The sequence below is a fragment of the Caretta caretta genome, chromosome 1 (assembly GCF_965140235.1).
Source record: "Caretta caretta isolate rCarCar2 chromosome 1, rCarCar1.hap1, whole genome shotgun sequence".
NCBI lineage: Eukaryota > Metazoa > Chordata > Testudines > Cheloniidae > Caretta > Caretta caretta.
Genome location: NC_134206.1, coordinates 209,844,313 through 210,392,548, shown reverse-complemented (window position 1 = coordinate 210,392,548; position 548,236 = coordinate 209,844,313). Strand labels below are relative to the sequence as shown.

The window sequence follows — 548,236 nt, the reverse complement described above, 5'->3', positions numbered from 1 at the left end:
CGTCCCCCTCCCTAGGCCCCTGACTGGAGCCAGGTGGCATAACAGCGGAGCCCCTTCCCTTACTCTCCCTCCCCCTTTCGGGCCACATTTGCAGCCCTTCTGGCACTGCTAGGGTTCCCATTCATCACCACAATATCTGAGAATCTCTGGAACAGGGAATTTATCCACAGCAGACTCCTATGTGGTAGAGAAGTGTTATTTTCATTTTACATGAACTGAGGCAGAGTGGAATTGATCCACATCACCTCAATCCTAGTTCAGTGCTGTGAACACAAGACCCTGACTGGGGCTCCTAAACAGAAGTAAATAATAATAATAATGATTACTTATTATTAATTATTAATTATTATTATTATTATTTATTAAATGAAAGTGTTAGAACCATTATACAAGACACTGGTGAGACCTCATCTGTTATACTGTGTGCAGTCCTGGTCTCCCATGTTTAAGAAATATGAATTCAGACTGTAACAGGTGCAAAGAAGGGCTACTAGGATGTTCTGAGGAGAGGAGACTCAAAGAGCTTGGCTAGTTTAGCCTAACCAAAGAAGGCTGAGGGGAGATATGATTGTTCTCTATAAATACATCAGAGGGATAAATACCAGGGAGGGAGAGGAGTTACTTAAGTTAAGTGCCAATGTGGCCACAAGAACAAATGGAAATAAACTGGTCATCACCAAGTTTAGGCTTGAAATTAAACAAAGGTTTCTAATCATTGGAGGAGTGAAGTTCTGGAACAGCGTTCCAAGGGGAGCAGTGGGGGCAAAAAACCTAACTGGCTTCAAGACTGAGCTGATAAATTTATGGAGGAGATGGTATGATTGGACTGCCTATGATGGCATGTGGCCCACCGATGACTGCCACTAGCAAAAATCCCCAATGGCCGGAGACAGGACACTAGATGGGGAGGCTCTGAGTTACTTCAGAGAATTCTTTCCTGGGTGTCTGGTGGCTGGGTCTTGCCCACATGCTCAGGGTCTAACTGATAGCCATATTTGAGATCAGGATGGAATTTCCACCCCCTCCCCCCCCCGGGTCAGATTGGCAGAGATCCTGGGGGTTTTCGTCTTCCTCTGCAGCATGGGACACGGGTCACTTGCAGGTTTAAACTAGTGTAAATGTTGAATTCTGTGTAACATGAAATCTTTAAACCATGATTTGAGGACTTCAGTAACTCAGTCAGAGGTTAGGGGTTTATTACAGGAGTGGGTGGGTGCGGTGGGGCCTGCAATGTGCAACATTGTGTGTCAGACTAGATGATCACGACAGTCCCTTCTGACCTTAAAGTCTATAAGAAAATAATATCTGTTTACCACTCTTGCAGGCCACTATAGTTGAGGCAGTTTACCCTAATACTATGAATAGGTAATGGAGATACTACAAAACTGTGTCTTTGAAGCTGAAGATTCTGGGTTGCAACTGTGCAGTTTAGTTGATGCTTGTGATTGTGTGTGTGTGACTGTAGCCACAGGTTTGCAGTATACACACAGTACTGTAGTACAGTATTCGGATCTCAAGAGGTGTTACACTTAACAGAGTTTGCTCTTTTAATCTTTCTTCAACCACTGCCGCCCCTGATCGTTTTTGTTGTTCTTCTCTAAATTCCCTTTAATTTCTGTTATGAGATGCCTAGAATTAAACATGATGAACTATATTCATTGCTGATGTAACTGCATTGAGGCTGCAGTGAAGGTATACCACAGATTAAATTGGCCCAGTATTCCAGGAATGGTTTCACCTCATGTGGCAATGTAATGAGTGTACTCATTTTGGAATACTCTGAATATTAGTTATTGATTTCCATGATCTACTCATGACCTCATGATATTTTCTCACCTTGTAATATCCCCCTGTTATCACGATAACACATACGGAACATAAGCTGCTTACACCAATAAGCAGGGACACTGGAGAGACAATTAGCCAAGCCTTTAAGATGTAACTGAAAGTGTGATGTTGCACCTATTTAGTTAATATTGCGGTTATTGTATGATTATTATTTAACACCCACCTGTTTCCTGTCATCCATATCATATATTGTCCAATGTCTTGCACTACTAACACAGGAAATGATTTGGGATACAGTGCATATGAATGAAACTATGCAAAATAAACTTATATTGCATTATACAGTAGTTCACTTTCAGTTTAGAAAATGTTTGCAATTTAGGAGAAAAGGTGGAGTGTAAAATAGCAAATAAAGAGAAGACGCTTTTGCTTTGAAGGTCAGGGACAAGTCAAAAATGTTCTTTGAGGACTGCTTGGAATTAGCAACAAGATTTGACCCATACAGAACTGTACATTCAGAGGCAGCGCTAGGCATAAACAGACTAAGCATTTGCTTAGAACCCTGAGTAGCTGAAGGGGGGCTCCTATTCTCTTTTTATTATGTGTTGGGGGGGATATTCTTGCTTAGGGTCCCCAGTGTGCAAGTACCACCTCTGTGTACAAACAAAGAAAAGCCAGGCTATGGCTAATTTGAGAACTGTGCCCAAAGGCAAAGACGAAAAATGTTTTCACTGTACCATGGCTACTGTCTTTCTATACTCTGCATCTCCATTTTACAATATAGCACAGTCACAGCTGCTACTAGGGAGACCAGATAACAGTGTGAAAAATCAAGACACTTTTTTTCAGGGGAGGAGGAAGGGATATAGTTGTATATATAAGACAAAGCCCCTAATATCGGGACGTCTGGTCACCCTAGCTGCTACCCACTGGCCGGGGTACTGGAACATTTTGGTTCATTTTGCTGACAGCCATTGAACCAAACTGTAAACCCTGTATATAATGGAAACCTCTGCAAGCCAGGGGATGCCGCAGCAACCCCAGCACCCCTAGTTCCAGCACCTATGTCCACTAGCATTCATTTTTTGGTCTCACCGCGCCTGAGATGTAGAGAAGAATCCTGTTGATCTAGTCCTTCAAACGCTATAGTTCTCTGTTATTTTTTTCTAATCCACATTCTTATGGTGGCAGACAGCAAAGTGAATATTGTGCCTGCTTTCTCAAATGCTAGACTTCTCTTCATGTATTTTTAATGCTGATAAAAGGGGTTGTATCGACAGCTTTGCAGACTGCAGTCTGCTGTCTGTCGCATAGCTACAGCGCAGGCAGTGATAACCCAATGGCTGGTCCCCAGAAATTATGCAAACTTTTGTTATTGCTGGATTATATGGATTCTCCTTTTGCTCAGCTAGCAGTTACCTATATTTCTGGAGCCAAAGGTTCTTCCCTGCTGATGACCATCATGTCTGCATGTCCGCAACACCCAGATTCATTACAGAGGAAGAGATCTTCAATTATAGGGGAGGCTGAGGTTGTTTCAATGGATGTAGTAAATGGGAGCAATTCATTCACGATGACTAAATGCTTTAAAAGCTAGACTGGCTGTGACCCTGGAACATCTTAGTGACAACTGGCAAGGTGCACAGGGTAGGTGCAGTTGGGTTACAGGAGTCGCTTGAGTCAGGCATGTACATTCTAGTTCACTAAAGAATGTTATGTGAGGTCTCAAATGAAAGCCAGGGTCACACTGGTGGTGAGGAGCCTCATAATCCCAGGTAGCTGTGGGGAATCACACTGGCATTATGCTACACAAACTGGATCTACTGCTACAAGCTAGGATTAAAATATGGCAGGCAAAGTCTGCATTAGGCCTGGTAGAGAGCGAGCCTGAGAGCTCACACCCAATATATATTCGATAACATCAGCAGCTCTGGGGACTGAGGACAATCCAACAACAACTAGGCTGAGCTCCACAAATGTTATTGAACAAGTCTTGTGAAGGCGTGTCCTATGTGAGTTAGCCTTAAACAAAGAGGATTAAAAAGCTCAACCTCATTCCCTCTTCATCCCTGTTGTCTTAGTTTAAAAAGGTGAAAAGTCATGATTGAATTGGCGTAACTTTTTATTTAATATGTTTAGTTCATATCTATGATTTTTTAAATATTTACCATATTGAAAAAGAACTGTAACTGTTGTACTAGGAAATAGAAATGGAAGAGACACAGTAAGGTCACATCCAGTCCATCCCCCCTACTGCCAATGCAGCATTACTCCCTGCTGTACATTTTCCACGACTTCCTCCAAACTAGTTTTGAAATGTTCCACTTTCCTGAGGAGATTATATCCCTACTGAATAGAGCCAACTGCTTGGAAATATTTCCTGATATTCATCATAACTTTCCTTTGCTTAATTTCATCCATGCCTCTTTGTTATGCTCCGCACACCTCTCCGCTGGACCTCCCTCAATGACTCCTCTTCCTCCTTCATGCTTACACTCTTCAACTTTTTGCAGACTTATTCATTAAAGATATGCACAGTTGGGCAGGGTTGGTCTGGAAGATACAAGCAGTCAAGGCAATGTCATTTGAGCAGATATTTGTTGCACATCGGTGGGGTATCCTCCCCTGGGGAATATTTTTTTAAAAATGCAAGCTATTTGCTGAATGAAAGGGGGAAAGCCCACTGTCCATTTATTAATCACAACCAGCTTTCCCAGGCACAATCATCCTATATAGCAATGTCTCCATATATTATAAAATAAAAAGTGTATGTATTTTACCATCACATTTTGACATCAAAATGTCTATACAGAAATTAAAAAATGAAACTTCTATGTCTCCTTTGTTTATTGTTCTTTTCTGTCTTCCTTCACTCCAGGAGCCACAGTGGAAAAGTTTGTGTCAGTTCAGAGAGCTGGGGAATTTCCCGGCTGATGGTTATTTTTGTCCTTCAGAATCTGAGCTTTCATTTAAATAAAAATTAAATCTCTAGTTTTTAGCACTGCAAAAAAACAAACAAACAACCCCTTCGAAATCCAGCTCAGGTGTAACAGATGCAGTGACCTCTGCCTCACCCTGCAGCTTCCCTGAAACAATAGCTCTGAGAGCTGTGAACTGCGCCATTCATATAAACTCTGAAGCCTACTGATGACTAGTTAAATATCAGTAAGAGTAACTATTTCACTGCCTATTAAACAAAAGAAAAGGATAATAGTAGTGTGAAGCTATGCACCCCAATATGTGACATCTCATTTTAGCATCATGAATGAGTGGAGGTTGGATTGTGGGCAGAGTTTAGCAGAGTTCCACTACCTGGTTTTTCCAGTGTGATCCCTTCTTCACTCCCTGATCTCTTTTCCTCAGTCATCTTCACTTTTGCAGCATATTTACTTTAAATCTTATTTTTCCTCACCTTTTTCTTTGATTCTCACGCCATTTTTATTCATCTTCGTATTTATCAACTTTGGTTCAGCTCCATGTGTGACCTCATGCAAATTATTTAATCAGCAAACTTGCATATTTACAAATAATTTGCATGAAACCATACACTTCTGCATACAAAAAATGGTATGGATTTAGTGCTGTTGAAAGGCATTGCCTTGACAGTCCTGGTAAATTAAGTCCTCTGTTTACGTTCAGAGAAGCAGGAGAGAAAGCTTCCTACGCAGGCTGCTGTGCCAGCCTGCCTCAACCCTGAGCTGAGGGCTGTGACTTCCTGTAGGATCAAAAAAGGTAGTTAAGTCTCCCTGACTCATGAAGTTCTTGGCATCTTTGTTGAGTCTGCCAATTACTGCGAGTGTGCTATTTGAACCGAGATTCACCATATTCATCCAAATATGGGCTACTACAAATCTCATCAGTATTGCCAACTCCAGCCATTCTAAAAGCATGGGTGAGACCTCAAAAAATTATGATATTGGATTGAAATGCATGAGGCTTTAAATGAATAATACATTTGGGGAGCTTTTTTAATTTGCCTGCTTCTTTTTGAGCCTTCTTGCGGAAGCTGCCACTCCTACTGTGTGGGTAGGGTTGCCAGGTGTCCGATTTTCGACCAGAACACCTGGCCAAAAAGGGACCCTGGCAGCTCCAGTGAGCAGCCGTTAAGAGTCCAGTTGGCACGGGGATGGTAGGCTCCCTACCCAGCTTCCCGTGGCTCCTGGGAAGTGGCCAGCATGTCCCTCCGGCTCCTAGGCATAGGGGCAATCAGGGGGCTTCATGTGCTGCTCCCACCCTGAGTGCCAGCTCTGCAACTCCCATTGGCTGGGAACCGCAGCCAATCGGAGCTGGGAGGCGGCACCTGCAGATGGGGGCAGCATGCAGAGCCACCTGGCTGCCCGTGAGCTTAGGAGCCAGAGCGACATGCCGCCCGCTTTCCGGGAGCTACCTGAGGTAAGCGCCACCCAGAGCCCACACCCTGACCCCCTCCCACACCCCAAACCCCTGCCCAGCCCCCTCCTGCACTCCGAACCCCTCAGCCCCAGCCTGGAGCCCCCTTCTGCACCCCAAACACCTCATCCCTGGCCCCACCTCAGAGCCTTCACCTCCAGCCAGAGCCCTCCACCTCCCCCCCACACACTCTGAACCCCTCATCCCCAGACTGGAGCCCCCTCCTGCATCCCAAACCCCTCATCCCTGGCCCCACACCAGAGCCCACAGCCCCAGACAGAGCCATCACCCTCTCCTGCACCCCAACCTCTCTGTCTCAGCCCGGAGCCCCCCCCCACACTCTGAACCCCTTGGCCCCACCCCACAGTCTGGAGCCCCCTCCTGCACCCCAAACCCCTCATCCCAGGCCCCACCACAGTGCCCACACCCCCAACCAGAGCCCTCACCCCTTCCTGCATCCCAACCCCCTGCCCCAGCCCAGAGCCCCCTCCTGCACCCTGAACCCCTCATTTCTGGCCCCACCTGGGAGCCAGCACCCCCGGCCAGAGCCTGGTGAAAATGAGTGAGTGAGTGAGAGTGGGGGAGAGCAAGCGACGGAGAGATGGGGGATGGAGTGAGTGGGGGCGGGGCCTTGGAGACAGGATAGGGTAGGGGTGGGGTCTTGGGGAAGGGGTGGGGCAGGGGTGTTTGGTTTTCTGCAATTTCACTGGGTAAAGGAAGTGGGAGCGAGGACTCAGATCCTTTCGCTAGCCCACTTCACCGGGGTAGTGCAGAAGCCAGGAAAGTTCCCCACAATAGCGGGACTATTCCCCCACTTACATTAAGGAATTTAGGCTGTATCTTGATTCAGGCCTAAGTAACTTTGGTTGGCCAAATGTTTAACAAATGGTAGCATTGCTATGAAATGCTTAAAGCAGCTTTCTGAAGGTAGGCAAAAGATTATATACATATCCTAGCTGCTACCCTGATTCTTAGGTATTTTCCCCATATCATAATGAATTTATTGTCATGAGAATGTGTGGAAATGAGTGAATCTTGACTAAGTCATGAATAGGGCCTGACCAAATTCGTGGCCATGAAAAACACGTCATGGACTTTGAAATCTATTCTCCCACCCTTGAAATCTGGTCTTTCGCATGCTTTTACCCTATACTATGTAGTTGAGAGTGTAGGTCAGGTCTGAATGAATGCTTCCCTGACAGCTAGCTGGGAGGGGGAGAGACTTTGGGTGTGTTTATGTAAACACAGTTTGTTCCTCCTCTGCTTAGATATTCAGCACATAGAGCGGTGTCAAAGTAATCAATTTTGGCTGGTGTTGGGTACAAATCACTTTACTACTGAATGTAGGGGTAGTGAAATGCTGTTACCAAAATGTTATAATTACTGTAGAAATACAGGGAAGCAGGACAGTGCTTAACCTGTCCCAAATGAGTGGGGTCGCCTTCAGCTAAAAGGACCTCGTTAAGCCAGGGGCTTGAATGCCACAGTCCTGTGAAAATAAGACGGGTAGGGACAGATGTCCTCACTAGGAGGCTGCACAGCCTCACCAAGGGTCCTCCCTGGACTGGTTTAACTTGTTCCTCTCCACTGCTTAAAGAAAGAGCTAAATGGGCTTCATTATGAGCTTCTTTGTTGTTTTAAAATGCTCAATCAAAGCTAAAAATCACTGATAGGTGAAATCACTTGTGTGGGGCTGTGTTCTGCCCAGAGCTGAAAATCACTAAGAGCTGAAATCACTTGTGGCAGGACCATGTTTCTGCCCAGAGCTAAAAATCACTGAGAGATTGACTAGCAGAGGTCACATTGGAGAGGTAGGTGGGCAGGCGCGGCCAGCAAGAGAGGTGAGCAGGCGGCTGGCCGGAGCCCGGACTGCGGAGAGAGCATGGTGAATCTATGCAGAGAATCCATGCACCTCTGAACTCTGGATCTGCACTGACCAGGGACAACCACTGTGAGTGTGGTGTTAAGGTGGCGAGAAGACATTGTAGGAACTTTGGTGTTGGACTCAAGAACCTGAAGGAAAGGACACTGAAGGGGAAAGGAGTCCAGGAGAGCTGGCTGTATTTCAAGGAATCCCTGTTGAGTTTACAGGGACAAACCATCCCGATGAGTCGAAAGAATAGTAAATATGGCAGGCGACCAGCTTGGCTTAATGGTGAAATCCTAGCGGATCTTAAACATAAAAAAGAAGCTTACAAGAAGTGGAAGGTTGGACATATGACCAGGGAAGAGTATAAAAATATTGCTCGGGCATGTAGGAATGATATCAGGAGGGCCAAATCGCACCTGGAGCTGCAGCTAGCAAGAGATGTCAAGAGTAACAAGAAGGGTTTCTTCAGGTATGTTGGCAACAAGAAGAAAGCCAAGGAAAGTGTGGGCCCCTTACTGAATGAGGGAGGCAACCTAGTGACAGAGGATGTGGAAAAAGCTAATGTACTCAATGCTTTTTTTGCCTCTGTTTTCACTAACAAGGTCAGCTCCCAGACTGCTGCGCTGGGCATCACAAAATGGGGAAGAGATGGCCAGCCCTCTGTGGAGATAGAGGTGGTTAGGGACTATTTAGAAAAGCTGGACGTGCACAAGTCCATGGGGCCAGATGAGTTGCATCCGAGAGTGCTGAAGGAATTGGCGGCTGTGATTGCAGAGCCATTGGACATTATCTTTGAAGACTCGTGGAGAACGGGGGAAGTCCCAGATGACTGGAAAAAGGCTAATGTAGTGCCAATCTTTAAAAAAGGGAAGAAGGAGGATCCAGGGAACTACAGGCCAGTCAGCCTCACCTCAGTCCCTGGAAAAATCATGGAGCAGGTCCTCAAAGAATCAATCCTGAAGCACTTGCATGAGAGGAAAGTGATCAGGAACAGCCAGCATGGATTCACCAAGGGAAGGTCATGCCTGACTAATCTAATTGCCTTTTATGATGAGATTACTGGTTCTGTGGATGAAGGGAAAGCAGTGGATGTATTGTTTCTTGACTTTAGCAAAGCTTTTGACACGGTCTCCCACAGTATTCTTGTCAGCAAGTTAAGGAAGTATTGGCTGGATGAATGCACTATAAGGTGGGTAGAAAGCTGGCTAGAGTGTCGGGCTCAACGGGTAGTGATCAATGGCTCCATGTCTAGTTGGCAGCCGGTATCAAGTGGAGTGCCCCAGGGGTCGGTCCTGGGGCCGGTTTTGTTCAATATCTTCATAAATGATCTGGAGGATGGTGTAGATTGCACTCTCAGCAAATTTGCGGATGATACTAAACTGGGAGGAGTGGTAGATACGCTGGAGGGGAGGGATAGGATACAGAAGGACCTAGACAAATTGGAGGATTGGGCCAAAAGAAATCTGATGAGGTTTAATAAGGATAAGTGCAGGGTCCTGCACTTAGGACGGAAGAATCCAATGCACCGCTACAGACTAGGGGCCGAATGGCTAGGCAGCAGTTCTGCGGAAAAGGACCTAGGGGTGACAGTGGACGAGAAGCTGGATATGAGTCAGCAGTGTGCCCTTGTTGCCAAGAAGGCCAATGGCATTTTGGGATGTATAAGTAGGGGCATATCGAGCAGATCGAGGGACGTGATCATTCCCCTCTATTCGACATTGGTGAGGCCTCATCTGGAGTAGTGTGTCCAGTTTTGGGCCCCACACTACAAGAAGGATGTGGATAAATTGGAGAGAGTCCAGCGAAGGGCAACAAAAATGATTAGGGGTCTAGAACACATGACTTATGAGGAGAGGCTGAGGGATCTGGGATTGTTTAGCCTGCAGAAGAGAAGAATGAGGGGGGATTTGATAGCTGCTTTCAACTACCTGAAAGGGGGTTCCAAAGAGGATGGCTCTAGACTGTTCTCAATGGTAGCAGATGACAGAACGAGGAGTAATGGTCTCAAGTTGCAGTGGGGGAGGTTTAGGTTGGATATTAGGAAAAACTTTTTCACTAAGAGGGTGGTGAAACACTGGAATGCGTTACCTAGGGAGGTGGTAGAATCTCCTTCCTTAGAGGTTTTTAAGGTCAGGCTTGACAAAGCCCTGGCTGGGATGATTTAACTGGGAATTGGTCCTGCTTCGAGCAGGGGGTTGGACTAGATGACCTTCAGGGGTCCCTTCCAACCCTGATATTCTATGATTCTATGACACTGCCTACCATACTCTGGGGAGGGTGTCTTGCTCATGCTTTTATGTTTATGAATACTGCTAGTGCTGTGTTCTCAGATTAATACTAGGTTAGATTAATTAAAAAAACTCTTTCTACCTCAGCCTCTGTGCTTGAGAGAGGGGGAAATTGCCTCTTAGAAGCGCTCATACACATCCAAATGAGTGACAGTCTTAGAATCCAAAAGGTCATAGTAGCTGCTGTATATGCAAGCTCTGTGTCCTTTAGGGCTAATCCAAACTAAGCAGCTTGGGGATGCCTTGCAGATGCATAGGGCAAGTCTACACTACAAAATTAAGTTTAGCTAAGTTACATTGACGTACAGCCACCACAGCAATTAAATCGCTTTTGCACGTCCACACTATGCTCCTTGCGTTGGCAGTGTGCATACTTACTAGCAGGCCTGCATCAATCCAGAGAGCAGTGCACCATGGGTAGCTATGCCATCGTGCAACTCACCACCATCTAGTGCACAATGTCTGGGAAGGGCTTTCGGTGCGCCTCGTGATGGTAAATGAATTGCGCAGGAGTGACATGGTTTGAACATACCTTGATGCATTTTTGTACCTGCCATAATTGTACCTGCATCCCAGAATGTTTTGCACCTCTTTTTGAAAGCTCTACAAACCTGCACATCTGCATCTGTGTGAGAAGCATCCTGCACAGCTCTGCACTGTTGTGAGCACAGGGCACCTGATCCTGTACTATTTGCAGAGCCGCCAGAGGAGAACACGATGATTCCTTGGAAGCTAGCTTGCTGTGGGACATAGACAGAAACAATTCAAGGTTGTTGTTAGCATTCACAGAGCAGCTGCAGATGGTTGTACGCTGGTTCTAGGCCAGAGAAACAAGCATTGACTGGTGGGATTGCATCATTATGCAGGTATGGGATGACGAGCAGTGGCTGCAGAACTTTTGGATGCGCAAGTCCACATTCCCGGACGCATGTGCTGAGCTCACCCCAGCCCTCCAGCGCAGTGACACCAAATGAGAGCTGCACTGCTAGTGGAAAAGCGAGTGGTGACTGCTATGTGGAAGCTTGCAATGCCAACTTGCTATTGATCAGTTGGGAATCAATTTGGAGTGGGAAAATCTATGGTGGGGGTTGCTGTGATGCAAGCGTGCAAGGCCATTAATCATGTCTTGCTACGGAGGACTGTGACTCTGGACAATGTGCCGGATATAGTGCATGGTTTTGCAGCAATGGGGTTCCCAAATTGCAGTGGGGTGATAGATGACATGCATATCCCTATTTTGGCACCAGACCATCTTGCCACAGAGTACATCAACAGAAAGGGCTACTTTTCCATGGTATTGCAAGTGCTGATGGATCACTGGGGATGTTTTACCGATGTGAGATGTTCAGGGAAGGGGCACGACACACACATCTTTAAGAAGAGTGGCCTGTTCAGAAAGCTGCTGTGATTCTCTATGGAATATGAGTGACCATTTATAATATTGATATCAATATTTCAAAATGTCAATGAATCTTACAAGATATGTCATGTGAGGTATCAGTGGAAAAGTTATGATTTGCCAGGTATCATGAATTACAAATATGTGTGATACATCTGTATTTCAAACTTGTGCTGTGTTTCTGGGTGACACACCAAAACAGATTGACATCAGCACTATCCAGCCTGCTTGATGGCCTGTCAAAGGCAATCAGCTATTATAATTAACCCATTGAGAGAAGGCAGGGGCTACATCTTATGAATCAGCAAGACAAGCAGGGGCATGCCTATAGACAGAGAACTCTAAGGCTTTTCTATGCTATGTGCTGTGAAGCTTGCATTTGGGACAAAGGAAGTACAAGCCACATGGCAAGGATTATAAAACGGCAGCTGTATCTTCTCCATTTTGTCGTCAATCCTGCTTCTCACCTCTGGAATAACTTTCTATAAACTGGAGCTCTGAACAGAGGACTGAATGACCCATTTAAGCTGCGGATGTGTTCCAGAGAGACTTTCAAGCCATCAAACTCAACAATACTGCAGAGAATCTGATATATGGACTTTATGTATGTATGTAACTGACTGCTTTGATCATTTAACAACTCTCTTCTTGTTCTTTTCTTTTGTAATAAACTTTTAGTTTTAGATACTAAAGGATTGGTTGGCAGCATGGTATTTTGGGTAAGCTCCAAACTAATATTGATTTGGTAATGTAGGTGGCCCTTCGGGGATCAGAACATTTTTTATAGTGAGCAGAGTTTTAAAGAACTTCTTACTGTATTGGACCTAGGTGCTGACTGGGAGCCAGAGAACTGGAATGCAATAAAGGGGGCTGTGTGATTTCTTTTTTTTTTTTTTTTGCTTCTTGATAACCAGTGAGGGGTATCTGAAGCAGAGTTTGTGACCGGTTGGTTAGTCTAGCTTCAGTGTTAACCACCAGTTTTGGGAGACCATTTCAAGAGTGAGCCACAGTAGTGTGTTATAGTGTGTTCTGCCTAGCATTGGTTTTGTTTGTTTCTTTGTTTCTGCACCCTGGGATGAACCTTGTCATGAGTGCTGTGTATGTAGTGCCCCTATTGCTGTTATCTGTGAACAATGTCACAACATATGCTGGCCGGGGCTAAACTAAATCAAGATGAATTAAGTTCCCACAGACAGACTTTTATTCCAAATAGACATTTATAACTGAATGAAACTTTATAAATACAGGGAAAGAACCTTTGAAGGGGAAAGAACAGTCAATCTCACAAACTCATGCACTAAGTGAATCTCCCACAGGTGAGTGTAGGGGCAGATGTGATTGTCCGTACTCTCCCCTGCGGTGGAGTGGTGGTGCAGTGGCCTGTGATACCATGTGGAATGTGAGTGGGGGGTGCAGGGAGGTCCCAGAATGCAGTTCTCTGTGGGCTGCAGAGGGAGCTGAGTACAGGTCTCTTGAACCTGAAGGTCAACAAAAGTCTCCAGCATGTTTGTTTGCCTCTTGCAAAGCACCAGCATCTCCTGTTGCATGTCCATCCTTTTCTCCTCTCTGCTCTATCCCTGTCCATTCTGTCCCCGAGGGTGATCTTCTGAGCCATGTGCTCAGTATCCAAAGCACCAGAGGCTTATATGATCTCTTGCAACATCATCCCACCTCCTCTTCCTTCTCCTTTTCTGGCTGAGCTGCTCCTCGAATGTGGATGGAGAGACCATCAAGGCCAAATTGCTAGCTGCAAAGGAGGCAATGCACAGAGGTACTATTGAGATGTTTTCACTCCCCTTGATCCACACAAGTTGCAAGCACTGGTCTCACTTCTCTTTGAGATTTATAGAGCATGGTGGCAGTCACAGCCATGGTGAGTGCGGCCTGAGGAGGGAAGGGGCAAGTTGGGACAATAAGCGGGGCGTAGCTCACAGGTATGAGCATATGCAGATGTGGCAATTGAACTGAATACTGGCACCATTTTCCACAGGTGGTGGTGATTTTAGCTAGTCTCCTCCTGAGGGTAACAGGTGAAAGGGAACAGCTCCTGCTTGCGTCTGGCTGCAGATAGAGGCCATATGCTGCTAGCCTGTGTGCTGCAATGGTGCCTGCTGAAGCAATTGCTGAGTAGTGTGGGAAAGTGTCCTGCCACGGCATTAGAAATAAGGCAACCCTTCCCCAGAAACCTTAGACAGAGGACTGCAGACTACCCTCTAGGAAAGTTTCCTAGAGATCTCTGTGGAGAATTCACAGGACATCCTGGTGACATAAACAAACTGTTCTGCAGGGCTCCCTCAGCCTAACAGTACGAGGGAATGAGAGACAGATAGCAACTCTATCTTTATTGGTTATTCGACTCCTCTTCTAGCATGATTAAAAAAAGTGGACTTGAACAGATATGTCCCTGCAATATCAAAGCAAACAGCATACTTCCCAGAGTTTCTTCCCCTGCTGAGCTGTAGGGATTGGTTCAACTGCTCTGAAATCAAAACAAGGACCTGGCTGGCTGTGCCACGAGATTCCCCAGTCACTTGTCCCACATACACCCAGTGATGAGCTGCCAAAATCTTAACAACGGGTTCCCTCCTCACCCCACGAGGGGGTCGTTGCACACCCCCGCTGCCCAGGACTCGTGCCCTGTCCAACCCCCCCGCGTTCCTTGACGCCCCCCCAGCCCCATCCACCCCCCTCCCCTGTCCCCTGATTGCCACCAGAACATGGCAGGAGGGTCTCGTGGGCCACCATAGTGGGTGCCCACCCCACCCCTAAGAGCCAGAGGCACCTGCCAGGGGGTGAGGTGGGTAGGTGCTTACCTGGGGCAGCTCCCAGGAAGCATCCGGCAGGTCCCTCTGGCTCCTAGGGGTGGGGGAGTGTAGCTAGGGGGGGAGCAGGGGGAGCGGCCACTCCCTCACTGATCACATCAAAAGTGGCGCCTTAGGCGCTGACTCCCTGGATGCTCTGGGGCTGGAGCACCCATGGGGAAAATTTGGTGGGTGCAGAGCACCCACTAGCAGCTCCTCGCACTCGGCCCCAGCTCACCTCACCTCCGCTCCTCCTCCTCTCCTGAACACACCGCCCCGCTCTGCTTCTCCGCCCCCCAGCTTCCCATGAATCAGCTGTTCGGCAGGAAGCCGGGGAGGGCTGAGAAGCAGGCGGCAGCTTCCCGCTCAGGCCGAGGGAGTCAGAGGTGAGCTGGGGTGGGAAGCGGTTCCCCCCCCACCCCGGGTTACCTGCTGTGGTGCGGGAGGCCCTCCTTGCACTCCTCCGCCCCAGCTCACCTCCGCCTCCCTGGGCCTGAGCGCGAAGCTGCAGCCTGCTTCTCAGCCTGCCCCAGCTTCCCGCGCGAACAGCTGATTCGCAGGAAGCCTGGGGTGGGGGGTGGAGAAGCAGAGCGGGGCGGCACATTCAGGGGAGGAGGTGGAGCGGAGGTGAGCCGGGGCTGGGGCCAGGGCCGGGCCGGGGGTGGGGCAGGGAGGGGAGGGGAGGGGAGCTGCCGGTGGGTGCTCTGAACCCACCAAATTTTCCCCTTGGGTGCTCCAGGGCCGGCGCACCCGTGGAGTTGGCGCCTAAGGTGCCACTTTTGGTCAGTTAAATTTAGAAGCCCTTTTAGAACGTTGTCCCTCGTGGAACAGCTGGTTCTAAAAGGGCTTCTAAATTTAACAACTGGTTCTAGCCAACCGGTGGGAACTGGCTCCAGCTCACCACTGCATGTACCTCCTCTTTGTCCCACACCTCCTCCTCACTGGGATGGGCAGGTGGGAGCTGGGGAGCTGCCCAGGGGAGTGCCACGGTGATCAAAACACTTGCAGCTGCCTCCACTGACCAGAGCTGCCTCTGGTGCCACGCACACTGGCCCCACATGTCTCTAGAGGTGCTGCCTGGAGCCCCCAAGGAGGCTGCGTGGTGCAAGGCTCCAATCCCTGCTGACAGCACCAGTGCAAACACCAAGGCAGTGCATCTTGCTGCCCTGGGGAACAGCTATTCAGGAGCAATAGCTGGGCATTGCAGGAAGGGGCTACTGCTTTGCCCCCCCACCATCTCTGCCCATGATTTGGAGGCTATCCTGGAGGGGCGGGGAAATCTGCTGGTGGCTGCATGCAGCCACGGTGTCCACATTTCAGAAATACAGGACGTAAGTCAAAGCCTGAGGTGCAATCAAGAGAGAGGTAAAGATCAAAGTCTCACCTCATGTGAAAGCTGCAGTGGTGCCATATCCGCAAAGAAACTGGTCTTAAGCTAATCACGAGTTAAAGACTACAAGAGAAGGTGTGAAGATCCTTCTGTAGAGTATTATGAGGATGCTTGAATTGCTCCTACACCTTGTGAATTACTAACTGTTCCCCAATATAGACACTAAACCCTTAAGTTTGATATTGAAAGGGTAAAGGATTTGGGGTTAAAAGCAGTGTTGTTTTAAAGATTCCATAAGTCAGGAGTTTTATAAATCATTTTGTGTTTGTGACAGACTGTCAGAAAATTACAGGATTGTGCAACATGAGGAAGGAGTTTAATATAGTTACTTTGGTAAGCATGTTCAACTCACTGTAGGACAACTTACGTTTCAAAAGGTAACAGAAGCTTCTCCAATAAGCACTGGGGAGCTTTTGCTTATGCCTAGTAATCCTTGGCGCACAGAGTCCAATCAGCATAAAGAGACAGTTCAGTGCTTGTAAGTTGCTTCATGCCTGAATATCATTTATAACATCTGTGTCATAGAAGATTAGGGTTGGAAGAGACCTCAGGAGGTCATCTAGTCCAATCCCCTGCTCAAGGCAGGACCAACACCAACTAAATCATCCCAGCCAGCGCTTTGTCAAGCCGGGCCTTAAAAATCTCTAAGGATGGAGATTCCACCACCTCCCTAGGTAACCCATTCCAGTGATTCATCACCCTTCTAGTGCAATAGTGTTTCCTAATATCCAACCTAGACCTCCCCCACAGCAACTTGAGACCATTACTCCTTGTTCTGTCATCTGCTACCACTGAGAACAGTCGAGCTCCATCCTCTTTGGAACCCCCCATCAGGTAGTTGAAGGCTACTATCAAATCCCCCCTCATTCTTCTCTTCTGCAGACTAAATAACCCCAGTTCCCTCAGCCTCTCCTCATAAGCCATGCCCCAGCCCCCTGATCATTTTTGTTGCTCTCCGCTGGACTCTCTCCAATTTGTCCATATCCTTTCTGTAGTGGGGGGCCCAAAACTGGACACAGTACTCCAGATGTGGCCTCACCAGTGCCAAATAGAGGGTAATAATCACGTCCATTGATCTGCTGGCAATGCTCCTACTAATGCAGCCCAATATGCCATTGGCCTTTTTGGCAACAAGGGCACACTGCTGACTCATATCCAGCTTCTCATCCACTGTAATCCCCAGGTCCTTTTCTGCAGAACTGCCACTTAGCCAGTCTGTCCCCAGCCTGTAGCGGTGCATGGGATACTTCTGTCCTAAGTGCAGGACTCTGCACTGGTCCTCATTGAACCTCATCAGATTTCTTTTGGCCCAGTCCTCCAATTTCTCTAGTTCACTCTGGACCCTATCCCTACCCTCCATCGTATCTACCTCTCCCCCCAGCTTAGTGTCATCTGCAAACTTGCTGAGAATGCAATCCATCCCATCATCCAGATCACAAAAAAAGATGTTGAACAAAACCAGCCCCAGGACCGACCCCTGGGGTACTCCACTTGATCCTGGCTGCCAACTAGACATCGAGCTGTTGATCACTACCCGCTGAGCCCAACAATCTAGCCAACTTCCTATCCACCTTATAGTCCATTCATCCAATTCATACTTTTTTAACTTTCTGGGAAGAATACTATGGGAGACTGTATCAAAAGCTTTGCTAAAGTCAAGATATATCACAGCCACTGCTTTCCCCATATCCACAGAACCAGTTATCTCATCATAGAAGGCAATCAGGTTGGTCAGGCATGACTTGCCCTTAGTGAATCCATGTTGACTATTCCTGATCACCTTCTTCTCCTCCTCCAAGTGCTTCAAAGTGGTTTCCTTGAGGACCTGCTCCATGACTTTCCAGGGACTGAGGTGAGGCTGACTGGTCTGTAGTTCCCCGGGTTCTCCTTCTTCCCTTTTTTAAAGATTGGCACTATATTTCTCTTTTTCCAATCATCTGGGACCTCCCCCAGTCGCCATGAGTTTTCAAAGATAATGGCAAATTGGTCTGCAATCACAGCAGCCAATTCCCTCGGCACCCTCAGATGCATTAGATCTGGACCCATGGACTTATGCATGTCCAGCTTTTCTAAATACTCTTTAACTTGTTCTTTCACCATTGGGGGCTGCTCACCTCCTCCCCATGCTGTGTTGCCTAGGACAGCAGTGTGGGAGCTGATCTTGGTCTGTGAAGACCGAGGCAAAAAAAGCATTGTGTACTTCAGCTTTTTCCACATCATCTCTCACTAGGTTGCCTCCCCCATTCATTGAGAGTCCCACACTTTCCTTGACCTTTTTCTTGTTGTTAACATACCTTCTTTTTACCCTTCACATCCCTTGCTAGCTGCAATTCCAGTTGTGTTTTGGCCTTCCTGATAATACCCCTGCATGCTCGACCAATATTTTTAGACTCTTCCCTAGTCATCTGTCAAAACTTCCACTTCCTGTAAGCTTCCTTTTTGTGTTTAATCTCACCGAAGATTTCACTGTTAAGCCAAGCTGGTCACCTGCTATATTTCCTATTCTTTCTGCACATTGGGATGTTCCTGCACCCTCAATAAGGCTTCTTTAAAATACAGCCAGCTCTCCTGGACTCCTTTCCCCCTCATATTAGCCTCCCAGGGGATCCTGCCCATCAGTTCCCTAAGGGAGTCAAAGCTTGCTTTTCTGAAGTCCAGGGTCTGTATTTTGCTACTCTTCTTTCTTCCTTTTGTGAGGATTCTGAACTCAACCATCTCATGGTCACTGCTGTCCAGGTTGCCACCCACTTCTACTTCCCCTACTAATTCTTCCCGGTTTGTAAGCAGCAGTTCAAGATGAGAATGGCCCCTGGTTGATTCCTCCAGTAGTTGCACCAGGAAGTTGTCCCCAGCATTCTCCAAAAACTTCCTGGATTGTCTATGTACTGCTGTATTGCTCTCCCAGCAGATGTCAGGGTGATTGAAGTCCCCCATGAGAACCAGGGCCTGTAATCTGAAAAGTTCAGTTAATTGTCCAAAGAAAGCCTCGTCTACCTCATCGCCCACCACGACACCACCCTTGTTGCTCTCACTTTTAAACTTAACCCAGAGACTCTCAACAGGCTTTTCTCCAGTTTCATACTGGAGCTCTGAGCAATCATTCCACTCTCTTACATACAGTGCAACTCCTCAACCTTTCCTCCCCTGTCTGTCCTTTCTGAACAGTTTATACTCATCCATGACAGTGCTCCAGTCATGTGAGCTACCCCACCAAGTCTCTGTTATTCCAATCACGTATAGCTCCTTGATTGTTCCAGGACTTCCAATTCTTCCTGCTTGTTTCCGAAGCTTCTTGCATTCGTGTACATGCACCTAAGATAACTAGCCAATTAACCTGCTTTCTCAGTTTGAATCAGGTAATATTTGTCATATATTATCAGGTAATATTTTGAGTGGTTTGAGTGGTTTGCACTGTAATCCTCTAACTGTGTAAGTAGTCAGACAGGAGAGAGACATTAAAGTGCTCATCTCCAACAGAAGGTGTTGTGCCCGGCCTGACAAGGAAGACTTTGACACCAGACAGACTAGAGTGCAACATTAAAGCAGATAAATATAATTTGTTTACTGTTCAAAGATTATATTAAGCAAGATTAACATCAACTATCCCTCAGTGTGAGGATGATGTCTCCCAAGGGGGTTTATTGGTGGGTTTAAGTGTCTGAGGAGCCCAATTCATGCCCTGCAGATTTTCCCACAGAAGTGACACGTGTAATCTTGGAGGAGACATAGTTGTTGGCTGGACTGTTGTGTCCTTTCTTTCCTCCCTTGTTGCTTCTCTGTCTCATAAGCACGTCTGGTGTCCTCAAGATGAGCTGTGGCTTGCTGTCTGGTGTTGTGCCGCTGTGTTCTGTTCTGCGTGGAGTACTCCCCAATTTGTTGGGTTGATGCCTCCTGTTTTAAGGTGTACTTTTGGTATGTCTTTGAAGTGCTTCCGCTGCCCTCCGCAAGCCCTTCTTCCCTGACTTAACTGAAAGAAGAGGACTTGCTTTAGGAGGTGAGTGTCAGGCACACGTACACAGTGGCCAGCCCAGCGGAGTTGGTGTTTCCTGACCTGCACTTCTATACTGCTGACGCTGGCTGCAGAGAGAACGCGGATGTGAGTGCGTCGGCCTTCCCAGCTGATCCTGAGAGTCCTCCTGAGGCAGCGCTGCTGGAACCGCTCCAGCCGCTTGAGATGTCGTCGGTGGGCAGTGATGAGCGGCCAAAATCTTAACAACCGGTTCCCTCCTCACCCCCACAAGGGGGTCGTGGCCCACCCCGCCCCCCAGGGACTCCTGCCCCATCCAACCCCCCGTGTTCCTTGATGCCCTCCTTCCCGGGACCCCTGCCCCATCCACCCCCCTCCCCTGTCCCCTGACTGCCCCCAGAACTGGGCAGGAAGGTCTCGTGGGCCACCGTAGTGAGTGCCCATCCCGCCCCTAAGAGCCAGAGGGACCTGCTGGGGGGCGAGGTGGGGAGTCCTGGCGGTGCTTACCTGGGGCAGCTCCCAGGAAGCAGGTCCCTCTGGCTCCTAGGGGCAGGGGAGCATAGCTGGGGGGAGCAGGGGGAGCAGCCGCTCCCCGCACTGATTACATCAAAAGTGGCGCCTTAGACGTGGGAAGACAGGGAGGGCTGAGAAGCAAATGGTTGCTTTGCGCTCAGGACCAGGGAGGCAGAGGTGAGCTGGGGTGGGGAGCAGTTCCCCTGCACGCCCCCAACCCTGGGTTATCTGCTGCGGTGCAGGCGGCCCTCCTCACGCCCCATCCCGCCCCGCCCCAGCTCACCTCTGGGGCTGATTCGCAGGAAGCCGGGGGGTGGGGGTAGAGAAGCAGAACAGGGCGGCATGTTCAGGGGAGGAGGCGGAGTGGAGGTGACCTGGGGCCGGGCACGGGGCGGGGAGCTGCCGGTGGGTGCTCTGCACCCATCAAATTTTCCCTGTGGGTACTCCAGCTCCGGAGCACCCACTGAATCAGTGCCTAAGGCGCCACTTCTGGCTGGTTGTTAAATTTAGAAGCCCTTTTAGAACCGGTTGTTTCTCGCGGGACAACTGGTTCTAAAAGGGCTTCTAAATTTAACAACCGGTCCTAGCGAACCGGTGCGAACTGGCTCCAGCTCACCACTGTCTATAGGTTACCCATATCTCACATCCATAGAGAAGGGTGGGGATGACAACTGCCTTGTAAACCAAGATCTTGGTGCCTGTTTGCAGATCCCTATCATTGATGACTTGTTTGAGTAGTCTTCCAAAAGATGTGTTGGCACAGCAGCTCCTGTATTCAATTTCTGTGTCGATGCTGGCTCTTTGGGAGAGGTGGCTGCCAAGCTATAGAAAATGGTCCAAATTTTCCAACAGTTCTCCACTGATGGTGATTTGTGGAGTACGAAGAGCAGTTTGTGCTGGTGAGGGCTGGTAGAGTACCTTGCTTTTCCTGATGCTGAGAGGGAGACCCAGGCTGTGATAGGCATCTGAAAAAAGATTTAGGGTGCTTTGCACGTCAGCCTGTGTGTGTACAAGAATGACGCAGTCATCTGCATACTCAAGGTCAGTGATGGCAATTCTTGTGATCTTAGATTTTGTTACGAGATGTCGGAGATTGAGGAATTATCTGTCCACATGATACTCAATCCCGATTCCATCAGGAAGGTGGTCACGGATGAGAATCAGGATCAAGGCAAGGTAAATGGAGAAGAGTGTTGGAGCAATGACACAGCCCTGCTTGACACCATTGTGAATGATGAATGCTTCGGTCTCTGAGCCGTTGCACAGAATCGTGGCAGGCATCCCATCATGGAGTAGTCTGATGATGGAAATGAATTTCTGTGGACAGCCAAACCTACACAACAACTTCCATAGGTCATCACGATTGATAGAGTCAAAGGCCTTGGTTAGATCGATGAATGCCATGAACAGTTCCTGGTGTTGTTCTCTACACTTTTCTGAATCTGTCGTGCCACGAAGATCATGTTAGTTGTGCCTCAGGATGGCCTGAAGCCACACTGTGATTCAGGGAGGAGTTCCTCGGCAAGGGGGAGAAGGCAGTTTAGTAGGATCCGGGCAAGGATCTTCTCTGCAATGGAGAGGAGGGCAATGCCTCTGTGGTTCCCGCACAAAGATTTGTCCCCTTTCTTTAATATTGTAACAATATTGGCGTTCTTAAAGTCAGGTGGTATTTCTTCGCAGGTCCAGATTTTGTGTCAAGGAGTTGGCAAAGTTTGTGCTGGAGCATTGTTCCACCACTTTTAAAAACCTCAGCTGGGATGCCATTTGGGCCTGGTGCCTTGTGATTTTTTGTCTGGGTGTTGGCATGCCGGACTTCCTCAGAAGATGTGGGATCAGCAAGGTATTACTGAGTGTTGTGGAATAGACTCAATGGTGTCTTCAGAGACCCGTGAATTTGAGGTGTAGTAGGCTCTCAAAGTGCTCCTGCTAGCATGGTTTAATAGCTGCATTGTCCTTGAGGAGGTTGGAGCCAACCCGGGAATATAAGGGAGTTGGGCCTTTGGAGCTTGACCCATATATATCTTTTGTTGCTTGAAAGAAGCTTCTCATGTCATCCTGGTCCAGGGGTGGCCAGCCTGAGCCTGACAAGGAGCCAGAATTTACCAATCTACATTGCCAAAGAGCCACAGTAATACATCAGCAGCCCATCAGGTCCCCCACCCCACGCCCAGCACCTCCCGCCCACCAGCAGCCCTGCCGATTAGCACCTCCCTCCCCACACCTCCCAGTCAGCTGTTTCATGGTGTGCAGGAGGCTCTGGTGGGGAGGGGGAGGAGCAAGGGCATGGCAGGATCAGGGGAGGGGGCAGGAAGGGTTGTTTTTCAAATCAGTCTTGGTGCTGATGAGTGGAATATCCTATAGTTTCAGCACATGCACTGTGAATGCTATTTTTAAGTTGATCCCAGTGCTCTTGAATGTCAAATGATGTTATCAGGCAAGTTAGAGAGTTTCTCAGACAGGTGTTGCTGGAACGCCTCACAGCTGGCTTGGTCCTGAAGTGCTTTGACGTTGTACCACTTTTACTTAGTCTTTGGGTGTTTGTGGTGTGGTAGAGTGAGCTGCAGGTACATGATTGATCTTACTAATCCATGATCTGTCCAACAGTAATCTGTGCCTCTCATAGCTCTTGTTATATGGACATTGGCGTAGTCTCGGGCTCTGACTATAAGATAGTAAAGGAGGTGCCAGTGTTTGGACCAAGGATGTTTCCAGGTGGTCTCAAATTTACTCTTCCCAAGATGGTATTTGTGATGAAGAGGTCATGCTCCACACATTTGCTAAGGAGGAGAATAACATTGGGATTTACATTTCGCACCCCGTCTTTGCCTATTGTGCCGTTCCAGAGCTGGGGAGTCCTGTCCAACTCTGGCATTGAAATCTCCCAGGAGGATGAGTTTGTTTGCCTTAGGTGTGGTTGGTTGTAAGGACAGCATCGAGAGCATTATATAGCTCAGTGGTTTGAGCATTGGCCTGCTAAACCCAGGGTTGTGAGTTCAATCCTTGAGGGGGCCATTTAGGGATATTGGGGATTGGTCCTGCTTTGAGCAGGGGGTTGGACTAGATGACCTCCTGAGGTCCCTTCCAACCCTGATATTCTATGAGTTAAAACACTGTGGAGAAAGTTAAAGCTGCTCCTTGTTGTCTTCCTCATCATCAAGTGTTGGGACGTATGCGCTGGTGACCGTGGCATATTGGTTGTTGCTGAGCTTGAGCTGAAGAGTCATGAGACACTCGTTGATCCCCATGGGAAGCTCCAAGGATCCAAAAGCTGACCGGAGATCTTATATTTGATAGCAAAGCCAATCCCGTGAATGCACCTCTTTGGTGGCTTTCCTGTCCAACAGAAAGTTTCGCCACCTCCATCCTCTTTTAATTGGCCCTCATTAGCCCAGCAGGTCTCACCAAGAGCTGCAGTGTCAATGCTGAGTCTTACCAGTTCTCTAGCAATTATGGCAGTTCTTCTTTCTCGGCATTCACTGTGCTGAGAGTCCATAAGGGTGTGGACATTTCAGGTGGTAAAATTCATTGTCTTATCTCTCTTCTTTCTGCCGTGGAGTTGAGTGATCCCACTGGATACAGCCATCCAGTCGGAAGAGTGTGAGACAGCCTATGTTTGGGGCACCTTTTCTAGCCCCCTCCTTATTTGGGGTGAACAGAAGGATCCTAAAAAGGCCTGCTCAGTCACAGCTGCTGCTGCCGAAATACACTTCTGTCTCATCCAAGCACAAGATGACCGTAACATGGCTGCCACCTGCATGCAGATTTGTGACTAAAGACTCCCATAAATCACTGCTCCTCACTTCACAGCCACACATCCATCGGTGAGGCTCCTGACTAACCATGGTCCAAACTTCACAAGACCCCAACGGTGGATCAGGCACATATAAAGGACCTTTTAGTACTCTGCGGCTATGAAGGTGGATGAGAGCTGCAGCAGGAGGGAGGCTCCAGGTTGTCTTGGATCTCCTTGCCACTGGGTCAGGGTTTTCCTCCTGTCTAGTCCCGTGTGGTCACCGCCTATGCACTGGTTTCCCCACGTTAAAAGAGTTCACGCACAGGCCTCTTCCAAAGGGCTCACATCCACACAAAACGAGAGAGGTAACCAAAAGGAAGCTACCAAATTATTTTAAGAGTCATACTTCCTTAAAATCAAGATGAAGTAATAGCTGCTGCTTTCAGAAGAGTTTGAGTGAAATCAATCAAGTTAGAGGAAAAGGATCCTCCCATTAATCTTTCTTTGTAAAACGATAAAAAGGATTGTTCTCCTTAACTTGTTCAGTATAATTTAATCACTAATTGCAAAGGGTGAGCCAGGTAAATTGAACTATTAACTTATTGGTTGTATTTTAATTGTAGAGTCAGTTTGGCATTGTAATGTACTCTTGTAAATTAAGATAAGAGAACTATAAGTTCACCTAGCTAGGGTCATATTTCACTTAAACTGATGTTTTGTAACTTCCTGCTTTGTCTTTTAATACATTTAAATGAGAAACCAGTTCAGTGTATTTTCCAAAGCTTCAATGCAGACCAAGTAACCTACATAGGAGAAAAAAAGTAAAGTCCTTAAGTAATTTCTGAGCCCATTCTATATTTCAATAAATTTAAAGTATAATTCTATTAGTCCTACAATTTCAATGACTGCTACAGAGATTGCTAGCAACTCCCTCATCAGCCCTGAGAATCAGGGGAAATGCTGAATATGCCTGGAGACGGTTCAAACAATTGAAGCTGAACATTAAAGCGACAGGAGCAAATAAATTACTCTGCTCTCCTCTCAATGACTGGCACAGAAGCCTTAGATGTATACAATGCATTTTATGCAGATGGTGGTGGGGAGAGAGTAAAGCTTTTCAGAAATAATGAAAATGTTTGAGGATCATTGAGTCACGAGAAAAAATGTTACTTTTGAAAGATGTGTGTTCAGGATGAGAATACAGAATGAAGGGAAAACAGAGTAGTTTATCACAGACTTAAAACTAAAAAAGTCAATCCTGTGATTACAGAAATTAAAAGACTCTCATTAAAGACCAGATTGTCCTGGGATGCAACACTACAGTATGTGAATGGGTACTAAGGAAGATGGATCTGATGCTAGGAAGGGAGATATGTATATGCCAAGCAGCAGAACAAACAGATACAAATAAAGCCTAGAGAAAAGTACAGAGCATATGACAGAACCATAGCTAAACCAGCAAGGGAAAAGACATTAGATTGGCCAGGGATAGAAAAATGGAAAGCAGGAAACAATGCCAGCGATGTGACAACCAGCATGAGTATAGGAAATGCCCATCATTCAGCTAAATATGTAGAAACTGTAATAAGCCCAACCATTATGCTAAAAATGTGCAGAGAAAGCATTTAGTGCAATAATTTATTAATCAAATGAAGAGGAAGACCTGTTCTTGGGCACAATAATGGAGGAAGTTAAAGAACTCAAAAGACTGGCTAATTAAAATGTGCACTAATGGCACTTATGTGACATACAAGATAGACACTGGGGCAGAACTAAATGTGATAAACTGAAACAGAAAGATATAAGGAGTCAAAATCATATGTGTGTGTGATACACACACACCTATTGAAGAAAGGGGAAGTTGATAATAATAAATATAAATCAGAACATAGGATTTGTAGAAAATTGATAAGGGAAGCAAAGGGACACAAGGAGAATTCTATACCCAGCAGAGTTAACGACAATAAGGATTTTTTAATGTATAGAATCATAGAATCATAGAATATCAGGGTTGGAAGGGACCTCAGGAGGTCATCTAGTCCAACCCCCTGCTCAAAGCAGGACCAATCCCCAAATAAATCATCCCAGCCAGGCTTTGTCAAGCCTGACCTTAAAAACTTCTAAGGAAGGAGATTCTACCACCTCCCTAGGTAACGCATTCCAGTGTTTCACCACCCTCCTAGTGAAAAAGTTTTTCCTAATATCCAACCTAAACCTCTCCCACTGCAACTTGAGACCATTACTCCTTCTCCTGTCCTCTTCTACCACTGAGAATAGTCTAGAACCATCCTCTTTGGAACCACCTCTCAGGTAGTTGAAAGCAGCTATCAAATCCCCCCTCATTCTTCTCTTCTGCAGACTAAACAATCCCAGTCCCCTCAGCCTCTCCTCATAAGTCATGTGTTCCAGACCCCTAATCATTTTTGTTGCCCTTCACTGGACTCTCTCCAATTTATCCACATCCTTCTTGTAGTGTGGGGCCCAAAACTGGACACAGTACTCCAGATGAGGCCTCACCAATGTCGAATAGAGGGGAACGATCACATCCCTCGATCTGCTGGCTATGCCCCTACTTATACAACCCAAAATGCCATTGGCCTTCTTGGCAACAAGGGCACACTGCTGACTCATATCCAGCTTCTCGTCCACTGTCACCCCAGGTCCTTTTCCACAGAACTGCTGCCTAGCCATTCGGTCCCTAGTCTGTAATGGTGCATTGGGTTCTTCCGTCCTAAGTGCAGGACCCTGCACTTATCCTTGTTGAATCTCATCAGATTTCTTTTGGCCTAATCCTCCAATTTGTCTAGGTCCCTCTGTATCCTATCCCTGCCCTCCAGCGTATCTACCATTCCTCCTAGTTTAGTATCATCCGCAAATTTGCTGAGAGTGCAATCCACACCATCCTCCAGATCATTTATGAAGATATTGAACAAAACCGGCCCCAGGACCGACCCTTGGGGCACTCCACTTGATACCGGCTGCCAACTAGACATGGAGCCATTGATCACTACGCGTTGAGCCCAACAATCTAGCCAACATTCAACCCACCTTATAGTGCATTCATCCAGCCCATACTTCTTTAACTTGCTGACAAGAATACTGTGGGAGACCGTGTCAAAAGCTTTGCTAAAGTCAAGAAATAATACATCCACTGCTTTCCCTTCATCCACAGAACCAGTAATCTCATCATAGAAGGCGATTAGATTAGTCAAGCATGACCTTCCCTTGGTGAATCCATATATTAGCAACCAAAAGAATTCTAACAATGGTATTGGTCCATTGCTAGATGGAATTGATAGAATTACCAATATTAGTAATGTAGGAAAGGCAGAGGTATTGAATAAATATTTTTGTTTTGTATTTGGAAAAAAAAGAAACAGATGTAGTCATATATGATAACACTCTTTCCACTCCACTAGTATCTCAGGATGTTAAATAGCAGCTACTAAAATTACACATTTTTAAAGCAGCAGATCCAGATAACTTGCATCCAAGTGTTTTAAAAGAGCTGACTGAGGAGCTCACTGGACATTAAAGTTGATTTTCAAAAAATCTTGTACCACCAGGGAAGATCCAGAAGACTGAAAGAAATGTCGTGCCAGGTTGTTTTTTTTTTTAGAATGTGCAAATGGATGACCCAGGTAATTATAGCCTTTTCTAACTAACATCAATCCCAGGCAAGATAATGGAGTGGCTGATACAGGACTTGATTAACAAAGTATTAAAGTAGTGTAATGTAATTAATGCAAATCAATTTAGGTTTAGGGAACACAGATCCTGTCAAACTAACTTGATATCTTGTTTATGATATTACAGGTTTGATTGATGAAGGTAATAATATTGACATAATATTAAGACATTTGACTTGGTACCACAACATTTGATTAAAAAACTAGAATATGAAATTAACATGGCACACATTAGATGGATTAAAAATTGACTAACTAAATGGGGAATAGTGATCCAGTGAGTGTGTTTCTAGTAGGGTCCTGCAGGAATAAGTTTTTAGCCCTATGCTACTGAACATTTAATGACCTGGAAGAAAACATAAAATAGCCTGATAAACTGGTGGATCCTAAAGAGTTTTCTGGCAAGGCAGACAAGCTGGTGTGTCAGGGAGTGGTCACATAGCTTAGCAGTAGCAAAACTCACTTGCTGTGGTGACACAAGCCCTTAGGGAATGGTGTGACCAAAAACAAAGAAAAATCACATTTAGATGCAAGGTAAACAAAGACAGCTGGAGAGCAAGTGAGGAAAGATGAATACTTAATTTTGATGGGGGATGGAGACTGCACCCCCTAGAAGTCTTCCTGATTCTGGAAGCAGGGTCAATGAGCTTTGGGAAGTCAGCATGATGTCTGCACCCCAGCAGAAGAGAAAAGTTTTGTCTGGGGTTACTTTCCAAAGGTGACATTTTAAAGGTTCACTGGACTATAAAAAGAAAAGGCGGGGGTTGGGGGGGGGGAAGAGCCCCATAGATATCCATTAATGGGCAGATACAAGAGGCCAGAGCACTTGTACATCTGATAAAAATGTATCCTTCAACCAAAGGGGGTTGAAGACTCGGGGAACTGAATTTAGGTGAGAAACCTGCTTAGGCAAAGATTGTAACTTGCTGAAATTAAAGTTTTAGAAGCTTTTACTATCTTATGCCTAGTACTTGGTGTCACTTAATCTTAATCATTTTGTTAAATAAACAATATGTTTTACTTTTTCTATAAGTCACTTCAGTGCTGTGATTGGAATAAGAGTTTGTCAAACCCCAATTAAATTAATGTAGTGTATTGTCTCTTTAAAAGGAGCAACAAACAACTTCTGTAAGTGTTGCAGGATGGGGCTGGAAACAGCAGGGAGGTTTCTCTAGGGAGCTCAGCCTTTACTGTTCGTTACCTGCAAGGCAATGTTTGGACTGGCAGAGTCCTAAACGCAGACAAGCTGGTGTGTCACTGTGTTCTCCCATAGCTTAGCCACAGCACACGCTCAGCTCAGTAGCACTTGCTGAGGCTGAGTGGGGTAACAGTGACTCAGTTCTGCGACACCCAGCAGATTTCGCATAGGCAAACTGTTTTGGGGAAATGCAAGACTCCAATGCTGTTGGTGTCCCTCTGCATAAAGTAAGTAGGTGGTGGAAGCCAGGGTGTGAGTGGCACGCTTGGAGGCTGGCGGATGGCATCAGGACCATACACTGCAGCGGCACAACATTTAAGGCACCCAGATTTGTAGGGCAGGCGCTTACAACACCTTACTGGCCTGGATTGAACCCCATGGTGTCACACTGGCATAGTCACAACAGGATTTAAGCCCAGCTTGCTACTTTAACGGAGGTTTACATTTTAAGCACTGGTGATGTAGTTTTTAGTGATTCCCAAGTGCAAAGGCAGGGAACAGTCAAAGACAGGTTAGAGTTTTATTACTTTGTTTGCTTATTTCAGGAAGGAAATAGAACAAAGCAAAGTACAGTGTAAAGACAAGTAAGCCACAGGAAAGCCAGGAGGAGCAAAGAAACAGATGCTGAGCTCACCAAGAGGCAGTTAGAAGTGCAGTATGCACAGCAAGGTCTGTCAGCAACTGATAAGAAGAAATCTGAGCTAGTGCCAATGCTGCACTCTCATGCCATGAGACAGAATGGGGCACCTGCTCCAAACTGGGGGCCAGGAGGGTCCCTTTTTCTCCTACAAGGTATGCAGGAGATCCAGCAGACAGTTCCCCAGACAATCCAGCAGAACCAGCAGCAATGGCAAGAGGTCTCAAGCTGCGGAGGCTGGAGTGGAAAAGGTTGTCAACAGAAGAGAGATGAATGAAGCAGGGGGCCACATGTCCGAGTGAGGAATCAGAGCTGGAGCAACAGAAGCTTGCTGAGCAGAACAAATGGAGGCAGCTCAAAGAGAAGAAAAGGGTAAAGTCACACCCATGGGACTGAGGAGGGAGGACATATTTGTGTGCCTGATCAGGGACTAGCAAACAACCAGATGTGGGTATTATGGAACCCATCATTCTGTAGCCTGAGTCATTATGGACACTACAAGCTGCTCTGGGATTGGGATTGTGGGAAATATTTTCTATAAAGATGTGGCAGGGTTGAGCCCTTGGGCTCAGGTACAAGCCTGCCATGGCTAGACTCAATGGCTGTGGAGGTAAATTCTCACCAGGGAAATTGAACTAGTGTTGAATATAGCTGGCATAGTTAAAAAGGTGCTGTGACCCAGGATCGGCTAGGAGTGGTGGGATAACTAGGAAAACTGTGAGCCAGAACTCTACTGGGAGTGGGGCAGACTGAGGGAGGCAAGAGATCTGGTTTCACCCCTTTCAGGGATGATAGAACCTTTACTGGCTTGGTGACCCAGGTGGGTGTGAAACAACTGTAGGGGGTGTAGTAGGGAAAGAGGACCAGGAGCACTGGGCTTGCTACAAGATCTAAGGCCTGAACCAGAGCCTGTGAAACAAAGTTAGGCCAAGTATTAAAGCAAATGCTTAGAAGTTCACTGTCTAGTACGTGAACTTGGCAAAGTTCTTGTTAGTATACTAGGCACTAGATATTTACGTAAATATATTCCAGCTAGTACAGCAGATACTTCTCAATCTAGTACAAGATAAGATGGTTTGCAACTTAATGAATAGGGATGTTTTATCCAGGATATCAGGAACAAGGTGAGGTAGCAAGTGGATGTCATGAAATACATAAAGTGATGTGTAAGTTGTGTAGTCCAGTTATTTTCCTCCACCTATAAATGTCAGGGTACTTGCCTTAATTCATTGTCCAGCCTAGGGGGCAGCAGAAAGTCCCACCAGTGACTGAGCTGAGTCCATTGTAATGGGTGTACATGTGTTCATGTACATGTAACCACAGAGCCAGGGCACTAGGACCATGCTCTGTTGACAATAAACCTGGCTGAGCGCCTTCACCACTGAACCATGCCTGTGGTCTTCCTTTATGAGTAACTTCGAGGTCTGCTGAATTAACATGCTGCACTGTCTACTTATAACATTGGTGTTTGAAGGACAGAAGCACTTAGAAGCCTAAACAGCGTTACTGAGGCAACATTCCAGCCTCCAGCACTTAACCACACTGGGTAGCACTACCAAGGTCTGCTGAAGCAGCTATCTATGCCAAGCTGGACAGCACACTGAAAGAACACACACATGCAAGCCAACTGACAGCAGGGGTAGTGGGGGCATATGGATGTTGGAGGTACCCCTTAGTCCAGTGGTTCCCAAACTTTTCAGAGTCATGCCCCCCCTTACCCTTGTCTGCACCCTCCCCCAGAGCCAGGGCTGGGAGCAGGACTGTGGCTCCTGCGGGGGAGGGGGAAGATGCAGACAGGGGTAAGGGGGCCCCAGCTGGAGCCGCAGCTGGGGGCAGGAGCGGGGCCGGGACCTGAGGCCAGGTGCAGAGCCACAGCCAGGTGGCACTCCCTCCCAGCCCCCCTGAACATTCCTCTGTGCCCTAAGGGGGCACACCCCACAATTTGGGGACCTCTGTCTTAGTCAATGGTTCAGTCTGGGGGTTCAATGCATTTAGTTTGCTGCTCCTTTAAAGGGACAATACACTGCCCCTTATTAATTTAATTGGGATTTAACAAATTCTTATTTCATTCACAGCATGGAACTGGTTTATAGTAAAAGTAAAACAGGTTTATTTAATAAAAAAAACATAGGATTAAGAATAAGCAAACAGAAGTGAAATTATGCTTCTAAGACTAAAACTGAATTCCAGCAAGTTGCAGTCTTTGCCCACAATCTCACCTAAAGTCACTTCCCAGAGCCTTCAACTCTCTTGGTTGAAGAATCCACTCTTCTCAGATGTAGAAGTGTTCTGGTCTCTCATCTGCCCATGAATGGACAACTATGGGTCTTTTTGTAGTCTAGTGAATCTTTGGTGTGCCTTTGAAAAGTAAGCCTAGACAATGCTTCTCACTCTTGCTGGGATGTAGATACCCTGCTGTCTTCCCAAAGTTCATTGACCCTGCTTCAAGAGGCAGGAAGGCTTCATGGGGGTACAGTCTCCAAGCCCTACCAAAATTCAGGAGTATTCATCTTTCCCCACTTGTTCTTCAGATGGCTTTGTTTGCCTTGCACACAAGTGTGCTTGTCTTTGACTTTAGTCACACCTTGCCTAATTCACATCAGACACGCATTCAAGCAGGCAGAGCCATATTCCTTTGTCTGAAACAGGCATGGCTTAGGCACTGCTTGCCAAATATGTTTTAAGAGCACATTTGCAGTACTTATCTCTGAAATGCTTTGTGGTTTACCGTACCTATATCTCACAATCATTGTGATTATAATGATTTTAATAACTTTTAGTGAAATTATTAGTTTTCCAATGCCACCTTTTGAGTATAAGAGTTGCTGACATGGTGGTTCACCGCTCTAATGGGCCTGTGTCACAGGGGACTTCTGGCTCTGCAGCATAGACTGTAGAGTGGATGGAGGTAGTACAAGGCAGGCAAGAGACTTCTGTAGATCTAGCCCCACATCACCAGAATAGTCAGAGGGCTATCTACTTTTGCAGACCCAAAACCAAGAGTTTGGGCTGTTTCTGGCCCTGCCAGCAGCGGATGTCATTGAGGGAGAGGGAGAGGAAAAGTTCTGAGCCTAAGGTTGCATTTTCTGAACACAGAGGGTTGTATGTGTGTTCTGAGCCTGGAGTGTTACGTGGAAGAGGGATCAGAGTTGGGTGGGTGGTTCTGAGCCATGCACAGTTTAACAAGAGATGGCTTCTTAGCCTTAGTCTTACATGTGGTGGGGATGGGGACCGGTGTCTGAGTAGCTGTGGTTGTGTTGGAAAGGTTTGCAGCTGGGATGGGGGTAAGTTGTGTTGGTATGGTTGAATGTGGGGGGAATGGAATCAAGTGCCAAATGAGCCAGTTTGTGGGTGAATTGGAATGTGACTGTTTGGGTGGGATAGCTGGGAAGGGGACAGGTTGGAATAAGAAGGAAACAGTAAATGGGTCTCAGGGGGACTGACACTGTTTCCCCCCCTCCCTGCCTTATACTTTACAGTGTCTTGAGTTTTTTTATTCTGAAAGAGTGAGGCTGCCCTTTTGTCTTCCTCCTTCTTCACCAACCCCACCCCAAATGTTTCCTTGTGATGCTTTTGACCAGTATCTTCATTTTTTACTCTGAAAATATGATCAACCTACTCCGCACCCCGCTTATTTTGGGCACCAGCCACTGTGTGCCAAAGGCACGTGCAACAAGTAACATGGCCATCTAAATTAATGCGAAAAAAACCTTTTACCACACCTCTTATCTAGCCACAAACTACTAGGTGACCTCCTTTGGTCAAACACCTTGTGCAATTTATTTACAGTGCTCTCCCCACCACCCTTACCGACTTGTGCAGTTCTGTATTTACAATAGCATACACTCCTTAGCTCACTCAGTCAAAGGGGCAGGGCGGGGGGTGGGGGGAGAGACAGAAAGTATCTTTCCTCTGGGAGAGTGCTCCTATCTCTGACCCTGAAAAACCTGCTAGTCTCCCCTTGGGCATGTCCTTACTGTGCCTTTTCTGTCTGGGCTAATGGGTTAATTAGCCTTGTAGCTCTCTCCAGACCTTCCTCAATCTATCAGTTAGACACAGCCTCCCCCTGCCCCTTATCAGGTTTACTCCCAGAGAAATTTTCATTGGTTATGCAGTGATCAGAGTGCTGATACAGCTGCTGTTTCCCAGCACTCTGTCACACATCTCCCACCCTTACCCCATGCTCTCCCTCCCTTACTGGAGATGCTTCCTTGTGAAGTTTTCCCTTTGTCTCCAGGGTGATTATTCAGGCCCTCCTTGTAGGTCCACCAGTTCTCCAGCCACATAAATCACATATTTTGGATGGAGGCTGCCCCCACTATTCAGTTTTGGCCCACAGGTCCTCACACCATGGGCACCCTGGAGGTGCTATTTTTCCTATTCTCACCCCTTTGATCTTGTGGTAGGGCTGGTTAACTCCCCCCACACTCCTGGCTCTCCTAACCCTCTGAACTACACCACAGCTTTTTCACCTTGGTGCACTGGTGGGGCATGGGTTCTGAGGGCCACGTAACCCCCATTAATGAGCTTACATTCTCTTTATCCACCAGACCTATGTCCCTATTTTCCTTTTCTTCCCTCTCAGTCCAAGTGTCTTGGGGGTCTCCCTTTACATAGTGGCTTGCACTCTCCTGTCTACTATCTAACCTTCTATCTTGTTTTCATTCCTCTCCCCCTCAGGGAACTTCTCTTCCCTTTCATCCTTTTGTCTAGAAGCATCTACATCTAGTTTGTCATTTTCTTTCTCCTTGGGTATCACTCCCTCCCACTGTAGGGAAAAAACTTTGGTGCTTAATATCATAAGTGCGCCATCTTGAAATGCCCAAACAACAACAGGGAATCCATCTTGGTTGCCCTTCTTCCACCTCCTCAGGTGTAGTTTCCCGCCCTTTCTGCCGAGTAGACGGGGGAGTCACAGGCAGCGATCTGGAAGCTCTTGAAGGAGCTGCGCTCAAGCCAAGGACAGCTGGCTGAGCACAACAGCTGTCTTCAGGAAAGGGACAAGCTCCAGGATAAGCTAAGAAGGACTAGGTGTATGTTGCAAGCTTTGAATAAGACTCTTTATTATTTATTAAAACCTAAGGCCAGTGCGAGTTCTAACAGTAGCCCGATCCTCTCAGAGGAAGAATTCTGATGTGCTTCCTTACGGGATACTAGTGGCTCTTGCGCACCGTCAGCTCCCCCACAAGAGGCCAGCAAGGAGGGGTTGAAATTGCCCATGGCACCAGTCACAACTACTGTAATGAGCTGTGGGTCAGGGTCGGCTAGACCTCCTGAAACTAGGCAGGATCTGAAGGCATATATGCCCAAGCAAGCTCGAGCGATGGGGAAAACTCTGGGACTCCTTATTTGGGACACAGCCCTAGATTGGTTAGCACAGTTGTGCTCACTGCCTGGAGTTTTAAAGGAGGATGCAGCATCCCTAATCAGGGAGTGTATGGCAGGGGATGACTTCAGCGCCCTGCCATGCCAGCTGCAGGTGGGGGATGTTGATTCTTGCCTGCATCTGTACGAGGGCGTGATGAGGTTTTTCTTTCTCCATCACAACCTGATTGGGAGATACTATTCAGAGTGGCAGCATCTGGGGGAACGCCCAGAACACTACTTCAACAGAAAGAAACGTCTGTTTTGGTTGGTGGGGGCACTCTCCTGGGACACACCAGAGTTTGTTGAGGTGGCCTTGCAGGGTTTAAGTCTCACTTTAAGGATTGCCCTGGAAATGGTTGACCCTCAAATCACATCTCTAAAAGACCTAGAGGCCCATGTTTGCATAGCCCATGAGCTGCAACTAGAGGCCTTTCCATCTGCTTCCAAGAAAAGGGTCTCAGTGGTGACTGAGTCCGGCAAGTGGCAAAATACCAGGCAACATCCATCTAGCAACCAGAACAGCCCCCGCAGTAGACCCAAAGGCCCGCTACCTTCCAAAGGCCCACACCCACCAAAAGTCCAGCCCTTCCACACAAGATGTCCAGATTAGTAAGCAGCAACTTGGCTAAGGAGGAGGCCAAGTCTTTTCGCAACCTGATCTGGAAGCAGCCGCGCCAGTTTGAAAAGAAAGACGACATTGACAGGTTATTGACCAAGGAGTTGCTGCAGCGTCTGCCTTGAAAGAAAGAGCAGCCTGCAGCAACATCCACACCGTCGTCACCCGACTTTATGTGACAGGGCCGAGCATCCCCGCAGCCCCAGAGGAAGGTGCCCATCCACCTGGATGCCTGGGGCAGGCCCACAACATTGGTGATTATCAAGGGGAAGTTCAGACAAGTTAGTCAAAGGCTTAATGGACACTAGTGCCTCGATCTCTCTCCTTTGTTCGGAGAGAGACCCCATTGTAAATAGAATCCCCATTCAAGACACTAAGGCAGGGGTGGGCAAACTTTTTGGCCCGAGGGCCACATTTGGGTATGGAAATGGTATGGCAGGCCATGAATCATAGAATCATAGAATCATAGAATATAAGGGTTGGAAGGGACCCCAGAAGGTCATCTAGTCCAACCCCCTGCTCAAAGCAGGACCAATTCCCAGTTAAATCATCCCAGCCAGGGCTTTGTCAAGCCTGACCTTAAAAACCTCTAAGGAAGGAGATTCTACCACCTCCCTAGGTAACGCATTCCAGTGTTTCACCACCCTCATAGTGAAAAAGTTTTTCCTAATATCCAATCTAAACCTCCCCCACTGTAACTTGAGACCATTACTCCTCGTTCTGTCATCTGATACCATTGAGAACAGTCTAGAGCCATCCTCTTTGGAACCCCCTTTCAGGTAGTTGAAAACAGCTATCAAATCCCCCCTCATTCTTCTCTTCTGCAGGCTAAACAATCCCAGCTCCCTCAGCCTCTCCTCATAACTCATATGTTCCAGACCCCTAATCATTTTTGTTGCCCTTCGCTGGACTCTCTCCAATTTATCCACATCCTTCTTGAAGTGTGGGGCCCAAAACTGGACACAGTACTCCAGATGAGGCCTCACCAATGTCGAATAGAGGGGAACGATCACGTCCCTCGATCTGCTCGCTATGCCCCTACTTATACATCCCAAAATGCCATTGGCCTTCTTGGCAACAAGGGCACACTGCTGACTCATATCCAGCTTCTCGTCCACTGTCACCCCTAGGTCCTTTTCCGCAGAACTGCTGCCTAGCCATTCGGTCCCTAGTCTGTAGCTGTGCATTGGGTTCTTCCGTCCTAAGTGCAGGACCCTGCACTTATCCTTATTGAACCTCATCAGATTTCTTTTGGCCCAATCCTCCAATTTGTCTAGGTCCTTCTGTATCCTATCCCTCCCCTCCAGCGTATCTACCACTCCTCCCAGTTTAGTATCATCCGCAAATTTGCTGAGAGTGCAATCTACACCATCCTCCAGATCATTTATGAAGATATTGAACAAAACCGGCCCCAGGACCGACCCCTGGGGCACTCCACTTGACACCGGCTGCCAACTAGACATGGAGCCATTGATCACTACCCGTTGACCCGACAATCTAGCCAGCTTTCTACCCACCTTGTAGTGCATTCATCCAGCCCATACTTCCTTAACTTGCTGACAAGAATACTGTGGGAGACCGTGTCAAAAGCTTTGCTAAAGTCAAGAAACAATACATCCACTGCTTTCCCTTCATCCACAGAACCAGTAATCTCATCATAGAAGGCGATTAGATTAGTCAGGCATGACCTTCCCTTGGTGAATCCATGCTGGCTGTTCCTGATCACTTTCCTCTCATGCAAGTGCTTCAGGATTGATTCTTTGAGGACCTGCTCCATGATTTTTCCAGGGACTGAAGTGAGGCTGACTGGCCTGTAGTTCCCAGGATCCTCCTTCTTCCCTTTTTTAAAGATTGGCACTACATTAGCCTTTTTCCAGTCATCCGGGACTTCCCTGGTTCGCCACGAGTTTTCAAAGATAATGGCCAATGGCTCTGCAATCACAGCCGCCAGTTCCTTCAGCACTCTCGGATGCAACTCGTCCGGCCCCATGGACTTGTGCACGTCCAGCTTTTCTAAAAAGTCCCTAACCACCTCTATCTCCACAGAGGGCTGGCCATCTCTTCCCCATTTTGTGATGCCCAGCGTAGCAGTCTGGGAGCTGACCTTGTTAGTGAAAACAGAGGCAAAAAAAGCATTGAGTACATTAGCTTTTTCCACATCCTCTGTCACTAGTTTGCCTCCCTCATTCAGTAAGGGGCCCACACATTCCTTGGCTTTCTTCTTGTTGCCAACATACCTGAAGAAACCCTTCATGTTACTCTTGACATCTCTGGCTAGCTGCAGCTCCAGGTGCAATTTGGCCCTCCTGATAACATTCCTACATGCCCTAGCAATATTTTTATACTCTTCCCTGGTCATATGTCCAACCTTCCACTTCTTGTAAGCTTCTTTTTTATGTTTAAGATCCGCTAAGATTTCACCATTAAGCCAAGCTGGTCGCCTGCCATATTTACTATTCTTTCGACTCATCGGGATGGTTTGTCCCTGTAACCTCAACAGGGATTCCTTGAAATACAGCCAGCTCTCCTGGACTCCTTTCCCCTTCAAGTTAGTCCCCCAGGGGATCCTGGCCATCCGTTCCCTGAGGGAGTCGAAGTCTGCTTTCCTGAAGTCCAGGGTCCGTATCGTGCTGCTTACCTTTCTTCCCTGTGTCAGGATCCTGAACTCAACCAACTCATGGTCACTGCCCCCCAGATTCCCATCCACTTTTGCTTCCCCCACTAATTCTACCCGGTTTGTGAGCAGCAGGTCAAGAAAAGCGCCCCCCCTAGTTGGCTCCTCGAGCACTTGCGCCAGGAAATTGTCCCCTACGCTTTCCAAAAACTTCCTGGATTGTCTATGCACCGCTGTATTGCTCTCCCAGCAGATATCAGGAAAATTAAAGTCACCCATGAGAATCAGGGCATGCGATCCAGTAGCTTCCGTGAGCTGCCGGAAGAAAGCCTCATCTACCTCATCCCCCTGGTCTGGTGGTCTATAGCAGACTCCCACCACTACATCACTCTTGTTGCACACACTTCTAAACTTAATCCAGAGACACTCAGGTTTTTCTGCAGTTTCGTACCGGAGCTCTGAGCAGTCATACTGCTCCCTTACATACAGTGCTACTCCCCCACCTTTTCTGCCCTGCCTGTCCTTCCTGAACAGTTTATAACCATCCATGACAGTACTCCAGTCATGTGAGTTATCCCACCAAGTCTCTGTTATTCCAATCACGTCATAGTTCCTTGACATCACCAGGACCTCCAGTTCTCCCTGCTTGTTTCCAAGGCTTTGTGCATTTGTATATAAGCACTTGAGATAACCTGTTGATCGCCCCTCATTCACAGTATGAGGCAGGAGCCCTCCCCTCACAGACATTCCTGCCTGTGCTTCCTCCCGGTATCCCGCTTTCCCACTTACCTCAGGGCTTTGGTCTCCTTCCCCCGGTGAACCTAGTTTAAAGCCCTCCTCACTAGGTTAGCCAGCCTGCTCGCGAAGATGCTCTTCCCTTTTTTTTTTTTTATGGTCACAAAATTGGGATTGGGATGCAGGAGGGGGTGAGGGCTCTGGCTGGGGGTGCAGGCTCTGGGGTGGGGCCACAAATGAGGAGTTCAGGGAGTGTGTGGGGGGCTCTGGGCTGGGGCAGGGGGTTGGGGTGCAGCTGGGGGTGAGGGCTCTGGCTGGAGGTGCAGGCTCTGGGATGGGGCTGGGGATGAGAGATTTGGGGTGTAAGAGGGTGCTTCAGGCTGGGACCAAAGGGTTCAGAGGGCGGGATGGGGAATCAGGGAAACAGCGGCACGTGCCCTCTCTGGCTCTTACGCAGAGGTGCGGCCAGGTACATCTGCATGCTGACCCATCCGCAGGCGCTGCCCCTGCAGCTCCCATTGACCACATTTCCTGGCCAGTGGGAGCGGCGCTTGGGATGGGAGCAGCGCACGGAGCCCCCTGGCTGCCCCTAAACATAGGAGCCGGAGGTGGGACATGCTGCTGCTTGCAGCAATTGCGCAGAGTGGCGGCATGCATGCGCCAACTGGCCTCCGACCCCTCTCCCCAGCTGGAGCACAGGAGCAGGGCAAGCCCCAGACTCTGCTCCCCATTGTAAGCTCGAGAACTGGATTAAATTGGCTGGCAGGCCAGATGTGGCCCACAGGCCGTAGCTTGCCCGCTAAGGTATTAGAAGGGTATGCAGGGGGTAACAACACTATCTCCTTTACCATTCCAGCGACCTGCAAGATTAAGGACTTTGTCACTGAGATCACCTTCGGTATCCAATGTTTGGGTGGCCAAGGGATCTTAGGGATTGATCTAATGCACCAATTAAGGGTTATCGTGGATCTTCCCATCCAGTCCTGTCTAAGTTGTGCTGAGAACAATGCAGAAAGCTGTATTGTAAAAGGCCCACTACAGCATCACCTGGCCGAGGGCCCATGGTGCCAGTTGCAGATAGATTTCATTGGACCTCTTCCTCACACCAGTCCTGGAAATCAACTCTCTAGTGGTTATAGACGTCTTTACTAAATGGGTTGAGGCTTATCCTACCCAAAATTGCACTGCTGCCACCACTGCCAAGGTCCTCTTAAGTGAGACCTTCACCCAGTTCAGTGTCCCTGCAGTCATTGACTCAGACCAGGGACTGCAGTTTGAAGGTGAGATGACCAAGGTTCTTTGCCAGGCTCTTGGGATCAGGCAGAGGTTCCACGTACCGGTCAACCTCAGAGCTCGGGGACTGTCAAACACATGAATCGAACACGTAAAGACTGCTCTGAGGAAGATCATTGACCATCAAGGCAAAGATTGGGACATTAAGCTCCCCTTGATACTCATGGCAGTGAGGTCAATGGTAACAAGTCATGGTTTCACACCACATGAAGCCATGACCAACAGAGCAATGAGGATTATTTCACTAGGAGGGTGGTGAAGCACTAGAATGGGTTACTGAGGGAGGTGGTGGAATCTCCATCCTTAGCGATTTTTAAGACCCAGCTTGACAAAGCCCTGGCTGGGATGATGTAGTTGGTGTTGGTCCTGCTTTGAGCAGGGGATTGGACTAGATGACCTCCTGAGGTCTCTTCCAACCCTAATCTTCTATGATTCTGGAACTCTGGGGGATAGGAGGCCAACCCTCAGATGACTACCAACCCAGATTAACTTTAGACAAGTATATGAAAAAGCTAGAGGGATAGCTCAGTGGTTTGAGCATTGGCCTGCCAAACTCAGGGTTGTGAGTTCAATCCTTGAGGGAGCCATTTAGGGATCTGAGACAAAAATTGGGGATTGGTCTTGCTTTGAGCAGGGGACTAGATGACCTCCTGAGGTCCCTTCCAACCCTGATATTCTATGAAAAAGATTTTGGCAGACATAAGCACTATACAACACCAGGTAGCTGTGCAACTAAAATCCAGCGCACGTGGCATGGATAAGCAGCCATTGCATGTAAAGCTAATAGAGTGGGAGGTCAGGACCAAGTTATGTGTAAGTACCACTCAGACCAAGGCCATGCTCTTAGTCCATGGTGGGTGGGCCGGGCCCGGCCCTTATCATCAGTAAGGCTAGTCCTTGTGTGTACCAGCTTGAAATTCCTGGAAAATTAGGAAAGAAAACTAAATGGTTTCATTCTAGCCAGATGAAATCCTGGAAAGGTGCTGCCACGTCAGATGCAACCTGCTAACTCCATCTTTCTCTGTGTTTGTGCCGTGTGAATCACACTATCACCATCTCTTCTATCAGCATTCACTTATACTTATTGTAATCATTGTAAATAATGTACAGGGGGTGTTTTTCATTAAAGTGGGGGAATCACTTTTATTGTGACCAGGGAATTGCATCCTTAACACCTGAATCAGAAAGTCAAAAGTTTATTAGGATTTTTCATGGCCATCATCAGGCTAAGGAGGTGAAGCCACTAACTGTTTTTGGTTATGTGGATGGACCCAAATGCGTTTTGCTGTGGGTCTTGGAAATAGAGGATTTCTATGATTCTATCGTAAGGCAAGCCTCGGGGTCTTATCTCACATCTGTTTGGGCTGCAGGGCCATGGGGACAAGTAAATCAGATCCCAAAGGCATGCATATGGGAGGTTACCAACCCGTTAGTTAGATGCTTTGGCGGGCCTCTTACCACCAGCCCAGAAAAGTGCATCTGTTTTTCTACTAACTTGTCATCAAGCATTCAGGAGGGGCTCCTTACTATTTGTATCTCCTTAAGCACTCAGTTTACACTTCCTAAGTTACAGTTCAGGGTGCACACTCTGCTCCATTCATTTAATAGTATTATGGTTACTTGTAGTGGCAGTTTACTACATTTTTGTAATAACTTAAACAACGTTAATGGGTTCTGTTCTGCACAGACTCAAAACAAATTTGTAAGCAAGTGCAATGAAGACATCTCAGTTACCACCAATTCTAGTGAGTCTGGTACTTGGCATATAGTGGGACCTTATGGGGCTGTTCAGACACTCGAGGTGACTTTCATACCCCACCCACGGGTCAGTCACATCGAACCCATTGTGGTAAATGGGAACTTAAGACATCTCATCATCTCAGACCCTTGGTATTCCGTTAAAAGAGTCAGCGTTAATCTGCAGGTCTTAGTCAGTAGCATAGAACTTACATGCTTGCCTTTTGTGAGATCTGCGACTAGGCTGGGAAACCTGGGTGCAAGGTGTGGAGCCCAGGTACCAGGATCGTGGGAGGCGAGACCTTGCCGCTAAGATCATGGGAGGAGTTGGAGCTGGACTTGGGCTCGTAAACTCCATAGGAACAAGGTCCCTAGCCCTTAGAGTTAGCAATTTAGGTCAGGAAGTGGCAACATTAAACCAGCCACTTTCTGAGGCCCTTAATAAGATTGGTGACCTTGGGTACAACTTGTCCAGTCATCAAGGACTGGTACCGTGCCCCAAAACAGGACTCTGCCAGGATCCTGCAGGGTGTCAAAAGTCTGCAAGGTAACTTCTCTTGGGCCCTTGCTTGTACCCAGGTACAAGGATGGATACAAACCGTGTCCAGCAGTATCCTTAGGGCTGGCTTTCAGGGAACACTACATATATAATTAAGGAAAATCATGCTTAAGGATGTCTCTCCATTCAAGGCTGAACATCATACATAGTGGAAGCTCCTTGACTTTGCGTACAACCCTGTCAAGGTTCCTTTCCCTCTCTGTAGGGTACAGATGTGGGGACCTGCATGACCGGTTTAGGTTACAAACTTCCCCAAGGTACAAACTTTGCCTTGTCCTTGAACCCTATGCTGCCACCACCAAACGTGTTAAACAAAGAACAGGGAAAGAGCCCACCTGGAGACGTCTTACCCCAAAATATCCCCCCAAGCCCTACACCCCCTTTCCTGGGGAAGGCTTGATAAAAATCCTCACCAATTTGTACAGGTGAACACAGACCCAAACCCTTGGATCTTAAGAACAATGAAAAAAATCAATCAGGTTCTTAAAGAAGAATTTTAATTAAAGAAAAGGTAAAAAATCACCTCTGTAAAATTAGGATGGTAAATACCTTACAGAGTAATCAGATTCAAAACATAGAGAATCCCTCTAGGCAAAACCTTAAGTTACAAAAAGACACAAAAACAGGAATACACATTCCATTCAGCACAATTTATTTTATCAGCCATTTAAACAAAAGGAAATCTAAACACATTTCTAGCTAGATTACTTACTAACTTAAGGGGTTATGAAGAGCATTCCTGATGTGTTCCCGGCAGAAGCATCACACAGAGAGACAGACCCTTTGTTCCCCCCACCCCCAGCTTTGAAAGTATCTTGTCTCCTCATTGGTCATTTTGGTCAGGTGCCAGCGAGGTTATCTTAGCTTCTTAACCCTTTACAGGTGAAAGGGTTTTGCCTCTGGCCAGGAGGGATTTTATAGTATTGTATACAGAAAGGTGGTTACCCTTCCCTTTATTTTTATGACAAACCCATACACAAAGGTGCCAACAGCTCGAGTCTTAACATTTATGAATGGCACTGTCCTGTGGGCATATCCGCTGGTCCTTCTTGGTATCATAGCAGATGGCATCATAATGGTGCCTACAGATCTTCCCCACCAGGTAACCCGAGGAGGGACAGACTATCATGCAGTAGATGTCAGCTCTTGCTCATGGGAAGATAATATGGGGTACCTGTGCCTATCAGATGTATTCCTAGGGAACCACATCTGTTTAAGCACTGATGAAGGCAGATGTCATTCCAAGCTGCAGCCCAAGAGGTCAGAACATTCTGAGGTGGTGGTAATCAATGACAACTGCATATGTCTCCACAGTACCTGGTAAACACATTTTATGTCATCAATAATGAGGTGTATCCAAATTTGTACTTATGCTTTGAAAATTGATATCACATCCCTTAATCGTTAACACAATCAGGACTTCATTCTACATGTATGATCATGTCGAACCTGTCAATTTGGACCTTAATACTTCACTCAGCCAACTAATGGAACATCCTGAGCTCATTAGGAATGTGGATGAAATAATGGAACAGGGTAGCTCTACCTTAATCACCATCCACCACTTGTCCAATCAAATTGAGGCGGTCCTAAAAAGGGTTAAAAAGTCTGCTGCAATCAGTGGAGATCTTTGTTCTGCGACCCCACCAAAGTGGTGGATACCTCCATTTGCTTGCACATCCCTTGTCTGTTTTGTTTATGTTGCAATTTATAATGTTTATACTGTATCTAGCACAATGCAGGTGGTTGCAACGTAATTTTGGTAAACTGAGGTACAAGTCTAGATGTGCCAATGTGCCCCCATGTAATCGTGTGCCAGCATGGGAACTCCTGATGTAGGGTTCCTTGCTGGCAAGGAGGGGGAATGTAGGGGAAAATCTTTGATGCTTAACATCACAGGTGCACCATCTTGAAATGCCCAAACAACTGAGAATTCATCTTGGTTGCTCTTCTTTTCCCTCCTCAGGTGTAGTTTCCCATGCTTTCTTCTGAAAGGGTGGGAAACCAAGCAAACCATGTGACCTATGATCTGCCCAGTAACAGCAGGGCATATAAGGGCCTGCACAGCAAAGGGAAGGGGCTGCCCTTCTGAGTGGCAGAGTCTGGAGGTGCTGCTGCTGCAACTGTTGGAAAACACAGAAGACACCTCAGCTCTCTAGATTGCCTCAGAGGAGTACGCTGAGCACTGCGCTTTTTCATCTGGTTGCGGGAGGGTAATTCTCACTTGCATGCAGAGAAGGTCACCAGCTGCCACTCTTTTACTGAGGACAAACATACCCCCATGATATCACAGGGGGAGTACAAGATGACTCATCATTGGGGCAGAGCTGTTATTGCCTGATCCTGAGGTCCCTCCTTACCTGTGGGTTCCACCTACCTGGATGGAGTCCGGAGCTGTCCTGTCATCGTAAGGGTCCTCAGAGCTGCAAGACATGGTAGTAGTCCATTGATCTTCCATTCTCTTACCTGGGTCCCATCCTAGGGGAGGGAACTCACCCTCAGGCACAGTCAGCATACTGCCGGTCCTTTACTTACCTTATTTCACCTGATGTGGGGGTCCGTGCTTTACCTGTGTTCCTATTCATTTGGTTTACCTTGTTTAGAACTGTGGATGGTTTAAGAAATACCTTGGTTGTTTACACCCATATATCCTAGTTGGTTGGTTTTTTTTTTTAAGGGGCTGACAACAAACCCCAATGATAGATGCAGGTATGGGGACATTCCTCTAGATTGGTTTCAACACCACTGGGACTTTATTTTCCCTGCCTGCCTTCCCGCCCCTCCCCCTCCACCCATGCCAGCTTTCTTTTTCCCCTATGGAAGAGGCTCCAGCTGACACCCAACACAATGAGATGGGGTAACCCATCCACTAACCCTACCTTTTTCCACATGAACCTCCCCCTGACCTCTGGGGTAGCTCTGCTGTCAGGCTGTGCTTTTATACCCACAGACATGCTCTAATGTTAAGCTTGCTCCTGGAATCACCCAGCTGGATTTTATCCACTCCTGCAGGACCAGACCGCAAGCTGAGGTCACATCTACTAGGCCCCTTTGATGCTTTTTAGCCACCAGTTGAAGTAGTAGAGTTTCCTTTCTTTCCCCACAAGTCCCAGCCCAACCACACTCCATATATGGGCAATCTTTTTGTGTGTGTGTCCCTGCCACCCACACTAGTAACACTTAAGGGTACAAGTCTCTGTCAGAACTCCTCTGAGCTCCTCCCTCTTCTTCTCTGTGCCCTTCCTGATGGTGGGTTCCCTGGATTTCTTCCCCTGCTTTGATCCCCTAAGTGATTGACCTTCTATCCTGGGAATGTCCACATCTGCAAACTCTGCTATCAGTTTAACTGCTGCATCTAAGGTACCTGGCTGACACTATCTGATCCATACCCTTATGTTCTTAGGGAGGAGCCAGAGGAACTGCTCCCCCCAGAAATAATGAAATAAAATAAAAAAGTGCCTATGATCTCCACCAGAATTTGGGTGTTTGGTCTCAGCCACCACATGGCCCAGTCCATGAGCCTGTGGGCAAATGCCCAGGGTTGCAAAACCTCAGTCCATCTCACAGTTCAGAACTTCTCTCTATGCATTTCAGTGAACAGACCCACCCAATCCAGAATGGCCACCTCAACCACCCCAGTCTCAGGCCTGATCATTTAGAGTGTCATAGGCCACTTAAGCTTCTCCAGTGAAATAGGTGCCAGCCACAGGGCCCAGGTTCCCCATCCCAGCCTGCACCGATGGCCACTCTCACCCAGGAAGGCACCCAGGAACACATCCGAGTCAGCTGCAGGGCCTGTTTAACAGAGGCCCTGGCCCGGATTGCCATTCCCCATCACTGGACTCACCATTCTTTGTAGTATCTGCTGCTGCTGCACATTCGCTTGTGCTCAGATGAGGTCATGCAGGCTCTTTTGCTACTTCACCTGCCAAGCAAGCAACACCTGCCTCTCCAAGTGGTGTGACTCCTGGAAACTGGGCATAGTCATCTACATCTCCTCTTGCTGTTTCACCAGATATAACAGGGTCTCCTCCATTGTGCAGGCCACAAACCCCCACACCAGCTATGATCCTAGACAAGCCCCAACATGTGACAGGTAATTACTTAATTCCTCTTTCTTTCCTAGCCACACATCGCTCAGAGAGCTTCTCACTCTACAGAGAAGGCAAACATCAGGTCTCTTCCCTGAGTATGTCCTTCCTGTGCCTTTTCTACCTTCTGGGCTAATGGGTTAATTAGCCTTGTAGCTCTCTCCAGACCCTTCCTAATCAATCAACTGGGCACAGCTTTGCCCCTCAGGTTTACTCTGGGGCAATTTAATTGGTGATGCAGCTATCAGAATGTTGGTGTAGCTGCTGTTGCCAAGGACTCTGTCACTCACACACCCACACACTTATATTTATATTAACTGAATACCCAATATGCCTATTAAGTAATAATAATACCTAGCTCTTATATCACTTTGCATCAGTAGGTGTCAAAGCGCTTTACAATCTTGAATGTGTTTATTTTCACAACACCCCTGTGAGGTAGGGCAGTGTGATTATCCCCATTCTATGGATGGGGAGCTGCAATACACTTCAACGTTAGCTGGATGCTGTTACAACTTAACGTACCAAATAAGGAAAATCATAAGATGCTGACTCATGTCAGCTCAAAAATAGCTGCTCCAAATAAACTTGCCACATTCCCTGTCACCTTGCCCTGTCAAGAGGTAAAGTACTATCGCAACAGAAGTTTGTCTGTTGGTCTTCAGTTGGTAACATGCCTTGTCTCAGGGCTGCTGCTCCAGTACTGCCAATGTTTTCCTCTCGTTGCGTGTGCCGTGTTTAAATAAATGTCTCTTTGCACAAAGCAAATTCAAAGTATTTATTTTGCTTCTGTTGCTCATATTTGAGCAAGGGACAGACCAAGTTATCTGGATCAGGTTCAGCTGACAGCTTCAGAGTTGTTTTTCCACCCCTATATGGCTCCCAACATGCTGCAAATCCCTTATGGTTGTGGGATTTCTTGTTTATTTGCCTGAGGAGGGTTTTTTTTTCTCCCCCAGCAGTTAATTTCCTCAACAGCAGTGTGGAAAAGTGAGGAATGCAGCAAATCTCCCAGATCCCAGGAAGCAAGGAATGTGGGTTGTTGGCAAAAAAGGCGTCAGCTAAGACACATCCTGGATACCATCAAGTTAAAAACATCAGGGCTGTAGAGTCAATGAGTGCATCCACAGGGGAAAAAAGTCAAGCTGCAGCTATTAGGTCTTGGAGCATATGGTGAGGATGTGAATGAGAGCATCAGGATCAAAGGTTCAAAATTTAACGCAGATAATAGTGATGATAATAATACGTGGCACTACTACACTGCCTTTTATCTGAGGGTATTAAAGTGCTTTTAACGGGCGGAACATTCGATATTGCCTCCTCTTACAAATGGGGAAACCGAAGGGCACAGAGTTACGGGTCTGGCTGTAGTAACGAGGCAAATCAAGCTGGACTGCAACAGCTGAGTGAGCCAGTTTTTTATGCTGCAGCCTGCTATCTTGTTGCCACAGAAACTAAGATTTCATTAAAGAAAAAAAAAAAACCAAACACATTCTCTGCTCGTCATTGACTCTAATGGAGTTATGCCAACAGATTATCCCTAAATTTCTAGCCCTTTTGATGGCAAAGAAACACTTCAAAATATGCAGTTATGCCGAGTGTGTAGTGATCATTTAAATGTCACTGGGTGGTATTTTCAAAAAATGCTTAAATGAGTTAGGAGCACAGCCACTTTTTTGAAAACCCAGCTCAGTATCGCTATTTCATTGCTGAACAACACATGCAATAAAGTAGCATTGTGACCCTATAATGATCAGCACAAGCTCCCGTGAGTGACTTTTCATTTGACATCACCGGTGCTTAGACCTGGGGCTGTGGGTAAAGCCTGAATAAGGACTACCTCTTCCCTCAGCCCCCTCCCAACTAATTCTTTCACCAGGAAGGAGCGGCAGAAAATTATGTGACACCGAGCTTTATGAATGTATCTTTTCTTGCCGTCATGATGGAGCTGTGTTGGTCCCAGGATATGAGACAGATAAGGTGAGTCAGGTAATATCTTGTTGTACTGGACCAACTTCTGTTAGTGAGCGAAACAAGCTTTCAAGCTTATGTAACACGGACAGACCCCGGTAATTGGTGAGTGGGATTGAATCTGGAACTTCTGGAGCTCGGTGCATGAGCCTCTACTGCATGAGGTAAAAGCCCTATCGCTGTTAGCTAAGGCTGAAGAGCAGACTCATTAATCTCTTTCTATGTGATCTCAGTGCCACCAGCTAGGACAGAACACCACCCCCAGGAGGTGTGTGGGTTACACACAGCTCTTCTTCAGGCATGGGAAGGAGGTAGTGAAACAGAAGCTTTTTCTCAGGGACTGGAGCCACCCATGGGACTGGAGGTGCCAACTGTCAGCAGGAGGTGAATATCTAGGGAGACATGTTCTATGCCAGTGGTTTTCAAACTGCAGGTCGCAACCCAGTACTGTGTCGTGGAATGGAAGGCACTGGGTCGTGGCACCTCTGGTCAGCACCGCCAACCGGGCCATTAAAAGTCCCGTCGGGAGTGCTGCCTGGATAAGGCAGGCTAGTCCCTACCTGTTCCAACACCGCGCTGCGCCCCACAAGCGGCCAGCAGCAGGTCCGGCTCCTAGGCAGGGAGGCAACAGGGCTCTGCCTCCTGCCCCCATACTGAGCGCTGGCTCCGCACTCCCATTAGCTGGTTCCTGGCCAGTGGGAGATGGGGGGGGGGGCGGTGCCTGCAGGCAAGAGCTGCGAGGAGCTGCTTACGTGCCTCCGCCTAGGAGCTGGACCTACTGCTGACCACTTTTGGGGTGCAGCACAGTCCGGGTGCCAGGTCAGGTGGGAAACCTGCCTTAGCACCCCTGCTGTGCCGCTGACCGGGAGCCACCCGAGGTAAGTTCGTGCCCCAACCCCAAGCCCCTGCCCCAGCCCTGAGCTACCCACCAAACCCAGAGCCCCCTCGTGCACCATAAACCTCTCATTCCTGGCCCCAGCCCAGAGCCTACACCTTCAGCCCAGAGCCCTGACTCCTTCCCGCACCCTAAACCCCTGCCACAGCCCAGAGCCCCCTCCCACACCCTGAACCCCTCATTCCTGGCCCCACCCTGCAGCCCTCACTCCCACACCCCAATCCTCTGCCCCAGCCCTGAGCCCCTCCCACAGCCGAAACCCCTCATCCCCTGCTCCGTTGGGTCACGGGCATCAACAATTTTCTTCAACTGGGTCACCAGAAAAAAAGTTTGAAAACCACTGTTCTATGCGACTGCGAGTGAGATGGGAAATGGTCTATGAGACAATCTTCTATTGACACATGATGAGATAAAGTTGGAGAATTCCTGATATGACCCAAAACAAGATAGGCATCGTTTCTGCTGCTATTGCTAACCTCTTGTCACCTGTCCAACTGCTCATGCTTGCTCATTGTTGTCCTCTACAGACAAGCAGCTGAAGCCTGAAGCAGTGAATCCCAGTCAGGTGCAGGAAGGCTGGGAATCAAACAACAGAAGTATTACTTACGACAATCTGCTAAACCTCTTTCAGTATTGAATGGAAACTGAGCACACATGTGCAGTGCTTCCGTATACATGAGACAGGGAAATGCTCATGGCCCCTTGAAAGCTGCTATTGTTATTAAGAGGCAAGTACTGAAAGATCAACTGATATCCTCAACCTGGACGGATGAGAATATAATCTCAAGCATTGTCATTTGCTCTGGACAGCAGAAAATAATATCCCTGCCTCAGCACAGGGTACCAAACATGACAAACCTACATCCACCAGACTGCTATTTCCAAACTGCCTGACCCCGCTCACTCCTGAGCAATGCAGGCTTTTATCCCAGCAGCCAAAAATTCCCCAGGTTCAAAGGCTATGTAGGTAGAAAACGTCCACAATCTTTGCCAAACACAGCGCAAAACGTGGATGTTACTGGCCAGAGAGAAATGTGGCAGAGGGATTGTGTGGTGCATTGATTCAGTTCAGTCGCTGAGCAGCCTCCACGCTGGGCTCCTGTGAAAGGATGGATTTGTGGTTAAGGCATTGGGGTGGTATGCATGAAATCTGGGCTTCATTCCTGGCTCTTCCGAAGACTGCCTGTGGGACTTTGGGCAAGTCATTTAATTTCCCTGTGTCAGTTCACAAACTGTAAATGGGCATGATACTTTCCTATCTTGCTTGCAAGATGCTCAGATATTATAGTGATGTAAGCAACTAAATAGATAGCCTCAAACAGAACTTACAGTTAACTTCCCTGGCAGAAACTTCAAGGTCGGGCAGGCAAGGGCATCACCAGCTATCTCCCTTAGGAGTCAGTGGTAGCTGTGTTAGTCTGTATCAGCAAAAAAACCCAAGGAGTCCTTGTCGCACCTTAGAGACTAGCAAATTTATTTGGGCATAATCTTTCATGGGCTAGAACCCACTTCATCTGATGTATGAAGTAAAAGATACAGAAGCAGGTATAAATACATGAAAGGATGGGGGTTTCTTTACCAAGTGTTAGGTCAGTCTAACGGGATAAATCAATTAACAGCAGGATATCCAGGGAGCAGAATAACTTTTGAAGTGGTAAGAGAGTGGCTTACCACTTGCCACTTACCACTGTCTGTAATGGGCCACTCTCTTGTCACTTCAAAAGTTATTTCTCCTCTCCCTGGGTATCCTGCTGTTAATTGATTTATCTCGTTAGACTGACCTAACACTTGGTAAAGCAACCCCCATCCTTTCATGTATTTATACCTGCTCCTGTATCTTTTACTTCATGCATCTGATGAAGTGGGTTCTAGCCCACGAAAGCTTATGCCCAAACAAATTTGTTAGTCTCTAAGGTGCCACAAGGACTCCTCGTTTTTTTTCCCCTTAGGAGTGATGCTCCTCTGGCATGTTGGGCTTGAACTGGAAAAACAAAGCTCATCTCTGATGTCGATGTGTTTATCTAAACCGAGAAGGCAGATTGTTATTAACAGGAACAAGTATGTTTTTTGCCTATGCATTTTCAAACTCAGATATTAATTAAATGTTAGCTCTATGAATTATCCCTGAAGTTTCAATTGGATACACTCTTCTTCATTTTCTTCCTAAACTTTTGTTGCCATGTGTTGTTAAACACCTGCTGTTGTCCACCCCAGAGTTGGCTACATTTCAGTAGAGAGGTTTCAGAGGAACAGCCGTGTTAGTCTGTATTCGCAAAAAGAAAAGGAGTACTTGTGGCACCTTAGAGACTAACCAATTTATTTGAGCATGAGCTTTCGTGAGACACATCTGATGAAGTGAGCTGTGGCTCACGAAAGCTCATGCTCAAATAAATTGGTTAGTCTCTAAGGTGCCACAAGTACTCCTTTTCTTATTTCAGTAGAGAGTGAAGCTATTCCTAAACAGCACACATAGCACATACAGCACGATTATAAAGGACTTGGAATGCTTCTGGATGAAAGGTGCTATAGAAATACAAAGCCATTTTCACTGATACAAATAGAAGATGAAATGGACTTTTACTTAAAGGAGAATGAACGAGCAGGAAAACACAACCTAACTAGGCCATTGTGCTGTTCCCCTCACACAAGGTGGCTTCCTCTCTCAGCAGCATTTCCTTGTGGCTGAGACCCCATTCCAAGGTCATTCACATGCTGTCTTTTCTATAACAAAGTATTCTGGGAAACTGGCTGTGGCTATGCTGTCAGCAGATGGTTCCAAGGCCAGTTTTCAGTTCAAATTCCTATTTATTTATTTTCATGTGCAGGTTTGGCTGCATGAGAACAGGGTTAGGAGAAGGGGTCCTTGGACACCAGTATGCAGAGCTGAATTTTTATCAGAGACACTGCAGATGACCCGGTAACCTTTTCCATGTGACATGAAGGTGACAAATTTCTCCCACTCTGTTTAAATCCAAGAAATTTTATCTGGACTTTCTAAAAGATCCCTGAGTAATTCAAAACAAAATGTACATTAAAACATTTTGCCTAAGAAGACAGAACCAGCTTTTTAAAATAAAATATTGGGCTGGACTTCACAGTGGAGTAGCAACATGACTTTTTAATTAAGAAGTAAATCTTGCTCACCACTTCTATAGGAGCAGAGGGTCCTGAACGCAGCGGAACTGGAAGGCCAATTTCTTCAAACTATCCTGGAGTCACCAGGAGACTTTCAATGCCCTGTAAAGCCAGCTTTATTTAATTACATGAATGACTTCATTTTGTAATGTATAAGTGATTCCTGATTCCCAGCATTCCAATGGGTATTTGCACAATTAATTTATCACATGATTTTCAATGCAAATATCTCAAAAACACACCACTCCCAACCAAAATCCCAGATCCATTCACTTCCCTCTACTGAGTCAGCCCCACCCCTAAGGTTTAAAACAAAGATCTCAATCACTGTAGATGATCTCAACATTCAGGATGTGCGTTAGCCCCCATCAAACATAGAAACATAGAAAAGACCCTGAAAATCAGTATTTGTGCTGCCCTCAGTGGGATGAGTGCTTTGAACTTCTGCTCAGGTGGAAATTGTTCTCAGGTACACCCTGCCTCTGCTTTTACTCTCTCAGCTGTTGCATGAATCACATTCTTGCAGTATCTACAATGACACAAAATCAACTTGGCACACATTAAATGCATTAAAAGCTGGATAACTGACATGTCTCAAAATGTAATTGTAAATGGGAATTCATCATTGAGCAAGTATGTTTCTACTGGGGTTCAACAGGGACTGGTTTTTGGCCCTGTGCTATTTAATATTTTTATGAATGATTACGAAGAAAAGAAAATAATGCAGATGAAACAAAGTTTGCAGATGACACAAAGACTGGGGTAGTGGAAATAATGAAGAGGACTGGTCACTTTTACAGAGCAATCTGGGATCACTTGTTCAACTTCACACAAGCAAACAATATGGGTTTCAGTATGGTCAAATGCAAAGCCTACATTCAGGAACAAAGAATGCAGGCCATATTTACAGGATGGGGGTTGGGGGAGCTCCAGCCTGGGAAGTAGTGACTCTGAGAGAGACTTGGTGGATAATCAACTGAACATGAGCTCCCAAAGTGACATTGGGTACATCTACACTGTGTGGCAGGCCTTGGCTGCCCCAGGTCAGCTGACCTGAGCTCATGAACCTTGGGCTGCAGTGCTATAAAACTGCAGAGCAGACGTTCAGGCTCAGGATCTGAGACCCCATGAGGAAAAAGGGACTCAGAGCCTGGGCTCCAGCCCAAGCCTGAATGTCTATACACTGCAATTTTCAACCCCGAATCCCAAGGCCTACAAGCCTGAATTGTCTGACCTCTGCTCTCAGACTCGGTGTCGCAGATTTTTTTATTGCAGTGTAAACATACCCATTGTGGCCAAAAGGGCTGAGATCCTTAGATTCCTAAACAGAGGAATATTGAACAGGAGTAGGAAGGTAATAGTACCTTTGTATTTGGCACTGATGCAACCAGTACTGGAATACAGTGTCCAGGTCTGGTGTCCTCAATTCAGAAAGGTTGTTGATAAATTGGAGAAGGTTCAGAGAAAAGCACAAGAATGATTAAAGGACTGGAAAACATGCTGTCATAAATATAAAGGGAAGGGTAAACCCCTTTGAAATCCCTCCTGGCCAGGGGAAAGCTCCTCTCACCTGTAAAGGGTTAAGAAGCTAAAGGTAACCTCGCTGGCACCTGACCAAAATGACCAATGAGGAGACAAGATACTTTCAAAAGCTGGGAGGAGGGAGAGAAACAAAGGGTCTGTGTCTGTCTGCAGTCGTCTTGGCCAGGGACAGAACAGGAATGGAGGCTTAGAACTTTTAGTAAGTAATCTAGCTAGGTATGTGTTAGATTATGATTTCTTTAAATGGCTGAGAAAAGAATTGTGCTGAATAGAATAACTATTTCTGTCTGTATATCTTTTTTGTAACTTAAGGTTTTGCCTAGAGGGGTTCTCTATGTTTTGGAATCTAATTACCCTGTAAGATATCTACCATCCTGATTTTACAGGGGGGATTTCTTTATTTCTATTTACTTCTATTTTTTATTAAAAGTCTTCTTGTAAAAAACTGAATGCTTTTTCATTGTTCTCAGATCCAAGGGTTTGGGTCTGTGGTCACCTATGCAAATTGGTGAGGCTTTTTATCCAACATTTCCCAGGAGAGGGGGGGTGCAAGTTGTTAGAGAGCTTATTCCTTCACTCTCCCACTTCCCTGGTTCTTCTCGCATGAACAGAGAGCAACAATACCCGAAGTCCGAAGGTGCAAACAATTCGATGTTTATTGGGGTGAACTTCCAGCAAGCTAAATACAAGTTCCTTTTTCCTTATTTTCGAATCCCAACTTACTTCCTGTTTGCCCCTAATTTATATAGTAATATTCTTAGCTATACATTAACCAATCATTCTACTAAAATTTAACTAACCAATCCTAACATGGATTAGCTAACCAATTATATCCCACCACCTTAATTAGTTTACACCCAGCAAAATTAATTATACAGCAGACAGAAGCAATCACAGAACCAGACAGAGACCATGCCAATAAACAATAGCAAAGTGGGAACTATAATGACAAAACAATACAGAAGTGAGGATTTCACAACTACATCTGTAAAGACATAAGAGTTTCCCAGCTGTGTCTATTGATAAGTGAGTTCTTACCAGACAGAAAACTATCAACCTCAATTTCCTTTTACAGCTTCTAGGCACTTCCCTTTCTCTGGAGGTGATAGGCACTATAAGGACAGGATTAAATTCCTAACAGCCCAATAGCACCTTATTTCAATGTGACTAGTTTGGAATGTGAGGATGTGACCATTCACTTCCCAGTTTATGGCTGCCTCTGTCGCTTAGCCAAAGGCCTTAGCCTAAGAACAGGGCCTCAGACTGTCACAGTAAGAGAAGGCCCTTACACTGGCAGACAGTGATTTTGATTCTTTCTTTTATACCTCTAACTAGCCAAGTGATAGGAATACACCTAAATTCTTAGAGTATAGGCCTTTACAGACAGGCCTGAATATCTATATCCTAACACTCCACCCCTTTTTTTTCTTTTTCTTTTGGGATCCTCCTGCCCAGGTATCCCTGGAAAAGCATAGGACATATGGCGACACATTTCCTGATAGGGCCAGGCATCGAGGTGGAAGGTGTCGATGCTCCATCTGTCCCACTGCCCCTTGTGTAGTATAGTGCCCTGCACCTTCTCTCGTACGGGCATACCACACCTATTCCAATTAGTGTTCCAGACTTCCCAGTGTAGTGGGCCCGAGAAGGTTGGGTCCAGGTTGTCTAGTACACTTGGGGGGGCTTACTACATCCCAAAACCTCTCCCATCTCCTTCTCAATCTCATCCCAGGTGAACCCCTGCACCTGGTATGGGCCCTGATTCTTCCTTATCCATTTGTTCAAAAAATCCGTTACCCCAGCTTGCCAGAACCCGCAACTACCATCACGAGAGTTCGCCATACCCCCTCCAAGCAGCTGCGCGGACTGTTGGGGAGGGGGACTTACAGGCTGCCACTCACCTATCCAATGCGATGTATCCAAGTCCCGGCACCAAGATGTTAGAGAGCTTATTCCTTCACTCTCCCACTTCCCTGGTTCTTCTCGCATGAACAGAGAGCAACAATACCCGAAGTCCGAAGGTGCAAACAATTCGATGTTTATTGGGGTGAACTTCCAGCAAGCTAAATACAAGTTCCTTTTTCCTTATTTTCGAATCCCAACTTACTTCCTGTTTGCCCCTAATTTATATAGTAATATTCTTAGCTATACATTAACCAATCATTCTACTAAAATTTAACTAACCAATCCTAACATGGATTAGCTAACCAATTATATCCCACCACCTTAATTAGTTTACACCCAGCAAAATTAATTATACAGCAGACAGAAGCAATCACAGAACCAGACAGAGACCATGCCAATAAACAATAGCAAAGTGGGAACTATAATGACAAAACAATACAGAAGTGAGGATTTCACAACTACATCTGTAAAGACATAAGAGTTTCCCAGCTGTGTCTATTGATAAGTGAGCTCTTACCAGACAGAAAACTATCAACCTCAATTTCCTTTTACAGCTTCTAGGCACTTCCCTTTCTCTGGAGGTGATAGGCACTATAAGGACAGGATTAAATTCCTAACAGCCCAATAGCACCTTATTTCAATGTGACTAGTTTGGAATGTGAGGATGTGACCATTCACTTCCCAGCTTATGGCTGCCTCTGTCGCTTAGCCAAAGGCCTTAGCCTAAGAACAGGGCCTCAGACTGTCACAGTAAGAGAAGGCCCTTACACTGGCAGACAGTGATTTTGATTCTTTCTTTTATACCTCTAACTAGCCAAGTGATAGGAATACACCTAAATTCTTAGAGTATAGGCCTTTACAGACAGGCCTGAATATCTATATCCTAACACAAGTGTTGGGAGGATTGTTCATTGTTCTTAAGATCCAAGGGTCTGGGTCTGTAGTCCCCTAGACAAATTGGTGAGGCTTTTTACCAAACCTTGTCCAGGAAGTGGGGTGCAAGGTTTTGGGAAGTATTTTGGGGGGAAAGACGCGTCCAAACAGCTCTTCCCCAGTAACCAGTATTAGTTTGGTGGTGGTAGCGGCCATTCCAAGGATAACGGGTGTAGTATTTTGTACCTTGGGGAAGTTTTGACCTAAGCTGGTAAAGATAAGCTTAGGAGGTTTTTCATGCAGGTCCCCACATCTGTACCCTAGAGTTCAGAGTGGGGGAGGAAACTTGACACATGCCTTCTAGTGAGAGACTCCAGGAGCTCACTCTATTTAGCTTAACAATGCGAAAATTAAGGGGTGACTTGCTTACAGTCTATAACTATCTGCATGGCAGGGGCATGCACAAGGGGAGCAAACGTCATGGGCCCCCCAATCAGCAGGGGCACAGAACTCCTCCGGGGCTAGGGCAGGGAGAGCAAACTCCTTCAGGGCCGGGCGGGAGAGACAGCTCCTCCAGCCCTGGTGCCATGTGGGGGAAGAGAGTTAGCTCCTCTGGCTGCTGTAGGAGAGCGAGCTCCTCTGGACCCAGGGCCATGGGGGGAGGGGGAGAGAGCCAGCTCCTTCAGCCACAGGGCACACAGAAAATACCCCTCCAAATTTTTATTTCTTTGCATGTCCCTGCTGCACGAAGAACGGAAATTTGGTAATAGAGGACTCTTCAGTCTAGCAGATGAAGGTATAACAAAACCCATTGGCTGGAAGTTGAAGCTAGACAAATTTAGAATAGAAATAAAGTGCAATTTTTTTAAAAATGAGGTTAAGTAACCACTGGAATAATTTACCAAGGATTATGGTAGATTCTCCAGGACTGGAGATTTTTAAATCAAGATTAGATGTTTATCTGAGAGACATGCACTAGTTTAATTAGGAATTAATTCAGGGAAGTTCTATGGCTTGTGTTATGCAGGAGGTCAGACAAAGATGATCACAATGGTCTCTTCTATGAATCGCTCCTAAAAAATGCCTTCCCTGCTAGCAAGCATGCTATGCTGGGTTCCACATTCACCTGCTTCTTCCTGTCTTCTCTAAAAAAAGGTATTGTACAGCTGCCAATTTACCTAAAATAACCAGGAATAAAGGACCTAATATTCTTAACAGAGCATCCCAGACTCTGTATTTTGTTTAAACTTGATCTGGAAACATTTGTATCACAATACAACTGTATTACTCTACCTATCAAGATAAATTCACTGACTCTGCACCTGTCTCCTCTCTGCAGTGGGGGTTGAGAGGGAAATTAATTAAAATAAAGGATTGTTGGGTTTCCAAAAATATACTAGTGCTGATGAAAGCATGGCTCAGATAGCACTGGCTATAGTCAGGTTTGTGCTGGTTGGTGCTTTGCAGATTAACTCAAACAGCAGTGCCAGCACACATCTACCCTGACCTGCAGCTCCCACTTCTATTCCAGTCCAGATTCCCTCCACAGCTTTGCCTGTCTTCCTGTTTGACTGGGAGAGGTATTCAGAGTTTAACATGCCACTCAGGAGAGATGTTGCGATACTTGTCACGGACACCCTCCTTACATGGAGGGAGTACATAGATATGTGCTAACAGGACAGAGCTAAGGTTGTTTGAAGACATTGGAGCTGCATTTCCAGATTTGCTAGTGTTTGAGTGCTTTTTTAGTGTAACTGTGCATTGCTCAGATTTCACACATTTATTTTTTAAACTACAATATCCTATTATAGTTCCTGTCTCTCTGTAAGTTATTGATCCATTGCTTAAAAGCAGTTAATTTTTTTCTTTGAATTTCCTTTATTCTGTGCCTTTTGTTAATTTTGGGGAAGAATAATAATTCAGTGAAATCGTTATATATATTATTGGGATGGAAGCTCCATCTTTGTCTGTTCAGAGTTTAGAAACTCTGCAATAGCTTGACTTTGGGTTGTCACCACCCAACAAAGCATAAAATAAACCCTGGTCCTCACATCTCCCTGGTCCTTGCCACTAACCCTCAGCTTTCTTCCCAAACCAATTATAAATTATACACTTGTGTGAAGTAAAGTGCAGCAGCTTCTGGGATGGAATGCAGCAACCAACTCAGGACTGTCACAGGGTAGTCTAAAAACAGTCCCTCAGAACTGAGAAGACAAGGGAACTCCAATTCACTATGCTCTTTAGCCTTGAGGTTGCTCACCAAACTCTCCTGCCTTCCCAAGATCACTTCCTCTCCTTGTGGTAAAGCAAAGCTTCTCCTCTCTTCCAGTCCTGTTGTGTCTTTTCTTTTTACACAATATTCAGAACTCAAGGAAACCACATGGATACATCTGTGTTCCAAGTAACCATGTTTGCTAACTATGTACAAACATATGAGGACTAGCTACATATTTACACGGCTGCACTGTTAGATCCTGGTGGCTTCTACAGTTGATGGGGACACCCACTAGAGGGCTCTCCAACTATTTAAAGCAGTGAAACTCAGGGCTTGTCTTCACTATGGAGCTAAATCTTTGCTGCTGCAATCGATGCAGCGGCATCGATTTAGTGGGTCTAGTGGAGACACAGTCAGTCGATGGGAGAGTGCTTTCCCATTGATTTCTGTATTCCATCTCCAAGAGAGGCGAAAGCAATGTTGCACGGAGAGCATCTCCCATCGACATAGCGTAGTGTGGACCACGTGGTAAGAAGATCTAAGCTACATCAACTTGAGTTACGCTACTAACATAACTCAAATTGCGTAGCTTAAATCGACCAGCAGCTGTAGTGAAGACAAGCCCTCAGACTGAGGTTCACAAGCTGCATGTGGCTCTTTAATGTGTCTCCTGCAGCTCTTTGCAGCACATGATAATAAAATACTGTGTGATTTAATTATTAACCAGTCTAAGTTATTAACCAATCAGGGTGCTTTTACTATGTTATTAACCAATTGTAGTTGATAAAATAATAATACTTCATCAGTCATTTTGCTGTGAGAATTTATATAGTAAATGAACCAATGAAGTCACACTACTGTGACTCTTTTGGGTAATATTGATTGCTAATTTGACTCCTGAACCACTGAGGCGTGGGTATCACCAATTTAAAGCAATACTACCCAATTCATATACACAACATACTTTTTCTGCTTTAGTGTAAAAGGCCATGAACAAACTACAAATTTCAAAGTATCAAAACTACTATAATTAAATATACCACACACTACAAATTGAGTCCGAGCGGTGGATTACATCTCTCTGAATAATGTCTCAGTCATCAGAACAGAATCTGCATTTTCTGAGGTAGCTGTATCAACATCTTCCTGCTCTGTAGCATTTAGGTCACTTGTAGGAGAAACAGGGACATACGGTTCACTGGCACGAGCCACTGTTTGTGGCTGTGCTACAAGCTCAGTGTTTTCAGCGGGCATCACGGGTGTAGAGCCTCCTGCAGAATTGTGCTCAAACGCTGGTTGAGGTGTCTTCTCCAGGACACGTTTGGTGTCACTGTCGTCTGATAAAGGCTCGGCCTGGAATCGCTCCAGGTTTCCACAAATTATCTCAGAAGTTTTTTACTACAAATTTTTCTCTTGTGAAAAAAAATAACATTGTTGGGAGTAACTGGTTGGGGCCATTTGAATAAGTGTTTCTTACAAATGTCCCTGTGGAGATCAGGTTTTAACAAGTCCAGGTGAGACCCTAATTACATCCTATAAACAACATTGCTGATGTCTAATTTGTATTAGCATGTTTGAATTCCTGTAGGTTAGTAGAAAATTTTGAGCCCTGTGTTGTAACCTATCTTTATCTGGAGCCACAGCGTTGGCTGAATGTCTGAATAAATGTTTCTACTAATCCATGTGGCAGGATGATACTCAGATGATGTGACATGTTTGATACAATTTCTTTTGACAAAAAAATGAGAACTCTTTGGATGTGAACTGAGTTCTACAGTATTGTCACCTACAATCTGTTCAGGAACTCACATCCATGAAAACAAGTCTTAACACTTCCAACACCCATACTGAATTAGCTGGATTCATATGGAAACCTTCAGGCCATTTAGAATGGGCAGCTGTTGCAACTGAAATCATACGCCCCTGCCAACTGTTCTTGTGGCAGTCTCTCTGGAGGTCCTAGCTTTCTGCTCACTGGGCTCCCTCGATTTATCTCAAATTAGCCCAGATGATCAACTTAACCTAAAATGAGTCAATCAGCCCTGAAACACTAGGGCTTACAGTCTTCCTTTGTTTCCCTGTTAGTTTCAGAGGCTACCCAATGTGGAGCTATTGCCCCTCCTTTACTCCAGGCCTTTCTGCCTCCTGTCTTTCTCTGTTCATCTTTATAGCTGGGTAGGTTTGTTCTCATTGTTGGTCCCAGCTGTGGGTACGTGCCTCCACGACAGGCAGTTCTGCCCACTTGTGCTGGTGTGTGGTCAGTCTGGTTGCCTGTAAGCAGAGAAGACACTCCTTTCCCTTTTGCACATGCGCAGTATGAGGTTTGTAAACACCATTACAGCTTCCTAAATGGTCCAGCGTAGTCTATGTAGATTCACTGCCACAGAGTAGTTGGCCAGTAGAACTGGCAAATAACTGATTTGGGAGCTCGCTGGCTGTTCTGAAAAATTGGAAAAAAAAGTCCCCAAAAAAGTTAGTAAATCAAAAGAGCCTGTTTTGTGTTGGGGGAAAAAAAAGTCATTTGACCTGAAACATTTTGTTTCCAAGCACTTTTAAAGGGCTAGATTCACAAAACAACCAGAGGAGGTGGTGGTGGTGCTCACCTTAAACTTTGAGCCCAGTGATGTGGAAGACGCAGATTTAAATAGCTGTTCTGGTGGTTCCTCAAGGAACAGAAGGGATGGGAGGGGAAGTTGAAATGATGAGCAGAACTAGTGGCTGCATGAGTAAAGACAGATCAAAGTGGATAAATAACTTTCCAATATTACATCTTCAAATAAGCAAGTGTTAGCCACCCCATCAATGGCTAATGGGAGGAAGGTTTCTATGAGACCGTCTCTAATAGTAAGCTGCAGTCCATACTGTGGAAGAGCCTGAGAATTCCTGTTTCACACTAATAAATAAACACCAGCACAGCATTGTGGGGTGACTTCAGGATCAGACAGAAGGAGAAAGTTCTTATTCAGACAAATATCTGCAAGCCAAGAACAGGCCTAGTCAAATCAATTGATTTTATCCAGGTTAGCCAAGTTTTTTTTTATCTTCCTAGGATGGCAGGGAACTTTGAGCCAGCACTGGTCTAAGGGCCACTTATTCTCTGTAATAAACCCTTTGGTTGTGTGATAGAGGAAACAGAAATCTGCTTACCTCAAGCAATATACTGCACAAGTAGCAGTCTTCTGCAAGAGATTTTGAAGAACCACTAGGGGGCAAAAGAAGCACACTTTTAATGAGTGAACTGAAGGATATGCAGTTTACTTACTGAAAGATTTAGGGTTGTGATTTTTATATATAATGCAAAGCAGCTGTATTTAAAGAAGATGACAACGATGCTCTTGAAGCAGACTGAATGGCTTGGGGAATTATTAATGAGCTTCATTATACATAGTTTCCAGGTGGCTAATTCAAATGTGGCATAAGTTACCAGCAATTGAAAGTGCATAAAGGGATAGATTTTTAAGGCCAGAAGGGACTATTATAATCATCTAGTCTGACCGCCTGCATAGCACAGGACAAAGAATCTCACCCTGCCATTTCTGCATCAAGCCCATACCCTTTTTTATAGCATAGCTTACCTTTTAAAAAGATGTCCTTGATATAAATGAGAGTGAAACCACCACATACCCAGATAAATTGCTCCTATGGTTAATTACCCTCACTTAAAAATGTGCACCTTATTTCTAATCTGAATTTTTCTAGCTCTGCCTTCTACCCACTGGATCTTGTTATGACTTTTTCTGCTAGATCAAAGATCTATCTACTATCAGAAATCTCTTCCCTATGTAGGCACTGGTAGACCATGCTCAAGTCACCTCTTAACCTTCTCTTGGATAACATAATAGATTGAGGCTTGGTCGCACAGAAGGAGTTAGGTGCCTAAGCCCCAGTTTTAGGCTCCATTATGATTCACAAACCTGCTGCTGATCCCTGTAGGTACCTAAACTCACTCAGCCCCTAAATGTTTGCAGTAAAAGTTCCCTACACAGCTACATTTCTGCCTCTGAGTATGCATAGTGCTACATCCCGCCTATATCCCTGAGTGATTCACAAACCAAGAAAGACAAGAGTTTGCCTGAGCTGGTAGGTGCCCTCTGAGCATGCCTGCTGGACAGAGTCCCTCAGGCAAGTTCACACAAAATAGCCAGGGGAGAGAATGACACCTCCCTCATAGCCTAGTGATTGGGGTACATACATAGGATGTAGGAGAGCCCCAGTTCAAGCCCCCATCCACTTGAGAGGAAGAAGGGATTGGAACAGAGATCTTCACCTCTCAGTGTGGGACCTGTCACAGAGCTATGGAAGATACAGATATGGGGCCCCCTGAGTCTCTCCTGTTGAAGCTGCCACACTGAATAAATAATTTTAAAAAAAAGTAATTGGAGCAGGGCTATAAAGTCATTCCCATGCTTGTTCCCTCTCTCTCTCCAGCGCATATGACTACTTATTTAGCCACAGTGGAACAGCTTCAACAGGAAAGATTGAGAGAATACCCAGTCACACTGTAAATATCAGGTCACATTAGGTTACTCCCAACCCCAAATGGTCAGTCACTTACCCCAGGTCAATGGATACTCTCAATCTTACACCAGAGACAACACGGGCAGCCAATTTCTCTAGTAAACTAACTAAAGATTTATTAGCTAAGAAACAGAAACAAGAGTTAGACAGATTAAATCAGGCAAAATATATCAACAGGTGAGTCTAAGGTTGTAAGTCCAAAATGATAACAGAGATATAGTAATCTGCCAGTCTCCAAAAGTTTTCAGGGTTCCTCAGGATAATTTGGGGGATCTCTGCCTTCTTGTTTAGTTACTCCATCCTGTTAGAATACAACCCATCCAGAGATGCAGGATCATTCCCTTAAACCAGTATTTATAGATCCTTCTCACAGAAGACAATTTGAACAGTGTCTTCACCCACATGGGTTTTGATGAGTAGCAGTTGCAGACTTAGTGTACCATAAGCTTTCATGAGCTACAGCTCACTTCATCGGATGGATACAGTGGCAAATACAGTGGGGAGATTTTATATACACAGAGAACATGAAACAATGGGTGTTACCATACAGACTATAATGAGAGTGATCAGGAAAGGTGAGCTATTACCAGCAGGAGAGCGGGGGGGTGGAAGAGGGGGGACCCTTTGTAGTGATAATCATGGTGGACCATTTCCAGCAGTTGACAAGAACAATAGGAGGGGAAATAAACAAGGGGAAATAGTTTTACTTTGTGTAATGACACATCCACTCCCCATCTTTATTCAAGCCTAAGTTAATTGTATCCAGTCTGCAAATTAATTCCAATTCAGCAGTCTCTCGTTGGAGTCTGTTTCTGAAGTTTTTTTATTGAAGAATTGCCACTTTTAGGTCTGTAATCGAGTGACCAAAGAGATTGAAGTGTTCTCCGACTGGTTTTTGAATGTTAAGAAACAGATTGACAGAGCCAGAAGAGTACCCAGAAGTTACCTACTACAGGACAGGCCCAACAAAGAAAATAACAGAACGCCACTAGCCATCACCTTCAGCCCCCAACTAAAACCCCTCCAACGCATTATTAAGGATCTACAACCTATCCTAAAGGATGACCCAACACTCTCACAAGTCTTGGGAGACAGGCCAGTCCTTGCCTACAGACAGCCCCGCAACCTGAAGCAAATACTCACCAACAACCACATACCACACAACAGAACCACTAACCCAGGAACTTATCCTTGCAACAAAGCCCGTTGCCAATTGTGCCCACATATCTATTCAGGGGACACCATCACAGGGCCTAATAACATCAGCCACACTATCAGAGGCTCGTTCACCTGCACATCCACCAATGTGATATATGCCATCATGTGCCAGCAATGCCCCTCTGCCATGTACATTGGTCAAACTGGACAGTCTCTACGTAAAAGAATAAATGGACACAAATCAGATGTCAAGAATTATAACATTCATAAACCAGTCGCAGAACACTTCAATCTCTCTGGTCACGCAATCACAGACATGAAGGTCGCTATCTTAAAACAAAAAAACTTCAAATCCAGACTCCAGCGAGAAACTGCTGAATTGGAATTCATTTGCAAATTGGATACTATTAATTTAGGCTTAAATAGAGACTGGGAGTGGCTAAGCCACTAGCCATCACCTTCAGCCCACAACTAACACCTCTCCAACGCATCATCAAGGGTCTACAACCAATCCTGAAGGACGACCCATCACTTTCACAGATCTTGGGAGGCAGGCCAGTCCTTGCTTACAGGTTTCAGAGTAACAGCCACGTTAGCCTGTATTCTCAAAAAGAAAAGGAGTACTTAGAATCATAGAATCATAGAATATCAGGGTTGGAAGGGACCCCAGAAGGTCATCTAGTCCAACCCCCTGCTCGAAGCAGGACCAATTCCCAGTTAAATCATCCCAGCCAGGGCTTTGTCAAGCCTGACCTTAAAAACCTCTAAGGAAGGAGATTCTACCACCTCCCTAGGTAACGCATTCCAGTGTTTCACCACCCTCTTAGTGAAAAAGTTTTTCCTAATATCCAATCTAAACCTCCCCCACTGCAACTTGAGACCATTACTCCTCGTTCTGTCATCTGCGACCATTGAGAACAGTCTAGAGCCATCCTCTTTGGAACCCCCTTTCAGGTAGTTGAAAGCAGCTATCAAATCCCCCCTCATTCTTCTCTTCTGCAGGCTAAACAATCCCAGCTCCCTCAGCCTCTCCTCATAACTCATGTGTTCCAGACCCCTAATCATTTTGGTTGCCCTTCGCTGGACTCTCTCCAATTTATCCACATCCTTCTTGAAGTGTGGGGCCCAAAACTGGACACAGTACTCCAGATGAGGCCTCACCAATGTCGAATAGAGGGGAACGATCACGTCCCTCGATCTGCTCGCTATGCCCCTACTTATACATCCCAAAATGCCATTGGCCTTCTTGGCAACAAGGGCACACTGCTGACTCATATCCAGCTTCTCGTCCACTGTCACCCCTAGGTCCTTTTCTGCAGAACTGCTGCCTAGCCATTCGGTCCCTAGTCTGTAGCTGTGCATTGGGTTCTTGCGTCCTAAGTGCAGGACCCTGCACTTATCCTTATTGAACCTCATCAGATTTCTTTTGGCCCAATACTTGTGGCACCTTAGAGACTAACCAATTTATTTAAGCATAAGCTTTCGTGAGCTACAGCTCACTTCATCGGATGCATACTGTGGAAAGTGTAGAAGATCTTTTTATATACACACAAAGCATGAAAAAATACCTCCTCCCACCCCACTCTCCTGCTGGTAATAGCTTATCTAAAGTGACCACTCTCCTTACAATGTGTATGATAATCAAGGTGGGCCATTTCCAGTACAAATCCAGGGTTTAACACGAACGTTGGGGGGGGGGGTAGGAAAAAACAAGGGGAAAAGGTTACCTTGCATAATGACTTAGCCACTCCCAGTCTCTATTCAAGCCTAAGTTAATTGTATCCAATTTGCAAATGAATTCCAATTAAACAGTTTCTCGCTGGAGTCTGGATTTGAAGTTTTTTTGTTTTAATATTGCGACCTTTAGGTCTGAGATCGAGTGACCAGAGAGATTGAAGTGTTCTCCGACTGGTTTATGAATGTTATAATTCTTGACATCTGATTTGTGTCCATTTATTCTTTTACGTAGAGACTGTCCAGTTTGACCAATGTACGTGGCAGAGGGGCATTGCTGGAGAAACAGATTGATAGAGCCAGAAGAGTTCCCAGAAGTCACCTACTAGAGGACAGGCCTAACAAAGAAAATAACAGAACGCCACTAGCCGTCACCTTCAGCCCCCAACTAAAACCCCTCCAACGCATTATTAGGGATCTACAACCTATCCTGAAGGATGACCCATCACTCTCAAAAATCTTGGGAGACAGGCCAGTCCTTGCCTACAGACAGCCCCCCAACCTGAAGCAAATACTCACCAGCAACCACACACCACACAACAGAACCACTAACCCAGGAACCTATCATTGCAACAAAGCCCGTTGCCAACTGTGTCCGCATATCTATTCAGGGGACACCATCATAGGGCCTAATCACATCAGCCAAACTATCAGAGGCTCGTTCACCTGCACATCTACCAATGTGATATATGCCATCGTGTGCCAGCAATGCCTCTCTGCCATGTACATTGGTCAGACTGGACAGTCTCCACATAAAAGAATAAATGGCCACAAATCAGATGTCAAGAATTATAACATTCAAAAACCAGTCGGAGAACACTTCAGTCTCTCTGGTCACTCGATTACAGACCTAAAAGTGGCAATTCTTCAATAAAAAAACTTCAGAAACAGACTCCAACAAGAGACTGCTGAATTGGAATTAATTTGCAAACTGGATACAATTAACTTAGGCTTGAAGAGAGACTGGGAGTGCATGTGTCATTACACAAAGTAAAACTATTTCCCCTTGTTTATTTCCCCTCCTACTGTTCTTGTCAACTGCTGGAAATGGCCAACTGCTTTCCACAACAGAGTCCTCCATTTTGTAAGGGTGACCTACATTCTTTGTTTCTAGGTATATTACCTTGCATTTAGCTGTTTTAAAAAAATATTGTTCAAATGAGCATTCCAGAGTAGTCTCCACCATTTTTTGTGTAATCTTTAAAGATTACCAATTGTGATTTTCTATTTTCTTCCAGATCATTGATAAAGATATTGAATACCACTGGGGCAAGAACACATCCATGTGGGACCCCACAAGAAACAACCCCATTGGTGACAACTCCCCATTTAAAATTATTTTGCAATCAGTTAACAAGTTTTTAATCCGTTTATTGGGATACATTGATTTTATATAATATTCATTTTTTAATCAGAATGTCACACAGGACTAAGTCAAATGCCATAGGGAAGTCTGATAATATTATGTCACCTTTACCAATCAAACTTGTAATGTCATCAAAAATGACATCAAGTTCATTGACAAGACCGCTATTCTATACAACCATGTGAATGGGCATTAATTATGCTATGATCCTTTCATTCTTTACTGTGTCCCATATCAGCCTTAGCCTGATTTTGCTAAGGTTCAGTGTCAGGCTAGTAGGACTCACAGTTTGCTGGGTCATCTGGTTTACACTTTTTAAATGTGGGCATGTCATCAGCTTTTTAGATTAATTGATACCATCAGATAGTAATTGGTCAGTCATAGTCCAATTCCTCGTGGACAGCTGAGCATACTGTAAAAAAAAAGTGACCTCTGTTGGCAGCTTCCACAGAAGCCAAAGACTGAATTGGACATAGAAGGGAGGGTACTGAACTGCTCTCATCCATAGAGGAGACGAAGAGGTAAGGCACACGGGTTACATGGATTTATGGAAAATAGAGCTTGTCAAACTAATTTGATTTTTTGTAGGGGGGAGAAGATGAAGTTACAAGTTTGGTTGATAAAGGTAATAATAATTGTCACACTGTCTGAAATGGCTCACGACCATGAGCATCTACCTCAGGGCAGCCTGTCAAAAACAGGGCATACACCCCCAAACTGGTTGTGTATTAGATAATTTGTTGCTGGCTTGGTGAAATCTAATGTGAACTCCTGGATCACTATAGCAGTCTCACCATGGACTCATAGACAATCCCCTTAGACTCGCCAGTCTCTCTTGCCACCCAGACAAACTGGACTTAGTAATAAATGGTCACTTATACTTTAAAAAAAAATCACACCATATTCAGGTTGCTTCCAGTCCCAAGAGACCAGTCACTTACCCCAGATCAATTGGTACCTTAGATCTTACACCAAAGACAATGCCAATTCTGTACTAAACTATCTAAAGGTTTATTAAATAAGAAAAAGAAATGAGAGTTATTAAAGGCTAAAGCAAGCAAATATATACACTGTGACGGGGCAAGGCCAGATGGCTATAGAAAAGTAGTGAGAGATAGATATATTAGCTCCAGGCTAAACAAATCCCTGGTACCAGGATAAGTTAAATGGCAGCTGCTCCAGGTCAATTAAGACATCTGGGGCCAATAAAAAACTTTCCAGAAGGCAAGGAGAAGGCTAGGTTGATTGGGACACCTGAAGCCAATCAGGGATTGGCTGAAACCAGTTAAAAGCCTCCCAGTTAGTCAGGTGGGTGGAGAAAGCTGAGGCAGTACTGCACACCTTAAGGCGGCTGGCCTCACTGCTACTCCCGCTAAATGCGCCATAGGGCTAGCAGAGGCTAGGTACCTGGGATATATTGTGGGAAGGGGCATAGTGAAGCCCCAAATGAATAAGCTAGAGGCAATTCAAAACTGGCCTTGGCTGACCTGAAAGAAGCAGGTCCGTGCGTTCCTAGGCGTGGTAGGCTACTACCGACGTTTTATTCCCCACTTCGCCACTAGGGCAAGTCCCCTAAAGGACCTGGTGAAGGCCCGAGGTCCAGACATGGTAAAGTGGACCGACGCAGCAGAGGGGGCATTTACAGACCTTCGGATGGCCCTCTGTAATGACCCCTGACTCATAGCCCCGGACTTTAACAGGGAATTTATTTTACAAACAGATGCTTCTGAGGTGGGGTTGGGGGAAGTTCTGTCACAAATGGTGGGAGAAGAGGAACACCCGATCCTCTACCTAAGCAGAAAGCTTCTCCCAAGAGAACAGAAATACACAGTAGTCGAGAGAGAATGCCTTGCTGTCAAATGGGCTATGGAGACACTGTGTTATTACCTCTTAGGCCGGCGATTTACTCTTGTGCCGGACCATGCACCCCTCCAGTCGATGCAGCGGAAGAAGGAAAAGAAAGCAAGGGTCACCAGGTGGTTCTTATCCCTCCAACCGTTCCAGTTCCGCATACGGCACAGGGCTGGATGCCACCATGGCAACGCTGATGGTCTGTCATGAGCATACTGCCTGGCGTCCCAAGTTGTCTAACTCTATGGTGTTGAGCAGAGGGGGGGATATGTGACGGGGCAAGGCCAGATGGCTATAGAAAAGTAGTGAGAGATAGATATATTAGTTCCAGGCTAAACAAATCCCTGGTACCAGGATAAGTGAAATGGCAGCTGCTCCAGATCAATTAAGACACCTGGGGCCAATTGAGAACTTACCAGAAGGCAGGGAGAAGGCTAGGTTGATTGGGATACCTGAAGCCAATCAGGGCTGGCTGAAACTAGTTGTTGTGCTGTTGGAGAGGCTGACTAGTACACAACATATCAGGCACAAGGAAGGAGGCCCTGAGGTAAGGGTGAAGTGGAGCTTGAGGAAGTGAAGGCTGCTGTGGGGGAAGTAGCCCAGGGAATTGTACATGTTATGTTTCTAAAAGGTCAGCTACCATAGCTCATACTATTAGGGTCCCTGGGCTGGAGCCTGGAGTAGAGGGTGGGCCCGGGCTCCACCCCCCACCTTTGCCCCCTGATTAATCACTGAGACTGGGAGTGCAAGGGAGGATAGCTTCTCCTGTGCAAGGGAGGATAGCTTCTCCTCACCTCCCTCGCTGGCTTATGATGAAAATAGCTCAGTAGACTGTGACCCTTGTCTCTAGAGAGAGAAGGGTTACGTGGAGGGTCACAGCGAGCCTCTGAGACTAGCGAAATCCACCAGGAAACGTGGGACCCACGGAGGCAAGGACAGAGCTTTGTCACAAAATGTTCTCTCAAAACTGGGTAACTGGGCAACAAAATGGCAGATGAAATTCAATGTTGATCAATGCAAAGTAATGCATATTGGAAAACATAATCCCAACTCAACATATAAAATGATGGGTCTAAATTAGCTATTACCACTCAAGAAAGAGATCTTGGAGTCACTGTGGATAGTTCTCTGAAAACATCCGCTCAATGTGCAGCAGCAGTCAAAAAAGCAAACAGAATGTTGGAAATCATTAAGAAAGGGATAGATAAATAAGACAGAAAATATCATATTGCCTCTATAAATCTATGGTATGCCCACATCTTGAATACTGTGTGCAGATGGGTCGTCCTATCTCAAAAAAGATATATTGGAATTGGAAAAGGTTCACAAAAGGGCAACAAAAATGATTAGGGGTATGGAATAGCTTCCATATGAGGAGAGATGAATAAGACTGGGACTTTTCAGCTTGGAAAAGAGGTGACTAAGGGTATGTCTACACTACGAAATTAGGTCAATTTTATAGAAGTAGATTTTTAGAAATCGATTTTGTACAGTCAATTGTGTATGTACCCACTAAGCACATTAAATTGGCGGAATGCGTTTTCACTACCGTGGCTAGCATCGACTCACGGAGCGGTGCACTGTGGGAAGCTATCCCAGAGTTCCCACAGTCTCCGCTGCACATTGGAATTCTGGGTTAAGCTCCCAATGCCTGATGGAGCAAAAACATTGTCACGGGTGGTTTTGGGTACATGTCATCAGTCTCCCCTCCCTCCGTGAAAGCAACTGCAGACAATTATTTTGTGCCTTTTTTCCTGGGTTACCCGTGCAGACACCATAGCGTGACAAGCATGGAGGCCGCTCAGCTCACCACTGCTGTTGCGAGCATTGTAAACACCTCGTGCATTATCCTGGAGTATGTGCAGAACCTGGCTAAGAGACTGCAGCACGAGGACGAGTGTGAGGAGGACATGGACACAGACGTTCATGAAAGCACGGGATATGGCAATTGGACCATCATGGCAGCAGTGGGGCCGGTTGATACAGTGGAATGCCGATTGTGGGCCCAGCAAACAAGCACAGACTGGTGGGACTACATAGTGTTGCAGGTATAGGATGATTCCCAATGGCTGCGAAACTTTCACATAGAATCATAGATCATAGAAAATCAGGGTTGGAAGGGACCTCAGGAGGTCATCTAGTCCAACCCCCATCTCAAAGCAGGATCAAGCCCCAATTTTTGCCCTGGATCCCTAAATGGCTCCCTCAAGGATTGAGCTCACAACCCTGGGTTTAGCAAGCCAATGCTCAAACCACTGAGCTATCCCTCCCACTCTTTCCTGGAACTCTGTGAGTTGTTTTCCCTCGCCCTGAAGTGTAGGAGTACCAAGACCAGAGCTGCCCTGACAGCTGCGAAGCGAATGTTGATAGCCTTGTGGAAGCTTGCAACACCTGACTGCTACCGGTCAGTCAGGAATCAATTTGGAGTGGGCAAAACTACTGTGGGGACTGCTGTGATTCAAGTAGCCAGTGCAATCACTGACGTTCTGCTATCAAGGGTAGTGACTCCGGGAAATGTGCAGGTCATAGTGGATGGCTTTGCTGCAATGGGTTTCCCTAACTGTGGTGGGGTGACAGACGGAACGCATATCCCTATCTTGACACCAGACCACATTGCCAACCAGTACATAAACCAGAAGGGGTACTTCTCAATGGTGCTGCAAGCACTGGTGGATCACAAGGGATGTTTCACCGACATCAATATGGAATGGCTGGGAAAGGTGCATGACGCTCGCATCTTTAGGAACTCCTGGCTGTTTGAGCAGCTGCAAGAAGGGACTTACTTCCCAGACCAGAAAATTACTGTTAGGGAAGTTGAAATGGCAATAGTTATCCTTGGAGACCCAGCCTACGCCCTTGCTCCCATGGCTCATGAAGCCATACACAGGCAGCCTGGACAGTAATAAGGAGCAGTTCAACTATAGGCTGAGCAAGTGCACAATGGTGGTAGAATGTACCTTTGGACATTTAAAAGCTCGATGACGCTGTTTGCTGACTAGGTTAGATCTCAGCGCAAACAATATTCCCATTGTCATTACTGCTTGCTGTGTGCTCCATAATATCTGTGAGAGTAAGGGGGAGACATTTATGGCAGGATGGGCGGTTGAGACAAATCTCTTGGCTGCAGATTTTGAACAGCCAGACACCAGGGCGATTAGAAGAGCACAGGTAGGCACGCTGCGCATCAGAGAGGCTTTGAAAACCAGTTTCATGACTGGCCAGGCTATCGTGTGACAGTTGTGTGTGTTTCTCCTTGCTGCCAACCTGCCTGCTTTGTTGATTTTAATTCTCTGTAAGCCAATCACCCTCCCCGCTTCGATCACAGCTGGCAAAGGAAATAAAGTCACTATTGTTTGAAACCATGCATTCTTTCTTTACTAATTAAAAAAAAATTGAGATAACTGACAAGGTAGCCCGGGTGGGGTGGAGTGCGGGAGGAGGGAAGGACAAGGCCACTTGATTTGTAGTGTGGCTAAAATAAGCAATACGTGTTTGAATGACAGCCTTCTGTTGCTTGGGCCATCCTCTGGAGTGGAGTGGCTGGGTGCCCGGAGCCTCTCCCTGCCACGTTCTTGGGCGTCTGAGTGAGGAGGATATGGAATTTGGGGAGGAGGGCAGGTGGTTGTACAGTGGATGCAGCGGTGATGTGTGCTCTTGTTGGCTTTCCTGCAGCTCCAACAAATGCTTCATCATGTCCGTTTACTCCCCCCTTAGCCTCAGCATTGCATCTTGCCTCTTCTCATCGAACTCACTTAATGCTTTCCTGGCCTCTGCCACTGAATGCCTCCATGCATTCAGCTGTGCCCTATCAGTGCGGGAGGACTGCATGAGCTCGGAAAACATGTCATCATGAGTATGTTTTTTTCACCTTCTAATCTGTGATAACCTCAGGGATGGAGGTGATAGGGGGAGCATAGAAATATTTGCACCTGTAGGGGAATAAAAAGGGAGAGTAAAATTTAAGATGATACATTTCTGAGAACAAAAGGGAGACTCTTTCACAGTGAATCAAGCAATTCACAGCAGACAGCACATGTGCTTTAGGTACAAGGTCGCATTTTGCCTTTTATATTGAGCACCTGCCGGTATGGTGACACATCACACATGGCTGGGCAACAGAATTCAGTTTCCAGGCAGCCATGGTAAGCCAAAGGGTAAGCAGGTTTGGCTTCTAACACCTTCATAACATGTGGGAATGTTTTCAAACTGCAGCATCCTCCTTTCCCATAGCAAACAATGCCGGTTGTGTTTGCCATTTAAAAGGAGGGGCTGCGGTTTTCGGGTGGATGTGCAGCACACACCTCCCCCCACCCCTCCGCGTGGCTATTTGGGATAAGGCCTTCCCTCCTCCCCCTGCCACGTGGCTATGGGATGATCCCTTTTAGCCAAGCGCAAACTGCCCAGCATAAAACCGGTCCTTTTACTATTCCCTTACAAAAATTCCCCTATTTCAACCAGGTGACCATGAATGATATCACTCTCCTGAGGCTAACAAAGAAAGATTAAGACCGAATGTTGCTTGAATGTGACCAAAACCCAGGACCATTTGCTGCCATGCTTTGTGCTGCAATGATTCCAGACTACTTGCTTGGCGTGGTAAAGTGTCCTACCGTGGAGGACGAAATAAGGCAGCCCTCCCCAGAAACCTTCAGCAAAGGCTTTCAGAGTACCTCCAGGAGAGCTTCTCCATCCCCAGACACATTAACAGATTTTTCCTGTAGCTGTACTGGCCGCGAATGCATCCCACGTCTTCAGAGCAAATCAAACACTAAACACTATTGCTTTTAAACCCTGTACTGTAATTACAAATGTGGTGAGTGGTGCCTTCTCCGCCTTCACGGTCAGGGATCCCGCCTTGGAAGGGTATTGGCTCCAGGGTGATGAAAAGGTCTTGGCTGCCAGGGAGAACGGACTCACCGCTTGCCTGCTGCACATTCTCCTCCTCCTCCACAAAATCCATGTTGCTTGAAACTCCCTCCTTGCAGGTGTCCACGGACAGTGGTGGGGTAGTGGTAGGGTCCCCAACTAGAAAGCCATGAAGCTGGTCATAGAAGCGGCATGTATGAGGCTCTGACCCAGAGCGACCATTTGCCTCCTTTGTCTTTTTGGTAGGCTTGCCTGAGCTCCTTGACTTTCCTTTGGCACTGCTCTGTGTCCCTGTTGTAGCCTCTGTCCATCATGCCCTGTGTGATTTTGGCATATATATTAGCATTTCTTCTTTTTGATTGGAGTTCTGCCTGCACAGATTCTTCTCCCCATACAGCAACCAGATCCAGTATCTCCTTTTTGGTCCATGCTGGAGCTCGTTTGCGAATCTGGGGGGACTGCAGGGTGACCTGTGCTGCTGAGCTCGACATGCTGACCAAACAGGAAATGAAATTCAAAAGTTCCCGAGGCTTTTCCTGTGTACTTGGCTAGTGCATCAGAGTTGAAAGTGCTGTCCAGAGCGGTCACATTGGAGCACTCTGGGATAGCTCCTGGAGGCCAATAATGTTGATTTGCGTCTGCACTACCCCAAATTCGACCCAGCAAGGTCAATTTTAGCGCTACTCCCCTCTCTGGGGAAGAGTACAGAAGTCAATTTTAAGAGCCCTTTAGGTTGATGGAAGGGGGTTGTTTGTGTAAACGCATTCATTATAAAATCGACCTAACGCGGCTAAATTTGACCTAACCCTGTAGTGTAGACCAGGGCTAAGAGGGGATATGATAGAAGTCTATAACATCATGACTGGTATGGAGAAAGTAAATAAGGAAGTGTTATTTACTCCTTCTCATAACACAAGAACTAGGGGTCACCAAAAAAAATGAATAGGCAGCAGGTTTAAAGCAAACAAAAGGAAGTATTTTTTCATACAACACACAGTCAACCTCTGGAACTCCTTGCCAGAGGATGTTGTGAATGCCAAGAATATAACATGGCTCAAAAAAGACCTAGATAAGTTCATGGAAGATAGGTCCATCGATGGCTATTAGCCAGGATGGGCAGGGATGGTGTCCCTAGCCTCTGTTTACCAGAAGCTTGGAATGGGCAATGAAATGGATCATTTGATGATTACCTGTTCTGTTCATTCCCTCTGGGGCATCTGGCATTGACTACCATTGGGAGACAGGATACTGGGCTAGATGGACATTTGGTCTGATGCAATATGGCCGTTCTTATGTATCGTTATCCTCATTTTACAGATAAGGAAACTGAGGGACTGAGATTAAATAACTTGCTCAAAGTCATCCAGCAGGCAAGGGGCTAAACCCAGAATAGAACCCAGGTCTCCTGAGTCTCACAACAATGCTCTATCCATTAGGCAACACCCTAATGAGTTGTGCAGTTGAAGCAAACCACAATTACAGTGACTAGACATTGTTTGTCCAAAAGAATATTCTGACTTGTCACTCAGGTCTTTGGATGTCGATATAGCGATGCACCAATTTCCCAAGGTACAAAGTCTGCTCATTATACTACATGGGTAAAATCAAAAGGAAATAAGGAAAAACATTGTACTATCTTTTCCTCCATGTATCTTCCACCCCCATTTAACAGAATAGGTCTGGCAGCAGGAAGGGGAGTTTCCTTTTAAATAAGCTTTGGTGCATAGGCAGCCAATACCTCCAGCAACCTATCGCCCATCTGCCTGCCTTCTCTACCAGTTCCTGACCTCTCCTAAATGAATCCTTAAGAAACTGAATTAAGAGCCTTAAACGAGATCCTAATTAAAGTCTCACTGCAGTAGGAGTGCTAGCAGCAGGACTTCAGAGGCGATTATATCTCTGCACTGTGATTTGCTCTTCTTCTTCAGCTTGGAGCTATTTTTCCTAATGGAAAAATATTAGATACACTTCTTCCCATCCCCCTGACAAAGAAAAGATTTTTCTCAAAACCATTTGAAAATTGAGCCTCCCAGCCTTTTAGGAAAATGAAACAAATTCCACCCTGTAATAGCACATTCTCACCTTGAATGCACTCCTCATCTCTGGTCACATGCATGGGGTTCTTGTCTCTTGCACTCCTACTGAGCTCTCCCTCCACTCTGCAATGCCCTTTCGCAGCCTTTGCCTTCTTCTGACTCCCCCTCTAGGTGTTCTAGTGGCTTAGTCCTCCAGCCAAGACATGTGAAAGTCTAAATCCCTTCCAGGGTAACAAAAAATTCCAAACAGATGTTGAAACAAATCTTCAAACTTCCACCCCTTCCACCCTCCTCAAGCTCCACTGTAGTTCCCTTAGGTATGTCTACACAGCAAGCCTTACTACCTGGGTCAACAGACTTGGGTATGTGGGGCTCAAGCTAGGGCTCTAAAAGTAGCTATGTAGAGAGCATGTTGAAATTGCAGCTCAGGCTCTAAAAATTCAGAGCCCAAGTGTTAGAGGGCTTTCCCTTCACCCTCTCACCTGGTTCTTGTCACATAGACAGAAAGCAGTAGACCAGAAGTCCGAAGTGCAGACAATGCAATGTTTATTGGGGTTACTTTCCAAGCAAGCATATTTGAAAGGCCTTCACATGTCTGATCTCCAAGGCTTGATCTCCAAGACCAATTTATCCATATTCACATGCTCCAATGCTTGTCAGAATTGATAAAGGGGATCCCCAGAAGGAGGAAGGCATGTAAATTAATGCAGTTAGAAGTGAAAAAGGTGGTGGAGAGAATAACTTGGGCCCTCAACCAACTTGTCAAAATTGGTGCCTAGATGACAAGATTTGCAAGGACAAGGCCTGTGTGGTGGTTGTGGTCATTCTCTTTTTCTGGAATCTGTCTTTTTTGTTGGGGTTCAGAGGGTATTTGGAATGAGGTGAATTGAGCAGGAGGGCATCTTTTCACTTTCTGGGATTTACTAAACCTCCTTTTATTTGCAGGAGTGTAAATTCCCAGAGAATGCAGAGTGGCACTAGATACCTTTAATGTATGCAGAGACTCATTGGTATTTTCAGCAAACAACTTTGTGTAATCAAAGGGAAGGTACTCAACCATATTCCATACTGCCCTTGCCAATCCTGAAATCCAAAGACAAGACACCCTGCTCATGAGGACTGCCATAGAAACAGAACTAGTAGCAGTGTCAGCAGCATCTGAAGAGGCTTGCAGAGATGTTCTGATGAGAAGCTGACCTTCTGTATTGATTGCTTGAAACTGATCCCTCTGTTCTGGTGGTATATGCTCAATACAAAAAGTAAACTTGGAGTAGTTGGTATGGTCATACTTCGTCTTCAGCCCCTGATAGTTGGCAATCTAAATTGTAGAGTCACGGATGAGTATGATTTCCAACCAAATAAGTGGAGACACTTTTGTTCTTTGTCATACACTTTTGCTTTAGCATGGTGCTGTCTTCCATTTTCATTTTTACAGCCTTGACAACTAGGGAGTTGGGAGAGAGATGAGAAAACAAAACTCAGTCCTTTGATGAAATATAATATTTTTTTATCAGCCCTCTTACAGGTGGGCGCAATTATCCCTGAAATGTGCCATATTGTCTTTGTAGGATCTAGAAGAGCCTCATTAATTGGTAGAACAATTTGAGCAGATGATATTGTGTGTAAATATCTTACAGTATGCTGTGACTTCTTGACCTCTTCCAATGGTATTTGTAAGGTGCTGGCCATTCTTTTAATATGGTCTTGAAACTGCTTGAAGTTATCAGCTATCAAAGGTGGAGGAGGCATGACTGCTTCATCAGGAGATGAAGATGAGCTGTTAATTTGTGGGATGATCTCCTTACCCCCTCTTGCTGCCTGTTCCTCAAATATGTCCTCCTGTGGTTTCAGCCTTCAAGGGGGAAGAATATGAAGGAGACTGTCTATCTCTATCATGACGACAAGTGAGAATAGATTTCAGAGTAACAGCCGTGTTAGTCTGTATTCGCAAAAAGAAAAGGAGTACTTGTGGCACCTTAGAGACTAACCAATTTATTTGAGCATGAGCTTTCGTGAGCTACAGCTCACTTCATCGGATGAATAGAGAGAATAAGTGAGAATAGAGAGTCTAGAAAATTGCTGATGGTATGCCACCTGGGGATCCCACTATGACAACTGAGGAAGCCAATATGGGATGGGATGAGACATCCAACAGTGTTCGCACCAATATGGAAGATCTCTCTTTCTCTCGTACCTTCCATTTCCGTGAAGATCTCTTGAAAAATATTCTTTTGATAATGAGGAGGGGAACCCTGAATGGATATGTGAGAGATCGATGAAAAGTCTCCATCATTGTCACGATCACTTTCTAACAGGTTGGGGACTGCTAGAGAATGGTGGTGATTCTGTCAGTACAAGGTGAATGTCTGGTGACCAAGTGATCCTCAGTAATGAGAAAGGTTTGGTACCCAGCAAAGGGGAATCTGGCACCTCTGATGCTGTCAAATCTCTGGAGAATCTAAATTCCTCTGGTACTGATATAGCCATCAGTACCAAAGCAGTAGCCTGAGCAGAAGTGATTGTAGCAGAGGGTGTGGATGGTACTGAGGGTCTTATGCACTCCAAACAATGTCTAGAGCTAGGTGTCTGCTTGGTCTTCTGTGGTACCAAGATGTTAAATACCAAGAGTCATGTTGCCTCCACTGGTACCGACTTAGAGGAAATAGTCTTTTCCCCATTGTTGCCGTGTTCTCCCTACAGTACCAATGATCTGCCAGAGTCGAAATGCTTAGTGTCCTTGGGTTTAACAGTACTACCAGTAAGTGAGGAACTTAAATCCTCCTGGGTACTGAGTTGGGAACTGGAGTGCTCCAATGTAACAGTCTTATCTTGAGACCAGTGTCTTTTCGGAGCAGATTCCTTATACGGAGAGCATGAGCTTCTTTTCTTAGGATCTTTCTGAGAAGATTTTGGAGAGTTTAGAAAAGGGGCGTGGCCTCCCTCAGAGACTGACAGTGAGGGAGAGCCAGATGCCCCCTGGTGGGCACAACCCCGAAGGCCTAGGCCGCCAGACCAGAAGAGGAAGGGCGGGACAGGAGCTGGAAGCAAAAGAGGCAGACCCTGCCAAGGGAGGCAGATGCTTCCAGCCCACTGCTGGATCTGAAACCCGCAGAATACTTCTGCTGCCCTGAGGACAGCTCTCAGGGACCAGGATTGCCAGACATGCCCAAAGCTGACGAGGTGCTGGGATTGACACTGGCAGTATACCCCGAGGAGATGGAGGATGACCCCAGGGTTCAGGTACACTCAGAGAGGAGGGGAGGAAGGAGCCCAGGTATAGCCGACTGTAGTCTGGCTGCAGGGGCATCCAAACCATGGTGAGCATGCTGCAGTGGGATTCCCTGCTGATGCAGTGGTAGACCACTCTTCCACTGTTAGGGCCTTGTGCTGGGACGCAGTGGAGTTGGGTGGGCCTGTGTTTCCCTAGCCCTGACACCTCACCCCTGGAGTGGCAGTATTCCTTCTCCTTAGGCCAAGAGGCCTACGTTCATCTGTTGCCCACCAGAGCCAGGATGACAGACTGGCGTGGCATTTGCCCGTTTGAGCCTCCCCAGACTGCCTGCTGGGTTAGGGTTACCATATTTGAACATTGAAAAAAGAGGACATTCCATGAGGGAGAAGGGGGCGGTATTTGCACCAGTATCTACCAACTCGCATTGTATTAATGTGTTATTATACTGTTATATATGCTGTGTGCTACATGTCGTCTATATTGAGTATATATAAGAAAAAGTGATATGGCCTCAAAAGTGAAGTTTAATTATTTAAAGTTTACTGTACTTCTTTATATGTAGTGAGTCCTTTCCTTTCACCAGTTCTTCAGTTTTCTTTCTCCTCATATGCCCACACATACTTCTCTGTAGATCGCATTTTTCTCAGCAGTGGTTGATTGCTCTTTAAGGAGGCATGAAAGTCTTTACAAGAAGTTTGTCTGAAGTTGTACTGCACAAGTAGAATTCCTTTCAGTGACTCAACATTCAAGTTGTTCCTTTCCTTTGTCAACTGGCTTTGCATCAGTGAAAAAAATCGCTTTACATTTGCATTGTGAGAAGGAATAGCAAAGAAGAACTGTGCAATCTTTTAACAGTTCTGAATGACGCAATGTTTTTGGATTTCTCAAAATATGTGGTCCATTTCTGGTGTGCTAGTAAATTACTGAACTTTTCATCACTGTTGCAACTTTCTGTAAACTTCTTCAGGTTGCTGACCTGATCAGAACACTTCATGTCATCAATTTGCACCCCCGTATCGAACAGGTACTTGATACAAGGTTCCACAGTCACTCCAATTCGGTGTCTCACCCAGGGTAATCCACCTGAAACAAGAGAAGTCTTCCAGGGGTCTAAGCCACTTCTCCAAATATTCTAAGCGTCTGCTGTACATATTATCTACTTCAGCACAGAATTTGTCACACTCTTCATCAATTCCTTCCATGCGCTTTTCTGCCAGTAGTCCCTTAACTTTCAGAGACATAAAGTTGTGAGTCTTGCGTTCAAGAAGGATAGTGTGAACCGAGTTCAAACTTTTCAGCACTTCCATGACAGAATTGCTTTCCCTTTCGATTTCTTGGATGTAAGTTTGGAATACACTCATGAATGAATGCACGTGCCAGAGGTAAATCTCACTTAATTCATACTCAAAAAATGTCTTAAGCACTGTGGGTGGTTTGTCCTGTGACAGAAAGAATGACTTCAAAGATTCCAGGCATTACAAGACTGAAATATCTGTATCAGCCTTGTAATGCCTGGAAATAATGACAGCCATCGTGTCTTGCTATGAGAAAGCAGCTTTCTGTATTCAACATCAACAAACTCACAGTACTCCTTCAGCTGCTCAGTTCGGACAGTGTGGGTATGAAAGTACTGGTAAATTTTAAAAATAATGTTCTCAATGTCAACGTTCACTCTTTCTGCTGCATGGTGAACACAGTTGTTCAAAATGTGTGCTGGGCAGCCCACACCAATTAATGTTCTCTTCTGCAACAACTTCTTTAAGTTTGCAAACACATTCTTTCCATCTTCATCAAGCTGGAGTCCTCCAAACATTGTATTGCAGTTGTCACCTGTAAATGCAAGACACTTCTCAAACAAACCGTTTTTTTCAAGCGTTTCTTTTACGTAATGAGCAATTGTGTTGGCAGTCTCATTAGGTGTGTTCTGGACCTCAATCAATTTTGACTGCAAACCGTCATTCTTCCAGTCGAAATACTGAATAATTACTGGAAATATTTTCACTGAACTGTGATTGCTTCCATCTGTAGCAACTCCACAGTAAGCTATGTCATTTTCTTCAAACGTTTTCAGAACAACATCAACAGAATGCAGTGCAAGCACAGAGATAACAATTGCTTCTATCTTGGTTCTAGCACTTGAAAATGTCCATGCTACTTCAGAATCAGGGAATGTCTTCTTCAACAAGACAGATGTGCAATCCATTGACTTAAAGCTATCATTATGCTTAACGGTGTGAAATGCAAAAGCACCCTCTGCTGCAGTAACAGCATCCTCTGATTTTCTTCCTGGTTTTGCAAAATAATCTGTCAATTTTGTTGATAAGCTCTCTCCTCGAACTGCTTTTTTGTGCTTGTCTGAGTCCACATGAGTTTGTAAATCATTAGCGCCTTTATTTTTCACAGAGACGTAAGTACCAGGTCTACATACCAAGCACTCAGCTTCCCACTCTTCTCTACTACTTCGAAAACACGGGAATTTCGTCTTTAGTTCTGCAGTGAATTTACACTTTCGTTTTGGCATTGTGTTTGGGGGTAGTAAAATAAAATATCAAATAAAGAGCTCTTGAGGAAACACTACTGTGCACGGTACAAACTCAGAAAAGACACTGAAATTGTCGATGTTGCACTATCACCACTATGGGGAAAAATGATCATACCTGTCTGGAACCATAGGGCTAGGAGCCAACTTTCCCCAGTGCCGGTGGCTGCTCGCGCCCCACTGGCCCCAGCCCCACCCCAACTCCACCCCTTCCCCGCCCCCATTCCAACCCCTTCCCCAAAGTCCCCGCCCCAACTCCGCCCCCTCCCTGCCCTTTGGACCCCTTCCCCAAATCCCTGCCCCTGCCCTGCCTCCTCCCCTGAGCACACCGCATTCCCCCTCCTCCTCCCTCTCTCCCAGCCACGCGAAACAGCTGTTTCACGCCGCAAGCCTGGGAGCTAGGGGGAAAAGCGGGCACTCTCTCGAGTGATCCACATTCACTCTTTTTCTTGAATGATCAACTCTTCTTTGGGGAAAAATAATAATGGCAAAATCCCGGATGTTTTTTGATATTTAAACATTCCTCCCGGATGGCGATTTAAGAACCAAAAAGCCAGACATGTCTGGGAAAATACGGATATATGGTAACCCTGTGCTGGGTGCTCAACCCCTGCCTGAGCCCTCCCTATACTGTGTGCTGGGTGCTAAGCCCCTGCTGGCACCTTAGACCTTTTGTTCAGTGCCCCGCCCTGGCTGAGAGCCTAGGCCCCCGATTTATTCATGGTGCTACTCAGCCAGAGACTAACTTCTCCCTTTATTTAGACTGTGGTTTCAGGAGCTTTGCTAAAGTCAAGGAATAACACGTCCACTGCTTTTCCCTCATCCACAGAGCCAGTTATCTTGTCATAGAAGGCAATTAGATTAGTCAGGCATGACTTGCCCTTGGTGAATCCATGCTGACTGTTCATAGAATCATAGAATATCAGGGTTGGAAGAGACTTCAGGAGGTCATCTAGTCCAACCCTCTGCTCAAAGCAGGACCAATCCTCGATTTTTGCCCCAGATCCCTAAATGGCCGCCTTAGGGATTAAACTCACAACCCTGGATTTAGCAGGCCAATGCTCAAACCACTGAGCTATCCCTCCCCCCGATCTCTTTCCTCTCCTCTAAGTGCTTCAGAATTGATTACTTGAGGACCTACTCCATGATTTTTCCAGGGACTGAGGTGAAGCTGACTGGCCTGTAGCTCCCCAGATCATCCTCCTTCCCTTTTTTAAAGATAGGCACTACATTAGCCTTTTTCCAGTCGTCCAGGACCTCCCCCGATCGCCATGAGTTTTCAAAGATAATGGTCAATGGCTCTGCAATCACATCCGCCAACTTCTTTAGCACTCTCGGATGCAGCGCATCCGGCCCTATGGAATTGTGCTCGTCCAGCTTTTCTAAATAGTCCTGAACCACTTCTTTCTCCACAGAGGGCTGGTCACCTCCTCCCCATGCTGTGCTGCCCAGTGCAGTAGTCTGGGAGCTGACTTTGTTCGTGAAGACAGAGGCAAAACAAACATTGAGTACTGTGGCAAATTGCCAGCACTACTATGATGGGTCTCGCACTTTTTCTTCTTGGGTGGGGGTTCAGGGCACCGTTTCTTGCTCCTAAACTGGGGTATTAACTGCCCCACTAATGTCCTAGAGGAGGGGAGTGGAGAGGGAGGGACCCGGGCCCGCCCTCTACTCCGGGCCCCAGCCCAGGGGATAGCAGTAAACCACTAAAACTAGTGGTTCCTTCCCTTGGTCTACTTCCCTCTCCTGCCCTTCAGCTTGTGGGGCTTCCTGCCCTCCTTCTGCACAAACCAGGTGTCCCTTTACCTAGGGTCTTGGTCTTCTTAGCCCACCACAGCACTTCTCCAAACTCTCCTCTGTTTCCCTCCAAACTGCTCTCTGCTCCAACACCAATCCATTCTGCTTCAACTCTTTCTCCTCTCTGATTGAAGCAGGGTTTTTTTTATCATGTGACTCGCTTCAGGTGCTTTAATTAATTTATAGCAAACTTTCTTCCCTCTACAGGGAATAAGGCTCCCTTCTAAAACTCTCCTGCTGCCCTCTGGCCATGCTGTATCACAGTACATTAGTTTTTTCCACATCCTCTGGCACTAAGTTGCCTCCCTCATTCAGTAAGGGCCCACACTTTCCTTGACTTTCCTCTTGTTGCTAACATACCTGAAGAAACCCTTCTTGTTACTCTTAACATTCCTTGCTAGCTGCAACTCCAAGTGTGATTTGGCCTTCCTGATTTCACTCCTGCATGCCTGAGCAATATTTTTATACTCCTCCCATGTCATTTGTCCAATCTTCCACTTCTTGTAAGCTTCTTTTTTGTGTTTAAGATCAGCAAGGATTTCACTGTTAAGACAAGCTGGTCGCCTGCCATATTTACTATTCTCTCTACACATCGGGATGGTTTGTTCCTGTAACCTCAATAAGGATTCTTTAAAATACAGCCAGCTCTCCTGGACTCCTTTCCCCTTCATATTATTCTCCCAGGGGATCTTGCCCATCAGTTCCCTGAGGGACTCAAAGTCTGTTTTTCTGAAGTCCAGGGTCTGTATTCTGCTGCTCTCCTTTCTTCCCTGTGTCAGGATCCTGAACTCGACCATCTCATGATCACTGCCTCCCAGGTTCCCATCACTTTTGCTTCCCCTACTAATTCTTCCCAGTTTGTGAGCAGCAGGTCAAGAAGAGCTCTGCCCCTCATTGGTTCCTCCAGCACTTGCACCAGGAAAATGTCCCCTACACTTTCCAAAAACTTCTTGGATTGTCTGTGCACCGCTGTATTGCTCTCCCAGCAGATATCAGGGTGATTGAAGTCTCCCATGAGAACCAGGGCGTGCGATCTAGTAACTTCTGTGAGTTGCCGGAAGAAAGCCTCGTCCACCTCATCCCCCTGGTCTGGTGGTCTATAGCAGACTCCCACCACAACATCACCCTTGTTGCTCACACTTCTAAACTTAATCCAGAGACACTCAGGTTTTTCTGCGGTTTCATACCGGAGCTCTGAGCAGTCATACTGCTCTCTTACATACAATGCAACTCCCCCACCTTTTCTGCCCTGCCTGTCCTTCCTGAACAGTTTATATCCATCCATGACAGTACTTCAGTCATGTGAATTATCCCACCAAGTCTCTGTTATTCCAGTCATATCATCAGAATTCCTTGACTGTGCCAGGACTTCCAGTTCTCCCTGCTTGTTTCCCAGGCTTCTTGCATTTGTGTATAGGCACTTAAGATAACTCGCTGATCACCCCACTTTCTCAGTATGAGGCAGGAGCCCTCCCCTCTTGCGCTCTTCTGCTCGTGCTTCCTCTACAAGGGTCTTTCATAGACTTAAAATTAAAAGGCCAATCTTGTCAATTTTGAATATGTAGAACTTTCATTAAACACCAAGTAGATTTGGGGTTCAACAAATAAATAAGTATATTAAAGACCACTCAGATCCATGGACCTTACATGAAAAAGCACAGAGCATATGATGCTAAAGAGTGTATTTCTAAAATTAAGTTAAAAAGTCTGTACAAAAATGAAAAGGAAAAAAACAGGCCAAACAATGTCAGCAATATGGCAGCTGGTATGAGTATAGAAAATGTTCAGCATTCAAGCAAAAATGCAGCAACTGTAATGAGCTGAACTTATTTTAAAAAATGTGCAGACAAAGCAGGATGATACATGGGTTAAGATAAAATGGAAGCATTTTTCAAATGAGGGGGAAGAACTCTTCCTAAACACAATAAAGAAAGCTGCAGATTCCAAAGACTGGCCAATATAAACAGGCACAGATGGCCTGTATGTGCCATACAAAATAGAGACAAGAACACAGGTGAATGTAATAGCAGAAACTGAAATAGAATCAGGAGTGGCCCTAGACTAGCTGCCAGTAACTGGCGCCCTAGGCGAACCATGCATTCGGCGCCCCCACACACCCAAACCCCAAAGCAGATCTAGGCTGAGATTTTTGGTAAACTGGGAAACATTTTGCCCCTTTTTTCCTTTTAATGTTTTTAAGCGTTTTTGTTTTTTTTTAAAAAGAGGCTTAACTATTTGGTTTGTCCATTTATCCATTTGTCCAACCAATGTTTCTGAGATCAGATAAAATAGAGACATGAAATTTTCAGAATAGATTTGTACACGACAGCTAGATGGTATTTCAGTCTGATTTCAAATAAAAATGCATTAAAAATGTTAATTATAACTTTTATTATTACAAATCCAAAATCATTCATTACACTATCCTGCTTTAACTGCCATTACCACATCCAATATAGAAAGGAATAAGAAAACTCTTCAATGAACTTTACAAAACACTCCAAATAAACATGTTTACACTCTACTCTTAAAACACTCTGCTCTTAAAACATGACTTTTCTTGCTTTAAGTTTTGAAAATTCAGTCACTAGTTCTTTTAGATCCAGTTTTCCATGCTCTGTTGACATTGTGGGAAGTCCAACAAGTCTCTCTTGCAACATTGTTGAACGCAGATTTGTTTTTATCAATTTTAACTTTGAGAAGCTACATTCCCCACTAGCTACGGAAACTGGCAAAGTTAAAAGAATGCGTAGAGCTATAAAAATGTTTGGAAAACTGTGAGTTTATTTTCACAAATAAACTTCAGTATTTCTTCAGGAGTGGAATGTTTCTTAAGTCATCTTGAAAAAGCCTGAAGCTCACTACACAAATATGTAGCATCAATGTCTTTTGAATTTTCATGAGGCAATGCCGACTCCAGTTTTATACAAAATTCTCTTATCTGTTTTGCTGTTTTCTTTTGCAAGCTGTGGAGATCATATAGAAAGCCAAATACTGACTCTAGCTCAGAGGTGGGCAAACTACGGCCCATGGGCCACATCCGGCCCGCGGGCCCGTCCTGCCTGGCCCCTGAGCTCCCAGCCGGGGAGGCTAGCCCCCGGCCCCTCTCCTGCTGTTCCCCCTCCCCCGCTGTTCCCCCTTCCCTGCAGCCTCAGCGCGCAGCACTGCCAGTGCTCTGGCCTGCCACTCCTGTCAGGCAGTGCAGGCAGCATGGCTGGCTCTGGCCGGGCGGCGGGGCTGCGAGCTCCTGCTGCTCTGAGCAGCATGGTAAGGGGGCAGGGAGTGGGGGGGTTGGATAAGAGGCAGGGGATCCCGGGGGCAGCCAGGGGACAGGGAGCAGGGAGTGGTTGGATAGGTGTGGGAGTCTCGGGGGGGCTGTCAGGGGACAGGGAGCGGGGGGGTTGGATGGGGGTGGGGTCCTGGGGGGTGGTTGGGGTGCGGGTCCCAGGATGGGGAGGTCAGGGGACAAGGAGCAGGGGGGTTGGATGGGTCAGATGTTCTGAGGGGGGCGGGAAGTGGGAGGGAGTGGATAGGGGGCAGGGGGCAGGCTGTTTGGGGAGGCACAGCCTTCCCTACCTAGCCCTCCATACAGTTTCACAATGCCGATGTGGCCCTTGGGCCAAAAAGTTTGCCCACCCCAGCTCTAGCTGCTGCATCTGTTGAAATCTTTCGTCAACCGAGTGAATAGCAGCATGAAGGACTGCATAGTAGAAATTCACTTTGAACCTTTGTTTTGGGTTCTGAATGGATGTGTCTCATCCGTCATACGAAAACTGCTGTTTCTTTTGCCAAATGCGAACTGGCTCTGGTTCAAATTCTGTTCGAAAGTCTATTTCTTCAGAAAGCTCGAGAGAATCTACCCGTGTTCTTTCGAACCCTTCATCACTTCTGAATTCCTCCAGAATATTTTTAGTTTGCTGGAGTTTTTGAATAGCAGAATGTATGTTCAAGTTCTTTTCCTGAAGCTGCTTACTAGTGAGGTTAATCTCGAAAAGAATATTATGCCACAAAATGAGTGAAGTCACAAATTTGAACTTGGAAAGGCCATTTGCAAGAGCTTCTGCATCTGAATGTGCCGTATTGCCAGATGATCCAGTAAAGGTAATATCAGAAATTTCAATTAGGGCATTATAAATGTTTCCAAGTTCATAGCGAAGAGATTTCAAAGCATCAATGTGACTCTCCCATCTTGTCTGACTAAGTGATTTCACAGTTAGAGAATTCACATGGCGAGTCAGAATCTCCCAACGGTGTGTTGAGCCTGAGAAAAAACACATAAACACTTGCACCAGGTCAAAGAAACTGCTTGCCTCCAAACAGCATCTAGCAGCATCATTGACAACCAAATTCAGAGAATGCACACTGCAAGGAATGAAAAAGGCCCTAGGATTGATTTCCATCATTCTCCTTTGCACACCACTGTCTTTACCCTTCATATTACTCCCATTATCATAGCCTTGGCCACATAAGTTTTCAACAGATAATGACATTGTTTCAAGCTCATGGAGAATAGTTTCAGTCATAAATGCTCCAGTCATCTCCTTCAGTGGTACAAAACCCCAAAAATGTTCCTTTATGAGCACTTCAATATTATCTTCATCTGCAGATTTTTCCATATCCACAAAACGAGTGATCATCGTCATTTGTTCAACATGACTCACATCTGGTGTACAGTCCAGTATTATTGAAAAGTATTTTGCAGAATAGGCAGCTTCTACAATTTTCTTTTTAATGGCATTTGCTAGGATTTGAATCAGTTCATTCTGCATATTTTTTCCTAAGTAATGAACCTGTGTTTCATGATCAGTTATTTTAAGTAGATGCTCCTTCATCACTGGATCAAACAAAGCTAGGTTTTCAACAAATTTAAAAAAGTTTCCATTACCTGGAGTGTATAATTTTTCATTTCTACTGCAGTTGCAGAATGCTAAATTTTGCACACTGAGAACTCACTAAAGCAATCAGACGCTCTAATATTTGTTGCCAATATTCTTCTTTTTCCTTGATCACACGTAAATTTTCTTCATCAATAGTTTTTCCTTTTTTCAATTGCAATTCAAGTTCTTTCCAATTTTGAAAACATTCCAAATGTTCTGTACTTCTTTCATGTGAAGAGAGAATTTAAGATATGTTTTTCTAGTCCTTTGAACCATTTTCAGTAAGTGATGTACCAATTGCTTGATTTCTAAACAACTTGCAGCAAAAGCAAAACACAGAGTCCTTCGACACTGAATATTGTAACCAGTTTTGATGAATTTCTTGCCCATTAATGAGTTTTCTCTCATAATGCTGAGCAGAGAATTTGCTTTTATTTCCATCCTTAGGGAAGGGAAATTCATGAACTTGTTCGGGTCCATGTTCCACGAGAATTTGCCGCACAATATCATCACATCTGGGCCATGAAGCTGGGTCCCCATACTGTAACTTGTTTGTAACTTCCTCATCCTTTCTTCCTTCTACTTCATTTACTTTGATTTCTGCATGTGTCTCTGAAGGTGAATACATTTTCTCCACTTCCATATCAGTCTGATGCTGTGAGCTGCCTTCCTCTAGAAGTAAGTTTCCATCATCTTGATTTTCCAAACTGCTTTTTTGTGGATGTGAGCTACCCTCATCTCAAAGTAATATACCTTCATCTTGATGTTCCAAACTGCTTCCACGAGGATGTGAACTAACCTCCTCTCCAAGTAAAATTCGTTCATCTGAATGCTGTGAACTGCTTCCATCTTTATTTGGATTAAAGAGAAGATATTTCAGGAAGGATCCCTGCTGTTTTGCTTGGTCCTTTTCCTTCTCAGCCTTTCGTTGATGATACTCAGTTCCTGAAGGTTTCTTTTTCCTCTTTCTGCCATGGGGCATTTCAATATTGTTATGTACTAACTGTGGTCCCAACTGCAAGCATTATAGTTTTAAGGATGGCTGACACACCACATAGTTGGTGATTTAAACGACATTGCAGCCATCCCAATATGTCTTTTCACTGCTTAAAGGTTCAATGATTAGTAACATACACTCACTTACCTATTAAAACAGTTAGTTTCAGCGTTTACACAGAAACAAAATGACCTGTTTCGATGTTATAACCCAACACCGGTTGTTCGGAAAGTAATCTCCTTCCTCACGGTTACCCACTTGGAGTGTGATGTCATCACTTTCGTAGTCTATTAAGCGTTAACGCTGTTACTTTTCTTCTATGGACCTTACTTATTACATGTGAACCAGTTATAACAAAGAAAAGTTCATAATTATACAGCCCGATAATAACGCTAAGGTTTAATAATGCTTAAAGATACTCATATTTTGGATTAATAATGCTGAAAGACGTTATTCTTTATTCTTTGGCATCAAGAAACACAATTTTCCACAGTATTCACACAATTCTTAACCATCTACCTGCAACGTGTGTTAAAATGACCATTTGACATGTAGCAACTCGCGATATCTCCACTGTACATGAATTTCTGGCTATGAGACATTGATGTATATTTGAGTTAGGTGTCACTAGCATTGCAGCTCTTGCTGCTGGCGGATGTGTTCAGCTGTGGCTGAGTTATTGCTTACCAAAATTGTGGAGTAGGTCATCTTGACCCTACGTCGCAAATTGGAACAAAAAATTGCTAAAATATTATTTATTTTTGCAGTAAATAAAAGATTTGACATATTAATAAATTCTCAGAAATGTAGAGAAATGAATTATAATTCATATTCCCTCTGTACGTGCATAGGAATTGAAATAATGACATCTTTGTTATTTTATTTGTATTTTTTTTAATTTTTCATTCTTTTTCATTTTATATTTTTTTAAATTTGATTTTTTTCCTTGAATTTCGTGCCTCATTTAACTTGGCATCCTAGACAACCACCTATTTTGCCTATATGGATGGGCTGCCCCTGAATAGAATGATTCAAAAGAAAGTAAAAAGCTTTTTAAAAAATCAGAGGTGAGATTGAAATCCTACGGTGAAAGATATATTCCAGTCCTGGATGAGAGTGAGGTCAATCTTGTCAATGAGGTAAAAAGCCCAAACAGTAAAACAAGTTTGTGGTTGTATACTAAGGAAATCAACCAGTCATGGTCTTACACACCTGGGCTATATAGAGTCAGACTCTTAAAACAAATTTGAACCAAATATAAACAAGCTAATTGCATTACAAAAAACTAGATTCAAAGGAGAAGGGTATATCCTAGTGATACACAAGATATGATTACGTGAGGTTGTAGAGTACTTTATACATGTTGCCCAAAGTGTTCTATAAGCTTTAAAAAGGGATAGGGGAAGAGCTTCAAAATATGACAACAGATGGCGTCATTCGTAGAACAGAAGTATTGCAATCAGCGATAATGGTTGGAGTAAGAGTCAGGCCTAGTGGTTGGAGCAGGAGGCAGCAAACAGAGTCAAGGGTCAGAGGCAGGGTTGTGAACCAGGAGCTGAGCCAGGGATGAGCGCTGGAGTCAGGAGCAACCAGGGCTGAAGCAGGACAGGAATAAGACTGGTAACAAGGCAGGCACATGAGTGATCACAGCTGCAAGCATAAGCACTGAGCAGCCAGCAACCTGCTGTTGAGCTTCAAAGCAGGCCTGCATGCTCTCTTCAGCCAGTCAGGCAGTTCTACCGCAACCCAGCTAGGGGGAGGGATAGCTCAGTGGTTTGAGCATTGGCCCGCTAAACCTAGGGTTGTGAGTTCAATCCTTGAGGGGGCCATTTAGGGATCTGTGGCAAAAATTGGGGATTGGTCCTGCTTTGAGCAGGGGGTTGGACTACGTGACCTCCTGAGGTCCCTTCCAACCCTGATATTCTATGATTCTAACTCATTCATCAGCCTGGAGGCTAGGCTGGTTAGTCCTCAGGCTCATCTGAAGGAGCTCACTCCTGACAAGAAGCACAGACAGAGTGGGTATAGTCCCTAGTAACTGAAAAGGGAACAGACTCAGACTGTGCACTGACCCCAAGGAAGTAAACAAGAGCATTGCAAGGGACTATTTCCACTTCTTGCCTATCAGAACCAAAATGCTTGAGCTGGCAAGAGCCCAAGGCCTGGTCTACACTAGAAAATTTAATCGGCTTAACCACATCACTCAGGGGTTTGAAAAATCCACATCCAACTGGTGTAACCTAATCCCCAGTGTAGCTGATACCAAAGCCATTTTGTAGTCCTAACCTCCATTTTGTGTCTCTGGCTTCCCTCTTGAATAAGCAGGAGTCATTTCACCAGCTGAAAGCTGCAGGTCATTTGCCATTGGACTATTAAGGTCTCATGACCAGAGCTAACCTATTCTTGGGCTGAGCATGCCAGGAGAATGTAGAGTAAAATGAGGCATGGCCACAAAATAAGCTAGATCTGGAGCATGAGCAATAAGGTCAGATGAGGTAATCATGGGTCTGAGGTAAAACAATGCAAGTGAGCATGTGTAGAATGAGATAATGCTTAGCAGTGAGCATGTGCAGTACAAAAAAGAGAAGGGTAACAAAAAAGTCAAACAGCCTCAGCCTGAACTGGCTTGGGCCAGCTCCGGGCTGCTTTTACTGGTTGCCAAAAATGAGGTAATGTTTGATAGTAAGCATGCTCAGTATGAAAATAGGTGAAAGGTTAGCTCAATAGATCAAGTGAACATGCTCAGTAGATGTCTGATGGCAAATGGAATAGTATATAAGGCAGTGTCTGACAGGCAAAAGTCAGGAGCCAGTGAGAAGAGCTGCTGGAAAGAAGTTAGAAGCTGCTGAGAGACCTAACCACAGACAAAGAAACGGAGCTGACAGACCAGATCTCATGATGATGGCAGCGGCAGCAGCAACAGCAGACAACACAGCGAAAACAACGGATAGTATAAGCTTGCTAAGGTTTTCATTATAGTGTAGCATAAGTATAGTGCAGAATAGTATTAGTACGTGCATGCCTGAGATGTGTGTGTATTATTTTTATTTTACCCATGTAAAATTTAAAGTACAATTTAAGAATTGCTGTCAGCGATCTATTGCATAGTGGCCATTTACAATAGAACACATTGCTTAGAATCATATAAGCGGGTGTTTCTGGGTTTGTGTAGTAAGAAAGCTACGGCAGACAATCGTTTCACACCTTTTTGGCGTGCAGACGCCATACTGCTTTCAGCAGACGGTGCACCGCTGCTCTCCTGCTACTATGAATCCACCTCTCCAACTCAACTGTGATCGGCCATCGTGAACTGAGCAGCACAGCTTCCGCCGCCAACTCTGCTCTCCCACTATTGCCATGCTTCCAAGCTTCTCCATGTTGTCTGTCCTGGGCTCCCACCTCTGTGAAAGCCACAGAAGACAACCATTTTCTGCCATTGTTCGGCTACCGTGAACCAAACAGCACAGCTTCCGCTGCCACTCTGCTCTCCTACATTTCGCACCCTTTTACCAGGATTACCTGTGCAAGCGCCATAGCCATGGAGCCCGATCAGATCTCCGCTGCAGTTTTGACCATTGTAAATACCTCGCGCATTATCCAGCAGTATGTGCAGTACCTGCAAAACCGGGTGAGGAAGCGACGACAGCGCGATTACTATACTGATGAGGACTCGGACACAGACGTTCCTAGAAGCACGGCATGTGGTGATTGGGAGATCATGGTGCTGTTGGGCCAGGTTCATGCTGTGGAACACCAATTCTGGGCCCGGGAAACAAGCACAGACTGGTGGGACTGCACAGTGTGATGATTCCCAGTGGCTGAGAAACTTTGTTTATGCAGTACATAAACTGCAAGGGGTACTTTTCCATAGTGCTGCAAGCACTGGTGGATCACAAGGGATGTTTCACCGACATCAACATGGGATGGCCAGGAAAGGTGCATGACACTCGCATCTTCAGGAACTCTGGTCTGTTTGAACAGCTGCAGGAAGGAACTTACTTCCCGGACCAGAAAATTACTGTTGGGGATGTTGAAATGCCTATAGTTATCCTCAGGGACCCAGCCTACCCCTTAATGCCCTGGCTTATGAAGCCGTACACAGGCGGCCTGGACAGTAGTAAGGAGCAGTTCAACTATAGGCTGAGCAAGTGCAGAATGGTGGTAGAATGTGCGTTTGGACATTTGAAAGCACGCTAGCGCAGTTTACTGACTCTGTTAGATCTCAGCACAACCAATATTCCAATTGTAATTGCTGCTTGTTGTGTGCTCCACAATATCTGTGAGAGTAAGGGGGAGATGTTTATGGCAGGATGGGCGGTTGAGGCAACTCGCCTGGTGGCCAGTTTCACACAGCCAGACAACAGGGCGATTAGAAGAGCGTAGCAGGGCACGCTGCACATCAGAGAAGCTTTGAAAGCCAGTTTCATGACTGGCCAGGGTACGATGTGAGAGTTGTGTTTGTTTCTCTTAAAGTTACCCGCCCCCTATATATATATTAAAGGAAATAAAGTCACAATTGTTTAAAAAATGTTCTTTATTATTTGTTGCACAAAACATTGAGAGAAATCAGCAGCTAGGTGGGGGGGGGTATTGGGTTAGGTGGGTGGAGGAGCAGGGAAGGACAAGTCCAGAATCCAAATAAAAATTTAGGGTATGCCAGCTTTCTGCTGCTTCTGCAATCCTCTGAGGTTGACTGTGTGGGTCCCCATAGCCTCGCCCACCCTGTGTTCTTTGGCATCTGGGTGAGGAGCGTATGGAACTTGGGGAGGAGGGAGGGCAGTTATTCAGGGGCTGCAGCTGCATTCTGTGGTCTTGCTGCCTTTCCTGCATTAGATCCACCATACAGCGGAGCATGTCAGTTTTCTCCCCCATGAGCTTGACCATAGCACCCTGCCTGCTCTCATCGCGTGAGTCCCTCCTCTCTTTGTATTTATGTAACGCTTTATGTGACTCCGCAATTGTTTGCCTCCATGCATTCAACTGGGCTCTATCAGTGCAGGAGGACTACATGAGCTCAGCAAACATGTCATCTCGAGTTCATTTTTTTGGCCTTCTAATCTGGACCAGCCTCTGGGATGGAGTAGATAGGGGCCACATTGAAACATTTGCACCTGCTGCAGGAGGAGAAAAAGGGAGGGTAGTATTTTAAAAGATACATTTTAGAGAACAAAGGGGACACTGTTTCTCAGTGAAACAGGCAATTCATAGTACACAGCACATATTCTTTCTGTACAAGGTCTCATTTTGCCTCCTATACTGAAGTGCCTGCCACTTTGGTGTGAGTAAGCCATCACATGCAGCCAAGCAACAGAATTCAGCTTGCAGGAAGCCTGCAGGCTCTCTGGGATGATCGTTTCACATAACATCCTCCCTCCCCTCTTCCCCCCAACACACCGCGGGGCTCCGATGAGGCTCTGAGCAGGGATGAGCCCTTTAAACTAAACGCGAACAGCCCAGCGTGGCTCCGATGAGGCTCTGAGAAGGGATGAGCCCTTTAAGCTAAACACGAACAGCCCAGCATGGCTCTGATGAGGCTCTGAGAAGGGATGAGCCCTTTAAACTAAACGTAAACAGCCCAGCACAGCTGGGCTTCCCCCCACCCCCAACGTGTGGCTCTGATCAAGCTCTCACTCACCAGAAGTGCCTTCTCCAGGGTTATGGTCCAGGAGCATGCTTTGGGAGTAGGGGGAGGCTAATGGCTCCAGCGTTAAGAATAGTTCCTGGCTGGGGGGAAAACAGATTCCCCACTTGCCACCTGTGCACTGTCCTCCTCCTCCTCTTCATCCTCCAAAAACTCATCCTCCTTGCTCCGTGCTACTCCCCCCTTGCAGGTGTCCACGGACAGTAGTGGGGTAATGGTGTCATCACCCCCCATAATTGCATGCAGCTCACAGTAGAAGCGGCATTTATGGGGCTGTGACCCAAAGTGCCCGTTCAACTCCCTGGCTTTTTGGTACGCTTGCCTGAGCACCTTGATTTTTGTACAACACTGATCTGTGTCCCTGGAGTAACCTCTTTCCGTCATGGCCCTGGAGACTTTAGCATATGTACTTGTGTTCCTTTTTTTGGAACGTAGTTCTGCCATAACAGATTCGTCTCCCCAACATGCAATGAGATCCAGTACCTCCCATTCGGACCATGCTGGAGCTCTGCGAATCTGGGACTGCGTGGTCTCTTGAGATGGTGGACTGTGCATGGTCGTCTGTGATGGTGTACTGTGCTGATGGTCACCTGTGCTGATGATGACCAAACAGGAAATTCAAAAGTTCCCAGGGCTTTTACTGTCTACCTGGCTAGTGCATCAGAGTTCAGAGTGTTGTCCAGAGCCGTCACAAGGGAGCATTCTGGGATAGCTCCCGGAGGCCAATATTGTCAAATTGCGTCCACAGTATCTGTAATCCAGAACTGCAATCTCGATTTTAGTGCTACTCCACTTCCGAGGTGGAGTACAGAAATCGGAGTAAAGAGCCCTTTAAATAGAAAAAACTGGTTGGCCTTGTAGACGGAACCAGTTTTATTTTGAGGTAACTTGGCTAATTCCGAAATAACCATGTACTGTAGACCAGGCCTAAGAACAACTACCTTAACGCAAGAAGCTCAAACTGTAGATATGAGAAATAGGCGAATGCTCCAGAAAGTGAGTTACAAGCGAGGAAAGGGGTGATAGTGCCAGTTAAGGGACCAACAGGGAGAAATTGGGATGGTAATTTCCCTGAATTGTATAATAAAGAGGAAGAGACTGACCCTTGGGGTAAGAATTCCTCTGATTTGTACTATGAGAAGGACAACCCCAAGGAGCTGTCTCAGACACTGTTCTCCCCAGAGCAAATTAGAGCATTGGGCATAGAGCATGGGTCCCCTGAATAAGGGTACATTAGCCAATTGGTAAGATGTCTGATATGCCTAGAATAGCAGGAACAGATATTTCACCCATGGTTAACAGTTTAAAAATACCGGAGTTAGAGAAATCAAAAAGTTCAGAAAATTCCTTATATCAGATTTAGCAGCTCCAGCAACTAGAGTTCAGCTTAAGGCTGAGAACTCCACGTTGCAAGCGGAAGCTTTAAGAGGCGTGCTGCAGTTTAAAGAGCTGCAGCAAATTTGGGATAAGCAAAAAAATGAAATATTAAAGGAGCAAGATTACTGCTTATGGGAAAAGCGTACTGCCACATAGGTAGCAATAGCTGCGGTTCTAAATTCATGGGACCAGCAAATCAGGAATTGATATGCACACTGCCAGCAAGAAATGGTTTGCTTGCAGAAGAAAGTGCTGGCTGTGCAGGTGGTTATTTTTCATTCCCAACTAAAACAGTTATTTTAAAGCTAATGCAGAATCAGTAGTAGTCTTAAGGTTAGTATAGTAAGTAACCTCAAGTATATTCCTTTAAATAAAGTAAAGTAAATTTACCAGAAAAGATAAAAACATCAAGAAAATGAACAGGAACGAGCAGGAGCCTAAAATAATGCAGTCTGTGAATTCTGTTCTTGTAAGAAGGGCCTCCCTCTTTGAAATTAAGTCCAGGAATAGTAGCACAGCTTATACTGGACAAATGGAGAAGGCCAATTACTCATATAGACGTTGAAGAAGAAAGTTTTAGCCAGCTCTGCTACCTGGACTTGGGGGCCGCTTGCTCCCTTCTAATTGTTCCAAGTAGTTACCACCAAATGTACACAAAGAATTCTTCAATATTCTGGAGGGAAATAACTGAGGTTAGCGGTGACAAGGACTTAGTCCCTTTAAGTTCTGTTCTAAAATTTCAGATAGGAATGGAGCAAGGAAATCATTGGGACAATTTGTGTTAAAATATATAGAAAACTATGATATTATAAAAAGAAAAGGAGGACTTGTGGCACCTTAGAGACTAACCAATTTATTTGAGCATAAGCTTTCGTGAGCTATAGCTCACTTCATCGGATGCATTTAGTGGAAAATACAGTGGGGAGATTTATATACACAGAGAACATGAAACAATGGGTGTTACCATACACACTGTAATGAGAGTGATCAGATAAGGTGAGCTATTACCAGCAGGAGGGGGGGGGGGGCGGGGGAAGGGGAAACCTTTTGTAGTGATAATCAAGGTGGGCCATTTCCAGCAGTTGACAAGAACGTCTGAGGAAGGGGGGGGGGAGGGAAAGGGGGGGATTGGAATAAACATGGGGAAATAGTTTTACTTTGTGTAATGACCCATACACTCCCAGTCTTTATTCAAGTCTAAGTTAATTGTATCCAGTTTGAAAATTAATTCCAATTCAGCAGTCTCTTGTTGGAGTCTGTTTTTGAAGTTTTTTTGTTGAAGAATTGCCACTTTTAGGTCTGTAATCGAGTGACCAAAGAGATTGAAGTGTTCTCCGACTGGTTTTTGAATGTTATAATTCTTGACGTCTGATTTGTGTCCATTTATTCTTTTACATAGAGACTGTCCAGTTTGGCCAATCTACATGGCAGAGGGGCATTGCTGGCACATGATGGCATATATCACATTGAAAAAAGAAAAGGAGTACTTGTGGCACCTTAGAGACTAACAAATTTATTTAAGCATAAGCTTTCGTGAGCTACAGCTTATTTCACCGGATGCATTCAGTGGAATGCCACAAATAAATAAATTTGTTAGTCTCTAAGGTGCCACAAGCACTCCTTTTCTTTTTGCGAATACAGACTAACACGGCTGCTACTCTGAAAACTATATATCACATTGGTAGATGTGCAGGTGAACAAGCCTCTGATATTGTGGCTGATGTGATTAGGCCCTATGATGGTGTTTCCTGAATAGATATGTGGACATAGTTGGCAACGGGCTTTGTTGCAAGGATAGGTTCCTGGGTTAGTGGTTCTGTTGTGTGGTGTGTGGTTGCTGGTGAGTATTTGCTTCAGGTTGAGGGGCTGTCTGTAAGCAAGGACTGGCCTGTCTATAGGCATGGATGTTATCCAATACCTCAACATTCAATTGATTTAGTAAGAAAGGTCTTTTGGGAAGTTAATTAAATGTACCAATTAATTACAATGTTCTTTAGACATTTGCTTTAAAAGATTATTTGTTGTTATTAAATAGTTATTTGTTATTAGATAGTAAGTAATTATACTTCTTTAAAATATAAAGAGAATGTCCAAGGCAAGAGAAGAAGTCATGTATTTTTTATCATGTTTAAAATTAGTATCAGAATTAGATATGGATGAATGTGAAAGGCCCTTTACAAACATTATAATCAATCATGGACTATTCCAACAAAAAATGTTGATTGATACTGGGGCCGCCACTTTGTTCTTATGCCTTCCAAAAAACATGTAGCAATTATTCTGGCCTCTAACTGAACTTATGAAAGAACAAGGCTTCAGTGGAGCAGAGGGTATTTTCCCAATTACCTGTAAGGTAGAAATAAAACTGGGAACAATAACCCTGAATGGAAGATTTGGACTAATGGATGAAAAGGAGTATGGTGTAATAGATACAGACATTTTAAAGAAACTGAGAGCCATAACAGACTTAGGAAGTAAAAAACTATGGTCAATAGTGTAGTAGTAAAATGTTTTAATTCTTTGTGTTTAAAAATTATAAACATTTTGGTTTATTGTAAAAAAAAAGGAATTGTTGGTTTCTAAATATAGTAAAAAGAAAGAAAACTTATTTTATTCATTCAGAAAAACAAAAAGAGAAAAAAAAACCTAGGTTGTCAATTGTCATAACCATACAGCTAAGGGTAGCCTAGAATTCCTCCTTACCTGTAAGGGGTTAAGAAGCTCAAATAACCTGGCTGGCACCTGACCAAAAGGACCAATGGGGAAAGAAGATACTTTTAAATCTTGGAGGGGAGGGAGAGGAGGAGGCTTTGTTGGTGTGTTCTCTGGGGAAAGCAGAGAAGCATCAGGTCAAAAACCTCCTTCTCCTATAAACCATCCTGTACAAGTCTCTGATATTACAAAAAGAGTAAGTAAATAAAGCAAGGTGTGTTAGATTACCTTTTTTTTTCAACTTGTGAATTTTCCCTTTGCTAGAGGGAGGTTTATCTTGTTTTTTTGTAACTTTAAAGTTTTGCCTAGAGGGGAATCCTCTGTGTTTTGAATCTGATTACCCTGTAAAGTATTTACCATTATGATTTTACAGAGGTGATTCTTTTACCTTTTCTTTAAATAAAATTCTTCTTTTAAGAGCCTGATTGATTTTTCATTGTCTTAAGATCCAAGGGTTTGGGTCTGTACTCACCTGTACCAATTGGTGAGGATATTATTCTCAAGCCTTCCCCAGGAAAGGGGGCGTAGGGCTTGGGGGAATATTTTGGGGGAATAGGACTCCAAGTGGTCCTTTCCCTGGTTCTTTGTCTAAATCACTTGGCGGTGGCAGCATACTGTTCAAGGACAAGGAGGAATTTGTGCCTTGGGAAAGTTTTTAACCTAAGCTGGTAAAAATAAGCTTGGGGGTCTTTCATGTGAGTCCCCACATCTGTACCCCAGAGTTCAGAGTGGGAAAGGAACCCTGACATCAGTAAAAAGAGCTAAGAAAAAATAAAGGTTGTTGTTTTTAAATGTATTTTGTTAAAATAAAAATTATCCATGTCCTTCAAGTGTTTCCTTAGCCACTCTGGAAACAAGGGTTGCAACCCATCCAGGTTTTACCTGGACAGTACGATTTCTGGCTTCTGTGTCCAGGTGCCATTTAGGGTTGCCAGGTGCCCAGTTTTTGACTGGAAAGTCTGGTCAAAAAGGGGACCTGGCAGTGTCCAGTCAGTACATCTGACACCAAAAGTCTGGTTACCCCGGGGCGGGGTAAGGTGCCAGGTCAATAACCCACTCAGTCGGGGCACCTCCTACCTGCAGGCAGGCTCGTCAAGCAGCAGCTGCTCCCATCCCAGCCCTGGAGCAGAGGGAGCCCAGCGGGGAGGAGGGAGGTAAAGACGACCGAGTGAGCAACGGGGGAGGTGGGGAGAGGAATGAGTGACGGGGGTGGGGCCTTTGGGGAAAGGGTGGGGTGGGGCCTTGAGGGACGAGGTGGAGCTGGGGGTGGGGCCTCAGGGGTCCAGTTACTAGCAGTTAGAAAGGTGGCAACCCTACTGGAGACCCATACCCCAGGAAGAGCAGATGAAGGGGGTGATAAGCGGGTTATTAGAATGGTGCCCCAAAGACTATTTTTCTGGGTAACATAGCACTAGGTCACTAGAAGAATTTTTCTGTTGACCTAGCTACTGCTGCTTTGGGAGGTAGATTACCTATGACAACAGGTTTGGCCTACAGTGAAGCATTACATTGGCACAGCTGTGCCGCTGTAGTGTTTTTAAGCATGGACATTGTGACGTTCCCCTCTGGTGTTATCCAGACCGTTGATCTGCTAGGTCACTCCAATCCTTGACTCTGGGAGCCAGCCTTACCCTGCTGTGCTGTGAGAACCCCCACTCCTGGGCTGTTCATGCACAGCCTCTGGAATGTAAGTTGCTCCTTGGATTGTGCAGCCGAATGACACCAGCCAATATCTCTGGTCCCAGACACAACCCTAGGAACCTCCGTCTTGCAGTGTCTAGTTATGCCCACTGGACGCTGCAAGCTTATATGAGTTCGTCAATTTAACAAAGAAATTGATCTGTACCAGGCTTGTTATCCCAAGGAGAGACTCTGACACACTTCAAACCAAACCACTGCTTCAAGTAGAATAGACAAACACATTTATTAACTATAAAGATAGATTTTAAGTGATTATAAGTCAAAGCATAACAAGTTGGATTTGGTCAAATGAAATAAAAGCAAAACGCATTCTAAGCTGATCTTAACACTTTCAATGCCCTTACAAACTTAGATACTTCTCACCACAGGCTGGCGGGTTGCTCTTCAGCCAGGCTCTCCCCTTTGATCAGTGCTTCAGTCGCTTGGTGTGGTGTCTGTAGATGTAGGTAGAAGAGAGAGAGAGCAAGGCAAATATCTCTCCCTTTTATCATGTCCTTTCTTCCCTCTTGGCTTTACCCATACCCCTTCAGAGTCAGGTGAGCATTACCTCATTGTAGTCCCATACTGACCAAAGGAATGGGGATGAGTCACTGGAGAGACCAACAGACCTTTTTGTTGCTGCCTAGGCCAGCGTCCTTTGTTCCTGTGAGGCTGGGCTGGGTTTGTCCCATACCTGCCCTGATGAGGTGTGAACTGCCCCTCTGCTCTTGGAGAGTTTTTGCCTGGGCTTATTTTAAGCCATGAGGATACATTTTCAGCCTCATAACTACATACATGAAATTATAACCTATATCATTACTGTAACAACAATGCTCAGTGCATCATGAGCCTTTCAAAGACACCTGACATGGCAAACTTTGCATTGGATACCACACAATCATTTTACAGGGATGAACATGGGGATGTTGGGTGTTCCCCCGAGGTACAGAGTGTCACAGACATACCCAAATTGTTCAGCAAATTAGATGATTTGGCAGATATTCTCTGACATCCAAAACTAGCACTTTCAGTATAACATTTGCTATTGCTCTGCTTGAGATTGTTTTTTGGAATATTTTCAGAATCAGTAGTATTTCTATCCTACCAAAGGTACATTCTGTTAACCCCCAGCCTTGGCTTCCATCCCCCACCCCCAAATACCTGTTTCCTCCACTCTTGCTCACATGTTGTGGAGCATCTCTGGCAAAAAAATCTCATGACTAGACTGATTTCCTCCATTATTAATTTGTTTTCTCCTCCATCATTTTGGTCATCTTTCTAGCTAAACAACTCTACTTTTCCAACTTAACCATGTTCTCAATTCCACACCCACCTTTGAGTCACACCTCAAGCCCTCCCCTCCTTCTGTTCCCCCTTTTTCTTTCCTCACAGGATCTTGCTGATTTACTCCAAGAGAAAACTGACAAAATACAATGTGACTTTCCACTCCCCTCTACTTCTCTTCATTCTTCCCCTGCTATTACTCCCTTCTCCTTTCTCACCATCACAGATGCAAAAGTTTTTCATCTGCTCACCTCCTCTGACCTTTCCACTTGCTCCAGTGATCCCATCCTATCTGATCTCCTTTGTACCCACTCTCATCTCTTCCCATACTCTTCTCTTTAACCTCTCACTCTCCCTCAAAATTCAAATATGCTTTAGTGTCTCCCATTTTAAAAAACTTACTCTTGACTCACTTGCCTCTCTAGCATCTACCCCATCTTTAAGCTCATAGAACACATTGTCTACAATCACTGTCTGGAGTCCTTCCCCTCCAATTCCATCCTATACTCCTCCCATCTGGCTACTGCCCCTTGCTCTCCACTGAAGCCAAATTCTCTAATGACCTCTTCCTACACAAAACTAAAACCAGCACTCTGTCCTCATCCTCTTTGACCTGTCAGCTGCCTTCACACTGTCAACCATGCTCTTCTTGAAATCTTTTCTTCCCTTGGTTTACATGGCTCTGTCCTCTTCTGGTTCTTTAGAATATCGTTTAGAGGATCCTCCTCACTCCTCTATCCAACTTTCTTTGGAAGGTTCCACAGAGCTCTGTCCTTAATCCCTTTCTATTCTCCCACTACATCTCATATCTTGGTAATCTCATTCAGAAACATAAATTCAACTACTGTTCAATGACTCACCCATCTTCCTCTCTACTCCACAGTACTGGGTTTACAATAGCACCAGCCAGGCCCATCCTCAGAAGGGGCCGCAGCCTGCTCCGCTTGCACTGCGCCCCGAGACCCTGCCAGCCCACTGGCTCCCCACTCCTCCCCACTTGCTCCTCTCAGTCTGCCCACTGGCCATCCGAGAGCTCCTCTCCACGCCCCGGCCAGACCCCAGTGCACCTCCAGCTCTGGGCAGCCTCTGCTTCCCACCACTTGTGGGGCCCCGTCTGTCTCCCCGGAACTGAGCTGCCTGGGACTGGTGCAGAAGAGCCTGGTCAATCTCAGCCAGTTGTAGGGGGGACAGTGTGGGGGGGCTTGGCTGGGCCCCTCCAAGCAAGTGGGTGCTGAGGGAGCTCAGCCAGGACAGGCCCTGGCCTAGCTGATCACGCCACTCCCGAGAGGCCAGAACAATTCCCCACCTCAGGACCAGCCGTGGTGGTGCTGGCAGCTCAGCCTGGCAGACACAGTCACCTCCCAGCAGGGTGGTGAATCATAGAATCATAGAATATAAGGGGTGGAAGGGACCCCAGAAGGTCATCTAGTCCAACCCCCTGCTCGAAGCAGGACCAATTCCCAGTTAAATCATCCCAGCCAGGGCTTTGTCAAGCCTGACCTTAAAAACCTCTAAGGAAGGAGATTCTACCACCTCCCTAGGTAACGCATTCCAGTGTTTCACCACCCTCTTAGTGAAAAAGTTTTTCCTAATATCCAACCTAAACCTCCCCCACTGCAACTTGAGACCATTACTCCTCGTTCTGTCATCTGCTACCATTGAGAACAGTCTAGAACCATCCTCTTTGGAACCCCCTTTCAGGTAGTTGAAAGCAGCTATCAAATCCCCCCTCATTCTTCTCTTCTGCAGGCTAAACAATCCCAGCTCCCTCAGCCTCTCCTCATAACTCATGTGTTCCAGACCCCTAATCATTTTGGTTGCCCTTCGCTGGACTCTCTCCAATTTATCCACATCCTTCTTGAAGTGTGGGGCCCAAAACTGGACACAGTACTCCAGATGAGGCCTCACCAATGTCGAATAGAGGGGAACGATCACGTCCCTCGATCTGCTCGCTATGCCCCTACTTATACATCCCAAAATGCCATTGGCCTTCTTGGCAACAAGGGCACACTGCTGACTCATATCCAGCTTCTCGTCCACTGTCACCCATAGGTCCTTTTCCGCAGAACTGCTGCCTAGCCATTCGGTCCCTAGTCTGTAGCTGTGCATTGGGTTCTTCCGTCCTAAGTGCAGAACCCCGCACTTATCCTTATTGAACCTCATCAGATTTCTTTTGGCCCAATCCTCCAATTTGTCTAGGTCCTTCTGTATCCTATCCCTCCCCTCCAGCGTATCTACCACTCCTCCCAGTTTAGTATCATCCGCAAATTTGCTGAGAGTGCAATCCACACCATCCTCCAGATCATTTATGAAGATATTGAACAAAACCGGCCCCAGGACCGACCCTTGGGGCACTCCACTTGATACCGGCTGCCAACTAGACATGGAGCCATTGATAACTACCCGTTGAGCCCGACAATCTAGCCAGCTTTCTACCCACCTTGTAGTGCATTCATCCAGCCCATACTTCCTTAACTTGCTGACAAGAATACTGTGGGAGACCGTGTCAAAAGCTTTGCTAAAGTCAAGAAACAATACATCCACTGCTTTCCCTTCATCCACGGCTGGGAGGCAGGGCGTGGGTCTCTGGGGAGCCTGGGGTGTGTGTGTGCTGGACTGTGAGGGGGCGGGGAAAATGTGTGTGTTGAAGCACTTGGGAGTGGGGGTTCTGGGCAGTTGTGGTGGGGCTGTGGGCAGGGGGGTGCTGGGCAGGGGTGGTGTTGTGCAGGGTGCTGGGTAGAGGTGGTGTGCAGGGTGCTGTGTATTTGTGGAGGGGGCCTGGCAGGGGGCGCTGGGCTTACTGGGTCGGGGGGGGGGCTCTGGCCATAGGGAGTTGGGGGGGTATTCATGTTGTGCAGGGGGGCTGTGTGGCATGGCATGGGCTCGCCCGAGGGGAAGGGGCATGCTGGAAGCACAGGGCTGGGCGGGCCACTGTGTGTCTGGCAACTGCTGGTTTGTAAATAGTGCCCTCGCCCTGGTCTGGCTGGAGCAGCGCTGCTCCTGCCATGCCATGCCCTATTGCTCCTGGCTGGCCCCTCGCTCAGGGGACTGACTTCCCCACGCCATGCTCCATTGCCTTCATGGGGGCCCACAAATAAGTTTGGCGTCGGGCCCACAAAAGTTAAGCCGCCCCTGCTACTCCAGACCTGTCTTCTCCTGATCAAACTTAAAATCTCTGCCTGTCTCTCTGACATCTCCTTGTGGATGTCTAGCCACCAGCTCAAGTTAACCATGGCTATACCAGAGCTCTTAATCTCCCCTCCAAGCATTCCCCCCACACCTCCTTTCTTGATCATTGTGGACAATACTGCCATCCTGCCGATCATGCAGGCTTATAACCTCAGCATCATCTTCAACTCAGACCTCTCTCTAGGGCCTCGCATCCAAGCTATGGCTAAATTTTGCTAATTCTTTCTGCATCATATCTCTAAAATACAGCTCTTCTAATCCCTCCCATGGCTAAAACTCTCAACCAAGTTGTAATCCTCTTGCATCTCGATTATTGCAACATCATCTTCTCCAGGCTTGAGAATTGCAAACTTGCCCTGCTCATATCCTTCCTGAATGCTGCTGCAAAGATCACTTTCCTAGCCCATTACTTTGACCCCTCTCTTTACTTTCAAGGCCCTTCCCCAATCCACATATCATGTCTCATTCACTAGCAAGATGTTAACTCTTGCCTCTGATTGGCCCATGAAGTCAGCCTCTATTGCCCACTTGTTAAATTTTCAAACAAGCACATTTGTACTTTCTTCTATGCTGACCCTAAGGCTTGGAAGGAGTTCCCCATAAACATCCATGGAACTGCCTCAATATATTCCTTCGGAACCCTAGTCAAAACTATACTTTTTTTGATACCTACAAAATCTTGACCACTCTTGGAATACTGGTGTGCTAAGACCACTGAGTAACATTGTCTCTTTGTTTCCTTGTACTCCCCATCTGTCTGTATCCACCCGTTGACTCTTGTTTGATGCTGAGGTTGTGAGCATGTTGGTGCAGGAATCTTATTTTTGTTCTGGGTTTGTATAGTACCTAGCACAAGGGGTTCTGGTCCAATATAAACTTCTTATCCCCCTGCAGGTCTAACTGGATTTTGGGCACTTGCATGTACTCCTTTTGAGAACCTGTGACCAGTGAAATTGACCAATAAGCATTTTAATCACACAATGTTTTTGTTTAGCAGGTGGAGAAAGGATTAGAGAAAAGAGAATTTTAGAACAAACAACCTGTGTGCATGTCTGTTACACAAAGTACTACCATCCCATAAAGGTAGCCTAGGCAGGATTAGTTTCTGCAGATAGACTAGCAGGGTATAAGTGTCTGTAAGTCTGGTTCACGCTGACACCCCCCCACATCTGCCCATCCCCCTGCCTAGCAATAAATTCTGCCCGCAGCCCCCATCCTGTGCCCCCAGTCCTCCAACAATCCTGCCTGCTTCAGCCTCCAGTCTGTTCTGTCCCACATCAAATCTTCACCCACATCTGTTCTGCACCTCCACCCAGGCTCACCTCTGCTCCTCCTATAGCTCCTGGATTCTTCATCCCTCTCTCCCTGGACTGGGGGGATGCAGTGGGGGCCCCTCTCCCTGTTCACAGGCTGGGTGATGCAGGGAGAGGGGAGCAGCAGAGGAACTTTCCCTCACTGTTCACAGGAAGAAACAGAACTGCCCTGTGTGATGTAAACCTACAACCAGACCAGGGCTACTCACTCAGCTACAATGACTCACTCCTCCTGCAGTGACTCATACCTCAGGCCTACTGCAGCCATCTGGGCAGAGCCTGGGTCAGATGACCCCCAGGCACAGGTATTTCACTCTCACTGCCAGAGCTACAAGTTAGTCCGTGCAACAGCACCATTCAGCTAGGGATCCCTCTGCTGCCTTACTGTGTTACAGATTTCCAGCCTTCCCTGGACTCTGTTCCTCTCCCTGGTTCCAGCTGCTTCAGCCTTGTCCATCTCTTATTCCAACTTCACACCAGCCCTGTTCCCGACCTGCTCCAGCTCTGCAACCACCTCCTGATACCCAGAACTTTGGACAAACTTCAGTCTGGCTTTGACCTTCAGCCTGCATCTGGACTCCAACGCCAGTCCTGATTTAGCTTGTCTACGGACTCTAACCCCAGTTCTTACCCCGGGCCTGTTCCCAGACTCTGGTTTCAGTGCTGCCCTCAGCCCGGTCCCAACTCTTCGAGCCTTGGTACCTGTTCTTGACCATGGCTCCAAACACCAGGCCTGACTGTCTAGAACCCAGACCCTGACATACTGGGCTCTTTCTGCTCCCTCCTCCCCACCTGTGAGAATGGTGTCAGCCCCTGGAGGAGAAGAGAGAGAGTGCTCTTCCTGTTTTCTATAGCAGCTTCAATTGACTGCTCTTTCCTAGGAGGCGGGACTAGTGGGGAAAGCAGAGAATCACAGGGGAATTTCCTCCAAGTGGTTCTATAAATGTGTGCCCCTGTCATAAATATAAAGGGAAGGGTAACCACCTTTCTGTATACAGTGCTATAAAATCCCTCCTGGCCGGAGACAAAATCCTTTCACCTGTAAAGGGTTAAGAGGCTAAGGTAACCTTGCTGGCACCTGACCCAAAATGACCAATGAGGGGACAAGATACTTTCAAATCTGGAGGGGGAGAAAAAGGCTTTTGTCTGTCTATGTGATACCTTTGCCAGGAACAGATCAAGATGCAAGCCCTCCAACTCCTGTAAAGTTAGTAAGTTATCTAGCTAGAAAATGCGTTAGGTTTTCTTTGTTTTGGCTTGTAAATTCGCTGTGCTGGAGGGAATGTGTATTCCTGCTTTTGTGTCTTTTTGTAACTTATGGTTTTGCCTAGAGGGATTCTCTGTGTTTGAATCTGACTGCCTGTGAGATTATCTTCCATTCTAATCTTACAGAGTGTTTCTTTTCTCTTTGTTTTGTTCTTCTAATAAAGTTCTGTTTTTTTAAGAATCTGATTGGGTTTTTAGGGTCCTAAGAAACCCAAGATGGTCTGTGCTCAACTTGTTTATTCTCAAGCCTCCCCAGGAAAGTGGGTGTAAGGGCTTGGGGGGATAGCTGAGGGAAGAGGAACTCCAAGTGGTTCTTTTCCCTGGTTCTTTGTTAAAGCACTTGGTGGTGGCAGCATACCCTAGTCCAAGGGCAAAGATTTTGTGCCTTGGGGAAGTTTTTAACCTAAGCTGGTAGAAATAAGCTTAGGGGGTCTTTCATGGGGGTCCCCACATCTGTACCCCAGAGTTCAGAGTGGGGAAGGAACCTTGACATGGTGGTAAGCGTGGGATCATTTTGAACCAGAGATCATTTTTAACCAAAAGCACAGACCTGAAGAGATTTTCTTTTTAACTGAAAGCAGTTTTTTCTGTCCCTTTGCCTGGAGGCAGAGATGTTAGTGGTTTTAACAAAAGGATTTTTCTGTAGGCTGGGAACAGCTATCAGAGACAAAGGTATCAGGTTACAGCACAGCAGATTTTACAAGCCAGGTTTTTTTCCTTTCTAACTCTCAGGTATAACTAGGTTAAAAACAGAGAGGCTAGGATGACAGAAGCAATGCCCAACAGAAACTGGAGTTAGCCAGACTGGAAGCAGAAGAGAAAGAAAAGGAACACCAGAGACTGGTCGAATTAAAATGACTCGATAAGGATGCAGAGGAGGCTGCCCACCAGAGAGCTATGGAGGCAAAAGAAAACCTAATGCTTTTTCTAGCTAGATTACTTACTAACTTTACAGGAGTTGGAGGGCTTGCATCCTTGATCTGTTCCCGGCATAGGTATCACACAGATAGACAAAAGCCTTTTCCCCCCCCCTCCAGATTTGAAAGTATCTTGTCCCCTCATTGGTCATTTTGGGTCAGGTGCCAGCAAGGTTACCTTACCCTCTTAACCCTTTACAGGTGAAAGGATTTTGCCTCTGGCCAGGAGGGATTTTATAGCAATGTATACAGAAAGGTGGTTACCCTTCCCTTTACATTTATGACAGCCCCTCTGCCGCTCAGCTGGCTTTTTAGAAATGTTACTAGTAGTTGAAAGCCTGAGCTGTTGCTTGGGTGTAATTTGTAAAATCATGTGTGTGGGGGTGGAGGGAAGCTGAAAATGGGGGCTTGTGTTTCCATGCACTGTGTTGCAATGAGCAATGTGGCTGTTTGTACATGTTCCCCAAAGTCAGTGCACAAAGCTGTCCCCTGGCTGGAGGCACAACCACATAGCTGTTACTCCCACCTTCTCTGATCAACTGGCACATTCCAACCGCCACCAAACCTTGGACTCCAATGTTCCACCTGCTTCTCACAGTGCCTGGTGATGATGAAACCTGGTGACAGTCTGCCCAACAGCTCTCAGCCATGCCTGTCACTGTTTCCATTGCTTCATACTGACTCAACAGACATTCTAGGCTTCACAGACAAAATATTGATATCCTGAAATCTTATCAGAGATCCTAGAAATCTGTTTGTCATGGAAAAACATAGAATTTGCATTTTTACAGAGAATCTTTAGTTTTTAGATTTTGTGAAAAAATAAAAACATATCAACTATTAACTACATTTTACTGAAAGTACGAATGTCACTCATTCCAGTGGTGCCCAATCTTATTATTCAGGAGGGCCACATAGACCTAAGCACAACCTTGTGTGGGCCAAACAGATTCTACATATTTTAATAAGATTTCTGCTGATAGCGGGAGCTCCACCACCCGGGGCTGACAGCCCAAGCCCCGCTGCCCCAAGGCTGACAGCAGAAGCTTTATTTTTTGTGCATTTAAAAAAAAGAACAATTTTCTGAACATTTTCTGAAGTATTTGGTATATGTAAGAAATACAATTTGCAATTCTATAAATTTTAATTTATTATAATGATTGATGACACTGGCAGGCTTCAAACTTGCTTAAAAACTGTAAATATATCAATAAAACATTGTGTTCAACTGATACCTATACATATATATTGTGGCTAGGGAAACTAAAATTCAGCATTTCATTTTAATCACAGAAAATCATGGATTTTTATGGTTTTTATCACAGGATTTTGTTTTTTTATCACAAAAAAACCTAGGATCCCTGCTTATTATATAGATTTCCCAGGTTTGTGACCGGTTGAACTTTAAAGGGTGGGCTGTATGCAAATATTTTCCCCCTCAAGGAATCAAAACACGGTTTAGTGCCTCACAAGAGAAGCAAAGCCCTGTTGCCCACTCTGAAGAGTGTGGTGTCAGTGCAATCGGACCCACTGAGTGAGGATTATAAACATACAAAAGTGTGGAAAGGACATGGGTGACAAAGAAAAATCCAGTGGGTGATTGAACAGCACTTGTATGTGGCTCTGTTAGATCTGTATGCGTGTTAGCCCTGTGTGTATCAGTGGTAGATCTGTGTGTGTACGCGTGTGTGATCTGTGCATGTGTATGTTAGATCTCTGTGTGTATGTGTTAGACCTGTCTGTATGTTAGTGTTAGAGCTGTGTAAAGGGGCACAACCCCAACCCCAAGGCAACTCCGCAACCCCCTTTTCCTTCAACAAGCTCTTATAGTATCTAGAGAGATAACACATAGGTAAGATTGATAACATCATTTTTTTACTTAAACTGTGGAAGTGGGAATTCTGCAGCATCTTCAACTGGATACAGAAACTTTTAACTAGGGCTGTCAAACGATTAAAACATTAATCACCACTAACTGCAGTTTTAATTGCACTGTTAAATAATAATAGAATACCATTTATTTAAATATTTGGATGTTTTCTACATTTTCAAATATATTGATTTCAATTACAGCATGGAAGCATGTCCTCTGGAATGGCAGCCAAAGCATGAAGGGGCATATGAATGTTTAACATATCTGGTACATAAATACCTTGCAACGCTGGCTACAAAAGTGCTATGTGAATGCCTGTTCTCATTTTCAGGTGACATTGTAAATAAGAAGTGGGCAGCATTATCTCCTGTAAATGTAAACAAAGTTGTTTGTCTTAGCACTTGGCTGAATAAGAAGTAGGACTGAGTGGATTTGTAGCCTCTAAAGATTTACACTGTTTTGTTTTTGAGTGCAAGGTATGTAAAAAAATGAACATTTCTAAGTTGCACTTTGACGATAAAGAAATTGGGCTACAGTACTTGTATAAGGGGAATTGAAAAATACTATTTATCTTTTTACAATGCAAATATTTGTAATAAAAATAATAATATAAAGTGAGCACTCTACACTTTGTTTTTTGTTGTTGTAGTTGAAATCAGTATATTTGAAAACGTAGAAAAACATCCAAAATATTTTTCCATTGGTATTCTATTATTCTTTAACAGTGCAATGAAAACTGTGCTTAATCACAATTAATTTTTTTGATTAAGTTAATTTGAGTTAATCACTTGAGTTAACTGGGGTTAATTGACAGCCCTACTTTTAACATTACATTATTGTGATGATAATGCAAATCTTTAGACCCATGTAAAAAAACCCAGGCAGATTAAATTATTTTTCTGGCAACTGGCAAATCCATAAAAAACAACATCCAAGCTGGTCAAATAGGGGGTCAGGTGGTAACCCTAAGGGGGAGCTTGCTTCTGATTATAAACTTGGCAAGGTGGGGGGGGCGGGTTGTGTGAAGGCCAGACGAGGAGGGTTTGGGAAGGATTTTTTTTTTTTTTTTTTGAGGCTGTGGGCCCCAGGGGCTGTGACTGATCACACCTTGACCTAGTTCCAGGGTGGGAGGACAGGCGGCGCGTGCGCATGTTTTACAACAACACTGGAAGATACTGACTTTTGCTGGCTGTAACAGAACCTCCCTCCTCAGGGTGCCCAGCCTGCCACGCTCCGGCCCAGACTCAGGGCAGGACCGACCACACCCTCCCGCCACCGCTCAGCCTGGGGAGGCGGCTCGCTCCCGCGCCTCCCCCAGCGCGCAGGCGCGGAACATGAGGGTCCTCGGAGCGGGGGCTCGTGCAGCGCATGCGTAGTAGCGGGGTCAGGAGGAACGGATTTGGCGTCGTGCGCTGCTGCCGTGCTTGGCTCTGCGCGGGGGCCTGGGCGGGGGGAAGTGGAATGAGCCTTCACCTGGCCCGGCCTCGCGCACGCCGGGGAACCGCCGCCGCCGCCCGCCGGCGACTTTCCTGCCGCTGCGGGGCTCCCGGCGCCCAGTAGTTGCCGCCGCGGAGCGGCCTGAGAGCAGCCCCCGGAATCCGCCTGTCCGGGGCCCCGCGAGCCCGGCATGTGGCCCCGCGGGTGCGGGGGGCGCCGGCGCAGTCCGGCTTCTGGTCGCTGAGCCGATCGCTGCAGGGGCGGGCCGGGCCGGGGTGGCTGCGCGGTGACCGAGCGGCCCGGGGCGAGGAGCAAGGGGACGGCGCTGCTGAGCCGGCTGTGCGGAAGCCAAGGGCGGACGCCCCGGCGGTTGGATCGGCGCACGGCTCGGTGAGGGCTGAAGAGCTCCGGTTTGCTGCTCTCCGGCTGCCCCGGTCCTGGCTGGCGGATATGAGATGATATGAACTCTCCGGTCTGCTGTCAGAGGGACAATGACCACCCCCGCTCTGCTGCCCCTGTCTGGGCGTAGAATCCCCCCCCTGAATCTTGGGGCCTCCTCCTTCCCGCACCACAGGGCTACCTTGAGACTGTCCGAAAAATTTATCCTCCTCCTCATTCTTAGTGCCTTCATCACCCTCTGTTTTGGGGCATTTTTCTTCCTCCCGGATTCTTCCAAACACAAACGCTTTGATCTGGGTTTAGAGGATGTGTTAATTCCTCACGTGGATACCAGCAAGGGGGGCAAAAACCTTGGAGGCTACTTGATCCATGGGCAAGGACACGATGAGCACAGGCACAGGTATAATGTATACACATGGTTTTGTTTTTCACATAAGAAAACAATGCCTGATCTTGCTGCCATTTGAGTGACTGTAAGTTGGAATAGGATTGGGTCCAAAGGAAATCTAGTAAAGGAGACTGCAGGCCTACTGGGTAATGTGGTTTTCCATTTGCCGTTTCCAGGAAAATGTGGCTTTACCTAGATGGCATAATTTTTTTCTGACAAATGTAAAAGTCACGATTGCTTAATCGTGGCTGAAAGGGATGCTGTCATGAAAGGGGCATAGTGACTTTTGGACAGGCCCACAAGTGGAGAGTCACCTCAGATATCCTTGCTCTCATGAACAGGAAATAGCCACAGTATTTATTCTCTGTATATTTCCCAGATGTCTTTCTGCTTCTGAGTTCTCTGTGCCTTTCCCCTTACCCTTCTTCCCCAAGCTGCTATGTGTGATGCTGTCTGGGGTCCCTTAGCTCCTGGGCCCTTGTCCAGCATGATTCTGTCTCCTTCAGGCTCTCAACTCTTGGCCCTAATTTGTGTTGCTGTTTTGGACAGGTGACAGTAAGCCAGGTAGTTGCCTTTTCTCCCTGTTTTAGCTTCCTAACTATCTCAGCAGAGCAAGAGGCATAGCATGAGAGAGAACCTGCACCTATGAGAACAAACTGAAGTGGCAGTGATTGGGGTTTTTCTATTAATGGTCACTAGTGGAGAGATACCATAGTTAAGTACTAGAACTGAACTATTAGCCCTGACTGGTCTAGGTGGACTTGGGCTCTCTGCAGTATCAGGTCTCTTTATGTGATATAGAGTTGGGTTAGCTCAAGCTAGGTCTCAGACTTGAATTTTGTAGAAAAATTTGGATTCTGTAGCTTTACAAATCATCAAACTTTTTTCTTTTGAAAATTTTAGATGAGTTTTTGAGTACACTTATAAAATAATTCGAATACTATTTTAGGATTATTATTATTAACAGTAACAGAATTAAAAAAAATATTCATAAGCTGAGTGTTTCTTCGGGAGCGGTGTGAAATAGGTTCCCCCTTCTGCCTACAGTAAGAGTTCTTTAAAGGTGATTTGAGCTAACTTTTAAAAAACGGGATTGACCTTTTTAGTTACTGTATGGTATATAAAGGCAACCTGAATATTGGGGTATTTCCCACCCTGGTTTGTGCCTTATATTAAAAATATCAACATGTTAAGCGTGATTATTCTCTGCTAGTCATGGAGGACCTGTTAGACATCCTGCAGTTCATTTATTATGAGCTCTGATGCCTTAATTTAAAGGGCACAGGTGCTGAATATTTAACAAAGAATTAATTTCTCGAAAATGTTAATTAGCCACTACATTTAAATACTACGCAAAACAGTTCTAGGCATTGACTAATAAACCCTCATAATTACATATGTAAGGAGGTTTTACAGGTTGCTGAACCCCTTATGGCAACTAATCATGAACAAAAGCCTGTGTTCCTCTGCTTTGGCTACAGTAGGTTTCAATGGTCTGGGTTATTAGCTGCTTACTGGTGGTGCCTCCAGGGAGTTGGGAACCCTACCATACCTGTCTTTGTGGTTTCAACTGTTCCTGTCTCCTTACTTACCCATATGACTTGCCTGATACCTTGTAGTATACTCTTCTAACATGTCTGTAATGGCTGAATCAGTGTACATTTTATTTATAAGTGAAGTACAAAGGAAGCATGCAAAGGGAAGGAGAAGCTCGATTTGGAGTGGGTATATCAGTAATATCATACAATACACAAGTAACACAGCCTGAGGGTGGATTTCCCTGGATTCACGAGTCCCATTTATCCCACGCTAATGGGCTTTGTAACGTGGAGGTACCCAAACACCTTGAGTCGTTGCAGGTCTGATGCTGTTTGAGTGTGATGAGGTGCTGAGGGTGCTCATTCGCTTGGGGGACTAACCTCTGCATCAGCAAAAGGTGGTGTTTTCAGTGGAAAAAGTTCCAACAGGGTAGGCGGCCTTCTCGGTGTTTCCAAGACCAGTTGCTCTCTCCCAGAGTAGTTCAGCTAACCCCTTTCTGGGCAAAATAGGCAAACCCCAGGCAGGGAGAAAACTGCCAGGAAATCACCTGAACTCCCCTCAGGCAGGGCTGTCCTTCTCTCATCCCCCATCCAGTTGGCTGCCATCCCACAAAGTTCACCTTATCACAGTGCTCAACACTCTTGTCAAGGTGAGCACACTCCATCTCATCGCATCCCCATCTCTCAACTACCTGGCAACAAGCTTGCGTCTCTTTTTTGTCAGACCCATTTACCCAAGTTACACTTACCTTGTGCTGTTTTGCGTCTCGTGATTCTGTTGTTTCCCAGTCACAATGATCTTCTAGGACAAACATGACTTGCATTTCTAAAGTAGACAAGCCAAATGAAAAGCTGTGTCACATATTTTTGAATTGCATGATGCCTTCTAGTGGCTGGCCTATAGAAAGAAAAAGAAACTTGCTAGTGCTAAAAACTAGTAGATTTTTGGCATAGCTCTTGGAGCTAGCTGACCAGGTTATAGTTCCAGTTCCGTTTCCATGTAATCTCCCCTCCCCTCCAACATAGAAGATATCTATCTGAAGACATGCAATCAGTTCAGTAGTGATATCACAAAGGAAACTATTATGGTTGTGCCAACTTTGGCATTATTTGTGGGGTACCTGTAGATAGACGTAACTTTTCTATTATGTTCAAAGTAGACTTCAGTCAGTCTACACAGGCACTGTCTACACTAGGGAAACTTGGCATGCTAACCTTTGTGTGTGTCTAAACTTTTGCTCTACTCACACAAATGCTTCTGGTGATGCACATGCTTTACAACCTCTTTTTGGATTACATTTGATGTGACATACCAGCATGGATAGGGATCACAAAACTCTTGTCATAAGTGATACTTACGTATGACTGGGTTGCTGAAGGGCCAGAATGTCCTGCATCAGCTGTTATTGCCTCAGTGTGTGTTAGAAACTTGCCCCATCCATGGTGAGTTGGAGAGAATCCTCGGGTATAACCTGTACCCTGCTGGAGGTGCTTTCAGTTAGCACCGAAGTGCCATGTAGAAAAGGAGAGGATGGGCTCTGTTAACGGGCAGAGAAACAGATCGAATAGCTGGGCTCTGAGACACCGGGTACAATGACTATTTTCGGGATCTGCTTTCAAGAACCCTAGATCTTCAGTCGGTGGCCAAGCTGATTTGGCTGAAGGAGGAAAAAGGATGAAAGGTCCTCTATGTCTGGTATGTAGCTTATAAAATGTAATGACAGATTGATTTTGGAGGCTTGGTGGCTGAGGGAAGAATATTTTGTAAGAGCGCTGGTGTGCATTCATAAAAGGTGGAAGCTACTCATCTTGGATATGTAATGCTGTTCTCTATCTATGTAATGGAGTTAATCTTTTTCCTCCAGTATCTGAATAACTCACTCAGTAAGTCCTCCAATCAAATTTTGGGACAGTGCAGATTTCTTTCCACCCAGATGGAAACTTGCACAGCCTTTCCATTCAGAGGCAGTCCTTCAATATCAGAGGTGCAAATGATCCTCATTGGTCTTCATGTTTTCTGAGATTGCTTTTCTTTTCCTGGATGTGCCCATAAACAAAGATGTTCTTGAAGGTTGTTTGTTAGTTTAGTTAGAGCTGCAATCTTTATTTCATTAATCAGTTAAAATAGCATCCCCTGCTCACCTGTAATTTTATCAGTGTTTTTGTGAATTATTTCTCTCTGGTCCAGGAAAAGTGTCTTACAAGAATGCATTTAGAATCTGAAACAGATCTGTGATTGTACTTTTAGTTTCATTCTTTGGTATTTCAGGAAATGGATGGGCTGTTGCTATGGTTATTAACACTTTTTAATCTCTTGTTCTTCATTTCAGTGCTACTCAGACAGGATGGGTGTCCCAGAGTAGTCACTGGGGCAAGTGAACTGGATTCACAATTTTGGAAAAGTGCATAAATCTCTAGTCTAGGAAAAGGAGAAGCAGAAAAGACTGTTACTGGACCTGTACAGAGACATGAGTAGAGACCCTGAACACATATACAGTTTGAAAAATGTGCGTGTGTGGGGGCAAGCTTGCTTTTTAAGAGACAGGACAGGTTCAAAAATCACCCGGGACTTCTGGAATGAGAGACATGCACATGAATGGCAGATAGACCTATTCCAAATGGAAATCTTTAATGCATACCTGAGGACTCGGGGAAGAGCAACAGCTGTGTAAACTCAGCAACAAGCTGATTCTCCCCCCCCCACCGCCCGCCCCAATACCACAGTTTACAAGTACCGTACATACTCGTTCATAAGCTGAATTTTTTTTTTGGAAAAAAGGGCAGCATCAGAGAAGGGAGTTGGCTTATGAACAGGTATAGAGAGGGAGAGGTGGGACACAGCCCCTCCCCCCCAAGAGAGGGAGAAAGGAGAGGCAGCACAGCCAGCAGAGCCAGAGGGGAAGAGGCAGGGCCAGAGTCTCTCCGCTTCTGGCCACGCTGCTCTCCCCCCAACCTCCGAAGCAGCTGCAGCTCTGGGGATGGCAGGCTGCGGCCGCGCTGCCCGGTCTGGCCCCGCCCACCAGAGCAGGCTGCGGCCGCGCTGCCCGGTCTGGCCCCGCCCACCAGAGCAGGCTGCGGCCGCGCTGCCCGGTCTGGCCCCGCCCACCAGAGCAGGCTGCGGCCGCGCTGCCCGGTCTGGCCCCGCCCACCAGAGCAGGCTGCGGCCGCGCTGCCCGGTCTGGCCCCGCCCACCAGAGCAGGCTGCGGCCGCGCTGCCCGGTCTGGCCCCGCCCACCAGAGCAGGCTGCGGCCGCGCTGCCCGGTCTGGCCCCGCCCACCAGAGCAGGCTGCGGCCGCGCTGCCCGGTCTGGCCCCGCCCACCAGAGCAGGCTGCGGCCGCGCTGCCCGGTCTGGCCCCGCCCACCAGAGCAGGCTGCGGCCGCGCTGCCCGGTCTGGCCCCGCCCACCAGAGCAGGCTGCGGCCGCGCTGCCCGGTCTGGCCCCGCCCACCAGAGCAGGCTGCGGCCGCGCTGCCCGGTCTGGCCCCGCCCACCAGAGCAGGCTGCGGCCGCGCTGCCCGGTCTGGCCCCGCCCACCAGAGCAGGCTGCGGCCAGGCCAGAGACATCCTCCCTTGGACTTCCCCAGATAAGGTGGGAAGGGATGGGGAGAGTGTGGGGGTCCCGGGATAGGGGTGGGGTCATGTGGGGGGTGGTCACAGGGGTTACTCCTCACCAGTAGCTGTCATGGCCTGTCACGGTAAGCAACTGGCGCGCCAGGACACTTTGTTTACTTAGGTTTACCTCTGTGCCTGCGGACGCTCGAGGTATACAAACCATCTCGGCTCTCCAACGGCTTATCCTGATGGCCCAGGAGCCAATGTTTGCTCACCCCTGAATTATAGGGTTGGCTTATGAATGGGTCATAAAAATTTTCCATTTTTACTTACCCATCTTGGGGGGGGGATTGGCATATAAACGAACCAGCTTATGATCGAGTATATATGGTAGCTATTTATTGGGCTGCTCCTTACCAAGTCCTTCAGAGCCATTACAAAGTCACTTCACTCCTTTACAAGACTGATATCAATTTTCCTTTCCACAAAATGAGGCATTTTACTAACTCTTTCATTAATATGTCTATTGCCACCTAATATAAATGAGTTAACTTGTTTTGATATTGTAGTTGTCCTGTGACCTCTTGTGTTAATTAAATGTCTTGAAGGCCTCTCTAATTTGAACATCAATCATATTCTTATTAAATACATCAAATGATTTCTCTAAATGCTCCCTCACCAAACTCTTTGCAGTTCGAAAACTTGTCTCTTTCACCAGCAGAGGTTGGTCCAGTAAAAGATATGTTTACCCACCTTGTCTTTCAAAATGACCAAGTCATTACTACAGCAGGAAATTTATAAATGTATGCAGATAAGAGTAAAATCCCAGCAGCTCAACATCTCAAAGCCATTTAAGAGCAGCAGCTGGCCTATCACTATGTCAACAGTGCAGTCTTTCAGAAACACATTCATATGACAGATTGAGAGTGGGATAATTATTAAAAACAAATGTATTACCAAAGGACAAACCCAGCACCAGCACGGCTTTAAAATTGCAAGTATTGTAATGGCTCGTCTGCATAGTGCAGCAATGTGTACTACAGGGACGTGATTTTTAAAGCTCACTAATGTGTGATAGTGTTAGTGCCTGGGAGGTTGGGGAGTGGGGTGGGATGAGAATGTGCTACACAACTCTCCTCTGGGCCTGATCCCCAAAAGATGTGAGTCTGTTACAGCCCTTAGCAGCACAGCCTGGCTCTCTAGCTGAATCTGTAGAGCCATGCTTTTAGCTCTGTAGTCCCTAGTTCACTTCCTGTTCACAGAAGTCAGCGTCCTTGTCATGTGTCATGCAAAATGTGTCAGGCTAATACTATAAATGCTTCATTAGTCACTGAACAGTTATGGGTTAACGGCCATCTTCATCTTTTATTATCCTGAAAAGACACTTCTCCATCTTCTTGCTCACTGTATAGCTATTTGTATTACATTAGCACCTAGAGGCTTCATTGTGCTAGGCACTGCATAAACAAAGTAAAAATGTTTTTGGTTATTAAAAACTTCCAATCTTTGTTTTTAGTTGGTCTAGTAAAAGATAATAGCTTATCCATCTTGTGTTTCTAATCTTTGTTTTGTCCTTCTATCTCTTGTCTAAAACTAAGAAATGGGTAGGGTGATACAATCTGTTCATTACAGTGTCTCAGAATCTGCCTCTCCATGTTTGTATAGTCAGAAAATGATTTAATTAGCCATGATAAAATTGGGAAGGCAGGATCACCTGGGAACACAATGGTCTTTCTGGTGTTCAGCTTTTAAAATTTGACTAATTTTTCTACTTAAATCAATAGATGGATTGTTTGTACTGAGTTGTTACTTTAATCTATCAGAGTTGGTATAACTGTGAATTGAGCTAATTAAGTTAACTAAATACACCCAAACGACTAAAGGTAATGACACCTAGAAAGACAAAGGGAAATCAGAATAAAATAGACACATGATTAGAAATGTCCTTTATGTTTACAGTTCTATTCACATTCCTAAATTTGAAATGTAATTGCTTATGTTCAGAAATTGGTCAGAATGGCCTTCACCTTGCTTGCTTGCATGCATGATTTTATAAAAGATATATTGCATATATCTGAGAAACAGGAACCCATAGTTCATTTTTGATTTCCTAGGCTGATATTGTTTGTGTGAATGTGAAAATGCGTTGCCAAGGTTTATGATTTCACTGTCAAGAGATTGAGTATGCCTTTAAAAAAAAAAAAAAGGTGGGGGGGTAAAAACTCTTTGGAATTTTTGAGAAGGCAATTAGGTTCCTATATTTACTGTAATTTTTCTGTTAATTCATAGTGTTTGTTTTTCTTTTTAAGGCTAGAAGGGATCATTAGATCAGTGCTTCTCAAACTATCTAATGTGGCAGACCGGCAGTTTTTCCCCCCCGATGTGCCAGGGACCGGTACCATACTATTATCGTTTTTGCATAGGCACGTAGCACATCAGATCAGAAAAACTAACATTCTTCACTGTATTAATTGGAATGGGAGTGTGGCGAACATGCGGAGATGTTCCCATTTATATACATTGAAGACTGACTGAAAGGCTGTGCGGATAGTATAAAATGACTATTATTCGTTTATGATCCAAGAAAATATTATTTGAACATTCGTAGTAATTTGTATCAGAAACAATATAATGAATAAAATAAAAGTTGGCTGACATTTTTTATTTTGTTTATTTTGTAAACAAATACAAATAAAAATATTAAAAAAATCAAACCAGCAAAGTCTCCTAACAAAGATGATATAAACAAATTTATGACCACAATAATAGGCATGTTAAAACCTTAACCTTTACTAATGTGAAGTGAGCCTGCTTCTTCTTTGTCAGTTTATCCAGTTGTGGTTCAATTGAAGACAGTGTTACACGCAATGGAGAATTACTATCCATACTATTCCTGTACTTTGTCTTAATGACACTCATAGTTGAGAAGCCAGTCTCGCAGAGGTATGTTGAAGGAAATGGGAGAAGAGTTTTTAGAGCAATTTCAGTAAGCTCAGGATATTCTGCTTTCACTTTTATCCAAAAGGAAGCAAGTGATGTAGTTTCAAAACTCATCTTCAATCTTTCGTCAGCAGCCAACTCCAACAATTTATCCTCCATAGTGACAGTTAAGTCATCTTTCAATGGAATAAACGGATTTCGGATCCATCCAGTCCTTTTCTGTGGATCATCTTCTGCTGGAAAGTAAAACTCAAAACGTTCTGCCAAATTCGTCAAGTGTTCACTGATGACATTTTGTAGAGATGTAACATCAAGGTCTTCACCTGCATTGGCGATGATTGTTGCTAAGTTGGGAAACATATCATAACAATCTCTTGACACTCGACTCTTCCATGCTTTTAGCTTTTTTTTCTGTCCGTCGATCTTGTCTGCCATTGTAAGACACAAAGCCATCCTTCCCTGCATGGAGGTGTTGAGATCATTAAAGATGGAAAAGATATCAGCCAAATAAGCCAGCGTGGCTATCCAATCCACATCTTGGAACAATTGTGACCAATTTGGTTTTTTGTCCTGAAGAAACTCGGCAAGCTCGTTTCAGAGCCCAAAATACTCTTGACAGGACTTTTCCCCTCCATAACCAACGTACATTGGCATGCAATAGGAGCTGTTTATGATCAGCTCCCATATCCTCACATAATGCAGCGAATAGTCTCAAATTTAAAGCATTCGCCTTTATGTGGTTCACAATTTTTACTACCTCGCTGAGCACACTGTTTAGTTGTGTTGACATTTTTTTTTTGTTGCAAGACTTGCTTGGTGAAGGAAGCAGTGTGTCAACTTGCATTCGGGTGCAAGTGCCTTACTCTGGGTAACCACTCCAGAATGCCATCCTGTCATTGCAGCAGCGCCGTCAGAACATACGCCTACACAAAACTTGAAATCCAACCCACATTTGTTAACGATGTAGTCGCTCACAGTCTTGAACACTTCAGAACTAGTTGTTTTTGTTGGTAGTGAAGCAGAAAACAAAAACGCTCCCTTCAAATCACCCTCCTGTTCAAAGCGCACATACACCATCAGAATTGCCGTATTGGCAATGTCTGTACAATCATCAAACTGCAAAGAAAAGTACTTTGCTAATTTGTCCTATGAGCCAGATCGTGAATTTGTCAAGCTGTAGTGTCATTTGAAAGTGGCACCTGAGCCACTTTCTTTGCTGCCAGCTCGCCCAGCATTTCCATGCAGACATCTTTAATACAGCCTATCACTAGTGTCTGACCAATTGTGGATGGCTTTTTAGCCTTAGCAACGCGAAGCGCTACTTTATAAGAAGCTCGCAAAGCACAAGTATTTATGTGTGACACTTCAAAGATCTGTTTCTGACGGCCTTTTAAATTAGCATGCTTTCTTTTGAAGAACTCTTTTGGCTTTGAAGTAATTTCATTATGTGCTGTATTTAAATGCCTCTTGAGCTTTGACAGCTTCATTGCGTCTTTAGCCAACACATTGCCACAAATAGCGCACTGCGGTTTTGGCACTCCATGATCATTCGTGGCTACAAAGCCAAACTGAATGTATTAGGAGTCATATTTCCAAGTAAAGCTCGTACAAATTCTTTTTGTTGACCGTACTTCGGTTTCATTTACATTGCCGTCATCTGATTCAGAATTACTCACGTGTTCAACAGCCCGTTGTCTCTGCTTGATAAATATGTTCATTGGGCCTCGCTTCGCCATCTGTAAATTAGGCATAAAAATAATTAATATAAATTCCATTACCCCGGGTATATACTTAATTTATGATATTAGGATGAAAGCCGAATAAATGCAGTGGGAAAAGATAAGGTATGAAAGCCATCACAAATGTCCAAATGGTCAAGAAAAAGTGAAAAAAGAAAAGGAGTACTTGTGGCACCTTAGAGACTAACAAATTTATTTGAGCATAAGCTTTCGTGAGCTACAGCTCTCTTCATTGGATGCATGCAGTGGAAAATAAAGTAGGGGGATTTTATATACACAGAGAACACAAAACAGTGGGTGTTACCATACCCACCCACACACACTGTAATGAGAGCGATCAGGTAAGGTGAGCTATTACCAGCAGGAGAGGGGGGGGGAAAGGAACCTTTTGTAGTGATAATCAAAGTGGGCCATTTCCAGCAGTTGACAAGAACGTGTGAGGAACAGTAGGGGGGAAAAATAAATATGGGGGAATAGTTTTACTTTGTGTAATGACACATCCACTCCCAGTCTTTATTCAAGCCTAATTTAATGGTGTCCAGTCCACAGACCAGAGCCCACGAACTCAAAGCGGCACCAGATCGTGCCAGAACAGATGAAAAACCTGCAGATATATCTCCACCGCCACAACGATCAATAACCCCACAACTCACCTTTCAAGTTCCACCATTCTTACACATGCCTATCGCTACACGTGCTGTACTTCATCCAATGCATCGTAAGCCCCAACAACTATGTGGGTGAAATCCGACAGTTGCTATGCTCTCGAATGAACTCTCACAGAGAAATGATAATGACAAAAAACACTGTCACCCATGGGTGACCACTCTTTACAAAGCAATCATTCTCTCTGACCCCTTCAGTCTTTGTCCTCAAAGGAAACCTGCACAACACTAAACTGGGAGGAGTGGTAGATACGCTGGAGGGTAGAGATAGGATGCAGAGAAACCTAGACAAATTAGAGGATTGGGCCAAAAGAAATCTGACGAGGTTCAACAAGGACAAGTGCAGAATCCTGCACTTAGGACGGAAGAATCCCATGCATGGCTGTAGACTAGGGACCGAATGGCTAGACAGCAGTTCTGCAGAAAAGGACCTAGGGGTTACAGCGGATGAGAAGCTGGATATGAGTCAACAGTGTGCCTTGTTGCCAAGAAGGCTAACGGCATTTGGGCTGTATAAATAGGGGCATTGCCAGCAGATCGAGGGACGTGATCGTTCCCCTCTATTCAACATTGGTGAAGCCTCATCTGGAGTACTGTGTCCAGTTTTGGGCCCCACAGTACAAGAAGGATGTGGAAAAATTGGAAAGCACCCAGCGGAAGACAACAAAAATGATTAGAGGACTGGAGCACATGCCTTATGAGGAGAGGCTGAGGGAACTGGGATTGTTTAGTCTGTAGAAGAGAAGAATGGGATACGTCTGTGGGTTTTTCATCTGTTCTGGCATGATCTGGTGCTGCTTTGAGTTCACGGGCTCTGGTCTGTGGGGAGCTTGCTTCTGATAAGCTTGGTGATGTCGGGGGGCTTGTTTGAAGGTCAGAAGCAAGGGTTCAGGAAGGATTTTTTTCAGGATGTGCTCCTTGTCAAGTATGTGTTGTAACTGTTTGGTATGTCATATAGGTTCTAGTGTGGCGTGAGAGGTGACAGCTAGGGGTATGCGGTCAGTGGGTTTTTTCTGTATTGACACAGTTTTTCCTAGGGTATTTGTATTCCCATATGTGATCTACTTCTCTGGTGTAGTCCTTGTATTGTGAAGGCATTTTAAGTGTGTTTAGGTATCCCAGACTCTCTCTTTGGAGGAGAGTGGATAAATAAAAAATCAATTTTTTTTTCAAAAAAATTTAAATTATGTGATAACTTTTAAAAAAGTAATCCTATTTAAAATGAAATCTGAGTTTAATACAAATTATATTTAGGTTTAAACTACTCATAATGTGTTAACGCATTTAAATAAAAAATAAATTTGCTGAAACCATGAGCCTCTATCAAAAACTGAGTTATATGCTGCTTTTCTGCCTAACCCCCCCCCCCCCCCCCCCGAATTCTAGCTTTTGAGGTCAAGCTTTATAAATGTGGCTCAACAGATTGTGTACTGTATTAAGGGCTTGATCCTGTGGGGAACCCGGCAGCTGTGCTATTGGATGCAAGAGCTTTGCAAAGTCGTCACAGGCGTTGGGACCCGGCATCTGACTTCAGGAGACACCATCATGTATCTTATCAAGGCCATCTACTGAGCCCACTGAGTGGTCTTATTCCTATTTTATAATTACTCCCTATCTAATCTCTGATTGGCTCATTTCTCAAATTATGGCTATTTATGACTTCACCCACCATAGAAATATACTCTCCAGCTCATGGAAAAACACTGACCTGCCCAGCAGTGTTCCCTCTAATGTTTTATGTCCATGTGCGGAATGAGTTTTGTTATGTGCATCAATATGGATTTGGGGTGTGTGTGTGTGTGTGTGGGATCGGGGTGTGGGCTCTGGGGTAGGGCTGGGGATGAGGGGTTTGGAGGGCAGGAGGGTGCTCAGGGCTGGGGCAGAGTGGGGGTACAGGCTCTGAGGTAGGGCCGGGGATGAGGGGTTTGGAGTGCAGGCTGCCCCGGGGCTGCGATGGGGAGAGAGGACTCTCCCCAACCCCCTCTCGCCGCAGCAGCTTGGGGACAGGTGAGAGGTGCCTCTCCCCAGCTGTGGCAGCTCCGGTGTGCCTGGGCCAGGTTGGGCTGGGGGAGGGGCTCCTCTTCCCGGCTGCCTGTGTGGCCTTTGAGAGCGTTCTGTGCAGCCGCAAAGCTTACAGGGAACGTAGCTGCCCAGTGACTACCAGCCCTTGCTTCTGGATGGTTCTGGAGACTTTAAGTCAGTGATTCCCAAACTTTTTCCGCCACGTGTGCAGGGAAAGCCCCTGGCAGGCCGGGCTGGTTTGTTTACCTGCCGCGTCCCCAGGTTCGGCCGATTGCAGCTCCCAGTGGCTGCGGTTCGCTGCTCCAGGCCAGTGGGAGCTGCTGGAAGTGGCGTGGGCCGAGGGACGTACTGGCCGCCGCTTCCAGCAGCTCCCATTAGCCTGGAGCAGCGAACCACAGCCACTGGGAGCTGCAATCGGCCGAACCTGGGGACGCGGCAGGTAAACAAACCAGCCCGGCCCGCCAGGGGCTTTCGCCGCACAAGCGGCGGAACAAATTTGGGAACCACTGCTTTAGGTAAATGACTTTTCTCTGTCGTCTTGTGTGTGTCCACAGACAGAGATACAAACACACAGAAATCCATTAATTTCCCAACTGCCTCCCTCTGTGTCTCTAAACAAATAAGATACTGCAGTGCAAAAAGCATGTGGGTTACAGGAGTAGAAGTCTTGGATTATAGTTAGTTGTTTTGTTTTTCTGGGAGTGGAGAGAGGGGTGGGGATGGGGTGGGACTGGGGGAGTTATATAACAAGGGAGAAGGAGCAGAGCATGCAACCAGAAAGGAACAACACTGCTGTCAAAGAAGCATACTGTGGGAAAAAGGGACAACAATCTTCAAAGTGCAGCTGTTGATTTCAACATATGGGAACTGGAGGAAAAAAAACCTGCCATGGCTGCAGGTTGTAAAAAAAGACCCTATCTGGGAATATTTTCAGGAAGTTCCTGTACCTCTGGGTAAAAAAGAAATATGTGTCAAATGAAAACAGTGGAACAGAGAGATGCAAGGCCGAGTTATCAGAGTGAAACAATCTGAAAAATGCTCTTCAGAATGCAATGACTGTAACGATGATGATGTGGACATGTCTGAACAATCTGGATCAAGAGGTTGGTAAACTTATTTTTGCACCATTCTTATGGACTGCCTGCCTTGTTTTATTATGCTAGTAAATGATAACTTAGATTATTCGCCTAAATTTGTATTTTGGGTGGATTAATTACTTATGAATTTCAAAATGTTTATGTTCAAAAAGTGTTAATTAAATTTTTACTCTTATTGCTGGATTTTGAGATTTTTTTAATTGTTCAATATAATTAAACATCCTAGGTGAATTTCCTATATAAAAGTAAAGTTTTATTAGGCTTTTATGAATTTTACAATTAAAATTTTTTTTGCCCAAGCTATTTGGTATGTTGCTAGAGATAAGCATTTAAATAGATAGAGATGATCCTTATGACTTATTAATTTCCCCTATAAAGCTGTGTTTAGAATAAATTATATAGTTTAAACAGTGGTACAAACAGCTGCATTAGGAGGAATCTTTACAATCTAATTTTTAAAGCAGTGCACTGAGTAATACTCAGTGAGAGTGACTTTCTTTCACCTTTTTTTTTTTTTTCAGGGTCACCTTGATTTCATGGTGCGTTTTTCTAGATATTCTTCCTCCTCCAGATGCCCATGAAAAGGGTGGCATATTGGGAGCCATCCTTGTACTCATGGCTGTTCCCATGTTTTGGACAATGTTTTTGTTAAATGTGAAATTGTTGTGGGTGAGGATTACCTGGATGAGTTGAGCGATATCATTTTTCAATAGCTTTTTTTCTTGGTTTCTTTTCCCTTTAGACAAATGCATGACCCAACAAGTTGTAAACATTTTCCTCATAGTGTGTTCTATGTACAAGTGCCGCAATATTTTGGCGCACTAGGAGTAGTTGGATGTGATTCTCTTTGTAATGCACACAAAATTCCAGATCCTATCATGCCTGCACCACAAAAATCCTGCTAACGTTTTTGTATCCAAGTTCCCAAAATCCAGTGCCTAAATACAGAGTATGTTCAACTGCTCTGACTACACCAACAAATTGTTGACAGTGCTGCAGATAGTTGGAGTGGTGGGACATGTTGTGTGTAGACTTGGAAGAATTAGATTTTTATTGTTATGAGTCAATTTCACCGTACACAAACACAGACAAATATTTAAATCCATAATTGAAATGCAAAGTAAGATTTGATATAAGGCTATTTACTTCGAATATTTTAACACATGATGCTGACAGTTTTTATTTTATCGGTTGTAAAGCTTTACATTTTTCACAGTAGAGGTTGCAATTCATTCAATAGTTATCTGCTGTCCCTTATGGTTTGCCCCCCCCCCCCCCCGCCCCATAATTTCCTGGAACTGTGAAATTTTAAACTGATTAAAAATCAGAAAAAAAATGCTTAAAAATAACGTTGCCATTATCCATCAAAATAATAAAATAATTGAATTCTGCCAAGCCCATCTATGTGTAAGTGGTGAAATTGTGGGGCTTGTGTGTAGAAAATTGGCATAAACCTGCAGTATCCGTGTTCTGCTGTCCTGCTTTTGAAGTAGTGCAATATCAGGATATACCAGAGTCTTTGGAATGTTTGTTATAAGATTGGCAGTATATGTTCTGTATTAGGTGGTGAAATTAAGGGGGTTTGGATGCAAAAATTGGCAGGGTCAAGCTTTTACCTTTCCTTTAAACAGGTAAATTTATCCAGCAGTGTTGGAAACTTAGTTATATCAGCACCAAGAACCTGAAAATGAAAGTGATTTATAAACAAAAGTGAAGCAGATTTCAAAATTCCTTCCTTTTTAAAATAACTTGGAGTGTTAATAGTATTTTAGATAGCAAAATCCCAACACGTTTGGTGATCTGTCAAATGTATTCAGTCTTACTGAAAATTTGTAAAGTAAAATAGCTAGCTAGACTGAGATCTCTCATTTCAAGTTTCCGATGAGGTTTTAAATCTCTCATTAAGCAGGTTTATCATGGAAATCCTAGTAGCCTTAACTATTGCAGTGTAAATTTTCTAATCATGATTGATGTGGGTACATCATTTCCTTTTACTCTGTGATTGTAATTGCAAGGTCTTATTTTCATAAAGGCATCTGTTCTGCTGTTGTCCATTTCTGTTTAAATGGAAAGTGTCCAAATTATTGATTATTTTCATCATATTATAGTGGTTATTGTATTTTGAACTAACATTTGGAGGGGATTAACACAGTACTTTTGACTTTTGGCAGTTTTTGAGGAGACATTATATGTAAAGAGTTGTTATGTTCAATAGACAATGCTGGTATAATCAGGAACTGTAGTGGTATTCTTCTGCGTGATAGCTGGTCAGGATGGGGAATGAAAGTGGAGGGAGAGTGTTTCTTTAGTAAAAAATTAAACATTCAAGTGAATTCTAATCATGCCTATCAAAGACATCTGATAAGTCCATAGTAGTTTATTCCTCTGCCCCCAGGATTCTAATAGTATCTGATTAGACTTTCTAATTAATTTGATAGACTGACTGTTTTAAATAAGCACATAGGCACAGGTCTCAGATTCAAATTGGTGTCCAGGGTGCATATGTTTGAAAAAATTAAATTTCTTTTAATTCAATAGACCAAAATAGGCCCTAAAAAGTAAATTTTTAAAATAGTCATTGACACAAATCAGTCTAAATTATTGTTACCGAAGCTGATGGATTCGGGTGTTTTTAAAATGGGTGATTTGTCAAAAATATATAGTGTTTGAGTTTTATATAGTGCTGGGCTTATTTTATCAGAATTGGAAGTTAAGAGCAATAGAGCAGGGGTCGGCAACCTTTCAGAAGTGTTGTGCCGAGTCTTCATTTATTCACTCTAATTTAAGGTTTTACGTGCCAGTAATACATTTTAACATTTTTTAGAAGGTCTCTCTCTCTATAAGTGTATATAATATAACCAAACTATTATTATATGTAAAGTAAACAAGGTTTTCAAAATGTTTAAGAAGCTTCATTTAAAATTAAAATAAAATGCAGGTCTTATCAGTTTAGAGTGATCCTTGCCCTTGCTTTTCCTTGCTGAGTTTTCCAATGTCTGGCATGTATTTTGATACTTTAAGCTGCACACAGGCTTCTGAGTGATCAGTTGTTAACCAGCTCTGAGAGGGACAGAGGACAGATTTCATGTGTGAAAATACCTGTTCACACAGGTATGTGGATCCAAATGCTGAAAGCATTGCAAACAAAATTTTCTTCAAACAGTTAAATTTCACTGGCAGGGACGTCCAGCAGGTCAGAATAGAGGCCCCATGATCTCTCTCAGTAGCTTCAAGTGCGCTTTGCAGATCCACAAACTTTGATGTCTACAATTCTGAGCTTTTTAACTGAATGAGCTGCATTTCGAAATCTTCAACACCCATCCACTGAAATACAGACAAATCCAAGTCTCTCTTGCTGAACTTTTCAGGTTTAATTAGAAAAGAAAGCATTGGGCCAAATCGCTGGAAATCTTGAAATCTGTCGGAAAATTCTGATTCTAGTTCTTGCATATATCTTTCAATCTCATCGACACTGACAGTGCAATTTGTCGATAGCTCTTTCATGTGTTGGAAGTAGCGGAAAGTAGAAGTTTGAATATCCCTAGAAAAAACTGCTAGTTTCACAACAAATGCTTTCCAGGCTTCATAAAGATCCAGAACCGTTTGCCCTATACCCTGGAGACAGAGGTTGAGTTTGTTTAGGTGAGCGGTGATGTCAGTTAGAAACATGAGCTTACACAGACATTTTTCATCATCCAGTTTGGGGTAGTTTTGTTCTTATTCCAACAAAAAGGCCTTGATAGCATCAAAACAGTTTACAAAGCGCACCAAAACTTTGCCACGACTTAGCCACCGAATGTTGCTGTGAAGTGGAATGTCATTATAAGCACTGTCCATCTCTTCTAGCAGTGCTTGAAGTTGTCGGTGAGTCAAAGCAGATCAAACAACAAGGAAATTCACTATTTGCATCACTGTATTCATCACATTATTATGCTCTGAATTAGAAATTTTAGCACACAGGTTTTCTTGATGGATGATACAGTGAAATTTGACTGTCGGACGGCCAATTTGATCTTCAAGTTACTTTACAAATCCCTTCTGTTTTCTGACCGTGGCAGGAGCACCATCTGTTGTCACACACAATATTTTTCTGATATCAGCTCCTTGTTCTTCAAAATCATTTACAAAACTTTCCAGCATATCTTCCCCCTTTGTTCTGCCATGAAGGGGTTTTAGGCAACAAAGTTCCTCTTGGATTGCATCGGAAGCACAATATCTTGCACAATTGCCAAACATGGGCCGTCGTTTATATCACCGCTCTCATCAACTGCAACACTAAACACTGCTATGTCTTTTAATGCAGGCGTCTGCTTTTCCTTAATGTTTTCTGCCATTTCTCTTGTGTCTCTCAACTGTTCTGGCAGAGACGGGCAGTTCTTTTATTCTAGATATGATCATATCTTTATTTGGCAAATCATTGAACAAAATCTCTGAACTGCTGAGAAAAACTTTTTATATATTCCCCATCTATAAACGGCTTTCCGGTTTTTGTAATGCATTGTGAAATCTTGTAACTTCCTTCCTTCTGCAGCTTGATTTTTACTTATACTTAAGCTTTTAAAAACACTGCTTTGCTTCTCATAGGCTGCTACTGTCTTTTTGATCGAATCAGTCTTGTCTGCTTTGTCAAGAAAGGTTTTCTCGTGCTTCGTTTCAAAATGTCGTCGAACACTTGATGTGCGACAACACTTTCAAAACAGAAAGCACAAATAGCACTGTCCTTCTTCTGAATACATCCAAATGCATCTGTCCAAGAAGGCTGAAATGAATGGACATCTAGCTTTGCTTTCTTAGGAGCTGCCATTTTGTCAAATGTTCCCTTCAACTCTGTGAGGGGGGAAAAAATGGTGACAGAAGGCACGCACAAGGTCAAACGTAGACATGGTCTGATATAAGCAATTTTAAGATGGGGTGCTGAGCTGCATCCCCTCTTGCCCCCTCTGCACCCCTCACTGCCCCAGGCTGGGGCCAGTGGGCCACAGCTGGGGGCGGCTGCAGAGCACTGGGCCCAGGCCAGGAGCAGAGCCCCAGGCTGGCCTGCTGGTATTCCAGGCTGGAAGCAGGCTGAGCAGGGCTGGAGGTCCAGACCCCAGCTCGCAGGGGGCCAGCAGCTTGAACCCCAGACAGGCAGCGAGGTGAGTGGAACTGGCGGCTGGTACCCCAGGCCAGCAACAGGCTGAGCAGGGCTGGAGGTCTGGACTCTGGTTGGCAGGGGGCCTGCACTGGAACTCCAGACTGGAAGCAAGGTGAGCGGGGCCAGCGGCCAGAACCCCAGACCGGCAGCAGACTGAGCAGTTCAGCCTGCTGCTGGTCTGGGGTTCCGTTCACCCAGTGGGCTGAGTGGGGCTGGCCAGCGGCCGGGACCCTGGCTGGTGTGGGGCCGGCTGGCGGGCTGAGTGGCTCAGCCTGCTGCCAATCTGGGGTTCCGGCTTCCGGCTCCTGCCAGCCGGGGTCTCAGGTGCCTGTCCCGCTCAGCCTGCTACGGGCCTGGGATTCCCTTCACCCAGGCCAGCAGCGGGCTGAGTGGGACCGGCGGCCGGGACCCCAGCTGCCGGAACCCCAGAGCTGTGGCGGGCTGAGCCGGGCCAACGGCTGGGACTCCAGAGTGGCATCGGGTTGAGCAGCTCAGCCCGGTGCCGGTCTGGGGTTCTGGCCGCTGGCTCCTGCCCGCTGGCTCCTGCCCGCTGGGGTCTCAGCCACCAGCCCCGGTCAGCCCACTACCGGCCTGGGGTTCCCTTCACCCAGGCCGGCAGTGGGCTGAGTGGGGCCGGCGGCTGGGACCCTGGCTGCCGGAACCCCAGGGCTGTGGCGGGCTGAGCGGGGCTGGCGGCCGGAACCTCGGCATGCCATTAAAAATCGGTTTGTGTGCCACCTTTGGCACGCGTGCCGTAGGTTGCCAACCCCTGGAATAGAGGATCACAAACCATTTCTTTCTCACCCTTTAAAATACAACTAATATCTTCCGCCTAACATGCATTTTACATTAGACATTCAGATTATATACCTTTCTTCCTACTTCTGATCTGCTGTAAATAATCCTCCTTGTTTTCTTGGCTTCAGGGTCAGCTTTCCAAATTTTGAAGGATTTCTGTTTTGGCTTGATTAACCTCTTGAATCTTGCCATTCAGCTATTTTGGTTTGCTCCTTGTCTTTTTAGTCAGTACTACTCCTGTCTTCTGAGACTATTGTTAATAGCATCCATGCCACTTTTTCTTTTAATGTTAGGGCCTTTTTGACTAGCAACCTCATTTTATTGAAATCTCCCTTACTGAAGTTTAGTGTCATTGTGTCCCTTTTTGGTATACCTATCAGCCTCTTGGATGTTCCCTTACTTGCCTTCATGGAGTGCAATGGCAGATTAATTTAGAAAACATTAAGCCAAAAATCTGCTGATTCTCTCACAACAGGCCAAAAAGGGGAATTCTTCTTCTTTGTCTCTGTTCCCATCCTGGCTGTCAATTTCTTCTCTCTCCTTTTCCTGTCCACTCTCTGTCACCATTGGCACCATGTCCCACTCATGTACTTCCTCCTCCCCCATCTCCGTGTCATTTCACCTCATGCACCTCTGACTCCTTGTCTCAGTCTTTGCCCAGCCTGTTCTAGTTCTCTCCTTCACCTCAGCTCCTCAGCAGATCTGTGTTCACTCCCCTCTCACCACCTTTCACCTGCTCTGCTGGTTGCCAGTTTGAGTTTCTCTCTCCCGTTTGCCAGCCTCCACTTCCAATTTTATTCTTCCACTTTTAGGTATATTGTCCCAATCTATTCCACCCTCCAGTCCACGTCGTCTTCCCTCTGCATTCAAATTGGTTAGCTTCCTCCTCCCACGCTGTTTAGGCCCAATGGGGAGAACCTTTGAGAGCACAGAAGAGACAGGTTCTCTGCTCTGTAGCCCAGAGCTGCAATTGCATGGACAGTCCTGCTCAGCGAGGATGAAATTGTTGGGGAATTTAGCTGCCGAAATCTAGGAAGTCTCTACTGAACATGTACAAATTGTGATTTTGTTTTTTCAAAAGCTAATAACTTGGTGAAATTTGGGCAAACTTTCCTGGGTATGGCAAAAGCATATCTCTGATATAAAGGCCACTGTACTGCTGAACTTTAAGTCTCTGCTCTGAACTCCAGCCCCCTGCAGAGAATTTGGAGAAAACAGTTTTTTGTAGCTTCAGCCAAACCACTGCACTAAGGTGCTCTCATTTGAATGGGGGATGATCAAGGTTTAACTACCCATATCCTTATCTGGGAGATATATGACAGAGCACTGGTACAGATTGCGGATTTCATGTACACTAAGGCATTGAGTGATAGAGCAGTTTAATAAAATCAACCAGAATTAATTGTGCATAGATAGATACTGTCGGAACACATATATGAAGTTCTGGGACTCTTCCAGCATTATGGTAGTATTGATATTTGCCTTAATGAAGAAGGAAAGTCACTCCTGTTTTTTTCCTGGAAAATTTTGCTAATCAGGGTTCTGTACACAGAGACAGCTGAAACAAACATAGTGATATGGATTCTGGAGGATCTTGGATATGGTGTCAGGGAGACATATGGTGTCCGGGAGTCAATCATAGGTATGGGGTGAAAATGAATCCTGTTAGGTACAAAGTCTCATCTCAGAAGGATGTTAACAAAAGATGAACATGGCCAAAAAGGAAAACTGGTGTCAGAGAAAAATGCAGTTCGTATTGAAGCTTTTTTTGTGTCCATGAGATCAGGACTACCATGCTTTAATGAACAAGGGTTCATGTGAGGCTTATCCAACAATTCCTGTTTGCATTTCACCCTCTCACATATGTTGCCAGAAGTCAAGGTACCATTGTCTTTTCTCTAAACCCTCAACTAGTGAGTTGAGAGAATCAGATTCTTTGAAGGGATCCACCCATTATTGAATGAAGCAGAGGGGTCTTTAAGTCAGATATTGGCTGGAGATAACTGAGGGTATGTCTACACTACGGAATAAGGTCGAATTTATAGAAGTCAGTTTTTTAGAAATCGGTTTTATATATTCGAGTGTGTGTGTCCCCACAGAAAATGCTCTAAGTGCATTAAGACAGGTTACAGAGTAACAGCCGTGTTAGTCTGTATTCGCAAAAAGAAAAGGAGTACTTGTGGCACCTTAGAGACTAACCAATTTATTTGAGCATGAGCTTTCGTGAGCATCCGATGAAGTGAGCTGTAGCTCACGAAAGCTCATGCTCAAATAAATTGGTTAGTCTCTAAGGTGCCACAAGTACTCCTTTTCTAAGTGCATTAACTCGGCGGAGTGCTTCCACAGTACCGAGGCTAGAGTCGACTTCCGGAGCGTTGCACTGTGGATAGCTACCCCACAGTTCCCGCAGTCTCCGCTGCCCATTGGAATTCTGGGTTGAGATCCCAATGCCTGATGGGGCTAAAACATTGTCGCGGGTGGTTCTGGGTACATATCGTCAGGCCCCCCTTCCCTCCCTCCCTCCGTGAAAGCAAGGGCAGACAATCGTTTCGCGCCTTTTTTTTTCCTGAGTTACCTGTGCAGACGCCATACCACGGCAAGCATGGAGCCTGCTCAGGTAACCGTCACCGTATGTCTCCTGGGTGCTGGCAGACGCGGTACGGCATTGCTACACAGTAGCAGCAACCCATTGCCTTCTGGCAGCAGACGGTGCAGTACGACTGGTAGCCGTCCTCGTCGTGTCCAAGGTGCTCCTGGCCACGTCGGCTGGGAGCGCCTGGGCAGACATGGGCTCAGGGACTAAATTTGGAGTGACTTGACCAGGTCATTCTCTTTAGTCCTGCAGTCAGTCCTATTGAACCGTCTTATGGTTGTGCAGGCAGGCGATACGGATTGCTAGCAGTCGTACTGTACCATCTTCTGCCAGGCAGGCAAGAGATGAGGATGGCTAGCAGTCGTACTGTACCATCTTCTGCCGAGCAGCCATGAGATGTGGATGGCATGCAGTCCTTCTGCACCGTCTGCTGCCAGCCAAAGATGTAAAAGATAGATGGAGTGGATCAAAACAAGAAATAGACCAGATTTGTTTTGTACTCATTTGCCTCCTCCCCCGTCTAGGGGACTCATTCCTCTAGGTCACACTGCAGTCACTCACAGAGAAGGTGCAGCGAGGTAAATCTAGCCATGTATCAATCAATCAGAGGCCAGACTAACCTCCTTGTTCCAATAAGAACAATAACTTAGGTGCACCATTTCTTATTGGAACCCTCCGTGAAGTCCTGCCTGAAATACTCCTTGATGTAAAGCCAGCCCCTTTGTTGATTTTAGCTCCCTGAAGCCAACCCTGTAAGCCGTGTCGTCAGTCGCCCCTCCCTCCGTCAGAGCAACGGCAGACAATCGTTCCGCGCCTTTTTTCTGTGCGGACGCCATACCAAGGCAAGCATGGAGGCTGCTCAGCTCACTTTGGCAATTAGGAGCACATTAAACACCACACGCATTATCCAGCAGTATATGCAGCACCAGAACCTGGCAAAGCGATACCGGGCGAGGAGGCGACATCAGCGCGGTCACGTGAGTGATCAGGACATGGACACAGATTTCTCTGAAAGAAAAGGTGCTAATGGGGCAGGTTCATGCTGTGGAACGCCGATTCTGGGCTCGGGAAACCAGCACAGACTGGTGGGACCGCATAGTGTTGCAGGTCTGGGACGATTCCCAGTGGCTGCGAAACTTTCGCATGCGTAAGGGCACTTTCACGGAACTTTGTGACTTGCTTTCCCCTGCCCTGAGTCTCATGAATACCAAGATGAGAGCAGCCCTCACAGTTGAGAAGCGAGTGGCGATAGCCCTGTGGAAGCTTGCAACGCCAGACAGCTACCGGTCAGTTGGGAATCAATTTGGAGTGGGCAAATCTACTGTTGGGTCTGCTGTGATGCAAGTAGCCCACGCAATCACAGATCTGCTGATATCAAGGGTAGTGACCCTGGGAAATGTGCAGGTCATAGTGGATGGCTTTGCTGCAATGGGATTCCCTAACTGTGGTGGGGCCATAGACGGAACCCATATCCCTATCTTGGCACCGGAGCACCAAGCCGCTGAGTACATAAACCGCAAGGGGTACTTTTCAATAGTGCTGCAACCTCTGGTGGATCACAAGGGACGTTTCACCAACATCAACGTGGGATGGCCGGGAAAGGTACATGACGCTCGCATCTTCAGGAACTCTGGTCTGTTTCAAAAGCTGCAGGAAGGGACTTTATTCCCAGACCAGAAAATAACTGTTGGGGATGTTGAAATGCCTATATGTATCCTTGGGGACCCAGCCTACCCCTTAATGCCATGGCTCATGAAGCCATACACAGGCAGCCTGGACAGTAGTCAGGAGCTGTTCAACTACAGGCTGAGCAAGTGCAGAATGGTGGTAGAATGTGCATTTGGACGTTTAAAGGCGTGCTGGCGCAGTTTACTGACTCACTTAGACCTCAGCGAAACCAATATTCCCACTGTTATTACTGCTTGCTGTGTGCTCCACAATATCTGTGAGAGTAAGGGGGAGACATTTATGGCGGGGTGGGAGGTTGAGGCAAATCGCCTGGCTGCTGGTTACGCGCAGCCAGACACCAGGGCGGTTAGAAGAGCACAGGAGGGCGCGGTACGCATCAGAGAAGCTTTGAAAACCAGTTTCATGACTGGCCAGGCTATGGTGTGAAAGTTCTGTTTGTTTCTCCTTGATGAACCCCCTGGCCCCTTGGTTCACTCTACTTCCCTGTAAGCTAACCACCCTCCCCTCTTCCCTTCGATCACCACTTGCAGAGGCAATAAAGTCATTGTTGCTTCACATTCATGCATTCTTTATTCATTCCTCACACAAATAGGGGGATGACTACCAAGGTAGCCCAGGAGGGGTGGTGGAGGAGGGAAGGAAAATGCCACACAGCACTTTAAAAGTTTACAACTTCAAAATTTATTGAATGCCAGCCTTCTTTTTTTTGGGCAATCCTCTGTTGGCCGGTGGCCCCCCCACCGCGTTCTTGGGCATCTGGGTGTGGAGGCTATGGAACTTGGGGTGGAGGGTGGTTGGTTACACGGGGCTGTAGTGGCAGTCTGTGCTCCAGCTGCCTTTGCTGCAGCTCAGCCATACACTGGAGCATACTGGTTTGGTCCTCCAGCAGCCTCAGCATTGAATCCTGCCTCCTCTCATCACGCTGCCGCCACATTTGAGCTTCAGCCCTCTCTTCAGCCCGCCACTTACTCTCTTCAGCCCGCCACCTCTCCTCCCGGTCATTTTGTGCTTTCCTGCACTCTGACATTATTTGCCTCCACGCATTCGTCTGTGCTCTGTCAGTGTGGGACGACAGCATGAGCTCGGAGAACATTTCATCTCGCGTGCGTTGTTTTTTCTTTCTAATCTTCACTAGCCTCTGGGAAGGAGAAGATCCTGTGATCATTGAAACACATGCAGCTGGTGGAGGAAAAAAAAAGGGACAGCGGTATTTAAAAAGACACATTTTATAAAACAGTGGCTACACTCTTTCAGGGTAAACCTTGCTGTTAACATTACATACATAGCACATGTGCTTTCGTTACAAGGTCGCATTTTGCCTCCCCCCACTGCATGGCTACCCCCTCAACCCTCCCCCCTCCCTGTGGCTAACAGCGGGGAACATTTCTGTTTAGCCACAGGCAAACAGCCCAGCAGGAATGGGCTCCTCTGAGTGTCCCCTGAAGAAAAGCACTCTATTTCAACCAGGTGACCATGAATTATATCTCACTCTTCTGAGGATAACACAGAGAGATAAAGAATGGATGTTGTTTGAACGCCAGCAAACATACACTGCAATGCTTTGTTGTACAATGATTCCCAAGTACGTGTTACTGGCCTGGAGTGGTAAAGTGTCCTACCATGAAGGACGCAATAAGGTTGCCCTCCCCAGAAACCTTTTGCAAAGGCTTTGGGAGTACATCCAGGAGAGCCGCGAATGCCAGGGCAAAGTAATCCTTTCACATGCTTGCTTTTAAACCATGTATAGTATTTTAAAAGGTACACTCACCGGAGGTCCCTTCTCCGCCTGCTGGGTCCAGGAGGCAGCCTTGGGTGGGTTCGGGGGGTACTGGCTCCAGGTCCAGGATGAGAAACAGTTCCTGGCTGTCGGGAAAACCGGTTTCTCTGCTTGCTTGCTGTGAGCTATCTACAACCTCATCATTATCATCATCTTCTTCGTCCCCAAAACCTGCTTCCATGTTGCCTCCATCTCCATTGAAGGAGTCAAACAACACGGCTGGGGTAGTGGTGGCTGAACCCCCTAAAATGGCATGCAGCTCATCATAGAAGCGGCATGTTTGGGGCTCTGACCCGGAGCGGCCTTTTGCCTCTTTGGTTTTCTGGTAGGCTTGCCTCAGCTCCTTCAGTTTCATGCGGCACTGCTTCGGGTCCCTGTTATGGCCTCTGTCCTTCATGCCCTGGGAGATTTTGACAAAGGTTTTGGCATTTCGAAAACTGGAACGGGATTCTGATAGCACGGATTCCTCTCCCCATACAGCGATCAGATCCCGTACCTCCCGTTTGGTCCATGCTGGAGCTCTTTTGCGATTCTGGGACACCATCATTGTCACCTCTGCTGATGAGCTCTGCATGGTCACCTGGAGATTGCCACGCTGGCCAAACAGGAAATGAGATTCAAAAGTTTGCGGTTCTTTTCCTGTCTACCTGGCCAGTGCATCTGAGTTGAGAGTGCTGTCCAGAGCGGTCACAATGGAGCACTCTGGGGTAGCTCCCGGAGGCCAATACCGTTGAATTGTGTCCACAGTACCCCAAATTCGAGCCGGCAAGGCCGATTTAAGCGCTAATCCACTTGTCAGGGGTGGAGTAAGGAAATCGATTTTAAGAGCCCTTTAAGTCGAAATAAAGGGCTTCATCGTGTGGACGGGTGCAGGTTTACATCGATTTAATGCTGCTAAATTCGACCTAAAGTCCTAGTGTAGACCAGGGCTCAGAAGGCTCATTCAGGTTCCAGTTCAATGCAGGAAATGGATACAAGAAATGGAGAGTATGGCACCCACTGCTTGAAGTGAATCTGGTCCTTTAGCTCAAACATTAAAGGCTGATGCTTTTATATCCTGAAGTCCGAGATTCAATCCCTGTAGATCAGGGGCGGGTAAAATTTTTGGCCTGAGGGCCGCATTGGGTTTTGGAAATTATATGGAGGGCAGGTTAGGGAAGGCTGTGTCTACTCAAACAGCCAGGCATGGCCCGGCCCCTGCCCCCTATCCCTCCCTTGCTTCTCGCCCACTGACAGCCCCCTGCTGCCCCATCCAACCCCTCGTCTCATTCCTGACTGCCCCCCGGGACCTCTGCCCCATCCAGCCCCCCCTTCTCCCTGTCTCCTGACTGCCCCTGGAACCTCTGTCCCTGCCTGCCCCTTGCCGCCCCATCCAACCCCCCCTTCCTGACTGCCCCCCGGGACCCCTGCCCTATCCAACCACCCCGTTCCCCACTCTCTGACCACCCTAACCTCTATCCATATCCACACCCTGTCCCCTGACCAACACCCCCAAACTCCCCTGCCCTCTATCCAATCCCCCCGCTCCCTGCCCCCTTACCACGCTGCCTGGAGCATTGGTGGCTGGCGGCGCTATAGCCGCGCCCCTGGCTGGAGCCAGCCACGCCACCACGCAGCACAGCACAGAGCACCAGGTCAGGCTGGGCTCTGAAGCTGCGCTGCCCCAGGAGCTCACAGCCGCACCGCCCAGAGCATTGTGCTGGCAGTGCAGTGAGCTGAGGCTGTGGGGGAAGGGGAGCAGCGGGGGAGGGGCCGGCATTAGGGCCAGGAGCTCAGGGGACGGGCAGGATGGTCTCGGGGGCCGGATATGGCCCGTGGGCTGTAGTTTGCCCACCTCTGCTGTAGAAGATGTTCCAGTGAAGTAATTGAAAAATGGTGGTCTGTATAGAGACTTGAACTGCTTTGGACCTCTAAAATTTGTGATGAGCTTCTGTGGTGGGGACTTGACCCACCCTAGTCAAGAAGGGGTGAATGAACGCCTCAGCATAATCAGCTCCAGCCTGGTCCATCTGTGAAGACTGCTGCACCTGGAGAAGGTTGACTCCTTAAAGAGGAACCAAGCCAATGAGGAATGATACTCCAAGGGAAGCAGAGCCAGAGCTCCATGAATCCACAGAACAGGGAATGCTGACTAGGAAGGCTGCTGAAGGTCCTTTTCCACCTGGGTCCTGTGGATAATAATAGGAACTTTCTTTAAATTGTTTTCCTTTCTTAGATCCCAGATGCTCAGCCTGGGTTCATCAGCATGACAAGGGGTTAGAGACACCTAGCCTTAAGAGACTAGTGGGCTGTTTGCCTCACAAGGCAAGCAGGGTGCATCTGAACTACTTTGGGGTTGCAGGACAGTTCTATTTTGCCCTTTTTTGTTTGGACTATTGCTGGAGGAGGGCTGAACTACTCCCATGATAGCTGTAGCTGGAAAGTCTCAGCACCTCTTCAGACCAAGCTTCAAGGGCCAGCATGAGTGTGTAACTCACGCTAACAGTGTGTCTTTGTCTCTAGTGCCTAGACCGCATGTCATATGTGCTGTGATCACACAGCAGCCACAAATTGGAATAATTAATTATAGTTTTGTTTCCTTCCAGACTTATGGTTTTGCATAGGGCTGGATTAAGGCATAGACGCTATAGACCCACGCCTAGGGACTCAGTTTCTGGGGCCATGTAGTGAGGGCAGAATCTCAGCTTTCATTTACAAAAAAAATTGTGAAGGAAAGCTTGAAAATGTGATCTGAGCATGACTGATGGAGGGATGAGTTCCTGAGTCTGAAGTCAGCCTGAAACAACAGCTCCAACAGGTATAAATTTTCTCCTGAATCTTAATGGCTGTTAACAGCAAGACACTGCTTTGGAGGGCCCTGCTAACACCCCCACTCACTCCCCCCTTCTGCCACACAGACACCTCTGCTGGAATGAAGAGTGCGGCAATTTCAGCCCACCCATCCAAGTAGACACACTCTGGCTGCTGGGATAGGTAGTGGAGGCACACCTAGCTGCCATTCCTGCTTCACTGAAGGAAATAGAGGGGACAAAAGAGACTTTGCTGTCACCCCTGCCCTTCCTAAAGGGGAAGCGTCCCTGCTGCACTCTTGGCCTGTGTCTACATTACAGAACACTGGCAGCAGCGTGTAGCATACTTATAGATACATGCCACAGCAAAGAGCAGGCTGCATCCACACTGTGATATATAGCTACACATGTCCGTGAAAGGCTCCAGCAACAAGGAGGCAGTGGGACACTATATAGATAGGGAGGCACAGTTTGGGCAAATAGAGCACCATGCAGTGGACATAATTGGGTCTTTACTTGCCAAAGCTGTGTCTCATGGTCTATTCTTCTGTTTATACTTGTACTAGGGAAGCTATGCATGTAAATACCCTACACCCAGGGGTGAAAGTAAGTCTAGGAACTTACCGGTACGGGGCTGGGCTGGGGCCGGCTCTGGCCCCTGGAAGGGGCAGGGCCTCCGGCGGAAGGAGCTGGGCTGCGGGAGGTCAGAGTCAGTCCCGGTCCACCCTATACCGGCAAGTGCCTCCTTCCCCCTTCCTGGGGTAACAGCGGCAGCCGGGGGCTCTGGCAGCGGTTTAAAGGGCCCTGGGCGGTAGCGGCGGCCAGAACCCTGGGCTCTTTAAATTGTCCCCGGAGACCTGTCGCCGCTTCCCCAGGGCTCTGGCATCAGGGCTCTGGGGACGGGGCTCCGGCTGCCACTACCGCCCCGGGCCCTTTAAATTGTCCCCGGAGCCTGCCGGAGCCCTGGGGAAGCGGCGGCGGGGCTCCGGGGACGATTAAAGAGCCCTGGGCCCGGCCTCCTCTACCGTCCCGGGCCCTTTAAATCGCCGTCTCAGCCCCGCCACCACTACCCCAGGGCTCCAGCAGCTGGGTTCTGGAAGCAATTTAAAAGGCTGGGGGCTCCAGCTGCTGCTGGGAGTCGCAGGCCCTTTAAATTGCGCCTGGGGAAGCCGATCCAACCTGGTACAGCACACCGGCTCTTGCTGGTATGCCATACCGGGGTGTACCAGCTTACTTTCACCTCTGCCTACACACAGCCTGCGGAAGTGTGCAGTATAGACATACCTTAGGGCAATAGGCCTCATATCACTGCCCGAGTCTCTTGGGGAGGGGAGGGAGGCTATTGCTACTCCAGATGTGGCTCTGGCACAGGGATGGGGCTTTGGACATGGAATCGTTGGAGACCCTTTGTTGTGAGCCTAGAGAGTCCTAATTGCCTTAGTCTGGACCCTGTTATATAGCATTATATCAGGGGTGGCCAATCTGTGTTCCGGAGCCACATGTGGCTCTTCAGAAGTTAATACGCGGCTCCTTGTATAGGCACAGACGCTGGGGCTGGAGCTACAGGCGCCAACTTTCCAATGTGCCCGGGGGTGCTCACTGCTCAGCCCCTGGCTCTGCCACAGGCCCTGCCCCCACTCCACCCCTTCCTGCCCCCTCCTCTGAGTCTGCCATGCCCATGCTTCTCCCTCTCCCGCCTCCCAGAGCCTTCTGCATGCCAAGAAACAGCTGATCAGGAGGGGGGGAGGCGCTAATTGGTGGGGCTGCCGGTGGGCGGGAGGTGCTGGGAGGGGACCCGATGGGCAGGGGCTGCTGACGTATTACTGTGGCTCTTTGGCAATGTACATTAGTAAATTCTGGCTCCTGAGGCTCAGGTTGGCCACCCCTGCATTATATAGTACCTGCTTTATGCTAGGAGTCTGGTTTCCTGGTGTGAAACACATTGCCATTAGTGGAAGCACTTGGTGACTGTTGGTGGCAAAAGTTTAAATAAGGACAATATCAGAGCTCTTTCCTTGGGAATGCTTATATTGGACTACTACCCTAGTGGGGTACTTACTATTTCACTGTTATGGTGATGCTGTTTTTTCTTTCAGTTGTTTGAAAGATTTATCAAAATTTTGTGAATACAGTATCAATCAGTATGTTAATCTATAGAAAGGGGAAAAAATAAACGAAGGAGTACTTGTGGCACCTTAGAGACTAACAAATTTATTTTAAATTTTAAACTCTAAAGTGCCACAAGTATGCCTCTTTTTTTGCTAATACAGACTAACACAGTTACCAATCTGAAATCTATAGAAAGGAAGGTTCTTTAAACAGTAGTGTAGACTACTGAAGAGTGGATTCTGATTTTTAAGGATTAGATCTTTAACAGATCATGAATGGTCCAAATGAAGTTATGGTCCACATTCTTTTAGTCTGCATCTTTCTTAATGCTATCACGTTTCTCAAATATATTTTTTTCAATTTGACATTTTAAAGAGAAGTGGTAGTTTGCCAGTTATTAATGATTACTGGCAAAGAGAAATCAACAATGATTAGTCTTCATAAACCATTACAGGATCTTTTTTGCAAAATACAGAGCACTGCAATTTTAAACTGATTGTAGACCTATGTAAAGTTGACTGGTGGTGTTTTGTATACCAATTAACTGTCAGTTCAGCTTGTACTAAAGGGTGGTTTTCATTTCAGAGTCTATAGGAGCCATATTAAGATTTCTGCTTAACAATGCAATTATTTTTTTCATGCAGGACTGTAGTCGTATAGCTGGAATTATCACTGGTCTCTTTACAAGATATTAGGAAGAACTATTTTTGTATTTCTGGTTTAAAAAAAAAAAAAAGCTAAGTAGAACAGTCAGCTCTCCATAAATGGCCTTTTGTAAATAGCTGGCTTGTTTTACATTAGTTTTAGAAATTTATTAATTATATGATATTGAAATGTGGTTGGATGTTTTGAAAATCTTCACTTGAAAAAAGTGTTTCTGGATTTCAGGTGTAAATGTTGTGTCCTAGCGTTCAGAAGATTAGATTCCAGGGCTTTGTAATGACTATGAAACTTGTGTGGAGTGACACAATTATTACCACACTCATTTTTAGAAATAAGTGGGTTTTAATGTTTGATTTTTAAAAATGAAACTTCAGGAATAAATAGAGACTTTTGCTTTGTTTACTTAAGGGTCAGAAATGGGTTTTGGATATGTTTAGATGACTGTTGTTTGTTACTAACTTTAAACCAATGTGTACAGATAGCCAGGGATAGGTTTGTAGTTCTACTGGTTGCTGCTACCATGCATAGTGACAGGTTTCAGAGTAACAGCCGTGTTAGTCTGTATTCGCAAAAAGAAAAGGAGTACTTGTGGCACCTTAGAGACTAACCAATTTATTTGAGCATGAGCTTTCGTGAGCTACAGCTCACTTCATCGGATGCATCCAATGAAGTGAGCTGTAGCTCACGAAAGCTTATGCTAAAATAAATTGGTTAGTCTCTAAGGTGCCACAAGTACTCCTTTTCTTTTTACCATGCATAGGTGACCCATGTCTGAAAATTCTGTTCTGTTTGGTACAGTTTTTGATTGTTTAGCACACTGTAGGACACGTGACTAACATCTGCCATGTGTTGCTTGTTCTTTAACTTAACCTCTCTCTAGAGGGAGAATTGTGAGCAGTGGAGGGTTTTGCTTTTTTTGGTTTTTTTTGGTTGTAGTTCTTCGTGTTTCTATTAGATAAGGCATGGTTGAAGTGTGCCTTGAAAATAGAATGCAAGTTAGTGAAGTTTGTAATGGTCCTAAGCTCCTGTGGGAGCTCATTCTACAGTCTGGCACCTGCAGATGAGCTTTACCTTGGTGGTGGAAAATTCATTGTGCCAGAGGAATTGTCAACCAAGGTTTTCATTCTGGAGCTTTAGGAGATCTTGCCTGGGCCCAGGTCACTGAGTGCCTTGAAGATAAGGACTTTGAACTTGATTTCATATTCTTTGGGAAATTTGTGTAAGGCGTGGAGGGAAGTTATTTGATGTGTTAGTGGTAGCCAGTGTTGCTGAGGAAACATGCTGCAGTGCTCTGAACTAGTTGGAGTACCCTAAGTGGCGAAGGCTTCATGTCTAGGTATATTGCATTGCTGTAGTCCAGACCAGAAGTGACAGAGGTGTGTAAACGAGGTCAGGTCATCTTCTGCCAGGATAGGATAGGACACAATCTCTTAACCAACTGGAGATTAGCGTCATCCATGAATAATGTTTTCTGCCATGTGAGAACTTGACATCAGTGAAAAGCAGGAGCGCTCCTAAACAACAGACTGACCATTTGAGGATGTGTACATTCAGCTAAAGGAGCCTGCATTGTGGCTGTAAACTCTTCTAAATGTTTTCTTCTGCGCACTAGCATAATCCCTGTGTGCCTGGGTTCAGCTTCAGACAGCTGTTCATCTTATCTCATCCAAACACTGGACTATGTTGCTGATAGTGGTAGCATGGTATGTAGTGAAGGATAAGTAGGGTTGTATGTCACCTCCTATCCCACAAACAACAATCACTACAGATGCCTCCCTCGCAGGTTGGGGTGCCCACTTGGACTGCCACACAGCCCAGGGCATTTGGACACCACGAGAAGCCAGGGTGCACATCAACATCCTGGAGTTGAGAGCAGTCAGTCTCGTATGCTGGGCATTCCTCCCTCTCATACGGTTCCACCACATTCAACTGCTCTCTGACAACATCACAGTGGTGGGGGTTTTATATCAACAAGCCAGGCGATGACAAGTCTTTCCCTCCCTTTGTGCCAAGTCCATCTATTGAACTGGTGCATGAAATGCTGAAAGTCACTGTATAGGCCACGTACCACCCAGACTCCCAAAAGTACCTTGTGGACATGCTCAGCAGGTCTTTCTACGTGAACCACGAGTGAGAACTGCATGACACCACCTTCCAATACTACTTCCACAAGTGGGGCACCCCCCTCAGGACCTTTTTGTGACTAGCGTGAACCACAGACTGCCCCTTTATTGCTCAAGAGGGGCCATGGGGGAGGACTGACAAGGCAACGCCCTTCTCCCCTGGACAGGTGACCTGTGCTGTGCCTTTCTCCGCCATTCCCCTCCTCCCGCAGGTCCTACGCAAGATCCAATGGGACCAAGCTACAGTGATACTGGTAGCCTCATTCTGGCCCCATCAATATTGGTTCACAGACCTCTGATTCTGTTTGCACATGACTCCACCTTCACACTTGCCTGGATTTCCTCACACAAGATCAGGGCCAGCTCTGATGTCCCAATCTGGGCCCCCTCAATCTCAGCTTGGTTTTTGGATGGGGCTCGAGGATAGACAATGCATGTTCCATCCTGGTCCATCATATCCTTACACAAAGCAAGAGGCTGTCCACCAGGGCCTGTAACCAGGAGAAGTGGAAGCGCTTCACCTAATGGGCACACCACTATCAAAACCTACTGAGGTGATCTCCATCCCCATTGTCCTCTATTACCTCCTCAAACTCAAAACATCAGGCCTCACCTTCAGTTCCATACAGGTCTACTTGGCAGCGTTCAGTGATTTCTCCCCCTCCGGTGGATGGCACTTCTACCCATACTCCACCACGATATGCTTACTCAAAGAACTGTGTAATATGATCCTGTGTTTGACCTTAACCATATTCTTTCCGTCCTCACAAAAACACCCTTTGAACCCCTTGCCCCATGTGTGCGCTCTCTCCCCTCTCCATGAAAATAATTCTCTTGGTAGTCATTACCTTGGCAGAATGGGTCAGCGATCTGACAGTCCTCATGGCTGACCCTCCATACACTGTCTTCCACAAGGAGAAAGTTTCTTTGCGGCTGCTTCCAAAATTTGTACTGAAGGTTTTGGAATTCCACCTAAATCAGTGCAATTCACCTCCTGACCTTCTGTCCCAAACCCCATGCCTCTCACTTGGACAGAACACTGTATTCCCTTGACTTCCAGCGTACACTGGCTTTCTGCCTCCAGTGCACCTTAGCCTTTTGGGTATCACTGAGACTCTATATCGCTGTTGTTGATCGATGCTAGGAAAGGTCTTTTCCCTTGTGAAGAATCTCCAAGTGGGTCTCCGGATGCGTCCATGAATGTTACCAGTGCAATGTACCTCCTGCTGCTGGAGTCATGGTGCGCTCTGTGTGAGTGATCATGGCCACATCGGCCTACCTCATGGCCATACTGTGGCAGGACATCTGTCGCTCAGCAACATGGTGCTCCGTTCACACCTTCATGACTCACTATGCCATCGCCCCAGTGGTGGCTGCATATATGACCGTAGGTTGTGCTATATTACAGACTGCACTTCCTTGCACCCACCTCTACACTGGTCAGTGCTCGCTATATGCCCATGTTTGGAATCCATCTTCTTAGAGACCATCACTTGAAGAAGAGGAGGAGGTTGCTTATCTGTAACTGGAGGTTTTTTGAGATGTGTGGTCCCTAGGGTTGCCAATCCTCCTGGTTTTGCTGGGAGTTTCCTGGAATCGGGCTCTATCTCTTGGAGGCTACTGAAACCAAACTGGGGGATTTTAGGCCTCTAAAAGTCCAGTGGCACAGTGGGGCTAAGGCAGGTTCCCTGGCCCTGCATGCTTTCAGAAGCAGCCGGCACATCCCTGGAACTGCAGCCAATGGGAGCTGCGGGGGAGGGGCCTGCAGACAAACAGTGCACGGAGCCCTGTTGGGGGCCCCCCCCAGGAGCCACAGGGACATGCCGGCTGCTTCTGGGAGCCACGCAGGGCCAGGGAAGGCAGGGAGGTGAACGTCACCCAGCCGGAACCTGAACCCCACACCCCAACCTCCTGCCCCAGCCCTAAGCTCCCTCCAGCACCCAAACTCCCTCCCAGAGCTTGCCCCCTCACCCCCCCCTCACCCCCTGCTGCACCCCAACCTCCTGCCCCAGGCTCAGAGCCCGCACCCCAACCCCCTGCCCCAGCCCGCTGAAAGTGAGTGAGGGTGGGGGAGAGCGAGCAATGCAGGGAGAGAGGATGGAGTGAGTGGGGCAGGGTCTTGGAGAAGGGGCAGGGCAAGGGTGTTTGGGTTTCTGTGATTAGACAGTTAGCAACTCTAGTTGTCCCTATTTGGATTCCAGTATCCGCCCTCCATGCCATCTGCTGCGTACTAGACTGCTTAGCGGTAAGAGGGATACTAGAGCGGTGTTGACCTGCATGGCCTATTATAGCCTCGGCTGTGAACACAACAGAGACGGATGACCTTTCCATAATGTGGCTTATAATATAGGGACTGGTAGCACACCTTTTGTTTAAGGCTTGTTCATATTTGACATTTATTGCAAGTCAACTTGAGTTATTTCATGTTAGTTTCTTGCATCCACAGATTTATTTGTTGTGAATCACCTGGCTTTTTAATGCATGCCATTAAACTCATATTGAAATCAGGCTTTTAAGGATGTGGGATGAGTTTACCTGCAGCAAAGTAGATGTGGCTAGATCCTCATGACAAAACAACTGCTGCACATCTGTCAAGTCCTTCTGCTGGTGTCCCACACTGCTTTACTGGCTATCTGCGCCATCCTGTCTTTTTATGTGTATACCTGCTGCTACTCCAGGGTCATTCTGACCAGAAATGCTGGTACACAGCCAGGTTCCGCTTTTGTGATTCCAGCTGTTAGTTGAGTTCACAAACCTGTGACATAGTCTGATTAGAATCATAGAATATAAGGGTTGGAAGGGACCCCAGAAGGTCATCTAGTCCAACCCCCTGCTCGAAGCAGGACCAATTCCCAGTTAAATCATCCCAGCCAGATTATTTGAGCAGTGATTTCTCGTGCTTCTGTGTGAACTCATACTGGGGTCCTGAACTTCATTACCCTGTGTGGGAGAGGAGCATGCACAGGCCCATCTGAATTCTAGCTAATATAATGCACAAACATACAAGTGGCTTCCTGAACAAATAAAGGGGATACAAGGGGAGCCCAAGCCAGTGAGGGAAAGGAGATCCAGCTGGGTTACAAAAGTGTGAAGGTCAATAGGACTTCTGGGATTGCTCGCAGCTTCAAAATGAGTAGGACTGTGTATTTGCAAGAGATCCCCCTACTTGAACTACTGGCTTTTGTGGACACCACCAGTTACATCCCCACTGATGTTGACCAGACCAAGAGGAGGACAGTGATAAATAAAATCTCTGATCTGATCCACCTGGTGAATTATGATACACAATCTCAGAGACCCAGGAGCTGGCTGACTCACAGCCAGAGGAACCAACTGGATCACAAGCAGAGACTCAAAGTGGGGAGGGGACCACTTCCAGTAAGTATTGCAAGATACATTATAATACAATTGTATGGGGGATTTGAACAGCTTGGTTCTGGGTTCAGGCAGGGCACTGCCGTGTTGATCCACCTTCTTTTCATCTCCTGGATTTAATGTAGGCTGTCTCTGCTTCCTAGGCTTTAACACTGCCCCTCTGCAACGACTGCTCAGAATGGTATTCACACTGGAGAGAGTACAAAGTCTGCAACTTTTTTTTCCCCTAGCTGAGTGCAAACACACAACTACCACTTAAGCTTGCTGTGTTCTGCTCCACATCCTCTCTCCAGTGTGCTATAATAAAATCCATACATACTCTCTCATATGTGGTCCCTGTCATGATGGCACCACCACATAGCTGTAGGATCTGGTCGTTTTAAGTAAAGGCCCTTTTATTGTAAGGGAAGATATAGAAAAGACCGCAAGAAGGATTTATCTGGTTGATGGGTTCAGTAATGCCCTTAGCTAAAAGTCAATGTGAGATGTTATGAGTTACATTAGAAAAGATATTTTCCAAAAGGAAGTTGTCAGGCACTTTAAGAATATCAACCCCCTTTGAGCTACTAAAGAATTATATTAATTTTGCAGTGCACTTATGTAGATTTGCGTATGTTAAAAAAATAACTGAAGTCAAAAGTAGTGGTCTAACTGGGCACAAAGATTACATGGTAAGGCAGCTCTCTGCAAGGCCCATATAGCTTGTTTCCCTTTCACTCCTGCACCAGCTCTGGGGATGCCACCATGACAGAAAGCAGCATGGCATATATTCCCAGTTTGCCTATTGCCTTTTTGAACAGACTCCTTCTCTGCCTTTTGGGGATATGCAACAGGGTAGTGTCCTCCAAAGGACAGCCTGTAGAAGTGCACATTCAGTTACATTGATCTGCTGGTGAAAAGTGCTATGTAAGACCTAGGTATTAATAGCCTGCATCTGCAGGCCATTCCACCCATCAACCCCCATTCCACCTACAGAATTACAATAATATCCTGTCTTCTACAGCCCTGTCTTTAAATAGTCCCTACCCTTGATACTAACAGCCCACCTTGTATTAATTACCCCTTTCTGCCCGTTGGCATAACAACCCTCCGCCCACCTCACTCACAGCACAGGCCCAGAGGTCTAGCTCCAGCAGGAAAGATTGTGAAAATGTCTTATTATTTCCAATCTTACCCAAGACTAGGAAGAAACTGTGGGAATGGAATTCCAAAATTGAGGAAGAAGCATTTTATCACAGTCATGGAGACTTCAATTTTGACAAAAATTAGTCGTCCTTTTTCTTTTTAATTTCTCCATAGCAGCTGAACAAGGACATGGCTGGAACATCAGGTCCATGGCTGTCCAGTCTATATAGGCGGAAGAGGAGGAGCTCAAGGGATGACACATTCAAAGAACTCATGGGCACATTCCAAGATAGGGATAAAAAGATGGAGTAGAGCAAAGGGTTCCTGAAGCATGACAAAGAGGAGAGAGAAAAGGACAGGTCCTCATGAGTACAGCTGCTGGGGCTGATGGAGAGGCAAACAGCCCTCCTGGAAAATATGTTAATTTTATGGTCAAGGATCATGTCACAACTTATACATCCCCCAGTAGCCCTCTACCTCTGAAGTGTCTGCTTTCTGAGGCACACTATTCACTGCTACAACAGTGAAACAGATTCTTTTGTAGGCGTTCTGTGCCACAGCAAAGAAAATAGTGGACAATGGGTGATCCCCTTAACTCCCTGACCCACAAGGGAGATGCTGTTCTACCACCATCCTACATCCCAAGGGGCAGAGAACAGCTTTTGGTAGTCTAGGTACGGTCACTTATGACCGTGGGTCAGAAACTTGATTGCATGCAACCCTTTTAAGGTGGTTGTTCTCTAATTGCACATTTTGTATGGTGAAGGCTATTTTTATTATTCAAATGGTTTATATTTGTGTATTCTTAATAAAAATATATTGTATGTCTTTACAGTCATGACTTTGTCTGGAACAACTCATGAAAATACCCATTTCCACTGCACTTTCACAGGAGCTATACTGAAATCCATACATACATGAATTAAAATAACCACAATGTATACTGGAACCCCCCCCACTGGGCATAAACAAAGTTTTGTTGCACTGCATATATACTAATATGTATACAGTAATCCTGATTTTATGCCTTATTCAAATGCACAGACATTGATCACAGGTGGCCAACTAGTCTCAAAAAAAATGCATGTAATGTGCATCCCTGACTCTGACCTTGTGTAGTTGCAGCATGTGATAGAGGCATCTTCTCTGGCTGTTTAAAATATTAAGCAAATTTCCAAACATCCTTAGCCCACCCATCTGCAAGGCTCTTTACCTTGCTTTCATAACGTTTGTTCAGAACACAGCAAGTAGCTATCATAAGAGGCAGATACCTCTTATCAGCCTCCAGTCTAAAATTAGACTCCTCCATCTACTTTTCAGTTTCCCAAATGAACATTCCATGGTCATTCTACAGCTGCTCAGAGCATAGTTGCCCAATAAACAGGCTTCATAGCAAAGCAGAGGATAAATAGGGTCTTCCAGAATGGCTGGAGGAATGGCAGGGCCATTGATGTCCGTCGACACAAGGGGAGCAAATGTTCCATTTCTCATTTTGGAAACTCTACATTGTTTTCTGTAGATCTTGGCACCAGAGACCTTTACAGACGGCCCTGTTTTAAGATGGGTTAACTGTCCAGGCCTTGCAGCACCATGAATCCTGAGGTGGGGGGTTGGAGGCAGGAGGTGCAAGGAAAAGGCATGTGGGTTCCATTAGTGGCGCCAGTGCAATTTGGGAACCCCATCCATGGAAACCCATTAATAAGTTCCTATACATTGCCCACTGTTAGGACTGAGAAAGGAGGAGAAGCACCTTCCTAATTACAGTGCATAGCTCCATCAGTTGCTTGACAGTTGATCTACTGCCACCAAATTGGTTAGCTACCAACTGGCAGCAGTTGGAGGTGGCAAACTGCAAGATGGTGATGGCCTTGCACTTACTCACACTGAGAGCAGTTCTCATGTCAATGTTTTGCTGCTGCAGCACAAGCTTTTCACATATTTCTAGAAAAGTGGCTTTCAGTATCCTGATGATCTGCCACCACTGCTGGTCATGCCAGCGCTATCCTGTCCCACAAGTCAGTGCTTCTTGACCAGGCTCAAAAGCAGCTCTCAATTGAGAGAAGCTTCCCCAGGAAAAGATCAAAATGTGTCTGCTTTATTTCAACTGCTGCCTCTTCAAGAGCTGTTATCAACCTGGTCCTTAATTAATTTAGATATTCTTTTAGCAACCTGTTTATATTCATCACTGGGAGTACTCACCAGTGCTTCCTCCATGCTGCCTGACAGTGCTTTGAAAATGCTGCTAGATTACTGAATCCAGATGGATGATGGGATGAAAGAAGCAATAATGGGAATTAGTTAATTTGATCCCAAGCCCTAGAATTCTATTGCCTTCGGGTAAGTATCCCTCAATACACAGCACAAAAAATCCCAGAATGCAAATAGCACAGTGGTGGAGCAATACGCTATGAAATGTTTGACCAGAATGTGTGAGTGCTGATTTTAAAACATTTTGCTGTATGGTAGTGTAGTAGCCCTTGCTCCAGAACTAGTACCTGCTGCAGTTTTGAGTTATTCAGGTGCTATTAGGGGGCCTGAAGCTATGATGCAGCAGCACAGAATGCTGGCCTGGGAAGGGAACAGCCAGTGGGAGGGTAGCTGAAGCTGGGGGAGGAGCTCAGATGATGTTGGAAGGAGAGGAAGTTAGTGTATTCTTTATAAAAATATGTTCTGTGTCTCTCTGTAGTCATGACTTTGTGTCTGGAACAACTCATGAAAATATCCATTTCCACTGCATTTCCACAAGTGCTAAAATAAAATCCATACATATATGACTTCAAATCACAACAAAGTATACTGAAACCCCTACATCTGTCATAAACTGACATACACTAATATGTATACAGTAATTCTGATTTAAATTCAAATATACAGGAAATATAATTGGTGAAAAAGGAATTGATCGAAAGTCTGTGTTAGATAAAAATAAATCCTGAAAAAAGTAGATGAACTGAGAGAATAACTGAACGTGTATTGAAGGAATAGTATTCAAAGATGCCTAATGGCCAAGTGAGGACCACTGAAACCCCCCTTATGGATAAACTCTGCGAAGAGGTGCAGCCACAGGCTCACTGAATCTAAGGAGCACTACGAGCTGAAGAGAAGCAAAAGATAGGAGAGCAAGAGTGGAGCCCGTCTTATAGCCAAGTAGAGGAAAAGTTGAGTCTCTGAAGTGACACAATTTACTGTTGAGTAGTTTCTTTGGTTCTTGTTCATAACAATACATCTGGTATTAACTTCACAAAATAAGGAAGAGTGGCATATACAAGCTCACAAAGGTTAATGTATTGGTAATTTAAAGTTTATTATACTTAGTAAGTATTTGGTAATATTCTGTTATGTTTATATCTGGCTATATTTTTTGGGGTATCCCTTATAAGGTTCTAAAAACTTAAAATGAACCTTTTGCCCTTGGTTTGCTGCTGCCTCTCTTCACCCTTAGCATAGCCTAGCCCAGGTCCCTGTAGTAGCAATGATACAAGGCAAAACCACCTTAATCTTGGGATAACAACACATGGGGGTGTGCACTGCTCATTTAATATGGATATACAAAACCTGTAACGAGTTTAAAGTGTAGAAGAGCCATTAATTTGCCTAACACTTTTCAATACAGAAGATTCTTGAGACCTTGCCTCTAAGAAGTAATCACATCTTTCTTGAACAAGGTGTTCAGAAAAATTTTGGCAGCATGCCAGAATAACTACACATGAACATTTTAAGGCCTCCCCTGCTGCCAGCTGATTTACTTAGTCCTCTAGCTCAAGGTAGCAGCAGTTTGTTTTGCAATGCTGAAGATTCAGGGTTCATACTCAGAAGAGGATGCATAATGGAGGGGTTGTTACAGTTGCATATAATAGAATTTGTTTTAACTTGCTTTATAAAAATATAACCCATACTTACTAGGAAAATTATTCTAAAAAATTCCAGTGTTTAAAAGAACATTATTTAGGTTGCAAAATCAAGCACTTGAAAGTTAGAAAATGTAGCTTTCTGGTTGCCTGTGCAACCTTAATTTTACTCTCTTGAGTGTATGCATTATAGCACAATCTTTAATTACATGATCACATACTATTTTTGCCACAGGACCCCTGCTTCATTCAGTGCACAGGATGGATGCCTAAGGGGGAAGAATTAAGGCTGCAAGGGCAACTGTAAATCTGGCATTTTCCACGTTTCAAATATTTGAGCAAATTAAATAATATTTACCTTTTTATGTAATTCTTTTTAGGAAGCCTACTTTGTAGTTATAGAATTCAGAGTAGCAGCTGTGTTAGTCTGTATCTGCAAAAAGAAAAGGAGTACTTGTGGCACCTTAGAGACTAACAAATTTATTTGAGCATAACCTTTCATGAGCTACAGCTAACTTTATTGGATGCATTGTAATTTTTTACAGAAAAGGGTAGCTCTTCAAAGCAGGGTTCTGCTTCATTGTGGAAAATGGATAGCACACATAATATTCATTTTGCACAGATTAAAGCAATATAAATGGCTTTGTACAGCACGACAAAATCTTTAAAGAAAGTTTATATAAGATCAACTTTATGTAGCATCGTGGAAAATGTGGCAGCATTCCAGACTTCACAACAGATTCTTTCTCAAATACGCCACACCCTTATTGCACCAAAGAAATTTTTGTTAGCAAGCATATTCCTTTGAGAGAGAGAGAGACCCTGAAATTCTGGTTCACTGGCCACTTTTTCACTTTTTTCTTCTTGCATGGATTTTGTGTTTTAGCAGTTTTTGAAGAGGAGGAGTAGACTTGAATCCATACTCATCTTTAAAAGCATGATCCTTCATGGTGATGAACACTCTGTCGTCAATCCAGTAAAGAATGTAAGCATGTAATTAAGTACATGAGCAGTCCCATTGACTTCAGTGAGGTTATTTACTTGTAAGCACATGCTGAAGAGCTTTATTGGATCAAGGAAAAAGTTATCAGTATCATGAAGGACTGAGCCCCAACACAACAGTGCTGCTTATGGAGGCTAAAAAACCAGTAGTGTTCCATCTCCAGCAAAATGGAAGGCTTTTTAGATCAGAAGGGAGCATAGCATGCAAGAATGTCTAATAGCTTTGGGCTGCACCTTTTATTAAAGTTGAGGGTGGCCACTGACTGAATTTTGAACATCTTGTCATATGGCAAATGTATGTAGCAATAGAGATTTTTTTCGTTACTTTTGACAAAGCAGTGTTTGTTACTAGAGCATTCAAGAGAGACTCATAGTTTAGTGACTGGAATTGTAATTGGCCTTTGCAATTTTGGAAAGCAAAGTAAAGTTGCCCCTGGAGGCTCCCTGGACTCAGAAAAACAACGAGGAGTTCGGTGACACTTAAAGACTAACAGATTTATTTGGGCATAAGCTTTCATGGGTAAAAAAGCACTTCCTTCGATGAAAAACCACATCTGAAGAAATGGTTTTTTTACCCACGAACGCTTATGCCCAAATAAATCCTCGTTTTTGTGGATACAGACTAACACGGCTACCCCTGTGATACTGGAATCAAAAGAATCTCTCTTCAAAATGGACTAGACTTCCTGTTGATTGGTTGGATGTTTATTAGAACCTTCTTACCAATCTTCAGCCCTTCTTTTCCACCACCTCTGTCATTCTCTTCTTAATCTTCCCCTTTCTCTCCTTTTTATACTCCCCACCTCTATTTCTTATTCCTTCAGCCTATCTCTGTTCTTCTTTCTCCCCACCCTCTTGCCCATGTTTATTCTTTCCCCTACCTGCTACTTTCTGTTCCCTTATTTCTGCCCTATTGTTTTTATTTTAAATACTTCAATCTTAATAATAACTCGGGCCCTGCCAAGTTCACAGTCATGAAAAATGCCTCACGGACCGTGAAATCTGGTCTCCTCCCATGAAATCTGGTCTTTTGTGTGCTTTTGTCCTACACTATACAGATTTCAGGGGGGAGACCAGCGTTTCTCAAATTGAGGGTCCTGAATCAAAAGGGAGTTGCAGGAGGGTCGCAAGGTTATTTTAGGGGGCGTCACAGTACTGTCACCCTTACTTTTTGCACTGCTGCTTTCAGAGCTGGGCTCCCGGCCAGCAGCTGCCTCTCTCCAGCTGCCCAGCTCTGAAGGCAGTGCCGCTGCCTGCAGCAGCGCAGAAGTAAGGATAGCAGTACTGCAACCCCCCTACAATAACTTTGTGACCCCTCCCCACAGCTCCTTTTGGGGTCAGGACTCCTACAATTACAACAGCGTGAGATTTAAATAGCAGAAATAATGAAATTTACAATTTTTAAAATCCTATGACCATGAACTTGACCAAAATGGACCGTGAATTTGGTAGGGCCCTATTAATAACGAATACAATTTTTAAAAATCCACAAAGTACCACCAAGTAAATGTATAATCCTTTCTGGAAGTGCTTTGAGAATTGCGGATAAGTGCTACACATGGAAGAAGCATTAATATTATGCACTGCAAACTATTTGAAGGAAATCAGTCATGGGTAAAATCAATGGTTTTAAAAAAAATCCAATTTTTTGTTTAATTAAATACTTTAAATTTGAAATTGTCAACCTATGTTAAGGCCTAACTTTATTATAATTGTAAAAATAATTAAAGTTAAATGCAAAAATAATACTAAGCAGTACATTTGCCAAGTTTTAGAGAAAGTTTCACCAGTTCAGAATTTGTCATTGGCTAAGCATCTGCAGCCAGCGTTTGTAGAAGTGCTCAACCAGCTTTTGACAGTAATAACTTTTCACAGGGGCAGACAGAATATTTTTTTCATCTCAGTTTGTTCAACTAGTTCAGTTAAATATCTACTTCATTCAAACTTAAGAAACCAACTGGATGTTGAAAAAGCAGAAGGCTTGTTTTCTTTTTCTTCCAGTCTATGAATAGAAACTACGTGTCTGAGTATGAAATTTACTAGTTCTAAAATGTTGAAGGACATGGTGATCAGAAACAGGTCAATTCACAACTACAGATACTACTTTCCTTTTTTAGTTTTAAATGCAAAACATGTTTTGATAAACTTTGTTTCTTATTTTTTCTCCTTCGTGTGATTGCACATCTCCATTCCACTTCGGGTGTGTGTGCACTAGTGCAGTTGTCAGAGATTTTTCCCTCAGCGGTAGCTGTCAGGGTGGTGCATGTGCCCTGTGTTACCTTGCGCTGCTGCCTGATGGTATAAAGGGCAGAGCCACCCCTGACGCCCCTCAGTTCCTTCTAGTCTCCTGTGACAGTTGTTGGAATGTCTTGTCTTGCCTTTGCAAGTTTTCCCAATTTGTCAATTTTGTACCTAGTTAGTACTTGGTTAGCCATAGTTTTAGTGTTAGGTAGTTTTTAGTATTAAGTTTGCTTTGTAGAGTGTTACATACTCTGATTCCCCTTGTTGCATTCTGGTACCAAGGCATACTTTCGTCACCGTGCTTCAAGCCCTGTCATTCCTGCAAAAAGCTAATGCCAGCAAGTGATCTGCACTCAGTTGCCTAAAGTATTTCAGGGAGTCGCACATCCAGGATCAGTGTCTAAATTTTAGAACTTTAAAGCAAGGACCACAAAAGATTAGGGCATCCAGATTTAAATGTTTACTGATGGAGTCCCTCAGAGCCTTCCGGCTCTGAATGGCTGCTGAGAATATCAGCTGCAATCTGGAGCACTACTCCTTTGCTGGCTGAATCCTTGCACCAGTCTCCTTCCTTGGTATCGAGGAAGACACACAGCAAGTTTTTCTTGAAGTACTCAGCATCCAGGAGAGAGATATCCCTGGCACCAAAGTCCAGTAAGCATGTGGACAAAGGAAATAGAGTGTACTTGAAGTTGGGGCACTCTGTGAGACAGTCATCTACTCGGGTGGGACTGTCAACTCTGGTGCCAGCTCAGGTACCATTGAGGCCAGCCCCTGAAGTAGCACCATCAAACACAATAGGGCTGTTTGTGTTGTCCCACTAGCAAGTGGCCATCCCAGGGCTGTGAACTCCAGAAGCTTATGCTGTGGTGAGGGATTTATTGAGCTTTATTAGTACTGGTTTTGTCAGCAGTTCCATCCTCAGCAACTACACCCCTACCCTACTTTCATGCCTCGCCAACAGGACCTACTGAGGAAAAAGAGCAGAGGTTATAGAAGAAGATTACCACCTTATTTTTCTGCAGTAGCTCCTAAGCAAGCTGAGAGTGCAAAGTAAACATTTTTGAGTGTTTGTCGAGGACAGCAAACCAGCTTTCGTAGTGCCAGCTGAAATGTTTCTCTAAATAAGGTAGTTTCCTGGTCTGTGGTGCTGGGCCAGTCCACTGCTCTGGTTCTGTGGCCATCATCAGATCCGATAATGGTGTAGTGGCTGATGTCGAAATTCCTTAACCTGAGGTCCTTGGAACTGACCAACAGAAACTGGGCAATGGGGAAGAGACAGTCTTTGTGATTTATGTAATTGTAACCCAAGAAAAGGAGGAAAGTAGAGAAGATTGTTAGCATGTCTCCAGACATTTCTCTGCGTCCTCGCAAGACTCTTACAGGATGTCTGGACAGATCTTTCTCACCCTGTATTTCTCTCCATCTTCTGACTCTGTTGATATCTGCATTGAGTTCCATACCAGATAAGAGGTCTGGTTTGTTCTTACAAGAGGATAGAGGAAGAATCAGGAGACCTGCTTTGTCCCATTTTATACCATCCTGCCCTTTTGCCCCTCCTCGCATGAGTACATTTCCAATCCCAGCTACTGGAGAGACTGGCAGACATGGTCTTCATGGTCCTATTGGTTTCCACCAGAACAGTTTTTTGATTATCCTCCTCATGGATGGAGAGGTGAAGTTGCATCTAGTAAGGATCCTGTGGCTTATCATTCGTTCCTCCGGATCCGTTAGGGCAGATAGTGGTACCGGACACCACTCTTAGAAAAAATGGAGGAGGAAATGGGTCCTCTTTTTGAACAGGAGACACTAGACACAGTCCTTGGTCTGGACTTGTCACGTGATGACCATATGGGTATGTCTTACACCTCCTCTCCTTGTGAGGATGCTCTGCAGTTCCATGACTTTGTGGCAGGATGGATTGATTTAAATCTCCAAGTGGAAGCCTCAATTTAAATAATTGATTTTAATCAACCTTTCCGTTTGTACGCCAGTTATTTTCTGAAGAAAAGTGCATTCTCATTGGTTGATACAACCATAAAAACATGTTGATTTACAGCTAAGTAGAGCCTTAGCACTAGATTTGGTACATCTTTTTGCTACCTAGGAGGGTACACTATCACTATTGTACATAATTAGTATGTTAGAAAATGGTCAATACTATATTGCTGACTTACTAGTTTTTTTGTGTGTTCTTAATATTAGTGTCAAGCTTCATTAGGATGGTAATTGCAGTTTAATCAAATGCACAAAACAGCATCTACATTTTTTATTAAAACAACCTTAAATGTTTTGGATACATATACTTCTGTTATCAAAACATGTTTCACATTCACAGCTAATTGATTTATTAAATAGGGGGATTAACTGTTGTTAGTGAATTAAACTATTATTTCAGCCTGGGAAAATTTTCAGATATGTCTAAGTGAAAGTGATTGGAACTTAAGTGCCTTCTTGCCTATGTCTCTTCAAAATAAGACAGTCTCCTAAGGGTATGGTTGCACTAGAAACGCTACAGCGACACAGCTGCAGTGGTGCAGCTGTGTTGCTATAGCGCTGTAGCATAGATACTCAGTACAGCGATGGAGGGGGTTCTTCCTTTGCTGTAGTAAATCCACCTCTCTACAATCAGGCTCAGGCCTGCTTAGTTACATTGCCCAGGTTGTAAAATTTTTCACAGCCCTGAGTAGTGTAGTTAAGATGAGCTAACTTTGTAGGGAAAACCAGCCCTAAACTACTTAGGCTGTCCTTCAAACTTTTCGGATTAATAGATCTCATCCCCTCCCTCCTCATTCATAGACTGGAAGAGAAAGACACGTTTTCCTGCTTTTTCAGTTCCTACTCAGTTTCTCAAATTTGAATGAATTAGTCCAAATGAAGAAAGTACTCTCACTGTGCCTGCAGAAGAGGCTACTGCTGTCAAAAACTGATTTAGCACTTCAGCAAGCTCCGGTTTCAGGCGCTTAGCCAGTGACCTCCACTGGTGTGACTTTCTTTAAAACATCAACTAACGTACTTCTTGGATGATTCACCTCTAGCTCTGAAATTTATTATGGTTGGCAAGATTGATGGGTGATTATTAGATTCCTATGTCATAGCAGCATCTTCTTCAGCACTTAGGCATCCATTGTGGTACTTTTATTGAGAATATTGGCAAGAAAATGAGGTGGAGTAAATGCTTAGTTCATCTGCTTCTTAACTTCCTGCAATTTAACTTTGTTGCTGGGTATTTCTTTCTTCAATGTCTTGAAATTCTCCCCAAATTTCATCAGCAATACAGCAGCAATGTTTCTGCTGCTTGTCCAAGGCTGTGGAAATAGGTTTCAGTGTATTCAGCATGTCTCCTACCTTTCTCTTTTGTCCGATGTTAACTACATTGACAGTGATCGTTCCATCTATTTTGTCATGAATTTCTTCACAAATTGTCATCAGAATGGGTCAGTTCTTAATAAATAGCTCAAAACAGTCAACCACTGAATTCCATCGTACATCATGCTGAAGAATTAGTTTGGATCCTGCTGCTCTCTGCAGTGAAACTGAAGCAGTGTGTTTGTTATAGAAGTATCTTGCAAATTCAGCATCATTTTCCTTTATTCCTGGAGTTGTACATAAGTCTTTGGCTAAAAGATGCATCAAATGCGCTCTGCACCCATATGTAGGGTCCTACCAAATTCACGGTCCATTTTGGTCAATTTCACGGTCATAGGATTTTAAAAATCATAAATTTCATGATTTCATCTATTTACATCTGAAATTTCATGCTGTTGTAATTGTAGGAGTCCTGACCCAAAAAGGAGCTGTGGGGAGGGGTCACAAGGTTATTGTAGGGGGGTTGCAGTACTGCTACTCTTACTTCTGCACTGCTGCAGGCGGTGGTGCTGCCTTCAGAGCTGGAGAGTGGTGGCTGCTGGCCGGGATCCTAGCTCTGAAGCAGAGCTGCCGCCAGCAGCAGCGCAGAAGAAAGGATGGCATGGGATGGTATGGGTCCTCAGTCAGCAGCTGCCACTCTCCAGACGCCCAGCTCTAAAGGCAGCAGCGCAGAAGTAAGGGTGGCAGGGTATGGTATTACCACCCTTACTTCTATGCTGCTGCTGGTGGGGCGCTGCCTATGAACATGTTAAAACTTTCCTAGATTCAGAAGCTACACACTATATAGGGTGTTGAGGTCTAAGTGACCTCATGTTTAGACAACGAAAATAGCAATAGCAATAATATAAAATGCACAGACACAGCAAAGTGGCAGTAAATGTCCTATTAATATGAACAAATGGAGATGTGCTATGCCGACAGAGGAGCGCTTCCCCATTGGCATAATTACACTGCCTTCACAAGAGGCGGAAGCTATGTTGGCGGGAGAGCGACTCCTGCTGACACAGCACCGGTGTGGACTGTGTTATGTCGCTCGGGGGGGGTGTCTTTTTCATACCTCTGAGCAGCATAGGTTACATTGACTAAAGTGGTAGGGTAGACCAGTGCTCACTTTCACTCACTATTACTCAGTGCACTGCTTTAAAAATATGAGATTGTGAAGATTGCTCCTACTGCAGCTGTTTGTACCACTGTTTAAATGATATAATTTATTCTAAACCCAGTTTTATATGGAAAATAATTAGTCATAAGGATGGTCTAAATCTGTTTAAACACTTATCTCTAGAAATATACCAGTTTGAGAAAAACATTTATAAATGTTAAAATTCGTAAGTGCCTAATAAATCTTTACTTTTAAACAGGCAGTCTTCACCTAGGATGTTTAATTATATTGAGCAATAAAAAAAATCATTTCAGAAGTCCTGCAATAACAGTAAAAATGTAATTGATAAGTACTCCCACAACAAACCAACATACCAATTATATTTTGAACACAAACATTCTGAATTTCATAAGTAATCAATCCACGCAAAACACAACTTTATGAGAAAAGGAGTACTTGTGGCACCTTAGAGACTAACCAATTTATTTGAGCATAAGCTTTCGTGAGCTACAGCTCACTTCATCGGATGCTTTTCTTTTTGCGAATACAGACTAACACGGCTGTTACTCTGGAACTTTATGAGAATAATCAAAGTTATCATTTCCTAGCATAGTAAAACATGGTAGATAGCCCATAAGAATGATGCGAAAATAACCTGTTGGTCCAGGTAGTTCAGACATGTCCACATCATCTTACACACTCATTGCCTTCTGAAGAGCATTTTTCATAATGTTGTTTCATTCTGATAAAGAAAAAAGATGGGGGTTTTCATCTGATTTTAGATTTAAGAAATGAGAACAGGTACACTTGAAAATTCCTGTTTTGGATGTTAACTTTAGCCTCTAATTTCCTTGCATACAGGAAAGTTCGCCACTCTTGATTTTAAAGAATGTGTATTTTCATATTGCTGTCTAGCACAGTCATAAAATATAACTGCAGTTCATTTTGGTGGGGCACCATTTCCAATACAAAGTGCTCCTGTTTGGATTGTTGTCAATACCAAGATTTTTTTTTTTCTTCAAAGTACCTTTTGGTGGTCGTGGCGCACCTAAGAAAACAGGATATTTTTCTTTACATGCTTTTGGACAATTGGCTGTTGAATGTGGCTGTGTGCGAGTCCTGTTACTTCACTTCAAGGTTACAGTCCCCCTCTTCTCAGATGCGGGTTACTTCTCAATGTCAAGAAGTCAGATCTCCTCCCAAGGAGGTTTATAGGAGGTTTATAGGATCCATACTGACTCAGTAGCTGGGAGAGCTTTCCTTACAGAAATGGGTTTTTAAAAATAGAACAAGTAGGTTCAGATTTGTGAAATCATCAATAATAGCAGGTGGTCCTCTTCCTGGGTCTCATGGGGTTGATGGCAGCTACCATTTGTGTAACACCTTTTGCTCATCTCAAAATGTGGGCAGTGCAGCACACGTTCTTCTGTGTTTTTCACCATGCCGCATGAGCTTCTGGGTTGGGCTGAGGCAGTGGATGAACAGATCAAATGTTTGCCAAGATGTTCTATTCAATCTCCCTTTGCCATCAGTAATGCTAATATCAGATGCATCCAACATTGGATGGTGAGATTGTTTGGCTCAATTTACAATCGGGCCACTGGGGCTTTCCAAATAAAGAACTTGCATATCACTGTATTGACATTAAGAGCCATTCAGATCTCCTTCACCTGTCAGACACATGGTGCCTTCCACTGTCTCTGGATATTTTGTAACTGCAACAAGGCAGAATTCTCCATCCAGATCCACAGTCTCTTCATCTGACCGCGAAGGGCCATTGGACTTTGACTAGTCTTGAGCAGTCATGTTCTTCCTTGGTGTAAAATATACTGCTCAGTTCTAGAAAACTCTACAAGAGAGTGTTATCAGTTAAAATGGAATACATTTGTTGCTTGGGTGAAGGGAAAATCTGACTCTCTGGTGGGAGCTTCCATATCTCTTATTCTTCAGACTTTAAGGACATAACATATTGAAGGGTTGTCTAATTCTTCTTTAAGAGTTCACCTGGCTGCTATTTCAGTTTACCATGTTTTGGTCAATGGTAGATCATTGTTTGTACATGACTCTGTCAAAAGGTTTATGAATGGGTTATCTAACATATATCCTTCTTTTAGGGATCCTGTCCCAATTTGGGATCTTAATTTGGTATGATTTATGAGCATGTGGTCACCCTTTTGACTCCATGATGGAGTGTTATTTCATTTATCTAGTAAACTGGTATACATCACTACAATTATGTCAGTCAGAAGAGTGAGTGAATTGCACACCCTGATGACCCACCACTTACTAATTTTCGGAAAGATAAAGTGGTCCTCAGACCTGATCCCAGGTTTTTACCAAAAATAGTTTGTTTCACATCAGACCATTGATTTACTGGTTTTCTTTCCAAGACCTCATGCTAACAAAGCAGAGTCTGTGTACATACTTTTAGATGGTAGGCTGGCTCTTCCTGACTACTTAAATACACCTACAAGTTTTAGGAAGTCATCTAGACTGTTTCTTATGCTAAAAATCACATAAGCCATACTTTGTCCACTCATACTGGTTTTGGATGGGTTAAACAATGCATTGTGCAATATTATGAGTTAGCTGAAATTCGTGAGCTGCCTATTGAATGGCCTTATTCTTCAAGGGATGGAAGCATCATTAGCTTCAGTTAAAGAGTTTTCTTATTAGGGAAATATGCAAGGCTGCTACTTGGAAGTTGGTGCACACGTTCGCTAAATATTATGTGCTGGATCGTGCTGCTATAGCAGATGCCAAATATGGCAGAGCAGTGTTGCAATCATTATTTAATTAGGACTCTGTTCCCAACTCTGGGATTTTTTAGCACTGCCCTCAGAACATTTGAAGACACTGAGGATATGTCTACAAAATTAAGTCGATTTTATAGAAGTCGATTTTTAGAAATCAGTTTTATACAGTTGGTTGTGTATGTCCCCACTAAGCATGTTAAGTCGGCGGAGTGTGTCCTCAATACCATGGCTAGCATTGACTTATAGAGCGGTGCACTGTGGGAAGCTATCCCACAGTTCACACAGTCTCTGCTGCCCATTGGAATTCTGGGTTAAGCTCCCAATGCCTGATGGGGCAAAAACATTGTTGCGGGTGGTTTTGGGTACATGTTGTCAGTTGCCCCTCCCTCCGTGAAAACAACAGCGGACAATCATTTCGCGCCTTTTTTCCTGGGTTACTCGTGCAGACACCATAGTAGGCAAGCATGGAACCCGCTCAGCTCACTCCTGCTGTTGTGAGCATACTGGATGGCTTTCCTGCAATGGGGTTCCCAAACTGTGGTGGGGCGATAGATGGAATGCATATCCTTATCTTGGCACCAGACCACCTTGCCAACCAGTACGTAAACCACAAGGGGTACTTCTCAATGGTGCTGCAGGCACTGGTGGATCACAAGGGACGTTTCACCAACATCAACGTGGGATTGCCGGGAAAGGTGCATGATGCTCGCATCTTTAGGAACTCTGGGCTGTTCGAGCAGTTGCAAGAAGGGACTTACTTCCAAGACAAGAAAATTACTGTTGGGGATGTTGAAATGGCAATAGTTATCCTTGGAGACCCAGCCTGCCCCTTGCTCCCATGGCTCATGAAGCCATACACAGGCAGCCTGGACAGTAGTAAGGAACAGTTTAACTACAGGCTGAGCAAGTGCAGAATGGTGCTAGAATGTACCTTTGGATGTTTAAAAGCTTGCTGGCACTGTTTGCTCACTAGGTTAGACCTCAGCGCAACCAACATTCCCATTGTTATTGCTGCTTGCTGTGTGCTCCATAATATCTGTGAGAGTAAGGGGGAGGGGTGCGAGGTTGAGGCAAATTGCCTGGCGGACGATTTTAAGCAGCCATACACCAGGGTGATTAGAAGAGCACAGGTAGGCGTGCTGAGCATCAGAGAGGCTTTGAAAACCAGTTTCATGACTGGCCAGGCTATTGTGTGACAGTTGTGTGTGTTTCTCCTTGCTGCAAACCCACCCCCTTTGTTGATTTTAATTCCCTGTAAGCCAAACACCGTCCCTCCTTCGATCACAGCTGGCAAAGGAAATAAAGTAACTATTGTTTTGAAACCATGCATTCTTTCTTTATTAATTAAAAAAAAGTGAGATAACTGACAAGGTAGCCTGGGTGGGGTGGGATGCGGGAGGAGGGAAGGACAAGACTACTTGATTTGTAGTGTGGCTACAATAAGCAATAAGTGTTTGAATGACAGCCTTCTGTTGCTTGGGCCATCCTCTGGAGTGGAGTGGCTGGGTGCCTGGAGCCTCCCCCCCCCGTGTTCTTGGGCGTCTGAGTGAGGAGGATGTGGAACTTGGGGAGGAGGGCAGGCAGTTATACAGTGGATGCAGTGGGGGTCTGTGTTCTTGTTGGCTTTCCTGCAGCTCCAACAAATGCTTCATCATGTCCGTTTGCTCCTCCATTAGCCTCAGCATTGCCTCCTGCCTCTGCTCTTCACGCTCACTTAATGCTTTCCTGGCCTCTGCCACTGAATGCCTCCATGCATTCAGCTGTGCCCTATCAGTGCGGGAGGACTGCATGAGCTTGGAAAACATGTCGTCATAAGTGCGTTTTTTTTCACCTTCTAATCTGCGATAACCTCAGGGACGGAGATGATGGGGGAGCCTAGAAACATTTGCACCTGGGGGGAGATGAAAAGGGAGAGTAAAATTTAAGATGATACATTTCTGAGAACAAAAGGGAGACTCTTTCACAGTGAATCAAGCAATTCACAGCAGACAGCACATGTGCTTTAGGTACAAGGTCACATTTTGCCTTTTATATTGAGCAACTGCTGGTATGGTGACACATCATAAATGGCTGGGCAACAGACTTTGGTCTCCAGGCAGCCATGGTAAGCCTTTTGGTACATGGGGATGGCTTCTTACGCCTTCATAACATGTGAGAATGGTTTCAAACTGCAGCGCCATCCTTTCCTATAGCAAGCAATGCTGGTTGGGCTTCACATTTAAAAGGAGAGGCTGCGGTTTTTGGGTGGATATGCAGCACGCACTGCCCCCCACCCCACCGTGTGGCTATTCTCTGTGATGATCCCTTCACCCCTCCCACTGCTGTGTGGCTATTCTCCAAGATGATCCCTTTTAGCCAAGCGCAGGCAACCCTGTATGAAAGGCGTCATTTTACTGTTCCCTTACAAAAATTCCCCTATTTCAACCAGGTGACCATGAATGATATCACTCTCCTGAGGCTAACACAGAAAGAATGTGACCAAAACCCAGGACCATTCATTGCCATGCTTTGTGCTGCAATGATTCCAGACTACTTGCTACTGGCTTGGCATGGTGAAGGGTCCTACTGTGGAGAACGAAATAAGGCAGCCCTCCCCAGAAACCTTCTGCAAAGGCTTTCAGATTACCTCTGGGAGAGCTTCATGGAGATGTCCCTGGAGGATTCCTGCTCCATCCGCAGACACGTTAACAGACTTTTCCAGTAGCTGTACTGGCCGCGAATACATCCCACGTCTTCAGGGAAAATCAAATATGAAACACTATTGCTTTTAAACCCTGCACTGTAGTTACAAATGTGCACTCATCAGAGCTTCCTTCTCCGTCTTCATGGTTGGGGATCCTGCCTTGGGAGGGTATTGGCTCCAGGATGATGAAAAGGTCCTGACTGCCGGGGAGAATGGATTCACCACTTGCCTGCTGCGCATTCTCCTCCTCCACCTCCTCTTCCTCATCCACAAAATCCTCCTCCATGTTGCATGAGACTCCCTCCTTGCAGGTGTCCACGGACAGTGGTGGGGTAGTGGTAGGGTCCCCCCTTAGAATGCCATGCAGCTGGTCATAAAAGCGGCATTTCTGGGGCTCTGACCCGGAGCGAGCGTTTGCCTCCTTTGTCTTTTGGTAGGCTTGCTTGAACTCATTAACTTTCACATGGCACTGCTGTGTGTCCCTGTTGTAGCGTCTCTCCACCATGCCCTGTGCGATTTTGGCATATATATTTGCATTTCTTCTTTTTGATCGGAGTTCGGCCTGCACAGATTCTTCTCCCCATATAGCGATCAGACCCAGTGTCTCCCTTTTGGTATATGCTGGAGCTTGTCACGCTGACTGTCATAAAAATAAAGGGAAGGGTAAACATCTTTAAATCCCTCCTGGCCAGAGGAAAAACCCTTTCACCTGTAAAGGTTTAAGAAGCTAAGACAACCTTGCTGGCACCTGACCAAAATGACCAATGAGGAGTCAAGATACTTTCAAAGCTGGAGTGGGGGGGGGGGAAACAAAAGGGTCCTCTCTGTCTGTGTGTTGCTTTTGCCAGGACCAGAGCAGGAATGCAGGTCAGAACGCCTGTAAAAAGTCAGTAAGCAATCTAGTTAGATATGAGTTAGATTCTGTTTTGTTTAAATGGCTGATAAAATAAGTTGTGCTGAATGGACTGTATATTCCTGTTTTTGTGTCTTTTTGTAACTTAAGGTTTTGCCTAGAGGGATTCTCTGTGTTTTGAATCTGATTACCCTGAAAGGTATTTACCATCCTGATTTTACAGAGGTGATTCTTTTACTTTTTCTTGAATTAAAATTCTTCTTTTAAGAACCTGATTGCTTTTTCATTGTTCTTAAGATCCAAGGGTTTGGGTCTGTGTTCACCTATTCAAATTGGTGAGGATTTTTATCAAGCCTTCCCCAGGAAAGGGGGTGTAGGGCTTGGGGGGATTTTGGGGGGAAAGACGTTTCGAAGTGGGCTCTTTCCCTGTTATATTTGTTAGACGCTTGGTGGTGGCAGCAATAAAGTCCAGGGACAAAAGATAAAATAGTTTGTACCTTGGGGAAGTTTTAACCTAAGCTGGTAAAAATAAGCTTAGGGGTTTTTCATGCAGGTCCCCACATCTGTACCTTAGAGTTCAGAGTGGGGAAGGAACCTTGACACTGACCAAACAGGAAATGAAATTCAAAATATCCCGGGGCTTTTCCTGTGTACCTGGCTAGTGCATAGGAGTTGAAAGTGCTGTCCAGAGCGGTCAGATTGGAGCACTCTTGTATAGCTCCCAGAGGCCAATACCGTCGAATTGCGTCCACACTACCCCAAATTCCACCCAGCAAGGTCCATTTTAGCGCTACTTCCGTCTCTGGGGAATAGTACAGAAGTCGATTTTAAGAGTCCTTTAGGTCGATGGATCGGGGTTGGTTGTGTAGACACATTCATTTCAAAATTGACCTAACACGGCTAAATTCGGCCTAACCCCATAGTGTAGACCAGGGCTGAGAGGAAGAGTAGGAGGGGACACCTGTACTCCAGCAAGCATAGCTTGCAGAAGGTTCTAACATAAATCACCACTAGGCAGCACAGTATCTGTAAGTGTTAATATTCAGAGTTATCTAAGAGAACTCAAATTACAAGTAAGTAACCTTCATTTATGTCCAGTCTGCACTTTTGTAGCTTCAGATTGTTGATCTCTATCACAAATTTTTTTCTTAGGGAGAGCTGCAAGTTGTCTGTTTCTTCTTTGACAAAACCTTGGGCTTTTCTGGAAAAGTAGATTCTAGTGAAGACCTCTCATCTGAGGCTGATTCATCCCTCCCCCAATTTAGGAAGGGTGGAATGTGTCATGACACAGTGCCTAAGGTAAATGGATTGCATTAGCTATCTTCCCTTTCACCTCTGCGAAAAAGCTCAGATGTGGAAGTCTATCAGGAAGAGACACCTGAAATTTGGGCATTGCAGTGCTGAGCACTGCAACACCTAAGTCCCCTTGTGTCTAGTCAATTTCGCTGTTTCCCCTACCTAGTTAGTTTCCCAGTTGAGTTCCTATGGATGTCATGATAACAGTGCTATCTGTACCTTTGTTCCCTTTGTTTCCCTGAGTGCACCCCCTCAAGTGTTCAGCCTCATGTCTTTAATTGTTCCAGGTTGGATTTTTGCAGTTCTGCCAATCTTAAACACATGTGTTGCAATACCATGTGTATCAACTGTTCTCACCCAGCGAGTCAAACTGAGTTCAGGTACCTATGGTTCTGTGACCAGTAAATACTATTAATTTCAGCAGTTGGAAGAAAGCATAAAAAAAAAAAAAAGGATTTTAAAACAACAAATATGCTGCATGCATGTCTCTCTTACCTAAAGGGTTATCATCCCTGATGGTAACCTAAGCAGACCTGCCCTTCTTCAGACTCCAGCAGGGTGTTTTATGTCTCATTCAGGTTTCTCTGAACAACCACTCACCCTCTCTTGAGGGTCTTCCTTTTTAAATCTGCTACAGTTCTTCTGATTGCCTATGCTTCTTCCTGTCCTATTTGAAACTAGTTTTGCGGATTGACTGGAGAAGAGGCAAATCCTCAGTTAACAGTGCTGTCATTGTCCTTTAATAGCCTTCAAGTGTTTCTAAAGAGTGTGTGTGTGTGTGTCGTATCTTGACGCATTCTTTTTCCTTTCTGTTTGTTTTCCTGATAGCCTACTTTTACTCTAAACCAATATATTCATATAGTAAACATCCCAATGACCACATGAACATGCAGTATTTATAAATTATTACAGAGCAGCTCTAAATCAATCACAATCAATTCACACAACATTGGAGGAAAAACAAAGGAAAATGTGATTGTAAAGCTACAACTATTAGGGGGAACTTAGGGACCTTTATAGCACCTGGAGCTACTTTTCATTCTTTTGGGTTTTGACTATATTTTAAGTAGAGTGCGGTTTCTTTTAAGATGTATGTAAAGAAAACTTTATGCAAGTTGGCTTACATTTTACTTTCATTTTTTGTCCATTTTATAAAATTGTACTTTTTAATGATGGGCATTTTTCTGAGGTGCCCGCTCTCCACATGCTATAAAAACTCCATAGCCCACCTGTGCCAAAATAACAGTTTTTCTGCATATAAAAGCCAGGGTCAGCATTCGGGGATAGCAAGCAGGGCAATTGTCTGGGGTCCCATACCACAGGGGACCTGCGAAGCTCAGTTGTTCAGGCTCTGGGCTTCAGCCCCTGTGGGATGGTGCGGCTCTGGGGCTTCAGGCCTGGGCCCCAGCGATTCTAAGGCCAGCTCTGCTTTGTGGACCCCCAGAAACCTATTCATAGAATCACAGAATATTAGGGTTCGAAGAGACCTCAGGAGGTCATCTTGTGCAATCCCCTGCTCAAAGCAGGACCAACACCAACTAAATCATCCCAGACAAGGCTTTGTCAAGCTCGGCCTGAAAAACCCCTAATCATTTTCATTGCCCTCCGCTGAACTCACTCCAATTTGTCCACATCCCTTCTGCAGTGGGGGGACCAAAACTGGACGCAGTACTCCAGGTGTGGCCTCACCAGTGCTGAAGAAAGGGGAATAATCACTTCTCTCAATCCGCTGGCAATGCTCCTACTAATACAGCCCAATATGCCATTGGCCTTCTTGGCAACAAGGGCACACTGCTTACTCATATCCAGCTTCTCGTCCACTGTTGTTTTTATAGATCTGCCTGCAAAGATATAGATTGCTGTGTATATATTACCTGTCTCCTGCATTTTTTACCACTCTACCAAGTTTTAAGTTATTTGCAAACTTTTGGTAGCAATGATTTTATATTTCCTTCAAGATCAGTGGGCCACATTGAATTAATTAAACAGTTCCCTGCAGGACCTTACTAGAAAAAAATCCATAGGCTGATGATTCCCCCATTTACATTATGTTTTCAGATCTGTCAGTTAGTAGTTTTTAATCCACTAAATATGTGCTCAGTTGGTTTTTGAATAGTGCTAAGTTGTTATCAGAATGTCACATAGGACTATGTCAATGTCTTATAGATGTTGGGGGAAAGTCCACACAATTTTTGCCTTTTATTTATACAATTTCAGACAGATTTATTGTCATGTATAGTGTCTGAACATACATTTCTGCCAAATGACAAACAACAAACAAGATGGAATTGGTAGGGACCCAAGTTACCACTTTCCAGGGCACTAGGAAGTCCTTCTATACTTTATGATGGTCATCGCCTCTTCTGTTCCCTGGGTCTTGTCTTCTAGTCTTGTTCCTTCAGTTTCTGGTCTGGTGTTTCTCCTGTTTTGGCATTATTCACTTGCGTTTTTTATACATTTCCACATTCCAGATTACTTAACCTTTTTGCAATTGGCTTTAGTACATCAGTTCTTAATTTTTTATATAACCATACATTACGCATGAGTAAGAATCAGTTACCTAACTTCTGTATTTTTTACTGATGGTTTTACAGTTTCTATGTCATGTTGTTTTGTCTGCAATGTTGTTGTAGCCATGTTGGTCCCAGGATATGAAAGACCTGAAGAAGAGCTCTGTGTAGCTTAAAAGCTTGTATCTTCCACCGATCGGAGTTGGTCCATAAAAGATATTACCTCCTCTATCTTGTGTCTTTCATGTTGTTTTGTGTCACTCTGGCCTGGGTCATCCCAGAAAAAGTTTTTTTTTAATTATCATTACCTATATGTGTACCTCTTAGTTATGTCTTCCAACATAACACATTACCTGTCTTGCCAGGAATAATATAATTTTAAACAAATCAGCAATTAATGTTGAAGAAGAATAGTCAAAAACATACTAAGTATTATCTCACCTAAACTCATTCACTATCCATAATCAGAAATCATTGAAATATAGTTAAAAAAGTTTATAACCTTAGTATTTAGGAGTCCTTCATTTTTTATACTTCAGTGTTGTATGTTAGTATGTGCTTTCACCTTAATCTGTTGGGGGTGGATGGTTTGGAGAGCATAATGATTAATGTCAGCAATTCTTTTTTCTTTAAACATGAGTTTTTCATTCATTTCATTCAGTTTTGATTGTAAATCATTAGAAAAAAAGTCATTAGAAATTTTCCTGTGTTGCATTTTGAGGGGGTGTGTGTGTCTCGATTTTAGAGGCTTGGTATTTAGTTGTTTTTATGGTACTCCAGGCGTAGTTCCCCCCTTTGACACCTTTGGAAATATAGGATGTTGATTACTTTACATGATGGAGTAAAGAGGTATCCTCCGGTGCCTATTTCTTTTCCTGTTTCTGTTGCCAATCCTTTAACATACACTTTATCTTACAACACATTATAAGCATTACTACAATTATCAATGTTTGTAGCCACAACAATATCTTAAAAATAAATGCCACAGCTGAATGTTTCCTAATTGTATTTATTTGATTTTACTAGCTAGCTGGTTTTAACGTGTTCTATTGGATTATCTACTGTATTGATTTTTTTTTCATGTGGATTAAGTGTTTTGTATTTTGTTTTAACAAAGATTTTAAATGCAGATTTAATTTAGCAACAGATATTGTAAAGTTAGGGAGTAATTACATAGCCTTAGACCAAAGTGTGGGTGACTTATTACCCCGGCTCCACAAATTTGAGTATGGGTATGATTTTGATTAATCTATTTATAGTTTTGAATTTAGGAATAAATCACCAATTGAACTGGTTAATTGGGAATACTTTCCCTCTCTAATTCTGTTGTAACTGTTGTGTAACTACACAGTATTCTCCATTTCCCACATAAGTGGCATGTGTTTGATGTACATTCCAGGTTCTCAGCTGTACTGTGCAGTCAAGATGAGTCCTTTCATTGGATTTTGGCTCGTTACTGTGATTTATACCAGAGCTGGGTTACATGGGCCCTAGGGCGTCACATTGGCAGATCAGTCTGGCTTGCATTTCTGAGCAGCAGGCCAAGAATGGGTGCTTGCCATCACTCATGTGAGTGTTTTACCAGTGTCTGAGGTACCTGGACATGGTACTTGGAAAGAGTCTTTGAGGATCCCTACTGAGTGAGCCTGTACTATTGTTTCATAAATGTGTTTGCTTTTTCAGTTATTGGCAGGAAAAGTGAAAAATATGCTGTATTTGCAAGTCTTCTGTATAGTAACTATAATCAAGAGAAAAGGAGTACTTGTGGCACCTTAGAGACTAACCAATTTATTTGAGCATGAGCTTTCGTGAGCTGTAGCTCATGCTCAAATAAATTGGTTAGTCTCTAAGGTGCCACAAGTACTCCTTTTCTTTTTGCGAATACAGACTAACACGGCTGTTCCTCTGAAACCTATAATCAAGAGGTGACATAGCTACCACAGCTAGATTCCAGAGGATATCAATCTCTGTGACTAGTTGTGTTTCATTCCTAGAATAATAGACTATTCGGGTTAGAAGAGACCTCAGGAGGTCATCTAGTCCAATCCCCTGCTCAAAGCAGGACCGACACCAACTAAATCATCCCAGCCAAGGCTTTGTCTAACTGGGCCTTAAAAACCTCTAAGGATGGAGATTCCACCACCTCCCTAGGTAACCCATTCCAGTGCTTCACCACCCTCCTAGTGAAATGGTGTTTCCTAATATCCAACCTAGACCTCCCCCGCTGCAACTTGAGACCATTGCTACTTGTTCTGTCTTCTGCCACCACTGAGAACAGCCTAGATCCATCCTTTTTGGAACCCCCCATCAGGTAGTTGAAGGCTGCTATCAAATCCCCCCTGACTCCTCTCTTCTGCAAACTAAATAACCCCAGTTCCCTCAGCCTCTCTACGTCAGTCATATGCCGCAATCCCCTATTCATTTTCGTTGCCCTCCGCTGAACTTACTCCAATTTGTCCACATCCCTTCTGTAGAGGGGGGACCAAAACTGGACGCAGTACTCCAGGTGTGGCCTCACCAGTTCCGAATAGAGGGGAATAATCACTTCCCTCGATCTCCTGGCAATGCTCCTACTAATACAGCCCAATATGCTGTTGGCCTTCTTGGCAACAAGGGCACATATCCAGCTTCTCATTCACTGTAATCCCCAGGTCCTTTTCTGCAGAACTGCTGCTTAGCCAGTTGGTCCCCAGCCTGTAGCGGTGCATGAGATTCTTCCTTCCTAAGTGCAGGACTCTGCACTTGTCCTTGTTGAACCTCATCAGATTTCTTTTGGCCCAATTCTCCAATTTCTTTAGGTCACTCTGGACCTATCCCTACCCTCCAGCATATCTACCTCTCCCCCCAGCTTAGTATCATCTGCGAACTTGCTGAGGGTGCAATTAATCCCATCATCCAGATCATTGATAAACATGTTGAACAAAACCGGACCAACCGCTGGGCACTCCACTTGATACCGGCTGCCAACTAGACATCGAGCCGTTGATCACTACACGTTGAGCCCGACAATCTAGCTAGCTTTCTACCCACCTTTTAGTCCATTCATCCAATCCATACTTTTTTAACTTGCTGGGAAGAATATGGTGGGAACCCTTATCAAAAGCTTAGCTAAAGTCCAGATATATCACATCCACTGCTTTCCCCATATCCACAGAGCCAGTTATCTCATCATAGAATTCAATCAGGTTGGTCAGGCATGACTTGCCCTTGGTGAATCCATATTGACTATTCCTGATCAACTTCCTCTCCTGCAAGTGCTTCGAAATGGATTTCTTGAGCACCTGCTCCATGATTTTTCTGGGGACTGAAGTGAGGCTTTAGTTCCCCGGGTTCTCTTTCTTCCCTTTTTTAAAATATGGGCACTATAGTTGCCTGTTCCAATCATCCAGGACCTCTCCCGATCATCACGAATTTTCAAAGATAGTGGCCAAGGCCCTGCAGTCACATCGGCCAACACCCTCAGCACCCTTGGATGCATTAGATCTGGACCCATGGACTTGTGCACATCCAACTTTTCTTAATAGTGCTTAACCTGTTCTTTCATCACTGAGTGCTGCTCTCCTCCTCCCCATACTGTGTTGCCCAGTGCAGCAGTCTGGGAGTTGACTTTGTCTGTGATTTAAGTGGAGATTGGTCCTGCTTTGAGTAGGGGATTGGACTAGATGATCTCCTCAGGTCCCTTCCAACCCTGATATTCTATGATTCTATTATTCTAAGACAAAGGCAAAAAAAGCATTGAGTACTTCAGCTTTTTCGACATCATCTGTCACTATGTTGCGTCCTCCATTCAATAAGGGTCCCACACTTTCCCTGACCACCTTCTTGTTGCTAACATACCTGTAGAAACCTTTCTTGTTACTCTTCACATCCCTTGCTAGCTGCAACTCCAGTTGTGCCTTGGCCTTCCTGATTACACTCCTGCATGCTCTAGCAATATTTTTATACTTCTCCCTAGTCATCTGTCCAAATTTCCAATTCTTGTAAGCTTCCTTTCTGAGTTTAAGCTCACCGAAGATTTCACTGTTAAGCCAATCTGGTCACCTGACATATTTGCTATTCCTTCTGCACTTTGGAATGGTTTGTTCCTGCTCCATTAATAAGGCTTCTTTAAAGTACAGCCAGCTCTCCTGGACTCCTTTCCCCCTCATATTAGCTTCCCAGGGGACTCTGCCCGTCAGTTCCTAATGGAGTCAAAGTCTGCTTTTCTGAAGTCCAGGGTCCATATTTTGCTCCTCTCCTTTCTTTGTTTTTTGAGGATCCTGAACTCAACCATCTCATGGTCACTGCTGCCTAGGTTGCCACCCACTTCTACTTCCCCTAGCAATTCTTCCCTGTTTGTAAGCAGCAGGACAAGAGGAGCATGGCCCCTTGTCGGTTGCTCCAGCACTTGTACCAGGACACACTCCAAAAACTTCCTGGATTGTCTGTGCATTGCTGTATTGCTCTCCCAGCAGATGTCAGGGTGATTTAAGTCCCCCATTAGTACCAGGGCCTGTGATCTGGAAACTTCAATTAGTTGTCCGAAGAAAGCCTCGTCTACCTTATCCTTCTGATCCAGTGGTCTATAGCACATGCCCTGTACCGATCCAGCAAATATTCATTGGCAACGAGGCTAAGCATTTCTCTATTTGAGTATTTTTTAAAGGTTTTGGAATGTTTATGAATATATATGTACCCATTGTGTTTCATATTATCTATAACTGCAGTTAATAACAGTTTAAGTTCATTCAGAATCCTGTTTTTCTTGAATTACTGCAGCAAAACAAAAACTATTAAATAGGTTAAAAAGAAAACATTTTATACCAATACTTGTCTTTATCTAAGGATTTGAAGAATTTTGTTTGCCTTTTTTTCTACTTTTTCTTTTGTGTGTAGCAATATATTGGCTACTTACCACAGGACTTTTACTGTTCCAGGTTTTTAACTTAGGCCTGATCTACACTAGGAATTTATGTTTGTATAGTTATGTCTCTCAGGGATATGAAAAATTCACACACCTGAGAGACACCACTATATCAACCTAACCCCCGGTGCAGTCCAGTGGTAGATCGGCAGGAAAATTCTGTTTCTAGCACAAACAAACTTAACAAACATATTTTCATGGATTTGGGTGGTGAGTGGCATCCAGCGCCATGTTTGTCCTTTCACAACTTAACACTAGCACAAACTTTTAAGAAACAATTTGAGAGGTGTATAATAATTAACATTATCACTGGCCGCATTGTACCAAAACGTTTTACGAGGGAGAGGTGTTTATGGAGGGGTGGGAATACGAATCAGAGTAGCCATTATCCTCTTCCCAATGGTACAGATGAGGCAAGAAAGGCAGCAGTGCCAGTGCCCTTACTTTTCCTTAAATTCTCTATAGTTTGATTTCACACTCTGTCTGGGCATAGGACTATGCATTCTTTCTTCCCATCACTGCGCATTCTGTGTTGCTTTTAGTTTCTCACTGTCACAGCACAATGATTGATTTTTACCAAGAGCAAATACTGTGGCTGTCACTTGGCTGTCAGCTGCATGCAGACTGTTACTTTTAACTGTTCACAGGATTCAGTTACCTTAAACAAACCTGTAATTTCATCAGAAAACTTTGGTAGACAAAACCTATTTTCCATAAAACCATGTCAATGAGGAATAATTATGCTACCGTCTTTTAATGGTTTACTAACTGCCTCTCATATCAACCTTTCCGTGATTTTGCCTGTGACTGATATCAGATTAACTGGTCTGTAGTTTCCCGGGTCGTTCCATTTACTCTTTTAAAATATTGGTACAACATTAGTTTTTTTCCTATGCTCTTTGCCAGTGTTACAACATTTGCTAAAAATCCACATTAATTCTTTTTAATATTGTTGGGTGTAAGGTACTGGGACGGGTTGGACCCTTTGGGAAGCCACCTTATGGTGCTGTGATACAACTGAGTCTGCCTGTTCTGAGTCAGAACCTGTTTAACCTGTCTTGCTGAGCCAGGCTCTTAAATCGTCCTCTAACACACATACAGGCCACACCCAGCTGCAGATCAGCTCTGGGAAGACTCAGTTTAAGGGACTTGCTCCAGCACTCAGATGCCCACCTCCCTTGGAGTACAGACCCAAAGATATATTATGAAATTTTCCCCCTCCCTCAATGTGGAGAGAGGTGTGCACACTTCCTGCCTTCCCCCCCCATTAGAAATTACAGAAACTGGATTTAATAATAAACAAAACAAATGTTATTAACTATAAAAGGCAGATTTTAAGTGGCAAAAGGGGTAACAAACAGAACAAAGCATATTACTAAGCAAATGAAATCAAACACACAAACTAAGCTAGTTTCACTAAAGAAATTGGTTACAAATAGTATTTCTTACCCTAGATATTGTTTCAGGCAGTTTACAATGTTTCTGTGGTTCAGAGTTCCAGTTATATTCCTTTCCAGACTGGACCCCTGTCTCACTCTGGACTCCCCCCCTTGCCTTCCCGTTTGCAGTCTTTCTTCTTGGTCAGACAGGCCATGGAGAGGAAGAGTCTTGTTTGCCTTCCTCCCCACCCTTAAATAAGATTTACATAAGGGTGGGAATCCTTTGTTTCCCAAACTTGACCTCCCTCCCCTTACAGTGGAAAGTTACAAGAAGTCCCAGGTAATGTTTTAGTATCAGGTGACAAGACCACCTGACCCTGTAGTATCACAGGGTCCAGGAGTCAGTGGCAGTATGGAGTGTCCGCAGGAAGACCAAGTTTTTCACAGTCCATTGTCCTCACTGGTGGGCCATCCGCCCTGTCTGGCTTTTCCATTGTTGTACCTGAAGTGTTAGCAGTGGGCATCATCCAAAGTAGCATACTGTAGTTAAAATACAGATACATAGTCAGTATTCCTAACTTCAGATACAGAAATGATACAAGAGTACTTTTGTCATCTTAGAGACTAACAAATTGATTTAGTCTCTAAGGTGCCACAAGTACTCCTGTTCTTTTTGCGGATACAGACTAACACGGCTGCTACTCTGAAACCTGAGAAATGATACAGGCATACAAATTGGATAATCACATTCAGTAAATCATAGCCTTTCCAATGATATCTCACATGAGCCATCTTGCATAAAGTATATCTCAGTTATGTCATATTCTTATCATAAGCGTATTTTCATAAAGAAAGTAGAATGACACATCACAGGTATCTGTTTCTGCTGTTTATAAAAATATTCTACTTTGATTGATACTGAGAAGAAGATAAAGTTGTGATGGAATAAAGCCACTGTGGCTGGTCGATGGGTCAGAACAGCACATCCAACAAGATACCTTGGTGTTAGTGGCAGGAGGGGAGTTGAAAAGAGGGCGGGGAGAACGAAGTAGGGAGGTCCTGTCAGCTCTTGTTGGTTTTCTTTTTGAAAAAGTCAGATTCTGTGTAAGTAAGGATGTGGGGGCTGGCGAATGGAGGGTTTAAGAAGGTATCTAATAGATGACTGAAGTGTGGTGGTTCATCAGGGTGGAGAAGTAAAATTGCTTAGCAATAAAAGTGGTAGAACTGAGCAGGGCTTTGGAGCTGTGCTCCAGCTCCGCTCCAGCTGCAGGCAAAAACCTGCAGCTCCACTGCTCCGGAGCTGCTCCAGCTCCAGGCTCCGCTCCAAAGCCCTGGAATTAAGGGAGGAGAGAAGAAATTTGTAGGTGCAGAAGTCAGCATGGTCCTGCGACTTGCACCAGACCTGTGGGAGAGCGGGAATGAAGACAGTGGATGTTGGCGGTGATCCAGAACTGGGGGTTGGCATGATGACCTTGCAGTGTGTGGACTAATGCACCATGTAGACAAACCCTGTATTCACTCCCCTACCTGGTTCCTCAATACACCAAACAGTAGCATCATGGGGAACTGAGAGGTGATGAGCAGGACTGTGAGAGAGTATTGGGGAAGCAACACTGAGTGGAGGAAGCATGAAGAAAAATGGGGCTTGAACTCGGGGGACTGAAGTGGCAGACATGGCGAGAAGAGGATCTACATGCTGATAATAGTTGCAATGTCCCATTTTGTGTGTGTTTGGAGGATGCGAGTAAGGTAATGGGAAGAAGGTGAAATTAAGATTGTTAGATGGCAAAGGTTGGGTGAAGATTAAGCTAATGATATCCTGGATTTTTATGGTTTTGTTACTAGTGTATGCACTTAAGCAACCTTAACTAGTATATAATTTTGGGGGCGGTGGAGGGGTGGGACTATTCATAAGGCTAAGCAGCTGATTTGTTGGACAGTGGCAGCAGACTTTAATACCAGAGGGCACAGCTTTTTTAAACTTTAAAATTTTAAATCACTTTATAGTTGGATGAAAACTAATCCTGGAAGGCCCAAAATGAGTGGTCCAGATGCAGCTTTGCTGCATCCAGAGACTGCAGTTCTCAGCATGCTATGATCCACCTTGATTTTAGCGACGAGCCATTCAAATCAGGATGGGACTTGCTGTGCTGGGACCTGTAGTTTTTGCAGGCCATGTCTCCTGAATGACTTGGGTTACTGCAGTATGCTATGTTACACATAAAACAGGTTGTTGATGCAACCCTTTATTGAGCAAAAGGTAGGGAAGAGCCCTCTTGGTATTTTTTTAATTAGTCATTGCTAAGCATAATTTTGTGTGTTCTGTATAGGGGGAGAGATGCATTTATGAAACCATGTGTCAGCCCTGTAGATGAAATTCAGAACATGGGGTCTTTTTATTTCTAAACTGTTGAATAAAAGGGCAAGGGAAAATACTGAGACATGATTTACAATAACCAGTCACTGTCTCAGAAAGATGAGCGCTCTCATGGTTTGTGAACAAATAAGGTTCTAAAGCGAAACTGAGTTTTACTGCTGGAGCTGTGGCAAAGTACAGTATGGAATCAGTTTGAGAACTGGGACTAAATTCTAAATTGACATACTTCTGTGAAACTCTAAGTCAAAATTGGCTACAATAAACCAGTGCAGAATATGGCTTCTTCTGCTTAATGGGGGGTTGTCACAATTGTTGTTTCCTTTATGAAGCCAGCCTCTGACGAGCATTTGTTTCTTTAGAGAAGAAGAGGAACGTCTGAGAAATAAGATCCGAGCAGACCATGAAAAAGCTCTAGAGGAGGCAAAAGAGAAGCTGAAGAAATCTCGAGATGAGATTCGAGCAGAGATTCAGACAGAAAAGAACAAAGTAGCCCAAGAGATGAAAAAGAAAGACAGCAAGCCACTGCCACCTGTACCAGTACCAAACCTCATAGGGATAAACAGTGAAGACCCAGCAGATAAGGACATCCTAGAGAAGAGGGACAAAATTAAAGAGGTAACAGGCAGTGTGTGATCATGGTTGTTGCAGGCTGTCATGGGAATTGTTTTATTTAGATTTTCAGCCATTGCTGTTATGAATATTTTATAAAATCACATTTAAAAATTAAGTATGATTATAAATCTTTCCTTTTTAAAAAAGTATTTAAAAAACAAAACATTTTAGTAACAAACACACAAGAGCTATTCATCTGTGTTGAGGAAGAATTGAATTCTGGTTTGCAGTCAGAAATAACACAAGAGTATGGATGTCTTGTGGCACATTTCCAACATTGTGCATTCAGTTGTTTTTCAGTTTTCTGACTCCCTGAAGCAATAGGTTCCTACAACATTTGATACCAAAGAAATAGGCTGGATGCATGTGTGGTTATATATGCTTTCAAATATGGAACATGTGATTCACACTTACTATGTTCCTTATTGGTTCCAGTGGTCCATGTAGTCCAGTGTCCTGACTCTAACAGTAGCCAAAACCAGCTGCTTCAGAGGAAAGTGTAAAAAGCTCCATGGTGGACATTTATGGAATTGATTGTCCATAAGAGAAACTTGTTCCTAGTGGTTCCCAAACTGTGGGTCACGACTCCCAGGGGGATCACAAAAAGGGTGCCACGGGGGGTGGATGGGTTGTGGGTCTCCATCTATGGAGGGGCAGATAGGCCAAACCTGAGTGGCGCTGTGACCATATATGCCAGGTCATAACACCTAGAGTAGGGAGCTGGGTCCAGCATGACAGGGTGCAGGAGCCAACACTTCCTGAGGTGAGTGTGGAGTGGGTTCCCTGTCACTCCCTCCCCCCATCCTGCTGCATGTAGGAGCTGCGGCTGCCTAGAGTGAGTGCAAGGCCTCCTCCCTCGCAGTCTCCCCTGCCTCCCCAGCAGCCTGAGGGTGGCATTAATAGAGGTGAGCCCAAAGGGGTTGTTACCTGGAAGCATTTGGGAACCACTGAAGTAGTGGTTAGTTCCTTCTCTGAAGTACTAAGGTTTAGTCATGTAACTATGAGAATCTCATCTTTCTTTTTTTATAAAAATGTTTGCATCTCTTCTTGGCATAGAGAAAAGCTTAAAAACATGATTTACCAGGAAGCAAATAAAAAGAACTCAAAAGTCTTTATTCTTCATTGAGTGGTTGTGTATCTTGCAGTCATGGTATCGTGCACCCCCTAATACAAGAGGTAGAAACTTTTTTCTTGTTAGCAGTCAAGTTGGTCCACACATGCTCACAGAATGCCCCCTCCCCTGCCTGCCTGAGGGCATAAAGGGCTTTCAGTTCCTTCAGCTGCACCTTAGGCTAGAGATGGAACACTAAAGGTCCCTTATCTTTGTTTTAACATTGGGTTCAATCTGTTGTAAGTAGTGGGTTTTTTTTTTTAGTCAGTTAGCTTTAGATTAGTTCCCTTGTTAGTATTTTAAGATACTTAGATATTTACTTAGATATTGGTGCTGGATAATAGACAGCTATGCCATCTAAATCTCCCAGTTTTAAAATGTGCCCCTTGTTTAACATTGCTATGCTGGCCAGAGACACTCATCAAAAGTGAGGGGGATATTTCTAGTAAATGTGTTATCTGCTGTTCTTTTGCCAATTGGTCTCAGAAGAACATGGAGATTAAATTTAGGGTGTAACTCCTGGACAGATTTATGAGACCTGACTCAGATTCTGGTCAGTCGGATCAGTCTGTCTCCAGTGTTCCCTCTACAAATAGTGCTGCTGGAACAGTTAAAAGATCTTTGGCTGAAAAGGGAAACAAATTTTGTTCTCCTGGCCCTTCAAAGAAAAAGAAGATGAGATCACCTCAAGACATAGAAAAGTGCCCTATGAAGTCCTATAGGATACCAATAAGAGCTTTGTACATTACAGAGAGAGACTTCTGATCATTCTGAGGATTCAGTAAACCTCTGAAGGTTACGGTACTGTCTACTGTACATGCTCTATCAGTATGCAAGGATTCGGTAGCAAGTACACAAGCACTAGAATCATAGAATCATAGAATATCAGGGTTGGAAGGGACCTCAGGAGGTCATCTAGTCCAACCCCCTGCTCAAAGCAGGACCAATCCCCAACTAAATCATCCCAGCCAGGGCTTTCTCAAGCCTGACCTTAAAAACTTCTACGGAAGGAGATTCCACCGCCTCCCTAGGTAACGCATTCCAGTACTTCACCATCCTCCTAGTGAAAAAGTTTTTCCTAATATCCAACCTAAACCTCCCCCACTGCAACTTGAGACCATTACTCCTTGTTCTGTCATCTGCTACCACTGAGAACAGTCTAGAGCCATCTTCTTTGGAACCCCCTTTCAGGTAGTTGAAAGCAACTATTGAATCCCCTCTCATTCTTCTCTTCTGCAGACTAAATAATCCCAGTTCCCTCAGCCTCTCCTCATAAATCATGTGTTCCAGTCCCCTAATCATTTTTGTTGCCCTCCGCTGGATGCTTTCCACTTTTTTCACACCCTTCTTGTAGTGTGGGGCCCAAAACTGGACACAGTACTCCAGATGAGGCCTCACCAATGTCCAATAGAGGGGAACGATCACATCCCTTGATCTGCTGGCAATACCACTACTTATACAGCCCCAAATGCCATTGGCCTTCTTGGCAACAAGGGCACGCTGTTGACTCATATCCAGCTTCTCGTCCACTGTAACCCCTAGGTCCTTTTCTGCAGAACTGCTGCCGAGCCATTCGGTCCCTAGTCTGTAGCGGTGCATGGGATTCTTGCTTCCTAAGTGCAGGACTCTACACTTGTCCTTGTTGAACCTCATCAGATTTCTTTTGGCCCAATCCTCCAATTTGTCTAGGTCCCTCTGTATCCTATCCTTACCCTCCAGCATATCTACCTCTCCTCTCCGTTTAGTGTCATCTGCAAACTTGCTGAGGGTGCAGTCTACGCCATCCTCCAGATCATTAATGAAGATATTGAACAAAACTGGCCCCAGGACCAACCCTTGGGGCACTCCGCTTGATACCAGCTGCCAACTAGACGTGGAGCCATTGATCACTACCCGTTGAGCCCGACGATCTCGCCAGCTTTCTGTCCAGCTTATAGTCCATTCATTCAGCCCATACCTCTTTAACTTGCTAGCAAGAATACTGTGGGCGACCATGTCAAAAGCTTTGCTAAAGTCAAGGAATAACACGTTCACTGCTTCCCCTTCATCCACAGAGCCAGTTATCTCGTTATAGAAAGCAATTAGATTAGTCAGGCATGACTTGCCCTTAGTGAATCCATGCAGACTGTTCCTGATCACTTTCCTCTCCTCTAAGTGCTTCAGAATTGATTCCTTGAGGACCTGCTTCATGATTTTTCCGGGGACTGAGGTGAGACTGACTGGCCTGTAGTTCCCAGGATCCTCCTCCTTCCCTTTTTTAAAGATGGGCATTACATTAGCCTTTTTCCAGTCGTCTGGGACCTCCCCCGATTGCCATGAGTTTTCAAAGATAATGGCCAATGCCTCTGCAATCACATCCGCAACTCCTTTAGCACTCTCAGATGCAGCACATCCGGCCCCATGGATCTGTGCTCGTCCAGCTTTTCTAAATAGTCCCGAAGCACTTCTTTCTCCACAGAGGGCTGGTCACCTCCTCCCCATGCTGTGCTGCCCAGTGCAGCAGTCTCGGAGCTGACCTTCTTTGTGAAGACAGAGACAAAAAAAGTATTGAGTACATTAGCTTTTTCCACATCCTCTGTCACTAGGTTGCCTCCCTCATTCAGTAGGGGGCCCACACTTTCCTTGACTTTCTTCTTGTTGCTAACATACCTGAAGAAACCCTTCTTGTTACTCTTAACATTCCTTGCTAGCTGCAACTGCAAGTGTGATTTGGCCTTCCTGATTTCACTCCTGCATGCCTGAGCAATATTTTTATATTCCTCCCATGTCATTTGTTCAAACTTCCACTTCTTGTAAGCTTCCTTTTTGTGTTTAAGATCAGCAAGGATTTCACTGTTAAGCCAAGCTGGTCGCCTGTCATATTTACTATTCTGTCTACACATCGGGATGGTTTGTTCCTGTAACCTCAATAAGGATGCTTTAAAATACAGCCAGCTCTCCTGGACTCCATTCCCCCTCATGTTATTCTCCCAGGGGATCCTGCCCATCAGTTCCCTGAGGTTGTCAAAGTCTGCTTTTCTGAAGTCCAGGGTCCGTATTCTGCTGCTCTCCTTTCTACCCTGTGTCAGGATCCTGAACTCAACCATCTCATGGTCACTGCCTCCCAGGTTCCCATCCACTTTTGTTTCCCCTACTAATTCTTCCCGGTTTGTGAGCAGCAGGTCAAAAAGAGCTCTGCCCCTAGTTGGTTCCTCCAGCACTTGCACCAGGAAGATGTCCCCTACACTTTCCAAAAACTTCCTGGATTTTCTGTGCACAGCTGTATTGCTCTCCCAGCAGATATCAGGTAATTGAAGTCTCTCATGAGAACCAGGGCGTGCGATCTAGTAACTACTGTGAGTTGCTGGAAGAAAGCCTTGTCCACCTCATCCCCTTGATCCGGTGGTCTATAGCAGACTCCCACCACGACATCACCCTTGTTGCTCACACTTCTAAACTTAATCCAGAGACTCTCAGGTTTTTCTGCAGTTTCATACCGGAGCTCTGAGCAGTCATACTGCTCTTTTACATACAATGCAACTCCCCCACCTTTTCTGCCCTGCCTGTCTTTCCTGAACAGTTTATATCCATCCATGACAGTACTCCAGTCATGTGAATTAGCCCACCAAGTCTCTGTTATTCCAATCACATCATAATTCCTTGACTTTGCCAGGACTTCCAGTTCTCCCTGCTTGTTTCCCAGGCTTCTTGCATTTGTATATAGGCACTTGAGATAACTCGCTGATTGTCTCTCTTTCTCAGTATGAGGCAGGAGCCCTCCCCTCTCACGCTCTCCTGCTCATGCTTCCTCCCGGTATCCCACGTCCTCACTTACCTCAGGGCTTTGGTCTCCTTCCCCTGGTGAACCTAATTTAAAGCCCTCCTCACTAGGTTAGCCAGCCTGCTTGCGAAGATGCTCTTCCTTCTCTTCTTTAGGTAGAGCCCGTCTCTGTCTAGCACTCCTCCTTCTTGGAACACCATCCCATGGTCAAAGAATCCAAAGCCTTCTCTCCGATACCACCTGCGTAGCCATTCGTTGACTTCCACGATTTGATGGTCTCTACCCAGCCCTTTTCCTTCTACAGGGAGGATGGATGAGAACACCACTTGAGCCTCCAACTCCTTTATCCTTCTTCCCAGAGCCACATAGTCTGCAGTGATCCGCTCAAGGTCATTCTTGGCAGTATCATTGGTGCCCACAGGGAGAAGCAGGAAGGGGTAGTGGTCTGAGGGCTTGATGAGTCTCGGCAGTCTCTCCGTCACATCGTGAATCCTAGCTCCTGGCAAGCAGCAGACTTCTCGGTTTTCCCGGTTGGGGCGGCAGATAGATGACTCAGTCCTCCTGAGGAGGGAGTCCCTGACCACCGCCACCCGCCTCCTTCTCTTGGGAGCGGTGGTCGTGGAACCCCCATCCTTAGGACAGTGCATCTCATGCCTTCCAATCGGCGGAGTCTCCTTTTGTTCCCTTCCCTCAGACGTATCATCTAGTCCACTTTCTGCATTAGTACCTGTGGAGAGAACATGAAAACGGTTGGTTACCTGTATCTGCATTGTTGGTACATGGACACTCCCCTTTTTTCTTCTGGAGGTCATGTTATCTAAGGCCAAGGATACAGCCTTCTTGACTTCTTTCTTATTGGTACCACATACACTGGTATCAATAGATTCTACAGCTACAGCATCAGTGCTGATTATTTCAGCTGCCTCATTTATGGTACCATGAGATTTAGTGGTATCTGCTCATTCAGAATCACTTCTTCTGGTTCATGGTGACAATCCATTATCAGTATCTTGTAGGGGTGAATCATCAGTACTGCCTATTAAACTTCTGATCTGGTATTCACTTAATGAAGATTCCTTAAAGAGCTCCTCATCCTTATTTGGAAGAATCCACATTAACTTCATCAGCTACTGAGGCCAGTTTGGAGGGATTTCCTTTATTTCTTACTTGTGTATCTCTCACTGGATGTTTGTCCTAAAACCAGATCTCAGAAGTCTTCTTGTAAAGGATTATGTACCTTCCCATGCTTCTTGGTTTCCTCCTCCTTGGGCTACCATGTGGTTACTCTTGTGGGTAATAGATGTGGCCAAACTGATACCCTTTGGCTCCCCATCAGGGCTATAGAGACCCATCTTCATCTCATTCAAGACAAAGGTAGCCAGCACCTGAGTAATCAGAAATTGGTCATCCTGATGAGAAACCTCATACATCTCCTATCGACATCAGCAGGTTTCCTCTGAGGAAGAATGGTCAGTCAAAGCAGCCTCCTGTAATTTGTCTCCTGCTTATGAAGGGTTAATAGCAACTTCCTTCTCACCAACATATGGTTATAGATCTTTGCAAGATCTTTTAAAAAGGATTGCAGCAGCCCTGGAAATATCAATTGAAATGGTGTGACCCAAGAGCCCCTTAATGCCAACTGGCAAGGGAGTTACAGGAATGGCCTGATTCTGGTATGTCTATTCTGGTTCACCAAAGAATGTTGAATGTTATTTAAGGTCTTAAATGAAAGCTAGGGTCACACTAGTCTTTAATATTGTTGTGATACATTGTGATACAGATACATTGTAAGGAGTTACGTATATATACTGAAAATATGTTCTAAAGTCTGTATCAAGGCAGAATTGACCAAAGCTTTCTGTCTGACAAAAAGATGTGTACCAATCTAGCTGGTTATTGAAATGTAAATTTAAGTATTGTCTCATTCACAATGGGTCTTCCATCACCTATCTAAGCTGAATGCAGATGAAGGATTGTAAAAATGTCAGAAAGTACCTAACAGGTAGCAAACACAATTGGGGAAGAGAACCTTATCTTGAGATACACTTCAAAGGTTTGCTGGAGTCTACTTGGGGAACAAAGATGACAACTTGTTATCCTGCACCTAGGAAGTAAATGGGCAGTGTGTTTACATTCATGAAAACAGGATCACAACCAGCTTTGGGTGAAGAGGCTGCAAAAGACTTTGGATGAGATAAACTTCTTTAGGCAGAACATTAGCTTGTTAAGTTTAGTTTCTAGACACATATTATGATATTGTTTTATATGTAACCTTTTTGTTTCCATTAGCCTTACTCACTATCTCTTGAATCTTTGGTAAAATTTATTGTTGTTTTCACTATAAATATATCTCAGTACTCTAGTATTAAACAAGGTGCTGATCCTGAGTTGAATCATACAAATGGGTGTGTACCCTGCTCCCTTGAGGACAGCAGTCCTGGTATTTCTGTGAGTGATCAGTGTTTGGACACTACATGGGAATGCTTCAAAGAGACTTGGGAACTGGGGTGCACTTATTGTTAATCTACAAAGCAAAATAAGGTCTGGAATAACCCAGAGGGAGTGACTGACAGGCTGGTGGTGTCAGGGAGCAGTTAACCTAGTTAAGTATAAGCAAGTCTCCCTCATGCTGGAGGCAATAGGGTAACAAGGTGAAACACAGCCCTAGGCACTCCGAAAACTGTCACAAATGGTTTCTGATAAATCTCATAAAAGTTTAGATATTCTACATTGTTCTGCTCCTGACAGAATAGCCATGCTCATAAATGATGGCTTATTGGAACCAGCTCAAAGTTTATGGCCTACTCCAGCGATGATTGCAGCTACCTCAAAGAAAGCTGATAGGAAATATCAAGTTCCCACTAAAGACTTTGAGATGTTTTATACCCTTTGTCACCCAATTCTTTGGCGGTCACCACTGCTCAAGAATGCACAATGCAGTGACTTTACAAAATAACTTTCAAGGACAAGAAGCCTAAATGTCTTGATCTTCTGGGTAGAGTTATTCCTCAGCTACACTCTGCAAGAGGATTTTTACCAGTCACGTTCTTCTATCTGAAAAAGAAAGGAGGGCTGGAGGGCTGAGAAGGGGAGCAGAGGGGAAAGCAGGCACACACGCGCATGTGTGTATATATAGTATATATGTAATGGTGGGTCCCAAAAAAAGACAATGCACTTGGTGGATCAACTTAGTAAAAAGTTTGGGAACCACTGATCTATATGGATTCCAAGACCCATCCCCATTATTGAAAGTCCTTGTAAGATTTTGGCGGGTTAAGGAACTGAGAGGCACTTGGTTTGCCTTGCCCCTTTATGCCCTTGAGCGGGGGTTATTCCTTGAACATATAAGGGCCAACTGGGGACTGCTAGCAAGAAAAAAACTTCCAATCTCTGTTGCTAGGGGGTGTACAATACTATGACTAGAATACATATGGACAACAAATCTCAAAGAACATAAGTTACCCCTCTTTTAAAAAAAATCTCTTGATTTTGGGTTGCCTGACCAATTTGTTTTTTATGCTTGAGGTTGGCATCACAAAATTTGTTCAACCAAAGAAAATATATTTACTGTTGTTTCCAAATACTCAGAATTTAGCCTACTATAAGACAGCAGTTTGGGCTCAAAGGAGAATGGATTTACATTATTAATAAATCCATTTTAGCTTGTTGAACTTACATGACTGTTTCTCATTTTAAAAAGCTTCCTACTTTGAACTCTTGTTTGTTCCTGCAGTTCTTCCAGTGTATTGTTGTCTTTATTAAAAAAATACTCACACTTGAGTTCACTCCAGGCATTGGGTAGACTATGGTAATTATTACACAGCCTTCCGTAAGAAGGTGTGCAATAGCAGTTTCTCAACAGAGACTGAGAAACGAGAGTTTGGGGAGAATTATGTAGCTGCCTACACTGCTTTTCACCCTCTGCCTCCCAAGCTTCTGAGCTGAAGAAGTGTTCCATGCCCCTCTGCTGTTGGTGAATCTTTTTAGGGAAAGTGAACAGGAGGGAAAATCCCTGTAAATTTAGGGGAATACTCAACTATAAAGCTACAGACCACCGCAAAGAAGTAATTCAAAGAGTTAATCCCTTTAAACTCTTTAATCTGAAACTAATGTACCACAATCATATGCAGATACAAACACTACCATCTTCCCTCCTCTCCCACATTGACAATTAATTTGAAGTCAGTCTTTGCAAGGGAAGTGTTTAATGTATTAAAACACAAAGTGTAAACTAGGTTTTGCATGCAACAAGTTCTAGACCTCTTTTGGGCATTAAACTAACTTCAGCAAACTTTCCAACACTCCCACATTAAATTTGTTTGTTTAAAAACTGGAATCCAGTATTTGTACTGTACATAATTTTCTGCTGAGACCCAAGTGAGATTACTTTGAGCTTTCTGCACCCTATTGTTTAGACTAGATGAACAAAAGATGATAACAAATTTTGAAGTGTGACAAAGCACTAATTTTTCTAAGTCCTAGAAATCATCAACAAGTATGTTGGATTTATTGATTTTTAAGTTATATTATTTGAATTATGGTAGCACCTAGATGCCAGAGCCCCATTCTGCTAGCCCTGTAAAAATATGTAACAGAGACTGTCCCTGTCCCAAAGAACCTACAACCTAAGTATAAGAATATAGACAACAGTTGGATGCAACCTTAATTCAACCTCCTTGTGCACATGAACTGTTATAAAGCCTTTAATTACATGATCACATAACATTTTTCCCACAGGGTGCCTACCTCCTTCTGTGCAGACTACAGATGGTGCACACTGAATGGGTAGCTATTCAATGTTTCTTTTTTATCCTCATCATTCATTTTATGGCCACATGTCTTATTTACTGCACACTATCCAAAACCTGCACTGAATAGAATCATAGAATATAAGGGTTGGAAGGGACCCCAGAAGGTCATCTAGTCCAACCCCCTGCTCAAAGCAGGACCAATTCCCAGTTAAATCATCCCAGCCAGGGCTTTGTCAAGCCTGACCTTAAAAACCTCTAAGGAAGGAGATTCTACCACCTCCCTAGGTAACGCATTCCAGTGTTTCACCACCCTCATAGTGAAAAAGTTTTTCCTAATATCCAATCTAAACCTCCCCCACTGTAACTTGAGACCATTACTCCTCGTTCTGTCATCTGATACCATTGAGAACAGTCTAGAGCCATCCTCTTTGGAACCCCCTTTCAGGTAGTTGAAAACAGCTATCAAATCCCCCCTCATTCTTCTCTTCTGCAGGCTAAACAATCCCAGCTCCCTCAGCCTCTCCTCATAACTCATATGTTCCAGACCCCTAATCATTTTTGTTGCCCTTCGCTGGACTCTCTCCAATTTATCCACATCCTTCTTGAAGTGTGGGGCCCAAAACTGGACACAGTACTCCAGATGAGGCCTCACCAATGTCGAATAGAGGGGAACGATCACGTCCCTCGATCTGCTCGCTATGCCCCTAATCTGCTCGCTATGCCCCTACAGAATTACCAGTTTATTCTTGGGCTTTTCTGTGACACATCACTGTAGAATCTGAATGTTTTACAAATATTAATGAATTTATCTTTGCAAAACCCCTCTGAGGTCAGATGTGGTATTATCCCTACTTTACAGATGGGGAACTGAGGCACAGATAGGCTGCTTTTTATAGTTTTTACTCTGGACATTCTCTTCCCTCTGCTGATTGGCTGTTTCCTCTCACATTGAACCCCTGCCTCAGTCTTTTTGCATGAGTCTCAGTACCCGTGCCCTCCTCCTCCCCGTCTTCCTCTCCCTTCTCCCTTTTTCTTACCCTCTTCCTTTAATTTCAACCTTTGCTTTGCTTGTCTCTCTTCAGATAACCCCTATCCCAGAAAAATCCTTCAAAAAGAATAAAAACAAACAAAACACACACACACACAAATCATGGCACCAACTTGACATTTGCAAACCACCACTTAGTTCTCTCTGCTTGTATGTTTCCTTTCCCCTTACCCTTTGTATCTCCTCTATTTAGATTGTAAGCTTCTGGCACGGTGACTATCTACTACTCTGTGTTCTTACCGTGGCTATCTCAGTGGGGTCCCAATCTCAGCTGGGTTCCATAAACATGACAATAATAATCTTAATAGAATAAGGTCCATTTTTTAAAATCTTCCCTAATTTTGGGTACCCAACTTGGGACTCCTAGGACTTGATTTTTTTTTTTTAGAGTACTTAGCATTTTATAGCTCTTTATACATTCAAAGCATAGTTCCTATTCACTTCACTTGCAACTCTGAGTGTTCAGCACGTCAGATCCCAGGTGTCTCAAAGTGAGGTCACAGAAAATGAGGAAAACACACCAAACTTTTCCTAAGTCACCACTAATTGTAAGTGACTTGCCCAGCATCATGTAGGAGCCTTGTGACAGAGGCAAGGAAATAATCCAGTTCTCCAGGAAAACTTCAACTCTTTGATCTCATGGTTAAATTTTTCTCTTACTGCAGTCCCCTACCTCATTCACTACACACTCTCTAGCAAATGAGTTCCTGCAGACAAGTCTCCTTCACTACAGAATAGTGATTCCTTGCCTAAGTACCATCTTTCTCTTGTTCCTAATGTATTTATATAACCTCTTCTAATTGCCTTTTATGTACCTTGCTAGGTGTAATTCATTTTGAGCCTTAGCCTTTCTGATTTTGTCCCTACATGCTTGTGCTATTCTTTGGTATTCATCCTTAGCAATTTGTCCGTGCTTCCGCTTTCTGTAGGATTCCTTTTGATTTTCAGTTCATTAAAGAGGTCCTGATGCAGCCACATTGGCCTTTTACTATTCTTTCTGTTTTTCCTTTGCACTGGGATAGCTTGCTGTTATACCTTTAATATTGTCTAATGGCCAACTTTTCTGTACTCCTTTTTGCCTTAGATTTTCTTCCCATGGGACCTCACCTACCAGGTCTCTGGGTTTGTTGTCTGCTTTTTTGAAGTCCATTGTCCTTATTCTGCTGCTCTCACTCCTTCCCTTCCATAGACTCAAGAAGTCTATCATTTCATGATTCACTTTCATCCAAGTTGCCTTCCGCCTTGAGATTCACAAGCAATTCCTCCCTCTTAGTCAGAATCAAGCATAAAATGAACATTCCCCCTAATTATGTCTTTTACCTTCTGAAACAAAAAGTTGTTCCAACAAATTTTAAGAACTTATTGGACATTTTTATGTTTTGCTGTATTATTATTCCAGTAGATGTCTGGATAGTTAGTCCCCCATTACTACCTGGTCTTGTGTTCTGGATATTTCTGTTATTTGTTCTAGAAATGTCTGACCTACCTCCTCCTTATTTGGTGGTCTGTGGTAGACCTCTGAAATGACATTGCCCCTGTTTCCCCCCATCCCTTTTATCTTCACCCAGAGACTTTCTTCCCGAGCAAGGTGTACTTTCTATACCAATAATCCAGTCATGAGATTTATCCCATGATGTTTCTGTGATATCAATTAAGTCATAATTTAGCTTGTGTACTAAGACTTCCAGTACTTCCTGTAAAAGCGGCAAAGAGTCCTGTGGCACCTTATAGACTAACAGACTCTTTGCTGCTTTTACAGATCCAGACTAACACGGCTACCCCTCTGATACAGTACTTCCTGTTTATTCTCCATAGTACCTTGCATTTGTGTATACACATCTAAGAAGTTGAGCACATTCATCCACTGTTTTCCTTGTTGCTTATTTGTATAGTTATCTGTGGGCTTTTGTCATCCACCCACTTTGAAACTAGTTAAAAGTCTGTCTTGCTGTGTTGGTGAGTCGGTATCCCAATGTGCTCTTCCCCTTCTTTAGGTGGACCCCATTTCTGCCCAGGAGTCCTTCATGGAACAGCATCCCATGGTCAAGGAAGCCAAAGCCCTCCTGTCAACTCCATATGTGCAGTCATGTATTCAACTCGAGGATGAGTCTGTCTCTGCTTGGGCCCTTATCCTTTGCCAGCAGGGTGGACAAGAATGTCACCTGCGTCCCCCTGACTTTTTCATCCTTGCTCTCAGCAATGATGAACATCACAGAGGATATTGAAAAATTGGAGATGGTGCAGAGAAGAGGCACAAAAATTAGTTGTGAGCTAGAGAAAAAACCTTGATGCAAGACACTTGCGAAATTAGGCAAAGGTTTCTAACCAGCAGAGGTGTGAAGTTCTGGAACAGCCTTCCAAGGGGAGCAGGTGGGGCAAAAAACCTAACTGGCTTCAAGACTGAGCTTGAGAAGTTTATGGAGGGGATGGTGTGATGAGATTGCCTATAATGGCATGTGGCCCATTGGTGACTGCCAGTAGCAAAAATCCCCAACTGCTGGAGACAGGACACTCGATGGGGAGGGGTCTGAGTTACTACAGAGAATTCTTTCCCAGGTATCTGCCCACATGCTCAGTCTGCTAGACTGAAGTGACCTATATTATCAAAATTGTGTTCCCCATGTAGCACTTCAGTGTTGCTCATCTTTGTTTTAAATTTTAGGACACTGGCTTTTATAAAGAAACAACCCTATATTATTACTAGTGTTTTGCTAGTATTTTATGTTACTCTGTATATATTGTGTAACTTGCTTCTCTGGTCTTTGTCCTCTTTTAAAATGATGTTGAGCTCACAGTGCAGTAATTTTCCTTTTTCTCTGTTTTTAAATGTAAAAAAGAATAAAGCCATATATGTACAGAGACAGCACAGGAGAAGGAATCATTTTAAATTTGCACACTTTCAAAAGATTCTTGATTCTCCAGACACAAGTATGGGATAGCCAACATGCTAAACATGGCCACAAGCTACATGTAGCCTCCTAGAGTTCAGTGAGGCCTGTTTACTGTAGAGATGAAGTCAGCAGAGATTAGGTGTCCAGTATACAAAGCAGATTGTTGTTGTTTTTTTAAATCAAGATACAGCATTGTATGTGATAAACTTTAATTTTTATGGGTATATATAATTTTCAAGTGTGAAAGTTAAAAGTATGATTAGCATCTTGTGGAGTACATGGAAATTAGGGGTGGCTCTGTGCAATATTTGGGTCCCCGCTCTCTGTAGGAATGAGCTCACTAAGGGAGGCTATGTGGGCTAATATACACCTGACAGTTTAAAACGTAACTTTCATAGTAGATAAATTTCCTCACTTAGCAAACAAAATACTAACTTTATATTTGGCAATCTGTCATCCACAACTATGGGAAACTTTTAACCTTGAGTGATCATTTGGATTTCTGTTCGTACAGAAAAAGGAAAAAAAGACTTGTTTTTCCACAGTATGGGAAATAAGTTGCTAGACAGTTTGCTTTGATTGGTAACTGAGAGAACCTGCATCTGAAGAGGATTGTGAGTCTGTCTATCTGAGAGCATTTTTTAAATGAGATGACTTATTCAAGTTGTTAGTAATTGTAATTATAGAAAGCTCAAGCCCTCTTAGGTAGTCTGGAGATTGAGCACTTGCACTTGTAACATATTACTAAACCCATCAATGTCAGTGGCTCAAATTTTAACACACGGAAGGTGATGAAAAGAAATAACTTATTTCTGAACAGTACAACTGAAAGTTAAGGGGAGACTTGATCACAGTTCATAAGTATCTACATGGTGAACAAAATGGGTTCTTCAGTCTAGCAGGGAAAGTTATAAAAAGATCCAGTGGCTGGACGTTGAAGCTAGACAAGTTAATATTGGAAATAAGACACAGATTTTTAACAGTAATTATCCATTAAAACAACTTATTTAATGATATAGTGGATTGTCCATCATGGCACTTTTTCAATCAAGACTGGATATTGTTCTAAAAGGCATGCTCTAGTTCAAACAGGAATTAATTCAGGGAAGTCCTATGACTTTGTGTTATACAGATTAGGTGATCACAAGGATCCCTTCTGATCTGAGGCTCTATTAAGCATTTACAATGTGTAAAACTCACTGCATGTGATTTATACAAAACAAAATGGTTATGTACTTTACACACCATCTTTGGAAGCCAGGTTTTCCTGGGGAAGTCCCCCCCCCCCCCAACCTCCCTGCAAATCAACCTACAAACAAAATAACCCAAAGAAAGTTTTCATCCCCAAAATAGAAGAGAGCCAGAGATTCTACGAAGTCCTCTAGGGACTTTGCTGTTGCTGTATGTTTTATGTGGAGGATACTCAGCTACCAAGGCAAGGGCTGCCAACATAAAACCCTAAAATAGATGGAGATGGATAGATTTTTATAGTTTAATGCAGTTGAGAACTAAGGTACTGTGTAAATTTACCAGTTGAGACCATTATTGGAGAGCAATGGTGTATTTTTTAAGATAGTAGAAATGCCACAAAGTGTCAGGCTTATTTGCATAACTTTTGCTAAACTCTCTTCTGTATCTCCCATAGCAACCCCTTAGAATATATGCATAATGTTCATTAAGCAAATTTTTTATGCCAGAGGGTGTAATAGACTTCATTTCTGATTATATTGCATTTCAAAGTTATTAGTGTAAATGTTAATGATGTTGGGAGGGAGGGATAGCTCAGTGGTTTGAGCATTGGCCTGCTTAAACCCAGGGTTGTGACTTTAATCCTTGAGGGGGCCATTGGGGATTGGTCCTGCTTTGAGCAGGGGGTTGGACTAGAATGACCTCCTGAGGTCCCATCCAACCCTGATATTCTATGATTCTAAGGTGACTTACCTGCAGCAGACTAACAAATTTTAAGGTGTTTCCATTAAGACAAGGGATATCTGCTCTGTTGGTAAATTTGTATCTCAAGCCAGTGGTGCCAGAACAGGGCGCCATGGCCCTCCCACTTTTCACCATGGCGAACTCTGCCATCTTCCCCTCCGTGTCCCCACCCCTGGGCTCCCCACCCAGGGCAGATGGAGGTAGAGGGTCCACGTCAGCTCCCCACAGCTGCCTGTGCAGCTCTTACCTAGACCCAGCTCCGGTTGGGGGGCAGGGCCTTGGAGCTGCAGCCTGGCCACGGTAAGAGTTGCGTGGGTGGCTGTGGGGAGCCGCGGCGGACCCTCCACCCGCCTGCGTTGTGGGGAGCCTGAGCACCCATGACCCTGCCCCCCAGGTCCCCCACCCAGGGTAGGTGGAGGGTACATGCCACAGCTCTCCACAGCTGCCTGTGCGGCTCTTACCATGGCTGGGCTGCAGTTCCGAGGCCCTGCCCCCTGACTGGAGCTGAGTCTAGGTAAGAGCTGCGCAGGCAGCTGTGGGGAGTCTGGGTCCCTCCGCCTGCACTGGGGGAGGGCCCAGAGGGTGGGGACATGGGAAGGGGGCTGCTTTCAGCCCCTCGGCCCCGCTCCCCCTTCCGACTTGGCCTGGGGTGGGGCCTGGGGGGAAGAGGGGGGCCTAGGGGGAAAAGGGCAGGGCAGGGTCTCAGGCGGAGGAGGGGGTAGGGGCAGGGCCTCGGGGGGAAGAGGAGGGGCAGGGGCGAGGCCTGGGGAGGGCTGGGGGCCCCCCTACTTTTTGGAATGCTCTGCTGTCCCTATCTCAAGCTGCAGGAGTTAAGGTGTTTTTAAAACACTTGTTTATTGTTACAACATTACATAAAACCATAAGAACGGCCATACTAGCCAGTATCCTGTCTTCCAATAGTGGCCAATGCCAGGTGCTTCAGAAGGAATAAACAGAACAGATAATCAGCGAGTGATTCACTCCCCATTGCCCATTCTCAGCTTCTGGCAATAGAGCCTAGGGACACTTCAGAGCGTGGTTTTGCATCCCTACCCATCCTGGGTAATAACCATTGATGCACCTATCCTCCATGAACTTATCTAGTTCTTTTTTTAATCCCTTATAGTCCTGACCTTCACAACATCCTCTGACAAAGAGTTCCACAGGTTGACTGTGAATTCATGGGCGCCAGGTTTGCATAATTTTTGGTGGTGCCCAGAATGGGTCCAAGCAGAGCGGTCCCGTCCATAAGACGGCCCGGGGCAACTGCCCTGGTCCCTGTGCTTTGGAGGGCCCCGTGCTTCAGGGGAATGCGGGGTCCAGGGCGGCGTGGGGGACCTGGCACCAGCAGCAGCGAGTGACCTGGCCCCAGCCCAGCCCGCTTATCCCTGCCCCGCTGGTTGCCCTGGTCTGTCCTATGGACGGGACAGCTCTGAAAATATAAGCCCAAAGATTGGTGGAGCCTGGCCCTCATTCCTGAATATTGGTGGAGCACGGGCACCACGGGCCCATATAACTTGCTGCCTATGTGTGCGTTGTGTGAAGAAATCCTTCCTGTTGTTTGTTTTAAATTTGCTGCCTCTTAATTTCATTTGGTGACCCCTAGTTCTTGTGTTTTGAGAAGGAGTAAATCACACGTCCTTATCTACTTTCTCCACACCAGTCATGATAGAGCTCTATCATATCCCCCTGTAGTCATTTCTTTTTTAAGCTGAAAAGTCCTAGTCTTATTAATCTCTCCACATACGGAAGCTGTTCCATACCTGTAATCATTTTTGTTGGCCTTCTCTGTACCTTTTCTATTTCCAATATATCTTTTTTGAGATAGGGCGACCACATCTGCACGCAGTATTCAAGATGTGGGAGTACCATGGATTTATCTAGAGGCAATATGATATTTTCTGTCTTATTATATATCCTTTTTCTAATGATTCCCAACATTCCGTTAGCTTTTTGACTGCCACTGCACATTGAAGTGGATGTTTTCAGAGAACTATCTGTGTTAAGAATGGTCTGGGTTTGCACAGACTTGCAAACAACAGTCAATAGTTAACCTTTTATTAAACATGAATAAAAAATGTTGTATGCACTGTTGTAGCTGTGTTGGTTCCACAATATTAGAGAGACAAGGTGGGTTAGGTACTATATTTTATTGGATCAACTTCTGTTGGTGAGAGAGACAAGCTTTCAAGCTTACACAGGTCTCTTCTTCAAGCTCTGTGTAAGCTTGAAAGCTTGTGTGTCTTCAACAGAAGTTGGTCCAATAAAAGATATTACCTCACCCTTGTCTCATGAAGTTTTTAAAAAAGTTAAAGCATTTGGTGAAACTTGTACTATTTCCCTTATCTCTTTTAGCTGTATAAAGTCTTTAAAAAGAAATTTCCTCACCTCTCCGTATTTTAGGTGGTATTAAAGGTGATTTTAAATGTCCTTGTCAGAGGAAAAAAAGATTAGTTATTGTTTTGGTAGCAGATTTTGAGTGGCAGTGGTTTGTGTCATTTTGTTTCCTTAAAAAAACAACAACAAATGATTGACATACAGGTAGAGAGAAAAGAATAGCAAAGATAAAAAGAGAAAGCTTCTGTCTCTTACTTGCAGCTTGTTTGCTAGGAATATTATATACACAGAGCATGATTTTATTAGCAATCCTGAGGCCTTGCAAAACTTTATCAGAATCAGGCTTGTGATAAAAGTGGGAATTTTTTGTAATATTTTATTAACAGTATGGGTCTCAGCTGACCCATTTGAGTTGGTGTTGTTATCCCCTGGATGCAGAACAATTAAAATGCTTCTCCTGGAACAGAGAGAAGGAGCTGAGGTGTTTGGGTCACAACAGCTGTCTGGTGTGGTATGAATGTGCCATAAGGAGTTGGCTGGAATCAACGGTTAATGGAAGACTATAGAGACAACAGAAATCTCAATGATGGAAGATTAACTTTTAAAGTAAGTTACTTCCACCCACCTCTCTGCCAGAAAGCAGAGCAAAAAAGACTAGCTGAAGAACAATGGATTGAATGTGTCAGGGCACTCAGACACACAGCTGTCATTTGGGACTCAGAGTCAAAGGAACAGAGAGAGTGAGCCAAGATGGATTCTGCTGAAGGAGGGCTTGGTAGAGTCCTGGCTTCTGCCAGTAACAACTCTTTGATAACCTAAGTACTTCCTGATGCTCTATTCCAGTTGACTATTAAAACTGAACCTGGTTTGAAAAGCCTGCCTGATGTTGCTGCAAGTGCTTACTGATATGTATTGGTGTCTGAAGGGTGTAAAAAGTCACAAATCTAGCTCAGGCAGACTTGCCTTTCGGAGCTAATGTTGAGAAACAGGTGGTGCTGGAGCCCAAAGGGCCAGTCTGAGAGGCACTGTGGCTATGTTGGCCTATGCTTGTGGAAAAGTCTGACCCCGTGAGGTTGTGGTATGCTAAAAGGGATACTCCCAGGAGAATGTTTAACGGCTCAGGCATAGCCCAGAGCCTGGTTTATTGGATTAAGATAGAGCATTGTATCCTAAGAGTAGAATTGACATATGCTGTACCTTCATATTAAAGATGTGAGCAGCCATGAGCTGCACTTTGACTGCTGCTGTGTTATAACGTATATATATTTCCTAATTTTTCCCTTGCTGCTCACCCTAGATAAATTCCAGCCCAGAAGTCATAACCATTCTTTTTGTACCACTCTGTTCACTCATTATACTTAAAATGGAGATTGCTGTCTCATCTGATTTTTTAGAAACTGCCTTGATTTTTTGTTCGTCCCTTTCTTGTATCTATCACTAAGACACTTTCACATAGGAAAGTAGGAAAACAATTTCATTTTATTCCTCTTTGTTATGTCTCTTCAGACTCTCTCCTCTTTTAGAAATCTTTCATATCCAGAAATGGAACCACAGCAAGATATTGATTGAACAAAACTTACCTCTTCTGGGAACAGTGTCTCTCTTGCATACTGTGTAAAGGCTTTACTTATTCCCTATTTCATGTTCAGAGGGAGACTTTAAGCTCTTTGGAAAGACGTATCTGTTTTTTAAAACCTTTGCTTGCTTTTGGGGATGAGCAGTAATATACTCTATAAATCCACCTTTGGGAAGAAGTTATGTAATTACTGTATGATAGAAATAGGATGTTAAAGTAGTACAGAACCTTTTGAACAATGGACAGTGAATGGTTCCATACCACTTTAGAGGAGGATGAGTGTTTTGAATTATGGAGACTTTCATTTCACATTAGTGATGTATTCTGTGCAGGTAATTTTAGACTAGCTGCAATACTGGGACTCGATCCAAAAACCACTGAAATAAATTTAGAGACTTGCATTGTCTTCACTGGGCTTTAGATCATGGTCCCATTTAGTGTGAGAAACTTTTCTGATCACTTGTTCATGAGAACTTAAGATTTCAAAATTGTTGGTCTGACCAAAAAAAGGTTGTCCTAGTTCTTGGAGCTATGGTCTCAATCTCTCAAATAAATTAAAATAAAATATTGTTGCTGTTGTGATTGTCTAAAGGCATTTTGTTGTATTCTGTTTGTTCTCCTATGTCCTGTTGTTCCAGTGTTTCTCTTTTTTTAATTTTTTTTATTTTGGCAAATTTTGACTTTCATGTAGTTCTGTTTAGTTGTCCTTGCTTTAATATAAATTGTATCAGGCACAACCTGGAGTTTGCTAATCTGATCTTCGAAAGATTCTCTGTATATTTAAAGGTATAAGTCTATTTTCAAAGATATTTTTAAGATTTGTACTATTTAAATCCCACAGAATAGTAGCAACTTCAAGCTGTTGTTGATGACTTTCAGAAAAATGAGCTATTTCAGAGGGTTCTGCCCTTTACTCTGGGTTGCTGGTCAGATCAAAGTACAGGGCAGATAAAAATCATGTTTTGTTTTGTTTTTTAATGAAGAATCATTTTAAAACATTTAAAACAGTTTTTTATTTACCATGTTTCTAGCTCTTTACTTTCCTCTAATTTTATAGTCTTAAATTGCTAAAGTCCATACTGTGTACTTTTTAAAATTAGTTTTCTAATTGTTAGTCAAATTTCAGTTTTCATATAGACATTTTTTCCACTAATAATTTTCACATTTAAAATGCTCATCCATTCTGAAAAATGCAAGTCCAGGTGTTAATTAGCATCCTTACTGTAAGAATTACACAAACTCAGGAACAAAATTGATAAGCAAATAGTCTATGCTCTCTTTGCAACCAACGTCACCTCCCAATATACTGAATTCCTACTTTAAAAATCCCACTTTCGGTGCGTAAGTATAGGTTTAGGAGCCAAATTTTAGGCCCCTGATTTTAAACATTTGTGCCGGTGTATAAAAAGTTCACAATCGTTTTGTTAATATATAATGAAATAACTTTTCATTGTTAATACTGAAGCAATTTAGTTTTGAAGTCGCAAAGATTTTATGACACTAAGACATGTTTTAAATTAAAAAACAATTTTAGCCCCTGATGCTGCAAACATTTATGCACATGCTTAATTTTAAGAACACTGGTTTCTATGTGAGTGAAGTTATGTACCAGTTTAAGTTTTTGCAGGATCAGGACCTTAATTTTCAACATTGAGTTTTTTGTCTACATCAGCTTTGTAAAATTCAAAGATTATACCCTATTAAAAAAAACCCAGGATGTATAATTTTGCCAAAGTCCCAATCTGAGTTAAATCAGATGAATTATTTAAATCATTCCATTCTTCCAAAACAATGTAGCCAATGCTAAAAAGCTACCATTAGGTTGAATCTATTTGGAATATATTGCAGAAATTGAGTTGGAGCCAATATAGGCAGAGTTAAAGGCATTCTTAAAGAGAAGAAACAGCCAAATGTCTGTTAAATAATTCCTGAGTTACTTAGACACTTCAGAAATTCCCAACCCACGTGAAAACAAAGCTCACTCTTTGTTAAATGGTAGAGCAAGTAATATTTAAAGAAGGAATTACAAACCCACAGAGCGAGGGGGACACAGTAAGAAGGATATGTGTTCCATCTTAAGTAGATAAAACCAATTTTATGCATGAGTGTAAAAAACTGAGTTCATTTGTATGTTGCTTGTTGGTGCTTTTAAAAGGGGGTTGTTAGAGAAATTTACACATTCACTCACTCTTTGTGTTTCCTTATCTTTAAAAAGGGATAGTGTTACTTACCAACTTTACATAAATGTTATGAGCCGTAGCTCACGAAAGCTCATGCTCAAATAAATTGGTTAGTCTCTAAGGTGCCACAAGTACTCCTTTTCTTTTTATAAATGTTATGATTACTAATTGGCTGTTGTGTATTTATGTCAGTTGGAATGTGTAAAGTTCTGTATAAATGCTAAGTATTATTTTTATTATTAGGTCATGAATCTGCTGTTTGTTTTGCACAGTTCACCTACTGTACAGCATTGTGTGTCTATTAATGCTCTACAAATCATTACCAGAATGTCTAACACAAATTGTGAACTGTAATGAAATGGCGGGCCTTCTGGAGCTCTCCTCTCTTCACCTTTGATGTATTATTCATCTGTTTTTTAAATATATGTATCATGGAATCATGGAGCTAAAGATGGATAAATCCAACAGGATTAGATCCTCTAATCCCCTTCCCATGGGTCAATGCAGGGTTGTCCCCTACAGAATATTTTCTAGCATTGTTTCTCAAGTGTTTTCCTACTGGGAAGCCAACTTTAGGAATTTGTGGCAACCTCCCCTCATTTTGCATGGCAAACTGGTGTGCTATAGGCAAGGTATGACCTGCCTTGCCACATAGTAACTTGCTCTGTTGGCAAGCCCTAAATAATTCCTCCTTGCTCTCCTGGAAGTGTACACCCTTCAGATATTTGTAGATTGTTGTCATATTATTGCTTAGGCAAATTAGTCAGATTTAGGCCAAGATTTTTAAAAATGTGCATTGTGCTTAGGCTCCTGAGTCCATATATAGGCACTGAAATCAGCGGCCTGAATTTCAGAAAGTCTGAGCCCCTAATACCTCCACTGAAATTAAATTGACTTAAGTTACTATTTGTGCTCTCAGTTTTTTGTCCTTTGACACTGCTGTAGCATGTACAATGCATCACTCCTCTTTACTGGAGTATTTTAGATACTCTTGAGATTTTTTGGATCAAAGGCTGTTCGTACTATATAGTCTGCCTATCGTTAACTGATAGAAATAGAGTCAGAATAACCATCAATATGCTGTGGTGAGCTTCAGGCACAGAAATGTTCAGATAAGGAACTAGCTTGTAAAACTGCATCATATGAGTAATCCATATTAACTGAATCTAATATTTCCCTTCCTCAGATGATGAAACATGCATGGGAAAATTACAGACAATATGGATGGGGGCATAATGAACTCAAACCCATTGCCAGGAAAGGACATTCCACCAACATATTTGGTAGGTTATACTTTCTGTTACTTTAGTGGTTCTGTCCTCTCCTTCCTTCCCAGAACGCTTTTTTAGAAATTCCTTATGAACTTTCTTAGTATAGTACACTGTACTGTAAATATTGTAAAATACTGTGAATCAGAGAGAGCTATTAATGCATCATTTTAATGACCATTCATATCCATGTAGAAACTGTTTAATGGGATTTTTTTGTGGCAAGTGTTTTTTAAATATATTTTATTACTACAGTTATATTGCTGAGTTGGGCTTATGAACAGTATTATTTTGATGTGCATACCAGTAGTAATAATGTGGTAATGATATTTATGAAGTGTCATATATGTCACTCATTGTGAAATGTATAGAAATACAGCATGCCTTCTCTGCATGCTTCAAGTTAAACTCTCAAAATTTAAATGCAGGACACATAGAAAAACTATTTGTAAGAAGATCAATTTATTCAGTAAGTGGGGCTGAAGGAGGAAAATGCAGGAATTTAGGAGCAACTCTAAACTTAGGCGTTGAATGAAAAAAGTGTAAAGCTCAGGGCACAAGAATAAGGGTTTACGCAGGTATGAAGTTTTTAAAAGGTAAAAGGCTTGAAGGTAAGAATGAGGAGTTTGATTTTGATGCAGAAGAGAGAAAGCAGTGAAGGAATTCAAGGAAAGGAGTGATGTTGTTGGAATAGGAGCATCAAGAGGAAGATGGCTATTAGCAATGACATTTTGGATAGCCTGGCTCAGGGAAGAGGAAGATGTGGGGATGTCAGAGATGAAGAAGTTGCAGAACACAAGGTAAGAGTGGAAAGGGTGGATTTTAGATAACGAGGAAGTAACAAGGTTTACCATGAACCTGGCTGTGGCAAGCATGAGAGCCTGGAATCTAAGATGATGACAAGTGTTACAAGCCTGAGTTATGGAAAGGAAAATGGAGTAATCAGTGATGATAAGGAAGGAAAAAAGAGGAGATGGTTTGGGTGAAAAGATTGGATGATCTGGCAGGATGCTCCTTAAGTGACTGAGATGTGTCCAAGAGGAGATTTTGGAAAGACAAAGATGCAAGAGTGGAGATAAAGTGAAAGATCAGAGATGGAGAAGTAGATTTAGGGAGCCAATGGCTTAGAGTTGGTAGCTGAACCAATGGAATTGAATGAGGTAACCCAAAGAGAAAAGGGTCGGGTTATGGACAAAGCTGAGAATGGATGATTTAACTGGGAATTGGTCCTGCTTTGAGCAGGGGGTTGGACTAGATGACCTTCTGGGGTCCCTTCCAACCCTTATATTCTATGATTCTATGATTCTATGAAGGAAAGCATGGGAAGAATACATAAAAAAGGTAATGCAGGAGTACTGAGTGAGATAAAAGGAGAACTAGGAGAGCTCTGAAAGTTCAGGAGAAAAGTATGAGGAGCATGCCAAGATATGAGTGTCTCTGTCAAAAGCAGAAGATATATTGAGACTGGGGAGTTAGAATTATTTTGGGTAAGTTTTACAGCCTGTGTTATACTGGAAGTCAAACTAACTTATCACAGTTGTCCATTCTGGCTTTGGAATCTGTGAACCCATGAATTTGTGATCATCTAGTCTGACCTTGTATATGCATAGGCTTTAGAATTCCCCCCAAATAGTTCCTAAAATATGTCTTTGAGAAAAACATCCAATCTTCATTTGAAAATGGTCAGTGATGGAGAATCCACCACAAACCTTGGTAAATTGTTTCAATGGTTAGTTACGCTCACTGTTAAAACCGACTCCCTATTTCCAGTCTGAATTTGGAAAAAAGGAGTTTAAGGGGGTACATGATAGTGGTCTTCAAATATATGAAAGGCTGCCGTTAAAAAGATGGAGAAAAATTGTTCTCTTTTGCCACAGAAGTCAGGAGAAGAGGCAATGGGTTCAAACTACAGCAGAGCAGATTTAGATTAAATCTCAGGAAAATCTTCCTAGCTGTAAGAACAGTAGGACAGTGGAACAAACTCCCTAGGGAAGTCATGGAATCTCCTTACTGGAGGTATATAAAAAGAGGCTGGATAACCATCTGTCTTGGGTGGTTTAGGCACAACAAATCCTGTGTCTTGGCTGGGGGTTAGACTAGATGACCCTTGCAGTCCCTTCTATAACTCTTTGGTTCAGTGTTTCTATGAATGTATCTAGCTTCTACTTCCAGCCATTGGATCATGTTATACCTTTCTCTGCTAGATTGAAGAACCCATTATTAAATATTTGGTCCCCATGTAGGTACCCATAGACTATAACCAAGTCACCCCCTTAACCTTCTCTTTGTTAAGCTAAATAAGTTGATCTCCTTGAGTCTATCACTGTAAGGGATGTTTTCTAATCCTTTAATCATTCTCATGGCTCTTCTCTGAACCCTCTCCAATGTATCAACATCCTTCTTGAATTATGGGCACGAGAGCTAGACACAGTATTCCAGCAGTGGTTGCACTGATGCCAAATATAGAGGTAAAATGATCTCGCTGCTCTGCGTTGAGATGCCCCTGTTTATGCACCCAGAGATTGCATTAACCTTTTTGGTCACAGTGTTGCCGTGGGAGCTCATGTTCAGCTGATTATCCAACACAAATCCCAAATCTTTTTCAGAGCCACTGCTTCCCACAATAGAGTCCTCCATCCTGTAAACATGGCCTACATTCTTTGTTCCTAGACGTGTATGTTTACATTTAATCATATTAAAATGCACATTGTTTGTTTAATAAAGATGTTAAATAGTATAGGGCGAAGAACTGATCCCTACAGAACCCCACAAGAAACACACCCGTTCGATGATGATTCCCTGTGTACAATAATTTTTTTAGACCAACATGTTAGCCAGCTTTTAATCCATTTAACATGTGCCATGTTAATTTTATACCATTCTCATTTTTTAATCAAAATGTTGTGCCATATGAAGTCAAATGCCTTATAATGACCCTGTTCTCTTGTAATCTCATCCAGAAAAGATATTATCTTGTTCCTTGACAGTGAGAGACTTGGGTTATGTTTTTACAGCTCGTGGTAGCGAGCCTCCCAGATTGGGTCAATAGACTTGGGCTCATGCTAGCATGCTAAAAATAGCTATGTAGATGTTGTGGCTTGGGCTGGACTTCAGGCTCTGAAGCTTAGGGAGGAGGGTGGGATTCAGAGCACAAGCCACAACTTCCAAATGCTCTCAGAACAGCTCTTTGACCACTAACGTGAGTCCCTGAAACCCAGGTAACCTCTGAAACCCAAGTCTATCAACCTGGGCTGGAAGACTCATTGCCAAGGGCTGCATAGAAATACCCTTGTCACGCTGTCTGGAGTGCCTCGCAGCTCAGAGTGCCAATCTCAGGTCAGATTGTCAAAAAAAAAGGACAGACACTCCAAACTGGTGGTATACTCTATAATTAGATGTCACCACGCCAGTAACAAATTTGCATTCCTGGATCACTGTATTAGGCTATGTCTACACTAATACTTTTGTCAGTAAAACTTTTCATAGAATCATAGACTAACAGAAGATTAGGGTTGGAAGAGACCTCAGGAGGTCATCTAGTCCAACCCCTTGCTCAAAGCAGGACCAACACCAACTAAATCATCCCAGGGCTTTGTCAACCTGGGCCTTAACAACGTCTAAGGATGGAGATTCCACCACCTCCCTAGGTAACCCATTCCAGTGCTTCACCACCCTCCTAGTGAAACAGTGTTTCCTAATAGCCAACCTAGACCTCCCTCCACTGCAACTTGAGGCCATTGCTCCTTGTTCTGTCATCTGCCACCACTGAGAACGGCAGAGCTCCATCCTCTTTGGAACCCCCTTTCAGGTAGTTGAAGGCTGCTGTCAAATCCCCCCTCACTCTTCTCTTCTGCAGACTAAACAAGCCCACTTCCCTCAGCTTCTCCTCATAAGTCATGTGCCCCAGTCCCCTAATAATTTTCGTTGCCCTCTGCTGAACTCTCTCCAATTTGTCTACATCCTTTCTGTAGTGTGGGGCCTGTCACAAATATAAAGGGAAGGGTAAACACCTTTAAATCCCTCCTGACCAGAGGAAAAACCCTTTCACCTGTAAAGGGTTAAGAAGCTAAGATAACCTCTCTGGCACCTGACCCAAAATGACCAATGAGGAGACAAGATACTTTCAAAGCTGGAGAAACAAAGGGTTCTCTCTGTCTGTGTGATGCTTTTGCTGGGACCAGAGCAGGAATGCAGGTCAGATAAGTGTTAGATTCTGTTTTGTTTAAATGGCTGATAAAATAAGTTGTGCTGAATGGAATATATATTCCTGTTTTTGTATGTTTTTGTAACTTAAGGTTTTGCCTAGAGGGATTCTCTATGTTTTAAATCTGATTACCCTGAAAGGTATTTACCATTCTGATTTTACAGAGGTGATTCTTTTACTTTTTCTTAAATTAAAATTCTTCTTTTAAGAACCTGATTGCTTTTCATTGTTCCTAAGATCCAAGGGTTTGGGTCTGTGTTCACCTATGCAAGTTGTTGAGGATTTTTATCAAGCCTTCCCCAGGAAAGGGGGTGTAGAGCTTGGGGGAATATTTTGGTGGGGAGACGTTTCCAAATGGGCACTTCCTCTGTTCTTTGTGTAACACTTTGGTGGTGGCAGCATTTAACCTAAGTTGGTAAGAATATGCTTAGGGGGTCTTTCATGCAGGTCCCCACATCTGTACCCTGGAGTTCAGAGTGGGGAAGGAACCTTGACAGGGCCCAAAACTGGACCCAGTACTCCAGGTATGGTCTCACCAGTACTCGATTTGCTGGCAATGCTCCTACTAAGGCAGCCCAATATGCCGTTAGCCTTCTTGGCAACAAGGGCATACTGCTAACTCATATCCAGCTTCTCATCCACTGTAATCCCCAGGTCCTTTTCTGCAGAACTGCCGCTTAGCTAGTCAGTCCCCAGCCTGTAGCGGTACATGGGATTCTTCCTTCCTAAGTGCAGGACTCTGTACTTGTCCTTGTTGAACCTCAGATTTCTTTTTTTCCAGTCCTCCAATTTCTCTAGGTCACTCTGGACCCTATCCCTACCCTCCAGCTTATCTACCTCTCCCCCCAGCTTAGTTTTCTCTGCGAACTTGCTGAGGGTGCAATTAATCCCATCATCCAGATCATTAATAAAGATGTTGAACAAAACCGGCCCCAGGACCGACCCCTAGGTTATTCTTCTTGATACCGGCTGCCAACTAGACATCGAGCTGTTGATCACTCCCCACTGAGCCCGACAATCTAGACAGCTTTCTATCCACTTTATAGTCCTTTCATCTAATCCATACTTTTTTAACTTTCTGGCAAGAATATTGTGGGAGACGGTATCAAAAGCTTAGCTAAAGTCAAGATATATCACATCCACTGCTTTCCCCATATCCACAGAGCCAGTTATCTCATCATAGAAGTCAATCAGGTTGGTCAGGCATGACTTGCCCTTGGTGAATCCATGTTGACTATTCCTGATCATCTTCCTCTCCTCCAAGTTCTTCAAAATGGATTCCTTGAGGACCTGCTCCATGATTTTTCCAGGGACTGAGGTGAGGCTGACCAGTCTGTAGTTCTCTGGGTTCTCCTTCTTCCGTTTTTTAAAGATGGGCACTATATTTGCCTTTTTTCAATCGTCTGGGACCTCCCCCGATCACCACGAGTTTTCAAAGATAATGGTCAATGGCCCTGCAATCTCATCAGCCAGTTCCCTCAGCACCCTCGGATGCATTGCATCCGGTCCCATGGACTTGTGCATGTCCAGCTTTTCTAAATAGTCCTTAACCTGTTCTTTCACCATTGAGGTATGAAAAAATACACCCCTGACTGACGTAAGTTACACTGACAGAAGTGCCAGTGTGGACTGTGCCACGTTGGTGGGAGATGCCAGTGTAGCTACTGCTGCTCGTTGGGGGTGGTTTATTTATGCTGACGGGAGAGCAACTACGTCGGAGACCTTACAGCGCTGCAGCTGTAAGGTCTGTAGTGTACACATAGCCTTAATCTTACCATGGAGTCACAAAAGGTTCCCTTAGGCTCTCCAGCCTACCTTGCCACCCAGAAAAACTGGACGTTGTGACACTGGTTGCTATACCAAATATAACATCATATTAGGTTACTTCCCACCCCAAAAGGGTCAGGGTTATTGAGAGGTTAAAGCAGATAAAATACATTAACAGGTGAGTCAAAGTTTGCAAGTCCAAAATGATAGCGGAGATGTAGTAGTCTGCTAGTTTTCCACACATTTCTCAGGGTTATCCAAAATAACTTTGGGGATCTCTGACTTGCACCTGGAGTGTTCCCATATGAGTGTCCAAACAGTTCAGAGATGCAGGATCATTCCCTTAAACCACTATTTATAGATCCTGCTCACAGAAGACAATCTAAACAGTGTCCCCACCCATGTGGTTATTGATGAGTAGCAATTGCAGACTGAATCTGTGAATTTCCATTGCTGAAGACAATGACCCTTGCTTTGAAGTTAGCATTCTACTTCCTTTGCATTCACAAGTAATTTAGTTACAGTGATATACATAATGCAATTGCCTGCCATTATATTATAATAGGGATAGATAAGAAAAAACAATACAAGTAACATTTTATTCATTTTCAGGCAGTTTACATATCAAGTAAATTCTCATCTTACTGCTAACACATACTTTTGGTCTAGGGTTAATTAAGTTCAGAGATATACATAATGTAATGCCTATACATAAGTGAAGACAATATAATTTACATTTCCTTTGAGCTAAATTAACATTCGAGTGAATTAGTACACTTAACATTTCTTTGATATTCACACACAAGCGAATTGACCTATTGCTCTGACCTGAGCTGGCCTGTGAGCATCACAACCCTAAAAGAGCTCAGTCTGTTTAGCTTACCAAAAATAAGATGAAGAATTGGTTTGATTACAGTGTATGAGCCTATTCAGGTAGAGAAAATACATAAAAACATAAGAATGGCCATACTGGATCAGACCAATGGTCCATCTAGCCCAGTAGCCTGTCTTCTGACAGTGGCTGGTGCTAGAGGCTTCAGAGGGAATGAACAGAACAGGGCAATTTACTGAGTGACTCATCTGCTGTCATCCAATCCCAGCTTATGGCAGTCAAACGCTTATGTATACCCAGAGCATGGGGTTTAATCCCTGACAATCTTGGCTAATAGCCATTGATGGACCTTGGAGTCATTGATGGACCTTGGGGGTGGGATAGCTCAGTGGTTTGAGCATTGGCCTGCTAAATCCAGGGTTGTGAGTTCAATCCCTGAGGGAGCCATTTAGGGATCTGGGGCAAAAATTGGGGATTGGTCCTGCTTTGAGCAGGGGGTTGGACTAGATGACCTCCTGAGGTCCCTTCCAACCCTGATATTCTATGACCTATCCTCTATGAATTTATCTAATTCTCTCTTTGAACCCAGTTATACTTTTGGCCTTCACAATGTCCCCTGGCAATGAGTTATACAGGTTGACTATGCATTGTGTGAAGAAGTACTTCCTTATGTTTGTTTTAAACGTGCTGTCTGTTAATTTCATTGGGTGACCTCTGGTTCTTGTGTCATGTGAAAGGGTAAATAACACTTCCCTATTCACTTTCTCCACAGCATTCATGATTTTATAGACCTGTTATATCCCCCTTAGTTGTCTCTTTTCCAAGATGAACAATCCCACTCTTTTCAATCTCTCCTCAAATAGAAACTGTTCAATAACCTTTATCGTTTTTGTAGCCCGTCTCTGTACCTTTTCCCAATTTTAATATATCTTTTTTGAGATGGGGTGAGCAGAACAGCACACAGTATTCAAGGTGTGGGCATACCAGGGATTTATATAGTGGGATTATGAAATTTACTGTCTTATTATCTATCCTTTTCCTATTGATTCCTAATATTCTGTTAGCTTTTTTGACTGCTGCTGCACATTGAGTGGATGTTTTCAGAGAACTATCCAGAATGACTCCAAGGTCTCTTTCTTGACTGGTAATTGCTAATTTAGATGCCATATTTTTGTATGTATAGTTGGGATTATGTTTTCCAATGTGCATTACTTTGCGTTTATCAACATTGAACTTCATCTGCCATTTGTTGCCCAGTCATCCAGTTTTGTAAGATCCATTTGTAACTCTTCACAGTCAGTTTGGACTTAACTATCTTGAGTAGTTTTGTATCATCTGCATACTTTGCCACCATCACTGTTTACCCCTTTTTCTAGATCATTTATGAATATGTGGAACAGCACTTGTCCCAGTAAAGATCCTTGGGGGACCCTGCTATTTACCTTTCTCTACTGTGAAAACTTACCATTTTTTCCTACTCTTTGTTTCCTGTCCTTTAACCAGTTACTGATCCATGACAGGACCTTCCTGCTTTTCCCATGGCTGCTTACTTTGCTTAAGAACCTTTGGAATGGGACCTTGTCAAAGGAAAGTCCAAGTACACTGTATCCATTGGATGAGCCTTGCCCACATGTTTGTTGACCCTCTCAAAGAATTCTAATAGATTGGTGAGGCATGCTTTCCCTTTGCAAAAGTTATGTTGACTCTTCCTCAACAAATCATGTTCATCTAAGTATCTAATAATTCTGTTCTTTAATATTGTTTCAACCAATTTATTTGGTACTAAAATTAGGCATACCAATCTGTGGTTGCTCGAATTACCCCGGAGTCTTTTTTAAAAATCAGTGTTACATTTGCTACCTGTCAGTCATCTAGTACAGAGTCTGATTTAAGTGATAGGTTACATACCACAGCTAGTAGTTCGGCAGTTTCACATTTGAGTTCCTTTGGAACTTGGGTGAATACCATCTGGTCCTGGTGACTTATTACTATTTAATTTATCAATTTGTTACAAGTCCACCATTATGGACACCTTAGTCTGGGACAGTCCCTCAGATTTGTCATCTAAAAAGAATGGCACAAGTGTAGGGATCTCCCTCACAGTCTCTGCAGTAAAACTGATACAAACAATTAATTCAGCTTCTCCACAACGCTCCTGTCTTCTGTGAGGGTTCCTTTAGCAACTTGATTGTCTAGTGGTCCCACTGAGCGTTTGGCACGGTCCCTGTTTCTGAGGTACTTAATTTTTTTTATGTTAGTTTTGTGCCAGCAATCTGGTTCCATTTTGGTTTGGGTAGATCCCATCCTTCCTTTATAGGTTCCTCCTTTCCCAAAAGGTTCACCAATTCCTAAGAAACCTAAGTCACTCCTCTCAACACTATCATCTCATCCATGCATTGAAACCCTGCAGTTCTGCCTGTCTGTCTGTTCCTGTGTGTGGAACTGGAAGCATTTCAGAGAATGCTATGGAGGTTCTGGACTTTAATCTCTTTTTTAGCAGCCTAAATGTGACCTCCACGATCTCTCTCTTTTCTTTCCCTTTGGTATCTACTTGTTCAGTGACCACCGGTCCTCCCCAACACTGCTCTTAAGTCTGTCAAGATGTCTCAAGAGGTCCACAACTTTCTTACCCAGTGGGCAGTTCACCATGGAGTTCTCCCAGTCATCACAAACCCAGCTATGTATATTTGTAATAATTGAATCCTCCATTACTATTACCTGTTTCTTCCTAATAACTGGGGTTCTTTCCCCAGGAGGGGTAACCTCAGTGCAAGAGGATCATCAGGAAGGAGAGTCCCAACTTTGGATGGGACAGGAGGGTGGAGTTTTTGGCTCAAGTTTAGCGAATGTTTATTAAGTGTATCTGGCTCTCACACTACCTCTCTAAACTCCCTGGCAAAACTCCTTGGTTTGCTGCTCCTGTTCCCTTGCTCCTCTGGTCACTTAGAAGCTGGCTTTTTAAACCTCTGTTCTCCCTGAATTAGCGCCATGTCAAGGAATCTAATTTAAGATGCTTTTATTAAGTGATCTAATTAATTAAGCAGAACCAGCTGAACAAATTGAAGATTTTCCCATCTCTTTGTGGCTACTGTCTCATGAAAAATTAGGAGGGTAAAAATCTGTGTGTAATTAAAAAACAGATCGTCCCTTTGCATAGCATTGTGCCTCTGTTATGGTTATTGTAACTGTGTTATGGTTCACTTTAAATTCATTGGTGACCTATGGAGTGAGACAAAGAAATGGCATCACTGGTTTGCACGTTAAAGGCAGTTCCTTCCTCTGGATGCCTGAATCTGCCAGAAACAGGGTTACAAATTACACTCAGATGAAGTTGATATGATTAAATCTAGATGGCAAACTAGTTGTTCTTCTAATGTGTGCACTCCCTCTCGCCCCTCCCCCTTTTACTTCCCAAGGCATTGTCTATACATTTTCATTTGAGTAGGGAGAGGCAGTGTGGGCTGCACCAATTTACAGAATGGATTTATAGAAATCCAATCGGGGATACTGTGTCCTCCCTGGCTAATATTTATTTGGAAGAGGTGTATGACTTCCAGTAATTTTAAATCATAAAGCAGAGTCTGCTAAAAGTGTGAGCTAGGTAATCAGTGTTTGACTAAGATCATGTATAGTATCTGTTCTTATTAGTTTAATATCTGAGGGAAAGCAATTGTTCAATAGTGCTTCTATGGATAAAGCTGAGTTTAAAAAAGGAGCAAAGGCTTGGTACTTCTAGGACCTTTTAAGATATATATGCACATAGTATATTATTTAATAAATAAGGGTTTTTTTATGATGTAGGCTTGTGGCTTTTCTTATAGTGGTGACTAAAAAAAAATCCAGTCCAAATTGGCAGAGCTGTGAAGATTCTGACTTGCTGCTATTTCCTGTTTGTTGGTTGATGTAGTGTTGAAAATCTGTGGAAATTCTTTAGCCATAGAATTATTGAGCTTTGTCGGAATATGGTTTGACAGATGTGTTGATAAGAGCATGTCTTGGGCCCAACAAGAGGTTTCTTGTCACCTTATCACTGATCACTTCCATTGTAACAACCACCACTAAAATGTAAAGTATTAAGCTAAGTTTCCATTTTAACAATATCCTTTATTCCTTTTCCTTTTACCTGTCTAGAGGCCTGTATAGGGAGAAACCCTTGTGTGACAGTTTTTAGTTGGTATTTAATAGTAGTATTAATTGTCCTTTTTGGGAGAAAAGAAAAAAAGTTTAATAAGTTCTGTAGCTATTATTATTGCTATTGTTGTTAGAGTTAATTGTTTTTCCTTTAAGACAAAACAAGTCAAACACATATAAAGGGCAGAGAAAGGAATACCAAAGATAGAAAACTCAATTTCTCTGGTTTTGATTTTCACTTGCAGCCTCACTGCTGGAGAAACACTGGTCCAGCACTTGGTCTTATCAGCCACTCTAAGAACTGGCAAGCTTTTATCAGTGTTGGGTAGTTATATGTTCCTTTTAGCTGTCTCTCTGGTCAACAGGGTAACAGCACTGTTGAAAAGATGGAGTACCTTTGGCTGCTAAGTCAGAAAGATGAGAGATTTCTAAGAAAAATAAGGTTGGGAAGGAAAATGACGTATGAGGGAGAAGGTCTCACAACAGGAACCTGAAGACTTGTCTGCACTTAAAGGCAACAGTGGTGCAGCTGTGTCGATGCAACTGCACTGCTTTAGCACTTCAGTGAGGATAAGCCGAAAGGAGGGCTTCTCCAGTCGGCGTAGGTTATCCACCTCCACAAGAGGTGGTAGCTATGTTGATGGGAGAAGCCCTTTTGTCAATATAGTACTGTCTACACTGGGAGTTAGGTTGGTAAACCTGTGTCGCTCAGTGGGGTGGATTTTCCACACCCCTGACTGCCGTAGTTATACTGACATAAGTTGTAGACCAACCCTAAGATTCACATCCCAAGTAGTGTTTAGGATTTAGCCAAAGTCAGGAAAGGTGGTGATGTTATCTGGTTCCCCCTCTCTGGCCTACTCTGCTTCAGGACATGTTTCAGGATCAGAACAATGAAGGCCCAACAGTGTCATGGTGGATTCTGTGGACCCAGGAGACTGAGGGTGGCAGCCATGAATTGCTAAAACTTGCTCCTAACAGTCCACTCATCCTTCTCCTCCCAATTAGTTGACCCCCACATAAACAGTGTCCAAGAAGAGGTGGCAGCCTCACCCCATTAAAATTAACCCATCCAGCCACATTTCAGAGATTTTTACTATAAACACTTCTAGTAACTTTCAGCTCATTGTTATGGTAATACATTACTTTAGCTGGAGCCTTGAAGCCAATTCTTTTAATTTAAATAATCCAGTTTGTACTAGCTTATTTTGTCTCCAGCTTCTGCTTTTATAGTTTATTTTATGTAACAGGCTGTGTTGAGTGTGACTTTGTTACCTTGGCCAGCTTAGACTACAGTCTTCTGGACAACATGAAGCATTGTTAATAAAATAATTGATATGCACACCTATATCGTTTGACATTTCCTGAAATTAAAGAGCCTTGACGATTCTAAAACCTCATCAATTTGTCTTCTGATTTTTCAGTTCTGTACACACCTAAGAATAAAATGAATTGCTAAGAGTAGGTCAGAGAGTGCTGTTAGGTTTGAGTATCATAATGTATCAGTTAAACCGTGTTTTTTAATAAAGGAAAATTAATTTGTTTGCTGAAGTGATGCACTTTAATGATACAGAATGTTATGACATTAAAAACATAACAGTGCATAACCATCTTTCTATGCAGTTCCAGGCTTTGCTTGTGCACAGTATTTGGCAAGGGATATGTTGTGTTAAGAAAATCTGGTCCGATAGATATCCGTTTCTTGTAGATTTAAAAAATGTGATAAAGATCTTTCCTAATGGATGATGCTCTTTTTGCAGCTGTTGCAGATATATTGAACTAACAAGTAAGATATCAAATGGAGGAGGGCAGGTCTCAAATTGGGTTGGCTTGATGAGCCAATACTTTTGGCTTTGGCAAGCCATCGTTTTGTTTTTGTTTCTGGAACTGTCTCACTGCCTCGCTGCTACTCAGCAGCTTGTGTTATCAGCACCACTGGTGAATCAGAGGTGTTAAATATGAAGACAACTATGCTTTTTAAGAGGTGTGTGTGTGGGTGAGAGAGAGAGAGAGAGAGACCAGGCAGCTACATTGAGCCAACTGCTTGCTGCTGCCTTAAAATGTGGGAAGTGGCTCCAGCTGCTTCCACAATTTAGTGTTTGTTGCTAGGCAACACAGAGCTAACATTTCATTCTGTTTACCTGCCTGAGAGCAGTCATAGAGAGCAGGAGCAACAGCAGGCTGGGCGCCACAAAGCAGGGATGGGAGTGGGGAGCAAACACACCTTCAAAGCCCTGTGGGTGTCAGATCACTCTGAGGATAAGCTGAGCCCAGTAGAACGGTCTCTCATTTTTAGGTCTCAGAGAAAAGGAGTACTTGTGGCACCTTAGAGACTAACCAATTTATTTGAGCATGAGCTTTCGTGAGCTACAGCTCAGTTCATCGGATGCATACCGTGAAAACTGCAGCAGACTTTATATACACACAGAGAATATGAAACAATACCTCCTCCCACCCCACTGTCCTGCTGGTAATAGCTTATCTAAAGTGATCATCAGGTTGGGCCATTTCCAGCACAAATCCAGGTTTTCTCACCCTCCACCCCCCCACACAAATTCACTCTCCTGCTGGTGATAGCCCATCCAAAGTGACAACTCTTTACACAATGTGCATGATCATCAAGTTGGGCCATTTCCTGCACAAATCCAGGTTCTCTCACCCCCTCACCCCCCTCCCAAAAACCACACACACAAACTCACTATCCTGCTGGTAATAGCTCATCCAAAGTGACCACTCTCCCTACAATGTGCATGATAATCAAGGTAGGCCATTTCCAGCACAAATCCAGGTTTTCTCACACACCCCCCACCCCCATACACACACAAACTCACTCTCCTGCTGGTAATAGCTCATCCAAACACTAACCAATTTATATAGATTTTTGTTGTGGATGGAGCTTGGATGAGTAATGCTGTTTCTTTTTCCAGTGTGAGCCCTGGAAAGCCAGAATTGGTGCATGTATATAATAAAGGAAATTACATGTATATAATAAAGGAAATTAACTATATGTATAAGTGTAAAATTATTGGAGAAAAATGTACCATAGTCATCTGGATTATTCTATTCACCTATCATTGTGCTGATATTAGAAATAAAACCATTTTAGTTTTCTTAACAGATCAGACAGAACCATGTAAGCTGGTTCTCACTCAGCTGAACAGCTGTGCAATACTTCTTGGTTATATTATTCCTCCATTTCTACTTTCATTGCAAAACTTTTCTCCTCAACTAAACAGCAAAAGCTGATATGTCAAGTTTGAACTATAAAATATGCAGAAAGCACTTTTGAAGAGAGGCCAAACAATAAAAGTAGGTAACTTGGAAGATAGAAGGATCACTTACATACTGTTGAGTGTGGCTTTGTCTTCACTGATTAAAAAAAAAAGGTGTTCTTTTTTACTCAGTAGTAACTAATACAGTTTGTTCCTGCTGTTAAAATAGTGGAGGTGAGGATCTGTAATTTTGCCATGAGATAAACTAGGTGAGGTCAACCATGAATGGGGGTATATTGCTGACCTCACCAGCCTACCTTGTGGTAAAAACTACAGGTGTCTTGTCTTGGATTTTACAGTGAGATAACTGGTGTGTTAGTTACTTTACCACCCCCACCCCCACCGCCCTCCTCCCCCCATACCCTTTTTGTCAATGAAGACACAGTGCATGCATAGGGTAAGTAGGGGAAGGGAAGGAGTGGTTGAGGCAGTCGTTTATGTAAACAATATTTGTCTCTTTCTGTATCCCTTTTGTGAAATGCTGCATATGGTGAGCAGTGGTATTTTAGCTGAGCTATGCATATAAAATCAACCCATCCATCATTAAAGTTTCTTTGTGGCAAATAAAAGAGAGCAATAATTCTATCTATGCCTACTGATAAAGAAAATCACAAAAAAACTCCATGGTGCAAATTACAAACCTGTGTCATATAAGTGAACTTAGAGCTCCTGTATTTCTAAGATTTTTTTCTTCTTAAAGCAATGAGATTTGCCATTAAGCTTTACTGAGCGTAAAAAGTGTAAAATATCTGCATGTGCAACATTTTCCTCTGTGAAATACATAATGGAAGAAGAAAAGGAGTACTTGTGGCACCTTAGAGACTAACCAATTTATTTGAGCATGAGCTTTCGTGAGCCACAGCTCACTTCATCGGTGAAGAAATGCATTGAGAGAGATTTTTGATCACTAGTGATTTCCACATGATTAATATTTTAAATTAACTACATGCTATTTTTCTTCAGTAACACAATTTTTGATGTCCTGATCTGAGTGTTAACACCTGTGGCTGCTGCTACCATACAGGTCAAATAATGTCATGTTTTAGAAATATACAAGAAAACTAGGGTTTGCCTCACAGCAGTAGAGATGCTCTTTGATTAGAGCGTAAATCTATTTTCAGCGACTCCAGCTGAGTGCAGGAGGGCTAGGATATGGGATACAACTTTTTCCTTTTCATTTTAGCGGCTGTAATACCGCTTTCATAAGGGGAAACTACTGTAGTTACAGCTAAAGAATGATTGAAATCTTTGCATTTCCCCAAATTGTAATAAGCATTGCAGCACAGTAAGTAAAGTTCAACATTCATAGTTCCTACTTCATCTGTTCCACTTTATAAGCACTCCATTGTCCCATCTTACATTAATAGATTCATAGAATCATAGAATATAAGGGTTGGAAGGGACCCCAGAAGGTCATCTAGTCCAACCCCCTGCTCAAAGCAGGACCAATTCCCAGTTAAATCATCCCAGCCAGGGCTTTGTCAAGCCTGACCTTAAAAACCTCTAAGGAAGGAGATTCTACCACCTCCCTAGGTAACGCATTCCAGTGTTTCACCACCCTCTTAGTGAAAAAGTTTTTCCTAATATCCAATCTAAACCTCCCCCACTGCAGCTTGAGACCATTACTCCTCGTTCTGTCATCTGCTACCATTGAGAACAGTCTAGAGCCATCCTCTTTGGAACCCCCTTTCAGGTAGTTGAAAGCAGCTATCAAATCCCCCCATATTCTTCTCTTCTGCAGGCTAAACAATCCCAGCTCCCTCAGCCTCTCCTCATAACTCATGTGTTCCAGACCCCTAATCATTTTTGTTGCCCTTCGCTGGACTCTCTCCAATTTATCCACATCCTTCTTGTAGTGTGGGGCCCAAAGTTTTGGGACACAGTACTCCAGATGAGGCCTCACCAATGTCGAATAGAGGAGAACGATCACGTCCCTCGATCTGCTCGCTATGCCCCTACTTATACATCCCAAAATGCCATTGGCCTTCTTGGCAACAATGGCAGACTGCTGACTCATATCCAGCTTCTCGTCCACTGTCACCCCTAGGTCCTTTTCCGCAAAACTGCTGCCTAGCCATTCGGTCCCTAGTCTGTAGCTGTGCATTGGGTTCTTCCGTCCTAAGTGCAGGACCCTGCACTTATCCTTATTGAACCTCATCAGATTTCTTTTGGCCCAGTCCTCCAATTTGTCTAGGTCCTTCTGTATCCTATCCCTCCCCTCCAGCGTATCTACCACTCCTCCCAGTTTAGTATCATCCGCAAATTTGCTGAGAGTGCAATCCACACCATCCTCCAGATCATTTATGAAGATATTGAACAAAACCGACCCTTGGGGCACTCCACTTGATACCGGTTGCCAACTAGACATGGAGCCATTGATCACTACCCGTTGAGCCCGACAATCTAGCCAGCTTTCTACCAACTATCTATCATATTCATAGATTACCTATCTATTCATAGATTCCAAGGCCAGAATGGACTGTTGTGATTATCTAGTCTGAATTCCTCTATGACACAGGCCATAGGAACTTCCCCAGAATAATTACTAGAGCAGATCTTTTAGACAAACATCCAGTCTTGATTTGGAAATGGTTAGTGATGGAGAATCCATCATGATCCTTTTAAATTGTTCCCATGGTTAATTACTCTCATTGTTAAAATTTAAACCTTATTTTCAGCCATTGGATCATGTTAGTAGAAGAGTGACAGATATCACCAATTTGGTCGATCAAATGTATCCTCTCTACACACATGCACATCATACATCATTTGAAAGCTTATTATGTCTACTTCAAGATGAGGTATGATGTGGAGTTGTTAAGTGGTGCCATTCCCATAGAAATGGGAATAAACAAGGACACCATGAACATTACAATCTACATACCACACAGACTATGCTGACAGCTTGTGTCACACGCTCTCAAAGAAACTGCGGAACCACCTGATCAACATCCTCTACAGCAAACGGTGAAAGATTAAGAATGAGCTCTCAAAACTGGATACTCTCATAAAAAACCAACCTTCCACACAAACTTCCTCGTGGCTGGACTTTACTAAAACTAGACAAGCCATTTACAACACACACTTTGCTTCTGTACAAAAGAAAAAGGACACTAAATTATCTAAACTACTACATGCCACAAGGGGCCACAGCAATGATTCCCTCAACCCACCCAGCAATATTGTTAATCTATCCAACTATACTCTTAACCCAGCAGAAGAATCTGTCCTATCTCGGGCCTCTCCTTCTGCCCCTCCACCCCCATGAACATGATACAGTTCTGTGGTGACCTAGAATCCTATTTTCGACGTCTCTGACTCAAGGAATATTTCCAATACACCTCTGAACAACATACTAATCCACAGAGACCTTCCTACCAACACTACAAAAAGAAGGATTCTAGGTGGACTCCTGAAGGTCGAAACAACAGACTGGACTTCTACATAGAGTTCTTCCGCCGACGTGCACGGGCTGAAATTGTGGAAAAGCAGCATCACTTGCCCCACAACCTCAGCTGTGCAGAACACAATGCCTCAGAAGCAACTCTGACATCATAATCAAAAAGGCTGACAAAGGAGGTGCTGTTGTCATCATGAATAGGTCAGAATATGAACAAGAGGCTGCTGGGCAGCTCTCCAACACCACTTTCTACAAGCCATTACCCTCTGATCCCACTGCGGGTTTGTCATAAATATAAAGGGAAGGGTAAACCCCTTTGAAATCCCTCCTGGCCAGGGGAAAGCTCCTCTCACCTGTAAAGGGTTAAGAAGCTAAAGGTAACCTCGCTGGCACCTGACCAAAATGACCAATGAGGAGACAAGATACTTTCAAAAGCTGGGAGGAGGGAGAGAAACAAAGGGTCTGTGTGTCTGTCTATATGCTGGGGTTTCTGCAGGGGATAGACCAGGAATGGAGTCTTAGAACTTTTAGTAAGTAATCTAGCTAGGTATGTGTTAGATTATGATTTCTTTAAATGGCTGAGAAAAGAATTGTGCTGAATAGAATAACTATTTCTGTCTGTGTATCTTTTTTGTAACTTAAGGTTTTGCCTAGAGGGGTTCTCTATGTTTTTGATTCTAGTTACCCTGTAAGATATCTACCATCCTGATTTTACAGGGGGGATTTCTTTATTTCTATTTACTTCTATTTTTATTAAAAGTCTTCTTGTAAGAAAACTGAATGCTTTTTCATTGTTCTCAGATCCAAGGGTTTGGGTCTGTGGTCACCTATGCAAATTGGTGAGGCTTTTTATCCAACATTTCCCAGGAAAGGGGGGGTGCAAGTGTTGGGAGGATTGTTCATTGTTCTTAAGATCCAAGGGTCTGGGTCTGTAGTCACCTAGGCAAATTGGTGAGGCTTTTTACCAAACCTTGTCCAGGAAGTGGGGTGCAAGGTTTTGGGAAGTATTTTGGGGGGAAAGACGCGTCCGAACAGCTCTTCCCCAGTAACCAGTATTAGTTTGGTGGTGGTAGCAGCCAATCCAAGGACAACGGGTGGAATATTTTGTACCTTGGGGAAGTTTTGACCTAAGCTGGTAAAGATAAGCTTAGGAGGTTTTTCATGCAGGTCCCCACATCTGTACCCTAGAGTTCAGAGAGGGGGAGGAACCTTGACAGGGTTACCAAAAGAAACTGCAGCATTTGCTCAAGAAACTCCCTGAAAAAGCACAAGAACAAATCCACACAGACACACCCCTGGAACCCTGAGCTGGGGTATTCTATGTACTACCAAAGATCCATAAACCTGGAAATCCTGAGCGCCCCATCATCTCAGGCATTGACACCCTGACAGCAGGATTGTCTGGCTATGTAGACTCCCTCCTCGGGCCCTACGCTACCAGCACTCCCAGCTATCTTCGAGACACCACTGACTTTCTGAGGAAACTACAATCCATCGGTGATCTTCGTGAAAACACCATCCTAGCCACTATGGATGTAGAAGCCCTCTACTCTAACATTCCACACAAAGATGAACTACAAGCCATCAGGAACACTATCCCCGATAATGTCATGGCAAACCTGGTGGCTGAACTTTGTGACTTTGTCCTCACCCATAACTATTTCACATTTGGGGACAATGTATACCTTCAAATCAGCGGCACTGCTGTGGGTACCCGCATGGCCCCACAGTATGCCAACATTTTTATGGCTGACTTAGAACAACGCTTCCTCAGCTCTCGTCCCCTAACGCCCTTACTCTACTTGCGCTATATTGATGGCATCTTCATCATCTGGACCCATGGAAAAGAAGCCCTTGAGGAATTCCACCATGATTTCAACGATTTCCATCCCACCATCAACCTCAGCCTGGTCCAGTCCACACAAGAGATCCACTTCCTGGACACTACAGTGCTAATAAGCGATGGTCACATAAACACCACCCTATACCGGAAACCTACTGACCGCTATTCCTACCTACATGCCTCCAGCTTTCACCCAGATCACACCACATGATCCATTGTCTACAGCCAAGCTCTACGATACAACCGCATTTGCTCCAACCCCTCAGACAGAGACAAACGCCTACAAGATCTCTATCAAGCATTCTTACAACTACAGTACCCACCTGCTGAAGTGAAGAAACAGATTGACAGAGCCAGAAGAGTACCCAGAAGTCACCTACTACAGGACAGGCCCAACAAAGAAAATAACAGAACGCCACTAGTCATCTCCTTCAGCCCCCAACTAAAACCTCTCCAACGCATTATCAAGGATCTACAACCTATCCTGAAGGGCGACCCATCACTCTCACAAATCTTGGGAGACAGGCCAGTCCTTGCCTACAGACAGCCCCCCAACCTGAAGCAAATACTCACCAACAACCACATACCACACAACAGAACCACTAACCCAGGAACCTATCCTTGCAACAAAGCCCGTTGCCAACTGTGTCCACATATCTATTCAGGGGACACCATCATAGGGCCTAATCACATCGGCCACACTATCAGAGGCTCGTTCACCTGCACATCTACCAATGTGATATATGTCATCATGTGCTGGCGATGCCCCTCTGCCATGTACGTTGGTCAAACTGGACAGTCTCTACGTAAAAGAATAAATGGACACAAATCAGATGTCAAGAATTATAACATTCATAAACCAGTCAGAGAACACTTCAGTCTCTCTGGTCACTCGATTTCTGATCTCAGAGTGAGTATCCTTCAAGAAAAAAACTTCGAAAACAGACTCCAACAAGAGACTGCTGAATTGGAATTAATTTGCAAATTGGATACAATTAACTTAGGCTTGAATAGAGACTGGGAGTGGTTGAGTCATTATACTAAGTGAAACTATTTCCCCTTGTTTATTCCTCCCCCCCCCCCCCCACTGTTCCTCAGACGTTCTTGTTAACTCCTGGAAATGTGCTGGAAATGGCCCACCTTGATTATCACTTCAAAAGGTTTTCTCTCCCCCCATGCCACTCTCCTGCTGGTAATAGCTCATCTTAAGTGATCACTCTCCTTACAATGTATATTTTTTCATGGTCTGTGTGTCTATATAAAATCTGCTCATTTTACTTTCCACTTTATGCATCCGATGAAGTGAGCTGTAGCTCACGAAAGCTTATGCTCAAATAAATTGGTTAGTCTCTAAGGTGCCACAAGTCCTCCTTTTCTTCATGTTAAAATGACTAGTTTGAAATATTTGCATTGGTTTCTGTTTAATGACTCTATATATTATTTCAAGACACAAATTTAGGTTTCTTTGTGACCTGAAAGCATCAAAACAACAATCTAAATAGTAAAACAAAATCTAATAATAAAGTTGTACAGGTATCATTGATGTGTAATAGTACTAGTGATATTTTTTGTCATCAACTTGTTCATCATTTTGATCTCCGTTGAGAATGTGTAGGTTATCATAATCTTCATTTCCTTGTCATGTACACAGTTCTGTGCAAGAAAGAGAGTTCAGACTAGAGACACAGTTGATTGTGCAGCCACCCCTACTGATACAGGCACAAATAAGGTCTTGAGGAAGCTCAGATACTAGCAGGCCCTTGAAGAATACAGGAAATAGTTAATCATCCACATTTCCCCATCTATGTTGTAATGGTGATCCAATGGCTGGTTTACTTATATGCAAAGACACTGAAATCTTTGTTTGCCAAGATGTTCTTTTGACATGCTTTAGAACTATCCTTACATGGTGGGAGTTTGACCAGTGACCTGTCCTTTTCGATGGCTAGATTGAGGTGCAAGGAATTCAGTTGTTTGTAGGTCTCTTTCTTGCTCTGATCATACCGTACTTGTACCATCTTCCTTGCTGCAGAAACTGCAGCTTGTCCATCACTCTTTCTTAATTTGGCAAGACCACTGATGCATAACCTCTGCTGTCATGATGAGGCACTTGTCCTGGTTACACACTTCTGGCCTCCCTCCAGTGGTGCAACAGACAAGCCAGGATTTACCTTTTAAAGGGCAACCACTCTTCTCAGAAAAGATGGATGAGACTCTGCATAGTCTCAAATACTCTAGAGCAGCCCTGAAATCCCTGGGCATTTACATCCCAGCAGGGAAGTGGAAAGCATTCCATCCTCACTAGTCCCAGTGTTTTGAGGGGTTTGCCCCTTGAGCCCAAGATCTGTCAAGGAGCAGGAGGAGAGGTTACAAAAGACACCCACCTCCATCCCCTGCTTGGGCAGTCGCCTGTTCATCAAAGCAGGGTTCATCTTCCAAGAGCTCATTTTGATGAGCAGGTAGAGAGCAGACTACCAGTTCTAAGAGTTCTGTTTGTTTCTTTTCCAATTTTTTTCAGACCACCCTGTCCCCCTTCCATTATGCTTTGGGCCCACATCACAATAGAATGGTGGGTTCTAACCATGGTGGAAGTTGAATATACACTCCAATTTATTTCTACCACCCCCTTGACTCCCCTGCAGTCCTCCTTCCTTGCTTGTCTTTAGGGACCCCTCTCATGAGAAAGTGTTACTGCAAGAAATACAGTCGGTCCTCCTTGTGGGAGCAATACAAGAGATCCATCCTTCATTCAGGGGAAAGGGTTTTGCTCCTGATACTTCCTGATACTGAAAGCAAAACAGGGTCTCAGGCCTATTTTAGATCTAAGACAGTTAAACAAGTTCCTGAAAAAATGGAAATTCCGGATGGTCTCTCTACTTCCATTATTCCTTTCCTGGAATTTGGGGGACTGGCATGCTGCTCTCATTTAAAGTATGGCTGCTTTCATGCGGCAATTCATCACAGCCACAGAGAATTTCAGAGATTCACTGTCAACGGTTGCCATTACCAGTTCACAGTGCTCTGCTTTGGTCTGTCGTCTGCTCCATGTGTTTTTACAAAGTGCATGGCTGTGGTAGTGGCTTTACTCCGGGGGCCAAGGGTCCAGGGATTCCCTTACCTGGATGTCTGGCTGATAAGAGATCGATCCAAGTCACAGGTGGTGTTAAGCATAGGCAAAATCCGATCCAGTTAGAGAATTAGCTTTGTTAGATCTTTTAGGACCTGTCTCAGTTACTCAGCAGCCAATTAACTGAATGTGTGGAATTTGTCTCCAGCCATCATTTTTGTGGCACACATGGCATCTCTGAAGTATGATGGTTTCTTTGTTGCATGCTCTTATCTCACTGATTGTTTCAGCTTGAGCTTCCAGCTGATGTCCTAATTCAGCTTTGTCTGTTCTCATTGTTACATCAGCGTGAAAGAGGGACATAGTCACCCAATAGGATCTGTGCATAAGAACAGTTGTTGTTGTAACATCATCTCTGCATCTTGCTAAGTACAGGGCTCTGCGGAAAACAGTTTTTGGACTGGTAGCTGCTGCGATTGTCCCTCCCTTGCCAGACTTATATTTGGTCTACTTGGCCGTGTCAGCAAATGTTTTGATGCCAGGTACTACATGTCCCATCAGAATCAAATGCACCTCTCATAAATTTCTCCATTTGTTCTTTGCCAACATCTGCTATTTTCAGTAGAGACTCTTGTACATCTGCTTTTACATGCTATGTAGTAGATATGTTGATAGACACCTCTGGATGTGATTCAGAGTCAAATAGGTTTGTCATATTGTTGATGACATGGCTAGTAAGAGCTGTAACATTCCTTTCCAGTGCAAAAGCCAAGGACTTGTTAGTGGACTTTGTCTTCAATACTTGTTAGGCCACTTCTTTCTCTCATAGCTTTTGCATATTCATAATATGAAGCTGTTTATTGTCATCTCTAACACTAAAAACTGACCTGCACATAAGTGTCACTAATTAAACAGTTAATTTATAAATATTTCAAAGGTTAGTACTGCATGCATAGGCAATTACAAATCAAAATCTTCTACCAGGAAGACTAGATGCTTCATTGTTTGTACAAAGGCTTACAAATGGAAAAGCATTATATTAGCAATTTGTATACATTTATATCTACCCACTATGGAGTGCAAACCTTGAGCATGCAATCTGATGCTACTGGTACACAACCTTCAGTGTGAGACTGATCTGGTCAGGAAATTTCAACTGAAAATATAGAAAACTGTTATAATCACTTGTGAAATACCTTGACAATTTAGAATACGTGATGTGAAAAGATTTCATTTTAGTTTACTGCAAAATGTTGATATTCACCATTTTTGTCACATGCTAAAGAGCTTCATCGTTTCTGAAAAAAATATTTGCCCATGCAAAACAAATAAAAATGTTTTAATACATTGTTGTTTGGTAGCTTTGACCAATAAACAACAGATTAAAGTGTTGAAATTAATTTAAGCAATAAAAAATATAGCAAAAAGAAAAGGAGTACTTGTGGCACCTTAGAGACTAACCAATTTATTTGAGCATAAGCTTTCGTGAGCTACAGCTCACTTCATCGGATGCATACTGTGGAAAGTGTAGAAGATCTTTTATACACACAAAGCATGAAAAAATACCTCCCCCCACCCCACTCTCCTGCTGGCAATAGTTATCTAAAGTGATCACTCTCCTTACAATTTGTATGATAATCAAGGTGGGCCATTTCCAGCACAAATCCAGGGTTTTAACAAGAACGTCTGAGGGGAGTAGAGGGGGTTAGGAAAAAACAAGGGGAAATAGGTTACCTTGCATAATGACTTAGCCACTCCCAGTCTCTATTCAAGCCTAAGTTAATTGTATCCAATTTGCAAATGAATTCCAGTTCAACAGTTTCTCGCTGGAGTCTGGATTTGAAGGTTTTTTGTTGAAGAATTGCAACTTTCATGTCTGTAATCGCATGACCAGAGAGATTGAAGTGTTCTCCGACTGGTTTATGAATGTTATAATTCTTGACATCTGATTTGTGTCCATTTATTCTTTTACATAGAGACTGTCCAGTTTGACCAATGTACATGGCAGAGGGGCATTGCTGGCAGATGATGGCATATATCACATTGGTGGATGTGCAGGTGAACAAGCCTCAATATAGCCGTAGTCATGTTATAGTGTTTCAGGAACTGTGCAAAAAATGACACATTCTCATTTTGGGTACCATTCTTTCACCTCACATAAAGCATACAGGCTTAAAGCACCATTTGACAGCTCCACATCATATCTCATCTAATCATACATAAAATAAGCTTTCAAATGATGTGGATGTGTGTAGGATGTGTACATTAAACTCCAACAATACGGCCCTTTTTGCAGAATTGCTGCACACCTATACCTTGTTCTGCTAGATCAAAGAGCTCATTATTAAAGATTTGGTTCCCAGTTCATAGACTGTAATCAAGTCACCTCTTAACCTTCTCTTTGTTAAGCTAAATAGATTGAGCTCCTAGAGTCTATTGCTATAAGGTATGTTTTCTAGTCCTTTAATCATCTCGTTGATCTTTTCTCAACCTTCATCAACGTACTAACATCCTTCTTGAACTGTGGACACTGGCACTGAACATAGTGTTCTAGCAGTACCAAACCCAGAGGTAAAATAACCTCTCTATTCCTTCTTGAGATTTCCAGGTTTTTATTTCCAAGGATTGCATTAGCCCTTTTCGCCACAGTGTTGCACTGGGAGTTTGTGTTCATCTGATTATCCACCACAACCCCCAAATCTTTTTAAGAATCACTGCTTCCCAGGATAAAGTTCCCCACCATGTAAGTATGGCCTAAATTCTTTGTTCCTAGATGTATACGTTTACATTTAGCCATATTAAAATGCATATTGTTTGCTTGTGCCCAGCTTACCAAGCAATCCAGACAGCTCTGTACCAGTGACCTGTCCTCCTCATTATTTACCACTGCCCCAATATTTGTCTTATCTGCAAACTTTATCAGTAATGATTTTATATTTCTACCAAGTCCTTAATAAAAATATTAAATAGCATAGGGCCAAGAATCAGTCCCTGTGAGACCCCACTAGAAACACTCCTATTTGATGATTCCCTGTTTATAATTTCATTTTGACACCAATCAGTTAGCCAGTTTTTAATCTGTTTAGTGTGTGCCATGTTAATTTGATATCTTTCTAGTTTTTAATCCAGTTGTCATGCACCTTATAGAAGTCAAACACCTTATAGAAGTCTATTACTTCATCACTGTTACCTTTATCAATCAATTTTTAATCTCATAAAAAAAAGTCTTTCACCTGCTCTTTATTAATTCATCCACACCCTCTTGAATTACAATCCTGCAGTGGCATATATTTCAAGTCACTGCACTGTATCCATTAAAAATTGACCTTTGGTAGTATTCAGAAGAGAAATTCTGGATTTTTTTAGTTGTTTGTAATGAAAGGCATAAATGCAAAGTGGATTTAGGGAGACAGACATCATTCAGGCAGTCTGCTTTTTAGCCTTTGGGCCATGAGATATGAATTTAGGTCAGGCCACATTTTAATATAGAACTCAGATATGGTCATTAAGATAGGCTTAGTTCTTCCTCCGTGAAATTGCCTCTGCAGCTCTCCACTGTAGGATTTGTGTGCCTTGCTTGTGATGTCAAACCTTGAATAAAAAATAACCATGCTGAGGATGTTCAAGGAGTAACTGCAGATCCAAAGATAAAAGTAGGAAATATTCACCTACACGAAGGGTGGGGAAACTTTTAGGCTCAAGGGCCACATCTGGGTATGGAAATTGTATGGTGGGTCATGAATGCTCACAAAATTGGGGTTGGGGTGCAGGAGGGGGTGAGGGCTCTGTCTCGGGGCATGGGCTCTGGGGTGGGGGTAGAAATGAGGAGTTCAGGGTACGGGAGGGGAGAGCAGAGGGTTGGGGTATGCGGGGGGTGAGGGCTCCAGCTGGAGGTGCAGGCTCTGGGGTGGGATGAGGGGTTGGGGGTACAGGAGGGTGCTCCAGGCTGGGACCAAGGGGTTCGGAGCATGGGAGGGGGATCAGGGCGGGGACAGGGGGTTGGAGCACAGGGTGTGGGGGGTTTGAGGGTTCTGGCTGGGGTTGCGGGCTCTGGGGTGGGTCCAGAAATGAGGAGTTTAGGGTGTGGGAGGGGGCTCCGGGCTGGGGCAGTGGTTTGCGATGGGGGCTCTGTGCTGGGGCAGGGAGTTGGGGTGACAGCTCTGGCTGGGGGTGCAGGCTCTGGGGTGAGGCTGGGGATGAGGGGTTTGGGGTTCAGGAGGATGCTCCAAGCTGGGATTGAGGGATTCTGAGGGCGGGAGGGGGATCAGGACTGGGGCATGGGGTTGGGGCATGGGAGGGCTCAGGGGTGCAAGCTCTGAGCAGCGCTTACCTCAAGCAGCTCCCAGAAAGAGCAGTATGTGCCCTCTCCAGCTCCTATGCAGAGGCGTGGCCAGGTGCTTCTGCGCGCTGCCCTGTCTGCAGGCGCCACCCCTGCAGCTCCCATTGGCTGCAGTTTCCAGCCAGTGGGAGCTGCGGGGGCGGCGCTTGGGGCAGGGGCAGAGCACGGAGCCTCCTGGCTGCCCCTAAACGTAGGAGCCGGAGCAGGGACATGCCGCTGCTTGCGAGAGTTGCGTGGAGTGGCACCATGCATGCGCCAAGTGGTCCCCCACCCCACTCCACAGCAGGAGCAGGGCAAGCCCCAGACTCCGCTCCCCAGCGGGAGCTCGATGGCCCTATTAAATTGCCTGGCGGGCCAGATGTGGCCCATGGGCCGTAATTTGTCCACCCCGACCTACACACTTTTTCTCTCTCTCACACACACATTCTCTCTCTCTCTCTCTCTCTTCTACTTCATGTTCATCAGGCCAGAGGTGCCATTCAGGCTGAAGGAATGTCCCTTCTGAGCTCCTTGCAGCCAGGCTTTCTAGCTATTTCCTGTCTCACCATGAAGAAGCAGCTGGAAAGAAGAAGGGAAGAAGGAGCTTGATTCTCAAGATCTCCTGACACACTTCCCACTTCTTCCTTCCTTCTCACAAAGTCCTAGGAAGATACTGTGGCAACTTGCTGGAGTTCCCAGAACTGTGAGTCACATTGTTACCCCCTTTGCTGCTCCTAAGTTATGTGACAGCTCTCTGACACCCCCGTTTGTCTGCATTGCCAGCAAAGGCTTCAGGGTTCTTCCAGCCCAAACGTTCCAGAGCAGGGAACTTTAGCTCCCAAGTTTCTCAGAGATGCCTATCTTGAATGAAGAGTTCCTATCACTGTACACTTACAAAAGTTATTATGTTCGCAGCTCCTTTAAAGAGACAGTACCCAACAGTTTATTATCTTAAATGGGATTAACAAACACTCTGTTTTAATCAAAATACTGAATCGGTTTATAGTGAAAGTAAAACAGATTTATACAAAAAGGCATAGTTTTAAGTGACACCATCTGTAAGGAATAAAGATAGCAAGGGTACAAGCAAACAAAAGTAAAAATACACTTCTACAACTAAAACCTGGTTTAACAAACTAGCATCTCTTGCTCAAAGAAGAGTTTCTTACTAAGTCTCTCTTCCAGCATGGCTGACCAGACGCTCTGGCCAGGACCGTTCACAGATCTCAAAGTGCTTGGTTCCTTCATCTCCTGAGGTGTAGGATGTTTTTCTTCTCTCTGCTTATATCTTCCCTAAGTTCATTGAGTCTGGTTCCAGGGGCAGGAAGGCTTCCTGGGGGTGAAGTCTCCATCCACCATCGAGACTGTTAAGTGGTCATCTTTCCCCACTTGCTCCCCAGGTGCCCTTTTTTTTCACCTTGCATGTAAATGTGCTTTTCTTTGCCTGATTGCCCACACTGCGGCATAACGTTTTTTCTCTATGACAAATTAATTTTGTTCTGTGAGTATCAGTTTCTTGCTTAACAAAGTGATGAGGTGTTTCTTATTTCTTTCCTCTGACAGCATTAGAACAGCATCTAAGCCAATATCAGATGCATCTGTACAGAATGCGGACCTTTTTGTCAAAATCTGGATTAGCCAGAGCAGGCTTTTCAGACAAGATTTTCAGAACTTTCTTGATATGCCATTAACCATACAACTTTGTTTCGCTTTGTCTTTTTACAGTCTCCAAGACATAATATCAGAGAGTATCCATAATTTCACCTACAGCCTTGTTAGAAACATTTCACACCACTATTAATGACCAGAGTGGTGTTAGATTTCAAATGATATATTACATGTCACTTTTTAAATAAATATCATGACATTAGAGTGTGAGGTGTAATGAGTATGTCAGGCCTGACAAGAGATGCTGATAACGTAGTGAACCATCAGTGAGCCTCTGTGTCATCCCCCTGTGGTTGCTTCACATCCGTCTGGGTCAACCAGGCTAGTAAAAGGTTCTGTCACCCCCAAAGGCATGAAATCAGATCTTTTGCCACCCAGAGTCTGCCCTGCTCCCAGTAGAGTTCTGGCCCACAGATACTCTTAGCTGCGCCAGTGTCTCTCCACAGTCAGCAGTTTTTCCCTGCTCCCAGTGGAGTGTTGGCCCTTAGTTATTTCCTAGCTGTAGCAGAGATTCACCACTCCCAGCAGTTTTTAGGCCTCAGCATCTTCCAGCTGTACCTTGGTTTCCCTGCTCTTAGTGGAGTTCTGGGCCACAGCTTTCCTCAGCAGTCTTTGCTCTCAGTAATGTATTTCCTAGCTGTCAGGGTCCCACCGCTCCTAGCGGATCCTGGGCCACAGCACATTTCTGCTGCACCACAGACACAGTCCACACTGACTCATTTCCCCAGTGAGGGTTTGCCCCTTCGACCGCTGAGTTGAGCCATGGTGGGCTTGTACCTGAGCTCTTGGGCTCAAACCTGTTACATCTTTACAGAGAACAACTCATCAAGAAAAAACACTTCCCACATTTCCATAGTCTGAATTCCAGAATAGCTTGTATGTAGTGTCCATAATGACTCAGGCTACAGGCAGAGTGATGGGGTCCATCATACCTACATCTGCTTGTCTGCTAGCCCCTGATCAGACACACCAGTATGTCCTTCCTACTGGGTCCCCTGGATGTGACCTGACCCTCTTCTTCTGTTCGAGCTGCCTGCATTTGCTCTGCTCACAAGCTTCTATTGCTCCAGCTCTGCTTCCTCACTCTGACATGTGGCCTTCAGTTCCGTTTGTCTCTCTTCCCTCAGTAGCCTCTGCAGAATTGTCTGGGGAACTGACTACTTGGCTTCAGTATACCCTGTAGGAGAAAAGGGGACCTTTCTGGCCCCCAGTTTTGAGTAGGTGCCCTATCCTGTCTCATGACATGAGAGTACAGCAATGACACTAGCTCCAATTTCTTCTGATCAGCTGCCGATAGACCTTGCTGTGCATATTGCTCTTCTAACTTCCTCTTGGTGAGCTCAGCATCTGTTTTTTTGCCCCTCCTGCCTTTTCTGTTGTTTACTTATCTTTACACTGTACTTGCCTTTGTTCTGCTTCCTCCCTGAAATAAACAGAAAATAATAAAACTGTAACCTGTCTTCGACTGTTCCTAGCCTTTTCACTTGGAAATCACTAAAAACTACACCAGTACTTAAAATGTAAACCTCCGTTAAAATAGCAAGCTGTGTAAATCCTGTTATGATTATGCAAATATGACAACCTGCTGGGGTTCCCAGAACTGAGAGTCACCGTGTTACAGATCTCAGCCTCAGTAAGGGAGTGCTTTGGCTGCTGCTGCTGCTAAGCTGTGTGACAACTTCCTGACACAACAGCTCATCTGCCTTGCCAGCAAACTCTTCAGGGCTCTGCCAGCTCAAACCTTGCCAAGCAAGTAACAATCAGTGAACTCCAGCCTCTGAGTTCATTGGATATGTCTGTCTGCAAACATAGCCTGTATCACTGTACATTCTCATAGTTATGTTCCCTGCTCCCTTAAAGAGACAGTACCCAGCAGCTTATTTTGTTAAATTGGGTTAACACACACTCTATTTTAATCAAAACACTGAACTGGTTTATAGTAAAAGTAAAAGAAATTTATTGAACAAAAAGTCATAGTTTTAAGTGATACCAACTCTTCAGAATTAAGATACAAGGCTTACAAGCAAACAAAGGTAAAATGTGCTTCTAAAACCTGGTTTCACAAAGTAGCATCTCGTGTTCAAAGAAGAGTTTCTTACCAAGTCTCTCTTCCAGCATGGCTGACTAGATGCTGCCAGGACCCCTCACAGATCTCAAAGTGGTTCCTTTGTCTCCTGTGGTGTAGGATGCCAAAGTGGCTTTTTTAATCTGTTTATATCGTCCTTAAGTTCATTAACCCTGCTTCCAGGGACAGTTAGGCTTCCTGAGGGTGCAGTCTCCATCCCCCGTTAAGATTAAGTGGTCATCTTTCCCCTCTTGCTCCCCTGATAGCTTTTTTTACGGTGCATGTAAATGTGTTTGTCTTTGGGTTCAACTTGCTTAAGAACATAAGAACGGTCATTCTGGGTCAGATCCAAAGGTCCATCAAGCCCAGTATCCTGTCCTCTGACAGTGGCCAATGGCAGGTGCCTAAAAGGGAATGAACAGACAGGGCATAGTTCACTTGATGGTAACCTGTCACCCAATCCCAGCTTCTGGCAAACAGAGGCTAGGGACACCATTCCTGCCCATCCTGGCTAATAGCCACTGATGGACCTATCTTCCATGAATCTGTCTATCTCCCTTTTGAACCCCGTGACAGTGTTGGCTTTCACAACACCCTCTGGCAAGGAGTTCCAGAGGTTGACAGTGCGTTGCATGAAAAAATACTTTCTTGTGTTTGTTTTAAACCTGCTACTTATTAATTCATTTGGTGGCCCCTTGTTCTTGTATTATGAGAAGGAGTAAATAACACTTCCTTATTTACTTTCTCTATACCACTCATGATTTTATAGACCTCTATCATATCCCCCCTTAGTTGCCTCTTTTCCAAGCTGAAAAGTCCTAGTCTTATTAATCTCTCCTCATACGGAAGCCGTTCTATACCCCTAATCATTTTTGTTGCCCTTTTCTGAACCTTTTCCAATTCCAGTATATCTTTTTTGAGATGGGGTGACCACATCTGCACGCAGTATTCAAGGTGTGGGTGTAAGATAGATTTATATAGAGCCCATATGATATTTTCTGTCTTATTATCTATCCCTTTCTTGATGATTCCCAACATTCTGTTCGTTTTTTTGACTGCCGCTGCACACTGAATGGATGATTTCAGAGAACTATCCACAATGACTCCCAAGATCTCTTCCTTGAGTGGTAACAGCTAATTTAGACCCCATCATTGTATATGTATAGTTAGGATTATGTTTTCCAATGTGCATTACTTTGCATTTATCAACATCAAATTTCATCTGCCATTTTGTTATCCAGTCACCCAGTTTTGTGAGATCCTTTTGTAGCTCTTTGCAGTCTGCCTGGGACTTAACTATCTTGAGTAGTTTACAGTTTAATTTACATCAGAGACACATGCAAGCGGGCAGAACCACATTCCTTTGTCTGGAACAGCCATGATGTAGGCACTGCTTTCCAAATAGATTTGAAGAATATATTTCCAGCACCTATCTATAAAGTCCTTGGTGGGTTTACCATCCATACATCACACAAATATATTACTAATCAGTGAGTTAGTAGTTTTCCAATATAATATTACCTGCCACCTTTTGGGTATATATCATGACAAGTATTCTAACTGGCACTGGAGTAGTCTTAGGGTCACAGATAGCTTCACTTTTCAGAGGGTATTTAGTGTTTCCTATGACTCAGCACCTGAAGGGGAGTTACACTCACTTGAAAGCCCCTGAGTATGAGGCAGGCCTTCCTGTTTTTTGTAAGACAGGCAGTTTGGCCCTCTTCAGCCTTAGTTCTGCAGAAAGTGAAGATGGTCTGTTATAATTGCAATGGGGCAGTTCGTAGAGTCATAGAAGATTAGGGTTGGAAGAGACCTCAGGAGGTCATCTAGTCCAACCCCCTGCTCAAAGCAGGACCAATCCCCAACTAAATCATCCCAGCGAGGGCTTTGTCAAGCCGGGCCTTAAAAATCTCTAAGAATGGAGATTCCACCACCTCCTTAGGTAACCCATTCCAGTGCTTCACCACCCTCCTAGTGAAATAGTGTTTCCTAATATCCAAACCAAACCTCCCCCACTGCAACTTGAGACCATTGCTTCTTGTTCTGTCATCTGCCATCACTGAGAACAGCCGAGCTCCATCCTCTTTGGAACCCCCCTTCAGGTAGTTGAAGGCTGCTATCAAATCCCCCCTCACTCTTCTTTTCTGCAGATTAAATAACCCCAGTTCCCTCAGCCTCTCCTCATACGTCATGTGCCCCAGCCCCCTAATCATTTTCACTGCCCTCTGCTTGACTTTCTCCAATTTGTTCATATCCCTCCTGTAGTGGGGGGGGGGGGCAAAACTGGACACAATACTCCAGATGTGGCCTCACCAGGGTTGAATAGAGGGGAATAATCACTTCTCTCGATCTGCTGGCAATGCTCCTACTAATGCAGCCCAATATGCCATTAGTCTTCTTGGCAACAAGGGCACACAGTTGAGTCATATCCAGCTTCTCATCCACTGTAATTCCCAGGTCCTTTTCTGCAGAACTGCTGCTTAGCCAGTCGGTCCCCAGCCTGTTGCAGTGCATGGGATTCTTCCATCCTTAGAGCAGGACTTTTCACTTGTCCTTGTTCCTCTCCCCAGAAACCTCTGCAAAAACAGTTTAGATTTGGCCTTTAATGACTTTTGACTGAAGCACCCCAAAATGGGTTTTGCAATGGCCTCCCATTTGAGGCCTTATGACCTGTCCTTAGAAGCAAACTACACCTTCTGGGACTGCTTGGACCATACAATTGAAGGATCAGTCAAGAAAACTTTGATCTTGGGGGTACCTGTATATTAACAACAGTTTATGCTCCCTACACTTTTACTAATATATTTCTTTAATTCCATTTTATATAAAATATGGTTTCTCTTGGACATTTGGTAAGAAAGACCATATTACCTAGTGTATCTAATGCAGTAGTTTCACTGTAGGGATATGATGACGATATAAATCATGAGTGCTAAGCTCAAGAACTCATAACTACTCAAGGGAATTAAAGGCTTAATTTATATGCGTTTAGGGTTACACTATTCAATTATTTTAAAAACAACCAACCAAACCATCAACAAAAAACCTTCCCTCCCCTTTTTATTTCTGTATCTCAGTTCCTTCTACTTGTTTCTGGTCACTTTTCCTTCTCCTCTCTTCATCTTAACATTATTTAATATTAAACTATTTACCTTCCAAGAGGCAATGGCAATATTTATTCTGTGCTTTTCTGACACTACTTTATGACCACAAATGTGGAACAATAATGAAGTGTACACTGTGACAACGCTCTGTCTTTGTCTCCGTGGGTCCCGCATTTCCTGGCGGATTTCGCTAGCCTCCGAGGCTCACAGTGACCCTCCACATAGCCCTTCTCTCTCTCTAGAGGCAAGAGTCACAGCTTACTGAGTCATTTTCATCAAAAGCCAGCAAGGGAGGTGAGGAGAAGGAACCCTCCCTCGCACAGTCTCTATTGTCTCCCAGTCTCAGTGATTAATAGGGGAAGGGAGAGGGGAGCCCGGGCTCACCTCTACTCCAGGCTCTAGCCTATGGACCCTAATAGTAGCAGCTGTGGTAGCTGACTTTTTGGAAATAAGACATGTACAATTCCCTGGGCCACTTCCCCACAGCAGCCCCCACTCAATATCTACTTCACCATTACCTCAGGGCCTCCTTCCTTGCATCTGATATGGATTTGTACTACTTAGTTTCTCCAACAGCACAACTTCGTCCTACAGCTCCTGACACACACACCTCACTGACTAACTGGGAAGCTTTTAACTAGTTCCAGCCAGCCCTTGATTGGCTTCAGGTGTCCCAATCAACCTAGCTATCTCCACTGCTTTCTAGAAGTATCTTAATTGGCCCCAGATGTCTTGATTAACCTGGAGCAACTGCCATTTGGTTACCATGGTACCAGGGATTTGTTTAGCCTGGGGCTCATATACCTGTTCCTCACTACTTTACTATAGCCATCTGGCCTTGCGCCGTCACAACACATACTCATTTTTATAAGCAGGTAACAGGTATCTGCATGCTTTGAGTGAAACTATGTATGTGTGTGTGTGTGCACACACCCATATATAATCATAGAATCATAGAATATCAGGGTTGGAAGGGACCTCAGGAGGTCATCTAGTCCAACCCCCTGCTCAAAAGCAGCACCCATCCCCAATTAAATCATCCCAGCCAGGGCTTTGTCAAGCCTGACCTTAAAAACTTCTAAGGAAGGAGATTCCACCACCTCCCTAGGCAACGCATTCCAGTGTTTCACCACCCTCCTAGTGAAAAAGTTTTTCCTAATATCCAACCTAAACCTCCCTCACTGCAACTTGAGACCATTACTCCTTGTCCTGTCCTCTTCCACCACTGAGAATAGTCTAGAACCATCCTCTCTGGAACCACCTCTCAGGTAGTTGAAAGCAGCTATCAAATCCCCCCTCATTCTTCTCTTCCACAGACTAAACAATCCCAGTTCCCTCAGCCTCTCCTCATAAGTCATGTGTTCCAGACCCCAATCATTTTTGTTGCCCTTCGCTGGACTCTTTCCAATTTATCCACATCCTTCTTGTAGTGTGGGGCCCAAAACTGGACACAGTATTCCAGATGAGGCCTCACCAATGTCGAATAGAGGGAGACAATCACTTCCCTTGATCTGCTCGCTATGCCCCTACTTATACATCCCAAAATGCCATTGGCCTTCTTGGCAACAAGGGCACACTGCTGACTCATATCCAGCTTCTCGTCCACTGTCACCCCTAGGTCCTTTTCCGCAGAACTGCTGCCTAGCCATTCGGTCCCTAGTCTGTAGCTGTGCATTGGGTTCTTCCGTCCTAAGTGCAGGACCCTGCACTTATCCTTATTGAACCTTATCAGATTTCTTTTGGCCCAATCCTCCAATTTGTCTAGGTCCCTCTGTATCCTATCCCTCCCCTCCAGCGTATCTACTACTCCTCCCAGTTTAGTATCATCCGTAAATTTGCTGAGAGTGCAATCCACACCATCCTCCAGATCATTTATGAAGATATTGAACAAAACCGGCCCCAGGACCGACCCCTGGGGCACTCCACTTGACACCGGCTGCCAACTAGACATGGAGCCATTGATCACTACCCGTTGAGCCCGACAATCTAGCCAACTTTCTACCCACCTTATAGTGCATTCATCCAGCCCATACTTCCTTAACTTGCTGACAAGAATACTGTGGGAGACAGTGTCAAAAGCTTTGCTAAAGTCAAGATACAATACATCCACTGCTTTCCCTTCATCCACAGAACCAGTAATCTCATCATAGAAGGCGATTAGATTAGTCAGGCATGACCTTCCCTTGGTGAATCCATGCTGACTGTTCCTGATCACTTTCCTCTCATGTAAGTGCTTCAGGATTGATTCTTTGAGGACCTGCTCCATGATTTTTCCGGGGACTGAAGTGAGGCTGACTGGCCTGTAGTTCCCAGGATCCTCCTTCTTCCCTTTTTTAAAGATTGGCACTACATTAGCCCTTTTCCAGTCATCCGGGACTTCCCCGGTTCGCCACGAGTTTTCAAAGATAATGGCCAATGGCTCTGCAATCACAGATGCCAGTTCCTTTAGCACTCTCGGATGCAACTCGTCCGGCCCCATGGACTTGTGCACGTCCAGCTTTTCTAAATAATCCCTAACCACCTCTTTCTCCACAGAGGGCTGGCCATCTATTCCCCATGTTGTGATGCCCAGCGCAGCAGTCTGGGAGCTGACCTTGTTCGTGAAGACAGAGGCAAAAAAAGCATTGAGTACATTAGCTTTTTCCACATCCTCTGTCACTAGGTTGCCTCCCTCATTCATTAAGGGGCCCACACTTTTCTTGGCTTTCTTCTTGTTGCCAACATACCTGAAGAAACCCTTCTTGTTACTCTTAACATCTCTCGCTAGCTGCAGCTCCAGGTGTGATTTGGCCCTCCTAATTTCATTCCTACGTGCCCGAGCAATATTTTTATACTCTTCCCTGGTCATATGTCCAACCTTCCAATTCATGTAAGCTTCTTTTTTATGCTTAAGATCCGCTAGGATTTCACCGTTAAGCCAAGCTGGTCGCCTGCCATATTTACTATTCTTTCGACACATCGGGATGGTTTGTCCCTGTAACCTCAACAGGGATTCCTTGAAATACAGCCAGCTCTCCTGGACTCCTTTCCCCTTCATGTTAGTCCCCCAGGGGATCCTACCCATCCGTTCCCTGAGGGAGTCGAAGTCTGCTTTCCTGAAGTCCAGGGTCCGTATCCTGCTGCTTACCTTTCTTCCCTGTGTCAGGATCCTGAACTCAACCAACTCATGGTCACTGCCTCCCAGATTCCCATCCACTTTTGCTTCCCCCACTAATTCTTCCCGGTTTGTGAGCAGCAGGTCAAGAAAAACTCCCCCCCTAGTTGGCTCCTCTAGCACTTGCACCAGGAAATTGTCCCCTATGCTTTCCAAAAACTTCCTGGATTGTCTGTGCACCACTGTATTGCTCTCCCAGAAGATATCAGGAAAATTAAAGTCACCCATGAGAACCAGGGCATGCGATCTAGTAGCTTCCGCGAGCTGCCGGAAGAAAGCCTCATCCACCTCATCCCCCTGGTCCGGTGGTCTATAGCAGACTCCCACCACTACATCACTCCTGTTGCTCACACTTCTAAACTTAATCCAGAGACATTCAGGTTTTTCTGCAGTTTCGTACCGGAGCTCCGAGCAGTCATACTGTTCCCTTACATACAGTGCTACTCCCCCACCTTTTCTGCCCAGCCTGTCCTTCCTGAACAGTTTATAACCATCCATGACAGTACTCCAGTCATGTGAGTTATCCCACCAAGTCTCTGTTATTCCAATCACGTCATAATTCCTTGACGTCACCAGGACCTCCAGTTCTCCCTGCTTGTTTCCAAGGCTTTGTGCATTCGTATATAAGCACTTGAGATAACCTGCTGATCGCCCCTCATTCTCAGTATGAGGCAGGAGCCCTCCCCTCACAGACATTCCTGCCTGTGCTTCCTCCCGGTATCCCGCTTTCCCACTTACCTCAGGGCTTTGGTCTCCTTCCCCCAGTGAACCTAGTTTAAAGCCCTCCTCACTAGGTTAGCCAGCCTGCTCGCAAAGATGCTCTTCCCTCTCTTCGTGAGGTGGAGCCCGTCTCTGCCCAGCACTCCTCCTTCATGGAACACCATCCCATGGTCAAAGAATCCAAAGCCTTCTCTCCGACACCACCTACGTAGCCATTCGTTGACTTCCACGATTCGACGGTCTCTACCCAGGCCTTTTCCTTCCACGGAGAGGATGGACGAGAACACCACTTGCGCCTCCAACTCCTTTATCCTTCTTCCCAGAGCCACATAGTCCACAGTGATCCGCTCAAGGTCATTCTTGGCAGTATCATTGGTGCCCACGTGGAGAAGCAGGAAGGGGTAGCGATCTGAGGGCTTGATGAGTCTCGGCAGTCTCTCTGTCACTTCGCGAATCTTAGCCACCGGCAAGCAGCAGACTTCTCGGTTTTCCCAGTCAGGGCGGCAGATAGATGACTCAGTCCCCCGGACTGAGTTTCAGTTTAGTTTCAGTTTCAGTTATGTCAAAAAAGTTGGGAAATGCATAGCTAACCAAGTGACCATTGATCTTGAACACTGTGGTGTGCCTTTCATACCTTTACGTGTAGTTCTGAACATGTAGTTCCCTGCCTTTAGTCAGCGTCTTTCCGTCTATACAGTACTGGAATTTGATCATTAAAATTCCTGCATCTTGCAGTGTGATGAACCTCACCAGCTTTACTAACAGTCTGTGTACCTATGTCGTACAGGTGACATATGTCTTTGTGTTAGAGAGAGAGAAAGCATGCTTACAAGTTCCCACAGCAGAATAATAATGTGTGAAAAAGCATGCAGAATGGTAGAATGAGCCGTAAATATTGAAAACAATGTGCTCTGATTTTAATTGTTATGTTTTTTGATAGCCATTTAAGTACTGTGGCTCTGCGTGGTCAGGGTTTGAAGAAGGCACCAGGTGTCCACTTTATTTTTCCTCTGGAAGAATTTTCTCTCTTCCCATTATCCTCTGCCCCTTTTTCATTTGCCCCACAGGGTTTTTTTCTGGATAGAAATATTAGTTCAATCCCTATCTGGAAACTGTGGCACTAAGTTTATTATTTACTTTTCCTGATTTTAAAGCCCTCTCTCTGCTCCTATCCAAACCCCACCCGCAGATCTTGTCGCCCTCTGCTTACGCACCCTTCCTGCTACCTCCCCTTCTGGCTTCCTGTATCCCCCTTTCCCCATGTCTCCCCACTTTCCTCATCCCTGTGAATACTAAGTCAGCCTGCTTCCTCCATCTTCTCACTGTTGCCAGGTGGGGGAGAAATGAGAACAGGTGACACAGTCTCACAGCTCTCAGTTCTGGTGCCTGGTGTCACAGCAACCCCCAGCAGCAATTATAGCAGTGGTTTTCAACCTTTTTTCTTTTGTGGACCCTTAAAACATTTTGAATGGAGGTGTGGACCCCTTTGGAAATCTTAAGAATAGTCTGTGGACCCCTAGGGGTCTGCAGACCACATGTTGAAAACCAACTGTTCTATGGTAATGACAATCTTTTGCAGACTCCTTAGACTTAGTCTGCAGATCCCCAGGCATCCACAAACTACAGGTTGAAAACCACTAAATTACAGGAATGTCCTGCAGCTCTGGGATGGACCATACTTGGTTGCTCTGTGGGATGGCACATGCACAGTTCAGTCGCACTATAAGCTTTGTGGGGCTGGAGCGTGCTCATGCAGATGGAATCGCCAGAATTTAGCAGCCAAGCTTTAACAAGTGTCTACTGAGCATGAGTGAACTAAGATTTGTTCTTCGAGTGTCCACTGCATATTCTCACTCATGAGAGACTCCGACCAGTGCAGAGTGAATGGTAGAACTGTAGATAGCAGTGCCCATTGAAGCACTCACATGTTTCCCTCCCCCCTCCCCGAGTGAACACTGAGAGTATAAAAGGGGCATAGTATTCCACCCACCTCAGTTCTTTCTAACCACCACTAGCTGAATGGATTAGAAACTGCTCTGGGGTTCTCCCTTATCCTTATCTTTCAAAGACCAGTTTGTTTGGGTTGTAAATAGTTAGTTTAGTTGGTTAGGCTTGGTCTACACCGCAGATGACCTATATTGGTATAAATATGTTGCCCGGGATGGATTTTTGATGTAGTTATACCCTCCTAACTCCCTATGTAGACAGTGCTATGTCAACAGGAGGGCTTCTCCCATTAACATAGCTACTGACTCTTGGGGAGGAAGCGTCCCTACACCAATGAGAGAAGCTTTCCCATCAGCATAGTAGGTAGCATCTTCAGTAAGCACTACAGTGACCCAGCTGCATTGCTGCAGCACTATATGTGTAGACAAGCCCCGAGTATTGTTGGTGTTAATTTTTGAAGAATTTAAGTTCTTTGCTGCCAAGATGGCAGAGCCAAAGACCAATAAGCTGGGCTTTAAGAGATGTGTGTCATGCCCATCTGTGTTTTCAGCATCCAATGCACATGCTAGATGCCTGGTATACTTGGGTGAGGGACACTCGCCATTAAAATGCTTGATTTGCTCGGGGTTTATGAAGTGAGAGTAGGAGGAGCAGGAGAGACAGAATAGGCTTCAGGGAACTCTGCTCCAGGAAGCTTTGTCAGTGATCACAGGTCCTAGATAAACCTCAGAGACTGGCATTGGCTCTGGGTGAGTGGAGTGAAAAAGTTAAGTCCCCTTTTTCAGTGCTGAAGACCACGGGATCCGGAAGACAGTGGAAAGATCCAAAGAGCAGGATTATTCAACCTACTGTGGTGTTGGCCTCTGTCTCCAGAGCCAGTCCATGAGATAGGGATGTGATCGTTATGGTGAGCATAAATGCTCAGTCCTCATTGGGATCATCCTTTTCTTCAAGAGACAGTCCATGAGAAAAAGACCCATCTAATCTGGTGGTTTTTAAGGAACCAGGCTTGGGCAAAGACTCTTGTGATAGAACCAGAAAGTGTTCTTCGTATCTGATATTTTTTTGGATCTGGATGAGCTGGAAAGAGTTAAGAACATCTCCTGCAGGTTAAGAAGAAGGATCAGGCTAGCACAAATCCAGAGACTGCAACAGATAGTTGACAAGGCTCAAATTCATCGACTGTCTCTGTCTCCATCACGGTTTGTAATAAATCCTTCTTTGATAGTAGAACAACAATAGGATTTTTTTATTGGCGCCAAGTCTATTAGATAGCCCTTCAGGAAAGAGAAGGGGGGTTGAAGAAATTTGGATTGCTCCAATACCTCTGCCACTTAAGATTCTGCCAAGCGATCTCTAGTAATTCATTCAGGATTTATATACCAAAAAATATTTTCAGCTGGATCCGAGTGTGGAATTCTGGCCGAATAGGCAATCTCTGCCTTAGTTCAGATTGTCTCATTGGCCCTCTCCTGTAGACTTTCAAGAATTTTCTTTGTATGGTAATAGATCTTTACCAATTTGGCACCATGAGGACATTCTTCTTGAGAGAAGAATTAGAATTGAAGATCTTCCCTTTTTATATGTCCTTCCTTTTGATCTATCCGTGACACCGAGAATGTTTACAAATGCCTCTCTGTAGTAGCAGCATATTGAAGGAAATTGGATATTTGTATATGCTTACCTAGATGATTGGTTCATAGAAGCATCATTGAGGGAAAAGACCTTGGTAGATGTAAAATAAATATATTTTTGCCAGTGGGGGGTTATGCATAAATAGGGAAAAATCACTCCTCTAAGTCCAGCACAGAAAATTCCCTTTTATAGGGGTCATATTCGACTTAACTGTAGCCAAGGTCTTTCATCCAGAAAAAAGGTTTATAAAAATAAATTAATCTATACTTCTGTTTCTGTACTCTCCGGAGCAGATGATATTCTTTTTGATCGGTGGTGGGTCTTGTGGCATTAACCATGTCAGTGAACCCCATACACTTATCTTCAGATGAGAGACCTACAACGCTGGTTGTTAAACAATTATAATCCAGGTATAGACGGTGTGCATTGCAAATTAATAATTACACAGCAAGTATTAACAGCACTGATGTGGTGGATGTGGTCTAAATGAGATGAAGAATATTCCATTCAATCCCCTTGTGCTGTCACTCCTTACTTCTGATGCATCTACTCTGGGATGGGAGACCCATTTAGACAACAATTAGGTGATAAGAGGGCAGCGGTGGAAGAGATATTACATCTCAGTGTTAGACCTGAGAGCAATCAAATGGGCTCCAAAATCATTTCTGCCTCAGATCAGACACAGAGTGGTTCAGGTGGTAACAGACAATGACAGTATTGTATTATCTGAACAAACAAGGGACAGCACATTCCCTGCTATTTTGCAGAGGTATGTCCCTGGGAATGGTGTATAAAATATGCTGTTCACCCAATAGTAATTTGAGTATTAGGGGAAACCAAAGTATCCGACAGGTCAACTGATCAAGTCGACCTCTCAGATGCACAAATGGTCTCTGAAGAATGAACTGGTAGCACAGTTTTTCAGTTTGTGGGGAAATTGTGTAATAGATCTTTTTGTAACCAGCAGCAGCAGGAAGTGTCAGATTTTGCTTGAGAACAGGCAGGGACAAGGACTCTGTCAGATGCATTTCTGAGAAATTGAGGTCATGGTCTCATAAATGCATCCCCTTCATTTTCCCTCATTCAGAGAGTGATAAAATAAAACAAGACAAGCCAGAGTGGTTTTGATAGTTCTGGCTTGGTCAGGTAGCAGTAGTAATTGGCTTTAATCCATTTGTCCAAAGGGTTGTATGAACTCCTGCTGTTAATGCTGGACTTGTTATCACAGCAATAAGGGATGGTATATCACCAAGACCTTCAGTCTCTTCACCTCACAGCATAGGAGATAGGACTCTGGGATTGCTAGAGCAGTCTTGTTCTTTAAAGGTGCAAAATGTACTGATAAATTCAAAGAAAGTGTCAACTCAAAAACATTAGTTATAAATGGAAAATATTTTATTGTGTGTTTCTGTGAATGAGATGGCTCGATATTACTTATGCATTAGAGTATTCATTATATCTTAAAAGAGTGGGTCTCTCTTTGTCATCCATAAACGTTCATATTTCTGTGATATTAGAACACCATGTACCTGTGGATAGTAAATTGGTTTTTACTCATAATGTAGTTAAGAGGTTTTTAAAAGGGCTTAATCTATACCCTGCAGTCAGAAATATTTTACAGTCTTGGGATTTGAAGATAGTGCTTGCACAGTTAATGAAACATCCGTTTGAACCTATGGGGAGTTGTATGTTCTGTTTATCCATTAAAAGAACAGGAGTGCTTGTGGCCCCTTAGAGACTAACAAATTTATTAGAGCATAAGCTTTCGTGGGCTACAGCCCACTTCATCGGATGCATAGAATGGAACATATAATAAGAAGATATATATATATATATACACATACAGAGAAGATGGAAGTTGTCATACAAACTGTAAGAGGCTAATTAATTAAGATGAGCTATTATCAGCAGGACAAAAAAATTTTTGTAGTGATAATCAAGATGGCCCGTTTAGACAGTTGACAAGAAGATGTGAGGATACTTAACATAGGGAAATAGATTCAGTATGTGTAATGGGTCATTCTATGCATCCGATGAAGTGGGCTGTAGCCCACAAAAGCTTATACTCTAATAAATTTGTTAGTCTCTAAGGTGCCACAAGTACTTCTGTTCTTTTGCAGATACAGACTAACAGGGCTGCTACTCTGAAACCTGTTTATCCATTAACACACTCTTTTTAATAGCCATCACTTCAGCTAAACCTATAAGTCTGTTATAAGTGTTAATGACTGACCTGCCATTTCCTGTGCTCATAAAGATAAAGTATTACTGTATACACACCCAAGGTTCTTACCTAAAATGGTTTCTCATTTTCACATAAATCAGTCTATAGGTTTACTGCCCCCGCCCCCCCCCCCAAAAAAAACAAAAACAAAAAAACCCCAAACCAACAACAAAAAAACCAAAACTTCATACTCACGTTGATGAGACTAGATTACATACACTGGATTTTAGAATGAGTTAGCCTTTTATTTAGATTGTCTAAAATTCTTGGTCCTGTCTCCCAAGTTGTTTATCTTTTATGAAGACAGGAAAAAGGGTAGAGCTATTAGTCTCACCCATCTGAAAGGTGTTTGTATACTGTGTATTAAAGAGACAAGGTGGGTGAAGTAATAGCTTTTATTGGACCAACTTCTGTTGGTGAGCAAGACAAGCTTATGAGCTTACAGAGCTCAGACCTGAAGAAACGTTCTGTGTAAGCTCAAAAGCTTGTCTCTTTCCCTAACAGAAGCTGGTCCAGTAAAAGCTATTACCTTACCCACCTTGTCTCTTTAATACACAGTATACAAACACCTTTCAGATGGGTGAGACTAATAGCTCTACCCTTTTTCCTGTCTTTGCCTACAGACAGCCCCGTAACCTGAAGCAAATACTCACCAACAACCACATACCACACAACAGAACCACTAACCCAGGAACTTATCCTTGCAACAAAGCCCGTTGCCAATTGTGCCCACATATCTATTCAGGGGACACCATCACAGGGCCTAATAACATCAGCCACACTATCAGAGGCTCGTTCACCTGCACATCCACCAATGTGATATATGCCATCATGTGCCAGCAATGCCCCTCTGCCATGTACATTGGTCAAACTGGACAGTCTCTACGTAAAAGAATAAATGGACACAAATCAGATGTCAAGAATTATAACATTCATAAACCAGTCGGAGAACACTTCAATCTCTCTGGTCACGCAATCACAGACATGAAGGTCGCTATCTTAAAACAAAAAAACTTCAAATCCAGACTCCAGCGAGAAACTGCTGAATTGGAATTCATTTGCAAATTGGATACTATTAATTTAGGCTTAAATAGAGACTGGGAGTGGCTAAGTCATTATGCAAGGTAGCCTGTTTCCTCTTGTTTTTTCCTACCCCCTCCCCCCCCAGATGTTCTGGTTTAACTTGGATTTAAACCTGGAGAGTGGTCAGTTTAGATGAGCTATTACCAGCAGGAGAGTGAGTTTGTGTGTGTATGGGGGTGGGGGGGATGTGAGAAAACCTTGATCTATGCAGGAAATAGCCCGACTTGATTATGTAAAGAGTTGTCACTTTGGATGGGCTAGCACCAGCAGGAGAGTGAATTTGTGTGGGGGGGTGGAGGGTGAGAAAACCTGGATTTGTGCTGGAAATGGCCCACCTGTTGATCACTTTAGATAAGCTATTACCAGCAGGACAGTGGGGTGGGAGGAGGTATTGTTTCATGATTTCTGTGTGTATATAAAGTCTGCTGCAGTTTCCACGGTAAACATCTGATGAAGTGAGCTGTAGCTCACGAAAGCTCATGCTCAAATAAATTGGTTAGTCTCTAAGGTGCCACAAGTACTCCTTTTCTTCTTACCCACCTTGTCTGTCTAATATCCTGGGACCAACACGGCTACAACTACACTGCATACAACACATGTATTAAAGAGGCTTATCTATTGAAAGTTCTCTCTTTTCCTGGGGGAACTACAGCACATTTTCCTGTGTCAAAAGCAGCTTCAGTGGCGTTCTCGAGATGTATTCCTTAAATAGAAATCTGAAGAGCAGCCATGTGGAATACAGTCCATGCTTTTTAGTCTGGGAACATAATGTAGTAAATTTTCATACTGGGGATAAGTTAGTGATAGAAACGTAAGGGGGGTGTTATTTGATTGGTAAAAATCTACAGAATCATAATTTCAAGGGTGTCACCCTCTGCAGTGGGGCAGAGAGGACTCGCTTCCCCACTAACCCCCAGGCTCCCAGCTCCAGGTCCTCTGGTGGAAATTTTGATAGTATAGTGTTGGAAATGGCTTGAGTTGGGTGTATTTGAAAGCCCTTTCTCCCAGAAACACAATACCAAACATGGCAAACCTAGAGCAGTTATGTAGATGGATGCTTGTTTAAACATGAACTTTTAAAAAATTATACTTTAATACATGGGGATGCATTGCTTACCATTTTAAAAAAAGGACACTGAACTTTGGTAATCCTAGGGAAGTTAGACTTGACATGACCAAAAATATTTATTCATCGAAGTCATCATCAGTGTTCTGTCTGTCTAGGGCACAACTGCTAGACATGTTTGTCATGCTGTCTGATATGTGGCTGGCAGCTGAGAGTGCCAAAGTCAGGGCAGACTGGTAGAAAACAGGGCAGTCATCCCAAATTGATGGTGTATTCTGTAATTAGATTTTACCAAACCAATAACAAGCGTGCAGGTCTGGATTACTATATTAGCCTTACCATGGAGCCACAGATGGTCCCTTTATGCTCTCCGGTGCATCTTGCCACTCACACAAACAGGACTTTGTAATAAAAGGTTATTAAAACCAAAAATCACCTCACATTAAGTTCTTCTAACCCCAAAGGATCGGCCACCCTACGTCATTGCATGTTCCAGATCTCACACCAAAAACGACACTGACAGCCAATTTCTTTAGTAAACTAAACTAAAGATTTATTAGCTAAGAAGAAGAAATGAGTTATTGAGAGGTTAAAGCAGGTAAAATACATAACAGGTGAGTTGGAGTTTGTAAGTCTAATTAGTAGCAGAGATGTAAAGTCTGCTAGTTTCTGTAAGTCTCAGAGTTACTCAAAATGAGTTTAGGGACCTCTGTCCATTTGCTCAGTATTCCCCATCAGAATTCATCAGTCCAGAGATGCAGAATCACTCCCAGGCTTCCTTCTTATAATTGAAAACAGTCTATCAAGTGTTTTCAACACAGCATGGACTCTTGCTTTGTTGACTAAAGGCAGACAAAGCTTCTGGATTTTCCATTGTTAAATGCTAAGACCAATGCTTTGAAGTTAACATATTTCTTCATCTGCAGTTCTGAGGCTTCCATCCCATTAATGCATTTAATTTCATCCACCCAAACCATCTTTCATTAGTTTACAGGAATAAAGAGATAGTCCAGAGGTTCTCAAACTGGGAGTTGGGACCCTTCAGGGGGTTGCAAGGTTATTACACGGGTGGTCGAGAGCTGTCAGCCTCCACCCCAAACCCCGCTTTGCCTCCAGCAGTTATAATGGTGTTAAATATTCAGAAAAGTGTTGTTGTTTTTAATGTATGAGGGGGTTCACACTCAGAGAAGCTTGCTATGTGAAAGGGGTCACCAGTACAAAAGTTTGAGAACCACTGAGATAGTCAGAAACATGCCTTTGTTAGTTTTCTAGCAGTTTTACATGTTAAATAAATTTTCATCCTAATGCTAATACATGTTTTGATCTAGGACTAAATAAGTATAATGCAAATCAACAAGTTTCAGATGAGCGAAGACAATAATATGAGCATTTCACTAGTTTTCAAGCATTTAGGGCAAATGTAATTATGAGGCAGACATCATGTACACGTAATGTGATAACATCCCCTTTTCTTCTATTCTAACAAGTGAATTGGTTTGAACACACTGTAACGTTATTGACATAATCTGGGGCTGTATAGATCATCGTTGCAACCAAGATCCTGTAGTGGCACCAAATCTTATATAAAGGGGGTCAAATGAGGTGTCTAAGACAAGGTTATGGTTTGGTGATTATGATTATGCTGTCTATATGTGTGTATCATTTTTGTAGTTGAAGTTATGAATATTGGCTCTATACTGTCTGTATTTCAAACTTATGCTATGCTTCTGGGTGACACCCCAGACAAGTTGGTGTCAGCTCTGCCTAGCCTGCTTGATGGCCCATTAAGGACCATCAGCTATACAATTGACCCATTGAGAGAAGGCAGACATGCGTTGTGACTCAGCAAGGTATGCAGGGACATGCCTATGGACAGAACTCTGAGGTTTTTCCATGCCATGTGATGGACAGCTTGTCCTTGGGACAAAGAAAGAGAAACCACACGGCAAGAGAATATAAAAGGCTGCTGCAGCTCCTCCATCTTGTCTTCAATCCTGCTTCATACCTCTGGAGGAACTTTGCTACACTGAAGCTTTGAACCAAGGACTGAAAGACCCATCCCAGCTGTGGAAGTGCTCCAGAGACTTGATTTGAACCTGCAGTTTATTCTATCACTGCTACAAGCCTGAACCAAGAAGTTTGCCATTACTGTATGTAATTGATTCCATTTAACCAATTCTTGCTCTCATCTATATTTTTTTCTTTTTATGAATAAACCTTTAGATTTTAAATTATAAAGGATTGGCAACAGCATGATTTCTGGGTAAGATCTGGTTTGTATATTGACCTGGGTCTGGGGCTTGGTCCTTTGGGATTGAGAGAACCTTTTTCCTTTTACTGGGGTATTGGTTTTTATAACCATTCATCCCCATAACGAGTGGCACTGGTGGAGATACTGGAGTGTCTAAGGGAATTGCTTGTGTGACTTGTGGTTAGCCAGTGGAGTGAGACCAAAGTCTGCTCTGTTTGGCTGGTTTGGTTTGCCTTAGAGGTGGAAAAACCCTAGCCTTGGGCTGTAACTGCCCTGCTTTAAGCAGTTTGTCCTGAATTGGCACTCTCAGTTGTGTCCCGCCAGAACCAGCATCGTTACACACACTATGACCTTTTAACATTTCTTTGGTTTCTATTAGCATGTGAGTGAATTAGCCTGCTGCCTTGTTTGAGCTGGCAGCCTGTTTGGCAGCATCACAATGTTATTGCACTGTGCCTTGTCTGTGCCACACCCTCACTTCTCACTGCAAGGCAGGCTGTGTAGGGACTGGGGCATGTCTGGTCAGACTTAATGGTTAGTCAGTAGCCTGGAACCACAGCTGGGGTCAGAGTCAGGCGTCAAGCCAGGGGTCAAAGCCTAAGTCAGCGTTGGAGTATGGCATAGGAGCAGGGACCTGGAACAAGGCAGGAAAACTGGAACCTGGAACAGATGGCGGTCTGGGTTAAGGACAGGAACGGGCTGGGAGACAGGGTTTGGGAGTCGGGCAAATAGGCAGTGACCATAGTAGTAGCCAATCAAGGATTCACCTAGTTGCTTAGACAGCTTGCTTTCTCCTTCTGGTTTAAGTTGAGTGTCCCAGCCAATTGTATGGCTGGACGCTCTCCCGATCAGGGCAGGGCCCTTTGTGATCTAGACCTTTTGCTGGTCCCCTTTTCCACTAGTCCAGATGAGCTGCTGGGTGGCAGGCCTGGGTGTGAGGCCTATGGTCTCTCACATTCTGCTGGCCAAATATTTGCAGGGTGGTGAGAATCTGGTCTTAGCACACAAGCATTTGATTAGCTGAAGGATTGATTAGGGAGCAGATGGTATTTCACACATAACTGGTGTGATTAGTCTGTCCTCCAAGACCCATCCATGCCTGATAGGAGAGGCTAGTTTTGGATGTGCTCAATCTTCCAGAGCTATTCCATGGCTTGATAATTTGACTTCTTGATAGCAGGTATAAAAGTGCCAATTTTTCTGAGTGAACTGAGCAGTCAGTGGGGGTAGCAGGTTTGACTGGCAGTATGCATACCTGGGTTATTCGGTCTGGCACCTCATGTAGTGCTGAGTTAAAGGCCCGCTATGGTGGAATGTACCTTTCTTCTGAAATGGTGTAGGTATGGTGTGTCTTGGGTTTCCAGATCATTTTGAGGGTATGTCTTCTATCTCTGTAGCTGAAGCAGTATTCAGTGATTTTTTTTGCCTCTGGAATGCATTCCACTTTTGCACAATAATCAAGTGAGGTCCAGACTAGTGACTATAGAAAGTTCTACTATCCTCAATTTAACTTCTGATTCATAGAAAACTGGACTTCTTGGCTTCAGAATTTTTGTACCTTTGTAGGAAAGTAAGTTGCTCTTCGAGTGCTTGTTCATGTCCATTCCAATCAGGTGTGTGCACGCACATGTGCACGATGGCTGAGAGATTTTTCCCTTAGCAGCATCTGTCGGGCCGGCCTGGGCGCCCCCTGGAGTCAAGCCTTCATGGCATTCAATGAGCCCTGCTGACTCGCTACCCCTTCAGTTCCTTCTCACCGCCAGTGATGGTTGGCTGAAACTTCCCTTAGCCCTTCCTTAGCAAGCACGTTCTGTAGTCATTGTATATAGTTACCTTAGTGTCTTCTTAGTATTAGAGCTCTTAGTAGAGTTATTGGGGGTTCCCCGCCGCATCCCACCTCCCTGGAGCCGTGGTATGCCATGGTCCCCAGGGTTTAAAAACTGTGTGGCCTGCTTGAAGGGCATGCCAAAGAGCGATCCATACTCATCGTGTTTACGGTGCATAGGGGAGAGCCACCAAAAGCATCACTGTAAGATCTGCCGTGAGTTCCGCCCTAGAACTCTTAAAGAAAGGGAACAGTGGCTTAAGGTGATCCTCATGGAAGCAGCCCTACACCCCCACTCTGACCCAGGCTCGGGACCGAGCTCCTAATGCTTCATCCTTGATGAGGAGCCCCCCAACACCATCGTCAAGCTCAATGCCGAGAAAGGAATCGGCCTGAGATGCTTGGCACTGACATGGCACCTCACGAGGCCTGGCTGAAAGCAGGCACCGATCTCACTCGCTGGTGCATCAGAAGAAAAAGAAGCCGGACAGTCGCTCTCCTTCGGCTAAATCCAGAGATGTGGGACCCCAGGTGGGCCACAGCTCCAGATCCCCTGTTGGGGCCGTGTTGACTCCTGCCCAAGTGAGGCAGTTGGTTGCCGGTCCCTGCACAGCAGCTACAGCTCCCTTTGATGCCGGAAGCATACCAAGCCCCTTAGGATCTCCTGCACCTTACAGCACCGTTCTCGCCCCCCAAGAGGGAAGAACCTTCAGTGCTGGCAGACCCGCCCTGCCCCCTGGTGCAGTCAAGGGGAAAGCTGGCTATCATGTTGAGGCACTCCCCCTCTCCATGCCCCTCGGTGCCAGCTCACTCGGACAGAGAACCTACCCTCTCCCCGAGCTCTCGACACTGAAGGCACCGAGGCTTGGCTCCTCCATGGTCTTCTGTCTCTGAGACCTCAGAGTCAGAGTCCAACTTCTATCGCCCCAGGAGAAGCAGGAGCCACAGGTCGAGGTCCTGGGGCCTTTTGTGACAGATTTCTGTTTTCAATCTGCCTGAAGCATCAGTTGATCAGTCTGCGGCCACAGGATCGTTAAGGGAGGAGATGACGTAACACACCAAGTGTCTAAATTTTAAATCTTTATTGATAAAATAATAAAATAACAGCGGAGAGTGATGGGTGCTCCCCATGTCACTCAGAGGAAGGAAGCAAGCTTTAGGGCCTCAAGCCCTAACCCACTTTCATACACACGCTCTACCCAAGGCTGGCCAAACCTGGGTGTAACGTAAGCAGAAGAGGGGGAAGGGTGGATGGGAGTTCTGTCCTGGGCCCAGGTCATCTGAGGATCCACTATCATCTCCAAGTTGCTCCAGCTCTCAGGAGGGTTTTAAGTCCCGGGCTCCTTGGGGGGGGGGGGGTGCTTTGTTCAGGGACCTCTGCTCCTGGTGGCCTCTGTGCCAGTCCAAACCGGCTTTCCATGGTGTCTTCAGCTTTCTCAAAACACCCGGCTTCCAGGGACGCAAGGCTCGGCTCCCCCTCTTGCCGTCTCGCCGGTGTTTTCAATCTCTGCAGTCTTAGAACTTGTTTTCTTCTTTCCTGGCCTCGCTGCCTTGCAGGTCTGTGCAGTTGGGTTTTTCTTTCTCACGGATGCTCGGGCACATTCATGCCCCCGTCTTTCTCAGCTGTCAGCCAAGTCTCAGCTGTGAGCAGCGTCCTTGGCCTGGGGCCAGCGTCTTATCATTGTACTGAGCTTGCTAGCTACAGTGTTGAATTAACCCAGTGTCTGCTCTCTTTCTCCTTCCCCCTTTGGCCTCTTGCAGCATGCAAAAGAATCTTCCAATCCACACTCACTCACACCTTTGACCCTTCCAAAAATATCCTGCAATGCTTGCAACAGCATTAGCAATATACAATGCTGATCTGCCTTCCCCAGGGGACCCCTTGAGGGGGGGAGCCATCAGGGTATGACACTTTCACCAAGGACAGGGAGGAACCCGATGTTGCTGCTCCGCAACATCTTTTGTGGCCTCAGCCACCTTTGTCCCGCCATCGGCTACACATATGACCTCAGCGCCTGCCCACATGCCAATGCCTCTGACAACATCACCATCATCGACTCCAGCACCGTGCTCGGCACTGCCTTCGGCACCGCCCTTGGCAGTGTCCTCGCGCTGGTCTTCCACGCTGGCACTGCTGTCTACATCGACATCGACTTCGTTGGTGCCTGCGAGTGGATCAGCACCGGCTTCTTCGACGGTTCCTTCCATCGTACTGATTGCAGCGCTGATACTTGGTCCGGCATCTGCAGCTCCTCCACCATCTGACGCACTATTAGCAGCAACACTGCCCCGAGAGTTTTGGGACCCCCTGGGCGTGGCTGGCACGGAGCATCCTCTCATAAACGCTTCCTCCTCTTCGTCACCAGATGAAGCATTGGCGGGTATAGCCATAGCCCCGGCACTTGAGGACAACAGGGTGCTTCAGCAGTTGCTGCACAGAGCCGCTCAGGGTCTGGGCATTAGGCTGAGGAGGTAGTCGAGGAGGCTGATCCCATGGTGGACATCCTCGCACCCTCAGGACCTTCCCGTATTGCCCTTCCACTTATTAAAACCATTGGGGGCACCACCAAGACCCCGTGGCAGACCCCAGCTTCCTTGCCACCCACTGCCAAGCAGAATGAGAGGCGTTATTTCATTTATACTCCCACCCACCCCCTGGCTCTCTTGTTGTGGATGCTGCTCACCAGCATGACACAGGGCTTCCAAGGGCCATCCCCAAAAAACAGGGAGGCTAAGCGTCTAAACCTTGTTGGGAGAAAGGTCTATTCTACAGGGGGTCTGCAGCTCCATATCTTGAATCAACAGGCCATTGTCAGCAGGTACTCGTACACACCTGTGCGGCAATGGCCAAATTTACAGTGCTCTTCCCTTTGGACTCCCAACTCCTGGCTCCAACTCTCAGGGCTCCCTTACGAGGTCCAGCAAACTATTCATGCCTGACTAATCTAATCGCCTTTTATGATGAGATTACTGGTTCTGTGGATGAAGGGAAAGCAGTGGATGTATTGTTTCTTGACTTTAGCAAAGCTTTTGACACGGTCTCCCACAGTATTCTTGTCAGCAAGTTAAGGAAGTATGGGCTGGATGAATGCACTATAAGGTGGGTAGAAAGCTGGCTAGATTGTCGGGCTCAACGGGTAGTGATCAATGGCTCCATGTCTAGTTGGCAGCCGGTATCAAGTGGAGTGCCCCAAGGGTCGGTCCTGGGGCCGGTTTTGTTCAATATCTTCATAAATGATCTGGAGGATGGTGTGGATTGCACTCTCAGCAAATTTGCGGATGATACTAAACTGGGAGGAGTGGTAGATACGGTGGAGGGGAGGGATAGGATACAGAAGGACCTAGACAAATTGGAGGATTGGGCCAAAAGAAATCTGATGAGGTTCAATAAGGATAAGTGCAGGGTGCTGCACTTAGGACGGAAGAACCCAATGCACAGCTACAGACTAGGGACCGAATGGCTAGGCAGCAGTTCTGCGGAAAAGGACCTAGGGGTGACAGTGGACGAGAAGCTGGATATGAGTCAGCAGTGTGCCCTTGTTGCCAAGAAGGCCAATGGCATTTTGGGATGTATAAATAGGGGCATAGCGAGCAGATCGAGGGACGTGATCGTTCCCCTCTATTCGACATTGGTGAGGCCTCATCTGGAGTACTGTGTCCAGTTTTGGGCCCCACACTTCAAGAAGGATGTGGATAAATTGGAGAGAGTCCAGCGAAGGGCAACAAAAATGATTAGGGTTCTGGAACACATGAGTTATGAGGAGAGGCTGAGGGAGCTGGGATTGTTTAGCCTGCAGAAGAGAAGAATGAGGGGGGATTTGATAGCTGCTTTCAACTACCTGAAAGGGGGTTCCAAAGAGGATGGCTCTAGACTGTTCTCAATGGTAGTAGATGACAGAACGAGGAGTAATGGTCTCAAGCTGCAGTGGGGGAGGTTTAGATTGGATATTAGGAAAAACTTTTTCACTAAGAGGGTGGTGAAACACTGGAATGCGTTACCTAGGGAGGTGGTAGAATCTCCTTCCTTAGAGGTTTTTAAGGTCAGGCTTGACAAAGCCCTGGCTGGGATGATTTAACTGGGAATTGGTCCTGCTTCGAGCAGGGGGTTGGACTAGATGACCTTCAGGGGTCCCTTCCAACCCTGATATTCTATGATTCTATGATTCCTATTTGAAGGTGAGACTCTTTTTTCTGAAAAGACAGACAAGAGGCTGCATAGCCTGAAAGACTCACGAGTTACCCTCAAGTCATTGGGCCTGCACACTCCCGCCACACAGCAGAGACACTTCCGACCGCAACCTCCTCTGAGATTCCATTTGCAGAACCGACAGGTTGGTTCTCAGAGGAGGAACAGGAGTGGCAGGAGGAGGCAACACCCATCTTCAGGCCAGGGTTCTGGCCCAGCCCAAGCCACCCTCTGGCCCTAAACCGGCCTTTTGAAGGTGCAGTCGAGGACGGCGCGCCAAATCAGAGACTGGATCTACCCTGCCTTACCTTTTCCTCCTGACTATCCCCTTTCTACCGTGCATGGTCCCGTATCACTTCGGATCGCTGGGTGCTCCACATGATAGAGAGGGGATATACTCCATCCAATTCTGTGCCCTCCTGCCCTTCCTCTCCCCTTCCCCGTCCCTCTTCAGGGGACTCTTCTCACGAGCATCCAGGTGGTGCAGTTGCTACTGTCGCTAGGGGCAGTGGAGGAGGTTTCTCTGGAGCACAGGCTTCTATTCCTGGTATTTCCTAATATCGAAAGACAAAGGTGGCCTCAGGCATATCCTGGATCTGCGAGAACTCAACAAGTTCATAAAGAAACTCAAGTTCCACATGGTCTCCTTGGCACTCCCACCCTCAAGCCCTGTGAATGTGTCCCTGGAGCTCGAGGTCCACTGAACGCTCACAGTATTCAGAGATTCGCTGCTTCCAAAAATCCGTTCACCCAACTTACTTGTACCATCTCAGATCACTGCTCCGCTTAACTCAGAGCACTTACGTATGTTTATAGTGAAATCAAACATAAGTTTATTTAACAAAGTACAGAGATTTAAATTATATCAAGTAGGTTTTGGAAACAGTTACATATAAAATAAAATTATAATGCCTTTTGAAGTCTATACTTAATTAACAAGATACTCTCATAGCTGGTATGACAGCATCACTAGGACACCCCAGTATTTCTCTGCCTCGACAACTAGCTGCTCACGTGGATCGTCATATCAGGAGGTACAGTTTGTGGTCCTTTCCCTACTCAGCCTCTTTCAAATGTCTGGCCTACTGCTCTGAAGCAGCTTGAGGACACAATTTCAAATGGGATGCATTCTTAGTATAGTGATCAGAACCACTGATAATACTTTCCCAACCATTCCACCCTTATCTCAAGTCCTGAGGAAAATCAGGCAGTCCAAAGTATCAGTAATGCTAGTAGTGCCCTGGTGGCCAAGGCAGTTTTTGTCTACCAGCATCCTTTAGGTCAGGGGTCTCAAACTCAATTTACCTTAGGGCCAGTGCCAGTCCTTAAATCCTCCCAGCAGGCCAATCATGTCACTAATGCCGCCAAGAACCCACCCCCCAAAAAACTCCACCCCCCACCTGCCTGAGGCTCTGGGAGGGAGTTTGGGTGGGGGAGGAGGTCTGGGGTAGGGGATTGGGGTACAGTCTCTGGGAGGGAGTTTGGATGCAGAAGGGGTGAGAGGTTGGGCTCTGGGAGGGAGTTTGGGTGGGGAAGGGGGTCTGGGGTGCAGGCTCTGGGCTGGAGTTTGGGTGCAGGTTGCAGGCTCTGGGCTGGAGGAGGGGGTGGGATTGCAGCCTCTGGGAGGGAGTTTGGGGCTTGGGGTGTGTGGGGAGGGGTGCAGGCTCTGGGAGGGAGTTTAGGGGCTGCGGGGTGTGGGGAGGGGGTGCAGGCTCTGGGAGGGGGTTGGGGGGTGTGGCACTTACTTGGGGCTTAAAGGCGGGCTGGAGGGCCTCCGCACGCTGCTGCCCCCGGCACCGCCTCTGCAGCTTCCCATTGGTGGCAGAGGTGCTCAGGGTGGGGGCAGCATGTGGAGGCACAGCCCTGCCCAGCCCTGGGGCCGCAGGGAGGGGCTGGCAGACACGTCAAGTGAGCAGGCAGATGCCGCTCAGCTCTGCTGCGCTGCCGGGCCCCGGGCCATCGTAAATCGCTTGGGGGGGAGAGTGCCCAGGGGCGGCAGCTGGGGCCAAGGGAGAGACCCAGTCCCAAAACTGCTGGAGCCCCGCAGGCCACATTGGGGAGGTTCCCGCGGCCTGCAAGTTTGAGACCCCTGCTTTAGGTGGCTTCATGTCTCTGCATATGCATCTAGCCATTTCCAATCCTGCCAACTCAGAACAATGGCAAGACCACCCATTCCAAACCAGCATCCTTCCATTTAACAGCTTGGTATTTGGATGGATGGTGAACCCGAAGAGAGGTCTTGTTCAGAGCCAGTATAATCCATCCTCAATAACAGGAGAAGCGCTGTGAGAAAACGTTATGCTGCAAAATGGAAGAGATTCTTGATCTCGTGCCAACATCGTCAAATACTTCCAGACCATTTGAGACTACCGCCTTTTTCTAAACACATTATGTCTGTCAGCTCACTGCGTGTGCATTTGGCTCTGATTAATGCCTTTCATCTTCCAGTGGAAAACTGTTTGGTCTTTACCCACCGTACAACTGTGATGTTTCTGAAAGACCTTTCCAGAACCTTAACTCCAGGACTAAAAACAATGCCAACTCGGGATCTCCATATAGTATTGTCAGTGCTCATGAATCCTCCATTCAAACTCTTAACCTCCTAGTGTGTTCTTCATCTGTTTTTGAAGGTGTCTGTCCTGACTGCAGTCACCTCCACCAGAAGTATAGGTGAGCGTGGGACCCTTATCACGGACCTTCCCTACACTGCCTTCCATAAGGATAAGATTTCTTTGAGGTTACACCCCAAATTTATTCCAGAGGTTCCCTCTGAACTCCACTTTAATCAGGTCATACACCTACCAGTTTTCTACCCAATACCTCACTACTCCAGAGAAGACAGGGACTCTGTTCTCTGAATCTCTATCAAGCCTTAGTTTTCTAGCTGCAAAGGCCAAAACCCTTCAGGAAATCCCTGGGTTTCTTTGTTTTTGTTGGTGAACTGATGAAAGGAGAAGCAGTCCCCTCATAGAGGCTTTCTAAATGGGTTTCAGATTGCATCCTGCTGTGCTTTGAGCTGAACTAGACACCTCCCTCTCAAGGTGTGAGTGCTCACTTAACCAGAGACCTGGGTAATTCAGTGGCTTCTCTTCAAGGTGTTCCCCTTCTGGAGCTCTGTAGAGCAGCAACATGGGCGTCAGGGCATACCTTTACCAGACATTACATGATGGTACAAGCTTCTTCTGCAGATGTATCCTTTGGCACAGCAGTTCTGCATTGTGTGGTACAGCACAGTTTCTTGCACCCTTCTCCTCACTGGATATTGCTTGTGAGTCACCTTGAGTGGAATATATATTGGGACTGTCACTCAAGAAGAAAGAAAGGTTTATAGTAATGAGTTATTCAAGATGTGTGATTCCTATGTGTATTCTATTACATACCCTCCTTCCCCTCTGATTTGGATCCTTTCCTACGATGATTGGTGGTAGAGAAGGAACTGGAAAGGCAGTCAGTCTGTGACATCCCTTATGCCCTTGGGTTGGAGCATGAGGAGGTGCAGGCACAGACCAACAGACATTGCTAATGAAAAATCTTCTGCGGTCAGGTGACTGAAGCATATGCATACCTTGAGCAGAATACACATAGGGACTACACATCTCAAAGGACTCCAGTTTCTGTAAAGTAAGTAGCCTTTCTTTTTTTTATCTGCTTTTTTAAATTGGTCTAAAATGTTGAAGGCAATTAATTTTCTCATTGTGGTTTAAGCGTTTACTCATTGCATTTTATAGCTCTGCTGAAATCATATGTGGCAGTTTTATATATACTGCCTATTTTCATTGACTTATTTTGAGCCACTTATTTGCAGATTGGAATTAAAATTCATTCTTCAATCCATTTTCTTAAACATTATCTTGTTCATTGTGAACCATTAAGAGATTTTATAAGAAAAGGGTTTTCAATTTTGGCAGCTTTATTGCCAAAGCTTTGTTAGAGATGGAAAAGGAAATTGAGGTGGAGAATTGTTTCAATTTTCATGTTGTGAATTTTTTAATTGGGGCTATAATCCTCTGCCTGTTTCATACTAAGGGTCCTGTTCCTGTAAAGAGAGGAGTTTGAAGTTTATTCTTTCAGAGAGGTCAGAGAGAAACTTTATGCTTGGATCTCTGGGAAAGCCAGACTAGTGAAACCTTTCTCAGTCTATGCAGATTAGGTTTTATTAAATAACCCTGTTGAAATGTTGGTATTTTAAAGACCTAATAATTAGGCCTAATTTTGAAAGAGTCATTAGTGGCTCTACAGTTATAGTGCTGTGTTTTTGAGTTAAAGTATTGTTTCAGTCACTTAGTTTGAATTTCAGAGGAACAGCCGTGTTAGTCTGTATTCGCAAAAAGAAAAGGAGTACTTGTGGCACCTTAGAGACTAACCAATTTATTTGAGCATGAGCTTTCGTGAGCCACAGCTCACTTCATCATGAAGTGAGCTGTGGCTCACGAAAGCTCATGCTCAAATAAATTGGTTAGTCTCTAAGGTGCCACAAGTACTCCTTTTCTTTTTAGTTTGAATTAGCCCTCTTCCTATAGAGAAGGTATAACTGTCTCCCTAGATGTATGCCACTGGTTTCCCTGCAATAGGGTTGCCAGGTGTCCAGTTTTTGATCAGAACACCCTGTAGAAAAGGGACCCTGGTGGCTCCAGTCAGCACTGCTGACTGGGCCGTTAAAAGTCCAGTTGATGGTTCAGCGGGGCTGGCAGACTCCATGCCTGGCTCCACGTGGCTCCTGGGAAGCAGCCGGCATGTTCTGCTCCTCGGTGAAGGGATGGCCATGGGGGCTCCGTGCACTGCCCCTGCCCCAGGTGCCAGCTCCGCAGCTCCCATTGGGTGGGAACCATGGCCAGTGGGAGTTGTGGGGCAGCACCTGCGGGTGTGGGGACAGTGTGCAGAACCCCTGACTGCCCTCCTCTTTCTAGGAGCTAGAGGGACATGTCACCGCTTCCTGAGAGCTGCCTGAGGTCAGCGTCACCCAGAGCCTGCACCCCAGACCCCTTCCTGCACTCCAATCCATTGCCCCGAGCCCCCTCCCACACCCAAACTCCCTCCCGGAGCCCACACCTGATGCCCCAGACCCGAGCCCCTTCCCGCACCCCAACCCCCTTCCCCAGCCTGGAGCCTCCTCCCACACTCCGAATCCCTCAGCCCCAGCCCGGCGCCCCTTCCTGCATCCCAAGCCCTCATCCAGAGCCCGCACCCCAGCTTGAGCCCTCACTGTCTCCTGCACCCCAACTCCCTGCCCCAGCCCAGAGCCTCCTCCTGCACCCTGAACCCCTTATTTCTTGCCCCACCCAGAAGCCTGCAGCCCCAGCCCAGAGCTTGTATCCCTTCCTACACCCCAAACCCCTGCCTCAGCCCAGAGCCCCCTCCTGCACTCCAAACCCCTCATCCACATCACCACCCCAGAGTCCGCACCCCAACCCTCTGCCCCAGCCTGGTGAAAATGAGCGAGTGAGGGAGGGTAAGGGAAATGGAGTGAGCGGGGATGGGGCCTCAGAGAAGGGGCGGGGGTGTGGTGGGGCAGGGGGCAGGGCAAGGTGTTCGGTTTTCTGCAATTAGAAAGTTCACAACTCTACTCTGCAAGCCCCTGAAGCAGTTGCAGTGTGAGCTTGGAAAGCTCTGAGCAGCTGCTGTTCCTTCCCTACTGCAGCTTCCCTGTTGGCCGTGAGGTGAATCATAAGAAATGGAGAAGAGTAATTCTGCTTGCACCATTACCTGTTTCCCTATTAGGCTGTGGGAGACCCAAGGAGAACAGAATAGGTGCTCAACTGAGACTGCCTGAGCCCAGGGGAGCACCTAATAAAGAATGGCTCTGCTCCCCTTTCCCTATAGCCAGGCAGAACAGTCCAGGAGAGAAGAAGAGAAGCTGAGACACCCAGTTACTGCTCCCTGATTCTCTGTCTGAGCCCCTGTGCAGTGTAGAATAATCTGGGGGCCCCTTCATGACCTCCCCCCCCATGACCCTTATATATTTGCCTCCAGCCCCAACATTCCTGTGTGTCAGAGACTACTGAGGGGGAAGTGTAGGAGCTCTACACCTGTTGTGGTCTCCCCTAGTCAAAAGAATCCCCAGCAGTGGACTTGTGTTTTCCACTCACTTTGCTCTCTCTGGAAGCACAACAGAACAGAGATATTGCTCCAAAATATTTATTTTTGTCCTCAACCTTTTAAAAATATTTAACCCACAGTGTTCCTTAAGGAAGAGGTGTTGATTTACAACATGGGATTAGTTTTCAAACATCTAAAATAGGTTTCAGAGTAGCAGCCATGTTAGTTTGTATCCACAAAAAGAAAAGGAGTACTTGTGGCACCTTATAGACTAACACATTTATTTGAGCGTCCGATGAAGTGAGCTGTAGCTCATGAAAGCTTATGCTCAAATAAATTTGTTAGTCTCTAAGGTGCCACAAGTCCTCCTGTTCTTTTTATCTAAAATAGGGAGGAAGTCCCTAGATTGGCGTGAAACAGAAGCTTACTTGTGCGGAAGAATGAGAAAAGATGAATAGATTAATAAAAGTAAACTTAAGGTTTTCAAAGTTACATTGAAAGGAAAACTGCAGTATAGTGCGAAGTACAATATACAAAATCTACTCTGAGACAACGTTATTTAGGTTTCATAGTCAATAACTTATACATTAGGAAATATCAGAGTAAAGGTTGCCTGTATAACCCTGAATTTTGCCCGCCTAGTATATATGTATTGTGCTAGTCATTAATTATTTGGTCAATAACCAAATATGCAATTTATCCCAGGGGTTAGTAGTTCTCTTGAGTCCCAGGGATGACAGTAATTACCCACCACTGTTTTTAAGACCTGGAGGAGCTGCAGTAATGCACCCCATGGAGTAGAACACAATCCTTAGCCTACAATGTGATGTATAGCATTCATAAAGTTAATCCAATCATCCCGAAATATAATGCATGAGGTTGCAATAGCTATCACAGTATTAGTGAGGCATTGGTTGTGACATCATAGTTAAGGCTGAATACTACGCACTTCTGGCAGAGATTCAACCTTTATTTTGTATGAAAAATACAGTACATCCTTTCCGAACTTACGGTACTTATTCTTTGAATACTGAATGAATTTTATGAGAATTACAAGTAAATCCATTAATTAATTTCTGTTTAAATTAATTAAAAACGGGTCCTTTAAAATATTTAGCAACTGTTTCAGCCTTTTTTGTCTTGAATGGTCTTAACAAAGAAATAACAAACATTTCAAACTTTCTACATATAATTAAAATTCATTTAAATTTTGTGCATAAGTTATATTTGAAGAAATTAGTTTACGTAAGACCACAAGCATGGCCATAGTGGATCAGACCAATGGTCCATCTAGCCCAGTATCCTGTGTTCTATCAGTAGCCAGTGCCAGATGCTTCAGAGGCAGTGAACAGAACAGGACAATTTATCAAGTGGTCCATCCCCTGTCATCCAGTCCCAGCTTCTCTCAGTCAGAGGTTTAGGGTTGTAATTAAGTTACTAAAGATTGTTGTATCTAATTTTTATTCCGAGACAAAAAAATTAACATGGAGTTAAGTTTGTAATTATGCATCAGTAATTTAGGGTAGAAAAAAATTACAGGGATATTGTGATTATCCCAAAATCAAGTACTACAAACCCAGGAAATTCAGAGTTATAGCTATGCTTGAAAGAAATCCAGAAATATGAAGTTGAGAAATGCACAATTAAGACATTGTTGGGGAGTCTTTGTCTGAGTCCAGCTGTGTCTCCCCGTGGTGAGGGTATGTGGCTGGTGGTAGGGGAACGTGGGTGTGAAATTCCCCAGAGTACAATGTAGACTGATGGACACCTGTATTTACTCAGTTCACTAACCTGGGCTGCCTCTGTCACTGCTTCGTTGTGAAAGCAACCACTCCTGGTCTGTTCACACATAGCCTCCAGCATGTAAATCACTCCCAGCTACACTGTCTGAGTGCTATAGCCAGCCACTCATGAATTACATTGCATGGCAACACCAGCAAACTCCCAGTCCCAGACTTACCCCCAGAAATGTGCATCTTGTACTGCCCAGCCCTCTCCTGGACAACACAAGCTCATATAAAGTCTGTCATTTTTTAATAGAAAACAATGTGTACAAATCCTGTTATCACAAATGAAGTGTCCCAAACACACTGGTTTAGATAAAACAAGTTTATTAATACAGAAAGATAGATAGATTTTAAGTGATTGCAAGTAATAAGGCATAAAAGTGAGAATTGATTACAAAGCAATAAAAGGCAAAACACAACTAATACCTAACTTAACAAGCTAAGTGAATTCAAAGCAAAAGTTTATCTCACAACATGCTTTAGCAATCTTACTGGCTGCAGTTCTTTCAGCTACGATCTCCCCCACAATTCAGTGGTAATTTTCTTGTCCTTAAGGTGTTGTTGATGTCATGAGTAGAGATGCCATGAGAGATGATTTGGGGCCTCTGTTCTTCATTTTTATCCTTTTTCTCTTCGTTGAAAATCATCTCCAGCTGGGGTTCAGAAGACAAAATCTGGGGAGATGGGAACTTCCAGCTGCTTCTTTGGCAAGATGTAAATTTCTTGCTCACACCCTTTTTCCTGCCAAAGAATGGCTGTTTAACCAGGTGATAGTCTATCTGATTTTGTTGACACCCGTCTGAGGTGTCAGTTTGCCTTTTGTCTTCGAAGAACCAGTTTGTGCCTGCTTTTCTAAACTTGGAATATGTCTCAGTAATGTTATACAGTAAAATCTTATAACTTTACATACAACGTTGCCACACTTATTTTACCAGGACAATAATGACCAGTAAATCACGGGTTTTCAAATGATACTTTACAAGGCATAGTTTGTACAAAGTTTATCTTAGTTTTGAAAAAAGGGTGAGCATAGGTATGCAGACTGTTACACTAGGCCCTCCTTGGTGCAGCAAGTTCCAACCCAGGGCCCTGTGATTGTCAGTCAGATAGGCAGCCTGGGAATGGGCACCACAAAGCCTGCTTCATGGGTTGCTTCCTGCCCTGGCCTCTACCAACTTAAGTCGCAGCAGGGTCTGCTTATAGACTCAAAAAAGGGGGGTTCTCCCTAACTGTGATCTGGAAGCTCTTTTCCATCAGTCGTGGTCCCCTGTTCCCAGTCTCCATTGGGGCCTTCAGTGGCTCAGACATGGGCTCTGGTTCAGGTGCTGTGAAGCTTCTGCAGCCTCTGTACAGAAGCTACTAGTGTAGGACTGCTCCCATGCCCTAGTAGCTGTGACTGAACTGAGCGGCTCCCTTTTGAGCTCTGCTTCCATTGTTAACATGCCCAGCAGGTGCCTTTGGGGCTTAGAATTGCTTGTTAACCCTTGATTCCCCACTGTGGGGCTTATACACACAATCACAGACACCCAAACCTTGTCTCTCCTCTGAAGTGATTCCAGAAAGGAGGGGGTAAAAAAAGATTGAATGTGTCTTTAAAAAATCACCTTAATCTAATTTGGGACAAGAAACACAAAAATGCTTTAATCGTAATTGTATAGTTATTGCATAGAATCACTACAGGGTACTGATACATATCTGGAACCTTTACTGCATCTTAATGTAGTTTTTTTGTCTGGAATATGACACAGTGATGGTAATTGACAGTTACCTTCAATAAGTAAGACATGCAATTAACTAACATCAGTGTTTGCAAAATTCAGTGTAATTCCTCTGCTAAATGTTGGGATGTGCAAAGGATTACTACAGATACTGCTGTAACTTACAAAAGCTTATGCTCAAATAAATTGGTTAGTCTCTAAGGTGCTACAGTACTCCTTTTCTTTTTGCCGATACAGACTAACACAGCTGCTACTCTGAAACCTACAGATACTTGAAATTACAGATGATCTCTTAAGTAAAACTCTTTCCCCAGTCCTGTCCAAGTATTCCCTAAAGGTATTTGAAGTTGAATGTCCTTATAGTCGTTGTAGCTCCCTGAAAATGTGGTTGGTCATCTTCTGGTAAGGAAATCAAGTTTCACTCTCTCTTTCCCCCCAAAACCCAAATGTGTGGCCTTCAGCAATGCACCTAAGCGCCAGGGACTTCATGCTGCTCCTAATTTCTGTCTGACTGTGAGATTTCTTCCTGGTACTATCGCCTTGTCAAGATCTAAGACTACTTCAACTATTTATTTTTGCCTGTGACATTTTTTTCCAGTGAAATAATCGCTTCTAATAGAAATCTTATTTTTTGCTTGTAGGAAATTCGCAAATGGGTGCTACCATAGTAGATGCTTTGGATACTCTCTATATCATGGGACTTCATGATGAATTCAGAGAAGGACAAGACTGGATTGACAAAAACCTTGATTTTAGTGTGGTAAGTAGAACATCTTCTTGCATTTCACTGGTCCTTTTAAAGGTGTTTTGAGAAAACATGCTGTAGTGATCCCAAGCAGGGGAGAAGTTGTTAAGCTGGAACTATGGTTGAGGATACAAAAAACATTTATTAGAAAGACCTGAAATTCAGGTTTATGGCTAAACTTCAAAGGACTTCCTTTTTATTTTTTGTGTTTTGAAAAGTGAAAATCTGTGCCCCCCCAACCAAGGATGTCTTTCGATTTAATGTGTTTAAAAGTTAGCGATTGTCAAAAGATGGATAATACTTAAATGTTCCATGAGAGATATTAGAACCTCTGCAGAAGAAGTACAAAGTTATCCCCAATACAGATCAAATTATAAGCATGTTACAATAGCACCAGAGTATTCAGTTGTGGAAGGAGAAGGGGTTTTACTTTTAAAATTGTGGTGCATGAACTACTTACAATATTTCAGTCCAATTGTTTATTACAAGTTTTAAGGTATATACTCTGATGCACCCCAGAATAACAATCTGAAAACACAAAACAACAGTGACAAAACAATACACAAATGTAATAACCATGAACTGGTTAGGTTTAAACAAAACATAACAGTTCGAACAGCAGATATGTATCAATGGTTCCTGAATAGCAGCACACATCCAACGGTATGTGTGCATGCACACACACACACACACACACACACGCACACACACAATTTCCTTCCCTTCTCCCCAAAAGTTCAGCGATACCTAGTTGGAGGCATCAAGTGACCTTGGGGCTGTAGGCTGTACCTCTGATTCATTTCACTGCGTGGGCACCCTTGCTGTGCTACATCTTCCCCAGCTGGCCACATCTTACACAGAAAGAGCATCCTCTTCCCTGTCTGTTCCTCTTTCAGTAAACAGTATATCTTGCTGGTGAACAGTGCATTCTCCCTGTGGTAAATGTATTTGGCATGCTCCTTAGCCTGTAGCCCGGAAGATCATGCCAGAAGCATTCAAAATGCTTCCAGATCCACAGCTAACATACACTGCCTGTCCAGGATAGAATGCTTCGAGTCTCTTATGGATATGCTTGTTGAAACTCGTGTATTTCCTAATCACATCAGTTGTTTTCAAGGACAGTGAAGGAGTGGGATTATCCTTTTCTGTCATTATAAACAATTTGGTCCTACTAGGTTGGCTGAAGAGCTGATAGGACATGGTTACTCCAGTACTTTTGTGAGGCATACTCTGAATATCATATAAAGTAGGATTTAATGCAAGGGTGTATCTCAGTGTTACTCTAATATGTAAGCTACATGTTACTTCAGAGTCTCATGCAGTCTTTCCACTATCTCATTTCCTTGGCATACACAGCAGATTTATAACAAAATATACCAATTCTCATCAGAAAGCCTTCAAACTCTTTTGGTACGTGTGACTGGGTGTGCCTACCCTACACCAGCATTGAAGGGATTAACTATGCTCTGCAGGCTGAGGAAGCCTGCCCCTCTGACTCTGCTGGGCATGCTCAGCCTGGAAGCAGCGTATAAAAGGTAGCAGCCCAGCTCAGTCTGGGGAGGCTGCTGACAAGGAAGGACGGAGGCTGCGAGCTCCCTGCAGGGAGTTGCTACAAACCCCGACTACGGGACTACGGCTCACAGGGTGTCAGTATATTCTAGTGGTAGTCGATTATGTGACCTGCTACCTGGAGGCCGTCCACTATGGGCCACCACGGCCCCTGTCATAGCCTCAGAGCTTCTGAAAATTTTTGCTAAGGTCAGGATACCTAGATAAATATTGACAGACCAGGGGACGAATGTCTCCTCCAAACTTATGGCCAAGTTATGTTGTCTACTAAACTTCCACACTCTCAAGACTTTCACAGACTGATGGCCTCGTAGAAAGATTTAATGGAACCTAAAAACCATGCTGAGGAAGTTCGTGGACGATGACCCACAACACTGGGACAGGCTGCTCCCCTCACTACTGTTTGCAGTGTGTGAAGTCTCCCAGACCTCGACAGGGTTCTCCCAGTTTGAGCTCCTTTATGGGAAGCAGCCAAGGAGGATCCTAGACCTTCTCCGAGAGACTTAAGAGGAACAAGAGTTGAGGGTCACAGGGTCAGCCCCATACATCTTGCAACTAATTGAGCATCTCCAGCTTGGGGAGTTCTCCTAGAAGAACCTGCTTCAGGCCCAGCAAACCCAGGATCTCCATATATTTGGGGGGCCAAGATGCGGACCTTTGAGGCTGGGGACAGGGTCTTGCTCCTGTTGCCATCATCAGAATCTAAACTACTCACCAAATGGCCGGGGCCATTTGAGATTGTTCAATGGGTATTATGAAGTCAGACTCCCTGGGCGACGAAAAGACCTATGGGTCTACCGTGTGAACGTCCTGAAGGCCTGGAAGGCCTACTGATCACCCCCTACCCCCCAGAACCTGAATTGGGAGCAGTAGCCAGTTGAGCCCCTGGCACAACACCAATCACACTGGGGAAGGACTTGAGCCCAGAGCAACAGCGGCTTGTCCAAGACTTCCCCTCTGTTTTATCTTCTTGACCAGAATGGATGAGTATTACCAGCTACCACATAGATATCATTCCCAGACAAAAGGTCCGCAACCAACATCGCCTACTTCCCTGGAAAATGTGGGAAGTGGTCCAGAAGGAACTTGAGGCAATGCTAGCCACGGGAGTAGTGGAAGAATCCCGGAGTGAATGGAGAAGCCCCATAGTCCTGGTCCCAACGCCTGATGGGACTATGAGGGTCTTTATAGATTTTAGGGGGTGAATGCCATTTCCTGCTTTGACGCCTACCTGATGTCATGGATGAATTGACTGCTGGAACAGCTGGGTAGTGCTAAGTTTCTATCAACATTAGATTTGACCAATGGGTACTGGCAAATACCCCTGGCCCCGACTTCCTGGGAGAAGACAGCTTTCCCTACACCACCCGGTCTATACCATTTCATTACCGTGCCCCTTTGGGTTACATGAGGCTGTGGCTAGGTTCCAGTGATTGATGGACCAACTGTTGCAGCCACACCGGCAGTATGTGGCCGCTTTTATTAATGATACTGTGGTCTATAGCACAAGTAGGGAGGAACACCTACAACATCTCACCACGGTCCTACAGGCCTTGAAGGAAGCAGGTCTCACAGCAAACCCCGCCAAGTGTCACCTTGGGTGGAAAGAAGTGACCTACTTGGGATACACGGTGGGGGCGGGCCAACTCCACCCCCTGGTGGACAAGGTACAGGCCCTGAAGGACTACCCCACCCCTACAACGAGAAGAAAGTTAAGGAAGTTCCTGGGTTTGGCCGGATACTACTGACGGTTCATGCCAGACTTTGCCATGATAGCCGCCCCCCTCTCCTACCTCACAAAGAACTCCCGGCCATGGAATGTCCGGTGGTTGGAGGATTGTGAAAGGACCTTCCAGCTCTTGAAAGAGCAACTCACCCACGCACCCGTCCTGTTCCAACCACGCTTCCTCAAAACCCATTATTTTAGAAACAAATGCCTCAGAAGTGGGGCTAGGGGCCGTTGTTTTTCACACAATGCACAGTCAACCTGTGGAACTCCTTGCCAGAGGATGTTGTGAAGGCCAAGACTATAACAAGGTTCAAAAAAGAACTAGATAAATTAATGGAGGATAGCTCCGCCAATGGCTATTAGCCAGGATGGACAGGGATGGTGTCCCTAGCCTCTGTTTGCCAGAAGCTGGGAATGGGCGACAGGCGATAGATCACTTGATGATTGCCTGTTCGGTTCCTTCCCTCTGAAGAAACTCGCATTGGCCGCTGTCGGAAGAAAGGATACTGGGTTAGATGGACCTTTGGTCCAACCCAGTATGGGTGTTCTTATGTTCTATCTCAGGAATGAGAGGGGGAGGAACACCCCGTGCTATACCTAAGCCGGAAGCTATTTCTCTGAGAAGTCAAGTACTCCACCATTGAAAAGGATGCCCGAGTGGTAAAATGGGCGACAGAGGCTTAACAGTATTACCTACTGGCCATGCACCCCTACAGTGGATCAACACCATGAAGGATTTGAACTCACAGATTATGAGATGTTACCTCGCCCTCCAATCCTACGAGTTCAGCGTGTTACACTGCCCAGGTAGGGCCCATGCTAATGCAGACTTTTTCTTCTGGGCTGGAGTGGGGGACAATGGGGATGGACCCCTGCCAGGTCCAGTCTTCAGAGGCAGGGTGTGTGATGGGGTGTGCCTACCCCACACCAGTCCCTAAAGGGTTAATTATGCTTTGCAGGCTGCGGAAGCACCGCCCCTCCGATCCTGCTGGGCATGCTCAGCTTGGAGGCAGCATGAAAAGGGTAGCAGCCCAGCTCAGTCTGGGGAGGCTGCTGATGGGGAAGGATGCAAGCTGTGAGCTTCCTGCAGGGAGTTGCTACAAACCCCGACTATGGGACTATGGCTCACAGAGTTCCTGACTGGAGACTCCAGGCTGCCCGACAAGCCCAGAGAAAGGACGGCACTGGTGGGAGCCCAGCCATTTGAGGACCCCAGAAACCCAGGGGACCCGGGAAGTTTTGATGAGGGAGAAAGGGTAAGAAGCAGCCCAGGGGACTCGAACTCTTAGCTGGCAAGCAAACCAGGGGACTGGTCAGTGTGTTTTGGGAGGATCCCCACTGACTTGTTTGTGAGCACCCCCACCAACGCTAGGGCCTTGGGCCGGGGCTTGGAGTTGCAGGGAGGTCCCGAGTTCCCTTACCCGGGGTGCCACACCCCCGAATGGCGCCCCTCTTCCCCAATGGGCCAACTGGCCACATAATCTCACAGAGGTGGGCTACTTCACTGACTCTGGCCATTGGGCCACACTGCCCTGATGGAAAGGGCCACTCACTGATTCTGGCCAATGGGCCGTGCTGCCCTGATGGGAAAGGACCACTCACTGAGTCTGGCCATTGGACCACACTACCCTGATAGTAAGGGCTGCTTATTGACTCTAGTTACTAAGTAATACTACCCCATGTTACAGTAAAAGTTATTGGTGTAGGACCTGACCAACTGCAGAATCACCTCCACCCTTCCATCTAACCCTATGTGACCAGACACCCTGTGATGGGGTGTGCCTACCCTGTGACAGTACGTAAGATATCCTGTTATCTGAAACAAGGCTCTCTGGTAAGCCAAACGTATCAAATAAAGTAGATAGGCAAGAAATGAGCTCCTCTGAAGTGCCTTGTGAAATTATGAATGCAAAGGCATAACATGAGTAATAGTCTGAAACAGTCAATGGGATGTAATCATGCAGTGAAATCAGGGGGCCAGTAATATCCACTGCAATTCTCTGCTATGATCTGTCTATGACTACTGGTTTCAAAGGATCCGGAGGAACAGACGTTATATGCACTTTGTGGGCAGAGCATGCCTTCAAACTATGCTCAATGTCTGTGCGTAACCTTGGCCACCAACCATGACTACGCATAATATCCCCAAATTCACATTCCTGGGCTATCCTCCACAGATGACATGCAAACTATGTACATCATACATGCATACATCATGTCCTACATACATCACATACATCATACATCCCATGTATCATCACATGTATGTAGGACAATAATGGAACAACATTTGCAGCTGTACCTTTAACAATATAAAACTTTGCAGTCAACTTTATTATATCTTTGTACAGCACAGAGCATACAGCTTTACCCACTGTCTGCAAGGCATAAACATTCCAAGCTTTTATAACCACTGTCTGTAGTCAGTGTCCAGATTGTGAACTAACCCGGAGGAGAGAACATTAACTTCACACCCATATCAATCATGCGCTTCATTAGTATATGGTTAATTTCTAGCCCAAATTAATGGTGTTAAGTTTGCAAATGAATTGTAGCTCTGCAGTTTCTCTTTGAAGTCTGTTTTTGAAGATTTTTTTGTTGATGGATGGCTACTTTTAAATCTGTTATTGAATGTCCAGGGAGATTGAAGTGTTCTCCTACTGGCTTTTGTATGTTACCATTCCTGTTGTCTGATTTGTGTCCATTTATTCTTTTACGTAGAGACTGTCCAGTTTGGCCACTGTACATGGCAGAGGGGCATTGCTGGCACATGATGGCATATATCACATTAGTAGATGTGAAGGTGAATGACCCCCTGATGATGTGGCTGATGTGGTTGGGTCCTCTGATGGTGTCGCTAGAGTAGATATGGGGACAGGGTTTGTTACAGGGATTGGTTCCTGGGTTAGTGTTTCTGTGGTGTGGTGTGTAATTGCTGGTGAATATTTGCTTCAGGTTGGGGAGCTGTCTGTAAGCAAGGACTGGCCTGCCTCCCAAGGTCTGTGAGAATGAGGGATCATTTTCCAGGATAGGTTGTAGATCGCTGACGATGTGCTGGAGAGGTTTTAGCTGGGAGCTGTACATGATGGCCAGTGGTATTCTGTTGTTTTCCTTGTTAGACCTGTCCTGTAGTAGGTGACTTCTGGATACTTGTCTCGCTCTGTCAATCTGTTTCCTCACTTCCCCAGGTGGGTATTGTAGTTTTAAGAATGCTTTATAAAGATCTTGTAGATGTTTGTCTCTGTCTGAGGGATTGGAGCAAATGCGCTTGTATTTTAGGGCTTAGTTGTAGACAATGGATCGTGTGATTTGTCCTGGATGGAAGCCGAAGGCATGTAGGTAAGTATAGCGGTCGGTAGGTTTCCTGTATAGGGTGATGTTTTTGTGACCATCACTTATTTGCACCATAGTGTTCAGGAAGTGGATCTCTTGTGTGGACTGGTCCAGGCTGAAGTTGATGGTGGGGTGGAAATTGTTGAAATCCAGGTGGAATTCTTCAAAGGCCTCCTTCCCATGGGTCCATATGATGACAATGTCATCAATGTAGTGCAAGTAGAGGAGGGGCGCTAGGGGGCGAGAGCCGAGGAAGCGTTGTTCTAAGTCAGCCATAAAAATGTTGGCATACTGTGGGGCCATGTGGGTACCCATAGCAGTGCCGCTGACTTGAAGGTATAAGTCGTCCCCAAATCTGAAATGGTTGTGGGTGAGGACAAAGTCACAAACCTCAGCCACCAGGTGTGCCATGGCCTCATCAGGGATACTGTTCCTGACGACTTGTAGTCCATCCTCGTGTGGAGTATTCCTGTAAAGAGCTTCTACATCCATGGTGGCTAGCATGGTGTTTTCAGGAAGATCACCAATGCATTGTAGTTTTCTCAGGAAGTCGGTGGTGTCTCGAAGATAGCTAGGAGTACTGGTAGCGTAGGGTCTGAGGAGAGAGTCCAAATAGCCAGATCATGCTGCTGTAAGAATGCCAATGCCTGAGATGATGGGGCGTCCAGGATTCCCAGGTTTATGGATCTTGGGTAGCAGATAGAATACCCCTAGTCGGGGCTCTAGGGATGTGTCTGTGTAGATTTGTTCCCGTGCTATACCAAGGAGTTTCTTGATCAGATGGTGTAGTTTCTTGTGGTACTCCTCAGTGAGATCAAAGGATAGTGGCCTGTAGAATGTGATGTTGGAGAGTTGCCTGGCAGCCTCCTGTTCATAATCCAACCTGTTCATGATGGCTACAGCACCTCCTTTGTCAGCTCCTTTGATTATAATGTCAGAGTTGTTTCTGAGGCTGTGGATGGCGTTGCATTCTGTACGGCTGAGGTTATGGAGCAAGTGATGCTGTTTGTTCACAATTTCAGCCTGTACACGTCTGCAGAAGCACTCTTTGTAGAAGTCCAGTTTGTCATTTCAACCATGAGGAGGAGTCCACGCAGAATTCTTCTTCTTGTAGTGTTGTTGGAGGGTTCCTGTGGGTCAATGCGCTGTTCAGTGGTGTGTTGAAAATATTCCTTGAGTCAGAGATGGGCGAAAGTAGGCTTCCAGATCACTGCAGAACTGTATCATGTGTGTGGAGGTGGTGGGGCAGAAAGAGAGTCCCCGAGATAGGAGAGACTCTTCTGCTGGGCTAATAGGACTGGGAATGGCTAGGCTAGTAGCTAGTGAATAGGGACTGGGAGAGGCTGGCTCACTACAAAAGCAGTTTTCCCTCTCTTGATATGGACACCTCCTCATCAATTATTGGGAGTGGACCACGTCCACCCTGACTGAATTGGCCTTGTCAACACTGGTTCTCCACTTGTAAGGTAACTCTTCTCTTCATGTGCCAGTATATCTATGCCTGTATCTGTAATTTTCACTCCATGCATCTGAAGAAGTGGGTTTTTTACCCACGAAAGCTTATGTCCAAATAAATCTGTTAGTCTTTAAGGTGTCACCGGACTCCTCATTGTTTTTGTGGATACAGACTAACATGGCTACCCCTCTGATATTTGGTAGTATGGTACAGTAGTACATGCAATATATAAAATGCAAACCTGGATGAGGAAATGCGGTAAATATTATGCTGGCCACATACTAAATGCCAGGAGAACTCATATGATGCAAATTCTAGAGGCTTTTTTGGAGAAGAGATGAATGTCAGTTAAAGATTTTGGGACAGGATATAAAGTCCCAAGCTCACCTGGCTAGTGGACTGAAGGATTGAGAAGGAGAAAGTGAGAGATAGGCTTGAACTCGAGCTGCAAATGGAAGTTAAAAGCCGAGTTTGTGTCTTCACTGCTATTTTAATTCAAGTTAGCTCCCCATGTTAGCTAACCCAAATTAAAAACAAAACCTATTTTGCAGTGTAGGCATATCTTTATTCAGTGTTCATTTATTCAATTTTTAATAATTTTAAAAATCTAGGAAATTCTCAGACAGAAACTAAATTAAGAAGGAATTAAGGTTGAGTGTGCATATCAGTAATACAAGGTTAAAAAAATTGCAGGAGGGTGGTAATTATCCCTAAATCGATTATCCCTAAATCAGGAAGTTCAGAAAGTTAAGCTTAAAAGATATCCAAATATGTTAAATTATGGAAATGCACAGTTAGGGCACCCAAACAACCTTAACTCTACTTTGTGACACGACATGGTGTCCATTAAAGTGTCTTTAAAGATCAATTTAATATTGGAATACAAATACTATTATTCACTACAAATAATATTATTCACTAATTATAATTGTATGGTTATTGCATGGATAGAATTGTTTGGGGGATTATTGCAAAATCCTGTAAATTTTTACCTTTACGTTACTGATATGTACTCTCAACCCTTACTCCATTTTAATGTAGCGATTTGGGAGACGAGGGGATCTAAAAAGGGATTTGTGAAGATGTCACAAATGTCTTTTTGTGCTACGTAAATCTACAGATGTGGCCATTTTCCTGCTATCCTCTAATCCTCATTTTATCTGGCTGTCTTTTGACACCTTTTACCATGTCAGGTTTTTTTTTCCTCAGTGTTTTTCTTGCATGGGGGTGTTCAGTGAGGTGTGGGTTCTCCTTTGCCTACTTCTATGCTGGTGCCCATAAAATAACAATAGGAGGCAAGGAAGAATGAGATATTTCATGATTTAGGACAGCAAGCATGAACATGGCCTACCTTCTAGACCTTTGTCTTAATTACCTTAAAAAAAAAATCTTAACTTCTGGGGCAAATATATTTTCATTGTGGATTTTTTTAAACTTAAATGTAATATGCATTAGGTATATATTTTAACATTGCGGTACATTATGAGAATATCATTAATACTGAAGTGATAAGATTTTTGTAACCAGCTAACATTGTCCCAGAATTCCCAAAAAGAAAAGGAGTACTTGTAGCACCTTAGAGACTAACCAATTTATTTGAGCATAAGCTTTCGTGAGCTACAGCTCACTTCATCGGATGCTCATGAAAGCTTATGCTCAAATAAATTGGTTAGTCTCTAAGGTGCCACAAGTACTCCTTTTCTTTTTGCGAATACAGACTAACACGGCTGTTACTCTGAAACCAGAATTCCCAGTTTGCCATATGTTTCTGTGCAGCTCTCTCACAGAAAACAAGGGTGAGTGGGTGAACGGTAAGGATTTTCTCAGATAATTTAGGTCTAAAAATTATACATTGTACTCGGAACTCTGAAGTGAGATGGGACAGTTCCATTTTTAGGGGTTGTCAAGTACCTATATCCTATAGATACTGAAAATGAATTATGGAGGCTCAAGGGAAAAGAGTGGGAGGAGACACATAGAACAGTGTGAGTGGGCTGTAGGTGTGGATGCTGGCACTTCTGAAGGAATGTGGGAGAGGGATTCTGGCCAGGAGGATGGAGCTGCAGACAGGCTGTGGTGGTTGTTGTCATGAAGATTTGCCAGGGGGTTGTCCTTGTGAATCCAAATATTGGCAAACTACAAGTCCTTTTGTACATTTGGATTTGTATCTATGTCTACCCTAATGATAACAGTTTCTTCTGATACCTTGATTGTTGTATAGAGAAGCTTTTTAAACATTTACTTTTTCCTCTCTTCCCAGAATTCAGAGGTGTCTGTTTTTGAGGTCAATATCCGCTTCATTGGTGGTCTTCTAGCAGCATATTACCTTTCAGGACAGGAGGTAAGGAAACCATAAGGAGGTGTGGACATTAGTAGTCCATCAAATGAAAGCTGCACAATTGGAAGGTTTGAAGTTGTTGGCTTCACAGTATTTTTTTTAGCTAATATAATAAGTAGAATGGGCTGTGTTACTCAACTCTACTGGGATCATGGAATCTCCATCTAAAACTGATTACGGGACAGCAGGGATCGGCCACCTTTGGCACGTGGCCTGCGAGGATAAGCCCCCTGGTGGGCCGGGCCAGTTTGTTTACCTGCCGCGTCCGCACTTTCAGCCGATTGCAGCTCCCACTGGCCATGGTTCGCCGTTCCAGGCCAATGGGGGCTGCAAGAAGCGGCGGCCAGCACATCCCTTGGCCTTCGCCGCTTCCCACAGCCCCCGTTGGCCTGGAGCAGCGAACTGCGGCCAGTGGGAGCTGTGATTGGCTGAATCTGTAGACGTGGTAGGTAAACAAACTGGCCCGGCCTGCCGGGGCCTTACCCTGGTGGGCTGCGTGCCAAAGGTTGCCAATCTCTGCTCTACAGTATCTCCAGGCTAGCTGAAGACCCTTTACCAGGACTTTGAAGCAGCCTGTGCCTTCTCCAGTTTGCTCTTTTTACCAAGGCTTTTTCAACTTCATTGTCAACAGAGTTGAAACTTCTTACACAAGTAGTCACCTCAACCCTAGTTATCTAGTCATTAGACTCTAGTGCTTACAAATACCTTGTTCCAAGATGTTCCACCTCTCTCAAAAGAGAATTTTTCTTAGCTGCCACTTGTTCCTCAATGGACACAGGTACCTGAATGCAGAAACCCTTAACAGTTTTCTCAGGTATCTTTTGTGTGGGGAGCCATAACCCTGCTACAACAATAGGCTAAGATTGAGGCACACTGGACCAAATTCATCCCACAAGTACAGTTCCCACTGAAGTCATTGTGAATTATACTTGTTCTATAACAGGGCTCCATTTAGAGTTCTCTCTGTCTCTGTCCCCTCCTGCATGAGGATTGCTGGGGAAAACTTCTACTATATCCAGTTTTGGATTGGAAGGCTATCACCTCTCCTTTATATAGCCTGCATGGTATCTTGAAATATAGGTTGGATACATGGGACAGTATTCTCAGAATTGATTCAGCTTTTTACCTCTAACTCACAGGTATAAAACTTGCCTCTGTTAGCAGTGGCTGAAAATTATTGCTCTCTGCTGACTTTTTGGGGGATTATATGCTGAATCTCATTCTGGTTCTTTGTTTTTAAAACAATAAATTTAGTGCTGGTGAATGATGCTGCACTGACAACTGTGGAGAAAGAAGGTGTTTGTTTACCCATGAAACAAAGTATTGGTGGCAGCAGTTTAACTATCTCTAAGTCCTAGTAGGAAAATGTGCCATGTTAGAAAATGTATTAACTAACATGTTTTCTAATATGCTTTAACTAACAAGATTTTTCTCTTCGTTTGGACAAGGGCAATTGCCGTAATTAAAGAGGTGTTAGCTGGTTGTGTTTAACCCTGTGTAGGGGTCAACCCATATTTTTAAACATAGCTTGTTCCTGTCTACACTGAGTGCTAAGTTGTTTAACACAGTATGTTACTTAAAAGATGTTAGCTAACACGCTTTCATACAAGCTTGGTTTTCTGAGTGTAGACATGGGACGGTAGTCTCCATGGTGTATTTCAGTTTTTAGAGACTATGCTGATAATTGCTCATGGGAGGAAAAATGAGCATCAACTGTGCTTCTTTTTGTGGTGGAGGAACCTGATCATGGAGTACTGTGGAAATTAAAAGAGTTTACACTATGATTATATCTGTTACCATCCCTTCTTCCAATCAGAGTTGTTCTACATTTACTCTTAGGTGTTACCAATACAAATGTTGTACTGTGGGAAAATAAGAAAATAATGCACATGATTTACAGTGTCTTGTTTTGGCAGCTAGTTCCTTGGCTTAAAATTGTGCAGACTTGTACAATCCTTTGTTTATTCACAAAACTTTTATTAAGTACCTGTTTGGTGAACAATGACGTATAATCTTTCGGGTAGCTGTATCTGTCACATCTGGATGCTTCCCAGGCTTTCTCGGGGGAGATACATGCAGAGTTCTGCAGTATGTAGCTTGAGGAGAGAGGGTTTTTTCAGTGCATCAGGCCAAATTCACTTTTCTGCTCTATCCCCTTTGTGCTGGGAGGATGGATGATTTTATGGTTAAGGCACAGAAACTGGGAATATGGACAGCTGGATTCTCTTCCCAGCTATCCAGTAGATTCCCTGTATTATCTTGGGAAAATTATTCAAGACCTCCATTTTCCCCCACCAATAAAATGGAATTAATATGGATTATTCATAGATTTTAGGGCCGTTATGACCGTTTAGTCTGACCTACATAATACAGGATACAGAACTTCATCCATTGATTATTCATGAAGCCCATAACCTCAGGTAGAGCATATTTTCATTAATGTTTGTGAGGCACAGTTACTATGGTGATAGTCATAATTGAAATGCCTAAATATAAATAAAATATTCAGCTGAACCTTCTCTGAAAGTTTGGACTTCAGTTTACTAAAATGGATCTTCAGATATTTTATATTGGGGTAACATTTGGATGGGGAGAGATGAGTCTGGGATCTGAATAGTGAACTCTTACATGGAAAACAAAGGACTGGGTCATTTGTGGCAGTATGAAAACTTCTAGACCTTGAGGAAAATCTTTCACATTGTATCCTAAGCTCTTTTGTATTATCCTGGGTAGCCTAGTTTCCTTTTGTTTTTACTTTATAGTTGTGTTTTTATTATTTCATTAATTGACTCTTGTTTTAATTGTTATACATCAATTATATTGTTGTACGAGTGCTTTATTTCAGTGTGTTCATTTATGTTGACATCATTATTACCTAGAATTAGTTATGTAAAAGTGGTTACTGTTCTTTGAGGTTATCCTTTTCTTTTTAAAATAACATTAATAAAATGACTTGAAAAAAATCTTTGTATCTTTCTAGCATAACAACAACAAAATGGTACAGATGTCTAGTCAAAATTGTCACATGCACATATCAGAACACATTAAAGCACTGCATTTTACAAAGATGATTTACATGTTATAGGTTTATTACTACACTGAGATTGAATGTTCTTGCATTTTTGATCCATTTTCGAGGCAGACTCTTCAGTGATTGCAAAACCAGCATTATTTACATGTCGAGGTTTTCTGGGTATGTTTGTGGAGCTTTTCCCTCTATCATAGAGTCTGACTTATTCTTCTCTGCTCTGAGAATCTCTCCCTGATGTTCACCATCATGTTGATTGATTGGTTCTTCTTTACATAGCATGAAGTCTGAGTTCTGTTCAACGTATATGTTGAGATCAGTCAATTCTTCTGTCACCACAATGGAGTTATCTAGCTGTTCTTCATTGAATGTGAAATTGATCCGTTTTTCTTCCCTTTCTTGTTGACACACTTGTGTATTTGAATCTCTTGGGGTATCTGGATAGCTGATCCCTGAGGAAGGACAAGATAAGTCCTCTGTGAAACCACTGCCTGTCCAAAAAATAGTGAGTTCTTTGCGCAGAAGAGCAACAACCAGGCTAGTGGTAAGCGTAAAGGGCACCAAGTAGAGGAGAGCTGGCTGACCCATTTGCATTAATACTGACGCTACAAAGGTCACCAGGAGGCCATAGCTATAAGCTACGGTAGAAGCTACAAAATAGACTCTGGAGAAGTGCATCTGAACATCAAATCTGTGGCAGTAGGCTATCAGGAAACCGGGAATTACAATGTCACCAAGGCCAAGGATAGTAAAGGGGCTGTCATCAAAGGTTGATGCAGAGGATAATATTGGAACCTTCAACAAAAAAGGGATCTTTTCACGACTGACAGAGTCAGATGGTCCGAGAGCTGCCACTTCCATTATGCTCTCCCCAGACTTGGTTAGAAAAGGAGTGATAAATACGAAAAACACATCATAGATCAAAAGAGCAGCTAGAAACAAACTGCAGTTCTTCAAGGTAGGCATGCGGATTGTTTTTAAAACATAAAGGCAGATAGAGATTCCTAAAAAGTCTTGCAGGACCCAGGCCCACTGATCCTCATTTCTGAAGATCATCCATGTGACAGTGATGGAGACAGAAAATCCTGCCAGGAACAATGTCCTAACTTGTGGACCATTGTGAAAATATGGTAAATGGAGTTTGTATTCTCCAAATGGGAGTTTGTTCACAGAGGGAGACAAACAACTGTAAAGCCCAATGGATGCATATAGGCTGAAAAATCCTATCATTATATTCACTAAGTGATCGTAGAAGCAGTAGAGAGCAAGCAGCATGAAGGAGGACATTACTACACTTGCACAGATAAAGAAGACATCAGGGTCAATTGTTACATCATCAAAATCTTCTTCATTTTTGCATCTGCACTTCATGTATTGCTGCCTTTTCTTCTCTATGTTTCCTGCCCAGTAGCCTCCAGTTGTGACTGTGCCTACGGCAAGGATGAACATGATCCCCGTATTGTATCCCAAGAGCCTGCCTAAATGTTTGAAGAATAAATAGATCATGTCCATGTCATTGAGCAGATTTACAGGAGTAATGCTCTCCTCACAGTGACCCCAGTTGTGGCCCATTCCACTGCCTCCTGTGAGGGATATTGGGGCATCTCCACCAAGGATTAATAGCACTTGTGTTCCATTTATTCTCTGGAGTCTGCCGTTCTCAAAGAAGTTGCAGTTACCCTTCCTCACTGAGGCAATTCTAGTGCTGAGTCCCCCACCATCACAATCCTCCTCGCCAAAGGAGGAAGGAAGACAACACAAGGTTGAGTAAGTTAGGTCCTGATGTGGCTGAAGCCATTTCATTTTGCCACTCTTATCCTGCAGTGATTGCACCCAGTGAGAAGGGAAGAGGAAGCAGTAATCTCCTCCCTTCTCTGGAAGGACTCTGACGACTCCAAGATGCTGAGCAAGCGCACATGGAACAAGAAGCAGGAGGAGGCAGGACAGCAGCGGTGTCATCTTCTTCCCTGGGTTCTGCTGGTTGCAGGTGTCTTCTCTCACCACACTCCCTTTCACCTGGAAAGCTTTCCTCCTTGTGGTGAGACATCCACTCCTCCCCCCCCCCCCCCCATCTGTTACATAATAAACTTTGGCCCCATGGAGATGAGCTCCGCCCTCTGTCTGTTACATAGCAAACTCCTCCTCCTCCTAGTCTGGGAGTCTCCATCCTGTTATATGACAAGCCTGTCCCCTTCCTCATGGATACAAACCCCACCTTGTCTGTTACATTGCAAGCTCTGTACCCTCGCTCTGGAGACAAGTCCTGCTGTGCCTGTTATATTGGAAGTCTTATCGTCTGCCCATGGAGAGAAGTTCTGGCTTTTGCAATCACACAGCAAGCTCCTTTCCCTCCCCAAGCAGCCTAAGGAGCCCAGCCCCCTGCCTTCTTCTCATGTGGTTGTAGAAACAGAGTAGGTAGTTTCTGTGGTTTTATCACCACTCTTGTGATTTTGCTTGAAATACTTCATAATTTCAGGAGCCAACTGCCTTGTAAACATTTAACTTTAGTAAAGATTGCTGCCATCTATCACTGTTTCCAGGATGTTTGCTTCTGGCTCCTCCTGTTTTGCACATGATAGAACCTAAGAGGCAAAGGTATAGAGAGCATGAGGGGGAGGAGACATGATATTGGGAGAAAGAAAGCAGGGCAAGAGAGTATTTCCAGAGACTCGGGCATGGGAAAGTGGGGGACATTTAAAAGTAGGTGGGTGACCAGTAAATTGAAGGAGCAGAAGAGAGGTGGTTAGCAGAGCCTTAAGTTCCAAAAAGTGGTGTTACATGGGTTCCTTTTAATTGTTTCTCTGCAGAACTAGGTCAGACACGCAGATTTGACCCAAATGAGAGCCTGCTCAGGAGCCTCCTGTCTGCACAAGACTGGCATAAACTTGAATAGATTTGTAATAAGAGAACTGTACTATTAATTGTGTATATTGTCTTTTGGGATAGAATCAGTGTTGTGAGTGTTCACAAAATGTGTGGCAGTGAAAACAGCCTTCCTGCGCAGACAGGGTGTGCATGTATTACTCTAGACATAATCCAGAAGTAATAATTTCAGTGAGATCTAGGTGTCTCCCTTCATGAGATGCTAAATTAATTTGGCCTTGCACAAGGACCTCTGCCCCATCAACAGCTTAGCCTTTAAAATTCATATAGACTCACTGATTTGTCTTCGTGATCTCACCCTTTTTGCCAAGTAAAATCAGCAGGTTGTGTATATTCCACTGGGTTAACTGACAGAATGACCAGGGGGCCATCTGTCACAGTTTTGGGGTAATAGCATCTGTAACACACTGCTTCGTGTCCCCCTCCAGGAGTGCCACATCAGGTCTCAGATTGCCAGCTGTCACGTCTCTCTAGGTGGGGACCCATATCCCACTCCCTTACACTGTGTAATATCCTCAGGAAGGCAATTTGTCTAAAGGCCAGCACCTGTCCGCTGCTTTCCCTCTGAGGGCTGTGTACAACCCCTCACCCTCCACAAATGTACCCAAACTGGTAATTGCCGAGTTAAGGTGATACTTCCCCACATCACAGTCACTCATCCCTGCCTCCCATTTGGAAGCCAGCAGCTTGTTGCGTCATTTTTTGGGGAGTGGGGAATATTTTCCTTTGGTCACATGTGAACTGTAGGAAAGTAATTTAAGGATGTGCTGTAATTCATTATTAGACTCTTTAATTGTGATTGTGCAATAGTAAGTAATGAGGTTGAGGCACAGTGTGACCACTGTGATTTCTGTCAATGAGTAGAATTTGCTCATTGTCAGTACTGTTATATGGACCATGTTGCGGATCCTATTGGAATGTATGAACGGGAGTCCTGATTTGGAGTAGCGGTGGGCACAGAGAAAGTGGTAGATTTTTTTCACAGTAGCAGCCGTGTTAGTCTGTATTCGCAAAAAGAAAAGGAATACTTGTGGCACCTAAATTGGTTAGTCTCTAAGGTGCCACTAGTACTAGATTTTTTTTATACACACGTAAGGTGCTGTAATGTTCTTAGTTTTGCTTGGTATCCATAAAAGGACAGAGTTAAAGTTTACCTTAACCCTTTACTCTGTCACCTTAACTCTACATTTCCTGTTGTTCTAGTATTTGTGTGTGTGTGTGTGTGGGTGGGGGCGGAGGTATGGTAACTCTAATTTTCTTTTAAGGATTATGTGGGAGAACCTTAACTCTGCATTTCCTGTTTTTCCAAGATTTGAATTTGGGGAATCACCATTTCATTATATAGTGCATGCAGTGTTAATTCTGTCATTTTCTGCATATACACTATGAGGTAGCCTTTACTTACATGATCACATATTATTAAAACAACGAGGAGTCTGGTGGCACCTTAAAGACTAACAGATTTATTTGGGCATAAGGTTTCGTGGGTAAAAAGCATCTGAAGAAGTGGGTGTTTTACCCACAAAAGCTTATGCCCAAAAAAACTGTTAGTCTTTAAGGTGCCACCGGACTCCTCCTTGTTTTTTTTGGATACAGACTAACACAGCTACCCTTCTGATACTTGACACATAGTATTAATTCCACAAGGACCCCTGTTTCATTCACTGCATAGGGTGGGCAATGCACGGTACCTCAGGTGCCAGTGCTCAAATGCTTACTTGATTTAGTGTTTCTTTTTTATTAATTCAATGTGTGGCTCCATGCCTTATTTACTGCACACAACCCAAACCCTTTATTTTTGGGCTTTTCTGTGGTGATCATTAACATGGTATCTGAGCTCCTTACAAACATTAATGAAATTATCTCCACAACATCCCTGTGAGAGAAGGAGGTATTATCTCCATTTTGCACATGGAGAACTGAGTTATGGACAGGTTTATGTTCAAAATATTCAAAAATGTCCATTAATTAGGGTGCCTCAATAGTTTGAGGCCTAACTTGACATACCTAGAGCCTGATTTTTCAAAGTGTGCAACCATAGCTTGCAGTTGCGGCTGTGAGTGCTTAGCGTTGCTGAAAATCAAACCCTTAGGATATGTCTACACTACCCACCGGATTGGTGGGCAGCGATCGATCCAGCAGGGGTCGATTTATCGTGTCTAGTCTAGATGTGATAGATCGATCCCTGAGCGCTCTCCGGTCAACTCCTATACTCCACTGTCGTGAGAGGCGCAGGAGGAGTCGACAGGGGAGTGGCAGCAGTTGACTCACTGCAGTGAAGACACCACGGTAAGTCGATCTAAATATTCACGTAGCTGAATATTCACAGTGGGAGGGATAGCTCAGTGGTTTGAGCATTGGCCTGCTAAACCCAGGGTTGTGAGTTCAATCCTTGAGGGGGCCATTTGGGATCTGGGGCAAAAATTGGGGATTGGTCCTGCTTTGAGCAGGGGGTTGGACTAGATGACCTCCTGAGGTCCCTTCCAACCCTGATATTCTATGATTCTATGAAGTTGCATAACATAGATCAATACCCCCCAGTGTAGACCAGGGCTGAGTGTATGAAGTTTGGGTACCCAGAAAATCAAAAGCACAGTTAGTGGTAACCTCTGAAAATTCTGTTTTATTTGAATTGCCCAGCATCAAATAGGAAGTCTATAGTATAGCCAAGAATAGAACCCATGTCTCCTGGATTCCAATCAGTGACTTACCTGTAAAACCATTCTTCCTCTTCCTTCAGAGTTCTTCCTGCTGGAGTAGACTGAACTTTAGTTTCAACTATTTGTTAGGCAGCCATACAATGCTGGCTATCAGGATTCTTGGGTTTTACTACTAGTTTTTGGAAGGGAGTAGTAGCTAATGGGCAGAGGAATTAGGACTCCTAGGTGATATTTATTTTTTAATTATACTTTGACTTTACTTATAGGTTTTGGCCTCAAAGTGCTTTGTGAGGGTGGGTTATGCAAGAATAATCATATTTTCAGACAGCATAACAAAGCAAATAGATTTTGTCTGTTATTCTTGAGAGACAATGTGGCTATATGGATGAGATTTTCACCTGCCATGTTAGAGATGTCAGCTCTATTCCAGCTACACACGAGTGACATGGTCCGCCTTCTGTTGTTCATTTGCGAGATGGGAGACTCTTTGCTTCTCCCTAAAGTAGGGGTAAGTCTTCCCCAAGAAGGCAGCTTGTAAATTGCATAGAATTATAAGTAATAGTGGGCTAATGGGGCTAGATCCTCAGCAAGTATAAATCTGTGGAGGCCCATTCATGTCAAATGAATCTGTCCCCGTGGTTTCCTTGCTCTGAGTCTGGTGCTCCTTCATGTAGACCAAGGGATATATTGATATTGAAAGCAACGGTGGTGGTTCCATTTTGCCCGTGTCTACTATGGATGAGGGGCTCTCTCTAAAGCACTCTCAAGGGATGCAGTATCAGCTCTAGTCTTGACTGCAGTTTCTCTGGCTGGTGAACTTTGCGTGGATCATTAGCTGGCAGTGATAACCCTCCTTATATTGCAGCAATCTGAACATGGTTAATTTGAGCTAATGTTCCAGAAAAGAACACCAAATTTCTTATTTTCTGTATTTAGACGCTCCCAAAACCAATGAAGGGCATAATGCTGATCCAGTGGAGTTCACTGATGTGTGTTTGCCTGTACCCCATGTACTTTTTAAGTTAAGAGTAAGCACATAAAGGTATAATGCCAATCAGTTATGGGAGGAGATCCATAGTTCAGGAAGCCCTCATTCAATTTGAATGAAATGTGATAGAAAAATTCTACATTTGCTCCAGGAGCACCTTCCTGATTTTAAACCCCATAAGTCTTTATTTGCAATTTTTAGAGGGGAGTGAAAAATAGAGGGCTTATAATAGGAACTGGGCTAAAGCCTTAACTATGAAGAGTCTACTGGCTGCTCCATAATGTAGGATAAATAATAGAAAGCTGTTGAAATCCATTGTTTCATGGTGTCATCAGCTCTCTCTTGGGAAGCCTGTCTTCCGTGATTTTCATCTCTCAGGCCATGTGGGAATTAATCACTTCCTTTTATCACGACAAGGACTCTTTCTGTCCGACTGAACCTGGATTCTGAGTTTTAACCTCAAAAGCTTTTGGCTAGAAGTTGAATACATTAAACTTTAATCCTCTCCCTCTGCATTTTGACAAACAAATTCCTTCCTTGATTATTTGGCATAGACTGCTCTGAACTGGTAGGAAATTGTTTGCCAGGTATTTCCTTTAGAACTTTGAGAGTTTTGTTGAATACAGTTTTGTAATCCCCTTTGATTTTAACTATGTTTTAAGGATATTGTCCCGTTACAGATAGATATTCTCTCGGAATATACATTTCCAGAGTTACTGGCGACTTAATGAAAAGCTTCATGTGGAATTTCTGAACTCATAAATCAGTTCTAGCTTGTTTGGCACAAAGAATGGATTGTCCGGAGAGATAAAGAACTGCTTAAACTAACCCCCCTCAACCCAGAATTCTTGTTTTTTCTTACAAGGTGGAACTTTGTGGATCATAAAAACTCCAAATTTGATTGATAAGACCAAATAAAGAAACCCCAGCAACAGCAAACAAGTAAAACACTAAAAAAATGCCCTAAATAACAGAACCCTAGTATTGGATAGACGGTCAATCTTTACATATGATACAAGCCTAAAATTGTATGAAATTTACACCACAGCATATTGCTATGTTTAAAAAAATCGTATTATGTAAAAAGAACAAAGCAAACTTTATTCTAGTGGTATTTGCATGAGTGTAGGACGGTGAAGGCTATAGCCATCCTAACAAAGTATTTTCATATATTTTATTTATTAACATCATAAAAGAGATGATTTATCATTTTATTTTCTCTGAACTAGGCTACTTATATTAAATCTACACAGCATCAAAAGTCCGATTATTTATTGTGTTTACGTTTGCTGGCCTCAGATATAAAACAGTTCTTCTATATGATTGTCTTTTCTCATTTTGATAACCATCATCAAAGAGGCATCTCTGTCTGGGTGAGATGATAATAAAATTCAGGTGGATAAATTCACTCTGAAAGCTGTCATTGAAAATAGAGGAATAGGGCTGTGGAATACCTGATAGGCTATTCACAGATAATCAAAACAGTCCTTTTCCAGAAGATGGATATGCAGTGTCTTTTGTTCAGGTTTCTTAAAGAAACTTATGGTGATGCATGCCAGTGAAATGGAATGAACCTTTTTGTTCTACAACTGACTTGACTATGTAAAGTACAGTGGTTCAGTCAGTGAAACAGCATGTGTCATGAACTGTTTACAGACAGCAGGCTTATCTTTCCCTTAGAAGGGGCTTATCTGTACTAACAGTTTACCAAAAAGTTGAAATACAGAGGAGAGAATTACATTGTGGATATCCCATCATATAAAGATTAGATTTCACTGTATTGCCAAGAAATGAGCTCTGTGTTCTTAAGCGGTCATGAGAGCTCTGTTACTCTCTGATGTGACACCTCCCTACTGACAATTTCACATTTTTTTCATGAATGTCAGACCCCAGACACACATGCATACAAAACAGTACAGATTGTAATGCCAATCCTTATCCATTTCATATGTACTGGATTTTTCATAAATGGGAATATCGAATAGGAGTAAAGAAATTATATTACCCTATACTTGATACTGGTACAGCCCCTACAGGAATACTGTGTACAGTTAAAAAAAAAAAGGAGTACTTGTGGCACCTTAGAAACGAACAAATTTATTTGAGCATAAGCTTTCGTGAGCTACAGCTCACTTCGCTGTAGCTCACGAAAGCTTATGCTCAAATAAATTTGTTCGTCTCTAAGGTGCCACAAGTACTCCTGTTCTTTTTGTGGATACAGACTAACACAGCTGCTACTCTGAAATGTGTACAGTTCAGGCATCCACAATTCAAGAAGGATGTTGATAAATTGGAGAGGATTCAGAGCAGAACCTTGAGAATGATTCATATATTCCAGCCTGAGAAGGGACCCCTGAGATCATCTTGTCGGATTAAAGGTTACAAGCAAACAAAAGCATCTGGCGTTAGCACAGAGGAGTCCGCAAGCCAATAAGAAATAAAAGAATTAACCGTAATCGCATCTAGTTAACATTCTGATCTACTTACACATTGGAGTTCAGATAAGTAGTTCTAGGCATGATCTGATGACTTGTAATTATACCTGGCTTAGCTGCTTATAGCATGGCTGCTCTGACTCTTTAGCCCAGAGAAAACAGACAAAGGGAAAGTCTCTTTCCCAATTTTAAAAAGTTCTACCTTCCCACTGGCTATTTTAGTCAGGTGCCCACTTTTTTTCTTTACCTGGGGGACTTTTTAACCCTTTACCAGTAAAGCAAGTAAAGAACAGCTACCAGGAGGGATTTTACAGCTAACTGGCTGGCTGGTGTCAATCAAAGGGAGCGATCCCCTCACTTTATTTATTACAGGCACCCCAAATCAGCAGGCCAGCCTGGTTCAGGTCGGGTCCACACCGGCTGGGATTTTTTTCCTGGTGGCTTAGGAAACACAGTTAATACGATACATGCACCTCTAATTTTACTAATAATTACATGAAGAACTCAACAGTACTTTTTACATTTTAAGGACTACAATGACGTAGAATACGGGGACATTTTTACCTGGCTGATTCTGGGAAACCTTCCCGGGAGAGAGCATCAGCCACTTTGTTAGAAGCTCCTGAAATGTGTTGTATTTTAAAATCAAAGTCTTGGAGTCTCCACCGAAGGAGTTTCAAAGTCTCCACCTAAGAAGTTTTTTCTTAGTCTCTTTGACTGTGTGAAGCCACTTCAGTACAGCATGGTCAGTCTGCAGGTGGAAATGCCATCCCCAAATGTATGGGCGTAGCTTCTCCAGAGCATATACAATGGTGTAAAATTCTTTTTCTGAGACTGACCAGTAGCTTTCCCTCTCAGAAAGTTTTTTGCTGAGAAACACAACAGGATGGAATTGTTGATCTGATCCTTCCTGCATTAAAACTGCTCCCACATCACGCTTGGATGCATCTGTGGTTACGACGAATAGTTGGTTGAAGTCCGGGGCCCTCAGTACAGGGTCAGATGTAAGGGCTGCCTTAAGCTGGTTAAATCTTTTTGACACTTTTCAGTCAACTGAACGGCATTTGGCTGCTTTTTCCAGGTCAGGTCTGTCAGGGGGTGGCAATTTGGCTGTAGTGTGGTACAAATCGTTGGTAATACCCGACCAAGCCCAAGAAGGATTGGACCTGCTTCTTTGACTTACGGACAGGCCAATTTTGGATAGTATTAACTTTAGCCTGTAGGGGGTTGATAGTTCCTTGACCCACATAGTGTCCAAGGTAGATTACCCTGTTTAAGCCTATGTGACATTTTTTGGCCTTAAAAGTTAATCCTGCCTCCCTTTTGCCCTGGAAGACAGCTTGGAGGTGTTCCAGGTGTTCTACCCATGAGTCTGAGAATACAGTCACATTGTCGAGGTAGGCAACTGCAAATTCCCCAAATCCAGCCAGAAGGTTATCTACCAGTTTCTGGAAAGTGGCAGGTACATTTTGCAGTCCGAAAGGGAGCACATTAAATTCATACAGCCCTACATGGGTGATGAAGGCTGACCTTTTCTTGGCGGGTCATCTAGCGGCACTTGCCAGTACCCCTTAGTTAAGTCTAAGATGGAGATGAACTGGGCATGTCCCAGTTTCTCCAATAGCTCATGTGTGCATGGCATTGGATAGTTTTCTGGGTGAGTTACAGCATTCAGTTTACGGTAGTCCACACAAAAGTGGATTTTCCCATCTGGTTTGGGAACCAGAACCACTGGAGAGGCCTATGCACTCTCAGAGGGGTGGATTACACCTATCTGTAACATGTCCTTGATCTCCCTTTCTATTGCGGTTTTGGCTTGAGGAGCCATCCGGTAGGGTTGGACTGTAATTGGGCAAGCATCTCCTGTGTCAATGGAGTGGTATGCCCATTCTGTCCATCCTCCTGGATTTGCTGTCGCTGCTTATGCCCCAAAGGTCATGGAAAGGCTCACCTCTTCTACGCCACCATTGCTTTTTCCTTCATAGTAGACTCCTTCAGGCCTCTCAGCGTTGTCTTTCTCCTGGGCTGTAAACTGGAGAAACTTGATTTCTCAGGAATAAAAGGACTTTAGAGAATTAACATGGAATACTTTAGGTTTTAGGGTAGGGTCTGGGAACACTATGAGGTAATTAACAGCTCCCAGGCGCTCTCAGACCATAAATGGCCCCTCCCATGATGCTTCCATCTTATTGGCTGGAGTGTTTTCAGGACCATGACTTGGTCACCTACTCTGAAGGAATGCTCTCTGGCATGTTCATCATACCAGGCCTTTTGCTCTTGTTGAGCATCCTGTAGGTTTTCTCGAGCAAGGGCTAGAGAGTCTTGGAGGGTGTTTTGCAGGTTGGTTACAAAGTCCAAAATGTTAGTTCCTGGAGAAGATGTAACCCCCTCCCACTGTTGCTGTAATGGTTCCTTAACTTCATGGCCATAAACACGTTGAAAGAGTGAAAACCGCAAACTGGGATGTGTGTACAGCCCTGTATGCAAAGAGCAACCGCTGCAACACTAGGTCCCAATCATTGGAGTGCTCGTTCACAAATTTACATATCATGGCCCCCAAAGTTCCATTAAACTTCTCCACTAGACCATTCGTTTGACGGTGGTAAGGGGTGGCAACCAAGTGGTTTACCCCGTGAGCTTCCCAAAGATGTTTCGTGGTCCCTGCCAGGAAGTTAATTTCCGAATCCGTAAGGATTTCAGAGGGCCAACCTACCCTGGCAAAAATGTCTGTCAATGCCTGGCTCACGCTTTTAGCCCTGGTGTTGCTTCGAGCTACTGCTTCCGGCCATCGGGTGGCAAAATCCATGAAAGTCAGTATGTACAGCTTTCCTCTGGGTGCCTTCTTAGGGAAAGGACCCAGAATACCCACAGCTACATTCTGAAATGGAACCTCAGTGATGGGGACTGGCTGGTGAGGGGCCTTGACCTGGTCCCATATGCTTTATTTACAGGATTGGAAAGCATGCCTTATAGTGATAGAGTCCAGGAACTGAATAATTTAAGTTTAATCAAGAGCAGGTTAAGGGGTGACTTGATCACAGTTCTAAGGGGAACAAATATTTGATAATGGGCTCTTCTGTATAATACACAAAGGTATAACAAGATCCAGTGTCTGGAAATTGAAGCTAGTACAAATTCAAAGTGCTAATAAAGGCAGCGAGGGTAATTAAGCATGGGAGCAACTTACCCAGAGTTATGGTAGATTCTCAATCACTGGCAATTTTAAAATTCAGATTAGATGTTTTCTAAAAGATATGCTCGAGTTCAAACAGGGGTCACTGTGATCATCTCGTCTCACCTCCTGCATGATCACAGTGATCCCTTCTGACCTCATAGATTCTAAGGACAGAGGGGAGCATTGTGATCATCCTATAGAACACAGACCATGGAATTTCCCTGAAATAGTTCCTGTTTGAACTAAAAACATATCTTTTAGAAAAACTGGTGACCAGTTCGCCTGGCATAATTTGGAGCATATTTGCAACTGCTGTAACTTAAACATGGCTGTCCATGGCCCTAAAGGACTATTTTAGCACCTAAAGGTAGCTGGAACACAGTGGCACTTCGGCAATGTCTTCTGTTTCCTTGGCCACACCCCCTACAAGAGCTGCAAGGGTGATGCTGTAGTTCTGTTACAGCTGGTTTGCATCATGGGTATTCCTGAGTGGAGGGGGTAGGACATTGGGAAGTGGGACGTGGGTTTGAGTGGCAGGAGGACTGGGGTAGACTAGGGCAGGGGCACCTGTCAATCCCACATTCTCCCTTCCCATGTCTGTGCCCACATATGGGGGACTCCTGCCCCTCCAAGGGGGATGATTCCCCCCTCATATGAGCTAGGTCCAGGATAAAAGAGGTCTTGCTTCTCTGGGGGTGGCTGAGCCCCTTCACTGCCCCCAGTGTGTGCCAGGTTCTGAGGGGCATGTGTCCAGGTACAAGCATTGGATCCCCTCCCTGTGAGCTGAGTTCTGGGACGAGGCTTGCCCTTTTGGGTGAGGAGCTGAGAACAGGCATACTTTGTGCATACCAGAGGGGGATGGGAACACCCCTCTGAAATTAATTGAGCAGGTCACACATCTCAGAGCTATTTTTGCAGGTAGTAGTCACCTCCATGGGGTGTTCTCATTCAGTTGAGAACATCTCATTGCGATGAATGGGCCATTTCACACCATTCAGGCCCTCCTATGGTGCAAATGGATGTATACAGGAGTCCTTTCCCTCCATTGTGCTTCTGTCCTTCCTATTAAAGAACAATGCTTCGGAATCCTCTAATGTCCACATGCTTGTGTGGATTTTCTTGAAATTTGCTTTGCCTTGTTGGATTGCTATGCCTTGTTGGAGTGGGTCATTTGGGCTGTGGTCCAGTAATAGGCATTTGAAAAAAGATTCTAGTGGAGTCTTTTTGATGCATGACAAAATGTCTCATGCAGTATTGTTGTAGCTGTCTTGGTCCCAGGATATTAGAGAGATAAGATAGGGAAGGTAATTATTGGATCAGCTTTTGAGACAAGCTTTTGAGATTACAGAGAGATCTTCCTCAGGTCTGGAAAATATATATAATATACATTTCACCCACCTTTGGGGACGCAAATTGCATATGACATTTAAGAACATGTTCACTTTTTAGCTTGTATAGATTTGCAAACTGAAAGGATTATAGTGCATATATTCCAATAAAGAAAAAAAAGTGAGATGATTTCTATGCAGCCACTTTGTTCTTGCCTATGTATAGGACCCTACCATATTCACGGTCCATTTAGGTCAATTTCAGGGTCATGGGATTTTAAAAATCATAAATTTAATGATTTCAGCTATTTAAACCTGAAATGTCATGGTGTTGTAATTGTCGGGGTCCTGACCCAAAAAGGAGTTGTGGGGGAGAAGAGGTTGCAGTACTGCTACCCTTACTTCTGTGCTGCTGCTGGTGGCAATGCTGCCTTCAGAGGTGTGCAGCTGGAGAGCGGTGGTCGCTGGCAGAGAGCACAGCGCTGAAGGCAGAGCCACTGCCAGCAGCAGCACAAAAGGAAGGATGGCATGGTATTGCCACTCTTACTTCTAGGCTGCTGTCTGCAGAGCTGGGCCCTCACTCAGCAGCCGCCACTCTCTGGCTGCCCAGCTCTGAAGGCAGCAGCGCAGAAGTAAGGGTGGGATGGTATGGTATTGCCAGCTTTACTTCTGCCCTGCTGCTGGCGGGGTGCTGCCTTCAGAACTGGGTGCCTGGTCAACAGCCACTTCTCTGCGGCCACCCAGCTCTGAAGGCAGCTCAGAAGTAATAATGGCAATACTGCAACCCCCCTAAAATAACCTTGCAACCCCCCTGCAACTCCTTTTTGGGTCATGACCCCCAATTTGAGAAACCCTGGTCTCCCCCATGAAATCTGTATAGTGGAGGGTAAAAGCACACAAAAGACCAGATTTCACGGTCTGTGACGCACGTTTCATGGCCATGAATTTGGTATATGTAGTTCAAGACAGTGTGCTGGCACCCTTGTCCCTGGTGCCTGCCACCGCTGACGTTTCTAGTCCAAATCTTCATACACCTGTGCAGTAATGATGTAATAACTCATGTTGCTTGCTATGAGTTGTGTCTGTTATAGTGTAACGTTTTTGTTTTCTGGGGAGGTTTACTGTGAATACAGCAGAATAATCAATAGCTAGTCTACCTAAATTTTTTGTTTTATTGTGGGGACTGGCAGGAGCTGGAGGCAGAGGACTATATGAGGAGTGGGGCGGCAGGGGGGGCGGGACAGGGAGCTGCAGAGGGGGCAGGAAATGAGGATGTTTGGTAGACAGGCCTTGGATTCATTGTTTGAAAAAATCTGTTTTACTAGCCCCAGGAGGATGAGTCAGTAGAGAGGGAGGAGCAAGTTGCTACTTCCTGATCTCTGTGCAGATTAATGTGGTCGGTTTCCAAAGAGAAAAGGAGGACTTGTGGCACCTTAGAGACTAACCAATTTATTTGAGCATGAGCTTTTGTGAGCTACAGCTCACTTCATCGGATGCATACCGTGGAAACTGCAGCAGACTTTATATACACACAGAGATCATGAAACAATACCTTCTCCCACCCCACTGTCCTGCTGGTAATAGCTTATCTAAAGTGATCATCAAGTTGGGCCATTTCCAGCACAAATCCAGGTTTTCTCACCCTCCACCCCCCCACACACAAACTCACTCTCCCGCTGGCATGCTCAAATAAATTGGTTACCAGCGGGAGAGTGAGTTTGTGTGTAGGGGGGTGGAGGGTGAGAAAACCTGGATTTGTGCTGGAAATGGCCCAACTTGATGATCACTTTAGATAAGCTATTACCAGCAGGACAGTGGGGTGGGAGGAGGTATTGTTTCATGATCTCTGTGTGTATATAATGTCTGCTGCAGTTTCCACGGTATGCATCCGATGAAGTGAGCTGTAGCTCATGAAAGCTCACGCTCAAATAAATTGGTTAGTCTCTAAGATGCCACAAGTACTCCTTTTCTTTTTGCGAATACAGACTAACACGGCTGTTACTCTGAAACCTTTCCAAAGAGAGAGAGTTTGGAATTGACAACACAGATACCTTGACCTCTGTGGGAAAAGAAGTGTGCGTTGTCAACATATGGATTCTGAGCAATTACAGATGTGATGTAGCTGTGAAAAAGGCAATCGCCATCCTAGAACATATTAGGCAAGGCATTTCCTCTAGAGATAGAGAAGCATTAATGCATTGTATAAGTTACTGGTAAGACCATAAGTCTGGTCACCCATGTTCAAGAAAGAGGAAGTCAAACTGGAACAAGTACAGAGAAGATCTACTAGGATGATCAGAGGAATGGACAGCCTATCTTATGTGAGGAGACTGGAAGAGCTTGGCTTGTTCGTTCTAGCAAAAAAAAGGGTTGAGAGGGGATATGTGACACAACCCAAGGGCAGAAGGCAAAGGACACCCGGATATCTAGCAGTGAGTTTTAGCTGACCTGCCCAGCCCAGTGTACCTCAACTCAGTGTTGTCATAATATGTCTCTGAAAGATGTCATATAATATGTAAGTGGGAAGCTCATAACTGACTGATTATTAGTATCATTGTGTAATATAGGTGCAAGCAATTGATGCAAAGTTATGGACATATCCTGAAATTGTAATTCTTAAAATGTTTGCCAGCCAAACAGGAGTTACCCCACCCTAAACAAACGAATGTGGTTTCTCCACCTGCAGTTATTTCCAGTAGTTTGGAAAACAATGAGAATGCATTTACATTAGGGCTGTCAAATGATCAAAAAAATTAATCGTGATTAATCATGAGATTAAAAAAATAGTCACGATTAATTGCTCTTTAATCGCAGCTAATAATGGAATGCCATTTATTTAAATATTTTTGGTTGCTTTCTACATTTTCAAATATGGATTTCAGTTACAACACAGAATATAAAGTGTACAGTGCTCACTTGATTATTGTTTTTGGTTACAAATATTTGCACTGTAAAGATAAACAAAAGAAATAGTATTTTTCACTTCACCTTATACAAGTACTGTTATGCAATCTCTTTTTATTGTGAAAGTGCAACTTACAAATGGAGAAATTTTTTTACATAACTGCATTCAAAAATAAAACAACATAAAACTTTTGAGCCTACAAGTCCACTCAGTCCTACTTCTTGTTCAACCAGTCATGAAGAAAAACAAGTTTGTGTACATTTATGGAGATAATGCTGCCCACTTCTTATTTACAATGTCACCTGAAAGTGAGAACAAGTATTCACATGGCACTGCTGGCGTTGCAAGATATTTACTTGCCAGATATGCTAAACATTCGTATTCCCCTTCATGCTTCGACCACCATTCCAGAGGACATGTTTACATGCTGATGATAGGTTCTGTTCGATAACAATCCAAAGCAGTGCGGACCGAAGCACATTCATTTTCATCATCTGAGTCACATACCACCAACAGAAGATTGATTTTCTTTTTCGGTGGTTCAGGTTTTGTAGTTTCCTCATCAGGGTATATCTCTTTTAAAACTTTCTTGCAGCATGTTCCACACCTTGTCCCTCTAAGATTTTGGAAGGCACTTCAGATTCTTAAACCTTGGGTCGAGTGCTGTAGCTATCTTTAGAAATCTCAAATTGGTACCTTCTTTGTCATTTGTCAAATCTGTAGTGAAAGTGTTCTTAAATTGAACAACATATGCTGTATCATCATCTGAGACTGCCATAACATGAAATATATGGCAGAATGAGAATAAAACCGCAGTGCAGGAGAGATACAATTCTTTCCCAAGGAGAGCAGTCACAAATTTAATTAACATGTAATTTTTTTAATGAGTGTCATCAGCATTAGAGACTTGTATACTCTTCAGGGATTAATGCACCTGACCCAGTATTTGCAGTGACACCCCAAACAGCATGTTCAAAACAGATTGGGATTTATTAGTCAACTGGAACACAGCACTGGAAGTCCTTAGGTTAGCATAGAGAAATGGAGGTTAAAGCATAGTCCATTCTGGTCGAGCCATAATTCATCAGTGAAGTTGTAGTGAACTCCATTTTCAGGCTCTGTGTCTCTCTCTCTGACTTCCTTCCTTAGTTAGTTCCCTAGTGAGAGAGCCCACAGTCTTTTTCCAGAGCCCTCACTTATTCCCCCATCTCACACCTCTCAGCCCTTTTGTTCTTGAGTGGGGGTCTCTGCTCAGCTTCCCTACTGAGAGTATCAATCCCTGTTTCTCAAATTGTTTCTCTTTGACCCCTTGTTGATTTCTGTCAGTTCCTTACTGACTCTATTCATTCTACCCAGGCAGAGAGGTGACACACACACCTATGTTTCTTAGGCCTTGTCTACACTATCAAGTTTTGTCGACAAAAGGGATGTGAACACTCAGAAATGGGCATAATAAAAGTCGGCAGAGCGTGTCCACAGTTGGGGCACTATCATCGACAATGTGTACCACAGTACAGCTTGACACCTTCTGTCGCTAGGTGTTGTTGGAAGATGGAGCGGATCACAGCACATCTTGGGACCTGGCTCAATGTCCCGTGATATGATGCTTTCTGTTCCAGCACTCGATGGGCTTCCGGCTTTCTGTCGTGACATTTTTCAATGGCCCTTCTTTGCTGAGCACACCGGCATCTTTATGAGAAGGGGTGCATCCCGCATTGCTCTCCTATGTTCTGTTAACTGTCATTAAGACATCGCGGATGGCAGTGCAGTTAATTGCGAACTTCCTAATTGAAGACTCCCAGTTGCCTGGCATGCTGCGTGATATGAATAGGAGCAACTTTAGATTGCTTTTGGCATTCACAGAACAGCCTAACATGGTGGAATGTCCTTTTTGGGCTTGGGAAACAAGCACTGAATGGTCGGATCATGTCGTCATGCAGATGTGGGATGCCGAGCAGTGACTACAGAACTTTCAGATGCAGAAAGCCACCTTCCTGGACCTGTGTGTGGAGCTCACCCCAGCACTGTGGCACAAGGACACCAGAATGAGAGCTGCCCTATCGGTAGAGAAGCGTGTGGCAATCGCTGTCTGGAAACTGGCTACTCCAGACTGCTACTGGTCGGTTGCGAGTCAATTTGGAGTTGGGAAGTTGACCATTGGGACTGCATTAATGTAAGTGTGCAGGACAATTAATCACATCCTGCTATAAAGGACCATGACTCTGGGAAATGTGCATGAAATAGTGGATGGCTTTACAGAAATGGGTTTCCCTAACTCTGGAGGGGCGATAGATAGCACACACATTCCAATTTTGGCACCAGACCACCTTGCAATGGAGTATATCGATAGGAAGGGGTACTTCTCCGTGGTGTTGCAGGCGCTTGTGGATCACCGTGGGCATTTCACTGGCATCAGCATGGGGTGATCTGGGAAGGTGCAAAACGCATGCATTTTCAGAACACTGGGATGTATAGAAAGCTACAAGTGGGGACTTTCTTTCCAAACCAGAAGATTACAGAGGGAGATGTTGAAATGCCCATAGTGATCCTGGGAAACCCAGTGTACCCCTTACAGCCCATGGCTCATGAAACCTTACACAGGAAACCTGGACAGCAGTAAGGAGCAGTTCAACAATAGGCTGAGTAGGTGCTGGATGACAGTGGAATGTGCCTTTGGCAGTTAAAGGTGCGCTGGCGATGCCTTTATGGCAGGTTAGACCTTAATGAGGATAATATGCCCATTGTCATGGCCGTGTGTTGTACGTTGCATAATCTTTGTGAAGCTAAGAGTAAAAGGTTTGCTCGGGGTGGAGTGTTGAGGCAGACAGCTTGGCAGCTGATTTTGAGCAGCCAGATACCATGGCTATCAGAGGAGCCCAGAGGGAGCAATTTGAATCAGGGAGGCTTTGAGGCAACACTTTGAAAATGAGAACCAGTAATGTATAGCTCTATGATTGGTGGTACAATGTTACATTACATGTAGTTTTCCTAGGAAGCAATGGTGACATTTGGGGCCTTACATTCCAGCAAGCACATGAATAAACTGCCTGTGTATGTATTGGTAGTGCCTGCTATCCCAATTTATAGAAAACAGATAAAGTTGACAGGTTTCAGAGTAGCAGCCGTGTTAGTCTGTATCCGCAAAAAGAAAAGGAGTACTTGTGGCATCTTAGAGACTAACACATTTATTTGAGCATAAGCTTTTGTGAACTACAGCAGTTTATGGATCCGATGAAGTGAGCTGTAGCTCATGAAAGCTTATGCTCAAATAAATTTGTTAGTCTCTAAGGTGCCACAGGTACTCCTTTTTTTTTTCGCAAATAAAGATGAGTTACCATTAAAAAACTTTGCTTTTATTGCACAAAAAACAACACACACAAACACACAAAGATGCTTGATGGGAAAGCGGGTACCAGGGAAGGGCAGACTTTCAACGCTGTGTGTAGGTTCAGCTATCATTATGAAAGTTGTCTGCGGGGGTGGAGCGAAGGGGAAACTGAGAAGTCCCGGAAAGGACTGTGCGGATGGAGTTGGGGGGGGGGGGGAGGAGCTTTGAAAAGAGTTCTGAATGTGCTGCTGGAGAAGGCTGGCATGGAGCTGCTCAGTCTTCAGCATTATTAAGGACTTCAGCATCTGTGTTTGTGCCTTCATGACTTTAATCATCCGCTCAGTAGCATCCTTAACAAACTCATGATTTTCTTTTCTGTTCTGCCTTTCGGTTTCCCTCCACTCCTTTCGTTCCCTTTTCTCTGCACTGGAAGAGTGCAGTACCTCCCAGAACATGTCTTCTTTGCTCTGTCTTGGGCACTTTCTTATCTGGCAGAGACACTCGGCTAGTGTGTATTGGGTGTTCCTGAAGGTCACATCTGCCAAGCACAAGGAACAATGCACAGAAGCATGATTGTTAAATTCACTCACAGCATTGAAACATTTCAGTAAAATACACCTTTTGTAACATAACAATCACTTTCTCACTGACCCTTGGCAAGCACACATCTCTGCAAACTCCCAAAGCATGGTGAGTACTGAGGGGGAACGCTCCCCATGGGGAAAAGAGCACTCACTCTGCAAGGGTTGTGGTGCAGCCAACTAGGGGGAAAAATCGAAGATTCTTCCACACTTTTCCACAGGCAGAGGTCATTGTAGCAGATGTATCACTGCTAAGGGTAAGCAGGAAAATGAGGGTACATCTACTACGTGCTTATGGCTTCTGCCCTGCTCCCTATGCTGCTTGCCTATGTGCCGCTTTGGTTCCTGCACAAGTGATTGCCGAATGGCGCTGGAAAGTTCCCTACAATGGGGGAAGGAACAGAGCTGCTCTGCCACGGAACCTTCGGCAGAGGATTGCCGAGAATCTCCAGGAAACTTTCCTGGAGATCTCTCTGGAGGATTCCCATGAGATCTCAGCGTGCGTCAACACCCTGTTCCACCATACTGATTAGCTACACAGGGAAATGTCCAGCTCACAGAAGCACAGCCAGCCTTCTACATTTCTATACCCTGCATCCACCTCCACACTACAGAAACCACAGCCACTTACCAGACATCTCCTCTCCTACTTCTTGCTTGTAGGAGAGCAACTAGTGAGACTGGCTAGACACCTCTAGAGTGGTGAACAGTTCCTGGCTGCCTGCTCCACCAGGCGACCCCTCCAGGAGCTCCACATTGTCATCTAACTCCACCTCTTCATCAATGAATTTGTCCTTCAGGTTAGGTCCTCTTTCCACCCCCTCCAGGCCCGCTGAAGTATCCACGGGGCTCTTGGCGGTGGAGATGGGATCGCCACTGAGGATAGTGTCCAGCTCCTTATAGAACCAGCAAGTCTTAGGTGCAGTAATGGAGCAATGGTTTGCCTCCTCGTCTTATGGTACACCTGCCTCAGCTCCTTTATCTTCGCTCTGCACTGCAGCATGTCTCAATCATAGCCCTTTTCACACAAGCCTCAATAAATGTGCCTGTAGGTATCCCAATTCCTATGGCTCAAGCGCAGCTGGGACTGCACAGCCTTCTCTCTCCATATACTGAGCATATCCAGCAGCTCCGCATAGTTCAAGCGGGAGAGCGTTTGCTGTGATAACCAGCCATGGTCACTTGGGAAGATGTGATGAGAGCTCTCCATGCCAAGCAAACTGGAAATGGAATTTCAAAAATTCTAAGGGGGCTTCTAAGTGGGAGGGGCAGATGGTTGTTTACCTGGCTGCAGGGCAGTGGAGTTCAAACTACTGACCAGAGCTGTCACAATGGGCATTGTGGGACACCGGCTGGAGGCCAATTAAAGCGATAAAATCAAGCGTGGTGTCTACACTGGCACTTTGTTGACAAAAATTTAAAGGAAAAAGACATGTCTCTTGTCGGGGTGGGTGTATTTTGTTGCCAAAACAGCACATTTTTACTGCCAAAAGTCACATCACATTCCCACTTCATCACAAGAATGCAAATATGCATTATTTCTATGCAGAACTATGTAGGTTTTGTCAGTATCAGGGCATAAGGCTTTTATTACAAAGGATGTTGTCAGCAGTGAGCGGGAATATGAGAGGATTCTAATGCTTTAATTATGGTTAAGAAAAATGTAGGCTGAGATAATATCTTGTGAATAAGTGTAAGGAAGTTGTAAAAGGCTGTGAAGTGGTTTCTAAATTGTACACGTGATATTTTTTCTGGGGAGTTGGCTAAGTGTGTGAGTTACACTGGAATCTGGAACCTCCTGATTCTTATAATGCCATGGGCCAGGGTGAGTATGTGCATATTGAGGCATTGTTCAAAGAGCGTAGAGAGAAAGTAGCATGAGCAGCCTTCCCCCCGCACCCCCACCCCGCCTTTAATAGTGTTAGATGGAATCTTGTGGGTGAGAGGGAATGGATTGTAAAAAGAGGTGAAGAGCTGGTACACTTCATCAACTGTGGGGCTAGCAGAGTGTGTGTTAATGGGGCATATTGGGACATTTCTGAAAGAGGGCAAAGTTAAGGTTGCCCATGCAATGTTAACTGAGTGTTTCCTGCTTTTCAAAAGTTTGAATTTTGCTCAACTCAGCATTCTGTAAGGGGACAACATGCCACCAAGCAACCTTAACTCTGTGTTAATTTAGCTTTTTGCCATTGAATACACTTAGACTTTTGTGAAGCATTTGACTCAGTGCCAAAAACATTCTGTTTAAAATATTAATAATTAGTACTCTACAGTATCAATAAAGCTCATATTAAATTAATTCAGAACTGGCTGACTTCTCTCAAAAAGTAGTAGTCAATGGGGAATCATCATCAAATGGGGGTGTTTCTAGCAGAGTTTCACAGGGATCAATTTTAGACCTTAACTCTAGGTTAACTAAGTTTTTTTGCCATTTAATAATACAAAATGGAACAAGCATAGATTCTGGTTTCCACAGGTACTGTGACAATGTGACAGGTTCCAGAACCCTGCATAGTGAACCACCATAAATTCAGGTTCTAGAATGCTGCATAAAGATGCAGATTAATTACTGTTGTTAGGTGGGCTTTGTTAGTTCCAGCCGTATAGAAAATGGTTTGGAATCATTCTTATGTGGCAGAGGGACCTAGACTAGAGACTGAGCAGAATTAATCCTTCAGGGAAGTCAGATTTAGGGAGAAATCTTAGGCTGAGGTTTTTTTAAAGATTGTTTTTGAAGGTGTTTTCAAATACCTAATATTAATTGGGAGATAAGGTGGGTGAGGTGATACATTGTATTGGACTAACTTCTGCTGGTAAGAGAGACAAGCTTTTGACCTTACACAGAGCTCTTCTTCAGGTCTGGGAAAGGTACTCAGAGTGTTACAGCCAAATACAAGGTAGAACAGATTGTTAAGCATGAAGAGTTAACAGGTCGCAAGAGACTATTCAAGGTGAAGTGGGGAGTTAATGGTCTCTGTGACACTCTATCTTTCCCAGAACTGAAGGCGAGCTCTGTGTAAGCTTGAAATCCTGTGCCTTTCACCAACAGAAGTTGGTTCAATAAAAGCTATTACCTCACCCACCTTGTGCGTCTAATATCCTGGGACCAACATGGTTACAACAGCACTGCAAATAATAGTAATTGGATTTTTTTCATATTCTTCAGTGTGTATCCAAGGAGCAGCATTGCTGAGCATGAAAGCACAAAATTGAAACTTCATGTTCAAATCTTAGTGAAATGTGGAAAGTGAACAAGTAAAAATTAAATCATAAATGTGAAAAAAGAACAGAAAAAACTTTGGTTTTGATCATCTAAAGTTTTCCTAATGGGATCAGGGGGATATATATGTTTTAAAGTGACAATCTCTCTTTAATTTATAGTAAGCTAAAAAACCCCAGGTTTGTTAGAAATTCATCCTTCTGTCTACTGTCACAGGTGTTCAAGCTCAAAGCAGTGCAGCTGGCAGGAAAGCTTCTTCCAGCATTTAACACACCCACAGGCATTCCCTGGGCAATGGTGAATCTGAAAAGGTAACGGATTTTCTTTTGTCATAGTTTTAAACCAAAAATTGTTATGGCACATCTCTGTCCTTTCTAAGTAGAAGAAGTGTGTAAGATACAGGGCGAAGTGATATTCACTACACTTGAGAGTAAATATACTAGGAGCCTGAGGACTCTGCCTCATGTGCATTAACATTAACTGTAGCAGATTGTGACTGCTCTCATTTTGCATATGAAGATTCAGCCCACTGTAGCTCCATGTCCATTATGTAATGCTATGTATTGGTCCAGAAGCTGTAGTCAAAAGGGGCACATGAACATTATATAATGGGACCTGCAGTATCTGTAGGCCACACCTGGTCCAGGCAACATAGTTAAACTCCATGAGCTTCATGTGTTGTGTGGGCTGTGTGTTGGCCACACCTTTCTCAGCAGAAGTTCAAAATACTTGTAAAGATGAAGGGACTTATTATCCAGTCAATCATATCAGTTTCACACTGATATAAATCTACTGATTTAGTGGAGTTACTCCTGATTTACATTGGTATAACTGGAAGAAGAGTCTTGACTGATGGTTACATATAATGTCCTTCTCTGACTAAGTCATCTCACGTTTATATTTTTAAATTACATTTTCAATTAACATTTGTATGTACTTTATTTATTTCTTGTGTAGCACCCTGGGTTTCACAGTCATTATTCCAGTTTAATGTAGCCTCTAAACATTCTAAATTCTAAGATGACTACATTAAGAGGGAGCTAAGTTTGAGAGTACATAAAAGTAATTTAGGGTAAAGTATATTACAGAGATGTTTGTAATTATCCCAAAACAAAGCACTATAAATCCAGGAAATTCAGATATGTTAAGGTATGGATATCCAAACATGTTAAGGTATGGATATGAACAATTTAGGGCACCCAAATAACCGTAACTCTACCCCATGACACCACACAGTGAGCATATGATTAAGGCATTTTAATATTTCTGATTTCAGATTAAATCAAACTGATTTTTAAAGACACATTAGATTTTGTTCTTTCTCTTTTGTTTTCCTCCTTTATTTCTTCAGGATGAAGTTAAGGTTGTTTGGATGCCCTATAGCAGGGGTTCTCAACCTTTTTCTTTCTGAGGGCTCCTCAACATGCTATAAAAACTCCAGGGCCCAGCGGGGGTGGAAGAGGGAGATTAGGGACTCCGGGCCAGGAGTGGGACCCTTAGACATGCATAAGTGTAGGTTGACTTCTATTTTGGGGTGGCAAGGGCTGGCAGGGCTCAAGCCAGCTCCACACAGCAGGGTCCAGGGAGGAAGCACCACCTCCACTCCCTGACTCAACTCAGCAGGCCACCCACCCTGTCTGGGTTGTGGAGGGATGCAACCAAAACATATAACTCAAAGGGGGGACTCAGCTCAAAAAGTTTGAAAACCGCTTAGGGTGCAGGCAAGGGGTAACTGGGGACTGTGTGCAGTGAGGGGTGTAACGCAGGGTGCAGCCAGGGGGTAGCTAGGGGCTGTTGGTGGGCAGGGGGGTAACTAGGGGCTGTGTGCAGGCAGGGGGGTAGTTCAGGTTGCAGGGAGATGGGTAGCTAGGGAATGGTGTGCTAGGAGGGCTATGCTAGGAGGGCTCCCTCTGTGGTGGCTGCTCCCCAAGGGCTCTGCTGGCCCGAGAGCCAGGTCCCCCGCCCAGGCAGGTCTTACAGGCTGCATGAGCAGTCAAAGGGGGCTGGGAGTTGAGGAGCAGCTGCAACCCTGGCCACCAGCAGCAGACGGGAATGTCATGGCTGCCTGCTCCGTGGCACCACCAGCCAGAGAAGCAACTGCCCCCACAGCCTGGCTTCAGCTTCCCCTTTGTCTACGTCCTGGCTGGAGGGCAGAGCTTGAGGAGGACTGGGGGAAAGGAGAAGGTGAGGGAGTGGAGCTGCCCCTGTGACTGCCCCACTCTGGGTAAGGCAGTGTAGTTTTGGGGGGGCAACACCCTTGTGCCCCCTTAACTCTTCCCATGGGCTCAGGGCCTCTGCCTGAGTCAGGGATTGAGCCCCACCGATTCTGGCTTCAGCCTGAGGTGGAGTGCACTTGGGCTCGGGGCTTCAGCCCTGTGCTGCTTGCGGCTTCAGCCCCGGAGCAGGGGCCCGGCTGCCAGCTTCAGCTCGTGGAGAGGGTGGGGCACTGTGGCTCATGGTTTCGGCCCCACGGCTCCTGGCTTCAGCTCTGCGGGGGAAGGCGCGGAGAATGGGGGTGCGCTGGGACTTGGAGCACCAGGTTTCAGCCACGGACCCCAGTTGAGAACCAATGCCCTATGGTTCATTTTCATACCTTGCAATTTTTTTAGCACTTTGAACTTACTTACTTGAACACAAAGTAGCCAGAGCATACTGGCCAGTTAAACTAGGTTTACAGCTGCTTTGCATTGCAAGAGCAGTGCAAGTCAGCAGGAGATATATCCCATTTTCTTCCTCCCTACTGTTCTCTATACTCCCCTGCACACAAAAGTCCTAGCTTCTGTCCACTGTTCATACACACTGCAAGTTTTCTATTCCCTCTTGTCCTCTCTGTTAAGTAGATCTGGAGCAGTGGGTGACAGTTTTAAAATAAATATTTCAGATTAATAGTTATTTTTGCTGTCATTTTCATAACTGAAAATGTATCTGTCATCAGAGGCTGAAGAATAAAATCTCCCTAACAGAAACATATGACGAGTCACATTTCAAAATGGCCGCCATTTCCCATTGTCTTTAATAGGCCTGAGGCCACAGGCTACCTTTTGTTAAGATGCCTTCTTACAAAACAGGTACTGGCTCCCATTGTTTCCTGTGGAAGTGAAACCAAGGTGTCTTCATAGAAGATGGTGTCTCCCTATGCTATCAGGAAATGGAGGAGAGGATTATGAAAAGTCAGTGAATGGAGAGAGTGGCCATTTTGGCTAAGCACAGCATGTGGCCTCAATCCCATTGAGAACAGTAGGAGATAGCAGCCATTCTGAAAGAGGGCAGTTCACTGTCAAATTTTCTGAAGTAGAACGAGAAACTGTCATTTATGAAAATAATGGCAAAAGTGATCAACCAAAAAAGAAAAACAAAAAACACTGCTTTCAAATACAGCCAACATAAAAATTTCAGTTAGTTTTAACTGTATTTTGGAGTTTGAAGAGTTTGCATTTTTCCATTATTGTTAGCTCAACCAAAAGTAATGGGCTTGATGACATTCTGAGTGACATTCTATCACTGTGCTATGCAGGAGGTCAGAGTAGATGATCAAAATGGTCACTTCTGGCCTTAAAATCTATGAATTATTCTAGATATTAAAAAGAAGTCAGACAACTGATAATAAATTTCTTAAAGAACCCATTTTAATTAATTTCAGTTAATAAACTTATTCATTAACTTATAAATGCTAAGGGCTTGTCTACACAGGAAAGTTTTTTCCATATAGATAAACTTCAGGTTTTCATCATAAACTCCCTTACATTGACACACAAAAGTTCTTTTTTTGATTAGCTGGCATCTTATCCCACTTTAATTGGGAAGCAACCTAACTCTTAGGCCTGGTCTACACGACAAGTTATGTTGATATAAGGAGTCTTGCTTCAACCCAGTTGTGCATGTGTCTACATTTAGATTTGTCTCCGACTGAGTAAGTGGCCTGTTATTCCAACGTGGTGTTGAGCCAAGGTTTATGTACAGAGGTTGGCACGGCACGCATGTAGACACTGCATTACCTTTGTCAACCCTAATGGTCCTCCAGCAGTTGTCCCACACTAACTGCTCTGGTCACCATTGTGAACTCCACTACCCAGGGGTCACGTAGACTGGAAGCCAACCTCACTTATAAAGCCCTGTGGATTTTTGAAATTCTTATTCCTGATTGCCTAGCTTGGAGAGCATACCTAGCAGCTCTCCGCTGTTGTGTGCAACTGCCTAGCTGACCATGCCAGCTACACACTACAGATGTGCTCCAGCCTGGAGGAGACACGATATATTGGAATTCCTGGGCCTGTGGGGAAAAGAGGCTGTGCTCAGGGTATGCAGGAGAAGTGGTATGATGGACCAGCAGCAGTGCTGCGTGAAAGCCAAGGAGCTTGAGCAGGCATACCAGAAGACCAGGGAAGCCAAAAAACAATTAGGTGTCAAGCCACAGACCTGCCATTTTGCAACGACCTGCATGCCATACTCGGTGGAGAGCTTCACCCACCCACCCATCACAACACTGTCAATATCTCCAAGGAGCCCAAGTCACAGGTCTCTGCTGTGAACAGAAAGGAGGATGGGGGTGGACAAGGAAGAGGAGGAGGATGGGGGACAGGCAACTGGATCCAGCTGGACAGCAAGCTAGGACCTGTTTTTTACGCCACTGCAGACCAGCCAGTCCTGCCAATAGAGAGCATGGGCAAGTCCAGTGCAGGGGAAGGAACCTCAGGTAAGCATGTACATAAATTTTCCATTCCAGGGATGGCCCCCTCAAAATAGCAGGACACAGCTTTTGACTTTTCATTAATTTACTCATACTAGAAGAACCAAGAGAAGTAGAGTTGCTATCTGCTTTTCCGTTCCCTCTAGAGTTAGGTGCAGGGAGACAGAGCATGCAGATCAGTTTGTTTATGTACACAGGGGTGTCCCTTGAATCCTTCTGAGCGATCTCTATGAAATTTTCACAGAGATTCTCTGTTATACTTTGCCAAAGGGTTCTAGGGATGGCAGCCTTATTTCTTCCTCTGTGGTAAGATGATTTCCCACAGCACTCAGTGATAACATTGGCAGGCACCATTGCAATACACAACCTAGCAGTATACGGACAGAAGTGGCTTCAGGATGCCAGCAGCAGCTGTGTTCTCTGTGCCTTTGTTACCATCAGGAGTGAGATATCAGCTAAAATCACCACCACCTGTGGGTAAAGGTGCCAGTATTCAGTGCCAATGCCCTGTGTTAGTAGTTTTATGCAACCGAGAAATTCTCTCCTCATTTCCCTAATCTCTAGTGGGCCATACTTACCGTGACTGGTGCTGTGACTGGTGCCATACACAAGCAATCCCAACCAGAAGTGAAAATGAACTTGTAGTTCTTGAAGCTTTAGGGGAGCAAGGGGAGCAAGTTCTGCATCTTAAATTTCAGTTTCCATAGGGACTATACTGACAGCGGTAACTTTATGTGTTTACCTGCAGCTGCTGCAGCCTTGAGGGTCTTCCTCTCCACACCTGCAGAATGCCTGACCCAGATAAGGAGGAGAAAGAAGAAGACTTGGGGTGACATGTTCACTGAGCTTCTTCAAGCCAGTGCTGCACTGGATTTTGAGCACAGGGACTGCAGGATGAACATTGGGGACAGCCTGGAGAAGGAAAGAGTGGAGAGGAGGAAGGTGCAGGAAAAGGAGAGGGAGATGCACCAGGACATAATCAGGCTTCTCAGGCAGCAAACACAGATACTGCAGACTCTGGTGGACTCGCATTTTGAGAATCCCATGCTCGCCTCCCTCTGCAGCCCATTGAGAACTCAATATCGGGACCTTCCTATATCCCCTGTCCCCTTCAACATCCCACATGGCATCCAGGGCTGCCTCACTATCTCTACCACTCCACTCCGCGGGACACTGAAGACAATCACAGCTTCACATACACTTACCTGTGAAAGTGATGGTTGGTGTAGATGTAGCTGAAATAGGCATGAATGTTCTTTCCCCTTCATAAGTTCTGTTCTGTTCATTTAAGTTTCAGTAAGTTTATTTTAAATATATTTATTTTAAAATTTCAGTTTATTTTTTTTCACTGAATTCTTGTACAAAATAAATGTCTGTTATTTAAAACATAACTCTTTTTTATTTGTTTGCAACATCTACTACCAAGTGCTTAACAGGTATGAAAGCAACCAGTTACTTGTTACTGATAATGTGACACAACTCATAGAATAAGCCATAAACAAAATTAATAGATGTATTGACAGTGTTATGTTTCTATATGTACAGTAATTACTGCATGATTCCTATTAGGCCACAAAAGAGCAGGGCCGGATAGAGTACAGTACAACAAAATGCATTACATGGCTTACTGTAAAAATGGCCTTTCAAAACCCGCCCTGAGCTTTGAGCTCTTCTAATAGCTCTTGTGTCTGTCTGTTCAAACTCAGCAGACAGCCATTCCACAGCTACGCTCTACCCAGGCAGAAAGGTTTCCCCCTTTGCTTCACAGATATTATTCAGGACACAGCAGGTAGCTATGATCATCGGGATATTTTTCTCACTGAGGTCCAATCTTGTGAGTAAACAATGCCAGAGTCCCTTCAGTCCACCAAACGCACATTTAACTGTCATTCTGCACCTGCTAAGCCAGAATTTGAATCATTCCTTGGTGTTGTCAGGATGGCTGGTGTGCAGCTTCATAAACTAGGGGAACACTGGGTAGGCTGGGTCGTGGATCATTTTTGGCATTTCATAGAATCATAGAATCATAGAATATCAGGGTTGGAAGGGACCCCAGAAGGTCATCTAGTCCAACCCCCTGCTCGAAGCAGGACCAATTCCCAGTTAAATCATCCCAGCCAGGGCTTTGTCAAGCCTGACCTTAAAAACCTCTAAGGAAGGAGATTCTACCACCTCCCTAGGTAACGCATTCCAGTGTTTCACCACCCTCTTAGTGAAAAAGTTTTTCCTAATATCCAATCTAAACCTCCCCCACTGCAACTTGAGACCATTACTCCTCGTTCTGTCATCTGCTACCATTGAGAACAGTCTAGAGCCATCCTCTTTGGAACCTCCTTTCAGGTAGTTGAAAGCAGCTATCAAATCCCCCCTCATTCTTCTCTTCTGCAGGCTAAACAATCCCAGCTCCCTCAGCCTCTCCTCATAACTCATGTGTTCTAGACCCCTAATCATTTTTGTTGCCCTTCGCTGGACTCTCTCCAATTTATCCACATCCTTCTTGTAGTGTGGGGCCCAAAACTGGACACAGTACTCCAGATGAGGCCTCACCAATGTCGAATAGAGGGGAACGATCACGTCCCTCGATCTGCTCGCTATGCCCCTACTTATACATCCCAAAATGCCATTGGCCTTCTTGGCAACAAGGGCACACTGCTGACTCATTTCAACATTCCCAATAGTAATCCGCCAGTTGGGAAAGAAAGTCCCTCCTTGCAGCTTTCTGAAAAGTCCTGTGTTCCCTTCCATGACCAGTCCACTCTTATGTGGGTGAAGCATCCTCAGTGATCCACCAATGTACTCTGTGGCAAGGCGGTCTAGTGCCTAAATAGGGATATCCATGCTGTCTGTCACTCCGCTACAGTTGAGGAACCCCACTGCTGCAAATCCATCCACTATGTCTTGCAAATTGCTGAGAGTCACAGTCCTATGTAGCAGGAGGTGATTAATGGCTCTGCATATTTGCATGACAATGGCCCCTCAGTGGATTTCCCAACTCCAAATAGATTTCTAACTGACCTGTAGCATTCTGGCATTGCAAATTTCCCCAGTGCGATCGCCACTTGCTTCTCTGCTGTTCATGCTACTCTCATTCTGGTGTCCCTGCACTGGAGGTTGGGGCGAGCTTGGAACACAGATCCAGGAATGTTGCCTTGTGCATCTGAAAGTTCTGCATCCAGTACTCATCATCCTAAGCCATTGTTATAAATGCGATGCCTCTGATCCGTGTTAGTTTCTCAGGCCTAGAAGTGGCTCTCCACCATCTACAGCTGCTCTGTGAACACCAACAACAATTTTGAATTGGTTCTCTCTATGTCCCATAGCAACGTGTCCTCCATGAAATCATCATGTTCCCCACTGATTCGGTTCTTCTGTGGCTCTGCAAATACTGCAGGATTGTGCACCCTGTGTTTGCAATGCTCATGACAATAATGCAGAGCTGGGAAGGCTCCATGCTTCTGTGAGAGATGGCAGATAGTGATGAGGGCTATGCAGGTTTGTGGAATTTTGAAAAAAGGTGTGAAAATTATGGGATACAGATCACATTGTGGGATGGAGACTTTGCATGTTGGGAAGTTGACCCCAGGCTCCCAGTCATCCCGGCACAACTCATTTTGGCACCATCATGAGTTACCAAAACTTCCCAAATGACTGGATTCACAATTTTCAGAGTAACAGCCATGTTAGTCTGTATTCGCAAAAAGAAAAGGAGTACTTGTGGCACCTTAGAGACTAACCAATTTATTTGAGCATAAGCTTTCGTGAGCTACAGCTCACTTCATCGGATGCATACTGTGGAGACTGCAGAAGACATATACACAGAGACCATGAAACAATACCTCCTCCCACCCCACTCTCCTGCTGGTAATAGCTTATCTAAAGTGATCACTCTCCTTACAATGTGTATCATACACATTGTAAGGAGAGTGATCACTTTAGATAAGCTATTACCAGCAGGAGAGTGGGGTGGGAGGAGATATTGTTTCATGGTCTCTGTGTATATAATGTCTTCTGCAGTCTCCACAGTATGCATCCGATGAAGTGAGCTGTAGCTCACGAAAGCTTATGCTCAAATAAATTGGTTAGTCTCTAAGGTGCCACAAGTACTCCTTTTCTTTTTGGATTCACAGTGGGATTCGTGCCCATGGTGCACTGCACTGTGCATTGGTACAAGCACTCCTGGTGAGTACATGCACCACCGACACAAGGAGCCAGGTATGCACACATATAGGCGGTGTACTAACTGCAGAGGTTTTAGGCTGACATAATTTGCTCAAAATAAGTTTGTAGTGTAAATGTGGCCTTATTTCAGAATGTTACAAGGTTTGTGTGGAAGCATCCCTATTTTGGATTAACTCTGCTGTTTCAGGCAGTCCTCCCTCTGCTATCCCACACTGCGTTGCTTCACACCTGCACTAGCCTATCTGTTTACTTGTATGCCCTCTACTACTCCAGGTTCATCTTGGCTGGATTTCACCTCCATGTTTAAATGCTGGCACAAATCTAGGGGTGCCCCTTTGAAATTTCAGCTTGTGAGAAGTTCACACTTTTGGACTCTCATATCCATTATAGCAGCCATGTGCAGTGTCTTCATATGGTTCTGTCTTCATTGGCCACTGGGGAAAAGAGCGTGTTCAGGCCCATATTAACAGCAAATGCAGGAGAAGTCTCAGAGCCATGCCAAAGCAAAGGAACTCCAATAGAATTATAAAAATGCTAGGGACAAAAGTAAGACCTCTGATAATGTTCCCACTACCTGCACCTACTATGAGAAAATGGACTGTATTTTTGCCAAGGATGCCACCACCAAACTCTGACATGGGATTCTGGACAAGTTGACCAGAGTATCAGAAGGTGCCCAAGGCATCATGGAAACCAACCAAGAGGTGATTCCTCCGGACCACCAAGATCACTTCAGCATGCCAGACTCTGAGACTGAAAAATTTCATTGCTATTCAGCCCCTCACTAATAACATCAATCCCTAATATCATAATTGTTACACAAAGCATATCCATTGCATTCCTTTCCTTGGTTACAGTACATTAATTTTCCTGTACTACATGCTGGCCTCAAAGTAGGAGCACAATGCATCATTGAGCCTAGTTGCCTAACTAGTTGGGCCATGTTGCAGAGGCACGCTCTCTTGGCTGTTCACACATTCAGAAAGTCTCTCCACCTTTGCCTCCCAACCCTTGGCGAGACTCTCTCCTTTGCTCTCACTGATGTTGTGCAAAATGCTGCAAGTGTCTATCGCACAAGGCAGATATTGCTCAGAAGCCTCCAGCCTTGACATGAGACACTGCCACTTTTTCTTCAGTCTACCATATGCAGACTTCATATGTCATTCTGCAGCTACTCAGGTTATAGTTAAACAGCTCCTTTCCCCTATTCAAGTATGCAGTAAAGAATTTCATAAACCAGCGTGATGGGGAAAGGCCAGATGGCTATAGAAAATAGTGGGAGATAGATATATTAGCTCCAGACTAAACAAATCCCTGGTACCAGGATAAGTTAAATGGCAGTTGCTCCAAGTCAATTAAGACACCTGGGGCCAATTAAGAACTTACCAGAAGGCAGGGAGAACACTAGGTTGATTGGGACACCTGAAGCCAATCAGGGACTGGCTGAAACTAGTTAAAAGCCTCCTAGTTAGTCAGGTGGGTGCGGATGTCAGGAGGTGTGGGAGGAAGTTGTGCTGTTGGAGAGGCTGAGTAGTACACACCATATCAGGCACCAGGAAGGAGGCCCTGAGGTAAGGGTGAAGTGGAGCCTGAGGAAGTGGGGGCTGCTGTGGCAAAGTAGCCCAGGGAATTGAATGTGTCATGTTTCTAAAAGGTCAGCTACCATAGCTGATACTATTAGGGTCCCTGGGTTGGAGTCTGGAGTAGAGGGTGGGCCCGGGCTCCCCTGTTTCCCCCCTCCTCCTCCCCAATTAATCACTGAGACTGGGAGACAACAGAGAATGTGCAAGGGAGGATAGCTTCTAGCTTCTCCTCACCTCCCTCACTGGCTTATGATGAAAATGGCTCAGTAGACTGTGACCCTTGTCTCTAGAGAGAGAAGAGTTACGTGGAGGGTCACTGTGAGCCTCTGAGGCTAGCGAAATCCTCCAGGAAACGCGGGACCCACGGAGACAAGGACAGAGCTTTGTCACAACTGGTGTGAAAAGTGGGATTTCGTTCACAGCGTGGCGGAAGAAAGAGGTTTAAAAAAAAAGTGCACTGGGGTTTTGGATTTTTTTTTGTTTTGTTTTGTTTGTTTGCTTTGTACCACAATGGAGGAAGTGGTAAGAGCTCTGGTACAAGCCACGGCAGCCCAGCAGGAGGCCACCTGGGTTCAGGCAATGGCGCAACAGGAGTCTATGTAGCTACAGCAGGAAACCAATCAATTATTGATGAGCCAGGCAACCCAAGATCGTGCCCTGTTGAGAGAGGTGGTGGACCAGCTGAAGATCCTCACCACCCAGGCCCAGGGATCCAGTGGGACGCGAACCCTGAGGGCCACTGGTTGTCTTCGAAAGATGACGTCAAGAGATGACATAGAGGCATATCTCCTCTCATTGAAAAGGACTCCTCAGCATGAGGTGCGGCCCCAGGAGCAGTGGGCCAGCATTCTCACCCCTTTTTTATGGGGAGAGGCCCAGAAGGCCTACTTTGACTTGCCTGCCACAGATGCCACTGACTATACCCGTCTGAAGTCACAGATCCTAGCACGATCAGGGGTGACAGCAGCGGTAAGGGCCCAGAGGTTCCATGAGTGGAAATACCAGGAGAACAAACCCCCAAGGTCCCAGCTATTCGACCTCATACATCTCGCACGGAAGTGGTTACAGCCCGAGGTGTGCAGCCCAGAGGAGATTTTGGAGACCCTGGTCATGGACCATTACATGCAGGGACTGCCGCCAGATGTCCACAAATGGGTAGGCCAGAACGATCCGTCCACGTACGACGAGATGATCACGCTGGTAAAAAGATGGATGACAGCCAGAGAACTGACCCGACTACCCAAGGAAAGCAAGCACCCAACCCCAACCCTGGAAGGTTGGGCAGCCAAACCCCAGGGAGTCCTAGGTGGAAGAAGTTGGGGGCTGAAAACCAGCGGGGACACCAGAAGGAAGGCATTGGCCTGAGTGGGGGGAACCCCGGGACTAAACCCCCTAACCCCCAGGATAGGGGAGTGATTAGAAGCAATTATAGATGTTATGCATGTGGGGAGTGGGGACACATAGCAGCACAGTGTCCCAGCACCGAGGAGCCTATGCAATGTAACTGGGGGATTGGGAGGTCCCATGCTCCCTTATCCACCTTGTGGGGGTCTCATTAGCACCGCATAATTACACCAGGCCAGTGAGGATAAATGGAGCAGAGACTACAGCGCTTGTGGACTCTCGGAGTGGTATCACCCTCATGTCAGGTAAGCTGGTAAAAAGTAGTCAGCTGCTACAAGCCAAACGTGTAGCAGTGACGTGCGTACATGGGGCCGTGAGCCATTACCTCACAATCCTGGTGGAGATAGAGGTTCAGGGGAATCCCATTGAGGTGACTGTGGGAGTAGTTCCTAAACTCCCATATCCTGTAGTCATTGGGAGGGACTATCCAGGGTTTGATAATTTGCTCCCCCCGGAGAGGCTGGAGGGAGGTGGGGATACGGAGGACAGCGACTCATCACCGGGGGAATGTCAACCCCTGATGTTGGCTGAGATTTCTCAGGATCTGTTCTCAGCCCCGCAAAAGACCCGGAAGACAAAAAAAGAGAGGAAGGCCGTGAGAGCCTTGGAAACCCGGATCCTGACCCAGGGCCAGAAGACCTCCCAAGTAGGCAGATGGGTGTGAGCAGCCAACAGAGAAACTTCCACCACGGAAGGTGAGCCAGAGGCTGCCCCCATCCATGAGGCAGTGAGCCGTTGGAAGAAGCAGAAGCCAGCCCCTGGGAGCTTGGGCAGATTAGTCCTGGGAGAGAGACTTTTCGGCGGGACCAGGTGGAGGACCTCAGATATGATAACTCCAGGAAAGAGATGGCCGAGATTGATGGGATACCTGTGGATGGGAAGGTCTGGGGTCCTGTACCTTACTTATAGTGAAGAAAGATCTCCTGTACCGCCGTGGTGCAAATGCGGGAGCAAGAGATATAACAACTTCTGGTGCCACGAAAACATCAAAAAGCCATATTGAGTCTTGCCCACAATCATCTGTTTGGAAGACACCTAGGGATAGAGAAAACCCAGGCACGGATCCTGCGGAGGTTCTTCTGCCCAGGAGTACATGAAGATGTCTGATTATACTGCACTGCTTGTCCAGAGTGTCAGTTATATAGCCCTCGCCCGCACTTGCGGGCTCCTTTGATACCTCTTCCAATAATCGAGGTTCCTTTTGAATGGATAGCCATGGATCTGGTAGGGGCCCTAGAGAGGACAGATCGGGGCCACCAACATGTGCTTGTTGTACTGGACTATGCAGCCTGGTACCCGGAAGCTGTTCCCCTCCGCAACACAGTTTCCAAGATAATAGCTAAGGAGCTAGTACAGATATTTGCCCGGGTTGGGCTACCCAAGGAGATATTAACTGATCAAGGGACACCTTTCGTTTCCAAGTTGATGAAAGATCTCTGTTCGTTGCTCCATGTCCAAGCCCTACAGACCTCTGTATACCACTCGCAAACAGATGGCCTTCTGGAAAGGCTCAGTGGGACCCTCAAGACCATGATCAGGAAAGTGGTGAGCCAGGATGGGAAAGATTGGGATACCCTGTTGCCTTACCTCATGTTTGCCATCCGGGAGGTCTGCAAGCCTTCATGGGTTTCTCTCCATTCGAACTACTATACGGGCGCCAGCCCTGGGGCATATTGGATATAGCCAGAGAAGCCTGGGAAGAGGAGCCAAATCCCGGAAGGAACAGAGTCGAGCATGTACTGCAGATGAGAGATCGGATAGCCCGAGTTATGCCCATTGTACGGGAACAGTTGGAGAGAGCACAGGAGACCCAACCAACCCATTATAACTACCAAACGAAGCTTCGACGGTTCCAACCAAGGGATCTGGTGATGGTACTGGTGTCCACAGCAGAAAGTAAACAGTTGGCCCAGTGGCAGGGACCCTACAACGTAATCGAAGCCGTGGGAGAAGTGAACTGTAAGGTGTGGCAGCCAGGCTGCCTTAAATCGGAGCAAATTTACCACATCAATCTTCTAAAACCTTGGCACGATCGAGAGGCATGCTTAGTCACGCAGGAAACCCTCCCCCAGGAGGATAACTTACATGAGCAAGTGAGGATATCAGCTTCTTGCGCCTCTTGCTCCCAGCTCCTCACACGCACACCACAAACTGAAGTGAGCTCCTTTTTTAAAAACCCAGGTGCCCTGATTAGCCTGCCTGTCTTAATTGATTCTGGCAGCTTCTTGATTGGCTGCAGGTGTTCTAATCAGCCTGTCTGCGTTAATTGTTTCCAGAAAGTTCCTGATTGTTCTGGAATCTTCTCTGTTACCTTACCAGGGAAAAGGGACCTACTTAACCTGTGGCTAATATATCTACCTTCTAGCACTCTCTTGTAGCCATCTTGCCTGACCCTGTCACATTAGCTACTAACCGGCAGCAGTCAAGGGTGATAAGTTTCCAGATGGCGATGGCTATATTCTCCAGGCTGAGAGGAGGTTTCAGGCTTGTGTTCTGCTGCTGCAGCAGCTCCAGGTGAGCTCTGCACAGGCCTTTGGGAAAGTCGCCTTCCTCAGCCTGAACATCAGCTGGTGCTGGTCGGCTAAGTGCCATGCTCCACTGAATAAAGCTACTCCAGGAAAACGTCATGCAGAAGTAACTGCTTGATCTCTTCCCAACGGCATCACTGTGGCTATCTTCCAAGTCACTCATAGCCATCCATCTGCATGATACATGTGGAGCAGCCTATTCGTATTAATGACGGTCAGGACTGCGGTGCTCAGCAATCTTCCCTCCCTGGTGCCTGACACGTTTGAAAATGATCCTGCTTTGGTCAAACCAGATGAATTATGGGAGTGTGTTAGTTTGATTCCAGAATTCCAGTGGGCATCCCACAATGTGCCACAAAAAAAAAATCATCCCAGGATGTATTGAGCCTAGTGGCAGAACATTACACCATGCCCCAACCTCTGCCCCAAATGATGTACAGTTTTTTGAAAAAGTGAAGAGCAGTGTGGATGCAATGAATCACAGAAGAGAACTATCTTAAGATGGCATGAACAAAGGGGTGTGGATGCACTTCTTTGGGATAGTTAAACCTGGATAATTATTGTGGAAAAACATATGCTGAAAAAACTTGCCTATGTAGAGAAGCCCTAAATGCTTGAAACAAACCCGTTCAATGATGATTCCCCATGTACAGTTGCATTTTAAGAACTGAAAAAGATCTTGGTGGAGCTCGAAAGCATTTCTCTTTCACCAGCAGAAGTTGATCTAATAAAAGATATTACCTCACCCACTGGGGGGCTCATATCCCGGGGCCATCATGGTTACAAGAACACTGCTAACATTTTGAGACCTATTATTCAGTTTTTAATCAATTTAATGTGTGCCATGTTAATTTTATATTGTTCTCATGTTTTAATCAAAATGTCATGGGGGAACCGAGTCAAACACTTTACAGAAGACTAAGCATATTAAGTCAACAATGATACCTTTATCAATCAAACTTGTAATTTCATCAAAAAAAGATATCAAGTCAGTTTGAAATTATCTATTTTCCATGAACCTGTATTGATTTGCAGTAATGACATTACCCTCCTTTTGTTCTTTATTAATTGATTAATGTATCAGCCACTCCATTATCTTGCTCAGAATTGATATCAGGCTGACAGACCTATAATTACATGGGTCATCCCGTTTACCTGTCTTAAAAATTGGCTCAGCATTAGCTTTCTTCCAGTCTTCTGGAACTTCCCCAGTGCTCCAGGTCTTATTTAAAATCAATGTTAACGGTCACTGCATCCCAGGACAGAGTACCCCATCCTGTAAGTATGGCCTACATTCTTTGTTTCTAGATGTATACATTTACATTTAACTGTATTAAAAAGCATATTGTTTGCTTTGGCCGATTTTACCAGGTGATCCAGAATCAGCAAAGTTTCCACTTAGTTGTTTACCACTCCCCCAATTTTTGGGTCATCTGCAAACTTTATTAGTGATGATTTTATGTTTTCTTCCAGGTCATTGATAAAAATTTTAAATAGTGTAGGGACAAGAACCAATCCCTGTGGGACCCCACTGGATACACACCCACTCAAGGATGATTCCCCGTTTACAATTACATTTTGAGACCTATCAATTAGCCAATTCGTAATCCATTTAATGTGTGCCATGTTAATTTATATTGTTCTAATCAAAATGTCAGGGGTACCAAGTCAAACACCTTATAGAAGTCTAAAAGATCTCCTCATCCAGCTCTTTTAAAACTTTTGGATGCAAATTATTTGGACCCGGTGATTTAAAAATGTCTAACTTTGGTAGCTCCTGTTTAACATTCTCCAGAGATACTACTGGAATGGAATGATGAGAATATATCATCTGTTTTTTCCCCAAATCAGAACAGAAATATTTATTGAACACTTCTGTCTTTTCTGCATTATTATTGATAATGTTACCTTTTCCATCTAGTAATGGACCAATACCATTGTCAGGATTCTTTTTGTTCCTAACATATTTTAAAAATTCCTTGTTAATAGTCCTTAACTCTGCTGGCCATAGATTTCTCCTTGTGTCCCTTTGCTTTCCTAATCAGTCTTTTAGCATTTTTATCTTCTGATTTTTATTCATTACTGTCAACTTCCCATTTCTTCCATTTGTCTTATAACTGTATTTTTTACAGCTGCTTTCACTTCCCCTATAAACCAAGTTGATTTTTTTAACCAGCACAGCCCTCTTTCTCAGTTGTGGGATTATGGCTTTTTGGGCATCTAGTAAGGTGTTCTTAAATGATTCCTAATTATCATTCATATTTTTCTGATTAAATTCTTCCTCCCAGGTGATTATACTCATAATTGTTTTCAGCTTTGTGAAATTGGTCCTATTAAAACACGAAGTATACCAATCTGGATTTTGTTCTGCTAATTACCAATCTACTAATTAAATTATTTGCCCCCATAACTCCGGCTGGGGGGCTGTTCCAGAGTGTCATCTCCCTCGTGGTTAGAAACCTCCTTCTAATTTCCAACCTGAATTTGTTTAGGGCCAGTTCATATCCATTTGTTCTTGTGCCAACATTCTCCTTGAGCTTAAATTGCTCTTCATCTTCCCTAGTATTTATCTCCCTAATGTATTTCTAGAGAACAATCATATCCCCTCTCAGCCTTCTTTTTGCTAGACTAAACAAACCAAGCTCTTCCAGTCTCCTCTCGTAAGATAGGCCCACCATTCCTCTTATCAACCTAATAGCTCTTCTCTGCACCTTTTCCAGTTTAAATGAATCTTTCTTGAACATGAGTGACCAGAATTGTACACAGTATTCCAATTGAGGTCTTACCAATGCCAATAATACATCTACTAAAAATGCCTTGCCTTATACGTCCGAGGATTGCATTTGCTTTTTTCACAGTCATATCATTTTGGTGGATCCTAGTCATCCAGTGATCGACCCACACACCCAGGGTCTCTCTCCATCTCTGTCGCTTCCAACTGATGAGCCCTCAGCTTCTCAAAGAAGTTTTATTCAACTCTCCTCCTCATACTATGATAGTTACATCTGAAGTTTCCAGATGGGTACCATCTCGGCATTTTTTTCATTCAAGGTCTTAGGAATGTCCAAGAATGCCATTTACACATAAATGTGTTAGAACTAGGAGATTCGTCTATAACCCTCATGTTGTTCCTCCCACACGTGCAGAACTCAAGTTGCCAAGGGCAATATGTCAGCAATGTATTAAGTATACAGGAAAGACCTTATTCATCTCAGCTTTGTCATGAGGCAATAAAACTGTGGGACTGGTATATCCTACACAACATGTATCTGATTCCCTTTCATGCAGTGGGAAATCACAACTAGATTGCAGATTGGCTGAGCAGTGATTCCATGGGGCTGTATGAGTGTTCACGAAAGGATTCAATGATTCAGTACATTTTCAGCATTTGGGGGGTCCTGAACATAGATCTTTTTGCCATCAGATTGAATACCAAGCATCCAGTTTTGTTTAAGAGCAGGCTCAGTTAGTCCGTTGGTGAGAGCTGTGTTCCTCTGTGACTGATGAATGGGTGGAATGTATGTGGTTTCCCCCCCCCCCCCATGTTGAAGGATAGTATAGAGACTAAGACAGGACTTGGCCAAGATGATTATAGTTGCTCCAGTGTGGCCAAGACAGAAATGGTACACCAATTTACTTCTCTTCTCCAAAGGGAAATACAAGATGCTACTGGTGACAATGTACTTACTGTCCCAGCAGAGAGTGGGAGTCTTTCATTCAGATCTCCAATCATTGCATCTAACAGCATGGGTGATAGGACTTTTAACAGATTTATAAAAGTCTTGTTCTTTTGAGGTGCAACATCTTTTAATTGACTCTAGGAAACAGTCCACTAGAAAATGCCATGTTTTGAAATGGAAAAGATTTGTTACATGGGTGTCTGATAGGAATTTTGACCCTGTTTTGGTTCCTGTTCAGTGTATTTTACAATATTTGTTTCATTTGAAAACTATGGTTTTGTGTAACTCCTCACTTAAAGTCTATTTAGTAGCAATAGCAGTGTTTCATATACTAATTGATAGTAAATATGTTTTTCACACAACTCAGTTAAAAGGGTTTATTAAACTTGTATCTGCCAACACATAATCCATTTCCTTCATGGGACTTAAACTTAGTACACCTCTACCCTGATATAATGCAGTCTGCAGGAGCCAAAAAATCTTACTGCATTATATGTGAAACCGCGTTATATAGAACTTTCTTTGCCTCCCCCCTGCTCCTTGTCCCTTGACCGCCCGCTCCAGAGACCCCCCATCCCTAATCACCCCCAGGACCCCACTCCCTACCTAGTCCCCCTGCTCCCTGTCCCCTGACTGTCCCGACCCCTATCCACACCCCCGCCCCCTGACAGGCACTCACCGGCAGGGGCGGGAAGCGAAGCAACGTGGCCCCAGCCCGCTCCATTCCACCAGCTCCCAGCCGCGACTCTCCGCTTCCCGCTGCCGTGAGTGCGGGGAGGTTGTGGAAAGGACACCCCCGCACTCAGCTGTAGCAGGAAGCGGAGCAACGCAGCCCCAGCCTGCTCCACTGCACAAGCTCCCAGCTGTGGAGCTCTGCTTCCTGCCGCCGGTGAGTGCGGGGAGGTTGGGGAAAGGATGCCCCCCGCACTCACCGGTGGCGGGAAACGGAGCACTGCGGCTGGGAGCTGGCAGAGTGGAGCAGGCTGGGGCCAGGCTGCTCCACTTCCACCGCTGCCAGTGAGTGTGGGGGGGATCCCTTCCCCCAAGCCTCCTCCTCTGAGTGACATAGCTAGGGCCGGGGCAAGGGAAGCGGAGCAGGCTGCTCCCGACCCCCCACTAATCACCCGGGCCACTCTGGGCCTGCAGGGCCCCCAAAAGTGCCCCCTCATAACTCCTGCCTCCCAGACCCGGGGGGGTGGGGGAGGCCTGCTTTACCGCATTGTACACAAACCCATGTTATATCGGGTTGCGTTATATCGGGGTAGAGGTGTATTAACTTATGTCTCCTCCATTGAACCTCTCAAGGTGTTCTTTATTTCCACTATCCATAAAGATTACTTTTATAAAAGCAATCACAACTGCTAGAAGAGTTAATGAACTACATGCTTTGATCGCTGACCCTCCTTATACCATTTTTCATAAGAACAAGGTGGTTCTTAGACCTTATCCCAGACTTTTTTCCTGAAATAACTTCATATTTTCATATTAATCAATATTAATTTACCAGTATTCTTTTCTTGACCCCATGCATGTAAGGGTGAATCCAAACTGTAATCTTTAAATGTAAAATAATTTTATCGTATTATCTGGACAGGACTGAGGACTTTAGGATCTCTCCCAAATTCTTTATTTCTTTTGCCGGATATAGTAAGAGTCAAGCAATTTCTGCCCAGTCCTTATTTAGGTGGCTAGACAGTGTATAGAGGAGAGTTATAAGATTTCTTCCCTCTCTCCTCCTGCAGGTCTTAGTGCTCACTCTACAAGGGCAGGTGCTGCATCTGTAGCTTGCTCTAGGCATGTTCCTGTTATTGAAATATGTAAAGTTGCCACTTGGGGTTCAGTTCACACTTTCACTAAACACAGTGTTAGGTTTGGCAGCCAGATCTGATGTACAATTTGGCAGAGTGATACTTTATTCCTTGCTTATTTAGGACTCTCTCTCTCCATCCATTCTTGGAATACTGCTTGCCAAACTATACCAAGATTGGAATATGCAGAGGACACGCAAAGTAGAAATTAAGGTTACTTACATGTAACTGGAATTCTTCAAGATGGACTCTGCATATTCAACAAAAAGAACGAGGAGTACTTGTGGCGCCTTAGAGACTAACAAATTTATTTGGGCATAAGCTTTCATGGGCTAAAACCCACTTCATCAGATGCATGGAGTGGAAAATACAGTAGGAAGATAGATAGATAGATAGATAGATAGATAGATATACAGAGAACATGAAAAGATGGGGGTTGCCATACCAACTCTATCGAGACAAATCAATTAAGGTGGGCTATTATCAGCAGGAGAAAAAAAACTTTTGTAGTGATAATCAGGATGGCCCATTTCAAACAGTTGACAAGAAGGTGTGAGTAACAGTAGGGGGAAAAATTATGACACTTTTATTATGGATGCTTCAGGGACAAGTTGGGGTGCCCACCTGAAGCATGTGTAGATACAAGGGACATGTTCTCAGTCAACTTAAAACTACACATGAACGTCCTGGAGCTGAGAGCCATCAGACCAGCCTGCATAATGTTCTTTCTTGTTCTGCAGAATTCCACAATGCAAATCTTAATGGACAACACCTCCACAGTGCACTGTATACACAAATAAGGAGGCAGTAGACCACTGCCTATTGTGCTGACTAATATTTTCTCATTATTTTCTTGTACTCTCCTGTCAGTCTGTATCCATGTGTTGTCTCTTGTTTTATACTGAGATAGCAGGCATTTGCATGGCACTTTTGTAGTCAGCATTGCAAGGTATTTACATGCCAGATATGCTAAACATTTGTATGCCCCTTCATGCTTCAGCCACCATTCCAGAGGACATGCTTCCATGCTGATGATACGCGTTAAAAAAACAATGTGTTAATTAAATTTGTGACTGAACTCCTTGGGGGAGAATTGTATGTCTCCTGTTCTGTTTTACCCTCATTCTGCCCTATATTTTATGTTATAGCAGTCTCGGGTGATGACCCAGCACATGTTGTTCATTTTAAGAACACTTTCACTGCAGATATCACTAAACGCAAAGACGGTACCAATGTGAGATTTCTAAAGATAGCTACAGCACTTGACCGAAGGTTTAAGAATCTTAAGTGCCTTCCAAAATCTGAGAGGGACAAGGTGTAGAGCACGCTTTCAGAGTCTTAAAAGAGCAACACTCCGTTGCGGAAACTATAGAACCTGAACCACCGAAAAGAAAATCAACCTTGTGCTGGGGGCATCTGACTCAGATTATGAAAAAGAACATGCATCGGTCCGCACTGGTTTGGATTGTTATCAAGCAGAACTTGTCATCAGCCTGGACGCATGTCCTCTGGAATAGTGGAAGAAGCATGAAGAGACATATGAATCTTCAGCACATCTGGCACGTAAATATGTTGTGACACCAGCTGCAACAGTGCCATATGAATGCCTGTTCTCACTTTCAGGTGACATTGTGATCAAGAAGCAGGCAGCATTATCTCCTTCAAATGTAAACAAACTTGTTTGTCTGAGCAATTAGTTGAACAAGAAATAGGACTAAGTGGACTTGTAGGCGCTAAAGTTTTACATTGTTTTATTTTTGAATGCAGTTATTTATTGTACATAATTCCACATTTGTAAGTTCAACTTCCATGATAACTACAGTACTTGTATTAGGTGAATTGAAAAATACTATTTCTTTTGTTTTTTACAGTGCAAATATTTGTAATAAAAAATAAATATAAAGTGAGCACTGTACACTCTGTGTTGTAATTTAAATCAATATATTTGAAAATGTAAAAAAATCAACAAATATTTAAATAAATGGTATGCTGTTATTGTTTAACAGTGTGATTAATTGCGATTAATTTTTTTAATTGCTTGACAGTCCTAGTATTTAACTTTCTCAAGATTCACCTCGCAGAGAATTATAGATGATAATTTTCTAACACATAAGGTATTGCACCCGACATGGGGTAACTCTGTTTTGGATCAAAAAGCCCATCGTGGTTCAGGGGTGTAGTGAAGGCAGAAATAAGATATGAAAAAGCAATATATAACAAATGGAAAAAAGGAGATGTGAATAGCTATCAATATAAACTAGAAGTTATGAAGTATAGTAAATTGATAAGGGAAGCAAAAGAGGTCAGCAGAAAATCCATGCCTGGCAAGGCTAAGAGCAATAAGAAGTTTTTAAAGTATTTTAGGAAAGCAAATCCTAGCAATTGTGTAGCCCCATTACTAAATGGAGATGGTAAAATTGTTAATACTGATGTAGAAATGGCAGGAGTGTTCAATAAATATGTCTTTTTTGTATTTGGAAAGAAGCAGGATAATGTGTTTGTATGCCTTGAGGATGATGAAATATTTTCCAGTCCATTAATAATTGGAGAGGATGTTAATCTCTACTAGGGATAAACATTCTTAAATCTGCAGGCCTGGATAACTTGCATCCAAGAGCCCTAAAAAAGCTGACTGAGTAGATCTCTGCTCCATTGATGCTAGTTTTTAATAAATCTTGGAACACCAGGGAAATTGTGGAAGACTGGAGTTGCTAATATTGTGCCAATAATCAAAAAGGGCAAGCTGGATGATCCAGATAACTATAGGACAGTTGGCCTACATCAATCCCAGGGAGAATAATGGAAAAGCTGGTAGGGGTTCAATTAATAAAGAATAAAAGGATAGGAATATAATTATTTCCATAAATGTAATACACTTAGACTTTTGTAACTGTTTGACTTAATATTGCATGACATTATGATTAAAAATTAGCACTATACAGTATCACTAAAGCACTCTCTATTGATTAAGCACTGGCTAACTGACAGATCTTAAAAAGTAGTTCTCAGTGGAGAATCAATAGGGAGCAGTCTCTTTCATTAGTACTCAACCAGCCTACATCCAATACAGCAGGCCTAGGACCAATCCCTGCAGAACCCACTGGTGGCATAGTGCGTTTACTCTTGGGGCATTTTCATTGACAATGAGAGCAGTGCAGTGTGGGTAGCTATCTCACAGTGCAGCTCTCCCCATTCTGCCGCTAGGTCTTGTGGCAAAGCGAAGCGGATTGCAGCACATTATGGGTCTGGACTCAATGCCCTGTGATACACTGCTTTCTGTCCCAGCATTCCATCTTCAGTTTGTGGCATTTTTCAACGTCCGTTGTTTTCTGCTCGCTCCGCCACATCTCTCTGCAGGAATGGATCCCACAGTGATCTCCACTGCTCTGCTAGCTATTACTAGAACATTGCGAATGGCAGTGGAGTTATTCTTGAAGTTACGAAGGCAACGGCAGTCACAGTTGCCTAACGTGGTGTCTGACACAGAAAGCAGTAACATTAGATTGCTTTTGGCATTCACGGAGGAGCTGAACACGGTGGAACGTCGCTTTTGGACTCGGGAAACTAGGACAGAGTGGTGGGATCGCGTCGTTATGCAGGTCTGGGATGATGAGCAATGGCTGCAGAACTTTTGGATGCAGAAAGCCACCTTCCTGGAACTGAATGCTAAGCTCACCCCAGCGCTGCGACGCAAGGACACCCAAATAAGACCTGTCCTCTTGGTGGAGAAGTGCATGGTGATCGCTACCAGTCGGTCGCGAATCAGTTTGGAGTGGGGGCTTTGTTTTTGGGCTTTGTTAACGCAAGTGTGCAAGGTCATTAATCACATCTATGACATTATTGACATGAACTGTGACAATATAGATCATTGTTGCAACCAAGGTCCTACAGTTGCACCAAATCTTGTACAAAGGAGGTCAAGTAAGGTGTCTATGGAAAGGTTGTAATTTGCTGGTTATGATTATGCTGTCTATATGTGTGTATCATTTTTGTATTTGAAGTTATGAATATTGGCTATGTACTTGTATCTCAATGTGTTTGATTCTAAGTAGCACCAGTGAAGCATTTGGTCAGCTTCTTGAGAAAGGACTATTCTGAGTAAGTGCCCAATCAAGAAACACTTAACTGACAATGGACTTTGGGAGATGCCAGTCCGCATCTGGGCTCTCCTGGGAACATTCAAACTAACATATAAACAATGGCATCGGCCTGCAAAAAGCTGAATAATTCATGGACATGTGACTTGCCCAGCTACAAATTCCACCTTGTTGCTGTGGGGTTTCCGCCAACAAGAAAGAGAATATAAAAGGCCCTGGAAGCCTCTCCTTTTTGTTTTCAGCTGGCTCAAGAGATGGCCTCCCCACCCCAAAGAGATGCCTGAAAGAAACTGGAACAAAGGACAGTAACTATGGGGGTGTGAGTGATTGCTGGCCCCAGGCCATAAACTACAATGTTGGTGTGAAAAGGATTGGGCCCAGACTAGGAAGGAGTCCACTTTGTGAAAGAAGCTTATTGGAACATCTCTGAGGGTGAGATTTACCTGTATTCAGTTTCCTACGGTATTAGGCTGAGACTTGCATGTTTTGTTTTATTTTGCTTGGTCACTTACTTTGTTCTCTCTGTTATTAGTTGGAACCACATAAATCCTACTTTTTATACTTAATAAAATCACTTGTGCTTATTAATTAACCCAGAGTAAGTAATTAATACCTGGGGGAGCAAACAGCTGTGCATATCTCTCTATCAGTGTTTTAGAGGGCGGACAATTTATGAGTTTACCCGGTATAAGCTTTATACAGAGTAAAATGGATTTATTTGGGGTTTAGGCTCCCAGAAAGACTGAATACTGGGTGCTGGGAAAGTCCCTGTTAAATGAGAAGCCCCTGGGCTAAGTGAATCTTAGTTTCTGTGCACTGCAGGGGGGCGTGACCCAACCTCTTGGTCTGTGCTGTAGCTGACTGGAGTGTCTAACTCAGCAAGACGGGAGTGGAGGGAAACCTTCTCTGGCAGGGGGTTTGCTCTCAGTGGTGTCCCAGCACATCTAGTGACAGTCTTAAGGGAGTTTCTGTGACCAAACCCGTCACAGCATTCTGCTGTGAAAGACCAGAACTCTTGGCAACGTGCGTGACATTGTGGATGGCTTTGCAGACATGGGTATCCCTAACTGCGGAGGGGCAATAGATGACACACATATTCCAGTTTTAGCACTGGACCACCTTACGACGGAGTACATCAATTGGAAGGGTACTTCTCCATGGTTTTGCAGGCTCTTGTGGATCACCATGGACCTTTCACTGACATAAACATGGGATGGTCTGGAAAAGTGCATGAAACACGTATCTTTAGGAACACTGGCCTGTACAGGAAGCTGCAAGCAGGGACTTTCTTTCAAGACCAGAAGATCACCCTAGGGGATGTTGAAATGCCCATAGTGATCCTGGAAGACCCAGCATACCGCTTAATGCCATGACTGAGTAGGTGCAGGATGACCATGGAATGTGAGTTTGGCCAATTAAAGGCGCACTGGTGATGCCTCTATGGAAGTTTAGACCTTAATGAGGAAAATATTCCCATGGTCATAACTGTGTGTTGCATGCTGCATAATAAGGGAAGGGTGAAAAGTTTACTCAGGGGTGGACTACCGAGGCACAGCTCCTGGCTGCTGATTTTGAACAGCCAGATACCAGGGCTATTTGAGGGGGTGCAATAAGAATCAGGGATGCCTTGAGGCAACATTTTGAAGATGAAAATCAGTAATGTTTGTTGCTATGCTTGGGACTGCAATGGTTAATTACATTTGGTAGGCTCGGAAGCAGTTGTGATTATTAAGGCCTCAGATTCAATGTAAGGAACTGATAAAAGTGCCTGTTGATTTGCAGGTGCCATCGCGAAATTGGAAAGGAATGCGTGGGTGGAGTTTGGGGAGGGCCTGGGAAAGAGCTCTGACTGTGCTGAAGGGGAGGGCGGGCATGCATCTTCTCAGTCTGGAACTTTACGAGGGACTGCAGCATGTCAGTTTGCAGCTGCAAAACTTTTATCAGCCTCTCCGTGGTGTCCCTATTGTATGCATCATTTTCTTTTCTTTCCTGCTTGTCGCTTTCCCTCCACTGCTTGAGTTCAGTCTTTTCTGCCTCTGACTGCTGTAGCACCTCCCAGAACATATCTTCCTTGCTCGTCTCAGACATTTTCTTATCCTGCGCAGATGCTCTGCTGCTTGTGTGAAGAGGGGAGCCTTTCAAGGTCATATCTGGAGAGGCACAAGTAACAATAAACAGTAGCACTATTGTTAACAACATGCAGAGCATTGAAACATTGCATTAAAATACACCACTGGTAACATACCTATCACTTTCTAGGTGACCCTATTCAAGCACACATGCTGGTGAACACCCCAAACATGGTGAGTGCACCTAGGGGCAGGGTCATTGTTCATTGCAGAAATAAAATCTGAAAGGGTCACGAGACACTTATGGGGGGCAACAGTCTAAACTTTCTCACCATTTTCCACAAGCAGGGCTCATTATGGAAGATATCTCACTCCTGAGGGGGAGCAAGGAAGCAAGAGTGCATCTGCTACACGCTTGGGGCTTCCACCCCAGTCCCTATGCTGCTCGCCTGTGTGCAGCTTTGGTCCCTGCCCAAGTAATAGCAGAGTGGCGTGGGAAAGTGTCTCTCAATTTGGGGAAGGAACAAAGCTGCTCTGCCAAAGAACCTCTGGCAGAAGATTGCCGAGAACCTCCAGGAAAATTTCCTAGAAATCTCTCTGGAGGATTCCCGTGAAATCTCGGAGTGCATAAACTCCCTGTTTCACCGTACAGCCTAGCTGCACGGGGAAATGCCCAGCACACAGAAACACAGTCAGCCTTGTACATTTCTCTGCCCTCAACCTGCTTCAGAACTTCACAAAGCAAAACCACTTACCAGGGGTCTCCGCTCTTGCTTCTGGCTCATCAGAGAGCGACTGCCGAGACTGGCTAGGCACATCCAGAGTGGAGAACGGCTCCTGACTGGACGCAACACCGGGCAACCCCGGCATGGGCTCCACATCTTCTTCTGCCTCCACCTCCTCATCCATGACTTCCTCCTCTGGGCTAGGACCACTTTCCACTGGCTCCTGACCTGCCCAAGTATCCATGGGGCTCTTGGTGGTGAAGGTGGGATAGCCGCCGAGGATAGCATCCAACTTCCTATAAAAGCGGCAGGTCTGGGGCGCAGCAAGGGAGCAACGGTTTGCCTCCCTCGCCTTCTGGTACGTGTGCCTCAGCTCCTTCACCTTCGCTCTGCACTGCAGCATGTCCCAGTCATAGCCTTTTTTGCGCAAGCTGGCCCATAGGTGTTGGAATTCCGATGGCTGGAGCTCAGCTGGGACTGGACAGCCTCCTCTCCCCAAACACTCATCAGGTCCAGCAGCTCTGCACTGCTCCAAGCGGGAGATCATTTGCTGCATGGTGTCACCATGGCTGCTGGGGAGGATGAAATGTGAGCTCTGCACACCAAGCAAACAGAAAAGGGAATTTCAAAATTCCTGGGGCTTTAAAGGGGTAGGGGCCCTGGAAGGTTGTTTATCTGGTGTCAGGGCAGCAGAGTTGAAATTGCTGACCCAGAGTGGTCAGGATGGGCATTGTGGGACACCTTCCAGAGGCCAATAACAGCACAAAAATCAAGCACGGTGTCTACACTGGCACTGTGGAGCTAAAACTTTTGCATAAAAAGCCTTATGACTCTTGTCAAGGTGGTTTTATGCACTGCAACTGAGGAGTTTCATCACAAAAAGTGGCTTTGCAGTGTGTACACCTCCGCTGTGTAGACAAGCCCTTATAGTATCTAGAGAGATAACACATATACATAAGATGTTAAGATTGAAAACATTGCCAGTCTCCTCACTCTCATGTGACTCAGACCCTCTCTCACACACATCAGGGTACGCTTGCATGTTGTTGGGCAGACAGCTGCTGTATTTTCAGTAGTTTTGATCTGTTATCACTTAAACTGTGGAATTGGGGGCACTTCAGCGCCTTTAGCTGGACACAGAAGCTTTTAACATTAGATATCCCAGTGTGTTGTGATAATAATACAAATCTTTAGACCCACATAAGAAAAGCCCAGCAGATTACATTATTTTTTGGCAACTGGCAAATTCATAAAAAATCTGGCCAGGCCAGTGAAATACCAGCCACATGATAACCCTAATAGAACAGTATCTTCAGGGTGGCACTGGGCCATGAGGTACATACATGCATGAGAGTGTGCCTGCTATCGCCCTTGGGCCCTTTAAGAATCGGAATTGCCAGGTTTTGTAGTTTCCAGACAGAGCACATGATAGTAAAGGGTCCACTGTTGAACAAAAAACCCTGAAGGAAGTCCCTCTGTAGGGACCAAACAGGAGGCCTAGGGCAGTGGCTCTTAACCTTTCCAGACTACTGTACCCCTTTCAGAAGTCTGATTTGTCTTGCATACCCCCAAGTTTCAACTCACTTAAAAACTGCTTACAAAATCAGACATCAAAATACAAAGTGACACAGCACCCTAGTACTGAAAAATTGCTGACTTTCTCATTTTTACCATAGAATCATAAAATAAATCAATTGGAATATTAATATTGTACTTACATTTCAGTATATAGAACAGTACAAACAAGTCACTATCTGTATAAAGTTTTTGTTTGTACTGACTTCCCTGGTGCTCTTTATGTAGCCTGTTGTGAAACTAGGCAAATATCTAGATGAGTTGATGTACCCCCTGGAAGACCTCAGCGTACCCCCAGGGATACGTGTACCCCTGGTTGAGAACCACTGGTCTAGGGGATAGCCAGGAATAGCTACCTAAAGGGAGGGGCATATCCACTCTTTTCCTAGCTTGTGGAAAGCAGAACAGGGTTCTGGTACTCAATGTTTTGTGTTGTTTTGAGACTTTTGTAGATTCTGTTTATTAATAAAACCAGCCCTGAGAAAAGGAATTTGGAACTAATCTTGAGAGTTTGGGCTTTATTTTGACTACCCTGGCTGGTGAATCTGCTCACTGGCTTAAAAGCCAGTTTTAAATTCCTCAAGATGACTTGTTCTGTTGCCTCATAGTGAGGCCATGACATTATCATTCACTTGCATTTCAAACTCTGGTTCCTCATCCTTTTAACCAGTCTACATGTGCAGAACTAATCTGGAGTTTTTGGAGCTCAGGAAAACTGATATCAGTAATATAGCTGTAATCAAAACAAATAAAAGGATTACTACTTTTGTGTATTGCTTTAAAACCATCTGAGAGAATAGATATAGAAATTATGCATCCAAGTTATATGTGTCTATTTAAACAATATTAAACAGCATCTAGAAATGTTTCTATTTCATTTATGGGGTTAGATAGGTTATTAACTGTAATTTATGGGGTTAGATAGGTTAGTGAAAATTGGCAGCCTTTGTATTGTGTTGAATTTGACTCCAATTTTGTTGATTTGAAAAAAATTAAGAAGCAAATAGGGCATGAAACACTTCATTTTTCCTTATTGTGGTTAGCTGTACCAAAACATTGAGGCACAGGCCATGATGTCTATGTAGACAGTGTTTATTGAGATAAAATAATTGCTTCCTTGTCTGTAGTTATGGGATACAAATCCTGCTCCTTGATTCCTGCTGATTTTTCTCTCATATTTCTTCTACTTTTTGAATATGCTGTTTCTTTTAAAAATTAAATGTGACAACAGCAAATTCCTAATTGGCTTTAGGCTCACTAGTGACATCCAGCTCAAATACAATTTCAATGGTGGTTTTTGAATGAGAAATAATTTGCAGGAAGGATTACTGTTTAACTTTACAGATTAAAAGGCCCAATCCTCCAAAATGCTGAGTGCTCTCAAATTGTATTAAATCAGTGACAGTTGAGGGATCTTACCACTTTATAGGTGAGATCCAAAGAGAGCGAAAACCATATGTGCTTGATTTGATTTTGTGGGAAGCTTTTAAGGTGCACTTTGGTCTTGTCTACACTTGCAACAGCATGTAGGCTACATGTAGCTACATGCTGCAGTGAAAAGCAGGCTGCATACATACTGTGGTGTGTAGCTGCACTCAGCAGTGAAAGTCTCTGGTAGCAGGGAAGCAATAAGGAGTTGCTGACTTTCCCCACTGCCTCCCTACTGCTGGAGCCTTTACCTGCTGCCTTCCCCCTGCCAGAGCCTTATCCACTGCTGGAACCTTTCCCCATCACTACTTCCCTACTTCCAGAGCTTTTTGCCACTACTGGAGCCTTTCACAGCACCCAGGACACTACACTCCTAAAAATAGCAGCATAGACGTGGGAAGGACTGCTTGGGCATATAGAGAGCTGTGTAGAGAATATACCCTAAGGTTATGGCATGGCCTTTTGCTGCTTAACTCTGAAGGTTTTTTGAACTATCAAGTTGTGAAGCCTATTTTTAAAAGAAATCAGTTGTTATCCTAGATATAGGCTAATATCAACTTGTTGTATGTAGCTCTTCTAAGAGGCAATTTAATGTGATGTGATTACTACCCACACTCTCTGAATATTGACGGTATCCTTTCACTGACCAACTGTTTGTTCTTTCCTTCCCCCTCTCATGCTTCACTTTACATTTGTTGCAACTCAGTGGTGTGGGTCGAAACTGGGGCTGGGCTTCTGCAGGCAGCAGCATCCTGGCTGAATTTGGTACTCTGCACATGGAATTTGTCCACCTTAGCTACCTGACTGGGGACCCTGTCTACTACAACAAGGTTAGTTTTGTGCTCAGAGTCTAATGTTATAAGAAGACTCAGAGTTGTGTACTGTGAATCTGATTAGGAATGAGAGGGCCTGATCGATTACAATCATGTTTTTTGGTAACAGACCAATTATTTCATTCTTTGCATTTATATTACCAAAATCCATAGCTCTCCAAAGCAGAAAATTATGAAGACAAGATCTTTTTTTATTTTTTGTACAGATATTTAGAAATGATGCTCATGACATATGTCTACATGAGTAGCCATTAAAAGGAAGTGCCCATCTAGAAAAAGCCCACAAGAAGCCTGTTTAATTAAATTATGAAAAATTGCAGTTGAAAAAAAAAGTCCAAATTTAAACAAATTTTGAAGGTAGATGAAAATTATTTTTGGTGATCCTGACTTTTGCTTTAATTTAGGTCATGCACATTCGGAAGTTACTTCAAAAAATGGAACGTCCTAATGGGCTTTATCCAAATTATTTGAACCCAAGGACTGGGCGCTGGGGTCAGCGTGAGTATTTTTATTAATTTTTTTTAGTAATTAAAATGTATTTTATACACTCAGAATAATGAATAGGAAAAATTACTATGAATGTAAGAGAGAACGACTCTAAAATTGAGGAGGATAGAGAATACACAGCATCATTTGTATTTGGCGTGCAAAAGGGTTTCCAGGACTTGAAGATATTTAATGAAATTATCTTTTATTTATTACCTCTCATAATGATCATTTGGCTGTCTTGATCAAGTCTTACTGTGCTTTTTCCCAAAGGCACTTCCCATATTACTTCGTGTCTCTCCCTCACTTACGTTGATCAGCAAAGTCTTCAATTATAGTTATAAGGTTGGAAATTGTTTCTTCGATTTTCTTTGACCTCCTCAAAAGTGGGAAGAACGGTTTCACATTTCTGTGAGCCACCTGGCAAATAGATGTCACAGTTTGTGGGAGTACTAATTAGAGGTAATTATAACTCAACTGTATGCAGGGCCGTCCCTAGGGGGTGAAGGGCCTGGGGTGGATGTGACGAATCCATCACTTCCAGGACCGACCCATCACTTCCGGGACCAATCACGCCAGCCTGTAGGGCCCCCCAAAGCATGGGGCCAGGAGCGGTTACCCCGATTTGCTGTACCCTTGGGACGGTTCTGACTGTATGGGATTGGTGGTGGACTATAGGACCTTTAACCATTAGCTTGCAGGTTGGTCGTGAGTAAAATTTTTAGCCATCGGGTTTCTGTTCAGTGGCCTACGTGAAGTGAATTGGTATCAGTCTAGTTTGTAATTGACAGAAGTATGCATCATAAAAAACATCCTCACAAAAGACACTAAAATTGGACCCTTTGATGGCAATGCAAGCAGAGAGCGCAAGCATTGACTAAGTTGTAGAGACATACATGATTCCTTGAATTGATTCTTCCAAGACAGAGTTGAAGCCATTGCTATGGTATTGTATTTGTTCTGTGGACAAAGAGAGTTCTTTTGCTCCAAGACTTGTCAATCCAGTATCTTTCATTTAAAAAAAAACAACAAAAAATCTGATGAACATATCTTGTCATTAAAGAATGAATTCTGGTCCCATTTGAAGTCAGTGGCAGATTTCAGTGGGGTCAGAGTTTAGCACTAAATGCCTAGCAGAATTTCCACAGAACTTGTAAATGGGGAATTTGCTTCTATTTTTGTGTCCAACATGAGAAGAACTCAAATGCAGTTGTCACTGAGACGGAATATGAAGGGATTTGTCTGAAGTGATAATTAAGATTGAATTCCACTGTAAATGACTCCAGCACATTTTGGAAGTCAGACTAGATAATCACCCATGGTCCTTTCTGAACCATGGAATCTACAGTATTAATCTAAGACAGTGGTTCCCAAATTTCAACAACCCGCAAACCCCTTTCACTAAAATGTCAAGTCTTGTGAACCCCATCTTAAAAATTAATATTTCCAGAGATTTTCTCCCTTACCTCAGCATAAATTATAAAAGCAGTGATCTTGGAAATATAAAATGTGTTTTTATGACATGCTTATTACACACTATTTATTAATTATTATTTATCATTACAGTATTTTAGTACATTATGAAAACGACAACACTCTTCCAAGATCTCACTTTTGTAGCTTGTATCAGTTTTGATTAAGCCTGTTATACGACAAGGCTCCTATCAGAGGTGCCAGTAGAAAAAAGGGGTGCAGGGGCACCACCAGAAAAGTCGGGGGGTCCACAGGGCCACCAGAAAAAAAGGGGAGGGACCCGCGGAGGGTGGTCGTGCCGATGCAGGGGCAGCGCGTGACCCTCGTCATCCCCCCGTACTGGCACCTCTGGCTCCTATGTTTCATCAAGGAGTATTAGATGTGAAACAGCATGAAGCCAACTCACTGCCATCAAGCTATTATTTAAGCTACTTATGGTTGCTACAGGGCATGCTACTTCTCTTCTCACCCTCTCTGCATGCTCACAAAGAACCAATTTTAAAAGCAAGAAAATGCCACGTTAAGGAGGGTCTTCTTCACACATTCCCACTACATGTCAATTCATTCCACTCTCAGTGAGACACTTCAGCCCATCCTGGAGATGTACTTTCCACTTCCAAGTCACACGCAGTGTACTCCCCACATTCATCTGACTTGCACAGCAATGCAAAACTGTAACTCCAAACCTCAACTACTTTAGAATGGATACATGGAATACCTAGATTTCAGTTTATTGGAGGAGTTATGAAATCTCCTTAGGGGAAATATGAGTTTGAAGCTAAGGTTTTGTATTGCATCTTGAGTCAGATGAACATCCTGTTTCTAGAAGTTAATTTATGATTACAGTCCTGAGATGCTCACCCCATCTCCAGAACCTATCTGACTCACAGTAGCTTTGTCATCCTATAGCTCTTTGGGGAGCATCTGAATATGGCTATCAAGGTGACAGCAGTCCTCAGGAGGAGGGAGAATTAGTAGAAGAACCCTTAGATGTTCCCCTCTCACCCTCTATTCTTTTTCACCAGATGAAGCCATCACTCCAGGGTTGACATCCCCCCACCCCACAGAGGACTTCAGTTTTTCAGGAGGCCACTTCTCGAGGAGTACAAGAGGAGCGTGTGCAACATAACTTGCACACCCTCCTTGATATTTTACAGACTCCTGTCCCAGAAGGAATTGCCCTTTTTATCAGTGAAGCCTTTCTGGAGTCAGCAAAAACCCTCTGGCAGACCCCAGCCTCTATACCTCGTATGGCCAAGCAAATGGACAGTTGATATCAAGTCCCTCAACAAGATTTTGACTATTTCTTTAACCAACCTGTTTCTTATTCGTAGGTGGTTATCATCAGTCCTGTCCTAAAGCCACTCCCAAGGATATGAAATTTAAGAGGCTAGATTTATACAGCCAAAATATTTATTCTACCACCTCTCTTCAAATGAGAGCTGCTAATTATTAGGCTCTCTTGTCAAAATGTAATTTTATTTTTTTTTGCAATTTCTAAATTTGCTGACAAGTTGCTAGAGGAATATGAGAATCAGGTTTTGGCTTTGGTTTCTGAGAGATGCCTTACGGCTCAGATATCCCTTCAAGTAGCAGTACATACTACTGATATGGTCTCAAGTTCTATACGCGTTGCAATTTCTGTGAGGTGTTCTTCCTGGCTGCAGGCTTCTGGCATTCCAAAGGAGCTGCAGAACATAATAGAAGGTTTACCCTATAAGGAGTCTAAACCATTCTCTACTGAAATGGACAATGCTATGCGGACACTGAAGGACCACGTGAGACCACATCTGGAGTATTGCGTCCAGTGTTGGGCTCCCACTAAAGAAAGGATGTGGACAAATTGAAGCGAAGGGCAACGAAAATTATTAGGGGGCTGGGGCACATGGCTTATGAGGAAGGCTGAGGGAACTGGGCTTATTTAATCTGCAGAAGAGACAAGTGAGGGGGGATTTGATAGCAGCCTTCAACTACCTGAAGGGGGTTCCAAAGAGGATGGAGCTCGGCTGTACTCAGTGGTGGCGGATGACAGAACAAGAAATAATGGTCTCAAGTTGCAGTGGGGGAGGTCTAGGTTAGATATTAGGAAAAACTATTTCACTAGGAGGGTGGTGAAGCACTGGAATGGGTTACCAAGGGAGCTGGTGGAAACTCCATCGTTAGAAGTTTTTAAGACCTGGCTTGACAAAGCCCTGGCTAGGATGATTTAGTTGGTGGTGGTTCTGCTTTGAACAGGGGGTTAGAGTAGATGACCTCCTGTGATCTCTTCCAACCCTAATCTTCTATGATTCAACATGCATTGTCCAAATTTCCCAAAATATGAGGCCAAGTTGCACACTGGGATATCCACCCATGGTGCACTGAACTGTGCAACAGTACAAGCACTCCTGGTGAACATATGCCATGCCAGTGCAAGGGTCAAGAGTGCAGGGTTGGAAGAGACCACAGAAGGTCATCTAGTCCAATCCCCTGCTCAAAGCAGGACCAACACCAACTAAATCATCCCAGCCAAGGCTTTGTCAAGCCTGGCCTTAAAACCCTCTAAGGATGGAGATTCCACCACCTCCGGAGGTAACCCATTCCAGTGCTTCGCCACCCTCCTAGTGAAATAGTGTTTCCCAATATCCAACCTAGACCTCCCCCACTGCAACTTGAGACCAATGCTCCTTGTTCTGTCATCTGCCACCCCTGAGAACAGCTGAGCTCCATCCTCTTTGGAACCCCCTTCAGGTAGTTGAAGGCTGCTATCAAATCCCCCCTCACTCTTCTCTTCTGCAGACTACATAATCCCAGTTCCCTCAGCCTCTCCGCATAAATCATGTGCCCCAGCCCCTAATCATTTTCGTTGCCCTCCGCTGGACTCTCTTCAATTTGTCCATATCCCTTATGTAGTGGGGGGACCAACACTGGACGCTATACTCCAGGTGTGGCCTCGCCAGTACCGAACAGAGGGGAATAATCACTTCCCTCGATCTGCTGGCAATGCTCCTACTAATACAGCCCAATATGCCGTTGGCCTTCTTGGCAATGAGGGCACACTGCTGACTCATATCCAGCTTCTCATCCACTGTAATCCCCAGGTCCTTTTCTGCAGAACTGCTGCTCAGCCAGTTGGTCCCCAGCCTGTAGCGGTTCATGGGATTCTTCCTTCCTAAGTACAGGACTCTGAACTTGTCCTTGTTGAACCTCATCAGATTTCTTTTGGCCCAGTCCTCCAATTTGTCTAGGTCACTCTGGACCCTATCCCTATCCTCCAGTGTATCCACCTCTCCCCCCAGTTTAGTGTCATCTTCAAAGTTGCTGAGCGTGCCATTAATTCCATCATCCGGATCATGAATAAAGATGTTGAACAAAATCGGCCCAGGACCAACCCCTGGGACACTCCGCTTGATACCGGCTGCCAACTAGACATCAAAGCCATTGGTCACTACCCGTTCAACCCGACAATCTAGCCAGCTTTCTATCCACCTTATAGTCCATTCACCCAATCCATACTTTTTTAACTTGCTGGCAAGAATACTGTGGGAGACAGTATCAAAAACTTAGCTAAAATCAAGATATATCACATCCACCGCTTTCCCCATATCCACAGAGCCAGTTATCTCATCATAGAAGGCAATCAGGTTGGTCAGGCATGACTTGCCCTTGGTGAATCCATGTTGACTCTTCCTGATCATCTTCCTCTCCAAAATGGTTCAAAATGGCTTCCAAGTGCTTCAAAATGGGTCCTTGAGGACCTGCTCCATGATTTTGCCGGGGACTGAAGTGAGGCTGACTGGTCTGTAGTTCACTGGGTTCTCTTTCTTCCCTTTTTTAAAGATGGGCAATATATTTGCCTTTTTCCAGTCATCCAGGACCTCCCCCGATCGCCGTGAATTTTCAAAGATTATGGCCAATGGCTCTGCAATCACATCAGCCAACTCCTTCAGCACCCTTGGATGCATTAGATCCGGACCCCTGAGAACACCCTCCTTGTGTTTCTTCCAGGTATCCCACTCCCTCACTTACCTCTCAGTTTAGGTCACCATCCCCCGGTGAACCTAGTTTAAAGCCCTCCTCAGTAGGTTAGCAAGCCTGCCTACAAAGATGCTCTTCCCTCTCTTTGTTAGGTGGATCCCATCTCTTCCTAGCAATCCTTCATCCTGGAACAATATACCATGGTCAAAGAATCCAAAGCCCTCTCTCCGACATCACCTGCGTGACCACACATTCACCTCCACAATTCGACAGTCGCTACCTGGGCCTTTTCCTTCAACAGGGAGGATGGACAAAAACACAACTTGCGTCTCAAACTCCTTTATCCTTTTTCCCAGAGCCATGTAGTCTGCAGTGATCCGCTCAAGGTCATTCTTGGCAGTATCATCGGTGCCCACGTGGAGAAGTGGGAAGGGGTAGCGGTCCAAGATCTTGATCAGTCTCGGCAAACACTCCGTCACATCCTGGATTCTAACTCCAGGCAAGCAGGACACACTTCTCGAGTCTCCTAGTCTGGTTGGCAGATGGATGACGCCGTCCTCTTTAGGAGGGAGTCCCCAACCACCCCCCCGCCTCCTCTTAGGAGTGCTGGTCATGGAACCCGCATCCCTAGGATAATGCATCCCATGCCTTTTGGCCGATGGGGTCTCCTTCTGATCCCTTCCCTCAGAGAGCTCTTCCAAATCCTTCTCTGCAGTAGTACCTGTGCAGAGAGCCTGAAAATGGTTTCTTTCCTCTCTCTGCATTGGGGGTACATAGGTTCTCCTCTTTCTTCCTCTGGAGGTCTCGTGTTGCCAGTATTCTTCCCGGCTCTGCTCTGCACTGCCCTCTCTGAATCTTCAGCACGTTTTGCTTCCAGAACCAAACACTGACTTCTATCCAGAAAATCTTCATTTTCTCTGATGCAATGCAGGGTTGATACTTGGTTCTCTCATCCTCTAACCTTCTCTTCTAATATGCAGACCAGCTTGCACTTCATACAGACGAAGTTGCGTCTGTCCTCTGGGAGAAAGACAAACATGGCACATGCAGAGCAGGTCACAACAGCTGATCACTCACTATCCATGTCTTCTTTCCAAGAGGCTCCTCAGGTTTTGTATGTACTGCTCACAGGAGCCTGAAAGGCAAAAACACTCTGTGCAAACTCCCAGGCAAACTCCCTCTGTTTGCCTGGCCTCAGTTCGCAACTGGCTGCCTTTTTAAAAGGCTGCTGGCTCAAAGCAGGTGGCCCGGCACACAGCCTCCCCCCAATCAACCACTCAAGGCCCACCTGGAACAAAGCACTTCCAATTCACACTTTTCAATCAAACACCCACATGGTCAAACGGTCATACTATTCGAACAAACAAGCACACGGTCAAACAAATGGTCACAGCAGACAGACACTCGAATATTCATCCCACCAGCTCACAACACTATACTATACTAACACCTACTATACTATGCAGAGGTCCAAATTTTCAAATAGCTTTATGTCCAGTTTTCAAGGTACCCATCATAGGCACACAAATCCTCACAAGTTTCAGAGTAGCAGCCATGTTAGTCTGTATTCGCAAAAAGAAAGGAGTACTTGTGGCACCTTAGAGACTAACAAATTTATTTGAGCATAAGCTGTTGTGAGCTGCAGCTCACTTCATCAGATGCATTCAGTGGAAAATCACTGAATGCATCCGATGAAGTGAGCTGCAGCTCACGAAAGCTTATGCTCAGATAAATTTTTTAGTCCCTAAGGTGCCACAAGTACTCCTTTCTTTTTGCAAATCCTCACAAGTTTAGGTTAAAACTGCATGAGCATATGTACAGCCCCTTCCTGTCTGTACATGTGGTGCAATTTACAAGTACACAGAAAAGTGCAAGTACATCTGATCATCGATCTTCTCTGAATCACTTTATTGACTTCCAGCTATTCATGCCCTGTATGTATGTAAACTATTCAAGTCTCATCACACAAGACAGAGAACAATGCTGCAGGCAGTATACTGGTGGGAACAATTCTGCACAGGCTGAGGTTGGACTGGGCTTACTTATGAAGTCTTTTTTATCTCTGATTTTTGTCTTTGAAGTGCAAGACAAAAGTCTCAGAGTCTCCAGAAGTTCGAAATCATTGCATGGGTGCTTGTGATCTCAAGAAATGTAAAAGGGTGTAAATGTAAAAGGAGAGACTTTGCTGCAGCGTTGAATTCACTCAATATATGAACAGAAACAAGGAGTTTGTAATAAGATATTAAATAAGTGTGTGGTGAAGCAGAGGAACCACCTATCAGCATGGAAAGTGGTTAAGGAGAGCCTTTGAGCTCACCTAGCCCCACCCTGTTATAACTGCTGCCAATGCCAGGCCTGGAGGGAGGGTAAAAGAAGAGAGAGAGCTCAGTTCATGGCTGACTGGTGATAGGCTTACCACCTGGCCAGTATTTGACCAGCCTGGCCAGTTATTTTTATGGATTTGCCAGTTGCCAGAAAAATAATTAAATTTGGTAGGTTTTTTTATGTGGGTCTAAAGATTTGCATTATTATCACAATACACTGGGATATCTACTGTTAAAAGTTTCTGTGTCCAGCTAACGATGCTGCAATGTTGCCACTTCTGCAGTTTAAGTGATAACAGATCAAACCTGCTGCAAATACAGCAGCTGTCTGCCCACCAACATGCAAGCGCACCTGCGTGTGTGTGTGTGAGAGAGAGTTTGAGTCATGCTAGAGAGAGAGATGTGTGATGTTATCAATCTTATCGATATGAGTTATCTCTATAGATACTATAAGTGGCAGTTGAAGTGAGGGGTTGCAGAGTTGCATTGGGGTTGGAGTTATGGTGGGCTTGCCTTGTGGGGGGGTGTCCCGAATTTTTTGCATTTCGAAGGTTGTAACCCTAACTAACGAAAAAGCAGGAGCTAGCTGCCTGCCTGACTGAAGGGACAGAACAGCAGCCTGCCAGCCAGGACAGCCACTTGGAAGTAAGCACTGGTTTCTGAGCCAAGGGAGACTGCAGAGGAAATCCTAGCACTGGAGGTAACTGAGTGAGTGAATCTCAGAGACATTGTGGGGATCCCCCTCACCAGCTTGCAGCTGCCCCACCCAAAGGAGCCTGGGACCGCAGGAAGGCACTGTCCGGACTCAAGAGGCAGTCCTGTGGGAAGCAAGCCGCCCAGTAGATTGGACTAGAGGGACCACACCCCAAATTAAACAGACTAATGGACTGGTAGGAACTAGCCTAGGGCAGCGGATTCTGACTCTTTGCTGGGAAGGACACCAACCCCGCTGTTCAGGGGTTGACATACACAGGGACATGGGCTGGGACTCAATCGAGAGGGAGAGCCCGGGTCTCCTCCAACCCCCCGGTCAGCCTTAAAGACTGAGGCCACTCAGCCAGCAGGGAGCTTGAGAGCTAGGCGATCTATCTATCTGCCCGGCCACCCAAGCCCTGTCACAAATGGTAACTGCTTCTACCGAGTCATAACTCTCCAGATTAAAAACACACAAAAAATTGATTACATTTTTTAAAAACTGGGCTAGTCTTGCTATTGCTTAAGCTATCCGTCTGTTTCAAGTGTTTTTGTTCAAGGTAATTGGCTGATATGTGTACTGCTTGCAGTGCTAAGGAGTTTTATTTTTCATTAACGATGGGTGCAGGTCACTAGATTTCTAGGAAACTCTTTCCTGAATCTTATTATATATGGAGCTGGTGGCACTGTCTGTAGTTAAGATTGCTTGACACTTCGCATTATAAAGATCCTGTTTTCATTTGCTTATATCTGCCAAACTTTCACTGTTTGAGCTGACATTTTCAAGGTTGTAGGGCCTGAACGGGGATTTTCGCTGTTGCTGTGGGATTGGGCACTGTAACTGAGAGCAGGGAAATTCTCTTGTGCTCTCAGTGCTCCCCCAGCTGGTACCCAGGCACAGTGGGAAAAGGAGCAGCCTGACTTAAGAACATAAGAACAGCCATTCTGGGTGTCATAAATATAAAGGGAAGGGTAAACACCTTTAAAATCCCTCCTGGCCAGAGGAAAAACCCTTTCACCTGTAAAGGGTTAAGAAGCTAGGATAACCTTGCTGGCACCTGACCAAAATGACCAATGAGGAGACAAGATACTTTCAAAAGCTAGGGGGAGCGAAAAACAAAGCCTCTCTCTGTCAGTGTGATGCTTTTGCCAGGGACAGAACAGGAATGGAGTCTTAGAACTTAGTAAGTAATCTAGCTAGATATGCATTAGATTCTGATTTCTTTAACTGGCTGAGAAAATAAGCTGTGCTGAATAGAATGGATATTCCTGTTTTTGTGTCGTTTTGTAACTTAAGGTTTTGCCTAGAGGGATTCTCTATGTTTTGAATCTAATTACCCTGTAAGGTATTTACCATCCTGATTTTACAGAGGTGATTCTTTTTATTTTTTCTTCTATTAAAATTCTTCTTTTAAGAAACTGAATGCTTTTTCATTGTTCTTAAGATCCAAGGGTTTGGGTCTGTGTTCACCTATGCAAATTGGTGAGGATTTTTATCAAACCTTCCCCAGGAAAGGGGGGAACGTTTGGGAGGATTTTGGGGGGAAAGACATTTCCAAATGGACTCTTTCCTAATAATATAATACCGGTTAGACGTTTGGTGGTGGCAGCAAAAGTCCAAGGGCAAAAGGTAAAATAGTTTGTACCTTGGGGAAGTTTTAACCTAAGCTGGTAAAAGTAAGCTTAGGAGGTTTTCATGCAGGTCCCCACATCTGTACCCTAGAGTTCAGAGTGGGGAAGGAACCTTGACATTGGGCCAGACCAATGTCTCTCTAGCCGGTATCCTGTCTTCCAACAGTGGCGAAAGCCAGGTGATTTAGAGGGAATGAACAGAACAGGTAATCATCAAGTGATTCATACCCTGTCTACCATTCTCAGCTTCTGGCAAACAGAGGCTGGAGGCACTTCAGAGCATGGGGTTGCATCCCTGCCCAATCTGGCCAATTGCCATTGATGGATCTATCTTCCATGAACTTTTCTAGTTCTTTTTTGAACCCTGTTATAGTCTTGACCTTCACAACATCCTCTGGCAAAGAGGTCCAGAGACTGACTGTGTGTTGCGTGAAGAAATACTTCCTTTTGTTTGTTTTAAACTGGATGCCTATTAATTCCATTTGGTGGCCCCTAGATCTTCTGTAATGAGGAGTAAATAACACTTCCTTATTTACTTTCTCCACACCAGTCATGATATTATAGACCTCTATCATATCCCTCCTTAGTCATCTCTTTTCCAAGCTGAAAAGTGCCAGTCTTATTAATCTCTCCTCATATGGAAGGGAAACAGGGACTGGTTGGGCAAGGAGACTGGGATAAGGAGCTGGTAGGGGGGAAGTGAGACAGGCCTGGGACAGTGACGGGGCAGAAGTGTCTGACCACTGGAGCATAATCCCCCCCAGAGCCTTGAATGGAACTGAGGATTTCTGAGTCTCACCATTCCTTTGCTGTCAGCAAATAGCTGCAAAACCCAATGGCAGAGTATATCTCATCCCCACCTAGTGGCTGGTACATATAGAGGGTGACAACTTACTGCTGCTATCAGTTATTCTGTTAACTCAAATGGTAGAGGGCTGTTCTGTCAATCTAAAGATTTCAATCCACCTGGTGACCCATATAAGTGTCAACATGATGACACATGATGGAAAATCTGTTTTTTTTTCCAGTTTGCTTTTTCAAAAAGCTAGGAAATTACATTAAAAGAATGTTAAGGTTGCAAAGTCAACTCCTCAAAAGTTAGGAAAAACCAAAATTAAGGCTGCCTCTGCAATCTTAATTTAACCCCTTTCCATGTATACATTATGATATAGTCTTTAATTACATGATCACATGCTATTTTTTCTGCAGGACTCCTGCCTCATTCAGTGCACAAGATGGACAGTGCTCTGGGAATTAATCAGGATTGTGTAGTGAATGAAGCTATGGTCTGCAAAATCCCTGCATTATTTGTTGCAGAGGTTGGAAGGTGTGTAAAGAATGAGACAGGGAACTCTGCAGGAAGAGAAAGGATGGTCCCTGATTAAGGCAGTTAAATGCTTCCCTGAAGAATTGGATTGTATCCCTGCCTCTGCCATAGAGTAACTATGTGATGCTGAACAAGTCACTTAAATCAGACTTTTCACAGTTGGACAGAAATTGTGTTTTCCTCATTTTCTGGGCACCCAAATTGAGACCCTGGGGTCTGATTTTCCACCACTGACCATTTTTAAATCAAGATTGGATGTTCTTCTAAAGATTAAGAATTATTTTGGGAAGTTCTATGGCCTGTGTTATACAGGAGGTCAGACTAGATGATCACAATGGTCTCTTCTGGCCTTTAGAATCTATGATTTGCAGAAGTGCTGAGCACTCACAGCTTCAGCTGAAGTCAATGGGAGCTGTACTTTGAACACAGAACTTACTATATCATGCTGAGTACTCTGAAAAATCAGGCCTTAGACATCTCAAACTGGGCACCTAAAATTAATGGATGCTTTTGACCTTAATCTTTCTCTGCCTCAGTTTCCCATCTGTGAAATGGGGACGCCATCACCCTACCCCACAGAGGTGTTGTGAACATAAATTAATGTTTGTGAAGACTCAAATGATATAGTGAAAAGCATCGTAGAAAAGCCCATCAGGGAGTTAATACCTGTACTCTATTTGGAGCAGGATTTGAGCAGTGTGCAGTAAATAAAGCCAAGAGCTACACCTTGAACAGTGAGAATAAAACAAAATATTGAATAGTTGCTCATTAAGTGAGACTGTCCATCCTATGCACTGATTGAGACAGGGGTCCTCTGGAAAAAAAAAGTGTGTGATCATGTAATTAAAGTCTATCATAATGTATGTGCATAAAAGACTAAATCAAGATTGTACATGTAATTCAGGCATTTTCTAACTTTTGAGTGCTTGACGTTGCAATATTAACTTTGTTAACAGTAGAGGTGTTAAAAAGAGCACTAAGCTAAACGTCTATTGGGCAGTCGTGCTTGCAGTGCTTCTGTGTGGTTAAGAGGTATGGGCAACTTATTGCCCCCACATTAGGAAACTCAGTTAATTCCACATGTGCTGTCCTCAGTCTGTTTACAGTCAAATGGTGGGAAAATATTCCCAATATCAAAAATCCTTAATTGCTGTTGGATGTCAGGCATTCAAAGCATGCTCGTAAAAGCTGAGCTGCATTGATCTGGGCATCTCTTTCATATGGCTGCCCCGAGAATACCCCTGGCCATATTTTATGGTCAGCTAAAGCGAGACACCTGTTCTCATAGTGGCCAGTAAAAAAGATATAAAGACAGAATGAAGTCAAACTTGAAAGCATGTCACATTGACCCCAGCAACTGAGAAGGAAGGAAGAGCCCAGAAATGAGTAAGGTGGCAGCAGATTTGTCATGTCACCGTTAACTGTTTGAAACAAGGCGTATTAACGCCTTATGTGAAAAGACGTGAACCATATAAAAAAAGGATATAACAGCCTGCAATGGTCATGGACAGTCTTGTCTGTCCCACACATGTAACTGTGTTTGCAGTTCTCACATTGATCTGACTTTGCATATACCTGTTCATCTATAGTGTTCGCTGAATCCTTGTAGGTCAACGTAAGCATGAGACTCTATCACTATAGTTAAAATCACTGAAATCTCAAGGATATGTGACATTTGAGTAATATTTTTTAGAATTAATGGTCAATTTTTTTCTCTTACTCTTCACAAATGGAAATTTCTTCTTCGTCAGAGACTGAAATATAAAACAATGTTGTTCAAGGATTTCTTGAAAGAATTGCCCTCTTTTAGAATGTCTGCCATCTCAAATTGTTCTCCATGGAACTGAGGCCACAGTTATGCTAACAGTTAAATCCAAACATGTTAAGGTATGCAAATTCACAGGCACTCAAACCACCTTAAGTCTGCTCCGTAGTGACACCATGAGGGGGAAAGACTTCATGTGTCTTTAAACTCAGTTTAATCTAATCTGGGACCACACAGGCTATTATGCATTAAATATAATTGCATGGTTACATGGAAGAGTTAAGCTTCTTTGGTTGCCCTAACTATACATTTTCACTCTTAATGTATCTTTTGTCTGGGAATGGAATTAGAGACTATCATAATTTATAAGCACAAGGTTCCAAATTAAGGTGGCATGAGCAACTTTAATTCTGGTATTTCCTAACTTTTAACTTCTTGACTTTAATATAAAATTTGTATAGGTAATTTCCTAGCTTTTTCCGAAACCAAACTGAATAATCAGAAGTTCCATCATGTGAAACCAACCACGTTGATTCCCTGCATAGGTCAGTAACTGGGTTGGAATGTTTAGGTTCATAGCATAGTCTTTTACCTCTTGAGCTAAAGTGGTAACTAATAGCCATTATAGGTTGTTATCTTCTATTATTATTTATATTACGATAGTGCCTGGAGGCACCAACCAAGATCAGAACTTTATAATGTCAGCAGGGTACAAATACACAGGAAGAAAAAGTCCCTTCTATGAAGAGTTCACAACCTATTAAGATCAGGCAGACAATGAGTGGCAGTGGGACACAGAGGCACACAGCCAAAGGTCACATAGCAAGTCAATGGTCAAGCTAAGAAAAGAACCGAGGTTTCCCGAGTCCTAGTCCAGTGCCCTGTCCACTAGTCCACATTGTCTCTCTGCAGACTAGCCACTAAAGGGGGTGAGAAAAACACTTTGCCTGTGTTGTCTACAACTGTTTGCTAGATAGCTGTTTGCTAGATAGTACCGTTCTACAAGGCACTGGTGAGACCTCATCTGGAATACTGTGTGCAGTTCTGGTTTCCCATGTTTAAGAAGGATTAATTGAAACTGGCACAGGTACAGAGAATGGCTACTAGGATGATCCGAGGAATGGAAAACCTGTCTTATGAAAAAAGAAAAGGAGTACTTGTGGCACCTTAGAGACTAACCAATTTATTTGAGCATAAGCTTTCGTGAGCTACAGCTCACTTCATCGGATGCATACTGTGGAAAGTGTAGAAGATCTTTTTATACACACAAAGCATGAAAAAATACCTCCCCCCACCCCACTCTCCTGCTGGTAATAGCTTATCTAAAGTGATCACTTTCCTTACAATGTGTATGATAATCAAGTTGGGCCATTTCCAGCACAAATCCAGGTTTTCTCCCACCCCCCCCCCCCCCACACACAAACCCACTCTCCTGCTGGAAGTACATTTATGCAACTTCTCATTACTCTATCTGTAAAATGGGGAGTCAGTGATATTTGCTTTCCTCCTAAGGTAAAGGTATGAGGTCTCATCCAATAATGAGGACTCTGAAGTACACATAATTATTATCCCTTCACCTGAGCCAGTGGAGTGTCTCAAGAAGTGAGCTTTCCTAATCTTATGGAAGTCAAATCAATATTCAGCTCAGGATGGTCCACCTGCACCTTACATTCTGCAAAGTAAAAAACAGACTTTCAGCTCAAACAAAAATATGCAGTCATAGTTAGGTCCGGTCCAGAGCAGACCAGGCTTCTTGAATTAAGAGAGAGGGGAGAAATGATGGGTTCTAAATTATCTTTTTCCATTCAGGAAAGAGATCTTGGAGTCATTGTGGATTGTTCTCTGAAAATATCTGCTCAGTGTGCAGTGGCACTGAAAAAAGCTAACAATGTTAGGAACTGGTAGGAAAGGAATAGATAAAAAGATAGAAAATACCATAATACCTCTAAATAAATCCATGATAAACCCACACTTGGCAGTTCTGGTCACCCTATCTCAAAAATATATATATATTAGAATTGGAAAAGGTATAGAGAAGGGCAACAAAAATGTCTAGGGGTATGGAACAGCTTTCATATGAGGAGATATTAAAAAAGGACCGGGACAGTTCATCTTCGAAAAGAGAAGACTAAGGGGGGCTATGATAGAGGTCTATAAAACCATGGATCATGTGGAGAAAGTGAATAGGGAAATGTTATTTACCCCTTCACACAACACAAGAGCCAGGGGTCACCCAATAAAAGTAATAGTAGCTTTAAAACAAACATAAGGCATTGCTTCTTCACACAATGCACAGTTAACCTGTGGAACTCAATTCCAGGGGATGTTGTGAAAGCCAAAAATATTACGTCGGGTTCACCAGTGTTGTTAGTGCTATGCAGTGTTGCTCATGGTGCAGAGTTGTTAATGCTCCTACTGCTGCTATTCATAGAGCTGCAGTGTAAGTTGCACTAGCAGAGAGTGCAGCGTGGTGATTCATCAGACTTTGATGTCGTTCATAAAGAAAGAATACAGGCTCGGTTTGGTGGTGAAGGCGCTCGGCCAGGGTTATTGACAGGAAAGCGCATTACTAGCACCCTGTCAAACGGGTCACAGGGACACAAACACATTATTGCCTGTGACAAGGTAAACACTCTGTCAAGATAACAGGATGCTGTCCCCTTGGCTGATACAAAGATGCCCTTCCTTTGACTTCTTTTATACATTGATACAAACAAGTTACATATAACACTCCAGATGTTGTTAGTTACCCACCTTATAACTTGTACCTGCTAGTTCAAACAAAACATTCTTATCCATTATCCTGTCATCCCTTCCTTATCTTATGAGGGGTTGGCGTTTTCCTGTACAATCTCTTGGGAATTTGTTGAGGTAGTTACTTGAGAACTCTGGGTGTTCTTGTACCATCCTCTCCGGTCAGGAATGTGCTTACTTGGTTAGCTGACACCTAGTATGGTGGTATTCTGCCAAGGCCTACTCTGGTTCACAGCCTTTGGATCACACAGCTAATTGTGCCTAGGACTCCAGCAAGGCTTACAACTGGATTAAAAAATGAATTAGATAAGTTCACAGAGGTTAGGTTCATGGTGAGGGACGCAACCCCCTGCTACATGTGTCCCTAAACCTCTGACTGCCAGAAGATGGGACTGGACAACAGGGGCTGGATCACTCGATAATTGCCCTGTTCTGTTCATTCCCTCTGAAGCATCTGGCACTGGCCACTGTTGGAAGACAGGATAGTGGGCTAGATGGATGATTTGTATGACCCAGTATAGCCATTCTTGTGTCTAGAGCTTTCCTACCCTGTCCCAGCTTCACCCAGAACTAGCTCTTGAAAAAAGCAGCCACCCTTTTTTAATCTTGCCTGCTGGGCCCTGAGTGGCTTCTGCCTGTTCCTAGCAGTTCTAGCTGCTGGATGATCAGTACTCCATGCACAGCTGATTTGGGATGGCTTTTCTAGGTCACTCCTGGAGGACTAAACCTTTCCTCCTAAAAGACACCTTCTTCCGGTGGGGCGTACCAAGGCAGCGGGGCCTCCAGCAGAGTGTAGCAAACGTCTGGTACATTCCATCCCAAGGACATATCACCTCATCAGGAGGTGTCAAAGACCGCTTGTGATAATGTCCTCAGTCGTCAGATATGGGCACAATTGTCTCTGCAATCAAGCTCATGAGAAAGAGGTTTCTAGCCACTGGTGCCATCTAGGACTCCAGGAACTGTGGGATCCCAGATCGCAAACTTTCTTGTCCTTGGGAAATGATAGTTTTACAGCCTCATTAATGAGGAGGCACCAAACCATCCCTCTGCCCTTTGCAAAGCTTCCCGTCCTAAGAGCATCTCTTCCATCTTGTTCAATTCGGCCTTAAGCTAATCACTCTCATTTAAATTCCTGTTGCCTCCAGGCGCTGGGAAAATAAGACCCTTAAATTTTTTGATTCCACCATATATTTTGTAAGGAATTCTGGAGTTACTTACACTGCACCATCCTTTCAGTCTTATTCCCACCACAGGACTATCTTAACTGAACTAACTAGTGTATTACCATTTTGTTCTGTCTTTGCTCAACTGCCTCATATCTGGAAACTGAACTGTTCGGCTTTTTCTGTAAATGACAACTGACCAGTATTTTCCTTTCATCCATTTCCATTATTAACGTTCTCATCATACTACAGACACAGTGTTTCCACCTGTGTTGTTAGGAGGTGTCAAGAGAACCAGTCTTGACCACACATTCAGAAAGTTGAAGCGGTAATGATTGATTGCAAAGCTGAGTTTCCACTGCAGCTCTTTTTAAAAGGGCAGTCTTTTATGAATCATATGTCATCTTGATTGCATGGAAGCTCTGAGTCTAATATACTTTGACTGGATGCCAGGTCTGAAGTCTTTTCAAAGTACTGTCATTTCTCATTCCTGATTGCAACTCTGGAACCAGAGTCAGTGTCTCATGTAAATGAGAAATCATTGGGATTGTTTACTGACATAGATAATTAGCTTCTGGAGGAGACTAATTAGACCACGCTTGGTGTATTCCTCATTAACTGATTTTAAATGAAAATACCATAAAATAAATACACTAAATTATCTTGTAAAGTTGAATGTACATAGTATACACAATCACTTCTCTTTGGGGTGACTCTTTCACTAATTAACCCATTTGAGTTGACAGAGGGACTTCCAAGAAGAGAGATCACTGTCACATTCCAGGGTGCAATCCAGAACAGTGAGAGGTTATGTCACCACCTGCCCTGCAACCTTTTGCACATTACTATTGTAGCTCTTAAGCTGGGCCACTCACAGACAGCTAGACTGCATGCAGGTCACATTCTGTGTGTCTGTGTATAGCTACAAGCCTGGTCCAGCAACTCTGACCCCAGCAGCCTGTCAACAACACACTGACTTCCAGCAGCCTTTGTTACTACTTGCCAGGTGACCCCGACATGCTCCTCGTCCTGCATTTTTCCCAAAATGTGTATTTTTCACTGTCCAGCTCTCTCCTGGCAGTTCAGATATTAAAGGGTCATTGCCCCTGTAAGGGTCAATATGCAACAGCCTGCTGCTTTAAATTGAGTTACCAAATAGCTCCATTTAAATACAACACTGGATTAGTTTTGATTAAGAAATAAAAAAAAGTTTATTTAACTACAAAGAGAAATTTTAAGTGAGTATAAGTATTAGGCATTAAAGTCGGAATGGTTACAAGAGAAATAAAAATAAAACACTTTCTTGGGCCTAAAACTTAACAAGCTAGATTTGGTTCAAGGTATCAGAGTAACAGCAGTGTTAGTCTGTATTCGCAAAAAGAAAAGGAGTACTTGTGGCACCTTAGAGACTAACCAATTTATTTGAGCATGAGCTTTCATGAGCTACAGCTCACGAAAGCTCATGCTCAAATAAATTGGTTAGTCTCTAAGGTGCCACAAGTACTCCTTTTCTTTTTGGTTCAAGGTAAAATCCTTACCACAAGTTCCCAGCAACATTGCTGTCTGAATTTTCAGGTCAGGATCTCTCACAAAGTCAAAGGACTGATTCTTTTGTTGTCTTAGGTGAAAGAGAGAGAAAGTTAGGGAGAGAAAGAGAGATGGAATACCTTGGGATGGTTTTGCCCCCTCACTTTTATAGTCCAGTCACTCTTTGCTGAGGGTGCAATTAGTCCCATCATCCAGATCATTAATAAAGATGTTGAACAAAACCGTCCCCAGGACCGACCCCTGGGGCACTCCACTTGATACTGGCTGCCAACTAGACATCGAGCCATTGATCACTACCCGTTGAGCCTGACAGTCTAGCCAGCTTTCATCCAATCCATGCTTATTTAACTTGCTGGCAAGAATACTGTGGGAGACTGTATCAAAAGCTTAGCTAAAGTCAAGATATTTCACATTCACTGCTTTCCCTCCGTCTTGTTCCTTGTCTTTGAGAAACAGGTTGTCTGGTACCAGACTTGTCTGGTAAACATGTTTCAGTCATAATTTCAGCTTATGTTCTTAACTTTACATATAATGTTGCTACACACATTTGCCCATAATATTATTGCCTGGAGAGTTATTGGTTTTAAATGGTACCTCACAACGCATATTTGATACAAAGATTATTAAATAGTGTGTAGGGTGTGAATACAGGAGTGCATATTTTCACAATCACCCTTTCATTCTGTCCCTTCCCACTTGCCTTTTGGAGGGAGAAAAGTTAATTTGCAGGTCACTGGCATAGAGATGGTAACTGAAGTTGTGAGATCTTATCGGATCGTCCATCAGTTCCATGGAAGCCAAAAAAATTTCAGTTAGATCCAAAGGTAAGAGTCATAGGAGCTCCCAGAGATAGTATCTCAGTAGGAGATGAGTTCTTTGCCAGCAGTTCTGAAATTAAAAAAGCCACCACCTTTTCTCTGTAGTGGAATGATAAACTGTATTATATTATATTATAAACTGTATCAGCCACTAGCTGGCACTGTGCATAACATGCCTTGCCTGAGAATAGATCCCCAGTATCAGGGGAGTGCATTAAGGGATCTTATTGTAAATACAGTTCTGGCTTCAATTAGTGTACAGCATCAAGATCCATTTTATAAACCATTACAAACCCAAGAAATCAAAATTTTTGAGACTTTCTTTTTGGTTCTATGGAATGATGTACAGGACTATTTCCGGATAAGGGCTGGTCACAAATTTCCTAACAAAATACTTACCTATCAGAAAATCAGTTTTAATCAAAATTGGGAAAAGAGAGATTTTGGCAAGATTTTCTGCCAAGTAAAATATAAACAACATGTTTTGGGTTGGGCTGACAATCTGCATCCATCTGAGTTGTGGCTCAGCCACAGGGAGAGACAGCAGTGCACCATTGAACATGTAGTCTGGCTGGGGAGCGGGACCAATATGAAAGAATGGAGCATGAATGACTCAAAACCACAATTTTCCAGAGGCACCATGGCAGCTATGTTTATATTCAGGAATGCTGAAACTGCTGTGGATCATAAAATGATTATTGGAATCTCCCCTACCATATTTGCCACACTGTCCATTCTCCTCACCCATAAATTCCTCTCCGCACATCCATGAGATATGCCTCCTAATATGTTGCTCCCTCCTTCCTCCAGTAATACTCCTTAGAAGGGCAGCAAGAACAGAGCTGGTAGGTTTGCTGCTCCTGCCATCTTTTTCCTCCTGCTCCAGCTGGGGAGGGTGTAGCAGCGAGAAAGGTAGAAGACCCAGAGCCCTGCAGCTCTCAACTCTTCCCCTTTAAGAGCAGGTGATATGTTGAGTGGAGTAGAATAGCTGAGAACTGCAGGGATCTCAACAGCTCAGCCCCAAGCTTCACTAAGTTTGCTTCTCCTGTAATACATTGTCGGGGACAGCTACAGGTAGAGTAGGGGTCAGAGCTGCCCTCCAGTAAACCCTGCAGATGACTGCTCTGCCCCTCTGAGTGCTCCCCAGATACAGCAGAGAGCAAAGAGCAGAGAGGCACACATGGATCAGAGTTGGCTCATTGTCTGTAGCAGAGCCTGTCACAGAGAGGCTGGGTGCCTGACCCCTGAGAGGGCCAGCCCTCATGACAGTGTGGGACAGCTTTGACAGAGAAGCAGTACCTTTGTCAACAATCCCTCATTTGTCTAAAGGATCGCTGAAGAACTCAATTTTTGAGAAACCAGGTATTTGTCAAAGATCAGAGAGCTGTGTTTTTCAATCCGACGAAGACAAGACCTAAACAGTGCTGCCAACTCATGTAATTTCATCATGAGGTTCATGATATCTGGTATTTTTCTTAGAGCCCCAGCTCCTGGATTCACATGGTTATCTGATTATACATTTTTTAAAAGTAGTTTCTAGCCCTCATGGTTTTGGAGGAAAGCTTGAAAATGTGACCAGAATGTACCCTAAGGGCCCAGAACTAAAAGGCAAATAAAATGAATGAAAAACTTTTTTTTAAAAGAATCTCATATTTTGAGGGCTAACTTATGATTTTTGGATGCTTGGGTTTAGCAATTCAGTAGAACCTCAGTTTTATTAACATTGATCCTATGAGCGATAAGTTATATGAAATGTTTTTCTGCCAGCAAAATTATCTTTCTGCTGCTTAATGTGAGTTAAATCCTTAGCCACTTTCACGAGGCTGTACAGGTTTGAAAAGACTCAGAGATCTGGCAGCAAAGAGTTGCAGTTCTCTCAAACAAAGCAAAATCAGGCTCACTGTATACATTTGTTACCATTCATTATGTATAGCAGTGGTTTTCAAACTTTTTTTCTCGCAACCCAGTTGAAGAAAATTGTTGATGCCCATGATACAATGGAACTGGGGCTGAGGCGTTCGGGTTGTGGGAGGGGCTCAGGACTGGGGCAGAGGGTTGGGATGTGGGGGTGAGGGCTGTGGGGTGGGGCTGGGAATGAGGGGTTCAGGGTGTAGGAGGGGGTTCTGGGCTGGGGCAGGGGGTTGGGATGTGGGAGGGGGTCAGGGCTCTGGGCTGGGGGTGCAGGCTCTGGGCTGGGGATGAGGGGCTTGGGGTGCAGGAAGGGGCTTCGGGTTTGGGGGGGCTCTCAGGGCTGAGGCAGGGGTTTGGGATGTGGAGTTGGGGCACAGGCTTACCTTGGGTGGCTCCCACTCAGCGGTGCAGTGGGCATACTAAGGCAGGCTTCCTGCCTTTCCTGGCACTGCAGACCATGCTGCGCCCTGGAAGCGGCCAGCAGCAGGTCCGGCTCCTAGGTGGAGGTGTGCAAGCATCTCCATGCGGCTCTCACCCGCAGGAACCGGCTAATGGGAATGCAGAGCCGGACCTGCTGCTGGCCACTTCCGGACCTGCTTCCTGGCCGCTTCCTTAGCCTGGCAACACTGCTGGCGAGACTTTTAATGGCCTGGTTGACAGTGCTGACCAGAGCCGCCGCGACCCAGTGCCTTACATTCTGCAACCCAGTACTGGGTCGCGACCCGCAGTTTGAAAACCACTGATGTATAGGGCCCTACCAAATTCATGGCTATGAAAAATTCATCACGGACCATGAAGTCTGGTCTTTTGTGTATGGGGGAGACCAGCGTTTCTCAAACTGGGGGACCTGACCCAAAAAGGAGTTGTGGGGGGGTTGCAAGGTTATTTTAGGGGAGTCACGGTATTACCACCCTTACTTCTGCGCTGCCTTCAGAGCTGGGCGGCCAGACAACGACGGCTCTTGACCAGGTACCCAGCTCTAAAGGCAGTGCCCCACCAGCAGCAGTGCAAAAGTGAGGGTGGCAATACCATACCATGACCATGAAATTGACCAAAATGGACTGTAACTTTGGTAGGGCCCTAATTATGTACACTATCATTGAACAATGAATACATTTATGCACTGTAATTTTGAGATGTTCAATTTTAAGAATTTTTTATTGTATGAACTCCCCAATCCCCCATTAGTCCTTAAAATAAGAGTTCTTCAGTACTGCCTAGAGAATACTGAGGGGGGAGGAAGGAGTGAAGTTATGTGCCCCCCAGTACCCTGGAGAGTCCTTTCGCCTGCCCCCCACCACACACACTTTCAGGGACCCACAAAAAGGGGTCATGGAAGCAGGGAAAGGAGCAGAACTGCTAGGTGCTCTGACCCTAGCTTCTAACTCTAATCTGAAGGGAGCAGGGGTAGAAAATAGTAATGGGAAGCAAGATCAGAACAGGAGAGAGTGCCTCAGACTTTCCTGTCCCTTCCACTCCCCCTCCCAAAGAGTTTCTGGATTCACTGAGCCTGACTGCCTCTGGTTCCCAGTCACCCACTGGTCACAACCACTGAAGAGGCAAGAGCACAGCTTGACTTGTCTCATGAGTGGAAGATCACAGCCAAGCTTGGCTGTAATACACTGTAAGAATATTGGGTGAGCTTTTGCTCTATATGGCATAACAATGCCTTGGTAGTTAAGTTTAGGGTCTAGAAAGTGCGTTATGTTTTTATTTTGTATGTAACCATTTGTTTCCAATACTTTGCTTGCTTGTTCTTGGATATCTGTTCTTCGTTATATAAACTTCTGCTTGTTTTCACTATAAAGAAATCTAAGTGCTATGAGGAGTGGTGATCCCGAGGTGTATTGGTCCTTCGGGAATAGTGGATCTGTACAAAGTGCAAGAGAGATTTCTTACTGATGAGAAATGTCATAGATGCACAAATCTGGTAGATATGCTTTGATTTAGGAGAAGATGTGGTGAGCTGAACGCCATAATTCTATGCATTTCATAGTTATTGTTACTGAGTAGGTATGTTAGGAAGCATTCAGATATCATTCACTCTTATTTTACAGATGGACTAACAAGGTTACTTTTAGTTTCAGAACTTGGGAACAGAACCTGTGTTTCCAGTACAGCAGATTAAGTCTTTCATCCATTCACTCACCCTGCCTTTCATAATGAACATGCCAAATCTATGTGCTAGTGTAACGCCGACAGACCCCAGTCGGCGGCAGGCAGGATTGAACCGGGGAGCTCTGGAGCTTAGTGCATGAGCCTTTACAGCATGAGCTGAAAGCTAATTGGCTGTTAGCTAAGGCTGTAGAGCAGAGTCATTTTATCTCTCTCTTTAAGTGGCCACTAGATGGGACAGAACACCACACCCAAAAGGTGTGTGGGTTACACTGTCTGTAACTTTTAGAACCACACTTATTTCTAGAATCTGACTAGAACCCAGGATTCCTGAGTCCGAGTGTTTCTCTGCTGTCTAGCAAGTAGTTATGAAACACACGGACAAAATGTATATCTTATCCGCCTTCAGTGATTGGTCAATACAGAGGATAGCAACCTGCTAATGCTAACAGTTATTCTGTTAGTTGAAGAGGTAGAGGGCTGTGCTGTGGATCTAATGGTTCCATCTCTGCTAATGATATATCTTGGGTCAAAATGCTTCCACATGATGATGGGGGTTTTTTTTCAGTGTGCTCTTTTTAAAATAAAGTAGGCTCTTACTTATGAAAACAAAGTTAAAAGAACATTAATGTAGCAAGATCAAGCACATAAAAAAGAGAAAAGTCAGCCCCCTTGTGCATATGCATTATGATACAGTCTGTAATTACATGATCAGATAATATTTTTGCGCAGGACCCCTGCCTCATTTTTTCATATTTTTTTATCTTCCTCATTCAGTGTGTGACCCCAGGCCTCATTATTTGTACACACACCATCTATTCATTAATTTTTCAGGGTTGCTATGGATATCATACCCAGGCCAACCCAGAGGGAAAAAAGATTTATGTTCATAGAATCATAGAATATCAGGGTTGGAAGGGACCTCAGGAGGTCATCTAGTCCAACCCCCTGCTCAAAGCAGGACCGATCCCCAATTAAATCATCCTAGCCAGGGCTTTGTCAAGCCTTAAAAACTTCTAAGGAAGGAGATTCCACCACCTCCCTAGGTAACACATTCCAGTGTTTCACCACCCTCCTAGTGAAAACGTTTTTCCTAATATCCAACCTAAACCTCCCCCACTGCAACTTGAGACCATTACTCCTTGTTCTGTCATCTGCTACCACTGAGAACAGTCTAGAGCCATCCTCTTTTGAACCCCCTTTCAGGTAGTTGAAAGCAGCTATCAAATCCCCCCTCATTCTTCTCTTCCGTAGACTAAACATCCCCAGTTCCCTCAGCCTCTCCTCATAACTCATGTGCTCCAGTCCCCTAATCATTTTTGTTGCCCTCCGCTGGACTCTTTCCAATTTTTCCACATCCTTCTTGTAGTGTGGGGCCCAAAACTGGACACAGTACTCCAGATGAGGCCTCACCAGTGTCAAATAGAGGGGAACGATCAACGTCCCTCGATCTGCTGGTAATGCCCCTACGAATACATCACAAAATGCCATTGGCCTTCTTGGCAACAAGGGCACACTGTTGACTCATATCCAGCTTCTCGTCCACTGTAACCCGTAGGTCCTTTTCTGCAGAACTGGTGCCGAGCCATTCGGTCCCTAGTCTGTAGCGGTGCATTGGATTCTTCCATCCTAAGTGCAGGACTCTGCACTTGTCCTTGCTGAACGTCATCAGATTTCTTTTGGCCCAATCCTCCAATTTGTCTAGGTCCCTCTGTATCCTATCCCTACCCTCCAGCGTATCTACCTCTCCTCCCAGTTTAGTGTCATCTGCAAACTTGCTGAGGGTGCAATCCACACCATCCTCCAGATCATTTATGAAGATATTGAACAAAACCAGCCCCAGTACCGACCCTTGGGGCACCCCACTTGATACTGGCTGCCAACTAGACATGGAGCCATTGATCACTACCCTTTGAGCCCGACAATCTGGCCAGCTTTCTATCCACCTTATCGTCCATTCATCCAGCCCATACTTCTTTATCTTGCTGGCAAGAATACTGTGGGAGTCAAAAGCTTTGCTAAAGTCAAGGAACAACACGTCCACTGCTTTCCCTTCATCCACAGAACCAGTTATCTCGTCATAGAAGGCAATTAGATTAGTCAGGCATGACTTGCCCTTGGTGAATCCATGCTGACTGTTCCTGATCACTTTCCTCTCCTCTAAGTGCTTCAGAATTGATTCCTTGAGGACCTGCTCCATGGTTTTTCCAGGGACTGAGGTGAGGCTGACTGGCCTGTAGTGCCCAGGATCCTCCTCCTTCCCTTTTTTAAAGATGGGCACTACATTAGCCTTTTTCCAGTCGTCCGGGACTTCCCCCGATGGCCATGAGTTTTCAAAGATAATGGCCAATGGTTCTGCAATCACATCTGCCAACTCCTTTAGCACTCTCGGATGCAACTCATCCGGCCCCATGGACTTGTGCAGCCCAGCTTTTCTAAATAGTCCCGAACCACTTCTTTCTCCACAGAGGGCTGGTCACCTCCTCCCCATGTTGTGCTGCCCAGTGCAGTAGTCTGGGATTGTGGCCATCCGTAATGTTGGTGGCAGTGGACCATTATTCCTCTTCTGGTCCTGAGAATACAGCAAATATTAGCTGTGCTTTGTTTGATCCTCAGCAACAGTTGAGCTGCTTTTTTTTGCATAGCCCAACTAGCCAATTTTTCTTCAGCTGTTCATAATTCATTTCTCCAGTCTGTCTTTTACTATTTCTTTCCCAAAAAGACCATTGAGACTTTTGTCTGTGCTTTTCCCTTCTTAGGGTACTTGTTTTCGCTACTCTTGGCACTTATGTAATTCACACTGTTACAGATCCATCACACTGCCACCATAATAACCATCTCTTTGTCTGAGAGTTGTCCATTTGAATTAATGACTCTCTATTGTTAGCCCTGGCACAGAGTCTTAGAGTTTTAGACCAAAAGGGATCACTAGGTCATCTAATCTGATCTCCTGTATATCACAGGACACCAACATTACCTGCACATTAAGCCCGACAACGGAAATGAGACAAAAGTAAAGGAGACCCCCAGGAGACTAGACTATTATGTGCCACAGACAGGGAATAGGAAGGACTGAGGTGCACCAGTGCTTGAGACCCCCATAATGGTAGGGTATTAAGTGAGGTATACCCAGATAAATCCTGACAAGTGACTTGCACCCACACACTACAGGGGAGGGTGAAAAGCCCCCAACATTACTACCAATCCGACTTGGGAGGAAATTTCTTCCCAGTCCCACATATGGTGATCAGTTAGATCCTGAGCATGAGACCAAGAACCAGCCAACGAAGCATCTGAGAAAGTGAGTGCTCGGTGCCACCTTAGAGCCTTGGCCAATGCTGCCCATTATTCCATTTACAGTTGTGGCCATCCCTATTGCTTCAAAGGAAGGAGATAAAAAACCTCCCAGAATATGTTGTAGGGAGTGGGAGGGATCCCTTCCAGACCTCTGCAGTGGCCAGCTGAAACCCTAAAGCATGAGCTTTAGTAACATAAGACATAAAGCAGAAGTAAGGCTGTTGAGCCTTCCGCCCACCATCACAAGCAATCACATAATTGCACTCATAAATGTGTCCCCCTCTCTCTTAAAACTAAGTTGTTTGCACCCACAACTCTTATTAGGAGGCTGTTCCAGAGCCTCATCCCTCTAATGGTTAGAAATCTTCTAATTTCCAGACTGAATTTGTTCATGGCCAGTTTATATCCATTTGTTTTTGTTACAACATCATCCTTTAGCGTAGATAGTCCTTCACCCTCCCTGGTATTTACCCCCTAATATGTTTATACAGCACAATCATATCCCCCTCAGCTTTCTTTTTGGTAGACTGAACAAGCCAAGATCTTCCAGTATCCTCTCAAGCCTTCCATTCCCCTGATCATCCTAGTAGCTTTTCTTTGCACATGTTCCAGTTTACTTTTTCTTGAACATGAGCAATCAGAATTGTGCACAGTGTTCCAGATGAGGTCTTACCAATACCTTGTAAATGGCATTAATCCATCTCTACCTCTACTGGAAATGCCTTGCCTATCATTCTAGGATTGCATTTGCCTTTTTCACTGCCACAGGACATTGGTGGCATATAGTCATCCTGTGATTAACCCACACACCCAGGTCTCTCTCCTCCTGTGTCGCTTGCAATTGATGAGTCTCCCAGATTGTAGCAGAAATTCTTATTATTAGATCATAAGTGCATTATCTTGTATTTTTGCTATTGAATTTCATCCTATTTCTGTCACTCCAGTCTTCAAAGTCATCCAGATCTTCCTGTGTAATGTTCCAATCCTCCTCTGTATTTGGCAGTGCCTCCTAACTTGGTATCATCAGCACATTTCATTAGTACACTGCTACTGTTTCTGACCAGGTCATTAATAATACTTTTTTTTTTGTGCCCAGGTCATTAATAATATTTTTTGTGCCAAAGACCCATCCTTGAGGAACTCCACTAGTAACCTCCCTCCAGTCTGATAGTTCATCTTTCAGCACAACCCGTTGCCTTCACCCTTTTAGCCAATTCCTTATCCACCTTACAATGCCTGTACTGATCCACATCTTCTCTAATTTAACTAATAATTTCCTATGTGGTATTGTATCAAACACTTTCATCATCATCATCACTCCCATAACCGCATTGGTTGTTGGGGCACCATCACTGATGAGCAATCAACTAATTGCCTCCACCCCTGACGATTGAGTGTCAGGGCTTGAGTCTTCGCAAAGTCCATTCCTGTCCACTCTTTTATGTTGTCAGTCCATCTCTTCTTCTGTCTACCTCTTCTTCTCTTCTCTTGTTCTGCCCCTTGGATGATGATCTTGAATAGGCCAGATGATCTTGTTACATGACCGTACCACTTCAGCATGTGCTTCTTCACGGTCATCAGGAGGTCTTCATATGACCCAGTGCATTGGGTGATGATGTTGTGGACCTCTTCATTAGTGACGTGGTCGAAGTAGGAGATGCCCAGGATTTTACAGAAGTATCTCATCTCTACTACGTGTATTTTCTGTTCAAGTTCTGTTTTAAGGGTCCATGTCTCGCACGCATACAGAAAAATGGAGATGACCAATGCATGCAGCAGTTTCAGTTTGGATTCCAGGGAGATTTTCTTATCCCTCCAAACTGGCTTTAGCTTTACCACTGCTGCTGTTGTTTGCGCAGTTCTTGCCCAAATTTCTGCTTTAGATCCTTCATCAGTGATGATTGCCCCCAAATACTTGAACTGTTTCACTATCTTCAGCGCTTGTCCACTGACAGTGATATGTGAACTGATCCCATCACGTTTGTTTGTCATCAGCTTCGTTTTCTCTGCACTGATTTCCATTCCATATTTTGCGGAGGTTTCATCCAATCGTTTCAGAGGGTTGACAAGTTCATCTTCACTGCCTGCCAGGCCATCAGTGTAATCAGCGAACTGAAGATTTGAGATTGTTTGCCCCCCTATGCTGACTGTGCATATGTGATCTTCTATGGCATCAGTCATTATGCGCTCCAAGTAGATGTTGAACAGTGTAGGCGAAAGAAGGCAGCCTTGCTGGATTCCAACAGTGGTGTGAAATCACTCTCCTATTGTGCCATTGATGAGAACTGCACTGCTGGCTTTGGCATACAGATGTTTAATTATAAGAATAAACTTATGACCAACATTGTACTTCTTCATGGTTGCCCAGAGAGCTTTGTGCCATACTCTGTCAAACAGCTTCTTGAAGTAAACAAAGACATGGTAGATGTCCTGCTGGTGTTGTAAGTACTGCTTGTGGCATCAATCTGTTCAATATGACTTTCACCATCACTTTTCTGGGATGGCTAATTAAGCTTATAGTCCAGTAATTTTGACACAATTGCAAGTTGCCTTTCTCTGGCAGAGTGATTATTAGTGACTATGTCTATGTGGAGGGCCACTCACCAGTCTGCCAGATCTTGTTGCAGATCTTGGTGAGTGTATCTATTACTATTTCTCCTCCAAATTTCATCAATTTGGCTGGGATGTTGTCAATACCTGTAGCCTTTCCGTTCTTGAGTGATTTCACAGCTGTCTCCACTTCTTCACATAGTATTGGATAGTCATCCTCCTCTGTTGAATCTGGGCTGTCTAAGACATTAGGATCTCCGTCTGTCTGGTGGTTGTATAGATTAGAGCAGTAGTTTGTTCACCTATTGATGATGTCCATTTCTTCGGTAAGACTGTTCCCTTCTTTGTCTTGAATTGCATTAGCTTTGGTCCATCTTTCCTTCGTCAGATCTTTTACAGCCTGGAAGTCTCGTTTGCTATTTTTATTATTGATACACTCTTCAGTTTTAGAGCATTGTTTTTCAATCCATATCTCCTTGGCCACCTTCATTCCTTTCTTGATCTTTCTGCCAATCGCTCTGTATTTATCAGCTCCCTCAGTGCTGTTCTTGTCTCTCTTAAGTTCTCTTCTAATGTCACACATTTGTGGTATTTCATTTGTGACCTATGGTTTTGTCTTCTTACGATGTTTCCCAAGGATGTACCATTGCTGGTCATTGTTTCTATGTCTTCCTCTAGAGCAAGCAGCGGGGCAAATTTTCCACTGATCATTGCTTGGAATGACTCTGCAATGTTTCGGTCTCTGAGTCTTTCTAAGTCAAACTTGGTTTTGGTGAACTTTGGCCTGATGATTTTCCTTAGCTGCAGATAAAAATTTAGTATCATAAGGTCGTGATCACTTCCAATATCAGGACAGGGGAAGCTCCTTGTTTTAGCTCTGTTAATCCCAGAATGAAATTGATTTTGCACCATGATGTAGACCATTAGGTGCATGCCTTGCTGATCATCTGGATGCTTTATGTGCTCCTAATGTGTTTGCAAGAGCCAGATTGTTATAGCTGACAAACTCCAAAAATCTCAATCCTCTCTCATTGGTTACCACATTACAGAAAGGGCTGCAATAATCTTGCCAATCTGCCTGTGCATCAGTATCCAATTTAGCATTCCAATCTCCTTGTACAATCAGGATATCTTTCATGTGTACCTTATCGATGATGTCTTGGAGCTGATTGTAAAAATCTTCAATTTGCTCATTGTGATAGCCTGTTGTAGGGGCATAGACTGGTACCACTGTGATATTAAACGGTACTGCCTTAAAGACGGCTAGAAATAAGCCTGCTGGACATTAGGCAGCATCCTAATACTGAATTCTTGATATCTTTATGCACAAGAAATCCTATGCTGTTGAAATGTTTGTCCTCTCCACTAAAAGAAAAGGAGTACTTGTGGCACCTTAGAGACTAACCAATTTATTTGAGCATAAGCTTTCGTGAGCTACAGCTCACTTCATCAGATGCATACTGTGGAAAGTGTAGAAGATCTTTTTATACACACAAAGCATGAAAAAATACCTCCCCCCACCCCACTCTCCTGCTGGTAATAGCTTTTCTAAAGTGATCACTCTCCTTACAATGTGTATGATAATCAAGTTGGGCCATTTCCAGCACAAATCCAGGTTTTCTCAAACCCCCCCCCCCCACACACACACACACAAACCCACTCTCCTGCTGGTAATAGCTTATCTAAAGTGACCACTCTCCTTACAATGTGCATGATAATCAAGGTGGGCCATTTCCAGCACAAATCCAGGGTTTAACAAGAGTGTCTGAGGGGAGGGGGGGGTAGGAAAAAACAAGGGGAAATAGGTTACCTTGCATAATGACTTAGCCACTCCCAGTCTCTATTCAAGCCTAAGTTAATTCTATCCGATTTGCAAATAAATTCCAATTCAACAGTTTCTCCCTGGAGTCTGGATTTGAAGTTTTTTTGTTGTAATATTGCAACTTTCATGTCTTTAATCATGTGACCAGAGAGATTGAAATGTTCTCCGACTGGTTTATGAATGTTATAATTCTTGATATCTGATTTGTGTCCATTTATTCTTTTACGTAGAGACTGTCCAGTTTGACCAATGTACATGGTAGAGGGGCATTGCTGGCAGATGATGGCATATATCACATTGGTGGATGTGCAGGTGAACGAGCCTCTGATAGTGTGGCTGATGTTATTAGGCCCTGTGATGGTGTCCCCTGAATAGATATGTGGGCACAGTTGGCAACGGGCTTTGTTGCAAGGATAGGTTCCTGGGTTAGTGGTTCTGTTGTGTGGTATGTGGTTGTTGGTGAGTATTTGCTTCAGGTTGGGGAGCTGTCTGTAGGCAAGGACTGGCCTGTCTCCCAAGATTTTTGAGAGTGTTGGGTCATCCTTCAGGATAGGTTGTAGATCCCTAATAATGCGTTGGAGGGGTTTTAGTTGGGGGCTGAAGGTGACGGCTAGTGGCCTTCTGTTATTTTCTTTGTTAGGCCTGTCCTGTAGTAGGTGACTTCTGGGAACTCTTCTGGCTCTATCAATCTGTTTCTTCACTTCCGCAGGTGGGCATTGTAGTTGTAAGAATGCTTGATAGAGATCTTGTAGGTGTTTGTCTCTGTCTGAGGGGTTGGAGCAAATGCCGTTGTATCGCAGAGCTTGGCTGTAGATGACGGATTGTGTGGTGTGGTCAGGGTGAAAGCTGGAGGCATGTAGGTAGGAATAGCGGTCAGTAGGTTTCCGGTATAGGGTGGTGTTTATGTGACCATTGTTTATTAGCACTGTAGTGTCCAGGAAGTGGATCTCTTGTGTGGACTGGACCAGGCTGAGGTTGATGGTGGGATGGAAATTGTTGAAAACATGGTGGAATTCCTCAAGGGCTTCTTTTCCATGGGTCCAGATGATGAAGATGTCATCAATATAGCGCAAGTAGAGTAGAGGCGTTAGGGGACGAGAGCTGAGGAAGCATTGTTCTAAGTCAGCCATAAAAATGTTGGCATACTGTGGGGCCATGTGGGTACCCATAGCAGTGCCGCTGATATGAAGGTATACATTGTCCCCAAATGTAAAATAGTTATGGGTAAGGACAAAGTCACAAAGTTCAGCCACCAGGTTAGCCGTGACATTATCGGGGATAGTGTTCTTGATGGCTTGTAGTCCATCTTTGTGTGGAGTGTTGGTATAGAGGGCTTCTACATCCATAGTGGCCAGGATGGTGTTATCAGGAAGATCACTGATGGATTGTAGTTTCCTCAGGAAGTCAGTGGTGTCTCGAAGGTAGCTGGGAGTGCTGGTAGCGTAGGGCCTGAGGAGGGAGTCTGCATAGCCAGACAATCCTGCTGTCAGGGTGCCAATGCCTGAGATGAGGGGGCGCCCAGGATTTCCAGGTTTATAGATCTTGGGTAGTAGATAGAATATCCCAGATCGGGGTTCCAGGGGTGTGTCTGTGCGGATTTGACCTTGTGCTTTTTCAGGGAGTTTCTTGAGCAAATGCTGTAGTTTCTTTTGGTAACTCTCAGTGGGATCAGAGGGTAATGGTTTGTAGAAAGTGGTGTTGGAGAGCTGCCGAGCGGCCTCTTGTTCATATTCCGACCTATTCATGATGACAACAGCACCTCCTTTGTCAGCCTTTTTGATTATGATGTCAGAGTTGTTTCTGAGGCTGTGGATGGTATTGTGTTCTGCACGGCTGAGGTTGTGGGGCAAGTGATGCTGCTTTTCCACAATTTCAGCCCGTGCACGTCGGCGGAAGCACTCTATGTAGAAGTCCAGTCTGCTGTTTCGACCCTCAGGAGGAGTCCACCTAGAATCCTTCTTTTTGTAGTGTTGGTAGGGAGGTCTCTGTGGATTAGTATGTTGTTCAGAGGTATGTTGGAAATATTTCTTGAGTCGGAGACGTTGAAAATAGGATTCTGGTTCACCACAGAACTGTATCATGTTCGTCGGGGTGAAGGAGCAGAAGGAGAGGCCCCGAGATAGGACAGCTGCTTCTGCTGGGCTGAGAGTATAGTTGGATAGGTTAACAATATTGCTGGGTGGGTTGAGGGAACTATTGCTGTGGCCCCTTGTGGTATGTAGTAGTTTAGAAAGCTTAGTGTCCTAGATATCAAGAATTATAACATTCATAAACCAGTCGGAGAACACTTCAATCTCTCTGGTCACACGATTAAAGACATGAAAGTTGCAATATTACAACAAAAAAACTTCAAATCCAGACTCCAGGGAGAAACTGTTGAATTGGAATTCATTTGAAAATCGGATAGAATTAACTTAGGCTTGAATAGAGACTGGGAGTGGCTAAGTCATTATGCAAGGTAACCTATTTCCCCTTGTTTTTACCTATCCCCCCCCCCCCCCCCGACGCTCTTGTTAAACCCTGGATTTGTGCTGGAAATGGCCCACCTTGATTATCATACACACTGTAAGAAGAGTGGTCACTTTAGATAAGCTATTACCAGCAGGAGAGTGGGTTTGTGGGGGGGGGGGGGCGGGGGGAGGGTGGTGAGAAAACCTGGATTTGTGCTGGAAATGGCCCAACTTGATTATTATACACATTGTAAGGAGAGTGATCACTTTAGATAAGCTATTACCAGCAGGAGAGTGGGATGGGGGGAGGTATTTTTTCATGCTTTGTGTGTATAAAAAGATCTTCTACACTTTCCACAGTATGCATCCGATGAAGTGAGCTGTAGCTCACGAAAGCTTATGCTCAAATAAATTGGTTAGTCTCTAAGGTGCCACAAGTACTCCTTTTCTTTTTGCGAATATAGACTAACACGGCTGTTACTCTGAAACCTGTCCTCTCCACTGTAATAGAGTACATAGCCTTCTACCGTTAGTACCTCTCCAAAGTTCTTCCATCTGACCTCAGAGATTTCTAGGAGGTGCCAGGTGTATTGTTCCATTTTGTACATGAGTTCTTTCAGCCTCCCTATTTGTCTCAATGTACTTACATTCCATGTGGCTATGGTGATGTTATCTCTTCCACGGATCCTCTTTGATGGGGTTACACCAGTAGTATAGTTATCGCGTCTGCCCTGGTGGGAGATGGATGGCGCGGTCATTATTAACCCAGGCTGCGATCAGTCCGGTATGGACATTGTTGACTTGCTCATCGTATGGTGTGTCTTGGGCAAATTTCTAACCTAGTGGAGCCCATCCCTTTCCAGGCAGCCCCTTTTAGTCACCTCTTATGACATGCAGGAGGAGCAGTGGGCCTATTCTGTCCCTGGACCCACAGGGGACATCAAACACTTTACTAAAGTCCAAATATATTAGATCTACTGACTTCCCTTATGTAAAAAATCAGTTATTTTCTCAAAGAAGGAAATCTGGTTAATCTGGCATTGTCTGCCTTTGCTAAACCCATGTTGCGTTCCATCCTCTTTACCACTTACCTCGATGAATTTAATTGTTCTTTTCTTCACAATTTTCTCTAAAACCTTGCATGCTACTGAGAACATAAGAATGGCCTTACTGGGTCAGACCAAAGGTCCATCTATTCAGTATCCTGTCTTCTGATAGTGGCCAGGGCTAGGTGCCCCAGAGGGAATGAACAGAACAGGTAATCATCAAGTGATCCATCCCCTGTTGCTCATTCCCAGCTTCTGGCAAACAGAGGCTAGGGACACCATTCCTGCCCACCCTGGCTAATAGCCATTAATGAACCTATCCTCCATGAATTTATCTAGTTCTTTTTTGAACCCTGTTATGGTCTGACTAACAGGTCTGTAATTGCCTGGATCACTTTTTTCCCCTTTTCTTAAATATAAGTACTATGTTAGCCATTCTCTAGTCATATGGTACTACCCCCAAAATAGATTTATTAAAAATCCTTGCTCCTGGACTAGGAATCTCATATGCCAGTTCTTTCAGTATTCTGGGATGAAAATTACCCAATCTCCACCGTTTGAGCACATTAAGCTCTTAAAGTTTTTCTTCAACCTCGTGTGGTAATTTCCAGTTCTAGACACTCATTTCCATCAGCCATACTGTCTTCATGCACATGCTCTATTTTATCATCCTTACTGAAAACTGAGGCCAAGTATTCATTTGGTTTGGGGGCCATACCTAGATTATCTTTAATCTCCTTCCCATCCACACTGTGTAGCAGCTCAACCTCATCCTTCCTTATTCCCTTTTCATTTATGTAACTAAGGCTATGTCTACACTACAGACCTTACAGCAGCACAGCTGTACTGCTGCAGCTGCACCCCTGTAAGGTCTCCAGTGTAGCTGCTCTATGCCAACATAATTAAACCACCCCCAATGAGTGGCAGTAGCTATGTCGGGCGAGAGCATCTCCCACCAATATAGCGCCATCCACACTGACGCTTCTGTTAGTGTAACTTATGTCAGTCAAGGGTGTGTTTTTTCCACACCCCTGACCAACAAAAGTTTTACCAACAAAAGTGTTAGTGTTGACATGGCCTAAAAAACCCTCTTTTTATTTATTTTAATTTCCTTGGCAAGAGCTTCTGTCACCTCCTGTGGGTTTTAGCTTAATATGAAGGTAAAAAACAGCAGAGAAGGAAAACAAACCCCACACTGAAAGTAAAACTCGTGGTCTAACACAGGTACACATGGAGAGTCCCCAATATCAAACAGCATGCATTATGTACATAGATTCTCCAAATCGTCACAGGTGTTCTCTGATGTCCTTAAAGTGCTGTCTCTGGGTGCATGTGAACATGCATTTGAATGTAATGAATGTGACTTCTGAGGATAAGCAGCCCTTGAAATCATCACAGTAAGGATCACTGTGTATGTACTTAAGGAGACCCAGCATTCATTGGTGTTGGATTCTAATAGATATGCAAGAAAGCACAGCTAACAATGTAGTGAACAGTGCACGCCTTGTTCAGTTACCCAACTCCAGTTGAACTATACCTGGGGTAACAGAACAAGGCTTGCACTGTATTCTGCAAAGGAAAGTAGTCACCAATTTAACTGTGAAAGAATATGAATATGAGTCATAGTATCGTAGAATATCAGGGTTGGAAGGGACCTCAGGAGGTCATCTAGTCCAACCCCCTGCTCACAGCAGGACCAATCCCCAATTTTTGCCCCAGATTCCTAAATGGCCCCCTCAAGGATTGAGCTCACAACCCTGGGTTTAGCAAGCCAATGCTCAAACCACTGAGCTATCCCTCCCCCCAAGGTTCTGTAAGTTACTGTTTCACGATAAATAATAAAAATGTCCTTGAAAGAACAGATTCCTCATGGGTTTGAACAATTTATATAGCTACGAGTTCCAACTATATTGCTGCTACTGAATCTGAGAGTATACATTCTTATTTATTTAAAACGACAACAACAACAACCAATGAAAAGGGTAAGTTCTGTATAATGGAGCCAAAACATTCCTTAAATTAAATCTGTGACGTGGAAGGGTCAGCTTTACTGTGCAGATGACACAGAATGAGAAATACTGAACATGCACGGTAGGAAAACTGATGCCTGCTGTGGGACAGATTCCAAGAAAATGAAATAAAAGGTTTGAGGGGAAATAGCTGCTGAACTGGATTAAAATAATGATGGTTTAAAACCGGTAGGGGCTTAAATAAAATGTAGAATTTTGTCCTGGATAAATCCAAGGTGGCACTGTATTAAAATCCCCTACATTTTATTCTCTTTTTCTCTGTTACAGATCACACATCCGTGGGCGGGCTGGGAGACAGTTTTTATGAATACTTATTGAAAGCCTGGCTGATGTCAGACAAAATGGACACGGAGGCAAGGAAAATGTATGACGATGCTATTGAGGTGATTATAATCCACTGAGTTTTTCTATGGATCGAAATAGTGCCATTGAAAAAACCACTTTGATAACTGGGAAGCTCAGGACTTTACCTGTTTTATTAAGTCTACTTGGAAAGCAATTTGGTTGTTTTTAAGGCTCCAAGAATACCGCAGAAAGCTTTCCTCTTATGTAGTTTAAGAAAAAAAATTTCAGTGGAATCTATTTAGTGCAGATTATCTTACTAAAAGATATCAACTCCTTCAAAATGCTTAGCTACAGAAAATCGAGGTGAAGTTTAATTGGGACTGACCCTAAAACCCTATATGTGCAAAATTCCCCAGGACATCATGGTTAGTCTTCTTGCCAGTTAAGTGTATGTAATGACACTAGGAATTGGGGTCCTGAATTTTTTATTCCTTAAATTGTTTTGGAAAGCATTTAGATGTTATACAAAATATTTACTTTGTAGTTGTGTAGACGGTACAAACCAGTGTCCTCCCACTGTGACTCTCTTTGCAGTGTTTTTCATGCCACCTTGTAATGTGATCTTGTTGGATCTTAATGTTGAGTGGTGTCAGCATAGTACTGAAATTAGGCTTGCTCTCCTTCTCTCTCTCTTCCTGCTTCTGGTAACTATGCGTCATGCATAGTCCACTCCTAGGATGATCTGTGGCTTAATTTTTTCCTTCCAGATCAGACTGGGGGGGAATGGGACTCCTTGTCAAGAGTCAGGAGGCTAATGACAAGGTTTTTTCTTTAAAACATTTTAAATGTTTAAGCCATCCACCTTGATAAGTATGATCACCAATTAAATATAGTACTAGAATATAGATTTTCATACATTGTTGGATAATCTTTGAAACATCTCTGTAGGCAGACACAGTATCGTTCCAGGCATACTACTAATGCAGCAGTTCCCAAGCTTTTTACCTCACGGTCTGGGGCCAGCAGCTGGGGCCCCAGGTGCATAGCTGGCAACCAGGGCCCCGGGTGCAGGGCCAGCAGCTGGAGCCAGGGCCAGCAGCAGAACTGGGTGGCCCGGTGGGAGCTGGCCTGTGGGAGCTGGCCCGGGCCCCAGGTGGCCCCCCCAAACGTTCCTCTATGCCTCCCTAGGGGCGCGCCCCATAGTTTGGGGACCTCTGTACTAATGCTATGATACACTGTTCATGTAATTACACTCTAGTGGTTTCAAACATAATCTTCTTTGTTGAATGTTGACCCTAATTTGGCCCACACAATACAAAGGCAGAGGGATAGTGTACAGTATCTTAGTATCAGTCACCTGATACGCAAATTTTAATACAGTGAGAATTTTCTTGAAGGAAATATTTGATTATTTATTATTAATATTTGTGTTCCGATAGCAACTGTAGGTTCCAGCTGAAATAAGGGCCCCACTATGTTATGTGGTGCATAAACCTTTAAGAAGAGACAGTCCCTGCCCCCAAAGAACTTACAGTCTAAAGAGACAAGACAGACAAAGCATGAGATGGGAAGCAGGGGTGCAGAAAGGTAACTTGCTTATGGTTGCATAGCAGATCAGCAGTAGAGCAAAGAATAGAACGTAGGCAGTGTACTCTGTAAGCTGCTTGGCCACCCAAGAGTCAATCAAGTGCCATGCATTTGATCAGTAGAGCCGCACACATCCAGTGACTTGTGTTCAGGTGCCCCTCCACCAACTGCTCTGCAGCCTTGGAGTCCCTGGCCAGCTGCTCCTGGGACCTTCCTGCTTGCTGTCTCCATCTTTTACACACACACACACACACACACACACACACACACACACACAGTGTCTCTCTCTCTCTCTGTCTCACACACACATTTTGTCTCTGTCTCCCACACACATATACACACACTGTCTCTGTGTATGTGTGTGTGTCTCTCTCACACACACACATGCACAAGCTGGCTCTGTGTCTCTCTCTCACACACACACAGACTCTCACACACACACAAACACACACACTGTCTCACTCTCTCTCTCACACACACACAGTCACACACACACACTCTCTCTCTTTCACACTCACCTCCCAACACATACTTGTGTTATTGTTGTTGTTGTTGTTTTTCTTGCTACTTCCTGCAATGCACATATATTCTCTGTAATTTTATTCTTTCAAAGTGTGTTATTTTAGTTTTTTGACTGGTCTGTGTATTTCATCATTTTATTTCTCTTTTATGCTTAAATGTAATTCTTTGAGTAGCGAATTCTAAAATGCCTAACTTGTCCTGGCTGGAGTAATTATCCATATGGTAACTTTTTAAAAATATATATTATATCTAGGTTTTTCGTTTCTACTGGTGGCACACATGCACATTACCTCCATATTGGTACACATATCAAAATTCATTCCACACATGGATGGAAAAAATTACAGGGAACATTGCTCCTGAGTCCCAGTCCACTGCCCTATCTATTCAGACACTCTTGAGTCTCAAACTTTCTAACTCAATAGCATTCATTTTCCACCTGTAGCCTATGGTTTCTAAACTTTTGTTTTCCTTAATACAAGGTGTTTGTGTGTTAGTTCATTTTCTGTCAGCATTTTAAAACAATGCCTGTTCTTGGGTATTGTAATACTTTACAAATAAAACAGACACCTGTTTTCTAATTTCTGTCTGTCCTATGTTTAAAACACTTTCAGAACCAAAACACACCTTGTCTCCACTTTGAATTCGTTTCGCTTCAGCTTCCAGCTATTGGATCTTGTTATGCGTTGGCTAAATTAAAGAGCCCTCTATTATCAAAAATCTTCTCCCCATGTAAACACTTACAGGCAGTGATCAAGTCATCTCGTAACCTTCTTGTGGATAAACTAAATAGATTGAGCTTCTTTATTCTCTCACAGTGTCACGGAGTCCCTGGGCGATGCTCTGGAACTGCTCCCCATGAAGCCAGTCAGGACTCTGGGGCAGTCGCCTTTCTGTGAGCAGCCTGTCTGCAGGACACAAAGCTCACACAGCTTCCACCTTCCTGGGTCTGACCTCGGAGCATTCAGCATCCTCTGCCCCTCCGTGCACTTCCCCCCAGCGAATCCGCTCAGGCGGGGCTCCTGGGGAAGCCAGAGGGTCCTGCACCCCAACTTCGCAGTCAGACGTGACTCTCAGCCAGCCAGTAAAAAAGAAGGTTTATTAGACGACAGGAACATGGTCTAAAACAGAGCTTGCAGGTGCAGAGAACGGGACCCCTCAGCTGGGTCCATTTTGGGGGGCAGTGAGCCAGACAACCACGTCTGCACTTCACTCCATGTCCCAGCCAGCCCCAAACTGAAAACCCCCTCCAGCCCCTCCTCCTCTGGGCTTTGTTCCTTTCCCGGGCCAGGTGGTCACCTGATTCCTTTGTTCTCCAACCCTTCAGCTCTCACCTTGCAGGGGGGGAAGGGCCCAGGCCATCAGTTGCCAGGAAACAGGGTGTTGGCCATTCTCTGTGTCCAGACTCCTGCACACACATGCCCTCTAGGGCTCTTCAATGATCATACACCCTTACTCCACCCCCTAGATACTTAAGAACTGCCTAGGGGAAACTGAGGCACCCCCACACTATTCAGAGGAAACATTAAGAACAGTCCCACTTCGTCACACACAGTAAGGCAGATTTTCCAGAGCTTGAATTATTCTTTTCTGAACCTTTTCCAATTCGTCAGTGTCCTTTTTAAAGTGTGATCAGTTGGCTATGTCCCAAAACCACAGTCGTTTTCTCAGTCACTGCTTTCCAAAATACAATCCCCCATCCTATAAATGTGACCTATATTCTTGATTCCTAGGTGGTCTGAAGTAAATAGGATGAAATTCAATAAGGAAAAATGCAAAGTACTCCATTTAGGGAGGAACAATCAGATGCACACATACAAAATGGGAAATGACTGTCTAGGAAGGAGTACTGCAGAAAGGGATATGGGGGTCATAATGGACCATAAGCTAAATATGAGTCAACAGTGTAACACTGTTGCAGAAAAAGCAAACATCATTCAGGGATGTATTGGCAGGAGTGTTGTAAGCAAGACACGAGAAGTAATTCCTCTCTGTTCCACACTGATTAGGCCTCAGCTGGAATATTGTGTCCAGTTCTGGGCACCACATTTCAGGAAAGATGTGGACAAATGGGAGAAAGTCCAGAGAAGAGCAACAAAAAAGATTAAAGGTCTAGAAAACATAACCTGTGAGGGAAGATTGAAAAAATTGGCTTTGTTTAGTCAGGAAAAGAGAAGACTGAGCCGGGACATGATAACAGTTTTCAAGTACATAAAAGGTTGTTACAAGGAGGAGGGAGAAAAATTATTCTTCTTAATCTCTGAGGATAGTACTAGAAGCAGTGGGCTTAAATTGCAGCAAGGGAGGTTTAGGTTGGACATTAGGAAAAACGTCCTCTCAGGGTGGTTAAGCACTGGAATAAGTTGCCTAGGGAGGTTGTGGAATCTCCATCACTGGAGATTTTTAAGAGCAGGTTTGACAAACACCTGTCAGGGATGGTCGAGACCAGAGGTTCTCGAACTGTGGTCTGTGGATCACCATTGGTCCGTGAGCTCCATTCAGGTGAGCTCCATTCAGCTCCATCCAACTGCGGATAGTTCCCTCTAAGGTGCGCGTCTGGGTGGCCACACACAAGAGAATGAATGGCCACCCACCTAATTAGTGGAGCAGTGTAGGTGTGGCTTCACTAATTAGCTGCCTGGACCCTGGAGAAGATGCACATGTACGGTGAGGTGGTGGACTTGGGGGAAATAGGGGGTAGGTGGGAGGGGGCAGAAGGGTGAGAAGAGGGGGTGGGGGGAATTTGGGACATGCAGGGCTGCAGCGGCCAGAGAAAGACGCTACTTTCCCCAGCTCCAGGGCTGTGGCTGCTGGGGAGAGACCCCCCTCCTTCCCAGCCCCAGCTCAGGGGCTGCTGCGGTGAGGGGGAGAGGGCACATCCATCACATTAGAAAGGTAAGACTACTGATATGAAAATATGAGTTGTGTGATTTTATTTGTAGAACAAACAAAGTTTATTAAGTTTTTTTTATATAGCGCTTTTATCCAAAGCCCTTTACAATAGTTAGCTAATGGTACAAACAACATTTGGAAAGTTCATTAAGTGGTCTGCTGAGACCCTCAGCAATTTTCAGTTGGTCCACGAAAAAAAAGTTTGAGAACCACTTGTCTAGATAATACTTCGTCCTGTCATGAGTGCAGGGGACTGGACTAGATGATCTCTCGAGGTCCCTTCCAGTCCTATGATTCTATGTATGGCCTTGCATTTAGCTATATTAAAACACATGCTTTTCAAGTATGCCTAGCTTATTATTTGTTTTACACTGCTCTGTAGAACTGACCTGTCTTTATGACTGTTAACAACTCTGCCAATTTTTGTGTTACCTGAAAACTTTCAGCAGTGATTTTATATTTTCTTCCAGATCATTAATACTGAATAGCATTGGACCAAGATCTGATCCCTGTGGGATCTGTTGTGTTAATTTTGATGGAATTAAATAAATTCAGAGAGTCACAGTGGTCTACTTTATCCTTTCACTGTACAGCTCTAAACATTTAAACATGGTTCCAGTTTTTGAGTACAGAGTCCTCAGCTTGCTTACAATGGCAAACACACCTTTAAAAATCTTATTAATCTTTTATTAAAGTTACAAAAAAGAAGGAATAGCATTTAAAGGATTTGAAATGTAAAGTAATAAATAAGGCTTTTATTTTAAGAATGGTCCTTGTTCCCTTTCCCTTTAGATGTAGAGAGATTTTACAAGGAAAAAACCCCCAGTCTGACAGTCTTTTAGAGGATATTAAAGCCAGTAAAGATGTCCTTTTTGGGAAAAACACAACAAGATGAACACACACAAAAGGAGAGAAAAGAACTGCAAAGATATAAAATGCAGCTTCTGTCTCTGGCTCTGACTTTCACACTTGCAACCTTTCAGCTGAAGAAACACAGGCACAGCACACTGTCTTATCAGTCACTCCAAAGCCTAGAAAACTCATATCAGAATCGGTCTGTTTAAGATATTGCTTTCATTGCCTCTCTGATTACTGGCTCACAGCAATGTTGCAAAAGATGCAGTCTTGGCCAACTAAGCCAAGTTCTCATTAAACAGAAAGCAAAAAGAGAGGAAAGAGAAGAAATAAGGTGTGTGAAGGAAAAGGACACATGCGATAGGGATGGCAGCAGGAACCCAAATCTCACGTTTCAGGTGATTTAGCTGGGGCCAGTAAAGAGGGTGATACCATGTGGGTTTCTCTCACTGGCCCGGTGTGGACAGGACATCTCTCAGGATCAGAAGGGTGAAAGTCCAATAGTGTCACAGTGGCTCCTGGAGTTCCAAGTGACAGTGGTGGGAGCCATGATGGTGAAGATTGCTCCTTTCTCAGAGACTTTAAGGTCAGAAGGGACCATTATGATTATCTAGTCTGACCTGCTGCGTGACGCAGGCCACAGAATCTCACCCACCCACTCCTGTAACAAACCCCTAACCTATGTCTGAGCTATTGAAGTCCTTAAATCATGGTTTAAAGACTTCAAGGTGCAGAGAATCCTCCAGCAAGTGACCCATGCCCCACGCTGCAGAGGAAGGCGAAAAACCCCCAGGGCCTCTGCCAATCTGCCCCGGAGGAAAATTCCTTCCTAACCCCATGGCAGTCAGCTAACCCCTGAGCATGTGGGCAAGACTCACCAGCCAGACACCCAGGAAAGAATTCTCTGTAGTAACTCAGCATCTAACATGCCATCACAGGCCATTGGGCATGTCTACCACTAATAGTTGAAGATCAGTTAATTGCCAAAATTAAGCTATCTCATCATATCATACCTTCCAAAAACTTATCAAGCTTAGTCCTGAAGCCAGATATGTCTTTTGCCCCCACTGCTTCCCTTAGAAGGCTGTTCCAGAACTTCACTCCTCTGATGGTTAGAAACCTTCGTCTAATTTCAAGTCTAAACTTCCTGATGGCCAGTTTATATCAAATTGTTCTTGTGTCCACATTGGTACTGAGCTTAAATAATTCTTCTCCCTCCATGCTATTTATCCCACTGATATATTTATAGAGAGCAATCATATCTCCCTTCAGCCTTCTTTTGGTTAGGCTAAACAAGCCAAGCTCTTTGAGTCTCCTTTCATAAGGCATTCCTCGGATCATCCTAGTAGCCCTTCTCTGTACCTGTTTCAGTTTGAATTCATCTTTCTTAAACATGGGAGACCAGAACGCCACACAATATTCCAGATGAGGTCTCACCAGTGGCTTGTATAACGGTATTAACACCTCCTTATCTGTATTGGAAATACCTCGTCTGATGCATCCCAAGACCGCGTTAGCTTTTTTCAGGGCTATATCACATTGGTGGCTCATAGTCATCCTGTGATCATCCTGTGATCCGAGGTCCTTCTCCTCCTCTGTTACTTCCAAGTGATGTGTCCCCAGTTTATAACAAAAATTCTTGTTATTAATCCCTAAATGCATGACCTTGCACTTTTCACTATTAAATTTCATCCTATTACTATTACTCCAGTTTACAAAGTCATCCAGATCCTCCTGTATGATATCCCGGTCCTTCTCTGTATTGGCAATGCCTCCCAGCTTTGTGTCATCCGCAAATTTTATTAGTACATTCCCTCTTTTTGTGCCAAGGTCAGTAATAAAAAGATTAAATAAGATTGGTCCCAAAACAGATTCCTGAGGAACTCCACTAGTAACCTCCCTCCAGCCTGACAGTTCACCTTTGAGTGTGACCCGTTGTAGTCTCCCCTTTAACCAGTTCCTTATCCACTTTTCAATTTACATATTTATCCCCATCTTTTCCAGTTTAGCTAATAATTCCCGATGTGGAACCATATCAAATGCCTTACTGAAATCGAGGTAAATTAGATCCACTGCATTTCCTTTATCTAAAAAATCTGTTACTTTCTCAAAGAAGGAGATCAGGTTGGTTTGACACGATCTACCTTTTGTAAAACCATGTTGTATTTTGTCCCAATTACCATTGACCTCAATGTCCTTAACTACTTTCTCCTTCAAAATTTTTTCCAAGACCTTGCATACTACAGATGTCAAACTAACAGGCCTGTAGTTACCCAGATCACTTTTTTCCCGTTTCTTAAAAATAGGAATTACGTTAGCAATTCTCCAGTCATACAGTTCAACCCCTGAGTTTACAGATTCATTACAAATTTTTGCTAATGGGCTTGCAATTTCATGTGCCAGTTCCTTTAATATTCTTGGATGAAGATAATCTAGGCCCCCCGATTTAATCCCATTAAGCTGTTCAAGTTTGGCTTCTACCTCGGATGTGGTAATATCTACCTCCATTTCCTCATTCCCATTTGTCATCCTACCATTATCCCTAAACCTCTCATTAGCCTCATTAAAGACTGAGGCAAAATATTTGTTTAGATATTGGGCCATGCCTAGATTATCCTTATCCTCCACTCCATCCTCAGTGTTTAGCAGCCCCACTTCTTCTTTCTTTGTTTTCTTCTTATTTATATGGCTATAGAACCTTTTACTGTTGTTTTTAATTCCCTTTGCAAGGTCCAACTCTACATGGCTTTTGACCTTTCTCACTTTATCCCTACATGTTCTGACCTCAATAAGGTAGCTTTCCTTGCTAATCCCTCCCATTTTCCACTCCTTGTAGGCTTTCTGCTTTTTCTTAATCACCTCTCTGACATGCTTGCTCATCCAGCTTGGTCTGCAACTCCTGCCTATGAATTTTTTCTCCTTTCTTGGGATGCCGGCTTCTGATAATTTCTGCAACTTTGACTTGAAGTAATTCCAGGCCTCTTCCGCCTTTAGATCCACAAGTTTTTCAGTCCAATCTGCTTCCCTAACTAATTTCCTTAATTTTTTTTAGTTAGCCTTTTTGAAATCAAAAACCCTAGTCACAGATCTATTTTTGTTTATCCTTCCATTTAGTTTGAACTGAATTAGCTCATGATTGCTCGAACCAAGGTTGCCCCAACAACCATTTCTTCCATGAGGTCCTCACTGCTCACCAAAACCAAATCTAAAATGGCATCCCCTCTTGTCGGTTCAGCAACTACTTGGTGAAGGAATCCATCAGCTATCGCATCCAGGAAAATCTGAGCCCTATTATTATTACTAGCACTTGTCCTCCAGTCTATATCTGGGAAGTTAAAGTCTGCCATGATCACACAATTTCCATTAGTATTTACTTAATTAAAAACATTAAAGAGGTCTCTATCCATATCCAAATTGGATCCCGGCGGTCTATAGCACACCCCAAGCACTATCCCAGGGGAGGCTCTAGTAGCTTTCTTCCCCAGTGTGATTTTTGCCCAGACAGACTCTGTCTTATCCATTCCATCACTTCTTATTTCTTTGCAGTCTACCTCATCACTGATATACAATACTACTCCACCACCTTTGCCTTTATTTCTGTCTTCCCTAAACAGCACATACCCTTCAATACCAGTACTCCAGTCATGACTACTATTCCACCATGTTTCTGTTATCCCTATAATATCTGGTTTCACTTCCTGCACCAGTAGCTCTAGTTCCTCTATTTTGTTACCTATGTTCCTTGCGTTAGTGTACAAACATCTTAATTTTTGCTGTTTGGCCTCTCTCACATTCTTTACACGATTAGGCACAGACATTCTACCGCCAGTATGACCTATTAGACTGGTATGTACACTATCTTTCCTCCTTATGTCCATTCTCCTACCCATGGCTGTATCCTTTCTTACTTTGTTTTCTTCCCTCTCAATGTTAAAATCCAGCATGGAGATTACCTGGACATCTCCCAACCATCTCCCCCAGATTCCTAGTTTAAAGCTCTCTTAACCAGTTGTGCCATCCTCCATCCTAGAAGTCTATTTCCCTCCTTACTCAGGTGAAGTCCATCCCGAGAGAACACTCCTCTGTCCATGAATGCCTTCCAGTGGCCATACATCCAAAGCCCTCCTTGTAGCACCACTGCCTGAGCCATCTGTTGAGCATCATAATTTGTCAGACCTTTGTTGCCCTTCTCTAGGAACAGGCAGAATCCCACTGAAGATCACCTGAGCCTCGATTTCCTTAAGCGTTTTCCCCAGCTTAGCATAGTCACCCTTGATACGTTCCAGCAAGAATCTAGCCATATCATTTGTTCCCACATGAAGGACAATCAGTGGATTCTTTCCCGCTCCCATTAGGATCCTCTTCAGCCTCAGGTCCACATCCTGTATCTTAGCACCTGGCAGACAGCACACCCTTCTGTTCTCTGGATCAGCTCTTGTTACAGGCCTGTCTGTTCTTCTCAGTGAGGAGTCCCCAATCACGTAGACCTGCCTTTTCCTGGTGATGGTACGATTCTCCAGTCTATCCCCTGTTCCCTCTGGCTGCAAGTCCTCTTGATTCCTATTGTCCCTTGCAATCGTCTGCAACCCATCCCGTATCCTCCTGGGGCTCATATTTGCTATTTTTATCTCCACTGACTCTTGCCCTCTTCCTATAGGACTAGCTGCTCTTCTCTTCTTCCTTGCCCTCTCACCTTCAGTGACTACCTGCTGTGACCCTTCTTCATTTTCCAACTCCGCAAACCTGTTCCTGAGCTCTGTTTCTCCTTCACTAGCCCGTCTTTTCCTCTGCCTGGTTTTCTTAGTCACATGCTTCCACTGTCCACTTTCCTCACCCAGTAGTCTCCCCTCAGAGTTCTTTGGTCCTGCTTCCATCTGCAAGTCTGAGTTTTCCCCTTCAGCCTCCTTATGTCTTTGTTCCATCATCCGCTCGAACCCCTTCTAAACTCAACCAGGGTTTCCACCTGTATCTCCAATCCTTGGATCTTTTCTTCATCAGCTCTATCAGGCGGCACTTCATGCAGACAAAACTCTTTTCAGGTACCCCCTCCAGGATCATGTACATGCCACAGCTTCTACATCCAGTCATCTTCATTGTGTCTTCCACTACTTGGGTCAGTACCACTGCTGCCTCTGTATCTGTCATAGCCTTCTCACCTAAGTCCTATTAGTCCGGGAAACACAAACCAGACCAAAACACCACCACCCACAGCAAAACAAACCCCCAACAAGCACCAAAACACTGCTACACCACCACACACTCCCTTCACGAGCCTTTCGGTCCACCCAGCCTCCAAAAATTTTGATCCCTCATGAAGTCTTATTTTTAAGGACTCCAAAAGGAAATGATGGGTGAAATAGTTCATCCCCTCATTATTTGGCCCACCAATGGGACCTAATTTCTGACACTTCAGTTTTGCTTCATTAGCTTCTAATTCCATTCTCCTCTTGTTTACCAGTCCTGCTCTTAACACCTTGGTACCACCTTGATACCACCTTGGGTGGTATCAGTAGACTCTTGTTTTGACTAATTCAGGTTTTCTGTCTCCCTTTTGTACCTTTTTCCATACAGTTTTATATAACACTCTGACTTTTAATTTTGTTGCTTTGGACAACTTAAGAGTACAGGCCTCTGCCTAAGAGGCCCCACTGTAACACCCGCATTGGATAATGATCCTCCATTTGTAATTGTGTTTTGTGATGGGTCAGTTAGCCAGTTTTTAATCCATTTACTATGTGCTACATAGATTTTATATATATTTTTAATCAGAAGATCATACATGTGTAAGTCAAATGCATTACTGAAGTCTATTATGTCAACACAGTTACTTTTGTCAAACTTGTGATTTAATTTTTAAAAGGTTTCAAATTTTTTTGAGAAGACCTATTTTCTATAAAGCTATGTTGATTTGCATTAGTTTGCTGCTGTTTCTAGCTCTTTACTGATTGCATCCTATCTGAGCCTTTCCATGATTTTGCTTGAAACTGATGTCAGATTAATCTGGTCTGTAGTTACCCAGTTCATCCCATTACCCTTTTTAATTTTTGGCACAATGTTAGGTTTTTTCTGGTCCGTTAGAACTTCCCCAGTATTCCAAGATTTATTAAATAGCAACATCTGTAGTTCAGAGAGCATCTCAGCGCCTTAGCCTCTTTTGATATTTTTGGGTGCAAGTTACTGGTCCTGCATGTTTAAAAATGTTTAACAGTTGCTGTTTAGCATCCTCCCAGGTTACTGTTGGAATCAAAAGTATTTCATTATTACTGTGGGCTGTGAATATGTAAACCCCATTTCTTTTTCTTATTCATGGTGGTCAGCCACAAACACTTAAAACTGTATCTGTCATTGTTACTCCCTATGGTCCCAGTCTTGCCAGTGATTCCATATGGGCAGACCCCTGTGCTTGCATGGAGACACAGGGAAGTTAAGGTGGGTCCAAATGTGCATCGGGGTCCACCCATATGGAACAGCTTTCAGGATCAGGGCCTATTTTTGTAGTCAGAAATTCTGCTAGATATAGCAGGAATATGTGTGCAAACAAATGTTCAGTAAGAATAGCTGATTGTTTTCTCTAACTACATTTTGGATGTTTTATTAAATCCATAGAATAGTTAATCAGAGTTGATCTCTAGTGCATGGACGCCAGCATATGTTTGTAAGTGGTCTGTGTCTCTGGGCATATCTACATTGCAATGTAAGCCTGGTCTCAGACTCAGGCTCAAGCCCTAGCCCCCATTCTGTCTACACACAAATCTCTTGGACTCGGGCTCAGACCCAGTGTCCTAGGACCCCATGATGGTAGAGGGTCAAAGCCCAAGTTAAGGTTGGACCCAAGGTTCAAGCCCTATCATTTTACATTGTATGTAGCCTTCCCCCACCCCACAGACTTGGGTCCTTGGAGTCCTCCAACAGTATCCCACAATGCAATGGGATGGCTTCCTTTGTCCTTTCTCTTCCAAAAATCACCAGTTAACTCCAGGGAAATGGAAGCAGCCCCCTTGTTCCAGTACAGCAGCTTAGCGTTTAACCTTTCTATTTATTCTGACCATTGAGTTGCAAACCCACCTTAGGAGAACCTTCAGCATTTGCAATGAATGCCAACTAGAAGAAATCCAGTACACAGTGTTTTGCTTCATGGTCATGGGAGCACAGCCAGATTTTGGTTATACAGTGGATTTTAGTAAGAGTACCAGGTTTGACCATTCATACCAGCAAATAGCAAAATGCCATCAGCACTGGAAATTTAACGGACCATGACTAACGCAGAGAACAGATTCAGTGGCTCAAGACTGAGTACTTGAAAACCAGGGACCACAACTGTATCTCTGGCAACTCACCAACATCGTGCCAGTTTTATGATGAATTTGACTGGGTGCTGGGCACTGCACCAAGCATGGAGCCACCAGCAGTGTACAATGACCTGATCAGCTGGGATGGCGTCCTGCTGGCCTGAGAAGCCAGGATGGGAATCGATGGGTACAAGCAGGCACCAAATGTGGCAAATAAAAAGACTTTGCAAACGAAATGGATCCTAGAGGAGGCTTTGGTGCAGGAGCAGCTGCAGCACATCCCGGGGCTGTGCTCGAAAGAACTTTTTGATGCCCCCACCAAAGGAACAGCCAACTGCAGGACTGGTATCAGAAAATGGAAGAGGGAAAAGCTACCTAGAGGCTGGTAAGTTTCTGGCTCCATTTTTCTGTTTACTAATATAGGAACAGGAGGGGTTTCTGCTCTAAGAACCAGTGCAAAAGATATAAGCCCTGGGTAGCAGCATGTATCTGCTAATGGTGGATTGCATGCCAGCACCTTGGCATCCTCTCACTCTCCACCCACCACGTGGAATTCAAAATGGAGTCTGGGAAACACAAACAGTAAAACGAGCATGTAAAAGAGAATATTTAAGGCATGCAGTTTTGCTAGTACATTCCGGTTTGTTAGAATGAGAATCTTATATTACATTCCCCATATGTACGCTGCTTGATACCAACCCAACAGTGTAACGAGCTGCCTGAAAAGACTGAACTGTACGGGGCAGGAGGGAGGGGGAAAAGGTTCACACGTAGTCCATTTCTGTTAAATGCAGTCCAGGCTTTCTATGGGTGATGAAATCATTAGTCTCAAATATGACTGGGCTTTGAATTCAGTCCAGAAATTTGCTGTGGGGGAGGAAAGAGGGATGACAATGGAGTTCTGTGTGTTTGCATGCAGTCCTGACAGACTGTATCAGAAGCCATGGGGAGGCACTAAGCCATTTGGAAGATAATGCCGTATCCTTTTGATTCCTCAGGAATTCTGACCCAATCCCAGGTGATGATAGCTGCAGACTTTTCCTGTGGTAGGAACTCCAGATAGGTAGTCACATTTTCCAGGGCCACCTCGGTAGCTCACCAGCCCACTCCACTCGTAGATATGCTGTTCAGTTATCATACATTCAGGGATGCTGGAACAATTTTTGAGTGGGGGTGCTGATAATGGAAACCATGTCTATTACTACTTCAAGCCAGAGGGTGCGGCAGCACAGAGTCCCCTTAGTTCCAGCACCACTGCATACATTTGAATATTACAGTGACAACCACACCTGGTTTCCCACCAGCAGCTTGGAATAACACCTCTCTTTGCCAGTTGGGCACCACAAGAACTGTTATGGCCTCCAGAATGTGCAAAGCCTGAAGTGATAGGGAAGGTTTATGTAGCACAGCCACCAACCTCCCCCCAAACTCTATTTCACTGAAACCCTTTAAAAAAAAGTTTTAATTTTTAATATACCATTCTTTCAGCACTTCTTTCACTGGGATTAACCCAGCTATGTCCAGGCAGCCCTCTGCCAATATACTGAAGTTCAGTTTCAAATTTTAACATTTTCTGCCCTGGAAAGTCCAAAACAATTGTTTCTGTGCTCGTGCACTGAGACATTTGAGACAGTGACCCTCGGTGTCTTCTCCTATTGCAGGCCCCTCGACCTCTACAGGCGTCAGAACCTCCACAGCTCGCCCTCACGGCAGAGGGCTCATCGTACCTTCACAGACCATTCCAAGAGGAAGGATTTCTGGGATGAACTTGTGATTGAAGTTCTGGACAGGGCTCAACAACCAAGTCGAGTACCAAAGGCAAAGGGACTGGTGGCAAGAGGAAAGACATGCAGGAGGCAAGTGGAAAAGGCTCAGGCCGTCTTCGCAGCTTGAGGACAGGGTAGCGGCGCAGGAGCAGGCCCTCACTCTGCAGTTCCTGGAATAGGAGGGGTGATTACGGGAGGAACATAGAGCACAACAGAGAGAACTGTCTGAGCAGCTGCTGTCTCTAATGTCTACAAGAGTCCTGGCTCCTTCTGCACCTGCACCATGGCCCAAATCCTCTCTGCAGTACCCTGGCCTGCATTCCAGGAGCAGCTTGGACAACTCCATGGCTGGGTGGCCCATGAAATTGGGCCCTGTTAGCAGCTGGACAGGGCATATGTACCTCATGCTGAACCCCTGCCCATGGACGCCTCTACCTTCTTGCCCTGGCACCAAGCGCATGGCAAATGTGGAAGGAAGGAGAAGGGACAGAGGACACACAATAGTGAGGGGAGCGTGTCTTGTACATAGTTTAACTGTTTGCACTTGTTTATGCACTTTGTTCTTGTTTACTTTTAAAGCTTTTGGTGTTGATAGTGCTAATGGCACTGGAGTGCTAATGGCAGCTGGCCTGCCAGACAATGGTTGAATGTTGTACTTTTCCAATACACGTGTAAAAATAAAGGTTTTTATTTTATAAATAAATTTTATTGCCATCATGCAACACATCATAAAATGTGTATTTCAAATAGTAAAGGTAAACACATGGGCAGGGACCACTGGGAGGTTGTATGCAAAACCCATGTCTCAATACAGCTATAAATGTCAATCCATACATCAGTTATTTACATCAAGACATACCGTTCCCCTCCCCCCATTTCATAAGCAGTCATGTCATTCAAAAGCACAATGCATGGCAATCAACCCCCCTTCTCACACAAGCAATCAGTGCCCTTCCCCACCAAACAAGCACAGTCATAAAGGTACTATTCTCCATGTTCTGTTGGCTCATGCAAGTCCATAATGTGGGAACACAAAGCACTTATGATTTCGGTTGCCTGGGTGTATCCAGCTTCAGTTGTGATAGGTGCACTTTATGACCAATTCAGCAGCCTAAAGCTGTCATAGGGAAATGGCCCACCTCTGGTTTCAAAAAGATTTGTGAAGAGCACAGCAAACCACAGTAACGTGGACAGCATTGATGACACTTGGAATGCAAATAGGTCTGCAGACATCTCCAGCTGGAATTCAATCTGCCAAAAGCACATTCAACCACTCTGCTACACCTGCTCAGAGTGTAATTAAACCTTCTTTTGCCAGGGCCTCTGAGATCAGCGTATGTTTCATAAGAGAAGGCAAAGGCGGTACATGGGGTCCCCCAGAAAAACAGTTGGCCAGTAACTCTGTTTATGACAATGTCATGTGGTGGGAATAGTGTCCCAGGCTCTCTGTGAACATAGACTCCCAATTGGTGAAAACTTGGCATCATGAACTTTTCTAGTGCAGCCAACGCTGACATTCATAAATCTGCCATTGTGGTCCACGGGGGCCTGCATAATGATAGAGTAGTACTCTTTGTGGTTTATGTGCTTGTGCACCTTGAGGAGGGCAAACTGTGGGCACATGAGTCCCACCAGTGGCCCCAGTGCAGTTGGGAAACCCCATTCTCTTGAAGCCAGCAATTTACTTCAGGAATATCTTTTATGCCTGCCTCCTTGGGGTTCCCCACATGCCTGATTGCTTCCGAAACTTCCACAGTCAACTTTCCAACATCAGACCGGTTGGCAATGAACCTGTGACAGCCTGCAGTAGCCAGCTTCCAGGCAGTTATAGCAAGCTGCTTCCGGGCTGGCATGGCTGCCCACATGCGAGCATCTTTACCCTGAAGGGACAAGGCAAGCTGCTCCCAAAGCTCTAGAAATGTAGCTTTCTTCATACAAAAGCTCTGGACCCACTGCTAGTCATCCCAGGTCTACATGATGATGTGATCCCACCAGCCTGTGCTTGTGGCCCTGCTCCAAAGAGCTGGTCTATGTAGGGGGAATCAGCAGCTATACCGAGTGTCAGGAGCAGCATCAGCGTGTGCCATGTCTGTGTCTTCCTCCTCCTCCTCCTGCTCTGTTATTAGCTCTGTCAGGTGCCTTTCATGGGTGAGAAAACACTGCCAAACTGCTCACCAGTGTCTCATGGAAGCTCTGCCTGCATCCTGAAAAAGGAGCAAAAGCCCAAGCAAAAGAAGTTATTGAAATGGTGACTCCTCCATTTTGCTGGTTTCCATTGTTGGAAGCACACAGACCAAAATTGATGACTTAGCCGGATGTTATGGCAGGCCATTCAAACTTCCTATAACGTGTTGTGTGGGAGGTCAAGTTTTCCCACACTGTACCACTAACAAAGCGATATATTTCAGGAGGGCGCTAGGAAGTGTGGAATACAGTTGGTTGAACTCAGGTCTGCATACTATATTGTGGACACCAGAGCCCTGGTTTCAGACCTGGGTTAAAAAATTCTTAACTTAGGGTTGGCAGTTATTGTAGACAAGCCCTAGGTTCTCAAACCCAGGGACCGCTGACCTGGGCTTACACTGCAGTGTAGACATACCCTTTAAGACCAAGTTCCAGCTTCCAATCTACCTACTCTTTTGTAGTTCCTTATAACTTTCTCAACTCTTCCTTTAAGGGTGTTGTTTCTAACTTTGGTTTTGGAAAATTGGAGCAAAATCTCTTCATATCATTTTTGAAGTGGAAGGGGTAGAGTACAAATGCACTTTCTTTCCATAGTCCAGTTATTTTTGTGTGTGTTCACAGAACTTAAAAATGAATGGAGGAAGGAATGTGAAACTTAGTTTGTTTTATAGTTCTCACTGAGAAAGGAAAAACAATCCAACTGATGATGGTCATTTATATTTAGCATTTTTGTAGTACTTTATGTTTTCAAAGCTGTGTACAGACATTAACCAATCCCCACAACACCCCTGTGGCGGAGTGGGTAAAGAAAAATGAGTTTCTGTGTTTTCAAAGTTAGAATGTTGGCTTGTGTGTACTGGAACTCTCCAGCTGAGTTCTCAGAGAAAAGTGAAGCTAAGGGTTATTAGAACTGGCACTGCTCTTATTTGCTGCTTAAGAACTAAAGACAAATAAGCCCTTAAGGCCATATTTAGCACTGAGCTGATTTCAGTGTTAAAGATGGCTCAGAAACTGTGGCTAAGCTAAGAGCTTAGGTGCCTTAATCATTTAGGAGTAAATTGTGGATACTGAAACGCATCCCTGAGGAGGGGGTCTGCCTGTGATGAACAATATCTGTGCATCGGACATGCAAAATCTGCTCCATCATTAAAACAGAGCAGATTGTTGACCTCTTTATTTTGGCCCAGCTCTGAGGGATAGTGTAGACTGGGGAGGACCATGACTCTACTCTCTCTCTACCACTTTCTTGTCATCCTGCTTCCAATCAGGAGAACAGGGGCAAGCAGTCCCTCTACTTCCCAAATCACAGAGGGTTCAGGGACTACTTCCCAAATCAAAGGGCACTTGCAGAGTCACACAGACAGCAGATGAGGCATGACCATAAGGACTTCTGACAATCTGGTCCTTAAACTACTTTAAACTCTTTAAGAGGTTTAGTTTAGGCCTTAACCTTTGAGTAGACTTTAGTCTTTAACTGAGCTTAACTTTGAGTTCACCCATACTTCACTCCCCTAACTGTCACTGGGTGGAGAAGAGAGCACCATTGCCACCTTTACATTTCCACTTGTGTCTGGCTGCGACACCCTTCTCCTTGCAGAGATTATGAAGAAAGAAAAGAGAACAGAATCTATTCTGCAGATGTCAACCCCCAGTATTTAAATACCTTCATCAGCATATCATGTACTTCACAAGAGAATGGGAACAAATTCCATGGCAACTGTTAAGTAAAGCCTCCGCTCAAATGCGATTGTAAGATCTGTAACTTGTATCATTAAGTTCTGCAGCCTTGTTGCAGACTTTGTAACTTCAGTGGCAAAGAGTCCTGTGGCACCTTATAGACTAACAGACGTATTGGAGCATAAGCTTGCGTGGTTGAATATCCACTTCTTCAGATGCATGTAATGGAAATTTCCAGAGGCAGGTATAAATATGCAAGCAAGAATAGGCTAGGGATAATGAGGTTAGTTCGATCAGGGAGGATGAGGCCCTCTTCTAGCAGTTGAGGTGTTAACACCAAGGGAGGAGAAACTGCTTTTGTAGTTGGCCGGGCAGTCACAGTCTTTGTTTAATCCTGAGCTGATGGTGTCAAATTTGCAAATGAATTGAAACTCAGCAGTTTCTCTTTGAAGTCTGGTCCTGAAGTTTTTTTGCTGCAGGCTGGCTACTTTTAAATCTGCTATTGTGTGTCCAGGAAGATTGAAGTGTTCTCCTCCTACAGGTTTTTGTATATTGCCATTTCTAATATCTGATTTGTGTCCATTCATCCTTTTATGTAGGGACTGTCCGATGTACATAGCAGAGGGGCATTGCTGGCACATGATGGCATATATTACATTGGTGGACGTGCAGGTGAATGAACCGGTGATGGTGTGGCTGATCTGGTTAGGTCCTGTGATGGTCGCTGGTGTAGATATGTGGGCAGAGTTGGCATCGAGGTTTGTTGCATGGATTGGTTCCTGAGTCAGAGTTACTATGGTGCGGTGTGTCGTTGCTGGTGAGAAAATGCTTCAGGTTGGCGGGTTGTCTGTGGACGAGGACTGGCCTGCCTCCCAAGGCCTGTGAAAGTGAGGGATCGTTGTCCAGGATGGGTTGTAGATCACTGATGATGCGTTGGAGAGGTTTTAGCTGAGGACTGTATGTGATGGCCAGTGGAGTTCTGTTGGTTTCTTTCTTGGGCTTGTCTCGCAGCACGAGGCTTCTGGGTACACATCTGGCTCTGTTGATCTGTTTCCTTATTTCCTCATGCGGGTATTGTAGTTTTGAGAATGCTTGGCGAAGATCTTGTAGGTGTCGGTCTCTGTCTGAGGGGTTGGAGCAAATGCGGTTGTACCTCAGCACTTGGCTGTACACAGTGGATCATGTGGTGTGTCCGGGATGGAAGCTGGAAGCATGAAGGTAGGCACAGCAGTCGGTGGGTTTTCGGTATAGGGTGGTGTTAATGTGATCGTCACTTACTTGCACTGTGGTGTCTACGAAGTGGACCTCCCGTGCTGAGGTTGATGGTGGGTTTGAAGCTGTTGAAATAGTGGTTGAATTCTTCCAGGGTTTCTTTCCCATGGGTCCAGATGATGAAGATGTCATCAATGTAACGGAGGTAGAGAAGGGGTGTGAGTGGATGAGAGCTGAGGAAGAGTTGTTCCAGGTCAGCCATAAAAATGTTGGCATATTGTGGAGCCATGCAGGTGCCCATAGTGGTGCCACTGGTCTGGAGGTGTATATTGTCACCAAATTTGAAATAATTGTGCATGAGGATAAAGCTACAGAGCTCAGCAACCAGTTGTGCTGGTTGCTTATGCTCCAATACGTCTGCTAGTCTATAAAGTGCCACAGGACTCTTTGCCACTTTTACAGATCCAGACTAACACGGCTAACCCTCTTATACTGGTAACTTCAGTTACTGTTAGCACAGCCTTTTAAGTTTTGTAATCTTTGCAAGCTCTGTAACCTTTTCAAGTTACCACTTGTATGAACTGCCAAGCTTTGTAATATCCCATCACGCAATCAGAGAAGGTGAACAAGGGATTGTGTGTGTGGAAGATAAGAGGGTGTGAACGAGAGAGTGTATGGGGGACTGGGCGGAGAGGAAGTGCAAGGAGAAAAGAGCCCGGAGACAGGAGACAGGTGTGTCTGATATAATCTGCCCTGAGAAGGCAATCACGGAGTGGCTGTAAAGATGCATGAAAGGAACAGGGACTGGGACTGCTTCTCAGTGACTGACACAGAAGAAAAACTCAGTGTACGTGACAGGAGCGCCCAGTTCCAAAATAAAAGGAAGCAGCCATGCACACAAGCTGCTGCTCCTTGACCTACTCATCAGCCCAGATCCGTGACCACAGACGGACACACCAGATCTACCACGCTTCGGCTTCTTGGCTTCCCATGCTGTCTCCAGTAACTCTCCGCCTGTGTAAGTGTGTGGGTACATGGGGGTATGAATGCGGTAAATGTGAATATGAATGCAGTGGATAAATAAGCTCCTTCCCTTTTCTGTCTGACCTAACAGCGGCATTGTAGTAAATCTAATACAAGTGTGACCCTGGGTTGGTTTTTTAGGGGAACAGAGGTAACAGCAAGAAGTGCTAAATTCTACCAAAATGCTGATTTATTCAACTACCATGAAATACCCTTGATTCCCTTCTCCCCACCCCCATACAAACATCAATATGGCTCAAAATTGAAATAGTCACTTGTGTAAAATTTGTTGATATTTTTGACTGTTATTATTGAGGTTGGGTTCTTTTGCTTTGCTCTCCAGGTTGCCAAACTCAGCTCTTGTAATGCTTTCCAGACAGACAGACACATTTTTGTTAGGGAAGGGGAGAGCTTGTAATTGACTTTCTTGGCTCACCTTCTCAGCTCTCGAGGCTGTTGAACTGTTCTCCAGGCAACCTAATCCACCAGCCTACATATCTGGGTTTCTGGTACAAGTTGGACTCCAGCTCTGGTTCCTTGACCTCTGCCGCCTGGCTCCATGGAACAGCATAGGGAATGTGCTTTATAATTGAGTCTACTCCCACTTGTGGCAAAAGTTGGAGAGCAAAAGGCAGCTACAAGTAGATTCTGGCAGAGCAGGAATACAGAAAGCTAAATGTTTGGTGGCAGGTTGCAGCAAAATAGAAAATTCCACTGCCAAAGTGCTGACTTCTGTAGCATCTTGGGAAAAAGACAGATTTTGTGGTTGCAAAATCCTGAAGTATGTGAGGCCCAAGTTGAGACGAATGGGCTGTTCACATCTTTCAGAAGCTATTGTTTCTGCCTGGCTTTGGACTCAGGAAGATACTATTACATCAGTTACACACAGTTTGCCGGTTTGAGGTTTTTCTGCAACCGGAAGGGCTGGAACAATTTTATTTAATTAAAGTAGAGAATTTGGAGAACAATTCAGTGGAAAGGGGGGGATTCTGCAGTCACAAAATTACAGAAAATATGGGGTTCTGGGGTTTAATAATATGGGGTTTATATGGGGTTTAATAAATCAACTATAATAAAAGCTCAAGTATCTTAAATAACCAGGGAAATTAAATACAAACACTAAAAATACCACGTAACCCACATTAACACAGTGTAGGTCTTTGTCCTGCTCTAGTGGCTGGTGCCCATAAAGATGTTTCTGAGGCTGCTACTGCTGCTAGTTAATGGGTCATAAGTCTTTATTTTCAAAAGTAGAGACATATGGTTTTAAATGAAGAGGTCCTGGATTCAATACCTCCAGATGTCTGTTATAAAATGTATCAGATGTAAATTGTACTTCAGATGTGGCTGAGTTAATATTGTTGTTGAAATCTTGATTTTTTGGAATTCCATTACCTTTACATGCTTGATTTCTTAACCATAGAATTATATTATGGTTAATTTTTGTGTTTGCCATGTTGAATGTGTTTTTAGAGTGTTCATAGATAAATGTGGTAAGAAGGGAAAAAAATATTGTTGTTTTGAAAGTGACGTTAATTTCTGTGGTCAGAAATATATAGTGTTTAAAGCAGAGTAAAAATAGATAGAATCTTGACTGTTTCCAATATTTAAAGATTATCCCAATCTCCTTGCAGGCCATAGAAAGACATCTTATCAGAAAGTCTAACGGAGGTCTGACATACATTGGGGAATGGAAGAATGGGCACCTTGAAAGAAAGATGGGCCACCTCACCTGTTTTGCTGGGGGAATGTTTGCACTTGGAGCAGACGGTTCCAGAGATGATAAGGCTGGACATTATTTGCAACTTGGAGCTGAGATTGCACATACATGTCATGAGTCATACGACAGAACAAGTAAGAGATATTATCAATTTAATTATTTTAGTTTAACAGAACCCTGCACAGTAGAAATACACAGGAAAGAGAGGTGGTCAGATTATTCAAGAGATTTGTCTTGAACACATGAACCTGATCTTCCTTTATGGGCTTGGCTACACTTGCGAGTTACAGCGCATTAAAGGAGTTCCAGGAGCCCTAGCTCACTCCCCGTCGTAGAGCTCTCTGACTCCGCAGCTAGAGCACTCCTGGTACTCCACCTCGGCGAGTGGACTAACGTTTTGTCCGCCCCTGGTGGAGCGCCGCGGCGCCAGTGTGAATGCCCTGATCTGTTCGTGCGTGCTGATCAGCCTCCAGAAGTGTCCCACAATGCCTGTTCTAGCCACTCTGGTCATCACTTTGAACTCTACTGCCCTTCCCTCAGGTGACCAACCGTCAGACCCGCCCTTTAAATTCTCTGGAAATTCTGAAAATCCCCTTCCTGTTTGCTCAGCCAGGCGTGGAGTGCTCTCAGCGAATCTTTCCAGGTGACCATGCCTCCACGCGCCAAGCGAGTCCCAGTATGGAGCAATGGCGAGGTGCTGGACCTCATCAGTGTTTGGGGGGAGGAAGCTGTCCAGTCCCAGCTGCGCTCCAGACATAGGAAGTATGATACCTTTGGGCAGATATCAAGGGACATGATGGAAAGGGGCCATGACCAGGATGCACTGCAGTGCAGGGTTAAAGTGAAGGAGCTGTGGAATGCCTACCACAAAGCCCGCGAGGCAAACAGCCACTCCAGTGCTGCCCCTACAACCTTTCGTTTCTACAAAGAGCTGGACGCGATACCTGGGGGCCCCATCTCCATTCCAAGTACCACCATGAACACTTCAGAGCCCAGTTCGACAAGGCAGGAGAAGGAGGAGGAGGAGCAAAGTGGGAGCAAGGGTGCTGAGGTGGAGGAAGACACCCCGGAATCCCTAGATGCATGCAGCCAGGAGCTGTTCTCAAGCCAGGAGGAAGGTAGCCAGTCATGGCGGCCGGTGCTTGGGGAAGGACAAACACCAGAGCTGGTTCCCGGTAAGCGGCTTTTATTTTGGGAAGGAAGTTATTCGGTGCGGGCTCTTGGGGCGAGGAGGGTTAGGACTGCATGCCTGCCTAGATGCGGAATAGGGCGTTGATGTGCTCTGTCACATTGCGGTAATCGGCCTCAGTGATGTCTTCAAAGGTCTCATCCAGAACTTGGTCAATGCGCTTGCGCAGGTTTCTCGGGAGAGCCACTGTCGTCCTTGTCTCAGGCTAATTTGTCTGCGCCACTGTGCCATGAGGGGCGGGGGAACCATTGCTGCACACAGGCAAGCTGCATATGGGCCAGGGCAGAATCCGCATTGCAATAGAAAACCCTCCCTTGCTTCCCAGGTCACCCTCAGCAGCGAGATACCTTCCAGGATGAACTCCTGTGGAAAATGTGGGGACAGTGTTCAGTATAGGGACCCCGTGCCACTGTTGGCTCTCCCCAAGACACAGAAAACCAGAGGACAGTACAGCCATGAAACAATCAGTTACGCTTGACCCTGTGCTTACTCACCATTTGGGGGCTCCCGTGGGTTATGTGTGCTCACTTTGGGATGGGCAAATTATGCTATTGTGTAGACTGTGCTTGCCCTTAAGTATGGGGGAATCATTGCTCTTTCTGGTGTGAACAATGCTGGCTCTGTTAAGTGTTGCATTTTGCCATTACAGATGCAACCTTGAGATCTCAGCCGTCCGTGTTATCACCGGCTGAAAGACTCCAAAGAATCAGAAAGAGGCGACGTAGAAGCAGGGAAGACATGTTGCATGAAGTAATGCAGCATTCAAGTAAGGAAAATCAAAAAGTGCAGGACAGTGAAAGGAGGATCCACCAGCAGAATGAGGACCTCCGGCAGCAAAGCATGGATCGGCTAATAAGCATAATGGAGCGCCAAGCGGACTCTATCCAAGCGATCATAGCCATGCAGGCAGAACACTACCGTGCCTGACCCCCCCCCCCCCCGCAGCCCTTGTCCCCAACCTCTTTCCCTTGTGCCCCCAGGTCACCTCCAACCCACTTTCTCCAACATCCGGGTTCTTATCTCCAACACCTGTAGCTTCAACACCCAGACCTGAAAACGACAACCCTTACCCACTGCACTCAACCCCCATCACCATGCAGTACAGCCATCCTGAAGTGCAGCACTCATTGCACAGCACTCCAGACAGGAATACTGAGTATGAGAACAGGACATACACAAATCTGTGATTGTACCATTCCCCACCCCACCCCCTTGCCCTTTCTGTTTCCCAAGCAGTTGTGTTTCTTTTCAATAAATGGATTTTTGGCTTTGAAAACATTCTTTATTATTGCATAAAGTAAAAGATACCTTAGCCCAAGAAAGAAACAGGCACTGCAAGTCAGCGTAGCAAACACAGATTCCTACTAACATTGGAACCACTGCAGTTCACTCCCGTGCAGGGCACCAGACATTACTGGTGGCTTTCAGCCTCAGATTGCTCCCTCAAGGCATCCCTAATCCTTGCAGCCCCACGCTGGGCCCCTCTAATAGCTGTGCTCTCTGGCTGTTCAAATTCAGCCTACAGGTGTTGAACCTCCAAGTTCCATGTCTGAGTGAATCATTCACCCTTCCCTTCACAAATGTTATGGAGGGTACAGCATGCGGATATAACCGTCGGGATGCTGTCATCGGCCAGGTCCAGCTTCCCATACAGAGAGCGCCAGCAGCCCTTTAAACGGCCAAAAGCACACTCCACAGTCATTCTGCACTGGCTCAGCCTGTTGTTGAACCGCTCCTTGCTGCTGTCAAGGCTCCCTGTGTAGGATTTCATGAGCCACGGCATTAAAAGGTAAGCGGGGTCTCCAAGGATCCCAGTGGGCATTTCATCTTCTCCTACGGTGATCTTCTGGTCTGGTAAAAAAGTCCTGGCTTGCAGCTTCCTGAACAGGCGAGTGTTCTGAAAGATGTGTGCATCATGCACCTTTCCGGGCCAGCCTGCGTTAATGTCAATGGAACGCCCATGGTGATCCACAAGCGCCTGGAGAACCATAGAGAAATACCCCTTCCGATTAACGTACTCGAAGGCTAGGTGGGCTGGTGCCAGAATTGGAATATGCATGCCATCTATCGCCCCCTGCAGTTAGGGAAACCCATTTGTGCAAATCCATCCACAATGTCATGTACGTTACCCAGAGTCACGGTTCTTCAGAGCAGGATGCAATTAATGGCCCTGCACACTTGCATCAACACGATTCCAACGGTCGACTTTCCCACTCCAAACTGGTTAGCGACCGATCTGTAGCTGTCTGGAGTTGCCAGCTTCCAGATTGCAGTAGCCACCCGCTTCTCCACCGTCAGGGCAGCTCTCAATCTCGTGTCCTTGCGCCGCAGGGTGGAGGCAAGCTCCTCACACAGTCCCATGAAAGTGTCTTTTCTCATCCAAAAGTTCTGCAGCCACTGCTCGTCATCCCAGTCTTGCATGACGATGTGATCCCACCACTCAGTGCTTGTTTCCCGAGCCCAAAAGCAGCGTTCCACAGTGGTGGGCATGTCTGTGAATGCCACAAGCAAACTCGTGTCATATGCATTACTCGAGTCAATATCGTCGAGCCCTCACTGTCACTTTGGATCATAAGGAATAAGTCGACTGTCAAACGTGATGTGCTGGTGAGATTCATCAGCATACTCCTCAGCAGTTTGGGCTCCATTCCCGCAGACCAAAAGAGAAGACAGAGCACACAGTACAAAAAACGTTGAAAGATGGCACCAAATGTGGACCGAAGCACAGGGATTGCTGGGATGCGAACCGATGCATCACGGGGCATTGGGACAGGACCCAGAATGCCCCGCACCCCCGCCTCCTTCCCACAAGCCACAGCGCCAGAATGGGAAGAGGTGCTCTGTAGGATAGCTGCCCACAATGCACCACTCCCAATGCCCTGCAAGTGTCGCAAATGGGGCCACGCCAGTGCGCTTGCAGCTGTCAGTGTGGACAGACTGCAGGGCTTTCCCTACTGCGCTGTACGAAGGGTGGGTTTAACTCACAGCGCTCTACATCTGCAAGTGTAGCCAGGCCCTAACTCACATCATTTTTATGCCAGCGTAACTTTCTTGACTTAACTGGAGTTACTCCTGATTTATGCGCCAGTGTAAGTGAATGTAGAATCAGACCTTAAGACTTGTATGTTTGGTCTTCTATGTCTATCCCTGACTTGTTTTCTAAATATAGTTTTGTGTGCAGATCATTCAGATGATCAGCCTCACCCTCTTGAAACACACAATTAGTGTGTGAAATCGTTACAATTTGAAGTCAGCCTCACCCTCTTGAAACATAAATTAGTGTGTGAAATCGTTACAATTTGAAGTCACACTGGTGAATTGCTGTTTTCCATGGTTCAAAAATCCCATTTGTCATGCCAGTGCTCTCCTGCCTCTGGCGAAAATGAACACTGGTACATTTTTGCTGGCTGTACAAGTTCACAAACAGGTGCAGATTGTACAGCAGTTCCAACAGTTTGGTGAAATTGTGAATCAGTTTGAAAATGAAGACAGTGAAATGTTAAAGGCTATTAAATTAAACTTGAAGATTTTGGGGCATTGAAACTCAGTAGCTCTCAATTATATCATTGAACACCGATGGACACATTTATCAATGAGGATAGTCCAAATAAAGCTAGCCCTTTCCATTACCTCAGGTCTCTCATTGATAAGGGTATGCTGTCTCTATTTATAGCAAACACCCCTGGCAACCAGAAGTTACATAATCCCTGTTGTGTATTCCCTGAACTCTGTCCCCTCACTATTAAAAGACCAAGCCTTAGAGATGGTGCAGAAATGTGTGCATGGGCCCCACAACCAGCACTTCATACAACTATTATGTGACTGAGCCTCTGGTTTGCGTTTCATTTGCAGTTATAATTGATTTGTTAAGATTATGGTGGTCTGTATAGTTTTGACAGGTTTCAGAGGAACAGCCGTGTTAATCTGTATTTGCAAAAAAAAAAGGAGTACTTGTGGCACCTTAGAGACTAACCAATTTATTTGAGCGTAAGCTTTCGTGAGCTACAGCTCACTTCATCGGGTGCATACTGTGGAAAGTGGAGAAGATCTTTTTATACACACAAAGCATGAAAAAATACCTCCCCCCACCCCACTCTCCTGCTGGTAATAGCTTATCTAAAGTGATCACTCTCCTTACAATGTGTATAATAATCAAGTTGGGCCATTTCCAGCACAAATCCAGGTTTTCTCACCACCACCACCCCCCCACACACACAAACCCACTCTCCTCCTGGTAATAGCTTATCTAAAGTGACCACTCTCCTTACAATGTGTATGATAATCAAGGTGGGCCATTTCCAGCACAAATCCAGGGTTTAACAAGAACGTCTGAGGAGGGGGGGTGGTCGGAAAAAACAAGGGGAAATAGGTTACCTTGCATAATGACTTAGCCACTCCCAGTCTCTATTCAAGCCTAAGTTAATTGTATCCAATTTGCAAATGGGAGTGGCTAAGTCATTATGCAAGGTAACCTATTTCCCCTTGTTTTTTCCTACCCCCCCCCCAGACGTTCTTGTTAAACCCTGGATTTGTGCTGGAAATGGCCCACCTTAATTATCATACACATTGTAAGGAGAGTGGTCGCTTTAGATAAGCTATTACCAGCAGGAGAGTGGGTTTGTATGTGTGTGGGGGGGGGGTGTGTGAGAAAACCTGGATTTGTGCTGGAAATGGCCCAACTTGATTATCATACACATTGTAAGGAGAGTGATCACTTTAGATAAGCTATTACCAGCAGGAGAGTGGGATGGGGGGAGGTATTTTTTCATGCTTTGTGTGTATAAAAAGATCTTCTACACCTTTCACAGTATGCATCCGATGAAGTGAGCTGTAGCTCACGAAAGCTTATGCTCAAATAAATTGGTTAGTCTCTAAGGTGCCACAAGTACTCCTTTTTTTTTGTATAGTTTTGGCTATCCTGAATGATAGTTTGCATTAGAGAACTCACACACTTAACAAAGCACAATCAACTGATCCAGTCAAGGGAATTTTCAAATAGTACCAGCAACCTGGAAACTGGGTCTGTTCTTATTGACAGTAGAGTATAGATGGTACTTCAAGGTCAAGGCTGAGGGTATTTGCAAATCACTGTACTACAGCTTGCAATGTGCTCACCGCTGTTTCCGTCTTTGGGTGAATCTAGAGCTCCATTCCTGGTTAAGTTTCATTTACACAAAATTCATACAAATCAAAGGAAGGGAAAAATATGCTGAAGTAATATTGCATAAGCATTCTGGAGCATCATTATATTTAACTTCATTAAAAAAATCAGTGATAAAATTCTTTTAAATGTTTGACTTTAAAGGGCAAGCCTTCGCACAGCCTGGGGAGCTGAGGATCAGTCTGCTGCTTTTATTCTTGATTTCTTTGTGTTTGTGGTTCATTTTAGTGAAAGTTTTCTCTAGAATGAAGATGTCTTGAGTTTATCCCCACATGCCATCAGCTACAATATATAAGCTATATTGCCAGCAAGAGACACAAGAAAAAAAAAAGCTTTCCTACTCCAGCCACAAAGAGGTTGCACTCACACCAGTTCAGTTTTTATCTTCTCATTTGAATTTGTGTCCCCTCAACTTTTTACTTTTGACATCCCCTTCAATGTGGTTATAAGACTCAGATGTTTTCACTTTTTTGTGTTTGTCCATTTTTGCATGGGGTGATGTAGTCGAAGTGGATGCAGAATGAACATTGTGCAGAAGGAATCATCACTGTAAATGGCAAAGAAATCGAGGAGGTTGACAAATATATTTACCTGGGTCAGGAGCTGAGCAGAGACAAATTATTCAAAGGGGAATGCAATAGGAGGCAAAAGGCAGGGTGGGCAAGTGTCAACAAAATAAAGACGTCTCTAATGGATGATGAACTGCCCATGAAGAAAAGGAAAGAACTGTTTAACTCCACTGTTCTGCCAGCAATGATATATGGAGCAGAGAGCTGGTCAACGACAAAACTGGAGGAAGAAAAATTCGCTGTCACCCAGAGAGCAATGGAAAAGCGAATGTGTAAGACATCGCTCCATGATCATATGCCGAATGAGGAGATCAGAAGGCGTACAGAGGTGACCGATGTAGTGCAGGCAATGTATGACACAAAGCAAAAATGGGCGTATCATGTAGTCCACAAGCAAGACAATAGGTGGATAACCCGCATCAGTGACTGGATCCCCAGAGACCACAAGCGACCACTGGGCAGACCGAAAATACCTAGGTCTCCTTGATAAGACACAGACAAACCAAAACAGCTTCTGTAAAAGAAAGTTATGCTTCTCTTATCATTGAGCTCTTTGAGTGTGTCAGTAAAATTGTGAATAAAGGAGAAATGGACTTTCAAAAAGCCTTTCTCAAAGTTCCTCACAAATGAGCTATTGAGAAAGCTGTATCTCTCCACATGACTACTTAAATTATTGTCATGGATTAGAAACTAGCTAAGAGACAGAAAACAAAGAATACAGATAGATGGTCAAATTTTCATCATGGCAAAAGTGGATGCTGACCCTAGGGATCAGGATTAGCATTGTTTAATATATTTAAACTCCCTTGGAAAAAGGGTCTATAATGGGTGCCAAATTTATAGGTGATACAAAATAATTCAAGATTGTTAAGGCTAGAAAAGATTGTGAGAAACTGCAGTGGGAATAGGCAACATAGTGGCAGATGAAATTCACTGCTGACAAATGCAAGTAATGCATGCTGGAAGAAGTAATTTCAAATACTCATTGACCTTAGTGGGTTCTAAATTAAGAGTAGCAACTCAAGACAGAAAGACCTGGACAACTCAATGAATCTGCTCAATGTGCAGCAGCAGTTAAAAAAGCAAATAAAATGTCAGGCTATATAAGAAAGGGGATAGATAATATTTTAAAAACTATTACATAAAAAAAAGCTACAGTAAAAGAATATTTCTTTTTTAAATTCAAGTACTCAGAACTTGTGAAATGCCAGATTTATGGTTGCTTGTGCACCTCATCCATCCATCCTGTGAACTGAATGATCCATCCTATGGAAAAAATAGCTTGTGATTACGTATTTAAATACTGTATCATAATGCATGGGCAAAAGGGGGTAGAACAAAGTTCTTTGAGCAACCATAAATTTAGCATTTCCTAACTTTCAAGTGCTTGACATGGCAACCTAAATAATGTTCATTTAACATTTTTTTTATTTAATTTCCTGGGTGTTTTAAAGGAAAAAGGTTAAAATAAATTCTCCTATGTGCAAGGTAACAATCTCCCCAATAAGTATTAGGGTTTCAATCCTGAGTCTTCTGGATTGCAGCACAAACTGTTACCATTTGAGTTAGCTGACGGCAGGAGGAGGCTGCTATCCCAGAGTGGGGAATGAACCTCTAGGTCCAGGTGCTGCGGTCAGTGCGAGAGCGCCTGGCCTGGCCCAGCCCTTATCTCTAGCTCTCTCCCACCGTGGGAGTTGGGGGAGCTCTTGCACTATGAAGTACTCTCAGAGGGGGCATATTAAGGCCATGTGCTGGGTCTGGGGCAGGGGAGCCCAGCCCAACTCTGTTCTTCATCACACCCGTGCTACAGCTGCACTGGCAGCTTCCAGGTATTCTCAGGGCAGCTGCGACTGCTTTGAGGAATGCATTTGAGAGAAGAGAAATCACATTCTATTCTTTTGACATTTCTCAGCAAAAGTTGAATGGAATTTTCATAAGAAATTTTCTTTCTGTATCCTGAGGACATTTCCCTGCCAAATATCAAAGGCTGTTACAAACAATGGAGGGATGAGAATTTCCTCAAAGAAATTATGGCAAGAATCCTTTATAATAGAAAGTGTTAGGAATTGTAAAAGGGTGGATGGGTCACTACCAACTTCCCCTATAATAATGTCATCATATAAATCACAGGACACCATCATCTGCAATACTGTGTTCATTTCCTGTCACTCCATCTCATCAAAGATATAAGTAAATAAAGGCAATCGATTCGGCCAACAAAAACGATATGTGGCCTGGAGAAGTTTCTATGTGATGAGTGAAAACTTTGGAGGCCAAGTTCTATTGTTACACTACTGTTAATCCAAAGTAACTCAGTTGACTTTAGTGATGTTACTCCAGATTTACGCCAGTGTGACTTGGGGCATAATATTGTTCTATTTAGTATGGTGAGACTAATAAGGGACATGATAGAGGTATATAAAAAAAGAGTGGTATTGTGAAGAGAGGGTATTTTGACCACTCCTTTTTATCTATTCAAATAACACAAGAGGACAGTCAATGAAATTGGAAAGGCAACAAACTGAAACCTGATAAATCAACCGGCAGAATGCACTGTCTCAAGGATACTATAGAAATTAAGAGCTTAGCAAGATTCCAAAAACGGGTAGACACATATGGATACTGAGAACACCCAGGTTTGTGTTATATAGGGGTTTTATTTAATAAAGGACATAGACCTTTATACTTAAGAACATACCCCAGCCATTAACTGACAGAGTTTAGAAACTGTCTGTGGGCTGTTTATTCTACAGTTGTCCATGAGGACGTTTCTTGCATCTTCCTCCGAAGATTCTGATTATGGTAACTGTCAGTGACTTGGATACTGGATTAGTTGGTTTTATCGATAGTGGTAAATCCTGCCATTCCCAATAACACAAACTGCATAAGTAATTGATTCATGAATATGACTTCAGACAAGGTAGGGCCAAAGTAAGAGCAGGTACTGGCCCTGTTCCAAGACTGGCTATAATCAGATAAACAGACAAAGGAAATGTGGGACAGATGTGATAGTTGTTCTCCTAGGAAATGTAAAATGACACTATATACTGATGGACTGGTTCTGCAGCTACAAACTACTGAGGGTCTCTTCCTCAGTTTTTATATTATAGGTCAGAAAGCAACATTGACGACAAGAAAACATTTGGTTTTCCGACTCTTTCTTTCCTTTTCACTAGATAGTTAGTTTCTAGGCAAAATTAGGACTAAAGTCTCAAGAGTTAGGTTCCTAAATCCATACTTAAGCACATCAATAAGTGCCCTAATTTTAACAGTGTTGAACACCCACAGCTCCCATGGAAATCACCTTCACTTGGCTAAAGTCTCTTTAGGAGCCAGTCCTGTTATACTTTAATTCTACACTCTTGTGTGTTTCCAAAATCATTCTCTGTTTGCCCCCACTGCCTAGATTGAGGCCCCTCAATCTCCTGGACACCTAGATAAAACATCTGGATTTGAACAGTGTGTTAGACTATAGTAAAATATCGATGATGGACCCCAATACCAGATGTTTCTTTGCATGGAAGAAGGATGCTGTCCAACAGGATACTCGGTTTAAATTGTCTTTCCTCCTCTGCCGTGCCTTGAGTAGAAGCAGTGGTTCAAACTCCTGGAAGAGTTCATGAAAGAGGCATTAAAAGTCCAGCCAGATTGACAATGAGGCCATCTCATTTATTATAAGAGTGTGCTGCATTCCATGTGTTGCCTTGATTCCAGATACAAGTGCCGGGAGAAGCACTCCCTGCTCTATTCTTCTTCCGGAAAGTGAAAGCACTCCCTTCAGATCCCTGGTCTCAGCTTCAGTGGCCACTGCAGCACCACGCTCCATATCCTTCCTGCTCAGGTAATTCGGTTTCTATACGTGAGTCATAGACGGAGCAGGTATTATACATCTAGATCCATAAGAGGAAACAGTTCCTTGGAGACATGTCCTCTCCTCCTGTGATGCCTAGAGAAAGAAGTTATGGAAGTAGCTATTTGCAGACACTGTGCCCTTGATCCGAGACAGGGGCCAACCTGCTCCATGCAGCAAAAGTCTCATCTTGTGAGTCCTCTCAGAAGCAGAGAATAGAGCAGATGCGATGGTGTTTCTTCTGCAGCAGCAGAACATCAAGGGGTAGCCTTTCTGTAGAAGCATTACCTCTTTGTGTTGTTGTACCCTTCCCCCATTGGGCAACCAGCTGCCAACAGAATAGTCAGAGTTGTGGTGAAAATTCTTGGGGTGTCCAATAAAAGAGGATGACATGACCGGGGTACTTTAGGATTTAATGAACATCATACTATGAATACTATGTAGGCATGTCATTTAAAACTGTATGTATGATAATGCTTATGCATGGGGGAAGAAGTAAGTTTGAGTTGTATTTTGTCTGCTGCACATGTAAAAATATTGTATTCTTTTCTGGCAAAACCTACCTACACATCAGATGCAGACAGAGTGTAGCCCACAGGTCACATGCACAGCAGGGCATTCTGTCATGTAGCCTGCTGCTCTGCCATTTGGATCAAGGTGCAGTGTGGCATCCTGAGGTCTGTTGTCTCCAGTAGCTGCATCTTGGTGTGAAAGGTAGCACTTCAGCAGGCAACTCTATTTTGAAGAAACACAGCCCTCCAAATCCTGGCAAGATGCCATTATGGCCTCCTTTATGGCAAAGATTGTGCACCCCTGAGGTTCATAGATTTTGAAATATAACAGAATATTTACTGCCTTGTTATAAACCCTTGGAAATAAGTTGATCTGTAAAGCACCTCAGCTTCAATGGCCTAAATGCACTGCCAGAGATCCTAGATCAGTGGTGGAGAATGATGGTCTAGGGATGGTCTGACGGCGAACCGCGGCCACTGGGAGTTGTGGGGGGCTGTGCCTATGGACGGTCAATGTCAGCAAAATGTCTCATGGCCCGCAATCAGCTTACCCTGCTGGGCTGCATGCGACCCATGGGCTGCAGGTTGCCCACCACTGGCCTAGATGGAAATACAGACTATCTGCGATGATGATTCCTAATTCACCTTCTAAGGCCTTTTCCCATCCTGCCATATTAAATCAATAGAATGTTAAAAATGTTCCTGACCATTTTTCTCATGTATAGCAAGAACCAATCTGTCTCACTTTAATTTTACCTTATAACTGAATGTGTTAAAATGCTTATATTCTTAGTGTTTTATTAGTTTCTAAGGGGACTACTATTCTCCTGTCAAGATAGGTAGATTTAACACAGGGATCGAACACATTATTCATTAGAAATATCAGAAGCCTTGACAATAGGAAATATTTATGAGACTGTTCAAAGAAAAGCTAGATTTTGTTTCTGATTTATTTGCTTGCTTTGTATAACTCCCTCCCCCAAAGACTGGAAAGGAATAAAGTATTCCTGTTCTCTTTTCTCTCTGCAGCATTAAAGCTGGGTCCTGAAGCGTTCAAATTTGATGGTGGCCTAGAGGCAGTGGCAGTGCGGCAGAATGAAAAATATTACATTCTAAGACCAGAGGTGATCGAGACCTATTGGTATATGTGGAGATTTACACATGATCCCAAGTACAGGCAGTGGGGCTGGGAAGCAGCACAGGTAATTGCTGATTGGCTCAGTCAATATAATTATTCTGCTTTGTTCTTCTGTAGCTCTTTTCACCCCAAACAATTTCCAAACAATAATTTATTAGTCATCACCAGCCCCTGTAAAATAGATTGGTGGTGTTGGTGGTGGCGATTACTATTATTTTTCCTGTATAACAAATGGAGAAATGGATGCATAGATAGGTGATCTGCTCAAGGTTACACAACAAGTGAGAGGCAGAGTTGGCAGTAGAGCCCAGTAGCCATGACACCCAGGCCCTATTCTAATCAGTAGAATCCCAGGCCCAGTAAGGGTTTCTCTGAGACAAGCTTTGGAGGTTTTAGCCCACAGTGTTTTCCTGTGCCTCTCTGTGTGAGAGGATACCAAGCTCTTCCTTGAGCTCTTCCCCCAGTTTTCAGGGCAGCTTCTTCACATGCTCTTCAAATATGTCAGTGTGGATCCCACTGTCGGTGCACATGCATTGTCCTAGCAGTGTCCTAGCAACTCTATCATGGTCTATCTTAATCTAAACTTCTGAAATTCTTCAGACCAATCTTCATCCCTTTACCTTCAACCTTTTGGACTCAATAATCTTTGTCCATATTGAAATCCTTCAGTCAGACCTCCCTGAACAACTTCCACCCTCTAAACAGACCCCACCCCCCACATACAGGATCATAAGATGGCAGACTCAAAATCAGTGGGCTTCAGTCCCTACCCATCATGCAAACTAATCCTGCTTACAGATGGGCACAGCAGGTGCCTTTTCTGCCTGGATGAACCACACTTTCCAAGCAGGTGCTTTTCTTCTCCACTAAAACCAGAAAATTGTGGGATGTGAAGCTCAAGCTCCACCTCTTAGAACAATCTGTGAGAATGGCATTGGACCCAGAAAATCTGGGTTCAAAAACCCGCATACCAACCAAACCTGTAAACTCAAAGTCTTGTCTCTCTCACCAACAGAAGTTGGTCCCATAAAAGATATTACCTCCCCCACCTTTTCTATATAATAAAATAGTCAAGGTTTTAGAACACAGATCATCGAGATTTCTCTCATTGGTCCTTTTAGCAACTACACATTGCAAACATTTCAAAGTATGGCCATTATCCGTATTACACTATAGCAAAATGGAATCACGTAGTAACTGTGTGGCCTAATGGAAAGACTAGTGAACTGAGACTATTCCTAGCTCTGCCATTGGCCTGCTGGGTGACCTTGGCAGGTCACTTCATCGCTCTGTGCCTCGGCTTCCCATATGAAAAGTGGGGATAATGTTGTGAAGTTCTTTGAGATCTACTGATGAAAAGCACTATATAAAAACGAGGTCTTTTGATTAGTACCTAGCTGCAGTAGCAGATCAACTGCAAACCTAGGTGAGAACTACACCTGTCTAAATGACCACTAACTCCTACCAACTAACATTTCTTTTTCAATTTTAAAAAACCTAAGAAATTAAATGGTAATCTTTGTTAATGCAGAGTTAAGGTTGCCTGGTGATAGCTTGTGCCCTTGCAGAATGGTGAGTTCAGCAAAGGTCAAACTTCTGAAAAACAGGAAACGAGTTAAGTTAAAGTTAAGTTAAATACCCACACAACCTTAAAACTGCCCTTTTTGAGCAACCGCCATAACACTCACGCTCTGCCTTTTCACTGTAATGGACAGGCACTGCCTGCATTTGCCCTGCGTTCAAACACTGAGCCTACTCCCCCAACAGAATACCTCACTTTTTAAAATTTAATGTCATCGTATCCTTTTACATCTCACCTCACTGCTTACAGTACCCATGACAAGACCACTACAGTGCCCTGCTACTGAACATAAGTCCGGCCATAGTAGGACAGACCAATGGTTTATCTAGCCCCGAATCCTGTCTTCTGACAGTGGCTGGTGCCAGATGCTTCAGAGGTAGTAAATAGCACAGGGCAATCATCAGGTGATCCATCCCCTGTCGTCCAGGCCCAGCTTCTAACATTCAGAGGTTTAGGGGCACCCAGGAACTTACCTCATTCTTTTTTTAACCTGGTTCTACTTTTGACCTTCACAACATCCTCTGGCAATAAGTACCATGGGTTAACTGTGTGTTGTGTGAAGCAGTACTTCCTTGTCTTAGTTTTAAACCTGCTGCCTATTAATTTTATTGGGTCACCTCTGGTTCGTGTGTTATGTAAAGGGGTAAATAACACTTCCCTATTCACATTCTCCCCATGATTCATGATTTTGTAGACCTCTATCATATCCCCCCCTTAGTCACCTCTTTTCCAAGCTGAAAAGTCCCAGTTTTATTAATCTCTCCTCATACCGAAGCTGTTACATACCCCTCATCATTTTTGTTGCCCTTTTCTCTACTTTTTCCAATTCTAGTGTATTTTTTTGAGATGGGATAACCAGAACTGCACACGCAGTATTCAAGATGTGAACGTACCATGGATTTATATAGAGGCAACATGATATTTTCTGTCTTATTATCTATCCCTTTCCTAATGGTTCCTAACATTCTGTTTGCTTTTTTGACTTTCGCTGCACACTGAGCAGATGTTTTCAGGGAAACTATCCACAGTAACTCCAAGATCTCTTTCTTGAGTGTTAACAACTAATTTATACCCCCTCATTTTGTATGTATAATTGGGATTGTTTCCCAATGTGCATTACTTTGCATTTATCAACATTGAATTTCATCTGCCATTTTGTTGCGCAGTCTGATACAACCTACACAATTGGGTATTGAAGTGATGCCGACTGGAACCTCAAGGTACACATGTACATCCTTCCTTTAATAACACATGAGGAGACTCAGGCCCAGATCTCTTTCTATCACCGTCACAGCTCTGTAATGCTCCTCTAATTAATTCCCAGATCTCATATCACAATAACTGCTCTTTCAAGTTGCCCCAGCCATTCAGTACAGCTACACCTAACAAGGAATGCAGCTGAGTGCATGCAGATAATTCTCAGTGGCTATTGTCCACTTGCAGGAGGCAGAGTTAAGTTTGTGTAGGCATTTACCTTAACTATGTATTACCTCATTTTCAGAAGTCTGAATTTTGCTGAACTTGACTGTCTGGAAAGTCACAAACTATCACGGGGCAACCTTATCTCTGCAATAATGATTTTTTTTGCCATTTAATGCCAGCTCATCGTGGTCCTGTGTGAATTAAGTAGCTAATGTTTGTAACATACTTCGTAAAAGCGAAGTATTGTTTTTAACTTGTAGTATTTATGTTGCTATCAGCATTTTTAATAACTGTTGGAAATTAAAATCTGTCAGAAAGAGCCAGCATAACCCAGTCCAGCCTCCAAAAGTCTTCAGTGGCTGCTGTCATCTTGAATAGAGCTGCTTCCTGAAGAACGTACAGACACTAGCATGCTTTGTGGCCAGGCGACTATTTTAAAGACAGGCCAGTGATGCTGAGACCTGGTGTTCCCCTTCCTCACCCTCTCATCTACCCTCATTTTTAAGAGTCAGAATGAATTAAAGTTTCTTTATAATAGTCCTAGACTTTTATATGACACTTATTCCTCTATTTGACTGATACTGCTGGATTTTGTAGTCATAGATATGGACAATTTTAACCTACAGTCCTACAGTTTTAGGGGAAACCATATAACTTCCCCTTCTAGTTTTCCTGATTGCATCTGCAGATAGTCACAAACACACATTTCCAGTGGAGAATCTCTTTTGTTTCCAGCCCTCCAAGGTTCAGGCATAGATTGTGAGTAGCTCATTTAGTCTGAATTCATTTTCTTTGTGTATAGAGACATCTGTTTCTACACTGCATTTGTTCCCCTGCTTCGACTCCTCTCAGCTTCTGTTGAGCACAACAAACAGAAATTAGAATTAGCAGAAAACCGGGCCTACAATCACCTGTAGAGAAAAGACTCATACAGATTAATGGGCCAAATCTCAGATAACTGAACTCCAGGTAGCTGTGTTCTGTAGTTTGATAATGACAGGCAACTGAAGCCAAACACTTTCTCTGATCTTTGTGCCATCTCCTTCCCTGCGTGAGCCTATTCAAAGAGCTCATGTCTGCTGGGAGGCACCACCAAGTCAGCAGGGAAGCTCAACTAATCTGTGAATCATTGCAGAGTAATTTCTGTGGGGCTGATTTTAATGGCTGACATTCCCATGTGCCGGAAGTATGAGGATGTGAGTAGAATAACAAGGCTCATACAAGGGGTGCTTTGAACAGCTAATGTGTTCTTTTCACTCCTTTCTTCCTTTGTGCTTTTTGCAGCAGTAAGTAGAGAGAGCTAGGTGCTGACCTGTGGACAAGTTTGGATGACATGCAAGGGTTTGAGGACTTGGGATCCACCAACCCCACTCCCACAAAATCCTGGCTGGGATGATTTAGTTGGGGTTGCTCCTGCTTTGAGAAGGGGGTTGGACTAGATGACCTCCTGAGGTCTCTTCCAACCCTAATTTTCTGTGATTCTATGATTCCTCTTTGTATTTGTGTGCTCAGGGTCTTGGATTGCACCATTTCAAAGGCCAGGAGCCCTGCTGGGACAGCTGAGATCAGTGCAGCTGAGTTCAAAATTCAGTTTAAGTAGAAAAGGAAGAGCTCACACAGGAGTCCAAAGAGAGATGGAGGAGGCTGTATGGGTCAGCAGACAGCCCCCAGTGATACGTACAATCCCTTCTGCCCCCTCTTAATAACCTGCTGCAGGAGCCCATGACAAACTACCTCAAAGTTTCTAAAACTCTTCCAGCTCTCCTATCTACAAAGTCCAGTGATATGACTGTCCTTCCCCATTATTTCAGCTGTAATTCTCAATACCATTAGCAGAGTATGTTACTGTATTCTCTGGTCAGTATTGGTCAATCCTTGCTTTGTTGTATCTTTTCAAATATTAAAGTGCAAGTAAAGTATGCCTCTTCTGTTCTTACTTCCTCTCTACAGGCTATTGACAAGTACTGCCGAGTCAGTGGTGGATTTTCGGGGGTCAAGGATGTCTATTCCTCATCTCCTGCATATGACGATGTACAACAGAGCTTTTTCCTTGCTGAAACTCTGAAGTAAGCACATTTCTCTTTATGCATATTCCCATAAAATAGCCTGGGGCACTGCCAGGTACTATACGATTACCCAGTGCCTAAAAGAATAGATTGTATTAACACTTCAATTTCCAGATTGTCACAGGGTGTTTTCCTCTTTTTTGTTTTTATTTTGGAGTCCCCTGGTTTCCCCATTCCAGTCCAGAGAAACCATAGCAAAAATCCCCCAATAACAGAAGTGTGACCTTATTATTCTTAAGACCTCAGTTTGATTTCTTGTATCTCTAGTCAGAACACAAACTGCCAGGGAAAAGGAGAGGTTATCACCTCTAAATAAATTCCATTCATTGGGCGATCATTTAATTTTAGCTGCAGTGAATCAATATGTTTTACATGACCAAGTCCCAAGGCACTGATCTTGCAGAATCTACTCTGCCTACATGTTGCAATGCCCAAGCTGGGGGGACTGTGAATGGGAAAATATGGCATGGTACAAAAATCCACCACAAAGTTATTGGGTATTTTTTCTGTATTTTGTCTGCAGAATGTTTGTTTAGTGGGGATGACTTTTAATTGGAAGCCAGACTCAGCATGTTTTCAAATTTTAGAGATCTTTAAATATTTTTGTTTAGTCAAATTTGTTAACTAGAAGTGGTTCTACTAGGGCACATCTAGTCCATCTTCCAGAGGGTAATGCAGTCTGTTCTCCAGTATTTCATCCAGTCTGGTTTTAAGTGTCCCAAGTAATGGATCTTCTTCCACCTTTTTTCCCCAAGTAAGAACCTAGCAACTACTGTACTAGAACACACCAATGGTACTGAGATACTGCCATGGTGGATGCCATGATAGGAATCTATATAGAGATAACAACGTATTATGGAGGCTTTGCTAACACTCCATAGTTAAGACTGAGCTGAGTTTTGCACTTAAAGCATCTTTTATATATATATGAAAAATACAGTGTCATCTTGTTAAGTACAGAATGAATATTCAGAGAATTTAAAATTAAATCTATTAATTGGTTTGATTGGTTTGGTCTTAAACGAACAGTATAGAGTCTTCAAATTTCCTATGTCGTTAAAACTCACTGAAATCTTGTGCATAGGCTCCACTGAAAAATGTTTAGGATTAATGGACATTATTTGCCATTATTCTTTATGACTGAAATTTCTCCTTCAGCAGAGGTTGAAGAATAATGTTCTACTCCATAGAATTCCACAGAGAGCTCTAAAAATGGCTGCCACACCTGTTGTTCTCAGTGAGATCGAGGCCACACACTGCCCTTAAAAAGAATGTCCACTTTCTCAGTGTATCTGCTCCTCACAATGCTCCTCTCAACCTCCCAATAAGGGACCATAATCTTCCGTCCAGACAGGTTGGCTTCACGCCTGTTGGTAACAATTGGAGGCAGTAGGCATTTTGGAAAAGGACACCTTAAGTGTGTGCAGCCCTTTGGTCTCACTTTTATTAAGAACTAGAGCTGGTAGAATTTTCTTAAATATTGAATTTTTGTCAAAAGTTTTTGTCAACTTCAATTTTCAATGAAAAATTAACACAAAATGTTTGGTAAAACATTTTGGGTTTTCAAACAGCTTTAGAGCTGGTTGGAATTTTTTGATTACCAAAACATTTTAATGAAATGTTGACATTTTTTAAACCTTTGAGGTTTAAAAAATCTTGAAAATGTCCTGAAAAATTTATTAGTGCTTTTTCAACCATTCCTGTCAAGAAAAATGGGAGATGGAGACATCTTCTTTGTCAGGAAAGGCTGAAGAAAAAAATCACAAACTTTCTGTTATGAAAAATAATGGCAAAATGACTATTAATCCTAAATATTTGGTTTCAAAAACTAATTGTTCTTCGAGTGATTTCACATGTCCATTCCACTCTTGAAGTCTGTGCACCCAGCGCATGGCTGTCAGAAACATTTTCCCTCAGCGGTACTCACTGGGCGGCTCAAGCACTCTCTATGCTGGGTTCTACTGACTGCTCCCTATTTGACTGTCCATGTCACTGACTGATTATTTACATATTGAATCCTTCCTCCATTGCTTTTCTCTGCTGGATTTATCCAGATTCTGGATTCCAGAACTGAATCATCATCGGTCTCATTTCTTGTTTCATTTACTCACAATGTAACTGCTTGTTGTACGTAACTGATTACTTATCATGACCACTCACTTCTCTCTTATGGCTCCAGCCTACCCTCTTCTATACATTTTCTTTTTCCTTTTGTGCCCTCTTCTTTCCATCTCCTCCCCTTGCTCTTCTCCTCACTCCACAGCTCTCCCCAACCTTTCTCTGTGAATTGGACAGTACCGCCATTCTCCCTGTCATTCAGCCTTGGTATCACCTTTTAACTCAACCCTTTCCTTTGGTCCATATGGCCAAACTATGTCTAAATCTAGCCACTTCCTCCTGCACAACATCTTTAAAAGCCAACCTCTCTTCTGTGTCCATGCTGCCCAAACTCTTGTCCAAGGTCAGATCATCTCACATCTCAACTACTGCAATCTCCTCCTCCCTTACCCTTAATGTCTGTAGCTTCACTCCCCTCAAATCCCCTCAAATGCTGTTGCTAAAATAATCTTTCTGGCTCATCACTCTGATTGTCACCCCTTCCTCTGGCTGACCCTTTTCCACTACAATCAGACTCCAAACTTCTTGTTGCATTCTAACAAAGCCCTTCTCAACCTAGGTCTGCCCTGCCTAGCCAACCTTTTATCTTACAGTAAGGTTGACTCTTGCCTTTATCATTGATGCTACCCTTGATAGCCCAGTTCCCCATATCTCAGACAAACAATTCCGTGTTTTCTCCCATGTTACACCTAACATGTGGAAAAGTTCCCAGTCAAAATCCATGAAGCCGCCATCTGACCCTCCTCCAAGTCCCTCCTCAGAAATCATCTCTTCCATAATGGACACAGTAAAATACAATCTGATTAATAGATTCCAAGGCCAGAAGGAACCATTGTGATCATCTGGTTTGACCTTCTGTATAACACAGGCCATAGAACTTCCCTTAATTAATTCCAGATTGAACTAGAGCAGAGCTGTTAGAAAAACATCCGGTCTTGATTTAAAGATTTCCGATGGCGAATTCTTAGTAAGTTGTTCCAGTGGTTAATTACCCTCATTGGTAAAAATGTGCTTCTTATTTCTAGCCTAAGTTTGTCTAGCTTCAACTTCCAGCCATTGGATCTTGTTATATCTTTGTCAGCTAGATTGAAAAGCCATCTATTGTCAAATTTCTGATCACCATGTAGGTACACGTCACCCCCTTAACTTTCTCTTTTGGCCACAGCATCTCACTGGGAGCTCATTTTCAACAGATTATCTACCATGACCCCCCAGGTCTTTTTCAGAGTCACTGCTTCCCTGGATAAAGTTCCCCCATGGTAATGGGCAGGTGGCATTATGATTGCTGCTCCTGATTGCCTAAGAATTCCACACATTCTGTTATTTGTGTTATCCTATCTCCCCCATCTCACCCTGACCTACTTGTCTCATACACTGTTGTGTGTTGTCTGTTGGGCTGTAAACTCTTAGGGGTGGGACACTGTAGTTTTCTATATGTTTGTACAGCTGCTAGAAAAATGGGGGGCTCACCTGGTTGCTACTACAATATAAATGTTAAATAATAACTCCACATTTAGCAAACTTTTTTGGGAAGTGAATAAGCTAAAATGACTAACTATTTATTAATAAAGAAAAAGAGAATGTTACTGCCTCAAAGTATTTCTAGTTCCCCAGAGACTAGAGGATGTTTCCATTTGGAGCTGACCTCAGAGGTTGTACCACACTCTGCCCAGACCTGTCTCTACACAGCTCCCAAAGGCTCAGCTCTAGTCCTCTGCTCTGGCTTCATAGGAAAATGGGTCACATGAAATCAGTTTCCTAGGAGCCACTACTCCTCCAGTTGGATCTAATTGAAGCTGCTGCCTCTCCTCAGGGGACTTGCGCTCTTAGGGTATGTGTGTACAGCAAATGAAGGTGTGATTTGCAGTGCAGGTAGGCAAGCCGAGGACATACGGAGGTCCCTTGTAGGCTTGTATTGGGGAGGCTAGCCCATTCAGAGCCTGTGCAGCTATATCTTTACTGCTATTGTTACCCTTGTTAGCTAGATTAAAGGTAGTGCAGATATGCCTACCTATGTTAAATGACACCTTCATTTGCTGTATAGAAATGCCCTTAGAATCAAGAAAATGAGTGTATATGAATCAGTAAAATAAAATTAACGATGAGGAAGAAAACACACACAACAGGCTGATTCTCTCTCTCTGTTCTGGAGATGATCTGGGGAAACGGGACAATATGGCAATTTAGAGAGAGGGGCAGCAAAACCGAGTTAGCAAAAGGAGAGAATGGTCGGAATCTTTCCTTGCTGTGTGGCACCCGTAGATCTATCCTCCTCAAAGAAATATGCACATCCTCCTGGGCTGAGCACCTTGCCTCACCAGCTCCTAAGTGATCTCTGGTAGGGTATGCAGATTTTCCCCTCAATAGCTCCAGCTTTCAATATATTAAATATTAATTTTAGTTACTTCTCAGATATGTCTCTTGCTGCTAAAACCTGAAAGTATAACTTGTGAGAGCTCTGTTTCATTCTTCTGTACCTAAAGGTGAGGCATAAACTCCCAAACAGTGTGATAGGGTCTTCTCAATGGCTGCGGTTTGTAATTAGTCTGTGAATATAAAAACTGGGCAGTGATGAGTTTTCATAGCTGCCAAGTTTTGTGCCACTTCATGTGACAGTTCATACAAATTCTGTAATGGCATATATTGCATATGTGCATATAGTTTGCATATACTGATAAATGTAAGCTTACAGTGAACACAGCCTGCCCTGAGCACTGATGACAGTAAGACATGAAGATGCACAAAACATTTTTATCTCTGGCTGGGTAGATGCTCAAGGATGTCTGGGGACATAGCTGGGTGGAAGACTTTAACTGGGTAGATGGATAGAGGGCTGCTGGGGCTCCAGGGGGATAGAATTCATGAGCTGCTGATACATGGAGCTCTTGAGGCATGGGGATTCCTGGGGGCAGGTGGGTGCTGAGGGATAGGTAGGTGTTTGAGTAGCTGGTGCGGGGAAGAGTCTGGGGCAGCTGGCTGTTGAGGGTGCAGGCACAGGCCAGCCTAGGGCCAGTATCAGGCTCCACAGCTTGTGCTTTTGCCATCCTTAAACCCCTGTTTTTCTCTTTTGATGTCCAGGTATTTGTATCTGCTTTTCTCCAATGATGACCTCCTGCCTTTAGACAACTGGGTTTTTAATACAGAAGCTCATCCCTTGCCTGTTTTACATTTAGCCAACACCACACTTTCAGGAAATCCTGCTTATCGATAAAAATAGCTCCAGGAAGAGGAGGAGAGACTGCACTCAGCTGTGTTTTGTTTACATGGACCACTTGAGACTTTAGGCTGGAGAGGAGACAGACATTTGGTTAATCTGAGTCAAGACGCAGGATGAGAAACAACCTCTGCCCCCAAAGCTCTTCAACCTGTAGATAAGTAAACACTGAAATAATTCCTTTTTATACATGACCAAAACACACTACTGGGGCATTTGCAGGGCAGAGACCTTGTGTGCTTTGAACCCAAACAACAGAGTGGAGCCTGTTATTAGATATAGAGTCCAGCAGCCAAAGGAACAATAGACTTCCTTGCCAGGGGCTGGAGTTTGCTGCTGCTGGCCTTTGCAAGAAACTGCACACTTGTCTCCTACTCAGATGGGGTGTATTCCAGAGACTAAGACATTTTTTTCTTTCTTTCTTTTTTGATGATGGCATGAGCAAAGCAACAACAAAAAAGCAACGTAACTGCACCAGCAGCACCAGGATTTGAAATTTTTTCTGTACCTGTCTGAATTTTCTAATCTGCATCAGTTTGCCGAGACTGGCAGCCATTCCCAGTGCCTCTCAGACCTTTGCCTCCTGTTCATTTACCCCCTTCATAACAAAGTCCAAAGACCTGTGAAGCACAATCACACCCAGAGAACAGTTACCAAGCATTTGTTTTTGTAATGTATTGGCAGCACTGTGCTGTTAGTTCCCCACACAAGATATGGACACAGAGCACGGAAGTCACTGCTAAGTGTCCTGTTTCCCTTGATCACCAATCCTGTCATATGGAAAGGCTACAATCCCTTATATCAGGCCTTTTCTACCACTTCCACAAAGATAACAACAACAGAAATTGCCCATCCCGGTTTATGTGGCAGACTGCATCACATTCACTGGGACACAGTTCCCTTTAGGTGAGACACAGTAGTTTGTATCGTTGCATTACATTTGTCCATGCAACCAGTGGTTTTCCTTCACTCTCACTTTTATTATTTGGACAATGTTTACAAATCCTGCTTTGTAAATCTGAAGCCTTGCCTTGTTTTTTTGAGGTGTATGGCAAGAGACCAAAACTGCCTCAGATTTGGTTTATTAAGTTTTATCTGGGCCATAAATTACCCCAATGCAAAGCCAACATGAGATTCTCTTTGGAAACATGGTAAAATCTATTACACACCAATGGAAGACGAGACATTGGTGTATACAAGATTTTATATACCACAAAGCTCTAGTGAGTAAGGCTGTGTTACCTGTATACATTTGGTCTAGTTATTACATAGTCCTGCCCTGAGTGCAGGGGACTGGACTAGATGACCTCTCAAGGTCCCTTCCAGTGCTACACTTCTATGATTTCCTCTAGACATTGCTGGCTGAAGCAACCCCACTATTCTGAGTTTAGGCCCAACAGCATGAGTTAAGGGGGTAGTGCACTTCAGTCTTCACTTACAGCATAGGTGTCCTGACTCTTGTCTACCATTACTGAGACTCTCTTCTCATCTGTAGATTAGAATTCTGTACATTCAGAAATAACTCCTGTTAACATCAGTAGGGTTTGTTTAAAGTGAGTTTCACTTGCTGCTTTAATTTCTAAACATTTCCTTTCTTACAATTTTTCTGCTTAAGTGGGCAGCTCTGTACCATGCATCCTTTCTCGCTGACAGCTTACTAGAGAAGTGTCTTAAATCAATATTGTATGCATAGGCTGCAATCAGATTGTTGGTTACGTATTTTAAGCCTTTCCTTTCCAGTCAGCTGGCAATAAAACAACCTTATAGAAGATGGCTTATTCTATTAAAAGCATATACAAGATTCATGCTATTGGCCTTTGGATCTGCCTACCATGCCTCAGTGGGTAGAACAGGGTATTACATGTAAGTCATGTATTTCCACATACCTCAGCGCCAAATTTCCAACATCTTTGAAATCTGGAGGCGTCTCCATTTTGTTTTCTGAAAATACAACAAAAGGGCAAAGTACCCCATTGTGGGCTATATTTATTTAAAGAAACTCAATCTTCAAAAGCAAATCATCTCTCACCCCTGCCCCAGCACCTTGAGAGCTAAAAAGGATTCTGCTCACCTCCTTTTTTAATCTTCTTCTTCACAGCTCCCAAGATCCTTTTCCCAGGGTGACTGTCCCTCGAGCTGAGAAAGGGCTGGATGTAGATCATCTTGAGGTGCTTCTGCCCTCTTCACACCAGCAGGATGAACATGCTGCCTTTACAGTAGTCCTGTTGTAACTATGTCAGTTCACTGCAGAGGGAAGTATTATTACCAGGCAGCCAGCCACGAAACACCTTTGTCTTTGATTTCTGTGACATTTTTAATTATTTGAGCCTGGGCTCTCAGTACTTCATTCCCCTCATGTCAGCTTAAAGAGAGGCTTAGGGTAGGTTTTGTTTTTTTTTAATGCTTTAACTGAGTTTTAAGCCCCTGAAAATGAGCTTTCTATAACGAGAACATTGCCAGAACAGGAACTACAGGATGGGATGGAGACAGGAAAGTGCAGCCTACTGTGCACTAGAATGAACTCAGCAGCCACCTTCATCTTTGGTGCACATCAGTGTCCTGCAGAACACTGTGTCCCCCAGTATGCAATGTCCCATCTTGGCCTGAGTGGCCTGGCTGCAATCTGCTCCATTTTGTATATCTAAAGTAGCGTTTAGTTTTTCCATTTTTAGTCCCCAATTCTTCAAAGCACATAAGCCTGTGGCCTTACTGCACAGACCAAGAACCGTGCATGGAGAGAGAAAATGGTAGAACCACTGACTCACGGGATGAGAATCCTAAATTTCCTTTACTCCTCTTTGATATTAATTTAAAGATTCAAAAATCATTCCCTTGTCACGGCAATTCTGATGGTGTACTCTAGTAACAAATGTTATCCAAATGATTGTCGCCAGATTGCAACTTCAGTTTAAGCGGAGGAAGAGAGAGAGTTTGAAAAACACTCAATTGCCAAGAGTTTTTATCTTAGTACTAATTACTCAATTACTGTAATTTGCAGCACTCGTAAAAAAATTAATCTGAAAAAAGTCATAGTAATGAATATAGTAAATAATTCTGATTCAAGTAATTGTTTACTTCAAATTAAAATAAACTGATTCTTTTTACTACTGCCACAAAATGTAATTTTCTAATTAGAAATTAATGACTAATTGAAGAGCTAATGCTTTTCCATTTTAATATTTTGTGGTTTAAACTGCGTTTTTCCAGTTCCAGTTTGAACCTGCACTTCATTGCCTTAGTTTTATAAGTCTCTCTGTGTCGAAGCGGGACTGAGGAAAAACCAGGAGTCTTTAGTAACAGGCTCTACCCCAGCCAACCCATACTTCTCCTGGCCAGTAGAAGCACGGAATGGCTGCCAGTCTCTTCAGAGAAAGGTCAAGGACAGAATTCTGGAGTCCCAAAAATAGAAACACCAAATATCTCACTGATGTTTACTCTTTTCCCATCCCACTGGTTTGAAATACAGAACCACCACTCAAATTAATTGCCTGTGTAAGTCTCACTGGGGTTAATTCACTGCCACAAGAAGTATTTGAATTTAGGTCCTGAGCCGCTTCATGGCAAGAGGTACATCCCAGTCAGATGTATAGTAGTGCCATTTCTCCTGTGTGTAATCATGCAACAGGTTCTAAATAAAGAACATTTGCTTCCTGTCATCTAGTTATCCCAGCGTCTGCTGGTTGCTATCATATCCCAGTTTAGAATGCAATCGCCCATCTTCCTCAGCGTGCTGCCTCCTTTTAATGTGCGGCCTCCTTCTAAAGTAATACATTTTGTGAACTAATTGCTGTACCCTTCGTGCATTGCAGCATTCTGGGCTGTCCCCAGAGCAGAATGAGTTTGGCTGTCGTGAGTTCTGAGCAGGATGTCCGTAATAGCCAGACATGGATGCTCAAGCATCCATCTTGTTTTCCTGACTTCAGGTGGTAGGCTTTTTCTCAGCCCTTTTCAGAGCTGGGATACTGACCTGTAGCATGGAGTTAGCTGCAACCAAGAGCTCAAGCTCTGTTTTCTCTTGAGTACATGTGGCATACTAGGACATTGTCACTTTCATTCTGTTGCTGCTGTTTTACAGACTTTTCTGAAGGTATAGATACTTAACAGAGTGATATTTTAGTGTTAGTTGACTCCAAGTCTTGTGCTATATCTTCTAACCGAACAAACACATAGTTCTGGCTTTCATTCAAGTGGCTGCTGTCTTGGTTTGCAATTTCTACAGCACTCTGTGTTCTTACAGGAAGAAACAAGAGCGGAAAACAAAGTGTACACTTGTGGCAAACTGGCTTTGCGAAACAGCCTGGAGATCCCAAAACTGTCTGTTTTCTGTTTGCCTGCACTCAAGGTACGAATGTGCAATCCACATCCCAATCAGGCCTCTGTAGGCCGGGATCCACCAAGAGCAAAGGCATTATTTTTAACATTTTGGGCCTGATTTTCAGAAGGGCTGAACATCTGCAATTCCCAGTGACGTAGCTGGAGTGGTGGGTGCCCAGCACAGCTGACAGTTCCCTTCTTGGCTTTGCTCCATTTACTCAATAAAGCTAAAAGGACATTCCAGCTGCTCACTTACTGCACAAAATGCTCCTTAAAACTCTCACGGAAGACTTTTGTATATACAATTGTAGCTATTCTGGAGATCCAGAGAACAAACCTGAAGTCAGTGGAAAGTCAGAGAGAGTTCTGTGGTTCCCAAGTCAGCTCAGGGTGTTTAGGTTCCTCTGCTCCAAACCTTAAAAGATGATAAGCCTCCATGCACTGCCCCTGTTACTTCTCATTCCTTGATGCACACTCTGAACCAGTGTTGTCCAAACTTTTGAATGCTGGAAAATGAAACAAATCACACTCTTCCGGGAGCCCCACCATGTGTTGTTAAAGCCTACAGATCTTAATTTATACACCATCTGGGCTCCTACCTAGTTCTTCATGCTTCTCCCCCTTGTCTCTTTTGGAAATGCTGGTGTAGAGCTTCATCATAGGATATTTCCTCTCCTTCCCCACCTATTGTGGTGAGCAGTGAAATGGTTAACAATATGGACATTTAAAGCATCATCACTGGGATCTGAATTAGCATTCATTGAAATGCATGGGGCAGTTCACACTTCAGAGCTATTCTTTTGTGCTCTCTACCAACTCAGGCAGACATCTCTGCATTACTTACACTTAGGGTATGTCTACATATAAGCCACTACAGCTGCACCACTCTGGCGCATCAGTGAAGACACTATCTCCCATCAGCGTAATTACTCCACCTTCCCAAGAGGCGATAGCTGGGTCGACGGCAGTATTCTCCTGTCAACCTAGCCCTGTCTACATCAGGGATTAGGTCAGATTAACTGCATCGCTCGGGGTGTGGATTTTTCACAACCCGAGCAATGTAGTTATACTGACCTAATTTCCGAGTGTAGACCAGGCCTTACTCCATGTTTCTAAGGTTTTCGCCACAGCCATAACACCTAGAGATTGACTTCTTATTTTAAGGAAATGAAAACGGATGCTCTGGAGGACAAATGGTCTGACTGCACTCCCACCTTCCACCAGTCCTTCGCATGCCATGGTTTGGGAAACAGTACTCTGACCCAAAGTGCAGATTGGGCTGTCATACTGAGAGCAACCTGAGCTCTACTACTGGTTAATGAGTGCACCGTTCTATAAGGGAGGACAAGCACTGGCTTCTACAGCTGCTTTACAGTTGCCCAGAAGGTTGGGAACCACTACAAGCTAGAGGGAATACTGCACGTTTAGTCAGTATCTGTTGTCTTCAATCCTTGTCACTCTTGGTGGAAGTTGCACTGTTGTTCTGCCGCACTCACTTTGCATAAAATTCACAGATTATTTTTCCTCTGAAATAACAGAGGGGCAAGAGACAACCTTCAGATCTGGGAACCTTCTGGCAGCCTCCAACCTGGTGCCCTGCATATGTACTTTTTACAGATGAAAAGTAATATTGTATATAAAAAATATCAAATAAAGAATGTCTTGAAGTGAAAAAAGACATGTGCTGTGTTCTTATCCTCCGTTCCTAGCAAGAGGCCGAGGCACTGAGCGGTGGACTGGTTTTCATTTTGCAGTCCTCCTGGCGCCGTAGCATCCCACTCAACCAGTGTAGCCCGGCACCTCCTCTCCAGCGTTAAACATTCTTCAAAGTCCACTATTTCAAAACTAAGGTTCCCACCTCTCTTGGCTACCGTTAACAAATGATTTCCAAGTTTGGAGTCTGTACAGGATGCAATCAAGCATACAGCGGCCTGGGCTTGTCATTTTACACAGTTATGTCTTAAATTTTGATGTTTATGTTTGAAAAGAAAAGAAATTATCTAGGACCTGACACTGTGCTGGAACAGCAGATGAACTGGCCATGATGTGTCCTCCATGGGGAGAAAAGTCAGTTCTTAGTTATTATTTAAATGTTATGCATGTGGGGAACAGATACAGATTGGAATAATTTCCCTATACACCCTCTGCAGAAATACAGAACAATTTCACTTGAACCACAACCACAGTCTGTGCACTGCAGTACAGTGAACACATTTTGGATTCTACTTCATTCCACTTCAAAATAAAAGCAGGTAACATTTAGCACTTAAAATGGTGATTTTTAAGCATTAAACAATGTAACCTAGCATCCCATACCTCATCACGCTCCACCTTAACCCCCTGGCATCCCTCCCCCATACTACCCCACATGGACAGCAACCCACCGCTCTGCACCACACTGCCATGCACACCACTCCAGCAACACTCCATCCCCACACCACATTCCTACAGCACCTCACCCTGCTGAGCCTCAAGCTCGTGGCACACACACACACACCCCAACACCCAACTCAGTACCCCCCCCCATGCCTCAAGATACCTTATCCACATGGACCCATCCGTCTGCATCCCAACTCTAAAGCACCCCCACCTATGCGCATCACAACCACATGGCATTTGACCCCATGCCCACAGCACCCCCTAGTTAATCCAACCCACTTAGGACCCTGCACCCCCTCCCCCCAGCACCCTACACTGATAGCACTGTACACCCGCAGAACTTCACCACCACATATCCAAGCTCCAGGCATTTCACGCCAGCCTCCTTCCCTCCTCCCCCTCGCAGCATACCACCACCCTGCATCCAACCCCACCCCCCAGAGCAAAGCTCTGCCCATCCACCCAACAGCCATTTGCTCTAGCCCTACAGCACCCAACCTCCACAGTGCCCTGTGTCATCCCTCCCCTGTAGCAACCTGTATCTGGGCACCAGTCCCAGGACACCCTGGCGACATGCACGTCACCTCCCCAGCACCATCCCCCAATACACTCCACCCACGGACACGACAGCCCATCTCTATGTCAGCCCACCATTTGCCATCCCCTCACCTCAGTATGTCACTGCCCTGATACTCCACCCCTGTACACCCCACTTGCATGGCTCTGCTTGGTAACCAAATCCCCAGACCTTTGTTCCCTTAACAGCCTGCACCCCTCCACATCAGCACCACATACCCATGATATCCCAACCCCCAGCACACCACCCCCATGGCATGCCACTTCCACACCATACTCCTACAACTACCCCATGACTGTGCACCACAGCCCCATAGCACTGCCCCCCCTTGCATGCCACATCCACTCCCCCAATACCATAGTCCCACTTGCCACAGCACTCCACATCACAGCACCCCATCGCTATGGCAACTCATCCCCTGCCCCCACTCCCACAGCCCCCCACCACTTCCAGGGCACCCTCCCTTCCACCCCCACTCCTTGTGCCCCAACCATGCTACTTCCTACCATCGGCACACCATCTCCATGGCACATCACCCCCTTGAACCTCCGAGCCCTGCAGCCTACCCCAGTGCACCACATCCCTACAATACCCAACCTTCTGCACCTACCCATGGAACGCCAACGCCTGCATCTCACCCTCTCAGTGCCCAGCCCCTTGTACTCCCCTACAGGTTTCCCCTGTCGTGTGCAGTTCTGCGGTTGCCATCTCTCGTGCAATAGGGAGGCTGGAGCCATTTTAAGAGTACTGCGAGGGGAGGGCTTCCATTCATGCCAAGTCACTCCTGTCATGGGGGAGGTGTGTTTTGTTTAAGTGAATTGTCAGTGGTATGTCAATTGTGTTCCAGCTTCAACGGGCTAGAGGGGAACAGGCAACATAAAACACCTAAGGCCAAATTACTACCAGGTGAAAACCTGTGGGGGAAAAAGCAGTGCCTGTCCCTGTGTACTACTAAGATTAACCAGCAGTTCGGTCATCTTCCATCCAAGGGCTTCCACTGTGCAAAGCAGCAGTAGGCAAGTGGTGGGGTGGTATATATGTGTCCATTAGCAAGGCTGTACAGTTGACTATCTGAGGGAAGATTAAACCCTGTTTTTTTAGCATTGGGACAACCCTGTATGGGGCATATTTGCTCCTATATTTATAAATAGGCTATAGCATTCACAATGAGTGTGCCCCCATATCCAGTTCTTGCACAAGCCAGCATCACATGCGCCCCAGGTAGGCCTTTCAGCAAACCACCAGGAAGGCAAAGCAATGGAAAACCCAGAAAACCATTTCAGTGAAGAATATTTAATCTGCAGGGAGATTCAGCCACACAACACCTGCCCACGTGTTCCAGACGATGCAGTGTAAAAGGGTTTATTTGTGGCTCGGCTCACACAGAGAAGAAGGCCCATTCTCCTGGCTGGCCTGTTAACCACTCCCATATCCCCTGTGCATACAGATTCTGAGGTACTCTTGATAGAATCCAGGATTTTGAGTTTAGGGTTTATTTTGAGGAGAAAAAACCAGCTGGTCCTTTTATTAAATGAATATCTATCAGGATTAGAGCCCTAGTAAACAGATACAGAACTCATCAGAGACATTCCCAGTCCAATATCCATTTCCACAGTTGCTGTAACCTGTCTGTGGCATTTCAGTGAACTGGTGAAAGAGGGAGGGAAAATGCCGAATGAATCTGGGGGAGATTTTTTCAGAAGCCAGCTCGATGCAGGGAAGGTGGTCCAAGTTTTTTCCTTTGGAGCCATTCCACCTCCAAATATTGTTAAACTAATTCTCCACTCTGTTACATAAGTGTAACATTGCTGAAATAAGTGGTGTTACACTGGTGTAAAACCAGTGTGAGAGTGGAGAATCAGGCTCCATAACCAATTGTTTGCTTGCCCCCTCCCCTTTGTCATCTAGTTTCCTTCCCTTAAGTCCTGGGATGTCTGGGTCAGCTCCTCTTGACTTGAGACAGCACTTCCCAACTGGGCTGGATAGCAGCGTAGTCTCTGGTAAGGTGTTACTCACACCTTCTTGTCAACTGTCTGTAATGGGCCACTCTCTTACCACTTCAGAAGTTTTTTTTCGTCCCTTGGTATCCTGCTGTTAATTGATTTCTCTCATTAGACTGACCTAACACTTGCTAAAGCAACCCCCATCCTTTCATGTATTTATACCTGCTCCTGTATCTTTTACTTCATACATCTGATGAAGTGGGTTCTAGCCCACGAAAGCTTATGCCCAAATAAATTTGTTAGTCTCTACGGTGCCACAAGGACTCCTCGTTTTTTTGCTGATACAGACTAACACGGCTACCACTGAAATCTGGTAAGAGGAAATGCTTCAGCCTCTTCTCTCCTTTTCCTTTCTGTTCCTCCTTGATTTCCTTTTCTTTCCTTCTCTGTGTCTATCACTCTACTCCATCAAGCTCCACATTGCAGACAGCACAAACAGATTTTGAGAGTTCTGCAGTATTTCCCCAGCAACACCAGGCTCCCAGGACTTATCAGAGGGCAACTCTTCCTATCACTATTATTCATCCAATTGCCAGGTACCCCACAGAACGGGGAAGAGACATGACCCCTACTCCACAAAGCTTAAACTCCAAATTAGCAAGACAAACAGTGGAGATGGGAAGGAGTTGCAAGCAGAAGGGATGCTAGACATGTGGCTTCTTAGTCTTTTCCTCTCATCTTGCCCCATCTGACCTTGTGTTCAGGCCTCCCTACTCCCCCTTAATAACCTCTGCACCCAGCCGACAGAGTTAAGGCTGAATGTGGACACCAGTTGGTAAAACTGACAAATTGGATGGTGCCTGTCATTTACTAAAAGAAAAGGAGTACTTGTGGCACCTCAGAGACTAACCAATTTATTTAAGCATAAGCTTTCGTGAGCTACAGCTCACTTCATCGGAGTTTGTTAATATCTTCTGTATTTTCCACAGTATGCATCTGACGAAGTGCCACAAGTACTCCTTTTCTTTTTGCGAATACAGACTAACACGTTTGTTACTCTGAAACCTGTCATTTACAACTTATACACAGTAGGCTGCAGGGTTGTTACTAGCAGGTACCAGATATAGACTGTACCAGATATAGACTGGCTATAAAGCCTCCTTCTGAGAGACATACACACCAGATATATTCACTATGAGATCCTTTAACGCACAGCCAGGTATGGCTGAGGTCAGCTTAAATAAGGCATGTTACACACAGTGCCACCTAGTGGCTGAACAGTATAATACAGCTTTGCATGCCATTACACCGGGGTTCTCATACTTCATCGCACCGCGGAACGCCTTCTGACAACAAAAATTACTACACGACCCCAGGAGGGGGGACTGAAGCCTGAGCCCACCTGAGCCCTGCTGCCCCTGATAGGGGGGCCAAAGCCGAAGCCCAAGGGCTTCAACCACAGGCAGTGGGCCTGTAATCTGAGCCCTGCTGCTCAGGGCTGAGGCCTTCAGGCTTCAGCTTCAGGGTCTTTGGCCCCGGCCCCCGGGTCCCAGCAAGTCTAAGACAGCCCTGGTGACCCCATTAAAATGGGGTCATGACCCACTTTGGGGTCACAACCCACAGTTTGAAAACTGCTGCATTACATCTCCCTCTTAAAGTTCTACCTTCCTACCATTTACAATATTTACATTATCATGTTGCCTTTGAAGTTCGGCACATATCAGTCTGATAAGTGTCTCCGAATCATACTGGTGTTCTTACTACATGACCCGAAAACGTAACAACTTGGACATCTGCCTGTCCATTAGTTGCAATGAATCGGTGTGGTGGGTTTGGAATCCTCGAGTTGTCTTCGTCATCATTTGGAAAGATCATTAAGTGGTCCACCGAAACCCTCAGCAATTTTCAAGTGGTCCTTGGGGGGGGGGGGGGGGGGAGTTTGAGAACCAGTGGACTAGGTGAAATGCATGGACATGTCACTTGCCCATGTGACTCCAAATTCCATCATGTTGCTGTAATTTTCCACAGTAAGAACAATGGGTTTCCCTCCACATGGCAGAGGATATAAAAGCCCCTGGAAACCCCTCAATTTAGCCTCTGTCCTGCTCCAGCCTCTCTTCTGCTCAGACCTCTGTAGCATGGGGCACGGGTCACTTGCTGGAGGATTCGCTGTTCTTTGAAGTATTTAAACCATGATTTGAGGACTTCAATAGCTCAGACATAGGTGAGAGGTTTTTCACAGGAGTGGGTGGGTGAGCTTCTGTGGCCTGCGTTGTGCAGGAGGTCAGACTAGATGATCATAATGGTCCCTTCTGACCTTAGTATCTATGAATCTATGAATCTGCCATCTGTAGAGTTTGCACTGTGGATTGTTCTGAGTAACAAACTGTAGAAGTCAGCAGTTTCTGTTGAACTCTCCACTGCCAGTTTCATTCACGTGATCTGGGCACTGAAGTCTTTTTCTTTATGACAGCTGGATTTATCCAGCTTTTTTCTCCATCCAGTTTGACATGAACACAGTCACCTGGTTCTATGACCTGATGGTTCTCTGAATGACATCTGTTGTAAAAGTGTTTTTTAAGCTCTCTTAGCCTTTTATCTAGTTTGGCTCCTCTCTTCATGTCTGGCCACTTCGGAGATAAGTTATTTTCCAAAGTTGGAACAGTAGTTCTTGGAGTGCTTGCCCATGTCCATTCCAATGTAGGTATGTGTTCACCCCCAGTACCATTGCCAGAAAGTTTTCCCTCAGAGATATCCGTCAGGTCAGCTCTGGTGCCTCCTGGAGTCATGCTCTCATAATGCTGGTATAAAGTGTCCTGTCAACCTGCAGCCCTCTCAGTTCCTTCTTAACGCCCAGGACGGTCGCTGGAACTACCTTGTCCTTGCATTTGCAAGTACTCCTTCAGTGGACTTTTATTCTACCCACTGTATTATGTGACGGGGCAAGGCCAGATGTCTATAGAAAAGTAGTCAGAGACAGATATATTAGCCCCAGGCTAAACAAATCCCTGTTACCAGGATAAGTAAATGGCACCTGCTCCAGGTCAATTAAGACACCTGGGGCCAATTAAGAACTTTCCAGAAGGCAGGGAGAATGCTAGGTTGATTGGGACACTTGAAGCCAATCAGGGGCTGGCTGAAACTAGTTAAAAGCCTCCCAGTTAGTCAGTTGGGTGTGCATGTCAGGAGCTATAGGAGGAAGCTGCACTGTCGGAGGAACTAAGCAGTACAAACCATATCAGGCCCAAGGAAGGAGGCCCTGAGGTAATGGTGAAGGAGATATTGAGTAGGGGCTGCTGTGGGGAAGTGGCCCAGGGAATTGTACGTGTCCTATTTCCAAAAAGTCAGCTACCATAGCTGCTACTATTAGGGTCATAGAATCATATAATATCAGGGTTGGAAGGGACCTCGGGAGATCATCTAGTCCAACCCCCTGCTCAAAGCAAGACCAATCCCCAATTTTTGCCCCAGATCCCTAAATGGCCCCCTCAAGGATTGAACTCACAACCCTGGGTTTAGCACGCCAATGCTCAAACCACTTAGCTATCCCCCCCGCTAGCAGGGAATTGACTTGACTTCACAAGGAAGGCCGTTTTTGAAGCAAACATCCGACCCCAAGCCTGGAAGGTTGGGCACCCCAACCACTGGGGAGTGCTAGGTGGAAAAGGGGGAGGGGGCTGAAAACCAGTGGGGACCCCAGAAGGAAGGGATTGGCCTGAGTGGGGGGAACTCTGGGACTAAACCCCCTAACCCCTGGGATAGGGGAGTGATTAGAAGCAATTATAGATGTTATGCATGTGGGGAGTGGGGACACGTAGCAGCACAGTGTCCCAGCACTGAGGAGCCTATGCAATGTAACTTGGGGGATTGGGAGGTCCCATGCTGCCTTATCCACCTCACGCGGGTCGCATTAGCCCCGCATAATTACACCAGGCCAGTGAGGATAAATGGAGCAGAGACTACAGCGCTTGTGGACTCTGGGAGTGGTATCACCCTCATATCGGGTAAGCTGGTAAAAAGTAGTCAGCTGCTGCAAGCCAAATGCGTAGCAGTGACGTGCATGCATGGGGCCGTGAGCCATTACCCCACCATCCCAGTGGAGATAGAGGTTCAGGGAAACCCCATTGAGGTGACCGTGGGCGTAGTTCCTAAACTTCCATATCCTGTAGTCATTGGGAGGGACTATTCAGGGTTTGATAATTTACTCCCCCCGGAGAGGCTGGAGGGAGGTGGGGACCCTGAGGACAGCGACTCATCTCCGGGGGAATGTCAACCCCCAATGTTCGCTGAGATTTCTCAGGATCTGTTCTCAGCCCCACAAAAGACCTGGAAGACAAAAAAGAGAGGAAGGCCGTGAAGGCCTTGGGAACCCGGATCCTGACCCAGGGCCAGAAGATTGCCCTAGTAGGCAGATGGACACCAGCAGCCAACAGAGAAACTTCCACCCCAGTAGGTGAGCCGGAGGCCGCCCCCAGCTGTGATGGCAGCGAGCCGTTGGAAGAAGCAGAAGCTGGCTCCTGGGAGTTTGGGCAGGTTAGTCCCGGGAGAGAGACTTTTCGGCGGGATCAGGCGGAGGACCCCAGATATGATAACGCCAGGAAAGAGGTGGCCGAGATCGATGGGATACCCGTGGATGGGAAGGTCTGGGATCCTGGACCTTACTTTATAGTGAAGAAATATCTCCTGTACCGCGTGGTGCAAATGCAGGAGCAAGAGATACAACAACTTCTGGTGCCACGAAAACATCAAAAAGCCATATTGAGTCCCACCCACTGTCACCTATTTGGAGGACACCCAGGGATAGAGAAAACCCAGGCACGGATCCTGCGGAGGTTCTTCTGGCCAGGAGTACACAAAGATGTCTGACTATACTGTAGCTCTTGTCCAGAGTGTTAGTTATATAGCCCTCGCCCGCACTTGCGGGCTTCTTTGATACCTCTTCCAATAATAGAGGTTCCTTTTGAATGCATAGCCATGGATCTGGTAGGTCCCCTAGAGAAGACAGCTCGGGGCCACCAACATGTGCTTGTTGTACTGGACTATGCAACCCGGTACCCGGAAGCTGTTCCCCTCCGCAACACAGTTTCCAAGACAATAGCTAAGGAGCTAAGTACAGATCTTTGCCCGAGTTGGGCTACCCAAGGAGATATTGACTGATCAAGGGACACCTTTCGTGTCCAAGTTGATGAAAGTTCTCTGTTCGTTGCTCCATGTACAAGCCCTATGGACCTCTGTATACCACTCGCAAACAGATGGCCTTCTGGAAAGATTCAGTAGGACCCTCAAGGCCATGATCAGGAAAGTGATGAGCCGGGATGGGAAAGATTGGGATACCCTATTGCCTTACCTCATGTTCGCCATCCGGGAGGTTCTGCAAGCCTCCATGGGTTTCTCTCCATTCGAACTACTATATGGGCGCCACCCTCGGGGCATATTGGATATAGCCAGAGAAGCCTGGGAAGAGGAGCCAAATCCCGGAAGGAACATAGTCGAGCATGTACTGTAGATGAGAGATCGCATAGCCCGAGTTACGCCCATTGTACGGGAACACTTGGAGACAGCACAGGAGACCCAACAAACCCATTATAACCACCAAGCAAAGCTTTGACGGTTCCAACCAGGGGATCAGGTGATGGTACTGGTGCCCAAAGCAGAAAGTAAACAGTTGGCCCAGTGGCAGGGACCCTACGAAGTAATCGAAGCCATGGGAGAGGTGAACTATAAGGTGCGGCAGCCAGCCAGAAACCGGAGCAAATTTACCACATCAATCTTCTAAAACCTTGGCATGAAAAAGAGGCATGCTTACTCACCCAGAAGACCCTTCCCCAGGAGGATAATTTACATGAGCAAGTGAGGATATCACCCGACTTGACACCGATCCACAAGATCGAGGCAGCCGACATGATTAATCGCCACCGAGATGTGTTCTCTACAAAATCGGGCCAGAAAACTGAGACCTATCACCACATCCGCACGATTCCCGGAGCCAAAGAAACGTTGAGACCCTACTGAACCCCAGTAGTCAAAAGAGAAGAAATCAAGGCCGAAGTAAAGAAAATGTTAGAATTAGGGATTATTGAAGAATCTTACAGTCAGTGGTCCAGTCCAATTGCTCTAGTGCCTAAACCTGACGATACCACAAGAATCTGTAATGACTTTCGCTGACTGACTGAAATATCCCAGTTTGATGCATAGCCCATACCATGCATCGACAAACTGGTTGACCAACTGGGTAGTGTCCGATTCTTGACTACGCTGGATCTGACAAAAGGGTACTGGCAGATTCCTCTGACCAAAGAAGCTGAAGAAAAGACAGCATTCTCCACCCCGGATGGGCTATTCCAGTACACCGTCCTCCCTTTTGGGCTACATGGGGCCCTGGCCACATTCCAGCGCCTCATGGATAAGCTGCTGCGCCCCCATACTAGTTATGCAGCCGCATACCTAGATGATGTCATCATCCATACACCAGACTGGGGGACCCACTTGGAGAAAGTGGAGGCAGTACTAATCCCGCTAAATGCGCCATAGGGCTAGCAGAGGCTAGGTACCTGGGATATATTTTAGGCAGGGGCATAGTGAAGCCCCAAACAAATAAAATAGAGGTGATTCAAAACTGGCTCCAGCCGACCCGAAAGAAGCAGGTCCGCACATTCCTAGATATGGTAGGCTACTACCGATATTTTATTCCCCACTTCGCCACTAGGGCAAGTCCCCTAACAGACCTGGTGAAGGCCCGAGGTCCTGACATGGTGAAGTGGACTGACGCAGCAGAGGGGGCGTTCACAGACCTTCGGACAGCCCTCTGTAATGACCCCGTACTCATAGCCCTGGACTTTAATAGGATCACAAGTCAGCAGGTGCTCCTGAGCCGGTATGATTTTAATTCCTGGGACTCTGTGTTGAAATTTAACGAGCTACTACCACATGAGTCTGGGTGTGAATTTGCAGCTCTAGTGGAGGAAGGCAAATCTGTGGTAAGGGCGGCCCTGCAGGCAGCATTGGACTGAGCAGACTCTGCAGCCCGATCCATGGCCTCAGCAGCAGCAATGCACAGAAGCTCTTGGCTTCAATCCTCAGGCTACCTCCTTAGGTTCATTAGACATTACAAGAATTTGTAGACATTACTTCCTTTCAAGGGTACATCATGCTTTTCCAAGCAGACAGACTGTAAGCTGCACAGCCTAAAGGACTTGAGGGCCACCCTGAAGTCCCTAGGGTTGTGTACACCAACTCCCTCTAGGAAACATTATAAGCCTCAACCGGCTATCGTTTCTTCCTGCCACCCGCCTGCCAAGACTATAATATAAGGAGGAGCAGGGGCTTTCAGAGAAGACCTCTGCCCCAGGTAGCTAGTTTGGAGCCAGTTCACAAAGTGCTTTTAGGGAGCAGAAAACTGTCCTCTAGAGCCACCTACCTGACAAAGTGGAAAAGGCTCTTGATCTGGTCTACACAGAAAGGTGTCTCACCCACACAGTCAATACTGCCATTCATTTTAGACTACTTACTCCACCTGAAAAGCAAGGGCTAACTGTTTCATCTATTAGGGCCCATCTGGCGGTAATCTTAGCCTTCCATCCCTGGGTGAATGGCTGTTCTGTTTTCTCAAACTACATCTGTAATCGATTTCCTAAGGGTCTTGAGAGACTGTACCCCTTGGTATGGCAACCAATCCCTTCCTGGGACCTCACCTTGGTATTGGCAAGACTGACAGGACCTCCATTTGAACCATTGGCAACATGCTCACTGCTCCACCTGTCATAGAAGATGTCCTTCCTGGTGGACATTACTTCTGCCAGAAGGATCTCGGAGATATGGGCCCTCATGTTAGAACCACCTTATATGGTATTCTTCAAGGACAAGGTCCAATTGCGCTGGCATCCAGCCTTCCTTCCAAAGGTGGTCTCCCAATTCCATAGGAACCAGAATATCTTCCTTCTGGTCTTCTATCCGAAATAACATGCCAACAGAGAGGAACAAAGGCTCCACTATCTGGACATTAGATGTGCACTAGTCTTCACTTAGAAAGGAGTAAATCATTTCAGAAATCCGCTCAACTTTTCATAGCCATTTCAGACAGGATGAAGGGTCTCCCATCTCAGCCTAGATGGGAGACCCTTCCTGCATCACTTCCTGTATCTGCTCATGCTACGACCTTGCAAAGATCTCTGCTCCCCCTGCCCTAACGGCACAGTCCACGAGGGCCCAAGCATCTTTGGCAGCATTTCTGGCACAAGTTCCTATCCAGGACATTTGTAGAGCGGCAACGTGGTCATTAGCTCACACTTTCACATCTCACATGCCATCACCCAACAGGCTAGAGATAATGTTGGGTTTGGCTGAGCAGCAGTACAATCAGCATACCAATAACTTTGAACCCTCCACCTGCGCAACTGCTTGGGAGTCACCGACATTGGAATGGGCATGAGGAAGCTCTCAAAGAAGAAAAAAACATTACTGACTTTCCATAACTGACGGAAAACTTTCCAGCAGCAGTGTCTGAGGCGAGCACACACCTACATGAGCAACACATCTCAAAGAACAACAGTTACGGCAAGGTAACTAACTGTTTTTTCTGTTTTCTTTCCATTAGGAATTGTGTTGGACTGTATCCAGTAGCTGCCATTGGTATTGATCGGTAGCTTAGAAGAGCAAGGAATGGATTTTCTGGTTGTAGGATTTTCTTGGCTCTTTGCAGAGCTAGCTCAGCCTCTCCATCCGCTTGTGGGTAATATAGGCTGCTAGTAACATGATCAAAATTATATTTCCTGCAGAATGACTTAAATTCTGCTGCAGTGAATTGTGGTCTATTGTCATCACTAGTTGGTCTCGAATACTGAAATGAGCAAAAGTGCACTTCATGATAATATGGTCTCTTCCAGCCTCCAACTCTATGACTGCTGTCTACTGCAGACTTTAGTACTTTTTTTGGTTGTTTTTTTGCAGTGTAAATGGCTTTTGCTGGCAACTTTTTACATCATCTTTTAAGGTAGAATAATAGAGAATCATAGGACTGGAAAGGACCTTGAGAGGTCATCTAGTCCAGTGCTACTCAAAGTGGTGGTCCGCGGATTGGTGCCGGTCCGCGAGCCATTGGCTGCCAGTCTGCACGTACTTTGGAAAAAAAATTGCCGGTCCCCCACATCAGATAGCTTGAGAAGCACTGATCTAGTCCACTCCCCTGCACTAGTCAAACAGCAACTTGAAAAACCTGAAACTAGCTTAGAAATTGTAGACAGCATGAAGGCTGAAAGTCATTATCATAAAACTCCTGAGGCAATGAGAGAGAACTCTTAGGCTAAAAGAAAAGGAGTACTTGTGGCACCTTAGAGACTAACCAATTTATTTGAGCATGAGCTTTCGTGAGCTACAGCTCACTTCATCGGATGCATACCGTGGAAACTGCAGCAGACTTTATATACACACAGAGAACATGAAACAATACCTCCTCCCACCCCACTGTCCTGCTGGTAATAGCTTATCTAAAGTGATCATCAAGTTGGGCCATTTCCAGCACAAATCCAGGTTTTCTCACCCTCCACCCCCCCACACACAAACTCACTCTCCAGCAGGAGTCCTGAGTTTGTGTGTGGGGGGGTGGAGGGTGAGAAAACCTGGATTTGTGCTGGAAATGGCCCAACTTGATGATCACTTTCCTGCTGGAGAGTGAGTTTGTGTGTGGGGGGGTGGAGGGTGAGAAAACCTGGATTTGTGCTGGAAATGGCCCAACTTGATGATCACTTTAGATAAGCTATTACCAGCAGGACAGTGGGGTGGGAGGAGGTATTGTTTCATGTTCTCTGTGTGTATATAAAGTCTGCTGCAGTTTCCACGGTATGCATCCGATGAAGTGAGCTGTAGCTCACGAAAGCTCATGCTCAAATAAATTGGTTAGTCTCTAAGGTGCCACAAGTACTCCTTTTCTTTTTGCGAATACAGACTAACACGGCTGTTACTCTGAAACCTGTCATTATTCTTAGGCTAAGAGGGACAAATATGAGTCAAACACTAAAGCCTTTCAGCCTACATGCACAAGTGTGGAAAAATTCATAGCCCAACAGATGTATGTTTTGCCATAGGCACAAGGCATAATAAAGGCATAAAATATGGACATTTTGCAGCTGTTTGCCACACCAAAGCAATGGGGGAGCTGACTAATAGTACAGATAATGAAGAGCTACTGTTTCTGGGATCTATCATGTCTGATGACACAGAGCTTGCCTGGAGAATGAAAGTGAATATTCATGGAAAGACTATTGAATTTAAAATGTACTCAGGAACAGGCTCATGGCAGTCATTTCCCATTTTGTACGTTTGCAATTGATTGTTCCTTCCTAAGTAGAGTACTTTGCATTTGTCCTTACTGAATTTCATCCTGTTTACTTCAGACATTTCTCCAGATCATTTTGAACTTTCATCCTATCTTCCAAAGCTCTTACAACTCCTCCCAGCATGGTATTGTCCGCAAACTTTATTTGTGCTCTCTCTATGCCTTTATCTAAATCATTTATAAAGATATTGAAGAGAACAGGATCCAAACTGATCCCTGCGGACCCCTACTTGTTATGCCCTTCCAGCTAGACTGTGAACAACTTATAACTACTCTCTGGGAATGGTTTTCCAACCAGTTATGCACCCACCTTATAGTATCTCCATCTAGGTTATATTTCCCTAGTTTGTTTATGAGAGGGTCATGCAAGACAGTATCAAAAAGCCTTACTAAAGTCAAGATATCACACATCTACTGCTTCCCCTCATCCACAAGGCTTGTTACCCTGTCAAAGAAAGAGATTAGGCTGGTTTGACACGATTTGTTCTTGACAAATCCATGGTGTTACTCATCACCTTATTATCTTCTAGGTGTTTACAAACTACTGAATTATTTGTTCCATTATCTTTCCGGGTACTGAAGTTAAGCTGACTGGCCTGTAATTCCCCAGGTTGTCCTTATTTCCCTTTTTATAGATTGGCATTATACTTGCCCTGTTCAAGTCCTCTGGAATCTCCCCTGTCTTCCATGACTTTTCAAAGATAATAGCTAATGGCTCAGATATCTCCTCAGTCAGCTCCTTGAATATTCTAGGATGTATTTCATCGGGCCCTGGTGACATGAAGACATCTAACTTGTCTGAGTAATTTTTTCTTTCTCTATTTTAGCCTCTGATCCTACCTCATTTTCACTGGCATTCACTATGTTAGATGTCCAATCTCTACCAACCTTTTTGGTCAAAACTGAAATAAAAAAGTAATTTCGCACTTTTGCCATTTCCACATTTTCTGTTATTGTTTTTCCTCCCCTCATTGAGTAACAGGCCTAACCTGTCCTTGGTCTTTCTTTTGCTTCTAATGTAGTTGCAGAATGTTTTCTTGTTACTCTTTGTGCTGCTAGATAGTTTAATCTTGTTTTGTGCCTTGGCCTTTCTAATTTTGTCCTTATGTACTTGTATTATTTGTTTATGTTCATCCTTTGTAATTTCACCTTGTTTTCACTTTTTTGCAGGACTCTTTTTTGAGTTTCAGATTATTGAAGATCCCTTTGGTTAAGCCAGGGTAGTCTCTTGCCATACTTCCTATCTTTCCTACACCATGGGATAGTTTGCTCTTGTGTCCTTAATAATGTCTCTTTGAAAAACTGTCAAATCTCTTTAACTGTTTGCCCCCTTAGATTTTCTTCCCATGGGATCTTACCTACCAACTCCCTGAGTTTGGTAAAGTCTGCCTTCTTGAAATCCATTATCTTTATTGTGCTGTTTTCCAGCCTACCATTCTTTAGAATCATGAACTCTATCATTTCATGATCACTTTCACCCAAGCTGCATTCCACTTTCAAATTCTCAACCAGTTCCTCCCTATTTGTCAAAAACAAATCTAGAATAGCCTCTCCCCTAATAGCTTTCTCCACCTTCTGAAATAAAAAATTGTCTCCAATACATTCCAAGAACTTGTTGGATACATACTAAAAGTCTGTTGAAAAAGCATACTATAGCCAACCCCAAAAGTTCAAACATCATAAGTCAGACTCCAAAATAGCATGAGATCAGCCCCAACATCAAATGATGGGTTTTGGTCTGTCTTCTTATTTTTGAACTCCTCCTGCTCATTCCAGTGTGTGTATAACAATTGCAGTGATGCCACGTCCCACAAATTTATTGTGAAAAGGGCAATTCTGGCCCCTGCTGCAGGAGTTCTAACTAGAGGATCCAAGTGGGATCAGGGGGCCATTGGGCTAGGCCCAGTACAATCACATGGTGAGAGGCAGTCTGAAGAGATTATGTGGCACCTAGAAGTGAGCCTCATCTCAAATAGGGGCCACCAAACATCCATTAGATGTGAACAGCTGGTAATCCCTGCTGAGCTGGGTAGGATTCAGATTGTGACCTATTGGTGAAAGACTCTGTACTTCATTAGCAGTACTGCCAACCCCAAATGTGAAAAAATCCATGAGTCAGGGCCCAAGAATCATGATATTTTGTTTTAAATAATAAATGTTGCTTTCTTTTTTCGTCTCCTGGTTTTTAAATCTTTAGGGTGTTCTAGCTTCATGTTTTCAAGGTTTTCTTTGCAACCAGGAGGATTATAAATGTATGGGGGCGGGGATGAAGGGGAAGGAAAGCTGAGATTCTCCTCCAATTTTCTGGTTCCAGCAGCAGGGACTTTAAGAAAAACATCAAATACCACAAGTCTCACAATAAAATCATGAGACCTGGCAACACTGCATTAACAACACCCTGAGCGGCATCTCAAGTGCTAAAGAGAATGAGGGTTCTTTACTGGGAAAATAAGTTTATTAATTCAAGTTCTGACCTTTTCAGATCTTAGGCAGGCAGGGTCTTCCAGACCGTGGACACACAGGTCATATCACACCACTCAGTGTCCAACACATGCTGTTTCCCACATTCTGTTCTTAAAGGCGCAGCGCCTTTTAATCAAATACAAACACTAAATATGCAACAGAAAAACAAATATTAACACAACATCCAAATACAATGTTTTACAATATAAAATCATTCCCACAATTACTCCAGGGTCCTTACACTAACTCTTATAGATGTATGGATATTTTTTTCACCTCTAACTCGGTTTGACCCTCCCCCTTTCAGATCCACAGTATAGACCTCTTCCACTTCTGCTATAGGAGTAACTGGGGAGAGAGGAAGCAGCTTACTAACCTCTACATGTAGCAGCCCATATAGGGAGACACAACACACACATTGCAGAGCACCAGTGGAGTGCTGGGCTTCAGCATCTCTGCCAGGATCAGGAAGTTGGTTGTGGTTTAGTGGCTACGGACAGCGAAGCCAAATGTGATACCACCCCTTTTGGGGATGTCTGCAGGGAGTGAACTGGGGCCCTCCGCATGTAAAAGTATGAGCCTTTATAACCTAAGATAAAGAAAATGTGGAAGCAACACTAGAGTCTATATGTATTTCAGCAGATAAAGAAACCTAATTTGACATACACCTTCCAAAAGTCTATTGGACAGAAGGAATACGCTCAGCTGCTTATTATATTATGTAAGAACATACAAATGGCTATACTGGGTCCGAACAATGGTCCATCTAGCCCTGTATCCTTTTTCCAACAATGGCTTTAGCCCGATGCATCAGAGCGAATTAACAGAACAGGACAATGTATTGACTGACCCATCCCCTGTTGTCCAATCCCAGCTTCTGGTAGTCAGAGGTTTAGGACATCCAGAGCATGGGGTTGCATCTCTGACCATCTTGGCTAGTAGCCATTGATGGACCTATCCTCCAGGAATTTATCTCATTCTTTTTTTAACCCAGTTATGCTTTTGGCCTTCACAACATCCCCTAGCAGTGAGTTCCACAGGTTGACTGTGTGTGGTGTGAAGAAGTACTTCCTTATCTTAGTTTTAAACCTGCTGCTTATTAATTTCATTGGATGACACCTGATTATGTGAAGGGGTAAATAACACTTCCCTATTCACTTTCTCCATACCATTCATGATTCTATAGACCTCTATCATATTCCCCCCTCCCCCCCATCTCTCTTCTAAGCTAAAGAGTCCCAAGTCTATTAAGAAAAACTATTTCAGTAGGAGAGTGGTGAAGCGCTGGAATGGGTTACCTAGGGAGGTGGTGGAATCTCCATCCTTAGAGGTTTTTAAGGTCAGGCTTGACAAAGCCCTGGCTGGGATGATTTAGTTGGGGTTGGTTCCACTTTGAGCAGGGGGTTGGACAAGATGATCTCCTGAAGTCTCTTCCAACCCTAATCTTCTATGATTCTACGATTCTAAAATTTGTCAGTATTTAGTCATCTGCCTTCATGTGATGTATTTGAATTGAACAGTTTTTTGTTTGATGGTTTTTCTTCAGTTTCTACCTGTAATGTATTAATGTCTATCCTCTCCTCTTGACTAGGATATAGAATATCCTCTTTAATAAATCCTTCTCTAAGGGAGGGCCTTGGGTCTATTACCAGTTCTGCCTAAAGTGACCTTGTGTAAACTCTTTTATCTGTGAAATGGATAAATGATAGCTATTCCACAGCAGTTACAGTATGAGACTTTGCCTTGTAATAAGGGTTGTGAAGGGTAGAGAAATATTGACAGGAGTCAGTAGGAGAGCTCCAGATTTGCAGTTTATTGCAAACCTCTCTGCCACCTTGCCCTTGCCCTCGCACCTCTCTCCCATCCCCCCCCCCCCCCCCCCCCGGTTGTAAGGTGATGTTCCTCTGCATTTCTGATTTTGCTTGCCTATTGCTCACAGCCTTTCACTTCACAAGACTGCCTGCAGGTGCAGCCAAAAATGTGTTACTCATAATCAAACTGCAAATACTCCCAACACAGAAACACAACAATAAGAACGGTAGAACAGGCTTTAAAGATAAAACTCTCTAAAAAGCAGGTGAGGGGAATCCAGTGATGGAAGTGCCACCCTGTAGTAAACAGACCTTCAGACTGATGAGCCAGCAGGCCTAGCTCCAATTAATGCAAGAAGGTTCCTCAAGTACCAATCCTGCCAAATCCCTGACCACCAACTGCTTCCTCCTCAAGCAAAGACTGCTATTGAAGGATGCCTTGCAGGATCTGACCTATATTCTGCTGCTGAATTTTTTCCCCTGGGCTAGTAACTGCTGAGGGAAAATGCTGAAATGAGGCAAAGGTTATGCACTGACACCACCCAATGGTCACTTCTCTAAATCCCTTCCAGAACGGATGGACAAATAGGCTGATATTTTCATTTGGGGATCCAATCCTTCGTCAAATCTCAACCTGCTTTAAATATCAGCCTCTCGCTATCCCCACAAGCCTTGCCCACAGTACCTTTATCCCAAACAGCCTAGGTGCCAATTCACAGGAGCACAGTGTAGGACATAACTGCATATACTTGTGCCATACTATTTTCAAACGCTCTAGGTGCAAGCCCAGCTACACTGACAAATCAGGAGACCTGGGCACTACATCTCAGTGCATATTGCAAAAGCTGGTCCTGGCCCTGCCATAGTCCCTCTTTGTTTTCTCACATTTCCCTGTGTCCTCTCCCACACCAGCCATTTGTCTCCCTCTATCGTGCCTCTGGGTCCTTTTTTCTCTCACGTTTTTCTGTCCTCCAGGGTCCCTCTAAGCCTTCTTGTCTCTTATATCTCACTGGGCCCCCCATTTGCCCTGACTTCCCCCCACTATGGTCTTGTTTCTCATTTCTCCCCTATGTCTCACACAGTAAGGGACAGGTGCTCTCTGGACAGAGAAAGGTAGATAGGTACGTGAGTGGCTGTTTCTTGCCTTCTGAGGTTCTTGCTAACTCTGGTGACCTCTGCAAAATGGGACATTTGGCAGGTTTGTAAAGCTCAGGCTACTGTTGTGGGGATGAAACTTTTCAAAAGTGGATTTCTCATGTTCCTTAACATAGGGTAGGTCAGGTCAAGACAGCTAACAAAACACCAAGAGGCAGGGTGTGCTTGTGGGGAGAAACACATGAGGGCCATTGAGAAACAGTGTGAAAGCTTCTAAGAGTTTACAACAAAAATTTGGGCTTTTGTACCACTAAAAAACAGGCACACGTGGAACTGGCACTTTTAAAGCATTGTCAAAGGAGTATGTAACTGGGGTGCAAGTGAGTTGTGTCAGGGGAGAGCCTAGCCAGAAAAATGTACCCCTTAAGGAATTTTCAAACTACTGCATCCTGGCCCAAGTGGTTGCAGGGCTGAAATTAGGTGTGGTGATTGACTCTCATTTGACAATTGCTCTAAATGGCATCATTAACACCCACTTATCCCCCAGGTGTGAAGAGAAGAGGCAGCAAACTTGCACTCACTTTCACTTTGCTTTTAAGTGAAGGATTATTCATAGGCAACAAGTTGCCCATTAAACAAGGATACGATAAGAGTGAGACTCAGAGCCTGCAGAGTCGATTGACACTAGGCCCAGCTCATAAGACAGCTAATGGTGTCCAACACCATCAGGTGGTCCAGAGACATCTACACGGAAACATCACAGGATACCGCCAGTACCACGTCGAGTAACCAAGAACACTGACTAGGGAAATAACCCACTTCCTTCCCTGACAAACTGAGGGACGCACCGCACCCATGTACTTATTCTCTACACCAATACTGACTTGGACTCTTAATACATTCCATGGGTGGTGTACCCGAGCCCATTTATCCACTGATGCTTTAAAAACTCCCACACCCCAATCTGGATCTATGCTGGTTATGTGATACGTATGTACCTCGTGAACCTTAAAAAGAAAAGGAGTACTTGTGGCACCTTAGAGACTAACAAATCTATTTGAGCATAAGCTTTCGTGAGCTACAGCTCACTTCATCGGAGCTACAGCTCACTTCATTGGATGCATCTTTTTGAGGATACAGAATAACACAGCGGCTACTCTGAAACTCATGAACCTTGTAACTGATACTTGCAATCCCCCATAACCCAAGCCCGACCCCAGATGTACAGTACCTTCCCTGTTAACTTGTGTTAATTTGATTTTAAACAATACCTTTAATACATTTTTTATATCTGTATGTATGCAAATAGTTAATAATAGATACAATGGCACTGGTGATATGCAGTCCAGTTTCTGGATTGTGTGGAACTGACACTTGGACACTGCAGATGGTTTCCTCTGGCTGCTCTTTATATGCAGGCCTGAATAAAATAGTTTTTACTGCTTTAATTCTGTATTGTGGCTGACCAGAGGCACTGCAAGCCAGATTCACAAGGGTACTTAGCCGGGTAACTGCCTCCTTAGGACTGTAAGTCTCTATTTGGATCCCCCTGATATCCTCCAAGCCACTACTCAGTACTGCTTAACCCTGTAGGTGCCTACGTTTCCGTTGGTAGACATACACAAAGTCACCTAAGTCCTGATGCTGCCCCACAGCTAGCAAGCTATTCTGAGCCCTAATTCATGCCTAAGCCTCAGTTGAGATGATCCCCCTCCTGGCTCCCCTGTGGGGTTTGATCTGGTAGGTATGCTCAGAACATACTTATCCGATCAGGCCTCATACATAAGACAGCAGAGGGTGAGTGTGCATGTGTATACAGAACACCCAGTAGACCAGTGATTAGGGCACTCACTCACCTGGGATGTGGGAGATCCAGATTCAAAGAAGGTAAAAGAAAAGGGAGATGGTATCAGTCCATAAATGTGCTATCGCCCTCTGGAAACTGGCCATCACAGATTGTTCTAGATCTGTAGCGATCACTTATTGTCAAGTTGGGCATGTTTGGCCTGCTACTGGTAACACATAATCCAGTGCGCCCTGCTGCGAGTTGGGTTCTCAGCCACTAAACCGGGAATGCCACTATTGATTGGTGGGGTGTATGCCAGATACCCAGTGGAATGAAAAATAATATCCACAAAGGAGAAATTCCACCTGGCACTGCTGCCATAATAGAGTCTCAAACTAAATGTATACGCCAAGTTAAAAAAAATCTAAAGGATAAAAAAAAATGCCATGATGGCTAAACAGCTCAGTAAAAGAGGTGGTTAGAGGCAAAAAGGCATCCTTTAAAATTTGGAAGTTAAATAGTAGCGAGGAAAATAGAAAGGAGCATAAACCCTGACAAATCAAGTGTAAAAGTATAATTAGGCAAGCCAAAAAAGAATTTGAAGAGCAACTAAGCAAAAGACACAAAAGCTAATAGCATTTTTTTTTTAAGAACATCAAAAGCTGGAGGCCTGACGAACAGTCAGTGGTCTCACTGGACAATGAAAGTAATGAAGGTGCACTCAAGGAAGACAAGGCTGTTTTGGAGAAGCTTAATGAATTCTTTGCACGAATCTTCAATGCAGAGGATATGCTGGAGACACCCACAACCAAACCATTATTTTTTTTAGGTGAAAAATCTGAGGAACTGCCCCAGACCAAGGTGTCAATAAAGGAGGTTTTGGAACAAATTTAACTGCAGTAAGATACCCAGATCAGATGTTTCCTTCAGAACTCAAATATGAAATTGCAGAACTACTCACTTTAGTATGTAACCTACCACTTTAACTACCTTACAGCCATTTGTTAAAGAGGCTGATTAACGTAACACCTGATTTAGTCAAAAAGCATCCAACTTGCAGTAGGTTGTACTGGATTATGTTTTACCAGTAGCAGATTTTTTAAAAGACTCCAGAGATGATCCTGACAATCACAGGCCTAACTTCAGTAGTACCAGGCAAATTGGTTGAAACTATAGTAAATGACAGAATTAACAGAATTATTAGATATATAAACAGGATACACTGGAGAGGAGTCAACACAGCTTTTATAAACAGAAATCATGCCTCCGCAATCTATTAGAACTCTTTGAGGGAGTCATCAAATTTGTGAACAAGATCAATCCAGTGGATATAGTGTACTTGGACTTTCCAGAAAGCCTTTGACAAGGTCCCTCACCAGAGGCTCTTAAGCAAAGTAAGCAGCAATGGAATAAAAGGGAAGGTCATCTCATGAATTCGTTAAAAGATCGGAAATAAAGGGTAAGCATAAGTTGTCAATTTTCACAATGGAGAGAAGTAAATAGAAGAGTCTACCAAGGATCTGTACTGGGACCTGTGCTGTTCAACATATTCATAAATGATCTGGAAAAATGGGGGACTAGTGAGGTGCAAAAATTGCAGGCACTACAAAATTACTCAAGATTGTTAAATCCAAACTCTGTGAAGAGTTACAAACTGGGTGATTCAGCGACAAAATGGCTGATAAAATCAAATGTCAAGTTCTACATAATAAAAACTGTAAAAATATACGCCTATACTCCTATACGCTCAAAATGATGGGGTCCAAATGAACTCTTAACACTCAGTAAAGAGATCTTGGAGTCATCATGGATAGTTCCCCTGAAAACATCTGCTCAATGTGAAACAGTAGACAAAAAAGGAAAAGGAGATAGTAGGATAGAAAATATCACAATGCCGCTATATAAATCCATGGTATGACCACACTTTGAATAATGTGTGCAGTTTTGGTTCCCCCCGCCCCCATCTCAAAAATGATATACTGGAACTAGAAAAGGTGCAGAGTAACAAAAATGATTAGGGGGCATGGAACAGCTTCCATATGGGGAGAGATTAAAAAGACTGAGACTGTTAAGCCTGGAAAAGAGATGACTGAGATGGAATGATAGAGGTCTGTAAAATCATGAATGGTATCAAGAAAGTGAATAGGGAAGTGTTATTTACCCCATCAAATAACACAAGAACTAGAAGGCACCTGATGAAATTAATAAGCAGCTCGTTGAGAACAGATAAAAGAAGTACTTCATCACACAGCACACAGTCAACCTGTAGAACTCGTTGTCGGGGGATGTTGTGAAGGCCAAAAGTATAACTGGGTTCAGAGAAGAATTAGGTAAGTTCCTGAAGGATAGGTCCATCAATGGCTATTAGCAAAGATGGTCAGGGACACAATCCCCTGCTCTGGGTGTCCCTAAACCTCCAAATGGCAGAAGCTGGGGCTGGACAACAAGGACAGGATCACTCTAAATTGCTCTGTTCTGTTCATTCTGTCTGAAGCATCTGGCGTAGGCCACTGTCAGAAGACAGGATACGGGGCTAGCTGGACCAGTGGTCTGACTCACGATGGCTGTTCTAATGCCTTGCAGCTGGCTCTTAATCCCCTGTGGAGAAAGTGTTAGGTGATTGGCACTGCAGTTCAGTTCTTGCCCTGCTGCATCTCTTCCAGCTGTCCTGGCTTTCAAACGCCTTAGGCTTCCAAGCCTTTGGGCTTGGTCAGTACTGCTATGAGGGGGACTTTTGTCTTGCCTCATTTTTTTTTCTGCCTAGGTGTACAATCTGATGGTTCAGGTATGATGATCTCCCTCTTCACTTGGGGTTGGCACACACTATTTTTCCCCAGGACCCTTGCCTCATTCAGTGAACAGGATGGATTATGCTCACTGAATGGGGAGCTAATTAGAAGTATCTTATCTTCACAATTCAGTGTTGCCCCATATCTTTTTATTGCATATCATTTAAACCCTGCACTGAATACAGAATTATCAATTTCCTTATGGGATTTTCTATGATACTCATCACTGTAATATCTCAGTACCTCACAAATATTAATGAATTTATCTTTACAAGACCCCTGTGAGATAATATGGTATTACTAACTCCATTTTACAGATGATTAATGGAGGCACAGAGAAATTAGGGCTTAAAACGGTCAACTGTCCACTAATTTTGGGTGCCTACTTTTAAGATGTCTAGGGCCTGACTTTTCAGAGACTTTATATATACTGACTCACTGGGCCAGAGAGAGAGTACAAGGCCCAGACAATAGGAATGACTCTAGACTGGTTGTTAGAGCACCCACCTGGGAGACTCTGGGTCCAGTTCCCCTGCTCCAATGACTCTTGAATTATTTTTATACTGATTGCTCAGGGTACTGAGGCCACTGGATCTGTATATGCATGGATCTATGACCACACATCCAAACTGACCTTTTGTGCTGGACCCTCACAGACCACAGTGGAGATAAGCTGTGCTGCATGCCGGTGTTGCACAGACTCCCCACCCCTGCCTGTTTGTCCTGCCAGCCCCCACTGCAGCCTGTACATGGAGCCTAAGTGGTAAGGAGAACCAGCCTATTAAGTTCAATACAGCTCCATACCTATGTAAAGATAGTTACTCATATCAGTGTTTGCAGGATCAAGGCCCCTCCAAAAGATTTACAGAGAAAAAGGAGGGGGAAGGCACAATGTTTTTAAAACATTAAGGTACCCATGCCTACTTTCCCCTTTATTTGATTTTCCATCCTGGGCGAAAGGCATAACCCTCGCAGGGGACATCTGCAGAGAGGCAAATTACACAGAGCTCGAACTCGCTCTATTTGTTGGTTGTTGTTCATAGTCTTTGCCAACTGTTATTATTATTTTGTCCCTCGCCTAATTTTCTTGGCTGCTCTTAACCCTTGCTGATTTCCTTAACGCTGGTTTTTTAAAGGTTTGTGACCACTGCCGGATTGCTCTTTTCTAACATTTGGGGTTTGGGCTTTTTGACTAGCAGCAACTTTCTTTCCACGGCCCTGATTCTTCCAACGCTGCCCCACAGGCTTAACCCTTATAGGCGCCAGATGTTTTTATGGATTTCCAACCTCAGCTCCGCGGAGAGGCAGCTGGAGCACTGGGGCCTCTCGTGTTTCTAACCCCGGCCTGAAGGAAACCCCACAACGTTGGCAGCCCCTGTTTGTTGCAAAGCACATCACTGAGGGGAGACTCTGCGAGCCGCCAGCAGCCCTGCCAGGCCTCCCCGGTTCCGGGCGCTGCCTGGGGCAGGTTTGTGAGGGGCCGGCGCTGGTGGGGGGGGCTCTGAAGCGGGCGCGGGGCAGCCCCGCACGGCTTAGCCGGGAAGCCCCCCAGCCCTGCGGTGCGCGGGGACTGACGGCCACAGCCGACGTGGCTGAGGAGAGGGGGGGGAGGGGGCGCCGCTGCCCGGCCGAGCACAGGGCAACCGTCGGGCGGCGCGGGCCGCAGCCCTCTGTCCGGCCGCGCGCGCGGGGAGGCGGCGCGGCGCGCGAGCCCGGCAGGTAGGGGCGGGGCGGCCGCACGCGCGGGGCGGAGGGGGGGGGGGGCACGGTCGGGCTCGGGCTCGCCCTCGCCCGCAAGGGGCGGAGGCGCGGGGGCTGCCCGCAGGGGGCGCGCCTGGCAGCGCCCCCTCCCCCGCCCCAGGCCTGCAGGAAGCAGCCGCAGCCGCGGCCCCCGAGCGAAGGCGGCGGGAGCGTGACGTGTCCGCGGCGTCTGCGCCCAGCAGCGCCGCGCCGCGCCGCGATGGAGCCGCCCGGCCCGGGGGGTGAGCGGCCGGGGCGCGGGGGAGGCAGGAATCGGCCCGGCCCGGTGCAGGCACTGGGCGAGCCGCGGACTGGGCGCAGCCGGCCGAGGGGGCGTGGCCCGGGGGCAGGGAGCGGCCGCCGGCGGGCCGGAGTCAGGGGAGGTGTGGCACAGCCGGGGGGTGCGGGTGGCTGGGCAAGGCGGGGCGGCCTGGGCAAGCAAGCCCCGTGTTTCCCTTGCAGCCCGTCCTATAGCCTCCCCTTCCTCCCGTTAGGCCCGGGGCCGCCGTGCATGTGCCGTTGTTCACACACGTAGTAAGACACGTACAGACTGCAAGGCCAGAGGGGCGTAAGGGACTGGCATCCCCGGGTCTGGAGTCTGACTCCTGCGCAGGGAGGCCACGGGATCTCGTCACCCGCAACCCTGCGATAGACCCCCAAGGTCTGGCTGAGTTACTGAAGTCCTCAAACCACGATTAAAAAACTTCCAAGTTCCAGAGAATTCATCGTTTACATTAGTTTAAGCCCGCAAGTGACCCAAGCCCCCTGCGGCAGAGAAAGGCGAACCCCCCCCCAGGGTCTCTGCCAATCTGACCCGCAGGAAAATTCCTTCCTCACCTGACATAGGGCGATCAGTTAGACCCCGAGCATGTGGGCAAGACCTGCCAGGCAGATACCAGGGAAAGAATTCTCTGGAGTAGCTTAGAGCTCCCACCATCAAGTGTCCCTAAGAGACAGTCACTACCCCAGTCCTTCTGATCTAAAAAGACAAGACATAGGCAAAGAAGCCAAAATGACAGGCAGAGCCATCCTGAGGGTATGACAAATCAGGGCGACCACCCTGGGCCCTGCACTTTGGGGAGCCCCACACTTCGTGAGGAAGCGGGCGGGGTGTGTGTGTGCAGAGGAGACCCCCTACCAACCTCCTCCTGCCCCCAATGCCTTTTGTCTGCCAGCGGGCCCCATGGATCAGCAGCTTCCCCTCCCTCTCAGTGCCTACCACCGATCAGCTGTTTCACTGCATTGGAGGTGCTGCAGGGAAGGGGGGGAGAGGTGGGGCAGGGGTGGCGCCTTGTGGGAAGGAGTGGAGTGGGGGCAGGGCCTGGGCAGAGCCAGGGGGAGCACCCCACTGGCAGATAGAAACTTGGCACCTATGTCCTGGGCCCTGCACAGCCCCTAGGGACAGCTCTGGTACCGGGTCATACAGCAGGAGAGTGACTGAGAAAGGCATGGAAAGCAGAGCTCTCCCATGTCAACCGGATGCCTATCGAAGCTCCGTCTCTTAGTGAGCAATGCATCTTGGCCCCAGATTGGGACCGAGTGTTGCATGCTGCTTTGTACGGACCCCACTTCTAATAAATGCAATAGGGGCCACAGATTGAGGGTAATATTTTAAGAGGGGATGGATTCGCAAATTCTGAGCATGAGATGAACTATCTGTGTTTGGGATAGAAAACTCATGGGTTCAAGTAGCACTGAAAGGGAAATCCCAGGGTCACTTGCCCTGACCAGTAGTGCTCTCTGGCTTGCTTTTATGCTGCTGGACTTGTACATAGAGCCAGTGAGCGACCCAGCCTCCCATGGTCATCTTTCTCAGGACTTTTCCTTGGACCTGGCAAGATTGGTGGGCATTCCAGGCCACACAGTGGGTGCTTACTGATGGTGGGTGACTGCAGAGACCATATTAGTTACTGGAATTAAATTGGTGTTAACAAAAACGATGTTGAGATGAGACAATGGTCCTTTGGGCCCCTTTTAAGCATTTTGACTCTTAAAAATAATAAACCCTTCCCCATGTTCAGATTTCAGTCTCCTGTGATGCCTACCAGTTTTCCAGTCATCAATAAAGTCTTCCACAGTAAACCTGAATTTCTAATGTTAAAAAACAAAAAGAACCCCCTCATGCATGGTGTGTGTGTTTTGTTTTTTTTAAAAAACCTTTGAGGCTGTCTTTATCCATCATAAAGAAGGAAAAAGAGCTAATCTTCTTTCCCTTACTGGTCCTCTGTAATGCATGTTAAGTGCTTTGTTGGAAGGTGCGATATAGAGTAAGTGCAAGCAGCGTACAACTCTCAACCCTAACTCCCCACAGACCCTTTTTTTCTCCATCACTGATAATTTGGTAACTGCAACCTGCAGAGGGGAGCGGGCAGACCCACTGGTGACATGGGGCACCAAATCAGTCCGATTCACTCTCTGTAGAAAACAGTTCCTACCACCCTTCTCTGAGACCCAGAAAAGTACAACAACCTAGGTCTGATTCTCTACTTCCTCAAACCTTGTGTAGTTATGTACACTTGTGCAAAAGTCGCTGTAAAATGCTACCAAATCAGAATGGTATCATTTTACTCCCCCGTGCTTTGCACTGATGTAGAGACAGGGCAGAGGAGAGTCTAGTCCCTCTAATTTAAGGCCCAAGCTCTTTCTCTTCCCCATGTCTCTGTCAGTCACCCTTTCGAACATATTGATGAGAGGAGAACCACACTCTCCTTCCTTGTGCTAGGGTTTGGTAGCCTGAATCTTTCCTCCTATTTTCACCTTTAAAACCCCCCCTACCCCCCTGGCGATATATAGCAGATCCGTCACTCCTCTTTAAATGGATTACAGCTTGTTCTCCCCATGTTAGCAACAAGAAGAAAGTCAAGGAAAGTGTGGGCCCCTTACTGAATGATGGAGGCAATCTAGTGAGAGAGGATGTGGAAAAAGCTAATGTACTCAATGCTTTTTTTGCCTCTGTCTTCACAAACAAGGTCAACTCCCAGACTACTGCACTGGGCAGCACAGCATGGGGAGGAGGTGACCAGCCCTCTGTGAAGAAAGAAGTGGTTCGGGACTATTTAGAAAAGCTGGACGAGCACAAGTCCATGGGCTGGATGCGCTGCATCCGAGAGTGCTCAAGGAGTTGGCAGATGTGCTTACAGAGCCCTTGTCCATTATCTTTGAAAACTCATGGTGATCTGGGGAAGTCCCGGATGACTGGAAAAAGGCTAATGTAGTGCCCATCTTTAAAAAAGGGAAGAAGGAGGATCTGGGGAACTACAGGCCAGTCAGCCTCACCTCAGTCCCTGGAAAAATCATGGAGCAGGTCCTCAAGGAATCAATTCTGAAGCACTTAGAGGAGAGGAAAGTGATCAGGAAAAGTCAGCATGGATTCACCAAGGGCAAGTCATGCCAGACTAATCTAATTGCCTTCTATGACGAGATAACTGGCTCTGTGGATGAGGGGAAAGCGGTGGACATGTTGTTCCTTGACTTAAGCAAAGCTTTTGACACGGTCTCCCACAGTATTCTTGCCAGCAAGTTAAAGAAGTATGGGCTGGATGAATGGACGATAAGGTGGATAGAAAGCTGGCTAGATTGTCGGGCTCAACGGGTAGTGATCAATGGCTCCATGTCTAGTTGGCAGCCGGTATCAAGTGGGGTGCCCCAAGGGTCGGTCCTGGGGCCTGTTTTGTTCAATATCTTCATAAATGATCTGGAGGATGGTGTGGATTGCACCCTCAGCAAGTTTGCAGATGACACTAAACTGGGAGGAGAGGTAGATACGCTGGAGGGTAAGGATAGGATACAGAGGGCCCTAGACAAATTAGAGGATTGGGCCAAAAGAAATCTGATGAGGTTCAACAATGACAAGTGCAGAGTCCTGCACTTAGGACAGAAGAACCCCATGCACCGCTACAGACTAGGGACCGAATGGCTCGGCAGCAGTTCTGCAGAAAAGGACCTAGGGGTTACAGTGGACGAGAAGCTGGATATGAGTCAACAGTGTGCCCTTGTTGCCAAGAAGGCCAATGGCATTTTGGGATGTATACGTAGGGACATTGCCAGCAGATCGAGGGACGTGATCGTTCCCCTCTATTCAACATTGGTGAGGCCTCATCTGGAGTACTGTGTCCATTTTTGGGCCCAACACTACAAGAAGGATGTGAAAAAATTGGAAAATGTCCAGCAGAGGGCAACAAAAATTATTAGAGGACTGGAACACATGACTTATGAGGAGAGGCTGAGGGAAGAGAAGAATGAGGGGGGATTTGATAGGTGCTTTCAACTACCTTTCAACTACCTGAAAGGGGTTCCAAAGAGGATGGATCTAGACTGTTCTCAGTGGTAGCTGATGACAGAACAAGGAGTAATGGTCTCAAGTTGCAGTGGAGGAGGTTTAGCTTGGATATTAGGAAAAACTTTTTCACTTGGAGGGTGGTGAAACACTGGAGTGCGTTACCTAGGGAGGTGGTGGAATCTCCTTCCTTAGATATTTTAAAGGTCAGGCTTGACAAAGCCCTGCCTGGGATGATTTAGTTGGGGATTGGTCCTGCTTTGAGCAGGAGGTTGGACTAGATGACCTCCTGAGGTCCCTTCCAACCCTGATATTCTATGATTTGCCAGACCAAACCACGGGGACCTTCTGGCTGCCTCAGTTTAGTGCCCTTTGTACTGCCTGGCTGGCCCAGTCTGGTAGATTACATGGCAATTATGCTGTGTGGCCAGGAGGGAGACAGTAAATTTTTGTCTTCTCTATTTTTGGTTTCCATTTATTTCCCCTTCCTTAGACTGGCTCTCAAATATTTATATACAGTGGTTGGTATTAAAAATGGAGTCCTATGTTTTATTTAGTTATACGGATTTGCTATAATTAACCTCTCCCTTTCAAAAGTATTCCACTGACTGAAATTATTATTAGTACCCAGATACCTTGATGATGGATCTGTTATAAATATTTACTAGATAGATTAATAGATTTTTAGGGCCCAAAGGACCATTGTCTCATCTGGGTTCCCTGCATTACACAGATCATACAATTTCATCTAATGATTCCTGCATCAAGCCTGTAACTTGTGGCTGAGCTATAGCATGTCTTTTAGAAATGGATAGTCTTGATTTAAAGGCGTCAAGTGTGAGAGAGTTAGCAAGTGCTTTTTGAGATTTGTCAGCCAGTTTTAATCTGTTTAATGTTACATTGATTGTGTAAAATGCTGACTTTTTAATCAGACTATTGTGCAGTAATAAGTCAAACGCCTGCCAGAGATCTAAGTATGTTATGTCAACACAGTTATCTTTGTCATCTAAACTTGTAATCCCTGCAAAAAACAATATCTGGTTTGTTTGGCAATGTACATATTCAGTATTCCAAAATGTAGTAAGTCAAGAAGCTCCTTGGCCAATGTTTTTAAAACTCTGCAATGCAAATTATCTGGTCTTGTAGATTTTTAAATATTTAATGTTAGGAGATGGTGTTTAATGTCCTCATTGGTCATTGTTGGAATAGAAAGTGTTTCATTATCAGTGTAAGCTGTAAGTGTGTCAACCTGGTTCTTTCCAAATACAAAACAGAAAAAATATTTATTGAACACTCCAATCTTTTCTGCCTCCTTGACAGTTTGACCATATCCATCTAGCAACCCTATACCGATCCTAGGATTTTGGGGCTAGGTTCACAGAGGTTCTTAGGTGTTGCAATGCCTAACTCAGGTGCTCTGCTGCCTCATGGAATTCTCGGCCCCGACTTAGGCTGCAGGCTCCCTATACGATGCAAGTGGAGAGTTAGGCACCAAAGAAGAGGATTCTCAGATGCCAGCAAACTGAACAGGAGTGAAATGCCTAGATTCTCAAAGGTGTCAAAGTCCTGTTGATTTGGGTCTTAGTCATATGGCTGATGGGCTGGAGAGAGGCACCTCCCTCTGCTTAGGATTCTCAGCCAGGAACCCTCCCCCACAGTTGGGCTCCTAAGCCAGGTCATTCCTTTCTCTAATACCCAGAGAGTGAGACACACGCTGACACTCCCACCTATTATGGGACTTAAACCCAGGCCTCTTATGTCCTAGGTGAGTGCCCTAACCACCAGGCTATGAGGTATTCTGAGGTGGATCTCTCTCAATCTATTTTACTGGAGCTGTTCCACTTTGTAGAAGTAAATATTAATGGGGACAGGGAGAAAGCAACTCCACTGCCCAGTAACTGTTCAGGTCCTGCCAACTTGTGCAAATGTATTGTGAGTAATGAATGGGATTGTGATTGAAGTCTCTGTTTAGAATCTATTGATAAAGAACCCAAATGAAGTTGGGGTCCCGTTGTTCTAGGCGCTGTATACTAATAAGAGGCAGTCTCTGCCTCAGAGAGCTTATAGTCTAGCGGTGCTATATTCTCTACTAGTGTAGCTCTCCTCCCAGTAGAAGGATTGGGTGATTTTAATATCGAGGGGAAGTGCTTTGCAGCCAACACTCAGGGTGGCCAGTTCATGTGAAATTTCTATGACTTTTATAACTTTACTTCGTCTTAGCAGCCACTTGCAAACTTGCTTGCAGCTGTCTTTCAGCTCAGTATTTCTGACTATGGCCACCAGAGGCCACTGCTGGGAACCAAGCAGGTGGCTTTGGAGCGCAGGTTCCTCCATGAAGCACCCTGGCTCCCTGAAGAGCTTCTGCCCTGCTCCTTGCTTTGTGAGCAGTGAGGGAGGTGCCAGCTGGCCGGGCAGAAGCAGCAGCTTCCTTGCAGTTTAATGTAATGCCAGGGAGGGTGGGATGGAAAAGTGAAAGCATTGGGGATGTATAGGGATAAAGGAGAGTGACCTTTACCTCCCTCCACCGGCACGAGAGGTGCTCTGTCTGACCTCACCTACCCTCTGCTGCAGAACTGTGAGGGACAGGGGCCTTAGGAGGAACGGGACAGGGGAGAAGAGGCCAGCACCCAGATCAAGGTGTATACAGCAAGTAATTAGGGAGAGCGCCCCAGGGGATTCTTAAGGTGAGCACAGGAGGATGCTGGGGAGAGTGTCCGTCCTGTCTGTCAGGAGGAAGAGGAGGGTATTTTACACACACACACACACACACACAGAGGGTGGTCTTCCTGTTCTGAAATATAAAATCAGAAGACAGACTGAAAATTAAATATGACATCCCTACTTCGTCACAGTGCCCTGAGGGTTCAGTCATAATCGGGAATGCTTGATGGGGGACATGTAATGATTTTTAAGTTAGTTTCATGAGTTTTTGTTTTTGTTCTTGTTGTGCCCCCTTGGGGGTTGTTAATAGGAAATACTTGATGGCGATGTAACCAGGTGTGATACTGACTCTTTTAATGGCCATGAGCAGGGTCCCTAAGCCTGCCATCATCTCTGGATGGAACGAGAGGAAGAGCTGTGTGCTCCAATTCTCCAGGAGTCAGAGGAAAGGGAGATCCTCTTTGGGGCCTCCACAGGTGAGGAATAAGTTAAGCCAATTCAGAAATTGCTGGAAATTCAACTTTTTGTTTCATTTAAAACTGTTCCCGTACTGTTTCTTCTCTGCTTTGGGATTACAGCCAGCAGTTATTTCTGGCAAGCCTCACTTATGGTTTTCCATCAGTCCTGACTGACTGCTGGCCAGAGTTCTGTTTCTCTCTCCCCCCAACCCAACTTTTCTCTGAATGTTCATTTGAATTTTTGAAGCAAAATTGCCATCTCCATATTGGGAAATGGTTGTTTTTCTTTCTTTCTTTTTTTTTTTTTTGTGGGATGGGGGTTGGGATTTTCCGTCTCACATCCAGTCTTACATTTTATTTAGTTGACTCATACTTTGTGCAATTCTCCTTTCTTAGATTTCTTTTCGACCAAACACTCATGTCTGGCTTCTATTTATTCAAGGATTGAATGAGCATGAGGAGAAGAACCCGCAGGAAGATGGTCCTGAGAATCTGGAACAGTATGGTACAATATCAGAGGGGTGTGAAGAGAATGTTTTCCAGAGCCCTGATGAGGAGGGGGCCTATGAGGGCCAGTACATGTCAGAAACACATCAGGGAGACCTTCCTGGTAAGATACTGGGTAACTCTGTTCATCCAGAAAGAGATTTGGAAGCTCTTCAAGGTATCATCATCCACCAGAGAATTCCTATAGAGGAGAGACCCTATATATATACTGAATGTGGGGAGGGCTTCAGTCAGAGCTCGAACCTTACACAGCATGAAATAACACAGACAGGAGAGAAACCACATAAATGTACTGAATGTAACAAAAGTTTCAGTTGGCGCTCAGACCTAATTAAACACCAGAGAACCCACACAGGCGAGAAACCCTACATATGTAGTGAATGTGGGGAAAACTTTAGTGTGAGCTCTCACCTTTTCACTCACAAGAGAACCCACACAGGAGAGAGACCTTTCCATTGTAACGAGTGTGGGAAAAGCTTCAGCCGGAACTCTCACCTTATTAACCACCAAAGAATCCACACCGGAGAAAAGCCCTTTGAATGTGCTCAGTGTGGGAAGAGCTTCAGTGATTTCTCAACACTTACCCAGCACCAGAGAACCCACACGGGTGAGAAACCCTACGTATGTGTTGAATGCGGGAAAAGCTTCATCCAGAGCTCACACCTCGTTAGGCACCGGAGAATCCACACAGGAGAGAAACCCTATAAATGTGCTGAGTGTGGGAAAAGCTTTCGTTACAAGAGTCACCTTGCACAGCACCATAAACTCCACATGGAGTAGAAAGCACAGCCATGAGAGCCCCTGTCCTGCACACAGAAACTCATGCATAAATTATTATATGGTGTGATGACATCAAGAAGGAACTACAAAGGGAGTGGGCACATTCTTAGTGCAGGTAGATTGTTCTAGGATGGATGGGGGGCTCTGAGTATTGGGAATGAGTTTGATGTTGATAGGAATCAATCATTTGGGGATCGGGGGGAACAAGGAGAGAGAGGCAGCTGAGGGAGTTGATCATTTGGGGTTCAGAGGGCTGGGAAGTGGGAGGAATTAGGGCACTGAGGGAATTTGGTGCTAAGGAACATTGTTTGGAGTACAGCAAAATAGAGGGTCAAGAGGGGAAATATATATCTCATTGTCTTACTAAGAAGTCAAAAATGATAAATTAGGCTCTGAGACAGATACCTGGCTCATAAGATGTCAGAGCCAAAATCCTGGGAAATGCCTCACTTACTGAACTGAGGAAGACAAAGTGCCCTCTGTTCTCTCTGGCAATGTCTCCAGCAATTGTTTCCTCATTTTAGATAATATTTATTTGTAGCTGCTATTTTAGGAGCTCAGTTAAATCTGGGCAAAAACGTCCCAGTTTTCTGTACATGTTATAATATCTAGTTTTCTGTTGCGTTGTGTCTCCCCCTCTGAAATAAAACTTTTTTTAAAAAAATACCCTATGTTCTCCCATCTTCTCTCCCATTGTCCTGTTTCTAGGGTAGAATGGCCCTGTATAGCTTACAGTCAGCTTTACTGAAGAGAAACAAAGCAGTCTTGTTAGGGCCTGTCTAGACTGGAAGAATTAACTGGTGTTAGCAAACACCTTTGCTAAGCACACCTCATCTTCCCAGTCTAGACTGGGCCTTCATGACCACTGATCAAAAATGATTTGTCTAGTACACAATGAGAACTGTGTCCATCCCTGAAGTTAGTTGAGTGAACCAGGGCTGAATGTATCTTGTAGCTGCTCTGGAATTTTACTGTCAGGAGCCTCACACTTCAGTTTGCCTCTGGCTTACCCTGATCACGCCTCCATACCATGTTGTCCAAACATTATGTTTGCTTACTCTAATGTTAGGAGGAGAGCCTTGTCCCCAGCCTGCAGACTGTGCTTGTGCCATTTGGATGCAGCCACATTTCAAGTCAATACACTGCCTATCGGTTTATAGGGCATTCAGCTGCAATATTATCAACCATAATAGTGCCTCCACAGGTCAGGTAAACTGCAAAAGGTTTGTTAAAAACTAAGGGCAGGTTTATAAGGTCCCTAAAAAGAATTTTAGGGAGGTATGCAAAATCAAATGGCATGAAAAACACCCTTTATTTGGGCACAAATTCTTGATAGGAAGCTGTTCATGGATACTCAAAGTTCCCACAGCAACCACAAGGGAGAAGCACTCAGCCTTCTTCCCCCCCCCGCCTTGCCCTTGTATAATCATTTGCACCTATGCAAAATGAGTGTGACCCACTGTCACTGGTGTGAGTGAGTGGAGAATTCTGATTTGGTAGCATTTAGTCTTTGAACTCACTTTGAGCAAGTGTAAGTAACACAAGGAGTAGAATAGTGGAGAATCAGGCCCTCATTGCTTCCTGTGTCAACCAAAATAACTGCACATTGTTCTGGGGCTAAGCAGCAGCATGTTTTAAAAACCTGTTTAGCTGTCTCTCTCTTGCTGGCACTGTGTGGACAGGGCATCGCTTGGTTTCTAAAATGATTTCACAAAATTAAACCCACACCACAACAAAAACCATTTAAAGGCCATTTCCCAATCAGTTTGTGTTGTAGACAAGACCTCTGCGTCTGACACTTTCATTTTGCCAAACCTCCAATTCCTTTGCCTGTTGTTAGCAATTTATTTCACAGAACTGTTACAACCAAAAACAAAACCAGAAACATTTGTCTCTTTGGAGACACTAATTACTTAAAGTGCCCTTAATTTGGAGCCTGATCAGTTGAGCATATGTTTCTCATTGAAGGCATATTATAGATATTGAGCACCTATCAGGATTGGGCTATTTGAGCCCTGCCTAGAGAAGGATAAAATGTGTATTTTTAAAACACGTTAGTGAAAACATTTTAAAATACCTTTTGTAAAACACTAGAGTAGACAGGATATGTTGCATTTTGGCATCTATTAGCTGGTCAAGGTGAACCCTAGGTGGGACCTGACAATTCCAGATTTTAGTTGCACATCTGTTCCTTAATGCATTTGTAATTCTCTTTTCCTGAGATGGGAGATGTGATGGCTTTAACCCAACATTGGTTTTATATAGTGATTATTAACGTACAGTACAGCCTATGGGAAACATTCTCTGTTTCCTTCAGGATGAGAAAGCTATGGGCTAATAGTCATTTTTTACAGAAACAGTTTGAGTGGGTCTCTAGCACTTTTATTCCTGCTGGTCCAATGTGCAAGGGGAATGGGGAAGAATTTTATATATATATAAATCTCACACCCATTGACTTTAGAGTTGTGGATACTTGGTCCCTGTGAAAATCAGCTTCCCATTCTTTTAACTGCTGAGCACCTGACAGATGCCTCCAGCTACCTGAGACTGAAAACAATGCTTGAATGAATACCTAGTTAGCTGGAGGCATCTGCAACTGATCACCAGTTACAGATGTGGGGACGGATTAAGTGGCAACGCTAAAGTCAATGGGTGATTGTTTTTTCACTTCAGTGTATCTTGCAAAGAGCCAAAGAATGATTAAAGAATTAGAAAGCATGCCTTATAGTGATAGACTCAAGGAACCCAGTCTATTTAGTTTAAGAAAGAGAAGGTTAAGGGATGATTTGATCACAGTCCATAAGGACCTATATGGGAAACTATGGCAAACAAACATTTAGTAATGGGCTCTTCAGTCTAGCAGAGACTGATCCAATGGCTGCAGGTTGAAGTTTGACAAATTCCGACTGGAAATAAGGGGTACCTGTTTAACAGTGAGCTTAATTACCTGTTGGAACAATTTACTAAAGGTCGTGGTGGAGTCTCCATCACTGACAATTTTTAAATTAAGGATGGATGTTTTTCTAAGAGATCTGGTCTAGGAGTAATTTTGGGGAAGTTCTGTGGCCCGTGTCAAACAGGAGGTCAGACTAGATGGTCACAGGGGGTCCCTACTAGCTTTGGAATCCATGAAAAAAAGTAGGTATACCATTATCCTAAAGCAAAATGGTAACATTTGCACCAAGTTTCCACTGTTGTAAATGACAGTAAGGTGAAAGGCAGCAGAGAATTAGTCCCAGTGAAGGCTTTGCCTGCTCAATACCTCTGAAAATGAAGTCTATTAATAGTTTAATGTGTATCAATAAGTTTCAGCGTTAACACCATGCTGAGATGAACAGAGAAATTCCCACCTCTTAGGGTTGTTTCAGGCTGGCTGCAGATTCAGGAAGACAGTGCAGCACTGGATTACATTCAGAAGATTATCTGTTCAAACAAGCTTAGAAGCTTTGTTTATATAAAAGCTTAAATTCTGCAGAAACTATTATGGCCACTATAGAGGTGTGGAGACTGCGTGTAAGCACATACCAGCTGACTCTAACCTCTAGCACCTAGTCCGATATCTGGAAATCCCAAGGAATTCTCTTGCAATATTATTTGTTATTCTACAAGCTAGACAATTCAGACTGGAAATAAGGTGTAATTTTTTAACAGTGAGGGTCATTAACTGTTGGAACCATTACCCAGAATGGTGGTGGATTCTCCAGCACTGGAAATTTTTAAATCAGGATTGGTTTTCTTTGAAAAAGATAAGCTTTAGTTCAAAAGGAATTATTTTGGGGAAGTTCTATGACCTATGTTATATAGAGGTCAGCCTAAATGATCACAGCTGTCCCTTCTGGCCTTGGAATCTATGAACTTTGCAGGGAAACCTCCTGTAGGTACCACAGCTTTCCTGCAGCGTCTGTTCTCTTAATTTTGGTATAGCCTTTGTCCTTTGCTCTTACTGGGCTTCCATCAAATTCACCATAGCTACGTAATTGGCAAGTTAGGGGGCTATAGGCTGACAGCCTTAAGATAGCCAAGGGCATCACCCGCCACAAAACACTAATAGAATATTACTTAGCACTTATATAGTGCTTTGCACATTCAAATTGATAGGTAGACATTAGCTAACTAATCTTCACAACTGTCCTGGGAGTAGGTGGTGTTCTCCTTGTAATGCAGCTAAGGGAAACTGAGGCACAAAAAGGTTCGTGACCTGATCAAAGTAATCCAGCAAATCAGCGACAGAGTCAGGAACAATAGAACTTGTTTTACCCAATTGACTAATGCATATCATATCAGGAAATTTTTCATATATCTTTTCAAAAATGGGGGCATAAAGTTAGAAGCTGAAGCCCATATTTAGGCACCTAAGAAAGGTATCTAAAGTTGGATCCTAAACAAGGAAACAAAAATATTAGACACCACTTTGAAAAGGTGGACTACTGTCCCTCGTTGTTATAAGAGCATCTACAGTCAGGTTGCTCCCACCAGTTTTATATGGATATAATTTGATGATGGTAGGTGGAGTGTGGTGTGTGTGTGTGGGTATCCATCCACTGCTGGGAAAGATAATAATGGAGCCTTTACTCTTTTCCCAAAAGTCTCAGATAAAGTTAGAGAAAGGGAAGGGCTGAGTGTACTTCAGAGGGGACTCTACTCAAATAAAAATATCTGTGTTGCAGAGAGGGAGAGGTGGCTGTAGATTTTAAAGTAACTGTGATAACCAATCAGCCCATCCACCACAAACAAATGAAGAGTTTCATATTCTTTATTCATTCCAACTTTTCATCACATAGATTTCACATTTCAATGCTTTGTTGTTGTCCGTTACTGCAATTCCTCCAGCTCACCTGTGGGCTCATGGGCCGGCTTGTCTTGCCATGCTTCTGTTTCTCTCAGGCTTAGACAGCCTTGTGTTTCAGGTACGCCCTCCTTTGTGGAATCAGTGAGGCAATCCACTGGCTGGTGCGCTGCTTGGCCTCTTTCCATTTGTAGCGGGGCATGTAGCCAAAATCCCGCCATGCCTTCCTGTAGGAGAACGTGAACTGCGTGTTCAGCAAGATCACAAGGTGACGGTTGGTGGAGGGGATGTATTTGACAAAGGGCCTAAGTAGGAAGCTCACAACTTCTAGCAGAAGCGCAAAGTAGTACAGCATCATCAGCGGCATGGGTGGGTGGGGCTCAATTCCAAACCCCAGCTCCTTGGTCAGCTCATAATTTAGGTCGGCATAGCTCATGTGAGGAGTGTCATCAGAGATATAGTAGAAGTGCCCTTTGACGTGCTTGGCTCTTTCCGGGTTCCTCAAGGCTTTTGCCACCTGGATGTGAGCCCATGCAATGTTTCCCACATATACAGGATTCACCAGAGCGTCTTTCCTAGAAATCCGCAGGTAGACATTTTTATTCAAGAGGCTTTTATCCAGGTGAGTCTGGAGAAACCGGCATCCTTCTCCAAAGATGTACATGGACCTCAAGGCACACGTCAGGAAGATGCCACCATCCTTCAGTGCCTGACCATTTGCCTTCAGAACAGACGTCTCTGCCAGTCTCTTACTCTGGGCATAAGGAAATCCTGATGTGCTCTGGTAGGCTGTATCTTCATCCCCATTGCAGATGGGGTCCCCTCTGCAGTTTGGGCCTATGACTTCTATGGTACTGGTGTAGATGAAGTGCTGGACATTACTGCGGACACAGGCATCCAGCAGTAGCTGGGTACCTTGAAAAGAGGAACATGTTAGTAAAGCAGTAGATAACTGGGCTGCCTGATGGCCAGAGGCCGCTCAAGACAATCTGCTGCTGTACTCAAAATAGCCTACCCACTTGACTACCTGGCGTTGCAGACCACTCTGCGGGGGTGGTGGTGAATTGCAGAGCACTCTGCCTGCCCTGTGTAGACCCTGCTGGCTTGTCTACACTTACATTTTATAGCGCTGTAATTTGCTGGCTCAGGGGGGTGAAAAATCACCCCCCTGAGCGCAGCAAGTCTGAGCACTTTAAAGTGCTAGTGTAGACAGGCTCCCGGCGCTGCTCGGAGCTAATCCCCTCCTGGAGGTGGAGTCCCGCGCGCCACCACGCTTGCACTTCAAAGCGCTGCTAGTGCCTTACTGTAATCCTGCTTGAAACAGGAGTCCAGCAATGTGAACCAGGTACGTTTTAGCTCGTGCCAGCAAGGTCCACATGGGGCAGTGAGAGTGTTACACGTTAGACAGGGTTACCATAGGTCCCTATTTTCACGGACATGTCCGGCTTTGGGGGTATTCAATAGCCCTCCGGGAGGAATTTGTAAAACTCTCAAAAGGTCCGGGATTTCCCTCCCAATGCAGAGCGCGGCGCGGCTGACAGGCTGGCCCGGCCGGCTTGAGCCGCTCGCATCGGGGCCTCCAGCAGCCAGAGCCCCGCCCCTGCTCCCCCCGTCTCCTCCGCTGCAGCCTCCGCACGGCCGGGCTGCGCGCTCCGCGGGGCAGCGCAGCAGCGTGTCTGGCTCCGCGTGGAGGCAGACGCGCTGGTCTGAGCGGCACGGTAAGGGGGCTGGGGGGTTGGAGAAGGGGCATGGGGTCCCGGGGGGGGGCGTTGGATGGTTGGGGGGCTGTTAGGGGGCGGGGGTGTGGAGAGGGTTCGGAGCAGTCAGGGGGCAGGGAGTGGAGGGGGGGTTGGATGGGGCGGAGGTTCGGGGGGCAGTCGGGGGACAGGTAGGGGGTGGGGTGCTAGGGGGGCAGTTAGGGTGGGGGATCTGAGGAGGGGGCAGTCGGGGACAAGGAGAAGGGAAGCTTAGATAGGGGTAGAGTCCCGGGGGGTGGTTAGGGGCATGGGTCCCAGGAGAGGGAGATCAGGGGACAAGGAGCAGGGAGGGTTGGATGGGTTGGGGGTTCTGGGGGGGGGAGTCAGGGGGCAGGAAGTGGGAGGGAGTGGATAGGGGCGGGGCTACCCCCTGGAGTGTCCTCTTTTTTTAATGTTAATATATGGTATCCCTAAGGTGAGAGCGCTTTGCCGTTCACACCCCAGTAGACCAATCTGCAGCACTGTGCAAACAGGCCCCCAAAATGGCTTTGTCCAGCAATCTTCTGCCTTAGGCCGCTGCCTAGTTTGCTTGCAGCTAGAGTGATCCCTGCTGATGGAGCTTCAGGTTTATTCCTCCCCAACCAGGACTTATTGCTTATTAGCTTGAAATAGCATCTCTTGAAACAGCTGTCCAAGCTCCCCCTGCAACTATGAGCTCTTTACTCTGGAAACTGACAGTAATCCTCTCTTGAATTAGGTGGTAGGTTCAACCAAACTGAATATTTTAGTTTTTTGGGTTTGTTTTTTTTTCCAGTTGGGAAGAGGGAGTCAACTCAGCTGTTTGAGTTATACAGGGATGAAACATATACATGCTCTTTAATCAAACACCTACTTGTTTTTGGTTTGGTCTGTGTAGTGTCTAGGCTGTGCACTGAGGGTTATATTTTGCTCTCACTTATACTAGTGTAAACTCAAAGTACTCAAACTCATTGACTTCAAATTTACACAGTTGAGACAGGGATCTTTAAGACACAGCCTCAATCATTATGCACCATCCTGCCTGTGTACTGAGGCCCCAGTGTTACAGTCTATCCATACTGAGACAGAAGCATGTGCTTAAGTGCTTTGCGAAATGAGTTTAGAATTCTTTGTTTAAACTGCAGCCTGAGGGCTTGATACAAAATCAGCTGTATTCAGTGGTAATCTTTCCATTGACTTCAATCAGTTTTGGATCAGGCCTTGAATAAAGTAGGATACTGTAAAGATAATGTATATAATCATGTAATCAAAGACTATATTATAATGTACAAGGAGCAGAGTGCATCCGTCACTTTGGCATTTCCTGACTGTTGCTTTTCACTTTGGAATTTTGACGCTGTCTTTACCATAGCTTTCGCTATGGAATATAAGTATTTTTTAAATGCACAATCACATTATTTTTCAAATTAAATGCTGTTATAATGCATACACCAAAGGCTACATGCTAAACTTCGTCTCCCAAGCACAGCAAAACAGACAAAATTAAATAAACAAGAAATTCCCAACATGACTTCAGAAATCAAAGATCTGAGTGTTAAATTAATCATAGCTAGAAATAAAGGAGGGAAATGTCCATGCAAGACTATTCAGTCTGTTAGTGGAAAAGACAAAGCCAGCAAAATGCAGAACGAGTTAATATTGCCAAAGGGACTAAGGGGAATAAAAAAGGCTTTTGTAGTTTTATCAAAGGAAAAAGAAACACTAGTGAAATATTTAGATTTGTTTAATAATGAGAAGTGAAGTGGAAGGAATTATTGACTTTAACATGACTGGCATAGTGAATTCCTTCAGTCTTTAACAAGAAAAATAAAGAAAAGATGTTTGAACAGCTAGGAAGTAATGAAGACCTTGTTTTAGAAAAAACCACTATTGTTATGCAGCCAAGAATAAAATAGTTACAAAAACTGAATTCATATAAGTCAGTATGTCTAGCTGATATGCAATACAGGGTTTTAGGAAAGTTCTTAATTAGCTTTCCATGCCAGTGAAAATTTTTTTTTAAAGTAATGAAAAACTAGTGAGGTACAAAAATGGCGGGGGAGGGGGAGATCTTCAAAAGTAGCATCTGTTCAGTATAACTCTGACCCCAATAAATTTAAATGCATACAAAATTGTATTAAGGATGTGGATTTAAAATAAAATATTGTGGACATACAAAAGTTCAGGTACTCACAGCAATGTTAATTTGCTCATATTTCATGTAGTGTATATTTATTTAATGGCCCAGTGCTGTAAATTCCTACTCACATAAGTATTATTTACTTACATGAGTAGTCCCATTGACTCGAGAGGAAATTTTACCTGAGTCAGGACTGAATAAGGGCCTGAACAAACTAACAAAACCCACCAAACAAAACTTAGCGGGACCACTGATAACTTGTATGTGATTGTGTGGCAGAGAAAGCCATGGTTTAGGTTGCTCTCAGCTTAACATCTCCCTTTCATGACTCTTAGGGGTCTGAATTCTCAGACCTAATGTTTCACTCTTCATTGCATTTAATTTTTACAAAGTCTCCTAAGAGCTTTGAAATGAGCTTTCTATGAGGTGGATGAGGTCACTGAGGGAAGTGCAAACTCTTGATGGTATTGGGCCAAATCCCAAAGTCCTTCGTTGGGGTCAGATGCACCTTGCAGCAAAACCCATGAGAGGTAGCTATGATGGAGGAAAACACCATGAGGGCTCCTCCCAGATAATTCAATTGGAGGGGAGGTTGAGAGAGGCAGGGTTCCCTCTCACACCGTGCATCTCCACGGAATAAGCTGGAGGCCTCGACTCCAAATGCTGTGGATCCTGTGCAGGAGGGCAGGCCTTTATCTCAAAATTTGGATCATGACTTGATAATTTAAACAGAAGAATTCTTTAACAACATGAGTGAATCAGAATTGGAGCTTGATCAGTGTCCACAGTCTGACTCTTGTAAGTGTCACTGCCTATGGGTGCTTGACACATACCTTTGTTAGACTTGGTCAGTTATCAAGCAGAAACAAAAGGTTCATCCTGAGGGCATCCTGTATGTAGCTGGGTGCTGGGACAGCCACAAGGCAGCGGAGCACTCGTGAGCTAGTGTTCTCAGGTGGTGCCCGAGGGGGACTTCAGTACTTTCTGCACACTGGGAGGTGTGTTTTGGGTTTCTGTGGTGCTCTCTGCACCTGGCTTTCCCTCTGATGTTGAGGCCTAGGAGCAGGATCACTAGGCTGTTCGGTGCTCTCTGACAGGTAATTCTACTAAACACATTCCATTCAGCCTTAGTTTTTAGTTTCTAGCTGTAGTAAGCACCTTGTAGAGATACTTGTTGTTTAGAGGGACTTTTGAGGTTGTTTTATAAATGTGCAAAGAATTTTCAAAATTCTGTCTCTGCCTAGTACCCTCCTGCCTAAAGGAAGAGGTTGGGCATACTCAGCTCCACCTCCCCAGCCTCTCTCCTGTTGTTATAACCTTTAACAAATTTGGTTTTCATAGGATTTAATGCAATGTATTCTGCTGTGAAAAAATAATTTGCAGTGTAAGAGAAAATAGGGGAGAGTTATAAATACCCTTTCTAAGCTATTATTAGTGTGTGTGTGTGTGTGTGTGTGTGTGTATTGTGCACCACCCATAGATGTTTTTTCCCTAAGGTTCCCAGATTTCTCCCTGGCCCCTCCCACCAGGAGCCTGGCCAGCTGCCTTCTCTGCTGAAATTTGTGGGCACTTTCAATTCACACTTCCTACTGAACAGATAGAATTAAAGGTGCTGGCTGCTGAGCTCATGGGTGACAGAAGCAGATTCAGACTGCCACTTGCCTCTCTCCCTTTCCCTCCTTCTTTCCCACAATTTCCCTTCTCTTCCTCCTCTTCTTTCCCACATTGAACTATAACCAGTGATGAGCTGCCAAAATCTTAACAATGGGTTCCCTCCTCACTCCACGAGGGGGTCGTTGCCCACCCGCAACCCCTGGGATTCCTGCCCAATCCAACCCCCCACGCATTCCTTGACACCCCCCCCGAACCCCTCCTCCATCCACCCTGCTCCCCTGTCTGCCCCCAGAACCAGGCAGGAGGGTCTTATGGGCCACCGTAGTCGGTGCCCACTCCACCCCTAAGAGCCAGAGACACCTGCCGGGGGGCGAGGTGGGGAGTCCCGGAGGTGCTTATCTGGGGCAGCTCCCAGGAAGCATCCGGCAGATCCCTCTGGCTCCTAGGGGCGGGGGAGCGTAGCTGGGGGGGAGCAGGGGGAGCGGCCGCTCCTCCCACTGATCACATCAAAAGTGGCGCCTTAGGCGCCGATTCCCTGGGTGCTCCGGGGCTGGAGCACCCACGGGAAAAATTTTGTGGGTGCAGAGCACTCACCGGCAGCTCCCCGCCCAGCCCCAGCTCACCTCAGCTCCGCCTCCTCCCCTGAACGCACTGCCCCACTCTGCTTCTCTGCCCCCCGGCTTCCCGTGAATCAGCTGTTCAGCGGGAAGCCGGGGAGGGCTGAGAAGCAGGCGGCAGCTTCACACCCAGGCCAAGGGTGGCGGAGGTGAGCTGGGGCAGGGAGCGGTTCCCCTGTGCGCCCCCCCCCAGCTTACCTGCTGCGGCGCGGGCGGCCCTCCTCGCACACCCCCCCCCCCCAGCTCACTTCCACCTCCCTGGGCCTGAGCGGGAAGCCGCGGCCTGCTTCTCATGCCTGCCCCAGCTTCCCGCACGAATACCTGATTCGCGGGAAGCCTTGGGGGGTGGAGAAGCAGAGCAGGGCGGCGCGTTCAGGGGAGGAGGCGGAGCGGAGGTGAGCTGGGGCCGGGGGTGCGGCAGGGAGCTGCTGGTGGGTGCTCTGCACCCACCAAATTTTCCCCTTGGGTGCTCCAGGGCTGGAGCACCCATGGAGTCGGCGCCTAAGGTACCACTTTTGGCCAGTTAAATTTAGAAGCCCTTTTACAACCGGTTGTCTCTCGCGGAGCAACCAGTTCTAAAAGGGCTTCTAAATTTAACAACCGGTTCTAGTGCAAACCGGCTCCAGCTCACCACTGACTATAACTGAAATGTAACCCCAGCTGCCTCCGATGAAGCTTGGTGTCACAGATCCAGCTGGGTGCTCCCTTCAGGCCATCCACCAGACTGCTGTGAAGGGAATCCAAACTTTTTTATCCCTGGAGTCCCCGCACAGCAGTCCTAGTGAGGCCACAGAGCAGCACTTGCTACATTCTGTTACGCCTGGCTACAGGGAAAAGCAGTAATGTTAATCTGAACAATGATGACAGGTTTCAGAGGAACAGCCGTGTTAGTCTGTATTCGCAAAAAGAAAAGGAGTACTTGTGGCACCTTAGAGACTAACCCATTTATTTGGGCATGAGCTTTCGTGAGCTACAGCTCACTTCATCGGATGCATACCGTGGAAACTGCAGCAGACTTTATATACACACAGAGAATATGAAACAATACCTCCTCCCACCCCACTGTCCTGCTGGTAATAGCCCATCTAAAGTGATCAACAGGTGGGCCATTTCCAGCACAAATCCAGGTTTTCTCACCCTCCACCCCCCCACACAAATTCACTCTCCTGCTGGTGCTAGCCCATCCAAAGTGACAACTCTTTACATAATCAAGTCGGGCTATTTCCTGCATAAATCCAGGCTTAAATAGAGACTGGGAGTGGCTAAGTCATTATGCAAGGTAGCCTGTTTCCTCTTGTTTTTTCCTACCCCCCCCCCCCCCCCCAGATGTTCTGGTTTAACTTGGATTTAAACTTGGAGAGTGGTCAGTTTAGATGAGCTATTACCAGCAGGAGAGTGAGTTTGTATGTGTATGGGGGTGGGGGGGATGTGAGAGAACCTGGATTTATGCAGGAAATAGCCCGACTTGATTATGTAAAGAGTTGTCACTTTGGATGGGCTAGCACCAGCAGGAGAGTGAATTTGTGTGGGGGGGGTGGAGGGTGAGAAAACCTGGATTTGTGCTGGAAATGGCCCACCTGTTGATCACTTTAGATGGGCTATTACCAGCAGGACAGTGGGGTGGGAGGAGGTATTGTTTCATATTCTCTGTGTGTATATAAAGTCTGCTGCAGTTTCCACGGTATGCATCTGATGAAGTGAGCTGTAGCTCACGAAAGCTCATGCTCAAATAAATTGGTTAGTCTCTAAAGTGCCACAAGTACTCCTTTTCTTTTTGTGAACAATGATGGGCGCCAATATCCAAACAAGGGATTCCCACAAATATGTTTCCGTGTGCCTGTGAGAAGCTCTGTGTCCCAGGTCCACGCCTGCTGCTGTGAGGCACGAAGGACTGGGAAGTATAGTCATTTAAATAAAAACGCTTTCTCAGCCGAGGCAGGGGGATGGCAGAACAGGGCAGACCAACTAGTTTTGAGTGATGCAGCTCTAGGGATCCACTGAGTACTGGGGGAGTACAGCGCAGGGCTCAAAGCATAACTTCAAGTGGGGATAATGATCTGGGGTGAGGGGGGTCACCTTTTCTTGGGAAATGTTTTCAAATTCCCTGACATTTGATGCAACCTGGAGCATTTCAGCAGGACAATATTTGCTTTTCAGCACTATTTGAATGATATAGGGACAGATGATGGCAGGGCTGGTTTAGGAGGCTCTGAGAAGGGGGACTCTGCTGACAGGGAAATCACTTAAACACTCCCTTCAGTTTGATGATGGAATTTTAACAATGAGCTTCTGGGTGGACCTAGGAGCCCCTCCTGCCTTTGAGGTTCAATTGCAGGGGAAAAGGCAGAGGGAAGGACTAGGGTGAAGAGAGTGGAAAAGGAAAGGAGAAGCACAGGCCTGGGAGAGTCCCAGGGTGAGGTGGTTATCGGAGGTGAGGGTAATTGTATATAAAACCTGTAGTACTTTAATACATAAACAGGCAAATCTCTGCAGCCATGGAGGAGAAGGGGAATAGGTGCTGGCAGTGGGGCTGTGGAAGAACAGGAAATTAAAAATACCTTTCTGTGCATTTTTCAGCCAGTTAACATGGCGGGCATGGGGATTCGCCTCCTTTTGCTGATGTGTGTGGGTACTGAAAAGGCCCAGTCAGAACAAGGCTAACACGCCCAAAGCCAAATTACTGTTGCTGTAGGGAATAATTTTGCACTGCACCTTGGTGGGGAGGGAGATGTATGACAGAAGATAGGAATTAAACGGTGTCTCCTCTCCCTGAAGTCCCTAAATTCTAGTCTCGGTGCCTGATTCTGCATTGCCCTGCATCTTTCCACTGCTGCAAAGTAGGTGCACAATGCTACCCAATCACCCCAGCAAAGTTTTACACACACTTTGGGTGGGTGTAAATGACTGCACAAGGTGCAGCAGGGCAACCCTGTGAATCAGGTGCTCGGTCATGAAAACTGTGTCCTTCTGGAGGCAGATGATGGTCATTGCTATAGCTCAAGGCTTAAAACAATAAAGGAAATACACTCTGCTCACCTGTTACATTGACTTCCCAGAGCAGCTGCTTCTCTACAAGGCCCAAGGTGTCAATGATGGATGCTGTATGGATGACAAGGGAGACACCCTCGCAGGCGCTGTTCAAGAATGTAGCATCCCGGATGTCCCCTTCCAAGATCTTCACCACAGTCTGACCCTTGAAATCTGCAAGAGCAACATGAAACAAAGAAAGAGGCCTTCATCGGCATGTCAAAGAAGTGTAATAAAGGGAGTGGTGAGGCGCCAAGCCAAGAGAAATACTTGTGCTGATTTCATGGTTGCAGTTGTGGAACACTGACTGTTTGGGCTGAGGGATATTATGGGGGCAGGCAAACTATATGGCCTTTTCCCCCTGATTATATTTTTTTAAGCTCGAGTTACAGTTTCATATAAGTCTTATATTTGCTAATTTCTGGAATGTGTTTGGAGCAAACATACAACCAGGTCCTTTTTTAAAAAAAAAAAAAAGAAAAAGAAACATTGTTCAGTGCCAGCAAATCCCAGAAAACTGCCTAGAGCAGGGCTACAAACCTCTTTTTACATGCACACTGTGTAGTACATATATTGATAAGTGTGATGCTTTGCTACTCATGAAAGTAGGAGTTTCCCTTAAAGATGCCTGGCAGCATCCCTCCAGTCATGAGACGCACGCACTGCGGATGCACACAATTCCTGTCCAATAAACCTCCTTGTTCTTCCAGCCCTACTCCCACAGCTCTTCCAATGCAGTTCTCACATGTCTTTTTGAGGCCCGTCAGTCCTGAACTCCTTGCTACTCCAGGGCTGGACCCCAGTCTCAGCTTTCATAAAGCACTGCAGTTTTAATCTGCAGAACCTCCTGCTATTCCAGTGATGGCTCTAGACTCTACTCTCTTGATACATCTTGTCCTGACTTGCCATACTGCCTGCTTTTCCGGGCCTGGGCTCCACACACGCATCTGCTAATGTACCTCAATCCTGACCTGCAGCAAACCTGCTGTTCTAGAGCTGGGCTGTCTTCATCTCAGCCCTGACTTGCAGTACCTCTACAAATCCTGTCCTAGGTCATACATCGCTCCCAAGTTCTGCTACGCCCCAATGTCCGTCACCAAGTACAGTAATTTTTTCAGGTGTCCGTCACGCAACATAGTGGTGCCAACCCTTGTCTTCTAATCTCTTATGCTGTGACAGCTACAGTATTATGATGTCAACCAATGGCCATTGCAGGCAAGGACCCCCTAACCCCAGTTTATTTCACTTATAGCCTGAACCACAATTGAAATCCAGGGGTGAAATCCTGGAGTTTAACGACTGACTTCATTACAGCCAGGATATCACCCCAGATTTTTAATGATGAAAGGCTAATATATACACTTATTGTGCGTTGCCACTGAATACAAAAAGCTTTTAAGAAGTTTTCTCTGTGGGTATCCCACTGCCGATTTAATATGACAGTAATGAACTTTTATTAATTAAAAAGCTATTTTAATGTCTCTCTTTCATAGATGCAAAAGCCAGAAGGGACCATTGTGATCATCTAATCTGACCCTCCTGTATATATCAAAGGTCACCAATACCACCCAGCCCCCCATACTAAACCCAGTTTTTTATTATTCAGGAGGTCAGACTAGATGATCACAATGGTCCCAAATTAGGCCAAAGTATTACAATTCTCAGGAGACTAACCTATTCATAGATTCTGAGGTCAGAAGGTATCTTTGTGATCATCTAGTCTGACCTCCTGAATAATAAAAAACTTCTACAAAATAATTCCTAGAGCAGAGCTTTTAGAAAAAACATCCAGTCTTGATTAAAAAATTGTCAGTAATGGAGAATCCACCACAACCCTGGGAAAATTGTTCCAATGGTTAATTTACATTTATTGTTTAAAATGTACACTTTATTCCTAGTCTGAATTTGTCTAGCTTCAATTTAAGAACATAAAAACGGCCATACTGGGTCAGATCAAAGGTTCATCTAGCCATGTGTCCTGTCTTCTGACAGTGGCCAATGCCAGGTGCCCCCGAGGGAATGAACAGGTAATCATCAAGTGATCCATTCACTGTTGCTCATTCCCAGCTTCTGCAAACAGAGGTTGGGGACACCATCCCAGCCCACCATGGCTAATAGCCATTGATGGACCTATCCTCCATGAATTTATTTAGTTCTTTTTTGAACTCTGTTATAGTCTTGGCCTTCACAACGTTAGTTGACAAAGAGTTCCACCGGTTGCCTGTGCACTGTGTGAAGAAATGCTTCCTTTCGTTCGTTTTAAACCTGCTACCTATTAATTTCATTTGGTGACCCCTAGTTCTTGTGTTATGAGAAGGAGTAAATAACACTTCCTTTTCTACTTTCTCCATACCAGTCATGATTTTATAGACCTCAATCATATCCCCCACTTAGTCATTTTTTTTCCAAGCTGAAAAGTTCCAGTCTTATTAATCTCTCCTCATACGGAAGCCGTTCCATACACCTAATCATTTTTGTTGCCCAGCCATTTGATCCTGTTGTACCTTTCTCTGCTAGATTGAAGAGTCCATTATTAAATATTCATTCCCCATTCAGGTACTTATAAAAAGTGATCAAGTCACCCCTTATCCCTCTCTTTATTAAACTAAATAGATTCAGCTCCTTGAGTCTATTACTATAAGGCATGTTTCCAATCCTTTAATCATTCTCGGGGCACTTCGCTGAACCCTCTCCAATTTATCAACATCTTTGAACTGTAGACACCAGAACTGGACACAGCATTCCAGCACTGTCACACAAATGCCAAATACAGAAATAACATTTTAACCTCAACTCCAGATTCCCATTTATGCATTTCTGGATCACATTAGCTCTTTTGGACAGAGCGTCACATTGGGAGCTCATGTTCAGCTGATTATCCACCAAAATCTTTTTCAGAGTCACTGATTCCCAGGATACAGTCCCCCCATCCTGTAAGTATGGCCTACATTCTTTGTTCCTAGGTATATACATTTACATTTAGCCATATTAAAACACATATTTTTGCTTGCACCCAGTATACCAAATAATCCAAATCACTCTGTATCAATGACCTGTCCTCTTCATTATTTACCACTCCCCCAATTTTTGTGTCATCTGCAAAGATTATCCGTGTGATTTTATGTTTTTTTCCAGGTCATGGATAAAGATGTTAAATAGCACAGGACCAAGGCCTGAGCCCTTCAGGACCACACTGGAAACACACCCACTTGATGACAATTCCCTGTTTACAATTACATTTTGAGACCGATCAGTTAGCCAGCTCTCATCCATTCAATGTGTGCTTGTTGGTTTTATATCGTTCTAATATTTTAATTAAAATGTTGTGCAGTGCAGAAGTCTAAGTCTATTGCACCAACACTGTTACCGTTAGCAACCAAACTTTCAATCTCGTCAAAAAAAGATACTGCATCAGTTTGACTGGGTCTGTTTTCCATCAATCTTTGTTAATTTGCATTAATTATATTACCCTCCTTTAATTTGTTATTAATAGAGTCCCATATCAGCTTTTCCATAATATTGCCTAGGATTGACATCAGACTGACAACTCTATATTTACCCGGTCATCCCTTTTACCCTTTTTAAAAATAGACACAACATTTGCTTTTTTCCGTTTGTCTGAAACTTCTCCAATGCTACAGGACTTACTGAAAATCAACATTCAGCCAGCTCTTTTAAAACTCTTGGAGGCCAGTTATCTGGACCTCCTGATTTAAAAATGTCTAACCTTTGTAGCTACCACTTAACATCCTCCAGAAATACCAGTGGAATGGAAAGAGTGCTATCATCTCCATGTGATTAGACTATATCCCACCCTCATCGCTCCCTTTGTGGGGGAGGGATAGCTCAGTGGTTTGAGCATTGGCCTGCTAAACCCAGGGTTGTGAGTTCAATCCTTGAGGGGGCCATTTAGGGATCTGGGGCAAAAATTGGGGATTGGTCCTGCTTTGGGCAGGGGGTTGGACTAGATGATCTCCTGAGGTCCCCTCCAACCCTGATATTCTGTGATATCATCTATATTTCCAAGTACAGAACAGAAATATTTATTGAGCATACCTGCTTTTTCTGCATTATTATTGATAATTCTACCATTTCCATCTAATAATGGACCAGTACCACTGGCAGGATTCTTTTTGTTCCTAATATATTTTAAAAATTATTTTTTATTGTCCTTAACTCTGCTGGCCATAGATTTTGCTTTCTGTTCTTTTGCTTCTCTTATCAATTTTCTACTATTCCTAACTCCTGATTTCTGTTCACTACTATCAACTTCCCCTTTCTTCCATTTGTTTTTATATATTTCCTCACATAGTCTTTCTGACCTGACTGCTGGTTTATGAAGTGATACGAAGATCTAAGCCTTAATCTAAAAACAGTGCCACATATCTGGTGACTGATACATTCTCTCTCATACTCATTCATTTTATAGCTCACATTATTACCTACTTACATTGTCAATACCCCCCTAAACTGGTTTTCTACTTGTGTATATGCAAAATGTTTGATTACATATGTGGGCCCACTCTTGACAGACAAAGACACCTGTGAATATTCTGTAAATATGCAGTCACTGGGCTTGTTCTAACATCTACTAACTAGGATTATCACCTGAAAAATCCAGTTGGTGTAGAATCCATGTGTACAGTACCTAGTACAGGGGTGGGCAAACTTTTTGGCCTGAGGGCCACATCGGGATTGCAAAATGGTATAGAGGGCTGGGTAGGGAAGGCTGTGCCTCCCCAAATAGCCTTGTCCCTGCCCCCTATCCACCCCCTGACTGCGCCCCTCAGAACCCTGACCCATCCAACCCCCCCCTGCTCCTTGTCCTCCAACCGCCTCCTCCCAGGACTCCCCATCCCTAACTGCCCCTCCAGGACCCCACCCCCTATCCAACCCCCCCCTGCTCCCTGTCCCCCCCGAACTCCAGGACCTCACCCCCTATCCAACCTCTCTGCTCACTGTCTCCTGACCGCCCCCCCTGAACCTCTGTCCCATCTAACTGCCCCCTGACTGCCCCCCAGGACCTCCTGCCCTCCCCCCATCCCCTTACCCTTGCCAGGCCACTCAGAGTAGCAGGAAAGGCTTACTTGAAAGCCTGGGAGGTGGGCGGGTGCAAACTGCACTGCCCATGTGGGGTCATGTCTGCGGGGAAGAGGGGACAGCGGGGGAGGGGCCAGGGGGCGAGACTCCCTAGCTGGGAGCTCAGGGGCCGGGCAGGACGGTCCGGCGGGCCATAGTTTGCCCACCCCTGAGCTAGCATAATGGAGTCCTGGTCCAAAGGTATACTGGGGAATTGCGGCTAAAATGTGGCACTATAGGCCATGTCCTGTTCCACTGAAATCAATGGAAATTGCTTCATGAGTACAACATGGGCCAGATTCACGTCTCATTTACATCAGCTTTACCCCCATTGAGTTCAGTGACTCACACATGAGTTATTCCTGATGTACATTGGTATGAGAGGGAAATTAAGCCCTGGAGGGAATGAGGAGAGCAATGAGGAGGGAGTATTAATGCTCGGGGGAGGTTATTACAAAGATGGATGACAGAGACAAAGAACAAATGACTTGTATGTGTCTGGTCTTCAGCCACCTATTAGAAAAGCACGTGTGTCTTGGGGTTGGTGAAAGAGGCAGAAATTTGACCCAGCCATTTCATTGTGGTACATTCTGTTCAACAACAAGCATACACACTCCTTGGCTGCATCTGTTCTAAGACAGCAGGCAGCCTGTGCAGATGTTTTGCCTGCATGACCCACACTTTGTTTGTGTCATCTGAGCTGTAAAGAAGGGTACTGCCTGTTGCTTGGCAGACTGTGTTTGGGAATTTGATGGTTATTGTAATAAACTCTAAGCACTACTGCAAGCAGCATCTGCCTTACCAATTCAGTCATATTAGCTGCCCAAAACTATTTGTATCTATCTTCTACATATTGTTTAAAACACATGCAAACACTTAAAGTCAGTAGGACTTAGGCTTCTAAGGACTTAGGCATTTCTGAAAATTTACCCAATACGTTTTATTGTCGATCTTCCTTCAAATAGCTCCTAACTAGTGCTGAGTTATTGTGAGTGAGATGCTACAGTCAGGCATACTGTATCAATTCGTAGATAAATAGATGACTGATTAAAAGAATGTAGCTCAGGCATCCACTGCAAAAATAGTGAAACCACATCTTATTTTAATTTGTAAGGAATGAAATGATTTGTCACATCTTGACCTGATTTATTATTGGGAAGCTGAACCATTTATATGTATGCATGTATGTACTCTATTGGTTCCAGATCAGCTATATTATTGTGAAGTCCTAGGGGTATTGTGCATGTCTCTTGTTAGTGCATCTACCACGGCAAACAAATCTAATTGCAGCTCTACACTAATATTGGATTTAATAAGGCAGCTGCTAATTGAGATTTTCAGTAGTGGAATCTCCTAAACCAGTTTTCTTCAATAACAGCAATAATACACAACAATATGCGAATCTCCTTCTACTCTTCCCAATGGGGAATGGTGCTGAGTTAGTTGTCCATGTTTGGAACATCTGGCACTAGATGTCATGCTTAAATACTGGGCCTTATGTGAGCACAAATCTTTGTAAAGTGATAGCTACTGTGGTAGACGTGAAAGCTGCTGCTTTAAAATAATCAAGAATGCTCCTTGAAAGAAATTGAGCACTTAACAATATTTTGAATGTTTCAAGAAGCTTGCAGTGTAATTTTTTTTTCAGACAACTGCAGGTTTTATTGAGGTTTCATAATTGTCACAAAAAATCTGGGTCAGCTTCCATGTTGAGAATTCTTCTTGGCTTCTGTCTTAGCGAGCTGGGCAGTCTATTGTGCCACTGTTGATGGCATCCATGACATCGTGAGGATGTCTGCCATCAATATTGCAGCCAACAGACTGAACAGTTCCTAGAATCTCCTTAATATGTTGGGCAAATAAACTAGGCCAGAGTACTACTGGGAAAGTTGGCAGTGGGATAGATACATTTCAGGGTGGAGCTCATGGCCTGCATTCTTCAATATGGCCTATTATCTTAGTCATTCTTAATAAGGTTTAAATGACAGGCTGCCACTCACAATATTTTTTTTGACATGGAGAATCCTGGCCCCATTGAATGCTAGGACCTGACTCTTCCACAGCGCACACCGTCATGCTAAGGATGAAGGAGTCAGCAATCTCCTCTATTTTATACAAGTTGAATGTGGTCCAGCAAGAAGCCTTGGATTAGGCAAAATGTGAATGTCCCAGTCCCTGACCTAAACAAATACAAAGCTAAGAGCTGTTAAATGCATGTCTTCATGCCCTGTTTTTCAAGGACATTCCGATTAAAAGAACTCATGAAATGAATGAGTCAGTGTGCTCTGCACATGTCTGTGTCAGTGCTGCCTGAAAGAAATCCAGAAATAAGTATGTGCAAAAGAATATAATGGCCCAGATCTTCCCATTCTAGTGTAAATCAGGAGTAGCTCCCCTGAAGCCAGTGGAGTTACAGTGGGATATAATGGATGGATGTCAGTGAAAGGAATCAAGCCCAATGGTCTTGTAGTAACACTACATCTGGACCAGGAATCCCCGCATCAAGGACTGACTGAGGTAAGGGTACTGGCTCAAATTGTTTCACTTACTCCTGAGAGAGATCACTGAAGCATAGTCACTAGACATGCATTTACAGATACAGATATGGATCAAAGTTAATTATCTGGGTTTGGAAGAGGTGGGGGGTGTCATTCAGAGGTAGTCCCAAATATACTTGAACTCCTTGTGGTGCCACTCATTTTGACCCCTTCCCATTTGCAAGTCGCAAGAACCAATGTGTCACTTGCTTTGGCAGTGGCCGCAGGGCAGATCTTAAAGGGTATGTCTACACTGCAATAAAACAGCTGCAGCTGGCCTGTGTCAGCTGACTGGCTTGCAGAGCTAGGGCTGCAGGTATAATTGCAGTGTAGATATCCTGGCTCAGAGTCCCAGAGCCTGGGCTCCAGCCCAACCCGGACATCTATACTGCAATTGTATAGCCCTGCAGCCTAAGCCCTGCAAGCCAGAGTCAGCTGACATGGGCCAAATGCAGCTGTTTTATTGCAGTATAGAAATACCCAAAGAGTGTGAGAGAGAAGGTGCACAGATCTGGCATGTGTTGGGGAAGGAGATGGGGGGAGAGTTTAAGGGGATAGTGGATGGAGCTGTCCTGTTAAATAGAAGGAGCAAAGAGACCTTTGTTGCGGCTGGTCAGGATTTCATTACACAGAAGGTGGCTCTGGTTCCTAAGGGGGCTAGATTATCCCCACAGAGCTCTGAGTTAGCAAAAAGAAGCTCATGCTCCACCTTGTACTACACTGTTACAGGAACAGTAAACAACACACGGTAGTGGGGGACCACTTGTGAGTGCAGGTTTTGCAGCATTGTCTGAACTGCCTTTAGACTAGAATAGCACAGGCTGCTGCCAGTGAAGTGTGAGATGCATTAACTGAGCTGTGGGGGACTGTAGTGGAGCCACTGCCCCACTCCAAGGTAAAAGGGATTAAGAGCAGCTGAGGGAGGCTGGTGAGGTAGCTGGCCTCAAGTGTGGCTGGCTTAATCAGGCCACAGCTGGCCTGGATAAGAGGACTGTGGGGCCAGGAGACAGAGGAGTCTCACTCTCACCCTGGAGTGGGAAGGGCTAGTGGCCTAGGAGCAGGGTACCTAAAGCAGATCAGTGTTGGGGAAAAGGGCAAGAGAAGCTCCAGCCTGGCAACTCCCCAAGCTGAGGCCTTGGTTAAGGCCTAAAGAGGTATGGGGGCTTCAGAGGGGCAGCCTGGGAATAGGCAGAGGCAGTGGGTCCAACCCCCTTGCCAATGAAGAGTGGCCATTATAGACTGCAGTCTGCCCCAGTGAAAGGGGGCTAGATGATGACTGGCAGTAGCCACTGAGGCAGGGTGGGTTTAGAGGGTTGGGGGTTCCCCTGGGAGGGGAGACCCAGTGGGTGGGGGTACTGCTGGGGCAGAACCCTGAGGTAAGGAGCATCGCGGTCTGGGAGGGACATGGGGCCTGAGGTAGATGAGCCACGGGCTGGCAGAGGGTGCTCCAAGGCTGGAAAAGAGCTAATTTCCAGGACGACCAGCAGGAGGTGCAGTGCTGGTGAGTGCCTATCTGCTACAGAGACCTTGGCCAATTCTTACTGGAACCTGCCATAGAATTTAATAGGGATGAAACCAACAAGCAGAGGTCTCTAAATAACTATTCTAAAACCCTGTGCAATTTAATAGAGAATTATATCCCTGTTGTAGAAGTCTATACATTGATTTAAAATGCTATAGAAAGATTATTATTCTTTATCCAGTTGTACAGGGTGATTCTACAAAGACAACGGCTGCCAAAAAGGATGGTGGGTAAGGCACTGGAGTGAGGGGCACATTTTCAAATGTGCCTTAGTGACTTAGAAGCCTAAGGCTCATTGCAAATCAAAGGGATGTAAGCTCCTAAGTCATTTAGACACTTTAAAAAAATTGGTTCCTTGCTGTGCCATAGAGGTCCTGTGTGCCCTTGGACAAATCACTTAATCTCGGTGCTCCAGTTTCCCAGCTAGGGATAATAATCTATTTCTCTCACCCTTCTCTGTCTTGTTTAGTTAGACCATAAACTTTTGGAGGCAGGCACTGTCTCTTACTATAGGTTATCTGAACACTGTCTACCACAGTGGGGCTGCAGTCTTATAGGGCCCAGCAGCCCATACCGGTAATAAAAATTAATAATAATTACACTGACTGAGCTATGTTGGGATAAGTTTATCCCATTCTTGACTTGCAGAATCCCCCACTGTTCCAGTTTTGGAGGCTCCCCCTCCCTCTTGCTGCTCTGCCAATGCCCCTCAACCCTGACTTGCAGCACCCCTTACTATTCTGGGGCTGGGCTCTCTTCTTTTCAGTCCTGACCTACAGTGCCCCCAAATGAAAACTGATTCTTGGCTTCTCTTGCACTAATCAATGGTGAGGAATTTTGTAATGATTTTGCCCTGTGGGCATCAAACTAATGAAAATTAGGTGAGTGCCATCCAATTAATTGTAACACACTAATAAATAATCTTCGGTACTATGTAGAGGCCCCAAGAGTCACTAGTGAAGCTACTGTCATTTCATTTTAACACCCCTGATTTTTATGCCAAGTTTACGTAGCTTTACTGGGGATGCAAATGACACAGTACGCTTGAGGTAAGTCAGTCCCAGATCTGCAAACCTATGAAAGGGGAAAATCTTCCAAGAGGTTCTATTTGAGACTTTATCTTAAGAATTCCCCCTCCAATCTCCCTGTCCTAACAATAGTCACTTACTTGTAAAATTCATGCGTGCCTCGTCGCTAAAGGCTATGTCCAGGGTTCGGATCTCAGCCAGCTCCTTCTCCTCCTCCAGCAATAAGTGGACAATTCTCTGGCCAAGAAATCCACTTGCTCCTGTCACCAGACAGCTCACCCCAGCCAAAGACATGGCACCTGATTGCTCCCTAGCTGCAAACCAGCCAACTCCAGACCCAGGAAAAGCAGCTCCTCTTCCTGACTGAGAAGAAAAAGACACAGCATCAACTTCAAGAAGCCCAGTGACAACACCAGAAAGGGATTCCAGTGGAAAAAACAACCCAGTTTCAGACACCAACCCTAACTCAACAACTTCATTAACCTGTCGATTAACTTCACTGATGCATTAATATTCAGAAGCTGCCTGCACGTTTTTTATGGCAAATCACTAAGCACTTACTAATTAGATATATATAAGATGAGGAAATTCACAAATCTGAAGAGGCTAACTGTTAAAAATGAATGTACATAATAAATAAACCTCACAGTTTTCTGTCTCTGGCCCTGCTTCTAACTTCCTAGAGTTCAGGAGGAAGGAACTAAAGAGTGGCTGGTATTTATGTACTGCACAGCTGGCACTCCCCTCCCTCCTCCTTTGCCTTGGATTAATGATGAGACAGATTTCCCCCGTTCCCACTCCTCATCGGTTTGGAGAACATCCTTGAAGTAACTGACTTCTGAATACCCATTTAAATGTAATCCTCTGTGCCTAGTCATTCTGGGACACAAATAAAATCCCCCTGTGATAATTTCTGTTGCAACCTGTGCCTGGTGCTGGAGCTCTGACCCTCTCCCACTAACTTAACCTATGGAAAGAGAAACCATGGGCCAAACTGTGAGTTTTGTTTCAGAGGTTTCTGCCTGTTGGGCTCATGCTTCTTTTGTTAGAGAGTGAGTGCTCTTGCCTCAAGGCCTGCCTTTTCTCCTAACCCAACAGCCACTGTGGCAGGAATGAATAGCCCATCTGTACACAGCTCTAGCTGATCAATGATGAGACAGGATGCATTCTCCTTGCAGGGGCAGAATCAGTGTTCCCAGTGAGCCCTGCTATTCTACCATAATAGCCTGTGTCGTTGGGGGAGGGAGAGGCAGCTTGGTGCTCCCAGAATTGTTGGAGGTCTGGAGAGTTGGGGGCAAGGAGCAGAGGAGTTACAGCTATGGAAACCCTTATAGATAGGGTCTATATACTTAGGCATACACGTTCTCTTTTAAGTCCTCTATAAACTCATGTATTTCAGGCAGCCATGGACTTCCCAGCACACAGGCAGGGCCATGGCTCTCCAGCAATCCCTCTACCATGAAGATTCCATCCGAAATGTAAGGGGACTGTTGACCCCTTACTAAAATTCAGTGGGGATGTTTTGGTTGGCTAGCTCCCAGTATCAAAAGAAAGGTCGATGGGAAATTAGGACCCTGTGACTGACAGTCCCCAGGGCAATGGGGAGAGGCCAATGCTCCAGGTCAGCCTGACTTACAGGGCAGACAGGCTAATGAGTGAGTCAGGAGGCCAGGGAGGTCCTGTCCTCCCAGTGAGCTGGAATTGCCTGGAACAGAGGGGGGGGGGCAGCCAGGAGAGAGCAGGAGCCTGAGCTGAGCTGGGGAGCAGGGCCACGTGGGCCAGAGAAGCAGCCCAGGGAGCAGATCTGTGCTGGGAGCAGAGCCACAGAAGCAGCTCACAGAGCAGACCTGTTCTGGGAGGAGAGCTGCAGCAACCAGCGCTAGAGGGGCCAGAGGAGCAGCCCAGGGAGATGGAGGCAGAGCAGCAGCAGTGATGAGGCTGGCCCTGGAGGCTCGGAGCAGTCCAGAGCCAGGTGCAGTGAGCACCTGGGGAGAGCGAGGGGGAACCCTGGGCAGAGGGACCAGTGCAGGGAGATGTCCCCAGCCAAGAGGCCCTGCAGGCCAGACTTGGAGGGAGATTGTAACCCCTCGGGTGGGGGCAATGCTGGGAAGAAGGGTCCTGCCACCTAGAGCCTGAGAGCAAGTGTCGGACCCACAGCATCACTGCAGCACGGTCAGGGCCTGAGAAGGCGCCTTGGATGTGTGAGGAACAGACTGTGAACTTCCCTTACGTTCCAGAGATGCTGGTTGTGACGTCCGCATGCCACAGAGCAGGGTGACGTGTTTTCCTTTAACCTTTCCCATTCTTTCTTTGTTTTTTTTTTTAATTGATTGCTGTTTAATAAATTTGTATTTGCTTTGAACTGTAATGATCAGGGGGTCAGGGAAACATCCAGCGCAGAGAGAGTACCCTGGACTGGGGACACCCTAGCCCTGCCTAAATGACCACAACAAGGTTTGGTGTTGAGCCCCCCAGGAATCCTGGGCCCAGCCTTATTGAGGTTATGAGGACTCTGCTGCAGAGGAGAGTGGAAGTGGAGCCCTTGAGGTCAGGCAGGCATCTGGGTAAAGGGAGTGGGAGCGAGGACGCGGATCCTTTCGCTAGCCCACTTCCACAGGTTAGTGTATAAGCCAGGAAAGTTCCCCACAATAGCAGGACCATTCACCCACTTACAGAAAGGTCCTAGAAGGCCTGGGGACATCACTTTACCTCTCGGCACGTACGAACTGTGTGTGCTCACAACCTTAAGAGCACAACAAAATATGCGAGAGGAGTGAGACTTCAGTGCGAGTCTGGGGTGCTTTGCACCTCCTGCGTGGGCCAACAGTGGATTCTTTCAATGCCAAATATTTTTAAATAAAAACAGACTCCCCCATGGCATGGGAAGAAAAGAATCTACAGATTCAAAACTCTCCCCCTGCCAAGTCAAGCACTGCTAGCTGTGCAACAAGTGTGTGGACTTCTCCACCCAAATGGAGAAACGCTCGCTCTGACAAACATAAAAAAGAAGATCTTAAACATAAAAAAGAAGCTTACAAGAAGTGGAAGGTTGGACATATGACCAGGGAAGAGTATAAAAATATTGCTCGGGCATGTAGGAATGATATCAGGAGGGCCAAATCGCACCTGGAGCTGCAGCTAGCCAGAGATGTCAAGAGTAACAAGAAGGGTTTCTTCAGGTATGTTGGCAACAAGAAGAAAGCCAAGGAAAGTGTGGGCCCCTTACTGAATGAGGGAGGCAACCTAGTGACAGAGGATGTGGAAAAAGCTAATGTACTCAATGCTTTTTTTGCCTCTGTTTTCACTAACAAGGTCAGCTCCCAGACTGCTGCACTGGGCATCGCAAAATGGGGAAGAGATGGCCAGCCCTCTGTGGAGATAGAGGTGGTTAGGGACTATTTAGAAAAGCTGGACGTGCACAAGTCCATGGGGCCGGACGAGTTGCATCCGAGAGTGCTGAAGGAATTGGCGGCTGTGATTGCAGAGCCATTGGCCATTATCTTCGAAAACTCGTGGCGAACGGGGGAAGTCCCGGATGACTGGAAAAAGGCTAATGTAGTGCCAATCTTTAAAAAAGGGAAGAAGGAGGATCCTGGGAACTACAGGCCAGTCAGCCTCACCTCAGTCCCTGGAAAAATCATGGAGCAGGTCCTCAAAGAATCAATCCTGATGCACTTGCATGAGAGGAAAGTGATCAGGAACAGCCAGCATGGATTCACCAAGGGAAGGTCATGCCTGACTAATCTAATCACCTTTTATGATGAGATTACTGGTTCTGTGGATGAAGGGAAAGCAGTGGATGTATTGTTTCTTGACTTTAGCAAAGCTTTTGACACGGTCTCCCACAGTATTCTTGTCAGCAAGTTAAGGAAGTATGGGCTGGAAGAATGCACTATAAGGTGGGTAGAAAGCTGGCTAGATTGTCGGGCTCAACGGGTAGTTATCAATGGCTCCATGTCTAGTTGGCAGCCGGTATCAAGTGGAGTGCCCCAAGGGTCGGTCCTGGGGCCGGTTTTGTTCAATATCTTCATAAATGATCTGGAGGATGGTGTGGATTGCACTCTCAGCAAATTTGCGGATGATACTAAACTGGGAGGAGTGGTAGATACGCTGGAGGGGAGGGATAGGATACAGAAGGACCTAGACAAATTGGAGGATTGGGCCAAAAGAAATCTGATGAGGTTCAATAAGGATAAGTGCAGGGTCCTGCACTTAGGACGGAAGAACCCAATGCACAGCTACAGACTAGGGACCGAATGGCTAGGCAGCAGTTCTGCAGAAAAGGACCTAGGGGTGACAGTGACCGAGAAGAGTCAGCAGTGTGCCCTTGTTGCCAAGAAGGCCAATGGCATTTTGGGTTGTATAAGTAGGGGCATAGCGAGCAGATCGAGGGACGTGATCGTTCCCCTCTATTCGACATTGGTGAGGCCTCATCTGGAGTACTGTGTCCAGTTTTGGGCCCCACACTTCAAGAAGGATGTGGATAAATTGGAGAGAGTCCAGCGAAGGGCAACAAAAATGATTAGGGGTCTGGAACACATGACTTATGAGGAGAGGCTGAGGGAGCTGGGATTGTTTAGCCTGCAGAAGAGAAGAATGAGGGGGGATTTGATAGCTGCTTTCAACTACCTGAAAGGGGGTTCCAAAGAGGATGGCTCTAGACTGTTCTCAATGGTAGCAGATGACAGAACGAGGAGTAATGGTCTCAAGTTGCAGTGGGGGAGGTTTAGATTGGATATTAGGAAAAACTTTTTCACTAAGAGGGTGGTGAAACACTGGAATGCGTTACCTAGGGAGGTGGTAGAATCTCCTTCCTTAGAGGTTTTTAAGGTCAGGCTTGACAAAGCCCTGGCTGGGATGATTTAACTGGGAATTGGTCCTGCTTCGAGCAGGGGGTTGGACTAGATGACCTTCTGGGGTCCCTTCCAACCCTGATATTCTATGATTCTATGAAACCCTCTGAATTAGTTGCCTCTAAGTGTGTGCTGCCACCTGAAAAATTCTTATTGTTACAAGTAGGACTGTCACAACCGCCAATGGGCTTGATCCACAAAGGGAACTTAGGCATTGCAATGGTGAGCCTAACTCTAGGCACCCAACTACTCTGATTTAGGTGCCCAGGCTTCCTATATAATGCAGGCAGCGAGTCGGGTGCTTAAGAATGGGAGCCACAAAAGCCAGCATGTTAGGTGGGAAGCTGTCGAAGCTCGCCAATGGAAAATGCCTAAGCCCCAGCCCTCAACAGGAGTTACGCACCTAACTGTGAGCCAGTGGGAGATGCCTGTCTTCGCTAAGTGCCTAACCCAGGTCATCCCTGCCTCACAAAAAACAAAGGCAGTAGTGGTGCTCCCCAAGAGCCCAGCGGTTAATGCACCCCTATAGGAAGTAGGTGACGGAGGTTCAAATGTGACTTGCATCCACATCCCACAGAGGAGTGCCCTAACCATCTGACTATAGGAGAATCTGTGACAGGTAGGGCTCTTCCAAATTCATGGTCCATTTTGGTCAATTTCTCAGTCATAGGATTTTAAAAATGGTAAATTTCATGATTTCAGCTCTTTAAATCTGAAATTTCACAGTGCTGTAATTGTCGGGGTCCTGACCCAAAAAGGAAGTGTGAGGGGTCGCAAGGTTATTGCAGGGGAGGTTGCAGCACTGCTACCCTTGCTGCTGCTGCTGGCAGCACTGCCTTCAGAGCTGGGCAGCTGGAGAGCGGCAGCTGCAGCCCGGGAGCCCAGGTCCAAAGGCAGAACTGCTGCAGGCAGCAGCGCAGAAATAAGGATGGCATGGTGTGGTATTGCCAACAGCCACCGCTGTCCGGCTGCCCAGCTCTGAAGGCTGAGCGGCAGTAAGGGTGGCAATACCATGATCTTCTCCCCCTGCCCCACACACCCCAAATAACCTTGTGGCCCCTCCTGAAACTCCCTTTTGGGTCAGGACCCCTAATTTGAGAAACGCTGGTCTCCCCCCTGAAATCTGTACAATATAGGGTAAAAGCACACCAAAGAGCAGATTTCACAGTGGGAGACCAGATTTCATGGTCCATGCCACATTTTTCATGGCCATGAATTTGGTAGGGCCCTAGTGATAGGTCTCTCTGTGAATCTGTTCTGCATTTATGAAAGTGGGTGCCCTAACCACGACACTACAGAGTCCGTCCGTCTGTCTCTCTCTGGCCCAAAGGGAGTTGAAGCAGGCACTTAAAAATCTCTTATTTAACCCTTAGCATAAATAATTCCTAAACGTCCTTCCTCTTTTTACACAATTTTAATGAATAGTGCTTAGTCACTAGCCAAGATTTGGTGTATAGCTCTGGAAACATCATTTCTATTTTAAACCCTCCCCACTTCCTGTATCCCCAGGCTTTCAGATATAAACAGCAAATCAAAAGTGTCATTGGGCCCAAGGAATATAGAGGATTCTCTAGGTTTCACATATGATAAGACAATTTTTGCAAGTGTTTCAAGGGCAAGTCCTTGGAAAATTCCTCCCTTTTAAAATAACACTTTTAAAGATTCGTTATCTGTGACTTTTCTGCTGAGCTGCTATAGTTCAAAACCTTGAAACCCTATATTCCCATTAGAGGCTGATGCAAAAGTTTTCTTTCTGGCTGTTATGACTAGTTTATTAAGAGAAAATGGCTTAATATCCTATAGTTAATGATCAAACTCATTAGTGCTCTGTGGGCCCGCATCATAAATTCTTCCCAGGATTTCCAAAGAAAACATTTTTTTTTCTTGGAGAAAACTGAAAAGTTTATTTAATCAGCAAAAGAATATTAAAACTCTTTAGGATACTTGTAGCCCTATTATCCATCACACCTCAGAGACTCAGTAAGGATCACTACTTGGACATGAGACCTGCACAGAATGCTCTGGTAGCTACAGGGAAGGTGGGAGAATGTGGGGAAGGAAAGGTTTGTGTGCCAAGACTTCCAGTTCTTCCTGTTTATTGCCCATGTTCCTTACATTAGTGTATAAACATCTAAGGTGTTTGGCAGGTTGCCCCATTATTTTCCCACTTGTTTCTCTAATGACCGGATTGCTATTTCCCATGTCCCCCCACCCCCACCTTTCAGCCCTTTGTTGAGAGCACCATTTTTATTTACCAGTGGGCTTTTGTCACTAAGATAGAGGAAAGCTACTAGGAGAATTCCTTAAGGATCAATCTTGGGATTGATCTTATTTCATGTTTTCATTAATGACCTTGGCACAAAGTAGGAGTGTGCTAATGAAATTTGCTGATGATAAAAAGTGGGGAGGCATCGCCAGTACAGGGGTAGATAGGAATCTTATACAGAAAGAACTAAATGTCCTGGAGGACTGGAGTAACAGAAATGGGATGAAATTAAACAGTACAAAGTAAAAGGGTGTGCCTGCTCCTGGAATACTGTGACCAATTCTGGTGTCTCAATTCAAGAAGGATGTTAATAAATTGGAGCGGGTTCAGTGAAGAGCCATAAGAATGACTAAAAGATTAGAAAACCTTCTTTATAGTGATAGATTCAAGGAGCTCAGTCTATGCAGCTTAACAAAGAGAAGTTGAAGAGTGACTTCATTACAGTTAAGAAGTTCCTAAATGGGGAACAAATATTTGATGATGGGCTTTTCAATCTAGCAGAGAAAGGTATAACACAATCCAATGGCTGGAAGTGGAAGCTAGATAAATTCAGACTGGAAATGAGGTATACATTTTTAACAGTCAAGGTAATTAATCACTGGAACCATTTATCAAGGGTCATAGTGGATTCTCCATCACTGGCAATTTTTAAATCAAGATGGGTTGTTTTTCTAAAAGATCTACTCTGAGAGTTACTTTGGGGAAGTTCTATGGCCTGTGTGATACAGGAGGTCAGACTAGATGATCACAAAGGCCTCTTCTGACCTTAAAATCTAGGAATAGTTTAGTCTCCTGAGTAGTGTAATTGGTCTAATTCCAGTTGTTGGCTTTAGTGTGCGGAGGCTGAGTGGTGTAGTGGCCTTTGATATAGAGGAGGTCAGATTAGTTGATCTGGTGGGCCCTTCTGGCCTTGAACTCTGACTCTATGACCCTTCATCATCAGATGTAGCCCATTCTGCCCAGCAATCCTCTTTCATGGAAAAGCATCCCACGGTTGAGGAAGCCATCACCCTCCTGTCGACATCAGCTGTGCACCTGCATGCAGTTTGTTACAACCCCTCGTTAAGGAAATAGGGTTTACAGATAAACAAGTTATGGTAGAAAATAGCCTGACTCAATGTCACCAGTTTCTTTGTCACCAGTTTCTTTCCCTAAGGGAAACTGACCTGCAAGGTGCCCAAATTTGCTGTTCAGCAGAAGGGCAACAGTAGGAACATGTCTCTGTTACGTATTCATGTTAGGAACCATTATTTCTTTATCACCGTTCTTTAGCTTTTTCATACTGCGATCCACTTCCTTATAGTAAAGAGCCTCTTGTGGACACCTCCCCTTCCAAACTCTCCTTCCCTGTCTCAGCTGTAGCCACCACCCCACAGGAGTTAATATTAGAAGGTTAAGGTTGAAAAATTATGCACTGTAATGTGAAGGATACAGCTATATCTCAGCTTTTTATTTCCTCTTCCTGGGTACAGGTTTTTACATTAATTAGGCTGGATTTCCCTACAGCCTGTAGAACCGTTTGCTCTGCCTTCCCCATATGCATTGCAGCTCAGTTCTGCCCTCCTGATGTGTTTACAACACCTCCAGGTTTGAGATCATCTGTAAATATGACTGCTTGAATTTACACCAAAGAAACTCCTAGCAAATAAAGACATAAAGCAGCTGTGCAGATGCAGAAAAGGGGGCTTGGGTTTTGGGGTGCGGGCTAATCCAGTTTGTGAAAAATAGCTTCTGAAACCCTTCCAGATCTCTGGACTGAGGACATTGTGTAGCTCTCACCCCTTGTGGAATGGTGTGATAGGTTTGTTTTATAGCAAAGTCACCAATGTATATATTTTTTAAACTGTTGTTTTTATTCTCTCTCCCAGAGCCTGAACATGCTGCCACCACAGCTCCATGCCAGCCCAGAAGATGGGAGAGACAAGGGGGCCACTTCAGAGCTGTCCCCACAGGTGGCCTGGGTTATCAGTATGATGCATTGCTACTTTGTTGGGGAACATCCTTGAAATCTATCACAGTGCTTGATGTGGTGTTATTCCTGGGCTTTATCTATGTGGTTGAGCGTCTTCCAGCAAGGTTTGTTATCACTGGAGCACAGAGAAAGTCCCCCAAGTGAAGGACTCTAGAGTAGCAGTGCAGACATAGTTATCTCAGAGACAACTTCAGGTCTTAACAGGACAAGATTAGTAGATGGGTTTTCCCTTCTGGCTGTTAAACCAGTCTAAAAGCAGGATGTTACACAAGGTCACTTGTCAGTGTAATGGCTCCTCCCAACAACTACATACAACTTTGGAATATGCCAAGTGTAATTTTAAAAATAAAAGAGTAATAAGTGATTTGCAATGCCAGATCAGACCCACTGTCTATGAAGTCTAGTGGCCTATGCTTGAAATCTCAAATGATCAATAAAAGTCCCCAATAATGTGCCTGGCCAGTTCTATAATGGTGCAAACTTCCTCCTGAGCAGAGCTGTGATCAGTTTATGTGCTGAGGCATCAGATTAAAATTTGCTTCCTCATTTCTTAACATGCACAACTACATAAATGTCTGGTATTAAAATACTTACAGGCTTTTCAGAGGTACTAATCACTGTAGCATCTGAGCACCTCACACTTATTAATGAAATAAGCTTCCCTCCCCCCATCCTCATGCTTGAAGTAAGAAAATAATAATAATAATAATAATTAACAGTATTCCAGTAGCTCCCATAGGCCCTACTCACTGACTGGTTCCCACTGCCCTGGTACTTATATGCTAAATAGTCAAGACAGACAAACAGCTGTAGAAAGTGGCAAGTGACATATTAAAAGGTGCAAAACGTGGTAGTTGCTTGTCTGTTTTTATATGCTATCCCATATCAAAAATCTACATGAAATAAAGTTATTTAGGTTGACAAGAAAAATACTTGAAAGTTAGGAAATGCCAGAATGAAGAATGTTTGTGCAGCCTTACTTCACTTCCTATGGGTGTAGGCATTATAATACAGTCTTTAATTACATGATCACACACTGCCTCATTCAGTGCATAGGATGAAGGGGGCTCAGAAAATGAATGAGGTAGTTTTCAATATTTCTTTTTACCCTGCCTTTATGCAATGTGTAAGGCCTTATTTACTGCACAACTTCTGAGCCCTCCACTCCATATGGAATTATTAATTGCTTCATGGGCTTGCCTGTGGCACTCATCACCAATGTATTTGAGCCTCACAAACATTAATGAATTTATCTTCACAATTTCCCTATGAGATACCAGAGTTCTATTATTCCCATTTTATAGACAGCAAACTGAGTAAGGTACAGACAAATTAATGTTAAAATTTACAAAAGGCTCCACTAACTTTTGGGCTGTTAGTGATTGCACCCCAACTTGAGGTCTTGGGTTGATTTTTTTCAAAGTATTTTGCATTTTTTATAGAATTTCATATGTTTAAAACAAGGTCCAGACATTAACTACTTGATACCAGAACAGCCCTGGCCACTAGGGGTGGGGAAAATATTATTAGCCACATTTTATAGATTGGGAAAGTGAGACAGAACAATGAGGTGACTTGACCAGGGCCCCAAGGTGAATCAGTGGCAGAGATGGGACCTTTCTGACTCCAAGGCCTCTGCTCATTAAGGCAGTATAATCTTTAGGAATGTCAGAATGGCTCAGGATCAACTCTGTCCATTGAATTCAGTCTCAGATGCGTGCACTCAGCTCCTCTTCAAATCTGGCCCCAGGAGCTTTACGTTCGGCATCGAGAAAATGAGGATCACAATTGAATCTAAATTAGCTCTTTTATCATACCAGGAAGAGCAGAAGGGGCAAATGGTATGTAGGACCCTTAAACAGAGCCCACCCCACCAGGTACTAGTTTGTGTCCCAACCCTAACCTCACCAGCCTTCCTCTCTGATGTTGACTTTTGGCTCTCTCTCTTCACAGTCTCTCGCACTCAGCCTCAGTGACTTCAATTTCCATCTTGATGACTGTGAGGAATAAAATTGTTCATTTAGAAACAGAACTAAGGGGGCTCTCTGATACCTTACACAATTGTCCTTTAACTTTTAAGCCTGGGTGAGGGTATTGTGATCCTCATCGCGGTTTTGAAGAAGAACCAGTGTTGTGATTTTTTTAAGGATTTTATTATTAAATTAATAAAAACAATTACAAATCTATTAAGATTTTCCTTAAAACTAGCTATTACAAATTTTGCTAATTATCTTTGAATTAACAATCCAATTATCAAATCAGAGTTGCAACTGGTAGTGAGTTAATGAATCAACAAATTGACTATAATATGGAATGGATTCAACAATTGTCCAAAATCATTAAGTGAACACAATCAAGGTTTGAATCATGAAGTTAGCATAACACATGATCAGTTCTTATACCTAATATCCCTGGAACCTTAAAAGGGCATAATCTACTTCACAGCTCTGAGGCCCTTCAAAGCCTCCCCACTAGCAGGCAACTTTCATTGTCATCTCTTCATAGAATATCAGGGTTGGAAGGGACCTCAGGAGGTCATCTAGTCCAACCCCCTGCTCAAAGCAGGACCAATCCCCAACTAAATCATCCCAGCCAGGGCTTTGTCAAGCCTGACCTTAAAAACTTCTAAGGAAGGAGATTCTACCACCTCCCTAGGTAACACATTCCAGTGTTTCACCACCCTCCAAGTGAAAAAGTTTTTCCTAATATCCAACCTAAACCTCCCCCACTGCAACTTGAGACCATTACTCCTTGTTCTGTCATCAGCTACCACTGAGAACAGTCTAGATCCATCCTCTTTTGAACCCCCTTTCAGGTAGTTGAAAGCAGCTATCAAATCCCCCCTCATTCTTTTCTTCCGCAGACTAATTTCTTCACTGTGATGCTAGGTGACTCTTTCTAACTTTCTAAAACTTTCCCTTTTTTGGCAAAGCAGTTTCTGTAACACTCATTTATGACCCAGATTATAAAAAAATGTTTAAGTCATTTTGGGTTAATCTAAATATGCACATGCTGGGTTTTTGTTTTTTGACACTCAAACTCTTATTCACCCCTGAAAAGGTGTAGGAAAAAAATCAATAATATAATGGACATCTCCACCTAAAAAAAGATACAGTTAAAGAGAAATTTAGCTCTTCAGTTTGCATGCTCTTTAGCTTTAAGGCCAGGAATGCAGGTGATGTTGTTTGGTCAGTACCACATGCCAGCTGGCTTCCTTGGCTCTTGGCAAAACAGGCTGACATGACCTGTGGATCCTTGATCTCCTCCTTCCTTCCTTCAGCCAACCTCAGGATGAGAGGGAGCAAAGTCGTCTTTTGTTATGGTGGCCCAAAGATCATAGCTTCCTCCATGTTTACCTGAGTCTTTAAGGTTATAAGTTCTGGCTTTGTCTGCCCCTTGGCACCTCTCTGGAGATTTTCCAAGCAAATCAATGGATTACAAACCTGATATTTTGAAAACGTAGTTCAATCAGAGTTAAGGGGTGGGCAATTTGACCATTCAATGATCTAGAAACGGTCTGGTCTCCTTACTGGCAGTCCAGTGATACTATACATCACCAAGCAGAGATGTCCTTCAATAGATATAAAAAGAAAAGGAGATGACTCCACAAATGCAGTTTTCACCCACCCAGGGTGTTAGCCCTGAGTATCAATGATCAAATTCCTTTAGGCCCCTCCAGAGTCTGTGCATGATACGTGACTTAGTGGCTATCACTGCTATTCTTCACTCCCTTCCAGCTGCACATATTTTCACTGTCAGTGCTTTTGAAAAACATCCCAAGACATATTGCAACATTGAAGTGTTATAATTTTAGCTGAATGAAAAGTCACTGCCTGGTAACAGAGTTGACTCGTAGCCTATTAATATACAGCTTACTCAAGCAGAAAAATTAAAAGTTTCCAAAAAAGAAGAAAATAGCAGTTACTTAAAATAAGCCATGTGGACCCCATCATGCTGTGCACCACAAGGTCCATAGTGCACTTTGATCTAGTGCTCAAAGCACACTACAGAACTTTTAATGTGTTGCAGCCATGTCCACATGGCCATTTAGTGCGCAGCAGGATGGTGCACTGTAGATTCACACCCCAGCTTGCTGCACACTAAAGCCCCATAAGTCCCCAAGTGAATTCCACACCACAATCTCAGCCGACTTTTTGCCACCTTTGATTCAATCCTCCACCCTCCTCTTTTCTCTCTGCACAGGAACTTGCAGATTTCTTCCAAGAGAAGAACTGACAAAATCTTCCCATCAGTTCATCTTCCCTTCCCTCTTTCCACCTGCAATGCTCTCCTTCTTCTTTTTCCCAACACAGATGCAGAAGTTTCTTATCCACTCACCTCGTCTAACCCTTCCACTTGCTCCAGTGACCCCATCCCATCTCTGGGCATGCCCACTCTTATCCCCTCCCTTACTCTGGTTCTTATAACCTCTCACTCTCCCCTTGCTCTTTTCCCTTATACTATAAATATGCTTTAGTCTCTCCCATATTAAAAAAAAATCCATGACTTCACTTGCTTCTCTAGCTATCACCCCATCTCCCCTCTGCCCTTTCATAGAATCATAGAATATCAGGGTTGGAAGGGACCTCTGGAGGTCATCTAGTCCAACCCCCTGCTCAAAGCAGAACCAATCCCCAATTAAATCATCCCAGCCAGGGGGCTTTGTCAAGCCTGACCTTAAAAACTTCTAAGGAAGGAGATTCTACCACTTCCCTAGGTAACGCATTCCAGTGTTTCACTACCCTCCTAGTGAAAAAGTTTTTCCTAATATCCAACCTAAACCTCCCCCACTGCAACTTGAGACCATTACTCCTTCTCCTGTCCTCTTCTACCACTGAGAATAGTCTAGAACCATCCTCTCTGGAACCACCTCTCAGGTAGTTGAAAGCAGCTATCAAATCCCCCCTCATTCTTCTTTTCCTCAGACTAAACAATCCCAGTTCCCTCAGCCTCTCCTCATAACTCATGTGTTCCAGACCCCTAATCATTTTTGTTGCCCTTCGCTGGACTCTCTCCAATTTATCCACATCCTTCTTGTAGTGTGGGGCCCAAAGTTTTGGGACACAGTACTCCAGATGAGGCCTCACCAATGTCGAATAGAGGGGAACGATCACGTCCCTCGATCTGCTCGCTATGCCCCTACTTATACAACCCAAAATGCCATTGGCCTTCTTGGCAACAATGGCACACTGCTGACTCATATCCAGCTTCTCGTCCACTGTCACCCCTAGGTCCTTTTCCGCAGAACTGCTGCCTAGCCATTCGGTCCCTAGTCTGTAGCTGTGCATTGGGTTCTTCCGTCCTAAGTGCAGGACCCTGCACTTATCCTTATTGAACCTCATCAGATTTCTTTTGGCCCAATCCTCCAATTTGTCTAGGTCCCTCTGTATCCTATCCCTGCCCTCCAGCGTATCTACCACTCCTCCCAGTTTAGTATCATCCGCAAATTTGCTGAGAGTGCAATCCACACCATCCTCCAGATCATTTATGAAGATATTGAACAAAACCAGCCCCAAGACCGACCCCTGGAGCACTCCACTTGACACCGGCTGCCAACTAAACATGGAGCCATTGATCACTACCCGTTGAGCCCGACAATCTAGCCAACTTTCTACCCACCTTATGGTGCATTCATCCAGCCCATACTTCATCTGTATGTTCATTGAATGAATTGTTTACAGTCATGTCTGGTTCTCAGAAGCAGTTCTACCCTAGACCAGGGGTGGGCAAACCTTTTGGCCCGAGGGCCACATCGGGGTTGTGAAATGGTATGGAGGGCTGGGTAGGGAAGGCTGTGCCTCCCCAAATAGCCTGGCCTCTGCCCCCTGACTGCCCCCCTCAGTTCTCCCAACCCATCCAACCCGCCCCTGCGCCTTGTCCTCTGACCGCCCCGTCCCGGGACCCCCCACCCCAACCACCCCCCCGGAACTCCACACCCTATCCAACCCACCCTGCTCCCTGTCCTCTGACTGCCCCGCCCCCTATCCACACCCCCGCCCCCTGACAGGCCCCCTGGGACCCCCGACCCATCCATCTCTCCCCCACTCCTTGTCCCCAGACTGCCCCTTTCCAGGACCCCCGTCCCTAACTGCCCCTCCGGGATCCTACCTCCTATCCACCCTCCGCTGCTCCCTGTCCCCCCCCCAAACCTTGGGACCCCAACCCCTATCCAACCCCCCCACTCCCTGTCTCCTGACTGACCTCCCCAAACCTCCCCCCCATCCAACTGCCCCCCTGTCCCCTGACTGCCGCCCGGAACCTCCTACCCTCCCCCCACCCCCTTACCCTTAACAGGCTGCTCAGAGCAGCAGGACAGGCTTATTTGAAAGCCTGGGAGGTGGGCGGGTACAAGTTGCGCTGCCCGCGCGGTGGCGTAACTGCGGAGGAGAGGGAACAGCGGGGGAGGGGCCGCGGCTAGCCTCCCCGGAGGGGAGCTCAGGGGCCGGGCAGGACGGTCTGGTGGGCCATAGTTTGCCCACCCCTGACCTAGCATGTTAAGGATTCTGGACACTAATGTACCATAAATAATAATTACATGCCAAAAACCTACTTTATAAATAATATTAAGTTTGCAAAAATCAAGCACTCAAAAGTTAGGAAATGCCAGAATTAAGACTGACTGCATAATTTAAATTTGGCCCCCTTGGGCACATGCATTATGATACAGTCTTTAATTACGTGATCACATACTGTACTATTATTTCCACAGGCAAAAATGCCTCACTCAGTGCACAGGATGGATGGTGCAAACACATGCAGGCAAGGAAAGGATGGGCTCGTAGTTAAGACAGCTGCCCAGATATGGATTTTTATCCCTGGCCAGCTGGCAGACTTCCACTATAATTCTGTGCAAATAGACTGCTGTTCTTCTTGAAATCTTGTCCTCCCTTGGCTTCCATTACTCTGCCCTCCCCTGATTCCCCTCCTACACCTGTAATAACTCCTCCAATGTGTCCTTTGGAGGATCCTCCTCATTCCCCCTTCAGCTTTCTGAAGGAGTTCAACAGGGCTCTGTCCTTGGTCCTCTTCTCTCCCTGTGCACCTTAAAGTGTGTGTAAAGTTAGTTAAAAACAGAGAGGTTAGAATGACAAAATCCGCGGCTCGACTACAGCTCGAATTAGCCAAATTTCAGGCTGAGGAAAGACAAAGGGAACATGAAAGACAGATAGAACTCATGCGGCTGAAGAAGGAACAAGTAAGGGAGGCAGCGAGAGAAGCAGAACAACACCAAGCGGCTGCTCACAGGAGAGCTATGGAAGCAAGGGACAAAGAACTGGAGGAGAAGGAAAAAGAGAGGAAGTATGTGGAGGAGATGGAGAAGATAAAGGCTCAGCAGAATATCCCAACAAACCCTAGTAATCCTTCTCCAAGTACCACCTCCCATCCCAGAAAGTTCCCCACCTACAAGGCACGTGATGATACTGAGGCCTTCCTAGAAAACTTCGAAAGGGCCTGCCTTGGGTACAACATCTCTACTGACCAATACATGGTAGAGCTGAGGCCGCAGCTCAGTGGACCCTTAGCTGAGGTGGCAGCTGAAATGCCTAAAGAACACATGAACAAGTATGAACTGTTTAAATCCAAGGCGAGAGTCAGAATGGGGATAACACCCGAGCAGTCTTGTCGGAGGTTCAGAGCCCTAAGGTGGAAACCAGACATGTCATTTACCCGACATGCCTACCACATTGTGAAACATTGGGATGCCTGGATATCAGGAGCAAGTGTTGAATCTCCAGTAAATTTGCCCTTCCTAATGCAAATGGAACAATTCTTAGAGGGTGTTCCTGAGGAAATAGAAAGATACATCCTAGATGGGAAACCCAAAACTGTAATCGAGGCAGGAGAGATTGGAGCCAGATGGGTGGAGGTGGCAGAGAAGAAGAAAACTGGTCGCAGTTGGAGCGGAGACCAGAAGGGACCACCCCAGACCACACCCTATTACCGGGGGCCGCCCAAGGCCCCACCTACCTCCCAAAGAACCCTCCAGACCCCTTATTGTCCCACCACCCCGTTCTCCAGCAACCCTCCTCGCCCCAGTGACCCATCAGCTGGACGATGTTTTAAATGTAATGAGCTGGGGCATGTAAAGGCCAATTGCCCCAAGAACCCCAACAGATTACAGTTCATTGCACCGGAATCACCCCAGAGGTCTGCAGGCCCAGATACCTCCCAGATACCCTTGGAGCGGAGGGAAACTGTGAGTGTGGGTGGGAAGAAGGTCACCGCATGGAGGGACACCGGAGCACAAGTGTCAGCTATCCATGCTTCCTTAGTGGACCCCAATTTAATCAACTCAGAGATCCAAGTGACGATTCAACCCTTCAAGTCCCACTCTTTCAATTTGCCTACAGCCAAGTTGCCTGTCCAGTACAAGGGCTGGTCAGGAATGTGGACTTTTGCAGTCTATGATGATTATCCCATTCCCATGCTGTTGGGGGAAGACTTGGCCAATCATGTGAAGCAGGCCAAGAGGGTGGGAACGGTCACCCGCAGCCAGGCTAAACAAGCCGTGAGGCCTAGCTCTGTTCCGGAAACTTCTATCAGGTTCCGGTCAGAGGTGATGGACCCAGACCCCAGGCCAATGTCTGCAACAGCAGTAGTGGATCCAGTTCCAGAGACCCAGACGGAACCAGTCCCAGAACCGGAACCAGCCGAACAACCAACACCAGACCCAGTGTCAGCACTGAATCCAATACTTGCAACCTCAACACCAGAGGGCCCCACCGACCCTGAACTGGCAGCAGCCGATAACCCGACCCAAGAGGCTCAGCCGGAGCCTGAATCCCAACATAGTGCACCAGCGGAGAGCGGTTCACAGTCAACAGAAACAGCTCCATCCCCTATATCGCTTCCAGAGGGACCAAGCCTAGGTCGACAATCCAATGAGGAACTGATGTCTCCAGCATCAAGGGAACAGTTCCAGACCGAACAGGAAGCAGATGAAAGCCTCCAGAGAGCTTGGACGGCGGCACGGAGCAACCCACCGCCTCTCAGCTCTTCTAATCGATCCAGGTTTGTTGTAGAAAGAGGACTTTTATACAAGGAAACTCTTTCTGGGGGACACCAGGAAGACTGGCATCCTCAGAGACAGTTGGTAGTTCCAACTAAATACCGGGCCAAGCTCTTGAGCTTAGCCCATGATCACCCTAGTGGCCATGCTGGGGTGAACAGGACCAAAGACCGTTTGGGGGGTCATTCCACTGGGAGGGAATGGGCAAGGATGTTTCTACCTATGTCCAGTCTTGTGAGGTGTGCCAAAGAGTGGGAAAACCCCAAGACCAGGTCAAAGCCCCTCTCCAGCCACTCCCCATCATTGAAGTTCCATTTCAGCAAGTAGCTGTGGATATTCTGGGTCCTTTTCCGAAAAAGACACCCAGAGGAAAGCAGTACATACTGACTTTCATGGATTTTGCCACTCGATGGCCGGAAGCAGTAGCTCTAAGCAACACCAGGGCTAAAAGTGTATGCCAGGCACTAGCAGACATTTTTGCCAGGGTAGGTTGGCCCTCCGACATCCTCACAGATGCAGGGACTAATTTCCTGGCAGGAACTATGAAAAACCTTTGGGAAGCTCATGGGGTAAATCACTTGGTTGCCACTCCTTACCACCATCAAACAAATGGCATGATGGAGAAGTTTAATGGAACTTTGGGGGCCATGATACGTAAATTCGTAAATGAGCACTCCAATGATTGGGACCTAGTGTTGCAGCAGTTGCTCTTTGCCTACAGAGCTGTACCACATCCCAGTTTAGGGTTTTCCCCATTTGAACTTGTATATGGCCGTGAGGTTAAGGAGCCATTGCAGTTGGTAAAGCAGCAATGGGAGGGATTTACACCGTCTCCAGGAACTAACATTCTGGACTTTGTAACCAACCTACAAAACACCCTCCGAACCTCTTTAGCCCTTGCTAGAGAAAACTTACAGGATGCTCAAAAAGAGCAAAAAGCCTGGTATGATAAACATGCCAGAGAGCATTCCTTCAAAGTAGGAGACCAGGTCATGGTCTTAAAGGCGCTCCAGGCCCATAAAATGGAAGCATTGTGGGAAGGGCCATTCACGGTCCAGGAGCGCCTGGGAGCTGTTAATTATCTCATAGCATTCCCCACCTCCAACCGAAAGCCTAAGGTGTACCATATTAATTCTCTAAAGCCCTTTTATTCCAGAGAATTAAAGGTTTGTCAGTTTACAGCCCACGGAGGAGACGACGCTGAGTGGCCCGAAGGTGTCTACTACGAAGGGAAATGTGGTGGTGGTGTGGAAGAGGTGAACCTCTCCATGACCCTTGGGCGTATGCAGCGACAGCAGATCCAGGAGCTGTGCACTAGCTACGCACCAACGTTCTCAGCCACCCCAGGACTGACTGAACGGGCATACCACTCCATTGACACAGGTAATGCTCACCCAATTAGGGTCCAACCTTACCAGGTGTCTCCTCAAGCTAAAACTGCTATAGAACGGGAGATCCAGGATATGTTACAGATGGGTGTAATCCGCCCCTCTGAAAGTGCATGGGCATCTCCAGTGGTTCTAGTTCCCAAACCAGATGGGGAAATACGTTTTTGCGTGGACTACCGTAAGCTAAATGCTGTAACTCGCCCAGACAACTATCCAATGCCACGCACAGATGAACTATTAGAGAAACTGGGACGGGCCCAGTTCATCTCTACCTTGGACTTAACCAAGGGGTACTGGCAGGTACCGCTAGATGAATCTGCCAAGGAAAGGTCAGCCTTCATCACACATCTCGGGCTGTATGAATTTAATGTACTCCCTTTCGGGCTGCGAAATGCACCCGCCACTTTCCAAAGACTTGTAGATGGTCTCCTAGCGGGATTAGGAGAATATGCAGTCGCCTACCTTGACGATGTGGCCATATTTTCGGATTCCTGGGCAGACCACCTGGAACATCTACAAAAAGTCCTTGAGCACATAAGGGAGGCAGGACTAACTGTTAAGGCTAAGAAGTGTCAAATAGGCCTAAACAGAGTGACTTACCTTGGACACCAGGTGGGTCAAGGAACTATCAGCCCCCTACAGGCCAAAGTGGATGCTATCCAAAAGTGGCCTGTCCCAAAGTCAAAGAAACAGGTTCAATCCTTCTTAGGCTTGGCCGGTTATTACAGACGATTTGTACCTCACTACAGCCAAATCGCTGCCCCACTGACAGACCTAACCAAAAAGAAACAGCCAAATGCTGTTCAGTGGACCGAAAAGTGTCAGAAGGCCTTTAACAAGCTTAAAGCGACACTCATGTCTGACCCTGTACTAAGGGCCCCAGACTTTGACAAACCGTTCCTAGTAACCACAGATGCGTCCGAGCGTGGTGTGGGAGCAGTTTTAATGCAGAAAGGACCTGATCAAGAATTCCACCCTGTAGTGTTTCTCAGCAAAAAACTGTCTGAGAGGGAAAGCAACTGGTCAGTCACTGAAAAAGAATGTTACGCCATTGTCTACTCTCTGGAAAAGCTACGCCCATATGTTTGGGGACGGCGTTTCCACCTGCAAACCGACCATGCTGCACTGAAGTGGCTTCACACCGTCAAGGAAACTAACAAAAAACTTCTTCGGTGGAGTTTAGCTCTCCAAGATTTTGATTTCGACATCCGACACATCTCAGGAGCTTCTAACAAAGTGGCTGATGCACTCTCCCGTGAAAGTTTCCCAGAATCAACTGGTTAAAATCGTCCTTGAGATGTGGAAAATATTGTTAGTCTTTATGTACTTGGTAGTATATTTAGAGATGCATGTGTCTTATTAACTCTGTTTTTCCTAGAGCTCCAGGAAGAAATCCCAGCCAGTGTTTCACCCTAGCTGAGATTTGGGGGGCATGTCATAAATATAAAGGGAAGGGTAAACCCCTTTGAAATCCTTCTTGGCCAGGGGAAAGCTCCTCTCACCTGTAAAGGGTTAAGAAGCTAAAGGTAACCTCGCTGGCACCTGACCAAAATGACCAATGAGGAGACAAGATACTTTCAAAAGCTGGGAGGAGGGAGAGAAACAAAGGGTCTGTGTGTCTGTCTATATGCTGGTCTTTACTGGGGATAGACCAGGAATGGAGTCTTAGAACTTTTAGTAAGTAATCTAGCTAGGTATGTGTTAGATTATGATTTCTTTAAATGGCTGAGAAAAGAATTGTGCTGAATAGAATAACTATTTCTGTCTGTGTATCTTTTTTGTAACTTAAAGTTTTGCCTAGAGGGGTTCTCTATGTTTTTGAATCTAATTACCCTGTAAGATATCTACCATCCTGATTTTACAGGGGGGATTTCTTTATTTCTATTTACTTCTATTTTTATTAAAAGTCTTCTTGTAAGAAAACTGAATGCTTTTTCATTGTTCTCAGATCCAAGGGTTTGGGTCGGTGGTCACCTATGCAAATTGGTGAGGCTTTTTATCCAACATTTCCCAGGAAAGGGGGGGGTGCAAGTGTTGGGAGGATTGTTCATTGTTCTTAAGATCCAAGGGTCTGGGTCTGTAGTCACCTAGGCAAATTGGTGAGGCTTTTTACCAAACCTTGTCCAGGAAGTGGGGTGCAAGGTTTTGGGAAGTATTTTGGGGGGAAGGACGCGTCCAAACAGCTCTTCCCCAGTAACCAGTATTAGTTTGGTGGTGGTAGCGGCCAGTCCAAGGACAACGGGTGGAATATTTTGTATCTTGGGGAAGTTTTGACCTAAGCTGGTAAAGATAAGCTTAGGAGGTTTTTCATGCAGGTCCCCACATCTGTACCCTAGAGTTCAGAGTGGGGGAGGAACCTTGACAGAAGTCAAGTCAGCAGGCTGTAAATTGGCCATGTCACAGCCTCAGTTTGACCAAGGCAGGAGAGGAGGGGGTTTTGGGTGCCACAGAAAGGGCAGCTTGACCCTGCATTCTTCCTGATAAGGATTGTGTTGAAGTTGCTGATACGTGCATTTTAGAAGGGCAGGATGTGCCCCAGGAATGTCTGTTGGGGCTTCAAGGCTGCAAACTCTGGAAAAACCCACACCTGGTTAATCAATAATCAGAAGAAAGCCTCTTGCTTGACCATTGAAACTGCTTGTTTAACAAGTTTTCTTTAAGGGACATGTCATTCTATTACTAATGTATCAATAAGGGGGGAAAGCTTGAAGTAGGGAGGACTCTTTGGGACTGGACTCTCCCTCTGGATGCATCTTGTGTTCCCCACTGGCAGATGGGCTGCTGCTGTGCCACTTGAGAGCCACACTCAGCTTCGGTAATTATCGCGGGTTGGGGGTGTTTTACTAACCTGATGAGGACGTGTGTGTAAGTGCTTGAGACTAAGTAAAGTTTAGCTTTAAGTGAAAGCACTCTTGTGTTGTCCTGTCTGTGCCAGCCATCTATCGGTTGGACGGCCATGCCTCCCCTGATTTATTTCCTGACACCACCTTGCATAGAGTAAAAGTTACTGATAGCTTTGGGTTGAAAGAACCCCGGGTAACAACACCACGCATAGATGTGCTGTTCAGTCGCCATACATTTGAATACTTCGGTGACAAACACACCTGGTTTCCCACCAGCAGCTTGGAATAACACCTCTCTTTGCCAGTTGGGCACCACAAGAACTGTTATGGCCTCCAGAATGTCCAAGGCCTGAAGCGATAGAAAAGGCTTATGCAGCATGGCGACCAACCTCCCCCAAAACTCCATTTTGTTGATTTTTTTATTAAAGTTGTGATTTTTAACATACCATTCTTTCAGCATCTTAATCTGGCTGTTTCCAGTGAGCCTCTGTGGTCTAAAGCAGCCCTCTGCCAATACACTGAAGTTCAGGTTCCAAAAGTAACGTTTTCTGCCCTGGAAAGTCCAAAACAATTGTTTCTGTGCTCCTGCACTGAGACATTTGAGACAGTGACCCTCGGTGTCTTCTCCTATTGCAGGCCCCTCGACCTCTACAGGCGTCAGAACCTCCACAGCTCGCCCTCACGGCAGAGAGCTCATCGTACCTTCACAGACCATTCCAAGAGGAAGGATTTCTGGGATGAACTTGTGATTGAAGTTCTGGACAGGGCTCAACAACCAGGTCGAGTACCAAAGGCAAAGGGACTGGTGGCAAGAGGAAAGACATGCAGGAGGCAAGTGGAAAAGACTGAGGCTAGCTTTGTGCCTTGAGGACAGGGTAGTGATGCAGGAGCAGGCCCTCACTTTACAGTTCCTTGAACAGATACAATGGTTAAGGGAGGAAGATCGAGCACAACAGAGAAAGAGCTGGCTGAGCAGTTGCTGTCTCTACTATCTGCAAGAGTCCTGGCTCCTGCTGCACCCACACCATGGCCTGTGTTCCCTCTGCAGTACCCTGCCCTGCATTCCAGGAGCAGCTTGGACAACTCCATGGTTGGGTGAGTGGCCCATGCAATCAGGCCCTATGAGTGGCAGAATAGGGCAAATGTGCCTCATGCAGTCCTCATGCTGAATCCCTCCCCTGGGGATGCCTCCATCCCCCTGCCCTGGCACCAAGTGTGTGGCAAATGTGGAAGGAAAGGAAAGGAGAAAGGCTTCTAGGGACATGTATTAGTGTGCAAACAATCAAAACCACTGGAAGGTAGAAAAGGAACATTACAACAAACAGAGGTTCACCCTGTTTATGAATAAAGACAAAAGCCTGTTTCAGTATACCAGAGGAGGGGGAAAGACCCCCTGGATCCTTTCACTGAAGAGTCATCTTGGGGAGCAGGGATGTTTTCTCACAGGTACTGATGTTCTCATGAAAAACTGGATTCTGGTTCTCGTGAATCCAACCAGCTCCGCAACAGAATTTGTGGATTTTGGGAGGTGGGGGTGGAGGAAACCCTACTTTATTAGATAGGAGAAGTAACCATGAATAAGTATAGATCCTGGTTCACATTTTATGATTTTGTTTTATATTGTAACTATTTGTTTCCACCACTCTCTCTTGTCTCTATTCTTTCTTAAATAAACCTTCTTTTGTTTTATTTTAAGTGCTCACAAGTGCTGTGTGTTATACAGAAGTGGTGATTTAAGGTAAAATTAATAAACTGGGTTACACTGCTCTCTTGGGGGGAAAGGATCTGGGATTTCTGTGAGTAGCCAGTGTCAAGGGCTGAGTATCACAGGGGAATGATTCAAAGGGACTCAGGGACTGGGGTACACCTACAGTTAACCTGCAAGGGAAGACAGGTCTGTCATAGCCCGGAGGACAGTGCTTGAGTGACTGAAAGGCTGGTGGCATTAGGGAGCTAATACCCAGCTAGCACAGGCTAGGCTACCTCCTGCTAGAGGCAGGGGGTAATGAGGAGACTCACAGTTCTGGGCACCCTGAGAACCATCAAATGAGAACCATCACAGTTAGTTAACCCAGTTCACTTAAAACCCTGTGAACATTCTTTATTTTGGTGTAGATTGGCTTATTTCAGTTTAGTTTAAACCAATTCCCAGCTGACCAAAGTAAGTCCCACGTACAACAAAATATGAGTGTCCACATGGGTTTTCATCACTGTAACTATATCAATATAAATTATCAACTTTAGTTCAACCCATGCAACTCTGCAGGTAGCCAAGGCCTAAAAAGCAAAATGTGACAATAAGAGGGAAGAAGCATCATCCCAGTCAACAGCCTCTGGATAATGTAAAAGGATGGAATGTCTTGTTCCTGAAAGAAGGAAGAGAGAGGACATGGGGGAAGGCAAAAGGAAATAAAGAAACAACATTCTGGGCAGAGGGGAGACAGAAGACATGGAGGGAGAGAAAGGTCTGTCCATAAATTACATAACACATTTTTTGTTGATTTTTCAAGACCCACCTACCACTTGTAACACTGAAACAAACACACAAAATTAAAGACCCACCCTCCCAGCCATTAATGCATGATGTAATTTACGGACAGTCCCAAAGTGGGGTATAGAAGAAAGGAGGAAGAGGGATGATACAGGGGGAAAGTAGCAAACGGCTATACTCTGGATGAGGTGGGATGGAAGGGAAGAAGACAATTGTGGGAAGGGAGAAACAGGGGATAGAGGAAAAAGAACATGGGAAGAGTGGTAAAAAGATAGCTCATTATTATTAGTTATTTAACAGAGGCAGTGTGCTGGTTGGGTCTGTGTGCATGGCACAGCCACAGGCAGACCCCCAAAGGCGGTGGCTCCTCCCAGACAGGATGGAAAGACCGCGTCTCCAGAAGTAACTCTGAGAGGCAATAGAAGAGTGTATCTTCTGCCTCAGAGAGAGATGGAAACTATTTGTACCAGCAGCAGGATGTTCTGTATCCTATTCCAAAAATAAATACCTGTTGTTAAACTAAGCTTATGCCAGTATCATTATTCAGCGACCCCATATGGCTGCACTGATCCACAAATAAGGAGACCACAGGGTGACCAAACGATTATTTATACAGAGCCATAGGTATGCATGGTGCTCTATACAGAAATAAGGCCTGACCCCTGCTGTGTCCAAGCTTAGCCTTAAAGTAGAGGGGTCTGCGTAGGGTGTGTGTGTGTGGGGGGGGGGTTGTGATGATAAGGACATGCAGTGATGTTATGCACACATCCTGATAGTTTCACTTGTTTTTATGTGGGGGAGGACATTTCAACAGCTCAGAGGGGAACGGGGTGTGCTTGTCGGGGGACAGTGGGAGGGTTACACAGCTGGGAGTCTGTTACTGAGGACACTCAAGGCTTTGATAGTTATCAGGAGCTGCTTCCATGTGTCTTGTTGGTGGGCATTGCATGAACCATTTAAAGCTTGGAGAACTGAACCAGGTGTCGTCCGATTTCTGAGACATTTTGACAGCCTGAAATAAAATACAGGGTTAAAAATGATGATTGAGAGAAAGAATGGTCTATGATTAAGGCACTGAGCTAAGTCTTGGGAGGTCTGGCTGTGCTATAGACTTCCTGTGTGACCATGAGCAAGCCACTTACTCTGTCTCAGTTCTCCATCTATAAAATGGGGACAATAAAACTCTTGTTTTAGCTTGTAAACTCGCCAGAGTTTTCTATGTGTAGGTACAGCACCTAGCATGTTGAGGATCCTAGACACTAATGTACCATAAATAATAATTACATACCAAAAACCTACTTTATAAATAATATTAAGTTTGCAAAAATCAAGCACTCAAAAGTTAGGAAATGCCAGAATTAAGACTGACTGCATAATTTAAATTTGGCCCCCTTGGGCACATGCATTATGGTACAGTCTTTAAGTACATGATCACATACAGTACTATTATTTCCACAGGCAAAAATGCCTCACTCAGTGCACAGGATGGATGGTGTAGAGGCAAACACATGCAGGTAAGGAAAGGATGGGCTCATACTTAAGACAGCTGAATACTGCCCAGATCTGGATTTTTATCGCTGGCAGACTTCCGCTATAATTCTGTGCAAATAGACTTAAACGAAAAGTTTTGCAGGTGGCCAATAATTGTGTATCTCTTATTTTCTGTAAGCCTAACTTGAGAGACCTGGGGCGTGATTTTCAAACTCCTGAGCATTCCTAACTGTAACTGATGTTAATGAAAGTAGTGGCTGCTCAATCTTTTTGGCAGTAAGGTTATGTGCTCTGGTGGAATGATCATGGATTTCTAGACCTTGCCAAAGTTTCAATGTGTTGTCTTAGTTTGTTTGTTTCTGTTCTCCTATGTGTAAAGTGGAAGTGATGATATTTTCTTCTCTTACAGGGAAATTAATGTTTTCAAAACATTCCAATACTACGATGGTGAGGGCCACAGAAAAGCCCATGAGGAAATAAATAATTAAGTGTCCAGTCCGGGGTTTGGACGGTGTGCAGTAAACAAGGCCTGGGGCCACACATTGACCAGAAATCACAAAAAAAAGTACTGAGCAGCTGCCTCATTCCCTCAGCATCACCCATGCTGTGCACTGAATGAGACATGGATCCTGTGCAAAAACAGTACAGTCTGTGATGAGATAGTTAAATCTATCAGAATCCATACGCACAAGGGGGCCAAATTAAGGTGGCATGGACATCCTTAATTCTGGCATTTCCTAACGTTCAAGCGCTTGACTTTGCAAACTACATAATTTACTTTGAATGTAACTTCCAGATTGTAAATTCTTTGTTTTTTAAAGGAAAAAGATAAAAATAAATCATATTATATGCAATTGTAACAGCCAACACCATCAGCGCTGCAATATGCACTGCTGCCGCCTGAGCGACGGTACTAGTGAACTACGGTGCATTCCAATTTAGGATGAAACAAAATGTTGAAATATCAGAATTTCCTGCAGGATGGAAATTCCAGTTTTTGCTTAGCATTGGTCAGTGGTTTTGCTTGGTTTCAACCCAAACCAGGTGAAAAAGTACCTTCAGCCCACTTTCTCACTGACATTTTGATTCCATTGGTACACAAAACGCAAAGTGTGTGAACCCATGGGAAGCAAAAATGAAAAAGGGTTTTCATGAACCCTAACTGAAACCAGCATGGTTCTAATGCTTTAATCCTGATCCCCAGTCCTCTGATCTAATCTCTATACCCTTGTAGTAAAGTGGTCACAGAATCATAGAAATGGAAGACTGGAAGGGACCTCGAGTAGTCATCAAGCCCAGTCCCCTGCACTGTTGCAGGGCCAAGTAAACCTAGATCATTGCTGACAGGTGTTTCTCCTACTTATTTTTAAAAGCTTCCAATGATGGGGACCACGTCCTCCTTCGGAAGCCTGTTCTAGAGCTTAGCTACCCTTAGAGTTAGAAAGTTTTTTCTAATATCTAACCTAAATCTCCCATGCTGCAGATTAAGCCAATCACATCTTGTGCTACCTTCAGTGGTTATGGAGAACATTGATCACTGTCCTCTTTATAACAGCCATTTTCATATTGGAAGACTGTTATTAAGTCCTCCTTCAGTCTTCTTGTCTCAAGACTAAATATGCCCAGTTTTTTTAACCTTTCCTCATTGGTCAGGTTTTCTAAACCTTCTATCATTTTTGTTGCTCTCCTCTGCACTTTTTCCACTTTGTCCAATCTTTTCTAAAGTGTGGTGCCCAGAATTGGACACAGGACTCCAGCTGGGACCACACCAGTGCTGAGTAGAGCGGGACAATTATCTCCTGTGTCTTACATACAACACTCCTGTTAATACACCTCAGAATCATATTAGCCCTTTTTGCAGCTGCATTCCCTCATATTCAGTTTGTGAACTGCTATAACCCCCAGATCCTTTTCAGCAGTACGACCATCTTCATAGTTATTCCTCATTTTGTCGTTGTGTATTTGATTTTTCCTTCCTAAGTGAAGTACTTTGCACTTGTCTTTGTTGGATTTTATCATGTTGAATGCAGACCAACTGTCCAATTTGTCATCGTCATTTTGAATTTTAAACCTGTCCTCCAAAGTGCTTGCAACCCTTCCCTGCTTGGTGTCATCTGTAAATTTTATAAGCATATTCTCCTCTCCATTATCCAAGTCATTAATGAAAATATTGAATAGTGCTGGACCTAGAACTGACCCCTGTGAGACTCCACTAGATGTGCCCTCCCAGTTGGACAACAAGCCATTGAAAAGCACTTTTTGCATACATTCTACAGTTGTGCACCCACCTTATAGTAATTTCATCTAGACCATGTTTCCCTGGTTGGCTTATGAGAATTCAGAACTGTGTCAAAAGCCTTGCTAAAATCAAGGTATATCATGCCTAGGGCTTCTCCCCATCCACTAGGCCAGTAACCTTGTCAAAGAAGGAAATTAAGTTGATTTGGCATGACAAATCCATGCTGACTATTCCTTATAACCCTGTTATCCTTCAGGTGCTTACATGATAGGGTTAATTGGGTTGCCCAGAGTACTATGGGATGGAGCCAGGCTGTACCCCTGTCTTACTTCCTATTTGACTCAGTGAGAGTTTTTCTACCCACTCTGTTTTGATGCATTCATATAAAGCAACAGGTTCCCAGCCTGAAATTCTGTGAATAGAATGATTTTTGTTGCACAGAACCAAGGGTGGGCATACTTTTTGTCCCGAGGGTCACATCAGGGTTGTGAAATGGTATGGAGGGCTGGGTAGGGAAGGCTGTGCCTCCCGATATAGCCTTGCCTCCTCCCCCTGACTGCCCCCCTCAGAACATCCAACCCATCCAAGCCCCCCTGCTCCTTGTCCCCTGACTGCCCCCTCCCGGGACCCCCCACCCCTAACCACCCCCCCGGTACCCCACCCCCTATCCAACCCCCCATGCTCCCTGTTCCCCCCCCCGAATCCCAGGACCCCACCCCCTAACCAATCCCCCTGCTCCCTGTATCCTGACTGCCCCCCCCAAACCTCCGCCACATCCAACCACCCTCTGTCCCTGACTGCCCCCTGGGACCTCCTGCCCTCCCCCCATACCCTTACCCTTACCAGACTGTTCAGAGCAGCAGGACAGGCTTATTTGAAAGCCTGAGAGGTGGGCGGGCACAAGCCGCCCTGCCTGCGCGACAGCGTGGCTGTGAAGGACAGGGGACAGCAGGGGAGGGGCTGGGGGCTAGCCTCCCCGGCTGGGAGCTCAGGGGCCAGGCAGGACGGTCCCGCAGGCCGGATGTGGCCCACGGGCCATAGTTTGCCCACCCCTGCACTAAGCGGCCCTTTTACAAACCCCCTCACTTTGATTTGATCCATCTGTTTGCATGTGGCGCCTTTGTGCTCACTCTAAGGTGGCAATACTGCTTCTCATCAATTACTAATCAAATAGCAAAAAAATCTTACCAGTCAGGGCCATTGACAAACGAAATTCATCATGTAAAATCTGCAAAACTTCTCGAAGCCCTTCTTCACCCTATTCATCAGAGAAAGCAGTGAAGGTAAGAGGAATGCGGTCACCGAGGCCATGTCTACACTACAAAATTACTCTGACTTTACAGAAGTCGATTTTTGGGAACAGATTGTATAAAGTTGAGTGCATGTGTCCACACTTAAGCACATTAATTCGGCAGTGTGCGTTCACAGTACCGTGGCAAGCGTCGACATTCTGAGCGGTGCACTGTGGGTAGCTATCCCACAGTTCCCGCAGCCCATTGGAATTCTGCGCTGAGCTCCCAATGCCTGATAGGGCCAAAAAATTGTCACGGGTGGTTATGGGTAAATATTGTTAGTCAACCCTCCCTCCCTCCGTGAAAGCAACAGCAAACAATCATTTTGCACCCTTTTCCCTGGATTACCAGAGCAGACGCCATAGCACGGCAAGCATGGAGCTCACCATTCAGCTCACCGCAGCAGTTATGACCATCGTAAACATCTCACACATTATCGTGCAGTTTATGCACAACCAGCACCCGAAAAACCAGGTGAGGAGGCGACAGCAGCACGGTGACGAGAGTGATGAGGACATGAACACTGATTTCTCTAAAACCGCGATCCCCAGCAATTTGGAGATAATGGTGTTACTGGGGCAGGCTCATGCCGTGGAACGCTGATTCTGGGCACAGGAAACAAGCAGAGAGTGGTGGGACCGCATAATGTTGCAGGTTTGGGATGATTCTCAGTGGCTCCGAAACTTTCACATGCGTAAGGGCACTTTCATGGAAAGTTTTGTGACTTGCTTTCCCCTGCCCGGAAGCACAATAATACCAAGATGAGAGCAGCCCTCATAGTTCACAAACGAGTGGCAATAGCCCTGTGGAAGCTTGCAACGCCAGACAGCTACCGGTCAGTTGGTAATCAATTTGGAGTGGGCAAATCTACTGTGGGGGTTACTGTGATGCAAGTAGCCAACGCAATCATTGAGCTGCTGCTATCAAAGGTAGTGACTCTGGGAAATGTGCAGATCATAGTGGATGTGTAAACGTGGGCTTGCCATCGCTGGGCCTGGGTCTCACAGCCGTGCTAACAGGTCCATACTGCAGTGCGCAGACCTTCTGACTCAGGTCTGTGGTTTGAGCTGCGGCCACATGACAAAATGACAGGGCTTGGACCTGAGTCACAGCCGGACTCAGGCTCTGGCCCACCCCTCTGGCAGCATCCTAAGACCCGTGTCCCGTGTGCTCGCTGCCCCGGGTCAGACCAATTTGTGTGTGGACAGAAGGGGCGCTTGGGCTCACACCCAAATCACAGCCTGGGCTAAGCTGCAGTGTGGCCATGCCCTGTGTGCATGGTGTCTCTGGGTGTCACCACGCAGGTGGTGTCGGAGAGAAGGCTTTGGATTCTTTGACCATGGGATGGTGTTCCAAGAAGGAGTGCTAGGCAGAGACGGGCTCCACCTAATGAAGAGAGGGAAGAGCATCTTCGCGAGCAGACTGGCTAACCTAGTGAGGAGGGCTTTAAACTAGGTTCACCGGGGGAAGGAGACCAAAGCCCTGAGGTAAGTGGGGAAGCGGGATAACGGGAAGAAGCACGAGCAGGAGCGTGTGAGAGGGGAGGGCTCCTGCCTCATACTGAGAATGAGGGGCGATCAGCGGGTTATCTCAAGTGCCTATATACAAATGCACAAAGCCTGGGAAACAAGCAGGGAGAACTGGAGGTCCTGGCAAAGTCAGGGAATTATGATGTGATTGGAATAACAGAGACTTGGTGGGATAACTCGCATGACTGGAGTACTGTCATGGATGGGTATAAACTGTTCAGGAAGGACAGGAAGGCCAGAAAAGGTGGGGGAGTTGCACTGTATGTAAGGGAGCAGTATGACTGCTCAGAGCTCAAGTATGAAACTGCAGAAAAACCTGAGAGTCTCTGGATTAATGTTTAGAAGCGTGAGCAACAAGGGTGATGTTGTGGTGGGAGTCTGCTATAGACCACCGGACCAGGGGGATGAGGTGGACGAGACTTTCTTCTGCCAAATCGCAGAAGCTACTAGATCGCATGCCCTGGTTCTCATGGGCGACTTCAATCATCCTGATATCTGCTGGGAGAACAATAGAGCGGTGCACAGACAATCCAGGAAGTTTTTGGAAAATGTAGGGGACAATTTCCTGGTGCAAGTGCTGGAGGAACCAACTAGGGGCAGAGCTCTTCTTGACCTGCTGCTCACAAACAGGGAAGAATTAGTAGGGGAAGCAAAAGTGGATGGGAACCTGGGAGGCAGTGACCATGAGATGGTCGAGTTCAGGATCCTGACACAAGGAAGAAAGGAAAGCAGCAGAATACAGACCCTGGACTTCAGAAAAGCAGACTTTGACTCTCTCCGGGAACTGATGGGCAGGATCCCCTGGGAGAATAACATGAGGGGGAAAGGAGTCCAGGAGAGCTGGATGTATTTTAAAGAATCCTTATTGTGGTTACAGGGACAAACCATCCCAATGTGTCGAAAGAATAGTAAATATGGCAGGCGACCAGCTTGTCTTAACAGTGAAATCCTTGCTGATCTTAAACACAAAAAAGAGGCTTACAAGAAGTGGAAGATTGGACAAAAGACCAGGGATGAGTATAAAGATATTGCTCGGGCATACAGGAGTGAAATCAGGAAGGCTAAATCACACCTGGAGTTGCAGCTAGCGAGAGATGTTAAGAGTAACAAGAAGGGTTTCTTCAGGTATGTTGGCAACAAGAAGAAAGCCAAGGAAAGTGTGGGCCCCTTACTGAATGAGGGAGGCAACCTAGTGACAGAGGATGTGGAAAAAGCTAATGTACTCAATGCTTTTTTTGCCTCTGTCTTCACGAACAAGGTCAGCTCCTAGACTACTGCATTGGGCAGCACAGCATGGGGAGGAGGTGACCAGCCCTCTGTGGAGAAAGAAGTGCTTCGGGACTTTTTAGAAAAGCTGGACGAGCACAAGTCCATGGGGCCGGATGTGTTGCATCTGAGAGTCCTAAAGGAATTGGCAGATGTGATTGCAGAGCCATTGGCCATTATCTTTGAAAACTCATGGCGATAGAGGGAGGTCCCGGATGACTGGAAAAAGGCTAATGTAGTGCCCATCTTTAAAAAAGGGAAGAAGGAGGATCCTGGGAACTACAGGCCAGTCAGCCTCACCTCAATCCCTGGAAAAATCATGGAGCAGGTCCTCAAGGAATCAATTCTGAAGCACTTAGAGGAGAGGAAAGTGATCAGGAACAGTCAGCATGGATTCACCAAGGGCAAATCATGCCTGACTAATCTAATTGCCTTCTATGACGAGATAACTGGCTCTGTGGATGAGGGGAAAGCAGTGGACATGTTGTTCCATGACTTTAGCAAAGCTTTTGACACGGTCTCCCACAGTATTCTTGTCAGCAAGTTAAAGAAATATGGGCTGGATGGATGCACTACAAGGTGGGTAGAAAGTTGGCTAGATTGTCGGGCTCAACGGGTAGTGATCAATGGCTCCATGTCTAGTTGGCAGCCGGTATCTAGCGGAGTGCCCCAAGGGTCGGTCCTGCGGCCAGTTTTGTTCAATATCTTCATTAATGATCTGGAGGATGGTGTGGATTGCACCTTCAGCAAGTTTGCGGATGACACTAAACTGAGAGGAGTGGTAGATATGCTGGAGGGTAGGGATAGGATACAGAGGGACCTAGACAAATTGGAGGATTGGGCCAAAAGAAATCTGATGAGGTTCAACAAGGACAAGTGCAGAGTCCTGCACTTAGGACGGAAGAATCCAATGCACCGCTACAGACTAGGGACCGAATGGCTAGGCAGCAGTTCTGCAGAGAAGGACCTAGGGGTGACAGTGGACGAGAAGCTGGATATCAGTCAACAGTGTGCCCTTGTTGCCAAGAAGGCCAATGGCATTTTGGGGTATATAAGTAGGGGCATTGCCAGCATATCGAGGGATGTGATCGTTCCCCTCTATTCGACATTGGTGAGGCCTCCTCTGGAGTACTGTGTCCAGTTTTGGGCCCCACACTACAAGAAGGATGTGGAAAAATTGGAGAGAGTCTAGCGAAGGGCAACAAAAATGATTAGGGGTCTGGAACGCATGACTTATGAGGAGAGGCTGAGGGAACTGGGATTGTTTAGTCTACGGAAGAGAAGAATGAGGGGGGATTTGATAGCTGCTTTCAACTACCTGAAAGGGGGTTCCAAAGAAGATGGATCTAGACTATTCTCAGTGATAGCAGATGATAGGACAAGGAGTAATGGTCTCAAGTTGCAGTGGGGGGGATTTAGGTTGGATATTAGGAAAAACTTTTTCACTAGGAGGGTGGTGAAACACTGGAATGCGTTACCTAGGGAGGTGGTGGATCTCCTTCCTTAGAAGTTTTTAAGGTCAGGCTTGACAAAGCCGTGGCTGGGATGATTTAGTTGGGATTGGTCCTGCTCTGGGCAGGGGGTTGGACTAGATGACCTCCAGAGGTCCCTTCCAACTCTGATATTCTATGATTCTATGGATGGCTTTGCTGCAATGGGATTCCCTAACTGTGGTGGGGCTGTAGATGGAGCGCATATCCCTGTCTTGGGACCGGACCACTAGGGCAGCCAGTACATAAACCGCAAGGGGTACTTTTCAATGGTGCTGCAAGCACTGGTGGATCACAAGGGACGTTTCACCAACATCAATGTGGGATGGCTGGGAAAAGTTCATGACGCTCACGTCTTCAGGGAACTCTGGTCTGTTTAAATGGCTGAAGGAAGGGATTTACTTCCCAGACCAGAAAATAACTGTTGGGGATGTTGAAATGCCTATAGTTATCATTGGGGACCCAGCCTACCCCTTAATGCCCTGGCTCATGAAGCCGTACACAGGCACCCTGGACAGTAGCAAGGATCTGTTCAACTATAAGCTGAGCAAGTGTAGAACGGTGGTAGTGCGTGCATTTGGACATTTAAAGGGTCGCTGGAGCAGTTTACTAACTCACTCAGACCACAGCGAAACCAATATTCCCATTGTTATTGCTGCTTGCTGTGTGGTCCACAATTTCTGTGAGAGTAAGGGGGAGACGTTTATGGCAGGGTGGGAGGATGAAAACCCGCCCCCTTGGTTGCCTCTAAATTCCCTGTAAGCCGTCTGCCCTCCTCCCTTCGATCACAGCTTGCTTGCAAAGGAAATAAAGTCACTATCATTTAAAAAACATGTATTCTTTATTAATTGATTATAAAAATAGGGAGATAACTCACAAGGTAGCCTGGGTGGGGTGTGGGAGGAGGGTAGGAGGGAAGAAAAAGGCCACTTTAAAACTTCTTGAATGACAGCCTTCTCTTGCTTGGGCTGTCTACTGGGGTGGAGTGGTTGGGTGCTCAATAAGGTCTTGAGCACTTTACATTTTGGAAGATATAGGTTTTTCAGATAAAAGTTATGGATACTAAAAATAGTGTAGTGTACATTTTCTTCTGTAAATGTGGTGCCAACAACTTGAGAATCACATTTCCATTTGAACATTTTGTCCACCTATTTTTTCTATACTGTTCTATATCACCATAACTGAAAGGTATCAGAGAAAATTATTTTTCTCTAATTTCTGTTTATATTTCACAGTACTTGATGTTAATGTCTCTCTTTCATTGATCGTCATTTACATTTTCTGTCTCATACACTAGAAAATTACATTGAGTGAGATCTTCAGAAGCACTTTAGGGAAGCAAGGCACCCAACACAAATTCCCCGTTAGTGGGAGTTGGGTGCCTAACTCCTGAGGCAAATCTGAAAATCCCACCTGTTACTCTTATGTAGTGCCTGGGAGGGGGGCGCGGAGCTCACCAACACCCTTTTCCACATCCCTTTAAGAGAGTATTTACTGGCAACAGAAGCAGTGCTCCCAATTCTTGCAAGTTTATCACAAGTCTGCTATTTTTCTGAAAGCCCTAGTAGCTAGAAACACAACACTGTATCACAATCTTAGATTTCATTTAAAGGAAAAAATGTTTCCAGCCCTCATGATTGTGCAAACGTGAACCCAAAAGGTTCAAAAGCCAGAAGACAAATAAAAAGAGCCCAGTTTTTACTAGATTTTTTCAAAATCTCATGATTTAAGCCAGTTTTATGATTTTTGGGGTCTGCTCAATGTTTTTGAATGCTTGAGTTTGATAGTATTGCTGGAGCAGCAAAACTGACACTGGAATAGAAATGGTAGCAGGCCTGAGCACATACAGGAAAGATAGTGTAGTTGATCCCGCCCAAAAGACCCTTTTAAACTTCAACACGGTAGCACAAAGCAGTGGTTTTAGAAAAGGTTTCATGACATGCTATACAATGGATACTTTACCAAAAACTTGGATTGTTTGTTACTTAATTTTTAAAAAATGTAAGGTGACCCTGGGTAAATTAAAAAAAATCTAAGTGACTTAGGAACCTAAGTCCTATTTATCAAAGTGACTTAAGCACTTTGTAAAACCCCAATAGGCACCATCTTTCGGTGCCAAAATATTGTACCTTTCAAAATCTAGCACTCACTGTCTCTTTAACATCAAAATGTTTCACCACACTACAATGCCACCAGTTTCAGCAGGTACAAATATTTGGCAAAATGAACCTAAATGTATCTAAATATGGAGCTATTAAACTTTATAGCTGAATGAGGAGACCTGTCTCTATATCACCAGTACTGCCAACCTCAGGCATTCATATATCATGAGGCAGACCCACCAAAATCATATGATTGGCTTAAAAGTCATGATTTTTTTTATAAATACATTTTAGTTTTTTTCTTTTTCTTTTTTGGTTTTTGAGTCTTTAGATTTTACATTTTCATACCACTCTTCATAGCCATGAGCGCTATAAATGTACTTTAAAAACCCCCTGAAATTCTCAATAATCACAAGACTCCTCACAAGAGTTGGGAAAGTTATGTCACAGAGCAAGGTAACCTACCATCTGGAGAGTTGGAGTCTTTTACTCAGGGTAAACACTGCTTATCTGCAACTTCTTCCTTTATCAGTAACTAGAGCTGGTGAAAAAGTTTCCAGAGAAATGTCCATTGACAGAAAATGGCATTTTTGTCAAAACTGGTAATTCTGTGCGAAATATTTGGTTTTGAGTAAATGTTTTGGGTTTCCATTGAAAAAACAAAAGCCTGACATTTTTCAGAGAAACTTTACAATGAAAATTAAAAATATTTCATTTTTGTTTAATTTTTTCAGAGGAAAAAATATCACTACCAGCTCTGTCAGTAACCCAGTGTTTGTGCATATGAGAATGAGTGCATGTACAAACCCCACGTTTCCTCATTCACCTTGTAGGTCAGACCCCATAAAGCTGGCCTTCCAATGAAGATACATTTTGCTCCAAGTGCCAGTGCCTTTAATACATCACTTCCTGTTCGTATTCCACCATCTAAATAAACTTCAACTCTATCTTGCACTGTGTCTACAATTTCAATCAGAGAATCAATCTGAAAAGAAACAGATACTTTTACATAGAATTCAGCCTTTGATTCTTAGAGAAAGATATAAGAAGAGAAGGGGGGGGTACAAACATGTAAGACCTTCTATTACTGCTTATGCTCTTTTAAACTGAAATTTAATGATGCACCTCATAATACAAAATGCCATATATGTGTTTCTAAATTGTAGAAAAAAATGCAGTCCTCCAGTCTACTTGCCAAATCGTTTATCCCAGTTTCTAGTGTCATGAACATGTTATGATTACTTGATATATTTGTTATTGCTGATTAAAAAAACAAAACAAACACAAAAATAACAAAGTGAATAGTGGGACATTTTTGTTGTTTTCCATTTTTGAAATACTTTTAAATTGCATTTTTGGTCACATGGCATGCAGGTTCTTCCCCCCAAAATTAAAAATGTAAAAAGAAACCATTTTTGAAAATTTCTTGTTTTGAAAATAGAAAATAAATGATAAAAGATAAAAATATTTGTAAAAAAAAATCTGAGGGAGAAAAAAGGGAATTTTTCAGCAAAAACAGGTTTATTTGAAAATTTTCAACTAGTTCCACTATTTAATGAGCATTGACAGTGTACCCACCATGGCCTAGTACGTACTGTATGAGTACATACAGTAGAATGTGCCATAGAAACACTCGCTGCCCTACTTAAGGTGCAGAACAAAGATGTTGAAGATCTTTAGTTTGTTTTAAATTCTTCCCTTTTCCCTTTTGATGTTGTTGAGGATTTGTACCCCTGAAAGACTCTGGGGAAATTAATTTCAAGTAGAGATTTCAATGATGGTCATTTGCTCCACAAGAATAGAAGGGACTGGTTCTGGCATGAAAGACAGCATGGAAACAGGAGGGAGAGAAGGATACAAAGGGAAGATGCAAGGTGGATGCTTGTACAGAGTGAAGGGAATATGGCTTGAAAGACATGAGAGCAGAGAAATAAGCAGAGTGGAGTTGTGAGGTGCCTTGAAAATGAATTTCTGAAGGATGAAGTTTTGTGAAAGATAAAGGGGAGCCAACAGCGGGATTCAAACAGGGGAATAACATGATCAGAGGAAGACAATTTTGGCAGCAGCATTCTGAATACAAGAATGGCCATACTGTGTCTGACCAATGGTCCATCTAGCCCAGTATCCTGCCTTCCAACAGTGGCCGGTGCCAGATGCTCCTGAGGGAATGAACAGAACAGGGCAATTATAGAGAGATCCATTCCCTACATCCAGTCCCAGCTTCTGGCAGTCAGAGGTCCAGGGACACCCAGAGCATGGGGTTGCAGACTCTGAACGTCTTGGGTAATAACTATTGGTGGACCTAGCCTCCATGAACTTATCTCATGCTTTTTTAATACAATTATACTTTTGGCTCTCACAACATCTCATGGCAATAAATTCCAAAGATTGACTGTGCAGAAGTATTATGTTTGTTTTAAACCTGCTACCTATTGATTTCATTGGATGACCTCTGGTTCTTGTATTATGTGAAGGAGTAAATAATAGTTCCTTATTCACTTTCTCCCCACCAGGTATCATTTTATAGATTTCTATCATATCTCTCCATAATTGTCTCTTTTCTAAGATGAAGAGTCCCAGCCTTTTAAATCTCTCCTTGTATGGAAGCTGTTCCACGCCCCTCATAATTTTTATTGCCCTTCTCTGCATCATTCCGAATTCTAATATATTTTTTGAGATAGGGCGACAAGAACTGCAGGCAGTGCTCAAGGTGTGCATTCATATAGTGTGGTATTATGATATTTTCTGTCTTAATGTCTATATCTTTCTTCATGGTTCCTAACATTCTGTTAGCTTATTTGACTCCCGCGACACACTGAACAGATGATTTCCGAGAACTATCCATGATGACTCCAAGATCTCTTTCTTGAGTAGTACGGGTAATTTAGACCACATCATTTTGTATGTATAGTTCGGATTATGTTTTCCAGCGTTCATTACTTTGCATTTATCAACCTTGAAATTCATTTGCCATTTTGTTGCCCTGTCACCCAGTTTTGTGAAATCCCTTTGTAACTCTTCACAGTCAGTTTTGGACTTAACTATCTTGAGTAAGTTTGTATCCTCTGCAAACTTTGCCACCTGTTTACCCATTTTTCCAGATCGTTTATGAATACGTTGAATAGCACTGTTTTCAGGACAGATCCTTGGGGTTGGGGTGGGGGGAATGGGACACTTTTATTTACCTCTCTCCACTGTGAAATCTGACCATTTGTTCCCACCTATTGTTTCTATCTTTTAACCAGTTGAGAGGACCCATGACTGCTTACTTTGCTTAGGAGCCTTTGGTGAGGGAGCACGTCAAAGGCTTTCTGAAAGTGTAACTACTCTATATCCACTAGATCAGCCTTATCCACATGCTTGTTGACCCCTTCAAAGAATTCTAATAGATTGGGGAGGCATGATTTCCCTTTACAAAAGCTGTGTTGACTCTTCCCCAACATATTGTGCTTGTCTATCTGTCTGATAATTCTGTTCTTCACTATAGTTTCAACTAATCTGCCTGTGCTGAAATTAAGCTTACCGGCCTGTAATTGCCAGGATCACCTCTGGAGACTTTTTAAAAGATCGGCATTGCATTTGATATCCTCCAGTCATCTGGTACAGAAGCTGATTTAAGTGCTAGGTTGCATACCAGAGGGTATGCAATTTCTTATTTCAGTTCTTTCAGAACTCTTGGGTGAATACCATCTGGTCCTGATAACTTATTACTTTTTAATTTATCAATTTTGCTCCAAAATCTCCTCTATTAACATCTCAGCCAGGGACAGTTCCTCAGATTTGTCACCTAAAAAGAATGGTTTGGATATGGGAATCTCCCCCATATCCTCTGCAGTGAAGATTGATGCAAATAATGCAATTAGCTTCTCTGCAACAGCCTTGTCTATCTTGAGTGGTCCTTTAGCACATCCATTGTCCACTGACTCCACTGATTGTTTGACAGTCTTCCTGCTTCTGATGTACTTAAACTGTTGTTGCTGTTAGTTTTTGTGTCTTTTGCAAAGAGCTCTTCAAATTCTTTTTTGGCCTGCCTAATTGTACTTTTACACTTGATGTGCCAGAGTTTATGTTCCTTTATATTTTGCTCAGTAAGATTTCACTTCCAATTCTTAATGGATGTCTTATTCTCGCTAGACTCCTCTTTTACTCTGTTGTTTAGCCATGGGTGGCATTTTTTGGTCCTCTTGCTGTTTCTTTTAATTTGGGGTATACATATAGTGTGAGCCTCTATTTTGGTGTTTTTAAAAAGTATCCATGCAGCTTGCAGTTATTTCACACTTGTGACTGTTCCTTTTAATTTCCATTTAACTAACTTCCTCCTTTTTTTGTAGTTCCCCTTTTTGAAGTTAAATGCTACTGGGGTGGGTTTCTTTGGTATTTTTCTCCCTACGAAGATGTTAAAGTTAACCACATTATGGTTGCTGTTACCAATGGTTCAGCTATATTCACATCTCGGACCAGATCCTATGCACCACTCAGGAATAAATCAAGAATTACCTCTCCCCTTGTGAGTTCCAGGACTAGCTGTTCCAAGAAGCAGTTATTAACTGTATCTAGAAATTTTATCTCTGCATCTCATTCTGAGGTGACATGTACCCAGTCAACAGGGAGAGAGTTGAAATCCCCCATTATTATTGGGTTTTCTGTTTCTGTAGCCTCTCTAATCTCCTTGAGCATTTCACGATCACCATCACCATCCTGGTTGGGTGGTTGGTAGTCTATTCCTACTTCTATACTCATTATTCAAGCATGGAATTTCTATCCATAGAAATTTTGGAGGGAGGGCCAATAAGAGGGGGTTGAAGAAGTTTGGGCAAAAATTGATAACAAAGGCATGTTTTTTTCCCCCCAATCACCTTGGCTACTGTCTCAATCTTATCTTTAGAAGGCACTTGTCTGTTGATCTCTCAGTTTCCCTTCTCTGGTCTCCTTATGTATTGTAATTATAATAGTTACAGTTACATTTGCTAGAGTAATCTTTTCAGTTGCTTATAATTTTGTCAAAGTTTCAGCCTGAAGTTTTCTAAGTTTGATATCTGCTGGTTCATTGGGGCAGCAGAAGGCGTGACAGACCTTGCCTGGAGCCATAGCAGTGGTTGGAAGTATAGTAGAACAGAGGTTCTCATAGCTTTGTTTCTTTTGGCTGTATGCCCTTTGGATATTCATGTCCTATGGGTGCCTCCTTGGAACAGAGGGGACCCAGACGGTGCTGAATTCGGAAGAGTCCCCACATGCTCCACAACCCCTTCCCTGAGGAGGGGGCTCAGTTGCTAGGGCAGAGGGGCAGGGGCCTGTGGAGAAGGAGTGCATGGATCCCATGGGTTCAACTCTGGGTGTGGGGTCCTTAGTTGGGAACAGCTTCTCAGTCCCACAGTGTGTTGGGGAGGCCAGGGCTGCTGGACAAGGGGAATCCATCACCTGGCCCTTCAAAGAGCAGCCAGAGCCAGGCTCTGGGACAGCCCCATTCCTAGCCCCCATCTCCCCAGCAGAGCACCCAACCTTGGGTTGGCATCAGAATTTCCCTGCCTCCCCAGCAGCCCCCAAGCAGTGCTATCACCTCCCTCCCTTCTTCCTACCCAGACCCTGCTCTCTATCCAGGGCAACTCCCCCTTTCTGGCCTGTCTCCCTGTAGCAGAGTCCCCATCTCCCATACCCAGACCCCCGTTCTCCTAGCAGAACCTTCCTCTCACCAGTTCCCCCATCTCCTGCGTTCAGTCTCTGCAGCAAACAGCCTCAAAGCTAGGGGTGCTCAGGCTGCCCCGGAAGAGGCTAAGTTGGTTCTCAGCCAGGCAGATGCTATCTGGTGAGAGCTCCTGAGGAGCACATGGCAGTGGGTGCAGCCCAGTGTCTCCAGGCAGCGGGATGGCAGCAGAGCGCTGGACATGCTGGGTAATGGGAACCGGGGAGCCTGGAGTATAGGGATCTTGGGACCAGCCTCATCCTTGTCATTGCATCAAAGTAGTGTTTTCATGGAATTCCCTGGATTATTGTGTCGTATTTTGTAAAGCAAATGACAGAAAAGTCAGTAAAAATAGTAAAGTGAATAGGTCACAATAAAACACAGATGTGACAATATGCAAAAATAACATGGATAAAAGAAACAGAAAAAAGATGGGAAGAAACATGGGTGGATGCAAACATTCAAACACCCAGTGATTAATTTGCAGAGCTGGATATCAGGGAGATTTTTGCTACATAAATTATCTTTACTCTGGGGTTTAAGGGACTATAAATTTCCATTCCATTAAAATCTAATGCTGCAAATATTTGCAGGCAGTTCCCACTAAATTCAATGGGTCTGTGTCTCAGCAGAATTAGGTGCTGAGACCGTATTGTACCCTCATCTCTATATTTTCTGCTCTTTACTTCATCTTTGCTACAGTACACACAGGCATGCAAATGTATGTGCAGGTATACCACAGCTATGTATATGAATGTAAACACACAGTTACCTATGTCAGGACACACGTGCATGCCTATGACAACAGATTACAGCTTTTCACTTACAGTGGCAGGTCCTCCATCCAGCTGCCTTCCACCATGGTTGGAGACAATAATCCCCTGAACTCCATGTCTCATTGCCAGATCTGCATCTTCCTTTGTCAAAATTCCCTTGACAATGATAGGCAAGCGAGTCAGGCTCTGCAGCCAATAGATGTCATTCCAGTTTATAGAAGGGTCTATGGAGTTAGGCGGGAGGCCATACTCAGAACAACTCTCTTCCTGAAGCCATGGAGTAGAAGGAAATTACATTACAGGTTTATAATAAATAAATAAATAAATAAATATAATATATTATTATATAAATAAAAATAAAAATAAAATAAAATCCCTCAAACTCTTTCCCTACCACAGAAGACATTAATAGACTTCATAACAGTTCCATCAACTGGCTTTGTAAACGGTATGTCTCTGGAGGACAACAATTATTACGGGGAATGGATATGGAAAGAAGAATCTCCGAGGGATGTAGGCTGAGATGTCAAAGCCAAGGTATTGGAAGGCAGGAGTGCAAACGAGGACATTGCAGAGCAGAAACAGGACGGGAGATGCCCTTGATACAGCAGTTGTCAAAATGTTTTTTTTTTCCTGCAAATAAGATCATTGGGCTTCTTTAGACAGCAACATAAACTGTCTGGTGTGATGGAGGCCAAGGCAGGTCTCCTTTCCATTCACTCTATTTTAAAACAAGATGAGAAAGCAGCAGATACAAAAGGGAAGGCTACCCATAGCCATACAGCTCTGATTTATGCAACTTGCCTATTTGCTACATATCATCCATCCTGCCATTAACCTTAAAGGTACTCTCAGTTACACTGGTTTAGACTGAGAGTAAGTGCATGGACTGTAATGCATACTCAGGAATTACGCTGTGGTAAGTACAGAAACAACTGGGCCACAAACCAGGCCCAGATCCACAGAACATTTCTCACTCATTCTGTACCTTGCCTTATTCAGTGTGTGCCACTCAGATCCGCAGAAAGAGTAGCATGTAAACGAAGACGGTATCACAATACATTCACATAACCAACTGTCACTTTGGCATTTCCTGATTTATGAGTGCTTTTAGTGCCATTTTCTTGATGGAATTACTAGTTTATTAAAAATGAAACAAAGGACTCCTGCAGAATCATGCCTCACTCAGTTCTCACATTGTGCTTTCAATGAGGCACTATTTTGAATCCTGGCTTAACATAAGAACAGCCATACTGGGTCAGATCAAAGGTCCATCTAGCCCAGTATCCTGTCTTACGACAGTGGCCAGTGCCAGGTGCTTCAGGGGAAATGAACAGAACAGGTAATCATCAAGTGATCCATCCCCTGTCACCCATTCCCAGCTTCTGGCAAACAGATGCTAGGGACACCATCCCTGCCCATCCTGGCTAATAGCATTGATGGACCTATCCTCCATGAATTTATCTAGTTCTTTTTTGAACCCTGATATAGTCTTGGCCTTCACAACATACTCTGGCAAGGAGTGCCACAGGTTGACTGTGTGTTGTGTGAAAAAATACTTCCTTTTGTTTGTTTTAAATCTGCTGCCTATTAATTTCATTTGATGACCCCTTGTTCTAGTGTTATGAGAAGGAGTTAATAACACTTTCTTATTTACTTTCTCCACATCAGTCATGATTTTATAGATCTCTATCATATCCCCCTTAGTCATCTTTTTTCCAAGCTGAAAGGCCCAGTCTTGTTAATCTCTCCTTATATGGCAGATGCTCCATACCTCTAATCATTTTTGTTGACCTTTTCTGAACCTTTCCCCCTTCCAATATATCTTCTTTGAGATGAGGTGACATCTGCACACAATATTCAAGATGTGGGCGTACCATGGATTTATATAGAGGCAATGTGATACTTTCTGTCTTATTATCTATCCCTTTCTTAATGATTCCCAACATTCTGTTCGCCTTTTTGCCTGCCGCTGCACATTGAGCGGATGTTTTTCAGAGAACTACCCACAATGACTCCAAGATCTCCTTCTTGAATGGTAACAGCTAATTTAGACCCCATCATTTTATATGTATAGTTAGGATTATGTTTTCCAGTGTGCATTACTTTGCATTTATCAGCACTGAATTTCATCTGCCATTTTGTTGCCCAGCCACCTAGTTTTGAGAGATCCTTTTGTAGCTCTTTGCAGTCTGCCTGGGACTTAACTATCTTGAGTACTTTTGTATCACCTGCAAATTTTGCACTCACTGTTTACCCTATTTCCAGATTGTTTATGAATATGTTAAATAGGACTGGGCCCAGTACAGACCCCTGGGGGACACCACTATTTACCTCTCTCCATTCTGAAAACTGACTATTATTCCTACCCTTTGTTTCCTATTGTTTAACCAGTTACCAGTCCATGAGAGAACCTTCCCCCCCTTATCCCATGACTGCTTGCTGATGCAGAGCCTGAAAAAGTGAATGGAATTAAGCCAAGCTACTTTGAAGCATAGGCGCCGACTCTGAAGGTGCTCCGGGGCAGGCGCACCCATGGAAAAAAATAGTGGGTGCTCAGCACCTACTGATAGCCCCGGGGGTCAGTCAGCCACCCCAGCACCTCCTGCCTGCCAGCAGCCCTGCCGAGCAGCTCCTCCCCTTCCCTCCTAGTGCCTCCCACCCATCCCAGATCATCTGGAAGAGGTGAGGCGGGGGTGGGGGCCTAGGTGAAGGGTGGAGTGGGGGTGGGGCCTGTGGCGGAACAGGGGTCGAGCACCCCCTGGCAACTTGTAAGTCGGTGCCTATGCTTTGAAGCCCTGCCTCAGTCAATATACATGAGCACCCTGAATTAGAAAAGGGAGACCAGATTCTTATCTGTTGTAAATCAATGTAGCTCAATTAAAACCAATGGAGTGCCACAGATTTACAGCAGCCGATAACCTGGCCCGGTGTTTCAAAGCCTTTTAGTGAAATCTCCACACACACAATTTTGTTAGATCTGCAATAGAAAATAGGGGGAGCACTATTAAAATATTCTTGTGCATATACAGAGTATGATTTTAAACATTTGGTCAAATCAAAACAGATTGTCATCCAACCATTTGAAAGGAAAATGTCTGACCAGAGGACTTTGTGCCGAACAGTTGTCAATCTTTTCCTGCAAAGGCACCTGAGCTGTTGAACAAAGTGACTTCAGGGGCATTAGACGGATTTAGAGCTCACCTCCCATTCAGTTGTGACTGCTGTAACCATCAGCAGAGCTCTGAGAGTGAGGCCAGGCTTTAGAGGAACCCAAGCTCCACCAGAATTTAGAGCAGGCACAGATGAATGAAAGGTGGTGAGCACTGGCTAGTACAGCTGAGGTCAGCAGGCACAGATGAATGAAAGGTGGTGAGCACTGGCTAGTACAGCTGAGGTCTTAGTGCTTGTCTATACACAAAAACTGTACCACTTTAACTATATTAATATAATTAAAGCAGTGTGACATGCCCCCTCACCACTGCCACCAGCATGGGTGCGGTTATATTGGTATAAAGGTGCATCTACTAATAAAGCTATTCCCATATGAAAAGGGGAATAACTATACTAGTATGAGTCACCATTATACTGGTATAACTGCATTCACACTAGTAACAACATCACATCCCCTCACTGAAGTATTTATAACAGTAACTCTTTTAAGCATAGACCAGGCCTGAGTTTGGCAAATGGTAACATGTATCCAAAAAGGCTAAGAACTATTTTTGTAGTCCAGTGGCAAAGGTGATATTTTTTGTGTGTGTGTGTGAGGGAGACATATGTATTCACAAGCCCTCCCATCCCCCCAGATATGTTGCTTGGCTTGTACTGAGCATGCTCACATGGACTGAGCATGCTCAGTAACACTGCTGAAGCCGGCTGCCCTCACTCTGCCTCCTCGCCCACTATCGGCAGGCAGGGGTTGCCTCTGGCCAGTGAGGCTCCCATCTGCTTGCTCTCTCTCGCTCTCTCTCTCTCTCACACACACAAATCATTTCCCAAACCTCAAAAACTCCTTCAAAGTTCTTCACTGTCATGTGCGGTGGGAGCTGGAAGTTGTTGCGGATGTCGTCTCGTCTCTTCCCAAGGTAGGGAAGATCGGCAGTGAGCACCAGGCCTTGAAAACCCGCGGCCTCTGCACGTCGGATCAGTCCCTCTGAGAGTGCCCTGTTGCGATGAATGTACAGCTGGAACCATCGGAAGCCATTGGGTGCAGCTGCAGCAATCTCCTCCACCGTGCAGGTGGAGTATGTGCTGGTGATGTAACAGGTGTTCATGGCTTCAGCTGCTGCAGGAGATATTTAAAAAAGCCTCAGTACGAGGTGCTGAAGCTTCCTCACCAATTTTGCCTGGGTACAATGGGAATGCCAGCTAATAACCCCCAATACAAGATCTTTCATCCATATTTTATAAAGTATGTATGGACTGTACAGGCTGAATGCTGTATGTCACCCCCCTCCAATCCTGGGGCCAAAAGGGGGCCAGTCTGGTCCCTGGCACAAGTAGGAATAGCTTCAGGGCTTCTTTAAGTTACAGCAGCCCCCAAGAGGCTGTTCTGGTAGCTGGGGATAACTACAGTGCTGCAGCACTGTGACTGTATGTGGTTTTCCAGCTGCTTTGTGCCTCCAGAGCATCACAAGGGAGAGAGGAGTAGGTCAGGAAAAGAATCTGGCTCTAAAACATGGCACTTCAGTGTCATTCTTACAGATTGGCTTTTCAGGGGGTTGGCCACACATTAAAATGCCATCAGAATTGCTCACAGTTTCTAACAGGTTTTTAATATGTCCTCTTTTGTTTTACAGAATGAAATCACAGGGTACCTCTTGCTGTGCTCTTCTCTCCATCGGACCAAGCCAGCCGGTGGAAACCGGTGGGAGCAATCCCTACAGGGAAGCTGATTTCAGTCCCTAGAAGAATAGTCCTAGTGTCTATCACAGACATATCCCGCAACATGCGTGGCCGGAAGCGGATTCTGCAAGAAGACAAAGATGACATGCCAGTCAACAAGGTAGCAGCCTGGTGGTTTTAATGCTTGCGATCTTCCCTGATCAATGGATCTTCATTTATATGTTATCACACACTAGTCTGACCCAATCAGGAAAAGCCAGGGGCCATTGCCTGTTGAGAACTCCACCCCCTCATTGGTACTTACTTTCACCCCCAACATGACTCTCCTCACAGTCATTGCCACCTACCTGTAAACCCCATACCATCTGCTCTTGAACTATCTGCCATCATTCTCTGTACCACTGTAACCTAAGAGCACCCCAATGCCAGAGGGCAAGAAGCACCCTGATATATGGTAGACAGTTTCCACTGGTGTCACCAATTCAGTGTACCCCAATTCATTAAGGTAATAAACCATAGCTGATATGTGTCATGTAAGATATCAATAGAAAACTAGTAACAACACACTGATCATTAATATCCTTGTGCGGTGTATATACAGTAAACACCCCAAGGGACTATACAAATGTGGAGGAAATGTGAGATTAAAATGTGTTTACCAGATAAATCTGTGGAGTGAGTAAACAGGTTTCTCCCAGACAAAGGACAAGCCAACCCTCCAGTGAGGTGTTGTCAGAATCAATTGGCTATCACATGTCTAGTGGCCATTCATTTGCATTGGATGGGGAAGGAACAGATCAGTTTGCATTATAGTGAACACTAGTAGGGGAAGACCCCAGCATGGAACTTCCTTCATCACCAGACTCCATAGCTCCTTCCTCACAGCTTTAATGAACTTTATTTTGAGGGGTAACCTTCAGCTGAATCCCTTTCAAAGGAAAAAAAGATATAAAAAGTAGGGCAAAGAACTTTCACCTAAGACGACAAAGGAACTGAGCACTTCAGACTTTTTGGGAGATTCTGACCAAAGGAGGTGGTTGGCCATCTTGCTGGAAGACAGGGGTCCTGGAACAATTTTTATAGTGAGCCACTGAACCAAACTGTAAACCCTGTATATAATGGAAACACTTCAAGCCAGGGGGTGCTGCTGCACCTCCCTGCACCCCTAGTTCCAGCACCTATGCTGGAAGGAAGTCTGGTAAGAATCTTACTTTGAACCAAGACCACAGTTTTGTTAACTAGAAAGTGTATTTTTATTTTTGTTTGTTTTTAACCCTTTCTAACTTAATTCTTTCAACTTGGTATCACTTAAAATCTCTCCCCTTTGGTCAATACATTTGTTTTACTTTTAAACCAAACCATCCCAGTGCTGTGTGTGCATTGAAGTGATTAACTCCAGTTAAAGTGATACACTGTGTGTTTTGTCTGTTTAGAGGAACAAACAAATCTTATTCCTCTGAATGGTCCAGGAAAGGTCTGCACATTGCAGAGCACATGGTTTCAGGAAAATTTGGGATGGGGTGGATGCTGGGGTCAAATTACCAGGTGCAACTAAAGCTGGTGGAAACCAGGGAGTGACTGTGTTGCTGCAGAAGGCAAACTGCTGCTGTATCAGGGTTGCACAGCAAACAGACAGAGGGCATGCTTGTTGCTAACTGTGAGCATCCCAGACAGAGAGCTTCAGCAACAGAGCATTTAAAGCACTCAGAGTTACAGGGAAAGTGGTGATACCACCCCTCACTGGTCTGAATAGCATCCCAGAACATGAAAACCACCCACTCAAATGATCCTTGCTCCGTCATTTGCCTTCCATGTATCCCATGGCATACACATCTGCACTTTTGCTACTTGCTGTTGGATTCCATCTCTCTTCCCTTACATCAAAAACCTTCAGATTGCTATACCCATATCATCAGCCTGAACACTGCCCATTCTCACTATCCATGCAATTTGCCCCCAAGTCTCAGCCCCCTGTGCTACATACTCCATCCTCATACTCCCAATGCCCCACACTCTATGCCACTCCCACCCTTTACCCTCTCACCTACACAACATGCCACTTGCTTTCACTCCCTTGCTGCCCATTCCCACCCTCAAGTCCACTGTGCTCCATGCTACCTACCTTCATCTGCTGGGTAACACCAGAGGCTACATTGTAAGTAACTCAGGTGCATTTTGCTGTGGTCATTTATATAAGGGATAGGTGTTGAGAGTATTAGACACTTGAGAACACCAGGAACTTGCATCCCAACATAGCTTAAAAGATTTTTGCCCACAAAAGAAGAGCTCTCTGTACCTTTTATATGCCAGGAGGTTGTCATCTCGGGTGCAACACTCATCAGCTCCACCTGCAAAAAATTCCCAAGTGGTCTTGGGCAGATGCTTCTTAGCATAAGCTTCAAAGTCTGACAAACATATCATGGGCATTTTAGAGAAAGGTTATTGGAACCTGAGAAGAGAGGAATAACATGTCAAGCACAGAGTAGATACGAGGTCCCTGAGCATTCCCTTTGTCAGCATTCTCTCTTTTATCCACTTCAATTTAATTTAGTGCTGGTCTTGGATTGACAGCTCTACAATCCTCTGTCTGCAGAAGAATTACAGCTCCAGCTTCTCCACAGTGACCAACTAGTGTGCCACATCTCTGCCATGATGGAGCGACCTCCAGGAATGAGAAGGGCACTTATCCCTAATCTATCTATTGAGAATGCCTTAGAGTTTAAAGGCGAGGATGGCTTTCAAGATCTGAAATGGTCTCAGATGCCACTATCTCATTTTGTATTGGCCACCATTCACCAAACAAATTTCAGTCACGCACACTGCTTCCTGCAGCTGTCTAGGGATTTTTCTTGGTTGTCTCCAACCAAAGTACTGACAAGACTCCTTCCTGCATAGTAGGATCACTGCATAAGCTGGAATATTCATCCTTTCAGAAATTGAAGCATAAAGAGAAAAATTCTGTACTCTGTGAAATACCACTGAAGTCTGTGAGGTTGTAGCGTAGAACTACTGGCTGAATTTGGCCTGTGATATGTACTATGTGTTATCTATTGTGTACCACATTCCCCTTGCAGATACTGTGCATGCTACACCTATCGTATTATTTTTTACTGGGCACTTGTCACTGGGCATTGCTCTATAGTGCACATCTGCAGGTCTAGCTGTTGGCCACACAGCTATTTCCTCCCAGCTGCATAATTATAAGAGACGCAGGTAGTGCTGCCAATGGTTAAGGTTGCCTGACACTTCTTTCATAAGACCCTGTTTTCAGCTGTTTTTAACTTTGTCAGACTTTAATGGTTTGGATTGAAATTTCCATACTTTGTGTCTACCTCAGGCTGAGTTTTTGTTTGATTTTTGTTGTTTTAAATTTCAGCAAAAGCAGTTCAGTCATTTCTGAGAACACACTTAGGGAAAATACATTGTTTTGCTCATGAATAACTGTTTCATTGAGAAGGTCTAGTACCTCTGTCCTTTGGTCCAGGGACTTGGAATAAGGTGCAGGTCCTTGATGTAAGGTACACGTCCTGTGTCTTCACTGTGAATATCTACCTAAATTTGTCCAAGTTATGAGACTGAAAATTTCAGTTTGCACATCTCAGTAGAGACAGAGTGTCTGAGGATTTTGTTTTCTCTGAGCATTCTCCAGCCCAGACCTGAAGGACTTTCCCTGTAATTGTCTCCTTGCCAGCTGAGGCAGCAGACACAGGAACTGAGAGCTGGGAGACTGATCCACCACTGGCGCCTCAGCAGGGAAGAGGAGGTACTTGCTAGCTGTAATGCAGAAAGTGAGGAACTGGGGTGGTGATGAAGGGGAGACTGCGATGAAGACCCAGAGGACTGATGGGTGGGGCCTGTGGGGGCAAGGCTCTGGACAGGGATGAGGAGATGGGGGATGGATAACTGGGGCTGGTCCTAGGACAGGCTGGAGGCATTGGTGGGCAGAAGGGGCCTGGTTTTCAGGGAACAGGGACAGAAGTCTCTAATCACTAGAGAACACTCCCCTCAGAACCTGGAATGGAACCTAGGATTCCTGGGCCTCATCATTCCTTTTCTGTCAGCAAATATCTGTGTAACCCAAAATGTATGCCTCATCCCCCACCCCCTCGTTGCTGACCCACATAGAGAATGTCAACCTACTACTGCTATCAGTTATTCTTTTAGTTCAAGTGGTAGAGGGCTGTGCTGTGGATTTAAAATTCTGAAATCTGAAGATGACCCATGTGAGAATCAATATGGTTCCACATGATAGAATTTCTGGGGGTTTTTTCAGTTTGCTTTTTTAAAAAAACTAGGAAATTACTTACAAAAATACATTTAAATCCCATTAAGACTGCAGATCACTCACTCAAAAGTTAAGAAATGCCACAGTTAAAGTTGCCTGTGCCACCATAATTTGGCTCCTTTGTGTGTATGCATTATGATACACTCTTTAATTACATGATCAAATACTAGTTTTTTCCCCCACAGGATTCCTGCCTCATTTAGCGCACAGGATGAACCATGCTCAGAGAATGAATCAGAGCTGTGTAAAGAAGAACACTGTTGCCTGTAAAACCCCTCCCTCATTGTTGCAGAATCTGGAAGGTGTGAGTGAATGAGGTTGGGGATTGCAGAAAGAGAAAGGACAGTCTTATGGTTAAGGCAGTTGAATGCCGCTCTGGAGAATTAGATTCTATCCCTGCCCCTGCCACAGAGTTCCTGTGGAATCCAATGAAAGCAAAATTTTTACAGTTGGCCACTAATTGAGTGTTCTTCATTTTCTGGATGCTTACATTGAAACAGAAGGGGTCTGATTTGCAGAAGTGCTGAGCACTCAGAGCTGCAACTGAAATCAGTGAGAGCTATAGTCTGAACAGTGCGATAAAATGATAAGTTCTAGGAAAAATCAGGCCATAGGCATCTCAATTTGGCGCTCAAAGTAAGTGGATGCTTTTGACAATAATATCTCTGTGCCTCAGTTCCCCATCTGTAAAATGGGAATAACAATATTAGAAGTGTTCTGAAGATAAATGTGTTAATGTTTGTGAAGCACTGATATCATAGTGATGAGCACTATGGAAAAGTCCCTGAGGAAATAATAATTCTGTATTAAGAGCAATGTATGACTGGTGTTCATTAAATAACGCATAGGCCCACACATTCAATGATAAAGATAAAATTAATTTAATGAATAGCTGCTCATTAAGTGAGCACTGTCCATTGTGTTCACTGAATGAGGCAGTGGAAAAAATAGTATATGATCATATAATTAAAAACTGTATCATAATGCTTACACACAGGGGGCTGAATTAAGATGGCATAGGCCACCTTAATTCTGGCATTTCCTAACTTTTGAGTGCTTGACTTTGCAACCTTATTGTTCTTTTAACTTAGATTTTTTTTATGTAATCATATGTCTTTAAGGGGAAATACTTTGCAAGCAACTCAAATCACTTTCTTTGATGTCGGCCACAGTGTTAAGTGGGCCTAATTCTGTCTTCTTTATACCTGTACAACCCCATGGATGCCACTTGGGAATGAAAGGATCACAAATGACGGCAGAATTTGCCCCTTGATCTTTTTTAGATAGCTAAAACCAGAACATAGTCTAACCTTAGCTACTGCTTTACCAGGTTCTGATTATCCAGGTTAATGATTACTTAACTTGGCCTCAAGCAAATCCTGCAAATCATCTTCTGCCCCAGTGTTACAAAAAAGCATTACTGATATGGCCAGAAAGCAGAATGAAGCCTATATTTTATGATCTCTCTGTCTCAGTCTCTATCTCCATGTTGTCTTCTCCAAGGTTCAGCTGTCAGAAAAAACAATCAACAACAGAGAATAGGGCTAAGTTCAGAGAGAACAATAGATAGTTGTGTTACATGTTGCTACTAGTAGGTGGTGTAAGTGAACATACACTGGAGGTGGAAGGGTGAGGCTGTAGTATGAAAAGCACCCAACAAGAGCCTGTTAGAAGGTGCAAATTAAAGCAGCCCTTTCTCTTACATCCTCCTGCTTGTTCATTTTCCAGTGTCCCTCTCCACCCTTCTATAAATGATACCGGCCCTACACACATTCACCAATATGCAACCCTCACTTAGAACATTTCTGAATTTGGCCTAGAAAATTCTGAAAGGAGTAAATACAGAAACCTGCATCTAAACCCATTCCAGAATAAATGCAGCGCAAAACTATGTTCCAATTCATAGTTAGAATTAGAGCTGGGTGAAATCCGCCAAATATTTTCTAGAAATATTCAGTTGACTTTTGTAATGAATCCAGGTCCCTTTGCTATTTGCTTTCTGTGAATATTGTAGCAAATGAGTAGGCGTGAAGGCAAATGTATAACATTTGGAGCAACTACAGGAGAATACTGACACAAACAAAATTTTGAAATTGTAGTTGCAACTGTTCACACTGGAAATATGATTCTTAGTATTACTTCATCCAGTCAGGGAACAGAAATAACACTGCAGTCAAAGCAGCAGGAACACTGAATATCAAATACTTGCCAGTCAACATGGGTTTATATCGAAAACAGATCCTTTGAAACTAACTTGATATCTCTATTTTGGTAAGATTATACAAGTTTGGTTGATAAAGGTAATAGGGTTGATGTAACAGATTTCTGTAAGGTGTTGACTTGGTATTGCATGACATTTTGATTAAAACTTGTATGATTTAAAACTGATGCAGCACATATTAAATGAATTTAAAATGGCTTATAAGTCTCAAAATGTAACTGTAAACAGGTAATCATCGCTGAATGGGTGTGTTTCTAGTAGGGCCCCATAGGGATCAGTTCTTGCTATTCTGTTTGCTATGCTATGCTATATTCTTGCTATGCTATTTCATATTTTTATCAACGACCTGGAAGAAAACGAAAATAATGACTGCTAAAGTTTGAAGATGTAAGTACGTACATGGGGAACAAATATTTGATAACACACTCTTCAATCTTACAAAGATATAACGCAATCCAGTGACTGGAGATTGAAGCTAGCAAATTCAGACGGCAAATAAGGTGCAAATTTAACTATTGGAGCAATTTATCAAGGGTCATGGTGGATTCTCCATCAATAGCAATTTTTACATTAAGACTGGATGCTTGTCTAAAAAAAACTGCTCTAGCAATTATTTTGGGGAAGTTCTATGGCCTGTGTTATACAGGTCAGTCTAGATGATCACAGTGGTCCCTTCTGACCTTGCACTATATTAATCTATGAACTATTGTGAATAAACTACATACCAAGAATTATTCACAGAAATGATTTGGAAAATAATGACAAAATATGAGATAAGTGTGAGGTGTTTCCTCACAATTCACAAAACAGAAAAAGAAGCAAAATTTGTTAAATAAATGATTTGTTACTAATAGTTTTGCAGGCCTAGTTAAAATAGACCTTTTACAGTGCAAATGAAAATGGAGGCGCTTCAGACTATGAATAAATGCATTGTTTACAATTTAATTTTTCTGAAAATACCCAGGAGAGTGCTCCAGCTCTCTCTGCTATCCTTCTATATCAGTTAATTAGGAGTTGCAACCCTTATTGGAACCAGCAGGTCAGATAGCCACGATGTGAGCTACCAGGTTGGAAAGTCGACCAAATGATGACAATGTGTGCTCCAGACATAGAGAAACAGATTGATTATGTAGACAAAATCACTCAATCAAACTTCCAAGAGTAGATATGGCCTGTCCCACTGACAGACATGTTTAACTCTACACTAAAAGACTGGGACCTGTAATTCTCCACTACAGCAACTCCAGTAATAGTTGCAACATTGGAGCCAGTAGCACAGACAGGACTTGGGTGTTTTTGTCACTGTGTCGTCTTCTCTGAGAAGGTGAGCCCTGTCTACACAGCTGCATGACAGCAGACACAAGGGGAGGCATACCAGAGGAGAGATCTAGGTCTTAAGTTTCCTAGCTCAAAGAAAGCCAAAGGCACCAAGGACAAATATGAAATCAAATTATTTCACAGCAGGAGAAACAGGAGCCATAGACACCCAGACACAGCCCTCACTCATCTCTCAATCACTTGCAAAAAACAACTTACTTTGGGATTTAAAAGCAAGCAGCACCAGGTAAGACCCCAGGCTTCAAAGTGGATTACAGACAGGTCCGTCCCCACCCTTACGCAAAGTACAGAGCTGTGAAGGGCGCCAGGAAACTACACAGCTGCGTATTGCTCCAGCTCCTGCTCCGCCTCTTCCACCTGGCCCCAGGCCCCGCTCCAGCGCTGCCCCTGAGGACTGCAGCAGGGTTGGGCTCGCTGCACTCGGCGGAGCGACTGGGCTCCAGCCTACTCTGCTCCTCTGGCTCCCAGCCGCGCCGCTGGCGACTGCTGTGGGCTGGTTCCCCCTGCCCCCCAAGCCTGGGAGCCAGGGGAGCGGAGCAGGCTGGGGCTGGGTCACTCCATTTCCCACAGGAAGTGGCCAGCGCTTCCCCGCCGTGGAGGCCTGGGGCCGGCTCTCTCCCCCCGCGCCGCCTCCGCGGGGGAGGGGGGGGCGGCGAGAGGGGCTGCGTAGGGCACCAAAATGGCTAGAGGGGGGCCTGATTACCGACCTACAGAATGGCCACTATTTATTTTCTGGAGTGAATAAACAACTATGAGGTTAAAGCTTAACCCACCAGCAAACTTTGTACTTTTGTGTATGTCTACATTTGTTCTGAAAGAAAGTTCCTTCCAAAGACACAGGTCATCTTGGTTACAAACTGATTGCTTGGCAAACAGCCCTGGGAACTGCCCGGTGGCAGGGACTGAAGGCAGTGCAGTCACCAATGGAAAGTACAGAGCCACTGCAGCAGAATGCTGCATACATGGGACTGGATATAGCAGTGCAAAGACCACTGGACTCTGCAGCATCCCAGAAGGTAATGCAGAGTGAATAACACTGAAGCATGTGCAGAGCAGGTCGCAGGCCTGTGTGGGGTGTATGGCCTCCCAGGGCACCATGTTTTGGGGCCTCAAGGATTCACATTCTGGGAGCCCTTCCCCGGTAGCATTTGTCTAAGACCAACCCTAGTTAGTCGCTCTGAACACAACCATATTAAAGACCCTATCCCAGAGATGGGAGGAAAAGAGATGAGACACTTTGAAAGATCTTTGGTGCAAATACCCTTGAACATCACCAGTTCCTGTTGATACCACTTTTCCCCTCCTTTCTTCAAATAGCACTGCCTTTGGGCAAAAAAGAATCCCCACAGCGAATGCAAGTACAGGACACCATGAATGGGAGGAGGGGGAGAGCTTAGTTTTTCTCTCCAAGTCCCTAGTACCACTCCCCTGCCTCCTCCATTTGGTGAGGTACAGGCTGTGGACTACCAGAAACACCAGACTGCTGTTGTGTCAGAGTTATGTAGCGTTTAAATAAATATAATGTAAATGTTAAATACAGACCCTCTGTGCCTCAGTAGGAACATACACTTCAAGTTTTCTTTGAACAGACAGAATGATTTATCAATGAACTTGACTGGTCATGCCCCCACATTCCAGCAGTGGATAAGGACCAGAGGCTCACAGGTGGGCACTTAGCCCCCAAATTTCAAAAGCGGCTACTGCTTTTGGGTGTGTTTGTTTTTAAGGATTTCAAAGGGCTGCCAGCTCTACCCACTTTCCCTATAGACTGTAGGTTTTCAGGCCCTCATACAGGTCTGGGGGAAAACCCCTCCGATAGCTGTCCTTCCCCATTGCCTTCTGGGAAAATGCTGCTCCACGTGCTGCAGAGCTTCTTCGTCTACCCTCAACACATGGAGCAAGCAGAGCTCCCTTCTACCCACTCCCTTGCTTAAGGGGTCAGGAGTGCACCCCAAGCTCTCAGCCCTCCTGCATCCCAGCTGGCTTTGCAGCTTCGCCTCTCTGGCTGCTAGTGCTGCCCGCTCCCCAACACTCCCCTCCCCCACCCATGCCTAGGGAGAGGTGAGAGAATCCTGCTCGCTCTAGTATTGCCATGCCCAAGAGTTCAAAAAGCGTGAGTCAGGATCTGAAAATTCATGATTTTGGCTTTAAAATGATGAGATTTTAAAAAATAACAAATGTTGAATTGTTTGTATGTGTCTTCTGCTTCGGGAGCCTTTCGGGTTCATATTTTCAAGCTTTTCTCTGCAAGCATAAGAGCTGGAGACTTATTTTTTAAATGAAAGGTGAGATTCTCATAAGAACATAAGAACGGCCCTACTGGGTCAGACCAATGGTCCATTTAGCTCAGTATCCTGTCTCTGACAGTGGCCACTACTAGGGCTACAGGAGGAATGTACAGAACAGTGCAGTTGGTGTGATCTACCTTGTGTTCCCCTCCTGGCTTCTGGCAATCAGAGGCTCAGAGATGCCTGGAGCATGGGGTTGCATCCCTGATCATTGCGGCTAATAGCCACTGATGGACTTATCCTCCATGAATGTATCTAGTTCTTTTATGAACCCAGTTATTCTTTTGGCCTTTACAATAGCCCCTGGCAATTAGTTCCAGTATGTTGTATTAAAAAGTACTTCTTGTTTTTTATTAAACCTGATGCCTATTAATTTCATCAGGTGACCCTTGGTTTTTGTGTTGTGGGAAAGGGAAATAACACTTCTCCACACCAGTCATGATTTTATAACCCTCTCTCATGTTCCCTCTTAATCGTCTCTTTTCTAAACGGAACAGCCCTCATCTTTTTAATCTCTTCCTGTATGAAAACCATTCCATAGCCTTGAACATCTTTATTACCCTTCTCTGAACCTTTTCCGGTTCCACTATATCCTTTTGGAGATGTGACAACCAGAAATGGACTAAAGTGTGGGTGCACCATGGCTTTATATAGTGGCATTATAATATTTTCTGTCTTATTTTCTATCCTTTTCCTAATAGTTCCTAACATTCTGTTAGCCTTTTTGACCACTGCCGAGCATTGAGTTGAAGTTTTCCGAGAACTATCCATGGTGTCTCCAAGATCTCTTTCTTGAGTGGTAACAGCTAATTTAGATCCCATTATTTTATATGTATAGTTGGGATTATTTTTTCCAATGTGCATTATTTTGTATTTAACAAAGTTGAATTTCATCTGCCATTTTGTTGACCAGTCATTCAGTTTTATGAGATCCCCTGTAACTCTTCGCAGTCAGCTTTGAACTTAACTGTCTTGAACACTTATTTATCATTTGCAGACTTTGCCACGTCTGTGTTCACTCCCTTTTCCAGATCAGTAATGAATATGTTGAACAGCATAGGTCCCAGTACAGATCCTTGGGGATACCGCTGTTTACCTCTCTCCACTGTGAAAATTGACAATTTATTACTACCCTTTGTTTTCTATCTTTTAACCAGTTACTGGGCCATGAGAGGACCTTCCCTCTTAGCCCAGGACTGCTTCATTTCCTTAATAACCTTTGGTGAGGAACCCTGTTAAAAGCTTTCTAAAATTCAAGTACTGTACACTATATTGACTGGATCACCCTTATCCACGTGCTTGTTGACACCCTTGAAGAATTCTAATAGATTAGTAAAGCATGACTTACCTTTACAAAAGCCATGTTGACTCTCCCCCAACAAATCATGTTTATGTATGTGTCTGATAATTCTGTTCTTTACGATAGTTTCTACCAATTTGCCCGGTACTCAGTTAGGTTTACTAGCCTGTAATTTCCAGGATTAACTCAGGAGCCTGTTTTGAAAATTGGCGTTACATTAGGTAACTTCCAGTCATCTGGGACAGACTATCGTTTCAGTGATAGGTTACATACCACAATTAGAAGTTCTTCAGCTTCATATTTGAGTTCCTTCAGGCCTCTTGGGTGAATACCAACTAGGCCTGGTCACCAATTACTGTTTAATTTGTCAATTTGTTCTAAAACCTCTTCTACTGACACATCAGTGTGCGACAGTACTTCAGCGTTGTCAGCCAAAAAGCAGAGCTTTGATTTGGGTATCTCCACCACATCCTCTGCAGTGAAGACCAATGTAAAGAATTCATTTTTCTTCTCTGCAGTGATCTTAGCTTCTTTGAGTGCTCTTTGAGGGTAGATGAGGGAGCAGAGCAGCCCCAGCAGAGCAGTGGAGGAAGACACAGAAACCAAGGGCTAAGGGGAACAACAGGAATGGGCACAGCAGTAGCACAATATGAAGATGTGCATGTGGGGGCCATAATTGGTGTTGGGGTTTGTGGTCAAAGGGAGTAATTAATTCCCTGAGGGGTTGTGGGTGGGGGTGGGTAGCTGACAATTTATTAAGGGGCATCTGTGTGGGCATGTGTGTTGGATGGGAAATTAATTAACTAGGAGTAGAATTAGGAATTTGAGTATTTGATGGGGGTTCTAGCTGCACTGCCTTAGTGTGGGTTTTAGTGTGCAGGGGAACATGCACATCAGCTCCTCTCCCACTGAGCTGAGGAACTACACTATCAGCAGCCATTTCTAAACGGTTGATTTTGTGCTGATTACAGTCATTGGTGGTCAATTGCTGTTGTAGGTACCAGTGAACCCCTTAGCGTAGATAAGATAACCACGCTTTGCTCTGATGGAGTTTACCCTTGCCTGAAACCCTACCGTAAACTCTACTTGTGCCTGTCTACAGTAGGGTCTGTTGTGATAATTGGGCCTACAAATTTACTTTAATTGTGAGTTCAGCTGTAAAAAAGTAAGTGCAAGTTTTTAGGATGTCACAATGATCTATAATAACAAATGTTGATGGGAAATGGTATGAAAGACTGAATTAGTGCAAACAAAAAAAGACTACTGATATAACTCATGGCCTGTGCTAAGATCATGGTTGGTAAACAAGAAAAGTGTGAGACTGAAAAAATCAATGAACCAAAATTGGTGTGTCAGAAATTAGGCCTAATTGGTGGATAAAATAATGAGCGTATGAACTATTCTGCCCACCACTTCCTTTGTGGGTCCTTAAAGAAAGAGACTTTGGGCACAAAAATTGGCTACTGGAGTGAGCTTCACCATGATGGCTACCCCCATACACACATTTTCTGGGATCCAGACCAAGCCAGAGAGATGGATCCAGGTGACATCACCACCCCTACAGGCTCCAGCTGAATTCTGAATACCACCTGGGCCGAAACAGCTCCATCCCAACTCATCTAATTTCATAGAATCATAGAATATCAGGGTTGGAAGGGACCTCTGGAGGCCATCTAGTCCAACCCCCTGCCCAGAGCAGGACCAATCCCAACTAAATCATCCCAGCCAGGGCTTTGTCAAGCCTGACCTTAAAAACTTCTAAGGAAGGGGATTCCACCACCTCCCTAGGTAACGCATTCCAGTGTTTCACTACCCTCCTAGTGAAAAAGTTTTTCCTAATATCCAACCTAAATCTCCCCCACTGCAACTTGAGACCATTACTCCTTGTCCTGTCATCTGCTATCACTGAGAATAGTCTAGATCCATCCTCTTTGGATCCACCTTTCAGGTAGTTAAAAGCAGCTATCAAATCCCCCCTCATTCTTCTCTTTCGTAGACTAAACAATCCCAGTTCTCTCAGCCACTCCTCATAACTCATGTGTTCCAGTCCCGTAATCATTTTTGTTGCCCTTCGCTGGACTCTCTCCAATTTTTCCACATCCTTCTTGTAGTGTGGGGCCCAAAACTGGACACAGTACTCCAGAGGAGGCCACCCCAATGTTGAATAGGGGGAACGATCACATCCCTCGTTCTGCTGGCAATGCCCCTACTTATACACCCCAAAATGCCATTGGCTTTCTTGGCAACAAGGGCACACTGTCGACTCATATCCAGCTTCTCGTCTACTGTCACCCCTAGGTCCTTCTCTGCAGAACTGCTGCCTAGCCATTCGGTCCCTAGTCTGTAGCGGTGCATTGGATTCTTCCATCCTAAGTGCAGGACTCTGCACTTGTCCTTGTTGAACCTCATCAGATTTCTTTTGGCCCAATCCTCCAATTTGTCTAGGTCCCTCTGTATCCTATCCCTACCCTCCAACGTATCTACCACTCCTCCCAGTTTAGTGTCATCTGCAAACTTGCTGAGGGTGCAATCCACACCATCCTCCAGATCATTAATGAAGATATTGAACAAAATCGGCCCCAGGACCGACCCTTGGGGCACTCCGCTAGATACCGGCTGCCAACTAGACATGGAGCCATTGATCACTACCCGTTGAGCCCAACAATCTAGCCAACTTTCTACGCACCTTGTAGTGCATCCATCCAGCCCATACTTCTTTATTTCTTCTATCTTCCCCAAAAGGAAAGTATTACCAAGCTAACTGCCATCTAACAGACTGTCAAACAAGGGCATTTGTCTTTTAAAAACTCTCTCCAGCTAAAGTGAAAGAGAACAAGAAACACTGTTAAAATGAGAGCCTGGCTTAATACTTTACATGCCAAATTTTTAACTGCTTTTTTTCCACATTATCTTTAACAAAAGGTTAAAAGGATGTTTCATGGTGTGTTTCCCATTGTACTAAGCAGAATGTGGTTTCTGTATACCAAATCCCGAACCTTGTTAAAAACTGTATACTGTTGGACTGTGTCTGGGTTATGTTAACATCTTTGGCTTGTATATTCCATCCAAATTGGTACAGCTACACTGATAGCAGTAACTAGTGCAAAGTTCCAGTCTACATAAGGTCTAATTCAATTTGCAAATTAAAAATCGACTATTATTCTGCCTGAAGATGTTGACAAGTATGCCAGCTTGAGACATCTTTGGCCTAATTTTCAGCTGCTATTGACTTCCATTGGAGTTTTTGATGCTCAGCATTTTCTGAAAATGAGTCCTGAGATGTCTCAAATTGGGCACCCAATAACTGAGGCACTGGTCTGATGCAGTCTGGCAGGTTCTGTGTTCCTAACTGCAATATTGCAAGCCGAGGACATTTGCACCATTTTCTTTCTTCCAGGCCTAGTAAAGAATTCCATTTTTATTCTATCCACATCTGAGTATTGGCCAACGCTCTACTAGGTGCAGGAGACTAAGGATTTGTCTACAGTATGAAATTAGGTCCAATTTATAGAAGTCATTTTTTTAGAAATCGGTTTTATATATTCGAGTGTGTGTGTCCCCACAGAAAATGCTTTAAGTGCATTAAGTGCATTAACTCGGCAGAGTGCTTCCACAGTACCGAGGCAAGCGTCGACTTCCGGAGTGTTGTACTGTGGGTAGCTATCCCACAGTTCCCGCAGTCTCCGCTGCCTATTGGAATTCTGGGTTGAGATCCCAATGCCTGATGGGGCTAAAACATTGTCGCAGGTGGTTCTGGGTACATACCGTCAGGCCCCCGTTCCCTCCCTCCCTCCATGAAAGCAGCAGCAGACAATCATTTCGTACCTTTTTTCTTGAGTTACCTGTACAGATGCCATACCACGGCAAGCATGGAGCCCGCTCAGGTAACAGTCACCCTATGTCTCCTGGGTGCTGGCAGATGTGGTACTGCATTGCTACACAGCAGCAGCAACCCATTGCCTTGTGGCAGCAGACGGTACAGTAGGACTGGTAGCCGTCATCGGCATGTCCGAGGTGCTCCTGGCCACGTCGGCCAGGAGCGCCTGGGCAGACATGGGCGCAGGGACTAAATTTGGAGTGACTTGACCAGGTCATTCTCTTTAGTCCTGCAGTCAGTCCTATTGAACCATCTTATGGTGAGCAGGCAGGCGATACGGATTGCTAGCAGTCCTACTGTACCATCTTCTGCCAGGCAGGCAAGAGATGAGGATGGCTAGCAGTCCTACTGCACCATCTTCTGCCGAGCAGCCATCAGATGTGGATGGCTTGCAGTCCTTCTGCACCGTCTGCTGCCAGCCAAAGATGTAAAAGATAGATGGAGTGGATTAAAACAAGAAATAGACCAGATTTGTTTTGAACTCATTTGCTTCCCCTCCTCCCCGTCTAGGGGACTCAGTCCTCTAGGTCACACTGCAGTCACTCACAGAGAAGGTGCAGCGAGGTAAATCTAGCCATGTATCAATCAGAGGCCAGACCAACCTGCTTGTTCCAATAAGAACAATTACTTAGGTGCACCATTTCTTATTGGAACCCTCCGTGAAGTCCTGCCTGAAATACTCATTGATGTAAAGCCACCCCCTTTGTTGATTTTAATTCCCTGTAAGCCAACCCTGTAAGCCATGTTGTCAGTCGCCCCTCCCTCCATCAGAGCAACGGCAGACAATCGTTCCGTGCCTTTTTTCTGTGCGGATGCCATACCAAGGCAAGCATGGAGGCCACTCAGCTCACTTTGGCAATTAGGAGCACATTAAACACCACACGCATTATCCAGCAGTATATGCAGCACCAGAACCTGGCAGAGCGATACCGGGCGAGGAGGCGACGTCAGCGTGGTTATGTGAGTGATCAGGACATGGACACAGATTTCTCTGAAAGCATGGGCCCTGCCAATGCATGCATCATGGTGCTAATGGGGCAGGTTCATGCTGTGGAACACCGATTCTGGGCTTGGGAAACAAGCACAGACTGGTGGGACCGCATAGTGTTGCAGGTCTGGGCCGATTCCCAGTGGCTGCGAAACTTTCGCATGCGTAAGGGCACTTTCATGGAACTTTGTGACTTGCTTTCCCCTGCCCTGAGGCGCATGAATACCAAGATGAGAGCAGCCCTCACAGTTGAGAAGCGAGTGGCGATAGCCCTGTGGAAGCTTGCAACGCCAGACAGCTACCAGTCAGTTGGGAATCAATTTGGAGTGGGCAAATCTACTGTGGGGGCTGCTGTGATGCAAGTAGCCCACGCAATCACAGATCTGCTGATATCAAAGGTAGTGACCCTGGGAAATGTGCAGGTCATAGTGGATGGCTTTGCTGCAATGGGATTCCCTAACTGTGGTGGGGCAATAGGCGGAACCCATATCCCTATCTTGGCATCGGAGCACCAAGCCGCCGAGTACATAAACCGCAAGGGGTACTTTTCAATAGTGCTGCAAGCTCTGGTGGATCACAAGGGACATTTCACCAACATCAACGTGGGATGGCCGGGAAAGGTACATGACGCTCGCATCTTCAGGAACTCTGGTCTGTTTC

General features: G+C 44.7%; 4 protein-coding genes, 1 long non-coding RNA gene and 1 pseudogene across 15 annotated transcripts; 3 read left to right on the top strand and 3 right to left on the bottom strand.

The window, feature by feature from the left end:
* Positions 1-112,808: 112,808 nt before the first annotated feature.
* Positions 112,809-425,759, top strand: MAN1A2 (mannosidase alpha class 1A member 2). Of its 2 annotated transcripts, XM_048819895.2 has the most exons (13): positions 112,813-113,669; positions 182,066-182,321; positions 205,091-205,187; positions 269,117-269,235; positions 279,568-279,648; positions 306,393-306,487; positions 336,646-336,769; positions 337,177-337,270; positions 374,204-374,319; positions 396,863-397,082; positions 409,259-409,431; positions 414,322-414,437; positions 419,634-425,759. In XM_048819895.2, exons 1-13 carry the CDS (start codon positions 113,362-113,364, stop codon positions 419,764-419,766), a joined length of 1,932 nt encoding a protein of 643 aa, XP_048675852.1. In that variant the 5' UTR covers positions 112,813-113,361; the 3' UTR covers positions 419,767-425,759. The 2 variants fall into 2 exon arrangements, with proteins under 2 accessions (XP_048675843.2, XP_048675852.1); XM_048819886.2 differs by lacking the exons at positions 409,259-409,431; positions 414,322-414,437; positions 419,634-425,759 and adding exons at positions 397,878-398,123; positions 398,787-399,413 and having other exon boundaries at positions 112,809-113,669.
* LOC125622214 (signal peptide peptidase-like 2B pseudogene) lies at positions 282,818-284,632 on the bottom strand (annotated as a pseudogene).
* A 24,721-nt stretch (positions 425,760-450,480) lies between the features above and the next one.
* On the top strand, positions 450,481-460,344 carry ZNF697 (zinc finger protein 697). Of its 4 annotated transcripts, none has more exons than XM_048820303.2 (3): positions 450,481-450,724; positions 458,244-458,409; positions 458,834-460,344. In XM_048820303.2, the coding sequence occupies exons 2-3, from the start codon at positions 458,331-458,333 to the stop codon at positions 459,676-459,678; spliced, it is 924 nt and encodes a 307-aa protein (XP_048676260.2). In that variant the 5' UTR covers positions 450,481-450,724; positions 458,244-458,330; the 3' UTR covers positions 459,679-460,344. The 4 variants fall into 4 exon arrangements, with proteins under 4 accessions (XP_048676260.2, XP_048676269.2, XP_074975440.1 ...); XM_048820312.2 differs by lacking the exon at positions 450,481-450,724 and adding an exon at positions 450,887-450,975; XM_048820293.2 differs by lacking the exon at positions 450,481-450,724 and adding an exon at positions 451,131-451,238.
* Positions 460,345-464,413: 4,069 nt separating this feature from the next.
* Positions 464,414-484,485, bottom strand: LOC125622274 (3 beta-hydroxysteroid dehydrogenase/Delta 5-->4-isomerase-like). Of its 4 annotated transcripts, none has more exons than XM_048820165.2 (4): positions 484,391-484,485; positions 483,884-484,106; positions 473,587-473,751; positions 464,414-465,379 (listed from the first exon to the last, which is right to left on the bottom strand). In XM_048820165.2, exons 2-4 carry the CDS (start codon positions 484,035-484,037, stop codon positions 464,565-464,567), a joined length of 1,134 nt encoding a protein of 377 aa, XP_048676122.1. In that variant the 5' UTR covers positions 484,038-484,106; positions 484,391-484,485; the 3' UTR covers positions 464,414-464,564. The 4 variants fall into 4 exon arrangements, with proteins under 4 accessions (XP_048676122.1, XP_074975428.1, XP_048676132.1 ...); XM_075119327.1 differs by having other exon boundaries at positions 483,884-484,102; positions 484,391-484,474; XM_048820175.2 differs by lacking the exon at positions 484,391-484,485 and adding an exon at positions 484,305-484,386.
* An 8,259-nt stretch (positions 484,486-492,744) lies between these two features.
* On the top strand, positions 492,745-507,764 carry LOC142069045 (uncharacterized). The gene is made up of 2 exons (XR_012664915.1): positions 492,745-492,814; positions 506,712-507,764. It is a non-coding gene; the product is annotated as an uncharacterized LOC142069045 (long non-coding RNA).
* A 1,395-nt stretch (positions 507,765-509,159) lies between these two features.
* On the bottom strand, positions 509,160-539,818 carry HAO2 (hydroxyacid oxidase 2). 4 transcript variants are annotated; one of them, XM_048820143.2, is made up of 8 exons: positions 539,322-539,811; positions 533,576-533,728; positions 531,252-531,403; positions 530,436-530,719; positions 526,483-526,698; positions 520,802-520,960; positions 513,485-513,554; positions 509,160-509,578 (listed from the first exon to the last, which is right to left on the bottom strand). In XM_048820143.2, the coding sequence occupies exons 2-8, from the start codon at positions 533,704-533,706 to the stop codon at positions 509,523-509,525; spliced, it is 1,068 nt and encodes a 355-aa protein (XP_048676100.1). In that variant the 5' UTR covers positions 533,707-533,728; positions 539,322-539,811; the 3' UTR covers positions 509,160-509,522. The 4 variants fall into 4 exon arrangements, with proteins under 4 accessions (XP_048676100.1, XP_048676107.1, XP_048676092.1 ...); XM_048820150.2 differs by lacking the exon at positions 520,802-520,960; XM_048820135.2 differs by lacking the exons at positions 509,160-509,578; positions 513,485-513,554; positions 520,802-520,960; positions 539,322-539,811 and adding exons at positions 520,981-522,134; positions 534,746-535,644.
* Between the last annotated feature and the right edge of the window lie 8,418 nt (positions 539,819-548,236).

Bases quoted from the DNA above. Each gene is read 5' to 3' on its own strand.
- HAO2 (XM_048820126.2), bottom strand. From the start codon at position 533,706: ATGCCCATGATATGTTTGTCAGACTTTGAAGCTTATGCTAAGAAGCAT. The intron at 526,699-530,435 runs GTTTGGGAAATG...CCATGGCTTCAG, and splicing joins ACTTTGAAGGAGTTTTTGAG to GAAGAGAGTTGTTCTGAGTA. The intron at 522,135-526,482 runs GTAAGTGAAAAG...TCATTCCCTCAG, and splicing joins TGGATGGAGGACCTGCCACT to GAGCATCTGGCACCGGCCAC.
- LOC125622274 (XM_048820165.2), bottom strand. From the start codon at position 484,037: ATGTCTTTGGCTGGGGTGAGCTGTCTGGTGACAGGAGCAAGTGGATTT. The intron at 473,752-483,883 runs GTAAGTGACTAT...TTGCTCTTGCAG, and splicing joins GGCACGCATGAATTTTACAA to ATTTCAAGGGTCAGACTGTG. The intron at 465,380-473,586 runs GTGAGCAGAGTG...CCTCTTTTCAAG, and splicing joins CTGGGAAGTCAATGTAACAG to GTACCCAGCTACTGCTGGAT.
- ZNF697 (XM_075119339.1), top strand. From the start codon at position 454,292: ATGGAGCAGGTCCTCAAGGAATCAATTCTGAAGCACTTAGAGGAGAGG.
- MAN1A2 (XM_048819886.2), top strand. From the start codon at position 113,362: ATGACCACCCCCGCTCTGCTGCCCCTGTCTGGGCGTAGAATCCCCCCC. The intron at 205,188-269,116 runs GTAGGTTATACT...TTTTGCTTGTAG, and splicing joins ACATTCCACCAACATATTTG to GAAATTCGCAAATGGGTGCT. The intron at 269,236-279,567 runs GTAAGTAGAACA...CTCTCTTCCCAG, and splicing joins AAAACCTTGATTTTAGTGTG to AATTCAGAGGTGTCTGTTTT.